The 576,716-nt window shown below is 35.3% G+C and overlaps 1 long non-coding RNA gene across 1 annotated transcript; it reads right to left on the reverse strand.

Moving 5' to 3' along the window:
• Positions 1 to 7,293: 7,293 nt before the first annotated feature.
• On the reverse strand, positions 7,294 to 446,727 carry LOC131420066 (uncharacterized). The gene is made up of 6 exons (XR_009223454.1): positions 446,715 to 446,727; positions 407,018 to 407,125; positions 255,871 to 255,912; positions 221,349 to 221,387; positions 88,995 to 89,044; positions 7,294 to 7,514 (listed from the first exon to the last, which is right to left on the reverse strand). It is a non-coding gene; the product is annotated as an uncharacterized LOC131420066 (long non-coding RNA).
• Between the last annotated feature and the right edge of the window lie 129,989 nt (positions 446,728 to 576,716).

A 576,716-nucleotide genomic window follows, 5' to 3' on the forward strand; every position in this document is an offset into this window, starting at 1 on the left:
GTCCAGGACCAGACGGCTTCCCTGGTGAATTCTACCAAACATTCAAAGAAGACTTAATACCTATCCTTCTCAAACTCTTCCAAAAAATTGAGGAAGGGGGGAAGCTCCCTAACTCATTCTACGAAGCTGACATTACCCTGATACCAAAACCAGACAAGGACAACACAAAAAAAAAAGAAAATTACAGGCCAATATCACTGATGAACATCGATGCAAAAATCCTCAATAAAATACTAGCAAATTGCATACAACAATACGTTAAAAAGATTATACACCACGATCAAGTGGGATTTATTCCAGGGATGCAGGGATGGGTTAACATTCGCAAATCAATCAACGTAATACACCACATTAATAAAATGAAGAATAAAAATCACATCATCATCTCAATAGATGCAGAGAAAGCATTTGACAAGATACAGCATCCATTTATGATAAAAACTCTAAATAAAATGGGTATAGAAGGAAAGTACCTCAACATAATAAAGACCATATATGAGAAACCCACAGCTAATATCATCCTCAATGGTGAAAAACTGAAAGCCATCCCTCTAAGAACAGGAACCAGACAAGGATGCCCACTGTCACCACTCCTATTTAACATAGTACTGGAAGTCCTAGCCAGAGCAATCAGGCAAGAGAAAGAAATAAAAGGGATCCAAATTGGAAAGGAAGAAGTGAAACTGTCACTATTTGCAGATGACATGATTTTATATATAGAAAACCCTAAAGAATCCACCAGAAGACTTTTAGAAGTAATAAACGAATATGGTAAAGTTGCAGGATACAAAATCAACATACAAAAATCAGTTGCATTTCTGTACACTAACAACGAAGTAGCAGAAAGAGAAATTAAGAATACCATCCCATTTACAATTGCAACAAAAAGAATAAAATATCTAGGAATAAACTTAACCAAAGAGGTGAAAGATCTGTACACCGAAAACTATAAAACATTTCTGAAAGAAATTGAAGAAGACACAAAGAAATGGAAAGATATTCAGTGATCTTGGATTGGAAGAATTAACATAGTTAAGATGTCCATACTTCCTAAAGCCATCTATAGATTCAATGCAATCCCTATCAAAGTTCCAACAACATTTTTCACAGAAATAGAACAAAGAATCCTAAAATTTATATGGAACAACAAAAGACCCCGAATAGCTAAAGGAATCCTGAGAAAAAAGAACAAAGCTGGAGGTATCACACTCCCTGATTTCAAAATATACTACAAAGCTGTAGTAACCAAAACAGCATGGTACTGGCACAAAAACAGACACACAGATCAATGGAATAGAATCGAAAGCCCAGAAATAAACCCACACATCTATGGACAGCTAATCTTTGACAAAGGAGCCAAGAACATACAATGGGGAAAAGAAAGTCTCTTCAACAAATGGTGTTGGGAAAACTGGATAGCCATATGCAAAAAAATGAAAGTAGACCCTTACCTTACACCACACACAAAAATTAACTCCAAACGGATTAAAGACTTGAATGTAAGACCTGAAACTGTGAAACTTCTAGAAGAAAACATAGGCAGTACGCTCTTCGACATCAGTCTTAGCAACATCTTCTCAAACACCACGTCTGACCGGGCAAGAGAAACAATAGAAAAAATAAACAAATGGGACTACATCAAACTAAAAAGCTTCTGCACAGCAAAGGAAACCATCAACAAAACGAAAAGACAACCTAACACTTGGGAGAAGATATTTTCAAACCATACTTCTGATAAGGGCTTAATCTCCAAAATATATAAAGAACTCATGCATCTCAACAACAAAAAAACTACCAACCCAATTAAAAAATGGGCAAAAGACCTGAACAGACATTTCTCCAAAGAAGATATACAGATGGCCAACAGACACATGAAAAGATGTTCAAAATCATTAACTATCAGGGAAATGCAAATCAAAACTACAATGAGATATCACCTGACGCCCATCAGAATGGCTGTAATTAACAAGACAGGAAACAACATGTGTTGGAGAGGATGTGGAGAGAAGGGAACTCTCATACACTGCTGGTGGGAGTGCAAACTAGTGCAGCCACTATGGAAAACAGTATGGAGATTCCTCAAAAAATCAAGGATAGAACCACCATATGATCCAGCTATCCCACTGCTGGGTATTTATCCAAAGAACTTGAAAACACCAATTTGTAAAGGTACATGCACCCATGTGTTCATTGCAGTGTTATTCACAATAGCCAAGACTTGGAAGCAACCTAAGTGCCCATCAAGGGACGAATGGATAAAGAAGCTGTGGTATATATACACAATGGAATACTACTCAGCCATAAGAAACGATGAAATCCAGCCATTTGTGACATCATGGATGGACATTGAGGGTATAATGCAAAGTGAAATAAGTCAGAGGGAGAAGGTCAAATACCGTATGATTTCCTTCATTAAGTAGTAGATAATAACAACAATAAACAAACACATAGGGACAGAGATTGGATTGGTGGTTACCAGAGAGGAAGGGGGGAGGGAGGAGGGTGAAAGGGATAATTCGGCACATGTGTGTGGTGATGGGTTGTAATTAGTATTTTGGTGGTGAACATGATGTAATCTATGCAGAAATAGAAGTACAATGATGTACACCTGAAATTTTTACAATGTTATAAACCAATGTTACTGCAATAAACAAAAAATTAAAAAAATAAATAAATAAATATTAGATTTAAATATTAATATTAATAAGAATTATTAATAAATATTAATATTTATTAAATATTAAAAGAATATCTACTTACTTGCATCTATATGCACATGTACATGCATACATATACACAAGCATATTTATAAATAGAGATATATATAGCCTGATTTATAAAATGAGGAATAACTTTCCTAAAATTCACAGTAATGCGATGTAGAACAAAGTAGGATCTGAATAGGTTCTGCTTTCAATATACTATAAAAGTGTATAAAAGAAGGAATCTTAGACTCAATTTATATTTTTATTCAAGATTAAGCAAATACATAACTGTAGTATATTTGACCCATAATCTAAAAAAATATTTTGTATTATTGAAACATAAATAAGAATAGTATCTTTTAAATCTCTTTATTTCCCAAAGTAATAACCATTCATTGTATAAACATAGATCATTAAAACAATATTGAAAACACCCAATCCCAGCAGGCATATTTCCCTCCGCTGTTATTGATATGTCTCTGTCTTTACAACTATGTGGTTTCACTTCCAGCTACACTTGTGTATAGACATGGTCCATTCCTTTATAAATGGGCTTCCTGCTTCAGTTTTATTTTAGCGTCAAAACCAGTTGATACAAGAAGCTGTTTTTAATAATGCCATTATTTGATATTCCAAGTTGAAAGTCTGACTGAGCTGATGCCTAAAATGTATATGTGCTCCATAAAGTGGAAGAGAAGATGGGTCCTTACCCAAATAATTTGCTGTTGTTAGTGCCATGGAGTTGATTCCGACTCCTAGCAACCCTGTGGACAGCACAGCGAACTCTGTGCAGTCATTTTGCACCATCCTCTCACCTTCCAGTGCTGGATCAGACAATGCTCCACTGCTATTCACAGGGTTTTCAGGGCCAGTTTTTTCAGAAGCGGGTGGCCAGGTCCTTCTTCCTAGTCTGTCTTAGTCTGGAAGCTCCACTGAAACTTGTCCACCATGGGTGACCCTGCTTGTATTTGAAATACCCGTGGCAGAGCTTTCAGCATCACAGTAACACACATCCACCACAGTATGACAACTGACGGGGTATCTGATTCCCTGACCGGGAAACGAACCTGGGCCGCAGTGGTGAGAGTGCTGAATCTTAACCACTAGACAACCAGGGCTGGCTTACCAAAATAATATCTTGCAATTTAATAACATCTAACATTTTTAGAAGTATTTTTTCATGAAGTATTTTATTTTTATATTATTTGACCACCATAACCCTATGAGGTAGATTTTCTTGCATTAAATGTAGGTTGATCACTTATTATTGTTATCTTTATTTTGCAGAACAAATGAAGGCACAGAAAGATCATAGCCAGGCCAGAACCTGGGTCTTCCAGCATCAAGCCCAATGTGCATACTACTACACTATAAGATATTTCTCACCACTACACTATGAGGCATTGCCCATTCCATCACTCTTTGGAATATAGGTACTGGTACAGTAATTCTTTGGAAGCAACTCCACAGTTTAATGGATGGTGAAATAAAATTACCTCTGCTGCTTTTCATTAAAAGGCATAATTAGACTCTTTATTTTGATGCCGTGTTTTTTAGTATATACTAAGATCTACTGCCTTTAGCTTGGTTTTCCCACTCAGCAGTATCTGGGAAGCAAGTGAAGAACTTGGTTTCTTCTCTCACACTCTTGGGCTCAGCTAGCTTCCTGAGTTCAGAGGACAAAGAAATCCCCAAAATTAGATGAACTGCCAAACTGCTATTAGGTCTTTGATTATGCACAATGAACCAAGTATTTCTAGTGTCAAAAGTAAACCAGATACCAGTGAGAGTTGATTTAACTATCTGGTCAGTAGGATTTGATTTACCAATTGCTTTTCTATTCTATATTTTGGTGACATCGAAGAGTCCATTTTGAAAATAGAATTGGCGTTAAAAGCTCTTCTAGTTATTTTTGTTGTTATGTTTAATAGAGCCCCTCATTATCATCCTCCTTCAACATGCACAATATTGACATACATTCACCCAAACAACTGAACTAAGTTCATTATCCTAGCTATTCTATAATTAAAGTAAGGATACTCTCAAACAATTCTATTTTGACTGATTTTGTGGGAACATTTGTCCATGTGTCAACTCAGCAGATGATAGTTGTTTCAAAAAAAAGATAGGAATGCTATCTAATTTATTAACATGTAATTACCATTGCTATGTCTCATCACCCAGATCCCCAATCCCCCTGCAAAGCACACACTCACATTGTAATGGGAATTATCCGGAATAATGGAAGCTTGAGGCACCTGCTTGCTTGAGGTTTCATATCCTTTTCACCACGGCAGTGGACAATTTATTTCTCTGTGACACACTTTCATTATTTGCCAAATGGATATAACAATCCCTCCTATGTCTCAGTGTTGTTATGATAAAAGACATGAAAGTTTTGGCATAGTACAAAGCACACAGGCAACTCTCAATATGTGTTACCTATTATATCACAGTAGCAATAAGTTCATCCAAGGAGTGGCAGCATGATGGAGTGAGAACCCTGGAATGAGCACTATCTTGGCTCTGTCAGGTATTAGCTTCAACTTTCAGCCAGAACTTTCACATATCAGGGTCTCAGTTTTCTCATCTGTAAACTGAGCAGGTTAATTCTGATAATTTCATAGGTCCCTTTCAGTACTAACATTCTGGATTTCTATGTAATGAATAACCTTTTCTGTTTGCCTGAGATAGTAGTTCTCAGTTTTGCACATTTGAAAGGATCCTTAAGTGTTTTCACTGAAGTCCATGAAGGCGCCAAGAAACAGTTTACTTACTGAGAGAAGTTTAGTCTTCTAGCTCCTTCCTTACAGTAATACCTACCTTTGTTCAGTTGTTTTAGTGGCACAGCTTTAGGATTTCAAATTAAAAATAGAAGTAGGCTATTGGAGGAGCATTCCACAAGAAGAGAAGTAATTTTATTGCTTAAGATCCTTCCTGTATTATGCAACCTTGTAAGCCCAGTATGAATGTTGACATAAATGATGTGTTGCATCAGTACAGGTGTCACAGATAGAGCTGTGACTTCTAAAGATCCAGAAAGATAAAAAGTAAATCTGTGCTGTAATCTAAATCCAGGTTATAAACTTGGACTCTACCTGGAGTTTAGTTTAGATTTGATAAATTATCATATCTCAACTCAGGGAACTTTCCCCAGAGCCTTTCATTCTCGCTTCATTGACGTTTCAGTAAACAGTATTTAGGAAATGGATATGAAATTCTCTTCGTCTGGCCTTTAGCGGCAGACAGATTTACTCGGGGAAAAAAAGAAAAACTTTAAACAACAAATACAGTATAAGGGGAAATTATTTTGAGGTTGCAGAATTTTATATAAATATTTATTTGGACAAATTTAAATATCCCATTACAGTTGTCATTCAGGAACATTATGCCACTGATTTGAGCAATAAGATGTTACACAAATAGAATAATGAGTATGAGCACACTAAAATGTAGTGAGTAATTATATGATAGGAAATTGTCCTTGTGGTAAATACAAAATGATTAGACAATTAGAACATGTCTGTGTGCTTAATTTGAAATTGTCCCTTATTGAAAAAAATCCATACTTAATCGCAATTAAAACAATACCTTCAGATATATAAATACTTTTCTTTAAACTGTTTATGTTTATATTGTCTATATCTCATTTTTTCTATCAGTTGTTTTCTTGTGAGCTCAAAAGAACAGCTATTGTAGCCATCATTTAAGACTTTGGGAAACAGAGCTAAATCCTTTCTCAAGGCAGCTTAGTAAATCAATAATGAGCACAGATTAGATGAAAAATCCTGTTATTTCTCTCCTATGATAAGCAGGGCACTCAGGTACTAGAGTACTTCATATATTTTGCATCATGCTGACAAAAACAATGTAATCAAGACATAAGATATTATCCTTTTCTTAGTGAATGAAGAAACAGTTCTAAAACTTGAATAACTTGCTCAAATTTGTGTACATTATAAGCAGCAATGGGAGATCATGAATTCTGACTTCTAGTTCTTGTGCACTTTTCACTATCCCACTCAATATTTTCTTACATATTCTGTTATTAGACAAAATTTTTAAAGATGCATTGGTTAAATTCTATTTCATCAAATGGAAATCTATTATTGTTATTAGAATCTTGAAAATACTGCCTTGTTGAGTTGTGTTGGTATGTATTAAAAAACTCATTCATCTTCAAACATCTAAATTAAGACATTATTTTTAGAGTGAGATTGGCTTATTTTAAATGGTACTCTTTTAAGTACCTCTTATCAGTGAACAGACTGGTGTGTGGGCAAACACTATACACAGCAGGCACTCTGAAAAACAGCTTAGTCTTTTTCAGAGTATGTAGGACCTTCCTCATTCAAGAGACTTGAAAGAATATATTTAAATAAAACACTAACACTGATAGTGTTAATACTCTCTAGTGTACAAAACTCTCCCAATGAAAAACAATGCATGATTTGTTTCTTTCATTTGACACTATCTCATAAATAAAAGATAAGGGGGTAATGAATTATAGCTTGTAAACACTAGAGCCAAATAATAACTGCTGATTGCTAATAAACTGCAATGAAGACTGATCCATACCAAACAGAAGTGATACTGCAGCAATAAACATGTAAGAGAGAACTGTACATTAATAACAATTCTTGGCCTATCCCTTGAATATTAATTCTTATGTGCATAGCCTTTGTTTAAAAGAAACTTACAAAATTATTCTTTGAGTGGGGCTTCAAAAACCTGTCAAAAACTCACTTTTCCTCCATTTCTCAGTTGCTTTCCCATTCCTAATATTTTTCAAATTGCTTGCATCGGGAGCTGTTTTATAAAAACAAATAAAACATTAAATACAACCATCCAAAATTAAAGTGTAACTTCCTCTTCCAGGCATGAAGGAGAAAGTGACAATGAGCTTGCCCTCCTGGTGTAAACACTAAAACTGCACAAATATGAAGCATATATTTCAGGCATATAATATGCAGTTCAGGACCATGACTTTTGAGGAAGAACAAAATGAGTATTTTATATTTTCTTGGATTTCTTCCAGGGAGCATTTTCCTGACAGCAATAGAGGGAGGTAGAGCCCGAAAACACAGCAGTGCCACTAAGGTGAGAAGCCAGATACTAGAGTTTGGTACTGTTGAGGTGGCCAGATTTGGTTGGCCAGGGTATTGGATCAGAGAGAGCTCTGCATATGGCACCACTGAAGTTCGTAGGAGAGTTCACTATGGGCCGTTGGACTATTTGTAAATAGATAGATCTTCACTACAAGAAATGCTAAAGGAAGTTCATCAGGTAGAAGGAAAAGTATTCCAGATGGAGATGTGGATCTATCAAACGATCTATATTTATGAGGGTAAATATAGAAGACTATTTTTTTCTCTTCTGTTAGTTTATTTAAAAGACAAGTGATTGTTTAAAGTAAAAATATTAAGTTATTTTTTGAGGATTCTATCAGACATAGAAATAAAACATTTGACCACAGCACAAGGGATGATGGCAAATGGATTGAGACTGCTTTACTGTACTTATATTTTATACTAAGTTGTTCAATACCAATTCTAATTATGCACTGATAAACTAGGGATATATATTAATATCTCTAGAGCAGCCATTAAGAAACTACAAACAACTGAAGGACTGCCTGAAAAGCTAGTTAGGAAATAAAATGCATCACTAAAAGATGTTCAGTTAACCAACCAAATGCAGGAGAAGAAAAGCAGAGCAACAGACAATTGAAGGGACAAAACACAATAAATAGTGAGGTAAAAAGTTTAAATCAAACTATATGAATAATTTCATAAAATGTGAATGGATTAAGCATTCCTATTAAAAGCCAAAGATTGTTAAATTGGACAAAAAAGTATCACTCAATGCATTTTGTCTTAACAAGATTACATCTTAAATGTAAAAACACAGATAGATTGAAAGTAAAAGAGCGCAAAAAGGTATACCACACAAACAGTAAGTAGAATCAGAAAAAGTAGCCTTCAAAACAAGGAGTACTACCAAATATAAAAGGGAAATCTTTACTAATGATGAACAGCTCAATGAAACAGGAAAAGATAGCAATCATAGATGTGTATGCACCTAATAACAGAGTCTCTATATTATAAAAAACAAAAACAGTCAGATTAAATGAGAAATATATAAGGCCTCAACAATAATTAGATTTTAACTTTTTCTCAGCATTTACAAAACGAGCCCCTCAAAAAATTAGTAAATATATAAATGATTTTGATAATTGATGTATATAGAATACTCTGTTCAACAAGTAAACATGACATTCACCAAAATAGACTGCATACTGGGCAATAAAATATACAAAACATTGACTACTGTGGGGTGTATTTTCTGACCACAACATAACTAAATTGTAAATGAATAAAAACAGGAAATCACACAAGATTCAAATATTTAGAAATGAAACAACATAATTCTAAATAACCTATGGGTCAAAGAAGAAATCACAAAGAAAATTAGAAATATTAAACTGAAGAATAGTAAAAAAACAAAAACATACACACAGAAATAACTTGGCAGGATGCCTCTGAAACAGTGATTTAGAGGGAGCAACAGGAAATCCTATGTATTGCTGTTGGGAGCATAAAATGATCCAGCTATTTTGAGTAACTGTTTGGCACCTTCATATGAAGTTCTACATTCACTGAGTATATGACTCAACCATTCCACAACTAGATCTTTAACCAAGAGAAATAAAAACATATGTTCTCAAAAAGAGTTACACAAGAACGCTTATAGCAGCTTTATTCATAATAACCCAAAACTGCAAACCACCCAAATATCCGTCTGCAGGAGGATGGATAAACAATTTGTGGTACATTCATGCAATATTTTTTTTAAAAAAGGAGCAAACTGATGATATATAACGACATGTATGCATTCTAAAAACATTATGTCGAAGGAAAGAATCTACACGCAAAAGAGTACACAATATATGATTCCATTCATATAACATTCTAGAATAGGCAAAACTATTCTATTCTATGGTGATTGGAGTTAGAATACAGTTGCCTATGATGGTGGAGATTGACTGAAAAGGGGCTCAAGGGAACTTTCTGGGTGGTGGAAATATCCTATGTCTTGATTGGGAGTTTGGTTACGCAGGTATATATATTTGTTAAAATTAACTAAATTATGTCCTAAGACCTTTGCATTTCACTGAGTGTAAATTTTTACCTCAATTTAAATAAACAAATAAATAGATACATAAAGTCAAGGGAAGGACTTGTGTGGTAGCTATTTTAACTGTATCTTGTCAAATTTGTCATTTCCCCTAGATACTATTTTATGAAGGTTATTCTTATTTTAGCTAATATATTTCAGGAATATTAGCATTGGGTTTTCTATAGACTGGTTTCACTTCTGGTACCTATATAAAGAAGGTCCTCTTTTATTTCTCTCCTTATTGGACGTGTTGAAGCAAACCACTCATTTCAGATGAAATATGTAGATTATGCTGTGGTAAAAACTAACCCCCAATTTTTATTGGTTTAATGAAACAAGATTTGTTTTTCATACTACACATTCCACACATGTCAAATGAGGGTGGGGGTTGGGAATTGTGCTCACACAGACATTCAAGGGCCTAGGCTGATGAAAGCTGCACCAATTGTGATGCTGTCCTATCAGTAGCTGGCTTCCAGGGGCACAGAAGGGAAGAGGGCGTATGGAGATCTTGTAACTTGGTCCAGAGATAACACATGTCATTTCTACTCACAGCTCATGCATTATAATTAGCTATACAACCCTAGCATAACCACAAGGGAGACTGAGAAATGTAGATGAGGATGTGGAAATTTGTTGAGTGCTGCTATCTCTGCCACAATTATCATGGTTAATTCAACTTCTTTGGTAATTACTGCATAAGAATCAATGAGGCTATAACAATATCAAACCTACAAATCCTGTGGCAGGACTATGGTAGAGTTGAAAACTAAGGCAAAGTGTAGTCTAAGGCTTTTTCTAAAATTTACAAAGACACTCCTAAATGGATAAGCTTTTGTTTTTTTTGCCAACTTATTTTATTTTAAAATTTGCCATCTATATGTTTATGTATTCAAAATACGTTTTCAAATACCTTTACTACGCAAGATATCTTGCTCAAATCCGAACACAAGAAATTTAGATATGAAGATTGCATAAGGCTTCCCAGCGTACCTCGTAGATAATGAATATGCTTTATGATGGCCTACAAGGCCCTGTATTGTATGACCCTTGTCTCCTCCATTCCAAATGGATCCTAAGCTATCTCCCAACACACATTTGTTGTGCTTCAGCAGCACGTTTTCATATCAAGAAAAATTCCTCTGAGAACTCCAATGTATCTTTTTTTCTTAACCTGAAAGTTCCTCCCCCAATGCCTGGCCCTACAGCGTCACACTTGTGGCCTCATCTTTCACCTGTTAATGTAAAGAAAAACATTGTTCCCCTGTCCCTTCACTAATATGTTCCCTTAAAAGCACCACCCATGTCCACGAGGACAGAAACCAGGTTGGATTTCCTCAAGCGCTGGCACATATACAGCACATGTAGGCTCTTGAATGAATAGGTCTAGGCACACAGAAGAAATGGCTATGAAGTAACGAGGTACAATCAAATAGTCAACTGAAGAATTTATTTCAATAATAATATCGTTCTGCAATTGTATAATGATGTAGAAAGCTTTAAAAATCTCACTAGATCCATTATTATACTTGATTTTATAGTACCTTTTTGGAGTAGGTAGATTGGCATAATTTTCTCCATTTTACAAGTCAATGAACTGAAGTCCTTAGAATTTCTGTGACTTAACCTAGATCATAGGAGTAGACATCTATAAAATGTGATGAAAACTGTTAGCTGTAAACCCAACCTGTTTCTTCTTTTCCCTGGGCCCACACTTGACTTAAATTCTCAGATTCTTTTGTATTGCGTGTGGTCTTGTGTCAGATCTCTAGAAAATGGAATGTGTGAAGAAGTGAAATACTTCACTTCTAGGCATAGCCCATTATACTCTCTCATGTGCTATCTTTCATCCTTTTCTCCTTCTGCCAGCTTGGTACAAAGTGCAGGGACCTTGAAAGCCATGGATAGCTTTGATAAAGCCACTATAGAAGAAGATGGGATCCCTAAATCACCCCTTGCTGGAGAGATACCCACCAATTAAGAACATGCATTTAATAATTCACATGATAAGAAATACGTTTATATTATATTTAAGCTATTCTATATTTTAGGGTTCATTGGTTAGAGTTTCTAGTGTTACCCTAACACATACAGTTAAGATTGCAGCCCGTCTTCTGAATTTCCTTTCAATAGGTGGTTGTTGCCTTACTCTGGCATCTGAATACGTACCTACACCTGCACATAGGCATGGACACGCACATCCTATAGAGGTCCATGTATGGCAGCTGGGGCAGCCGAAGAATGCACCTTACAGGCTCCTAGTACAGGGGTTGCATTTGGCCAAGGGCTCCAGCTCTTCCTTGAAATCTATTGCTCAATTTGCTATAACACACCCACTCATGGGCTGCTCCCAGCCAATGACTGAGTGCAGCAGAGATTCTTAAAAAGAACCATTTCTACAAGACTCAGGACTCCTTTATTGACAGCATTTAGCTCAATGACTCTTTAGACTAGATGGCAGTCCAGGACACTTGCACACAACCTTCTAAGCTTCTCTCCTTCCAAAGATCAGACTTTCATCATAGTTTGATGGCTCTTCTTGAATTTTTTGACTTCCTCCCTATTCCTTTTCACATAGGTATTTCCCCTAACGAAATCTTTGCATATTTAACTTCATCGTGGCCTCTTCTCAGAGGACCTTGACGCGCAAAATGGCTTCATTGAAGGCTAGAAAAGCTGACCCTTTTTTTACACAAGTAGTCAGTAGTGGATCCATTCGTTAATTCTACTCTTTCTCAGCACATTTTACATCTTCATGTGATTTTTCAGTTATCTTAGTCTAAGTTGGCATCAGAATATTTTTTTCTCTTGCAAAAGTGGCTCAGAATCATTGTTCAATACACAGTCTAAGCAGTTTGAATCAAGGTGTCAAAAAGATGCTCAGCCTGACTTAAAAGTATTCTCAATTCTGAAATAAATTTGATACCAGATTCAGTATCAGAGAACTTTGCAGGTATTCTTACTATATGAAGTGATCAAATATTTCAATAAACTTCTTTTTAGAAGTCGTTCAAGGAAGAATGGATATATCCCTTGTCAAGTCAACGGCCACATTCTGCATTCTATGATGGGTGAAAAGTTTTATCTAGGCATGCTCCCACAAGAACTCAAACAAAAATAGAACAATCATTCCAGGGAAATGACTTTTGTGTGTGTGTGTTCATCAAGTTAAAAATGTTTCTGAAATGTAATTATAACTATGATTGGCCTTCTAAATTTCCTTAGGATGCCAAGAAATAACCTATTTTCAGGATAAACGAAATTACTTTATTTTTCTTTCTAACATAGAGTTTTAGAACACAATGAATTACACTAAAGGCATAATTACCAACAAACATCAAACTCTTAAATCTGCCATATTTTCTCATCTCTAAGTAGGGATAATATGTGAGATAAAACAATATTATAATTTAAGGATATAGGTCTGATTTTCCAGATTCACGACATAGAAGCTTAAATGGTAAAAAGGTAAGGGCTTAAACTCATATGGGAAGACTGTCTATAAATGAAGGCAAACTGGGCTAAAATTAATCCAGTCTGGCTACACATTCAAAACTGGCTGGAATAGATTTCAAATAGTCTATAGTATTTAACTTACACAGATTTTTTTAAAAATCACATTACAACCTATATAACTGTCTCTACGTTTATAATAAATTATTTTTATTCAACATTTCTAAATTTTCCCCTTCATACTGAAGAAAAAAGAGAAGATTGTACTTTTAATCTGTAGAAGAAATACTGGAGTTTTTATCCTAAAGGGAGAACTTCAAGGAAGAAGAGCTTATGACATTGTTAAAAAGGACTTTCATAAGAATCAGGATATCTTATTCCCTGGAGATTAGTTCCAGAGACATGGGTTCTATTAATCTTTAGAGTCCTGCCTTCATGCCCTTCCAGTTGTATGATTCTAAGATTATGCCTCTTATACGAGCCTCTTGATGTGGAAGAAATGGGAAGGTTTTTATTCAGATAATGTCTAGAAGATAAAAGAAATGACCTGGAGAAGAATGTATCAGATTGTCTCCAGATATCCTTTCTCAGCATATTCCTTTTTTCTTTAATTGCCCTTAGAATGCACAATTTGAGGTGGCTTAGACTAACCTAGATAGAAGGTGAGGAAATCCATATATTTTAGCAGTAAGAGACATTAAGAAGTTATCTGAAGCAATGAAAGTTACACGGCTCTGGGTGTGACCTCATCTCATGGTGGTTTGGAAGCATTTCTTATCCCAAGAAAGAATCAGCCACAAAAGTCATAGAATCTAGGTGAGTTGAAACCAAGGGTTAACAAAGAGTGAGAGTTGGAAAATAAATAATGATTATGTTTTAAAATCATAGTAACCTGAGTAACCCAGTAATTCTACTTCTAGAAGTTATTTTAAAGGATGTACTCGAAGATTATACAGAATATATTTGTCTTAGTGCTATATGTAATAACTCCCAAACATTTAAATAGGATATATGCCCAAGAAGAGAGAGATGGCTGAACAAACTATGGTTCATCCTGATGAATGAGCTTTAGGAACTCATTAAAAATGAAGTTTTAAAAGAATTAGAATGACATTAGGAAAATGATCATAATATAATATTAACTGATAAAAAGTAGGATGATAAACATAATCCAAATTTTGTAAAAGAAAAAAAGCAAAGATGTACAATGTATATCCATTTTCTATCTAAATGCACAAAAACACATTTATACAAATGCAGAAACTTGCATTAAATTCGCTATAAATTTAAGAGTGCTACATGAGTAATAAGATTAAAGATGCATTATCTTCTATATACTTGGACTTTCTGAATTGTATACAATAAAAATGAACAAAACATAACAGTATTTTAAAAGAAAAAATGATAGTTCAAAATGACTCAGAAAAGAAATCAAGATAAAATGAATTGTAAAAAGATTAGTTGTTTTCCCCCCTATGGAAAGAAAGACATAGACAGTACTAAGAAGATGATTAAGGAAGAAAAATAATCCTCTATATTTCACAGGAATTCATTGCAACCAGTCTTGTAATTCTACAGAGTTGTGAATTTAATAAAAAACATTTTCCATCATCAATACAGGCAATTGGGCCATTTCTGCTGTACTAGTGAATGAGGTAATGTCATAAAGTAAATATCTATCATCTTAGTGTATACACATTCTGAATGATCCAGATGTGGTTCAAAAACTGTTTATAAAAGTGTATTTTAGTTAGAGGCTCATTGTTTAGGTTGCTATGGTAATTATAATCCCAATTGTACCTTCATAAACCAAAGTCTATTTGATTTTTGTCATTCTTGTCTAGGAGAGCTCTATATTCTGAGAAAATTTAAAATTCATTTAGAGAAGGGGAATAAACTGTTAAAATCTAGATCCTTTATTATTGTATCCATAGCCTAATATCTCTGCACTCTCACACATGAAAAGCCTCAGTATTTACCTAATTAAACACTAACATATTTTAACTAATGTGGTGTTTTAATAATTTATAAGGAAACTCAGCAAGCTCACACTTCAGTGTTTGTAGTGGTTTGTGTAATTGGTCTCTAGCTTTTTTTTTTTTTTTTAATTATTCAAGCTCTTGAATGCACTCTATCTCACACACACACACACATACACCATATACACAAATATATGTTCAAACTTACGAACAGGTCGTGTTTGTGAAGATAATTTTAAGTTTGTGGTTTGGAACTCCGTACATACTTTCCGATGCAAGCATTTGCTCCAGTGGCTCTACCATTGGTGAGCAATAGGTAGGCAGGAAAGAAAAAGCCAGGAAGTAACACAATTCTTCCCCATGGACCATTTCTTCTATTTCCCACTCCCACCAAATGATCTCTTTTTTTTTTTTTCCTTTTTGTGAGGAAGATCAGCCCTGAGCTAACATCCATGCCAATCCTCCTCTTTTTGCTGAGGAAGACTGGCCCTGGGCTAACATCCGTGCCTATCTTCCTCCACTTTATGTGGGACACCGCCACAGCATGGCCTGACAAAGTGGTGCGTAAGCGCGTGCTCGGGATCCGAACCCAGGCCGCCAGCAGTGGTGCGTGCCCACTTAATCACTACACCATGGGGCCAGCCCCAATGATCACTTATTAACAGAAATTACAGGATATTTTCCATAATGAAAATAAATGCTGTTAAATTCCTGTATGTTTCAGAGGAAGAAAAAAATAAGACCCAACAAGTCAGAATGGATGTTCCTCCATATATATCCGTCATATTCTACTCACCAAACTTGCCAATATTTAAACCTAATCATGTTATTCTTCTTAGATTTTTGATTACTCACCACTGCTTTCTAGATAAAGCCCACCTTTTTATAACCTATCTCTATCTCTTGATCTTTCTTCTCCTCCCACTATTTTTTCAGTCTTCTCTGAACTCCAGAAAGTACTTTTATATATTTTTTCAAGTCATTTTACTTATGGATCCTTCTACCTGGAACAACTTTCATCCATCACCATTTCCTTGCTCTCCCCTCCCTCCTTTTGCCTGGCTGTCTCCTACTCTTCAGACAAGATGTAACCACCCCTGTGAAACCTACCATGAATTACCCATCATTGACAAAGCATCATTGGGTGGCCCTCCTATGTACTCTCAGAGAGTCTGAGTACATCATATAGTTTACTGAAATGACCTCTTTGACATATTTTCCTGTTCTACTCAACTATTTCCCAAATTATTTGCCTGTTTGTTCTTAGATCTATTCTCTGACTTTACTCTCTGCCCTGTATCATAGGATCTACATTTCCCAGGTCCCCTTACCAACTGGCATCCTGAGAGGCAGTGATAAGAAATTAGAAAGAAAGAAGAGATTGAAGCCAGAAAACATCTTCCTGTCTTTTGTTCCTCTAGTGACCAGGTGTCTCTGGCAATTGCTGCATCTCCTCTGTGTCTCTGTCTCCAATGAGATCACCTCTACCTCCATGGTCCTACCTCCTGCTGGGAACATCTTCACGTTGGTCCGCTGGGGGTGGAGTAGCTTCCTGTTTTCACTAATCCAGGTTGCCTCATCAACTCTTGTTTGGCTTCTAAGCTCCTTTTCATTTTATACCATGTTCTTATATTAAAATCTTTCTGTTGGAAATTGCTAGGATAGTACATGTTTTCCTGGCTAGATCCTGAAAGATATAACTGTAAACTTTGTGAAAGTTTAAATAAGACAGTATCTTAGCCTTCTTAGCAATGAGCACAATTACTGGTATACATTAGGTGATCATTAAATACGTGTTGAATTAAATTCTGCTTTATGAAGCATAAATTTCTGAATAAGAATATAAATATTTAAATTAAAAGGGATACTTTGATATTTGAAATAATATCTGTCAAGGTACTTCATTGTTATTTAAAAATATTCAGTCCCCAAAAGACTGCGCCACTTTAATAGATGTTTGGTCCTGTATTTTTTAATATTTTACTACTAGCCATTAAGAAAATACAAAATTATTTTTCTTCTTTTTCTATAAAAAACAATTGTCATCCATTCGTCCCCATTGGCTTTGCCCACCCATTTGAGTAGCCTCATTCGTGGCGTGGTCACTTTAGACACAACTATGCGTCTTTGAATTATCATTTCATTAAGCAGTAAAATAAAATAGTGGCAAACAAATATTTTTAAAATCTAAATAACAACCTAAATGCCCTAAATTTTTTACTCATTTTACTTAATTGGCAAAAATGCCCCAGAGCAAGAAAGGAAAGTTTAATCACTGCTTGGTTTTAATTTTCTCCATTTTATTTTTCTAATTAAGGATGGTGGTTGAAAGCAGCAGGACCTCTGGGAGACACTACAGATAGCAACATTTCTGCCAAAATTAATAAAGCAGAGCAAAATATCCAACCCAAACAAGGCTCTTGTATAATAGAATCTATGAACAAAGGACATGGCAAATGCTTTTCAAGAGAAATGCCTGTGTGTGCTTTAGAGATAGCTTTATGTTTGGCTTTTTCTAAGGTTAGACTTGATTTCATTTAATTAAAAAATATCACACTGTACCTCCTAAAAAGTATTTATGGCTGTGTAATAGTTGGGAACATTTTCCAAATATCCTCATCCTCTATGCTAAGGAGTGGATACGCTGATCACTCAATAGGCATTGACAAATTGGTAACATGCAATGCAAAGCTTTCAGTATGAAAAAGAATTTGGTAGCAGAACTCTAGTACAGCTGTTGCCTGGAAGTACATAGCTGATGCTAGGTCGATGAATCTAGGCCAGATTTTCAGCTGCCAAGTGGCAAGATCATTTGTTATCCATATAATGAATATCTAAGCTGGTGGAAATTTTTAATACGTACTGTTAGCCTAACAACAACAACAAAATCAAACTTGTATAACTTTTTGATGATCAAGTGAAAGGAAAGCTTTTTCTGAAAATTCACGTGTCATAAGTTAAATAAATGAATAAAATAAACACAGCAACAGCAACAACAAATCCCTTGTTTTGCTTTCTTTAATACAGTATGAGTTGAATTCTCATAAAGAAAAAAACAATGAATTACATTCTAATATATTAAATTTTTCACAAATGCTTATTAAATCTTTAAACATATCTTAATACTTTTAAATTTTCCATACTCTGTAACTTAATTACATTCAATACCAAGATCTATTCCATTATTTCAGACATTTCTTTAATGTAGATTAAATGTTCAAACACATTTGACATAAAGCCAAAGTTAGACCATTTCTAAACAAGCTTAAGCTTTCCCCCAATGGTCAGCAATCAAATTTGTCCCGGAGGACACAAAATTGTCATTTCCAATCCTTTTACTTCTTCTCTATCAGACATATGACACATAATCCAGAATGGGGATCATAAGTGTGACCTCCAGGAAACTCCCACCCAGGAGAACAGATCATGACAAATTTTTGAAACAACTCTCCAGTCTAGTCTCGATGAAGCCAGATATGTATGTTTCTTCTCATCACATCTTACTAGAAGTTTAACAAGAGAAACTGCTAAGGACTTATTGAACTCATGATCTCTCTTATTCAAATAGACCCAACAGTGTCTAGGGAAAACATAATGACATGATTAGCTATTGAAAACACAAAAGCCCTTGCTTCAATTAGTATGCAAGCTTTCTTCTGACAGAATAAACGTAGAAACCAAAGATGATTGAGCAGGTGATTAGTTCTATTTTTCTGGGTACATGGATGAAGGGGTAAAAGGTTATTTTTAAAAGACTTCTTAGCAAGAAAAAAAATAATAATCTTTTTAAAGAGATAAACTATTCCCCTGAAAAGGAAGGAGGGTTATCCTCACATAAAGTAATAGTCTTTTAATCAAGACAGTTACATTTTAGTAAGCTGCCACTATTTCTTTCACCTTATATAGAACATCTAAGACATTTCAGTGATAAAAATGCAATTTCCCTTTCCAATCAAAAAAGTTAATAGCTATCTTTTCTCATCTCATTAATCTCTTTTTGGCAAATGTATACAACGACAATAAAAAAAATCACTGCATCTTGTATTCATAGGAGATTCCTCCTTAATATTTTAAATACTAGGAGATATATTAGCTTCCGTTGTTCCTCAACTCTTGGAGATGAGCCACGACTATATTTGAGGCCACAGAGATAGTTTAATTGACTTGCTCAGTAAAACTCAAATGTCCATTCTAAGCGTAAAACTGGAGTTTCTGTACTGTTCTCTTTAGAGAGCAAGGCCAGATCTCTTGCCTTCTATGGTGAAGATATAAAACAGTAATAATCACTGGTAATCATTACTAATGAGAAATATAAGAGGTTTTCATGCATTCCTTCAAGGATGGTAACAAGTCAGGAAATGAATTTCTTTCTTTTTGGCAAATAAATTTTCCTTTTGGGATAAGGATGTGTTACCGGCCAATATATCTACTCCTGACCTTTAATTAGTGATCTCATAAATCCTAGCAGAAGGACTGACCTTCTAACCCACTAAAATAACAAGATACTGTATGTCTGATTTATTTCCTATTAAACAGAATCAGTAAATGGCCACAGTCTTTTCAAGATATATAACTCTACATAAAAATCCAACCAGGGCTTCAAATAGCTATAAAACAAAGTGATGACATTTACAGATAAAAATATGTAAGTGCTAAATTATCTTACACAGTATGATAGATTAAATGTTCACAGTTCATATTAGTACCTTAACCTTTTTCTTCCATGTGTTGCTAAATTGGTTATTTTCTTATACATTATGATTTACTTGACTATCTTAAAACCACTTGGAAGAAATAGGGGATATTACTCAAAGTGTTTACTGAGAAACAGACAATTGTATTTTAAAGCATGTTTCCTATAAGTAATCTGGTCTCATATATTAATATTTTGCTCTTTATTAAAAAGGTAACAATTATTCACATATATTGCATTTAATTTCCAAGCACTCAGTAATAATCTGATAAATATATGTAACAACAACAAAAAACTCATAGTCTCATTTCTGGAAAGTTAGGGTTTTTCCTGAATATTGTTACTACATCTCCTTTCCCCAATTTTTCATGAAACAGACACCGACATGCAGAATTAAAGTAAATAAACATATTTATCTAATAGATAAAACAAAAAGTCCATAAGAGAGTATCATCTACAATTAAATTAAAGAACAATGGGACCTTACTGATACAGAAAGGGCAAAACAGACTCTTGCTCTTTTTAGAAATTAAACTTCACCTGCCAGTTTTCATTAGGGTTTTCTCCTCAGATTAAAAGAGTGTGGAAAAATTTTGAAGGTAGAAGACAGTAGAAACAAAGTGTTGTGGAAAAAGGCTGATGTGATGGGAGCCAAACTTGTACCAATGCGAGGCCCTGAAAGAAGCTGTGGCCATCTACGTTGCATAAACAAATAAACTTACCGGGGAGCCCTTTTCCTCTCTGCCAAGTCCACGTCTATAATAAGCAGTCAAAGCAAGAAGTCCCATGTACGTGTGCTTTTGAACATTGTGAAAAGGCTGTTGCTCTCCCCACCCCCCAAATTCCTCTTGGCCTGCTTTTGGTATATGACAGAAGTAGAGATACAACTTTTGGATTAGGAAGGAATTGTTCTCTTCTAGAATAAAAATTACCTTTAGGTGAGAGGGCCACATAAGCCTCTTTGATACATCAGTATAACTGAATTTAACAGGCTTGATTAAGTTAAGGAATAATGAAACCCATAACTGAAACTTTTTGATGGAATACAAAAGATTTGGATGCACAAGGGTTCTGGATAGTTAGAAGACCTGGGAAGCTGTCCATTTTGAGCTAATGTTCAAAATACTAAACGGGAAGATGGAAATGAAGACAAAATACAAGTACTTGTAATTCTACACACTGTGATTAAGGTGTACTTGAACAAGTAGACAGAGAGGACTAAAATTTACCAGAGAAAAAAATTTGGCCATCTGAGGGGTTCTCAAGCGGTAAATGTCTAAGTCAAAATTGTTAAGTCCCATTAACTTCCTTTTATTCTATTTTTAGAAGAACTTGCCACATCATATTCTTAAGAAGAAATGAGATATAATTAGCTACTTCAATTTTCATTTTTCAACTGACATGCAAAATTTAAAATTTAAAGTCCTCCTCAGTCCCTCACTGGTAAATTTCTCTGAGGACTTTCTTAATCTGGTTCTGCTCCTCATGATTCAAAGAAGTCCTACACTTGGAGGTTCCAATGGCCTTTGTGTCACCATAAGAAATGCGCCAACCTCAGAACTAACTCCACCATGCCCAGTTCTCTCTCATTGGTGGCTTCCCAGTAAATTGCTTTGCTTCATACTTAACCAAATAGTTAATTGTACACTGTCTAATCAAGGTCTAGTTTGCGGGCTTCTTTTATGCTCCAAAACCTTCATCAAATACAAGTAATCACAAACCATTTTGCCATTTATTGACTTCTGCTTCAACATTGCATCCATGTATTGGGTAACTCTTACAAAGCCGTAGTCTGACATGCCTTCTCTTTCTGTCACTCAGAGAGCTACTGACTGCCTCCCACTTCCACAGTCTCACTTACCCAGTTGAGTGCATTGTTTTTGTTTGTAGTGGAGGGGGTGGCATAGAAGCCTTTTCTAAAAACTTCATCTTAACTATACCTGCAGCTCTCATGAATGAATGAGTACCTCCACATTCCACCATGTTAACATTGCTTGCCTCCCCATGTCATGTCTAACTTTTCATTTCTTTAGAGCCTATATGGTTGAATGTCTATTGGATTTAAAAAATGCCTGGCTAATAAAATTAACAAAACTCTGAAAAGCTAATTAAAGAAAAGAAAAAGAATATAGGTACAAATTCAATTCAATTTTCATCTTAAGAGGGTACAGTGCCCAAGGTAGAGCATGAGAATAACTAATTTCTAGTTTCTAAATTGTCTCCACTTCAAAGACAAGCCTTTAAAGTGCATTATGAGGAAGAGAAAAATCTATATGCACAAAGTTGTTCTATGTACCCCTATATAGAAGAGAGAGTAGTGGAGATGGAAAAGTGTCCTTCTCCTGGGGATGTTGTAAAATGAATCAAATTATATGTATTCTACAATTATAATTAGAAGATAAAGAACAACATGAAGAACTGCATGAGTTAATAATAAATCTTAAAAACCATAATATAAAATAAAATTATATTTATACTGGGTTAATAATTATACACATGGGCAAACATATTTATTAAAGACTGACAGAAAACATGGAAAAGAAAAAGTTTGATGTTCTAGAGTAGTGAGGTAAGGATGATTTTGCTCCCTTTTGTATGTCTTCTTTGTTTTTGTTACAAATTTATTTGTATGGTAATTAACAATTGAGGGGGGAAAAAGCATTAGTAAAAATAAAATCACATTATGAGGAAATCAAATATTGTCCCCAGCCAATTGTCATGAGAATATTTACTATATTAGACTTCACTTTTGGAAGACCAAATTCCAAATAATTAGGTGAATATTGCAACTGGGGAATTAATTTATATGTACCCAAATGCAAGCCCTCCACTGTTGTACAACATTTACAGTTTATGCTTAGCCTTTATAGTTCCTGGGATAATTTGATGATACTCCACCTCTAATCTTTTAAAATTAAAATTGATTTTCCCTCTCGGTCTTCTTGCACCACTGCATCTTATCACTTAGTTTATTTCAAAGGAAAAAAGAGTATCTAAATATAAACAGAGGAAAGGTTAATTCTACAGTCCATCTAAATATATTCATACTCAATTTTTTTTTAACTCCCACATAAACTTTCTTAAGCCAAAAGGACATAGCAATTTGAGTGGTAATACCATTCAGCTCTTGTCCTCTTGTGAGAAAATGATACTTAACTCTCAAAAGACAGACAGACAATTATGAAGGTTATTCTCTTGTATAAACTTAATCAAGAACAAATGGAGACAAACAGCATCCTAATAAGCACTGCTTACATAAAAGATTTAAAAATTTGCCAATGGAAGCCAACCACATAGGGAATATCATTTATAAGATTATAAACTTGTTTCAAGAAATATAGTCTTTTAGACCCAGGGAAATTAAATTATTTTAGTTTTAAAGTTATTTTATCTACACTAACAAATGAGAATAGTCATGTACTCAAACAAAATCAAAGAATAATAAGCTATCCAATCGCTCAATCAACCAAAATGATGGCCAAAAAATGAATAACAAAGGATATAAATATAATAAATAAATGCTCTAACTTGACATAAGTTTCAGTAAAATTAAACAACACAGAATGAATAGCTGGTCAGAAGCTAAAAGCAATTAAGTATATCAAAAATATTAGCTCAATTATTAGAAATATTAATATGTTACACATTTCAAGAATACGAATTTATGCTAAATTGTGATTGCTAACTTATGAAACACCTACATGTTCATTCATTCATTTTCATAATTTATGAGGCATTGTGCTAGGTGAGGGGAAAAAGATTCCTGAGAAGAATCTCTATCTAGCCCCTACCCGACTTACCATATAGTTGGGAAAACAGAAACAATAAAATATGATTAGCACATAATTCTGTTTGTACAGGATAGGAGAGTTCTCTGGAAATAGTGGTGTCTAATTTTAAAATTTAATAAAGGAATAAACTTTGTTATGTGCAGACAGGTGGGAGAAAGTGAGGTAGCATTCTAGGCAGAGCAAACAGCCTAGGCAAAACCACCGAGAGAAAGAAAAGCTAGAGTTGATTAAAAATGACCCCTGTAATATAATAGCTCAGTTTTCACAGCTCCAGTTTTTTTAACCCGCACACTAGTGAAAAAACTTCATAAAATTTCGTCCTACACCCAGAGTAACTCTGAAAATACCTGGAGTATTAGAAACATTGACTTGTGGCTTGAGATTTCCTTTGAAATGTTAGAATCCCACTTACAAAGCATAGCAAACACTTTATTGACATTAAGGAGGGATTATCAAGGTGTCATTGAAAAATTTTATCATATAATTTTTTCCCCTGGGATTTACTATGCAAAGATTTCCAGAAGCACTACTTCGTATTAATTGGTAATGACATATTTCAAGACACGTGACCTTAATTTTGAAAGTAATTCAAAGCACACAGGATCAATAGATAATGCTTATGCCTGTTATAGAAAGATTTACTCAGAAAAGAAGACTTCAATCCAAATTCCTTTCAACAGTTGTAAGAATCTTAACCTGTGCTGTGTATGCAGAAAAACACTTTAAAAGTTAATTAATTTTATTAAATTTTTAATATTTTATAAAGTATTACTTTTTAGACACAATATATTAATAACTATATACTTGCTTTTGAATTCTTTGATAAAATTTGATAGTTTTATAATTAAGAATTAGATATTCTAGAATTAATGACTGCTCACAGAGCATTAACATTTTCCTTACAAGGGCTTGCTTTGGGATTTTTACCTTATAGCAGCAAATTAGGTGGTAAGTTGGCACCAACTGTCTGTAATGCTGAATTATAAATATAAGTTAGGGACAAAGCAGATTATGAAAGTTTTTTTATGTAATATTAAGAGGCTTGAACTTTATCCTTAAAATGATGAGGAAATATACTTTGTAACATAGATAACACTTTTTTAGGTTGCAAGAAGATTTTATTCATACTGGTGAAAATATAGTAGCATTGCTAATAATTTTTAGGTGGATACTGTTTATGGATGTACATGGATAGGAGATAGATGCTTCATAATTTCGGTTGTATGAAGAAATGCAAAATGAGTTCACAAAGTAACTTTATAATAAGGCATAGCAGGATTGGTCAATGCAGACATCGATATTCTGGCAATATAATTAAGAGTGGAACACATTGTAGCATTGATTTCCTTGCCTCCAACATGACGGAATGGCAAAAACTGGGGAACTAAAGGGGCATTAAATATTCTGCTCAGGAAAGACATAGTTCTCCACTACAGGAAAATTAAATATGGCAGATTTGTATGATAGGGTTTAATGTGTGCCAGATTAATAGCATAGACACAGCAGCATAGTAGAGTTCTAGGGAGGAAGGAAAGCATCAGAAAAATACTACTCATTTGAGTATCATCAGGTAAGACAGATTCACCTGGGAGTTGGGTACATCTCCCTGCTTTTACCTTACTGCTAAGAATAACTTTATAAAATACGTCCCTCCCTTGCTTAATTTGCTATGTTTTCTCTATCCTTGAAATAAATATGTATTCCATCACGAACAGTGCACTGCTTTCTCTACAGACCATTAATTATTTCTCAACAAATTTCAAAAGATTGAAATCATATAAACTATAATTATAGTGCAGTTATTCAAGACATAAAAAGCTCCAAAATAGTCTCCACTTGTTTGCAAATTAAGACCCTGTAAACAACCATGACTTAAAAAAGAAATCACAATGAAAATTTAAAAATATTTTGAACTGTATGATAATGAAACATTACCTATCTAAATATGTGAAATGTAACTAAATTGTGCTTATTTGGTATTTTGAACCTTAAAAGCATACATAAGAAAAGGCTGAAAATGAATTATCTTAGCACCTATCTCAAGAAAACAGAAAAAAACCTAGCATAATTAACTCAAAGAAAGTAGAAGAAAAGCGGTGAAGATAAAGGCAGAAGTAAATGAAACAGACAAACAGAGATAGAAAGAATTGACAAAGCTACAGGTTGATTCATTGGAATGACTAAAAAAGTTGAGAAAACCTTTCAAAGCTGACTAAAGAAAAGAAAAAAGAGTAAAGGCAGAAACAATCAATATGCAGAGTAAAAAGGAGAAATAGCTGTTAAACTGCAGACATCAAGAACGGCAGAAAAGTATATTATGAACAAGTGTATTCAAAGAAACTTGAAAATTTAGGTGACATAAATAAATTCCTAGAAAAATTACAACATATCAAAACTAAGAATATCAAATAAGTCTAACTTGTCATACTTGAAATTATTTTACTGTTTTGTGTAATTTTTATAAACACAACTTTTAAAAGTTTAGTATAATTCTATATTTGAATGTTCTTCCCCTTATCTTGAACAATAAAAGGATTTGAATTTAAAAAAAAAAAAGAGTATCTAGGAACAAGTATAACAAAAAGAATACAAAATCACTAAAAATAAAACTATAAAACATTGAAAGGAATTAAAAAATACATAATAGGTGGAGTTATATAAGATGGTTCATGGATTGAAAGACTCCATATTACCAAAACGTTTATTCACCTCAAATTTATCTATACATTGGAATAAAACGTTAACCAAAGTCCTAAGAAATAATTTTATGAAACTGGACAAGTGGATTCTATAACTTACATGGAAATGGAAAGGGCTAGAGGACGACTTGCTCTACTGATAATCATATCTTTTTAAAAAGTTACTGTAATTAAAAGAATATGGTATTGGTACAGAAATAGACAAAATAATGAAAAAGCACAGAGCCTGAAAATAAGCTGAGGTATATTTAGACGCTTTATTTGAAAGTTCATGCACTACAGAGCAGCAGGGAGAAAACACAGTGCTGGACCAAATGTATCTGTATTAAAAAAAAAAAAAGACACTTGATGCCTATGTCATCACACATAAAATTAATCACATACCGTTGTAGGTCTAAATACGAAAGGCAAAACGATAAGGCTTCTAAGCAATCACATAAAATAACATCTTCGTAACTTTGGTGTTCTAGCAATAATTTCTTAAGCAAGACACAAAATAATGATAAAAGGGAAAAATGATACACTGGACTAATAAAATTCAGATATTCTGTGCTTCAAAAGACACAATAAGAGTGAAAAGGGGAAAGATATTTACATTTATAACCATAAAAATGTTTGTATCTAGAATATAAATCCATAAGAAAAGACAGACAATTCCAAAAAAAAAGGGGGGGGGGTGGAATGTAATCCTGGCTTCTGGTTCCATAAGGCATTAACCACAGTCCTGCTCAAAACAAGTCTAACATGTTCTCTTTAGCCTACAGGAAACCACAACAAGAGGAAGGAGGAGATGGCTGAGACATACAGTTGAAACGAGTTAAAACTGGTTTAAGGCAACATGGCAGTCTGCCTTGACCTGACATAGACCCTGCAGCTCATTATACGCTCATTGTAATACATTACCATGTTACATAACACACCCACCAGCGCCATGACAGTTTACAATTGCCATGGCAATGGCAGGATATGACTAAATAAGGGAAGAAAAGAGAAGCACCCTTGCTCCCTGGAAAAGCCTGTCCTATTCCCCAAATACTATGAATATTCCTCCCTTCCTTACCTAAACCCCTTATAACAGCTGTCTAATCACCCCAGGAGCTGAGAAGTTGATTTGTGAACATAGTTCCCACTTCTCAATTCTTTGGCCGTTGAATAAAAGCTTGTGCGGTTGAAGGCTCAGCTTTGGTTTCATGTCAAATCCACGACACCGAACAGAAAAGAATCCTCCGGGGAAGGGACGGATTGTGGGTACGACGCCCACTCGTGGGCCCCTCCTCAGAGCTCCTCTGAATGTGGGCTGGAGTCCCACTGGAGCCAGGTGAAATTGGTAACAAAAATACTTGCAAATACTTCACAAAAGTGGATATTCAAATGGCCAATAAATAGATTAAAAAGTGGCTTAATCTTATTGAGAATCAGGAAACTGCAAATTAAAATATAACTACATGCCCACCAGCATGGCTAGAACATTTAAAACAAAACGATGTCCAGGTTACTCAATGTGTGGGGCAATAAGAATACTCCTACACAACTGGTTCAATCCTTTGGAAAAACCATTTGACGTTATCCACTGAAACAAATATATGAATGCCTTGACTCGGTCACCCTCACGGAACAGAAATGCAGGCACGTGTTCACTAGGAGACAAATACAAGTGGGTTCAAGGCAGAACTGAAACCAATGACAATTAGATTTATTAGCAGCAGATTGTAGTAGTAAGAGTCAGAAATACTTGAATTTGAATTCACTATTGCTACTTCTCAGCCACATGACCTTGGGTCACTTATTCAAACTTTCTTATTATTGTTTCACTCTCTGCAAAAGGGAAATCATTCCACCCATTTCACAGTCTTCGTGAGAGGATTAAATGAGATCACGATTATAAAGTACCTATCATGATACTAGGTACATATGTAAGTTCTCAAATATTACCTTAGTTACTTCTAATTATCGGCAAAAGCTATGGGCTTTGTGTGCCTTTAATTTTCTAAATGCAACTGATTTCTGCTCATGCAAGATAGCATTCAACGAAAAATTTTGTCATTCAAAAAAATTTTTCAAGTATTTTTTACCTAGACATACAAGAGAAAAAATTGAAGCAAAGGTGTTTATTCTCACCTCAATCTACTTTATAAGACAGTTATGGTTTCTGTTGAAATTTAATGTTTTACATTTATTTTTAATATAATATTCTCTGCCCCAGAGCACATACCGTTTTGTATTTAAATGTATAAATAAATTTCTAGGAATGATATATAGTGTATAACAAAATTTATCATAATCTGGGGATGAATTATGGACATATACAAATACTATTACAGGACTCTATATATACTTAAGCTTAAAATACAGTACATAAACAGTTAATAACATACGGAAAATATATTTCCATTAAGCTGAGGAAGATGGATTTCAAGTTAATTTACATATTCCCATGCATCATGCCTCTTTTGTATTGTCCTAACTGGAAGAAATACAGTGTCTTTTTTCAACTCAGCTGTTTAACATTTCAAGCTTGTTTGCTTGGTCCACAATAACTTTCAAAGGCACAGACTAATTTCAAAGAAATCTGGTCAACAAACAGTTATCAAGATATAAATTACTTTCCATTTTTAGTGTAGTCTACTATCTTGAAAGTAATTGGCAGTCAGAAAAACCTTTTATAAGCAAACAATTTCTCTCATTTTAATTGAACATCAATAAAATGTTCAATGTCAGCATAGGTTACAGAAATAGGGGATTTCATTAAAGTGGTCTACAGATCATAGAATCAGGGGTTTAGTACTATTTAAACAAATCTCAGCAGGCAGCAAGCAGTGTCTCTGGACTGAAGGAAGGAATCTCTAAATCCCTCCAACAATGTTTCTCAAAGTGTAGTCCCAGACCAACTGCATCAGATTCATCTGGGAGGCTTGTAAAATGACAGATTCATGGCTCACATCTGAATTAGATGGTGAACAGGAATGTACATTTTTAACAAGCTTCCAAGCTTATTTTTTATTCACACTAAATTTTAAGAATCCAGTCCCTAATCTTTTGTTTGGGAGTGTTTAATTAATTAAACAAGGATGCCATTAGACTGATGTGACTCTAATGTCATGGTGGCCTACTTAAGCAAAGCAACGTCTAAGCCTGTAAATGCTTCCAAGTTACGAAGCCAACCAACCACAAACAGCCAACTAGGCGTTAAGCTATAGCCAGTCAATAATTTCCCTGCCTTGCTTCTGTATTTTGTCTATGTTTCTTTCCCCTGGTTCCTGTTGGCAGAACGTGCCTAGCCACTTCCGGTTTGATGCTGCCCCATTAGAATCAGTTGTTGCTCAAATAAACTCTTAAAGTTTTTTAATGGCCTCAGTTTGTCTTTTAAGAGGAGATTCAGAATTTCTTCATATCTACTCAAGAATCCAAGAACCAAATCTGTACTCTGGCTGCCTGAGGGATGTTTCCAACTCGGGTAGTGTTTGCTCCCCTACCTCCCCACCCCATGGGTATGCTGAACAAGGAAGCCTGGTACAGCAGAAGTGGGTGGCCAAGCCTGAGTGGTACTATTTCTCTTAGCATTCAATTCACAGTCTAAATTCCAGCATATTTCAGTCTCTTGTTATTTGACATTCCACTTCTTCTCTTTAGGTGCTACCTATTAAACATAGTCCACTCATCATCCATTTAGCCACTTGCTTGTCAACCTCCAATGATAAGGATCCTGAAAAGGCAAAGGCAAGCGAACCTGTCACATTGTTCCTTCAAAATTTCCTAGTTATGCCATCTGCATCGTGAAGCTGGAAGAAATCTTAGCGTTCTTCCCAGGAATGCACTTTCTCCAAAAGCAAGGAACTGTGTATGAAATCACCATTTGCCTGAAAAGAAGAGGGACTGTAACTGGCAAAGGAAAAGCACATTTCCTTTTGAAAATGAGAGAACTGTGCCTGATAAGTGACATACACGTGTATGGTCAGAGCAGTCAACAATTCTACTCAAATAGGAAGTTTAGCAAAGTGAAGAGTGTGATCATTTCTACAGATAGAGGGACATTGCTATTCTATGGTACTAATTGCATTACAGGTATAACTAACTGGTTTCCTGTTATTTTGAGGCTTATAATCACTACAAGTAAGATAACCAAAATCTATCTATTCCAAATAATGTTGCATACTAAGAAAAAAGTCAACAACATCTGAGTTAGTTTGCTATTTGACTAGTATGCAAATTAGCTAAAGGTAAATTTTGAGCTTTAGCCCAAACTCATAATAGGTAGGAGGGTGTATGTCCATTGGAGGGGAACTCTTAAGAAACATTGCTAAAGGGAAGTATCTAGACATGATAAAAACATAACCCATTTAACCAGATAAGAAAAGAGAACAGGTAAGTTCAGCCACTGTAAGTGCTTGAAAGGACACTGCTGATTGTGTTGCCAGGCAACCCCCCCAAAAGCTTCAAATTTCACTATCAAATAATAGATTCTGCAGAGTAAGTATCTTAGAAAACAAAAGAATCTGAATTCTACCCTAGTGCCTGAGTAACAAGAAAGAAAAAAGCCAAGGGAAACCCATCTTGCCTGTTGGTGTAATTTCCTGCCCTCCTTTCTCATAAAAAAATAGCTTTCACTGCATAGTAAATGCCGTAAAATAAAGAGGAAACCAGTTGAGTTTTGAATTCCGAAACTAGAGGTTCTTCAGGTTTTTGAAGCAACTAGAGTGATCAGCAGAGAATATTTGTGAAGCAGGGGATTCCTCCAGCTATGCCACTTCCCTCTGGCTAATAAGCAAGCTCCCTGACACTTATAACCTGAAAATTGAGCTACTTTGCAAAAGAATATTCGATACAGAAGGAGGAGGAGGTTAAGTGTACAACTTTCTATCTATGGACCATACAGTGAATATGGTAGAAAACAACACGACTACTATTTTTTAAAAGTGAACTAAATTAGCCACAATTTCTTCACGTTGTTAAAAACAGACCTCTCATAAATCTTTCCACAACCAAAAGAATAGGCAACAATCCAGACAAACAATAAACTTTGGAGTTTGAGTTTAATTATTTTAAAGAAACTGTTGTGTTTTTTTTTTGGAGGAAAATATATTATCATAAAATAACACATATGTGGATAATTGTTACTTTAGGCAAAGATTCTATTTAATTACTGATAATTTTTCTTTGCTATCTCCTGGCTGATATCCTCCTATATGTTATTGAAAAAAGCAGTTTCTGCACACATATGAAGAATCACAGCTGTTAAATATTTATATCTCCTGCAAATTGGAGAGGAGATACTTGATTGAATTCAATAATAAACATTAGTTTCCTGAATTGAATGCGATTTGCTAAGGACATTTTAGTAGCAAATAAATATACTTTAGATTATAGTGTGTTTAATCTTTCCTTGACACAAAATATTTAACTACTGTTCTATCTATCTCTTTTGCGTATCTGCAATTCTCAAGATTTTTCCGGGTCTTCACAATAGTCTGGCTTCTGCCTTCACTGAAACTGACCTTGTTAAAGCACTTGACTTTCCAAAGCAAACTCTGAAGGACTGTTTTCAGTTATTCTCTCTGACTTGAGACACTTGACCCCCTTGACTGCTGTCTTCAAGTTTTCTTCATCAGCTTCTGAGACAACATCTCTCCTGGTTTTCCTCACGTCTCTGACTCCTGCTCTCTTCTCTGTATTTTTCCTCTCTGCTTATCCCTCAGATCTGTCTCAGAAGGGATTGGTATTTGCCCTTTCTTTTTCTCTCAGACCATGTGCTTCAGATAGGCTGACTTCAGGCATGGGCTGGTGACGCAAGATGGGCCAGCCAGAGCATTGAATCTCCTTAGCCACAATGATCAGTCATTTATGAATGGACAAATGATCCAGGCAATGAATATGAAACAGGATCAGGACATTTGTCTGAACTGTGGGTTCCTCTGGATCTAAGCCTGGAAAGATCTGCTGTATGAAAATAGAGCCAGCGAAGGGAAAATTCTGGCTGGGAGATGGGGAGAGTCCGTTTCTTGAGGTTAACATAGGAGCACTTGAATCTAGCAGAGCCTGAAAGCTGCACCACGGCTTTCACTTAACAATAGTTTCCTTCCTTCTCTTCCTTCTTTCCTCTCTCTCTCTCTCTCCTTTTTCTTTTGTCTCCATCTCAAAAATCACAGTAGTCTAACAAATATGCCTTTGTTTGACTCAAAGCCAAACAAAGAGAATTTGAGAATTTGCTTCTCAAATTCTATTTTGTCTATTTAAATATTCTCCATAATTCCCAGAGTAAATTAGTATCTAATACTAATAACTCCACTTTTCTCCTAATTCATCTCTCCCCTTTAAGTGTATTCCTGACTATCAAAAATCTCTAACTGGGTCTCCCACAGGTTTCTCAAACGTAACATATCCCAAACTACCATGAGTTTCCCCTCTTCTTCACAATATGCTTATCTTCTAGTCTTTATTTTCTTGGTGGTCCTATCTACTCTGTTTCCTGACCAGAAATACTACTTTAAGCATTGGAATTCCTAACCAACGCATTACTTTCTACTACTGATTTAGATAGAAGGAATCAAATTAGCATTCAAAAATTTCTTGATAACCATAGAGAAAAATCAGAAAGTCAATTTCAAGAAACTTCAATAAAAATTATGGCGGTAATAATATTAATCAAATTAATACTTATTCTGTTTTACTATTTGGAAGTCACTGTTTTAAGCGCTTTTCATGTGCTACATCATTTAAATTGCACAAAAATCCTATAGGTTTTGCATCATTTATTAGAAAATATCCAAGCTCAACTAGTAAGCATACTTTTCCTTTGCCAGAAACTGTTGGATTATTAGATAGTGTCCCTGGAGATTCCTACAAACTAAATACCAAATTGATCTCGGATATATAAGGACTACTCTGTTCTTAAAGTCATTTGGTCTTCATTCTTTTTCATTGCAATATCTTTGATATTTTGCTGCAATTTTAATGGTTTAGATTTTATACTGTCTATATTTTAAGCAGGTTGCCCACAGAAGAACTTCAAACTTGTTGATTATTTATTACTTTCGGATTGATACTTAGTGGATAGAAATTCTTATAGAAATTGAGTATCATGCAGAGACATTATATCATTGTTCTTTGGAAGATCTGAGTGTTTAGTCCTCTCTCAGGCATTTATCTTCAATTATCTTGTAGACCTGGATATCCCATCTTTTTCCTCTCTGCAGCCTGTATTCCTGACTTTTTCCACCCAGCATATAAGTACCCCAGCCCTGTTTCTTATATTTTAATCAAAGGATAATTAGTGCTTCTCATATATTATCAGCAGCATTATAATGTGGTCTACTCACCCTTTTCAACAGGTAAAACAATAAATTACAAATAAATAACAAAAATACAACTGCCATAAGTTAGAGTAACGTTTCACAAATTAAATCGAAGGTGTATCATTAATAAAATTCATGTTTTTCCCAATTAATTTGAGAGGGATAAATTCTTCACAGTAAGATATGAAAGCAACATATGGGGAAATTGAGAGATCTGCATTCATTAAACAAATTTCGTTCAGATAGAGGAGATTAAATCACAGATTAAACTGCTTAGAAATATAAAGAGAAATGCTTAATATTTGCAAAGCAAATTATAAAAATGAGGTATAGAAAGTCAATTATACAAATACTTGTAAAGAGCTTGAGACTTATACATGATATTGCTAGGTCATATATTTCTGATTTTATATTGTGAAAATTTTTTATTAATGTAAAAAACATATACAGAGACAAGAGCATCAAACACAACTTTCCTGTTTAACAAATAATTAAAAAGTACACAACCATGTACACACCATCTAGGTCAAGAAAAAAATCTTCGCCTTACTCCAAAAATCCTCATGTGTCTCTTTCCAACCATCATCCCCTCCCTTCCCACTGTGAGAACCCTATCTTAACTTATATAGTAATAATTATATTGTGTTCTTTTTGTTTTACCACTTTGGTATGCATTCCAAAGAATGAGGTTTAGATTTGTCTGTTTTTGAAACTTAAAAAAATAAATCACATGTTATGTATTTGTATGTCCTTAGTTTAATTTACATTTTGTAAAATACAGTTATATTCTTAAGTGTGTTGTATTTGAATTATTTTCACAGTTCTATAATATTTTAACAATACCATAATCAATTTATGCATTCTACTGGTGATGAACATTTAGACTTTTTCTCCCTAATTTAAAATTATTATTAACATGCTTTTATGAATATTTTTACATACACATTTGGGTACACATGGACATGAGTTTCTCTAGGGTATTTACCTAATCTAGATCATAGTTCATGTCTGTCCCAATCTTACGTCAATTAAGACTCAAGAGCTTTTCAAAGTAGTTGTAACATGGCATTATATAATTTAAAGATAGATGTTTTATTTTTGCTTCATAAATAGAATTACTATAAGTTTAGGGAAAATATTTTAAAATCCAGACTAGTGTTTGCAGACATTTTACTATAAGTTAATCTAACCTTGGTAAATGATGGATAGTTCTCAGGAATGTAACCAAAGTTGGCCTATAATAGGACATGACTTTAATGCCACAATAAATTAGTCATGATCTGATGGTGTCATTCTTATATCTTTGAGTTGTATTTTTCCCTGAAATCTCCCTCTAAAAAACATGTAATGAATTACGTAGAGCATTTTAAAATTTCTCTCTGTGGCATTTCCAAATGGGTTTAAATGGATAATTATTCAACTTTCTCAGAATAATTAACATGATCAGTTCTTTATGATTCTCAATCACTTAAAGTTTAACAACTTAAACATAATTTATAATGCTCCAGAAATCTGTAGTTTTTATTTTAACTCAGATGTTCACTTACATTTTTATCATAAAATTCCTTCATCTTCCAGTGAACTATCAATCAAAGATTGAGTCAAGGATGTATTTTAATATATGTATAGGACTAAAGGTTCTCAGTTTTACATCTGTTAACAATATTTTTACCTAACTAAAAATTAGTCTATTAAAATTTTTTGGCTTGACAGCTGATTTAATCTGTATCATATTTCAATCATTTTATATATGCATATGTGTGCGCGTGTGTGTATTGAAAGAATTAAATCACAGTTCAAAGTTCTGATATTACCTTTGTGAAAGAATTCTAGATTATTCTCTTGAACAACATCCAATCTACTTAAATAAATTGATTCTTCTAATTATTTACAGGATGTTACGGTATTATGCCTTATAAATCCCTCTTGTGTGAAGCCTATGCCTAATCACTGTGCATAAAACAAGGTGTGATTCATGATACAGACAGTGAAAAATAAGAAGTTGAAAATGTTCCCTCTTGTCTAGACACCATTTGAATCGTGGGCACTTGCTGTGGCACCATGTCACTATCTTGTCATTAGGCACAAATGTTTGATACCAAATGTCACTCCATTGGAAAAAATATCCCTTTTCAAAAATTTAAATCAAGAACTTGCTGAATTTTTAGGGGAAAACAAAGCAGGACAAACTTCTTCATTTACACACCAATCAATTATCAGAATGACTTCAAATTCTTAAAATTGTTTCCATTTTCATCTAACATATAATTCTCTACTTTTTATCAAGCTTTCTCCTCTTATGTATGAAAACTCCCCAAGTATTACATCTTTGATCTTCTTCTTTTTTTATATAGACTATTTCTCAATGAAGCATTTATTTCTCTACTTTCATTTATTGTACTTACAGAGATAATTTAGAAATTTCTTGTAAAAAATAAGCTGCTTTCCAAGCACCATGTGTCTTTTTTGACTTCTTGTTATATGTTTCACAACCCTCTCTACTCGGCATGTCAGATCAGACTAGAACTTCAACCTCTGGCTAGGATGGAACAACAAAAAATCTCTGCCTTAAACAACATACAAAAATGTACATAATGACATTTTTCAAACATTGGACAACAGGCAGCACAAGACTATGACCCCTGATATAAGTGAAACAAATCAGATGACTCCTTCAATCGTACCAACTGCCTAGAGGCAGTTTCTAGGCCAGTAAAGGGAGGGTTACCCTAGACAGAATCCAGTCATCTTGCTAAGGCGAGGGGAGAGAGACTAAATTTGGGAGAGGTCAAGAAAGCTAGATTTTGCAGTCCAGAATAAGAGAGAAGAGACAGCCATAGAGAGAGACCACTCTGTAGAACTTCAGGGATTTCTCCAAATCTTTCACTGATATTGCTCTGCGCATTCACGAGAGGAAACTACCGGAGGTCATGGAAAGAGCCACAAGAAAGGAGGGAGTAGAAAAATTCCTGGAGCTTTCACAAGGCTGAGAATGATTCCTATTTCCACCCACCAGAGTAGAAAGACCTAATAATACATAGTGCTTCAGATAGAATCCTCAGGAGGATATTGTCTTAGTTTTGAAGCTAAATTAGCCCTAGTGTAAAGGTTTCTCAGCACCTTCCCTATCAGAGCTTAAAAATAAAAGACTTAAAAATAAACAAAGCATGAATTTCTATAATTTCTAAAAAAATTGGATTTGTAAAATAGGGTAAGAACAAAATATTTGAACAAATAATTGCCTGAATTATTTCAAGTAGTTGAAAAGAATATACCCACAGATTCAAGAAAAATACAAAGAACCCCAAGCAGTATAAAAATAAAGAAACCATTCAAAGGAATATCATAATTAAGCTACTGAAGTCAATGATAAAGAGAAAATATTGAAGTTTAACAAGAAAAGGGAAACACTGCGTACAGGTGAACAAAAACAAAGAAAGAGAGGAGACGTCTCAACAGAAACTATTCAAACCAGAAGAGCATGGAAAGACATCTTTAAAGTTATAGAAAGAAAAAAAATGTCATCCTAGAATTTTGACAATCTTTGTGACCTTGGATTAGGCAATTTCTTAGACCAGATATGAAAAGCTCAAACCATTAAAACATGATAAACTGGACTCATCAAGATTAAAAATATTTGGTCTTCAAAAGGCACTAGTAACAAAATAAAAGGCAAACCTAAGACTGAGTGAAACTATTTGTAGCACATATATGTAATATAGGACGTATAACATGAATATCTAAAGAATCTTACAACTCATTAATATGAAGCCAAGTAATTCAAGTAAAATTAAAATAGAGTTTTGATTTTTCAGACATTTCACCAAGGAAGATATATGAATGGAAAATAAACACATGAAAAGACGGTCAACATCGTTAGTCATTAGGAAAATGCAAACCCAAAGCACCATAAGATAGTACTATGTAGTAGAATGGCTAAAATTAATAAGACTAATAATATCAAGTTTTGTTGAAGACGAGGAGCAACTAAAACTCATTGCTGGTGGAAATGAGAAATGCCATTGGCACTTTGGAAAATAGTTTGACAATTTCTCATAAAGTTAAACACACAGTATTCTAATGATCCAGCATTTCCTCTCTTAGACATTTACCCAACCAAAATGAAAATATACATTGACATGAGATTCATATTGGAATATTTAATGCAGCTTTATAAATAATAGCCAAATTTGGACATAAAAATAAAGTGTTAACTAAGTAAGAAATTGTGATATTTCCACACCATAGGATACTACTCAGCAGTAAAAGGGAATGTACTATTGATTCGTGCAATAACACAGATGAGGTATAAAGGTAGTGGGAGTATATTTCAGTCAGCAGAAATGGCACAGACAAGGAAATGGAGGGATGAGAAAATACGTGGCATATACTAAGCAGGTGTTATATAATTGGATAAGTTATTGTTCTTCTTGTATATAAGTGATTTGGTTTGAATGTGAGTCAGAATATACAGGCCGCTCATGGTATGATTCAGAGTTTGATTTTCTTAAAATGTTTGTAAGAATTTTGCCAGGGGAGGCAAAAATCTTACATGATTATTGTGATGATTAAATCAGTGCTTAATTGTGAAGTCTTTAGAAAAGTGCCTGGAACAGAGTAACCACCATATAAATGCATCATTATTTGGTTGAACAGATTTGCCTTTTAGAAAGATCTTTCAGCTCAGAGTGTGTAGGATGCGTCAGAATGGGTGCAATTACAGGTTGGAAAACATTTAGCAAGCTGTTTTCAATCATTCACAAAGGAAATATTAAAATCCTGAACCATTTTCTATCTTGTCCAGACACCTGGAACGCTCACCATTCCATCTCACCAGAGTAAATTATCAGAATCCTTTCAATTCTAGACCCATGTCAAAGTTCATGTTTTTCAATGAAGCTCGTCTAGACCCATCATAATGTCAACTTTGTCTCTCCTTTGTAATATTAATGCCATTTAGTTGATACCTGTCTTTTGGTGTTTATGACTCCATCTTTTTTTTTTTTTTAATATATATATATATATTTTTTTTTTCTTGTTTGTTTGTTTTTTGTTTTGTTAATGAGGAAGATTGTCCCTGAGGTAACATCTGTCCCAATCCTCCTCTTTCTGCTGAGGAAGATTGGCCCTGTGCTAACACCTGTGCCCATCTTCCTCTACTTTGTATGGGAAAGTATGGCTTGACAAGCGGTGCGTTGGTGCGCGTCTGGGACCCGAACCTGCAAACCCTGGGCCGCTGAAGCAGAGCGTGCGCACTTAACCACTATGCCACCAGGCTGGCCCCAGGACTCCATCTTTTATAATACTAATTTACATACTGATCTTCTCTCTCCAATGACATGAGACTGTAAAGTAATGATTATGTTAATACATGAACGTATAATGTAATGGCAGGTAATTTTCACTTTTTAAATAATTTTCTTTGAAAAAACTAGCTTTATCAAAGAAAGTATTTAGATTTTTAGTATTTAATAAAAATCTACCTCTTTTTTCAAAGAGGAAGACACCCATCAGATTAGTTATTACAATAAAAAAAGGGAATAGGTGAACTATGGATGACAATGAATCATTTTTGACAAACAGAACTAATGATTTTCATTGATACAGAACAGAAGTTTCAACAGACTGAATTTCCCTTAAAGTTCGTTTTAGTCAAGTAAGTCATCTAAACCATAACTGGTAGATAATGCTAGAAAAAGTAGTACAGTTCAAGATTTTGAGTTTTTTAAAATCTATTTTTACTAAATAGCAATTCTGGCACAAATATTTTTGTTGTGGTAAAATACATACAACATAAAATTTACTAGCTTAATCATGTTAAAGTATAAAATTCAGTGGTATTGAGTTTATTCACAATGTTGTGAAACCATCACCTCTATCTAGCTCCAAAACATTTTCAGCACCCCGAAAGAAACCACCTATCCGTAAATTCCCCATTCCTCCTCCCTCCAGTCCCTGGCAACCACTAATCTGCTTTCTGTCTCTACGCATTTGCCTATGCTGGGCGTATCATATAAATGGAATCATATAATATGTAGTCTTGTGGGTCTGGCTTCTTTCACTTACTATAAAGTTTTCAAGGTTCAGCCATGTTGTTGCATGTGTCAGTACTTCATTCTTTTTATGGCTGAATAATATTCTTGCACAGATTATGTCACATTTTGCTTCTCTGTTCATTAGTTAATGGACATTTGGGTTGTTTCTGCCTTTTGGCTGTGAATTGTGAATTGTGCTGCTATGAACATTCATGTGCAAGTTTTTGTTTGAACACCTGCTTTCAATTCTTTTGGGTAGATATCTAGGAGTGAAATCACTGGGTCATATGGTAATTCCATGTTTAATTTACTGATCACACAAATCTTTTTTAATAAGATGTATTCTTTTTTGTGGTGATGTTATGGCTAGTGAAGTTGATAGAGATTGTTTGTATATGTATACATGCAGAGGATACCTTGCATACAAATATATGTAGATACACATCATACAGACATGTATATACACATGTATATATAAATATATATTATATATGATATGTCTGGAAAAAAATCTATGTTAATAGCAAAATGTTTTCCCAATAATATGAATTAGTTAACCATTAGTGCTAATTATCAATCACTATATGCCAGATTCTGTATTAAGCACTCAGGATATGGACAAAAATAAGGCAAAGTCTTGTACCTGCTTCCTGCCTTAAAGAATTTAAGATCTAAATGAATATAGAAAAAATACAGGAGAGCCAGGGAGAAACACAAGATGAACGTGCTTTATAGTGGGGATGGGTAAAGAACTCTGATGTGGTTGGACTTATAAGACAGTCTGTGTGGTGTATAAGATCTGAAGAGACTTATATGAGGGGAGGATCTATACATTTAGACCATTCTATCGCCAAGTTTCCAAAAAATCAAGACCTGGGGTGAGTGAAAACTAGATTACTGCAGAACCTAGAAGTAAACTGTAGCAACTTGGCCTTACTGAACCTAGATCCAACTGACATCCTGCCCAGTTCCCTCTGAAACTGCAAACCAGCCTTTCTGCTTGCTGGTTTCCAACGTGGAGTCATGCCTTGGTTAGGTCCCCACTCAGATGGAAGCACAGATGTAGTAGTGGCTGAAAGATTCTTCTGAGACTAACAAGCTGGATTTACTTGAGATTCAGGAGAGCTACATGAAAAAATTTTCCAACTCATTGCAACTTTGGGTCTGTGCTGCTGTTCCCTATGAACCTGAGAGAGAATATTAGAGTAGATTATGTGGTTCAGATCATTTTACAGGCTGGTGGAGTTGAAATCCATAGCAGATGGATTTCAAATAAGCCTTGCATATCAATCTTGCATCCCAGTCTTCCACCCCAGAAGTACTTATTAGCACTCTTAGTGCAATCACTGAAGAAAGGACTTACAACTGTATAATCAGCTGCAAAATAATGATATAGTTGATATGATTGGCTGCTTATGAGCTGGCAAAATCTCTATTGAAATGGCCATCGCGTGACTATTTAAACATTTTGTTTTTACTACATTCTTCCTCTCAGTTGTTTAATAACTATCAAGTAACAAAGAAGAGCTGAGTGAAAATGGTGCTGAAAAACTTCAAGTGGTGGTCAGCAACCTTGGCTTGGTTTACACACGCAAACTCTGACCTGGCTATACAATAAATAGGTAGTGTCTATAAGCATTTTGTATCTACATAGATAGCATTGCTATTATTTGTTTATATTTTTCTTTCTCTTGATAGAATGAAGACCCTTCAAAGAGGGACTATGTTTTATTTATTCACTCCAAACACTCCACAAAAATCCAACCTACTGGCAATAAATAAATGATAAATTGCAAATGAATGAATTAAGATATAGTTTCTAGGTTTCTTAATGGTTCCCAGTGTTGACTTTCAAGTCATCTATCTAAACTCTTCTTTCCATTTTCAGACAACGCAGTGTCTATAATGGGTTCATTCATACTACATTTATATTAGTTTTTGATCGGAATGATCAAAGGATGATTTAATTACCTCTTGTTGTGCCATGGAAATTCCTGTTTTGATATTCATGCTCTGGGTGTTTTGTTTTGTTTAAATTTTTTTCCTCTAATTAATGTTACCTATTTTAAAAATGTGTTATTCAGGGTTGCTTTTCCTTTGAACAAAAGGGATAACACGTGGAATGACCTTCAGATTTTACAAAAAAGTTATACTTCAAACAATACTTAATTCCATACAATTTGCCATACCTAATTCAATTTTGTTTTGTTTCTTTGCCCTTATAAAACCGCCTTAATATTAATGATGATATCTTTCAATCACTAATCATATAAATTCATGAACACTATACCTGAACTCCGAACAAATGATATTTAGTTTGTCTTAATAATTATTTATATGTGCATGCTTTTTTGCAGTGAAGTAGGGTAGAATAGAAGAATGAACACAGGTCTAGAATAATTTTTCTTAATTAATGTATCTCGAAAAAATTAAAATGCACTTGTCTGTACTCATCTCTTCTTCTTTTGATTGCTTTCATTGAAGATGAAACTTGATTTGCAATAAGTAATTCTGCTACAAAATGTTTCAAACTAATAACTTTTGTCAAAATGGTGATAAAATTACTGAATAAACTCACAATGTAATAGAGAGAAAATAGACACAAGCACACACACACACATTAAATAGCCATAAAATCATAGCTTAAGCCAGCAGAGAATTTAAAAATAGAAACAGAAGGCAGTTCTCTTATAAATTGCTGATCTCGTACATCTTGTTGCTGTTAGTTGTTCTGTCTAGTAAGGTGGATCATTCTGACAGCTACAACTTGTTAATGTTTCTCTATAAAATATGACCAGAGATATTATAGGGTATTCTTATGATCTGTTTGACATTTTAAAAGTATTACTTATACAATACTGAAAGAATCAGGACACAGTAAAATAGTCACATGATCTTTATTTACCAAAATTGTGCATCCTCCATTACCTCCACGGTGGCGTCAAAGCCATTTCTCATTTGGCTTTGTTTAGAGACAGAAAATCAACTCATTCCCAAACCATCAACTGCCTAAACACACAACTGAGAAATAGAGGGTAAGAGGGATCAAGTAATAATATTATTGACAAAGGAGATAACAGTTTAATAAGATGATTATGACTTACATAATATATAAACTTGTATTATATATGTATTACTTATGTAATATATAAATATTATAAACATGTATAATATATGTATTACTTAATGTATATATAATGTTTAACATATATTACTTACATACCTAGGAATAAATTAGGAGTAAGTACTCTATTTTAAATGCGGGTCCTAAATAATATTGTAAGGCATTACACTGTATTTACTATCTGAGTTTTGTCTGGAGTAATACTTTTGAAAGTTTGCTGCTTAAAGGAAAAATTGTGTATGCATTCCCACCCTAATGCCAGTTAATAAATACGGTAAAGGGAAGTGTTTGTCAAGCGCCCTGGAACCTTTCTGCTGCACTCATCCAGAACCATTTTAGTTATCTCTGCCCTCCTTATCATTTTTATTTTTGCCTTCAGAGCTAGGATTCAGTATATATGAAGTTGTATTTAAAGTCTGTCTACAATTCCAATCCCTTTCTTTATTTACAGCCTCTAAACACAGGTATTTATTTATTCAGCAAATATTTCTTGACTGCTTACTGTTGGTCCAGGTACTGGGATGCAGCTGTAGATATGATGAACAAATTCCTGCCCTTATGAACTTAAAAGACTAAAGGTAGACAAGGAGGGGCCGGCTCAGTGGTGTAGCAACTAAGTTTGCAAGCTTTGCTTTGGTGGCCCGGGGTTCACCGGTTTGGATCCTGGGCACGGACATATGCACCGCTCATCAGGCCATGCTGAGGCAGTGTCCCATATAGAGCAACTAAAAGAATGTACAACTATGACATACAACTATCGACTGGGGTTTTGGGGACAAAAAGGAAAAAGAAAGAGGAAGATTGGCAACAGATGTTAGTTCAGAGCCAATCTTCCTCAAAAAAAAAAAAAAAACAACAACCAAAAACCAAAACAGACAAACAAACAAAAAAGGTAGACAAGGAAATGGTAAAATAAAATGCGAAATATAAGGGATAGCATTTATAAATGTGGAAAAAGTAGGTATTTCCTTAACTTTGGATGGCCAATTCGCATATATCAGTCCTCTGGACTGAAGTATACACAGCTCTGTGGACTTCCCCCCGAGCCAGGAATGATTTACTCTGGGGATTGCTCACAGAGATGGGACTCAAACATGTGGCTGACTCATTTTTGAAAACTTTTATTGAAGATGTAAGAGATTCTTTACCTTTACATATTTGCTTTTAGATAGAAGTCAAATATTTCGGAGGCTGCAGATTAGAGAAAATGAAGTTTTAAATTATCCAAAGGCGTTAAACTTGATCAAATGCTCTGAAAAGATAGTATGACACTTAAAAGTAAATTGAAAGGCTGTGAACTTATAACCATTTCAATTTGTATGTTAGTGGTTTGAAATTAGTGTGAAAAAACAAATGCCCAGTGATTAAAGCTCAGAGCCGCACTGCTGTGTTGCTAACACACTACCCCAGAGGGGAGGGCTTTGAAGATCTTATGCAAATACAGTCAAAAATAGATTTATTTTTAAAAAGCAGCAAATGTGGTAAAATACATATATATTTTTTCACAATGTATTCTCCCTTAAATGCTCTTTAGCTACATGATTATATCTATTAGAGTTTAATGTGTAGAAACATGCTGAGTATGAAAGTGAGCCTATATTAAGGAGCCTGGAAGTGCTACAAACAAGCATTTGGATTTCCTTTCTGTGTAGTCAACAACAGAAAGACATGGGAAATTTCAGTGAATAGAGAGTTAAATTGTGTATCCATTTGGGGGGATGGGCGGTAGAGGTGAGAAGGAATAATCATTCTAAGTCCTCAAAGTCCTCAAAAACTTTTCCACTTTTCCCATAAGATTGTCTATTTGAATATGTCTGTTCAACGGTTCCTAAGAGAAATCTTGTTCCTAGGCTAGAAAAGCAAGGTCATATCAATATAAATATTCAGCCATACATAGAATTTGCTGATCTAGTAATTAGGAACAAGGATACTGGTTAGACATGCACTATTTCTGTTACTTGCTTCCTAAGAGATATCAAGATAATTGCTTTTTGTGCTTCAGTAATATTCTAGGCATAATATTTCACTTGCTGCATTATTTTATAATTAGCTATTTCTGTATATGTCTCCCTGCTTGAGGACAGGGACTTTTATTTGTCTGTTTCCAGCACCTACCTCAGTGCTTGGCAGAAGGTTGACACAAATAATGTTTATTCAATAAATGACTATGTTTATTGGCAAGTCAGCACCCTCTATAAATGGTCAAGTTACAGTATTCTTTCCTCAAAGAGTTCCTAAATAGAATTTGCAAGTAAAAGGGCAAGAATTAAATATTAATAATTTGCCTAAGAAATAAAGTCTTTGAATGGCATAAATCTAATGGAACCAGTAATATTCATGCTTCTGTTGAAAACCTATCTACCCTTTTAAAATTTCAAATTATGATCTGAAATATGAAAATGATCAGTTGGAGATTATCGAACCCACTGGGCTGGACAGAGCAATATGCCGGCACCTTTGCCCACATCCACAGCCTGGAGGGTTTTGAAGGTAAGCAGCACCTTCATCATTCTGGCATTCTATTTTAGTCTAAGTCTACATCAGAAGCCTGCCAGGGCTCAGTGCTGATAACAAAGCACTATCGCTTTTCAAAGTGACAGAGCACAGTGACATATCAACACTAGGACTTAAACGAAAAGCCCCTTCTAATTTAACTGGGAATCTGCTGAAGCTGTATTCACCCCAGCACTCTTGTTTTCAATTTAAACTTTCTTGTAGCAGGAGAAAAGTTTGGCATATCCTTCCCTTTTTGAGGCAGTTATGGAATTGAGTGGAAAGGACAGTGTAGTATCGAGTAGAGATGGCCCAGTAACAGCTAAGTACGTATCACCCCTTTTCATCTACTAATTGTGGTTCCTGCTGTTCAATGAAAGTTTTACCTACAACTCGTGTTACTGACAGGATCCTTTCTCTCAATATTACTGTTCTTTGAGGAATGTTTTTCTGATACAGTGCATAAGGCAGCAAAGGGGACATGACATATCAATTATTGAGTATCTGCTATGTGCCAGGTATTGTCAGGATGGGGTGAGGGGCTCTTACCTATGCTATTTCATGTAACTCCCACTAGGGTATACGGTACAGATATGACTATTTTCATTTTTTGTTTACACAGAAAAAGAAACTCATGAGCAAAGAAATTAAGTAACTTCTGTATATTCACACACCTAGTAAGTAGTGGAGTTGGAATATGGTACATCCATGTCCCATCAGTCTTGTATGTTAGCTACAACATTGCTAAAATTTTAAAGTGGAGAATTATGGGTAACATTAACACATTGACACTATTAAACATTTTTTTTCTTTATTCAATGGCACTTTCAACTTGCATCTTTCTTAAATGGAGTTCTTGAAACACACTTAGCCGATATTCTTTCTTTTATCCCTAAACCAATTAAGAACACCTTAGCAAACTGCAAATTTTGAATACAAACCCACGGAACATCTTAGAATCTGTTTTTGAGAACTGCATTGGTGTCCGCTCTTTGTTTAAGGGATAGTTCAATGTAACTCCCACTATTGACTGTAGAGATGTGGTTAAGGGCATGTTTAGATAAGACCTACATCCTCTTAATGAAGTCCTATGACAAATATTTCTTTCAAACCTCAGTGCTAAAAAAAACCTTTGTTTTTCGTGTATAACTGGTATTTGAAAACTAGGTATTTCATGGATATTGCAAAAACTTTTTACCACTTCAGCCAATAAAAATCTCAAAGCCAAGTTTATTAACCATTTTTTACAACCTTCTGGAAAATATGTTTTCATTCTTAATTTTACCCCTGGCTTGATTTTAATAATTTAAAAAAATTTCTCTGTGCTGTCACTTCTTTATCCCCATTTATTCTAGGCTATTAGGTATGTTTTTATAATTGCATCTACTACTTTTGAGACTGAGATGAGTTATCAGTAAATAATTAAGCAGAATTTGGACTGGATTCAGAGGAAGGGTGGGAGCCAGACTTGATGCACTTTTTTACACCATTAGATTATAATCAGAGCATTTTTCAAAGTATTTCCTCATATTTGTAGGTGGTGTTTCAAATCACTAACCTGCAACATTGGGTTTTCAGATTTCATTCAGTGAAAGAACAGACCACCCTACTTGAGGGGATAAAAGCCCTCACTACTGTTGATAAAAAATAATTTTAGTCACATACATGAGCACAGCACCAGTTAAAATTTTGGAAGGAGCATTTCCCTTTAGGGATAAAACAAGTTTCTGGCAATTTGTCTCTGAGACAACCATTAGTACAAAGTGTATTTTATATATATATATATATATATATATATATATATATATTTAGTGTAGCTTATGCTCCCCTTTTGGTGCTTAGAACACATTTTTCTTCAAGAAAATAGTTTAGTGGATTAGCTCCACATCAAATCCCCATCTTTTTTAAAATGGCATGAGTCAGTCTGCCCTCACTTGATTGATCAAAACTTGGACCAAAGAAGGGCAGCCATATGGGACCAAACCCAATGATGCTATGCTGCAAACTGGAGAATCTGGAATCAGCAGAGCCAAGTAGCAGAATGCCTAGTGATGTATGAATTAATGCAGGCAGACGGGAATAAAAAATATTGATGCTCTTTTAAATTGATATTGATGCATGTATGTCAATGTATAGTTACAGAATCGTTTTCATTTCCAAACAAATGCTCTAAAGAAAGATTATCAAAAAGGCTTTGGTTTAAAAAAAAGAGTCAGTTAGACTTGAATTACTTTGAAATGTATACTCTAGTTTTTTCCCCTCTTGAAACGTTGTAACCAGACTGGCATCACAGATACCATGTGGGTAAATAATTCAATCACTCAGCAAATACTTACTGAGTGCTTCCCAGTGCCAGTGCAACAAGTAAACAGTTATGTCACTGTTACGGAGCTTAGGTTCAAGAGGGGGGAGACAGAATACAAAATAAACTAATGCACAATATATTTTCAGGTAAGTACTATATTTTCAGGTAAGTTTTCAGGTAAGAAAACAATACAAAGTGATGTAATAAAATAATGGTGGTGGGGGAAGGAGTTACTTGAGACAGGTACTCAAAGTGACATATCTGATAAGACCTGAATGGAGGCATCAGTGATGAGAAGATATGAGGCCAGCACGCCCCCTGCAGGATCATCAGCAGGTAAAAAGGTCCGTAAGTGGGAATAAGCTTAGACTGTTTGAATGCAGAAGGGAAGCTTCTGTGGCTTGAACACAGTGAGTGAAAGGGGGAAGTGGTAGTGGAAAAGAAGACATCTTGACAAAATGGAAGGCTTCTGCTGCAAACTACTTTTGTCTCTTGTGCAAGCAAACTTATCCGGGTCTTACGTTTCTCATAAGTCATGAGCTGATCTTTGAAGTCCCTCCAGATCTAAAATATTCTCCTAAAATACCTTTTTTTTTTTTTTTTAGTTCTAGTTATTCTTTGGTAGTTCATTCACATTAACCATTTCTGGGATTTAGAGATACACAGTCTGTAACAAAAGAGTTAAAGCATCTCTCTGTGTTAGTAATGCACTGAATTTTTAAAGCACTGGATAAAAATGTATTTGTAAAATCAGTTCTCCCAGAGTGCTCACTGCCATTAACTGGGAGTGTTGTCCATTTTTGGAAACTGCATTAAACTGTTTTAGGATGTTAGGATGCTACTTAGTGAATTGCTGCTTTGCTTCAGTGAATAGGAAAAGAATTTCCACTTAGCTAAACTCTAAGCACATATAGAATATATAAAACCAGTCCACATTTAAGAATCTATTTTTTTTAAATCAGTGGTTTCCAGCCTTTTTCCAAATGTCATGCTATTCTCATATGCATCCTCTTTAGTAGTATTCCTCAAGGCGGAATGGGAATTACCCCCATGAAGACATTTGCATAATTTGCTCTCCTTTTTTTGGATGAGGTTCCTCCTAGGGGAATGTGCCCCCTTTTCATTCTTCTTCTCCAAGAATCATTCTTCTAGAGTTATTAGTTATACTACATGAAATTCACTAAGTTAAAAAAAATTCTTTACTTTCTACTAAGGCATGTATAGCTCTGTTTTTATAACTTTGGCCACTAACTATTTTATCACTAGGCTAGTATCTCTCAGCCAGGGTTTTGCAATATGCTGGTGTAACATAATCAGATGAGAGATGTGTTATTCACACATCCATTTATTTAACACACTTTTATTGTGTACACACTGAGTCTTGGGCACTGTGCTTGGTACTGGGGATACAACTGAGAGGTGGAGAGATAGAATTTCTACCTCATGGAGCTCATCATGGCCTAGGATGTGTGTGTATGTGGAGCTATGGAGGGGGTTACAGACAGGTTAATAGTCAAGTACAATATGCAGTGATAACGTCTATGATGGAGAAAGCACCAAGTGAAATAGAAGCACCAAGGGATGGTACCTAATACATGTTTAAATAACCAGAGACTATCCAGAAGAAGGAGCATCTAGATGGAAATTGAGGACAAAGTAGCAGTAAGGCAGATAAAGTAAGACTTGAGAGATTTCCAAGTAAGGTGTAAAAAAAACAAAGAAATGCTTAGTGGTAACAAAATATGTTATATTAGCTTATTTATATTATGTTAGGTTATATTAACTGCATTTATAGGTCTGGTGAAAAGAAGTTGAGTTAAAATCACCTCTATTGGCTTCTGTTTCCTTTGTGCCGTCAGTAGATAAGAGTAATCACTTAGCTTAGAGAGATGCGAGTTAAACTGTAAGGAGACACCATTTCAACTTACTAGAATGCCTAAAATCAACAATACAGACAATTGCAAAGATTAGCGAGAATGTGAAGCAACTGGAACTCTTATGACGTGCTAAGGGTTACACTGGTAGGAGTATAAAATTGTACAGTTATTTTGGAGAAATGCTAGGTATTTTTTATAAAGCTAAACCTAAACCTACTCTAAAATTCAGGAATTCCACTAATAGATATTTATCCCAAATACATGAAAATATGTCTACAAAAATCCTTGTATGAGAATATTTATAGCTACTGAAAACAATTCACGTGTCCATCTACAGGAAAATGAGCAAATAACTTGTGATATATTAATACAACGACATATCATCCAGCAATAAAAAGGAATGAGATTACTGATAAGCATAACATGAATGAGATTCGAAAACATTAATTTGAGCAAAAGAAGTCATACAGAAAAGAATGCATATTTTAAGATTCCATTTACATGAATTTTAGGAACAGATGAAACTAATTATGGGAATAGAAATCAGAAAAATTTTGCCATTGGTGGTCCTGGAGTTGTAGAATTTCTCCATTTCTGAGAAATTTGTTCAAGGTAACTTCTAGAGGGATGCAAATGTTCTAGATCTTGCTTCAGGTGGTAATTCCAACAGTATATACAATTACCAAATTCATTGGACTTAATATCACTATATCATATTGATAACATAACACTTAATATAATTGAATTGTGTTTTATACAAATTATGTCATAATAAAGATTAGCTAAGTCCCCAAAAATTTAATTGGCAAGAATTTGTTTTTCCCAACTAGAGTATATTTAAGGATATAGTTCCTTGGCAATGGATAAAGGAGACATAAACAACTTGCTGAGAATTTGGCAAGTCCCAGAGCTCATCTTATGTCATAGGCCCAAGATAAAGGTCATTAATCTTGAGTATTACAGGAAACAAACAAACAAAAAATGAGTAAGAAAATAAATGAACTTTGGTCTTGCGCTTCTTTATAATCCAGTCCCTTCTACAATGTTAAACACTTGATTTTTTTCTAAAGGGTTGTTGTCTTAAAACTTGAAAGTAATTGCTATAGTAGAATTAGAAGAATATGTGCTTAACTCTTTTAAAAATAATTTGTTTATTAAATACATATTATTAGAAGCTACCATTTTTCCAGAGCTCTTAACAAAATTTGCCTTGAGTCCAAATTTTATCAGTTAACTGTCTGATTAGAACCTCTATCTTCAATTTTGTGAGCTATTCCAAATTTCATAAAACTGGACTTAATCTGTTCTTTCCTAGGAAATGCATCTGAGCTACCGCCCATATCTCTGTGATATACTTCAAAATAACCTTGGTTTGAATTAAGCTTGCAGATAAATAGTGAGCATTTATAAAGCTTATTTAATACCAAGCTATTCCTTCTAAAACCATATTTCATTTTATTTAAACTTGTGGTTTTTACCACTTCCCCTAACATTTTTATCATAAGAATCAAATATACGAGAAGCAAGTATTATTAATCATTTATGATATTAATTTTGTCACATTTTAATTAGCTGGGTTAAATGTTTATTTTTAAGTTCTTTTATATGAAAATACTTTTTATTTCTTAAAGGTTTCCAAAATGATTACTCCGTTAAAATATTTTCATTAGATCTCATTTGTATTTGTTAACTACATATGATACAAATGTCTTAATTTTATTAAGGCTTATATACTCAATTAAGAAGTATTTCTTTCAAAATACTCTATCTTGCCAGGTTATATACTTAAAGCAATGATGCCTAAAATATTTTGAGAACTTCTCTTGAAATTGCTTTCAGATCAATTTTGAAGCACAAAGAACATCAGCCACCTGACTTTATAATAACAATTTAGCTAACCAAAAATACGATTTTAATATCTGGATATACTCTTTGCATTCATGCAAACTAGATCCCTATGGCCTTTTTTCATGCATACAAATAAAATTTTCCTCAGATCAAGCACTTAAAAAAAATTAGACTTTTTAGAGGCAAGTCCAGTAGGACTAAACTGCATGCATTTTATTATAACAAATTTTACACTTTTATTTTAGATACTTTATCATTTTATTATAGTTTAATTATAATAGCCAATTAGAAAGTAGGAACCCTGAAGCAAATTCTAGTGCATAGTTCACGTTTCTAGTGAGGGTAAGTTTCTGACTAACTTTGAATAAGTTTGGAAGTTTAAGTTAGCCTAAATCAGATATTATTTAAACCAAAATTAAATCCCAACTCTTTCATTTGTTGCAGATTCTTACATATTTCTCCTATTTTATTTTCTGTTCTGCATTCATGTTTTAAAGTTTTCTGATTAATGTCCTTTTATAATTGCTCCTTAGATAATTTTGAAATGATCTTTTTTTCTCATTTAATTTCGATGTTGTTCCTCTTTATTTATCTTATATTAATTATATACTTAGCTCTTTGGTATTTCCCATTACTGATGATTTTATACCGATTACCTCCTTTATATATAAAGCGCTGGCAGCAATGTCCAAAATTAAAAATGCTCCTCTTTTTACCACTACATTCTGTGTTTATAGCAATAATAATAATTGCTAACTTCTACTGACTACTTATAATGTGTCAAGTACCGTGCTAAGTGCTTTCCGTGTATTACCTTATTTAATCCATAGTGAAAGATTAAAATCATTGAGATTCATAGAATATTTATAATCAAAATAAATATCATGGAGATATTTGAAAACACTGCTCCTCAATGAAAGAGCATTTAAAGCAGCAGATCAATGTGCGAAGCTTCTTACAAGATTAGTGAGGTAGGAGCTGTTAAGAGCTCACAGTCTGGATTCATCGAATTTTTCATTTGGACCCCAAGGTAAGGGCTTAATTAGTCCTGAGACCAGTTACGTAACCTCTTAAAACCTCAGACCTAATCTTTAAAACGTGAATAATAATAGGGTCTACTTTAGACTGTTTTAAGGATTGAATGAAAGTAAAATGCTTGGTTCAGTGACTGGCACCCACATAGCAGGGGCTCACCAGATAATAGTTGTTACAATCTTGGGATGGCATGACCGGGGATATCCATATAACTGGGATATTTACCTTGTACTTCAGCATATTTACTCCTTCTGATGATCTAGAAGATCTCAACTTATGCTAAATTTTTCTCCTTTATTTAATGAATGGAATTAAACAGCTACATTATTTTTAATTTCTAGTGAGTCATCCCAAAACAACCCCCCAGAAGATAACCATCTTTGTTCTCCCAATTGTTTTTAATTTACTTTTTGTCTTTGTGTTTTTGAAGATTTCTTTAAAACACGACATCAAGAGTTAAATCTGGCAAAGGTATTTATATTCCGGCTCAGATTGAGTATTTAAACATCCAGGGGCCAGTTGAAAATTCCAATTTAGCGCTTAAAAAGTACTATAGTTGATAAATAAATCTTGTTTCCAGTAAACGCACATAGAATTCCATTTATTTACCTGACTTATTTGAAAAACGAATAATTCTTGAAGTGAAAGAAAAATGGGTATAGAAATGTATTATGCACAAAGCTAGAGAACAGAAAGCAGAGAACAGTTATGGGGGAGCTGTGAGCTGAATGCAGATTCTTTAGATAACGCAATGCTGAGGGGAAGCGGAATTCTAATCACCCAGAAGGTAGACACCTTTATGAACATTACAGCCGCTTAACAGAGATTCCAGGAAGCAAAGACTTAGGAGTACAACTACTTTGTTATAGAATAAGGGCTACTCCACACCCATTCTAATAAATTCTACAGTCCAGGCTCACAAAATCATGGTGAGCCACCAAGAAATTAACTGACGGTCAGAATAAAATAGTCTTTATAAGAAGATAACATAATCCATTTTCTCCAAATCAAAGCGTCTGCAACAACAAGCACACAAGCAAAAATCACTAGACATATGTAGAAGCAGAAAAATACACCCTGTATGCAGCAGAAAAAAAAGTACTCAATGGAAATTCACGTGTTGGAATTGGCAGACAAGGACTTTAAAGCAGACATTGTAAATGTGATCAATAATTTAAAGGAAAAGATAAATTAACAAATGGATAGATAGAGATTCTTAACAAATAAATGACTCCATAAAAAAAAACAAATGAAAAATTGAGAGTAACAGTAAAAAAAAATCTAATACGAAAAATTAACTGGATATGCTTAATAGCATACCATCTGCTACAGAAGAATCAGTAAACATGTAAGCAAGACAGTAGAAAATATCCAGACTGAGGACACAGAGAAACAATGGCTGACATGTAGGATAATATCATGTGGTATAACATACATTTAACTGAAGTGTGAGAAAAAAGAAAGGAAAACGAAAAGTTTGGGGCAGAAAAAATATTTACAGAATATTTTCCAAAACTTTCCCAATTTGATGAAAACTATAAAGCCACCAAAGCAAGAAAGCTAAGTGAACCTCAAGCATGATAAATACACACACACACACACACACACACACACACACGCACACACACATATCAAGAAAAAGCCCAAGGCATATTATAGAAAAAATGCTAAAAATGAAAGATAACAAGAAAAATTTCAAAGCAGCCCCAGAAAAAGGTTTATTACAGTAAAGAGAACAATGATGCAACTCTTTTCTGACTTTTCTTCCAAAACAATGCAAGACAGAGAACAAGCATATAACATCTTTAAAATGCCAAAGGAGAAAAGAAAAACACTGTCATCTAAGATTCCTTTATGTAGCCAAAATGAGAGTGAAATAAAGACATTTGCTGAGCCATAAAATATAAGATAATTTGTCAGTTGATATATAATTCAAGGAATGATGACAAGAATTCTTTATGCTGATAGAAATGATTCCAGATAGAAATTGGCATATACCTGAAGGAAGATGAGGGCTGCAAATAGGAAATAATATTTAAGACAAACAGAAAAAAAACCAAGAATATAAACTTAAACCCAAATTTATCAATAATTACAAAAAAGGAAAATATACCAAAATGTAGGCTAAGCACTCAATTAAAAGGCAAAGATTGTCAGACTGTATGACAAAGCAATATGCAACTATTTGTTGCTTATATAAGACACACTGCTATATAAAGACTCAAATAGGTTAAAAGCAAAATGATAGCAAAAATTATACCTTATAAGCACTACTCATAAGAAATTTGGACTGCTGTATCAGACAAAGTTGACTTCACCACGAGGATCATGATCAGGAGGATGTAAAGGAGGATATTTTATAATAATAAAATGGTCAATTCATCAAACAGACAGAAACAATACTAAATACATACACATTTAATAAGAGAGCTGCAAAAATAAATGAAACAAAAATTGACAACACTAAAGGGAGAAATAGAAAATTCCACAATCATATTTGGTTATTGTTTATGCTTATTTCCAGTAATTAACAAAAAAATTATGAAATTTAGTTGGAATATAGACTATTTGGTCAACACTATCAAACAATTTGATATAATTGATATTTTTATAACACTACGTCAAACAACTTCAGAATGTATTTTCTTTTCAAGAAAAGCATAGGCAAATATCTTTGCAATCTTGGAGTATGCAAAAAAGTATTACATAAGACAAAAAGCATGAATTTACAAAAGAAGAAAATGGAAAAAATCAACAAAATTTTTAAAATTCTGCTTATTACATCTTTTATGACTGCAATAGTATGAAACTAGAAATCAACTACAGGAAGAAAATTGGAAAAGGCACAAATACATGGAGATTAAATAAAATGCTACTGAGGGGCCAGGCCAGTGGCATAGTGATTAAGTTCATGCACTCAGCTTCAGCGGCCCAGTGCTCACAAGGTTCAGATCCCAGGCGTGGACCTACGCACCGCTCATCAAACCATGCTGTGGCAGCGTCCCACATAAAGTAGAGGAAGATGGGCACAGATGTTAGCCCAAGGCCAATCTTCTTCAGCAAAAAGGAGGAGGCTAGGCAACGATGTTAGTTCAGGGCTAATCTTCCTCACAAAAAAAAAATGCTACTGAACAATGATTGGGTCAATGAAGAAATCAAAGGAGAAATCACAAAATATCTGGAGACAAATGAAAATATGACATGCCAAAATTTATGGGATACAGCAAAAGTGGTTCTAACAGAGAAGTTTATAGTAATACAGGTCTACCTCAGAAAACAAGAAAAATGTCAAATAAACAATCTAACAGTGCACCTAAAGGAACTGGAAAAAGAAGAACAAACAAAGCCCCAAATCAGTAGAAGGAAGGAAATAATAAAAATCAGAACAGAAATAAAATAGAGACTAAAAAATCAATAGAAAAATCAGTGAAGTTAAGGGCCAGTTCTTTGAAAAGATAAACAAAATTGACAAAACTTTAGCTAGACTCACCAAGAAAAAAAGAGAGAAGGCTCAAATGAATAAAATCAGAAATGAAGGAGAAGAAATTACAACAGACAGCTTAGAAATACAAAAGGTTATAAGAAAATACCATGAAAGCTATACACCAACAAATTGGATAATCGAGAAGGAATGGATAAATTCTTAGAATCATACAACCTTCCAAAATTGAATCAACAAGAAACAGAGAATTTGAATAGACCAATCACCAGTAAGGAGATTGAAACAGTAATTGAAAACCTCCTAAAAAATAAAAGTCCAGGACCAGACGGCTTCCCTGGTGAATTCTCCCAAACATTCAAAGAAGATTTAATACCTATCCTTCTCAAACTCTTCCCAAAAATTAAAGAAGGAGGGAAGGTAGGGCCGGCCCTGTGGCTTAGCGGTTAAGTGTGTGCTCCGCTACTGGCGGCCTGTGTTCGGATCCCGGGCGCATTGCTTCTCCGGCCATGTTGAGGCCTCATCCCACATACAGCAACTAGAAGGATGCGCAACTATGACATACAACTACCTACCGGGGCTTTGGGGAAAAAAAAAAAAGGGAGGAGGATTGGCAATAGATGTTAGGTCAGAGCCAGTCTTCCTCAGCAAAAAGAGGAAGATTAGCATGGATGTTAGCTCAGGGCTGATCTTACTCACCAAAAAAAAAAAAAAGAGAGAGAGAAAGAGAGAAGCTTCCTAACTCATTCTACAAAGCCAACATCACTCTGATACCAAAACCAGACAAGGACAACACACAAAAAAAGAAAATTACAGGCCAATATCACTGATGAACATCGATGCGAAAATCCTCAACAAAATTCTAGCAAGTCAAATACAACAATATATTAAAAAGATCATATACCATGATCAAGTGAGATTTATTCCAGGGATGCAGGGATGGTTCAACATCTACAAATCAATCAACGTGATACACCACATTAACAAATGAAGAAAAAAAATCATATGATCATCTCAATAGATGCAGAGAAAGCATTTGACAAGATACAGTATCCATTTATGATAAAAACTCTGAATAAAATGGGTATAGAAGGAAAATACCTCAACATAATAAAGGCTATATATGACAAACTCAAAGCTAATATCATTCTCGATGGAGAAAAACTAAAAGCTATCCCTCTAAGAACAAAACCAGACAAGGATGCCCACTTTCACTACTCTTATTTAACGTAGTATTGGAAGTCCTAGCCAGAGCAATCAAGCAAGAATAAAGTAATAAAAGGGATCCAACTTGGAAAGGAAGAAGTGAAACTTTCACTACTTGCAGATGACATGATTTTATATATAGAAAACCCTAAAGAATCCACCAAACAACTTTTAGAAATAATAAACGAATACAGCAAATTTGCAGGATACAAAATCAGCATACAAAAATCTGTTACATTTCTATACACTAACAATGAAGTAGCAGAAAGAGAAATTAAGAATGCAATCCTATTTACAACTGCAACAAAAAGAAAAAAATACCTAGGAATAATTTTAACCAAAGAGGTGAAAGACCTGTGCACTGAAAACTATAAAACATTGTTAAAAGAAATTGAAGAAGACACAAAGAAATAGAAACATATTCCATGCTCTTGGATTGGAAGAATTAACATAGTTAAAATGTCCATACTTCCTAAAGCAATCCACAGATTCAATGTAATCCCTATCAAAGTCACCATGACATTTTTCACAGAAATAGAACAAAGAATCCTAAAATTTATATGGAACAACAAAACACCCCAAATAGCCAAAGGAATCCTGAGAAAAAAGAACAAAGCTGGAGGTATCACATTCCCTGATTTCAAAATATACTGCAAAGCTATAGTAACCAAAACAGCATGGTACTGGCCCCAAAACAGACACATAGATCAATAGAACAGAATTGAGGGCCCAGAAATAAACCCACACATCTATGGACAGCTAATTTTCGACAAGGGAGCCAAGCAGCATATTTTCAAGTACCATGTCTGACCAGGCAAGAGAAACAATAGGAAAAATAAACAAATGGGACTACATCAAACTAAAATCTTCTGCACATCATGGAAACCATCAACAAAATGAAAAGACAACCTAACAATTGGGAGAAGATATTTGCAAACCATATATCTGATAATGGATTAATATCCAAAATAAAGAACTCATACATGTCAGCAACAAAAACAACTAACAACCCAATTAAAAAACAGGGAAAAGATCTGAACAGTCATTTCTCCAAAGAAGATATACAGATGACCAACAAGCACATGAAAAGATGTTCAACATCACTAATTGTCAGGGAAATGCAAATCAAAACTACAATGAGATAACACCTCGCACTTGTCAGAATGTCTATAACAAACAAGACAGGAAATAACAGGTGTTGGAGAGGACGTGGAGAAAAGCGAACTCTCATACACTGCTGGTGGGAGTGCAAACTGGTGCAGCCACTATGGAAAACAGTGTGGAGATTCCTCAAAAAATCAAGGATAGAACTACCATATGATCCAGCTATTCCACTGTTGGGTATTTATCCAAAGAACTTGAAAACACCAATTTGTAAAGGTACATGCACGCCTGTGTTCATTGCAGCCTTATTCACAATAGCCAAGACTTGGAAGCAACCTAAGTGCCCATCAAGGGACGAATAGATAAAGAAGCTGTGGTATATATACACAATGGAATACTACTCAGCCATAAGAAACGATGAAATCCAGCCATTTGTGACAACATGGATGGACATTGAGGGTATAATGCAAAGTGAAATAAGTCAGAGGGAGAAGGTCAAATACCGTATGATTTCCTTCATTAAGTAGTAGATAATAACAACAATAAACAAACACATAGGGACAGAGATTGGATTGGTGGTTACCAGAGGGGAAGTGGGGAGGGAGGAGGGTGAAAGGGATAATTCGGTACATGTGTGTGGTGATGGGTTGTAATTAGTATTTTGGTGGTGAACATGATGTAATCTATGCAGAAATAGAAGTATAATGATGTACACCTGAAATTTTTACAATGCTATAAACCAATGTTACTGCAATAAACAAAAAATTAAAAAGCAAATAAATAAATAAATAAATAAAACAATAAAGGTGCATAAACCTAACTGCTCATCACCATCACCTGAAGGGCTTTCTAAGTGTATGTCCCACTTCAGAATCTCCTCTAAGTTTGAGAATCATCAATATTCAGAATCTCATGTACTGTCCATAAAAGACAAGTGTAAGTATCTCACTTTTTCAAATAAAGAAACTGAAGCTCAAAGAGGTTACTTAATTTACCCAGGCTGACTGACCCCAAAACCCATGCATTTCCATTGTTCCATGAAGTCTCTAAAACAAAACAAAATCAAAGAGGAACAGTATGCAGGGAGTATGCAAAAAGAGGGAAATGATTTTAATTTGAAGTCAAAGAGTCATCGCTTTTGCACTGGTGGAAGAATTTCACGTCAATCACCATTTTCTGCGTTTAGCTATACCTCAAAACGTAAATAAAACCTCCAAATCTCTAAAATTTTGTTACTCCAGTGAGAGTTTTTAATCAAATCCTCAGAAATATTGACTATCAAACAAGTTTACTTAGTTCTACTTTATATTTTAATTCTGCTTATAAAGATAATTGTGCCAACTTGTAGAAGGGCCTCCTTAATTAATGTGCAAATACTTGCTTCTCTGGAGTGAGTCTACCAGAAGCTTGTTCTATCTAATGACCTAAGAACACTCTGAGATTTATCTACTAATTTTCAGACATTGCTCCTGAGCTTAAGGTTAGTGCTTGGGAAGACTCCAGAAATCCCTGAATTTTTATGGAGCAAAATCATATTGTGACATGGATTCTTTTTAAAGGCAAATGCTTCATTCGGCAGTTTGCTTCACTTTCTAATACAATTGAAAAGTCATTTGCTGACAGTAAACCAGTGGCAGGTGTGCTTTCGTGTTGACAGCTGCAGTTCTGACATGGATCACAGACAAGCTCCGCTGGCAGTACGAGAACATCTGGAGCATTTGGTCCAATTTCAAAAGCCAATTTGAGTGGACTGTCTTCTTCCATTTCAGAAAATAGTAGAAGTTCTGGACACTGGGGCCAAATTTGCATTGTGGTAGTACAACAATTTATTAGATTTCTTATTTATTAAATATGGAGGCAAAGGCCATAAAGCATACCAACACTTGTAAGTCTGGGAAGATGTTTGTAAAATAGATTATTGCAAGCTTTTGCTTTTCTTAGAATTTCCTTTGATAATTTGAAAGCACTTGATAGAAAAAGAGCTAATATTTAATTCCTGGAAGTTTGTTTCTGAGAAATTATTATACTGATTTGCACATAGAAAACGTTTAGTACTTATTGAATGAGTGAATGAATTAGACATTATTTTCTAATTTCTCCTTAAGAACAATATTCATTGCTAACCTTTATTAAATAGCATTTTGCCAATATTGCACAAAACAATTAATGTCACAATTTCCAGAAACATTTTGCCATGTAGTAGCAAATGACATCATTCCCAGTTAACAGATGAGGGTACTCAGACTCAAAGAATTCAGACATTTGTCCGAGTCCAATAAGTAAGAAGTGAAAAACAGATTCTTTCCCAGGTTGGGATTCCAAAGATCATGTGTTCTACTGTGTTTTAGTGCTTCCAAATGACATTATGGATACTTTTAGCTTGCTGAATTTATGAGGTTAGTGAGGAGTGGATACAATTTTTCCTTACTATCAAGTAAGTTCAAATATGCCAGACTGTATTGTTGGCAGTAACGGACTTCCTACCAAAATACTCATGGTGCGAGTCATTAGTACCTCCAAATTTTTAGAAAAATGAGGTGAAGGAGCTTAATATGTTTCAAAATTCAATAGTTACAACCATACTTTAAAAATTAAATAATGCTCACAACTTCTCAACATCTATCAATGACTTAACTGATGACTACTGGGCCCTGTGGGAACAATGGTGGACAGTTGACAGCTGCAGGCACACATTCTCTCTCCAACAACAGAGCTTATATATGGGAATTTTGCCTGCTGTGATTCTGTGGCTTTTTAAGGGAATGAACCAGACCCCTGATGGGAACATGGCATCTGCAGATTAATGCCATTTTTGAACATTCTGTTACAGACTGGGTAGAAAAGCAAAATTCTAACTTCATCTTCCACTTTTTTCATATGACAGTATTTCAAGGGGTAAGTGGGCAAGAATCCAAAAATATTAATTGCAAACTCCATCACTGTGCTCATGTGGGTGTATGAAATACAGGAAATGGTACCAAGTAATTTATCTTCAGTGTCATGCCAATAAGGACATGGCTTCTTATAGTCCACATGCCACAGAATGTCCATTCAAATGATATTTGAGCATTTTATGGATGAATGTGTGACTAATGGATAGATACTAATATATTCTCCTGCCCCAACATTACTGAGACCAGAGAATTTATTTACTAGTGCACACCCTGACAAATAGTTTTTTTTATTTTTTTCTTTGATCTGACTCACCCATTTTTTAGATTACACTGGCAGCTATTTAAAAAAAAAAATCTTGATATGATTTTTAGGAGGAGCATGTCAAGCAAATAGTGTAAGGTTGAATATCTTGAGAGAAATGAGTTCTGACACCACCCGAGAGAAAATGAACAATCATACCCACTCTGGCACCTGAAAATGTTGGTCGATGTTTGGCACCTGAAGAAATTACCCATGAAATGAACACTTGGGGCTTGACTCATTAGAATTCAGCTCCAGCGTCTTCAAATGAATAAGAATCTCTGCACAGATACTGAGAAATAGAGATAAAAAGAATTGCAGAGGAAATGACAACACTTCTTAACTATGCAGAAAACTTACATTTAATGGAATTTGTTCCATAAAACACACAGTACGAAGGTATGATTATAGGTCAGCAAGGACATAAATTCCAAGCCAAGAAAAACTATGTATATTCAATTATTCAATGAAATAAAGCCAATCAGAAACATATGAATTTTAATATAATTTCTTTGCTTATAGCTCTATATATTCTGTTTTATGTAAGTTTTATTTCATATCTATAACCTAGTCAAACACAGGTTGCCGGTTGTAGTATTTATGAAACCAGGAAAATAATTCTATATACTTAGAAAATTTAGATTCAATTGTAAAATTAGGTTCTGTTTAAAGACACAAGTGTGTAACATGACATATTTCACAGTTTTGAGTGTGAGTTTTCAGGAGAAAATATATGTAATATTGCCATCATGCATGTTTCATAAATATATTGTGTTCATTTTCTAGAGAATATTCAATATGTGACATTACTAACTGTTTATGCTTTTAGAAGAATTTCTAACAAAATATTTTATTAGGGCAGATATATGGCCATATCCTCTGCATTGTTTACCTATATAAATCTACATTTTCCCCATACTCATGGAGCCAGCTCACCTTCTGAGCAACATCACACATTGCCAACTGGGTTCACTAGGATGAGGGTGAAAGTTGGTGGTTAAAGACTTGAACAAATCTAAACAACCCCATAGAGCAATTCCTTGAATTTAACTTCATTGTATTTTAGTCCCATCAACTTTGCTAATATACGCATAAACACATACACACACACACAATTACACAATATTTCATATAGTATCTGCAACTATAGCCCAGCATCACTGTGGGGTGTAAAGCATCTTTTACAAACTGATTTCTTCTCTGCTTTCTATTTTAGAAACAGGCTAAATTCAATATCTTGTGGACCTAGTATATATAAGGAACTGTGTTTTGCATTTATGTAGGTTATAAAATGTGTATATCCCAAATCTATGTGTTCTCAAGTATACAGATGAAAGGAGAGAAAACATTAGCTATGAAATGACATTTTCCATTATATTGTATGAGAAAAGAATAAACCTGAATCTAATTGCCTTACAATATGTAACATTAATATTATTTAATGAAAATGTTAACATTAAAAATAAATGCAAAAACTAACAAATGCCTGAAAAAGTTTAAAAGGTTGTCCTCCTCTGGAAGTCTACATATAGAAAAATAAATTAATAGAACTTCTGTCTCCTATTACATTTCTTCTTTGTAACCTAAATTATTTCTTTATAAGGCCTTATATTATGCTTGTTATTGTTCATACTAATTTTGAGTAGATTATAAACTCCTGGAGGCCAAAAATTGTGTTTCATCCTTTGAATCTAACTTGCCCCCAATTTTCTTGCCCAGTGCCTGGTCACCTTGCACATAAGAAATACTTTTTAATTAGTTATTGTTGCTAGGGCCCCACATCAGATGCATGGACAGTTTAAAGTATATAGCTTTGTCTGTTTCTCTAAGAGCTAACACAACCTGAAATCCTCCTATTTAAGATGGTCAGCATATCAGATTAAATCCAAGCCTCAGAATATAATTCTGGGCAAGAAATTGAGAATTCTCTAATTTATCATTTTGATGATGAAGGAGTAAAGTCTCAGAGATGCCCAATTCCCTGGAAGGCCTCTCAGTTACCAGAAAAAGCCAAAGGACTAGAACCCTGTATCCTAACCTCAGATGAGATATTCACTTCTACTGCAGGAAAGAGCAAAGGCTTGAACTGAGATGGACCTGGTGGTTCTATTGGTTACTTATTCTATCATCTTAATTTACCCACCCTCTCTGGGACTTAGTGCTCACCCACAAAACACTGATTGAATGATTGTTGTGAGTTTAAAATATAATGTCCACAAATGAAAGAAAGAGTATCCTTCTAGCACACTGTCTGGCCCTCATCATCTCTCAATAAATGGTCACTAATTTTTCATCATACTATGTGGAGGAAAATGGCATTTTCACAAAGAACAATCAAATGACACAGTACTCAAGCAACAAAGGAGAATACCCTCCCTTTGTTTTCAGAACTACAGTGGGAATGTGCAGGGGGAAAGGTACTTCGTTCAAAATTTAACTGAAATTGAATGTGTTGTTACTTTCAAAAGAAGGAAGCTATTAATTTATAGAATATCTCTGTTGATAAGACTTTCACTTCACAAGTGATTCATGGCTTCACACATACCATACACTTTTGGTTCTCTCCTATCTACAGGTTGTATCCACTCAGTCTCATTTGTTGGTTTGCTCTTTTCTCTCTGAACTCTTAATGTTGGAATGCTCTGGGGCTCAGCCTTAGACATTTTCTCTCTCTATATATATACACACTGTTTTAAGAATTTTATCTTGTCCTATGGCTTTAAATACCGTCTTTACACTACCAACATTCACATTTTTATCTTCTGCACTGACATATCTTCCAAACCCAAGCCTCACACATCCAAATGCCTACTTGATAACCCTAATCAAACAAAAATTGAAGGAGTTTATCACCACTAGACCTTTTTTACAAGAAATGCTAAAGGGTATTCTATAAGCTAAAATGAAAGGATGCTAATTAATATGGTAAAACATATGAATTTGTAAAACTCACAGGTAAAAGTAAATCTAAAGTAAAATTCAGATTCTCTAATATTGTAATGGTGTTGCATAAATCACTTACAACTCTAGTTTAAAATGTAGAAAAAATGTATTGAAAACAACAATAATTACAATAAGCTATTACATACACAATATAAAAAAGATGTAAATTGTAACATCAATAATCTAAAATGTGAGAGAGTAAGAAGTAAAAGTATGACATTTCTGTATGCTTTCAAAGTTAAGTTGTTATCAGCTTAAAATAGGATATTATAAGATATTTTATGTAAGATGCATAGTAACCACAAAAGAAAAACCTGTAGTAGATACACAAATGATTTTGACAGAGGAGTTAAGCATACCACCATAATGTCATTAAATCACAAAGGAAGAAAGTAAGAGAGTAAACAAGGAGCAAAGGATCTACAAAACCGTCAAAAAACAATTGACAAGTGGCTATAGTAAGTCTTTACCTATCAATAATTACTGTAAATGTAAATGGATTAAATTCTCCAATCAGAAGACACGAAATGATTGAATAGATTAAAAAAACAAGATCCAACAAAATGCTGCCTATAAGAGACTGACTTTAGCATTAAGGACACACATCGTCTGAGAATAAAGGCATGGAAAGTTATTCCAAGAAAATGGTAAAAAAAAGAAAACTGGGGTACATATATTTATATCAGACAAAATAATGTTAAGCTAAAAATGGACACAAGAAACAAAGAAGGTCATTATATATTGATAAAGGGGTTGATTCATTAAGAACCTATAACAATTGTAAATATTTATGCACCCAACATAGCAGCACACAAACATAAAAAGCAAATACTAATGGAACTAAAAGGAGAAATAAACAGCAATACAATAATAGTTGGGGACTTTAGTACTCCATTTTTGAAAATGGATAAATCATCTGGACAGAGAATCAAAAAGGAAAGAGCAGATTTAAACACCACTATCGACCAAATGAACCTAACAGACATATACAGAGTATTTTCATCCAACAATAGCACCGGAATACATCTTCTTCTCAAGTGCACAAGAAACATTCTCCAGGATAGATCATATGCTAGGCCACAAAACAAGTCTAAACTAATTTAAAAGGATAGAGATTAAATCAAGTATCTTTTCTGACCCCAATAGTATGAAATTAGAAATCACTAACAGTAGGAAAGCTGGAAAATTTACAAATATATGGAAATTAAACAACACATCCCTGGACAACCAGGGATCAAAAAGAAATCAAAAGGGAAATAAAAAAATATCTTGAGACAAATGAAAATGGAAACACAACATACTAAAACTTATGGGATGAGGAAAAAGGAGTTCTAGAGAAAAATGTATAGTAATAAATGCACACATCAATATAAAAAGAGAGATCTCAAATAAACAACTTAACTTTACATCTCATGGAATGAGGAAAAGAATAAACTGAGCCCAAAGTTAGAAGGAAGGAAATAACAAACATCAGAGCAGAAGCAAATGAAATAGAGACAGGAAAACAATAGAAAAGATTAACAAAACCAAGAGTTGATTCTTTGAAAAGATAAACAAAAGTGACAAATTTTTAGCTAGGCTCACCAAGAAAAAAGGAGAGAGGACTCAAATAAAACTATAAATGAAAGAGGAGACATTACAACTGATACTGTGGAAATACAAAGGATCATTAGAGACAGCTATGGACAATTATATGCCAGAAACTTGAAAAATCTAGAAGATATGAATGAATTCCTAGAAACATATGCTTCCCAAGACTGAATCTTGAAGAAACAGAAAATCTCAACAGACCAATAATGACAAAGAAGATATAAATAGCAACCAAAACCCTCTCAAAAAAAAACAAAAAAAAGCCCAGAATCAGATTGTCTCACTGGTGAATTCTACTAAACATTTAGAGAAGAATTAATGCCAATTCTTCTCAAAGTCTTTCAAAAAAGTGACAAGGAGGGAACACTCCCAAATCATTTAAAAGGCCAGCATTACCCTGACACCAAAGCCAGATAAGGACATTACAAGAAAAGAAAACTACATGCCAACATCCCTGATGAATATAGATGTAAACATTCTCAACAAAATTCTAGCAAACTGAATTCAACAGCACATTAGAAGGATCATGCACCATGATCAAGTGGGATTCATCCCTGGGATGCAAAGATGGTTCAACATATGCAAATCAATAAAGGAGATGCATTGTAGTATAAAATGAAAAATAAAAATCATATAAGCATCTCAATAGATGCTGAAAAAGTTTTTGACAAAATACAACACCTTTCATGATAAAAACTACCAACAAATTGGGTCTAGAGGGAATGTGCCTCAACATAATAAAGGCCGTATGTCCACAGCTAACATCCTAGTCAAGAGGGAAAGGTTAAAAGTTTTTTTCTAAGGTCAGGAACAAAACAAGGGTATCCACTCTTACCACTCTTATTCACCATAGTACAGGAAGTCCTAGCCAGAGCAATAAGACAAGAAGAAATAAAAGGGGACTAGATAGGAAAGGAAGAAGTAAAATTGTGTCTGTTTGCAGATAACATGACTTATAGAAAACCTTAAAGAATCCAACCAAAAAAACTTAAAACTAATAAATGAATTAAGTAAAGTTGCAGGATACAAAATCAATATACAGAAATCAGTTGCATTTCTATATGCTAACAAGAAACTATCCGAAAAAGAAATAAAGAAAAAATTCCCATTCATAACACCATTAAAAATAATAAAATTACTTGGGAATAAATTTAACCAAGGAGGTGAAAGATCTGTACACTGAAAATTATAAGACACTGATGAAAGAAATGGAAGAAGACACAAAAAATAGATATCCTGTGTTTGTAAATTGGAAAAATTAGTGTTGCTAAAAGATAATAGACAACGTAATTTTAAGAATGAACAACAACGTTAGAGACCTCACCCTTCCTGATTTCAAACTATACTGCAAAATAGTGTGGTGTTGGCACAAAAGCAAACACATAGATCAGTGGAATAGAACAGAGAGTCCAGAATAAAGCCACACATGTATGGTCAACTAATGTTTGACAAGGGAGTCAAGAATACTCAATGGAGAAAAGACAGTCTCTTCAGTAAATAGTGCTGGGAAATGCACATGCAGAAGAATGTAACTGAACCCATATTTTACACCCGTCACACAATTAACTCAAAAAGGATTAAAGACAAAGACCTGAAACCATAAAACTCTTAGAAGAAAACATAGGGGAAAAAAGATCCCTGCTATTGGTCATGGCAATGATTTAGTGGATATGACACCAGAAGCAGAAGCGACAAAAACAAAAATAATCAAGTGGGAGTACATCAAATTAAAAAGCTTCTGCACAGCAAAGGAAACCATCAACAGAATGAAAAGGCAACCTATGGAATGGGGAAAAATATTTGCAAACCACATATCTGATATGGAGTTAATATCCAAAATACAGTATAAAAACTTATTAGACTCAATAGCAAATTAAAAATGGGAAAAGGACCTAAAAAGATATTTTTCCAAAAAAGATATACAAATTGCCAACAGGTACACGAAAAGGTCCTTAACATTACTAATCATAGGGGAAATGCAAATGAAAACCACGAGATATCAGCTCATACCTGTTAGAATGGCTATCGTCAAAAAGACAAGAGATAACAAATGCTGGTGAGGATGTGGAGAAAATGGAAATCTTGTGCACTGCTGGTGGGAATGTAAATTGGTATGGCCACTATGGGAAATAGTATGGAGGTTCCTCAAAAGATTAAATATAGAACTACCTTATGATCCAGCAATCTCACTTCTGGGATACAACCAAAAGAAGTGAAATCACTATCTCAAAACGATTTCTGCCCTTTCATGTTTATTGGAGCATTATTATATATACCTTAGCCACAAATAAAGAAGGAAATCTGCTGTTTGCTACAACATGGATGAACCCTAGGGCATTATGCTAAGTGAAATAAGTCAGAGAAAGACAGACTCCATATGATCTCACTTATGTGTGGAATCTAAAAAGAAAAACTAAAAAATCTCATAGGTACGGGGAACAGATTGGTTGTTGTCAGAGGTCGGGGTGGGCAAAATGAGTAAAGATGGTCAAAAGGTACAAATGTCCAGTTATAAAATAAATAAGTCATGGGGATGTAATGTACAGCATGATGACTATAGCTAATAATACTGTATTGCATGTTTGAAAGTTGCTAAGAGAGTAGATCTTAAAAGTTATCACAAAAAAATCATGTTTTTTGTAACTATGTATGGTGATGAACGTTAACTAGACTTATTGTGGTGATCATTTCACAATATATACAAATTTCAAATAATTATGTTGTACACTTGAAACTAGTATAATGTTATATGTCAATTATATCTCAATAAAAAAATAAACAGGTACTTGTTTACTAAAAATTTAAATGAGGGACAACTGGTTTTAAAATTGCCTATATCTCAAGTTTGTCCTGTTTCCTCTTACTTATCTCAATCTTATGTAATTTCATAAAAAATAATTTTAATAAAGAGAAAGATAATACTCAAATATTTATTAAAAATATTAGTAATATCAGTAAATGGTTTCTAAAATGAAAAGGATTGTCTAAGCTGGTAACTAAAATAACAAGACATTTTGTTAATTTCCCTCTCTCTTTGTTACTCTAAACATACATTTTTAAGCCCACTAAACTCTGCCTTGGTCTGTTTCGACTGGGAATCCTTTTGAACTGAAATAATAGACAGTCTTTTAAATTTACAATTTTTAAGACTATGTAAAAATGGAGATACCTTTCTTATGATTGAAAATACTCGTTTAGTTTAAGTTGGAAAGAGATGCATGTTTTGAATGATGGTATCTGCATGTGAGTCTGTACAAGCACTGGAAAGGAAAGCATGGAAATCCTGTTTATCTTGATACTTCAGAATCTGTACCCTAGGACGACAGATTAAATATGGATACTTTTAATTTATTGTTTCTCTTTTTTCTTTTATTTCTTAAACTTGTTCTTAATATTGCCAAACTATTTTTACAAGAATATGAAAATAGTTTTAGATCTAAGAAATGAAAAGAAAATGCTTCAAATATCCACAGATGTGAAGAACAAATTACAGAACTCTTTATTTTTTAAAGTCATTTTTTACAGTTTTTTTACCATAACGTATTCGCAGAATTGTATATATTATTCATCTTTTTGTGCAGTTATAAAAACAACGAAATGTCCTTGGTGAAAACAAAACAGGAGATTAAACTTTGGCCCTGCTCCCTGCGATTGAAGACCTTATGTGTTAGAGCTGTCAAGGATGGAATGGAGAGAAATGAGATAAATGAAAATGACCAATAACCCTCCCTCGCCCCCTTCGTTGATGGTGTCATCTATAGTAGGAAACCTTTAATTTCATTTTTCAGCCCTCTGATAGGCCAACGATGTCAGATGGATTTATAAATATGCTATGGTGGAAACAGAATGAATCATTTATTGGCTGCCTTCTCATTTGTGACAACTCAAATGCTATGCTGTTAGGGCTTGCTTTCTTTTCCTGTATCTTTTTTCTTCCCCAGTGATTTCATCTTGGGATATTTTTTTCTTTTCCAGTACTTGTTTAAAACAATCACAATGTACTAATAGTTACAATTATAAATGGGCAACATAAATCAAACTTATTCTTATATTTTAAAGACTGTTACTTATATGAATCCTTGAATTCAAGGAGATGAAAATAATTCGCACAGGTTAACCTTTTCAAAAATGGAGATATATATGAAAGTAAATTATAATAACAGAACCATAAGGATTTTGTTTATTTAATGCACAGTGAGGTTACATTAGTTACTAAAGAAAGCAGCAATTAGCAATGGTGTTGTGGACAAAATGTTATATCTCATGGATTATTTTCCATTCTCTTAAATCCATCTTTCTTGATCAGAGAATTCAGTTCCTTAGAGAGTATATAATGGTTTGCCTAGGGTATCAGGATAAACCAGATGATTCTTCCTGGAAACTGATTTTACATAATGATACATAAACATTATTTTATACTAAGCAAAATCTAGATATTTTATGACATGGAATATAGATTTACAAGGCATTTAAAAGACTAAACACTCTAAAATATAAAATTAGCAAGATTTTAAAAGATTAAATACCGTATTTAAAGACAGTTTGCACTTGCTAATTACTAATTATATTCTGTAGATTGTCCCTAGTAGGTCAAGTTTTTGGGTAGGGAAACATTTTGACATTTGTGGAAAATTTTGAGAAGCACTTCTGCAGGCGATCTTATTTTCTTATCATGGAAAAGGAAAAGAAATATCCAACTATTTGCTTGGTTTACGTACACTGACTCCAACACCATCTGTTGCCCAGACACATACTCCAGCAAACACACAATAAACCTTGCCTTATGTCAGTTATTACAGGGTCAAGTACAAAAGCTGCAAGGACACCAGCTTTACACTTAAAAAGTGGAAAGTCCAGTGCAGAGAGAGATCATCAAGTAGACGTAAAACCATGAAATAATCAACCTAATAGGAATATGGCTGAAGCTTAACGGGAAAATGAAAGACCAATAGGTCACCTGAGGATTCAAGGGGAAGTGAAGTACATCATTGACACTTGAAGGAACAGGAGGAAGAGAAGCTCCCCTTCTCTGCCAGGCAAATACGCAAGAGCCAGTCAGGTAAGAGGAAGCGTTACAGGGAGGATTGAGGGGGTAGGAGACGCTGTTGAGGGTGTGATTGTTGTGATGCTGAGAGAACAGCATAGGCAAAGGCAGCAGTTGAAAAGCAAATGCAATAGTGCATGCAAGTGGCTGTGGATAGGAACAGAGCTGTGTAATCCAGGGACAGACCAACTATTCTGTACATTTCTAAATTATTCTATTGAAAATGAGGAGTCACTAAAGAATTTTGAGAGAGGATGTGAATGTAAACAGTAAGAATTGCCTATTTTGGAGGCAATCACCTATTTAATTTGATTTGCATATACTTGGAGACTTTCATTCTAAAGTAGACCCACAGTTTATTTATTGTGTGCTCAGGGAAAATAAAAATATTCATCCAGGAAGAATGTAGTATACCAACAAAGCATAATAAGTATAACAGATACCACTGGATGCCTGGCCAAGAACAATTCTTCCAGCTTAAGGAAACTTGAATTTTTAAAACTCTTACTTTCTCTGGGCAGCCTTGAGCTTCTATGGAAGTGGGACTCATTTTCAGATGCAGAGGGTAAACATGATTGGCTATGCTAACAGTAATTGGTTCTTTTAGGCTGGGGCATCCGACACATTTGATCAACGAGAGGTGAAGGGATATTCGCTATCAGTAGACAGTCAGGTGGCACTTCTCGAAATAGCTTCCTTAATTTTAAAAGACAAACAAAGAAGGCCAAGTTCCTTTTCCTCCACAGGACATCTTGTGTCTGGATGCGAAACCTGCAACTATGGCAGACATCTTTCAATATTGAGGGAAGCTGACCAAGGACAAGCCTGTGACAGGTGACAGAGTACAAAGATGGAAAGAACCTAGGTCCTTGATGATATCGGTGAGTCACTGAATTAATCATTCATACAACTGCTCAACTTCTTGTAATGTATGATAATAAACCTTTTTTTAGAGTTTGCTAAGTAACTTTCCTGTTACCTGTGGCCAAAAGCATCCCAACTGATGCAGTAAGAATAATTAAATTTAAAGCATGAAAGGATTCAATTCACAGTGCACATCCTTCTTATTTTATACTTCAATGAATGGAGGACCTGAGAAAACAAATGACGTGTGTGAGGTCACACAATTAATTATAAGCAGAATCAGGCTTCCTAAGTTCCACAAATACTCTGCTAACTCATTTTTTACATATTTCAGTTTTATTCCAAAAAGAGTGCTCTCTTATTTGTATAAAATCATCCAGCAGAGTGATGTGTAATAAAGTGCTCAGTAAGTACTGATGAATACCTACGAGTATGAACCCTTATTTACAGCTTTGCCCAAGTAGTAATCAGTTTTGACAAGAACCATCCAGTTACAACAATGAGGATAATATATGCTACTTACATACAAATCAGTGAGTCATACCTCCACGGATCTATAAATTTTTCTACTTGCTTTGCCCTCTTTATGGCATTATGCACACTTTCTTTACTATCATCAGATGCTATGTTCTTTAACTCACTAATTACAACTTATTGCAAAGTAGCTCTTAACTTTCCTCTGATGGGTAGCTAAAGTTTTGATGGAAGGACAAGGAGATACATAGCATACAGAACTTCCTAGGTGATGATCCCTTTTTTACGTAGAGGATGACCTTAGACTCTGTAAGCTCTCTTGAACTGTAAGTTCCTTGCAGGATCTGCCCACTGCCTGTTTTCCAACACTAGCCTAATGTCTATTTCATACAGAGGCTCAATGTGTTTTGTTGAATTAATGAAGTTATGGGCAGTAGAAAATGGGTATCTACAACAAGGATAGATGAACAACAGAGAAAAAGGGGAACACACTGGGGAAAGTTAGTTGAGAGAATGGATTTTACTAACGTTCTCATTGTGTTAGGTACCAAGTTTAAAGTAAATCCTCTTCCTTAATTCTCTGCCTTGTCTTCATCTTCATCAAATGAAAAAAATCTTTATCTATTTGTTTATCTATCTATATATGGTCATATATATGCCCTAGTGATTTTTGGAATATGTTAGTATAATGAAATTGAAACCATGAGTTAAATGGCACAATAATTTCTACAGAGCAGAGAAAAATGTATTTAAAAGAAGAAACTGGTTTGGAAAGGAAATATTACTTAAAAAACACATTTGAGTTTCGAGTTCAAAAATAAGCAGTCACCAAAGATTGGTATCAAGTGATAACAGTGGCAGTTTATTAATAATCTGTCATGTAAAGCTGACATATTAGAAGCTGAATTCTGCTCAGCTTTACAATGAAATCCCATCCATTTTATTACTACCAGAATAAAATATGTTCTGTTGAAAGGCTTTAGTAAGCTTAAACATGATTTAAAGCTCTTTTTTTCAATACCTTTACTGCTTTTCCTACCACCTCATTATCAAAAAGTCAAATTGACTAAAATCTAACCTTGATTCTCCCAGATATCCATGGTATATCAAACAGGGAGAAAGATAATATACACATTTTCATAGAGGTGGATAAGTTTGCCTTTAGACAAATGGAAAAGTCTTAGCAACTAAATTACTTGTTTCTGGCGTGTTGGGAGCAGGGAGAAGGCTAGATATAGTGTGGAAATAATACAGAGTAAGTATTAAAAGTTAAGCATAGGGGATTCACAGATGGATAATTTATTTAATCAGAATTAGATGTGAGCTAGCCAGATAGGAACAATCTATTCAAAGGTGTGAACAGGTGATAGTCCATATGTATTCAGACTAAAGGATTTCCGTGAGACATTCTGTAAGCAAATATCCCTGAGCCAGTTTTTCATAAACATGAGTTGAAAATGCCCATCAGAAGTTGAACTGCATTTTCTCTATGTATTGTCCAACTTGGTTAGCCAGCATTATGTCATAACCAGTCACTCAACATATTTTATATGACCTGTGTTAGCCTCAGGCTTCCAAAAGTTTGTTGACAACGAGAATTTGGGAGAAGATGGCATGTGAGCTACTCCAGCAGTTGGAAGAAAGATTAAGGGTTGGGTATAGAATTAAAGAACTGAGCAGAGGTGCTAGCCCAGTGGCATAGCAGTTAAGTTTGCGTGCTCCACTTTGTCAGCCCGGGGTCCATGGGTTCAGATCCTGGGCATGGAACTACTCACCACTCATCAAGCCATGCTGAGGCAGTGCCCCACATAGAGCAACTAGAAGGATGTACAACTATGACATACAACAATCTACTGGGGCTTTGGGGAGAAAAAAGGAATAAAAGGAGGGAGATTGGCAATAGATGCTAGCTCAGGGCCAATCTTCCTCAAAAAATAAAATCAAAAAAGGAAAAAAAAGAATTCCTTTCAAAAGAAAAAGAACTGAGTAGAATTCAGAGATTTTGATTTAGCATTTGGCATGGCAATTAGTAAAAAAAAAAAAAAAGTGACACTTTGTGCTATAAATAGGTTGAGTTAGAGTGCTAGTTTTCATCCATCAGATGGTTACAAGTATTCTTAATACTTAATCTCATGGCCATAATATCAAATTCACTTTTCTTTATTCCATGATTAAAACTTTTTCCAAATGAGAACTGGAGAATTTTTTGTCTTTAAAATTTCACAACTAAAATGTAAATGCTGTTGAGAAATAATACAATTGACTCCTTTCAAAATATTAATCATCAGGTAGCAATACTTTAGCACCTAGTAGTACGTAAGAGCACATGAGAAAACAGAGGGAAAAAAGGGATTCCAGAATGTAAGCATACAACTCACAATAAAATTTTGCCATAGATACTAAAAATGAAAGTGTGTGTGTGTGTCACTCCTTGGAGAAAGCATTATGTAATAGTACTTGTTAATAACTTTCTCAGGAGAAAACTTTTATAAGTTCAAAAGACCAGAAAGAAGTCAGTCACTCTAAGCCTCAGTTTCCCCACTTGTAAATTCAGGTAATGGGAAATGACAAAATTCACAGTTTCATAGTTCAAAGATAGATGGTTTTTAACTGAATTTCCATAAAAAAAATCAACTCATGATAATTGGCTAAGTGGTTTAAAGTTTACACTCCATGTGAATATAAATGAAAATTTTAGCCAGAATAAAGTGGCTTTTCTATACAATGTTCTGAAGAGCAAGGTGAGCACAAGCTTAAGAAGTTGGATTTATTGGCAGTATGTGTACAAAAAGCATTAAAGAGAAAGTACATAATGTTGGATTTAGGAAAACCCTCTGGGAGCATTAATGACATAATGAAGACTGTAAACAAACCTGTAGCCATTAGTTTCCAGGTGGTAGCAAGATTTGTTTGTGTGTGTGTGTACAAATACACACATTGGGTTACTAGGGTGTGTGGGGGTGTATTTTTTATCTTTCTTCTTTACTTCTCAACATGTAACTGGTACGTGGCTTTCAAGAAGGTAATTAAAACAAAAACTAAAACCTGTTCACCTCTCTCAGTTGGTGCTTAAATAATTTCTTTCTTCCTTGTGTCAGTCATCCACACTTGGTTTAATGGAAATGACCTCAGCTTTGAGGTCTAACATGTTGGTGATATATGGAGAAGTAAATGATATTGTTGAGTCTCAGATTTTTATTCTGAGATAGAGGTAATAATACCTCAGGGAGATTTTGTGAAGAGTAAATAAAATAGCGATTCATTTTTACTAAGTACTTCAATACTAGAGTCCCTTTTTTTTTCTTATTACTGCCCCTTCTTCACATTTTTTATATGTCTCATTTTCTCCCCAACCACTTTGCTTTTCATATAAAAATATACTGTGTTCTTCATTCCTCTCAAAAACAGTTTCCCCAAAAGTGATCTAAACACAACCTGCATCAGAATCACCTTGGAACACTTGATTAAAGTCTCACTTCCCAGGCTTTACTCCAGATCTCCTGAGTCAGACACCCTCGAAGGCAGAGGTACCTAAAAACGTGTGTTTTGGCAAGCTTGCCCTGAGAATGTTGTGCACTGAAATTTGCATACAACTGCTCTAAACCATTATGCTTACACAATGGTTCCAACAGTCCTGTATTCTTGTGTTCTAGCATCTATTTTCTAAGAAAATCTTAATCATAACTGGCAGGCTGCTTTCTAAATTTGACAGAAGACAAGCTAAAAACGGGAAATGGAATTAATTTCACTTATCAAGGCAGCCTGGACAGACGTGATGGTAGGACTACTTTGCCAACTAAAGCACTCACCAGGAGCCTACGGTTGTCTCTGCTTTTTCCGATTTTTGATCTGTATTCTGAATTCTTTGTACTCTTTCCACTAAACATTAATAAATACATTGGTTTTTCATCCTTTCTTTTTCATTTAAATCCTAATTTTAGGAGAAAAAGCATCTTAATATGGAGCAGAAATCTAAAAGGAAGAAATCTATGGTTAAGAAGGCAATTTGTCACTATTCTCTGAAAACTTGAGCATTTAAATCACAAAGCAACAATATAGTGAAATAAATATTTTTTTGTATTTATTTGAATTTGTAAGAGAACTGCCTATTTCTCATTGTTTGTGTTTTTATAGATGAAAGATAAAACTACTCACCATAGTAGAATTGATATAGCATACATTTGATGTAAAAGTGACTCATTTCAAACCGAAAGTTAAATTAAGTGGGTGAAAAGACATGTATATGATGTATCTAGTTCCATAAAGATAACTTTTTAAGATTATATTAGAATACTTCCTGGGTCTTCAGTTATGTAATTATTTTCTTGAGGAAATTACACAGAATTTTGATTGAATGGGTGGAAAGCACTTTGCTTAGCAGTATTTTAAAATCATTCCTGTTTCAGATAAATTTACTGAGGTTGACTGGAAGAAACATTATTACCTTTAATTTTCCAGTTTCCAATTCTCAGAAAATGTACGTTAATCTTGATTTTTTTTTTTTGATAAGCAGGGAGTAATACAGCCTTTAAGAACAGAATAATTAAATTATTATTTTTCCTTACAAAGTAGTTTTAGCAAGTAGCAATGATTAACTAGACCATTCCAGAATTAAAGAGAAAGGTCACGAGCAGGCCATTAAAGAAGTCTCTAAACTCCTCTTACTATTCTGGTGGTGCATCTACCAAAATCCACTGGTCATGATTAGAGGTGTGCTTTTTGATTGAAAACATTGTCTGTCAGCATCAAATAGCTAAACTTATTCTACAAGTGGACAGGTAATTACTGCCTTCCCCTTACACTATGTCCCTGCTTTATCCTCAGATGAATATATTGTTCCATATATAATTTCTCCATTGAATTCTTTCATATCTCTTTCCTTTTAAAATGAGATATTTTATATACAGCTAAAAGTGTTTCCAGGTTTCTTTTCTGGTATAATTATACTGTTTCAAGATCAAATTAAAGATTATGTTATCTGTCAGATAACATAAAAATAGGAACTCCACTCAAGAGTCTTAAAGTGATTTCAAGTATTTTTTTCATTGTTTATTAATTCATCTACTTGATGCAAAAACATGTAGATGATATTTTCTTTAATAATGCTTTTGGCTTTGTAAATACTATTCAAGGAAATATACATCTGTATTATTATTATCATTATTATTATTAGCAGCTAAGAGATAGAATACTCCTATAAACAATCTTTATTACACAATTACCAAGCTAAGTACATACTCACATATTCACGTAGTCAATATACCAGTTTGTCAAAACATTCATTTAAGAAAAAGTCTCAATATGGTAAATGAACTGCTAAGATTTCGATGACTTTCTCCTGACCAAATTCGGTGGTCTTTTCCTAATGTTGTTGTTATTTTTATTATCGCTATTACATGTGATGCACTAAACAATCTTTTAGGTAGTATCATAACCCTCCCTTTGAGAAATGAATAACCTAAGGCAGAGAGCAGGACTACCTTGCCCAAGTTACCCAAGGACTAAATGGCTGAGCTGGGATATGAACACAGGCCTCTTACTAGAGAAATTACTTCTTTCCTCTTCACTTCTCTGAGATTGTGCTCTTCTATTTCTCCTCCAATTTCTCAGCTTTATTGACTTTCTTCTCTCTATTATGCAAGTTGTTAATTGACATGATTTCAAAGACCACACTCTAAGCCATGAATTCCCAATGCACATCTTCAGTTCTGTATACCAAGTCATCACTTTCACGTGGGTCTGAGAACATCCCTTTGACTCTAGCAGTAACTCTCAATTCAGAAACATTCTCATCCACTCATGTGCACTTTTGATTGCTGTGATGTATGTGATTCAAATTATTTCAGATACTTAAAGTACGTATAAAAGCAGATATATTTATATGGATAAGATCACCCCACAGGTACTAGTCTTTCCAGTTACTTATGTCCTGAAAGCTCTGATTAACCATGCTAACTTTTGTAAGTTTGTTCCATTCTCTCAAAATACTCCCTAAAATAAGAAGGGAGGTTTTGCAATTTTTTTGGACAGTAAATTATGCTAATGTCTTATAAACACAGATGATATTGCAAAACTTTTGGGAAACCTTCCTGATAAATTCATTCTAACTCTGTTCACTCAATATTTCATAAGGAAAATGTCGAAGTTGAAGAGAATGTACAATCATAGTCATCTTTCTGTTTGTTTCCTTTGCTATCATTCCCAACTCCATTGGCTTTTTCTGGGAGTCTAAGTGGCTATCCTACCAGCTATGCAACACCTCTCTGTGGGCCATAAATACCTTGGATCTTCCCACATGAGTGTGAGAAAGCCTTCTAAGTCTAAAATGTGAAATTTTCCCAAAGGAACTAGAAAACATTCGGGAGGGAGGGGGTGGAATGGGGGACAAAGAAAGAGAGCCCAAACAGTAGTAACTGGCTCTATAGAATACAAAATCCTAAGCTATCAACTACCACAGATTGGCTAAGCTCTGCCCCGATACGTCACTATCATAGTTTTCTCCTTGACAGGGGGAAAATTTCTACTCATAGCTATCTATCCTTGGAGAAAATAGATGATGTTATCCATGCACAGGATAAAAGGAATCTTTCTTCTTTCTGCAAGAAAGTGGTATATTGGCAAAAGTCTCAGATGCTTCAGCATTTACTCAGAAGACTCTTCTCTTATTTTTATGTAGAGTAAATAGATATAGCATCATAAAATTCCAGAACTCAAAAAACCTTGGAAATCATGTTGTCCCACTGTCATATTATAAATGAGAAAATGAAAGCCAGAACACTATGCTTCCAGAAAATCTTATTAGATGGAAACATTCCCTTTATCTGCCTTCACTACCTAGAAAACATCATATTCTTTCTATAAGACCTACCTCAAATTTTACACCCATGAGGAAGGATGCTTTCACAGACTCCCATAGGCATTTATTATTATCCTAGCCTCTCCTATGACATTTGCTTCATATCCTTCTAATAGCATCTATCATCTCTGTTACACTTTTCCTTGGTTGTGAAGCCATAAGCATGGTTTATACCTTCTCTTAATCTCAGTTTTACTGGAAGCAACAGTCCTTCTCTCACAGGTATATTGTGAAGATTAAAAGAGATAATCAAGGTAAAGGATTTAGCACACTGCCTGGCACATTTTGCATGCTCAGTAAATCTTAACTGTTGTTGGGCTGACTTATAATTTACGTGACCACATGCCCTTCCCCATCACTAATTGGAGAGATCCAAAATGAGCTCTTATTTAGAGTTTAGCCCAGAGATTAGCACTGTGTTACACACACAGTTTACTTTCAGTCTAAATCTGTGTTGAACACATCAAGGAGCGAATATTCTTGCGTGCTTGTTCCCTGGTGGAACCCTCTTTCCCTGTGTCCTTCAGAGTAGGCACAATGTCTTTTAATCTTTTACATATATACTTTTAACCAAAATTATTTCCAAAAGTTTAAAACAAAATGCTGAACAAGCCAGTGCTTTTGTTATGTGTGTCCTTAGCGAAGTCAGTTTTTTACTTTTACTTGAGAAATTTCAGACCAAGTTTAATAAGTGTGTCCTTCTTTGATTTCTCAAGAAGAAAATGAAGTCCTTCCCAAATATATTGGATTTCCTCCTTAATTTATATTCAACCTTTTCCTGATGCTGTGGTTTGACCTGAAAATTTTGTAGTTATATCTCTATTTCATGCGTGGGCAAATGCTCCAGCAATAGTATTCAAAACAAGTTTGCATAGTAAGCCTTTTATATAATGTTTTACCTGTCATGCTTGAAATTTACATTAGAAGAACAATTGACTTCCTCACTTAATGATACTTTTAAGGAACTATGAAGATTCATGAATAAAATTAAATTGTATGAATAATTTGAAGTAAAGACTCTTACCCTAATGATTGGGTTAACAGATAAAAATGTATTTAAATATAGCAAATAAATATATGTATGTGTTATAATTACTTCCAATTTTGAAAAATACATCTATGAATTGAAAAATTAATGTTCAAAATGGTAAACATGTTTACTCTGCTATTGCAAACAGAATCACTATAAAATAATGATGTCGCAGTAATCCCATCTCTATTACAGATTTAAATCCTAGTAGACACACAGATCTTTTGAACATGGAAAACCAATCTTATTAATAAGAGACTTGTTAGAACCTCTTGAGGCTAGAGACAAACCTCACAAAGATTTCTGTTTGAATTTAGGTATCAGTTGATTATAAACATTATCACATATAATAAGAAAGAAGTACACTTTAATATCTTAACTCTTGGTTTCAGCGACTTATCAAAATAAAAAGTCCCTCTTAGCTAATATTTTTCATATAACACTTTGAGGGAGAGAGTCTACCTTAGAGTCTACCTTAAAATCAGTTTATAGATTTTATAGCTTGGACAAAAAGCTCATTTTAAAAATCTACACTTGGAAAAGAAAACTAGCATTGCTCACAATTTATAGTTGTTCAGTTTATGATTTGTTCACTGTTTCGCAGATATTATTAAATAGTGTTTTTAAGGTAGAGAAGAATAGTGGGAAGGTGGATCCCAATTATGCTTCTTTGAAATATTTAGAGTATCTGTAACCTCGCTCTGTCACACACACATACACATACACATACACACACACTCCATATTCCCTTCTATAAATATAAATATCCAGCACAAGTATCAACAGAATAATAATTATTGAATCTGTTAAAAGTTACTATACATTTTGGAGCAATAATAAATTTTCCTCAACCTCCTCAGCCTTTCCCCATCCTCCATATTGTTCCATTTCCTTTTACAATGGTACAAATCATTGTCCATCCCAGAGCACTTGGCAATCGTGCTAGGGAAAAAGCAGAATTTCTATGCCAAGTTCTTATTGATACCATTATAATTTCTTGTGATAATATACTTACGGGCTAAAATACTCATGACCTTACTTTAAGCAGATAATAGAGACATCAGTTTAATTTAAAAATATATTTACCTCTTTGAATACAGCAAAATAAATGAAACAGCTTTTACTTAAATTTATTTCAAGATTACAGCGTATTCACGTGATATTATCTCTTCTTCTAATCCACCAGATTGGAATAAGATGCAAATGTTGAAATGAGTGCATATTCTGGAGTGTTTTACATTAAATAGAATATATTTGAATTTTGCAATAACTATACATTGAAATAAACTCACTGAATATGTGATTATAACATATAACAATAGATTTCAAATAGGCATACTTAGCTGATTTATTTGAATCTGAGATTGAAAATTCAATATACAGAATTGATAGATAAAAGTTCTGAGATAATTAAAGTTTTAATTTCCTTGCTTTTATCATAACATAATTCTTCTGTTGCCGACATAAATTATGGCTATCCTGGGTAAAGAGGAATTCTTTGAATGAGAAGCCATATGATAAAATGCCAAGTTTTTCTGTATCTATTAATCATGGCTAAACATCATATGCTGATCTCAAAATTATAGTTAGGAATATGCTGGACTAAAATTCGGATCTGCCAGAGGTAAGGGTCCCATTATTGCTTCCTTCTTTAACAGGTAATATTCAGATCTCTCTTCTGTGTAATGAGAAAATATTTTATTTTACTTGGGAGTGAGATGGTCTGAACTAAATGCAAAAAATTCCTAAGGTCATATTTTCAGGTAAAATGTATCAGAATACAGAACAGATAGTGATATCGAGGATAAATGTAAGTTATGATATATTTATGCTATTAAATAAGTGAAACAAGGCAGCAGGAAATGCACGTTGCAAACACAATTGCATGACCATCAGTTGCCCACCTTCACAGACAAATAGATATAAGGAATGGCAAGAAAGTTTTGGTTTCCAATGTATTCAATTTTGTCAAAGGCAGATATGCATGTATAGAAACCTCTTTGACAGTTAATAAAATGAGGAAAAGTGCTCTGTTTTCATTTTTCCTCTATCAGATTCTCTCAATGTGAAAGATGTGATTTTTCTAGAGAAGATAATGATGACAGAAGTTTATAGAGATCTTTCAAATTGCACTTATTCCAGTAAATTCCTCCTCCCATATTGTTTCTACTTTTACTTATGTTTGACTGTGAGAGGTCACGTTAAAATTAGAGATTCTTTGCTCATTGAAATAACTTTTCCCAACTATTCCCAGCTGTTTCTTTAAAGAATACCCAGCCATTGTGACCCCTTTCCTTCCATACACTGTCCAGATCTCACTATAGACTCATTTTAAAATCCCAAAGATCATTGAAATCTATAGTATTAAATATATATTTAATTTCAAATTCCTTCTATAGAATGCTTAGGTCCCAAGAGTTACCGTATGTCTTTACGGTGTCAATTCATACATACTTCTACAAATATCAACCCAGGACATTTAGCTATAATCGACTGGTTTGCCAGATCATTGGCTGTAATGAATCCTTCGAATGTCCAGTATTGAATCCTCGTTCGCTACTTTTAATTTGGTTTTCATCTGAAGTGGCAACTGCAGAACCCCTAAGTACAAAGAAGTAAGACAGTACATTCTTGATCCCAAATGGAGTTATTGATTCTTTCCCTAGAGCCTGCCTTCCAACTCCATCTTCATCAAGTCAGTTGTGAATGGTCATGCTATACAATAAATTGCTCAAATCTAGGACTGATGATTGTTGTCTCTCTTTTTTCTTTTTTTTATGAGGCAGATAAGCCCTGAGCTAACATCCGTGCTAATCCTCCTCTTTTTGCTGAGGAAGACCGGCTCTGAGCTAACATCTATTGCCAATCCTCCTCCTTTTTTTCTTCCCCAAAGCCCCAGTAGATAGTTGTATGTCATAGCTACACATCCCTCCAATTGCTGTATGTGGAACGCAGCCTCAGCATGGCCGGAGAAGCGGTGTGTCGGTGCGCGTCCGGGATCCAAACCCGAGCCGCCAGCAGCGGAGCACGCGCACCCAACCACCAAGCCACTGGGCCGGCCCATTGTTGTCTCTTTTTCTCTCACCCTCTACATCCAATTAATCATTAAGTCCTTTTGGTTCTGCCTCTAAAAGAGGTTGCAAATCCATCTCAGTGATCCCATCCTGAGATCGCTCTCTCTCTCTTTCAAAATTCCACAAATGTCTCCTACTAAATGATCTTTCCACTTCTAGTCTCACTTCCCACTAATTCATTCTCCACAAAGCGCTTATCTTAAAACATAAATGAGATTACTACACACTTTTGCTTAAAAGCATCCAATGGCATTTACAATCAAATCCAATATACTTATCACCGCCTACAAGGCTTACCTCATCTCAAACCCCTCTCCTTTTTACTTACTATGCTCCACCTACACTAACATTCTTTTAGCTCCTCAAACACTCCAAGTTCTCCTTTCCTCAGAGCCTAGAAATCTCTTTATACATCCCTCCCCTCTCCATTCCCTCATGTGGTGAACTCCATCATTCCTTTAAAGTATCAACTTAAATATCAACTCCTGTCTTAACTATTCTATATTTGAGAATGTTTTCCTTTACAACATTTATCAGAATTGAGATTTATTTTGCATGTTGATTTAATCCCTTTTTTTCTCATTAGATTGTGACATCAATAAAGATATAAGCCTTGTCTGCTCCATCACTGTAACATGTCAGCTATCTTCCTACTACATAGTAAGTTCTCTATACATGTTTGTTAATGGAAAGAAAGAAAGACAGAAAGGGAGGGAGGAGGATGGAGGGAAGGAAGGAAGGAAGGATGGAAGAAAAAAAGGAAGAAAAGAAGAAAGGAGGGAAGAGGGGAGAAAGGTTGGAAAGGGATATTTTCGAGAAAACAAATGTTTCGTATAGCAAAAGAAACCCCATAACTTCTCTCTAGTTCATATACAATTGACTTTCTAGATAGCAAAAATTTAGAGAGCATCTGCTATTATCAGATATTGTGTCAAGAACTAGAAAATATTTCTATTTTTTAGGGAGAAAAAAACCATAACACTGTACTTTAACAGTTCAATAAAATAAATATATCATTGAATAGAAACTAAAAAAATACACAGAGTACTTTGTGATTCCAATAATTTTATTCTCAAGTTCAATCTTCATTTATGTTAACAAAACTTTTTGGTTATATTTTTTTCTGACTGTATTTTACTTTTTTTTTTGTTGGCCTTTTTAAATGGTGTTCACGCCCTCAGATTAGAATTTTACCACATAATTCAATCTTTTAATTTTGGGTTCAAGTTATACACAATAAAATATTCTACATGTTTATAATTCTTCAGTATCTTCCACTTTCCTTCATGAAGTACGTTAACTATATGTCTTTCAACTTGATTTGTCCCCAAGCTCTGTCATCTCTGAAAATGAAGTATACTTAACTGGCATCAATTACGTGTATCTGTGGTCTGCGTCTTTTGATTTTTTTCCCCTTTACCTATCATTTACTTTCAGGGACACTTTCATGAATTAAATCCTGAAATATTTCCTTCTGTAACCTATGCTGTGTTTCACAGATAAACTCATTATTTAGCTATTTGGAAACGCTAGTGGAGGATCACAGCTAGCCATTAATGTTTTGTAAAGCCTTTGGACCAATCTTCAAGACACCTTTCTGTGTCTCACCTTTGCTTCTCCTGCTTTAATTATGCCACAGAGATGAGTGATTTAGTAAAAGTGTAAATCGCCTAATTAGTTTTTTTAAATTAGTATACACTCTATATATTTCTTCACCTTTGGCTACCTAAAACAGGTAAGGAAGTCTAAAAGAAAAAACAGCCCTGATACAAATCCCATGCTCTCCAAATATATGAAAATAAATGAAATACCATCTTTCTTTAGTTTCAAGGGTTTTAATCTATAATCCCCCAATTTTCCTCGTCAGATGTTTTACTATTATAAAGACTTAAAAAAGAATAACTAATTATTAAAAACAACATATTATTCAGTTTGCTTTTGCATTTCCATTGTTTGAACGAGTTACTCTGAAGTCAATGAAATGGCTTGGATTAAGGACCCAGATATTAAAAAAATAAACAATTTAAATTTGATATGTGTATATTGAAACTCTTAAACTTTCTATTTGAAAATAATTATTTAATTCCATTATGTGTCATTACATCTTTCAAATATTTCAACCATTATGGAGAAAATTGAATGTATTTAAATCAAGACGATTACTTCAAGAGGAAAAACACATGCAATTCAAAAAGCATGCATAATAGGAGAATACAATCTGTGGCAAACATACACATATTTGCATAATTGACTCAGAATTTTAAGGAAGAAGTAATAGTTATTTTTATACTATCATTCCTATCAGGCACAAAACAGGTATATGATAGACTGCTGTGTTTTTCATGGAAAATTTTATACATATATATGTATATATATAAATCACTAGATAAATAAAATCTAAATGAAGTAAACACAATAGTATTCTATAATTAATCCTTTATCCTGTATTTATCACAGCTGTTATATGTTTATGAAATTTATTAAACATAACATTTTGGAAGCAACTAAATACCTTTTAATTATATCTTTATTTAAATGCCTAAAAGTTAGCCTAATATTCTGAATTTTTTAAATGATTCTGTAGAATATTTATTTTGCAGACTTTTGGTTCCCTTAATAATGTATGATGGAAATAAATTACCAACATACATTTAGGGTTAAAGTCAAATATTAATTTACTATAGTGCTGAATATTTATTTCAAAATTATATGCCACATAACTGATTGTGGTGTGTGAAACTTATAGTGGACAATGCATACATACATATATTAACTTTATGAAATACTACAATTTGCTTATAAATAGCTACATTAAATTACTAAATAAACATAAATATTACCATCTGCATATTTATACATTAATTTTAAAATAAAAAAGATAAAATATATACAGGGCAACTACTCTTCTAATGGAAAGCTATCCAGCTATCTTAAACACATAAGATAACATAAAACAATATCTTTAAAACCTGGAGATAATTATGTATGAAAGTTTAAACAATAAAGCTTTTAGAGAAACCATAAGAAAATATCTTAGCAACCAAGGCAAAGGCAAATATTTCTTAAATAGGACTCAAAAAGCCCTAATCATACAAGAAACACGCCTAATACACTAGAATTAAAATTAAGATCTCTATTCATCAAAAGACACCATTAGGAGAGTAATGAAAACATCCACCGAATGGTTTAATACACAAAATAAGTATCCAGTAGTGTGCTGGTAAATTTTTAACAACTAGCTCTCCAGAAGAAAAAATAAGGCCCTGTTTTTCAGTGTTTGTCAATGTATGTGATGTAAATACTTCTATCCTTTCAACCTACCAAGCAGCCCTCAAAATTCTTGACACTTTAACGGTTTAATCTTGTGAATCAGGATCGTATATATCCAACAGAGGATTCAATACCCATTATATATATATAGTAGAAAAAGATAGATAATATAATAAAAATGGATAGATAATATAGAAAAAGGGCAGAAGACTTAGTTCAAAAAAGAATATTGGAGCCAGCCTGGTGGTGTAGTAGTCAAGTTCGATGCTCTGCTTCGGTGGCCTGGGGTTCACAGGTTCGGATCCCGGGTGTGGAGCTACGCATTGCCCATCAAGCTACTCTGGGGCAGCGACCCCTACACAAAATGGAGGAAGATTGGCACAGATGTCGGCTCAGGGCCAGGCTTCCTCAGCAAAAATAGGAGGCATGGCAATGGATGTTAGCTCAGGGCTAATGTTCCTCACCAAAAAAAAAAAAAAAAAATGAATATCCGCATAATAGATAATCATCACAAATATCGCAGACAATCATAAACACAAGTGATTAATATCACTGGTCTTCAAAATATTCAAATTAACATACCCCGGCATACACACCAGAATGGCTAAAATAGGAGGATGAAAAATCCCAAGTGTTGGTGACTATATGGAGCAACTGAACTCTCACATCTTCCTGTCAAAAACTGATATAACAACTTTGATAAACTATCAGTATCTACTAAAGCAGAACATATGCATATCCTACATATCCAACAAAACACCTACACGTGTTTCCTAAAAGACATGATCCCGACGTCTATATGACCACTACTCATAAGAGCCAAAGTCTGGAAGCTACCCACATGCTTACAAATGGGAGAAAGGATCATAATTTGGTATATGCACACAGATGAGTACCACACAGCAATGAGAATGAATGATTTACCACTGCACATAATCTTACAAATTTAATATTGAGCAAAAGAAGCAAAGCAGTACCTACTGTAGGAGGCAAAGTAATCAATCCTGGAGGCCAACATATTGCTTATGCTCTGTGGGTACAGTTACTAGAAAAGAACATAAGAGGGGGCTTCAAGGTACCCTCATGTCCTATCTTTTTGTTTTTTAATTCATGTGAGTGCTAGTTTTATGAGTGTGTTCATTTTGTGACAATTCACTGAGACCGTGCACTTAAGATAGTAATTTTTCTATGTATTTTATGTTTATATAAGAAGATTAAAAAGTCCAGAGATGATAGTAAGTTTTTAAAGTATTTTTTAACAGTGTATAAGTTGAAATAATTTGTGAGGAAAGTTAGGTATATTTGTGAAATAAAAGTTACAACTTTAACAAATACTTCTTGAGGATAAAATTATTGCTGAATGCATATCCAAATAATATATTTCATAATAATTTCTTCTATTTTCAGCAGATTCCTCTTGGTAGGGCAGAGGAATTTCCCCTTGCTTCTATATGTCACTTGTTTTTAGTAATCATTTGTTGAGTGTTTCTGAAAAATGTAACCCAAAAGTGCACCTTAGAGTTCTTAGAAGTGGTTGTTGCCTACAGTCACTTAAAACAACTTCTTCAAGATACATTTCAATAATGCTGTACGATGAAATCAATAGGAGTTTTTGTCAATTGTCTTTGTGTTTCCAAGGATATCATTTTCCCCAAGAATAAAATATATGATACAAATGCCCATATTATCTGTATTTTATATATCAGTTACAAGCTAAATCTTTATCATGTTTACTCTTAAGGAACAACTGAACTCTGAAAATTACTAAAAAATAACTTTATCAGTTTCACATCATAAACTTATGGTTACTTATAATCTGTAGCAATCAGTTATAAGGGTAATCCAGATTCACAGAAGTTAACAAGTAAATAATACTGAAAAAATCACCTTAGAAGTCACTGGATATTTCTTATCATTTCTATTTCTGTAGTCACATATTTTACTTTCAATTCTTTAAAGATCTAACATCAAGCTTTTACAGAGGAACACAATTTTGATAAATCTTGACAGGTGATAAAATAAGTTTTACTTTCAATAACTCATTGCCTCTATTCATTGGCATCAAATAGACTTCACTATAAAAATTTTAATATATAAAATTGTCATTCGTGTCCAAAGAGTTATTTTCCAGTGGTATAAATCCTTATCTTTTCAACGATGCCTTCAAATTCACCTAGAAACCTATTGAAGACTTTATCAATCTATATTACTATTATCTATCAAAGAACATAAACATTTTGAGAGAAAATATCACATAGTCTTCAACACTTATGAAAAAGAATGGTAAAGTATCAGATGAAATATGCAAACTTCCTTTACTATTGTATTTACTGGACACTGTCAAGCAGAAGTAATGAAGAAAAAAACCTCTAAAATTTAGTATATTAATTATAATCTTACCATAAGCTCACAGATCAGGAATTCAAAGAAAAAGTTCACCACCCTGAGACCTAGAAAAGTACAACCAAAAACATTCTCTATTAGTACTAGTGTTGCATTTCAATTCAAGCACTATAAATGTTAAACAATGATTTAATATCATGAGAAATTTTATTGTATGAATAATTAGTGTACATATCATTTAACAAAAAATTTTGACTATAATATTTGTCTGAAACAGCGTTACAGTTACTCAGCTCACATCAAACTATTGTGATTTAAGATTAATTACTCTAATATGGGCTCTTTAATGTGGGGATGACAAGCAAGGAGAGAATTTTTCCTGTCTCCTTTGCTTCTTGTGGCACCATGGGTAAATGACACATTTGCAAGCAAATTGTGTTTTGCATGTATTATTTTAAAGAACCTTCTTGGTTTACATTCATTTAATAAGTGTCAAATATACACACAGCCATATACACATAACTTGTAATTTGTTTGTCATGCACACACACACAAACACAAATGTGGTTATCATATTATAATTCTATTTTTATCTTTGTCTAATCTGTTTTAATCATCGGATAATACATAACTCTCCATGAATATCAATATTTTCTATCATAATTTTAAAGGCTGCATTATACTCCATAGTTCACTATACTCTTAAATCCTTTAAGATATTTAACAATAACACTACATGACACTGGTTAATATTATTGTGTTTAAATCAAGCCATTTGGTTACCATCACAGGTGATCATATTTAGTAGTTAAGGCACGCTCCAAGAGGGGTGACTGACTAATCAAAACACATTTATTAAGACCTTAAATTTGCTTACTTCTAGGTAGATATTGTTTTATATGAACAAAAGAAGCAAACGGAAGATTTAATCTTTACTCTCAATGAAGAAATTAGTAGTATTTATGAAAACTCATGACTGACGATATAGGCAGATGTTCTACTGTGTGATGTATTGCAATATAAGTTAATAAAAGAGAGAAACTGTAATAGACTGAATCTATTATGTCAGTGCCTTAGTGTTGTTTTAGAGGATGTGTTTTGCTCAGACATCTATGCATTAAATTGTTTCAACTGTTTTCTACTATAATTGAAGGAAACACTGTATAACAGTTTATCTGACAAAGGAATGATATTTAACTCTTAGGAGGGCTTATCATATGTGAAAATGATTCTAACACTAAAAAGATCTACTGGAGGAGTGAAAGGAAATGTTTCTAACATTCTTCTGATGAAATGTTAGTGGAAAACAAAATATCACTATCACTGAGGTGTAAATGTTCACATTAAAATTTATTTTTCTCATTCTGCAAATTGAAATGCATGTGTGGAGTGAAATCTTCAAATCTTCATGAACGCTCAGACTTTCTTGGTCAAAGTTGCTGAGCTCTTTGGTGATAGACACTTGACTGCACTGAGTCTCTGGTTCTCAATCCATTGTGTTTCAATCCTTTTATTGGCCATGGCTCCAGGTCTCCTTGTTCCCAAGTTGGTAGACACTGTTTACGTGCCTTCCGTAGATGTCTCTACTGCCCACTCCTTTTATAAATCCCAGTGCACATGGATTAACCTGTGGATCTCACAGGCACATTCTTCTATTGCTTTCTGTCTTCACTTTCCCTCAGGGACAAAGGAGAGAGAAGATGACTTCCAAAGATCTGCTTCCTACTGGTTTTGTTAAAGAGGAAGACTTTCCCAAGAATCTAGTGTGAGCTGAATGCCTATACTTCAAAAAGTCAACCAAGGATTTCTAGTGACCTACCCCTCTGTTCTCCTTTTTTATCAAGAGGTGCATCGAGTTAAATTGGGGCCAAATGTTAAAAGGTTGAGTGTTAGAATCAACATTCAGCTGAAGGTAAGTATTACCATTGTGGAATGAACTCCTTGGATACACAAATTAAAAAACATAATTGACATTACCATTTTATTATTAAAGATTTGAAGTCAAGCTTTAAGGTTTGATATCATAATGCAGGAACAATATTTTCTTTTAGGATCGTCAGATACCAGTTTTCTCCTCCAGGTACTGTGTTGCTTATTTGCAATACTAAATTGATAATTTTAATTCAATAATAGACTTTCAACGTAAAAAACACATAAGGAGATTTATGTCCTCCAGTTACATCTAGAATGCTTATCAATATCTGAATGTGAATATTCAGATACTAACAGCAAATCCACAGAATATCCTGGTTTATATTACTGACATTGCTAACCTAATTAGATATGGTGGACACACAGACTGTGAGTCACTGCTCATGTTTAAATTCAGGGATTCCAGAAATGATATTGAATGCATTTGGCTAGTTGGTCTTCAAAGCCAACGCCAAGCCAAAGAAGTGACTTTAGGCACACAAGAAGGCCAAAGCAGAAATACAGCCCATCCCAAATTTAATCTACCTTTTTCCATGATTTACATGGCCTGACTCAGGCAAGGATACTGAGTACTGGGATATATTTAAAGATGAAAGAGTCAATTTTAACATGATATGGATAACTATTTTTAGGGGAGAGATTTGTGGTGAAGGATCAGTTATTAAACTATCAATGACACTGGCGCTGGATTAGTTTTATCCCTGATGCATTTCAGGAAATTTATTTCTCATGATAAGATTCCAGCTAAATGAATTTGATCAGATATACTTCTTTCATTTGTCCTTCTTATCTTTGGAGGAATAACCATTCAGAAAGAACTTATGCTGAGCCAAGTAAGCAAACCTCAGAAAAACATGATTGATAATTCTGGAATTCTAATATTCTAAACCTATTATATGAACAAAGGAATGCTTCAGAGTAATGTTTAGATAACTATCAAATTACTGCAGAAACCTCGAAAAGTTGTAATTTAATTAATATTTCTATAGATTAATTAATGCCATTTATGAATGATTTATTGAATATGCGACAGCATTTGGAGAAATTCGTGGAACTGGCATGTCAGATGCTGATTTCTCTCATGTTAAAAAGAATTAGAGTGCTTTATTTCTTTTTGGCAGGGGAGTTCGATTTTTTGGAGGGAGTGGGAAGAAGTTGAATTTTAAAATGATTTGAAAACCTAAAAACTGTGAAATTGTTTTAAATAATTATGAATAATTTTAATGGCAATTTAGTGGGTTTAGGAAAATAATATTTAATCAGCAATGGATAAATAGCACGGTGTTAGGATTTCTACACTTTATCTCATTATTCTCAATTGATACTCACGAAAGTCTCTTGTGGTAGAGATTATTTTCCACATTTTCAGATAAGAAATTGGAAGCTAACAGTTGCCTGAATAAACTCCAAAATGTCTTATTGCTAACGCATCATGATGGCAAAATTCAACCCAAGCTTAATTAAGTTTAGAATCCCAATGAAGTCATATACCAGGGTAGGATAATATTAATAGATAACATTTACTTAATATACACCATACGTCAGGCACTGGTCTAAGTATTTTATACGTATCAACTCATTTAATTCTGACAACTGTATTTCCACTTTATAGATGAAAAAAATTGATCTGTGAGGATCCTTGTCCTTTATTACACAAGTTTTTCTTTTTAACCCAGAAATCCTGGCTTCAGAGACTGTGCTGTGAACTATTACATGATACAGTCTCTACATGATATTTGATCATTGTGCACTATTTTTGCAAGTAATACTTCAATGAAAACATATACATTATTTTTTTCAGGTTTAGGGGTGATATAATTACACATTTATTATGTGTCTACTATCATCTTAGTTGGTTGATCCTAGGTAATAATAATAGTTGACATTTATTGAACATCTACTATGTGTCAGGAAGTATGTTAAGTGCTTTCAGTTCATTTCATTTAATCCCATAGCAGTCCAACCAGGTATTATGATCACCCTTATTGTATAGATAAGAAAATTGATTAGAGAGGTTAATAAATGTGCCCAAGGGCACAGTTAGTAGATGGTATAGCTGAGTTTCAAACACAAACTCTCTTAACTCTATTAATCAGATGCAGCATAGAGATTCTGATTGTTTTAAGGGGGAGGAAGTGGGAAAGAAATTAAGGGCTTACATTTTAGCCCACTTAGAAAGAAACTTAAAACTTCTACTTCATAAAGCAGAGATATGACTACATCCTCAATTTTTTAAAACAAATCTACAAGAATAGTAAATAAATTACAACCCTTCTCGTCTTAGATAGTGACAACCCCACAATGCTAGCTCATTAAATGCTAAATTGAAACTATGCATTATTTATCAGGCATGCCAATTTCTAGAATTTCCTGCCAATAAATTTTAGAATATTTAAGATTTTATAAAATATGTAAATTTTATATAATATATGCACAATTCTGGTATAGGTTATCAGAAATGGTTTCTTGGAAAACCAGATAGCCTTCTATCTATTTAGAAAAATGCAAATAATGAGCTTTAAAAAAAAACTTTGAACTCTCACTTCTTTCAAGACTGTCAAGCTTGTCATCTCAGAAACACGATTCTTATTATAATTGTAGGCAACATGTTTGGAAAAAAAAATAGACTGTTTCAGTGAAAACTGGCGTATTGTAAACTCTCAATAAAAAACTAATGAACACCTAAACGTTCTAACAAAGAAAAAATCACTGGATAAGCCCTTAGGAAGAAAACTACCCTTTGTTTAGGTGCTAGATTTTACCTTAGCTCAGTAATATCCAAACTCGTTCAATGTCTTATTCAATACATAGATCATTTCTTTCAAAGCAGATCTTAAACCATAGGAAAGTTGTAGTGACAGGCAGTGATGGGTTTTGGGACTATCAACTCATCTCATGTTTAGGTAATCTTTTGAGTAACTGTAATTATATATAACATATAACTATATAATGTTAGTTCAGTAATTAATTCATTTATTCAATATTTATTGAGTATGTGTCAGCCACTACTGTACTAAAAGGGGAGGTTAAAGTGATGAACCAGACAGGTATGGTCTGCTCTCATAGATTTTATATTTTGGTTACTGATATTATACTTAATGATTTTATATTTTATTGCCACTATCAAAAGCCACTAGACATTCCGCCATAACAGTCCATAATCTTTTGTAGGGATTGCTCTTCACGTGTTCCAAACTCTAGCTGAACAAGCTTTAATACGTTCAAGTGGGTTTAACACTATGGCGGAAACTTCTAATTATCCCCCAATATCCATCTTACCTTGTTTTTAGTAACAGAACACTGATTTTTAGCTAGGTTCATGGCCACTTGGAATAAGACTATGACCCTTAGTCTTGGCACCATGAGACTAAATTCCAACAAAAGCACATATGTGGAAGTGGAGGAAGCAACTTCTAGAGAGTGTCACTGAATGTAAGAGTATGCCCATCTTTGTCCCTTTCTCCCATTAATTTTTAGCTAGAATGCAGAATTATTGCCTGGAGCGCCAGTAGTTATCTTTTGTCATCAGAGGCTACCCTCCTCTCTCTGCTCCCTTAAAGCCTCCAGTAAAGTAATCAGATAAAAGGAGACTGGATCCTGGACAACAAGGAGCGTCATCTCATGCTTAGATGGATTTTCTCTTGAACATGAGAAAGAAATAAATTCTATAGAGACAGTGGTTTTCAGGGACTGAGGGGTGGGAGGAATGGAAATTACTGCTAATGGATACAAGGTTTCTTTTCGGATGATGAAAATGTTCTAAAAGTAGATAGCGGTGCTGGTTGTAAAATGCTGAATATACTAAATTCAGTGAATTGTACACTTTAAAAGGTTGTACAAAAAAGATGAATTCTATGGTATGTGAATTATATCTCAATAAAACTGTTATAAAAAAACTTGCGCCTTATATCACCCTTTTAGTTTAATTTGATTTCTTAAATAATTTGGATAAATTTTATTGCGGTAGAAAATTAATTGTGTAGCATATTCTTTGGGGACTCAAACTTGTATGAATTTATTAATTTTCTAATATGCACTAACACGTTTGCATATATTAGGGGAAATAAAAATAACAACAAAAAATGACCATCTCTGTCTTCCATCATCTAGAATCTACTGAGGAAAGAGGCTATTTGTGAATTAACTAACAATAAGACAAACCATTCACCTCCCAGGGCTTTTGTGAGGGTTTCGTTATATTTGCAAATTATTCAAAAACGACTACACAACAAAATGCATGATTAGAAAAAACCAGTAGCCAATACACATTATAGACTGGAATTTATATTTTAGCCTGTATTGTTAGTGGTGCTATTGCTATTTTTGTAACTGAATGAATCGTCTTTTTGAAATTGTGCTTACAAGAAAGCAAAATGTTAAAACCTCTAAATGAAGTTTTATCCTCATTAAAAAAGGTATGAAATGAAAGAAATGATTACAAATATTTGTCATGTCAAATAGATATAGAGAAAACATTAAACAATCCATTCTGTGGGGGGAGTGTATGCCTTAATCTAAAATGCATAGATCCTTGTATTTGACATTTTGACTCTTAGATATCACTATTCTGTAAAACGCCTCTCCAAATTATTCAAAACATTAAAATTTTATAGAAATGTTTCCTGTTGTGTTGATAGGATGGGCAACAATAACCTCAAACTATAAATGGGTGCGTTACAAAGAGATCCTCCAAATTCTTTTCCTTGAGTGACATTGTCATAATTTTCCTAAGTTGACTTTCAGTCACACTAATTGGTAGAGCTTAAAAAAGTAATAATGCTCAACATAAAAGTTGCCATGTTATAGATACCTATACATTTAAGAAGAAATTAAAATTGTAACTTGCAACTCCCAGCATAATATAATGATCTTTTAGATACTGGAGATAGTTATACTGGAAAATCTGTAAGAATGTGTCGAAGTTCACAGAATGGGTTTAACCTTTATGTAAATTAATTGGTTACTATAGCAACATTCATTTTCATCTCACTTCAACTGTTGCAGGAGCTCAGATAAGCTTTGGGAGCTTCAGTTCTGTGGCTGCCATCATAACTGTTAGATCCTTATCCCTCCCTATTCTGAAAGTACATAGTGGTATTTGGGCCTCGGTCCCTTTCTAGCTTACTCTGCATGGTTGGCTACTGTAATAAAGCCTTGGAAAGTGCCCTGTGTTCCTTATTCTTTTCCTTTTACCATTTTCTTGCCAATTATCAACTCAGAGACAAAAGTAAGGTATACAGCGGTACCTCTCAAACTTAAATGCACATATAAATCACTTGGGATTCTCGTTAAACTATAGAGTCTCATTGATACTTCCAGACTTGTTAGAAATGCAGAATATCAGGCCCTGTCTCAGAAATATGGATCAGAATCTTCATTTAAGCAATATTGACAAGGTTTTTAAAGCTTCCTATGCCACAGTTTCTTTATCTGTAAGATGGGGTAGCCATAGATCATCTACATGAAGTATCCCACAACTTCTCTATCTCCCCTCCACTGTAATCCTCCCCACTTCAATTAGACCATGTTCCTTAAAATCCTCTCAAGCTTCTAAGCTTTGGAAAAGAAAGCTGCTATCCTGAAATATTTGCTTCCATTACTTTTTTTTTCCTATGCTACCACACAACTAGTCACACAAACTAGTTGCTCATGTTTCATTGTCATTAATATTTCTCCACAGTTACTTACCCATTATATTGCTAACAGCCACTAAAGTGAAATATTTCCCATCCCCTTCCATTCTGTCCCTACCCCTTTCTCCTGCTACGACACAACTTGCTCATACATTTTAAGTGGATTAGTTATTCAGGTTAACAACTTAAACTTTCCCATTCTCCGTTTAAAAAATGCTTGTACATCTTCCTCTATTCCTTGCCTATTATTTCATTTCCAAAGAACTCTCTCTTCTCCTTGTAGTCTTGTTTTCATCTTCTCTTGCCTGTCCTGAACACATCCTTCATGCTTTTTCTAATGACAATTTCTCATTCTCCTTTTGATCATTCCTTTCAGCCTATATTTTCAAGCCTTCTCTTGCTTGGAGAACTTTGCCCTTGAGCCTCCTACTTCTTCAAGCTTCTGTCTTTAATTTTTCTCTTGGGTGGGCAGTCTACACTTACTTGTTATACTTTACAATATGCTTTTTATCATAAAACCTCTAATGACACGTTTCATTGAATATCTCCAATGACATCTAGACATCAAATCCCACGTTCTTTTTTAAGTCATCATCACCCTGGAACACTTCACAGCATGCAGTACTTGTTAATCCCTTCTTTCTTCTTGAAATTCTCTTCTTCCATGGATTCCATCATTGCCTTCTTAATTTTAGTTTTAGTTTTGTTTTTATATTCTGATAATGACACTTTATGGCTTTTCTTTACTGTTATCTCCTTCCCAGTGCATTTACATGTAGACAGTCTTACAGCATGTCTATCCTCAACGCCGAGAATAATGCCCAGGGGCATAGTCATGCACAGGAATTTTTGAATGAATACATGTATCAATGCTTGAATATATTTTATAATCCTCTCCTCTTTCTACATGTTCCATACCTGAAATTACCTTCATAAACATGGCTTCAATCATCATCTCTATGGGGAATATTTCCAAATCTAAAAATTGTAGACCTGACTGCATTTCTTGGTTTGAGTGCTACTTGCCTAACTTCTTGCTAGATATTCTACTTACCTACTGCACAATTACTTTGAAATCAAAATGTCCAGAAAAAAATTTATCCCCTTATTGCCAAAACCTACTCGACTCTCTAGATTCTCATTTTCTGTTACTGACACTTCTAGCTTTTCTTTTTTTTCCCCAGCTTTATTGAGATATACTTGACATATAACGTTGTGTAAGTTTAAGGTATACAATGCGTTGATTTGATACACTTATATACTGCAATATAATCACCACTATAGTGTTAGCAAACACCTCCATCATGTCGTATAATTGCCATTTCTTTTTTGTGATGTGAACATCTAAGATCTACCCTCTTAGAAACTTTCAAGTGTATAATATGACATTGTTTGCTCTAATTACAATGCTGTGCATTAGATCCCCAGAACTTATTCATCTGAAAGTTTGTGCTCTTTGACAGTTATCTCACCATTTCCCCCACCTCTCTTAAGCTCCTGGTAACCATCATTCTATATTCTTGGTTTTTATGAGTTTGGCTTTTTCAGATTTCATATATACATGCTATTGTACAGTATTTGTCTTTATTTTTCTGACGTTTTTTACTTAGCATAATGCTCTCAAGATCCATTCATGTTGTCCCAAAAGGCAGGATTTCCTTCTTTCTCATGGCTGAATAATATTCCATTGTATATATATATACCAAATCTTCTTTATCCATTCATCCATTGACAGACACTTAGATTGTTTCCATACCTTGGATATTGCAAACAATGCTGCAATGAACATGAGAGAACATCTATCTCTTGGAGATCCTGTTTTCAGTTCCTTTGGATATATACCCAGAAGTGGAATTGCTAGATCATATGGTCATTCTATTTTTAATTTTTTGAGGAAACTCCACACTGTTTTCCTTCGGCTGCACCAATTTATATTCCCACCAACAGTGCACAAAGGGTCCCTTTTCTCCACATTTTTGTCAACACTTGTTATCTCTTGTCATTTTGAGTATAGCCATTCTAACAGGTGTGAGGTGATATCTCATAGTAGTTTTGATTTGCATTTCCCTCATAATTAATGATGTTGAGTATCTTTTCATGTACTTCTTGGCCATTTGTATGTCTTCTTTGGAAAAAATTCTATTCAGTCCCTCAGCCATTTTTTAAATCAGATTTTTGCTGTCATTGCTATTATTGAGTTGTATGAATTCTTTATGTATATTGGATATTAACCCCTTATCAAATATATGCTTTGCAAATATTTTTTCCCATTATGTAGGTGGCCTTTTCATTTTGTTGATGGCTTCCTTTCCTGTACAGAAGCCTTTTACTTTGATGTAGTCCCATTTATTTATTTTTGCCTTTGTTGCTTTGCTTTTGGTGTCATATTCAAAAAATAGTTGCCAAGACCAATGTCAAGGAGCTTTGTAATGAATAAAGTGGAAAGCTTTGAGTATGCTCTGATTGGAGGTTGTTAGTATGAGAAAGTTGGAGGTGGGCTAACTAGAAGAAGAGTATCCTCTGTAATTGGTTGGGGAGCATATTTGGCTTTCTCTGGTTGGTTCTGAGTTGGAAGCAGGGGGCAAAAATTAAGGAAGTTGGCAGTCAGTCACCTGAAAATATGCTGAAAGTCCTGGCCTTTCCTGGCCATTCTGAGCCAATTTCCACAGAGGTTGTGGTTTGGCTTCCTAGACTTGTTGGTCAACGTTCTATTGTAATATATGGTCTGGCTGTTGTCCCTTTGTTAGTCTCTCATATCTCATTTTTCATTTTTCTCCTCCAATCACAGGGGCATCCCTCAATTCAGCCACTGATTATATTTATACTACATTACATAATTCTTGAGAGCAGACAGTCTAATCCTCCAATCACCAACAAAGAGTATAACATTTGAAAAGTACACAGGTTCAACGAATGTTTGTTACTACAACAACAATCTAATATAATTGGCAGAATGGGAATTATTATGTGGTTATAAGTACATAATAAAGTTAAAATTTTTATGAGTTGAGTTTTATGTGCCAAAACTTTTGTTATTTTTAATATTGAAAGTATTTTTATTGAACATTCTTATTTCTTCTAGTTGTCAATTGCTCAATATGAAACCTACCCAAAATATAATAAAGATAATTTAATGAGTATCAAGACAAAACATTATTTCCCATGATTCTATAAGGTAAAATATCTTTCTTTCAACTACTTAAATACTGTTTCTTTAAAAATAAATAGGAAAACTCATGAAAATGTGCTTTTTTCTTTGCCATTTCTACTATATAGGCTGCACATTGATAAGTGAAAGAGATTAGACAGATACCATGCACATTTTTAGCCCCGTGCCAATATATAGGTATTCTGACATGTCTGTCAAAAACAGAGGAAAAAAGATTTTTCTTTAATATGATTCCTATAATCTCTGATATCACTAGCATAGCAAATTTATTCTATCTTACCAGTGTTTGAAAAAAGATTTAGCCACGGCTTTATTATTCCTTATCAATTAGCAAGTATTTATTGAACATCTATTATGTGTCTAAATGCCATATCAGGTATTGGGAAACACAAAGTATTACCCCTCTTCTATGATGTTTAGTTAGAGAAGCGTCTATCACATCAATGTTGAACAATAAAGGAGGAAAAAACGTATGCGTATATAGGAGACAAAATATATGGTACAAACATAATTGTCATACATAGTTGGAGAGGGGAGAAAAACAGATCTCCCTTTAGAGGAAGACAAACCTAGGAACAAATTCAAGCTGTATCGAACCTGGGATCAAATTTTAGCTGTATCGCATCAGGCAAGTTAACTTACTGAGTCCTCAATAATGATTATCATCAACAATAATAATGATGATAGCAAACACATGTAAGGATCACATGTATTCTAGGATTTTCATACACTAGTCAATTTAATTAATCCTCTAACAACGCTAAGCAGTAGGCACTTCTATTATATCTATTTTATAGACAAATTAACTGAGGAAAGGAGCAGTTAAATAACTTGCCCAAGGGCGTCCATCCAGTCAGGAGAGGAGTCTGCTAATGATACAGTCTTACATGCTATTAGAATTTAAATGAGGGGCTCGCCAGGTGGCTTAGTGGTTAAGACCATGCACTCCGCTTTGGTGGCCCAGGGTTCGTGGGTTCAGATCCCGGGTGCAGACCTACACACCACTCATCAAGCCGTGCTGTGGTGGCATCCCACATACAAAATAGAGGAAGATGTGCACAGATGTTAGCTCAGGGACAATCTTCCTCAAGCAAAAAGAGGAAGATTGGCAACAGATGTTAGCTCAAAGTCAATCTTCCTCACTAGAAAAAAAAAATGATAATTTATATGAGGTAGTTTAGTTGAAGCACCCACTATGGCACCTGATTTCTGCTAGCTAGTAGCTGCCCAACAAGTATCAGTTAGCTTCCTTCTGAGTATGAGTTACTACAGTGCTTCTCAAACTTCAAAGTATACCAGAATGGCTGAAGGGCTTGGTTATACACAGATATGTGGACCCTGCCCCCAGAGTTTCTGATTCAGTAGTTGGGCAGCAGAGTCCCAAAATATGCATTGCTAACAAGGTCCCAGGGTATGTTGTTACTGCTGATCTGGGCACCACACTTTGAGAACCACTGAGTCAGTGCTTACTAAACAGAATCACAGTTATCCAGTCTTGGCCTCTCAAAGCTCACAGTCTAATAAAGACTCAGTTTTGAGAATACGTAAAGATTTACACAAGCAGAATAAAAACAGGGCACATACAGTTTGTTAGTAAAATAGAAACATACCCATGTAAGTTATGTGCATTTTTAATAATCAAATCTGGTTAAAATTTATAAAATAAAACCCAAATGGAAATAAAACTCAGCTGACTAAAGACATTATGCCAATCACTTACTGTGAGATTTTACAAAGTTTCCATTTGTTAAAACACACTTACAAATTAGAATCATACAGCAAATACTGTTCTATAATTATTTCTTTCACGGTATGATATATCATGATCGTTTTCTATATTCTGTTAGAACGTGAGTTTCACAAGGTCAGGGCTCTTTGTTCCCTTTGTTAATATATCCTAAGTGCTTAGAACAGAGCCTAACACTGAGTGTTGGCACGTCGTTCACTATTTCTTTTGGTTAAAAGAAATTATGGAGTCAAAAGAGATGAATGGCTTTACAACTTTGGATTGGTATTACCAAAAAGACCTCCAGAAAGAGTGTACCAGCTTCCGCTCCCATCACACTGCATGCTTGAGCTTAATTCCCTTGCTCATAAACAAGACTTCATCTATCTGCCAATAGCGACAATTACTGCTACATGTGTTTACCATATGTTGTTTTTCAAATTTTAACATCTCTAAAATCAAGATGCATACCCAATGGAATAATTTAGCATTTTTTTCCCTTTTGTAGAAGTCTATAAAATGATTTGTCTTACAATTCATGGCCTTTTAGATTCAAAAAAGAAAAATCCAGTAACATAAATCTTAGTGCTGTATTTGTGTGTACTAGTCATAATTACTTCAAAAGCCATATAATGCTTTTAAACATTTTGAAATATCACTGGAATACTCTATGCTGAACGTTGTTGTAGATCGCTGATTAACTTCCTAAGAAATATCCTATTTTCCAGGGCCTTACTGAGGAATCAGAAACACAGACGACCTCTCTTAATTGCTACAAATCCGTATTACTTGTCTTATGTTTAAAAGATATAGGAGAGGGCCAGCCCCGCGGCTTAGCGGTTAAGTGTTCGCGCTCCGCTACTGGCCGCCTGGGTTTGGATCCTGGGCGCGCACCAACGCACCACTTGTCCGGCCATGCTGAGGCCGCGTCCCACATACAGCAACTAGAAGCATGTGCAACTATGACATACAACTATCTACTGGAGCTTTGGGGAAAAAACGGAGGGGGATTGGCAATAGATGTTAGCTCGGAGCCAGTCTTCCTCAGCAAAAAGAGGAGAATTAGCATGGATGTTAGCTCAGGGCTGATCTTCCTCACAAAAAAATAAAATAAAATAAAATAAAAGATATAGGAGAAAAAGAGAACATGTCACCAAATTTAAATGAACGAAAACCTTTTGAAAGGAAATATATATTAGGAAATAAATGAAAAATTGTGAATATAGATGCAACCAAAAACCTTTAGTTTTTCTATAGAAGAAATGTATAAAATCTTCAAGAGGATTTTACTGAATTTACCTGGCATATGCTATCATGTGCTGTTTTTACTCTCAAATATTAAAAATTAATTACATACCAGATAAAACTATTGTTGTATTTGTTTTCGCTATTACATAAATTTCAACATTTTTAGGAGCAAATATTTGTCCAGTCAATTACCTAGAATTAAGAAAGATGAAATGGTCTGGATTGCTTCAAATGACCAGTAAGCATCATAAAACAGTCAACTTTATTGGTAATAAATACACAAAAGTTAAAATTTAATAAAAATTTTGCCACAAAACTGAATTTATCTTATTTAAATATAAAATTAAAAATTGTAATATTAAAATTCTTCTCAGCCTCAGTTTCTCCAAATGGAGATACAAGGAGTTCATACCTAATTGCAAGGAGTAACTGATGTATTCAATGCAAAGTGTGTAGAAAATTTGTCTCATAGTAAGTACTCAACAAATATTGACCACAATGATGATGTTAATTAAAATATTTAGAAAATAAATCTATACAGCTACTCTAACTACAGTTTTATTTCTTTCTTCACTTTTACTTCTATAATTAACAGAGCATTCACAGTAGTGGTGGTATAATTGCCCATCTACATAAACATGAATATAGAAAAAATATCAGCTTCCTTTCCTCTGCTGCAGAAGGGGCAAGGAATGCAAACACGCATATGTACACGTACCTGTATATCGAATATTGTATCTATATTCACCTCCGCAGAGGTTTGAATATTGAGCAATTTTTCTCCTTGAAGAAAGGGAAACAAACAGTTTTGTTGTTGTTGCTTAGATTTTAACAGTCCATTAAGGCCTCTCGTGAAGGAATGTTAAGAATGCAGGAGGGAGTCATTGCAGACTACAAGAGGGTTGGAGGACAAATGCCAAGTGATTGAGCATGGGAGGCATTCCTAGAGAGCAGCCCCAAGAGCTAAGAGAATTTTCTTAAGGGAGAGGACCCTCTGTCCTGAAAGTCTGACCCAGGGGAGAAACAAGGTGAAGATCATTGAGGAAGTTGCATCATTTTCCATCTGATCATTAGCCTTTGTTGAAATGAGAATCTCTCATCATCCAACTGTCACCTGGAGAAATCATCCCTTCCTCAGCACAGCACCCCACCCACTGACTGTACAGGAGGAGTGACACCCTTCACGACTTAGTTCAGTACCCTTTTCATTACCCAAGGAAGAGATTTGCTTCCCAAATACCTGAGACACCTGCAGCCTGAGTAAAGCTGGATGGAGCCCTGCTATCTATTGGCATGGTAGTACAGGATAGCACCATTTCATCCATACGTGAACAATGGACAGTAGTTAATGATGCAGTTATTTCAACTCTATAGTGTCCCTGATGCATGAAAACTGTCAGTTCAGTATGAATCATTTTAGAACACAAAGGAAGAACACTTGATAAAATACAATAAGAAAATAAAAAGCAAGCATTCAAAGATAAATGAGTTAGAGAAATTTCCTTACACACAAGAATTAGAATGTTTTGTCAGTTCTCAAGATGGGCTATAAAATAGAGTTAATGCAAAACACCATTCCTATTCGCATCCATTGCAAAGGATTTTCTCTTTGCTTATGTATGATCCTATGAGCACTCATGTCTTTTGCAAAAGTTTGTGTTTAACCAGGGAAAAATATATTTACTTAAGAATAACCATAATACATATATTTACGCATGTGCAAAGGAACACACAAGTGTACATTATTTATCATTATACTTAAATAGGCATTAATTTATATATTGTGTTTATTCTAATATTTGAGTCATAATGCCAACTTAAAAAAATAGGTAATATTAAGGTATCTGTAGTGAATATTTTTTGAGCAGAGAGGCCAGATAAAATAAACAGCATGCCAACAGAATAACTCCTGAAGAATAATTCTTGTATGAATGCATAAACACCTTTGTATATTAAATAAAATATTCAGAGGTACTCTTTGTATTTCCTTAATGGTTCTTAGAGGGATGATAGCATACTATATTTTTTCCATTGTTCACTTTATAGAAAATTTTATCTTTTTTATTTAGAGAGGTCAATTGTTACTGTTAATACACAGAAATATTTTTAAACCATCACCTCATATATCATTTGTGATGTTAGCCCCATTTTTCCAAGACTAGCAAAAGGCACCAGAAATGATTGATTGCTAGTTTTCTTTCAGATGACACAGTGACAAGTAAAAAGCTGAAATAAAGTCGTCTAGGATGTGGTTAAATATTAAAAACTTTACTGTGTGCACCAGTCCATATTCTTCAAACTGGTATGTAAATTGTCTAATAGGACTATGCATATGAATTGGACAATGAATGGAACTGTTAGCTTAAATTTATTCTAAATATTTGGGTATAAAGAAATATAAAACACATTCTGCCCTCAACCTAAAATGTCTTTCATAATTATAAATTAGTATATATGACATTCACAAATCACACAAAAGTCAGCATACAAACTTAATCATTAATGAAATTGGGATCCATTGCTTTGGCAAGACTATTCTCTATGAACTGGATTTAGGCAATGTTATAAGCCAATATGACCTCAATAAAATAATTAAAAAAAAAAAAAAGAAACTGGATAGGTCAGAGAAAGAAGAAAGAAATTAGCAGGAATGGATACGCATTGACGTATGTCATGGAAGCTGTAGGTGAGAAGCTCCCAGTGGTCTCTGAAAAACTAATGAAAGTGATGAGAGAGAGAATAGGCTTTAAACATCTGCCGAGCTCTAACACAGAAGGGGGGTGCAGTCAAGGAGGAGGATCAGAATCATACTTAAAAGCAAAAAGTGGGCAAAGAGAAAAGACAAACACATATAACCTCCCCCATTGCAGGGGAACAGCCCATCCAAGTGGGAGAAGGAGAAAGACATAACCTTGAACAAAGGTAAAAATGCTATTGCTATAGTTAATAATGGGATATTGATTATACTGATTGAAGAACATCTTATACTGGTATGTAACTAAAAAGTCATAGGACTTGGCTTAATTCCATTCAGGAATAAAGAGCTAGTCCCGTAGATGAATCATAAGGAGAAAGGAAAGAGAAAACCTAAAGTTGCTTTAGGATAATATCCCTTAAGTAATGACTGTTCAACATGATGATTACAGAAATGCTTAGAGAACTACTCGAGAGCAAAAGTATTACTGTAGAGTTGCAAAAACTAAAGTAGGAGAGAATTTTACAATTTTAGAGGAAGTCAACAATGCCAAATATATCAGAAAAGTCAAGAAATAAGGACACTTAAAAGGTGAATGGTTTGTGGGAAAAAAGATATGTCATTGATGATGGTGGATAAAGTAGTTTCAGTTCAGTAGTGCAAATGGGGAGGAAACGACAGGTGGACAGGAAACAGAGGCAATAGATATGAAATTTGGCAGTAATGTTAGGAAATAAATAGAATGAAGTATGCCAAATACTGAATGAGCGCTGCTGACAAAAGAATGCAATCCTGCCCTAATTTTCCTTCGTCCAAACTACTATTTTTTGTTAGTATCTTGTATTTTTCATCATCTCTACTATTCATATAAACATTAAATGAAAAAACCACGTATCTAGATTAAAGACTTTTATCCTACAAATTATTATATACTTAGAACTTCCGGATTTCAGCAACTCTAAGGAAATCTCAATGGTCTTTCTTAGAAACCAGATTTTATGGAGACTTATTTTGTTCATCTATAATATAATTCATTTTTGCCTTCATAAGTTATATCCACCCCAAATTTTCTACCTTTGCTTATCAGAATAGAAATAATTTAAATATTCAGAATAAATTTAATATTCTGAGTACAGGAACATTAAAAGTTAAATATTCAATGTATCGCAGCAATATTTAATTCAAATTGTAAATGGGAGGACCTTGGTTACAAGATATTCTAAATTTGAGAATTTGTTTTAAATTTGTGTATGCATATTTTTCTGTGTTAACTAATACAAATTAATAGTGTTGCTCTTCTGTATTCAAACACTAAAGGGTTGGATTATTCTTTAAATTCTCTCTCTATACATAACACATTAATTCCTCTCTGCATAATGTAAACAATATGAAGACATTGGTGGCTTTAAAATATATGCACAAATTCTTCTGTCACTCCTCCCTCCTTAATATTCCCCTCCTTGAGCGTGGGCTGGACTTAGTGACTCACTTCTAACTAATAGAATATGGTTAAAGTGATGGTGTGTCACTTCCAAATCTAGGTCACAGAGGACACTGTGGCATCTTCTTTGTTCTTTCTTGGATCCCTTCTTCTGAGGAAAGGTAGCTGCCACATCATGGGGTCCACGTCACAAGGAACTGAGCCACCCACCAACAACCACCACTAAATTGCCCAGCACATAAGTGAGTCACTTCAGAAGTGGATTCTCCAGCCTCGGTCAAGCTTTCAGATGACTGCAGCATGGCTAACATCTTGACTAAAACCTTACAAGAGACTCTGAGCCAGAGCCACTCAGCTAAGCTGCTCCTGGATCTTTGAGCATCAGAAAACGTGGGAGATTATAGGAGTTTATGTTTTCTGCCACTAACTTTGGGTAATTTGTTGTGCAGAAATAGAGAACTAATATAAAGTATAGAGAAGTAAGCAAACAAAAATTATAATATGATGTAAAAAGTACCATAACGGTGCAGTGGGAAAAGAGAAATGAGAAATCAATTCTGTCAGGAAGGATCGGGGAGATGGCATTTGGATTGGATAGGATTTGAAGAAAAATAGGAATTACTCCAGCTGTAGAAATGGGAGGTTGTCTAGGTAGAAGAACCATATGTAACAAGGTAAGGCAATCTGAGGAAGTAACCTGTTTAGAAAACGGCAGTTAAGTTTGGCATATTGGTTGTTTAGATGCATGTGGAGCCAGGCAGGAAAGTTTGAAAAAGTGTCACACCGTTCATGCATTTCAGTAAATGACGGAACATTTGCAACAGATGAAATTCTCAAATTGAATACTTGATTCCAGGAAATACATTTCCTCTCAACCATACACATTTTCTACAGCACACATCTCTCTAAGAACATATTTCCAAAGTCTCTATGATTTCTATGGTAAAATCTCATCACAGAAAGGTCTTTTGCATTCAAGGATAGCTGCATTCCTTTTTTACAGTTTGGGAATTTTCACTCCCTACAATTCCCAGAATATATATATTTTTAATCAAACAGTTATGCAGCATATACTATGTACTAGTATATTTCTAAGTGCTTGGAACATATTAACTCCTCCAGTATTCATAACAGCATGTGGGCTAGCATGGGGTTCTATAAGTATCCTGATTTTGCAAATGGGAGACTGAGGCATGGATAGGTTATTTGATTTTGCCAGGACTCTCCAGCTAGTGAGGGTGGAACTTGGATTCCTGTCCAGGCAATACAGCTTCAGAGATTTGCTCTTTACCACTGTATGTTGCTGTCTCTATGTTACACTGAGGTTTCAGCAAAGAACTCCTGATCATCTGTGTCATTCTCACAGGTTAATGTCTCCATGAGCACTCAACTTTTCCATCTTGAAATAACACTTTTATACAGTTTCCCAAAATGTGTTTCATAAGATAGTCCTATGAGATATTTGGTGGGAAATAGTCAAATAAGTTTGGGAAACCCAGGACACTGTCACATTCTCTTGGAGGTGCCCAACAGATGTCAATTAAAGCTCTGAAAATTCCCACAAAAATAAAGTCTGTTAAGTTATTTAAAAAAAAACATTATCACATATTTCACTGTCTTGAGTTAATTTCAACTGTTTTCAAACTTATTTGGGGGTAGTATGTTTCTAACTGTTCTGATTGCACTGACCACTCTTTGGGAACTGTTAATCAAGAATCAAATAACTGAATCTTTTACTTATTAAACATAGGCTTAACAACTACAAACACCACTGTAAAAGCAGAAGCGTCCCCACTAAGGATATATACTGACTGAAAAACCTCATGTTTATTATGGAGGTTGTTACAAATGCCAAAACTCTTTTACCAGCAAATCAAACTTTCTTACTCTCCTTTTTGCTACTGGAGATGCCCTCATTTTATTTCTCCTCTTGTTTCTTATTCTTGGCCCTATAATCAATCTTAGCCCATGATTATCCCTGAACCTCGGCCCTGCCTTAGGCCCTGGTCAAGCACCTCTCCTCATTCAATCACCACATCTAACCCTCCTTCTCATATTCGGAGGATTGGAAACAGAGGTGGATAGTATAGTTATAGAATCTTGAGATGAAATTAAAATTAAAATGAACCCTAGGCTTCTTTTAGTCTAAGCTTTATCCAGGTAAATATGAAATCACTGAGACTTCGAGAGGTTAAATGAGGTGCCCGGGGTCATGGATTTAATAAGGATTTGAGCTTGTTTTGAAGCAGTCATTTTCTGACGGCTGATTCGGTACCTGAGTGGTCTATGGTATGAGAAGCAACAGAGAAAAAGGAGGGAGATAAAATGGTATTCTGCCACGTGTGCAGGACTTGAACTGCCACTTGGCTTGAGGGAGAGCACACTATTCAGACTCGTACTCCTCTTTCCTCCTGGGCGACACAGCCCCAGCTTAGTCCTGGATTCAAGCCCTCCTTCATCCTCTTGGACAAGATCCCTTGTACAGTACACAACCTGCACTACTGGGTATGGTAGGAGAAAAAAAGGGAAATGAGGTGAGAGGAGTAAGAGAGGTAAGAGAGGAAAGAGGGAGGGGAAAGCCTAACCTTTACAATTTTTTCTATCCTGTATTCATTATAATTATAAACCAATGCCATCCTTCAAAATCCCAACTCCAAATGTGGTTTCTTGCCCTTCTGAATCTTGACTACTACATTTTGTTAAAAAGCAGGAAAAGTCATTTTTTACAAAATAATTAAAAAATAATAAAGTTTTTATGGTAGAAAAATATGGAAAGATATAAAAAAGAATTTTTTAGAGGCAACAAATATAGACCTTTTAAAACTTCTATTTTAAAAACTGTCTTAAAATTTTTTGGTACAAGCTATGTACAAATTTATATCCTATTTTAAAATTTTTTTCATAGTATACATTTTTTACATTATTGGTAAACATACTTTTTAATGCATCGCCATTACTTCTTCTCCATTCCAATGACTCAGTCCTTCTCATAGTGGCTAATGAGAAAGAGCTTTGTACTGAAGTGGACTTGGGTTTGAATCTTGGCTTTGTCACTGCTCAGCTGTGTCATCTTGGCAAACGATCTTTAAGCTTCAGAATTTTTAGATCCAAATTGCCCCCCTGCCTAAAATTTAGCTCCTCCAATTTTTGGTCCCTAAACCCTCCCCAAATTGGAGCCTTTTGAACTGATAAATGAAAACTATATTCTACTACCAGGGTACAGAAGTGCTATATATGCATTATAAATGCCCACCCTCCTCCCGAGAGAACACTGCACCTAACCACACAATGGTTAGGTTTTAGAGTATTATTTAGTACCTACACCACCATATAACAAATAATATTAGTATAATTAGTACTTCTCTTCTAGAATCTTATAAAAGGTGATGTTACCTGAGTGCTTGTGTGCCAGGCAAATGCTAAACAGAGCCCTTGTACTATCTCACTGAGTCCCATGGCAGTCATAGATTAGGAACTGTTATGACGCCCATTTGGAAGATTGGGAGACTGAGCCTTAGAGAAGACATGTATTTTATACAAGGTCACTTACTCTTTCAGTAAACATCTCAGTTGGGACTTTGATACCAATTCAAACCTGAAGTGTGTACCCTTAACTGTGATACCTCGTATCCTTTTGGCTTCCTCAAGGCCCACCATGTGCTTTCGTGGGCCAGGTTTGGATACAGCCCTTCCTCCAATATCTATAATCCCCTCTTCTGAAACTTTTTACCATAGGCTGGTTCTCCCGTTCTATCCCTCCATGTATTTCAATTTCTTTTTCTTTTTTGGTGAGGAAGATCAGCCATGAGCTAACATCCATACCAATCTTCCTCTTTTTTTTGCTGAGGAAGACTGGCCCTGAGCTAACATCCATGCCCATCTTCCTCCACTTTATGAGAGATGCTGCCACAGCATGGCCTGACAAGGCAGTGCATTGGTGCGCACCCAGGATCCAAACTCAGGCCGCCAGCAGCAGAGCGTGCACACTTAATCGCTATGCCACGGGGCTGGCCCCTCAAATTCTTTTTCTTATATTCTTATTTTTATCTCTCCATTTCGTTCTGAGTGATTTCCTAAAATTCATATTCTAATTTACTATTTTTCTTTACGGTTTTCTCTGGCTATGCCTTAACTCATATTTCTAAAATTCCATTTGTTATAATCAGCATTTTTAGAATTTCTATAAACTTAAAAACACCAGCATATTTCTCTACAATAGCAATAACAAGCTGGAAAATACAATAGACTGTATACTACCATTCACTGTAGGAAAAAATGCTATAAAATATCTAGTTATTAATTGAATACAGAAAATTTATAGACCTCATGAAGCAAATTGTAAAACTCTATTGAAGGATATTAAAGAAGACCTAAATAAAGAGAGCAATATATTAGATCAATGAAACAGAATTATTTAACATTGTTAACGTCTCAATTGGCCCCAAATTATTACCTTTGCTCTCTGTGCTTGTTTCTTTGATAATATGTAAAACGCATTCTGAGCCCAAACAGATGAGTTACAGATGAGTTTTTGGAACATTGCAATTTGTCAGCTGAGGACTGCTCTCACACTGGGTTCGTGTGTGTGTGATACACAGACTAATCAAGTGGAAAAAATGTATCACAGAGGTAGGAGAACACACAGAAACAAGGAGGCTTTCTAGCTACATCTTTATAACAAATTATTTGAGATGATGATAATAAACTTTTAAGTTTAGACCAAATAACAGCAATAGAGAGTACAGTTGACAAGTTTAGGTAGAAAACCTACACCCCAGTATGTTCCTTTTCTGAACAATGAAAAGACACAAATGTAATAAGCTCTCTTCCTCCGAGGATACCACTTATAGAACACCATTCATTCCTTCGTTCCTTCATTGTCTGTCAGCCCCTGTTGTAAGGATTAGGCATATCATGGAAAATAAACGGTCTAGTCTGGCGCACTGGCATGTGAGGAGAGTCACTTATTTCAGCGTGAGAAGGGTCTAACAGAGTCTGTGGAGTTGCAGAGGACGGAGGGACGAGCACAGTTTTGACATCTGCCTGCTTCCTCCTATCTGACAACCAAGAGGCCCTCCCTCCTCTACAAAGAACATCACCTGTTTGATGAGCTCCCTTTACATGTTAGTTCTTCCCTGCTTATCCTCAGACTGAATCTCACAAGACATGGCTAGTATTCTATAACAACTATAGCAGAACTGTTCATCCTTCTGTTTTCATTCCCTGCCTGATAACTTCGCTATATAAAAATATTCACTTTATACTAAAATTTAATGAATAGTCCCTAAGTGTAAGAACATTTTTTCCCTTGCTCACAAAATCTGAACTATCTTCCCACATTTTTGCGATCTGTCTTCTAAACAGTAGCTGTGATAAAGATATACCAGCTAGTGAAGTTACAGATGTTTTTTTTTTTCCACTTACATGTTTCATGATGCATTTGGTTGTTACAGTGACTTTTTTTAGCTCATGGTGTAGCTAAAGCCATGTAACCATAAGCAATGAAACTTGGATATTTTAACTGACGAATGGCCAAAAATACAAGAGAAAGGGCTCAACGCTAGAAAACAAAATAAAACAATGAGAAATGATGGGTATCATCGATGGGTATCAAACGATGAAAACCAATCAACAAAATAAACAAAGAAAAAACATGGGTATCATCCAGGGTAAATACACTGGGGAAAAAGATTCAATTTTGTGTGCATATATAATTCAGAATTTAATAATTTACTTGCTATAATAATATTTGTTACAATTACTTTTGATAAAAGTTTTCTTTTCATTATGAGGTTGGAAAGATTCAATTTTTCCTTCAAGAAACTTTCAGTTAAAGCTGACACTTAACTTGGGCAGTTGATAACCCTCTGGGGAATGGTGGCCTTGACTGCCACACTGTACAGCTAGATCAGGGAACTGTCTGTGGAGTCATATAAGTAATATATGGTTGTTGTAAGATCATAGATTCACTATTTCATCCTAAAAAATTGTAAAAGCATGCATGATCTATTATTTTTGAAAGGATGGAGTTAGGGATATTCAGATCAACAATCCAATGTCAGGCTCTTAGTTCAAAATTCAGACCCTTATAATCAGTACAAGATATTTGGTCATCATAAATCTATTTATTGGTTCAGGAAATAATGAGACACTGCTTTGTGTCATGATCTAGATGCACTGTTGAAGAGAAGACAAAGATCACTGCCTTGGTGGAAGCTGCCTTACAGCAGGTGGAACAGAGAATAAAACACTACATATAATACATGAGTAAATTACACAGTATGTTGGATGGTGAAAAGTGCTAGAAAAAACAAATAGTGGAAGATAAAGTGGATTTGGATTCCTTGGGATAATCATGAAGGTTGCAGTGAATAAATAATTATAGGATTTCTGGTCATCATACATCTGTGGGTTCTGTATTTCATACCACTACATATATAAAAGTGGTTCTAATTGATAGAGGATTGGAGGATTAGTGTGTATGCACATGTCAATCTTCTTTTGGGAAGTTGACCATTACTTTTATCATACTATTAAAGGGATCACGTTCCAAAATAAGAAGACTGAAATTTTCAATATTTTTTCACAAAGCTAGATAAATATTGTGCACTTCTTTCCTATCTATCTCCCCCCATCTATCTCTATGTGAATCATTTGGCAAGCTCATAATATAAAGTTCAAAATAACTTGGAAAACTTTTGCTATCCCAGAAAAAATTATTTTTCTAAAGGTCCCCAAATTGGCTTCTATGTTTTAGAAGATTAGATTGTGTTACAAAATCCATGAGAATAAGGGTAGCAAAAAAAAAAAAAATTACATCCTCTAAAGAAATAATTCATGATTGAACTTAATCTGTGAGCACACTAATTAGGTTAAAATGCTGCAAATATTTGGTTAAAGGGAAATTAGATGAGGCACTGCATAAATGAGATAAATTGCATAGATAGGATGCTTCTGGAAAGGTAAACGTCAAGACTGAACATATGCTGCAGGTTGTCATCAGGATATCTGTGTTATACAGGTGAGGCAGGGACAGAACAAGGAGATGAGTTCCTCCGTCTATTGTGTGGACATGAGCATTTGACACTTGGTCAGATAAAACCAAGCACACTGGGGCCTAAACAAATTGAAGAGCTCTGAGATGTGGAAGTTTCAGCTTTTATACCCAGCACTGGTGTCCCCAGTTTCAAAACTATAAGAAACAGGAAATAAAGATTATATAAGTCATATTGGGAGACCCCAGAACCTTCAAGAAGAGTAAAAGTTTGTCTACTATTTTCTTTAATGTAAATTGCAACTAATACCAGGAAATAAATACAAGTGATTAGAAAGTTATTTAATTCTTGCTGTAAACTATACTTTTACCAGAAAATTTTATAGCGTTAGTTTAGTTTACATAGTTTTGCTTTCATTTCTAAAATTTTCCTTTTTACTGGGAAAAATAAAAGTGTATTATTTGAAAGTTGGTTCACAGGTTTTCAGTCATTAGTACCAAGAGTGAAAGAACTGTAGTACTTGCACCACCATCTCAGTGACAAATCCTCAGTTGTAGGTATTAAACAATCTAAATGCATCCAGTAAATCCAATACTATTCCAATGACAACACATACCATGGAAATACAGAATTGATCCATTTAACAAATTTAAATGCATCTCTTTTAATTCATTAAGACATGATAGGAACAACCTTCAAAATCAAATTCCTTTTAACAAAGTCAATTGAAACTCAATTTAAGGACCAGCCTCCTCCATGGCCTAGTGGTTAAGTTCGGTGTGCTCTGCTTCGATGGCCCAGGTTCAGTTCACAGACGCAGACCTACACCACTCGTCTGTCCGTGGCCATGCTGTGATGGTTGCTCACATACAAAAACGAATAAAAAAGAGGAAGATTGGCAACAGATGTTAGCTCAGGGAAATTCTTCCTCAGCAAAAGAAAAAGAGAAGATTCAATTTAAGCAAGGGTATGTTCAGATTTCGTGAAGGGAATGTTTGTCCTTTGTACTCTAAATGATTTTTATATAAAATAAGAGAGATTGGTACAATTTTAGCTCTAACTATAACAAATTAATGTATTTGTTTGCTTTGGAATGAATGTTTTCTGTTAAAGATGTTCCAATATTTAGTATAAGAAATAATTTCAACTCTAAAAAAACTATGGAAATGCATTATGTTCCACAAAGTGTTGTTTAAACTGGAAATTTTGCACTGATCCTGCTCATAACCATCATTACTGCTACACTTCATCTCATCAAAACATATCTCCTTTTTCACAGTTTATTATATTTACAAATTCAAACCATGTCTATATGTATGAGTGACCAATTTTCAAGAGCATATGTTTGACAAGGTCAAAAATGAGCCATTTCCATGGCCAAAACATTTACGTTTCTGCTCTTTAATCGCATGTTTGCAGTTCAGAAGATGATTCCAAAAGAAACTAAAAGAAGAATGAGAGTCTATAAGGAGAGGTAAACTATGACTACTTTCTTACAAACTTCAAAATCTTGTTTCAAAAGAGGTTGTCCCTGATATTATTTAGGTAAAAGCTAATGGGTCAGCGCTTATTTTCAACACTGAAATGCATGCTCATAAACTCAGATTGTTGTTTTTTTCTTTTAAATCTATTTGAATGGAATTTGTACAGCATTCTATTTTTATCTAGCAAAACATTTCCTTTCCCTTTGCCCAGTATTTTCACATAATTTATACACTGGAACCTTAAAATAACATCATCCCCTGAGACTATGTGGCAATTCTGCACTAGACAATTTGTTATAATGCGATACTTTCCATATTGAAATAAAGTTAAATTTAAAAAAATGATTGAGTGCCTTTTATGTATAAAGCACTACACTATGATTGAAGTAGAACGCTTAATATATACGGGCCACTTAAAAATTTTTCTTTGAGCTGTCTGATCCCTGACCTGTATTGTATATGTCATTGGAAGCTGTGAACTCTTAATGTGAAAAAATAAGCTACGAGAAAAGCCTAGCAAAGATTTGGAGCATCTGCTCCTTCCTATATTATCGCTACATTTTTAATACATTTTTGGTTTATTTGTATGTGTGTGCATTATGAAAAACCTGATTCCCCACAACCAATGTTGTCTATCCTGTATAGTTTGCTAATGATTTAGACTTCACAGTATAGGCAATAAGGAACCACTGTGGATGTACAATCATGCAAATTACATAATGAAATTTGGGTTTTTGATTATCAATATGGAGAATGGACTGGAAAGAGTTGAGATTGAAGTCAGGGAGAACAATTAGGAAGTTAGTACAATAACACAAGGGCAAGAAGTATTTGTGAAAATTCTTTGCAAGTTTCAAAGTCATTACAAATGTTAGTTATTATTATTAGTAAGATTAATGCTTCTGGTAATGAAACCTCTTTGGATTAGGAGCAAGAATGAGCTCCCTTAGACAGATTTCCTACCATAATGGGACTGGTCATAATGAGACTCTTTCATGTTAGAAGTAAAGGCCAAAGTGCAACACTAAGCTGCTACCTGACTGTTTTGCACTCCCGTGGTCCAGCTGTCTATTTAAATCACTCTTATGCTAAAAAGGAATCTGTTATTATATTAACATCTCTTGGTACTACAGAAAACCATCTAAAACTATTCCACAACAAGTCTCTTTTAAGAGTGGGCTTTCCATGTGACTGGAATGAATTTTCCTAGATGTAACCTAATTTAAATGGCCTATATATCTCTGATTTGCCATTTGCTATGTAGATAACCATAAGTATTCTAATAAGAAAATGTAGGTGTCGTTACACTTGATCCAATTTACTATTAAACGAGTAGCTAATAGACTTGGAAATTTTTGTATCCTTTATCAATGGAGATGTCATTAAAAACAGACCCTGGAGCTATTTCCTGAATTTCACTCTAAAATCAAAGCACATTACCACCATCCGGTTCTGTTTCATTATAATTAGTTTGATCTCAATACAACAGCAATTTCTTTAAAGCTTATTGTATATTAGAATGAAACCTGGGGATTTTTGTTTTTTAACTACAAATAGCTTTCAGGTATTTCCTGTCTTTATCCCTGCCTGTCCCTGTATCCTCCGTTACTGAATTATTGTATCACATGGCTAGTACGGATAGCTTTCAATATCTGGGAAGTTATGCTTCTGATAATGTCTGGCAATCTTAGAAAAGTAGCTACGAACCTATATGTTAAGCAAAAGAGTCTTTGATCATAAAAATTTTGGGAAAAAAGCCCTAATACTTCTGAATTTTAGCCTGCAGAAAGGGCCATCTATTATATGTTTACAACACCTACCAGCTGAGGGTAACACAAGCCTTTAAAAAGAAGGTTGTCTGACATCAGAAAAGCAATTGAGGTCCTTACTAAAACAGTAGACTGAGGCAGACACAGAAATTTCTTAAGACCCAAAACAATAATCGATACTCAAGCAGACACAGATTATGTCTGAGTATCCTCCAAGCATAGGTCTGCGGGCTATACTTTTGAGAAGAGTGTTCTTCAATGGTTAAGGCAGAGAGAGCTATCTGGAAAGCTCACTTTAGTAGAGAAATTTGACTCCTCAGCACTGCTATAAAAACGATATGTTTCTGCCATATCATAAAGCAGCATAATTCAAAGGAATTTATCCTCAAATGAAACTCCTCAATGCAAAGCACATGACTGATAACATTCTTTATACAGACTGAATGTAATGGGTTATTTATTTATGCACCTTAAAGCCCCTTGAAGGTGAAGATTGGAAGAGTAGCAATATAATTTTAGTGATTTAGAGCATAAATTGAACAAATCATAATTTAATCCCATTGGAATCTATGGTGATTGTTGGGCATTTCTGATTTTACTTATGGGTCCTTAATCTGAATATTAAACTCTTTGTAGAGAAACTCATATTATTTAATTTTTTTAGTTATACTATGCACTGGACACAGCGCTACATGAATTTAGCTAAATTTATTGTCAAAATGAGCTGTAGAAACAGAAATTAGTAATACCTCTATTCTACAAATGATGAAACTAACTCAAGGCTACACAGATATGGTGATCTGGGATTTAATTGTCTCAAGTTTGACCACAGTGTGAGGCTTCCTTTAAGAAACCAAAGGATCAAAGGTTTATATGTCTTTTTTCACAGCTCCAATCCATCTAATGAGACTGAAAGAGACATAAACTTGAAATCCTTGAGAAGAGAAGGTTTAACCCCATGGGTTCCTGCAAACTCTTGTACCTAAACACATAGAGTTCACTGCTAGTTAGAGAAATTTCATTGGTGAGTGTTTCGAGGGATCTTTCCTGATAGATTCCAAAGGTTTGCCCCAGAAGAGCTGCAAAGGTAACCAAGAAAAGGTGGTGAAGAGGAGCGAGATTTGTCACCCCAAAACGTGCCTCTTTGGCATAAGATTATTTTAGGCTGATTATTTTTAAGCAACAGTAGACACAGGAGAAGCTCTGAAAACCAAATAGAAATCTCCATTTGTAAGCATGTCTCCTCTGCTCTGTAGCAGAAGAGAGGGATGACAATCTCTAGAAACTGTCATCAATGAAGAAGGCAAAGATTTAAATCTGCATAAACACCATACCCTTGTTTACTGTGCTTTGCCCCATAATCTCCCATAACTAGCTCCCCCCACCCCCAACATCTTCCTTTGTCTTTAGCTGGAGATGATATTTAAGGTGGCAGCTTGGGCCATTTCATGCAGTTACTCAGTTTTCTTGGGTATCTTCCCATGTATACGGGAGGTATATATGTTATTAATCTTCTATTTGTTTTTCTCCGGTTAATCTCTCTCTTATTACAGGGGGCCTGTCAGCCAAGAACCTAGAAGTGTAGAAGGAAAATTATTTTTCCTCTCCTACAGTGGCAGGTGGGTAGCTATGGACAAAATAAGGAAACAAAAAATACCTGAGAAGTGCCCCATCAATGTCACTCTAAGAAACATACATCAAAAGACAGTGCCAAGAGCCTTTTCCTGCAATGGGAATATTTCCTTCAATATGCTCTATAGATTGTGATTAAACCAGTGTAAATATACGCTACCAGTCTTGAAGAGAGTAAGGGAGTTCTCAGGGTTTTTAGTCATCAGATGCATCCCGCAGATCCCTCATTTGTATAAAAGGCAGTTTGGCAGAGTGGAAAGAGTTTGTTTTGAAAAGCGATAGACCCGGACTAAGTGTGGGTTAGAATCAGACTCCACTGCCTACCAGGGAAAACATCTAACCATAAGGAGACTCAGAGAGATTAAGATCCCTGTCTCTAGATCAGACTGATCAGGTTCAAATCCCAGCTCTGCCACTTACTCTGCATTTCTGTATCTAAAAATAAATGTAATAATAGTAGCTAGTTCATAGATTGACATAAGGATTAAACTAATCGACTCATGTGAGGTACACAATATATTTCCTGGCATGGTGCTTACCAAGGGTTAGTTACTATTGTTGTTATTGTTATTATTACATTAAAATAATCATTTGTATATAAATTTTGATAAATTAGGTAATGTATGCAATTTTAAAGCATCTGGAGCATGGTATTTAACTTAGCAATACTTCCTCTTCATTAAACCTTCATCAAAAATATTGGACTAACGTCTTTGAATCAAGCCTATCCAGTAGGAGGCACTTTTCCCCCAGCTTTAAGCTAGGTGGGTCCTCCAGTCAAGCATTCTCTCTGTCTCCTTCCCCCATAAAGTAACCAGTGTTTCTTTGCCAGTGGCATCCCTGCCAGAAGACTAATATGGACACCACTTTAACCCACGTGATATTCCGTGAATAGAATGTAGACATGTAGAAAAACAAAACGTCATCCTTGAGGCTGCTGAGATGAGCAAACACTGCTTCACACTGTTAATGACATGGAATTCTTCCAATTTCTGTGTTTTTGCCTTTGCACCTACTTAAAATTTTACCCCTGTCTTCTGGTGACAGCTGTGGCACAGAGGCTGACAATACTTAACTTGCTCTATAATTTTTTTTGCCTGGTGCTTTATTAAGAGTTTTAGATATATTAGATTCAGCAGAGTTTGCTTGTTGCCTTGGTAGATTATTCTACACATTACTCTCCAAGAATTACCCTCTTCCGTGACTCACTGCCTTGCGTTTACAGTCACTAGGACCTGGTTTATTGTTTATTCCTGTTTTGGAAAAAAATAGCTTCCCTTTGTTCTAGTTCTTTATTTTCCCTGTCTACTTTTGAGATGCTAGGACATTGTGATTATACCTAGTATTACAAATTCAAGATTTATTATGCATGGCATTTTCTTTAAAAATTAGATTATAGATCTAAGACTATACATTGCTTAAGTAGTAAGGGAATTGGATGTGTGATTTGTGCACTTATATTTAGTTCCTGTATATCGTCATAGTGATTATCCATAACATTTACGAACCTACATTGATTTATTATCAAATGAAAGTTTAAAAAGCCCAATAATTTTAAAAGCAGGCATATATTTAAAATAATAAACTTAAAATGGAATCATCTAATTGAACATTAATAAACCAGATGATAATTCAGGCTGAGGGTGTTTCTATACACACACATAGAAATTCTAAATATTTAAAATTTCCCCCTATGCTACCTTAAAAAAAAAAAAATCTATGTCACGAATAGTATAACAATGTGCAAGTTTCATAACTTTGAACTCTCCCTATGGGAAATCAAATCCGGTTGGCTGGTGCGTTGTGTTTGGTCAATTTAGGATTTTTTTTTTAGTTGGGAAGTTTTACATTTAAAAAGTAGATTCATAATTTATTAAAAAGTCAGAAAATTTAGGCTAAGACATCTGATCGGTTAAATTAGCTGAAGCTGAGTACAGGCTGTCCCTTGTACTGATGCCATATATTCTCCGAATGCCTCTTGGCCCCCTTCTTGCTAGCCTTCTCCACTCATTCATGTTTGGAGTCTAGTCTCTGTAGGCATTTGTGCTTGGGACCACCGACATTGAAATGCCAAGGGAAGATGTGCCCAAATCTGACAATCAGCAGTGTATAACCCAGTAGAGATAGACTGGGAATCCTTCAAGAGGTTTTACAATCTAGGTTATTTCAATATGATAAGAGCCATGATGCAAAGGAGAATAATTACCCACTTAGCACTTGAACAACTACAACATTATGCAGCCATTAAACACATATTCAAAAACTGTCGCATGTAAATATAAAAATGATTTGGTTAAATGACGAAATCACAGATAGACCATACAGTTGCAGGTAAATGAGTTCTGAGTTATACTACAAAGAGACTTCAAACTATATCTGTACTATCAAGGCACTACTCTAAGTGGATGGATAATCAGAGTTGTAGGGCTAAATTGGGCCAGGGAAGCCAATTCCAGAACCAAATATTCATATTTGCATATTAATTGCAACTAATTATATTTTCATGGAAAGACTTTTTTTAGAACAAATTAGTGAAACCAATGTGCTCCTTTGGAATAGAGGGAGAAAAGTAAAAGATTACTGTATGAGTATCATCGGAAGTTTAAAGTCCAAAGGGAATGGTTGAATACCTGAAAAGCACTAAAGATCATCTCTAAGATTTATGAGTACTAGTTAAGCACTATTTTAAGTAGCATAATTACTTTTCTGATCATTTTTTTGTTGCATTTTTAAGTATTTGCCTTGTAACCAGAAAAGTAATTCATTCTCAATGTGGGTGGTTAGAAGATAGAGAAAGGTACAAATAAGAAAAACAAACACCTATAATCTTATTATCAAGATTTTACTATTAAAAGTTTTGAACACAGTGGCATAGTGGTTGAGTTCATGCACTCTGCTTCAGCAGTCCAGGGTTCTCAAGTTCGGATCCTGGGCAGGGACCTACACATTGCTTATCAAGCCATGCTGTGGCAGGCATCCCACATATAAAAATGGAGGAAGATGGGCACAGATGATAGCTCAGGCTCGATATTCCTCTGGAAAAAGAGGAGGATTGGCAGCAGATGTTGGCTCAGGGCTAATCTTCCTCATCAAAAAAAAAAAAAAGTTTTGAACCTTTTGTTTCTAGTCCTGCTCCTGCTAAACTATAAGCTATATGAAGACCAGACCCTTCTATTTTGCTCACTAATATATCCAAATACTTAGACAGTGTTTGCCAAAGACAAAGAAAAAAGTAAGCACTCAAAAGACAATGAGTGAACATGTGATTTCAAAATTGGTGTTCTATTATACTTTCAATTTTGTGTCTTTTTTTTTCATTTAACATCATATTGTGAGCATTTTCCTCTAAATGTTCTAACGAAGTACCTTTGAAAATGGCTACATGATGTGCCGTAATTTCTTTTGTTGAAGATTTTGGTTATTTCCAAATTATCAATAACATCAAAATGCTTCAGTAAACATCTTTGCACATAAAGTTGGTCAGTATTTGATTATCTAATTATGACATATGAATGAACAACAAGAGAAAATGTAGATCAAAAACAAACTATTTAAAGCTTTTGCTCTAAATGCTAGATATATGTCTCTACCAGCAGTGAAGTATTTATGTTGACCATGATAATTTTTGCAAATTTCACAGGAAAAATAAATGGTATCTAATAGTTTCAATTTGTAGTTACTTGATTACTGATAGTGCTCAGTATTTTTGCATATGTCAATAACACTATCCTTAATTGGAAATATTGTTGCTCTAAAAATTTAATAGAAAATCCACTGTATAAAATATTTGGTCTTATCTAATCTGTATATATCTAAAGAAACATAGGCACATATAGTCTTTTGCTACATAATTATATTATTCATAGTATATTTGGTCATCACGGTTTCAGAATATGCACACACACATGCACATATACGTGTGTGTATTGTACATTCATTGACACATATATATTCATTGTCTAATAACATGCATATTCATTGACTGATGTAGAAGTATTTAAGAATAAAAATATTAATGTTAGTATAGTTGTCTGATGCACAGAATATTAATTCCTGGTCTATCTTACATATCAAAATATATTCATTCCTCATTCAGACATTAAAGTTATGCGCATTCACACACACAATTTGTTTTTTAATAATTTTATTTATTTATTTTTCCTCCCACAGCCCCAGTAGATAGTTGTGTGTCATAGCTGCACATCCTTCTAGTTGCTGTATGTGGGACGCGGCCTCAGATGGCCAGAGAAGTGGTGCTTCAGTGCGCGCCTGGGATCCAAACTCAGGCCGCCAGCATTGGAGCGCGCGCACTTAACCGCCAAGCCACGGGGCCCGCCCTCACACACCCAATTTGAACCAGCAGAAGAATATCTGCCTTAGTAATTCCGTATAGTTGAGACTTGACAAACACTAAATACGCTCACAAAAACTTAAATATATCGTGTATTTTTGAGAGCAAAATTGAAAAACAATGACCATGTCTATTGTAATATACTTTCAACTTTCAGTTTGGGGTGGCATAATTTACACTGCTTTGGTAAATTTTATATATATAATGTAAATGAATATGTAGACAAATATATAACAGTATGTAATAAAATTGAATATATATTTAAGTTTCTTTTTTCCTTTAATTCACTTAGAGAAAGTTGTTTAATTATACCTAGCTGCAGGAGGAATCACTATTTAAGCTTCTGAAATAAAGTTGGAAGGGCGGTCTTGACTGAGTGCTCAGGTGGAAACAGCCTGGAACTATCCTCACCATTCAGAGAAGCCCTCTGCCCTGCCGCCCCGGTGCATAAATCTGGGTGCTGCAGGCCATCTTTCACATTGAGACTCCTGGACCCAGCGGCAGATGTGTCGGTCTGCGGCTGCGATAGGATCCATCTGCAGTTTGCACCTGTTGTTTTGCTGAGGCCAAAGTCGAAGTGTGAATATAAAAACTCAAAGAGCAAGTCAACAGCAAAATTAAGGAAGTGGGTTTTCCTCTCTCATGATCTGTGTTTCTGTTTCTCTTCCCTCCCTCCACCTCAAGGGTCAAGATGCTGATGGGATAATAACCCACGGTCAGCTTCAGCCAATTAGCCTAAGACAGTAATTATCATAATTTTTCACTGTAACATCTAAAAAAAATGCGAAGATGAGAAAAACAAATTTGAAAGCCAAAAAAGAAGAGAGAGAAATTCTTCAAGTGCAGCCTCTGCCTGAACTATTTTGATTCGTGTTGATATAAGAAACACTTTGCTGTCAACAGAAACACTGCTACTGTGTGATTACACATTCAGCATTTCATTTTTTCACAAAATATATCTGGTTTAAATATACTTTTAAAAGACAATACTGAGAGATACTTTCCTTGGGTCTTTCAGTGGCTGATTATAGTTAAAAAACCAGACCTTCTGTAAACCATTGTTTCTCAAACTTTACTGTGCGTATGAAACAGCTTGTCGGTATTGTTAAAATGAGGATTCTGATGCAGCTGGTTTGTGTTGGGGCCTGAGATTTGCCTTTCTAAGAGGCTCTCAGACGGTGCTGAGGCTGCTGGTCCACGGACTACACTTCGAAGAGCAAGACCTGTAGATTACATGTATGTGATTTCATAACATGTGAAATAAAAATCATTCAACAAATATAAACAATTTAAGTATTAAAATGTTTATAAGTAGGTTTACATAGACAATGAATGTAACTAATTATATGCATGACAACTCAAAGCTAACATAAACTACTTTTTAGTTATTAAATTGTCATGTTAGTATTTTAAGCATTTGCCTACCTTGTAAAAACAAATGGCTTGAGGTTCTAAAGATAATTGTCTTCATGATCAATGTTCCTGGGTATGGTAGATGAATAAGCATCCTTTCTTTTGTCATCATTTTTCTATTTGGTTTTTAAGGACTTTATTGCTTTAGGGAAGACTTAAGTTTAGAGCAAAATTGAAAGGAAAATACAGAGATTTCCCATATACCTGCTGCTCTACAAATGCATAGCCCTCCCCCTCATCAACATCACTCGCCAGAATGGTACATTTTTTTTTGCCAAGGATGAACCTACATTGATATATCATAATCACCCAAAGTCCAGAGATTACATTATGGTTTATTTTTGGTATTTACATTCTATGGGTTTGGAAAAATATATAATGACAGATATCCATCATTATAATATCATACAGAGTATTTTCACTCCCCTAAAAAAAGCCCCTGTTTATCTCCCACACACACTCTTGGCAACTATTCATCTTTTATCATCTCTATAGTTTTGTCTTTTCTAGAATGTCATATAGCTGAAATTACATAGCCTTCTCACACTGGCTTCTTAAACTACGAAATATACATTTAAGTATCCTCCTTGTCTTTTAATGGCTTGATAGCTCATTTCTTCTTAGGACTGAATAATATTCCTTTGTCTGAATGTACCACAATTTATCCATTCACCTACTGAAGGACATCTTTCTTCCTTCCAAATTTTGGCAATTATGAATACAGCTGCCATAAACATCCATGTGCAGGTTTTTGTACGGACTTAAGTCTTAAACTCCTTTAGGTAAATACCAGCAATGTGATTACTGTATCATATGGTAAGAGTGTGTTTAGTTTTGTAAGAAACCACCAAACTGACTTCCAAAGTGGCTGTACCATTTTGCTTTCCCACTAGCAATGTATAAGAGTTCCTGTTGCTCTATATCCTCACAAGCATTTCGTGTTATCAGTGTTCCAGATTTTGGTCATTGTAACAAGTGTGTAATGGTATCTCACTATTTTAATTTGCATTTTCTGATGACATATGATATAGAGCATCTTTTCATATGTTTATTTGCCATCTGTATATCTTCTTTGGTGAGATATCTTTTAAGATCTTTGGGCCATTTTTTAATCAGGTTGTTTTCTTATTGTTGTGTTTTAAGAGTCCATTGTATATTTTGGATAACAATCCTTTATCAGATATATATTTTGCAAATATTTTCTCCCAGTCTGTGGCTTGTTTTGTCATTCTCTTGACATTGTCCTTTGCAGAGTAAAAGATATTTTAATTTTAATGAAATCTAGGTTGTCAATTTTTTCTGTCATGGATTGTGTTTTTGATGTTGTATCTAAAAAGGCATCACTATATCCAAGGTCATCTAGGTTTTCTCCTATGATATCTTGTAAGAGTTTCATAGTTTTGCATTTTACATTTAGGTCTATGATCTATTTTAAGTTAATTTTGATGAAGAGTGTAAGGTCTGTGTCTAGATTCCTTTTTTTGCATGTGGATATCCAGTTGTTCCAGCATCATTTTTGAAAAGACTATCTTGGCTCCATTGTATTGCCTGGGCTCTTTCATCAAAGATCAGTTGACTATATTTATGTAGGTTTATTTCTGGGCTCTCTATTCTTGTTCCATTGATCTATGTGCCTATTCTTTCACGAATACCACACTGTCTTGATTACTCTACTTTATATAGTAAGTCTTGAAGTCAGGTAATGTCAGTCTTCTAACTTTGTTTTTCTTTTTCAATATTGTGTTGGCTGTTCTGTCTTTTGTCTCCCCATATAAACTTTACAATCTGATTTTGTGTATCCATAAAATAATCTGCTGGGATTTTGGTTAAGATTGCATTGACTCTATAAATCAAGTTGGGAAGAACTGACATCTTGAATCTTCCTACTCATAAACATAGAATCTCTCCCTAATTATTTAGTTCTTTGATTTCATTCATCAGAGTTTTGTAGTCTCCCTCATATACATCTTGTACATATTTTGTTAGATTTATACCTAAGTATTTGTGGGCGTGCTAATAGAAATAGTATTGTGTTTTTAATTTTAAATTTCAATTGTTGATTGCTGGTATATAGGAAAGAGATTGACCTTTGCTTATTAACCTTGCATCCTGCAACCTTGCTATAATTACTTATTAATTCCAGGAGTTTTTTTTTTGTTGACTCTTTTTATCTGTATAGATGATCATGTCATCTGTGAAGGAAGTTTTATGTCTTCTTTCACAATCTGTATATCTTTTACTTCCTTTTCTTATCTTATTGCACTAGCAAGGACTTGTAGTATGAGGTTGAAAAAGAGGGGTGAGAGGAGTCATCCTTGCCTTTTACCTGATTGTAGTGGGAAAGCTTCAAGATTCTCATCATTAAGTATGATGTTAGCTATAGGTTTTTTGTAGAAAGTCTTTATCAATTTGAGAAAGTTCCCCTCTGTTCCTAGTTTACTGAAAGTTTTTATCATGAATGGGTATTGAATTTTGTCAAATGTTTTTCCTGCACCTACTGATATAATCATGTGATTTTTCTTTCTTAACTGGTTGATGTGATGGGCCACATTCATTGATTTTCAAATGTTCCACCAGTCTTGCATGCTTGGGGTAAATTCTACTTGATTATGCTGTATAATTCTTTTGGTACTTTTTCGGATTTATTAATATTTTGTTTAGAATTTTTGCATCTATGTTCACAAGAGATATTAGTCTGTATTTTTATTTCTTGTATTTTCTTGGTCTAGTTTTGGTATTAGGGTAATGCTGGACTCATAGAATGAATTAGGAATGTCATGTATTTTTGATCAATCCTTGCCTTTACGGTGAGTTACTTCATGATGTTTACAGCAGGATCTTCCAAATCCTCCTCTTTCTTCTTTTTAAGCCTAGGAATTATAAATCCTCTCTTTCACTGATCTCTACTTTTTGTAGTAAGTAAGTTAGCTGCAAAGCTGAAATATTAAACTTATTTGGATTCCACTAATATCTCAATATGTTCCAACCACATTGTTCCCTTACCTTTCTCTATGCTAAATATGGTTCACGGACTAGTAACATGGGCACCAAATGAGAGCTTGTTAGAATCGCAGGTCTCACTCCAGACCTAATAAATTAGAGTCTGTATTTTCTGAAGATCATCTGGTGATTTGTGTGCACATGAAAGTTTAAGAAGCAGTGCTGTCATCTCTAATACGTCTGATTATGAAGTATAAATCTCTGCTTTAATCTAGAGTTAGAAACATGTCTAAAATCAGTAGGAGCTTTGGAGACAGACAACTATTCACATTCCAGCCCTTCTGCTTCTGAGATAATTCTCTTGAACAGATAAAGATAACTCAACAATTCTCCTCACTTTCCTCATCTGTGAAATGGTGATAATACCTTGTGATTGCAATAAAAATAACGTGATGAAAATATAAAGTAATAAGCACAGTTGGACATATTATAAATGATCAATTGTTGATAAAAATTATTATTTGTGTGTGTATGTGTGTGAGGAAGATCAGCCCTGTGCTAACATCTGTCAATCCTCCTATTTTTTTTTTTTTTTTTTTTTGCTGAGGAAGACTGGCCCTGGGCTGACATCCATGGCCATCTTCCTTCACTTTATATGGGATGCTGCCACAGCATGGTTTGCCAAGCGGTGCATCGATGTGTGCTCGGGATCCAAACCGGTGAACCCTGGGCCACGGCAGCGGAGCATGTGCACTTAACTGCTTGCGCCACTGGGCCAGCCCCCAATAAAAATTATTTTTATTAGAGAAAAAGAAATTAGAGGAATGAGAGGTTGTGGTTGGCTGAGGTTCAAAGTAGTCAGTCATAGATCTTTGTGAATCAAAGCTGACCTGATTACCAGTGTGGTTCATTCTCATACCATGTCACTCTGCCATAATATAACAATTCTCAGTGGTTCAACTAATTTTATATTTTCAAGGATTTTTAGTTTTCCCCTGGCATCATGCTCAGCATAGTAATATTTCTTTTATTATTTTCTCTGAGAAACATTTTTGGGTAATGGAGAAAAAAAATGAGCCCTCTCTTGCAATATATCAAAAGAATATAAAAGACTGTTTAAAATATATTTCTTTGCAAAACATATTAAATGGGTCATTATTTACATGAGATTTTTAAAAGTCATTATGGCCTATTGTGCACATTTTAAACTGACATTGGATAGGTAAATTATGTTTAGGCAGTTTTCAAAAACTGGATTTTTGATTCAATAGACCATAGCATCTCTTTGATGTGCTGCTTTGTAATTCATTAAATTATTTTCCAGCATATGCATAGCTATCATGATGCTAATGGATATTCATATTAAAATTATGAACTAAAGTATCTTATACCTATATAAGCCAATTTTTCATTTCAAAAAACTTGGAACTGAAAGAGCTATAGAGCAGAACACAGTATTTGAACATATTTTTACAGTGTTGTAATTTCTAGATTATCTCTGTATTTGTTAAGCATATCTGCTGTGTCAGTTATCAATTTATTGTCTCTCAGATCCAAATGTACCGTTCAATATGATAAACAACAGAATTTGTTTAAGCATTTCGCCTTTAAAGTGAATATAATGTTAAGCTTTCTCAGTAGAGGCTGGTGGGGGGATACTGCACGAGGTAGAGGCTTCCTACGATTTGCAGCACGATCCAGGAGGGTCAGCAGTGTTGGCATGAGAACATCTGGTAAGGAACCACCCAGCAGCTACCAGCCCAGGATGTAGACCCTTGGCCCTGCAGCCTCAGCCTGGTGATAACATCTTTGCAGACAGCCTGAATCCCTCTGACAAGTCCTGTGTAGCCTGCATGCAGCCACCTGTGTCCCAGAGGGTCACACACCAAGTAGTCAGTCCTCCTTCAAAGAGCAGGCTCTGAAAGCCTTTTTCTCACACTGGCATCTGGACTCCCACTGCATGCCCGCCACCGACTGCTGATCATCTGCTCCTCACCTGCACCATGGCCGATGGCCTGTTTCTGCACAGCAGCTCCAGAACCAGTTCTGGCCTGGCCAAACTAGTGATGATCTCTATTATCCAATGACCAACCCACATCTTCTCCAGGGAAGTCTGAACCTCTTCCAAGCTTGTCCTTCTTAAGTACTCTCCCTCATCCTTGGGGTACCATACAGAATTTCTTTATATCTTATAGTTATGTTTATCATAGCTAATAATTCTTTGGATTAAACTACCCCTCTTTAACCTACTGTATGGTTTCTGTCTCCTGATTGGACCCAGACTGCTACCTTGGGTGTCGATAATTAGAAGTGAAAATTGTTTTAGATATCATTTTGTTAACAATAAGGCTACTACTTATTACAAACTATCTATGTGGCAGGCTCGTCACAAACATTATTTCATTGAATCCTCACAAAAATCTTATGAAGTAGATACTTCATTTTACAAAAGAAGGAACTAAGGCTTGCACTTAAAGCAGTTTACTCAGGGTCAAGTGATTGACCTGAGCTTGAAAAAAAACAGTCCTCTCTCAATATTATGACTGTGTTTATAACTACTATATCTTGTAAACATCCCAAAATTTAGGTTAAATGTCCAAGAATATTTTACTTTTCTTTTGAATGATTGATAAACATATTTTACATAGGTTTATTATCCAAATAGACATTAAAATATTTCCAGAATGCATTACACTGTAGTGTATACAGAACACGATCTTTACCTTCTGAACTTTCGTGGTTTCTTCAAATTTATAACGGGATGTCCTATGCCCCTTAATAAAAGATTAATATATCTTCTATTGGCATAAGGTATAAATTATATCATAATACAGATAATTTGAATAAAGTGTGCAAAGAATCATGATTGAGGTAAACACAGGGTGTTATGGAAATAAGTAGGAGAGCCCTGGGCATAGATTGAATAACTGAAGTGTAGGGAAACGTGTGTGAATCGAATCTGAGGACTAAGTAGATATTTAGTTGAATGGAGGAAAGAGAGTTCTGGTAATCTAAGAAGACTGTGTGAAGGTAAAGGGAAAGAAGAAAACCTGGCACTTTGGAGCTACAGTAAGTATTTCAGTCAGACCAGAAGACAGCATCTGAGGGATGGGGTGGGGGTAGGGTGAGGTAGTGGTAAGAGAAGCGGATGGAGAGAGCACCATCTAAGCCTTGGGAGGATGCTTAGATATTTTCATAAATGTTAGGAAGGAGTTTCACAATCTTGACTGTTTTAGAAACATGAATCTGTCTTCAAGTTGGAGAATAGACTAGAAAGAGGCAAGATTGGAAGCAGAGTGAAACTTTCTTAATAAAAAGAAGAGCTGTTATCACATACTTCCTCTGTAATAGGCACTGTCCTAAGCTTTTAATAATATCCGCTCTCTTCAACATCACATCAGCCCCAAGCTGAGATTTAGCAAAATTAGGGAACAATTCAAGTAATTAGAGACTGGACTCTATTCCAGAGTATTTTTTTTTTTTTTTTGGCTCCATAGCTATAGACTCAGAAAACTCAAGCAATGACATCATGTTTTATTATTAGCTACATGGAATTAGCTTTGCCAATAATCTTGGTGAGAACATGACTCAAGTAGTGGTGATGACTGCAGAAGAGAGAACAGGTGGAAGAGATATTAATTAGAAAGGTAGAATCAAGTGATCTTGATGTGGAGAGGGTGGGAAGAAAGAGAAAAATATCCCAATCTTTGGCAGCTGTGCTACTAAAGAGAGGAAACAGTAGGAAGTGAAAGGAGGGGAGAGAAGTTCTCTCTGGGATATGTCTAAGGTGGAGGACCACTGGATATTCAAGTGTAAGTATCAACTAAGCATTGACCATACACTTCTGAAACTCAGGAGAGAATTTTAGGTGGGAGATATAGATTTGGAAGTTATAAACTTTCCAGGTTATACGTGAAGCCATGAATATAAATGGAATCACCCAAGGAGAATGTGTAGAATGAAAAATGAAGAGGGTGAGGGAAGTCCCTGGAAAACACCAACATTTACAGAACAAAAAAAAAAACAAAAGAAACCTCTAAAGGAAGCTGAGGATACATAAACACCTCTTTCTAACAAAGAAGTAGAAAAAACCAAGAGAGAGTAGTATCCTGGAAGCAAAGAGAAAAGATGTTGAATGCCGCAGGGAAACAAGAAAGAGAATGAAAAATGTGTTCTTTGGCTTTAGCACCATAGAGGTCAATGTTTAGAAAAAAGAAATGGTGGGGGTAAATTTCAGATTATAATAAGGTGACTGCACAAAAAGTGAGGAGGTATATAAACTTTGAGCAAAACAACTCTTTCAAGATGCTTGACTATGAAAAGAAAGGTGACAGCTATAAAGATATGTAGGGCCAAGGGGGTATTTCGGGTTGTTTGCTATAAGATGAGAAAGACTTGAAAATTTTGAGTTTGAGACATTTTGAGAACTAATATTTAAGATACAAGAGAAAGGAAATACATGATACAATCCTCAAGGAGACAGGAAGTACAGAGAGGAGGTTTCAAACAGCATATAAGGTGGTGAACTAAAATAATTCTTAGTCTTGAAGATTTTTCTATCAACTTTGACATTCACTGATTTGGACACAGCCTACCTGAATCTTATATAAATGGAAAAAAGGGGTGGAGAGGTGGAGAGAGGGTTTGTTTTCAACATGTAGAGTTAGCACCATTAACCCCGTATGGTTTTCCTTGGCTTTAAAGTTCTTCCAAAAAAAATTTCAGTTATCTGGGAGCCATAAATTCATCTTTTGGAATTTCTGATTTCCTACTTAGTGTAGTGTTCTCTGGGTCCTCTAGGTAGCAGAAGCTGCTGAATGCATAGACATGTTTAGACTAGCACAGCCTTAACGTCAAAATTGCACAGAAAAGGGCCAGCCCCAGCGGCCTAGTGGTTAAGTTCGATGAACTCCGCTTTGGTGGTGCAGAGTTCAATTCCTGGGCCCAGCCCTACATCACTTGTCTCTCAATGGCCATGCTGTGGTGGGGGGTCATGTGCAAAAAGAGGAAGATTGGCAGCAGATGTTAGCTCAGGGCGAATCTTCCTCAGGGAAAAAAAGATGCACAGAAAGAAGGGTGCACATAGTTCAGAACATAAAAGGATATGGATACTTGTATTCAATCAGACTGTTAAGTAGCTTGGTGGCAAGAACTATATCAAGTCACTCTTATCTATTAACTAATGCACTCTTTCACACTGGAATACATTTAAGACAGTTTGTTAACTATATTCAGCCTTAGCTAGTATATCATAAGGTTTGGTTTCCGTAACATCCTTTATATGAGAGCTGTATTTATCTGAACTTATTTCTTCCAATTTTAACTAAACACAATATTAAGCCCTCTCCCACTGTAGAGTATTCCAAACATCACTATATTTCTCATTGTCTTTTTAGAGTCTTTATTCTCATTCAATCAACTCCTTCCCACGGCCTGTACTAGTTTTCAAATTTGACTTTTCAACATAAATTTGAATGCTATCACATAGCCAACATTGGGATAACTCTTTTTCACAGTTTTGACAAAATTAAACTAGGTTTTGGCTTTAAAATAAAAAGCATGATAGATGTTAGCTCTTCATTTCCTTCTAATTTTTGAGATTCAAGTGGTGACATAGTGCTTTATTGTTAGCTACATCAGCAGTTAGCTTTGCCAAGTAAGGTTGCTAGCTCTTCTAAATGCAAATTAAAAAAGAAAAAAGGAGCAAAGCATTAGCAGACAGCAAAATGATATGATACATGGCCAACAAGGTAATAGCCTTTATTGCAAGCCAGTGCTCCAGAAATGGACTGTTATCTTGTCAACAGTATTAAATTTAAGACCCAGTTCCCCTTGTGTTGGTGTCTGTGGAGGGCAAGGGTTGGGTTGGAGGAGGAGACAAAGAACTCAGTAAACCAGTAATCAATACCTTTCATTAACAACCACACAGGGGGTCTTAACACCTGTGAGACTAGTCACTGTCCAGGCTGTGAGGATATGAAGGAGGAGGTGCATAATGCTCATTTCTTCTAAGCGTGAACACTTTTGGCAACAAGAAAGAATTCACAGTGCCCTCTTCATTCACAAAGGACAATATGACTACATATTATCGAACAGTGGATATTAGAAGAACATTTCATCTATTTTTAGAGTTTTATTTCATGTTCATAAAAACATTCCCATTTTTCTCTTCTTGAAGAGTGCATCTTGAACTGAAACTGCCAGTGACTTTCCACATCCCTCATCCTATTTCATTACAGAAACACTCATAAAGACACAATTTTCGCCTATCAATAAATATGTTTGATGTTCCATAGAAGTTCTATGTCATACATGCAGAACGATGGAGTCAGACTCTGGGATAAATTATTATCAAAACAACTTGAAGTGGTGAGCCTGCCTCTGGATGCTCTCCGGCGGATGTGATGTGGATGCTCTGTGTAAAAGTAGAATGAGCAATAAAGCCTATGAGTAATAATCATAAATCCCAGACAGGCATCACCCTTCCTTGAGACATTTTTAAACTCCTTGAAAAATAAGACTGTAAGGTGCAATCTGCTTTTAGAGGCATTATATTTTTTTAAATACATTTATTTAAAGTTTAAAGTGGAGCATGTCTGGACTGGGGTGGCTTCTTCATGCAGTAGACTCAGCGGGCAGCTCCGGGTAGATTGAGATGCTGTGATGTAAATGTTGCTTGTGCTGCCAATGGTGCTTTGGACAGGCCCTTATCATATTCTTTACTTGGGTTTGTTTTATTTGCACAACATATTCCCATTAAAGCCTTCTAAAATCTTCTAGCCAGAAAGTGTCTCAAAATATGGAATCTACATGGAAAGTATTCAGGAACAAAGAATGATTTAATGTGACTTATTTATAGGATAGAGGAAAAAAGAACTGATGGTTTTCAAAATAGACCATTAGGTCTGCTAGCTTCAACTCTGATTCTATCAGTTTAGCATGCATTAAATACAAAATTCAGGGAACCGACTGTAAGATAAATAGGCTTATTTTCTCCTTTTCATATTTTCTCACACAAGACACATATCCCATGAAATCAAGTAGTAATTTCAGAACTAGACATGTTGTGTGGAAAATGTCATGCTGGATATATCTTCCCTTGTGCAGTCTAGATGAGCTCTTGGTTAATGCACAGAAGATTAAAGTTTCTTCCTTTTACTTCTCACTGTTTTGTATCATTTACATACTGCACAAATAGAACACTACTACATATCAAAGGAAAAAAAATGTACTGAAGTATTTTTTAACCAAAACTCTATTTATCACTGAATTTCTGACGTGCTATACTTTCCATGAACCTTATACAAGTTCAATGAGTATTACTGAAGTCCACTGTTATGGAAAGTTTGGTTATTGCTGGAATCCCAGAAAAGAATTTGTACTGTCCACTGCTGATTATTGGTAAAATATATTTATAGTGCTCAAATAACAAGAATATAGCAAGGAAATTTTTAAGGATTGCCCTACCACAGTATGCATTTTAAATGCTTGGTAAAGAGATAAACTCTACTCAGGTATCTCAGGACAGGGGTCTTTATTACTTCCAGCAATTCCACCGATTATGTAATAGCTACTACAGCTCAAAGAGAAATGATTTTAAATGTTCAGGTAGAATGTCATTAGCATAGAGCCCCAGGTCCTGCAGATTTCATGCCACAGAGATAGACAACATATGCCTCCTTCTGTGAAAAATCAGATAGAGGGATCCAATTTGCTACCAGGTGGGGTAAGGTAGGTGAGCTGAGGCATCCAGTTAACATACTGAATGAGGCTGGGGATACTTGGCTATCTCTATAAAGGGGAAAGAGATGTATAAATATTTTTTATTTGCATATATGTTGCCTTTCACAATTTATCAACTTGCTTTAACATAACTCATCTGACACAGTAATTATATAAGAAGCAAGGCTTTTTTTTGATTTTTATTTTGACAATTATCTGTGCACTTATCACTTTGATAACACCTAAATACTATCTTGAAATGACGTTTTCACTTTCCCAACCCCTTGATTAGACTTCATGCTCATTGGAAGCATGGAGTATATACAAAGTGCCTTTATGTCCATATATATACACGTAATGCTATAATGTCCAGTACATGACAGCCACTCATTGAGTGCTGAAGGAATGAATCACTGGGTGAATGAACGAATACTTCACACTGCCATTTCTATCAGCACTTGCGCTTAGCCATTCAATTCATTTCTTACAAACTACCCAGGACTGTGCCACACTGTAGGATATAAATGATACAGCAATCAATTAAATGTCACTCCAGTGTGGCCCAATGACCCACCTGCTGCCATCTGGATGCCTGTGAAAAATTCAAATTCCTGGGCCCTATCCCAGATTTACTGAATGAGAATCTCACATATACTGAAGTTTGAAAAGCATTGCACAACAAGGTGACAATCTCCTTGTGAAAACAAGTCAATGGATTTTTAGAAAATCATATTCGAGAAGCAGTGCTTCTTACAACCATTCTACAATATTTTCCTCTGTGATCTCTCTCAATTATAGATTGGCTAAAACTAAATTCTGGGGAAATGGCAAACTAATAACAACATGTAAGGGAAAGTTCAAACCTGAGATAAATGGTGAGCTAGTTTAGTGGGTCTGGAACTTCAAAAAGAACAGCATCTCTGGGAATGCATCCTTACGAAAAGCATTGATCATTAGAACAAATGAGACAAGAATTAACCAGTGATATGGGGTCATAAATAGCGTGGATTTTTGCGTCCTTATCTAATCATGGTTAGGTAGAAAATGAAAATACTTATTCACAATAGTGGAAAAAAGTCTAAATTAAATTATAGATTGCCATTGGCTTACAATACATTTTATTTTTTAAAAAGTATATTATTTACTACTCTCTTTTTCTCTGCTGGTTGACCATTTCTATTACTCTGTTTTCCAGTAACTGGTGTTTTTAACTACTGTAAGTGTTTTGAAACTATCAGAGTTCAGCTCACTGAGACCTAATCCAGAGTTAAAAAGCCCAGTTTACTTCCTATCTCAAACATGTTTCAGTGGGATTGAGTGAATTTTAGCAAAAAGAATCAGATTTGGGGATCTTTCAGCAGTCTCAATCCTTGGAACTCTGGTCCTGTTGCTTTAGGGTCAGTTGTTACAGATAAACTGGATAGATTAGTGGGAGAAGGGTTGGGATTACAGAACCAAGAGCAGCTGGGATTTATCCTAGTTCTGTTGGCAACCGGTAATGTGCCTGAGTTACTTGTTAAGTTTCCTTTTCTTTAAAATTTTGTCAACATGATAATAAAGAATTATTGCGAGGAGAAAGATAAATACTTGCCTATTGCCTACTGATTCATAGGGCCAAAAAATAACCACTGTTATTAAATGACTTTTAAATCTGTGATGATGACTTTTAGGCCTAGAAAGATAAATCAAATTATTTGAAATCACCCAGCTGGTGAAGTGCAGTAGGGTCTTTACCCAATCCTTGGCTGGAATTCTTGTCACTGTACAACACCTCCTTCTAAGTTCCTGGCTGGATCTCAGTGGGGTTACAGACAGGACACACAAGGCTGTGGAGAATATGGAAGTGGACAGGGAATATGGAAGTGGATAGGGAAGAAGAAGCACATGCTGTAGTTAATAGACCTCAGGCAGAGCAAGAGAAGCCTACTGGCCAGGGCCCAAGGTTCTGCTAAAATGTGCACACCCCGAGCTGTCTGTAGCCTGGAGCGAGCTGACAGAGTGGCCAGGAGTAGACCATGACACTGCAGCACCAGCAGCTGTCAGAGAGCTTCTGCCAGTTTTTAACCTCAGGTAGCTCTGGCTTCCTGGTTAGCCTCCACTACAACACCAACTCCTCTGAATTAGGGAGGTGATTTTCTGACCAAATACTGCTCCTTTGCAAAAAGAAAAAAAAAATTGAACTGAGAGTAATTTAAAAATGTAAGAGTTCAGAGTCTGAGCTAGTCACCATTTTGTGTGACCACAGGAAATCTCTTAGTTGTGTACAAATGATGTGGCCCACAGTAATTAAGAGAGACAAAGAACTCACAAGGTCATTTTGGGAAGTTTCTTCACATGCAATGGCAGGGTAGGTTCTATCTGAAGGAACAGCAGAGCAAAGAAGAACAGTTAATTGTAGTTAATCATAGAGAGAACACAGCCAATTATAACGTGTTGCTGGCTTGTTTAGAAACCAAGAATCTGATGAACATTAATGGGGCGATTTTTCTCCAGAACAGGGATCAACAGATTTTTTTCTGTAAAGGGCTAGACAGTAAATATTTTCAGCTTTGAGGACCATAAGGTTTTGTCACAATTACTCAGTTCTGCTTTTGTAGCACAAAAGCAGCCACAAACGATAGGTAAATGAATGAGTACGGCTGTGTTCCAATAGGACTTTATTGGCCAGACAGGAAGGAGGCTGCATTAGGCCTACCAGCCATAGTTTATCCACTCCTGTTTTAGAATAGAAAAGTTCAAAATGAGAAAATATTCATGACGTTTCTAGGACCCCTTCCCCTACCCAGTGAGAATACCTTCATTTTTCGTGAAACAAAACCCCTTCCATATAACTCAGAAAATACCTCTATATGTTAGTGTAGGGCTTCAGTATGGTTAGGGTGCTAATTGTAATGACTATTTTTATAACGAAACTTACAAAGCAGACTAAAAGGCTAAGGCTCTGTCTGATTTTATACCTTGCTGTTCCTTAGCACCTAGCATAGTACCTAATATCATAGGGTTTTATAACTTTCTAATAAAGGAAGCCATTCACATACAAGCAAATTCATACTTCAGAACTGCTGGAGAAGAATTTGTCTCAAATGGCTTCAAATATAAAACCTGTGTTTGCATTTATAGCTGAACTATTCAATTAAAACGTAAACAAAAACTGAAAAAAGAGAGAGAGAAGGAGGAGAAGCCAGGAGGGGAGGGGAGAGGGAGGAAGGAAAGAAGAAAATAAAAGTGAATTTTCTTAAAATTTTCACATGGAATTATGTGTGTTTAAAAGTCAGTGATGAACAAGTTTTTATAATTCTTAAGTACTTTGCATATGATTTTAATTTGAAATTGAATAAGCTCTCTGACATAGGGAACATGATTTCTATTGTAGAAATGAGAACAGATTTTGATAGGTAAGATGAAATGAGTTGCTTAAAATTAATTATCTAGTAAGTGCTCATACGGACACAGTTCAGACATTCTTACTACAAATCCATTTGTCTCTCCATGAAATTATAACTTTATTGATGTTGAATGGAAGGAGATGGAGGAATCAATGGGCAAAACAAGTTAAATGACATAAACTTGCCAACATTAAGTAATAATTTAATATAAATTTCAGGATAATTTGGAAATACTAAAAGACAGACTCAGAACTTTCCAGGACTCAAGAAAAATTAAATTCTGTTTTACAAAAGCAATGCCAAATCTTGTGGTGGACTTTTAGCCAATTCCCTTGCCTAATCTGTTTGTATTCAATTTATTTGATCTTTATGTTAATAATTTATTATTTGCCGCTGTGATGAGAGAGCTAGAGATAAAGGAAATCAATTTGAATCAATTTGATAGAGTTTTTCTCTAAAAAGTAAACACTATTTTGCAACAGTAGAATTTTACAGCTTATTCAGCATTTCTCAGTAAGATGGGGCTAGAGGGTGAGGTAACTGCTAATGAAGAGAAAGACAAAATCTATTCTAACAAATAACATTTGGATTGCTCTGTAGAGTTGGTAAGTAACTGAACCCCTCCTATTTCTTCCAATAAAGACTACAGGAGACAGCGGGAGAGGGAGAGGCTTCCAAAAGAGGTTTGAGGTGGAAAGGATATGTTGGAGAGAGGGCAACAACCACAAATTACATTTTAAAATATGTGATTAAAAAGAACGCATTAATTTGTTCAAAAAATATAAGAAAACAAACTTACTAAGATATACTAAAATAGGAACAATAAACACTGGAGGAATACACCATCCAAAAAGGCAAGAACACAGACTGTCATGTTAGCATTTAACGTGTGATTTCCCTGGCTGGTTTCCCCAGTTACATTGTTTCTTCCTGGTTTGCCTAGTATTTAATTGTTAGTCAGTCCTCATTGCATTGTTATGTAAATGCAGGCTTTAACTGACCATTTCTTCATTTCTCTTCTTCATGTAGCCTCTCCTTGTCTCCGCAGTCGCCTCCAGGGCTTTACCAACATGCGTTGACTCCTAAGTCTAGGGTCAACCCTGACAACTCATGTTCTAGTCTTGCTTTTGCAATGGCCTACTCCATATTCCACAGGCAATATCAGCACGTCTCAAACCACCATCATCTCCCAGCTTCCTCCTTTAAGTTCCCAATTTCTGTTGACGGTCTCTAATTTCTCCCCACAATCCTTGGAACCAATTCTGATAATTTCTCAAGTCTCACATCTCTTGCACCATTCTGTGAGCGAGTGGTCTTCAGGGTCTGCACACAGCTACCACGTGAAGTTCCTAAAACATAGTCTGAATCCTGTCATTCTCCATGGCAAAAATGTTATTATTTCAAAGATCTTTTAGTTTCAAAAATTCTTAAGGACAGAAAATAAAGTAAAAACTACTTTATTTCCTTCAGAAACACTGAAAGAAACAAATTTCCCAGTTCCTACCTCCTTCTTAGCAATCTTCCCTAAAGAGGTAAGCACTAATAATGATTCAGTAACTATCTTTCCAGATTTTTCCAGGATTACGTAATTGCAATAGCTCTATGAAATGTATATACATTTAAATTTTAAAATCATTGTATGTATGTGTACATCAATACCTATACTATATGTAGATATATTTCTATGGATATACGAATAGATATCTTATTTACTTTTACATATGTGTGTGCATATTTACTACATTTACTTACATACTTAACTCTCTTTAACTTTATATCACTGATGAACTGCCTTAAATGCCACTTCCTTTATTTCAGGATGGCTTTCTTAGTTCCTCTAATAGAAAGTAGGCTTCCTCTTGGAAAATTCCAAAGAACTTCCTTTGCATCTTTATTATTGCACTTATAAGATGATGTTGATTAGAATTTGAGCTTTTTTTGACTTTCAGCTAAGGTCTATAGCTGAGAAAGTAAAAGCACAAAATACCTTACCTTTTAAGTTCCAAGACCCACTAACCCTGAGGGACAGCCTACTTCCACGAAGGTCTTGCAGTGAGGTGACAGATAGGAGAACTGGCTCTAGCACATACCACGGCCAGACTCCCAGTCCTTGTCCCCCTTCCTATGCCAGTTGATAGGAGGGGGTAAAGGAGACAGGAAAATGTCTTTTGGGGAAAGGAATGGGTTGCTTCCCTTCCCAAATACAAAGTATTGAAAGGAGGGTGCTTTGAGAGAATCACTCAAAACAACTTGGGAGGCTTACAAGGAGAAAAGAGCATTCTGTTTCTCAGTGGATGTCTGATTAGGCAGTGGTATTGTCTCCTCATATAGCAAAAGAGCAGAGGAAATGAGAATGAGTGAGGCCTGACAAAGTGAGGAAGTTGCAGCAAGAAGGCAGTTAAGGCTGCCGCCTGACTTGAGACTCTGGTTCCTGGTAAGTAGGTAAGATTGTTCCCCTGTGTGTCCCTGGATCTGAGAGTTACTCAGGGAGGCTGGGATCGGGGGCTACAGTCTTTCCAGGAGACACCAGCATAAACGGAGATGTGCCAGCAGGTCAGCAAGAAGTGGTGGCCTGGTCTCTCACAGGACTCACGAGTACTGGAAGGAGCTGAGTGTAGGTGAGCTCCTCTTCATGGTGTCAGGTTGGGGGTTGCCACTCATCTTCATTGAGGTCATAGACAACTTGCAGGACATCAGTTTTGGATAGCAAAGGAGAAGAATTCATCCTTATCAGTTACCCAAGAAGATGCTTACCCTTTTCCTGTTTCCTCCTCCTAATTTAACATAGAAGAGAAGCAAGGGACAAATGGTCTCTAAGATCCAGCCCACGCCCCACTTTGCTCACACCATCCACCTCAAGTCACTGAAGCTATAGCACTAGCCTGTGGTGAGAAAAGGGGAGGAGAGGAGACGTGAATGGACTTCGAAATTTTAAAATGCACCAGGATTAGGTTCAAACACTAGAATAAGAAACTTTTATTAACCGCAAATGGCTGATAATTTATGAAACCTGAGCAAAATGCCATTAAAAGAGCTGTTGAAAAAGGAGTCAGTAAATAGAACCTGAGAGGAAGATAGTCACTGGAAAACAAGGGTCTTCCAAATAGTAGGGACTTTTCAATAAACTTATTTTACAATATTCACACGTTGCATTTTATTATGCATATTTGTCTAATGTCTCAATTAAGGGTGTAAACTTTTAAGGTCAAAAATTAGACTTTGTACAATTTTGTCCCCATATAGCCTAACATATATATAAAAAGTGGCTAATAAATATTTGTTGATTAAAAAATAAGGAATTCAATCTAAGTAACTTAGAAAATAAATTATTAAAGAAAGTAAAATACAAGAGTAGAAATAAACGCAGAGTATATGAATCCCTTTCATTTTCCATGTCTTTAGTGAAAGGGGAAGCCGACTATAAAGAAGCAGATATGGCTCTGCCATCATTTCGAAACAATAAAATCCTGTCACAAAAGATTAAGAATAGAGCATTTGTAATCACGCGGGCAAGGATTTAATTCCCAGTTCTGCTACTTCTTAGCTGTGTGGTCTTAGACAAGTTGCCTCATTCATAAAGAAAGAGTAAAGTCTGGTTAGACTATGATCTCTAATCATTCTCCCAGGTATAAAATCCTGCAAATCAATGAAAATTAATATGCAGCAAGATGTAGCTGAAAATCATAGCTGTATATTCTGTATCAATGGTTCCACTTGGCATGTACCTACTGCAGGTAGAGAAGGGACAGAAGGTATTTTTTCCAATGTTAAGTTTGACTCATTTGGGTTAAAAGCAAGATGCAACAGTTTTCCTTGGCTCACTGGGTTCTCTATGCAGCATTTCTTATTCAAATAATAGCATTTCTTCTTATTTTTTTCTAAACACAGTCTGCAAGGTTCAGCAGGTTTTAGGCTTGTATTACGGAATTAAATGCAGACCAAGTAGGTTCAGCCTCATCCCTAACCCAGCGCAGACACAGCCATACCAGGTAACAGGCAAAGGAGCAAGTGTCATCTGTGTATTCTAAGTGCATCTTGTCCTGTCTGTGTTGAGGACACTAGACACAGCAAATCATAAAAACAATCATCTAAAATTAGCAGGGAGCATCATCCTACAATAGAAAAACAATTAGACACCACAAAAACAAACAGCCAGATTCAGCCATTTGCTGGGCAGTTAAAGCAAACTTTTAATTATCGGAAAATATAAATAATTGGAAAAGATAAATCATTACACCTCAATAACAGTACAATGCTGACACTAATATACTCTGCAAGATGTTCATCCAAATGATATAAAAACTAAAGTTTATAATGGATATTGAGTTTGTTTTAAGAGCAAAGTCAGTTCCTCAGAACATGACAAATCAACCATTCCAATACAAAAGCTATTAGGAACAAAATAACGTTATGACAACAAGGAGTTAATAAAATGTTGGTTTGCCTCATTTTTTGCTTCGGCATACCTCTTCTTATTATTGGAGGCCTCGAACCACTATGTAGGGCATAAACCCTGACCTCAAGGATTTCTCCAGCTGGCTCTAAAGGATGCCTGATAAACTATACCATAAATGAGACAGTTATGTAGGCATAAACATAGATAAAGATATAAATGTGGCACTATGGAAGACCAGAAGTTTGTGGAAGACTTCTCAGAAGTTGTGATTTTGAGCAAGGCAGTGATGAATGAGAAGGAACTGTTAAGTTTAAATGAAGGAAACATTTCATGGAAAGGGAAGAAAAGCCAAGGAACAGAGGGAGCCCTTAGGAAACATGACCAGCTAGAAAAGTATGGGATACAAGATGAAATTAGAGTGAAAAGTTATGGTCAGTGGGTAAGGAAATTCAACATCACATGTGAGAAGGAGTTTGAACTTTATTCTGTAGATAGTAAGGAGTTACCAAAGATCTCATTGAAAAACTTCTCTTTACCCTCCTATGTTCTGTGGCAAGGTGTAAGAATTAAACTGACAGAAAACAGATTAAAAGGAGAAAGGCATACACATTTTATTTAATATTTTTATGTGCATATGCGAGTCTTCAAAAGGAAAATGAAGACCCCAAAAAGAGGTTATGCCCAAAAGGTTATATACTTTTTTAAACAAAGAACGATAAATTATGGGATGTGATAAGAGAAAGGGGCTTAGGCTAGGGGCAGTAAATTGTGGGACAGTGACTAGGAAATATATGGGGCAAACTAATAGAAGATAAGGGTTACTTTAGTAGGTTTATTTGTGTAGGTCAATTACAGTGTCAACTCCCAGTCTTTGGTGATAAGAAAGTTCTTCTCTTCCTGGTACAGAGACGGCATCTTTCTCATGGGAAATTTTATGACCTGCTTTTAATTAGAAAGGGGGAGTTCATAGAGACCTTCCTGTATCTGCAATTTCTCAATTGCCTTTGGCTCAAAATAATCAATATGTCAAAGCAGCATATTTTGAGGTAGTATGTTCTGAACCCCTTCATAATCCAAACTACTCCCAAAGAGGCATTGTTTCAAAATAACACATATATTAATTCCTTGCATTGACATTGCATATAGAATGTAGAAGTAAGGTTCAAAGAGATTAAGGTACACATTACTCATTTATAGCTATCGAAAGTGAAGAGTACCTGACCCTCTCAGGGTGAAAGATTTCTGCCCCCTCTCCCTGATCCCATCTGGTTTATGTGATCTTGTTATCCACGTTCTAAAAAAAATTAATTAAAAATGCTTCCTGAAGGTTGTAGGTTATCTTATGTAAGGCTCAATGACCTTAAAACAGGAGGAAATTTCTTACATGAATTACAAACACATTTTTAGGTAAGATCATCCACTTGAAATTTAGGAATTTCATTTCCCCTGAGAATATTCTCACAATAATTTGTGTTGTCTTCTCCAGTGCAAATCATTAGTATAAATACACTTTATGTACACACAACATTCCCCACCTAAACAACCATGCACAAACACATCACTAAGTCAAAACTGGGAGTCTATATGGTTGTTAACTTTTCCTCTACCTAACTGTCACTGAAGAAGAAAAGATGTTTTCTTCTTTATGCGATAGAGTGTCAGCAGATCTTAATTTTTTAATTTATCTTATTTTTACTTATTTAAAGAATGCTAGATGTCACCAGTCAGTAATATGTTCACTTTGATAAGAGCAGCTTCAATTGTGTTGTAAAAATGTCTAGATCATAATAGCAGGATAATGTTCCTTATCAAATTAACGTGTGTCAAAACTCTGTTCTCGTATAGATGTATCAGTAACCTAGGCTGATTATACCGAAATTCCGGTGAGTATTAAAGTATTTGAAAACACCAAATATGATGTCTGGTAAATAATAGCTAGCTAATAAATGTTAGTGTTCTTTTCTTCTTTTTCTTGATATTAATATAATTATTTAACTAAAACAAATTTCCTCTACTTTTACGTATCTTAGGTCCATATTCTTGACATCGCCCATTTCCTTCTTTTGTTTGTTTGTTTGGCTATAATGTGAAACCAGTTTCCTATAAACTCCACTAATGTAGAGATTTTTTTTCTGTTTTGTTCATTGCTGTATCCACAGCACCTAGAACCACGATTGGGATGTAGTTGCTCAACAAATACTTGTTGAGCAAATGAAAGAATAGCCCCAGGTACAAAAGTTGCCTGCTACCTTTGGAGTCCTAAATTGCTTACAAATGGGATCTCCTGGAATATTAGAGTTTGAAGGGATAAGAAAGAAAAGAAAAAGGGGATACACATGTCTAGAATTCAATATGGCTCCAGCATAGAGAAAAGACACCACTGTTTGATTTTGAAAAATTCCCAAGCTCATTAAGTAGTAATCTTTGTTTTGAGGTCTTAATATGCCTTTTATTTTCCTGTAAGAAATGAGGTGGGGAAGAGAGGATCATTGTTAATATTAATTTCAATGCTAGAAATACCTGAGCAACTCCAGGGCTATAGCAATAGATGAGAACAATGGTAATAAAAAATACTAATTGTAATCATTTATTACATCAAATGAGGGTGTATGTGAGTGCTTGTTTCTGCTATGACTATTTGAACAATCAAATTGCTAATTATTTAAATTCACAATTGCCTGAACCATAAGTAGGTAGAAACTAAATGCTTAATTTTATCTTTACCAAGTAAAATTCATATGTCATAATACAACCACAAAAATCTGAACACATTATAAAATGGTTTCTTTCACAACAGTAGTTTCTATCTAGTCAAAAGATGTAATATAAAAAGCAGTCAATTCTAAAAGCTCAAAAATCATGATATCTGATTTAAAAGTGGATTTCTGTGCATATTGCATACATACTCTCATTTGAATGGGAGTAGAGTTAAGTGTATAACTTCTCACTGTGTTAATAGGAACGCTAAGTACTAGTTCCCACAGAGTGGGGATTACAAGTTACTTTTATGTTGAGTACACGTGCTATTTTGAATGTTAGCTACATTGTGGGATAACCAGTTGGAGAGGTAAGATTGTATAAAGCTGTAGGATGAAAAAAGGAGATTTAAAATAAAATACGGAAATGTGAAACACAGATGAATGGATGGATAAGATGGCATTTGATGTTTAACAATATATTGAATGAATGATACTTAGTGTCTGAACAAGAGAACACATTCTTACCATTTTTTTTAAGGATGGTTTAGACCAACTAAACACTGTCCACCTATATTTGGCTAAGAATGACATCTGCGGTCATGCAAGTTGGAATAACGGGTTTTTTTTTTTCTTCAGGATATAAGATCATCAATAGAAAATGAGAGACAAAAGCCCTTATGATATATTTGGGGGCTTTATGCTTTCCAATTATATTAAAGGCCTACTATGTGTTACTTAATGTGCTTCCTAGCAATCTGCTAACGGAAGATTTTGCCCAGTGATGAAATTCCATGAATCCTACTAGGAAGCTTTTTTTTGGCTAAAGGTACATCAGGGTAGCCTGTTCTTCCCCCACTGAGTGCTCTCAGACTTAATTATAAGGCCCTGTGCTTTGCATGGAAACAGCGCCTACTGGGCACTTAAGGATTTCATTTGGGCCAAGGGTGATTATTCACTCAAATTCATTGAATTCCAAGGATTGCGTTGAACTGCTTGGTTATGCTTTCACGGTGAAGGGAAGACATTCTCCGGGCTTTGGAGCCATTAGCAGATTTAAAGAGCATTAATGCAGTACCTCTGTAACCTGTTAGCCTTGTTGCTACTCCTTTTCTGATACTCTGTTACCTCTTACTGCACAATCTTAACATAGACCACTTTCACTGACTACCAGTTACTTCAGCGAGACTGAAACCCAGAAGTCCTTGCTGATAGCATATATTTTCTTGTTCCTTGAAACACTTCCTGCAAAGCATATCCATGCCATCTCAAGTCTTATCAAGTTTTCCCTCTAAACAGGTATTAGTCTACTCTATATTTTCACCACCAATACCCAAGTCAAAGTATTATCATCTTTCATCTGGAAAAATTCTCATTTTTCTCCCTTTATTCATTTTGGGTCTCATTTACAGCAGAAGTGATATTTCTGTGACTCTCATTTGTTTTATAATTCTTCATTGTCCAGCCACAGGACATTGTTCAAATGTTCTTCTCTCCGCCCTCTCTATCTGTTCCTTACTAATTCAAATGCTACTCATTTTCTTGGTCCCTGCTTAAGCATTCTCAGGAAAATCTTTCTAGATTATCGCGCTTTCATAGTAGAGACTTTTAAACATGGTATAGAAGTGCTTCACATTTGTAATTTTTTTATTTGCTTCTGCAATTTATTGATATCTGTAGCATACATTTTGGTTGACGCTAAACATACAGATAATCTAGATATAGTTTATGCCAATCATAGTAATTTCTTCCCTCTTCCCCAATGATGGATGCAAGGATATATATGTACCTTCAATCTGGCCAACGAGATGTAAGAAGAAATCTGATAGGGGACTTCTAGGAATCATGTCTTCACTTCTGTGATAGAGACAAAAGAAGAGACAGTCTTCTTTTTTCTCCAGACATTTTGAGTTTGCATATAGTCTCTGAAAGTGCAGTAGATGGATTGTGATCACAATTGCAGTAAAGATGAAGCCAACACCAAAGGTAGCGGGGAAGAGAGATACAAAGATTCTGGATATTTAGTGATGCCACCAAGCTGTTTAATGATTTAATCTCAAATCCTTTCCTACATGTACACTAACAGTTTTATGAGTTAATTTTCTAATTATTAAACCATTTTGTTTGGGGTCTGCAGCAAAAGCAGCCTAAGTATGTAATATCTGTCTCAGTCTTAGACTGTAAGTCCATGACAGCAGACTCCATGATTGTTTTTACTCATCATTTCTTTTTTTTTTTTTTTTTTTTTTTTTTTTTTTTTTTTTTGTGAGGAGATCAGCCCTGAGCTAACATCCGCCAATCCTCCTCCTTTTTTGCTGAGGAAGACGGCCCTGGGCTAACATCGGTGCCTATCTTCCTCCACTTTATATGGGACGCCGCCACAGCATGGCTTACCAAGCAGTGGGTCGGTGCGCGCCCGGGATCCGAACCAGCGAACCCCGGGCCGCCGCAGCGGAGCGCGCGCACTTAACCGCTTGCGCCACCGGGCCGGCCCCTTTTACTCATCATTTCTATACTAGCATTTAGCTCAGTGTCTGATAGGTAGTTTGTGCTTATTAAATATTTCTTGAATGAATGAGTAGATAGATGAATACCAAAAATTTTCTGGAAAAACTCCTGGGTTATTGATTTTTGTTTTTTTCCTTCTAGCCTCTGTCTATTCTTATTATCTATGTGGTCAATTGCTTCTGCTTCTCAAAAGGCACAGTTTCATCCTAGTCATTTCCCTATGAGTAGGCTGTGTTTATCTCTGTCCCTCTGAAATATGACATTTAGTACCAGGCAAAATCCTTTTGCTATTCTCTCAGACCCAGAATAATAAAGATATCATTTTTCTCATTCTATAAAGATCAGTGTTTTATAAATAAAATTGTGTGAGAATTATTGTGAAGCTTTTGAAAAATACATATACCTCTGCAGCATCCTCCAAAATTCTGGGTGGTAGATCTTGTGTGGTTTATACACAGGCACATTTATCTTTTCAGTGCTCAATCAAGTAATTCTGATAGGCTTCCAGGGATTAGATCCATTGTTCTATATACTAAACTTCTGTTAATTCAACTTAAATTTGCATTAAAAGTTAAATGATCCTACTGTATTAAGTACTCATCCTGAATTTATTACATCTTGGATAGAGAACATCATTGTTTCTTCAGGAATCAACAGGTTGCAGAGAAAAGAGAAAGAGGTTTTGTTCTGTAGAGTGTGAGGAATCAATTATAGATCAATGGGAGAAACCCCTAAGAAGGTAAATTTTGTCTGACTGTAAGGACAAAGACATTTCTGTCATTTGTTTCCTCCTCTCTTGGTAACTGAACCTTGATTTCTTCTTAGAGACCTGTCCCAACAGTCTCAGCCCATGTGGTATGAGTAGGGATAATCAAACCTTGATCTAAAGGCAGATGTGTGGTGTTTATCAAATCAGAGGACTCCATTCCTTTCTCCAAACTTATGGGCTTAGTAACTTGCATGTGATCTAAATACAGCCAACGACGTGCAATATGAGCTTTGCTAGGAATGCTTAAATGAGGGGGCACTCTTCCCTGCAGTTTCTGTAGCCGAGCTGATGTGAGATTGAAGGGCATGTGCAGCTCATTTATGAATTTAGGCAAGAAAGCCTGTTTGTAAGCAATGAAGCAGAACTGAGAGACCATGAGTGAGGAACAAAGGCCCAATGACATTGTTTTTGATCTCTATATTCTGCCATGCCTGAAGCCTTCACACTTCTCATTTAGTTGGGGCAATAAATCACCAATTCGGTTAAGACAGTTTAGTTCAGGTTTTCTGTTACTTGGAGCAGAGTCATAACCCGTCATAAACAATACAATGAGGAAGAACTTTTTATTATTAAACATATTCACACAGAATGTAAATTCTTAGGACATATCAAGTTTCCAACCATTAAAAAATTCATATTCAGGCATTAGGCAATTACTTGAAAGGGATGATTTAAAATGGACCAAGCATCAGAACGGTGATTGGTCTTGATGACATTTATGGGGCTGGGAAGTTGAGGAGTGATCCCTGACAGCAATAAGTCAAAAGGGAAAAGGAGAGAGTCTTAAGGGGATGTCCTTTGGCCCCGGGCCATCTGTCCGCTTCTGCTATTGCTAAGAGGCTGTTGTAAATAATGTATACTTAAGGCAAGCACATTATATGCCAAGCCACTGCTGGCACTAAGTGATTTGAATTGACTGATCTGGTCTGAGTCAACTTAAGACCACATCCAATTGGCTTCCTGCCGAAATAGCTCTACGTGCCTACCAGGTTGTGATGCTCCACACAACAATGCTGGATCAGCAGAAATGACTAATGATTTTGGCAGCCAACAAGTTCTGTGAGGTAATAACAAAGACTGTAGCTTTAAATAGCTTGGTGGAAAAATGCAATGGGGCAGAAGGGAATTGCAATGGGCTCCCTGAACTGTTCTGTTGATGTTACTGAGCAAATATAGCTCCTTGAGTTGTTTTCATTTCATCAAAATCATGATACTCTTGAGTGTTGGCAAGGAAATATCAGGTAATGAGAATGCAGTGAACATGCCTTTCATCAGCTGAAAATCTTTAATTGTAATTGCAGCATGTAATGGTGTAATTAGTTGTCTAAGTGACAGGATAGGCTCAAATCTTTCCTAGTGTTTTGCAAAAGAACCCATTAAGTTTCCATAAACCTTTCTTCAAAGGAGATGATGGGCAGGCAAAGATGGGAAAGGGATTCATTTTTAACCCCATGAACTAAGCAGCCTCGCAACTAGAAATGATAAGGGGCTATATGAAAATAGAATAGATTATATTACCACACAGATTAAGTGTGGGTTCTAAAGAAACCACACACAAAGGTAAATAATAAGCGCCTTGTTTTAAACAACTCAAGGCACTATACATATATGGCATTTGCTTCCTGAATCCTAAACACAATCTTGCAAGGTAGATATTATTATCCCCATTTTACATATGAGGTAACGGGCTCAGAGAGATCAAGCAATGTACTTAAGGTCACATAGCTAGTATGCTACAGGAGCGTGCTGTAATTTGCTGATAGTACCAAATCTAAGTCTTCGAAACTTCAAAGTCCATTATCTTCTTCCTAGAATAAGCTGGCTTCAACTCTCTTCAAACTTTCAGAATGCTGGTTCTCAAATTTCTGTATGTATAAGAATTACAGAGAAGCTTGCTAAAATGTGGGTTACCATGTGAAAGAGATTTGAGTTGGTAGGTTATGGAGGCAACTAAGAAATTTGCAATTTAAACTAATTCCTCAGGGAATTTTTAGGCAGGCATTCCTCAGACCACATAGTCTAGAATATCTTTTGCAGAACCTGTGTGACAGAAGTCTGGAGATTTTTATACAGGGAAATCATACAATGAGGATTCTAATGATATCTTGATGACAAAGCACAACATGTAAAATCACAGACTTATGCTTAATCAGAACCAGTCACATAGAAAGCTCTAGGCTTTGCAGTTACATTAAAAAAAGAACATAGGGTCTCAGTCACTAAACTCAAATTGGATTTGTAACTCTAGGACTGCTAGAAAACAGCTTTTTCATCTGTACCTGGTATAGGGGAGATAATTCTAGAATGAGCAGTTTGAAGACAAGAAAGTATTTTTCTTCATGAAGGAAGCAAATAGTGCTCTAGGCAACTCTGGTTGATGGATGTGATAGTGGATCTTTCCTTTGCATCTTTGTCTTATAAAATTAATCTTACCCTCTCTTTTAAACATATTACAGAAAATAGAGAGGAGAATAAAACTAACAAAATCTATTTTTCTAAATTAAAAAGCTTGAAAAGCCCCGCTTCCTTTGTCTATCATAACGATATCATTGGATCACTGCCAAATCAGAAGCTATATGAATGATTGTTCTTAGATAATAGTCTCTTTTAGGAAAGCAGAAAGCAGATTTTCTCAAAACTGGTATTTGAGTTTCCAAACACAATGAATCCTAGTTTTCTTAAATAGATGTTTTATTTTGGAACCAATTTTGCCTTAATTTTAATCATTGTCTGCTAAAGAATTATATCAAAGAAACTCATATGCATTTCAATACTCCACAACTATTACCATTGTGTAAATTCTACTGTCTATTGGAGTAATTCTGTCAAAGTCATTAATTTTAACAGGAAGATTTATGTATTGCAAGGGTATGTTTTTCAAAATGCTGGTGCCTCAAAGATTTTTTTTCCCAAATAAATGTAAGTACTCCACTTTATTCAAGAAATATAAAAGTGTTATTGATAATTGCTTTTAATTATAAAAATGTTTATATAGATCTCTTTGGCATAGCAGAAAGTGTGTATTATTGAAGGCTTATTCAACCCTCTCGACATTATGGATTTACCTTTTGCAGGAACAGAGGAGGTTTCAAACGGGGAAGGCAAGAGGGGAGAATCTGGGAATGGCAAAGCTTTTGGCTTGTCTGAGCTTCTCTGTTAGCTGATTTAATACAGCAGAAATCAAATATCTAGTATGCTCACATGACACTATACAGTCTCTCTGTGTTTGGTTGTTCTACTCAGAATTATCATTTTCAAATTATTTGGTCTGAATAAAGATTTATAAGCCAGTTAAAACAACCTTCTCTATCTTGCATTTCAGCTGTGGAGTAATGAAAATAGTGAATGTAGCTTTCTGTAAAGCGGAGTTTGAATCTTGATTCTTCCACCGTGGGATCTTGGGCTAGTTGTTTAACCTCATTGAGCTTCAGTTTCCTTATCTGTAAAATGGGGATAACAATACCTATTTCTAAGAGTTGTTCTAGAGATAAAATGATATAAAATTTTGAGAACACTTGGTTCACAGTAAATAATTATTTTTTAAGTTGGGAAGACTAATTTAGGCATTGACTTGATTTTTTTCCATTATAGAAATTATCAGTTTTCTCCACATATATTATTTTTCTATTTGCTTGAATGAATCAGTCAACAATCAAGTAATCAAAACATTTTTTATTAACTTTTCAGTATCCTAGCTTGAGAACCTAAGCTGTATTTTATTTGAGGATTTTGGGTATCTTCAAGACCTGCTAAAAAGAGCATAAACTTTAGAATCAGATTCACCTGGATTTCCCCTTCCTTCCTGCCTTCTTTTAATTGATATTTTCTTTCCTCTTTCTTATTCCATTTCCTCCTCTATTTGGAAATTATACTATGTCTAAACTTTTAATGTTAATCCATGCTATTTTAACATTCATATCTTTAGCTTTCTCCTGAAAAATATAGAGAAAATAGAGTATAGTGTATTTTAATGCCAACTACTTTCCCTCAAAATTGCGTGCAAATTTTGCACAGCATTTTCATCTAGACTGTTTCCTGCCACATAAATAAAACATGGTTGCTGCTGCTGTTGTTTTGTGTTAGTTTAGATTACAATTCATGTTTATTTATATTTAGACACATATTTACAATTATCTTTGTTTACCTAGATGCATTCCATCTTATAGCTTCCATCGGGGAAAATATTCATTCTGCCTAAATTAGGTTTTTAGAATTTGATTAACTGAGGGTCTGTTGGTGGTAAGTTTAATTTTTGTCTCTCAATGTTTTTATTTAGCCTCTGCTCTTGAAAGAAATTTTTACTGGATAGTATCAGCGCACAGAATTCTAGGTTGACAGTTTTTCGTGTGTGTGTGTGGGTGTGCGCACGAGCATGTGTGTTGCTCAGCACATTTAAGATACTATTCCACTGTCTTCCAGCTTCCATTGTGGGAAAGTGTTGAAAAATCATTTAATAGATTAACTATCAGTCAGTTGAAGGAAATCAGCCTGTTCCTTCTGGCTGCTATTAGATCTTCTCTTTTTCTTTTTCTGATTTGCTTATATGGCAGGATGTGGGTGTTATTTATCTGTTTATTAAGATCCACTGTGTTTGATTCTGCTTCCTTTTTTTGAAGACTGGATTAAATATGCAATTTTCCCAAGAACACGTATGCTTACTTTTGCCAGTCTTATACGTATATCAACTAAATGAGACCACTTTAAATTATTTTTCCGTGTAGGTCTAATGTGAATGTGAGCCAAAAATCAAATTTGGCTTGTAGTCATAAATTCTCAGTAGAGACCTGTCTTCCCTTCACCCAATATCAGTGTCAAGACATATCAGTTTCCTTGCAGAAATTCTGAAAAATGGGTTCATTCGTTTTTCACCCTCATTGGGAGAGCAGACCTTGAGTCTTGTCTTTATACAGGACATTTCCTGTTAGTTTCTACAACTTGGACATGCCCTAGATTTTAAATCCTATCTCCCATTCCCCAAGGAAAATTTACACTGGAAGCTCAACATATGGGTTCCTCAAGCTCTAAGGTCGAAAGGTTTCTCTGACACTCGCTTCAGTTCTCCGGGCTCCTACACTCATTTCATGTCCTCTTCATATCTCTTCCTTTATTTCAGCACAAAATCTATTTCCAAGAATTTTTTAAAATACTTTTTAAACATGGTGATCTTTTAACATCTTCAAATTTATTTTTTCTGCCTCCCTTGCCCTCCTAGTTATATGAGTTGAATTTTTTTTTCTGATGGTCATTATGTTGATTCCGAAAGAAAAATTTTGAGCTATATATTTCTTTTTAGCAAATATTAAACTATGTAATTAGTATATATATATATATTTATGCTCAGAAATAATTTCCTTTTGACTTATTTGAGTCTAATGTTCAAGTCTCTTATAGAGGGAGTTGTTAGAAGAAACATGGTAGCGTCGATATTTAGAGGCAGAAAAAATTTTAGAGAGACCCAGACCTAACAACCTTTGGGCGCAGAGTTGCCTAATAGTACATGTGCCAGGTGTGACTTGAATCCAATATTGCTTTAATTTATTAATGAGGTCAATTTTATGTTTCTTTCTGTATAACCAAACCCAAAATATAAAGTTACGTTTGTTATACTGTATTTTGCACTTTTCTCTATCTCTAAACTTTTTACAAAAATTCAAACTAACTAAACAAATAGCCCAAACCCTCAAGTAAGCTGTAGGTGGGAAACAGAAAAATGAAATCCCTCAGGGAGGTATTAGCTAACATAGCTACCAAGTAAGCAAAGTTTAGGTAACAACAGTGAAGACTAGCAGTGGAAAAACCGGTTCACAAAGGAAGCAAATATCACACAGGGTGTCTGTTTTCCAACAAGCCAAGCAGAGGGGCCTGGTTGATAAGACCTGAATTTCCTGAGTCCCAAGCATGAGCCAGAGGAATTGGGCAAGAATTTGAAAGGTAGTAAACAAGCCAAGACTGAAGCATTATTCAGAGCCTGTAAACAATGAAATTGCAACTATATACCATACAGCTATATGTCAAGAATTTTCTAGAAAACTCTTCATTTCATACATTCTGATACATTTTGTATATTAGCACTATACACTGGAAATTTCAATACTGCATATTTTCACTATATAGCCACAACTACTTTTAGAACACAGAAATTCCTTCTCACACTACATATTTCACTTTAAGGTAAAAAAAAAAATGTGCACTATATCTGTAAAATAGCAGAATTTCAAGAAGAATCCTAATAGCAGTAGTGATTATAACCTGCTTAAGTTCAACAGCACTCATTTACCCATAAACATAAGGAAAGGAAAGTTAGGTAATTAATTACATAATCTTCAAGTGGGGAAGTTTTTTCTAGCAGAAATCATAAAGAAATAAATTGATAGATTAGTCCATATTTTTTTTAAAAAAGCAAAATGTATATTCACCCTCATTTTAGTGAGATTAAATCATATCACTACCTTAGAGAACTAAAATAATTCTCACATTAGCTATGGTATCTGAATTTCTCATAATTAGAGTCACTCATTTTGTACTCATTAATGTGGTACCACTTTGGAGTAGGGTAATATATTACTTTCACATGTTAACATACAATTACAAATGTATTGACCTGATTATCCTACCAGCATTACTGTAAAAGTATAACATTCGATTTAAGATGAAGGCTTTAGCTTAAAAAGTTAATGAAAAATTAGAAAAAATAAAGACATAAGATATAGAGTAAAATGTAAAATATTTTAAGTAAAATTAATGTGTTTAAAGTGCATGTATTCCACTTTTAGAAATGTGGTAGCATATCGTACTACCTACAGGAAAAGACCAAATAAGAAGTGGGGAGGACTGCAAATCAAAGCAAGCCTATTTTACCTTTTTGGCTCAGTGCTGTGTGAATTAGTATATTCACATGGCTCAAAAGAACAAACTCTTATACCTGCTACTTTATTAGCTAAGCCATCCATATGTCACCATGTTGTCCTGAGGAAATTCTGGAAGTTAATGTTAAAACACTTGATAGCTTGATTCTGCTCCATTTAAGATAACACAATATCGCACTACTTTCCTTTCCAGAAAAATGATATTTTTTAATCATAAATATTCAATTTCAGTCAAAAGGATTTTAAATAACATACACGGAATGCAATATATCCAACCAAAAAATCAAAGAAATGCAAATGAAAATAAGAGGCAATTTTTCAGCCATAATATTAGCAGGATAACAGCAGGGATGCTCACAAGCAGTCCTCTAGGTGTTAATCTTCCTGAGGGATATGTTCAGGGCTACGTCCTCTTCATAACCTCTCTGTGGAAATCTGATCTCATACAGTCCTACAGAATTTAGGTATTAGTTTTCTATCTTTTATCTAAAACCTGCTTCTAAAATCTAAATTCACATTTCCAGTTGTAAGAGGTAACTAGACAGGACAGCACTTCTGGTATATCTCAACATTCATTTGCCTTCAATAGAACTTTCTCTTTACCCACAAACCCTTGGTTTCTCCCTTTCCATCAATGTCCTATCATTTGTATTTTCCTTCTTACTACCATCTTTGTCCAGGTCAGCCTCTTGATTTTAGTCTCCAGTTCTCTTGCTTCCTTCTCATCTGTTTTCACATAACAGTAAGAGTTGATCAACATAAATTACATCTCAACCAAGTTGTTTCCCTGCTCAAAAATCATTCATTCCTCATCCACTACATGAACAATGACATCCAAACTCCTTACCATGGCCTAGAGGCCCTTTCTTCTAATTTCTATAATTGCCTTCTCCCTCCATTCTGGCTATATTGTCTTCTTTTTGTGTCCTGATTTAAGAGTTTTTTTAATACTTTCTCTGACTGGAAACCCTTCCCTTCTCTTTCCACGACTAGATCCTTCTCATACTTATGTTTCAGCTTAAATGTTACCTCATCAGAGAGGGTCTCCCTTTCTACCACTTATTTGTTTCTTTGTGATATGATAACACATCACAATTTGTAATTGTCATACATGTCTGTTAGTTCTCATGCTTGAGTCCCTCTTCCTGCTAGGAGATGGAAGGAGCCATGTCTATGTTGTTCAGTAGCGAATCCTCAGCCTTGAACACGTTAGGTTCTCAATAAATATTTGTTGGAAGAATAAATGAATGAATTATAACAGTAAATGTAACTTGATATAACTCTCCTGAAAAGGCTGTTAACATATTATTAAAAACATTTCAAACAGAACCACTAATCAAGGCCTGGGGCCTGGGGGACTAATTTTACCTGTACGGGGTTTTGTTGTTGTAGCTATTTGCTTGTTTGTTTATATTATAATGTTAACAGTAAGATTTTCTTCTACCAAAACTTTTATTAACTCTTCTGGGGATCCCATTGAAACACAAGCCACACCCCCTACTATGTTCTTACTCTCTGCTGCTGTTACTTTATACTTTTATGTTACTTGTTTAGAAGACTTGTCCACTGTTGAAAAGAGTTAACACATTTGATCTAGCTATTCTAAGAATTGAATCTGAATAGAATCCCATGTGCGGAAAAAGATCCACACATACAGAGGTTTATCAAAGTACTATTTATGGCAGTGAAGATTTTTAAAAATCTATATTTACAAAAAGTGTATTTGAAAAAATTATAATTATATTGAAAATGCTTTATTAAATGAATGGGAAGCAGCAGGATAAAAATCAATATAATCACAAGCAGTTTTCCAAAATACTCCCGAAAGAAAACCATTTTGTGAAGAAAAGTTTGGAATAAAAAGTGTCAAAATGATAATAGTGGTTTAACTTTGTGTGTTGGTTCTATGAGTTATATTTCCCATCTCTCTTGATTATATGTATATTTTAATAATGGAAAAGATGCTTTAAAATATATTTTAATGAACGATATTTATGTGTTGACTGTGGTGATTTTTATTATTTAATTATATTAGTTTATCTTCTGGATAAAGAGAAATAATTTCTTTTTTTTTTACTTGAGCTTGGTCTTGAAGGATAAATAATCATTGTCCAGGCAGAGAATGAGGAAAGACTTTTTCAAAATTGGGTATTGCACACGCAGAAGCACTCTGTACTCCAATACTAAAGGTATAGTTCATATATTGTTAGAAGGGGTAAAATATGTTGAAGCAGTAATTTCTTAACATGAGGGTGTTCTTTCCAAACTGTTACCTCTACCGGTGACTAGAATTAGAACTGGACATGAGTCTTGGCTGTGATGTATACCAGTTGAATGGGTATATAAATGCTATTTAGAACCTCTAAAACATTTTCAGCCTCATTTGTAAATTATGGACAATAATGGGCACTCTGAGATATAAGAATCCAATAAATATACTAATCTAACAATATTTTAAATTTCTTTAGTGTGCCATATTTTTCAAAATGCAGTCATACATATTATATATTTTCACAATGATTTATAAGAATGAATAAATAGAAATTATGTATCTTATAAATAAAACATAAATGTACAGTTATAATCTATTATATACAATAATATATATAATTTAAAATTATAGCTATAATATATATAAATTATATAATTATATATTCTCTATATAGCAAGGAAAATATGTGTATGTGTATATATTGCATATACATATGTAATATATGTATATAATTATAAATATAAATATGTTTGGTTCTAAATGATTAAATATTCACAAATATGAATAGATTTTCTGTGTGAATAAATGATATATATATGAGAATTGGGTGAAATTATACAAATAACTCATCTTCAAAAAAACTATGTTAGAGATTATTCCCATTCTATAGATAAGGAAACCGAGTCTAAGAAAAGCTGAATAACATACTCATAATCATTCTGCTAATAACTGGGATAGCTCAGGCTTATGCTTTTTCCATCACCAAACCATTGGCTCCTACGTAAAAGACACATTGAGAATGAGCTTTGAAAATTATTATAGCCATATGGATTTAATATTATTAGTAACAACAATCATGTATTGTTTTTCTAATCTTAAATTATATCCCCTTAATAACTATCTACCCTAATACCAGTGTTTCCTTGCCATACTATCTACTGGCTTGGCTGAAGCCCTAGTTCTCTCGCACACTTCCCACAGCTGAGCTGTTTGAACTTACCCACTCTCACACCAACCCCTCAGCCAATAACCTGAGACAAAGTATCTGACACTGATCATTTGCATGAAGATACGTAATGATGGTTTCCTTTTAAATTTTGGAACCTTATCTCTGACTATGAAATGAACCCCTACGTTTCCTGTGTAAAAAAAGTTAGAAGGTTGTAGTTGGGGAGGGTATTTAGAGTTCTTGACGTTACAATCTGGGGAAGTTGATCACTGCAATACCAATGGGTTCCTTGTAACTCCTTTATTGCCTCCCTGGAATGAGGCAGATTCTGAACTCCTTGAGCATAAATTCAATCTCTTTTACTTTCCATCTTACTCAGCTTGGGCCAGCTGTAACAAAATATCATAGATTAGGTGGTTTATAAACAGTAGAAATTTATTTCTCACTGTTCTGGAGACTTGCAGTTTGAGATCTGGCTGCCATAATAATCAGGTTCTGGTGAGAACCCTTTTTCTGGTTGCGGACTGCCAACATCTCATTGTATTCTCACACAGTGGAGAGCAGAGGAAGTAAGCTCTCTCCTGACTCTGACAAGGACACTAATCCCATTCATGAGGGCTCCACCCTCACGACCTCATCTAATCCTAATTACCACCAGACGGCCCCACTTCCTAATACTGTAACATTGATGAGTCAGGTTTCAACATAAGAATTTGGGGGAAACATAATCATTTAGTTCATAACAGTCTCTATCCTTCTGACCAGAAAAGAATTTGCCACTTTTAAGGAGCTCAGTGTTTTTTTGCTTAGTTGCATTCCTGGCCACAGTTTCTCCTTTATGGGGAAATGTTCAGTATTTACTGGATCAAATCTCCTGTCTTAGGTTAAAAAGTTGCCATGCTCATTTTGTGCCTAAAGAGAAACTAATGGTTTGTAGCTAGTAAATATACAGTGTCCTTTAGAAAACTAAAAAACGTTTTTTGCAAAATGCAGAAGCAAACACTGTACCTTTACTTTAGAGAAACATAAAAACTGTCAACAGCCTGAAGCTTCCATCATAAGTGGATGCTCTAGTAGCCTGCTTACCTGTTTTTATAGCTAGAAACTGCACTGAACAGCATGAGAAAATTATCACTCAGGTACCATGTTATAAATTAGTGGCAGGAAGAAGCAATCCAAATAAAAGCTTTGGAACGGCTTGCTGATAGGATCCAAGACCAGTGCTGAAAATTAGTGTTTTGGACATTATCAACATTTTACTCTTTGATCCATTACAGGGCTCTTTCCCCTAAAGGGATTTGGTTCTGATAGACTATTAACTAAGGACACGTGGTATCTGAAGTGATAAAGACAGATTAGACTGCTCTCCTTGCTCCTTTATGAAAGTCTTGAAATTTATTATTATTTTCAATAGAAGACTTATTTAAATGGTGTTTTTGGTAATTTTTATTATATATGTACTTTTAATTTTTGCTTTGATATAGCTAGGGTATTACAGGCCTCACTTAGAACATGATGAAAGGAAGGTTGGGGTTACAAAATTGAAATCTTACAAGGCCACTATCTCAGATCAAAGACCTCAGCTGAAAATAATGGACTGGGTTCTGATAATTCATTCTTAAAAAGGAATATACTTTTTATCCAACCCCAGGCTACATTATAATACTTCTTAGCAATATCATGTAACTAGGCAGGTAATAGCACTGAAAGATTTTTAATAATTCTATTGTCCCCAATCTTAATATCTTCAGTAAGAATGAGAATTTATAAAAATACCAAAATGTGGCATATATAATTTCATGAAGTAGCAACATGTTTAATACTCTTCCAAAAATTTTAATGCTTGAGATAAGAAATGATTTCAATATGATCAATATGTAAATTATATGTATATACATACATCTAAGCATATACTTGCAAATAAATTATATACACATATATAGACACATTAAGCATAAGCAATTCATAATAACACTGTATTTAACTGGTAATTACTTATCTATTATAAACACTATTAGGAACACAGAAATATACAAAAACAGCACCTGAGTATTCCAAATAAATTGTGCAAAACCCTTTCACTTAAGATAATGAATATTATTCATAGCAAGATTCTCCATCCCCAAGTTTGGTTATTTAATTTTCTTTTTTTGTCCTCAGCAGGTTAAAATAATCTGAATATTAGGGTGGTTAGAAGCAGGTACAATGTCAAAAGGAAGACATTGTCAATTAAGATCTGCATACACACAAATATGTAGCATGCTCATATACAGATCAGGCTTGTTTGTCATATGTTACACATGACTTACTCTCTTTAACAAATACTAGAGGCATCATTATAATAAAGCCTAAGATAAAAATTGATCACAGCAATGACTTTAAGAAATCCTTAAATGATTTCATATCATTTGCTTTAAAAGGAGGCTATGTGTGTGTTATATTTAACAATGATCCTTTTCCACAAATAGTTAACTATTTTTTAAACTGAAGCTTGCATATATATTCTAGTTATCTGAAAGGTTTGCTTAGGCCTCTCCGAGATAGGGATCATATTTATTCTAAGCATTGCTAACTAATTTACCTTATCTTTAAGTGGGGATCATAACACCCACTTTATAGCATTATAATAAAAACTACATGATCAAGAGAATGGGAAAACAAGCCACGGTCTGGGAGAAATATTTGCAAAAGACACATTTGATAAAAAGATTGTTATCCAGAATATACAAAGATCTCTTCAAACTCAACAATAAGAAAATGAACAACCTGATTACAAAATCGGCAAAAGATCTGAACAGACACATCACCAAAAAAGATATACAGATAGAAAATAGGCATATGAAAAGATGCTCAACATCATATGTTGTTGGGGAATTGCAAATTAAAACAATGAGATACCATTACAAACCTATTAGAATGATGAAAATGCAAAACACTGACAACAGCAAATGCTGGCTAGAATATGGAGTAACAGGAATTCTCATTTATTGCTGCTGGGAATGTAAAATGGTACAGACACTTTGGAAGACAGTTTCTTATAAAATTAAACATGTTCATAGCATATGATCGCAAAACTGAACTCCTTGGTATTTACCCAAAGGAGGTGAAAACTTATGGCCACATAAAAACCTGCACATAGAAGTTTAAAGCAGCTCTATTCTTAATCGCCAAAACTTAGAAGCAACTAAGCTGCCCTTCAGCAGGTGAAAGAATAAATAAAGTGTGGCACATTCATACAGTGGAATATTATCCAGCACTAAAAAGAAATGAGCTATCAAGGCATGAAAAGACCTGGAGGAATCTTAGATACAAATTACTAAGTGAAAGAAGCCAATGTGAAAGGCTATGCAATATATTATTCCAACTATATGACATTCTTCAAAAGGTGAAACTATGGAGATAGTTAAAAGATCAGTGGTTGCCAGGGGTCAGTGAGGAGAGAGGAATGACTAGGTGGAACACAAAGGATTTTTAGACACCGAAACTATTTTGTATTGTAATTGAATGGTGAATATATGTCATTATACGTTTGTCAAAACCTATAGAATGTACAACTCTTAATGTAAACTGCAGACTTTGGTTGGTAATGATGTGTCAATGTAGATTTACTGGTTGTAACAAATGTACCACTCTGGGGAGGGATGTTGATAGTGCGGGAGGCTATGGGTCTGCAGGGGCAGAGGGCACGTGGGAGCACTCTGTATTTTCCCCTCAGTTTTGCAGTGAACTTAAATATTCTTTAAAAAAATAAAGTCTATTATAAAAAAAAAAACTAAACGAGAAAAGTATGCCAAGAATTTAGCGCCATGTGCTAAATAAATAAATAAATAAATAAATAAATAAATATTGCACTCAATAAATGCAACTATGTTGAACAGTCAATAATATTGAATCCCGAACACCTAGCAGAGAGCCTGAAGTATAATAGGTGCTTGGAAAACACTCTGACTAAATGAATGAATGAAATGTCTAATCTTCCAGCTATGTTATGTCAAAAGAAAAAAATACTAAAGTTTATCACCATTATAATAAAAATGGAGACAAATTATCAATGATTTCAAATTTTAGCTCTCTAGAAAATAATTAACCAAGGTCATGTGTTGCTCATAACTTAATCTTTGTTTTTTATCGGCTGAATTTTTTCTTCTAACAAAACAACATGGAAGACAGGTAGAGCATGCATTGCCCTAGGACCATAGGCTTGCCACACTGCAACAAACCAATGAGCTGTCATCCTCCCTTTGATAGTGGCTGATGCACTAGGCTTTAGAGTGAGGCAAATCCACAAACCCTCCACAAAGCACTTAATTGGGCAGCACAACATAATACGGTGGGACATTTTTTCCTGACCCAAAGAGAGGATGAGACCTGACTGTCCTTACATATTTAATCCAGGCAAGTGGAACCCATTTGAGTTTTATGCTTAATATCCTTTTGAACCTTGCCAAATTATTTGTTTCCGGAAGTCTTCCAGCAATACTTTTTGCAAAATCACAATTGCTCTAGATGTTACAGGTGCTGCTATCTCTTCCTTTAATAATGGTAACTTCATCAGTATTTGAAGGGAACAAGCTATCCAACCAAATTAGAATATTCAAGGCAATGAAAGAATCTGACCCCAAATGTTTATTTTTTTAAATATTTAATTTTAAATTAACATACATGGGTATTTGCTTTTTATTTGTTTGTCCTAATTGTTATTGTGCTAACAACCTTTTTGCACTTCAAAAATTTCACGGGGGCCTGCCTGGTGGCGTAGTGGTTAAGTTCACGTGCTCTGCTTCCGCGACCTGGGGTTCACAGGTTCGGATCCCAGGTGAGGACCTATGCACGGCTTATCAAGCCATGCCATGGCAAGCGTCCCACATATAAAGTAGAGGAAGATGGGCACGGATGTTAACCCAGTGCCAATCTTCCTCAGCAAAAAAAAAAAAATTCATGTAATTCATATCCAGTCAAAGGGAGCATGGTAGCAGACAGATTATAGATGTATGTATCTGGGCATAGGATCACAAAGATTCTGGAGTTTATTTTAAGTGAGATTGGTAGTCACAGGAGTCTTTAGAGTGGAGGAGTGACATGGTTAGATTTATACATTAACAGGATTATCTTGTCCCTGTGAAGAATAGACTATACGAGGCGAGGACATAAGCAAAGGTGCAAGCAAGGAGACAGGTTAAAAGGTTATTTCAGTATCCGAGCATGGGATGACGGTGGCCCGGTCAATGAGTAATAGAGATGGTGTGAATGGTGGGATTTTGAATATAGTTTAATTGACAGTATTTCTTAAGCACTAGATGTGCGTTGTGCTTGAGATGGGGGACGTAAGAAAAAGAGAAGCAAAGGTGAATATGTAACTCTATTACGTTATTACATGTTTTCAGAAACTGATAGTTCCACTAATCTGATCATTTAGGTAAGCATTCTATGAAATTGTAACTTAGTTTATCTGGGAGATGGAAAATAACACTATCAGGATTTCGAAAAAATTCACAAGTTCTTGGCCTTCAGATGTTCAAGGATATAATAAACAAAGTGATTATAGTGCTTACCTTGCTCTTGTTCCAACATTCAGATTGCCCACAGAAAACGAGCAGTCTTGGAACAACTCTATCTCATAGGCTTTTCCTTCCTTTCCATTATAGTAAACTCAGAGCCTGAATTGCAAAGTTTTAATAATGCCAAGATTCATTACCTTGTCATCATTGTAAGTGTCATTTTAAACAGTGACTTTAAATAACTCAAAATTTTAAAGACTTCATGGGCAGCTTCAAAGGGAAGCTTTCAAAGGGAAACAGTTTTATTCAAGTAATTATCTAGCGTCTGGTTTTATTACTAAAGAATCACCACATAATTTTCCCAAAAGAAATATAGATTCCTGCTTTAATAAGAAAAAGGCAAACACTAATTTATTAAACAATTTCTCTGTATGTGGGGGCCTAAATTAAATATAAAATGTATGCTAGATATTTTCACTGGGAGGCTATTCAGATGTTTTATAAAGAATCAAGATGGACCTGTCCCTTTCTTACTTCTACACACAACTTTTTCTAATTAAGACTCCATTTTACATAAATAATTAACACTAATTATATAAAAATACTGTCCAATAACAAAAAAGTAATATTTTAAAAAGCAATACTTTGAATAAATTAAACTAACTGTATATTTTAAAAAGTGACACATTGTATTCAGTTTCATCTCACAGTTTTTCAAATGTTTTTCAAATCATGTGTTTTTAATGCTTCAGTCTAGAAGCAATTTTATTTTCTGTGGATCAATTATGGCTACCAATTGGACAATTACGGTAAGCTATGTTATCATTAGATGATGTAGAATACTTATGACTCTTTCTACCTATGTAGAATACCTATATGTGGGTTTCTTTGTTTACATTTGTCTCTCCAGCACTGCAAGCTCCATGAATACAAGGAAAACATGTCTAACTTGTTTCTCACCATTCATCTAGGTTTTCGCAGATAAGAAGAAAGGAAGAAAGGGAAGAGAGAAAGACAGAGGGAGGAAGGTAGGGAGGTAAAGAGAGGAGGAGTAAGGGAGAGGAGGAAGACCCTGTGGGAATCAGGAGATCTGAGTGTCTGTTTCAGCCCAGGTATTAGACAGGTGAGTTATTTTGAGGGAAGCACTGCTCTGGTGCAATGGTGAATCTAATATCTGGACTCTCAAGTTGTTATAGACTTTAGGGTTGTTAATACTAATTAACAGTATACCCCCCCACACACACACACAACATGTATAAGATATATAATAGCTATAATTCTTGATCTAGTTTTAAATATATCAATGCTCAGTTTTCCAAAGGTAGTCAAATATTGCCATTCTACATAAGAAATTACAAGATAGCATTCTTCTCTTCAAGATTAAAGAACTTTAGCATTCTTAATACCTCGTATAGTCATAAAATATCTTGAGAGGCTGGGAAGGCAAGGCCTCAGTTCCAGTATTTACATATATTATTACTGAACCTTCTATAAAGAGTATCATAGCAAACCTATTATCTAATGATTTTGAAAGTGATATTCAACTCTGTGTGTAGCAGAAAAAGAAAACTGTTCAAATATATAACTTAGGTAGTTAAATTGGAAAAGTGCAGTTGCATTTCCCAAAGGAACATAATCATGACGATTTTATTTGCACCACATTACTGCTACAACAGCAATAGGCTTTTCTTTAAGAGAAAACATTCTGTGCTATAAATAAGCAATAACGTGTGGAGAAAACTATCAACAAGGATATGAGGGCTGAGTTTTGCTATGGTATTCCTTATTATTTTACACCATATGAAGCAATAGGGTTTTCTTCCTCTGTTAAAATATCTGAAGAGTGTCAGCATGAAAAGGCTGGAAAAACATTTCAACCACCACTTCAACAGATTCATGTAAGGAAAATATGCTCCATACAAAGTAACATTCCTAAAAGACAATGTAAAATGTTCAAAAGTGGCTGAACTACACATATTTACTGAAGAATTGACCGTTTTTAGAGTTATGTAAATTAATCCACAGATGGGATAGGTCCAAGGCATTAAAACCACTTGGATCTTGGTGTCTTGCACATGATGCTCATCTTAATCTACCATGTTTCATAGTCTGTTGTGTACATATTTTATCCCTTGCTAGACTGCAGAGTGCTTGAGAGTAAAGAGTTAGTTGTGTTTATTTCCACTGAAGTATTTATTATAAGGATCAATAAATCTCATCCACTTTGAGGCAAAACTCAGATTTACTTTTTCCCTTTATTTATGGGTTTATTTAAACATTATTTTGTATATAAACTCACATGCTGTGATTCCTATTTAATTTGGCAATATATGAATAGCAAAATTTAATTTGATATTAAAAAACAGAAGCTAGCACATGTGTTTATCTGCATGTAGATACTATAACTAGCAATTTTATGACAATCAAAAGTTCAGAATTGAAATTAGATGTGGGATTGGGTTGATATCATTACTCCACTTCTCTCTTTCCACCTTCTCTGCATTACTCAGCAATGTCATGGAAAGGAAATACTTATTTCTAAATAGGATTAGATAATCATGCTGAATAATATACAGAAATAAAATACAACCATTACAAACATCTATATATGAAGTTATTAGGTATATTAATAAACTTGATTTCATAGTAATACTTAGTAAAGATATATATATAATTCAATGTAAGCAAAAAAAAAAGTGCCTACATCATCTCAATAAGACAATTTAAGAAGGAAATTCAGCCAGACTGGAAGAAACAACTGTCCACTTAACTTCTTTATCTGTCTTTTCATATGCAGCTCAAACGTAAGCAAAACTGAATTATACTTCCAACCCTAACAAATTCCTACTCCAATCTTGCCTATGTTAATAATGTCACCATCCAAGCAGTGTGCTTAAGAAAAAAACATGGGCATTATAATGACATCTCTCTCTTCTTCCTCTTTCATACCCAAATGATCACTAAGATCTGAATTTGACTTTTAATTTATTCATTGGTAAAAGTGACATAATGAGTGTTTGACAGAACTATAAATATTAAGTGAATATATATATATATGATACTTAGCATTCTCCTCTCTATTGGTTTTGATTAACAGTGGTAACAGCTGACTGAATTCATACTTTAGATGTCAAAAGCAAAGTTCAAATGCAAAATTAATTTTGTTTCTAGTGTGGTAGTTGGTTTGGGTAATTTTAAAGTTTCAGAAGCTCACAGAAATTCATCCTATATCATGATACTTTGCTATACTGTATCATGCATTTCAGTGAAATTAATTTTATTTACATTACTTTAGATTATGTTAACTAATAATTTAAGTGGACTATATCTATGTATATGCATACAAAAATTTACACATACACATTTAAGAAAAGGCAAGCTATGAGTCTAAGGATAAAAAAATGCTATGAATTGTAAAGAGTCCTCTACACAGCTTGTGTTTAAAATTAAAATTTAAAAAAAAATTAAAAAGTGAGCTCTAATTGTTGGTGTATTTAGTAATTGTTATTGATAGTGATAACCATCTATGAGCTTAATAATTGCTACTGAAGCATAATTACCGATACAAAAACATAAAAAAGAATTTTTTTCCCACAGATAGAGTGAGGAGAATCTACTTCTAATATTTCTTCAGCCTTTAAGAATCACTTTTCTTCTCATATATTAACTACATTTATGAACTATGCTAGAATTCAATGCTCATAAGAAACCAGATTTGACATATCTGCTCGGACACGCAATTAGATCAGCTCTTTTTCCATTTTAATCCTAATACAAGGGTTTCTAATTTAAGCATTCAAACTAAACTGAACCCTGTAAGGTCTGTCAATTTCATCCACAAAGCTCTTTTGTTAGACAGTTCCATCAAAAGTTAGACAATTCGTTTTACTAGGAAAAGACCTGATCAGTAGAAAAATAAATTGTATCCTTAATGCATGGACAGATCACTGGATTACTGCTGATGTATTATTAGTCAAGCAGAATCTCCTCCTGAAGGAGCCTTACAGTCCCTGTCATAAACTGATTAAAAATCAGTGAACAAGTACTTTCTACCTTTTCTGTATATTAATGAGAAATCTTACATCCCAGAAAGCTTTTCTGAACTAGTAATCTTTAGCTTCTTAAAACTAGAGTATATTTGAGCTGTGCAAGCACAAAAAAGTTTTCCCTGTCAGTCTTTAGGATAGAAAATTCTATTAAAATTGAATAAATCAATTAATTAAAGCTTTTTATATTTGATTGTCAGTTGTCATACTCAAATTCTTATACATGAGCAAGCAATGAAACTGTCACTCTTCTCTTGGTGTATGCATATTTGTTTATATTAAGCAGAACTCTACAAAGGAAAGGGCATCAAGTGTGTGAAAGGAGAGAGGGAGGAAGGAAGGATGGAAAGAAGGGTGGAAGGAAGGGTGGGAGAGAGAGGAAGAATTATTTAGAAAGTAACAGCTACAGAAAATAGTGTTCTGACTCAAAAAAGTGAACAGCCAAATTTCTAGTAATAGATAAAAGCCTTAAAATGGGTTATTTAAAAACTATAAATAATTGATGGACTTACAAACAAGCCATAATACAGTATTCATTAATATTTCTATTCAATCTGTTATTTGAGCTAAATACACTTATAAAACAGTTGCTAAACAAAATAACATCAGAGTAGAACATTGTTAGTGAATAAATAGATTTTTTCATTTAATATCAAAAAAATATATAAATTGTCACTGTGATAGAACGTAGAAGGAAAACTAACATGATTGGATTCTTACCATGTTCTCGTATTCTGGTTTTCTGAGATATATGAGATCCTAAATATTCAACTGAAGATACTGAGAGTCCATCAAGTAAAATATCTTACCCAGAGTCTCTCAGATTCTGGATGGCACAGGGATTCAAACCCAGGTCTGAGGATGTCAAAGTTTACTTTCTTTCAGCCACATCCCTAAATTTCACATGTAGACCCTCAAAATGGTACAATTTGAATTTACTTCTTTCTTCTCCTAGATCATATTAAAGATATTAATAAAAAAAGTAAAGTCTTCAAATGATTGATTTTTTTAATGAAATATTTCTTTCACAGTACTGCGGTAAACTAGGAACCTGCCTGCCAAAATGTTAGGGAGCTTATTACTGAGAATTTGATTGGTAATTTGATTAAAGTGATGTACAGTGTTTCAAATATTTATTTTTTTTTTACTTTTTTTAAATAACCAGTGAATGGATATGAGCTCCAAAAGGAAGAACGGTATAAAGTATGAAGGGATCAAAGCCATTTATCTTCTCAAGTTTTAAAGAGGCAGGTACTGTGCATACAAAAAAATTAAATGTTGTTGTCAATTAGTTGGTATAAATTTTCGGGAGTAGAGTTCTTCAATAGCTATCCAAAATATCAAATATGTATAACCTTGGACCCAAAAATTCTACATCTAGACATTTATACCAAAGTATTATGTATGTATGGGAATGATAACTGAAGCCCTATTCATAATATCAGTCAAAAGAAAGCAATAAAGTGCTCATTGGTAATGGAGTGGCTACTTAAAATATTGTACCTTCATAACATGTATATTGTGCAACCATTCGAAAGGGTAATATAAAAACATATTTACTGACATGGAATATGTCTATGACATATTGTAGAATTATAAAAGCTATTTAAAAACAAACAGCACGTAAATTATGATCCCATTTCTATACTTTGTACAATTTGTCTATCTTTCATAGACAGAATGTTCAACTTGTAGGATGTTGTCTCTCTCTGGTGGGAGTTTGTGTAGCTTTTGTTTTCTCCTTTTAAAAGTTAAAATTTTAAAGTGACACACAGCTCAGTTTTATAAAAATCATAACAATGGTTGAAAAAAATCAAAATATTACTCCTTCTCCTATTATCATTACAACTAATAATAATGGGATGTCTAACTTAAGTCATTGACCTTGTATTTAACCGGTTGGCAAATTGTGTTAATTCAGTCTCCATAAGTCTTATTTTTTGGCTTTTACTGTTCTAGTTAAGGCCTTTGTTTTATTTCAACCATACTGCTGCAGTAGTCCCTCATCCCTGCATCTAGTTTCTTTCCTCTTCAATGAATTCCATACACAGCCATTCTAAAACCAAGAGATGGCTAGCTAACATAACCATCTATCAGCATGATCTAAGCAGAGCTTTAAGACCAACACCAGAATCCCCTTCCATTCCCTTTTTTCCTTAATTCTTCCCCTACCTTTTCATGGATACATTGTTGCATATGAATCAACAGCAAAAGGCCTGGGTAAGGGTCATTTGAACTACTGATAAATATTTTTATTAATATTAATAAGAAACGAACAAAATCTATCATTTCTCTTTAAACGTGTTTCACGTTTACCCACAAGTGCAAAGACAATGGGACACAAATTCCTTAGCCTGGCCTTTAAGGTTACTTTACAATCTGATTCCTTTATAGCTTTATTTGCTTTTCTCTCCCGTTTCTCCATGTGCTTCATTGACAACTGAATAATCATGATGGTAAACTCCAACTCACCTTCTTCAACTTCCAGAATTTTTTCTTATGCTGATTCATCTTGCAGCAGTGCCTTCTTCAACCATTTCCACCTCTATCAAAGTTCTTAGTATTTTATATCCTGCTCAAATTCTATTATTTCCCTAAACCTTCTGAGATTATCACATTCATAATTAACCTCTCTCATCCTCACTTTCCAATTAGATGTTTTACTTTTCTTATTGTGTTTAACAGTGTCTTAATAAATATTGAATAGGTTTATCAATATTGTGACCAGAGCCAGCAAAACGGCCTCTTCATTCACTGGTTTCCATGAATGCCATGAGATAGTATATGTTAATGCATTTTATAAATTATTCAGCCATAAAAAATGTAAGGAACTATTATTTTAATTATACATGGTTAAGGTATTTTCTACTCCTGAAGAACTGGTTCTTTCGTTAAAAGTGAATTCATTTAATAGTCCAGAGATTTTGAGAAGTGATACAAGTGCTGACAGTGAAGGCCAAATCATCTAGAAGCAACAGCTGGACAATCAGCCAGTTTGGAGTAGCTGGTAAATCCTGGCAAATGCCTAGAGGGCTGGTTGTCAATATTAGCATGCTTCTGCATCTTCTGCAGTGCTTATCAAAACAGAGATTTCCAGCATGTCAGTCAGAAATATTTATTTAGAACTCTGTGGGGTGGGAGGGGGAAGTGGTAATCTGCATTTGTCAAGCATCCCACATGACTTTGCTAGAAGTAGTCTGGGGGGTCCCACTTTGTAAATCATTCTCTTAAAAACAGTGCACTTGCAAATATTTCTAAATGAGGATTGATGGCCTGTATAGATTATTAGAACAACCCGCAGTGAAACAAAATCCTTGTGAAAATGGGTAGACTATTTGTCCCTTTTTCCAGTTCAAAATCAGAGCTAGCATCATAGCTCCTCAAACTCAAATAATGGTTTGCTTTGTCAAAGCTAAAACAAAATGATCTTCACATATCTTTTGAATAATAAGCCCTCAGGTCTCACTCATGGAAAGTGGAAGACAATCTTAAAAGAAGAACTGATTATAAGCACAACTGATAAAAGGAAGTGAATTCCAGTGTCATTTTTTTCCTTATGCAACACTATTGAATAACCATCTGGACCCAACAATTTATTTCCTGATTGGTCTTCAGCAAGACTGCACATTTCCTCTCCAGAAATAAAAAAAAATTTCAAAGGATTTTGCTTATTAGTGGAAATTTTTGCTAATTGCAGTCTTCAAAGTCTAAATTAGGTCTGATTTGGTTACCCTAAGACATACAATATTAAGAGTATATTGTATTAATCCTTAAATGCCTTCTTAATTACTACTGCCTTCTTAGTACATTGTTTATCTTTTTTCTTCTAAATGGATCCAATTAAGTTTTGATTGGCCTTTTTATCCCCCTAAAATTATAAACTAACTCTTATTTTCTTTGCTCTTAATAGATTTGTTCATTCAGCATAAAGAGAAATTCAGTTGTACTAATCATTTAAAACGTAAACTTGCTCCTGGCATTTGTTAACACTCTAAAGGTATTTGCACCTATTTACTTTTATTTTTATTATTTTTTAAGCTCTTAATTAGTTCAGCTAACTAATTTTCTTTTCCTCTGAGATTGATATGATTTTATAAATTCAGAACACCAATGTCAGTAATGCTGCCTGTAAACTGCCTTCATTTTTGGCAGTATCTCCCACCTCAGAAGAATCCACTCTAGGAGGTAATATCTCTTTGGGGACCAATGCTAAACTTGAGTCTTGAATGTCATTTTGAATCACATATTTCTTTTAAATTAACTCCTGATTAGCTGCTATCGTGCAAAATAATAGTGAAGTGCTAAATTAATAGCAGATGTGTTCTCTTTCCCCGTTTTCTACATTGGCAACAAGGGGTAATTTTAATTTCTACAGCTTCTGAGATGGACAAGTAACACAATAAATAGAGAATCTATTGGTATAATTGATAGTACCCACTGCTCCTGATTGGTATGGAATTAGTTCTGGACCAAACACAGGTAATCTACTTTCTATCTCTAAGGAATTGATATAAAGAGAAAAGCCAAAAGATCAAAGTAGTGCATCAAATAATAGAGTTCTTAAAACCATATGTCAGTGGGTTAGAACAAATGGATAAACACCATTGTGAAGGTGCCATTTTAAACAAATTTTGCAAACAGATGTAATTCCAATGTGTGTTAGGAGTATTGAAAACCGAAGAGTTTTTAAACTTGTTAAAATATCATGTTTATTGAACTATCTGAAAATAAACTATACTTTAGCTGAACATTTAAAAATCTGTAAATTAAGGTTTTTATTGCATGTTTGTAAGAGTTAAAGCCTAAATTTTCATAGCAATCTGGCCAATTTCAATTCACTGCAGTATTCTTGCATATCATTTTTATAACTCCAAATTGTCCGTCTAAAATGTTGAAACAGAAATAACCCTTATAAGAATTTTGAAAATCATGTATATGAGTACAGTCATCATCAACAATTTAAATATAGAATGTATATATTGATTATAGCCATATCTCCATTAAGATATGTTTGTATTCCAGTGACATTATCCACTGCAATATTATTAATTCATTCATCACCATCATTTATAAATATTCTAATGGTCCTTTCATTTTGCTTTAGCTTGTTTTTCATCATTTCATCATATAGAACTAAAAACTTTAATTATTTGACAGTAAATTAGAGTAATATGTGACAGAGAATTAGGAATAATTTGTGTTGAACTAAAAACAAATATAAGACACTGTAAAAAGTATGCTTAATGTGGAAGAACTGAAAACAACAAGACCAGAGTAGCTGAAAGGAGAGACTCAGAGTTCCACAAATATGCCTGCACGAAACATCCAAACCAAAGGAGACTATGATTAGGGAGTTTTTATGAGACTTGATGGGAAGAATAAAAATTGCCACAGTACATTAAACCATCAGGACTTGTCAGGGATACATTTAAGAGAGTGAGCCAACATTTACAGCCTGTGTAACTGCTGTGAAAAATGAATCACATTGAACTGATCACTATGGGGGAGGAGATGCTGTTATTAACAAGGTTACCAGATAACACAAGAAGAATATTACTTATTTCAAAATGTAAATAAAAGAAAACAGACATCATTCTATGTGATTCCATATTATAATGGCAATGTAATTTTCTGAGAATAATTGTAACAAATCCAAATAAGTAAAATCATTTGTAAATTCCATCATCTAGATTAAAGATTATTTCTTAATAAATTGGAAAACACTGATGGATAATTTGCAAAGAAAAATATAAAAATAAAAAATAATTACCCATATAGGTGAATTGCTACAATGATTTTATCTCCATTTAGATATTTATTTTGTGCCTGCTGCTGTTTTAAGTACTTTATTAAATATTAACTCATTTAATACTCAAAACAATCCTATGAAGAATACACCATTACTATTCTTATTTTACATATTAGGAACAGAATCACAGAGAAGTCAGGTAACTTGCCTGATATCACACAGCTAATAAATGGCAGCGATCGAATTCCTTACCAGTTTAATTCTGGAGCTTATGGTCCGAACAATTACATTTAGCTACCTCACTGAGAAAATAGGATTGGAAATATATTTTGAATTCTATTTATCTATCTATCTATCCCTCAAATTAGTCTTTATAGAAATCCTGAGAGAGAATTATTATTCACCCAATTTCGCTAATGAGAAAACAGACGCTACAAAAGATTTAGCAATGTAAGATTAAAAAACTAGTTAATGTAGTCTAGACACACAACCTGAATCTGCATAATTCTAACGCCTGGAGATGGAAAAATATTCCAAAACTGCTAATGACACATATATAGTAAAATATATGCATTTATGCAATCTGAAATATTTACTGATATTGGTTCTAGACTTAGGGTCAACAGGTAATAAGATCCCTGTTAACCAAGGGAAAGACAGGCATATTCAGTGATAATAACAATATAAAAATTGTAATGACAACCTGAACTAAATTCTCAATACTGCAGAAGTTTAAGAACAGTGACTCAAATACCACTTCACAAGTTTGAAAAATAGGTACAAATTATGGATCTAATTCTAGAGAATTGTCCATCATTATCCTTTTCAACATAAGTTTTTAGCATCTTGTTCATAATCTTTGTTTATGTTATTTGTTTTCTTTCCAATTTTCATTATTCCACCATTAGACTGTAAGCTGCAGGAAGAAAAAGATCATGTCTGTGTCAGTTGCCAAAATGTACTTATAGCCTATCAAGTTACTTAGTTCAGAGAAATTACTCAAAACTAGTTAATGAATGTTGACATGGTTAAACTTATTACCAGACAGAACTTCTACTTTGAGGAGAATGGCATACCAGAAACTCTGAAGATTCCTTCCACTGGGAACGACTAGAAACTGCATATAATATATGCTTTTTGTTGCGTTGCTGGTTTTACAAGATGTTAAGGAAACCACCAATGCTATGAGAGCAAACTTCCATATTCATGAAGAGAAATTAGAGCCGTGAACAGTGATTGTAAACAAACACAAAAAGAAGGGTTATTTTGCGGTAAAATTCAATATCAGTATTACTAGGAGTAAATGGAAGGAAATTTAATTTGTATGTGAAGGGAAATCAAAGACTCCGAGATAAAGCTCAACATATAAAACTCTTCAACAGACTAAAGGAATCTACGTCTGTAATGTCCTCTGGCTCCTAGAAAAAACAAACGCAATAATTTCTGGAGGGAAGAATTCTACAAGAAAAAGAGAAGAAACTTAGGTTGTCCACAGACAAGGATGAATCAAATCTAAACCCCTAGACGAAACAGTTAGGCTATTTGAGAGACATACATATACCATAAGTACAGAGGAAGATTGAAATTAAGGGATATCAAACTATAAGCCAGTCAAATGTACACCTAAAAGTGCTAAGTTAACTACATTAATATTAGACAAAATAAACTTTGAGATTAAATGATTTTTCAATACAGAAAGTATCATTATATTATAATAGATTCAGTTTACTAAGATGCAACAATTCTACATATGTGTGCGTCATATAAATTGACTGATACCTATAAAGGAAAAATGTGGCTTATATCACAGGTGGCTGGGTTGGGGTGGGGTGAGGGGAGTGGGTTGGCAAATTTACCGTTAACAGTGAAAAATATGAACCCATTTCTCTCAACTTTTGTTGGTCAAAGAGACAATAAAAATAGTTAAGGTATAGAAGATTTGAGAAATACAATAATAAGCTTTATTTTGGGTCACATGGACTACATAGAATCTTACATACAAAACTAGAGAAGGGATTTGTCTCATGTCAAAATCGTATTCAACATTTGTAAAAACTGACCACACTCTAGTCCATAAAACAAGTCTAAAAAATTTGAGATTTTTGACAACCACACTTTTATGGCAATTATATTAAAAGTCAATTATGAAAGATAAATAAACAGAAAATCTCTATATATTTTGAAACTAACCACTTTAAGATATCTCATGAGTCCTTAAAGAAACCATTTAAAAATATATTGAACTGAATGATTAAGAAATTTCTTGGTATCAAAATCGGTAGCACACAGGAAAAGAAGGACTCCCATAATCAAGTGTAGCCTTAAATGCTTATAATGGTAAAAAGAAGAATGGCTGGAAATTAATTAGTTAATGCCTAATCCAAAACTGTGGAGAAAGGGCATCAGGACAGCCCCAAAGAAACACTCAAATAGAAGGCACTGATAATACAGAGAAAAATCAACAAAGGTAGAAGTTAGTGCTTTAAAAATATAATAATAAAATATACCAAAAAATTACAACAAATGACTTATCAGGATTAAAAAGAAAATGTACAAATACCCAACGATAGTGACTTTTTAAAGGACACAAATACAAATCCAATATAGATTAAAATAAAAATTTTAAAAAACTGCAAAAATTTGTTACAGTAATTTGAAAATGTAAACGGAACAAAGATTTAAAGTAATATAACTTATAAAATTTTCTCAAGAAAAAATGGAAAAATCTGAATTTTACTATAAAGAAAAAAAAACAGATAGGCAGGCCAAAACAATTATATTAGTGAGTTCTATCAACCTAAACAGATTCTTCCAGATATTTAAAACACAGAGACAACTTCTCAATTCATTCTGTGAAATTAATATAACCTTAATATGAAAAAAATTAAGGAACAGTTTGAGAGAAGAAAATTATATCCAATTTCACTCATGATCATTGATGCAAGCATTCCAAACAAAATACTACTCAACTAAATCCAATAATGTATTAAATTAAAATGATAAAACATCATGGCCAAGTGTGATTTATCACATTATTGTGAGGGTTCTTTTATGTTAAAAAACCACAAATGTCAGTCACCACGTGAACAGATTAAATAACACAAAACACAAGATTTCTCAAAATATGCCATAAAAGTGTTTTATGCAATCCCATATTTCAACTTCAAAAGTTTCTAGCAAAATTAGAATATAAAGTAGAATCCTTTATGTTTCTGTTAGGTACCTTAAGGATTTCTAATAAAAATCATAGTAAACATTATTATTAATAGGGAAATGTTAGAGGTATTATTTGGCAACCACGGTGGCTACTTAGGTTCACATCTCTCCATATGTCCTCCAAAAAACAGTACAGAACAATAAGAAAAAAATTTAAAACTCAAAAAACAAAAAATGCTCTCAGCATAACTAGAAGGGTCACCAACTTGAAAACAACTGTCTATATAAAAGAAAAAAAAACACTAAATTCCAGTATGCAACTTTTCACACTCCTGCTAGAGGATTTTGTGGTGATCAAGGGCTGAGGGCAAAACACTGCGGGCAAAGAGAGAAGAGAGGGTCAAGCGGCATCTAAAATTGTTCTAAAACCAACGCCTGAAAGACAACGTCACCCTGTGTAAAAATATTACCAAAAAAAAAGAAAGAAAAAGTACTATCATTCTGGTGGCTGAGAGTTCTGATGCTAGTAAAGAGAACTGAAGCATGCACAGTTTAAAGAAGCAGTCTTCAAAGTTTATCATGGAGTCAAAGCTGCAAAAGGGAGAGATGCCCTTTGGAAATTGAATGGTGAAAGAGAGAAGAAACCAAAGGTGAAAATTGATTGATAAAAAAAATCAAAAAAGAAACACAAACATGCTTCATCCTCTCTTTCTTCCTCCCTCCTTATCCTCCCTCCCTCCACAGACACATAAACACACTTTGCTCTACACAAAAGAGGGCACCATTGATCTAGAAATCTTGTAAAATACAGATAAATGAATACATATAAGATAAAAGATAAGCAAAGAGGCTGAATATATAGTAAATAAAGAAATACTATCTATAGAAGTAGGAACTATCAAAAAACATAGTTTTAAAAATAAAGACTATGTACCACCTGATGGAAATATACACCATCTAGGAATTAACCCGGCTGAAAAATTATAATCAAATGGGTCAGTCCTCTGTGATTAAGTAACAATTTATGGAGGAGTGTTTTAAAGAACATCACACGATGGCATCAGCAAATTCCAACTATGGGAACTTTTACTAAGCAGGCACTCAATAAAGACAGGCCATGCCAAACTAGCTGAGTGTCCTAGATTCCAACCTTGTGTTAATTAACAGAGTACCATAAAAAAAAAAATTAGGAAAGGAAAATAACCAAAATCGGGAGGCCTGATCTGCCAATTCAATTGTACTTCAGTGACTCAACGATGTTTTGATTAAAAACAAAATAAAAGTGTAAGAAACATTTATTTCTGCTAATCTTTCTAAAAATCCAGAGAGTCTGTCAATCATTTGCAGAATAAATAACAGCATTGGGAGTAAAATAATGTGCTTACTCAAATAGCAAAACTGATATAAGATATGCAAAACTGTCACAAGAGTATCTGAATACACCCCTTGCTTTTGAATATAAAATACTCTATGTTTATTCCTGTAGAGAACAATATTTTTTAAATAATATTTCCCTTTCAAATTTTCTCAAGATAAATATGGTATCAGGGAAACAATGAATACTGCTAAGATTCACTTAGATTTGACAGTTATATGACTCATAATAGCTTCTCAATCTTACAAAGATATTTTATTTCAAGCAATCCTGTCAACGTAATTTTTCATCACAACTATTTTTCTACTTAAAATAATAAAAAGCCTTTATCTTCTGTAATCTACAGAAGGATAAATAAATTTTCTGATTTGCAGGATTGGAATACGTCAAAGCTGGGTCTCCAAAGTATCTATTCACATTTGAATATACTGCTTTGGAAATTAGAAAATAAACATAAAGGTTCATTTTAGTATCATTTGTGCATCAAGACCCAAAATTACAGGATACCAATTCATTTTTATAAATTGCTACAATTATTGCTAGTACTTCTAGATTAAAGAATTTATAACAAATTGTTTTATTACAATCATTTGATGAGCCTCCATTAATGAGAAATAATCTTATATTTAGTCTCAAAAGTGATAATAACTAGAAAGATATTTTACCATAAAAGCTATACTAGTTCTTTTCTCATAAGACTTTAGCTTCTAAATTTACTTACTCATTTTTATTTCATCTTTTCTTTATAATCTTTGTAACAAATGTACCATAAGTGTTTTCTTACTGTTAGTTAAATATTTTTAATCTGAGGAGTTCACAGTCTCTATCATTCACTGTAAGAACTATTTTAAAGGTGGCTTATAATCTATTAAAACTACACCCACTACAATGTGGCCAATTATTATTGAGTTATTAAAACATAGTGTTAAAGTAATTAGTAAACATCATTCAATGCTAAAATATCTGGCTAAAATGGAATTTGTCATTTATTTTTGTCATTTATAAACCTGATTATCATCGGAAGTTTATCAAAGCAAATAAATCAAAAGCAATTAGCTTATATCTACAAAAATTATGCCCCTAAACTGAATTTAAACAAGTAAAGGCAAAGGTAATGTGAATTACTGAAAAGAGTTACTGGGAAGAGCTGACCGGTCATTACTTTCTACTAAAATATTACTTGAAGGTCTGGATGCCTAAGTATCTCGATTCATTTCCACCATCCCCTCTTGGGATCAAGAGGAGGAAGAGATGCAACTTCATAACTATTTGGGGTTAACTGATATAGGAAGAAGAGAAAAGAAAGCCTGGTTTAATGACAGCATTTTGCTGCTTGAGCAGACTCCCTGCCAGACCACCGAGACCATCCACCTCCTCTTATGGGTGAATTGAAGGAGCGCACATTTTTTTTCCATCTGACTTTTGCGAGCATTAATATCATGGTACCCTCTCTTACTTCTCGTAGCTTTAATGGCCCACACGATGTGGGAGGAAAGCATAGGATTTCTCATGACTAGATAAATTCTGATTCACTTGCTTGGACTTTGAGACCCTGCGGTTCTCCAACCTTAAGCTCTGGCAGCTACTGTGGTCAGCTGTTTTGGTTGGATTGATAGAAGTGGAAGGTTATGATTGTGATGGTAACAGCGAAACTAAGGTCCCATAGTAGTTGATCCCTAAGCTATTTCCCAGACCTAAAATGCTGTAATTCTATCCCTGTTGGATGACTGGAAAAGTTATGTGAAATCTGGAAAAATTCAGATGCTTTAAGGATAATATCCACATAATCAACAAACCAGAGGTTAATAGATGTTAAACAAAACAGGACACTTGTGCCTACAGCGGGCCACAAAAGAGAATCGGGAAAGTTGCCTGAAAGCCCTGTGTTAGATTCTGGGCTCCTCAACATAATCACTTCATTACTTTTGGGAAATTACTTAACTTTTGAGCCTCAGTATTGTCATCTATGAAGTAGGAACAGTAATATATCTTTCATAAGTTTTTTTATGAAACTAATGAAAAAAATGAGGACTAGCACGAAGTTTATCACCCAGCAGCTGTGTGTGTGTGTATTCTTGTGCAATTGAAAATTTACATTATATATTACTGTATTCTGATGAAAACATACTTACTAATTTGGTGTTTCCAGTTACCTGATGATTCTAAGATACTATTCATTCAATTTTTATATTGATATAATTTCAACATACTATTCTTTCGATAGTCTAAGATACTATTCTTTCAATACTTTGTTAAGTCAAAGTGACAAAATTATCCAAAATTATTTATTTAGCCTTGTGTTTACATATGATTGGGTGTTTATCTTCTCCACAGTGCATTTCCAAGCCCTAGATTATCCATAAAAGTGTATGTAGTCACAGAGTGACACAGCCACCCCTGTATCTGTCTCTGCCTTCAGTCTCCCTCTTTTGCCACTATTTCAATAAAATGAGTCACAACATAGAGGTGGCATTGTACTGGAGTTGTGGAAGTAGATCCCAGATTTTTGATTTCAAGAAATTTCAAAAAATGAGAAACAGTATTATGCATGACATAAGGTTATCATAATTATCAAAAAATATATTTTAGAGGTCAGCCCAGTGGCATAGGGGTTAACTGTGTGCACATCGCTTTGGTGGCCCGGGGTTTGCAGGTTTGGATCCGGGTGCGGACCTACACATCGCTCATCAAGCCATGCTGTGGTGGCATCCCACATACAAAATAGAGGAGGATTGGCACAGAGGTTAACTCAGGGACAATCTTCCTCAAGAAAAACAGGAAGATATATATAGTATTTTAAACTATAAAATACATTAAGTTTAGAAAGGAGCATTTATCACTCAAAAAAATAGTTAATAAGACATACTGTCAGAGAATAAAGAATCATCTCTTAAGATTGACTAAATAAATCTTTAGGAATATCCATGTTGTTCTCATTTAGCTCTTTTATAGTGGACTGGGGAAAATTTTGCCACAGAGCAACATTTCAGAATTACTGCTTTATTGTACTTTTCAAATTCATAATAGATAAATAATAGATATTTCAAAATAAACATGTTAAAGAGTCAATAGATATTTCTAAAAATGTAAATACTGCTCAAAGCTGATTTTTCCATTTACTTGAATCTGGAATACATTTTAAAAACTAATGTAATATAAACATTTATATTTTCAGTGTCTTAAACTGAAACCTAATGTTCTTTCTGTAGTGGGATTCTGGAGTGTGGAGTCCTATTTCCTGGGTTAACAGACTGTTTGCTTCATCAGCTCTATGTTCTTATGTTGGACTGAACCATTATCTCAAAATTTACGACATTAAAATATCTGAATGGATATTGTTCTCTTTAGTTTTGTCCCTTTGATTATCTACATCCTAGGCTCCTAACAGCCTGAGTAAATACTGCCTCCATGCAATAGTTGAGAAGTATCAAAACAAATGGTGTATAAAGATGTGATCTTGATACATAACCCTACTGAAAGTAATATTGTCTGAACCCAGCATGCCACCAAATGTTGGCCCTGACTGCCTCCTTATGTGACCCTTATTCACTTTGATATCTCTTTTAATCAGACCCTCTGAAAAGCAGCAAACACCATATGAGGTTGGGAGAGATTACTTCCCGTCTCCTTGCATCTTTTATCTCCTTGAGGAAAATTAATCTGTTCCATGTTATCCCTGTACAGCAAGCAAGTCATTTTAATAATAGAAAAGTGAATGTTGAGTTCAGCAGTTGCTTTAATTAAAAGGTGATCACCAGAGGGTTGATTTCCTAGCTAGTTGTTGACTTACAAACAGAAAATAATTGGCACATAAAAATCAGCAAGAGGGACACCACTCAGGATGTAGAAGCTGTTGACAATAACAAAGTAATAATGCAGTGAAATCATTTATGTTTATATAGGGGACGCTGTATTTATGTCTATTTCTAGTTATTAGCATTCCAGAGCTTAGCAAAGACATCACCTTGAACTTTCTTCCCTGTCATTACCCATTCTTTTTCTCTGACAATTGATGAGCTTGACAATCTCGTTAAACTGCCAAATACATGATTTGCAGAGGCTTTAACTTGCCAGCCCCTGGATAACAGCAAAGTGATGGTTTAACACAAACCTGGCACTGATCTTAATGAAAAATTTGTTTTATAAGCCAGGTTGCTAGCATGTCACTCTCCTTGAAGTCTGCACTGGCTTAAGGCAAAACTGTGAGAGGGCAGGGGTAGATCAGGTGATCTTTTAAGGCTCCTCTAACATGGATTTCTCTAGTCCTATTGTCACCGACTAGGTGCCTCGAGAAACTCAAAGGTGGGTTTGGAAGCAGTTAACTGTTTTTCCAAGTTTTTTCTTTTCCTTTTGGTTGTTAAGGAGATGTAACCACCAGCCATCCTGAAACTGACCAAGTGAGGCACTCAAGGGAGATGTAACCACCAGCCATCCTGAAACTGACCAAGCCTCACCACAAGAGCTATGCCCGTGACCTTTGCCTTATCTTTAATGCAAAGATCTCTCCAGGAGGAGCTTAGGGCTCATTATGTGGAAGCATGTTCTCCAACTGAGCCTGTGCTTCCCTTTTGAATATTCATTCCCCAACCAAATAAAAGTTCCTGCTTTCCTTGGTTCAGGACGCCATGACTTTGGAAATGATTCCTCATGGTCTCGTATTTGCTGCAAATACACTTGACTTTGTGAGACAACTTCCACTGGTGTAGAGTCTTATTGAACTCACCAGGAGGCGAGCCCACTTGGTTGGGTATCACTATAGTTGTATTGCATCCTCTTCACCATACTCTTAATGATACACTTTTTCTAATGACATTTTCTGATATATCCTTTATATTTTGAGAATGCTCACATTTTCTATCAACTGCAGTCAGTGAATAATTCAGGATCTGCATTTAAGAGGTTTTCAAGGTTTATTTATAAAGAACAAGAATAGAGTTTTTTATAGTTGCTGTTGTTTCTTTTGTTTTATTTCTGGTAGGGTAGATCAATACAAGAGTGTTTGTGGGTGTGAGGTGAAAATGAACCTTATAGAGGATTGGAGCAAGAGAAGAAGGCAGGGAAGGAGGTCACCAGCTTGGGAGTTGACCCTTGCAAGTGCTTGGGAGAGAGAAGCCCACTGCCTAGGCACTATTGGAGTACTGCAAAACATGCTCAGAAGCTCAGACACTGTCTAGAAGCCACCTAGCCTTCCTTCCAGCAAGAATTTTCCTCTCCAGCACACAAAATCCTTTTAGAAATTTTGCTACAAGCACATAACCTAGGAACTGTTTTGCATCAATACTGCTTATCAGTTCCACAACATTTTGCTTAGTCCTGTGAAAGATCCAGGTCCTCATAACCCATGGGAGGGATTGATCTGGATCTCTAGACAAGTACTGGCGGGGAAGGCCACTGAAAGAAACTTAAACTGATGAGCAAGATATGGACTACCATCAGTGATGGCTTTGTTACTATCTATAGTCAAATTAACATAGATATATTAAGGGTAGAGTATAAAATCACAGATTTTTTAAGACAGGAGACTCGAAAGAAACAATATTCTGAATGGCAAGCTCTTCAGGCTAAGATCTTGGATTCCCTTTTGATAACAGTTACTCTTCTCTGCCATTTGGTGGAAAGATTTGAAGCATTGAATTAGGCAGCCACTGAAGTTAAAAAATTTATATTCAAAAGTTAAATGGGCTGTTATTAATTAAGAAGTTGAACATGAAGTATTAGTGCTTCTCAATTGAAGAAGGACAGGGAAAAATTACCAGGCATTCAGGAGTAGATTGATTTTCTTCAGAAGCCTAGATAAGCAGGCTATTGGCAACACAGAACTCTGTCAAGTAACTAGCGTGGTTTCTGGCACAAGAGTGAGATTTGGGGACAGATACCAGCCACTGTTGAAACAGGCTAGTGAGGACAGACTGCAATCCAAGAAAAACAAACAATGAAATAGCAAAAACAAAGCAACAAAATATATGTTATTTTTCCTTATCGGAGCAATTCCAGAATCAACAATGCATGTAAAGGACAACAGCTCTGCTTTACCTTTGGAAAAAATAAAGAGAACGAGTAAGAGTTTCAGTGAAAAACATTTTCACTGATAGGCAAATCTTTACAATAACATGCAGATAAAAACTGACATATTGTTCTTCTACATGTTTTTCTCCCTGTAAGTTTAGGAGCAAAATCTCAGAAAAATAAAATAAAAACACAGAATATGAACTCCAAGGTAATAAGATTTATTTGCCTGCAACATTTTAGCATTAGATTTTAATAATCATACGATAACAAGAATCTATAATGAAAGATGAAAAAGTGCATAGAACACAGGATAAGCATGCACCTAGTGTTTTAAGATGATAGTGTGAGATATAATTATGTAATGTATCATCTCATATGCATAAAAATCACAAAACAGAAACAATGGAAAATTCAAAGATGATTACTCATTTTAATACATTAATATTTATAATCACAAGGGCATCTTTCTTAAGACTCTAGATTAGCTTGAGTTCTAAGATACAGACTATTCTAATTTTAATAGCAATTATGTGACTCCAGCAACCTATGCCGGCAGAAGCAAGCATGATCAACATTAATGTTCCTGAATACAGAAAACGTGTTCTGAAAATGACAGTAAGAGCTTCTTATTTGTAGCTTAAAGGGAATTTTATAGACCTCTAGGAAGCTGTTTTCACAATCTTGCCAGCAATAAGGGTCAGATTGCCCAATTATAATTGAAGAGACTACTCACCCCTTGTTCAATAAGAAGAGGACATGAACATATAACATTAGACGTGTACGGTTAACCATAAAACACCACTTAACCTTTCATATCACTCAAAGAATCCAGTATTCTTTGAAACAGCAAGAATAATTCAAAACTAAACCTTTAAGTAATCTAACGTTACTCAAACGCCTTGCAATGCTAATCATCATGACACTATAATAGGTAAGATGTTATCACTTTCCAGGGCCCAGATCCTATGGTTGTTGGGCATATTTTCATTCATAAGATAGTTGACTGAAGGCATTTTGAACATTAGATATTAACTTCCAAGATGAGTTCAGTCCCAAAAACATCAGATGCCTTATTCTCGATGGCCTCAGCTAGATTTCCCTTTGCCATTCAATGCAACTCAAAGAAAAATAATCCTTCTACTTGAGGTAGTTGTTTATTTTTTAGTAGCAATTGAGTAAAAATACTTGGGATGAGGCAGAGTAAGTGGGCAGGAGCCTTCTCTTTAAATATTCAACAAATGCATTTTAAGGCCTTGTACTTTAACAGTAGATAAATCTCCTAGAAATTATTTTTATGTGTATTCAAATACCAGACCAATATTTGTGGATTTCTTATTTTTTCCTAGATTGAATCTTTTTTTTCTACCTCCGGCTTTTCAGAAGTACTGTAGTCTTTAGATCAGTACAAAATGAATGATTATGATCATGGAATTTAAAGTCACACTACTTTGATTCCAATCTTTTCTCTGTCATTTATTAGCTATTGATCCTGGGCTTGTTATTTAAACTCTCTGTGGATTAGTTTCTTCCTCTCTCACATAAGAATAATCTATACTTCATAGTGTTGTTAAGAATCTTATTTGAGTTGATAACTTGAAGCATATGTCCTTGGAACATAGTGAGCACTTAAGGATTGTCATCTATTATTAGTTACCAAAAACCTTTGAATTTTTACAAATGGACTTTTAAATAAATACAAAAGCATAACCTTAGGTATATAATTCCATCTGCATTTTGGTTTCAAGCATTTTGATTATAGTTCTTACCAACTGACAACAGAAAATGTGACAATGAAACCAGTTTCCAGCTCCTAAGTACACAAAATTCTTAAATGTGTGGTTATTTTTTTTTTTACTTTTTTTTTTTTATTTGTGAGGAGATCAGCCCTGAGCTAACATCCGCCAATCCTCCTCTTTTTTTGCTGAGGAAGACGGCCCTGGGCTAACATCGGTGCCTATCTTCCTCCACTTTATATGGGATGCCGCCACAGCATGGCTTACCAAGCAGTGCGTCGGTGCGCGCCCGGGATCCGAACCAGCGAACCCCGGGCCGCCGCAGCGGAGCGCGCGCACTTAACCGCTTGCGCCACCGGGCCGGCCCCAAAATGTGTGGTTATTTTTATATGATATATATATAGTTTATAGTATATTTAGTTTATAGATCTCATTTGTTAGAAGAATGCAAATGTGATCCACACATATGCACATAAACACCAACTTAAAACAAGACAAGGCTCCCTAAAAGCAAGTTCAATAAAAGTTTATTGGATTTAAAATTGAGAATAAAGATATTTTACTTTAGGGAGAACTATTATTTTCATATTCCACTATTTGTATGCTTTTAAGTGTGTAACTCTCTGTTACTTTAAGTATATATTTTAAACTTAATTTCCTTCTGGTAATGTTTTGAAACATAAAAAAAAATGAAGAGATCTTAATAATATCCAAATCAAAATATGCAGACACCTTCATGAATTAAAAGAATAAGGAAAAGTATGTTGCATGTCTACTGATAGTTACTTTAGCTGCAAATTAGAATTGGTGACTTTTAAATTAGGTAATTTGTCATCTTTGCCTAGGGAAAAAATGTTAGTAAAGTAGATCAGAATACTTTAGCAGCAAAATTTTACAGGTAGTTTCAGAAGAAAGATTAATACTATTTTCTAAGTACACTATCTTTAAATTTCGGTAGTTACAGCTCTCCAGCTCTTCATTACCATCTGTCAGCAACTCTGATCATTTTCTCCTTCTCAAAAAGAATAAGAAAGGTTTGCGTTTGTTTTATCTGATTGATCAAAAAATATTCACACATTAATTAAAAGTCAAACTCCAACTCTTTTTGGAAGCATTAGAAATTGAAAAAATTTTGCTGAAAATCTGGAATTCCTAGAAGATATTTTGGAGTTTTTTGGAGAGCATAAAGAACTTAAGGCAGAAATATGTATAAAAAATTATTAATTTTCAGGCAAAATATTTTCCAAAGTTTTGCATTTAGAGAGCTAGATTTTCCACTTATATTGGATTTTTTTTCCCCGTTTTTGTTTTGTTTTCATTGTTGAAATGACCATTTTTTTGTTTTTAAATCTTATATTTTACCATTTTCTCCTTAAATTTTTTCTCTTGGATGTTGAAATACTGTATACTACCAATTTCACTCCAACCTCAATTAATCCTCTATCATCTCATTTTTTGAGATGTGAGTGTACGTGTATGATTTATATTTTTCAAGTTCTACATTTGAACTTGTCTATCTACTACATATTCTGCATAACATTTCAATGATTCAGTCCAACAAATATTTACTAATCTGACTTACATTTTTCAAGGGTCACTCTGATTCTACAGTCAGATCTATGATAATAGAATACACAATAATCTACGTAAATTTATTAAATAATATATAGATTATTATCTATCCTAGATAGACATTATCTATTCATAGATAATAACCTATGCTGATGGAAGTCCAAACTGTGGTTACATTTGGAGTGGGACAATCAATGAAGGGCAGCAAGAGAGAGGCTGCTGAGGTGCCAGTAAATTTTATCTTGAAATAGGTGTTCACTTTGTAAAGAATTATCAATCTATACACTTAAAATTTGTGTACTTTAGTATATGTATGTTACACATCAATAAATGTTTACAGTAAGTTATATGCCCATAATATGTATTAATAAAGGTTGAATGACTAGGCATACATATGCCTATTAACAAAGAATGATACTCTTAGAAGTCATCATACTTAACTACTCTGAGAACACATATGCATCTTTGAGAGAAATGCTTTGTGTGTGTGTGTGTGTGTGTGTGTGAAGAAAATTGTTGCTGAGCTAACATCTGTGCCAATCTTCCTCTATTTTGTATGTGGGATGCTGCCACAGAATGGATTGACAAGCAGTGCCTCAGTCCACACCCAGCATTTGAACCCGCAAAACCCTGGCCACCAAAACGGAGAGTGTGAACTTAACTACTACACCACTGGGCCGGCCTCAAAAGGAATGCTTCTTAATCAACAGATACATGCCGACTTCTTCCAATATGCCTGACCTTTTTGTTTGGTGACACACGAAACAGAAAGATGAATGAGGCATGGTCCCTGCCTCCCAAGAACTTCTACTTTGATACGAGGTCATGAACTCATTGAGTTTAGGCTGTGTTATTAATTTTTATATCCTAACACCTAACAGTGCAGTGTTCAAAACAGGTATTAAATAAGTATGTAATAAATGAACCCCACAGAGGGAAATTGAGGGTGGGCCAAACACATAAACAAACACACAGATCTGCACAGCACATCATTAACAATACAGACAGACCCTTGAGTTCCCAGGAAATGGGGAGAAGCTGTGTTTAAAAATTTGAGATACTTGTCTACATAAATGTCACAGAAATACAAACCTTGCTAAAATGAGGAAATGTGGGCTACTAAAATAAACCTTATACAGGTGGGAGAAATACCCTGCTTAGATGACAGGATAAGTGCAACCCCCTTTGTGGAAGCTTGCTTAAGGAAGGCTTTATCCTCTGGAGCTGTGTTTCGCAGAGCTTCCTGAGGGTAAATAGCCTTAGGCTGTCTATAGGAAATAGTGGTTCTCAAATGCCAGATGCTGGCTCGCTGTTCTCTGGTCCACAGTGAATTGAAAAAAAAAATGTGAACAGTGTAGGGAAATTTTTGTAAAGCTAAGTGTACTTAGCTGAAAGAACATTTTTTTTTAATGATTATAATACAGCCTATAGGTAATATTAAAATAAAAACAAACTTGCTCCCACAGGTTTTGCACACATTTTAAACTTTCCAAGTTCCAGAGGTATTTTATCCAAAAGGTACCTTAAAAATAGGGCTAACGAGCTACATGTTTTTTAAGTCTCTAATGATATATCCCGAATATTGACAGAAGGATGGGTGGATGGTTAGCTAGATAAATAGCTGATAGACAGATACATACATACATACATACATACGTACTCTAGCACACAAAAATAAAACTGTAAAGTTAAATATGATAAATGTTAAATGTATATAAACATATAAACTAGTCAAGTGGAACTCACCTCAATCTTTATGTGGTTAAATAAATGTTATATTTAAAGTGTATGTGTGTTTCTGTCCTTTTCTGTTTGCGTCTCTCGTGTATCAATTGGACAGTGACAGAAAGCATGGCTGTGGATCCCAGTTTCATTACCATTGACAACTTATATAACCTTTCTCTCTGCCTTTGTTCCCTCATCTGCAAAATGAGCAAAATAATACCACATAAGGTCATTGCGAATTAAGTGAAATATATTATTTTCTTTTAAAATCCTGTTACATTAATCTTTTTTATTTTCCTGACTCATCACTCCTACTCAGTCAATCATCAAGTCCTGTCACTTTAGTCCTCTTTCTGGTGTTTAATTTAGTCCCTCCCATACACCCCTACTCCCCCTGTCATATTTCAAGCCCTCATTATCTCTTAGCTGGACCAGCAGATAGTCCCCTAAGTAGCCTCCCCATTGCCAGTTTTACCTTAAATCGACCCTCCTCACAGTTACTGGACTGGACAGCAGACCACATCACTATTCATGGTCTACAGGGTAACGAATAGGCAGGCCCAGCAGAGCAGCAACAAATGTCCAGTGGCAAAGTCACACAAATGGTTCCTCCAGAAGGAGCTTGCCTACAGTTTGCATCTCTATTATTGCCCAAATATAGCTCTATCGACTTCCTGTTCATTCTGAGAGCTGATACTCTTTCAATAAACTCCTGATAATCATTTTGATGATAAACGTCTGGTACAACATGTGGAGTTAATGTCAATTAAATATATATTTGCTCTAAAGAAGACTAAAGAACAATGGCTTGAAAAGAGAAAATTTGATAAACTATGAGGCCAAAAGAGAAGGACAGCTACATGTGGGCCAGCTTCACATTATGAATCATAATTTATAATCTAGCTTTATTCCATTTATTAACTTTTTTTCCTACAGATTTATCAAAAATTACAAACCAAACAAGTGATAGAAATTTGGTATTTCACAGCTACCTGTGTCTACTTTTTCATTCAAAAACTTATTACTTGTGCAGAGGCTTACATGATATTTTCTTCATTTAAAAAAATTCAACTTATATTTTGGAAAAGAACTCATAATTGGCTATTTTGGTTATCATGCCAGCAGTAATGCTGTTTAGTTCTTCTACTTGCATTTTAGTCAAAATGCTTCTCTGGAATATAACCAAGCGTAACATTTTTTGTTCTACATATGTGGCTTCTACTGAGTCCTGTCTTTTCAAGCACAATGGCGTATTGTTAAAGAATTTGCTAATAATCAAGATCTAAATAATTCCCTTTTCATTTTGTTTCTGAATTACTAGTCACCATTTATTTATCTTTCAATAAAATGTGTTTTAAAACTTGTTGATTCATGCGTAATGTACAATTCCTTTTTGTTCCTTTTCCTTCTTAGGAATGGAATGACTGAACTGTAAAATTGGGATCTATATTGTCACATCCTCAGAACATAGGAGATGTCTGTGTCTATGATGGTTTAACTAACAGTTCAATTATGTTAGCTCTCTAAAAGGAGTCTTCTCTGTTAGAGGGCTTTTTTCCAACATTAGCAACTTAAAATATTCCATTTTGGAACATGCTCGCTTGGAAGAATCTGAGCGTTCTTTTGACCAACTAAGTGCCATGGAAAGGTCGCAACAGCGGGGCTTCTATTTGCTAACACTCTTGTTTCTTGCACTCATTGAAACCAGAGGGACAATTAAAGTTTCAGCAGTTGAAAATTATCCACTAATTAGAACTAGAAGCAAGATGCCATGAAGTACAGGTGATAACCATAAATCAGAACAATTAGTCTGTCAGGAAAAGCAACATGATCAAACCAGAGTTACTATACCAGCTGCTCATTTAACCTAGGGTTGCAATGTTTTTCCATCTCTTGTGAGATAATCCTGCAGAAGAGCTTGGATCTGACAAGGATACAACCTTCAGAATTATTTATTACTTCAAGAAAGTGTCAGTATCCTGATGTTTGTTATTTTTACTGAAACTTTTGGATTTGAAGAGAAAAAAATGACATTCAAAATGTGAAATTCCCTCACTATAATATCACATTGTAACCTAGGATAAATATAACACTTAAATTGGAGAAGATACTGAACTATATAATATTTTTCTAGTGATTGACATTGATTGAGACTAAGTTATTATGTACATATTGTCATTTTGTTATAATACTGGCCTTGGGAAAGACATTAAACTCCTACATAAAAGTGGAATTATTTTATAAAGAAAAAAATTTAATATTCTGCTAAATCATTACTTGAAATCCCTTTTTAATTTCTTAGAGATCCCAGTGCACTTTTAAGTAGGAAAATAAGTATTCACACAATGAATAATAGCAACATACAAGAAAATATTTATACTCTAATGTTGTGTCTTTCTATAATATGGAAGTTTTATCACCCATTATTTCCAGAGTTTAGATGTGCAAGGCACTCTGCAGGACTTTGGAGCGGTATATATAAACGAAGTCTTGGTCTCAAAAACATTAAGTTTGTAGAGAAAAGGAGAGGTTTACACAAACAGCAACAATGTAAGATTAAAAGTAATAAGTATCACCAAAGAGACATAATAAAGCAAACAAAAAATCAGAAAATTTCAATAACAATTCAAATGCAATACTGAATTACAATTATATGCAATAATTCTTTATTGCATATACAATATAATATATAACAGTTCCTTACTGTATATATGACATAACTACTATCATTATTATAAAATGTTCTTATATTCTGACCTTAACTAAGCTGCGGAGGTTATCTCCTATTTCATCTCCTATTAAAACTTCCAGTAGATTTCAGGCAGTACCCTAAGCCGTTGGATGTAAAGATGAATAAAATATGGTTTCTGCCATCAAATAACTCACAACTAACAGAAAGTTAGAGATATAAACAAATAATTATAATATGAAATGTTGACAGCAAAATAGAAATGTATACAAAGAGCTGTCGAAAGTCAAAGGAAAAAGTATCTGGTTCCCCCAGGAGAAGTCAGAAAAGCTTTCTAAACACTTTGTGCTGAAATTTGAAAACTGGGTAGTATTGCCCAGTTGGAATAGGCTGAGAGGACATTGAGAAATAGAGAACAGCTCATATACAGATATTGAAATATGTGTATTACCCGTTGTCAACTATGGAGTTTGGCAAAGAGCATAGATATGCAAAGAGGAAATTAGGAGGTGAGCCCTAAAGTGTAGTAAAAAGATAAGAATGTTTTATAATATGATGGTGGTTATATCTTACATACAATAAGGAGCCATTAAAAAAATCTAAAATAATTGAGTGCAAAAACAAATTTGCATTATAGAAAAATCACCCTAACAATTCACGGAGTGGATGGGAAGCAGAGAAACTGGAGACAGAGAGACCAGTTAGGCTGGAAACGTAGGGGAATAATCTGGAGACTGTGGGTAAGTCTAAGCTATAATAAAAAGCAAGTGACCAGAGGTTTTAAATGCCACAGAAATCAAATTTATTACAAAGTGGAGTGCTTGTTGTATTTGGCATTTGAGAAGATATTGATGACCAATTTGCATGTAGCCAGTCACTGGCCTTCTTAATGGCAGAAGTGGGGATGGAGAATAGGAAACATAAAGGAGACCTTGGAGAGGAAGAGTAGACAGGAGCTGGAAATTCATTATTTATGAGAGATAGCATGTTAAGATTGAAATCAATCAAATAATTATTTTTCAAATGAGAAGAATGACTATGCTTTTAATACAATTTGGAAGAAGGAGGGAAGAAAGTTTTCAGAGAGAAGAAAATAGGTTCAGTTTTATACACATATTGATCAGAAATTAATGAAAACTTAAGTCTTGTACTGATGGGAAAGAAAAGGGCTGAGGATGTTTATGATACTCATTTGAATGAAGAGATTGTTGAACCACGATTAAGAACGAATTGGTGGTCCAAAGGTATAAACTTCAGTTATAAAATAAGTAAGTCATGGGGATGTAATGTACAACATAGTGATTATAGTTAATAATACTGTATTGTATATTTGAAAGTCGCTAAGCAAGTATATGTTAGAAGCTCTCATCACAAAAAAAATGATAACTATGTATGATGATGGATGTTAACCAGACATTGCGGTGATCATTTCACAATACATACATGTATCAAATCATTATGTTGTATACATGAAACTAATATAATGTTATATGCCAATTATATCTCAATAAAACAGGACAAAAGAATGAATTCACTTCGGAAGACAGTGCATCAAGAGAGGGTAATCTAAAGAGAGAACTTTGGTCGTGTCCATATTTAGAGAGTTGGTAACAAGAGAAAAGTGTGTAAAGAGAATTACAAGATAGAGAGAGCTGACCAAAATATGTTATCATGGGGCCCAAGGAAGCACAGAGTTTCACAGTGGGCTTCTTCTGGATCAGCTGTTCCAAAGATGCCAACCACACTAAAAAAACTCTGGCATTTGATGGCTGGAAGTTACTAGTGATCTTCCCCGAGAGTAATTTCATTATACTGGCTGGAGTGGGGCTTAGGGGAATAGATTCTAGTTGAATAGTTCATGGAGAGAAGATAAGAAAATGGAGTTAGTAAATTCAAGGCACTTTTTGAGAAAACTAGTAATGAAAAAACGGAAAAGAACAAGATACTTCAGAGAAATGTGTTTCTTAAAGTAGAATGCCCATCATATAGAGGAGGAATGGAGACAGCTTACCTGGAAGGGGTAATAACTGATTACGTGTTTATATGAGTGCAGATGGGAAAGAAGGAAGAAACAAGGTAATATTAACTAGGATACTTAGTGCCTAACTTATTGTAGGATTTACAAGAAGAAAGTGAGAGGGACAAGGAAATTGAAGAATGAAAAGGACTCAAAGTCTCCAACTCCATTTTGGTGTACACCATACAAAGCCAATCTAGTACTATCCTCTTTTTACTTTTTTTTTTTTTTTTTTTTTGTGAGGAGATCAGCCCTGAGCTAACATCCGCCAATCCTCCTCCTTTTTTGCTGAGGAAGACGGCCCTGGGCTAACATCGGTGCCTATCTTCCTCCACTATCTTCCTCCACTTTATATGGGACGCCGCCACAGCATGGCTCACCAAGCAGTGCGTCGGTGCGCGCCCGGGATCCGAACCAGCGAACCCCGGGCCGCCGCAGCGGAGCGCGCGCACCCAACCGCTTGCGCCACCGGGCCGGCCCCCTATCCTCTTTTTAAACAGAATGCATTATATCATCCATACTCAAACGTTTATGATATCCTGAGTCCCTTTGTCTTGAAATTATTTTAACATTTAAAACCTTAGTATTCAAAGTGTGGTTCCTCTAACAGAAGCATTAGCATCATCAGCCAGCTTGTTAGAAATGCAGAAACTCAGGTTCCACCCCAGATTTACTGAATTATCATCTGCATTTTAAAAAGATCTGCAGGTAATTAATATGCACAATTATGAGAAACATTAATTTATAACATATTGAGGTAAATAATACATTACGGTTTGCATATATGTGGCTGATAATTTTGCTATCTGTTGATTTATTATATAAAGTATAGTCTACCCATTTGAAAGAAAACTTGTTGGTTAATAAGTGAATTTTTTCCAAGCACCAACATAAATTTAATTTGTTCTTAGAAATTAGAGAGATTAAAAACAATAAAATAACTTTAAAGAGTTAAAGTAAGTTTGAACAAAAATATGTGATACCACATTTTAAAGCAATACTACAAACATATAGAATGCCAGAAATTTTCTTTGGCGGAACAACAATTACTTTATTAAGTTTACTTTTTATTAAATGTTTCTTCAAGATAACTGAAACCAGACAGCCTTTTAAAATGTACATGTGCATTACCTGTGCAATATATTGCAATACTACTTTCACTGGGTCCCCTTCAAACTCAGGTGTGGCATATCCATATACATTCTAACAGATTATTATCTCTGAATCAGGTTATCAAGTAGCATTCTGGTTTTTAGCAGCTCACTCAAAAAAAAATTCTTTCCCCTTTACCTCTGTTTAGTAATAGATAAAATAATCAATTTAAATCCGCCTGATGTATTATTTTAAATCATTATTTAGTGTGCTCTGAATCTACAGATAAGACAACTCAAAAGAGAAAAACAACATTGGGAGAGAATCTGGTTTTGATGCCCCATGGATGAGGGAAGAAAGATGGCCATAAATTCTTTAATGATTTTCCAATTAAAAGGTTCAGTGTAATACCTCTCACTTTGAATCTGGGCAAGAATTAGTGACTTATTTGAACAAAACAATGAAGTCAAAGTGATATCCTGGGATTTCCAAGGCTAGTTCACAAGAACACTTGCAGCTTCAGCCTGGGTCTCTTCGATCACTTTCTTTGGGAGCCCTGATCCACCATATAAGAAGTCTGACCACCTGAGACCACCATGATATAAAGTTCACAAGAAGGTGCTCTGGTCCCTGCTCAGTCCAGCCTACTAGCCATACCCACCAAAGCACCAGACACAAGTGAAACCATCTTGTACTCTCCTGATTAGTCATCTTCCAGGTGAATACCATCGGGTGACATCTGTTGATGTCACACTGAACAGAAGAATCTCCCAACCAAGCCCCATTCAAATTCTTGACCCAAAAATTCATGAGATAAAGTAAAATGGTTACCGTTTTAAGCTACTAAGGTTTGGGGTAGTTAAATTGTAATAGATAAATGAATTGTCATTCCCCTAGTTACATGTTTTATATCTTTTCTCTCTTTTTCTTTTTTTTAATGGAATAAATGTGAGCAATTTTTAATGCTACACAGAGCACTTCGTATGGAGCTAGAAATTCATCTTACATGCTCAACTGCATCTTAGGTCAAGTACTATTCAGTAAACATTCACAGAATTGCATATGACAGGTAATATTTCATAACAGTTTCTTTATTCTCATGCTGGTGGTTTTGTGCTGCTGAATTACTATAAATGAATTAGGATTTAAGGGGAATTTTGAAATGCAGAATTACACATTTTCCATTATGATTAGTTTAATTAAATGTAGAATTAAGCCAAGGAAGTATGCATAGGCTGAAATCCAATATTTTGAAATATGATTATATTGAAACAAAAAATTAAATTTTCTTTTTATATTAAACACTCTCAAGTGGCATTAATACAACATACAAAGTGTTTTTATATATTTTACATTTGCCAAGAATGAGATAACTCCTACTATCTAAAATAGAAACTGCTCCCTCAAACACTTGACGGCTTTGCTCTCCATGGTCTTAGAAGCACATAATAAAATATTAATGATTGTGTACAATGATTAAACTATTAATTTTTCTCTGCTAATTAAAGTGTTTTATATTAAAACGTATTTTAAGAAAAATATACCTACTTATAATATTAAGAGCTAATTCAACTACTTTAACCAGTTTTGTAGCATGCTAATATATAAAAAGATCAAATGAGTTTTATCTTTTCTTTTTTATCTTTGTAGAATGTTTTCAGTTAAATATTTTTATCATCTCTCACCATACCTGAGAGGGTCTAACTGTAAGATATAGAGCTAATATTTACTCAATTACCTTAAAACGTATTATGTTTCCTGTCAGACAAGACAAAGAGAGAGTCAGCCTTCCTTAGTGGAAAGAATGTGGCAGGCTTCAAAGTACAGTAACAATGTTCTACCCAGCTGCTGGGCCAATTACTTAATCTTTTTGAACAATAGTTTCTTCATCTGTAAAATGAGCATAATAATATCTCCTTGCAAAATCCACGTGAGGAGTAAGTTATATAGCCTAAGTACAACACATAGCATAGTTAGTGGTACGTGAATATTGAATAAATGACAGATATTTATTGCTATGAATACTATCATTTCTCTTGCCTACTCTGATTACCACAGTTTGTTTTGAATTACTCACTAATCTGGAGAAATATACAGTTGCAGCGTAAGAAAACTAAAAAATGTTCTGTTTGATGTCCTATTTATTAATATTCATGTTTTATATGTTTTGAATAAAAACTTTCTCTCCTAAACAATTTTGATTATTCTAAAATTTTTCACTGAGATGATCAAGCCTCTTGCATACAACTGATTTATTTCTTATGAAGTTTTTCTTCCAATGCATTATCAGACATCAAAATAGGTAAAAGTAACATTAAATTTTTACTAACAATATATCATTACACATTGCCATGCATTTGCTAATTCCTAAAAACTCAATTCTGTATCCAAATATTCTGTCAGAGAGAAATCTAAACATAAGATACAGAAGAACAAAACCTTGTCTTCAGCTGGGAGTGAGGAGGTGTAGGTATTGCTAAAAGACCTGTATTATATAGAATAAAACAATAAAACAGACAAATTTAAATATCTGAAAATCTTGCATCCGTGCAAAAGACCATTTGGTCATACTTACTGAAATAATTAGATACCAGTAAAGATAAAATTGATAGAACTAGTCAAAAGAACTAAAAGTGAGAAATGCTACTCAACACTGATAATCTGCAAATACAGATAAAATAAACATCTAATTTTTAATGAAAATTACCAGCTGCCAAAGCAACAATGACATATGTACATCTAAGTAATATTTTTGAAATATCATAAAATAATTCTTGTGTAACTCAGTAATATTTTTCCTTTTTTTTTTTTTTTTTTTTTTTTTGCTGAGGAAGATTCGCCCCGATGCCCTGAGCTAACATCTGTTGCTGACCTTCCTCTGTTTCGTATGTGGGTCACCACCATAGCATGGCCACCAACGAGTGGTGTAGGTCCACACCTGGGAACCAAACCTAGGCTGCCGAAGTGGAGTGCCCTGAACTTAACCACTAGGCCACAGGGCTGGCCCCTCCAATTTTTTAAAATATATACCATACAGTATTTTGAAGGCAATATTAAATGGCATTTATGTATGTGTAAGGTATATTGTAAAAATTATGATGATGGTTATTGTTAATTAAAACCAATGTGTGGTTAAAACAAAATGAAATAAATATTTTATTGGCGTCCCATCCATGCTGAAATCCTTAGAGATCACATACTTGTGTAAAAATCTCAGTATTCAACTTACATAAGATACAAATCATTATGTCATGGATAGGACATAATCTATTTTATTTTCAATCCATTTGTAATAGAACCTAATATAGCGAATAGTTGAGAGTGCTTGTTTTGATACAAAATTTGATATGCAATAGAATTGGTGTAAAGAAATCCTTTCTAAATAACATTGCCATACTCATGGGAATAGCACTGTGATTGTTTGCCTTATCCAGTATGCCATTTCTAAAATAATTTGACAACACTCATTTTTCTGAAATCATCCAGGGAAAGAGTTCCACATATGAATTATCAAAAAAATAAGCTTTTTCTTTTAAAATATAATTTTTTTCCAAAATATGTTAAATGCCTAATTTCTCTCTTTTACAGGCATGTCATACAAGTTCATCTTATTTTTGATGATGTGTTGGCAGGAACACTATTCCCCTGGGCTGCATTCTACTATATAAAAGACTAGTGAGATCTAGAGTTATTTGCCCACACAATCAGAGGCTTCACATTGCTATGTTTTGAAATTCCTTATGCCTATTGGAGTTCTCTCATTTTCTCTCTCTCATTGCCAGTTTTTACTTCTCAGGGATACATGCCTCGCTGTAAGAATTCTCCTGCTCACCCTCGAATGTGCCCCTTTTAATTAGTGATATGAGAGAAAACCATATGACTAGGCTTATAAAGATTTGCACAAAAGAAAGAACGGACAGACTCTAAATGACACCCAAAGAGGTTTCTCTATAAGAACTAGTACTATTAATGGAAGGGATTATAGTGTTTGCTTTAGCTATAGAGTTCTGCCTACTTTGGGGTTGATTGGGTTTGCAATAGTCAAAGTAGTATAAGGGATTTCTGGAAAAAACATGCTTACAGAAAGTTCTGCAGTTATTGGGTCCAATTTTATTAATTTTAGGGCATCTGTCACTGATACATTCAGATATGTATTTACTCTTCCTCTCTACCTGGAGGTTCTCCTCCCAGTTGCAATTCTCTTCTCTCCTACTTTTGCTGGTAGAAGTCACCCAGGGTGAAAGGGAAGGAAGAAGTCATCACTTAGACAACCATTAATTAATGCAAATTCACTTAAAAATTTGGTGGCAACTTGCGTAATACCTGGCTTTCCAAAAATTTAATTCAGGATGCCACTGAAAAATCAACATGGCACATTAGTTGAAATATCATTATAAATTAATTAAAAATACAACTTTGAAAAATTATAGTTTTATTAAATTGATTTTCTCCTCCATTTTGCCAATCTCAGGTCTTTTTTGGGACTCTCCAGGTTGCATTATACTGCATCAATTATACCACGAGCTTCTTGAGGACAGTAATTATATTGTTTCACATCTGTAGTCTTAATTTCATGAGTGAATGAATGTTAAGAGTTTAAAACCTTATAAAACATTTCCTCACTCTGAATAAATTGGCATATAAGTTTTAAGGTAAGAACACGTGGTTTTGCAGAGGTTCAAATACCAAAACAGAATAACATTAAGATGATTAGTTATGAATGTTTTCTATTCTCTTAGAACTTTCTGGATTCCTGTTGTATTTCAATTTATCTTGTAGATTGTTTTGTCTATTTTGAAGCATTCTCCCTCATTATTTATAAGATATCACCAAAATTTATTTGACTAAATGCCACTGTTAAGAGGTCATCAAATAGTATAACTTTCTCTATAATCTCTATCTCACATTTGCAGTGGCAAGATATTACATGTGCACCCTTTTACTGTAGTAAAGGCATACATGTAACCAAATTTTACAAGGAAGGATACACTCAGGTAGTAAACTACAGACCTGAACAATAAAAAAACTAAAAATAAAACTGATAAATTACTATAAAACAAGAAATGTATAATGAGCTATTTTGATTTATGGTATTCATTTCCATTTCACATAAGCAATCTATCTTCATACATACTACAAAACCTTGCATCTGCTTTATTAAGTAATACATTTCACATTCGGCTGTTCTAAAAAGGAAAGACAGTGTTTGGGTAATGTAGCAGATCGTTTCCGTTTAGCAGAAGGCAAAATTTAAACAAACTTTAAAGGGTCAAAAATAAAAGTACTGTTTGTTCTGTGTTATTGCCCTCAATATTGTAATCACCATTTATAGGCTAGTAGTCATTTAATCATACTTTGGAGATCTAGAGACATTTCCTCTACCTAGGTTGATTGCTCCATGTTTATGTATGTATGGGTATGCTTGCTCCAGAAACCTAATTATTGAATCCAATTAACAGAATATTCTTTTTCTGCATGTTACACGGATTTATGTAAATATTTATGAAACTATCTTCTAGTCTAGAGACAGTGTAGTTCATTCAGTAGAAAGCTATCATTTTGATCACATCCAACAAGCCTAAGCTTTTTCCAGGTAGATTTTGTTACATCTTGTCTAAAAAAGTTTAGAATAGGTCTCTAGTGTCACTACCATGAATGCCATTTTACTAAGTAGAAAATATATCAGAATGAGCTAAATTTATCTGTAGAGCAAATATACTTCAGTGCTTATAGTTTAATGTCTTATCTGATCTTTGTTACAAAGATATAAAGTAAGTAGGAGGGCATATTATTTCATTTTTTTCCTTACAAAAATAGAGCTCAAACGAGGTTAAGTATCTTAGCCCATTTAAATAGTTAACCAGTAGCCGAAGGAGGGCAAGAACCCAGAACTTTAAAATTTAAGTCTTCAACTCTTTCCACACACCAAGAGGTAATTATAATGGAAAGGGTGATTAAGAAACTTACTAAAGATTTAGGCCTACACTAACATAATTCAATTCTTAGTAAATGAAGACAGAAACTTGAGCAGTTTTATTCCAAGCACTTGATTCCTGATCACGAATTGAGAAGCAATTCACAGCGAATTTAAAGTATTACTTCTTTATTTCAGATCATTCTGACTTCATTCAAAGATTTCGTATTATTAACTCTAATGAGGTTTTTCGTAGTGTTTTGTTTTGATTGTTAATTTAAAGAGACTCATAAAAGAACTGGAAAGTTTCATTTTCCAAAAGCAAATTTTAACTGAATGCTACTTTATTTTGACATCCTTCATTTAGGTTAAAAAGGACTATACCAAAATGAGACCAAAATCTGAGAGCATCTAGAGAGTCGTCTGTCTAAGTTCTCACCATGAATTGATACCATTCAGGACAGATATAGATATACAGATAGATAGATTAGTTTATATAATAAAATAATTAGTTGATATATATAGATATATTGGTCAATACATATAAAGAGATATTAGTTGATATATACATATATTAGTTGATAATGCAAGTGCTTTGTTTCTATCTACTTTGTAACTTTCAGTGGATAAATATATAACTCTGTCAACAACAACAAAAAAGATAAAAATAAAATAATATGCCAAACAATAACTTAGACTACTTATTATCTTGTTTTAAGGGTTGATTCTCAGAGATGGAACACATACTGGAATAAAAGATTTCTATTAGAATTGCATCTGCTTTATTCCAGTGGTTCTCCACAAAGGGAAATTTTAGTATCTATGTGACAATGGCAACAATGTCTAGAGACACTTTTGGTTGTCAGAACTGGTGTGTTGCTACTGAATGTAATATGTAGAAGCCAGGATACTGCTAAAATAAACGTCCTACAATACACAGGACAGTCTTAAATGTCAATAGTGTGGAGGTTGAGAAACCTTGCTTTATTCAAATAGCTGTCTTATTGTGGATTACAAGTGAGATGGATTCAAAAAGTCTAAATAATTAGACAGATCTGCTTCAGAGTCATGGCACGATTTCCAAGCTAAACAGCTATATCCAACTATATGAAGAGTTGTTCACTGGGAAAATAAACCAGTAACAGTTCCCTTGGCACAAATACTGTCATTTTGATGCATGAATGTACATACTTTTTCCTTTAGGATTAAATCCATCATTAGTGTTTTGAGATCTAGCACCAGCTTAGCAAAACATAAAATGCAAACAAGTCTTTGACTTTAACCTGCAGAACTTAATTTTGAGTTTCTTTGGCATTTGAAACCAAATACAAAGTAATAATAAAAGAAAATAATATCCATTGAATATCTTCTCTCATTTACTTATGATTTCTCTTATTAGTGAACATGAAAATAGTAGCCATCTGGACTGAAAAAGGCAATAATAACATCTCCATTTCTAAAAGAAATCAGCTATAACCATAAGCTCAAAAAAAATAAAATTTGTCAAATTTTATCCCCTAGAGCTTGAGCTTAGGGACACACTGACAGGCTGACAAGTCTGAGATATGAATATAAACTTTGATTGTGATTTAATAAAAAAAAATTTATTGTACTTTTTACTTCAGTTCATTAATATTTTTAATTTGCACACTGCCAAAAGCGTGATGTTCTCTTTTAATCAAAAACAAATTAAATCCGCAGGGGAGGAGAAATGCTACCCCATGAGGAAATATTCCCTCCTTAGCTTGTCAAGAAAGGCATTCCAAACTACTGGAACGATTGACAACAAATCTCTGTTAGATAACATACCTATTCTGTGATGCATTGCCATTTTTGAACATGCATGTATCCTTAAGACATTTCCATGTATTATTATACCAATTAGTCTGACAAAAGCTTTTCTTAGTTTATTCAGTTCGCTCCAGAATAATGCAAATTTCCTTGCTCCAGCTGAGCACTTGAAACGCAATAACATACCAAGAGGACCTAAAAAATGCATTAAAAGTAGTATTAACGATGAATAAGTCTTAAACAATTAATAAACATGATAAAAGAGTGTTTTATGAATGTTTTAAAAAAGCAATGTGATATACATAGCATAACATAGATAATTATGTTACATACATATACATATATGATATGTATATAACATGTAATAACATATTTAATATATATTATATATAGTATAATAACATACAGTTTTTTAAAAACATTCATAAAACATTCTTTTATGATGTTTATTGTTTTCAGTAGAAGGTTATATGATTGCTATAGTGACAAAAAGACCTGAAAAGGTGAAGCTTATGATGGATAAGGAATACACAATACACTAATGAAAAACGCATTTGCTAAATTAGTCACAAACCTTCCTGTACAACTTGACGTGCTCAAATCCCTGAAAAACAATCCTAATATTCAGTACTCTTTAAGCCATGCACAAATTTTTAAATAAAATAGTTGTGAATGAGCAAGATTATTCTACTCGGTAAATGACCCATTGCACTGATGTCCACATTTGCTACTTTAGAAATGAAATACACTTGGCTTTGTACCTTATTTCTGCCAGATAAGCTCAGACATAAAATATTTATTAATATTCTTTGTTTATCTATGAACAAAGTTTAAAGTCACAAATTTTTCTTGTATGTTGTTGAAACAAGACAGAATCAAAGACCAAGGAAATTTAGAGTGGGGAAAGGAGATCATGGTTCAGATCATTGAAGAATGATGAGATAAGATGCATCAAGAATGTCAGCAGTCCTCTTAGATCTCTAGATCTCATGCTACATATTATAAAGGACAGCAAGAAATGTGAGTCATACTTCTGTCCTTGATTACTTACAGTGAATGGAGTAGAGGGGTATCATAAACAACCAGGAAAAAAGTTATAATAAACATAAGATCATGCCAAGTGCAAAATACAGGGTTCAAGCCATAAATTAACGGTAGTTTAAGGCCAACAGAGATTGATTTGTGATATTTTAGGGCATTACAGAAGAATTAAAATTGAGCTGGCCCATGAAAGGATGGCTCACTTTAGAAAAATAAGTATAGAGCCTCCTAAATCACCCTGTTTTGAAAGAAGTGAAGTATTATATGAACTATTCCATTATGATTTTTTTTTCCTTTTTTTTAAGTTATTTTCTTTAACGGCAGGCTTCCCCCAGGCACAGGAGAAATCTATCCTGAATTCTACAATCTGCAGGAACTCTGCTACACAGACCGTCGCTTAGATACTCATCACATAAAGTGGAACTTTGGTACTTCCTGCTGCCCTGGGAACTACTGCGAAAGTCAGTGTTGGGCCCAAATCCTTTATCGGCTGAGCCAGAGGATGCAAATGCTCTGAATGTAAGGATCCACTGCCGGACAAGAAGTAGAACTGTGAGAGGAACAGCAGCACCCAGAAGAGACAGCGGTTCTCCACAGTGGGAACTGCACCCGCCATTTTCAGCTCCTGTTCATGATCTTTTCATCACAAGGACAGTGGGAAACACAAAAACAGAAGATTGGTAAAATAATCTTCAATAAGATGTTGGCAGAGTTCACTAAAATTATGGCCACTTGTCTCCAATTTTATAATTCAGGGTTTTGGTGAGGCTTAATTTCATAGCCTTCCTCATCAACCATAAATTTCTTCTCAAAAGTTGTGTCTCCACAGTATAAGTGCTGGGACACTCTCAAAAGGCCTTCCAAGAAGGTAGATTACCCTCTCTACTCCTAGACACCAGGCAAACTGAACTTTTACTTGTCTAAGTTTCACGTTCAAAATAGAATGTCTTGCGCCTGAAGTAACTTTGTAGCTATATAACAGTATAATGGGACAAACATATCTTTTAAAACAGGTGGTCCCTTGGAGCAAAAAGTTTATTGAATACAAATTAGTACATGAAAATAAAGGACACAGATTTGCCTCACTGGAGCTTCCTATATTTAAAGCTAAGATGAATTTGCATTTTTGATTCCTAATTGATATAAATGCTACTCTTACTAAAGGGCTATAGCATATTTCATCTCATAACCATTTTTTCAGAGGAGGATCACTGAATTAATGTATTTTTGCATAGCAACAAGAGAAACTGCTCTGGTAAATCATTGCAACACTAAACACTAATGCAAAATCAAACGGAAAGTTGCAAGGATTGACTTGGGTTCTGTCCATAGCCATATAATTCTGGGTGAACGTGAGACAATTTTAAGAGCTCTTATGATTGGCGTGAAACATATTTTTGTATATAAATATAAAAAATGGAAATTATAATGACAATAAGAATACCAATTCACTAGTTCAAATCAGTGAATGAAATATTGATTGCTCAGTAATGAAATTGAGAACTTTATGTAGTTCTTTGCCAAAAAAATGAAGCTATATGTCTTTGGCATGCTTTGTAGCACAATTAATTCAGATTAATCCAAAGTAAAAATGAAATAAACACCCTAAAAACACCAAAAGAAAAAATAGTGAGCTGGTATAAAATAATGGATAAAGTCTTTTTAGACATGGCATGAAAACCAGAAACAGTAAAAGAAACAGCTAGTAAATTTAACTACATAAAAAATTCTAAGTGGCAGAATATATCATAAATGTAGTTGAAAAACAAGACAAAAATCCATGGATTTTTTTTTAAAAAAATATGTTTTAGCATATAAGAGCATGTACAATTCATTAAGAATTTTATAAAAATCCTATTTAAAAATGGATAAGTGATGTAAATATGTAAAGTAAATATTCACAGACCTAAAGGGAGAAATAGGCAGCAATACAATAATAGTAGGGGACTTTAATACCCTAGTTTCATCAATGAATAGATCACCCAGATAGAAAATCAATAAGGAAACATCAGCCTTAAACAACGTATTAAACCAGATGGACTTAACAAATATATCTAGAACATTCCACCCAATAGCAAAAGAATACACATTCTTCTCAAGCACACATGGAACATTCTCCAGAATAGATCACATGTTAGGTCACCAAAGAAGTCTTAATAAATTTAAGAAGACTGAAACCACATCAAGCATCTTTTCAGACCACAATGGTATAAAACTAGAAATCATTTATAAGAAGAAAACTAGAAAATTCACAAATATGTGGAGACTAAATAACATGCTACCAAACAACAAATGGGTCAAAGAACAAATCCAAAGAGAAATCAAAAAATACTTTGAGACAAATGAAAATGGAAATACAACATACTAAAACTTATGGGATGCAGCAAAAGCAGTTCTAAGAGGAAACTTCACAGCAATAAATGCTTATACATTAAGAAACAAGAAAAATTTTAAATAAATAATATAACTTTGCACCTGAAGAACTAGAAAAATAAGAACAATTAAAGCCCCAAATTAGTAGAAGGAAGAAAATAACAAGGATCAGAGTGGAAATAAACAAAATAGAGAGTAAAGAGACAACAGAAAAGATCATTGAAACTAAGAGCTGGTTCTTTGAAAAGGTAAACACAATTGACAAAGGTTTAGCTGGACTCACCAAGGAAAAGAGAGAGGACTCAAATAAATAAAATCAGAAATGAAAGAGGAGACATTACAACTGATAACACAGAAATATGAAGGATCACAAGAGGCTACTATGAAGAATTTAACACCAACAAATTGGATAACCTAGAAGAAATGGATAAATTCCTAGAAACATACCACCTACCAAGACTGAATCATGCAGAAATAGAAAACCTAAATAGACCAATTACTAGTAAGGAGATTGAATTGGTAATCAAAAATCTCCTAATAAACAAAAATCCAGGATCAGATGGCTTCACTGGTAAATTTTACCAAATATTTAAAGAAGAATTAATACCCATCCTTCTCAAACTCTTTCAAAAAAATAGAAGAGGAGGGAACACTTTCAAACTCATTTTATGGAGCCAGTGTTACCCTGATAACAAAACCAGACAAAGATACCACAAGAAAAGAAAATTACAGTCCAATATCTGTGATGAACGACGATGCAAAAATCTTCAAAATATTAGCAAACCAATTTCTACAATACATTAAAAGGATCATACACCATGATAATGTGAGATTTATTCCAGGAATGCAAGGATGGTTCAACACTCACAGATCAATCACTGTGATACACCACATTAGCAAAATGAAGCATAAAAATTATATGATCATCTCAGTAGATGCATAAAAAGCATTTGACAAAATTCAACATCCATTTATGATAGAAACTCTCAACAAAGTAGGTATAGAGATTAACATACTTCAACATAATTAAGATAATATATACAGAGCAGGCCTGGGTTTGATAGAAGGGAGCAGGGTAGCAAAATTAAATAAATAAATAATAAATAAATAAATAAATAATAAATAAAATAAAGACCATATATGACAAGCCCATGGCTAACATCATACTCAATGATGAAAAGCTGAAAACTTTTTGTCTAAATTCAGGAACAAGATAAAGATGCCCACTCTCACCATTCTTATTCAACATAGTATTGGAAGTTTTAGCCAGAGCAATTAGGCAAGAAAAAGAAATAAAAACTATTCAAATAGGAAAGAAGGAAGCAAAACTTTCACTATTTGCAGATGACATGGTATTATATATAGAAAACCCTGAAGACTCCACCAAAAAACTGTAACAACTAATTAGCAAATTCAGTAAAGTTGAAGGATACAAAATCAATATACAAAAATCTGTTGCATTTTTATACACTAATAATTAACTAGCAGAAGTAGAAATTAAGAAAACAATCACATTTACAATTGCATCAAAAAGAATAAAATACCTAGGAATAAATTTAAGCAAGGAGTTGAAAGAATTGTACACCAAAAACATTAAGATACTGATGAAACACATTGAAGAAGATACAAAAAAAAAAAATGAAAAGATATTCCATGCTCATGGATTAGATATTGTTAAAATGTCCATACTACCCAAAGCAATCTACAGATTCATTGCAATCCTTATCAAAATTCCAATGGTGTTTTTCACAGAACTAGAACAAATAATCCTAAAATTTGTATGGAATCATAAAAGACCCCAAATAGCCAAAGTAATTTTGAGAAAGAAGAGCAAAACTAGAGGCATTAAACTCCCTGATTTCAAACTACATTACAAAGCTACAGTAATCAAAACTGTATGGTACTGGCATAAAAACAGACATGTAGATCAATGGAACAGAACAGAGAGCCCAGAATTACATCCACACATATATGATTAATTAATTTATGACAAAGGAGCCAAGAATATACAATAGGAAAAGGACAGTCTCTTCAACAAAGGGTGCTGGGAAAACTAGACAGCCACATGCAAAAGAATGACATAGGACCACTATCACACACCATACACAAAAATTAACTCAAGATGGATTAAAGACTTGAATGTAAGAAACTCCTAGAAGAAAACAGGGGCCCAGCTCTGTGACATTAGTTTTGGTAATGATGTTTTCGATTTGACCCTAAAAGTAAAGGGAACAAAAGCAAAAACAAACAAGTTGGACTATGTCAGTCTAAAATTTCTACACAGCAAAGGAAACCACCAACAAAATGAAAAGGCAACCTATGAAATGGGAGAAAATATTTGCAAATCATATATCTCATAAGGGTTAATATCCAAAATACAAAGAACTCATAAAACTCAAAAGTAAAAAAACAAGCAATCCAATTAAAAAATGGGCAGAGAATCTGAATAGACATTTTTCCAAAACAGATGGCCAACAGGTACATGAAAAGGTGCTTAACATGACAAATTGTCAGGGAAATGCAAATCAAAACCACATTGAGATACCACCTCACACCTCTTAGAATGGCTTTATTCAAAAAGATAAGAAATAGCAAGTATTGGCAAGGATGTGGAGAAAAGGAACTCTTATGCACTGTTGGTGGGAATGTAAATTGGTGCAGCCACTATGGAAAACAGTATGGAAGCTCCTCAAAAAATTAAAAATAGAACTACAATATGATCCCACAATTCCACTTCTAGGTATTTATCCAAAGAAAATGAAACACTAATTCAAAAAGACATCTGTACCTCCATGTTCATTGCAGCATTATTTACAATAGACAATATTTAGAAACAACTTGTGTCCATCAATGGATAAAGAAAATGTGGTGTATAGGTCTGTATATACACATACACACACTCACACACACACAATGGAATATTATTCAGCCATAAAAAAGAATGAAATCCTGCCATTTGCGAAAACATGGATGCACCTTCAGGGCATTATGCTATGTGAAATAAGAGATGGACAGTTGGTTCATTTCTAGAATCAAAGGACAAACACCTGTTTCAGATAAAACTAAAAAGAGAACATACAATAATTAAATGCATGCAAATCCTCAACTACAAAAGAATTTAGATACGAATACTTGATATGTAGATGGAGAAAAGGATACATCACAGTATTAAGGGAATGTATTCATTTGTAACAATGAGCTCTTTCACCTTAGTATGAAAAGCAACATATTTTTTAAATCCTATTCCAAACAGATGTTAAGCAGAGAACTGAAAGGCTGAAGGCTGTTGTAAATAGCAATTTTAACAGAATTTATAATTCTATGTAAAATTAAAAACTTTAATAATCAAACAAGTGCTAATAAATTTTTAATGAGTTTGTCTTTCAAAGTAAGGATGTATAAAACTCGTTCATTTTGTTTATGTTCCTTTGGGGGCTATTTCAACCAGGATCTTAAAAAATTCAGTTTTGAAAATAACAGAAATGGAAGGAATGGATTTAAAACAGAAGTGCTCTATGACCCCAGGGGAAAGTTTTACCATGGATGTGGAGCAGCAGCACCTGCTCCGTAACTACAGCCCCGCAAGCCTTTGACAATTTGGTGTATGATGGGCAGAAAAAGCCAGTTTTCTGTGTGGTAGATGGAAGCAGTTAATCTTAGTATGGTAAACCCTTCCTTTTGGATTATCAGACACTCCATTTATGAAAAGAATATGGAAACATATGAACTACTTGTTACTTCCATCTATAATACTCTCCTGTATTATAAGAAGTATAAATTGTAGGACTCAAAAAAATAAAAGTAGTAATGGAAAAACTTGAAAAATTTTTTCCAAAGTAAATTTTGAGTATAAATTCTAATCATTCCTAACTTCTCAGAAAATACCCTTTTCAAAATTTCCTTACATAACCGTACTGAATTGAGTCTTGGTGTTAAATCACCACCAGTTCAAGGGATTCTGTCATTTTCTATTATGGAAGAAGGGAAGATAGTATACGTTTTACGAATATAAAATGTTTCTTTAGTATGTCAAAGAATAGATATAAATACTTGAGTTACCCACTGGCATTCTTTAAAGAAAGTACACCAAAATATTTTCTTTTATAAGAGAAAATATTGCAAACGTGAGAATGAAACAAGAAGATCAACATCAAAGATAAAATGCCATCATGCTGTCGGGATTTTCGTGTTCAACTCTATATTAACTTCAGTGAGAATTTAAGAAGACATCTTAGAACTGTTTACCCAGATACAAAGATGGGGTGGCGGTGAGCCTTTTTATCCAAAATAGAACACCGGAGTTAGAAATAATTTACATATAGACCCATTTCATAGATGAGAAAACTGAAACCTAGAGACTTTGTGTGTCAAAAGTCACACGAGCATCAATAGAATTGGCCTACAACTCAAGCTCAAGGAGCATGAAGATGTTCCTGGAGCACAATATCATTTCCATAGTCATGTTTTTTCAAACCAAGAATAAGTCACTGGGGGGTTTAAGTTCTTATTTACTTGGGGATATGAAGGTAAAAATCGTAAATTAAGACAAACGTAGAAAATCTGGGCAGTTTACTAAACATGCATAGAATGACTATGTATTGCTTTGAATTAAAAATGATTGGATAACTTTAAAGATTTAACAGAATCTCCATACATGACGTTTACTCTCACACAAATGACTCCTACTGAGAAATCTAGTTTCATTTGCTGCCTTAAAACAGTGGGGAGAAGTAAGAGGATGGGAAGTTGCAACAGATGATTATGAAATATCCTCAAAGATACCCAAGATTTTAGTTAGTAAATTCTAAAATTGTAAAGTATATGCTAAAGTGCTGCTACACGGTCGAAATAAATATTGTAAAATAATAATAGCATAAAATAAATCCCCTAAAAATGATGCTCCTAAATGTGACAAATGGATAAGAGAGAATAAGGTCTACACCATTTTTAATGAGAAAAAGATATTCTTACTCTATAACAGGAATCAATCGGAACAAAAAAATGGCACAATAAAACTTGAATTATGTGATTTTATTCTATAGGGAAGAGATGTTCAACCGTAAGAAACTTGATCTTCCACTATCAGAGCAGAATTTTTTACCTTGATATCCTAGACTTGGCAAGCAGATAGAAAAAGCTTGTGTTTTGCTAAGATGCAGTGATATTACTATGGAAGGTAAATGTACAACTTCACTAATGTCTTTGTAAGCCTGACTTTAGGATTCTGGAATGATGAGGTCATGCACTTCAATTCTCCCCAATAGAGTTTTTAAAGAGATGGACACTGGGGTAACACGAGTTCTTGCCAAAACCCCAGTTGTTTGCCAATCAGATCATTTCTGTGTTCATTGGAAGGCTGCATTAATCAAATTAGTACTCAGAATTATAGTACTGAACCATTTAAGCACTGGAATGTGGAATAAAAATGTGTCACCAGCAAAGACACAGAAAACAATAAAATCTGACCTTGTATATAAAAATTTGAGCTGTGACTACTAAGCAAGACTTTTGTACATATAATTTAGAAAATGATTTGACTTACCCTAAAGTAGGGTATGCAAGAGTGTGAGTGAGGGAGGCTTGGCAGTTAGTTATCTCCTTTCCCCAGGTTTGTCAATTTCTTTTTCAGGATAGAAAGCGTTTGTAATTATTCAGATACATATTGGAAGAACAAAACGTCCACCTTTTCTTCTTTTTCAAGAAGAAGAAACATCTGAGAAGTTTGTCTGTGGCAAATACTTTTGTGAAAATTGATAAAAAATTACAGTCCTTCAGGAAATTGCAGTGAACATTTTTAAGAGAGTTATTCTTTCAAAAGAACACTCAAAACACAACTTGTTCATATATGTGATAACCTGAAGTCTAATTCTACATATTTCCTAGCAGGAGACATCTTTTAGAGAAGCAGCTGACTTCAGGAGAATCATACAAGAGCAGAGACAGAACTCAACCAATCCAGTGTTATGAGCAATATAGCAACTACATAGCTACCTAAATATGAAACGTGATTTATTTGACTTAGAATTCTAGGTAAGAAAAAGAAATCCTACACTATGGTTGATGGACTGCTTGCACATCTATTTAGCAGGGCCTTGATGTGTCATATAATACCAAGAAAACATTATCTAAGAATCAATCTTCCATTATATCTTTCAAAGAAACCTCCTTGCTTATCTCCATTCCATCCTATACCAAAAAAATCCTCACTCTAAGAGATCCATATGATAACACTGCAATTGCCAAGCACACGTACCAAGTTTCTAGGTGTCTTCCACATCTAGGAACCAGTACACATTTCCAGGTTATAAAGGGTATTTTAGGAGCGAGGAGAGAGGCTGAAGTGGAATTCTCATTCCGGGGTGGGAAGACATTGGCAGGACAGTGTAAAATCCTCCATATTCACTTCTATTGGCACAGCCACATTCCCTTAAAGCCCATCCATCTTGCCACTGACCCTTGCCCAGGACGTTCAGTACGATTCTATGATTTTCTTTAATTTTTAAAAATCATTTTAAGTGTCTGTATGGCCTATTGTAAAATTTTACTTAATAGGAGAGATATAAAAAAGATCAAATAAAAATTCAAAGCAATTTTGGTGGTTGTAGCAAAAAGCTATCTCTACATGTGTCAAAAACACAAATGCATATATATGACATCATATACGTCTGAATATTAGAGGTCATTTTGGGGATATTGTTTTCATTGTGTTACTAGAACTAGTAATAGTTTAGTAGAAAGAAGATTTAAATAAAAAAATAAATATTTGAGGACTAATTAGTCTAATTAGAAATAGCCAGATACAGACAAAGGAACATATTCTGTACCAAGCAAAAAATAGAATAAGCTAAAAGTATTTATTTGATAGTGAATCAATAATTATGAGAAGGATGATAAACAAAAGTATCTAAGGTCACTGAGAAAATCTGTGCTTAAAATTTTCTTTGTGAAGAAAACTAAATTGCGTCATATTGCCTTTCTTTAATGTTAATCATTTTATTACCTTTCCATGTTTCCCTGTTCTTCCTTTATTTCTGAAATTATGACAGACATCTTCCACCATATATCCCTCACTAACTAAAAAAGGTAAACCAATTCAGTATCAACTACAAAATAGAAATGATACATGGAAAGACACTTTCATATGTCTCAGTATGTTTATGGGCAACTTTTTAAGACATATATCTTTTTCTGATACTAGAGTTTGCATTGCAGGCGTGGTTTTCAGGCTGTGACAAAGTGGAGATGATTGTCTTAGCATCTTTCTCAAAAACAAAGAGAGGAGGATGAGAAGTTGACAGGGATAACAGCTGCAAATCATAAAGTTTCCCTGGTATTACATGATATTTGTTGGACAATAAATCCAGTGTTCTGAGTACCCAAGATAGAGGTAGTAATGTACAAAAACAGAATAATAAACGAGGAGTTTTAAAAAATTATGAAAACTATTAGGGTAGTAATTCCATTTTGGTGAACACCTGGAGAAGTACTGCTTGACTTAGGACAGCAGGTAAGAAATCAAGTAGAGGATGCTGTGCTTAATTAACCACAAAACCTTCTTTCAAAGTATTAGTACTAAGATAGATAATGTCAGGAGATTTATTAGAATTCCTATTTAAATTGTTTTCATAAAGCATTTAACTTTCTATGTCAGATGAGAGCAGTTTAAATAAAAAAGTAAATAATTTAACTTTCTGCTAAAAGGACACTTCTCCGTGTAGTCTGATTATCAACACTAGCACAGTCCAACTAAGGACTGTTATTGGTAAATACGTGAGTCCTGTGCCACCTGAGGAGCAAACTACTAAGATGAACTAATTTTTTCTCAATGCTAAGAAAATATGTTTGAAAACTAGCAATCTTCCCAAAACAGAATGTGCTGCCTTAAGGAGGTTTTTCGAACTCCACCCTGAAGGTGAAATTAGTTGACAAAAACAAGCAAACAAAGAGGTTAAAGGAAGCTGTTGAAGGGATGTAACACTCAAGTTGGATTGAATTCCAGACGTAAAGACTGTGATTCTTAAAAGTTGAATAAACATTACAGACGTAGATTTTAACATCCCATGACTATTTTATGGGCTATTACCGACTGGCACAAAATACTTCATGAGACATAATTTGTTGTGCCCCCTTTCATAATAATGTATTTAAATCCTTTCAGCTCTAGGCAATTGTATACGATTATTTTTTATCTCCAGTCCTATGTGTGAAGAAAAAAGGTTATGTTTAATTAATTAGGTGTTGTAGAAATAATGCTTGTTGACATGGTGGCGGCATTTAAATTAGTTACAAGTCTTAAAAAGTAAAAGTGAGACAGCATACAGAGACTTCCACTGTAAAAGGCAAGAAAAAAGCAAGACATAGAGGGGGAGTTGTTTCAGGTCATTCCAAAAAGTAAAGAGCTGAACATAAATTAATCTGAGCACCACACCAAAAAAAAATCATCTAAGACAGGGAGACTCTTTTTAACTTAGGAAAAAGGAATGATTGTTATATAGTCTTTAATATGGATTGTTATCTAATGCCAGTTAAGATTAGAGAACTAAAAGTATTATTGCAAGAATGCTGTTCACTTTTCAACTAGAAAATGTACCATTTCAAGTTTAGAGCTATGTCTTGTATTATTTCCCTACTTCACGTTGTTTGCTTCATCCAAAGATATTTGATAAGTGAATAACAGCTGATTTTTATGAAATATTTTAGTACAGATTTTCCGAAGGCTTTTATTTTGGGGGCATATGTTGCCTGCTATGCCAAGCAAATAAGTGAAACCTCAGATTATTTGGTGACAGTCAGTAAAGAACTAGTTTAAAGTCAAAAATAATATTGCCAAAATATACCTTTGGAAACATGACTCCAGATTTCAGAATTACTCCAACACTACAATACCCACATTCTCAAGAACCGTTTGCTTAGTTTGGGCAGGATTTATGCTGCTGTAACAAAACAACCCTCCCCCTCCCCCCCCAAAAAAAATCAACGCAGCAGCTGAAGATAAAAGAATTTACTTCTTGTTCTTATAAGTTGGCTGTGGAACTGGGCGACTTGCCACAGCAGCTGTCTTCCCTCAGGTGACTCAGGGATCTAGGATGAAATACTCTTGTGGCTCTGTTATCCTAAATTGATGCTTCTTCTGCAGAGGCAGAGAGAGTAGGAAAGCACAGACAGGCTTTTCGCTTCCTCTGCCCAGATGTGATACACTTCACTTTCATTTTTCCTTGGCCAGAAGTAATCCCATGACCCCACCTAACCATAAAGTGGAGGGAAAATATAATCTCCCTTATGCTCAAGAGTGAAAGGATACCCAGACATTGATGTGCACTAAAAATCTCTCTCACACCATCCTTACGATTTCCAGTAAACTGCTACCCCGGCAAGGTAAAGGGAAACAACGAAAGGCCTAAAACAAAGGCTCAGTATTTTAGTCAACATCAATAATATAAATTATTAAATAAATAATAAATAAATTAATAAAAATAAATAAAAGCACCACAATTATGCAGAACACATAAAATGACAGTCCTTGAAGTCAGGGTCATGTCATGTCATTTTTGTATTACCCAAACTCTATGAGATTATTTGCACAAATAAGTTATTCAGTAAATGGTGAGAGAATGGATGAATAAATGAATCAATGAAAGTATGATTCCCTCTTTTGGTCTCTGAACATGTGATTTATGTTCCCATCCTGACAATTTACATCAGGACAGCAATAATAATTTTAATACCCATATGTTGCTTTAAACTTTACTAAGTATTTATATATATATGTTTCCCAATTCAAAACTGTGAAGTAGGCATAGGTGCGTGGTTTGTTCCCTTCAATTTTTACACACAACATAGGAAACTTAGGAAACATACAATATTTTAATACCATTTAATTTTTGAGGGGGGAATACTTTACAACATCACGATATTTGGGCAGAAGTCCAAGAAATATATTCTTAAAACCCTCTATATTGGAGACAGCACTCAATTCTTGGAAATGCAGTGCTCTAGTTGAATAATTTATATTATTTGAAAGAAATTCCATGACTAATGCTAACCACGTGAATGTAATTTGCAGGTTGCCTATAATACTGTTAAAAAAATTCAAGATGGCCAGACTTACACAAAATTTGCATTAGAAAACTGAAAACATGAATGAGAGAATGAAGTATCTATTAATCACCACTGCCTAACTACAGAAGGATTATGTGGGTTTCCATAGATTCTGCTTTGGTTATTAATGACATATATATGTCATTTATATATGTGTATATATATAATATATATATAAAATAGTTATATATAGGTATAATAGACATACTTTTAGATGTGATACAAAATATATCCATAGGATATAAAAGATATAGATATATATGATGTAAAATATAGACATACAATTTGAGCACAGACTATTAGAATCTTTTCCCCCTTGGATTTAAAATAAGCAGGTTTTTCATCTTCTCAAATAACCATAGAAGAACAAAAGATTAAAACTCGTTTTAACCACATATGTATAATCTTTCTTAAGGACCACAGATCAGGGTTACTACTTCAATATATATATAATTGGGTTTTATTAAAAGCTTACTGGGGTAAGTTTTCTTGGGGAAGGCATCTCAGTGGAATCTTTGAAATCCTAGGAATAGAGTGAAATCTCAGCATCATGATTAACTTAGTGACTGTGGATGAATTAATTAACTTTCTGACCTTTAGACTTCTCAGCTCTAAAATGGTAACCAAAATCTTTGCCCCAAAGTGTGACTGGAAGTTCGAAATGAGACTACATAGAAAAAGCATCTAGCATAGCACCTGATATACAGTGAATGCTTAAAAATATGAATTCTGTTCAACTGTATATAATTATGCATATGTTATTATTTTGACCTCTTAAAAGGTCCAAACTCCAGGTGCAGAATATAAAATTTATGAATTGGAACAGATTGCTGCAATTGCACACACAGACACAAAATTCAGTGGATTGTAAGCATTAAACACATTATCTTATATAAGGAAAAAAATGCTGCAATAGGATTTTCTCTAAATATTTTCAACTTCAATAAGGGCAATGTTAGCTCTTCATATTGAGGTGAATTTTTATTGCTGGCATTTAGCTTCAGAATAAATAGTTTTTTAGCTTGAGAGTTATATGATAATTAAATAGAGTATATTTTAATTTATTTACTTTGTAATAGTTTGCATATTATCATTCATATTTCAATATTACTCTGGTTTGAATTTTAAATTTATTTTCTTTTCACTGAATAACACTCTAAAAACACAGTTTTCTAGAGTGTATCATATAATTCAGAGTTTGTTTCAGGTAATATTAATCATCCTCCATGTTCATGTCATTGTTTCCTTTGACAATCATAATTGGAGAGAAGCAAATAATTACAGAAATGAAATTTTAGGTTTTGTCTTAATAATTGTAGGTGAGATCCTAAATAAGGTAGTCAATTGAAAATATTTCTTGGGGAACTACTAGATACAGAGCAATGTATTAGGTATGCTGCAGTAAACAGCACAATGGCACTGTGCTCATTTAACAAGCTTGCAAAATTGCAGAGTAGAAAATACGCACACAACGTAAGAACCTTAGAACATGTGACAATGCAGACAGTGCCTGATTTACAATGGTTCAACTTGATGACAGTGTGAAAGCAATATTCATTCAGTAGAAACCATACTTTGGATTTGATCTTTTCCCTGGCTAGCAATATGCAGTATGAAACTCTCTTGTGGTGCTGTGCAGCAGCAGGAACCACAGCTCCCAGTCAGCCACACAACCACAAGAGTCAACGACCAATAAACTTACAACCATTCTGTACCCATACAACCATTCTGTTTTTCATTTTCAGTACAGTATTCAATAAATTACATGAGATATTCAGCACTTTATTATAAAATAGGCTTTGTGTTAGATAATTTTGCCCAACTATAGGCTAATGTCAGTGTTCTGAACACGTTTCAGTTAGGAAACATCTGGTGCGGCACTCCCAGTCTGTAACACCAGAAGGTCAAGATTCCTAACCCTCTCCCCTATAACTCATCGTCCTACATAACTGCTGTAAGATTTTGTGCCTCCTTAAGATGGTTCTTTGAGACATTAGTCGGCCATCTTCCCTCTTGCTACCAAGCTGTAATAAACTGCCCTTTCTTTTCCACCATCTTGCCTCTTGACAATTGGCTTTTGTCTCTCTGCAAGCAGATTATGCCCTTTGTGCAGTAAGACTTTAAGTTTCCTGGTATGAACTCAAGGAAGATTGTTTTTGCGTAAGAGGCAGTACTTGATTATATATTATATAATAGATTAGGAAAGAAACTTACAGGAAACATGGTAGGTTATAATAAGTGTTGTTTTAGAATGAATCATATGTCTATTTTATGAAACATGGATTAGAAATGAGATAAATTAGAAGATGGAAGAAGACCCAGAAGATAATTGTGATGGGTGAAGACTCAAAATTGAAAGAGCACACTGTCCATTTAAATGAGGAAGGAAGGTGGAATTCAGGGGAAAAAAATAACTACTGAAAGAAGGCCTGGATCCCACTATGCAACTAAGAAAAAGTTTAGGTGAAGGGGAAAAAAAATTCAGGGCCTTTGGCTTTTGTTATGATGGAAACGGAGAGAGACAATTTCTGCTATCCATAAGACACCACAAAGTCTGCCCTCCCCAACAAATGCTTAAGCAAAGCTCCCCATTTGTAGAAAGTGCTGAGGTGATAGGAAGCTAACCCTCATCCCCATCCTGAGAATGAATAGCGGCTGAGAATCTGATAAGGACCTTTAAAATTTGTTAAGGAAAAATATAAATTTCAAGTTTCTGTTGCTCCTATTCATGGCTAAATATGGAGCACTGAATTTATCATTGTGAGCAGATGAGAGTAATTTTTTTTTTGTCTGAGAGTAATTTCTATGTAACCCTATCCAAAGGAAATGCAAAATCCTACTCACGCCCAGGAAAAGTCTGCACATTGAAGGGCTAAACTGTTCTACACTATAAAGAGAAGACTGTCTTCTTTGTAGGTTGGGTAAAATGCTGACAGAGTATTATAATGTTTACATATTCTTCACTTAACTGGCTGGACTCAAATATAGAGAATGCCAAAGTGGGTTCTGCTGGGTGGGATGAAGACCCCAACAACACAGTGGTGTGCTGGTGCTGAGGACAGAGAGTGCAAACCCCTTTGGGAATGCAGGGTCCAATGGCTTTCAGGAGCAGGAAGAGCTGATATACAAGCTTAAATTTTTCTTTTGGGTGCTGTAATTCTGTTAGTTTAACCTGAAGTCTTCAGGAATGTTTTTGTTAAACATGAGTTTACTGTCAACTTTACTACTGTTCAGCAGGTGGTATACATTGGGATGGCCTGAAGTAGCACGGAAAAGTCACGATAAGATGATCAGAGATATGAGTTGAGAAACCCTTAGAAGCATTTGGGAGAAAGAGGTAATGCACAACAACAAAGACATGCTGAGCTCTCACCACCCTCCCATTCTAACCCAGCAATAACCAGGTATTGCTAAAGAAAGGTGTGGAAGACCATACTCCTTCAGTCTATCAAGTCAGAATTTTGTATTGCTCTTGCTGGATATTATAGAAAGGGGACTCTAGAAATCAGGAAAGTTGGGGACTCCAAGATCACACAAGAATAAGAATCCAAGCTAGAGTATTCTTTTTTTTTTAAAGATTTTATTTATTTATTTATTTTTCCCCCCAAAGCCCCAGTAGATAGTTGTATGTCCTAGCTGCACATCGTTCTAGTTGCTGTATGTGGGACGCGGCCTCAGCATGGCCGGAGAAGCAGTTCGTTGGTGTGCGCCCGGGATCTGAACCCGGGCCGCCAGCAGCATAGCGCGCGCACTTAACCGCTAAGCCACGGGGCCGGCCCCCAAGCTAGAGTATTCTTTAGAAAATTAAATGAGATAAAACATGAGATAAAATATGTTTTATAATCTTGCATAGGTTCAGAACATGGTAGGATCCCAATATAGGAATTTGAATGTGAGCAATATTTTAATAATATTCCGGGGGGGGGGGACTGAATGGAGTCTAAGATGAATACAAAAGCTGTTGTTTGAAAACATACAACTTAATACAAAAACTTCTACCTCAACAAGTCATCTTTCTAATTTAACAATATATCTTTCCCATGCCTATAATGTATGTACCAGGCAAACACCATAAGAATTTTGTTTCCATATAGAAAAGGCAGTGCCTTCGGCGTGTTTCTAGTTCTATAAATGTCAACTATAATACTAGCATTGTAGCAATGAGAAAGTTTTTAAAAATTCAGTTACACTCAGCTCCTCTATGGCTTCTATCTTGCTATTGCATTTGATCTATTTTGAAAGAAAATTTTTCAAATTGATACTTTCTGCATCTTACCTGAATAATCCTCTTTCCTATCTCAGACTTTTTCAGTGGTGATTTTTATTTCAAGAAACAAATGCTGCCCCTCTTTGGAATATTCTTCTGACCCATGCAGTCGAGTCCTCAAGATGTATTTGGATTTATCAGATCATCCCACATGGGTTAAGATGTAACTGACCTTCTTCTACTGGCCTTACAAGATTCCGCTCCAGGGGATGGAAATGAGGGGAGAATTAAGAAAAAGGATTAAGCCTGAGATTAGGAAAAAAAGACATCCTTCCAAGATTTCTCATGAGGGAAATAAAAACATTGACAATACTACAGGAAAAAAGTATCTCACCAGATATTTGAAGTCACCAGACGATCCAGGAGTCCAAGCCTAATAAAAAACAAAAATAAGGGAGAGACAAAAAGATGTTTTAGTTTTCTGTTTTAAAAATATATATACAATTAAATTATAATTCTATAACATTATTATATTTACAAGTATTGCAGACTGATGAAAAAAATTTAGGAAATCATTTTCCTAGGTGAAAATATATTTTTCACTTAAATTTGTGTTTATTTAATCTCATATTGTGCCGTTAGAAACAAAGAAAGAGAGAAAATATAGTCAAGATCCAGAAAATGTCTTTCCAATTATTCAGGTGACCATATAATTACTCAGTTTAATTCTCTAAGTTCTCAAAAAAAGGGAGATTATTTTTAAATATGCTTGAAATCCTTTAATATTTATTACATACATTAAATTTTCTTATGGGCAAAGCAGAACAAAGCTTCATTTTTAAGAAGTTTTCCTATTTTTCTGCCTTTGGTGGCTATCAGACAGTAATTAGTTTTGGCTTGGATTCATTTTTGAAAAGTAAATCCATGGAAGAGACTATAATGATAAAAAATAAAAGGATTTTAATTTCCAAATTGTATTAAAATGAAGCTTCTATTTTTTAAAGGTGTTTGAAGTTCAAATGAAAGGCAATATCTGAACAGCACAAATCCCCAAGAGAAAACCTAGCACCTGCCATGGGATGCAAAGGTTTTATAAACGTTGTCTTGTGTAAAGGCAACGGCAAACACTGTCAGGCCTTTTGTAAATATGCCTGCCTGCCTCTGTGTTTGAGCAGACATATTGAACTTCTAACCGTTATTATTATAGAATAAAGGAGATTATTTTTTTAAACACATGATGATCGTCTTTTCTTTTTACTTTGGGAATCAAGTTTGAAATTACATATTGTACGAATATTGAAACACCTATTTTTCTTTGGAAGACAATAGAGAACACAAATGTGAAACGGAGTTGGCACTATGTGTGAATGGTTTTTTGTGCATATAATTATGTATCTGCATCTTATCCTCAGAACATTTAAATTAGATTCTTTTGCTAGAATTATATACATAACGCCGGTCCACTAATTGGCAACAAATCGCTTGGAATGAATCTATTAAAATTCCTTCTGTAAGGCCTAGAATCATTTGAGAAGACCAGCAGTTCATTTGAGAGGAGCAAGTAATGGATTTTGTTGTATTATGAGAGATCTCTTTGAATGCCCTAGCTGGGCTTCAAAGGTGTAAAGTGGATGATTTGTCTCCTGGCAGCCTCTGTCCCTGGATCTTAGTTCTGCTCAAGAGAGCCATAGAGACTGTGTAGTATATTATCTTTCCTTTTCATATTTTAAGTTATTTCTTTGTTGTGAGTTGTAAACCACACAAGAAACTTGCAAAACTACAAATGTATATAGTTCAATAAATTATCACAAAGTGAATGCTCATGTAATCACCACTCAGATCAAGAACTAGAACATGACTAACACGTAGAAGCCCACAGCTTGTTCTATCACAGTGTGTGTATATGTGGGTATGTATATACATACATACCCACATATACACATACACACACACATATATACAAGTATATAACACACATATATATACAGCATACACACAGCATATACACACACAGCATATATACACAGCATATGTATACACAGCATATATACACATACATACACATATATACACACGCATATACATACATACAGTTTGAACGCACTTGATTGCTTCTTGTGGATTATGCTAAAGCGCAGGTTCAAATAAAAACTCAAACCATCTGAGGCAACACAGATACGTACGCAGGAATTTATGGAAATGCAGCATTAATGCCACACATTCATCACAATTTTGCATGGCATATTAACTACACATTGCCAGAGAGGGACAACCTTTTGAACATATCATGTAATGTCATTGAACATATTGTGTATTGTTATTTCAATAAACCATTTATTATATATATATTTGTCTATGTTTCCAGATTTTTTGGTCATCCTATAGCTTTAGTTTGTCTTAGTTTTGAACTTTATACATTTAGAATCATACACTGTATTTTCTTCTATGTCTAGTTTCTTTCCCTTAACATCATGTTTGTGAGATTCATTTGAGTTGTTGCTTGTAACTATAGCTAACTTGCATCACTCTGTAGCAGTCCATTGGATGAATATTACACAATTTATATATTCAATCCTCTATTGGCAGATATATGGGTTGTTTCTACTTTTTAGTTATTATGAATAATTCTATCATGAGCATCTTTTTATAAATGTACATGTATTTCTGTTGGATATTTCCTAGGAGTAAATTACTAGGTCAGAAAATGTGCTTATGTTCTACTTCAGCAGTTATTGCCAAATAGTGTATAAGAGTTGCTATTGTTGCACAAATTCATCAAAAAGTAGTTTTATTCTGCTTAATTTTAGTCAGCAGTTTACTGTGTAGTGAAATATAATTATACTTTTAATTTACATTTCCTTGATTATTAATGTTTTAGTGTATTTTCATATATTAGTCATTTATATACATATATATTCAAGAAGATAATTTTTAATTTTCTTGTCTATTTTCTGAGTTGTCTTATCCTATTGATTCGCAGAAGTACTTTATATATTCTAGATATGAGTTCTTTGTTGGCTACATGTGGTGAAAATATATTTGCCATGCATGGCTCACCCTTTTACTCACTTATTGTACCTTTTGTTGCAAATTAATTCTCAATTTCACTGCAGTCAAATTTAACCATCTCTTTCTCTATTTCTTTTTGTGTCTTGTTTTCTAAAAAAAATGGCCATATATATTTCCTCTCTATTTTCTTCTAAAAGCTTTGCTATGTTATGATTATTTTGCCTCTCATATCTAATCTAAAAATCTACCTGAAATTAACGTTCTGCGCTGTTTGAGTTGGGGTAAAATATCATTATTTTCCAAATTGACCTACAAAATTTATTGAAAATACCTTACTTCCCTCACTGTTCTATAATGCTAGTTTTGTCATAAATTAAGTGCCCCTAGATGCTTGGTTGTGTTTCTAGAAGTCAACATATTCTATTTAACTATTTGTCTATATCACACTATCCTACACAATGTAACTTTATAATATACCTTGGTATCTGATAGAGCAGGCCCTTCTACATTTTCCTTCATTAATAGTTTATTGACTTTTTTTTGAAATATAATTCACATAACATAGAATTCACTGTTTTAAATTGTACAATTTAGTGGTTTGCAGTATGTTCATAATGTTGTGCAAACATCATCACTAGTTCCAGAATATTTCCAACACCCTAAAAGGAAACTCTGTAGCTTTAGCAGTCAATCTTAATTCTCCCTTATCCTCTTCCCCTGGTGACATTTAATCTGTCTCTACGGATTTGCCTGTTCTGGACATTTCATACAAACGGAATCATACAATTTTTGGACATTCATGTTTAACTTATTTCACTTAGCATAATGTTTTCAAGGTCCATCTATGTTGTAGCACACAACAATATTCCCTTCCTTTCTATGGCTGAATAATGGTCCATTGAATGGATATAGCACATTTTGTTTATCCATCTATTAGCAGAGGAATTTGGATTGTTTCCACTTTTTGGCTATTATGAATAATTCCATGAACGTTGATGTACAATTTTTCTCTATGAAAGTATGTTTTCAGTCCTCTTGGGTATATATTTAGGAGTAAAATTTCTGGGTCATGTGGCAATTCTATGTTTAACTGTTTGAGGAACTGCCAAACTGTTTTCCAAAGTGGGTATACCATTTTACATTCCTACCAGCAATGCATGAGGGTTGCAATTTCTCCACTTTCTTAGCAAAACTTGTTATTTTCCATTTAAAAAAAAATTACGGCCACTATAGCCAGGGAGTCTGATGATGTCTTGTTGTGGTTTTAATCTGCATTTCCTAATGATTAATGATGTTGAATGCATTTTTCATCTGGTTATTGGCCATTTGTATAACTTTTTTTTGGAGAAATGTCTATTCAAATCCTTTGTCCACTTCTTTTTTTTTTTTTTTTTTTGTATGGTAGATTGGCCCTGAGCTAACATCTGTTGCCAATCTTCCTTTTTTTGCTTGAGGAAGATTGTCCCTGAGCTAACATCTATGCCAATCTTCCTCTATTTTGTACATGGGATGCTGCCACAGCATGGCTTGAGATGTGATGTGTAGGTCCGTGCCTGGGATCTGAACCCACAAACCCTGGGCTACCAAAGTGGAGAGCATGAACTTAACCACTATGCCACTGGGCTGGCCCCCACCTTTGTCTAGTTTTTATTTGGGTTGTTTGTCTTTTTATTGTTGATTTCTCACTACTCTTTTTATATTCTGGATATTCCTTATCAGATACATGATTTGCAAACATTTTCTCCCATTGTCATGCTTTTTCATTCTCTTGTCTTATTTAATTTATCTCAATAATGTACTAGAATTTTCCATGTACAGCTTTTACACCTTTCAATAGGTTCATTTCTAGTCAATATTTTTTATGTCATTAGACATGGTATTTACATTTTTTATTTATCACTTGTATATAGAAATGCAATTGATTTTCTATTGACCTTACATTGAACAACCTTGATAAAATCATATTAAAATGAATAATTCACTTGTATATTCTTTTCAATTTACTATCTGTACTTTCACATTATATACAAAAGACTGATAGTTTTATATATTCCATTTAAATCCTTGAACTTTAAAAAAATGTATCTGTATATATGAATGCATTCATGCATGCCTGTATGTATGCACAGATGATGTGTGTATGCATGTACATATGTATTTTGCATTGTTACACTCACTAGGACTACCAGTACAACAGTGCATAGAAGTTGTGATCCTGGGCATCCTCCTCTTGATCCCAGTAAAAGGGAAACTTTTACCATTAAGTCCAGTATTTATTGTAGGTGTTTGGTAGATATTCTTTATCACAATGAGAAAGATTCTTTCTATTTCTATTTACTAAGAGTTTTAGTTATACAGGTTTTTTTATTATTCATTACCTTACTTCAATAGGTATATGATTATTTAGATTGTCTTATGCTTTCTCCTGTTAGTTTTGTTAAGTTACATTTTACTAGAAACTTGTTTTATTCAAAACTGTTATTTTTTTAAAAAAGTAATTTCCCACATCCTTTCAACTTCTTTCTAATGTCTTCAGGATTTATAGCTACTTAACTGATATTAGTTATTTTTGACCACTCTTTATTTTTACTTGCTCAGTCACTTCAATATCTACCACTTTTATCAGGTTGTTCAAGGAACCAATTTTGGTTTTGTGGATCCTCTCTATTGTATGTTTGGTACAATATAATATTTTTCATTATACTACCTCCTGATTTTTACTATTTCTCCTCTTCTTCTGTATTTGGCTTAAATGTACTGCTTTCCCCCAACTTCTTAGGATGGATGCTTATAACTGATTTTCTGCCGTATTCTTTTCTTTTATGTGCGTTTAAAATACACTTCCCTCTGACATTGGCTTAGTTTCGTTACACAGCATTTTAACTTTTATTTATTTCTAAATATTTTCAGGTTGATTTTTTTTTAAATCATGTAAAAAAATGTATATTTATATTCCATCATATTAATGTATATTCCAAATATTAATGCATATTCATATTCCAAAAATGTATATTTTAATTTTCCTAATACATGGAGATCTTCCAGTTCAAATTAATTTGTGCACAAAGCACTTACTCTACATGATGTCAATCCTCTATATTATATTGAAACTTGCTTTATGATTCAGCATCTGGTAAATTTTTATAAATGTTCCAAGTATACTTGAAAATAATATACATTCTGCAATTGTGTACATTGCTCTAGATACATAAATTATATTAAATGCATTAATCATGTTGTTCATTCAGATATTGGAAGATGCGTGTTGTAATCTCCTAACATAATTTTGAGTTTGACTTTTTTTTTCCTTTTAGCCCTATCATTTTTTTATTTGTATATGTTAGGCTACATTAAGAAATACATACAAATTTAGAATTTTTATAACCTTTTATTCAATTGAAACTGTTATCTTGTGAACTTGTTCCATTTTATCTCTAATATTACTTTTGTTTCTGTTGATTTTGTTTGAAATTAATAGAAATGTACCAGCATTTACATTGATTTTTCCCAACACACAGCAAATAACTTCAGTAGAAAGAAATGCATGTTAATGTAAATATACAGGCTGTCAACTTACTAGTAGAAGTTGCCAGCTGTTCCAGGGAGAGTCAAAGAAGGCTTTAACTGGAGTGAATACCTATTCTAAACAAGAAAAATAGCATATCCAACAACATGGTAGTGTAGCTGGTGTCTGAGAGTGTGATGGAAGAGATATGACTCATATTTGAAGGCAAAATTTAAGACCAGATCTGAAGGGCTTGATAATGGCTAGACTTTGGTAGTTAGTCAAGAATTTGAAGATAAGGCAGAGAAGATTTTAGAGTAGGGTGATGATTCCCTTAACTAAAATGAAGCCATCTGAGGAGGTGGTAGAGAAATATAAAAGTAAAATTTTAAGTGTATTGAGTTTTACAACCCTGTAGCTTCTCTAGATGAGTACTTCTAGTAATCAACGGGACAGGTAGATCTGGAATTTAGAAGAAAGTTATAAAGTGAACATACAGATTTGGGATTTGTCAGTGTTTTAATGAAGCATGGGAGAAAAAAAAGGCCACAAAAGTGATGACCAATAATGAAGGTTTAGGGGAACATCAACATTTCTGGAATAGGCAGCAAAAATGTAATAAGCAAAATTGGCTGAGAAACTTAAGAGATGTAGAAGGAGCAAGGAGCCAAGAACAAGGGGTGTCTGCAATGCAAAATGTTCTTCAGCGTGTTCCAAGATGATGAAAACAGAAATTTGGCCTTCATTATTATCTTTATTAAGAGACATTTAAGCATAATGTTGAGATTAGAAGCTTAACACTTTGAGTGATAAATGGGAACTTGAAGATATATAGTTAATTGAAAGAATGATTTTTTTTTTTTTGACTTTTGATAGAGAAGGGAAGAAAAGGGCAGAAAAAAGGTTTGAGTGTGGTAATGGAGTAAAGGACAGGTACTTTTTGTTTGTACAATTTATGTTAACAATTTCAGGTCATCAGAGAGCCTCACCCGTATTAGTCAACCTTAAAAAACCTGTCTGACTTGTAAGGACATTGTACCTGTTTCTCCTTTTCTTTTCACATAAATATGTAACATAGAGCTTCAATATTTAGAGCCTTGGGTTTCCATTTGGATGTGTCCCTTAAAAGTATCAACTCTTTTCACTCCTTCTACTATCTTCTTTTGATCAAGGTATGTCCTTCAAATAATGTTCACTGGTACATATGGGATTATATTCAACTACATTTGCTAAAATTTCAAGTTTCCTTTTTATGTTATACATACTCATTATACTGGTATATAGACACAAAATCAATTCTATTGTTACTATCTTTCTTTAGTTCTTTCCTGATAATTACTAAGCATAATTGTACTTCTGTCTGTTATTCCAATTATTCCAAATGGTGTCCATTTTTATACTTTTATTTATGTAATTTATCTTTTCCTTTCAGATAAGCCCTTTAGGACACTGTTCCCACAAATGTTTCTCTCTCCATCCTCTCTGCACAGTCTCGTGCTCATAGACCCCCAAAGGGTTTTTGTTAAATGAATAAATTAAGTATGAATGAAAAAAGTGAATGCATAAATGAACAAAACCATTTTATGTAAATGGAAAGTCACCTGCCAAATGCAAACTTCAGATCCTTCAGAGGGAAGCAGCCATGTTATAAGGCTAAAAGCACTGGAACCAAAATGTCAGAATTTGTGTTCTGATGACAGCTTTTGAGTTTTATTAATTTAGATAATTGGTCTAACCTTCAGTTTCCTTATCGATAAACAGGAGATCTTAATACGTAGTTCTTATAGGATTGTTCTAAGAATTAAATGCTATTCCTATGAAGATACCTAAAGCTGTGCTTGTGCCTGAGTGAGGGCTCATAAGTTTAGATAAACCTGGATCTGAGATGCAGTCTGACCTTCCTTAGAGCCCATTTCTTTGGTACCATAAGCAACGATCTATTCCTGGACACCATCTGTGTAGTCAACTGCTCACAGCCATATCCCCTTCCCTTTCCAAAGGCATGGCCTTTAACTGGAAGAAGAGATCAAAACATCACACATGCTACCCCACACCCCAAGTCTTACTGCTTTGTATCCAAAACTTTATTTATATAGAATAAGTACATATATTCTACTATTCTTCTGATTGGATGAATTACCTTCACAAAAATTGAGTAGGTTTGCCAAGTTCTCTTTAGGTCTCAATTATATCTTGAATTTTTATTCAAAAAGACAAAACGCAGGCTAATTGATTATAGAACTCTATATAATTCAGCCACTCTACTCCTTCACATTAATAATCAACACCCTCCTATTTCCTGTTTTGCGTAATTTATCGGACTGGGCAGTATCTTGATGAGGTCATGCTATCTAAACTTTTATGTGCCTTTCTTTTACTTAATAAATTTTTTTAAGCCTTAAAATTCTCTTACACAAATACTGAATCCTACCATTCTCAATTTGAATTTTAACTCAGTTGGGGTGACTGAATTTAACCTTCCAAATTATTGCACTCCTCAAACAAATAATAACTCACGATGAATTGTAAAGGAGATTCATGCAATTATCTGTATGTCTTCTGAGTAGAACACCACATTTTAACCTTTTTGTTTTGTTTTTTTAGGGAAACCAGAGTTGTTTTTAGAAGTGGAAAGCAGAGCAGCTGGACTGGAGGCAAGAGATTCAAATAAAAACAAGTATTTCTATAAATCTTGAATGTAGATGTTGAGAAATGGATGTATTTTTATCAACTTTATTAATTATTTAAAACAGCAAGACTGAGTTCGAAGAATTAATGATGGGTTGACATATTTTCCATAGTATTATCTCAGTTTAATTTAAATAGCTCTAATTCATTAAATATGTTACCTATTTCAATACACAAAACCTTTCCTATTACAACAATGATGTCACTAATGATGGAAATTAGCACTTTCTAAATTTTACTTTGAAGAAAAGTGCTGCTTTCACAGATAATTTGTGAAAAAAAATCATTTATTGCTGACTCCTCCTCCTAGTATCCACAATGCACATTAGCAAATGAAGAACTATTAGATGGTCCACGACAGGGAGACACTGAATTTGGCTTAAGATGCCTTAAACCAAATTTCATCAAACTTACTTAAACCATGCAAAGATTTTTTTTCCACATAAATCTTACAACTCTGTGATTCAAAGTTTCTCACGTTGAAAGTGAATGTGATTGGCTACAGTATTAAATGCAGTTTGATGTAGGAATAATTGTCTGCAATATATTTCAATACGCCTTCTAGTTTTTTCCTGTCTTATCTCATGTTACTATAATATATATATATTCACTCATCCATTCAGCAAGGAATTATGAATCAGAAACAAACATGATTAAGACTCAATTTCTGCTTCTAAAAGATTCATGTTAACTTGTGAAAACTGAAGTAAACAAATAATTGCCAAGCATGGTAAATGCTATAATAAGAGTTTGCACATAGAGCAATGAACTAATTACATGAACACTCTCTGAGACCGTAGTGCTATAGATACAAATTCTCCAAGCTGTCAAAATCAATACCTTTTTTCAGGGCTCACATGGCTCCTGTTTGTCTACACTTTTTTCTCAGAGGGATCAATGACAGCAGCATCCTAATTTTCCCCGTGATCTCGTACAATCCTAAAGACTAAGCAACTGGGAGGAAGAAGTAAAGGAGTTTTCCATGGGTAGATTTCACACGGATTCAGTGTACTTTTTGTCAAAGTCGGTTTCAGTCTCATACTGGAAAATCAGCTGCATTCATTTTGTCTGTTGTATTTACTATTGCATAACTGCACCTTGAGTCTAGAATTTAGCACTTGGAAGGTACTAAATAAATATATGTTGAACAATTCGCTTTTGGCATGCTCAGTTTTTGATACTCATGGTACCAGTGATGTCTACTCATGAACCCATCACCATTACACTTTAGGCATTTCATTTCCCATAATTCCAACTTTAACCAGAGCACCATGGAAGGAAGGTAACCTCTCAAAACAAGTCCCCTAGAATAAACAACAACGAAAATCATATCACTTTCATTCCAACCTAGAAGGACGGGTGGAACTAGTTAAAAACATTTCATGACAGGATCTTCATCTCCATTGCATTCAGAAAAAGTAAGTTCCCAAAGTTAATAATCTTACAAACAAACCAATTCTAAGCTATTTAAGCTCAACGCACTAAGCCTGAAATAACATTTTCTAGAACCTAAATCTCTGATCCTGACACAGTTAAAGTGACCATATCCCCATCTTGCCAGTTTGTTGCCTTGTTACTGACTAATCTAGTGATCTACTCTCTTCGTTCATGCTTACCCTTCATTTGGTTCCGTTTAGTGAAGATGCCATAATAAATCCTTTAAAAATTTAACTCTATGCCAAGTTTCAGTACGTGATTCCACCTTCTGCTAGTTTTTATCTCTCTGCTAATTGGCTGATTTGCTCCTGCATGTCTAATATTATACTCTGAGACCTGTTCAAGCCTCACGTCTGGATCTGCAGAGTGGATTTCCACTGCTGCCGTGTCTCCTTATTACTTGCTTGACACCATGCTATATGAAAAATAATATGGAAAACCTGTTTGTGTGTTCACTTGCTTTACGTGTTTAATTGAGAATACATTTTGGGGACAAAATGTGGAGAAGTTTCTTGGAAATGGAATGCTTTTTATTTCTACAGAATAAAGCACAAAGGCAGGTGTTTAGAGAAACTAGGTACATGGAGAAAAATCATTGAAGTTCTTTGTGTCACAGTTAGCCCTGTAGACAGTTTTATACAAAGCGATTCATAAATACCTAAATGAGATACAAACAATTTTCAGCTAGTTGGTGTTCACGGTGACTCAGATAGCAGGTGATGAAGCATGGAAATTATTTCAAAGAACACTTTACATTTGCAACATTAACCTACTGTTTTCTTGAGTGATTCTTGAGGAGATAATTTTTTAGTTCCTGTTTCCAACAAGGGGACAGCATGGTAAACAGAACCAGTTCTACTTGTGTTTTTTCCTTGTGCATAGTAGATTAAAAAAATAATGTAAGATTTCAGATTAATTTTGAGAAAGAAAAAAATGCATTTTGCTTTATTAATGTTCTTTCTTTGGCCATGTCTAAGTCTGAAAATTAGGTTGTTTTGGATAGTAATAAGCTTAAACGAAGGAAATGTGATCCTGTTTCTCAGGTGTCAAGTGGCTATCACTAGTTGTTTTGGAGAATAGCTTCAGGAACTAGATTTTATGATAATTGCATCCAAACAACAGAACTTTCATCAAAGAATGGGGTAGATTTTTGTTATTCGATACTTAGGAAAGACTCACTGTGAGCCAAGCCCTGCTCTATTATACACACTAATTCATTTAGTACTTGTAACAGCCTTAGGAGGTGCATATTATTACTACCATCTCCATTTCACAGAAAGGATGCTAAAGCACAGAGTTGTTGAACAATCCATTCCTGGTCACACAGCTAGTAAGCAACAGAGCCAGGATTTGAACCCTAGCAGTGTAGCTCCACAGTCTGTGCCCTTAACCATTATACAATGTTGTCTCCTCATGTGGCCTAATAAAAAGTAACAAATAAAATATTGCATTATATGCCATATATGAAAATAAGTCTCAGAGAAATAAAGCTTCAGCTTGCATAGGCATCTCCACGTGAGATAACCAGTGCTCCCCTCATCAAAGATTAATATGTTGAATTGCAACGTGACTTAAAACTGGTTACCCAAACAGAGAGCAGAGCTTCCCTACAAAGTCCCTGTCTCTCTGAACCAGCCAGCAAAAATTAGGTAGTGATTAAAACTTGCATTCTGATGTCAGCCAAACTGGCTTTCAGATCCTAACTCTCTCTTACTATTCTTGGGAAAGTTACCTAATCTCTTACACATTTAATACTCACAGCAACCTAATTAAGAAGGTACTATCCTTATCTCCACTTACAAATGACAAAACTGATTCACAGAGTTTTAGTAACTTGCTCAAGATCACACAGCAATGGTGGCAGAGCTGGTTTCCTATCCAGGCAGTCTGGAGCCAGAATGCAGGTCCATTGAACCATTCTGAGAACTAAGTGAGGGACAACTTCTCCGACATCCCCCACTCAATTCTCCTTTATTTTGTTTCTGAAGTCTCTGTACCTCTCCCTCTGAGCACTTGTAACACTTACATCATGCTTCATCCAGTTGTAAAGAGATTTCATGAAAGTTTGTCCTTCCACTATGATCTAAGACGCCGAAAACAGAGGCATTGTTGGTTGGACTCACTCAACAATAGCAAAAGATAGTACCTGACACATAGGTCATCCAGCATGTTGAATGAAAGAATAAAACAATAAACTGATGAATAAAAAAAATGAATATAGGGGCCGGCCCGGTGGCGCAAGCGGTTAAGTGCGCGCGCTCCGCTGTGGCGGCCCGGGGTTCGCTGGTTCGGATCCCGGGCGCGCACCGATGCACTGCTTGGTAAGCCATGCTGTGGCGGCGTCCCATATAAAGTGGAGGAAGATGGGCACCGATGTTAGCCCAGGGCCGTCTTCCTCAGCAAAAAAAAGAGGAGGATTGGCGGATGTTAGCTCAGGGCTGATCTCCTCACAAAAAAAAAAAAAAAAAAAAAAAAAAAAAAAAAAAAAAAAAAAAAAATGAATATAAATCTCCTAGCCTGATGTGCTTGACAATTAGTAAGTGCTCAGTAAATGGTAATTATTATAAACCGCAACATAACCTAATTTATCATATAGCTTTTATGTGAGACCTCCAGCAACTTTAATGATACCAGAAAGTTTGCAACTATAAATATGTTCTTGAAAATGTCATTTGTGTGCATTTCTAATGCTACACTGAAACACTATCTATACATCAGAAATCAATAAAAAGCATTTCCTTGGCACTAATTTTCATAATAAGCTAACTAAAAGCCATGTAGAATAAAGAAATGGTGTTGATTACCACATTTTTTAATGTCCAAAGAAAAGTAGATTGGTAAAGAGTGTTTAACATGGAAAATAACTTAATTCTTAAAAATTATAATATAGAAGTAATTAACCAAAACAAAGTAGATTCGAACTAAAATTTAGACATTTTTGAAAGCATCACATTTCATCATGTCTGTACTTTTTCTTAAGCAATTATTTTAAGTGGACATAGACCATTAGGCTATGACTTAAATGCAATGGGGGCATAAAACAGCTTTATGTCTTTTGCTATGCAAAATATGAACTTATTTTTGAGGATGAATTCAGTAATTCTGATTACCCTTGTCGATAAGTTGTTTCCTGGAACTAAAATGAGGGCTTCAGTCCCGCCTGGAGAGATGAGTAGAGCAAAAAAAAATTTCCTTTCTCTTTCTTCCACCAAAATACCTCACAAAATGAGATCAGAATTTGGAAAACATCACTCTATTCAATTTCCCTATCTTCAATCACCATCACCACCCAAATTATTTTGGCTGGATCTAACTTCCTGGACAATCTCCTGAAAAAAGGCTATACAGTCATGGAGAAGGCATAGCCACAGTAAGATGAAGTAACATAGCCCAGCAAAAACGAATATGCTTCATTTTCGTTCATTCCTCCAATTTCTCCAACATGCCAGAGTATATGAATGTTTCCTTCAACAGTGTTGCCATGATTTTTATTCATTTACATATCACAATTCCTCTAAGAATATTTTAGCTGTTTCATTCTCCTGCACAAACTTTCTGAAAATTTTAAACTCAAGAGCAGGGCTTCCCTTAAGGCTCATGATCCTTACCCCAGTCTATATGACCTTTCATGGTCTGGCCCTTGACTACATTCCTGGCCTCAATTTCTTCTCCATCTTTGTATCTGGCTACACTGGACATTTTTCAATCCCTAAACTTCACTATTTTCCATCCCCTCCACAATGCCTTTGCATAAAGTGTGGTGAAGTAGCTAAATGCTAGAATAGCTCTCCAGGTTTTGTTCCTTTGAATTGCATTCGGAGAAGGGAACTGGAGAAAGGCAAACTTTCTAATTCATGTGGATTACATGTAAACTCAAAACATTCCCCACCACTTAGTCATAGCCATAAAATGACTTTAGATTTGCTAACTAGAAACTGAGAAAACAACTTCAATCACAGTATAACGGGCTTTAATAACAAGCAAATAAAGCAAAATGGAGGCCCTTTATTATAAAGAAAATAGGTCATCATCCTTGGTTGAAATAGAAAAAAAAAACCTTGAAAATTAAAAAAAAAAATGCTTTCGGATGACTACTCTGTTTTAAGAAGCAAAATTTGCTCAGAAAATCTAAGAGAAACTTTGCAATGCTTTTTAAAATGTGCTTCAGTCTAACTATCAGAATGAGAGCATGAAAGAAAAATAAAAAGGAAAACAGCCAGATCTAGAAGAGATTGTTCTTAAGAGATAGGTTGTGACCTTAAAAGGTAAGCTAAATGTATATGAAATGAAAGAGAAAACGTCTTTAAAGGGTTCTAGGGAAAAAAAGAGCTTTTAATTGTTATTAGACCAGAAAGTTACTTATACTCAAATAAATCTAACAAAAGAAGGGAGGCAAGGTTGCAGAAAGAGACTAGACTATCTTTTTTTGAGAAAACACATATCCAGATCCATCAGAGGCAGATTCTCAGGTAGAGTTAATAATTAGCACTGTGGGAGAACCACCTCTTCAAGACTTACATCATTAGCTCACATCACACTGGAAAATCTGGAGAAAACAGAGAATAAAACACCAGGAAGACTAGTGTAGAATTCTTAAAAGTTTATAAGGAGAGTTTCATAAATTAGTATACACCAAATTAGCGTAATTTATAATAGATTGAGGCACAAGTTTCTTAGCCATTAGGGATTCTGCGTGAGAAGTTGGATGAGAAGTGGGATAAGAGAAGTCACAGAAAAGATGCAACATAGCCAACAAGAACCCAGCAGCCAATAATATATTGAGGCCAAGTCTGAGATACATGATCTGCAGGAGTGTACATCTTGGGCAGGATCATTCAACTTCAGGAGGTGAAGTTAGACAAGATGTGTTTGATAAGTTCTTCCCTTTGACAGATGCAGTACTCATTTATTTTTTAAATGTCACTAGACAAAATCTAGAGAAGTATACTGCCAAAACAAATGCATGGACCACAAAGCAAAGTGGAAGAAAAAAGAAACAGAACATTCTGAACCTGCAAACAGTACTAGTCCTGTATGTGTTAGAAAAGGTTTAACAGGTTGAACAGTTAAAAACTCAGCTGAGCCTCCTAGAAACCTGTAAGAGAACAACAGCAGGAAATTGAACACTAGTGACATATCCATTGCTACAGAGAAAGATGTCATAGAAATAAAGAAGTTTCTGATGTCTGTAAAGGAGTAGATGTTTTTCAAGGCCTAGAAAAGCGGGAGGAAGCATTCTTCAGAGTAGCTCCTGGTAGAGGTATTGGGCTTCACCAGACCTCCTGGGGACACAGGCTTCAGGACTGTCGAATGCTTCAGATCAAGATGATTTTCCAGATGAAACACACGTGAGGTTACAGGATAAACCCTCCCAAGAAAGCATGTTTTGGAGGTTTACACATTTCCTTATCTACTGTGAGTGGTAGCAGCTGGTGCAGCACAGAACTTAATATGCTTGCTCACAGGAGAGTATGAGCCATATACCAAGACAGAATCCACATTCATTACAGCATGGGGGCTCCAGAGATCCAAGGCTCAAATGAGAAAGGAAAATTAAAAAGTTTTGAATATACCATTTGAGAAAGGAAGGCACCTCAGTTTATACATGGTGACTGAGTCTGCCATCTTTATACCTTTCTAAACTTAGCAAGATGGCCAGAAAGTTTCAAATGACACTCTCTGAGAAAGGATTGCATGTGGAGGTAGATTTCCTCCAAGTCATGGTCAATGTAGTGCCATGGTTAAGCATATGATAGAAAAGATCTTGCAGGAGTTCACAGGTTTTAGAATCCAGACAGCTGGCGTGGACTGACTGGTATCTTAGCAAGGCTGATCAGAATAAGATTTTCACGGAATACCTTCCTTCCACCAGTCACCACTGAATCCCTGGTTCACTGCTCTGTTTTCTAAATTTGGTGCATATAAAGCTCATGCTGTAATAATCTATTCACTTGCTATACTTTTTAAAAACTGAGGCCCCACACTAAAGGAATCCTTGCATATTTGCATGAGTGTTCACACCAGCATTGTTCTCAAAAACAGGAACAATAAAAAAGGAGCCACGATCCACAGAAGTGATAAATAAATTGTGGCATGTGCTATCAATGAACTACAGCTATACGCATTAACATAGACGATTCAGAACCAAGGCTAGCAAAAGAAAGAAGACGGAAGATCATGTCCAGCACGATTCGATTTATTTAAAGTTCAAAACCAGGCAAAGCTAAACAATATACTGTAAGAGATATATACGTAAGTAACAAAAACTACAGAGAAAATCAGGTTACCTCTGTGGGAAGAGTACTTCTGAAATGCTGAAGGGACTACAACAATTTTAGTGAATGACAGCTGCTGAAGTCACCCATGTCACTCAGGAATCAGAAGAGTTACCACAGCTGGCCAGCTGAGCAAAAATCTTTGATTTTAGACTTTAACTTCATTGCACTTAAGTTTAAGAATTTTGGCTTATGATTTGCTTGGAGTTTTACACAGCAAGGTGATTTAATTGGGGAACTTTAGTCAATCTCTGGGAATTTGATAATGGAAGAATTATACTGTCCATACTTGAGGCTTTCTATATCAGAAACATTATATTGTTATCTATATACTGATATGTATTTATCATGTAATATTTTTTATTATTTGTCTGAGGAAGATCAGCCCTGAGCCAGCATCCATGCCAATGCTCCTCTTTTTTTTTTGCTGAGGAAGAATGGCCCTGGGCCAACAACCACACCCATACTCCTCCACTCTATACGGGACGCCGCCACAGCATGGCCCGACAAGTGGTGCATTGGTGTGCGCCCGGGATCCAAACTCACGCTGCCAGAAGTACAGCATGCGCACTTAACCACTATGCCACAGGGCCACCCCTATCATGTAATATTTTAATCTATAATTAAACAACATGGCTGGTAAAAATTTGAGATGGGAGAAATCACTAGAGTGGGAAAGCCCAAGAGATTAAGAGAACCACTGGATGGAGGACGTCAGGTAAAATCTTCCTTCTTTCCTTTGCTTCTTGTTTTCATGATGGTATTTATTAGAGCAATCTACCTGGCCTTTTCCCTTCTCCTCTGATCCCAAAGTTTGGCAGAAGCACTGACCACATCTAGCTCAGCTCCCTCTGAACTCTTGCCCTTCTCAGTGCCTGTTGGTCCTCACATTTCAGTCAATTTCCCTGATGCCATGCGAATAAGCTTAGAGGGGCCAACTCAGCCCTGTCGAGGAGGCCTTTGGTCGTTCAGATGTGCCAATGACTAGGTTGGAAAGTCTGCTTAACTCAGTGGTGGGGTATTAAGCCTATTTGCCTACACATTTAAAACCACATTTTCCAATGATCTTTATAATAAAAATGACTATTTGACCTCCATTTGTCTGTCTCTTTGGTCTTAATTCTGAATTGATTCCAAGCTCAGGAGAGGAAGAACAGGGTATTATTTATTGATCCCCTAAACCCTAACAGCAGTGAATATAATAAAACACTGGATGGTATTATCAGATATTCATTATTATCAGAACAATCATTGTTTAACAGTCTTAATTCCTTTCAAGACTGCATAACAAGACAATATTTTATATAGAATCCACAGAGTGCACACACCCCAGCCCCAGTGTAGGAGGTATATCTTTCTAATAATACATCCTTTTTGCGTGTTCTAAATTTTTTTTTTGAGGAAGGAAGGCCTCAGGAAGGGATTTATATTAAGAGTCTGACAGCTCATTTGCAAACTTCATTAGGTACAAGTTAGAAATATAGTTATTAGAACAGGTCTCAGTTTAGTAACTCATCCTGTCTCTATTCCTCTTCATCCATAAAAAAAAAAAAAAAAGAAAAAGGTTGGATTCAGCTGAAGACACTTCAAATAACTAACAACTCTCTTTAGCTACCTAAAGCAAGTAACAAAGGGTGCTCCTATGTTGACTAGTGTGTGTAAAACTACTTGCACAGCACTTCATAAGAAATAGCTATGGGATGCTTGAAATTAGTATTTTAATTGATAACTATGAAAACAATAAGTTTTTGTATGATTGATGTAAATCTGTTTTACTTAACATTAACCCTGGTTTACCAACCATTACTAATACAAATTGCAAAGTTTTTGCCCTTATGTCAACTGCTGTACACATGTCCCCCAATGCATATCCTAAGTGCAATCAAAGGTGATAATTATTTAAACATTTAAATTTATTCTAACAATTATATACTCCCTGTATATATTATTGAAATGCTCATAAACAAAATAATATTGATAACACTCAGAAAAAAATTATTTTTGCTTTTCTTCAATTATAAAGCAAACTAGAAATACGACTGGAAATAAATAGGTTAAACTTCTAGTCTATAGCACTAACGCAAAGGAAAATACTCTCCCAGCTTAGATGTACACAAACCAAGATGCTTTTACCATAAATTCTCTTTGCTGAAAAAACATATTCCTAAACTACTTATGCCTTCCTTTTAACCCCATCCTATATCAAGATTTCCACTTGTTTCACTGTAACCAATCTCTGGGAGCGTTCTCTAAAGCAAAGAGAGAATGTAATACAGTCACATTAAATTGTGAAAGGCCCCTTACCTTCCCACAGAGATTTGCATTAAAAAAAAAATCTATGTTTATTAACATAAGTAATTCCACATTTAGAAAAATTCAGGAATCTTGAAAAAGTGAAACATTTTCAACCACTGCCAAGATATCTTGAGGTGAGGTGTCATTTTGATAAATGATTGGAATAACAGGGATTATTTGTTGGAAGAACCTGAGAACTCTGGGGACTCAAAGGCCTAATATACCCTAATTTCTAAATTTAGGTATTCCCTCCCCTAGTTCATGAAGCCCATCCACTTCCTCCAAAGGCTCAAGGTTTGCCTTGTCCATTTCTGTGTAGATTATTAAATGGAAGTGCTCAGAGCAGAGCCAGATCAACGGGAAGCCAGTTAGCTTTACAAACACCAATTAAGGACATAAAAGCATAACTGGGAAAAAGAATCGGACACACAAAGTCTGTTAATTTTGATCTTCCAATGTAACTCCTTATATAACCATGGAATTTCATTGTCCCTTTCCTGCCACAATTCTTTTTTTTTTTTTTTTCCCAGGGGAAGATTCTCCCTGAGCTAACATCTGTTGCCAATCTTCCTCCTTTTTTCTTCCTTTTTCCCTCCCAAAGCCCCAGTACATAGTTGTGTATAGTTGTAAGTTCTTCTGATTCTTCTATGTGAGTCGCTGCCACAGCATGGCAGCTGACAGACGAGTGGTGTGGTTCAGTGCCTGGGAACCGACCCCAAGCTGCCGAAGCAGAGTGCGCCAAACTCTAACTGCTAGGCCATCAGGGCTGGCTCACTCCTGCCACAATTCTTGAACGAAGTACTTGAATGAAACATAAAAACAGGCACACTCACACACACAATAAAACAAACAGAAAAACACTCCTAGGTGCTGTTTACCAATTCCCCATTAAGTAAATACTGAATATTTAAAAATCTTTTTACAAGGACACTTCATTATTAGGCTTCTCAGAGTTATTATGTGTGTACATCTCCTTCAAGACGACTTGGGGTCCAGGCTTTTTTTTTTAAAATCCCTGCCAAGGCTTAAAGAACTTGCTTAAGAATCAGTTCGGACAAGTGTAGATTTAGCCCTGCTGCCATCAACGAAACTTGGACACTGGTCAGTGTTGCTGAATCCTCCAGACTACTGAAGTTACCAAAAAGATTACGCTCAATATTCTTAGTCCTGGGAAATTGATGTAGCGGGTTTTCTTTTTGAGTTCCAAAATTATTTGCTAAACAATAAATAAAGTTATCAAACTTGGATGTGAATCCCAGCTCCGCCACTGAGTGGCTTTGTGACCTCAGGAAAATGAATTCAAGACTGTAACCTTAGTTAACTCATCTATAAAATGAGAATACCTACCTATTATGGATTGAAATAAATCCCCCAAAGAGGGATATATTTGAAGGCTTAACCCTCACTACCTCGGAGTATGACCCTATTTGGAAATAGAGTCATTTACAGAGGTAATCAACATATAATGATGTCTTATTGAAGTAGGTTGGGCCTCTAATCCAATAGGACTGGTGTCCTTACAAAAAGAACACCATATGAAAAAACAGTGACACAGAGAGAATGCCATGTGATGATAAAGGCAGAGATTGGAGTGACGCATCTACAAGTCAAAGAGTTCCAAAAATTGTCAAAAAAAAACACCAAAGGCTAGGAAAGAGAAATGAAATGGATTCTCCATCACAGCTCTCAGAAGGTACCAGTCCTGCTGACACCTTGACTACAGACTTCCAGCCTCCAGAACTGTGAGAAAATAAATTTGTTATTTAAGCGACCCAGTTTGTGGTGTTTGGTTATAGCAGCCCTAGGAAACTAATACACTACCCAAACAAGGTGATTGTGAGATTTAAATACAATGATTTGTAAAGCACTTGGTATAGGATAAGCCCTTAATAAATTACTATTAATAATAACAATGTTGGAATATTTACCGATGGGTAGATTAGGCAACAATTATACTTGATTTACCCTTTATCTCTATTTTTGGAAATTTGGATATAAAAATACCCTGGTGGTAAGACAGTAGGGAAGGCAGGAATTACAAAGGAGATAAATCTCACGCCAGTGTGTGCTAATTGTTTGAATCCCCTGTAAATGGTTTGGCAGGAGAGGAGGTTGGAACATTTAGCTAAATTGAAGTTTGGGGATTATCTGTGAATTTAAAGTATCCATGCCATTTGGCCCCTATTAGCACAAGCAATTGAGAGGAAAATCTTGCCAGTTATGCTTTTCCATAAGGCTTAATGTGCACTTCAATATTTAAGTAATTCATTAGCAGGCTTAAATGGGGCCATGGAACAACATTAAAGGACCAAAGAGGTAGTCTGTGACCTTCATTTTAGAGATGAGCAAATTGAGGCCCATAGAGGTTATAATGAGCTCAAGGTTATACAGTTTACGTTGGAAAAGCTGACACTAGACTCCTTGTCTCATAACGTCCTGTTGAAAATTGAGTGTGCCTTTCAGGATTTGTGTTATTTTCAGAATTCTGCAGAGCTTTTGTAATTGTCAGAACCCCATCTCTGCACATGCAATCTTAAGGCCAACGTCGGGTGAACTCAGATCCAGAGAGAAGAAAGTGACATTGTAACATTTTCAACAAAGAAGGCTCAAAAATTGCATTTGGGGAAGGGAGCAGTAGTGAGGACATAGGGCACTGATTTTTACACTAAAATTATGAGCTGTATAACACATTTAGAGAAATATTTTTACATTGTTTAGAAGATCCATTAAATATGGCCTGGCAGGACCTTTCTAGGACAAGTCATTAAGCCCCTAAATGGTATTTGGAAACATGGCTACCTCAGATTGAAGTCATTTGCATTATATTATAAAACACATGGGACACTTTGGCCATCAAGATCACTGGGATGGCTGAACTTTGGACAGCCACATGATTTTGCAAATACAGAGTGTACTCGTAACCTGTGTAACAACTAACCCCACTTAAATTAAAGCAAGCTGCCCTCTGTCACCTCTGCTGTGCTCAGCTTTTTAGTAGAACTTGTGGGAAGAAATATTACACTTTTAATACAACAAACTTTGTTTCATTGTTTGCTTTTTTCACTTTGGTTTATTATTTTATATTTCCAGTCTTTATGGGACATTTCCATGTCGTCTGCCCTAAGGATATCAGTACTGTAATTGAGGGGCCCAGTTCAGAATCTATTCCAGAGAGAATCATTTACTTTCATTTTGTGGCTTCATAGCCTAGAACCAGAACTTTTCAAAAGACAATCAATAACACCAATGCAGGGACCCCTCTGGACAACATATCAATTTGTATTATGAAGTGAATTATGGCTCTACCCAACAGAGCTGGTATAGTTAAGTGTCTGTCAGTGTTTCCATTATATTTTGAGGGCTTCTCACTTGGTTGCAAAAATGCCTTCCAGGCTGAAGCATACAAAGCCAGCCTAGGAAGAGAGCATTCACTTTGTTTAGTTTTACCATTCAAAAACACTAGCTCTCTTTTGTGTTTGCTTGTATATAATTTATAATGAAGAGAGGTCTGTTTTTCTAAACCAACATGGCTGCTGCAATGATGATGGTTTTAATGCGGTGAGTTCATGGTGCTAAAGGTCTCTATCTGGGTACGATCCACATTTGTTCTCTGTGGAGGATGCCAAGGCTCCAAAAATGAGGGTTCCTGTGTGGTGCAAATGCCCTCCCCAAATTACAAAAGTATTGATTAGGTCTCTAAATTTTAAATCCAGACATCTCCATTTATATCATGGATGGGATAGGACTACATTATGTTTAGGGTTTTTCTTTGTCCTCCCATTTTCATGCCCCATCCTTACCTTGAATCCTTATAAATTCTTGCTCTTCATTCAAAACCTAGATCAAGTTTCCCAATTTCTGAGGAGACTTCCCTGACTCCCTCAAACAGATTCTTCCCCAAGCCACTTTGCACCTAAGACCTAGCTCCAATATAGCAGTTATTATATGATACCATTTGTCTGCATATCTGTTTCTTTATCAGACTGCACAAACTGAGGACAAGGATATGTCCTGTTTATTAGAAGAGGGCTAGACATATTAAATATGTTCAGTAAATATTGATTGCATGACCGAATGAATGAATGGATGAATAGAATCAGCGTTCTTAACTGTCCTATGAAACAGGAATAGTAACAAGGACACTCAAGAGATGAAAAAGCCATTTTTGAAAACTAAGGATTGTCTTTAATATAATTTCTCACTTCCAGTTTTCAACCTTCCAAACAGTACAAATTGTCATATGCCCCATAATGAAGAATCTTCCAGAAAATTCAATGACTTGTAAATTCTTACAGGAAGAGAGATATGCAACAGGATTTGTTGGGAACATTACTGCACAAGGAGCTAGGAGATGAAGTGTTTGTTCCAACTTAGACACTGACTCTGTGACCCTCTTCAAGTTACTTACTAGCTCAGTGATTCAATCTTTCTGCAAATTGTGATAAATAATAGCGGTCCTTGTCTATTTCTCAGGGATGTTTGGGGGAAAATGTATTAGCACTTCTGAAACAGTTTTAAAAACACCCTAAACTACATGTATCATATAAATTAAATATTATTATATTGGTATTGCATACTATGTACTAAATAATTTATTGTAGACAAGACTATTTTGGTGAAATCACATTAACCTAATCAAAAAATATAATTAGAATATATGATTCTTCCACGTATCATGAGCATTTGGACTACATCCATCTATAAAGTAATGGAATGAAAAGTAGATTGTTCAATACTTTCTGCATTTGGGGATGGTCCATGCGATTATGATGATGGATAAGCTGTCGTGTTTTACGTGAATCACCAAACACATTTTCAAGAAGAGGAGCTACAAAGAATTCCAGATGCATTTAGAAGGAAAAGATTGGAAGAAATTATTATTTTTTTAATCACAGGTTTGCAAACAGGTTAAACACTGAGGGCTATAAAGCTTCCAGTGTTTCTCAAAGTGTAATCCATGAATCATATGCCTCAGTATAATCTGGAACATTATAACCTGCCGATTCCCCAGACTTCATTCCAGACTTAAAGAATAAGAAACTTGGGGATGAGATCCAAGAATCTGCATGTTAAACAAGATCTCAAGATGATTCCAATGAAGACATTGAGGTTTGAGAACCACTACAGGAATTTACATCCTTCCGTTCAGGGAGCAAACGAAGAAACTACAGACTGCAGAAGATCAGGAGCAGGAAATTGAGTTTCCCTACGTAGCAAGGGGTGATAAACTCTCCTCTCCCTTCAAATCACTGAGCATGTTATCTTTTGTAGAATTTGTGAAGGAATTAGAAATTAATGGTCTAATTGTATCTTAGGGTAAAAAAAGATTTTGGGACAATTGGGGCAGATTGAACTAAAAAGAGAAGAAGAAGGAACTGACAGCTTCTGTTTTCTGTATGTTACCAGAGTTCAAGAGTAATTTGTGTTTATGGGGGAAAGGAGGACACCACAAACTCCTTTATTCTTCTTCTTTGCCTCCTGGAGGCAAGTGAACCTGCTTCAGTTTCACAATCATTTCAATGTTTTTTAAGAGTTTATCCTTCCAGCAACTATCAAGACAAACTGGGTAAAAATATCAAACAAGGTGTGATTGTAATGTGTCTCTGTTATTAAATGGATACAGCTTTACTGTTTTGTTTCTGTTAGACAGCACATAGTCATGTAGAAAATTTCACCAATTATAGAAAAGAATACAGAGGCAAATGAAAAACACCTGAAGTTCTGATACAGAACGGCAATTACTGCTCTCATTTTGGTGAAAATTCTTCTAGAGCTGTACAGCCACTGTAGAATGTGATTTCGTTTATATAAAATTATACCTATAATTAAATTTACATATATTTACATATATAAATATAAATATATGCTTATACATAATTTTATATTATATTTTTACATGTTGTTTTGTAATTTGCTTTTTCATGTCAATGACACTTTTAAAAAAATCTCATAATCATGAATAGCTATAGTATCTTGTGGAAAATACTTAGAACCAGTTTAGAGCTGCTGTCACCTGTTTTCACCCCTTTCATTCACGTCTTGAAGAAAACTATTTCCCCTGATAAAATCTCTGTATTCCTCATATATTCAGATGAGGGATTCTTGGGAACTTCCTTCATTCTCTCAACACCTCCCTTTCCTCACTTCTACCTGTAAACCACTTTAGCCATAAATATTACAGCCCGCCCTCGGTATCCGCGAATTCGGCATCCATGTATTCAACCAAATGCGGATCCTGGACTATGTTTACGATAGGCGGTTGGTTAAATCCACTGATGCGGAGGGCCAGCTAAAAGATTTGAGCATCTGCGGCTCTTGGTATCTGTGGGAAGTCTTGACCCAATCCCCCGTAGATACCGAGGATGACTGTATATGGAAAGACAGAGATAAACATAGGCGATAATTGTCAGTTTTCTGGATCGCCAGAGTGTCGTGTGAGATTCATTAGCGTCTAAGTAATCCAAGGTCTATAGAGTCTCTCTCAGTCTTTTCCTGTTCTGTTGACTTTTGTCAGCATTTCTTCGACAAAGCTTTCTTGAATAATTGTTCCCTTGGATGCAAACGAGAACCAAATAAGTTTATCATTTTATCTAACACACATTTAATATTTACAATGTTCTAAGTGAACTTTATGGATTATTTTACTGAATTCTTACAACCACCATGTAAGGTGAAACCCATTCCTATCTTTATAGGAATACTGAGTCTCAAGGTAAGCAGAATGTCCACACAATTTATCATAGTGGAGCAGGTGGGGATGGAGGATTGGGGAGCAACCACTTAATGGGTACAAGGTTCCTTTTAGAGTGATGAAATGTTTTGGAACTAGCAGTTGTGAATATATTGCTAATGTACCAAATGCCACTGAAATGTTCACTTTAAATGGATTTATACTATGTAAATTTTATATCAATTAAAAAAACGTAGTGCAGCAGGGAATCAAATACACCCAGACCCCAGAGACCACACTCTTAACCATTACAAAATACCGCCATCCAAGTGGCTATGTTGGCTCCAAATTTTTCTAGATCAAACAAAATTAATAACTTTTTACTACAGAAATTTTCAATATCTTTATCGTGCTGATAAACTGCTAAATGTCCCATAGGGTGATGTGGTATATAGAGGTGTGGTAAATAGCGTTTCTCAAATTGCATTTTCCATGGAACCCATTATACCTGGTGCATTTCTACAAGAATGTGTTTCATAAAACACCTTTATGGAATCACTGTTTTCTTCAAAGCTCTGAAAAGAATGTTTATTACAGAATTATTTTCACTTGGGTGATCTACTTAGTACCTCTGCAAAACTTCACAGGAATTCAGGCAATATAATAAAGACAGGGCAGTTTAGTGGAATTCCCTGTAGGATCATTTCCTTAGCACTTGTTCTTAATAGAAAGAGTAAAAGTGCAAAGGAAACTAAGCAATTACATCTTTTATATTCTACTTGAAAACATTTAATGTTTACTTTTTAGTTAAGTTTCGTGCAAATGGTAGCTCTGCTATGTGCACATAAAACTATTTAAATTTTATGATAAAACAAACTATGTAGTGTGTAGATTCGGCATCCTGCATTTTTTAGCACAGCAGCTTCTGGGCTTAAACAAGTCTTTCATAAGCAACTGAAAGCACTAACTTTCTGAATTTGAAAAAAAAAATGATGTTTTATATAAATTTTGTGGGGTTTTTTTGTTCGGTTATTTCTCTTGGTAGGGAAGACAAAAATTTCAGCAAAAGTTAAAGCAGTTGAAAATTCAGAGCAATGATTTATTATAAAATAATTATTTCCTCTAATCAAAACCAGCTTATAACTCAATCCTCCTATTCCTTTTTTCTTTATTAGCCATTATCATTTCATAGAAAGAATGTGAGATTTGGAATCAGTCAAAACCAACTTTGCCTGTCACATTTTTGTGTGTGTGCTTTGTGGCTCCATTTCTCCTTCTAAACATGGATATTCCTACCTTGGAGAATTTTCATAAGGAATACATAACATATAGATGGTAACCTATCCTTCCAAAAATACGTGTACACTCGATCATCCCACTCATCATAACCAAGAATGCTAACTTCCTTTTTTTCTGCAAGCCCATCATCATTATTTTGGTTTCACTTCCCGCCTTAGACAGTCTGAAGCCCATGTGAAGCCAATTCCTGGATGTTCTTAATAGCACCCTACAATGGCTAATTTCTTTAAGTTATAATTATTACCAACTTGGTAATGCTTACATTTGGATAGTTCCCACTGCCATTTCCATTGGTAAACATCCAGCATTGCTGGGGAAAATCCCCAAACAATCCTGATTGGGTGCATTGCACATACAACCTAATACCCTTAGTCTGCATTTGAACTACTCAGCTGTCATCTCAAGAGTAAAAGTGGGAGGAAAAAAAAAAAAAGTATATATATCACACTCTTCCACACCAATTTTTCCCACTGAAAGAAAACAACATTATTTCTTTCGTTGGAAGAAAACAGACATCATTCAATATATGCTCTCTGACTTCCATTCAATCGACTTCTGTGCATTTTTATTGATGTTTACTTTTAGTTTAAGGCAATTCTTATCTTGTTGAGAGCAACAGGGAACCATATATCAGGTCACATGTAAAGTCTGTGATGGGGCCACCTATGCCGGAAGCTGATGAGGGGTGGGGAGAGGTAGAAAGAGGCCAAATCTGGCACACCAGGCAACAATACAGGAGTAGCCATGAAGAGGCGTTCTGAAGAACCACTGAAAGCATGATTTTGGAATATGTGGGCTCCAGGGTTGCAAAAAGCTCTGAAGGCCAAAGGATAGCACAGTCGTGACAACCAACAGAGAGTGGAGAGCCACTTGCCAAGGAGAGTTACATGTGGAAATATTGTGTCCCTCTCCCTCCCCTGCCCCAACCCAAACGAACAGGTAAGGAGGAAGGGATGTGAGAAAGCAGGGCACTCTGGCACCCTCCCTTCATCCCTTCACTACCAATCGCCCCCACACCCACCACCCCCAATATATTCAGAACAATTAGAACATCAAGTCTAGCCTGCGCCCAGGCAAGGAGAAGACGTCTGAAGCAAATAGGGGGTTGAAACTTTAAAATAATCAAAACTAATTCTTAACAATAAATTTAAGACATTTTAATAACAAAAAGTGACCAAAAAGCTATGGTAGCCCCAAATGTGATTAAGGAAGCAAGCACACTACCCAGTAGGAAAGTGGATTTGCCAGAACATGGCAGTAGTGGTTAATGAAAAAAAAAAAAAAAACATGCTTTATACCTTCAGTATTTCAGACTCTTCTATCAAACCAATTTTGATGACCTCCATAGTAAAATAATTTTCAAAAATAATTCTTCTCCCAGTTTCTGTCTTTGAGCAAGCAGGTCTCTTGCTCCTTTTACTTAGTCATTCTACTGCTGGCCAGCTCCACTGAGACCCTCCAGAAATAGGCACATAGTCCAGGCTGGTATTTGGCCAGTCTGTAGTGAGATTGGCTGCATGGATTATTACAATATTAAAGTACTTACGTGCCGTTGGTATACAGGCACCATCTCAAACCCATTCTTCCCCATGGCGCTTGCAGTCTTGGCCACTCCTCCAGGAGTCCCCACAACCCAGCAACTAAAGGATTAATGCTAGTGAAGCAGGAGAGTCTCTTGCTCCCTGATCCATTGAGTGGACCTATCTTTGGTTTGTACCAGTACCGTGCGAATTTTAAATTTTGAGCATAAACCCAGTCTATAGTACAAAGATCAGAAAATGGGGCAGACATATTCATAGAGTCAATGTCTCTCTTGAATGATGAATTGTTCCTTTGCCACTGGACGCCCTCTATTGACAGACATGCTCTAGTCTTTCTAGACTTTCAGATATTACTTCCTTCTCTTCTTTCCCCACCTGGTGGTGTACCCCTGGCTCATGTTAAACTCCCAAATTGCCTGCTTTACTGGACTGCCATGGTTGTATCACCAGACTTCCCAGAGTTGCCCTCTGAACCGAACTTTCTTACAGTGTCTCAAGAAAGACCTCTTTACAAAATATCTACCCTCTTTCTGTGGGTAATCTGAGTTCCAGATTGTAGCCTGACCAACTCTTTCCTGTATTCCTGTGTCTGTGCCACATACCAAAACAAATTTAATTTCTCTGGTGGAAAAATTCATATATCTTATGAAAAATTCATATATCTTATGAAACTACTCAAATAATGGTAACATTTCAAGTCTATGATAAATGAGAAAACCTTAGTGTTTTATATACAATTTCAAGTCCAGGGAATGGAAGAGCATTTACTGATTAAGGTAAAATTTTTGCGGGTGAGGGATCATTCTGTGTTGCAGGGAAATACAAGGGCTTGAAGTTGTTGTCCTCCAAGATCTCCTCCAGTGTATACTTGACTATCACATCTTTATAATCTTTATTTCCATCCTTGATCTTTCCCCAGAGCTCCAGACTTATATGTACAACTGCTTCTTGATTGTTTACCTATCTGGACTTGCAGATAATACCTCTTCATCTTCTCCACCATCTCCACTCAGCCATAATATGAATATACTCAATACACTATTCATAAAAGCTCTCGAAAATAACTTTAAAAACAATAAATTATGAAATAGGCAAATTACGTGGACAGACATTTCATTGAAGAGGATATACAGATGCCACACAAGTACATGAAAAGATGTTCAAAACCAGTAGCCATTAGAGAAATGAAAATTAAAACTACAATGAGATATCACTACACACCTATCAGAATGGCTAAAATAAAAAGTGTAGGTGTCATTCTGAGGCCTCTTCTCTTGATTTGTAGGTAGCCACCATCTTGTTGTAAGCTCACCCAACTTTTTTGCATGGGGAGTGGGGAAGGAGAGAGAGAGCGTGCAAGCTCTCTTCTTCTAAGACCATAAATCCTGTCTGAACAGGAACCCACCCTTATGTTCTCATTTAAGCTTAATTGGCTCCTAAAAGCCCTATCTCTAAATACAGTCACATTGGGGGTTAAAGCTTCAACCTATGGATTTGGGGAGGACACAATTCAGTCCATAGCAATTAATTTTCTCCACTGAGTAACAAATTACCACCAATTTAACAGCTTAAACAACACACATTTATTATCTCACAGTTTCTGTGGGTAGGTCTAGGCATGACTTGGCTTGGTCCTTTGCAAGGTTGCAATCAAGATATCAGGTGAATCTGGATTCTTATCTGGAAGCTCCACTGTATATACCCACTTCCAACTTGTATGGGGAAAACATTCCTGTGTTTTCCTTTACACTCACACTCACAATACTTCTGACACTAGATGTGTGGGTTTTTCACACCAAGCATTTCTCAGATACCAACTGTGAGTCCTACAATTCAATCCAATTCTGACACTAATTGGAGTTATCACAGATCCCACAGGCTAAGGGCTCAGTCCCATAAGACTGCCCCTCCACACCCACTTCAGATGCCATTGGCAAGTCCAGGTTGTTACCTGGGCTTCTAAACAACCGGCTATCAATCAGAGGTTCCCATGACTCTCTCCTCAGGTTCGATCAATTTGCTAGAGTGGCTCACATAACTCAGGAAAACAGTTTAGTTACTAGATTACTGGTTTATTACAAAGAATATTAAAGTATATGAATCAACAGCAAGATGAAGAGATATATAGGGTGGGGTCTGGAAAAGTCCTGAGCACAGGAGCTTCTGTCCCCAAGGAGTTGAGGTGTGCTGCACTCCCAGCATATAGATGTATTCTCCAGCCCATAAGCTCTCTGAACACTGTATTTTGGGATTTTTATGCAGACTTCATCATGTAGGCATGATCGATCATTAACTCAATCTCCAGCCTCTCTCCTCTTCCTGAAGGATGGGAGGAGGGCTGAAAGCTCCAAAAATCTAATCATGGCATGGTCTTTTTGGTGACCATCTCCCTTCCTGAAGCTATCCAGGAGCCCACCAAGAGTCACTTCACTAAAACAAAAAGACAGTCCTATTGCCCAGGAAATTACAAGGGTTTTAGGAGCTCTGTGCCAGGAACTGAGGGCAGAGATCTATATATTTTTTATCATTTCACACAAGTATACTCAGGCTGTTGGCAGAATTTATTTTCTTACAACTGTACAACTGAGGTCCTTGACTTCTTTGCTGGCTGCCAGCCAGAGGCCACTCTCAGCTCTTAGAGGATGCCACAGTGTTTTGGCATGTGGCCCTCTCCAGAGACCCTCCCACACCACAGCAGCTTGCTTCTTCAAGGCCAGTGGGAAAGCAAGAACCATTCTTCTAACAAAATATAGTCTTACACAATGTAATGTACTCATGGGACTGCCATTCCATCACCTTTGTCATATAGCATCACATAATCACAGAAGTGATATCCTGTCACCTTCTCCATATTCGATTGCTTAGAAGCAAGTCAGAGGTTCTGCCCACACTCAATGGGAGGGTATGAACATGAAGAGGCAGGACTCATGGGAGCCATATTGGAGTACGTTCACTACATTCATCATATAAAATGTAAAACACATTTCAAAGTTTTAAGAAAAAATTACGTATACCTACTACATAGAGATAATCACTGTTAATGATGCTGGATGTGTTTCTTTCCAATCTTTTTCTGTGTTTTCTCCTTGAACCCTATCCCCTAATATAAGCATATCATATATATAATTGTTTGAGTCTCTCTGTTTCTGTGATTTATATAAATATATGTATGAAGGCATATGTATAAAATAGGTGTGGTACTATAGTACTATTTCAAAGTTTGGCCTGTTTTTTAAGAACACAAATTTCTTAATCTTCAAAATCATGAATTTCAGAAACTGTAAAATATCATAAATATTATCATAATGTATTTGACAGTTTCCCTATTATTTAATCATTGTTTCCTATTATCATACTATAAATAACACTATGATAAACACCACTACACATAAATTTTATTCCTGTAAAAATAATCTTGTAAACATAGTTTAAATCTATACCTTCAAGAACAAAGTGGGAGGATTTCACTCTCAATTTCAAATCTGTACCTTTATTACTGCCACCACTGTTTTAGTTATGACAATAGATTCCTAACTGATTTCTCTCCCTTTATTCTTAACATCTTACCACCCTTATGTCTCTATATTTGACTGACATCTGACCAGTTCATCACCACCTTTCAAGATGCCTGAAGTGTCAACCCCTCCAGGAAGCCAGATTGATTAAAATGACTTTTCTTTATGGTCCCCTCATTGGCACCTCTCCATTGTAGTATGTTACCACACTAATGTTACCTTTTAAAATGATGTGTTTACATATCTCCTCCCTTCTAAGACTATAATTCCCTTGAAGTCAGAGAACATATATTTCTGCTTTGCACCCTTAGCACCTAACACAGTATATAACACACAGTAATTTCTCAGTAAAGGAGTTGAACCAAACTATTGAACTAAACTAAATCTTTTGTGTATGCTATGGAGGTATACTTTTTCTAAGCCATCTACATTTTCCAATGTGATTTTCCATCCTTAAGCACACTAACAAAATCTAAAATTAAATCAAAGACATTCAAAACACTCTTGTGCAACATAAAGACCCTTTGTATCACATGCACCTCTTTAAAAAAAGAACTCAATATAAAAAAATGATCAAGAAGTTTGCAACAACCCTTCCTTCACCAAAAAGAGTGCTCACCCAAAGATAAAGACAAATATTATTGCACATGTTGACATAACCTACAACTTACAGATGTATATTAGAGTCATTCCTCTTCTATTCACAGAATGATGGAGATGATTATTAAGATTACTAAGAAGTTTAACACAAAACCCAACTTGTTACAGAAATGGGAAGAAGTAAAATAACATTTATTAAATGTCTATTCTGTAACATGTCTAAGGGGTGCTTTAGGACAATTATGTCATTTTAATCCCCACACAATCCCCATGATAATTATTAGTAAATTCATTTTATATCTGAGGTGACCTGCCCAGGATTCCACAGCTAGTAAGTGACAGAGTTGCACTTCAAACCCAGGAAGATCCAATTTCAAAGCCATGATCCTCTCACTTCCTCACACCATGAGAACACCTAAGAAATGCCCTGGTTTTCAGTTCATTACCAGAAATGTCATTACCAGGAATATCAAGGGGAAAGAGCAATAATGACTAACAGCAGGCTCGAGGTTGAGGCTGCACATCTTTGGGAAACCAAGATTATTTGCCTTGTGCCGTGTTTGATTTAGTTCCCTGCCAAATGTCATGCCAAAGCCTTGACACAACAGAGATTTGTGCCTGGAGCCATTCATTCCCTGTCTGGCAGTGCACATCGGCTGGCATATTTTCCTTGGATATTCTAAAGTCTCACCAGTCTCTGAAAAGGGACTAAAAATGACTAAGAGGAAAAATAGGGTCAAGAAAAAAATTGGGAGTGTGTTTCAATTTTAAAATCTCAGAAAATTATCTGTATATGAATATGCTTATAAAATAGTTTTTTTCATATAAAAGTAACATGGCAGAACAAATATAGTATGTTTTGAGACAAATTTAAAATATGAAGATGTGTGTAAGTATATTTCCCCAAGTATTATGTTTGCATAAAATAGAACAGACATCAATTATTACTATAGCATATATGTCCACATTTTTCTTATAACCACAAGCCAACTTCCAGCTTTCCTTTTGATATAAAATTACTTTATCACACAGAAAAATAAAAAGAACTGCCTCATCAATTTCTGTGTGGGATTGGAAGGATCCTGAACCAGGTAAAGGATCTAGAGAAGCTTTAGTGAAATTATAATCAGATGTTTGTGAATCCATTCCGTATTTAAATTCCTCCAGAGAAATGACTTCAAAACTTCTCTCAATACCTTATTCCCCAGCTGACTGAAATTCCTTATGTACCAGTTTAAGCAATTTTTCTCTTGCTACTTCCTCCATAGAGTAGGACTGGTTTTAATAGCTCCTATATGTGAGTTTCATTTTATCAGTCTGCATCTTTCTCCACTACACTCCCTAAGAATCTTAGTTCCTTTGGTCTTTACTCACAGAGTCCCCACTATATACTTTTTATTCATTGTATAAATCTTCTTTTCAGCTCCCTCTTAGGACTCAAGGTTATTATAGTTCTCGATCTTTACAATGTTCTGTGTTCACATTTATTTTTTTACAATAGCATTCCATTTTGAAATCACAGGCATCCTGAATTGACCATGCGCCCTCCCCCTCATCTCTCATGTAGTGCATTTGTATATTTCTTACTGAGCTGTGTGTGTTTATTTTCCTCTTTGCTTCCTCTTTTCAAATTGATTTGTAATTTTAAAGTAATTTCACTATTTGGTCTCCCAAAACTTAGACACTCATAGGCACTTCTTGACTGATAATTTAACTGAAATATATCCTATTTCAGTAATTTAATCATCAGAGTCATTAAAGACTATGTTAAACACTTTCCTTCCACCATAGAATAGTTCTGTTGTTTTACTTGCAAGGGCATTAGTGATAACAGTTCTCTGCATATGGGTTGTGTGGATTAAGGCTTTCTGTGTCCAGACAATGATATGTATTTGAAAATCAGATTTTCAATTCTGATATTTTCTCATTAGTGTCATATTTTGCCAGATGACAGAGTGTACATCATGTACATGAACACATACTATAATTCCATATATCTAAGCATGTGACAGTAATGTAATTGTTACCATAACATTTTTATACTCATGGAGAAAATTTGCAATATATTTTAAATGTGCATACCTTTGTCCAAGGCACATCCTGCTGTGGTCTCAGGACAGGAACCTATTGTAAAAAGAAATAGATATACTTATTAATATACTTAGTGTAATAAACAGATTGAGAAATACTGATACATAAAATTAAAACAAGAACATGGTCTAAACTTCAACTATCGTTCATTGTGGGTGTCTGCCCATTATCGTCAAAAGGATGTTTATCTTTTTTCTTTTTTGCTGAAATTCATGTAAGAAAAAAAGGACAAGATATAAATACTCTGATACACTTCTCAATCTCCAAAGGAGGTCTTTGTGTCTTAAAATTTCTTTGTGTCTTAAAATAAACTTTTTTCCCCAGAAAGAAACAGAAACAGATTTATGTTCAAAACAGGAAGATGAAGAGGCAGGTTAAATAGATTTTTTATAATAAAAGCCTTATATTTGTTTATCAAAAAGTGGCAGTGGAGCACCAATTAAAGTTAAAAGAGAATCATTTTCACAGTAATAATGTTTCAAACTTTCAGGCAGTAAAACTAGAATGTATGTGCAGATAATAGATTTAAATATGTTCAAATGAACTTGAGTACTTTAAAAATCAAAGGAGGAAACGGAATCACGTATTGCTGACTAAAGCCCAATATTTCCACCATTTCTTTCTATTTTATTGTTCTACTCGATGCAGTGCCACATTTCTAAATATATTCAGAGACCCACTCACATAAAATCACAAATCTAGATCTAAGAACTCTCATTGCAAATGTGATAATACTAATTACAAGAACTTCAATTAAATGCAGAATGTAAGAACCACTCACTTTTTAAATATTTTTTGGCATCCTATCTGCCTGAAATTTCCAGATATGGGGAAAAAAATCAGAAACAATAAACTTCCTTTGTGATCTCCACCAGAATGTTGGAATGCAAGTTTTACCATGAATCATGAATAGCATCCACAAAGTAGAAATAAATAGAATTTTTTACTCCATATTTAAAGTTTACCAATCCGAAGAATTTTAGCTGTAGAAGGCCCCTGTGTGGATAATCAAGTAAAGATTCGAACTATGAATTAAGGAGTTCTCATTCTTATATGGAAATACCTCAGGAGCTCCTGGGCTGTGGGAGGAAACCAAGCCTTTGGGTCATCTATAATGTTCCCTCAGCCATTATTCAGGCAGACACTCACACACAAGCATGCACACACACACATGCACACACACTCACCTGAAGGGTCTACATAAGATAATATTTAATGACAGGATTTTGTTGCTTAAAAAACATACACATGGGGGCCAGCCTTGTGGCCTAGTGGTTAAGTACAGCATGCTCTGCTTCAGTGGCCCGGGTTCAGTTTCCAGGCACAGACCTGTACCACTCATTAGCAGCCAAGCTGTGGCAGCAATCGACATACAAAACAGAGGAAGACTGGCACAGATGTTAGCTCAGGGCCAATCTCCCTCAGCAAAAAAAAAACCAAAAAACAAAAAACACACACCACACACATTTAGACCATCTATTTTATGGCCAAAACTAGAATTTCACACTACGTGAATTTGAACCTTGCTCCTTGGATTATTAGCCAGCCCGGACTTTAGACAATTCACACACCCCTCTCTGAGCCTTAGTTTTTCACTTACAATGAAGTTGTTGTAAAGATTAAATGAGTTAATACAAATAAATTGCTTAGGGCATAGTAAGTGGCCAATAAACATTAGCTATCAAAAACTACAAAACGTTTGATAAGCAAAAATAGCTCTTCAAAAATATTAAATGATTTGGATATTAAAAATATTTTAACTGACATTTCTAGTCTACTATTCACCTCTCAGTATGAAAATCTTAGTGTGTATTTCTTCTTATGTTTTAATATAACTATATTTGCACAATTAAATTATGCACAAAATAATTGAGAAACCAAAGTATAGATGACAAACTTTATTCACGAAAGAATCAGAGAAATCAAAGTAAAAGTGGCAGTGTTTTTTATTTATTTTTTCAAATGAGGCATTTTAAATGGTATTTAATAGCTGTAATTCTATGTTCTGTGATTTACTTGTGGTCTGGCATGACTAGAGGAACAGAAAATCTCTTTAAATGACAGGGAGGCACTTAAAGTTTTCCACAGGTCAAGCAAGAATCCAATTGTTTAATATCCATGGGAGTAAAAGTATGGGGTGAAGAGAAAGTATAAAATTCTGGAGAGTAAGCATTACTGCCAGATTATAATGAATTTATCACATAAAGCTGTGGTATCAACAAAGTCAGAGCTGGTCTCACAGAGAAGACAATCTCCAGCTTCTAAAATCTCCATTTCTTTGGCCTAGGAATAGTCAGGGCTTTAAAAATAGGATTAAGCTTGCTTGCTCTGATTTTTCTTATAGGAACATACACCCCTCTAAATGGAATAACTTGCAGGAGGGAAGAGAGGGGACATATTTATCTTTTAAAGATTGGTTTAATTGAACAAGTATAGGCTACAATTAGGAAAAAAAAAAAAGACGAGTAGATAAGAGAAGAGAAAACGAACAAAATAATAACAAAGGGAAGAAGAAAAAGATAAGACTAAAACAACTATAGGCTCAATAAGGGAAAGTTCTAAATGTCAAACCTGAAAGGTAGACAATATATTTGACAAACTATGTTTCGATCAGAAGCTATTTTATAGATCTGGTGATGGTGGTGAAGGTGGGGGGGGAGGTGGTGACAGAGTGGGGTGGTGGGGGTGGTGACCTATGCACATCATTTCATTGTTTTAACTCAAGGATTTTCTACCAGGGCTAATTTCCTCCCCCACCCCCATGACCAGGCACATTTAGCAATTTCTGGAGACATTTTTGGATGTCACAAGTGGGGGTAGAGTGCTACTGGCATCTAGTGGGTAGAGGCTAGGGATGCTGCTCAACATCGTACAATTCAAAGGACAGCCCCTACAAATGTGAAAGAATTATCCAGCCCAAAATATCAGTCACGTGCTGAGGTTGAAAAATCCCGTCTGATTTAGCGGGGGAAGTGCTAGCCTCCTTTTACCTCTTCACAAACCCTCCCAAATTATGAGATCACATCATTTATGTAGCGTGAATCTTCCAGGAAGAAGAGGACTAAACTTGCTTGGTCAAGGGTCCTGACAGAGGATACTTTAATTGCAAGTAACCTACTTAAGCATCGCCCATTTAGTATTTAATGCAGCCGTGTATTAAACTTGGGTTGAACAGATACTGGTCACCAAGGTTTTCACACTATGTCAATTTAAACCCTATAGGTAATTGTATTCTCTTTTTCTCAAACATTTTTCAATGTCAGAAAGTATTTTAGTGAATTATCTGATTTTAGTTTTATTCTTTTAAAGAATATTAAATTCAAAGCCAGACATTATCCTGTTTGAAATAATTTAGTTTGATTAAGAGATAAATTGTTTGCCTTATTATTAGAAATTTGATAATAGATCATAATTCAATAAGTAATAACCAAAATCATTTTTAAGGAAAATAAGGTGGCTTAATATTACTATTTGATTTTTAATTTGTACCAAAATAACAACTGAACTACTTTAAGCAAAACTAAGATGCATTTCTATTGAATATTTACATGAAGATACAATATGTATCTAAAATGACTAGTGTATCTAAAATATGTATGTAAAATTACAGTGACTTGAACAAAAACTAATCTTGAAAACAATATAATTGTTACTATTTAATATAAACTAAAGTAGAATTTTGCACTGTTCTCATTTTGCTCATTTGAGAATATTTCTTTATTATCATGTTGCTCAGAGTATTTCAACTATAACATAATGTTTCCTTGATGTTGATTTAGTGTGATTTACAACCTAAAAACATGCCGTGTTTCAGTGTGTTAATTGTCTTCAGGGACCTTCTTGGCACAGGCCAAAAATCTGGGGAGGGAGAATTAATTCCTTAAAACCATTCATTAATTATGGGTGAATTTCTATAGCTAAAAGCAATGTGTTCAGGAAAGGAGGAGGGAAAGGATAGGAGAGTGTTATTTATGTTGTTATTGTTGTGATTCAAAAGAGAAGTCTGTACTTAGAACAAACTTGGAAATTGTCAAATATACATAGCAATGCAACGTCATGGGACCTACACATCTTTCCTATATTTTGGGCACAACAAGAGGTGTTCTTAAGAAAATAGGTCTACGTCAACAATTACTTCATTCCAGCAGAATCACTATTTTACACCAAAATAAATTAAAGAACATCACAATGATTTATGCCCCTTATGCCCAATATGAATGCTTGAGAGTTGGTCAAGATTTTATTTCTCCCACCTTTATTAACTATTAGTATCCAATAAATTTGACTGTACAATATATCTATATAATTTTCAGATACATACAAAGTTAATATTTTATATTATTCCTTATCTCTATTTCTTCAAAGATACCAAGGAAATAATTGTTAATGCATGTATGCATGACTAAATGCATATATTTAGAAGCTGCATTAAAAATATTTTTATTTTCCATATCTTATTCACATTGTGAATTATAGAATAACTTTATGTCCTGTATGATCAAAATTGGATGTATCCATTCCCTAACTGAAATGGAACTAGCCATGTCACATATGGCTACATATCAAGTTTGTAAGCATAAGCCACAGAGCTTATCGTGGAAGCCTTTCTCCAGGCTACATTTTTCCCTGTCAAAGCTGTCAGAAGATCATAAAGATAGTGGCAGAGTTACTCCACATCACCTTATTTAAATGTTAAGTCCTCAAAATGACTTACTTTTTCAACCTATTTTGAAGGAAATTTTCACTCCATTTTCATTCCCCTGTTAATGTATGACGAATTGCAGGAGCACGTTGTAGATGTGCTGTATTGCAATGAAGGTGCAAACTGAACTTAAGAGATCAAATACAGCTATTCCTAAATCTATTGTTTTGTATCTGCTTGTTATAAAACCAGCTGTGCTGGTGAACATGAAGATTCAAAACAAATTCAGAATGATCATGGTGCGCAACACATTTTTCTCTCATAGTAGATCATACTGTTGCCATAATAATTAATGAATAAATAAGTTAGTATTACAAACAGTGTACTATGCATTATAGTTTAAGGAGAAACAAGAAATTTTAACATATTGGTGTCATCGGCTGAACTGTGCCCCCTCAAAATTCTTCTGTTGAAATCCTAACCCCTATTACCTCAGAATGTGACTGTGTTTGGAGATACTGTCTTTAAAAAGGTAATTAGGTTAAAATAAGGTTGTAAGGTTGGGCCCCAATCCATTGTGACTTGTGTCCTTATAGGAATAGATTAGGAGAAATTGAACTTTTGTGCACTGTTGGTGGGAATGTAAATTGGTACAGCTGCTGTGGAAAACAGATTCCTCAAAAAATTAAAAATAGAATTATCACATGATCCAGAAATTCTACTTTTGGGGATATACCCAGAAGAATAGAAAGCAGGGTCTCTGTACACTTATGTTCACAGCAACATTACTCACAATAGCTAAAACCTGGAAGCAATCCAAGTGCCCATCAGTGGGTGAATGGATAAACAAAATGTAGTCTATACACACAATGGAATATTATTCACCCTTAAAAAGGAAGGAAATCCTGTCACATGCTTCAACATGGATGAACCTTGAAGACATTATGCTAAGTGAAATAAGCCAGTCACAAAAAAGGTAAATACTGGATGATTCCACTTATATGAGGTAGTCAAAATCATAGAGATGGAAAGTAGAATGGTGGTTGTCAGAGGCTGGGAGGAGGAGATTATGGGGAGTAATTGTTTAATGAGTATAGAGCTTCAGTTTTGCATGATGAAAAGAGTTACGGAGTTGGATAGTGATGATGGTTGCACAACACTATGAATGTGTTTAATACCACTGAACTGTACATTTAAAATTGGCTAAGTTGGTAAATTTTATATTATGTGTATTTTATCACAATAAAAAAAAGTTTAACATAAGAAAAAATAGATTAGGACACAGAGACACACAAAAGACAGACCACGTGAAGACTCAGAGAGAAGATAGTCATCTACAAGCCAAGGAGAGAGGCCCTCAAAAGAAACTAACTCTGTGGACACCATGATTTTGGATATCTAGCCTCCAGAATCATGAGAAAAAAAATTTTTTTTCTGTTGTATAAGCCCCCAGTCTGTGGGATCGTTATGGCAGCCCTAGAAAACTAATACAATTGGTAATTCCAAAGTTAGAGTGCAGCTTTACATAAAAATATGACAGAGCTAAATTTTATCTTCAGTCTTCTCACATTTTCCATTTAATATTTATCTTTATCTTTCATGGGCTTTTTGCATAACCAATGTTCTCTCGATGTTCCCAAGTTTCAAGGGGTTGTCTATCGGTAGACACAGCTTCCCTCTCTAAATGTACTCTCAAAGCAGTCCTCTCCTGACCTAAAGAAGGAGTCTATCACAAAGATTTTAATTACTAAGGACAGCTTGGCCTATATCTGTCTTTGAGTCTATTTGTCTGCAAAAAGTAAATACCTTTTTTACAAAGCAAGACTTTTGTGTTATCTTGTTTCGTGTTGATAGTAACAAGCAGGTGTTGAAATTGCCCTCTTCACTCCTTGCTGGTGGTAGTATAAATTGGGAAGCAATTTGCCAGCATGTATCAGTCTTCAAAATATTTGCTCCCTTTCAGCCAGTTATTTCACTTCTGGGAATCTCTCAAAAGGACCGATCAACAGAGGCTGACAAACATTTATGTACTCTGATAATCCGTTTCACTACTATTCGTATTAACTCCTCTCCCCTCCAAAATGACACAAGCCAAAATGTCTTATAACAGATTAGAGAAACTGAGTTGCTCCCACAGATGAGGAAATATTGTGTTTTTACTTGTAACCATGTTTTCAAAGACAATTTAATGGCGTAGGAACATAAAGTGAATTTACAATTTAGATGAACAGATCAGGATACAATAGGATTCCATTGTGTAAAACTAAATTAATCCAAAAAACCAGGAATTCCCTTTACTCTGCCAACTTCCTTTCTTCCCTCTTCCTCTCCCCAAAATAGTTTCTTTTTATAAAGTAGTTAAACACTCAGAATTCCAAGAAGCAGACATAAGTTATAATGGTCTTCCAGCAGAATCTTCCATCATCTCAAGAGGAGTGGGGAGAAAGAGGTTTTCCATAGCTATAATTTGTGAATACAACCCAGTAACTTCTTCACTCTTAAAGTGACCTGCCTCTCCCTTTTATATCCAAAATAATTGAAAATGCTGATATCCAATTACAACTTTCCTTTCTCATTTGGAGGATCAAGAAATAGTCTTCCTTTATTCCCTAACAGAGGTATAACAAAGTATCTCATGACGTAGGACATAAAGACTAAATAATATTACATACTTCATTCTATCCCCTTGTTATAAGCTACCCACATTGTTTTATTGGAATGCAACAGTCTAAACCTTATTGTATCATGATCGCTATGTGAGAGTTTAGCAAATTCACTTTTTCAGAAATAAAGCAAGCATTGTAAATGGCACATGGTCATGAATGCCAATTAATCTCGCTCAGGCAAGACTGTCACCAGAGTGCCTGGAACATTCCACCATCCAATTCTTTCTATAAACTGAACAGACGTGTGTAGAGCCCTTGTGGTGTAGTATGTACAGAGAAAATCATGGAAGAAAATACACAAAAATGCTTTTGGTGATCATCTCTGAGTGGTGATTTTCTTCTATACATTTGTCTGTATTTTCTAATTTTTTTCTACCATGACCAAGTATCTCCTTTGCAAGCGAAATCAATGTTTTATTCCAAAGAAGCAATGTGCTAATCTCTGCCTATTCTACAAACATGAAAATGGGCTGGACCCATCCAGGTAAGCGAGCAACTACTACACCTACACACTAAGCTGCTTTGCCTGGACCACAGTGCTTTGAATGACTTGTGTTGGCAATACTATGGACATCAGGAGTCTCAAGCCACAGCGCACCCCACAGCTAGCAACCTTGAATCATCATGTGCAATTTGGTCCTCAATGATCCCTGAAACACTTGAAGATTGACTTCCATTTCACCTCCTTAAAAAACCTTTTATCTAAAATTCAATTTTCCTAAATTTAGAATCTTTGGGGCTGGGAGAATATGGATACATATATGCATTTCAGGAAAGAGACATCCTTTAAGAATTATTTCACTGCTTAAACAACAGTGTTTTGGCAAAGGCACAAATTCCTTTTGGCACAGTGAATATGGTGATGACTTGGAGTAAGGGTCTTATGATTCAAGCACCAGTTCGCCATTTACTAACTTGTGTTCTTGGGCAAATAACTTATCCTGACTGGAGATTATTATTGTCTAAATAATCTCATAGTGAATATTATCAAGTTTAACAGCCAATTAAGGCCACTCACCTGAATAAATATGTGTACCTGTAAAGTGGTCTCTTTCTATATGAGCTACTAGTTCTATTTATTGGGCATTGAAATCTTTAGTTTGAAATAGCCCCTAGCAACTCGGGTGCCAAATTACACTTTTAAATGTGACTTAGGCACTCTGATAGAAACCTTAATGGAGTTATTAAAAAAAAAAATCTATGTAAATGCTAAGCACTACACTGTGTTATACCCTTAGCATATTTCTCTTGAGTTTTGCGAACATATTGTGAATCTGGCAATCCTTAAGAAGGGGTAATCATAATATTCTCTCCCTGTAACATTCATGATAACACTTTATAAATGCCTGATCTTCAAAAATTCAGAACCTATAGCAACAGAAAACAAAATAATAGTGGAATTAACGTGGAGCAACAGCAGCACCGTCATTATGCCGGGTTTGTACATCATTATTTGGAATGTAGCTTTAGAACTTTGCAAGGAGGCAGGATGGAGGCAGCATGGCCCTAATTATTTCTGAGAGCTGGACTTGAGCACCGGTTTGGAGATTTGAATGCCCCATTGTCATCCGTCAATAACTGGCATTTATGGATCTGTCACTCCACTGGATCATCAACTAATTACATTAATAATCAGACCTCATTTTCCTTTGTCTTTTTAATTTTAGCCACAGAGAGTTTTGTCCATGAAGGTCACTTGTTTTATGATACTGCTAACACAGACACACCATCAATAATACTTTAGTTAAAATACTTCTCTGAAGCTGAAGGGCTGGTTCCTTGTGAATTTTAATCCAGGTTTTTTTTGAGAAAGAGGGGGTCAGAGTCCTAAATTCCGGTTTTGTCAGAAACTCTCTGGCTTTGGGCAAGTCATTTAACCTATTTGACCTCATTTTCTTCATCAGAGAATGAAATAATTAGAATTGCAATCTAAGGATTTATTCACTTTTGAATATCTTTTGTTCTACACCTAAATTTTCTTTGGGGAAGAAGAGTGGTAGATGGGAAGTTCATGCAGCATCCAGAAACTAGAATTTTCTAATTAATCTCCCTGTCTTCAGCTCTATCCTCATCCAATCCATCTTTCATTCTGTTATAGGGACATTATCCAAAAAGTGAATTTTGTTTATGTCATTCTCCCACTAACGTTCTAAAAGAGCTTCCCATCACCACAGACAATATACAGACTTCTTGGTTTGGGCATTTCGTGAAGTGAGTAGGCCCTGCCTTGTTCAGCAGTCTCATCTCCCACCGTTTACCCATAACACCCTTCTGCTCCAGAAAAAACAAACCACCTGCTGTTCCCTGAATATGCTATGTTCTCTTTCACTTCTGTGTTTTTCATATTCCGTTCCTTGTTCATCGAATACTCTTCTCCTTTTTCTCTCCCTGGCTAAGTCCCTACTCAGACTAAGTCCTTCATGATCCAGCTCATACCATCTCCCTTTCCAACTTCCTCCTGGGCTTAGTTATAAGCCCCTAAAATGTGTATCTCTTACGTGTCTTGCATTCCTGTATTATAACCCTGCACTGCAATTGTTGCTTTAAATGTGTATCTCTCCCAAAAATACTTGTCAGTTCCTAAACAGAAGAGACTTTGCTTTTTGATTTCTCTTATCTAGCACCCAGTACAATGCCTGGCACATAATAGGTGCTCAGAAAACATTTGTTGAATGAATGGATAAAAAATTAACCATATGTTTCATAGAATAGTTTATTATTAGTTTCTCTTTTTACATGTGCAAAAAGATGTATCCAAGATACAGTCTACTCTCTTTTACCTTACAACAGAACCCTGAACATCCTAGTTTAATAACCTAATCAGCCAAAACGTGTTACGATAGAGATGGTGAATTTACTAGACTTTTCTTCATCTTTAAAATTACTTTTTTCAAAACCTCAAATTGAAAACAAAAAGAAAGATCAATATACCCTCATAAAGCACCATTTATATCCTCTTTCCAACAACTGCTCACTTCCACTTCATAGCACACCAGACAGCAGAGCTTATCCGTTAACTAGATAATAGCTAGCTAATTTTGTGCACACATTTTCCAAATAGTCAGTACATACTTTCTCCTATCCTCTGGGTTGAAAGGCATAAATTCAGGGAATCAATTTTCTAGTCATCTTCTAAAAATACTTTTTAAATTGAGCATCCTTGTGAGGACAGTCTGGGCACCACTGAAGAGTAGTTGTGAAACACATAAATAGTAAGTGTCTACAAAGAGAATTAGAGTGCCACTGAGGGAAAAAAAAATCACACTCTTCTATACAATTAGCCAAAAGGGGTTTGCACGTGAACCACTGTCTAAAATGCCATCTGAATATTGGAAGGGAGATGCTAGAAAAGCCTAGACAAAGAGGCTATTCCAAGAGCAGGAATAAAGGCTAGCTGTGATTCATCAATAAAAGGCAATGGTGAGATTGGAAGAAGAAAATTAAATGAATTAGATCAAACTGACCAATATGAAATAGTTGCCCAATTGAAGCTTTACATGAGGCCCTATGAAGAGTGCAGCTATTTGGAGGTATATAACATATGAAGTAACATAAGAAGTCTAAAGCACCAAGCACTCTGTTTGAAACACAGTATGTGCTCAACAGTGTTAGTTTCCTTTCCCTGAACTAGGATAAAACTTTTTAAGTTGAAGTTTACCCTTAATGAACTTATAGAATTTCTCAAAAGGACTATTTCCTCTGTCCAATAGGTATTTACACACTCTTTTTTGCTAAGATACTACTTCCCTGTATTATCTATTGGCTAACTTCTATTCTTCGTCAGATCTCAACTTAGATATCTTTCTCCAGAAATATTCTCTAGTGTGTGTGTGCGTGTATGTGTGTGTGTGTGCGCGCACACGTGTGTGGATAAACATGGTATTTTCTCAGTAAACACATGCTGGATGTCATAAGATGTACTGCATATATATATATATAATTTAAAAAGCAGGTAAGATTAAGATTTTATAAAAATTCCTAACTGCTTCAGACCCATTGATTGAAGGAACACATTTGTATCTTTAAAAGATTATTGAAAAACATGGACCTTTCAAAATTAAGGTAAATTACAAATTTATTAATTGGGGAAAATGGAAAGAATCTTTTCTAAAACTCTCATTTAACAGATGAGGAAACCTAGGTTGAGAGAAGTTGAGGAACTTACCCAGGCCTATGCAGGTATTTATTGGCAGACCTACCACTGGCCCCCTAAACACCAAACTCCCCATCCAGGACATGCTGTCTTTGGGGAAGGACTTCTGCACTGAGCATAGCTCTGAGTTATTCATGTGGAAGATAAATAAGGAAACAAAAGGTTGACTGAGGAGTTTCATCTCCTTAATTATACTAGTCTATCAGATCCTCGGAGTTATCATCATAAAACTCCATTGTTTAACAAGTAATTCTCAATTTGGAATCAAAATGCTACGTTGAATACTCAGGAAATTCTCAAATGCAAGGAAATTTTATTATTTTGTGGTTGGTATATCCGCTTCCTTGGAACTTGCCTAGTTTAATGCTATTATTCTAATGAATAAATTATAAATATCTGTTAACTCACATTGTGTTTAGTTCAAGATATTGGAATAGACAAGCCCAAAATATAAAGTCATGTAATTTAAATGCATGAAGGTAATAATCAATTGTTACAGAATTCATTATTACACCTTTATATTTATATTTAACGATTTTGTTTAAATTCTTCCCAGGCTACCAGGGACGATTTTCATTCTTTTAAAATAAAAGAATGGGATAATATTGAAAGCTTTTTCCCATGCAATGGTAATTGTTAAGAGTTATTCCTAAAACTACAGTTGTTATAGATTCTGTGTATATATTGTATTTTCAAGTGATATTTTTGTATATCTTTTTTTAGTTTTTTTTAAGAAAGCACATTGTACAGTGCAATGAGAAAATAAATTTCCACCTTCTCTCTTGCATGAAATGTCTGAGCTAATAATTTGACCTAGAAGGAGTAGAATCTCTTTTTTCTTTTCATAAAACTTCTTTCTATAAAAGCTTTGATAGCCTACTGAGTCATGACAAGTAATCCTTTATATGCTAGGATACACTGTTCTTCCTCCTGATGAACTAACAAATTAAAATGTAATGTGAAACGATGACACTGGGAATATTGAGGAATAGCCACTGATGTGGGACAGAATCCATAATTAAACCAAAATGTACATTTTAATTATAATCTTATCAAACTGATAGTACAGAATAAAATATAGTTTAAAGGAATCCACGGGAACCATAAGAAAGAAAACAAAAAGCTATTTCATACCCCTTCTCGTCTCCCCTGCCTTCTGCTTTGGGGTCCCCCTCTCACCTTCCACCCCTCCAAAGCCTTACTTCGTTATATCTTGCCAAGAATTAGGAAGCCATCAAGTGATTTTTCACCACCTTCATCTCAAGGTAACTATTTGTCTGGTTTTTTTTTATTTTTTCTTAAACTTGCTTTGCTCAAGAGTGAAATGAACCACATTACTTATCAGCTCTATGCACACACAAGTGCTATCGAAGGCAACTGACTGCCAGAGGTTAGCTGCAATTCTAATAGTGGGGCAAAAAAATTCTTGGTGAGTTTGTAATAAAGCTGAATAACTGCAGAAGTCACAAAATAAGACAGTGTAATTTGCATTAATATGTCATCAGACAGATTCACAGAAAGCTTAAAAGAGTGCAAAAGGTTTCCTATAAGATGACCAAAGCCATATTTGCTCTTCATATCTCTAAAAGTAAAATTACTTATTCTTCTTTGACACATAATACATTTAGTTTTAAGGGTCATATTCTAGGAATAGCAGAACAGAGCAGGAAGCTAATATATCCTGAAAATATTCTTGCCAACACTGAAGCACTCGTATATCAGAGAAATATCTAGAATTTACAGAATATACAGTAGAAAATTATAAAGTGTATACTAAGGGAAAAATTTAATGGTATAATTTTCATATGAGTTTGCAAGCTTTTTATGATTTATTTGGTGTTAATAGACTTTCAACCACAGTATCCACAACTTATATGTAAGGAAAAATGAATTTTTTAAATCTAATCTCATATTCTAGAATTACAAATCACTGTACTGTTTGCTTTGTTCCTGTTTTACAAATTTCCTTCCAAAGCTATGGCAAATTTTCACAAGGGAGCTCTCAAATCAGACACTTTATCATCATTAAATCATCATGACAATTTTTAAGAATTTTTAATTAGCAGATCAATGACATAACAGAGACCACACTGACTCATTCACAACAATTACGAAGCCTTGGTTCTTTAATGGAGCTGTGCAACCTTAAACTTGAAGCAAATTTCAATGTCAATATGTATTGCCCATGAATATTACTAGCATTTAATATATGTATATATAACGGTATGGGCAGGGTTTGGTGTGGGCAGGGTTTGGGTGAATATAACTGTTTGCACCAGCAAAATTTAGCTAAAAACCTGTTTTTGAGAAGGAACTCTAGTCTAATCTGACTAGAGTTTTTGGAAGAAATGCAAGAAAAGTCCCAATAAATAGGAACAAAAATAAGAAATAGCATATTTTTGTTCTTTCTGCTTAACGTTAACAGCAGGTAATATTTAAGTAACAAAACCTTATATAGTAATAAATAGAAAAATAATAAGGGAAATACAAAATCCCCATTAGGCAAATGCCACAGCAATAACTGTTGCAGGCAAGATTCCCCAATGGATGCTAACATAATTGGGTGAAGCAGGATATTCCCATAATAGCAAAGTATCTCTCCCAATATATTTATTAATTACAAAGGGAAAAATAGTAAATCTACAGTGGAAAGATTCAGCACATGCTACCTTAACCAAGTACATCCTGAGAGACAAAACACATCATATACCTCCCAATACAATGCACTGAGAAGGACACAACATTACTTCTGTGGTATTGCCAAAAATTCATAACCTCAATATAATCATGCAAAAAATATTACATAAACCCAGAGTAAGAGACATTCTACAAAATAACTGACAAGCACTCATCAAATGTTTCAAGGACTTGAAAGACAAGGAAAGACGTCAACTATCATAGACTAGCAGAAAATAAGGAAACAGCAACTAAATGTAATCTGGAATCCTAGTTTGGGTCCTGGAACAGGAAAAAGATATTTGTGGAAAAACTGGTGAAATTCCAATGTACCAATGTTAATTGTATAATTTTACAAAGAAATTTTATTATGACTATGTCAGGCATTAACGTTAGGGGAAGCTGGTTGATAGGTACATATAAACTCTTTGTACCATTTTTTGCAACTTTTCTGTTGATCTAAAATTATTTCAAAATAATTTAAAGCTATTATACCAAAGCTTCAGGTAGGTAGTGATGTAAATGAAGCCAGCAGACCCTCAAACTTTCTTCGTAACTACCAAATTATTCCAATGTCACCATTTTGCTGAGTTTTGTAATTACTCACTGTCCTAGTTTTTTTCCTCCAAATAAATTGATGAGAATATATTATTCCTCCATATTTCATTATCAATAATATGAACAAACCAATCGCGTAAGCCTGTGTTTCCTGTTATCATCATTACATTTACCTATCCCCAAATCTTATCTTGTCTGTCATATCATTTCAACAAATACAAGTATTTATTGATTGCCACAACATGCCATGTACTGAAGATGTAAGATTACAATGTATCTATCTGCATAGATTAACGAGATCTAAAACAAAGTTTATGCAATTTACATCTTACATATCTACTCCAACCCATTATCATCTAAGTTAAAATCGTTTTGAAAGTTATTGACACATTTGCATGCATTTGATGGTTACACACTTGGTTGAAAAAATGATTAGCTTCATTGAGAGAAGATAAGAATCTGAAGGGTTTCGCCATCATTAGATTTGTATATAATGGTATGAAGTCATATAGGCAGAAAGGATGCAATAAATTACCATGTAATGAAAATTTTGTAACATGAACTTTACATCTCTGGAAGAGAATATAAGAAGCACAACAGAATGTCAGAGGCACAGGAGCACAGGGGAGAATCCCTGGCTGGGATTAGCAATAGGAGGGGTATTTTAAAGTCACTTGCAGTTAGGCTGCAGTTCTAGATTCCCATTTTAATCCTAATTCTATTAACTTTGTATTTTTAATCACAAATTTGTTTTATATTTTCCCCATATTTCACTAAAATAATATTATACAATATTTTTTTCAATAAAAGCATAAACACTTATGTAATGATGACACTGTCCGTAGTAAATGATTGAGTGGTAGAGAGTATCACTTCACAAAGCTTAAAATGTTTATTTGTTAGCTGACAGGTGAAAGTCCAAATTTGCTTATGAGATCTGAAATTGGGCGATGGGTATATAATGACTAACACTTTAGGCTGCACTCAAGTTGAACCCAGTATGTTGTGACTTTACCGTGTTATGAGTAACCGTCTAAAGATGATGACAGATAAGCATTTACCAGTAAATATAAAGATCTAGAAATGATTTCAACCAAAAAAGAGTCAAATCCTTTATTATTCAAAATTTAATTGATATATTTAGTTTTCTCTGTCAATTTTCTTTTGTCACAGTTTACCTTACATTCTCTCTCCTAAATATATAAATTTTGTAAAGAAATGAGAGAGTTAAACAAGATTCCAGAAAAAAAAAGATTAAGGAAGGGAGACTGAAAACATATGAGGCAAAAGGGATTTGGGACACTTAAAAAGGTGGATAAGGGAAAAGAGGATAAAAGAACTTATCACAAAAAGTCAAAGAGCTGGGGAAGATCAAGGCTCCAAGGGAGATGAAAAAAGTAGGAAAACTTAAATCTGAACAATGTATGTAAGTTTTCTCTTATAATTAGCAGGAATCCATAACATGAAGTACAAATAAACCAAGAAGTTATAATTTTACTAAAAAATGTTTTTCCCTTTTATTCTTTTAAGCATATCTCCATGTACAGAAGAAGAGTATCTGGCAATATTTTCTGTTATGTAAAGTCATGCCAGGTATAAAAAATAACTCTTTCATTAAGAGGCAGTAACATTTTATTTTAACTCCATAGATGCAAAATATAATATTAATCTTATACAATAGAGAAAACATTTAGTTAAAGGGGGAGAGATAATAAGAACAGACCAACTAGCCACTGGGTGGATTCCATGTGGTTTATAACACTTTAAAATTTGGCCAAATGTTGTCAAATTTTGAAGTATTATTTTGTCCACCTAAGGTCGATGTACAATAAGGAGTGAGGTGTTTAAACAAATATTTAACACTTTTATATTCTTCAACTGGAGTGAAAAATCTAAAGTGGAAACAACTTAGAAGAACCCTCTGCTTTAGTTGTGGCTTTACTGGAAAGACCTCAATGTCTCTCTAATGCTTTCAGAAACTGATTCAAATTCCTTTGCTGAATTTATTGCAATATTCCATTACCGAGGGCAGTATCTAGCACATAATAGGTTCTTAACAAATATTTCATGGCAGGCTGTATCCTTTAACATTTCTTGCCTTTACATACCTTTAGTATTTAATGTAGGTTACCTGTATTGTTATTTTATTTTTATGGCTCTGTTTGTTCTTTCTAAAAATGGATTGTGTATTAGATTGTGTATTCAGGAGTCAGGCCCCTATCCCAGGTGGAGAAAGCTCTGACACAGAACGAAGGTAGGACCCACAAAGTAGAATGACTAAGACTGTAGACAAGTTTCCACTTTTTAGAGGCACCCAACGAGGTTTTCAGTGGATATCTACCTAAGCACGGGGAGTGCGCTGGACGTCACACAAGGTCAAGTTCATAGGGTGAAAATAGACCCAAATAATAATAATTCGTTTGCTCCAAATATTTCATCCTGCATTGCTTTCTCTGTTCACAAGGCCAAGACTCTCTACTGAGGCAGAAAAAAATCAACATCTTACCCACGGGATTAAAGCCTTTTAATTCAAGTTGGAATTTACCAAGACAAGTGGAAATCAAATTTATGGTGAATAAACCTTTCTGGCTACTAAAATCTCTCTTAAAGAATAAATTCCCTAGATGAGCTTCAATTCTATTCTTGCCTTCAAACACAGAAGTTAGGCACTTGAGTAGATACTTTATTTATACTTGTGGAATAACTAAAAGAATACAAATAATTTCTCAACTCCAAAGGATCAAAGATTGTTTTAGCAGGCCCAAACCTCTTTCTGATCTGTTTTCAGTGTTCCTCTAATTCTAAGGTAGAGGCAGGGATATCTGGCTCAGAATCCTGCCTCTCCTGTTCGTTAGCTCTCTGTCCTTAGATTTAACTTAACTGAGTCTCAAGTTGCTCAACTGTAAAAAATGACTATTTTTATGGCTTACTCTATTGGACACTTTTTTAAGATGAGAAAAAAGAAAGGTAAAGCATTTTATAAGATACTTATCCTCATCATAATCATTATCATCACCATCATCGTCATCTAATTTGTTTTCCTGCCCCCAAAACCTCTTTCCTAAGAGCCCTGAGAAGGACACCTGTCCACTGTTTCAGTTGTTTTGCTCCGATGTTCATTGTCTCCTTTTCTCTCAGAAATCTTAAAACCTAACTAAGGCTTTGCTGCCCACTGCAGGAAGAAATGAGGAGAAATCATGTTCCTTCTGCCTGGATTCTTCAGTGGCTTTCTCTCTACTATTTTGCTGGATATTCTGTGATTACTTGAAGAATCTTGTTTATAGATATTTTCACCCTGTGAACTCAATACTAGTTTAATATGTATAAAGATAGGTTTGATCAACTATTATATCCATTATATCAAACTAAGAAAAATGACAGAGACTTAAACCAGTGCATATTAACAATTACTTGTTGTTAATTATAATAACTATATAGATATTCACACAAAATGTTTGGCCTACCTATTCAGTTCTTATATTTTCTACCCTCTTGCTAATTGTTTAATGGATCTTTTCCAAACATAATGTGCATCAGTCATTGTCTAGAATGGTGTCAACTATTATAGTAGGCAACAAATAAATTTTGAATAAATAAATGGATCTATACCAGTTTAGTAGTACATTCACTCTACTCCAAACTAGTCTCATAGCAAGCATGGTAACTAGTTCAGTTTGAACAGGTTCTAGAGTATTTTGGATGAAGAGTGAAGATTTAATACATATCATATCATAAATTTACAAAATGAAACTGAAAATGTAATAGGTGAGTGCACTGAGTTTCACTGTTGACAGTTCATAGTAGGAGGTATTGGGGAGCTTTCCTCAAAATTTCTACTATAGTAAAACCTTGTTACAACTTTTTTCAGGGACTATAGAAAAAAGTTTTCTTGAACTGTCATTTTATTATGTTCTATATTATTATAAATGTGTGGATTCTCAGCTGAAGTTTAAAAGACATTTTTTTTTCTGTTATAGAAAGTCTTCAGTTAATTGTATTAGTTATAATTGGATTGCACCTTTAAAAATAAAAAGTGTTGGAAGTTCTTTGTAAACTGTGCACGTACTAGGTCTATAAAAGATTTGAAAGATCATAGAATCATAGGTGTATTTTTTTAAAAGCAGAAATGGACTTTAAAGATGATAAATTTAAGGAGTTTGTTTTGAATCTGTGCAATTATAATAATGACCTTTAATTCCTTCCTGATGGCCTAGATGGAATTAATTGGTTATTTCAATATCAGGGCTGACCTTGTTTGGAATTTTAAAAGAGACTCTTCTTTCCCATAATGGGTTCTATCAAGCTCATTTCAAATGTTCTGAAAGCACATTTTTAAGAGCCTTGACATTCTCCCTCTGCCAAGTCTCTTTCATCTTTCTTCGACGTTATTTGCAGCGGAGAAGAACTCATTTTTCTTCCTTTGTAATTCTGCTTTGGTCAAGCTATCATTTAGATCTTAGTAATAGTCTTTTATTTTAATTATATTTCATATACTGAAAATATCTTGTGATTGGAAATCAGATACTATTTACAAAAATCTAGAAACTATTTTTCACATAATGGAAGCTACAAGCTATCAAATTTCTAAATAGCTGCCGTGCTGCCATCTTCTGGTTAACTTGTAAGATTTTTTTAAGCTTATAAACTTTATTAAAAAATGCCTCTTGATGTACTTTGAAATGTTAGAAAAATAAATCCATATTAAATGAAAGAAGAATTTGAATGATTACAGCCACTGTACCTAGGCTAGAGTTCATTTGGCCTGAAATCCTAAAGATAATGATAATATCTGATGCATTTCTTTTAAGTATAAAAATTGAATAGGTCACCAAAGATAGAAAAGTGTTTTATCCCATGATTATTTACCTTGGAGATTAATGAGAAGGTTTCATGACATTTTTCTATCATATTACTTTTTACATAATTTTTCTCATACCTTTTCAATGTGGCAGCCAAACAAATGCACTCTGAGTGCGAAACTTTCCCAAATCCACAATTCCTATTCTTACTAATCAGTGATGCTATTTAACGGTGTTACACGTAGCACTGAACCATTTCGCCAATTTAATTGTCTTGTTTTCACTTTAGAACTCTGCCAGCCACTACAGGAGCAGCACAGGCCAAAGGCCCACAAAGAACAGTTAGAGAAATGAGGGTTTCATGTCTTTAAGAGCTTTTGCATTTTGTGTGTGTGTGTGTGTGTGTGTGTGTGTGTGTGAGGAAGATTGGCCCTGTGCTAACATCTGTTGCCAATCCTCCTCTCTTCACTTGAGGAAGATTGTTGCTGAGCTAACATCTATGCCAATCTTCCTCTGCTTTATATATGGGACGCTGCCACAGCATGGCTTAGCGAGCAGTGTGTAGGTCTGTGCCCGGGATCCAAACCCTGGAACCCGGGACTGCCAAAGCAGAGCATGCGAACTTAACCACTACGCCACTGGGCAGCCTGAGCTTATGCATTTTTAGGGATCATTAAAACCTCTAGAGCTCTCTTTTTTTTTGTTAATGTAATGATTTTCAATGTTTTCTGTTTGTGCGTGTATGTGCGTGTGTGTGTGAAAATCCCCATTCACTCCACTAGCATTCTCAACTCAGTAGTCTTTGAGACACAGAATCAATCCTATATGAGACGAATTGATGTCTCACACTGAAAACCGATTTGAGAAGGTAAAATATTACATACATTGCTTCAAATTCAAATCAGGAACAATGTCTTCAAGTCCTATGCTCTTTCAGATGACTCTATGAGAGTGTAAATCATAATAGCTCATTGAAAATCAGAATGCAAATGTCCCCAGTAAATGTTGAGCAACAGAGGATTCTCTCAACTGTTTATTAAGTGCAATCCAAAATCTAAGGCCGCTGAGACAGGTGCTAATTTCATTCCTGTTATTAGTAATTAGTGATGAAATTTAATGGTGTTTGTAAGTAGCTCTCAAGCATTTGCCATATTAAACAGGGTTTAAATATAAGGGGCCATTAAAATGTAGTTTAGGCTTAATAGACTTGGGCAAACAGGTATTTTGAATAATCAACACCTCTGAGAGCATATGCCAAGTTTAAATGGCAAAATTGGCCCGTTTATTGTGGGCACAGAGATGACCTTGTAACTGCAGGATACAGTGTGCATTTATGTGGATTGTGCCATACCCAAATGGTTGATAACTATTCTGTTTACTAAACTGCAAGGACCTGAAATTCCTGTCATTACTCTGCCATCGCAAAATTATTTTTTAGTGTCCTATATTCACAAAAATTGCTGTTATCATATGTTGATAGAAAGATATCAATTGAATGGATATTCTATCATTCCATATCTTTACTACAAATAAAACAGACATCTCCATGTATAAGATGTGCTGGTTGATCCATTTGAGGTTTCAATTTTTTTTGTTTTTTCCAATAGTGAAAAGAAAATCTCTCTTAACACCCACAAATAGAAAGTAACACTCTTACCTGAGTCAAACCCACTACTTGTATATTCATTAGCAGCAAACTAGCTGAACTAAATGTATTAAAACACCCACATATATATATATATTACATTATATATGATTAAATAGATAGATATGATTGTCAATATGCCTCTACTAAATCTCTTTTATGCTGTTAAGAAAGATTATCCCTGTCAGGAAAAGCATAATAAATTATTATACTCAAAGTTCATTCCTCTGATACACATCCTAAACCTAAATGCAGAGGGGAACAAAACTAACAATTTTTTCAATGTGTAAAAAAGAGTTTCAAATTCAACTCAGGACATATCATCTTAGAATAAAACTATGTAATGGTAAATGTATCTCTTTTTTCTTTCTTTCTCCTTGTTAGTAGCCCCTAGCGGATTTCCATTAGGTTAAATCCCAAATTCCACTTAACTTTAAGAAAATGATTATAAAAGGTGAAATAAATACGAAGATAAAAATTCATCACTACAAAGTTTTTGAGGATAAAATTGACTTTTAGTTGTATGATACTAGGAAAATTTTATGAAATGCAACCTACTACTTCTTAAAACAGAAGAAAAATTAAGAGAGCTAGAGAATAATCAAAAAGGGTAAGAGATACTGCGATTGAATTAATTCACCAACATGTATCCATCTTCTGTTCTATGCCAGGCACCACGCTAGGTTAAAAGTAGAACTGTGCCCGCCACATTTCCTGTCCTCAAGGTATTCAGAGTTCATCAAGGGAGTTAGACAGGGAAACATCTAACTAGTAAATGATGGGATAAGTGTATTGAATGCAGTATTTCGTAAAGTATAGATTAGGGGCCCATTAATTATGCCTGGGATGACCAAGAAATGGCATGGACTGGGCCTTAAAAGATGCTTAGATTTTTGCCAGATAAAGGAGTGGGTATTTGGAGAAACAAAAGTGACATAGATGGAGTCTATAAAGTTGATGCATTTGTTGGACAGGTAATAGGGACAGTGAGCTTGTCAACGTAGCTGTTGCAGAGAAGGCATATGGGGACAACGTGGGAGACAAAAACACAAACGTAATTGAAGGACCTTGACTACTAAGCTAATCAGACAAGGAGAATTAAAACTCTTTAAGGAGGGGATGTGTCTTGATGATAATAAATAACATTATTCATCGGCTATTTTGTATGTGACATCTAATCTGATCTTCACAGCAGCCCTAAAAAATCAGAAGTAGTATGTTCCTCACTGTACAAAAAATAAAACCAAAGTTTACAGAAGATAAATATTTTATCTGGAATCAAGTTGGTAGTAAGTGACTCAACCTGGATTTCTCTCTAGAGGTCACACTTATCTACTCTGCTACACTGCCAACCTGACCAGACCGGTGTTTTAAAAGATAACTACTGGCAGGGCTGAGAGAGAATAAATTAGAGAAGAGAGATTCTAAAAGCCAAAGGGAACAGTTAAGATGCTGCCGGAATCTAAACCAAAAATATCACAGGTCTAAATGAATGCAGGGAGTGGCTGCGGGGTAGGCAGCTTTACCTGGAAGCCAAGAAGCTTGACCTTCAGGGTCCTCACTGGCACAGGCCACAGTCAAGGCCCTGGAAAGAGCCCCAGCAGGGCTTCACATGGTCATATACCTTTGCATTATTTGTAAATGCATTAACCACAAATCGCTAATTAAGGGTGTTGTGTCTTTCTACTCTGCCTTCCAACCTGTCACATTTTTGCTCCTATCCTATGATATTGGAGAGGTCACCTATATTTGGCAATCTAGCTGAAGAGATTTGGGGCATATATTTAGCTTGGAAATAGTGGGGTCTATTTATGCAGTTTGCAATAACACCCATGCATAAGTAAGTTATGGAACACTACACGCTTGTAAGAAAAGTTATCAGGAATATTCCTGTGTCAACTCAGTTAGTTTTGAGATATGAAGTTATAAGGTCAGAGGTCTGATCACAAACAATATGGAGGTCCCTTGGCACTCAGCACAGGAATTATGTGGATAGTGAAGGAGAAACAAGTGAAGCCAGAAACAAGTCTGATGAAAATTTTGAATCACCACACAAGTAAATTATAGGCAGAGCATTATGTTCTCATTGACACTTAGTCAAAAAGGGATGTCGAAGAGGGAATACACTGTACTAGGTAATGGATCATATACAATTATAAACAGGCCATCCCCTTTCTTTTTTTTTTTTTTTGGGTGGGAATCAAATGAAATAGGTTTGATCAGTATTTCTGTATTGTAGGGCATAAACCTAGAGCAGTACGTCAAACAGCTAATCAGTCTGTGTATGCAGTTGCGAGTTTTATGTTTCCAGTTGTATCAAATCATGTCTTAATGCACCTGACACATCTTTTCCTGACAATGTCTGGTGGTTCCAGACTAAACAGCAAGTGAAATTGCCACAGACACAGCAAAATGATCAAACCATACTAGAGAAAAGACAATTATGTTTCCATTCTCTCTAAAAAAAAATATTACAGGATTGCTGTCATGTGAAGAGGTGATTCATGAGTATAAAAGCAAAAAAATAAAGGAAGGAAAATGTTATGCGATTGTGTCAAGAAAGAGATAAGGTTATTTTTCTGAATTTTGAGGTATTTGCCAGTCTTTTTAAATACGCAATTTGCGATTACTCTTTTTCTAATTAAATATTCACTTTCAAACAGTTTTGTATTCTTAAAGAGGACCCCCAAGATTATATCAAGTTCTTGTCCTACAGATTTATCTCTGAGTAAAAGAAAACAACATCAGTAACAAAGAGGCTCGGACATTTGGGCAACTTTTTAAAGACAAACTTGCTAATACTCTGTAATCGAATAGAGCGAAGAGTCAGAGAAAATTCCAGGTTGCCTATCATGGGTTTCTGGGTGGAATACTGAAAAGGATTCTGGGTTTGCATAGAAGACAGTTGAATTTCAGATATATTATGTCTGGAGAATCAATGAAACATCTGAAAGAAAATATACAGGAGGAAATATACAAGAGTATATACGGGAAATATATGGCTCTGATGTTCAGGAGAGAATAGAAAGTAGTCATATAAAAATTTTTAAAGGTTTTATATTTTTAGAGCAGTTTTAGGTTCACAGTAAAATTAAGGGGAAGGTACAGAGATATCCTATATACCCCCTTTTTTCGCATAGGTGTGGCCTATTCAATTATCAACATCCCTCACCACAGTGGTATATTTGTTACAATTGATGAACTTACATTGACATGTCATAATCACCCAAAGTCCATAGGTTATACTATGGTTCATTCTTGGTGTTGTAATTCTGTGGGTTGAGACAAATGTACTCATCATTACAGTATTATACAGAGTATAATACTGTACAGTTGAAAATACAGAGTATTTTCAACTGCTCTAAAAATCCTGTGTTTCGGTATTCATCCCTCCACATACCCCAACTCCTGGCAACCACTAATGTTTTTACTGTCTCCATAGTTTTGCATTTTTTCAAATGTCATATAATTGCAAACATACAGTATGTAACCTTCTCATATTGGCTTCTTTCACTTAATAATTTGCATTTAAACTTTCTCCACGTTTTTTCATGGCTTGATAGCTTATTTTATTTTATTTTTTTTAGCATTGAATACTATTCCATTGTCTGGATACACCACAGTTTATTTATCCATTCACCTACTGAAGGACATTTTGTTTGCTTCCAAGTTTTGGCAATTATGAATAAAGCTGTCATACATATCCATGTGCAAGTTTTGTGTAGACTTAAGTCTTCAATTCCTTTGGGTAAATATTGTGGGAGATCAGAATTTGCAACCCCAAAGTGTGTCTCTTTGGCTTGATTATTTTTAAGAAAAAGAGACTCAAAAAGAACTTTGGCCTTCCCCCTAACTGCCTAAAAGAATTTAAGTAGAAGTCCTGTTCCAAGAAGGAGCTAATACTGTAAGATAATTATAATATAATATAAACTAAGTGTGGTAGACAGGGAGGAACCTAGCAAGGTTCATTTTATCAAAGTTCTCTCTAGGGTCCCATTGTTTACAGATGGCCCAGCAAATATTTATTTACCAAACATTTGCTTTTCCATCTCAATGTGAATTGCCTTCTTCCCCTTGGAAGTCCCAAACAACTACCCCCAATGTCCTCCTTTGTCTTTAGATGAAGACGATATTTAAGGTGGTGGCCTTAGCTATTTTGTCAAGTTACTCAGTTTTCCTGGGTTTATCCCATGTATACATGTATGAAACTTTGATTTTTCTCCTGTTATTCTGTCTCATGTCAATTTAATTCTTAGACCAGCCAGAAGAACCTAGGCAGGTAGAGAAATAGTTATTCCTCTCCTACAAAATCAAGGGGCATGATTGCTGGATTGCATGGTATGAACATGTTTAGTTTTATAAGAAACCACCAAACTGTCTTCCAAAGTGGATATACCATTTTGCATTCCTACCAGCAAGAGATGAGAGTTCCTGTTGCTCCACATCCTCCTCAGCATCTGGTATTGTCAGTGTTCTAGATTTTGGCCATCCTAATAGTGGTAGTGTACTTGTAACTCCTTGTTTTAATTTGTATGTCCCTAATGAATATATGAAATGGAGCATGTTTTCATATGCTTATTTGCCATTTGTATATCTTCTTTGGTGAGGTCGCTGTTAAGATCTTTGGCCCATCTTTTCACTGGGTTGTTTGTTTTCTTAAGTTTTAAAAGTTCTTTGTATATTTTAGATAAGTCACTTATCACATGTGTCTTTTGCAAATATTTTCCCCCAGTCTGTGGCTTGTCTTTTCCTTCTCTTTACCTTGTCTTTTGCAGAGTAGTCATATCAATTTGAGGGAAATAAGCATGTGGTGATAGTTCAAGCTAAAAAAGTGGATGAGAATGTGCAGAGAGGAAATGTACAATTGGAAGAGATGAATAGAAAGTACAAAAACTGAAGAGTGTTAAATATGAGGATTAGGATGAGCAGCCACAGGCCAAGAAGAATAAAAAAAAATTCTGAAAGGTAGGCAAAGTATCAGTAGAGAGTTGAATTTGGAAGCTAAACACAGAGAGGACTTCAGGAAAAATCTGAATATATCAAGGTCTTCAGGGATGTAAAGACAATGAGGGCCAAGAAAAGGATATTGATTTTAATATTTAGGAGCCTACTGGTAAACTCAGTGTAATCAGTTTTTGTCAAGTAATGAGAACAGAAGTCTGAATATAATTAGTTGAATAGTAAACGGGAGATATAAGAGCAAAGGCAACGGACACACTCCGCACTTTCAAAAAATATGTAGGGAAGGAAAAAGAACATTCTAGAAGAAACTGCTACAAATTATTAAGTACAGTATCACATCAATTTTGTAATTAAAAAAATATAACACATTTATGTAATATGGCTTTTTGATGAGTTTACATCAAAAAGCTAATACTCTTACCCCTAGGTAAGGAAATTTCAGGCAATTTTGTTGTTTTTAAGTTTTTTGTGTGTTTTCCAAATTTTCTACAATAAATGAATTTACCTTTATAATAATACTATGAACTACATATTTATAAAATAAATTTATAAAATATAAAAAGAGATGAACTAGCTGTTTCTTAAGAAAGAGGCTGATGTTTAAGACAGTTTAGATTGAAGAGAAGGTGCTAGAATAGAGGGTTAAGATCAAAGATGAATGAAAAAGGATAGTAGATGAAGGAGAAACCTAGACAAATTGGAGATGGTAGAGTGAATAGTGCAAAAGTGAAGGGGCTAGCCGTGATAAAAAGGATCATCTTCTCTCATAAAGTGGGGAAGGAGGTAATAATGATGTTAGAAAATGGTGGATTTAGGGTGAAATGGAAGTTAAATGGTTAAAGTTTGAACACACTAATTTTCTTAACATTATAAGAGATTCATATGTCAGCAAAATTTGAGAAGGTCAAAAGAGGATTGGATCCTCAAAGAATAGCCACTGGAGAGAACGGACAAGGGAGGGAAATATAACAAAGAAAAAATACCAAGTGCTTGGGTGAGATCCCAAGCCGTGTCTGATAATCATATGTTTTAACAGAGAAAATTAATGTTGTTATGCTATTTTCTCCATTAGCATGTAGCAGCCTAGAAGCAGAAATGGAGAAAAAAGTGGATGTTTGAAATAAGCCATATATGGAGAAAAGTCAACAAGAAGTAAGATAGTTTGTGAGAGAGCAGGTGAAATGACCTACTTGTGAGCCAGGCCCAGCAAAGATGAAAGCAAAACCAGGAAGAATCTTTGGAAATAAAGAGATAACCAGATTTTAGAGCAATATCATCCAAATTACCAAAGTGCAATGAGGGGCAAACTAATCCTGAGGATAATGGAGGAAAAATATTTCATAGTCAAATAAAGTCAGAAAATTTTACATATTAGATCCACATCATGGGAGTTCACACATTCTGAGAGTATAATAAAAACTACAGGAATTACTATAGAATTGAAACTTATGTATCTCACCTACAATTTTTCAGTCATTCACCAGGAAGTTCCTTCCACTGTATGGATTTTTAGAATAAAAACAATTAACTTTCATTTAGGAAATAAATGAGGAAAGCTTTAAGTCAGGTTGATGAATCTGTTTAGAATTTAACAGATTAAGTGGAGGGATAAGTTTTGGATAGAGAGCTTAATTTAAAAGTTAAAGATTTTATATAGAAAGCCATTATAGAATGTAGATCTTTAAATGAATTAATCAAAAGAATGAAAATGAGGACCACTGGATCTTGACAACGTTGAGTGTAGAATATCATTCAGAGGATATTGAAGTTGCCCACAATCTTCTGAAGGTGTAGGGCAGAAAGGAAGACTGAAAGGTCAGCACCTACAACCTCCAAGAATTTTGAAAGAATGATACACTGGATTCCATAGGCTGCAAATGAGGAGTCATATGAAAGTGTTGTCAGTTCAATATTCCATAAACACTAATGAGAACCAAGATAAAGCCAACTGTTACTGAGGTCAAATTCATAGAAAAATGAGCAGTTCTATTTGCAAACTTTTTTTTTTTAAGAAATGGGAGGGGCAGGGGCCGGCCCCGTGGCGTAGCGGTTAAGTGCGCGTGCTCTGCTGCTGGCGGCCCAGGTTCGGATCCCAGGTGCGCACTGAGGCACCGCTTGTCAAGCCATGCTGTGGTGGCATCCCATATAAAGTGGAGGAAGATGGGCACAGATGTTAGCCCAGGGCCAGTCTTCCTCAGCAAAAAGAGGAGGAGTGGCATGGATGTTAGCTCAGGGCTGATTTTCCTCACAAAAAAAACAAGAAAGAAAGAAAGCGGAGGGGCATTAGAGGTAGCTAAGCCTTAGATAAAACTAAAAGTTTTAGTATACGTAGGAAGTAATTGGGGAGAGAATAATGTTATAATAAATACAAACAGAGTTAAAATATGAAGAAAGTTTGTGGCCTTAACCAAAAGACAAAGCAAGGACAATAAAGCACTAATCTAAAGAGAGCTGAGCCTGTGAGAGAGATTGTTTGGATGGAGGGCTTTCATTTTGAACTTTGATATTCACAGACACATACACAAAAAAACGACTTAGAAACACAGAGACAATAGACATGGATTAAACCTGCTTTAAAGTACAAATAGAAACCTCTTATAGTCTGCAAAGTTCCTGTCTCAGCTCTTCCTAAAGGAGACTAACCACTTGAACTTCCTAAATTACACACATCGAATATATATATATGTTATTCCAGAAAAAATTTCTGTCACAATAAATAGAATAAAATTTGCAAAGTAAAATACATCTGGGAAATCCTGCATACTACACCCCTTTTAGATTATCTTAATGCCCATTTGTATTATAAAATATCTGAGATATCCTTCAGTTTAGAAAAAAAGATTTTACTAGTTAGTTTTATTTAACATTTCTTAAACTTATATGAACTTCGAGCCATTTGGAAAAAAGGAACTACAGTGACCCTGGATTCACATTCCTTGGGAGAAAATGGCAACAGCAAAGGGTCACTTCGTTATTTTCAAAACACCTTGAAATGATTTATAACTATTAAATATGGATGAGTAAAGTAAGAATGCATTATCAGAAACTAGATAGATGAAGGAAAGAAGGACCACTGTCTACAGACCATGAGTTTCTGGAAGGAAGAGACCACTTGTTGATCTTCTTTGTAGCTCAGTTTAGCATATAGTAAATACTCAATAAATGTATTTTGACAGATTCAATGGTACTTCATTAATATCAGGTGTTAAATTATACATTGCCCAGTTTATGTAATGTTTATAGGGCCATAGATACGCCATAAAGATCATGGTCGCTGTTTAAAAGTCAATAAATGTGGTCACCCACATTTCTAGCTATAATGATACATATGCCAATCAATTTAAAGCTTGCAAAATGAGAGTCACTCAAAAATTTAATGAAAATTTCTTAAGAGATGGGCAACACAAGCATTTATATCTCTAATGCAAGAAGATAAATGATTAGTAGAGCTTTTTGACAACTGCTCAAGCATAATCGCTTGGTTCTATACTAAGAGTTTAGAATGCATTTAAATAAGAAAGACTTATAAATGAAAGAGCCACTTGACCGATTTTTTTTCCATTTGAGAAGGAATAATCAGACACTTATTTAAAAGTCATTTTCTGTTAAAAGTAAATATTAGGCACTTTCATCATTTAACAACTCTAAATTTTAAAAGTCTTTTTAGTGACAAATATAAATGAGAATTTTTTTTAATGGCCGTTTCCCAGAATACATTCATAGACAGGAAAATGCTTTCATACATGTTAAGTCCTCTCTGACGGAGTAAAGCTACCAGCTTACATTCGGCCCTCTTTTCTCTAGCTGCATCAAGTTTAAGCAAGCTAAAGAAGATAAAAAAAAAGTCTGTTCATACCAAAGAGGAATAAAAATGTAAAACTCCAAAGGGATTTCCCTTTTGTTAAAGGCTGCCCTTCTATAACCTATTCTGAGTTTTAAAATCATGCTAATCTCACTTGGGCTATTACATCACTTTGGTTGTTAATTTTAAATAATCTGTACAAAGGCAAGTTTCTCAAAGTAAAAAAAAGAAAGCATCCTTGTGGCCTTTGGAGAGTAAGTAAACAAATGCTTTGTTGGATTAAGAAAAGTAGTTTCATTTGGGATTCTGAGGATCAAGTTCCATTTTATTGACTGATGGGTCAAAAATCACTTTAAGTTTACAAAGTTTAACAATTCCACTTGTTAGAGGAGACATTTCAACTTATTTGTTGTTAAAGGTTAAACTCACCAAACAGTAAGAAATTAATTAACTGCCTCTCAAGAAATTGGCCAGACCATCCCATGACTTGTAATAGGATTCCCTATAAACCAGAAGGATGCTTTTTATGGCATTCCCATCAGAATGTATTTTGGTACAAAACTCAGGTTCATAGTACCCCCAATCAAAAGAGTACAATGATAAGAGTTAGAGGTTATGGTTCAGTTTACATGAGAATAGAGTCAGCCTAGGTAATTTTCAAAATATAAGAACATAGAAGAACAAGTTGATGGATATTGAGACAAAAATAAAGTCTGTTTTCTCCTCAGGTTCTGAAGTCAACTCACTACATCGTATAAGGCAATAATTTGCTCCTCAGCCACATAACCCAAATGCAATGTCTGGGCTCCAGCCATCTCTATTTATTTGTACCTCTGCTCTACAGCCTAGAGATTTCTTACATATGTGTGTTTAGGGACTTTTTTGTGGGTAAGCCTAGCCATATAATAAATCACCTCACTAAAAGACAAAGCACAAGAGTTAAGGAATTGATTCTTTCATTCAACTCTGCATCCTCAACATGTAGAACAGGGTCTGGCTTACAGCTGGCTTTCAATAAATACTTGTTGAATGAACACACTTATCACTGTTTCCTCATTTATTTTCTCAGGACCTCCAATACATGTTGCCAACTACATTCCCCCCCACAAAAAAAGTCTCTAATAGAGCAAATTCATTTTCTTATTTTCATTCTCTCTCTCTATATATATGTCATATATAACATGTATATAATCTATACATGTAACATGACTCAAAAGAAATATGGATTTATAATATATAATATAATAAGAAACAATATATATTTCTTTTGCTTCATGTTATATAATTTGGGCTACTTAACGGTAGTACCGAATACTACACTGATCTTATTTAATCATTATAAACATGGTCAGATGATCAAATATACTATTATTAAACCAGAAAGAGTTTCTTGGGAAACCTAGCTCCATAAAGTATTTTAATACAATCAAGCAAAACCTTTCTAAAACATACTTTGCTGCATATGCATTTCTGCTCAATTATTATAAATTCCAGAATCTATCATTAGGAAAATGTGTTGCCAGACATGTAAGAATTACACAAGTAGAAAAGATATGCCAAATCACTTGAAATGTTGAGAGAATATTAAAGGAGTGATTTGGGGAAAATGCTGATGTTATTATTGCCCTTATGTAACTGAGCTCTCTGATAAACAAGGCAAGTTAGTAAAATGTTCAGTGATCATTCTCATTGGTTGTAAAAACCATTAAACTCTTATCAGAAACAAAATTTTTCATCACTCTCAATACAATAGCAGAACTGAAGAAACGGTATTTTTTCATTAGATTGGCTCTTAATTTCTGCAATTCAGAAATAGTTTTCCTTTTTTAAATTAATGGGACATTACCTCCAACAATAGTTAGCAATCGTTTTTCCATATTTTTTCATTTCAGATACAGCACTAAAATTTTCACTCATCATAGTGACCCTCCAGAATAGATAAACCTCCTGGCCAGCAAGGTTAGCACTATTTTAATTAGGCACCTGATAATCAAACATAACTGGTGCCCTCTTAATTTCTAGGATCTCTGCCCAGTGCGCCAATGGCAACAGTGGAGGGAAAATAGAATTTTTAACTTATAAACGCAGTTATTATTATTATTATTTTTGGCTGTCAAGGAAGGGACTCTTTTCTCCTCTTATTGATGTATGCTATTATTAAAGATGAAAACACAAAACAAATCAGAAAAAGAGGAACTTTTTATTTAGAGGGAGCTCACGAGTATTCTGACGGCAGGCTTGAAGCATTTTAATGGGATGAGAGAAAGAGCCTGACAGTAGTTTTACAATAAATTAGAGAAGACAGGAGATCTAGATTTTATTTAGTGTTATACCATCTCAGAAGAGGTTTTCAGGTACCTCTCTTAACTGAGTTCTTTTATATGAGCAATGGAAATAGGACCAGGACACATACAAATGCCTGCTACATTCCAATGTTAAAATTTACATCATCAGAAATATAGTGTATGAGTTACATTTTTAAACGTGCAAAGGTTACCTGATGGTTGGTTTTGATCATCTTTTAAGCTCAGGAAGAACTATTTTTCACTAGAATTAAGTACCATAATCTATATTCAGTCCCACCCCTCTTCATTCCTCTCTCACTCTCATAGACCTGTTTTCACAGAAAGAAGCTTCATCTCTGGGACAGGACAAGATAATTATGTATTTGTGTAATATTTCACAATATGGCAGTACACTGCACTGCATTCTCCATCGCTAGAGCCCCCCTATGGGAATGTGGATCAGCATCCCAAAAGCCATTGAACCATATATTAATGTATCTGAGACACAGGTAATTGATTTATAAAAATGTTTTAAAAAGGGTAATTTTGATGTCTACTAATATTGTGAATTCATGAAGATATTCTAAAATTCCTGTAGTACAAAAAATGTCATATGGCTTTTAAATAACATTACAAACTTTTAATCAGAAAGGTACAGTCACCTTCCCATGACTATTTTGAGGAAGAGTCTCTCAATTTTTATTCCAAGCAGTGCTTGGCACAATGTAGGTGCTCAATAAATATTTAAAAAAATACATATCATATATGATTGTAAATAAAATTGTATATGATTTTGGGGGAGAAATTACATTAAGCAACTCATAAATAAAAAGGCATATAATCTAAACAAGAATGAGTTAGCACGAAGCTTTCTTCTTTAGCACCCTACGTGCTTGGAAGAGATAAGTGGGGTGAATTTTTTATATATGAATTGTTTGATTATAATTTGGTGACTCAAAATAAATTTTTTAATCTTGTGTTTAATTCTACCCATATTTTACATATGCATTTGAAATATTTATCACACAGAAGAAATTCTTTGATAATTCTCATAAATTCATATTGCTGTCCTAAAGGTTAAATGATGATTGTGTATAAAGTATGTTCGAGAATTAGTAATGGTAATAGCTTATATTTGTAAAATATTGTATAGTTTATATAGTGTCATTATGCAATATCTAAATGGACCCCCACAAAGACTTTGCAGTTAAGTATGAATACTCTCATTTTAATGAGGAACAATAAATACCGTAACAGTTAGGAGCATAGACTCTGGGGCCAGGCTTACCTGGGTCTAAATCCTAATTCTGCCATTTACTCTGTGACCTCGAGCAAATATCTCAACACCTTCAAGCCCCAGGTGAATGATATAAACAACCTCACAATGTTCATTTGGGACTAGAAGAGACAACTCTGAAAGTGCTTAACCCAGGGCTCTTCGCGCAGCAAGAGCGCAATAATGATTTCATCAGTAGTAGTCATTGTTAATAGGGGATTGGACTGTTAGCTAAATGACTTACTAGGAAACAGCAGTGGTAGAACAGAGGCAGCAGAGGTAGAGCAGCAGCAAACAGAGTTTAAACTCAAAGCAGTCTGACTTGACAGATTTTGTTCTTAGACCAATACTCTACTAGCTCATTTAAGCGGAAATCAAGTCAAATGTAAAAATTTGCTATCTGAAGTAATGGCTTCAAATTAATTTTCACAAAATAAAAAAGTGTAATTTGAATATTTAAAACTCTTTTCATCTATTATAACTCAGGGTTTATACATATTGAGATTTCTTAAAGTACACTTTTATGCATTCATTATTTGTGATAGAAAAGCTATTTGTCAGTGAAAACAAGATACTAACTTTTTCAGCTTAAAAAGCAATTTGATTAAAATGGTACCTAATTACTCTATTCACAAATGAAGAATGACCTTTCCAATATGTGTTTCTCAGCCCCTTGCTCATGAACATTAATGCTTCTCTTGAACTCAAAAAGATACTCTTCTATTGAATGAAAAAGAGAGCTGAGGAGCACCATCACCAATGGGGAATTTTGCAAGGGAAAATAGAAAGAAGGGGAAGAAAAAGCCAAAACAGAAAAGAAATTGTACAAAAAAACAAACCTTAAAATGAGCTAAATTAATGTATTCACTCAAATAGTGGAGTAACTTGCCCAGAAGTAGCTCTTAGAGGGAACTGTGATCCTTACTCTAAAAATGCTCACAGTGCAATGGCCATTAGACAAAAAGGATCACTGGGGAACAGATTAAAATGAGATGGGGTCAAATTTATTGAGGCAAATGATGGTAGGATGTATGCATCTTATTTGAAAGATTATGGGAGTTACTAAATGTTTGGGGCAAGCACGTAACAGTCTCTCAGTGGTGTTGTGGCAGAAAGCAAAATACATACTTACTCTCCCAATAGACATTCCCTATTCCCTGTCCTCTTCTTGCTAACACATTCCCCTCTTTTATTCAGAGAAGGACAGAAAATCCTTTGATTTCAAAGAACAGGTGGTCAGGAGATTCAGATATAGTTAAACATGATGAGAAATCTTCTGGGAAGCTTGTGGGAAGATCTTAGAGAAAAGGCAAGAGGAGTGTGAGGAGACAGATTCTCCACTCTGACTCCCCGCCTCACCTGGCTGAACCAACACTGACAAACATCTAGCTTTATTTTTCATGAGAATATAAAAAGTCCTGTTTGTTTAATCCACTCTTAATCAGATTCTCTATTTCTGATGATTGAAATTGTTCACAACTATTGCATACTGCATAACTGTTATGGATTAGAGGTGATGGAGATTAAAGATTGATTGGAGAAGTGGATATGAAGTTAACTCTCATGTTCCAAATGTGTCTAACCAAGAAGCCTGCCATTCCATTATCAGGAACAGGAAATCAGAAGAGAATATGGTGTCTCTGATGCTAGAAACACATTTGAGGTTGTAATGGAATATTCAGAATGTTGGAAATTAAAATATATGTCAAGAGGCAGAGAAACAACGGGGGTATTTATGTAGAATTCAACTGCAGATTTGAAATGTATAACTATGGAAGTGGAAAGAATAGAGGGGCAAAAGAAGGTCAAAGACCTTGACAGTGTTCACCATTTGGAGGCTGAATGGAGAAGTCAGCTGAAGAGCTAGAAAAATAGACTTGACAATGGAATGTGGCTGTCAAATTAGCAAGTGTATTCACATTTATACAGACCAAGTCGTCAGGAGTCATTTGCAACAGATGCACAATTCAATCTTTAAGAAAGCAATGGGAACAAATAATGGTGCTAAGGATTGCTGCCAAAAGGACTTCTAGACACCTAAGACACTGGGTGGGAAAGTCATGGTGTCCCTTTTATCTAGAACATCCTCCCTTCCCTTTTCCTTTCACTTCTACTTACAACCTCAGTTACTACTGGTTCCACTTGTTCTTCAGATATTAGTTTAGAAAGCTGACTCTTAATCCTTTGCATTAGATGATTATACTTATCAGCATTTATAGTTCATTAGTATAAGTCTATTTGTCTGTTTACCCACTGGATATATGAGCTTCCTAATGGAACAGACTAGTCTTGTTCATCACCGTATTCCTGGAAGGAATGATCTGTGTGAAACAATTCCAATTGAGGGATCTCATAACTTTGTAATTACCACCACCCCTCTTTCCCAATTTGTCTATCCTCTTTGAGCTGGAGCAGTTTACAAGACTGACATGAGAGGGAGCCTGGGATTGAATGTAAAGACCAGATTTTGAAGCAAAACAAGTCACTTTATAGTCCTTGGATGTTCCATTTATTAGATTTTGGCCTTTGGCCAGCTACACAAGTATTTTAATCCCCTGATTACTCTTCTATTAAAACAGAGATAATACTAGCTCCTTCCTCTAGTCTCCAGGATTAAAAAAGAGTCTCAGAGATTATACATATATATGTAATAGCTGGCCTATTGTTGGAACACAATAAATGGTAGGTAAACTGTGGTCAGAATAGATAAGTAGAAGCTGTGGTGGTATACAATGGTGCTTAACTTACATATCCTTACGTTGCTTATAAAATCTCTACCTCTTGAGATAACACTTCTAACACTAAGACAATTTATTTCAAAGGATAGTCTTAGTTGTAGAGGCATCATTACAGCTTATAAAAAGAATTAAACTATTTGTTTCCTTGGTCAGTGTGAAAGAAGCTGACAAATTTTATGTCTAATAATCCAGTGTGTTTTATGCTAAACAAATTTTCTGTTAAAAAATCTAAATAAATACATTTAAATTTAGGAAATTGGTTTTCATAAAGACTTGTTAATGGATATTGCCACATTACAACAAACAAAATTCATCTTTTATTGGAAACATCTTCATTCAAATCAACCACTTTACAGATTTAATAAATAGCTTTGTGTTTACCGTACATGAGCTAATACATCATAATTGCTAAAGTGCTTTGGTACATGTATATAAATCTCGCTATTTGAACAATATAATATATTCCTGTGAATGTATTTAAAGGAATATTTCCTCCAAAAATGCCTTATTAGCTAAAAACAAAGGAAAGAAAAGACTTTTTGCACATTCTGAAGCAGCTTAACATGTTGCTCAAACTTTTCTAGAATGTCACATCCCAAGATATCACTAGTGGCTAAATCACCATCAATATTGAGACAGTTTGTAAGGTGCACGCCTATGGTAACACCTAGTGAACCAGAAAAGAATTTGCAACAATAAGAGGTGGATCTCTATAATCCTATGCATAGATAATAATCACTATTACTGTAAGATAAGAAAAGTCACAAGATATTAATCATAATAATGAAGGAAAAAAACTTAAAGTTTATTTTATCTTAGTGGGACAATTAATGGGAAATAAGGATTCTTTAACTGCAGATTATTAGTTCATATGAGTAACCGCTGCATTAGAAGACCTTATCAGGAAGCTGTAAATAAGCATATTACTAGCTGTCAAAAACATTATCACAATCTACTTCAATGAGCTTCCCCCAGACAAGCTAACATTGCTTTTGCCTGAAGGCCAGCTCAGAAATGAATCATGAGGGAAACAAGCCTTATATGAAATAGATTTTAAGATAATTGTCTCTGTGTAAACAAACTTGAAAAATAAACCTTAAAACTCATTTCTAAATTTTGCACCAACAAAGTAACAGCAATGATGGCTGACTACTGTAGGCCAGCTTTTCCTCAATGACCTCTGAATTCTTGCTTTTTAGAATAACATAAATATGATTATATAAGATCAAATCAGCCAGTACACATGGCTGGCCCATAGGTCAGACTAAAAAGTGATTTTCAACATGAAGAGCGTATATAAAAGCAACTTGGTGATTTGTATGTATTCACTGAATTGGAAGTCAATTGTTTCACGCTACCTTGGCTAACTACTCAAAAAAATTGATTCAAGAATATCTTTAGAAGCCAAATCTACAAGGTATATATATTTTCTCATCCTGCCAAGTTTATTTTGTCCACTATTTACCCAGATATGTCCCTAACAAAATTGAAAGTAAAATGTTAAATATAGATTAAATAAAAGCAAAATTAACTAATTATTTACAATATTTTAGTCCACCAGTTATCCATAGAAAGTAAAATGAAGGGGTTCAGGAGTGAATGGACATTCTATGAAGATTATAGTGGGGAGAAAAAGCATCCATATACAAGGGTGTCTTGAAAGCACGTTGGTTGCTGTATCAGTGTCAAAAAGTCAATGGTTCTACCTAAAGGTTAAACAAATTTAAAGTTAGCTCTCTGTGTCTCTGGGAAACCAGGAAAGCTGTGCCTGCCATTGTGGAGCTGGTTAACAAGATCAATGTGAAGAATAATCTATCATCTTCAGGAATCCTATGGGTATGTGGGGTATCGAGTTAAAATTTTGATCTCCTCAAGGACTTCCTTCAATCTAATTACAGGCACTGCCCTTGGGGTAAAGAGTTAATGTTTTACATTTGACTTTGGTTCTCTCACAACATCCTATTGGCTCATCTTGGAGTCTGCTTGACTAACCTCCTCCTCAGTTGTTAATCTCATCTAGCTGCCCTCTAAGTCTCAATGAGGTAGTGAATGACAAAGATTTAAGAAGAACATATGTTTTTAATGGAGACCCACATCAACAAAGTGTCATTTAGACCTAAAGAAATGGATCTTGAAATGGTAGGATGTCCAGGATTGTGGTAGATAGTGCACACTGTTCTATAGCCCCCAAGAAACATGACACGGCTGCCAACATGTAAAGTCAGCCTTCGCTAAAGCTTGGTAAAAAAGAACTCAAACCTCTTATCAGGTGAGCATTTAAGCCATGTGTTTCACCTGGTCATTAACCAAACTTTTATGGCAGGTCAGAGAATACAAGTCCTAGATGCTCTAACTTCCTTCTTAAATATAGATTCTAGAAACATTATTTACTTATATAAAGTCATATTGATTTTATCAGTAAATATATATATATACACATATCATGTACGTGTACATATATGTGTATATATATATACATATATATATATGTATATATGTATATATATATGTGGACCTGTAGATAGGGAGAGAGGGAGGGAGGGAGAAAGACCATTTTGGGAGACAACACTGTAATTGTAATTGCCTTCAGAACAATAACTACAGACATTATTATTCCAGAGTCGAAAACACAAATAGCAGATAGGTGTGTCTTTTGGTTATTTGCTTGTAATAACTGACAAAGATGTATTATCGTATACTCATTTAACTGCAAAGTGCTTCACCATCACTTATTATCTAATCTTCTCATCACAGTCCTGAGATAGTGCCAGAATGTTCTCTGATGGGTAACATACAGTTGAATAATGCAGCTCCTTATAGCAATCAGATGAGCTTTCAGGAGCTTTGGGAGGCTGGAGGCAGAGGTATTAGTGAGGGATGCCTGGACACTGATTCTGCCTCTCCTTGCCCCTCCTGTCTTCTCCCCAGTATGAGAAATATATTTACTGATGCTGATTTTGGATGGAGAATCAGTAGGAATCAGATCTCTGTAACTATTTCTTTTTAAAGTCTTACATAATACAAATTCCTCCAGAAGAGAGATGAAGCCCCAGGAGAATTTAGACTGAGGTTCAACAAGAATTGCAGTTTGCAGATTCTCTATGTTTCTACCCTTCACTTAAGGACTTAGGCCTAATGATCACCAATTTCTGCTACATGTATGGATTGCTGTTGTGTATATTCTGTTAAGATTTAAAAAATTTTTTTTAACCAATTAAATACCAAATGTAATTTAACTTTATTGTGTGAGAGGTGTGCATGGAGGTGGGGGGTAGGGGTCTGCTTAGACATATGTGTGTGTTTCCTTCTAGGCAATTCACAGCCTACCTGAACCAGCACATCCATTGTATTTTGGAGGCTTTTAGAACTTCTCTGAACACTCTTTAGAGGTGTAGCTATATAGAAATTATCAGGTTTGGTATCCAGAATCAGAAAAGCTGAAGAAAAAATATATATTACCCATATTTGTAATAGTTGTACGCAGACTATTGTCTCTGCTTATGTTTCCTTTTCAGGTATAAAAATTACTGATATTAGTAATCACATGCATTTTAAAGCATTTTATACCCATTATTAAATGTAACATTACCAACAATTCTCTGAAATAGATTTCTATTATTATTCTCATTTTATTGATGACTTTGAGAGGTAAATACATTGACTAACACCAAATAACTAGGAAGCAATAAAGCAAATTTTCACTCATCAATTCCAAAAATAAAGGATATGCATGTCTATGTACATGTGTGAGTACATACTTTACTTATGATTTACATACATCCTCAATTTGTAGGCTAAGATAATTCAAATCTGTGACTAAAGTCTCAAATCATTTCAGCTCTTGTGGTAGTAAATATCACCGTACATGTTTATCTGCCAAAAGGCAACCATGATGAAGCCAGTATAACTTTAAATTTATCATATAAACTGCTTGAAAATGAGCATAAACAAATGTAATTAGGGCCAGCCCTGGTGGCCTAGTGGTTAAGTTCAGCGCACTCCACTTCGGCTGCCTGGGTTTGGTTCCCGGGCAAGGACCTACACCACTCGCCTATCAGTGGCCATGCTGTGGTGGTGGCTCACATACAAAAACAGGAAGATTGGCAGCAGATGTTAGCTCAGGGTGAATCTTCCTCAGCAAAAAGAAAAAAGTGTAATTAAAATAACCAACTACATATGTCCCATTATCCATTTCTATCTTCCTTTCTTCCTTTTTCTTGTTAAATTATGTATAACTTTATTTTGAAAAGATATTTTAGCTCATTAAATATTTTTAAAACTATGACTGAAATATATGTTCATGAAGGCACTTAAGATAATCCCAACATATATAAACATATTATTTATCTTCTGTCTATTCCCAAATGTACTTTCTTCATCACTTATGGCTTAATTTTCCTTTCTAACTAAACTACATAACATCGGATTAGAATTCGACCTAGCACAGTATTTCATAAATGCCATTTACTTGAGAACTAATCATAATTTTTGTCACATCATGTACCCATCATCCATATCATAATTTACCCGATGTTTTAATTGGCTGCTTTCTTACATGAATGGAGCTTTATATTGCTGCTGTAATGGAAACCCAATGTAACTTTCCATTGTTATGAGTTAACCATAAAAACACATACAGTAAAAACGAAAACATATTATTAAATTTTAGTTAGATATCTTTGCCTGGGAGCATGAGACCAGTTCTATCATTGTGAAAAACAAAACTTTTAGAAATACCTTGGTTGTTAAAGATATACTAGTATAAAAATAAGTATTTCTCCTGAAGAATCAGAAGAATTGAAAAAATTAAAAAGGTAGTAGCTTTCTCAGTATTTGATTAAAATTTACCGAGATGACTTTGTATGTCTTAAATGAAAGTGATATTAATGATCATTTAAAATCTTGTCTGGTAAAGCATGGCTCATCACAAAATACAAACTATTTTATACTAGTATTCAACACCTGGTACAAAAGTGAAAGGCCCAGAATAAACTTTGAATTAAGACAAAGGGATGAAAGTGAGCTCTGGGACCAGATGATCTGTGTTTGAATCTTTACTCTGGTACTTACTAGCTATGAGATCTTGTATAATTGCAGTAATCTATCTGAGCCTTAGTTTCCTTATGTGTTAGTAGCCACTGATACTCAGTTCTTCAATCCATTAATTAACTTGTAGTTGCAAAATAGTAATCTATCTTTTCTATTTTTTTTATTTGCTGGGATAGTTTTATAACAAGACATGTCCCCTATTCTGCTATTTTATTACCCAGTGGTAGAGTCCATATAAGAAAGGCAGGATAAATGCTTAATTCTTTTATTTCATATCTTAGTTTTCAAGATAATTATTTAATTGCTTCACAACCTCTGAAGGAGATCAATTAATTTTTAAAATATCATTTTGAACTCACAGATTTATATGTATTTAATAGTTTTCAGTTCATTGTAATGACTATATTTATTAAGCAAATTAACCCAATAGAGACCTCTTCAAGTTATTTTCCGAATTCTATTGACATAACCCTAGAGTCTTTTATAGCTTGCTTGCTACCTGATTTGAAAAGATATTCCAGGTGCATCTTGTCCTAGACCTGCCATTTGTCCAAAAAGCCTTGGTTTCCTTCAATGGGAAATGCTGTTTCAATACCACAGTCTGGGTGCTACAGGTATTCACTGCTACTGGGTCAGTCATTGCTTCCTGGTCTTTACAGTGGCAGAGCTAGGATACACACACACAAATGCACACACCTGTGCATGTACACACATACTCAAGCATAGATAAATGTATTTTTCAAGAGAAAATTCATCATCAATTAATACTGACACTTCCATGCAAATTCAGGACTTCAGAGTTTTTACTAAATCTCTTTCATTTTGCACCATTCTGTTTTCCACATCAAAAATCCTGATTCTTGAAGGTATAGAGGATAATAGAATGAAAATATCCCATCTTAATTACTCATTTTCTTTATTCTTTTTACACAGAGGATAGTCTTAGAATAGCAACACTAACACGACCACCACAAATATGATTAATAAAAGTTTTTAAAATTTGAATATGCTCTCCCATAATCCCCTATTTTTACAGTCGTACTACACAGGCACACAGACATATACACACACATACATTTATACATAGATATATGATGTCTATACCAATATCATATCTACGCCTATATTATCTGTATCTGTACTTATAGTCAGAGCGTATAGTCACTATGTACTATACTCTCTCCCTTTTAACCGTTATTTAGCTTAAGTTCTATGAGTAACTATATTTTAAATGCTTATCAACAATCTTTATATGTATCTTTAGTCACTTGGCTGTCTGAAGCATATCCTATAGAAAATTCTCAGGAAGAACTCAAGGAAACAATGGAGTTCTTCAATAATAGTAAGTTTTTTATGCCCTTTATAATTCAAAGTTAGTTTTTCCTGAACGTAACCTCTTTGGCTCACATGGCTCTCATTTTCCTTCCCTGTGTATCATAAATATGTTACATTTTCTTCTAGAATTAGGTTTCTGTTGTCTGATGATGATTTATTTTCTCTCCCTTATTAGTCATTACTATTACTATTTTTTTAAATGTGTCCAAATGACATGTGCTTTTTTCTTTAGAAACCAGAATTTTACTAGAATATTTCTTGTTTTTTGGTAATTCCAGGTTGATACTCTTAGGTATATAAAATTATCTTTCAATGTGTAGCTTCAAATATCAGCAGGAAAGTTTCCTTGATTATAGTTTTGAGTATTTTTTCTTTCCTTTGGTTTTCTTCAGGGACTCCTATTATTTGTATGTAAGATCTTCTTCATATGTCTTTAATATTTATTAATTGCTCTTACATCTTTTTTTACCTCTTTTCCAAAAACTGTCTCCCTTTTACTTTCTTTTCCTTTATGCTTTACCTGTTAAGGATATCTGCTCTCTTTTTCTTCCTAGTTTAGTCTTCATTTCTAAAATGATTATTCTTTTATTTCTAATACTTCCCTGAACTCTGTCACTTCATTTCTGAGATTTTCTAATTCTGATTAATGTTGTTCTCTACTAGCTTTGTAATGTTCCTAATGTCTTGCAGATTATTTTGAAATAGTATATGTTATAGTTTTGAATCATTTTTTGGGCATGTTTTTCTGGCAAGATTTTATTTTCTGTTATAGGATTTTTTGAGGATTCAATTAGCTAATCCAGGGACAGCGCCAGTCACAAGGTAATTTCTCATTAATTAACAGAGATTTTTAGTTCCCCCAATAGTCAATTATTGGTTATAAAATGATAGAAAAGTATGTATATAAGAATTCTACAACTTATTACTTCTAGGATGCTGCGTGTCCTTAGCAGTGATATTCTATTGTAAAACTTTAGACAAAATACGTAGTTTACAAATACTTTTAAAAAAGATATTTTGCTAATTGACCTGCTAATGAAAGTCTTATGAAATTAAGGAAAAGTTTTTTTTTTACCATTTATTGTAGTTACCCTACCTCTCAGAAATCAATAAACTACTCAAAGCAGTGCTTATACTATGGTCTAATTACTGATGACCAAAGATGTTTAGCTCTTAACAAGGAGATAACCTGAATATGTATTTGATAATGCTCACTCCCATGTATTGTAACTCTGTTTTCAGTGCAATGATGTTGTAATTGATAGTTTTTCTATAAAAATTTCTATAATTTATTTCTATAAATTTATGTTTATAAATATAAAGTTATGAGAAAATATCCCGCATATTATTATGTCTACTATTTTTAATATATCTAAAACAAGTCAATAAAATGTATTGCAGTATTTTACCACTGATGCATTGTGATGTTTAAAGGGATGAAGTGTAGTGGGAAATAAAATTTTTAAATATTTTAATGCATATTTTAATGCATAGGTGCATTCATCTATGACATTGCTCTTTATGTTTAGAAGACACACAAAAGACTATTATGTAGAATATTGTATTGAAAAAATAGGAAAGATCAATTCAAATTGGAGTTGACATTTTCCACACTACATATGTCTATAAACTGGTAGCATTTATTTACATAAGAATATTTATGGTGATATTCATTTTCAGAATATTTACAACTAATCTAAAAATATCACAATCACAATCCTTTGATTTCTACTGCTATAAATATAACATAAATAAAACAAACCCATGTTTATCCAGTGGATATTAAGCATTTACAGTAAAGTCTATAATAAATGTACAAAACTACAAGTGCTGTGGAATTCATCTTGCTCTGCTTTTAAAATCTTTTAATATCATATTTCCTCTGGTTTAATGTGGCCAAGTGATTTTCCTAGAGAAAATCTCTAAAATATGATTTGTAAACGATGTCTCAGAAACATACGATTTTTAATATATGGAGGGCTGTGTGGTGGTATGTTAGCTATTCTTTTGACAATAAGGCAGCCGTCACATTTATGTGACATGTTTATCCATATACATGATATCATTAAACGAATCGACTATATTAAATGAGGCACTGGGATTTAGTGACTAAATATTTCAGTTTCATGTTACAATCACAATTCTTTTTTTTTTTTTTTTTGCTCAAAAAGTAAGCCTGGCACACCACAGACTTAGAAATAAATTTAAACTCTAGAAACCTACATTATTATTATAATTATTACTGTTATCATTATTATCACTTTGAAAAGACTCATTGTTTTAAAAAGCTGTTCTGTTATCAGGTACTTGTTACTATTTTTATTACATTTATAAAAATTATGAGTGTCTAAAAGAAAAGTAATAATTAATAGTACTCATATCTGTTCATTTAACAAATATTGACTGCCTATAATAAACTCTGTTCCTTTTGCATAGTTCCTACTAAAATATGGCATTTGGTTAACAGTCCCATATGGCACGAACTAGGAACCTCCAACATGTAAACTTTAATCTATAATTCTTGGCACTATAAGGTAAAAATAAAACTCAGATTTACATTTTCCTTTTAAAAACACATATATCCCTCTTTCCATAAAAGCCTTGAAAACGTGTCTGTGGTTTTTGTGAATTCACAGTAAAAAATAAAAATCAAAGTTTAAAAAATAAGTTTCATTACTACTGATAGGGACTATCTTTTACATGTAAATTTGACATATTGTTTTACATTTGTAAATTTCTTGTTCATAACCTCACGTTATTTATTTGAACATTTGACTTTATTTTTTTATTTCTTAATAGACACCGTATTTTGAAAATGATGATACAGATCACTATCAACATAGAAAATGTGCCTGATATTTGTTAAATGGGAGGGGTGGGGAAGCAGTTTATAAAAGACCACATGAAGTATGACTCTGTTTTTAATAAACATATAGTACGTTTATCTTATTTTTAAGGCTGCTAACATTCTAACATCTTCCATATTGTAACAATTTTTTAGTTTTGTTAATTTACTGAGATGCAGTGTCCACTTCCATTTATGGAAGCCAAAGGGGACAGAGCTTCCCCTTCCTGTGTACTGGCAGCTAGAACATGAGCACGTTCAGGTGCTCCCTCATAATCTTTGAATGTTGAAAGACTGTTACAAATAAATCAGTACAGTATATTGGAAGTACAATTTTTTAAAGTCTGGTATGGAAATGATGTAAAATCCAGTGGTGCAGTATCAGCAGTGCTGTCTTAAGCAGACCTTTGAGGCAGGTGCCCATTACTAACTCTTTCAGTTATAGCTTTGCTTTCAAAATCTGTCCAATACCTTCCTTTTCTTTTGAACTTGTCTTATGTTTTGTTTTATACTGTTGCTTGCAACCAAAGCTGCAGGACAGAAAATGTCTTGTAGGTATTAGTCCCTCAAGAAAATGTAAGAACTCTGGATTGGTAAATTGACTATATTAGGGCTGAAGACAGGGAAATTTTCTTTGCAGTTTAAGAAGGAATCCTAAATTGCACGCATTTTAGGACCAGAGGTGCAAGTCTTGTTCATTATAGTCTGTGGTCACCCATTGGAGGCAAAGCTTCAGGGTATGGCACTGATACAGTCATTAAGTACTACAAAGGTTAAGAGGAATTCAATGACTGCACAGTTCGGTAGCTGCTTTAAAATGCATTGGATAGCATTAAGAAAGTGAATGATATACCCACATTTATAAATTCTCAGCTAAAGGAATAGACTGAAATCCAGTGTCTCCTATCTCTTGTGGCCTCAGGCTGAGGTAGCCAAAATACAAAAGCAAAGTTCAATTCTATGACTGATGATTTCCAAAGTCAGTTTAATTCAGAGGATTACATCATCTTTGAGATGAGACTGAGAGTATTGATCTGGAAAGAGATATACCCTAAAAAGTGGAATGGGGATACCCCAATCATCTAAAGCTACTGATCCTCCTTGCCTGACAAGTAACTTTTCATAACTTGTCTGTTAGGGTTGTTCATTCCCAGGTTAAAAATATTACTCTTTTCCTAAAGGAGTTAAGTTGCAAAAAGCCAATAAACCACATGCTTCCCACCAAACCACCCTTCATTGTTCTCTCTATATACTGTCAGATTCCAGCATGACCTGAAGGGCTGATTACACATTGAAACATTTTATCCATGGACGAAATGAAGAATTTTCCTAGTTTATCTTCATAAGTAATCAGGGAATTACTAAATAGTTAACTTTTGATGTTGCTCCATCAAGGTGGTAGAGGGGCATATTTTTAGGGTAAGCTAAATTTACAAATATGCATAATCTTGCCAGAGTTTCTATATTCATTATGCTAACCTGACCCTGTGGGTGATTGCAATAGTTCTCTTGACAGGTTTAGAAAAATGTGAACCCGAACATCACCTTCATCATATGCCATTACAATGCCAGAAATTACTTAGTATATTATACAGCAAGGAATCCAAAACATTGAATAAATAGAAATGTTAGAGCTGATTTTTTTTTTAATGTGTAACCCACCTAATCATTCCTAAAAATACTCTCCAGTACATGAAGGTAATTGGTCAACTAAAATCTTGAGAAATGCACAGATAAGCAGTATCAGTGTCAGGATTGGTGCTATTTTGTAGACTATTATGCCAGTGAAAGACACTCTGGTTGAACAGCAACCCCTGATTTCAATGTGAATGGATAGATCTTGGAGTAGTAGAAAAAAGAAACAACAATGAACCACCAGAAGCAAAGCAGATATGCTATGACAGTAAGAGATGGAGTCTGCTAACATACAAATATTCCTATCTGTAGGGCTATTTGAAGGTTAGAACTAATTGTGTGTTCTTTAGAATCAAAATAAATATGCAACAAATTAAAGTCCTATATAGCAGGTATTTTTGGTGGCCAATGTAACAGTCATTCATTATATGTTCTTTGTTAACAGAGTCCTAATTTTGTTCAGGTACACAACACTCAAGAAAATCGATTCCTATGTCTTACTCAGGCATCCATTCTGATATTTAAGTAAATTAGGGTTAGCTCATTTATATTGCTAATGACTGATTTAGTTAGGCCTGGAAGACTGTAATAAAATTATGAAACAAGAAGGGAAGACTTTTAGGGGCTGCCTAGAAAGTTCTGCTTTTAAAAATAAGCACAGGTAGAGATAGCCACTCTTATCAGCAGACTATAACCTCCTTGGATAATGCTTGGAACTTTAACAGCCATCCTGTGATGATGGGACAGCTAGCCTATGGACCAAGCTGACATGCTGCAGATAGCAGAGCAAAAAAAAAAAAAAATATATATATATATATATATATATATATATATAAAGAATCCTCAATGAGTTTTTGGAGAAATTGAACTGATCAATTCTAAAGACTCCTATCTCTGGATTCCTTCTTAAAGGAGAGAGAGAGAAAAGAAAGTCTTTACTGTTTTAGACAGTTTAACTGATACCGTTTTGTACTTTCAGAAAAATAATCCCAGGTCTGGGTTACAGAGGCATGTTTCACTGGGAGCCAAGACGATATTGTGGTTCCCTTGATAAACACAGAACCTCTCCACTGAAGAGAAGGCAAGGCCATACAAGAGAAACAGGGACATGTAATGTAAATCTCTCTTTTAGGATTCCCTAAAGGATCTGCAGGGATTCGTCATAGTCGCTGTGGTACAAGAAAAGGAGAAAGCCAAGATCTACCATGGATTATTGGAAAATGGCTCTGATTGAAACATTAATTGCTGAGGACCCAGAACACCATGAGTTTACCAATCAGTGCGAAGGCTTGTAGGGGTCAGGTAATAAATGGAGTTTCGCCCCAAGTTTGCCTCATAATCAGCTGAGTGAAACCCCCAAACCATCCTGTGTTTATTCTATCAGTTGCCAAGTGTACATTTGGAAAAGATAACTAAGCAAACATGAGAATCCTTTCACTAGCCCATTGCTTTTGGAAGTAAATGCCATTTTCACAGGAAGAACCAGCTAAAAGCTTCTGGCGCCATTTCTCCCTATTCAGATAATGAATAAAAATGAGTCTTATTTCTCTAGGGAAAGCCCACAATTAGTGCAGCCATCCAAGACTTTAAAAACATAGAACGGTGATTCCTATTGCATCCTTATTTAATTTTCCAGTTTGGTCAGAGGAGAAATGGACAGGCCTTGAAGAAGGGTACTGGATTAGCATATGTTTAATTCATTAGTAATTCCAATTGCAGTTAGAATTCCAGATGTAGTTTTCTTCTTTGAACCAAGACTGTAGCCTCTGGCTCATAGTATATAGATATTAAGCTCATAAATATTTTGTTATTTTCCAGACCAGAAAAGACCAGGATGTTTTTATCTGGTAGTAAGAGTGCAATTTTACTACCTTCCTTTATTGTTACACTAACCTCTCAATGCTGTGTCACAGTATAGCAGCCAGGGTCCCTAGTTATATAATCATTCCACAGGCATGTTCCATTCCTGCAGAACATTCCACAGGCTGTTCTACAACTTGATGGCATCATATTGCTAGGACCAAGGTAGCAAGGATAAGATATCCTGGATATCTGTTTGGTATAAAATACCAGTATCTGCCATTTCAGCGAAGTTTCTAGGAATCCAATGATCTTGGCCCTGGTAGCGTAATACATTTCAAAGTGAAGGACACTTGTGGCCCCTGCCATTAGCTAAGAGGCACAGCGCTTGAGCTTTTTTATATTTTGGATGCAATAAACAGCATATTTAGTTATACTGCTCTGTCCCATTAGTCACTTACCTGAAAGGCTGCCACTTTTGATAAGACTCAGAACAAAAGAAGGCTAATTTGTGAAGCTGGCAGTGCAAGATTCTCTGCTACCGAGCAGAGACAATGGTGTACATGGAGTCTTTGGTACAATGGGAAAGAGTATGCAGAAAGGAAGACGCCGCAAAATGAGAATCACGCTGGAGACCACTAGGGTTTTGGAACAAATCCATGACTCTTCACCAAGTAACTGGTCTCTTTTTGACAAACAGGCTCTTGGCCTGCACCATAATTTGATAAAGTCTGACTATCTAACCATAGGACAGTAGGCAACCCTGTAACCTTACTGAACTAGGTATTATCTTACCTAATTTGCACCAAAGTTTGGAGTGACCAGTACCGGACTCCATCATGATGCAGAAGTGGAAAGAGCCGAAGCAATTGCATAAGCAAACTGCACATTTTCAGTGTCACCCTCCTGCCACATTGTAATCTCTTCAATACTCAACTCTGATGTCATGGAGAGTGGTCAATGACCAGTTAGTGAAGAGGAAAATTCTGGAGTCAGTTTTGCAATAGGTGCTGGATGATATTCTAGTACTAGCTAGAAATTGCTGCTCCAGAAATGGACCCCCATTCAAGTTATCCCTCAAAGACTGTGCAGGAGATTAATCCTTCTAGTATGAGGAAGCTTTAGCAGTGTATCTCATTGTCCACATCTTTCTGGAAAGGCTGATGATCTGAACTAAAAATCTATGCTAATTCACAGACAGATAGTTTGGATAGATGTTTGGGGAAATGGGAAAAACAGGACTCAAGGATTAGTAACAAGGCAGTTTGGGGAAGAAGGATGTGGAATAACCTCCTGGAGTAGCCCCAGAATGAGGATATATATGCTCTGTCTGAATACCAATTTTAAGGATCATTTGAATGCTCACAGAATAGAGAAAACTCTTAATAATCAGGTAGACAAGATGATCTTGTCAGTGTATGTCAGTCACCTTCATTCTTTAATCTGTGTTGGGACAGCTAAATGGGCTCATTAACCATGTGGCCATGGAAGCAGGAGTAGAGGCTATGGAGATCCTCAACTTGAACCTTCTCTCACCAAGGCTCACTGACTACTGTCACTGATGAATGCCAAATTTGCCAACAAAAGGTACCAGCCTTAGGAGCATATTCCAGGGGGATAAATTAGTTACCCAATAGCAGTGATCTGGGGCTCTTCTTGTCACTTAATAACAAGGAAAAAAAAGGGAAAAGGTGTAGTTTGTGGGGCAATTTAACTTATCAAAGGGACGTAACATTGGTCCTCTTCAAGGGTATAGAGAGTAACATGGATAAAACGCAGGAGATTCCATGGGATGTTCTTTCACACAGTGTCGACTACCTGGGTTAACATCCCAGTTCCACTACTTAATCGTTGTGTGAATTTTGGAAAGTCACATAAAGTTTGTGGAAACTTAATTCCCTCAACTGTAAAATAAAGAGAAAAATCTTATCTATGTCTCAGGGTTGTTATGAAGAATAAATGACTTAAAATATACAAGAGACTTAGAAAAGTAACTGATACATAGTCAGCACCATATAAGTAATGATTAAATAAAATAATAGAAAACCATCATATCTAGAGGTAGAAAATTAATGAAAGACTATGGTAAGTGATTATGAAACCTCTTTCAGGATTGAATATTTGAGCCACACCAGTTGCTAAAAAGCGTCAACACGTACGGTGTTAACTGAAGATAAGGAAAACATAAATGGTTAGTGGGGGGAAAATAAGCACCAATTATATCCTCATAACCAGTTGCAGAAAGGAGGTCTATGGTAGCTCTGCTCATATTCTTTTCTTTATGTTATGTGTGTAAGATTAAATACTAACTTGTTTTCTTTCACTTTCCTTCATGTTTATCTCATTTTTGTATATTAAGTGTGTGTGGGGGGGTTAACTTTTCAATGTAGCCCACAGTTTGCAAGATAATGAGACGGATCACAACAGATGACAAAAGAAATGGACACTACCCAGAGATACTCGATACTGGACGAGTGATGAAAATTTGGGTTATTTCTCTTTGAGGGAAATAGTTTAATAAGAGATAGTTACAATATCTTACTCAGGAGCAGTGTTAGGAACAGTAGATGTAGCCGTGGTATGGCCAAAGTACTACAACGTAGTGGACATGAGTCAATACCCAAATTTTGAGATTCCCTTTTCCTTTTGGAAGAATCTCTCACTGCGAATCTTGGTGGGAAGTAGGTCCAGCGTTCCATATGAAAGGCAAAGGCGCCATATAGCTGAGGATATAGGCATATGTCTTAGGTTTAGGCAACCAATCTCTGACTCAAGTTTTTGAATTTTGATGGAGTAAATTAAAGACTCTGTTTCATAGGGAAATTAATCAAGGCAGATGTGAAAATGTTAAAGATTCTGCAGCATCGTTGAGCAAAGATCTTGTCTGTGATACCAGTGCAGCATCCTAAGTAGACGGGTGTGGCTTTGGCTGTGTTCTCTGTTCCCTGTCATTGCTACCTTTTTTCAGAAGCCTGAATCTCCAAGTTTTTCAACATCCTTCCTCTGTTGCTGGCAATCAAGAAATCTACTATGTATTTAGATATATATTGATATGTAGCTTTAAACATACATATACAAACACAAGGAGAATATTTGTATATATCTCCAGAAATTCGTGAAAAACTATACATCTAAATACTAATAGTGGTTTAACCCAAGGTGACAGAATTTTGTGGTTGATCTTAATTCTTTTTTTTATTTTCTGTATTTTCATATTCTTTCAGTATATTACTTTTACATTTAGGGAAAAAAAATCCTACAAATTATGTCAAACTTAAAAAATAGATTTTGTTTTTTCCTGGTTGTCAGAACTTTATCCTTCAACGTGTAAGTTTAACTTAGTCAGAGAACGTAAAACAAAAAGAAATAGGTATGTAATTATGATTCACCTGTTAAGGGCGTGCCTGCATTATAAATTAGCTCACTATTGGAGTGGGGAGCCAAAAATTATAATTATGAGTTTAAAAGTAGTGGGAAAAATATGGTACATTGGAAAGATGAGGGGAAATACAGTGGCAGATAAAATATTTATTTTTATTTCTTCCAATTTGGTTTTGTGAGAAACAAAAGGAGATAAACTTAAATTCGGCAGGTCTGGGAACTGTACCCTTCCCTGCGCGAGAAGGACAGCAAGCTATGAGTGATGGTGAATGAAGGACCGTAGAGCTAGACGTAAGTGTCTTGCTCTGTCAGGAAGATTTTGCCGGGGAAGCTCAAGCTACAACGAATTTAGAGAAGGCATCTCAGGACACCGGAAAATACTTTTGTCTATTTGGGTTTTTTTGTATGTTTGTTTTTCTTATTCAATTGGAGCTAAACGTATTTCAAAAGATTTCCTAGTATTTACTAGCAAACACATTCAAATTATTTTGGATCTCAGAAACCATACTGGGAGGTAGGTAGGGGTCGTAGGAGTGGTGGTAGTGAAGTTAACAGAAATGATTACGATGCATAACGTGTGTATATGTACTTTGAAGGTTCTGAGAAGTGTTGAAGTACAACAGACTTATGAATCACTGAGTCCTAGGTTTAATTATTAGTTATTTCTCTTACTAGCTGTGTAAATAATGCTGGCGACGTTTTATCTCCGCACCTTCGGTTCTGATGTTAAAATAAGACAAATAATTGTGTAACTCTCTGAGTTGAGATAAGCAGTGAAGGAGATAATCCATGAAGAGTATGCAGCCCAGTTGCTGGCACAAAGTAGGTGCTCAATAAATTTTAGCTACCTTTGTTTTTCATAATGCTATTATTAGAATACATGCTAGATCACGGACTCAATGATGGAATGGCCCTTAAAAAGCATTTGTTCCAGCCCCCAACCCTACCTATAAATGAAGAAGCTAGGACTGGGAGACAGCAAGTATTTACTTTAGGTCAAATAGAGTTTTAGTGGAAAAAACTTACAATCTCTTTTTCATGAGACTTGAGTCTTTTCTCTATCTGGAATATCTCACAGCTTCTCAGATCTACATTTAAGTACATACTCAATACATATTTGCCAAAAGGACATGCATGTACCTTAGGTTAACTGCTAACATAAATATTTTGACTAGATTTGTAAAGTTTAAAGAGAAATATGTTGCATTTTTCTTTTAACATTTGTTAGTGTCTTAAATATATTGGCAAATACATGTAAGCACTCATGTTAAAAACGTTTCATTTTTTGTATTTGCTTGGACAAGGAATTGAGATGAATATTTAATACATTTGTGAAAGACTATAAATTTTTAATATTAGAAAAAAATTTTGCTTAGTTTTCCTCTAAAATAGCTAAGAGGAGATATTATTTTTAGATGTATATACACATATTTATATACTCATGTATATTTTACATCATGAAGGAAAATAAAGCAGAATATTGAGAGAATTTATGCTTAAAAAAATTTTAAGTTAGAAGGCTTCTATATAATCTATATTTCTTTTGAACCAACACACCTGTGATTGTCTGCTTGGAGTACTTTTAACAGGCAATAACTCAAAACACAAAAACTCAAAGTCTAAAATCAACTGAAGTAGAGCACTTTTTCTTTGTATGGAAACAAAGAAGCAAAAATCTAGTAGGGCACCCTGTAGAAACACCAAAGGATTATTCATTTCATCCTTTCTAAGTGAAAAATGTAATTAAATCCATGTTAAGATTGACAGCTATTATTCAAAGCTGATAACTCAAGTAGATTTAAGGGAAAAGAAGGGAAGGAAGGAGACGGAGGGAGAGGAAGGGAGGGAGGGAAACAGGGAGGAAAGGGGGATTTAGAAGCAAAAAATAGAGACCAGGCATCAGTATTAATTCTAAAAGTAGTATGGTTGTTATAATCCGATGCTCCCATTGTGAAGGAAACTGTCTTTTTAAGTAACATACCAACTATAGCCTAACCAACTATTCAATATATATATGTGTGTGTGTGTGTGTGTGTGTGTCTGTGTGTATGCATGTATATATGTTTTTGTTTTTTAGATCATTGCCTTATTGGCTGTATCTAGGGCAGTGTTCTTCAGTAGAGTGCTTCACACACCAGGTGGTGAGTTGACTATCCACATGATGTGAAATAAAATTGACTTTCTACTTATTTCATATTTAGTCTATATTTTTGTGCGTTTCATACTGAAGAAAATATGCTAGAACAGTAGTACTTATAAATTCCTATAAATAAGTAAAATCAAATATCAGTGGTATGCACATGGAACTTCTTAAATAATAGTGTATGTGATCAAAGTTATTCAGAAATTACTAGTCTAAACTGTCAAGCAGGGGTTAGCAAACTTCAGCCAGTGGGCCAAATGTTGTCTAACATCTGTTTTTTTAAATAAAGTTTTATTGGAACACAGCCATGCTTGCATATTGACTACGAATGAATGCTTTTCACTGTAACAGAAGAGTAACGTGGTTGCAACACAACCCTTATGTCTTACAAAGCCTAAACTTCTTTCCTCTGGCCATTTCCAAAAAACATTTAACATTCTTTTGAGAAAAAAACAAGATTTCAGGTCAAAGTTGTTTGTGGACAGGGAGAGAATCTTAAGATCTCTTAGGGACATGGTTCCATAATTTATAAATAGTTGTTACACCTCGGAATTTTCTCAGCTAACAGAAAAAGGTGCCAGTGTATCACTGTTTTTCTTTTTTTTTAACCATAAATGTTAAGTACACTTTATATCTGTTTCCTCAAATTAGGCCCTTTCTCCATTGCCAAAGGTGGCAAATGACCTTGGCAAAATTATTTACACTCTTAAGCCTTAGTTTATTTATATAAAAAAATTAAAGTAAGGAGTGTAATATCATACATGGTTCTGTAGGTGTTATTCCTGCATGTGCCTCATGTTTGGCAAAATGAAGCCTTCAGTAATTAATTGCTTCTCTTCCCACGTTTTGACAGGATATTTCTCATGTAGGTTTGAATCTATAAAGCAATGGCAATACATAAGTATTTATTGATCTTTGAATATATATGTTTAAGTGTGTGTGCTTATACAAATTATATATCTAAAAAATCAATAAAAATTAATATAAATATAAATAAAAACAAGATATAAATTATGAATAAATGACATTAAAATGAGAGTAGAAATATAAAGAAAGGTATAGAAAAACTGTGTCTGATGTTTAGTGGGTGTTAATTGATTTTGATGGAATTTAGCCAGGATTTTGGCTAGTGATCTCACTGTTAGACCATGACAACGAGGCTCAAAGTGTGGGCTTAAGATCCAAGTGGGGAAGAGCTTTACTCTATTTCACATTTTTTATGTGTGTGTGTGTGTGCGAGGAAGACAAGCCCTGAGCTAACATCCGATGCCAATCCCCCTGCTTTTGCTGAGGAAGATTGGCCCTGGGCTAACATCCGTGCCCATCTTTCCTCTACTTTATATGGGACGCTGCCACAGCATGGCTTGACAAGCGGTGACTTGGTGTGTGCCCGGGATTGGAACGTGCAAACCCTGGGCTGCCAAAGCGGAGCACACGCACTTAATGGCTGCGCCACCGGGCAGGCCCCTATTTCACAGTTATAATTAGAAACATAAACCTCCTTGGATATCTTCAGATATGAGAGTTCTAGTGTTATCTTCTTCATTTTAACCATATTCTTTTGATCCTTTAAAGATTTTGAATTTTGTCCACTGGAATCTATGTTCTTAATGGGAGGACCATGGATTTCTATCTGGTGCCTAGAAAATATTGGGTTCTTAATAAGTATTTATAGGATAAATGAAAAGTAAAAGGAACTCAGATTATGTGGTAATTGGAAGGAACAGGTGAGAATGAAAAAAAATGAATCCCTCATAACTAATACAAATTATTAGAATGGATTGTTATGTTGTATTGATAGTTTTATCTAATATTCATCTTTTAATTTTAAATATTACAGCATGTAAATAAATCTCAGTAACTAGAATTTATTCAAAATACAAGTTCCAATAAATATTTTTCCAGTAAAAATATTGGAAAAATCCAATATTTTTAGAACACTCAAGACCTGTTCTTCAGGTGAGCATCTGCAATGTTTAAGATTTAAAAAATACATTTAGAATTGGAGAGGTTTTAATTTATAAATAAAAAAATTAAAAGAAAGGGAACCAGCTTTGTTAGCATAGAAAAACTATAATGCGAGTATTACATTATAGTTGGAATAATCTATTTTTGTGTGTATGTGTGTGCGGAAGATGAGCCCTGAGCTAACATCCGTGCCCATCTTCCTCTACTTTATATGAGACCCCACCACAGCATGGCTTGACAAGCAGTGCGTCAGTGCGCACCCGGGATCCGAACCTGCGAACGAACCCTGGGCCACCCAAGCTGAGTCTGCGCACCTAAGGGCTTGCGTCACTGGGCTGGCCCCTGGAATAATCTATTTTAATATAGTTATATGTTATTAACTTTAAGTACTGTTTTTAATAAACCATTAAAATATTGTCTTTTCCCATCTATAGGTATAAATAGTGATCCTGACTATTTTATTTACCACATTCCAGTTTTTTCAAAGAGAAAAGAGATGAATTACAAAATCAAAAACTCCTATCTGCCATTACTTAACTGATCTTGTCCACAAGAAAATTCAGTGATAGACCCATGCCAAAGATGTAGACGCAAGGATCAGCGGGGAATGAGAGACTTTTTGACCTAGAGAGTCTGATCCTCAGGGCAAATTATACAATCTCAAGAGTATGTGGGGGGTGAGGGGGTAAATTTAAGTTAAATTCGAGCTCTTTTCAATACCCAAAGACTTCTAACATGGCTGAAGGGTCCAAATAGTAGGGTCCTTCCTGTCAAAGTCACGTCCTGCTTTCTGTGACGTGTTGGATTGAGTCAGGCCCACGTAATCAACTTGAGGTCAAGAGACAGAATCTATGAATGCTTGGTAGAAAGTCCACAGCAAGAGAACATGAAGTCAATTAAATAAAAGAAAAATCCAGCAGCTTAAGCAAAGGCAAAGCAAGTCATAAAGCCAAACTCATGGACCAGGCTATGCAAACCTGGCAATGGTTAGCAGAAGGCTGCAATTACATAAGTAACCAGGCTGCCAACTATAGAACTACTGTCAGCTCCACCTCTGTGGGGGTACGGTGTCTCATATTTAGGACAGGGCAAACGAGGGCGAAGCAGGAGCAACAGTTTGATGCTCTTCAGCACCAGCAACTAGGAGGAACAAAGGGTAGCAGGAAATTAATCAACTTGTGTCTTAAGGAAGATTAATTCCCCATACTATGAAAATTATGTAGCTAGGCACAGAAATTAACTTTCTATTTTTAATATTTGCTATTTGGAAATTACCTTAGTGTTAAAGAGGTAATAATACACCACCCCTCCCAGGCAAGATATTTAGTTTCTCAATTTAACAACACTTTGTTCTTTGTTCTCACTCAAATCATCCCCCCACTGCCTATCTTTACAACCTGTATACATAGCACTGCGGAGAGCGGTATTTCACAGCCTCAGTATCCAGCAGCACTTACAACCAAAACTGCTCTCAGTGTCTTCTCCAGCCCTACTAAATTTTCACAAAGTTGATCCAGGGTTTAAGGTAAGGCATCAGACTCCAGATAAGAGTTTGAGCAACTTTCATAACATGATGTTATAGAAAATGCACAGCTTCTTTTACTTGAAATTTCATCTTTACAGAAATTAAGCTCTTAAAACTACACTAAATAATTTTTACTAACATTTCAATGGAGTTTTTATAAAATAAATTTCTTCCAAGTAATATGGCTCATGAGAGCAAAATTATTTGAACATACATGGGTCTCAAAGCAGGGTATGCATAAGAGTTACCAGGGGAGTTTACAGATTTCTGGCTCTATGTCAAGGGGTTCTGATTTTGTAGTTTGAAGATACAGCTTGGAAACTTATTTTTAAACAAACCACCTAGATCATTACTCTGCCAAACACCAAGTAAACCAGAGATGAAAGAAAAAGGAAACTGAAAGGTCTTAGTGCTGACACTGTTTGGACAGTAGAAATGGAATATTGAGGATCAGAGGGAGGAGGATTTCTTTTTGATTGACTAAAAACTGCCAAAATCATCTTTGAAGGAAGACATGTTTTGTACCCACAGGAGAATTAAAGAGAGTGGGAGATTATGATAAAGCTTTTATCTTGGGCAAAACTGATAGGGTAACTGTGCTGTGATGTATGAAAGTAGAAGAGACAATCTCATGCCATAAAGTATAAAATTCCCCAAGTAGGCCAGAAAAACAATACATATTCAGACACTCAAGTAATTAATTAGGCTATTCTTCTAAAGAGTTTTGGTGTTAAAATATTATTAAATTGCCCCCCAAAATCACCTTTAACCTGCCTCTTAAGTAGAGAAAATAAAATCCAAATGCAATCCTAAATGTCCTTTCAGAGAAGTTAAAATTCACCTCAATTTTTCTCTGTCCCCATGCGTGATTAAAAATAAATAAATGAAACAACCAAACCACATTTGACTCTATACTCAAAAAGTGATTACTTTGTCATTTTCATTGCAACGGGACACATATGCCATCCACAACAAATTACTAATGTGCTCTATGATATTTTGCAAATAAATACAATGTATTTTTACTTGTGAGTACCATCTGCAGGATTTCAAGTGTGCAAAATATTTTGATGCTTCAGGGAATTTTATATAATTGATGCTATATTTTTCTGAGAATGTTTCAAATGACTGGCTATGAAATATCTGCCAGTTTCACTTACAGTAACTCTTGAAAAAAATATCCCCATTCTCTGACCTCAATTTGAGCAATCAACCCATTTCTTCACCAGTATCCCTCTGACATCTCCCAAATCTCTGCCACTTTATAGGAAAACAAAACAAAAACTCCACAGGGTATCTAGGTAATAGAATAGGACTTCCTCCCAGAAATATTTCATTATTTCTCATTAACCATAAAAACAGACAGATATCAGGCTTTCTTCATCCAGTAGCTACGAACTCTGTCATCCCCACCATTCCCTTCTTTCTGTTTTCAGGAGAGCTCTCCAGGCAAGGCCAAATCGTCTTGCCAGGCTGTTGTTCTTGAACAGGAAGCCTCATAATCATCCCAGACTTACCAGAACCATCTGGTGCTTGGGAAGCTATCTTGGAGCATTAAAAGGGAGCTTGTAGGACTGAGCTTGTAGAGCTGAGGCCTCAGGCCAGGAAATGAAACTGCTTTGCCTTTTCACTGAACCAGCTGAGATACCTGCCTGTAGGTGATGTACATCACACTTTTTAAAAGAGGCAGCTCCACGTGATGAAGCTGCATCCTGCTAAAGCAGCCCCCAGCAAGAAGTGCCAGAAAACAAAAATCACACAAGGGTAGTGGCAGCCCACGTGATTCACAATCAGCATTGAGGACTTTTCTCATACAGAAGGACTTGTGAACAAGTCAGATGAGCTGGGATGCCAAATTGAGAGCAGTGGAAGGGGGAAAAGCTTTAAAAGGGCCTCTGATAAGCTACACTCACTTCAGAATCTTCTATTTTTAGTCTGATCTCTATACTAACTTTATGAGTTAACCCATGGATTTTACATTAGTTTTCAGAAGCAATAGCTGCAGAGCCAAAGATTCTTCAGTGCCTTTTGTGTTATGCTCATTTATACCAACACATTTAACAGCGATATCCCATTAACTCCATACCTTGGCTTGGGTTGTAAATAAATACAGAGAGATATGACCTCTATGTAGACCATATCCTCCCTGAGGGCCAGAAATGCATTTCAAGAGTAGAATTCAAGTTATATAAGACGTGATGGTAAATGCTCAGATATATATAGAGTAAAACAGAGATGCCATTTGTCACATTAATAAGAATTTATTTAGTTTATCTCATTTAATCATCACAACTACTCAACAGGCCAGTGGTGAGAAGATAGAAGCTTAGAGATGTAAATTTCTTGTCCAATATGACATAGCATCTAAATGGTAGACCCAAGCTTCAAAACTTGGCAATCTGATCCTAGGGGCTATGCCCTCAACCAATATTTCTGTCTATTCAGTAATATATATTAAAGATATTAAGAAAATCTATCACACAAAACAGACAACATATCCAATAAGTATATCTTAAATCTTCATTTATTTCTAGAAGAATCTTTTTCTAAATGGTGCTCATGTGAACAGAACTGAGAAGTGCACACCCTTATTTCCCTTTCTTGTAAAAAAAAAGTTTAGCTCTTTGATCTTCAAAGTTCCCAAATACCAAAAATAAATCAATTGCCTTGATAACGTACTGAACATGTATCTGAAAATCAGTTAATCAAAAACGTACACTGGTAATTTCTAGTCAATAACCTATTTATCAGAGAATCCAAGATATTTTCTAAGTTGAGACAAAGAAGTGTCTGAGCACGTCCGTTACCTGAAAAACAGGATGTGTTTGTGTATTTGGAGAGTAGTTGCTTATAGAGGGGAGTTATTGATGAACTTTCTGGAAAAATTTGCAATGGAGGAAGTAGTTGTTTTTATTGGGGAAATTGGCCCCAGGATTCCTCACAGTGACTTCCATCTGATCCCAAAAGATCAACTTGTTCAGGTACAATCTACACAAGCTCTTTTCATAAGGGATTCAGGAAAAAAACATATACCCGGATTATAATGAAAAAATAGGTAGTAAGAGAGATGAAACAATGAACCCAAGCACCAAATAAACAAATCAAATTGTGAAGATTATGATTAGCAATGTTCCCTTTCAACGTTTTTACACAAAAGCAGTTGATTGACTTTACATGCTTTGGTTTGGCTAAATTAGAACAAAAAGTCAAGATATTAATATCTTCTTAAATTGATATATGTAAGTCTGACAATAATGCTATTGTCTATTCTGATTGATTTTTGTTTTGTTTTGTTTTTTGGTGAGGAAGATTGGCCCTAAGCTAACATCCATTGCCAATCTTCCTCTTTTTGCTGAGGAAGATTAGCCCTGAGCTAAATTCTGTGCCCATCTTCCTCTATTTTGTACATGGGACACTGCCACAGCATGGCTTGATGAGCGGGGTGTAGGTCCGTGCCTGGGATCCAAACCTGTGAATCCCGGGCCACTGAAGTGGAATGCGCAAACTTAACAATTAAGCCACTGGGCCGGCCCTATTCTGATTGTTTTTAAAAGAATGATAATGAGGCAGGAAAGGAAAAGAATCTCCAGGCTTAAGGTAGTGAACTATTGTGAATCATTCTTGATTTCAAAGAGAGGCACATTTGTCTCAGGTGTGATTGCTAAACTGTTGACTGGCATTTTGGTATTTTAGTTCACGATCTTCAGATGTCAGTCTCACAGTGAAAGAAGTGCTAGCTGTGTGCTAATTTAAGCGCTGGCTCTAGTCTCCAGCTGATGCTCCACCCCAAATCAGCAAGCCTCTAACAACCAAATCAAAATCTTCAAATACTTTTTCTGAACACAGCAATACATGGAAACTGTGGGTAGTTGTAGTTATCTTTACCTTTTGAAGCTTAATGTAGTCAAGTTAGAGAAGAGCAAGGTCTTGCCAAAATGAAATCTGACCAGCACCCAACTCTGCTCCTAATCAAGAGCAAACATCAATATAATGTAAAAATAAATGCACAGACAGATGGTATCAGTAAACAAGCCTCAGAGTGTGCTAAACTGTCAACTCTTACTAACAGATAAGTTACCCAGGTAATCCAAATCAACAAACACCAGCCTGTCACACCCCAGCCCCAACCCCCACATGCCTTAGGTTTAGCTTGGGAACAAAGTTACCACTGAGGTGTATTTAATGCTTCAAGGATATTAAAAGCTGGTTCTTAACCTCTCTTTTTAGATACTCAAACTTCGATCTTTCCAGTGATTCTTTGTAAGAATTAGATGCAATATAAGTCTTGAGACTTTGAAGATCAGGAATCATGCTGGAGGCAGGAAAGAATCCTGGTTCATAATATAAAGAAGTGGAGTTAACATGCAAATATAAATTGTCGTTTTATTGTTATTGTTAATATTATCATTAGGATTGCTATTATCATTGGGATTGCTATTATCCTGGTTTGCTACTCAGTTCACTGACTGAATGGATGACTGAAACATCAAACATACAAGGTCTTAGCAATGTTTTTTAGAGTTATAAGATGAATTTCCAACAATCCATAACTAAAATAATAATTAAATGGAAGAAGGAAGAGGAGATTTAATCTTAAGCAAAATACTTTGGAGAAGGTTTACGTATACAAAGGCACAATGTTTAAAAGATTTATCTTTGGAATCAAAGAGACCTTAGATGCCACCTGCTATGTGTTTTTAGACAAAATTAGTTACCCTATCTAACTTCAGGAACTTCATCTGTAAACTGATAATCGGGATACTCCATAAGCTTATTTTAGGATAAAATAAAATGATGTAGTTATATTACAGAACTTAGCATAGAGTAAACATTGCAGTATTGGTCTCTATTACCATTTTACTAGAAATAACCTGAGCAAAAGTAAGATCCCTATAACAGATCACAGTTAAGCATCTTTGAGCAAAACTCATCTTGCTTGGGTTATTGCAGTACCATTCTGCCAACTCTGAGATAAAAGGGTTAAAATGAATTGCTCTCAACAGGCAAGTTTTAGCACGGCTGCTTCTACTCAGACATGCAGTCATATCTGTTCCAGAGTCAATGGAGGATTAATTATATATTTTATTATTTTTTCTTTGCAGGGAAAGATTTGTCCTGAGCTAACGTTTGTTGCCAATCTTCCTCTTTTTATTTTCCCTCCCCAAAGCCCCAGTGCACGGTTGTGTATCCTAGTTGTAAGTCCTTCTAATTCTTTCCATGTGAGCCGCTGCCACAGCATGGCAACTGACAGACGGGTGGTGTGATTCCAAGACCAGGAAAAGAACCCGGGCCATGGAGGCAGAGAGCATGGAACTTTAACTGCTAGGCCATCAGGGCTGACTCAATCACATATTTTAGAATGAATCCAATAAAGAATTGAACACTGTCCCTATTTTGGTTCAATTCAAGTTATAGCAGGTACTGTAGAACCTAAAGATTCATATTCTTCAAGCAATTATCTTCGTGATGTTATTCTATAAGATTTAATCACATTCTTTATAAAAAATGTAAAGATAAAGTTAGTGTAGGCACTTTTGTAAGGTGTATCAACAATATACCTTCTTTTATAATTTTAATGGACATATACATCTCTGTTTCTTATTGCAAATCATTGTCATAACAAGAGCCATGGCCCCTTACTGTCAATGCTGGCTACACCACTGTCATAAACTAATTAAATCACAAAGTCCATGAGCTACTTATATCTAGTTAAAATGTTAGTAAGTTGGCAAATTAAGTTCCATAATATTCTCAAATTTCAGATTGAATCTGAAAATTTCTTTTACTGATAAACGGAATAGACTATATAACTCTTCTCATTCACAGAGCATCAAGCAGAGACCAGAGCTACACGATGAGAGAAAATGGATACATTATGAAATTGTCAGAGAGAGAGAGACAGACAACTCTAAGGTGAAGCAAACTGAATTAAAAAAAAAACACTCCTGCATAAGTTAAATTTACAGATGAAAGTAGAAGAATCTTCCTTAAGAATGAGTTGATAAGGACCAGTATATCTAAAATTGGAATTTTGGATCAATGTAGGCCAAACTCTGAAAGAGAATTTTGGTAGCTATTATTCTCATCAATGAGGAAGCCACACAAGCATAAAAGAGAACTAGGATAAATGGCAGTAGTAGGCAAAGATTTATTAGATACTGAGAAAAAAAAGAAAAACTGAGACCAAATGGAGTTTTTTTTGCTTTTGTAAGAAATCCTTAGTGAAAAGAACTTAAAAGTTAAAATCAGAAATCTGCTATAGAGTTTTATACAAATATACTTAACTGTATAAAAATTAGACATATTTATCACTCCTTCTTATGGATTTGATAATTTTCATGTAATCTTTTTGTTGTCTTCATAAATTTTCAAGTTAAAGGTCCTTTCCATGTGCTTATAGTTGACTATAATTTAAATAAATAGTAGTTACCAAATTTTGGAGCATTTACTATCTACCAGACTTGGTACAAAATAAAGATAAGATTTCATTTATTCTCAACACTGGAAAAGGCACGAGGGACATCCTCATGGTTTTGTCTTTCCCTTAAGGGCAGCTTTCTCAAGTCCTCAGACTTCTGACTCCTTAGTGCTAGGGTGTGAATCATCATTCTGTTTCTCCCCCTTCGACTTGGCATATATTGGGGAGATAGAGAAGGGAACAACAGTTCATTGGAATGGAGCCCCGAGTAAGTTAAATGCCTCCTGAATAAATGTGTGGTATCTCTGTCCTAGGCCTAGGTAATTGCTTTTTTATTTATCTCAAACCATTTTCATCCTCTCCCCTTGCCTAATAGAGTCACTCCTCACAGGATGCAGGCTTTGCTGATAAAAAAATAAATAAATAAAATCGTGGAGTCCATATTACAGCGAGTGGAAAGCTGAAGTTTTACATTTATATATTAAATTAAAATTGCTTTCTGCCCATATTGTACAAAATGTAAATTGTAGTTCAGTCAGGCAGCAGACAGAGGCTGGCTGCCTTTTGAGCAGAGATGTCTGAAAGTTCTATTTCAGGGCAAACGCCCCTCATGGGCCATACAGGCGTTTATTAATAAGTTAATATGGCAGTATTCATTCTAATCACATTCGGTATCTGTCTTGTGCAAGAGTAAAAGCCTGGGTGAAGGAAGAGAACATTAATAGCTTTTAAATGTACATAGTTGATGAATACTCTCCTTAAAGCAAATGAAAACATTCAAATGGAAAGAAATAATTTTAAGTGAACAAAAAGAAAGCGAAGATATGAAGAATGCATTATCACTCTACACTGAACCATTATCTTTGTCAAAAAATTCACTCAACACCAATCAGAACTTTATATTTTTCCCCTTAACCAGACACTCAAGGAACTGTGATCTATAGTCTGTGCAATTGTTTTAATGAATAGAGAACCACAGGCCCTGAATTATAAAAAGAACACATTTCAGTAATGAGAGATCTTTTTCATCACTAAAATATGGACTATTTCACGATGCTCTGAAGGCTCTATAACTAAAAGACATTTGCTGCTAGTAGACACATATGGGCAATAAATATGATAACACAAAACAGTTATGCTTTGTCTGTATATAGCCAGGATAGTGGAAATATGCCTGATTTTACAAACACTTTTCCAGAAAATAGTACATGTGACTCTTCAAACTTGCTTCAGTTTTCTCTGTTCTCGGATTCGACAGACAATGACTGTTCTAGTGAAACAAATACTTGAGACAGTAATCAATCGATAGATCAAGAATGGCAAATGTGCCAACACTCCATATTCTGCTCTCAGCACAGACATCATAATTCACTCTGGCACTCTACCACCAACCCAATATTTGGATGCAGATAACTCAAAAGAGAACACAAGGCAGTAACAAGCAATTGATCCGTGTCTCAGTTTCTTAACCATAAGCTTAGGCAGACAAAAGCTCTGGCTTACATGGTTTTAGATAAAATTAAGAATTGTATACCTGGAAGTGTATTTTTTTTAATATTCAGTATAACTTTCTCTTTATTTTTTATTATTTTTTTTAGTTTGTGAGGAAGATTAGCCAGTCCTCCTCTTTTTGCTGAAGAAGACTGGCCCTGGGCTAACATCCGTGCCCATTTTCCTCTAATTTGTATGTGGGACGCCTGCCGAGGCATGGCTTCACAAGCGGTGCGTCGGTCTGTGTCCTGGATCCAAACCTGCGAACCCCAGGCCACTGAAGCAGAGCGCCTGAACTGAACCACTACGCCACTGGGCCAGCCCCTAACCTTCTCATTTTAAAGATGCAGTAATTAAGGCCAACCAGAGTGAAGTGATTTCCTCAAAACAGCAGAGTTATTTGTTCAGCAGAAAAGGACCTAGAAGGAAAAAATTAGTCCAACCTATTAATTTCACAGATAAGGAAAACTGCACAGAGGAGAAAGATTTGCCCAAGAACAGGTGTCAAATCTTTTTCCAACCTCAATCAGTTGAGGTGGTTTCCTGGACCAGTATGCTGAGAAAGATTGTAAAGCTGAGTCTGAACCTAGGGGATCAGTTGATCAATTAGCAATGATCAATTAGCAATGTCTCTGAGGTTTGAGGGCAGGGAAGGGCAGAAAAAACATGCTAAATGATATCCCTTATTTAATCTCTTATTCTGAGCTTAATCACACCAAAATAATTCCATGATAATAATTTGGATTCCCAAATAGCACCCTCCACCTTGGAGCAGAGAAGGCTTTTGTCATGTTCATGTAACTATTCTAGGTCATGTGAAAGCAGTATTTTTCAACAGCTATAATTAAGATGGTATTCTGACTTAATACAGGAGTTCTATGAACTTATTTAATGCTCCTGAGATCTAGTCTTATAGTGCTGACAATCCAAATTTCTGAGCTTGCAATCTCCAAGGTCAGATTCTGGAATATGGTAGCAACACCAAGGTAATGTGAGGCCATTTGGGGGACGCCAGCTGGCTTTCTCCTTTTGATAAGCCTCTGCTTCTTCATGTGCCACACACCGTTTTCTTCCAAGTTCCATCCAGTATATTTGCACCTAATTTTAGATAACAGTATGGAAAAATCACAACTTAGAAAATTAGAATATTTCACTTTAAAGAAGTGTTTATCACAAGGTCCCTAATAATAACAAACTCCTCTGGTACATTTAAAATAAGATTTGATTCTCCCAAACTGTTTAAAAATAACTTTTCAGTCACACAGATTTACTGCATAAAGTAAAATTCACATGTTCATGAACAATATCTACCAGAAAAAAAAGCCAAGTAATTGATAACGTAAAACTATTTCTCATTCTAAGTATCATGGAGCATATGGCATTTCACAAGATCTGCTTTTGAAGAGTGTCATGATTTTTATTCCACTGCGGAGTCACTAAAGGCAAAATCGATGCAGGAAGAGGATTACAAAGTCAGCGAGGAAAGACGTCAGTGTTAACTTACTTCTGAAAACTCATCTGAAAACAGCTTGAGCCAAGATTGAAGAAATTTCATGTCTTTCCTGGACAAATATTTAATTGTTCGTATATAAGTGGATATATTTGCCTTATTTGGGTTAAGTACAGAAATAATATAGCTTTTAAAGGTTTCTTATTTATTGTTCATATATGTTTACAAGAATATAGAGATATTAAGCAAATTTTACTAATTTTTCTGGATAGTTGCTATTTCCCATTAGCACCCCAAGCTAATACTTTCTATTGTTTTCCTTATTCCTAGGTTACAAAGATACCAGTTTAAGACTATAACAAATACACTCATATTTCACAGCTTGAAGGAAAACAGGCAAAAGCATAGATGAAAATGTGAGGCAGAATATATCGATGTCACTAGACTATCCCGTTTTGGAAATATGTTTGTGAAGCTTCCCTCATACCACTAGCAATTGTAGTAAATAGCTTATCCATACCACAATGGCCTTGTGTCCAGTGATATTCCTTGTTCAAAGCTTTCTTTGTGGCTTTTGTCACCACAGCAGAAAATAGAGTTGTTATTTGGTTGCAATTTTCTTTAAGTAACATCACAAAATTGCTACACTTGTAGTAGGGATCTGAAAATTGACAACTCTTCAAAAGAATGCAGTGTTGGAAAAAAACTATAATTATGTATTGGATTATTGAGAAATAACAGAACTGTTGGCAACATAGATACCCCTGCTGAAAGTTCTTATTTTTATAATCAGACAATGATTTTTAAAATATTTACCATATTCCTTTCAACAGTAAAAGGAATCTCAGTTGGCTTTTTGATATCCTATGCTAACACACATTGTGAATTAATTTTACCTTATGACCGCTTTCAAATTACGTAACTGCAAATGTATACAATTAGAGAAAGGAGCAAGAGAGAGAGAAGGAAATTCTGCTCGAAAATTCTACCTACCATTCCAATCATGTGAGTATATTGAGAAATAAATTTTATATTACCCAAATAAGACTCGCTTACTCAAATGAGACTCTCATGGTATGAGGTTAATTAGGTTTGAAATAGTAATTTCTTATTCTTACAACTCATGGAAAGAATGCTTAGATGGTTTTTTAATTAGTGACACATAGTATAGTATTTTGTCCCTGGTAATGACATCATTCACATTTTTGTAGCAAAATTAAGAGATATCTTGAAGTTATATAGAGAAATCCTAATTAAAATAGAATAAATGAATTCATAAAATGACTTACAAAAGACTAAATTGATAATGACCATCTGGAAGAACCAACAAGTTGGAATCTTCATAAATAAGTGTATGTATGTATATGCATTTGGGTATATGTATACTCCCACACATCAAATTTACATGATTTGTTTTGATTACAATAGTAACATATGCTTATATACTCTGGTTAAAGAATCTGCCATGCAAAATTTGGGGCCTTTTGGTTGTTTCCAATTTTTTCATGATTATAAGTAACAATGTGATGGCCATCTCTTAGGTTTTCTAAGACCAAATTTCCAAGTGGAAAGGGGAACTATTTCCCCCACATCACGAAGCAATTCTCAAACACCAGCTAGATGTCCTACAATTCAATTTAATTCTGACACTACCTACCTGCAGATAGGGTCAGATCCCACAGGTTAAGGGATCAGTCTTACAAGTCTTCCTAAAGATTAAAGGCAAATGCTACATATATTTGTAAACTTTTCCTACCCATTACATGACTGCTTTCCTCAAAATATTTTCCAATCAATTTAATTCCGCTAGCACTGTACAAAGAATTCTTTGACAAACCTATTCCTATTGAGTACCATCATGGAGAAAAGTTAAATCTTTGCCGTTTTGAAAAGCAAAGACATACTTAGATAAAATAAATTGCTATAAATCCACTTAAATAAAAGTTTTACTGCATTCTCTGAAAGGAAGGTAAGGTAAATTAGGTTAGCACAAAATCCATCCCTGTCTATGCAAACATACGGATTACCTCTAAGTGCCACACAGTGCCTCATACCCAAACATGCCTTGTTGGTGCAGGTGGTTTCTTAAGACATGACACGAAAAAAGCATCTCCTTGGGCTCAGTAAGAAGTTTCTCAAAGACCTTCACCATGCCTTCTCAAGCCTGTTTTAATAATTCTCTGACATGGAAAGCGCTGCAGGAATTGGGGAACAATACTTTCTTCTGCTTGAAAATCAGAGATAAGAAATCCCCACTCAGAGGTGTAATCATTTGTATTTGGAAATGTTTGTCATGGTGCATTGAGCTGAGTTCCCCAAGTACTCTGAAGACATTTTGCTGCACATGGTGTGTTCAAAGAATAGTACACAGCAACCCCCCGCTGAAACTAAGGGCGAGTTTCAGCTCCCACTCAAACTAAGTTGGTTCTACAGATACCAACCCTAACACTTAACCAAAATCTGTTTTAGATTTTTAAGGAAAGTATATATATATATTTTTGGTGAGGAAGATTGGCCCTGAGCTAACATCTGTGCCCATCTTCCTCTATTTTTTGTATGTGGGATGCTGCCACAGCATGGCTTGATGAGTGGTGTGTAGGTGTATGCCTGAGGTACAAATCTGAGAACCCCGGGCTGCCAAAGCAGAGTGAACGAACTTAACCACTACTCCACTGGGCCGGCCCCAAAAGTATATTTTTCTTAAATACCACCATCTAAGTTTTCCCGGATGTACTCTATTGCAGGTGTCATGGTGCCTTTTCAATTATATTTCAGTTGAAAACAAAATAAAATATGTAAGATATTAAAATTTACCTGATTTTCTCATAGCATTACTCCACCAAATAATTTGTAAACTTTTCAACAGCAATTATTTCTTCATTGATATGGGAGACTTAAGAGCCAATGACAATATGAGAAAATTGTACTTTGTAGTTTTCTGAAATTATTTTTGGATTTTATTCATTGAAAAAAAATATTTGGAGTACCTAAACTCAAATATTTGAGTGTATGAAATGCTCCTGAATTTTGGGGATTCAAAGATAAATTAGGCAAAGTCTCTCCTCTTGAAAATCTCAGACCAGCCCACAGAAGAGATGAAATAGGAAGCCACTGCAAAAGTCTCAAACAGATTAATGGTGCATAAACCAAGACAAAGACATAATGCATGGGGGTAGAGGTAAGGGGAGGTTAGATTAGTAACACTCCCTGAGACACATTCTAAAGAATCTGGTGTTAGCTTGGGTAAAGGCAAGAGTCAGGGATGAATCCAAGTTTTCCAACTTGATACATTAACAGTCAGTCATATTATTAAATATAAAATCAAGGATATAAGACCATATTTGGGGGCAAGGAGGATGCAGTAAACATTGAGTTTCTTTGACCAATTTCTACCTCATCTCTCCCTCATTGTGTGGCAACTAAACAATTTAGGGGATTGATTCCATGTCCAGAGGTAGCCTTGATTAATCCAAACTCATCAGGGTTATCCCATCCCCCTTGTCCTCTTGTCACAGAAATGGCTTCAGAAGAGGTGAGCCTAAGCCCCTTGAGCAAGGCATTCCTTGCCCTTACCCCAGGGATTTATTTAGAATGAGCATATGACCCTCTTCAAGTCAAAGAGACATTCACGAGAGGTTTGTTGAATGTGAAGAATAAGTAAGATAGAAGCTTCCTAGGTACTATGAAAAGAACTACAGAAAGACAGCATCTTTTTCTGTCTGTGAACCACATAGCAAGAATTGTTCTTCTTGCAGCCATCCTACGTTCAAGAGGGCAACCAGATAAAGGAATGACAGAAAAAGGGACCCAAAGTTCTGATTGAACTATACCTGGTCCTCATCCTACCTCTGAATTTTGCAGTTTTGTGAGTTGATTAATCTGTTACTTGGCAAAAATATCCTAATTAATCTAAAGGTCTACTCCACGTGGAACCTAGTAAGTGTGAAATGCTTGCAGGACATCCAGATACAACTGTGAAATAAGCAGTTGGGAATAGAGGTCCTGAACTGAAGGAAATATCTGGGCTGTGTGACACAGATTGTATGGTCCACAAAGTATAAACAGAAATACAAAAAGCACTAAAATACAGTTTCCATGCATTTCATAGTACAGGAGGCATTATTCAAATTAAAATTTACTGATTATTTTATACTTTGTAGAAGATTTAGTTTTGTAAAAATTAGGTTATTTTAGGGTGGATTATAAAATAATGTTTTTATGTATTTCCGATATTACGGTACATAATAATAGATATATTACATTCTACTTGACGTAATAAGATTGATATATAAGATTATATGATCTTGATATATAAGATTATTTCTAATAGATACATGAAAATACAAACTAAAATATCTGTATAGTCTTGTTTAAGTGGGTGGTGTTTTATTAATTATATTCTAATTTTTTCCTACCAATTGCATATGCATTTTACTGTCTCTAAAAGATCATATACAATGGTATTTAAAAAAATTCAAGTGTGTACTGGGCTGAATGACCAAAAATATTTATATTTCAAGGCTGTATGTCACAGAAAATAAATCTACATTTGAAAAATCAGATTAGTTACATAATTTAAGAAAGAAGCAAGTTCTTTGTAACTATGACTGAGACCATCAGTTGGTTTTATTGGTCCATATTCTGTAATTTCCTGCTCAAAGAATATTTTCTTTACTAAAGGAACCTAAGATATTTTGTATATTTATTATAACTATGTAAAAACAAAAGTAACATTTTATATTAATGAATTTAAGATAATTTAGCTGTTTTCACAGGAGGCCTCATGATAGGGATTCCATTATGTTGTTTTCTTGTATAAGAACCCACACTGGCTTCCAGTTGCCCACAGACTGAAGACAACGTCCCTCAGTGTGTTCCTGACCTCTGAACAAGCTATGTTGCTAATAGTCCCAACAGTCTTATTTACTGGCCTTCTCATTGTTCCTGTCTCATGCCATTCTCACACACTTCCCTTCCTTTGTACATATGTGTGTGTATACATAAGGTTCCGTCCCCCTGAAACCCTCTTCTCCCCCTATTTAAGATTTGTCCACCATTTAACATCTAGTTCATGTTGTATCCATTTTCTAGAATGTGTCTAAGTTAATTTTTATTCTTCAGATTACTTATAATGTTAACAATTTGTACCATCCACTTAGAGTGAATCAGTCTGCCTGTCTGTCTGTCTATCTATCTATCTATCTTCTAGCTCTGTTCAGTTCTGGTTTTGTTCATGTTATTTTCTTTAAGTGCATCGTATACTAAGGCCAAATAATGTTTCATAGCACTTATTATAGTATTATTTGTAGGAATAATTTAATAAAATTAAAACTTTTTAAATTTTAATTAGGCAGACACAGATACTCAAGACATATAATCTGGATACCATAAATATGCATTTCAATGGTATGAATAGAAATTTTGATCTCTCAACCAAAGGATCTAGATAAAGTTATCCTTCTTACAACTTTCAGGAGCTATTTTGTTGGTATTTACACACGAGGAGAAAGAAAAAAAGAAACAGGTAGCAAGAGTGTTAATATGAATAACTATCCCCACAGAAGTTTAAAGAAAGGAATAATAGAGAAAAAAAAATTTACAGGTGGGAAGAGGGTATGTTTTAGAGAATTGTTAGCTATTATGAAATTTTCTTTGTCAAATTAACCAAGCCTTCTATGTGATTTTGGGGTTGATTTCTGAGGTTCTTAGATAATTGTGACTGTGCCCCCTTGGAAAATATCTTTTATATATCATCACAAGTGTTAAACATCTCTAGAAAATAGAATAAATCTTTAAGTATCTTCTGAGTTTAATGCCTAAACAGAACATTAGCAAAGGTGCTCAACATAACTGGAAAATAATGTTTTACATTTATATAGAACAATGCAGTTCCTATTCAATAGCAGAAGTTTTTGTTTTTGTTGTTTTTGTTTTGTTGTAATAGGGGCTAAGTACAGCTTATAATATAATACGGTTCTTTTATATTATATTTGCGTTAGTCATGTGAATTCTTTTGTCTTCAGTTCTCCAACTTAGAACTTATACTCAAAATTACCTTTATATCTTTATACAGGCTCAGAAAATTTAGAAACAACAGGGGTCTAGGTTGTCACCTATACTACTGTTCCATTTAACAGACTAGAAGCAATGTTACAGCGATTTATTTTTCCCCAAGATCACAAATTAGTTACACTATCAGGTTTAGAATCCAGGTCTGCTAATAAGTTAAATTACTTATTTTCCTGATCACACATTAGGCTTATTCTAAGACATTTTTAATTCTACTGTTTTTGAAAAGGAAATATTTTGAGACAAATATGAATGATTCCATTATTTTACACAATCTGAAATTATCTTCCTATTCAGCTAGGAAGGATTAAAAATCTCTTTACTTATTTGATTTATGACTCCTACTTTCAAAATGATTCAACATATTCTACATGATTAAATACGATACATAACAAGCATATTTTCTCAACATATTGCTTTTATAAGTAAGGCAATATTAATAAAGAAGGAATCTCAGAGTATCTAAGTTTATAAATAATTTTTTCTCCTATATTTGACCAGGTGTTATTTCACAGACAAATAAAAAAATGATAAGCTGTCAACTTACATTAAAAAGTTAATTGATACTTCAAAAAATATATTATCGTCCAAAGTCTAGGTAAAGAAAAGCATCCATATTCCCTTCAATTTTAAACTCAAACTCATTCTCTTAGGCCAAGAAATTACTGGAGCTGGAAGGTTGACAGGTTTAAGCTCAAGAGTTAATAAGATCTTACCTCTCTGGTCCATATGAAAGCATGGGGACCAGTGAAAGAGAGCAGAATATGATAGAATCTGAAGAGATCCTAGATTTCAGGGGTCCTCTGATCCCTAAAAAGAAATCTGTAACCAGACAACTTGGGTGGAATTGATTTTCTTGCTCTACAAAGAACTGAGCAAAAGCTGAGCAATTGGACTAATTCCTCCCCATCTCCAAGGAGAGGAAAGCGCAGGGAGACTTGGTAGCAAAACAGTCTTCTCTTGGATCAACCTGATTTATGGTTACCTCCAAGCCCAAAGGTACAGATAGATCATTGGCCTTTCGCCATTCTGTACTACTATGCTTCAGGATTCCAAGCAGCTGAACCCTAATGGGTAGAACAAGAACAATTTTATCACTTTTAAAAGCCCAGTAGCGAGAGAAAAGTCAAATAGAATAATCAGAACAGACCTCTAATGAAATAGAGACACTGGAGAAGAAAGAAAACAACTTGAAACAAAATAATAATAATTATACGATAATAAAACTGAACTATTATCATATACAATCCAAGATACTTTTTGGAAAGAAAATATTTTTAACCAAAACTTTATTAGATACAGTGAAGGAGAGAATCATACCTGTTGCAACTCAAGTCAAAGATCAAAGCAAAGATCAAATCGAAGATCAAAGCAAAATTTAAAGAGATTGTAGTCAGGAGAGAAAGATACAAGATTTGGAGGGTAGATACAGGAGTTGTAATTTGAGAATAATAAGCTTTCCAGAAGAAGAAAAAGTAGACATAGAAGGAGGACAAATTAAAAAATCATATTTTTAGAAAAATTCTCTGAGCTGTAGAAGACCTCAGTCTGTGGTTTAATAGTGTTTGACTAGTTCCAAGCAGGATTTATGAAAAAGATATCACATAGGAATATCTTGATGAGATATTTGAACTCCTTGGGCAAAGAAAAAAAAAGTCATAAAGGTTTCAAATAGAAAAAACAAGTTACTTACAAAAGCTAAAGAAATTCAAATGCTGTTCAATTGTTCATCTACAACACTGTATTCTAAGAGTTGGTAGAAAAACTTATACCAACTACTAAGAGAAAAAGTCTGAAATCAACGATTCCTCTACCTAAGGAAGATCTCCTTCACCTGTTGGGGAGAAAGAATAATATTGGTAGATATACAAGGATTCAGAGACCTTATTACCCACCTATACAAATACATCTAATTAAGAGGATTACTTTGAGAATATGGTGTGATAGTTAAAAACCTGCATGCAGCAGCCAATATATCAATGAAATATATAATACCAAAACCATCAAAAATGTGAGAAATTCACCATTTCAGGTAGTATGAGGACATTAAGTTATTACACTGTATATTGATAAACAAAAGAATGAATCGAGCGTTTATCTTGCCTTTTCTGAATAAATCAAATAGGCTCCAAATATTTATATAATCAAATAGTTGATGAGGAAAACATTGTCTTCATGGAAGAAGTCATGCTAACAAATGCAGAAGAAATGTTAAATTTAGAAAATCACCATTTTGCAAATCCTATGGAAATAATAGGTATAGGCAATGATTATTAATGAATTCTAAAACTATTAGGTGAAATGTTGAGGAGAAACTTTATAAAGAATGGTTCAGATTGGTACCACCTGAACACACAGATCAATGCTAGCTTCTCTGAAAGTAGAACAGGCAGATGGGGAATGTCTCATGGTGTTATGCAATAGCAAGCACGTAGTCCCACCAATGAAGTATTCTTGGAAATATAAGATGAGGCTGAAATCTAACCCAACCTCTGGATATAATTATCAATAAACAGAAAATCTGGGGGAATGAGGAATGGTTTAAACATCATCAGGATAAAGTTTACAGGCAAATCCAGAATGTGAGACATTCTACAAATAAATGACAAAATGGTTTTCAACAAAGAAATGACATGAAAAAAAATTATAGATCTAAAGAGACTTATGCAAACCTTGTTTGAAGCATGATTGGGACAAATCAACTGTAGAAATACATTTATTTAGACAATCAGGAAAATGATTAGAGACTGGATATTAGATGATATTAAATAATTTCTCTTAATTTTGTTAGTTTGGTAATAGCATTTTAGTACGTATATTTTTATGTGTATATATGTATACCACACATATCCTATCTGTTAGGTACTCATGTTGAAGTATCTACAGAAAAAATAATGTTATGTTTGAAATTTACTTTAAAATACTACTAACAAAAAAAATAATTGGAAGTGGAGATGTGTAAGACTGATAAAGTGTCGATAATTATTGAAGATGGGTGAATGGGAACATGGAGATTTATTATACTATATTCTCTATTTTAGGATATGTTTGGAAATTTCCAAATAAAAAGATTCTAAAAATTCAAGAAGCTTTCATATGAAAACAATTATAATGATAGATTTCAATAGATCATCCTTCTTTAAAATCTGTATATATCTAGTAGGCAAAGAAGGAAAAACAGTGAAATTGAGTAAGACAATCTACAATCTACATTTACTGTCTATGCAGAAAACTTTATATTACTTGAATATAGGTTATTTTCATACACCCAGGGAAAGTTTACAATAAATTATGAAGTTGTCCATAACCTTTAAAATCTTCAGTAAGTTGAGCCAGCCTTGATGGCCTAGAGGTTAAAGTTCAGTGCTCACCACTTTGGCGGCCCGGGTGCGCTTCTCGGTCATGGAACCACACCACTCGTCTGTCTGTCAGTTGCCATGCTGTGGTGATAGCTCACATAGAATAACTAGAGCAACTTACTACTAGGATATACAACGATGCACTGGGGTTTTGGAGAGGAAAAAAAAAAAGAGGAAGATTGGCAACAGATATTAGCTCAGGGTGAATCTTTCCCTGCAAAAAAAAAAAAAAAAAATGGGCAAAAGATCTGGACAGTTAAAAAAAATCTTCCAAAAGTTGAGATTTTATAGCAGTATTCTTTGATCATAACGTATTTCATTCAAAATAAAAATTAAGCACAGAATATTGTGGAGATAATTACATAAGTCTAAATAGGAATTGCATATTAGACAACATTATTTCCATTTCACTGATATTAAGTTTCTTGGATATAACGATCCTATTACGGTTGTGTATGAGACAAAGTCTTTGTTCTTAAGTGATACCTGCTGAAACATTTGGGTATGAAGTGTACTTATCTCTGTAATTACATTGTGAATAATTCAGCCAAAAAATTTTATACACACATTTTCTTGGGAGGGTGGGGGAGAGAAAGAAAGAGAGATGAGAGAGAGGTGGAAGAGGCACTCAAATGTTGACAAAGGTTAACAATTGGTGAGTCTGAATGAAGGGTGTATGCGTGTTATTCTACTCTCAACTTTTCCATAAGTATGAAGCTTATCACGGTAGAGGGTTGGAGAGAGAAATAAAATTAAGAAACAATAAACAGTTGAATAAACACATAAGATGCATTCATTTGATTCCTTGAATCAAAGAGGAAATAAAAATATGAAATTACATTCTCTCTAGAGAACATTTCAAACAAATATCTACAGTTACACCAAAAGCTGATGTTAGATGAAAACTTGGAGCCTAAAATTTAGAGAGAAAATAATTTAGTGCTTACCTTCAGAAATTACAATAAAGAGCAACAGGATAAATCAATTGGAAGTCAAAAGAGATTCAATGCAGATAAAACTTCAAAGAAATAGAAAAAATAATAAGAAGGCTAAAAGTATATGTGATGACATTTCCACAAGAAACATTCAGTAACGCTAAATCTTTCTGAGAAGTTCAGTTTCATGTCCCCTTATTGCCTTAATATGGCATTCTCTTCTCCATTTTGACTATTTTCTGATATTTTATTGTAGAATTCCAAATCTTCTCTGGTTTAGTATGTAAAAGGGTGGGTGAAATAGCCAAAGGAGATAGCAGTTAGGGGAGCTGCCAAGTTTCTAACTCTCTCTCTTCAAACAAGCTGAGGAACATAGAATAAGCAACTTAAGCTCCTCCTTGACCTCACTATCTTTGTCTCTAAATGGTCATGGGGGCGGGAGTTGACTAAATCTTTAAGGTCCTTTAACAACAGGAATGCATGAGTCTATCCCCAAACAATAAAAGTGATAATAAAAGCTAGTGTTTACAGGTGATTTATGATTGCCGGGCAATGAACTACACACTCTATGTGTATGACCTCATTTAATACTCACTACAAACTCATGAGTAAGAGCTGTTATCCTTCCACTATACAGCGGTCCCATGGGCTAGTAAGCAGTGGAGTCAAGATTGCTTCCCTTTATTGTTATGCACAGCATAATTACTCATCAGTTTCATCTTGCGGTTACCCATCAGAGCTGGCAGTCACCGTGCTCCCATAAATGAAATACCTACCTTAGCGTAATGATTAAGAGTATAGGCTCTGAAGGCAGCTAGGCTGCAAATTAAATTTCTGTTTCAATTCTTACTAGCTACCTGACCTTGGTAAAGTGATTTGCTCAATTTTCTCAACAATAAGAGAATACAGCAGGGATGGCAGATAGTACAGCTTCACAAGTTGATTACTTGAGAGAGGTACATTTAAAGAGTGTAGCACAGTGCCTGGTACATATAAAGTATCCAGTGAATGTTAGACACCATTATTATAAGGGGGGACACTCCTTACTGCAGTAGCTTCAAGTGATTTTGAAAAAAACGACTATGTTCCAAAGTAAAAAACCTTCAAATAGAGATAGGGGACAGGAAGGAACTGAAAGTTACAATGTTTATCAATTAAGTAGAAGACATCCTATGTTCAACTATATCCCCAAGCAAAGTGCCTGCTTAATATTAAGTATAAGCTTAATAAACATTTGTCAAATAACTGAATTTAACAGTTAATGTCTAAGGGCTTTACGATAGAGATTTAGAAGGTCAATATTATTTTACTCATTTACATAATAGCATGAAAATATCAAACACTGAATGTTAAAATTTAAACCTGAATTCACTAATTAAAAAAAAAAAAAAAATCCAGGGATGGCCCGGTGCCACAGTGGTTAAGTTTGTGCACTCTACTTTGGCAGCCCGGGGTTTGTAGTTTTGGATCTTGGGCAGACCTACACACCATTCATCAAGCCATGCTGTGGCAGTGTCCCATATACAGAATAGAAGAGGATTGGCACAGATGCTAGCTCAGGGCCAATCTTCCTCACCAAAAAAAAAAAAAAATCATGATCATTCTATGAAGCAAGTGCATCTTACCAAATCTCCTACCATAGCAAAGGAAGATCAGACGGAAGAAGTATTATCAAATAGAGGTTCATCACGGATGTGTTGGGAGCCTTCACCACTGTCTATTTAACGTGGAAAGAGAAACTGCTCAAACCTTTCGTGTAAAGAAAAGCTCCAGTTTTCTTTAGAGCTTTCTTCTTTTCATGGTGGAAACATTAGCTTTACATAGCTTATCTGAACCTCTCTTTTCTCTTTTATAAAAAGAGTAAGTAAGGAATGAAATAATCCTTAAAGCACAAAGCATGGTCAATATATTTCCCATCCACTTACAATAAAAGTAATTATCCAGAAAGTCATAAGCTCTAGCTAAAACATGGATCTCACTATTTTTTTTTTTTCCATAAGGGAAGTTAATAAGAAGTAAAGTAACAAATTTACCACAGATTCTAAGGAGGGCACAGAATTTAGGTTAACAGAAATACCGCTCCTCTCTTGAATTCTACATCTCGATTAATGCCTAGCCTAAGGTTATCCAAGAATCTAAAAATATAGAAGCAAATTAGAATATAGTTTTGCTGTTTTAAAAAACAGATTATGTAAATACCAACAAGCAGATGAAAACAAAATCGTTCTTAATTCTTTTTAACTATAATATTCTCTCCCCAACTGGAGGCTCATATTTCGAGTATCCCCACGGTAAAATAACTTGCAGAGGCAGAACTTATGAGCCTATGGGGAAATAGAGTTATGGAAACAAAACCATGTTTGAACATAGTAAATTCTTTAAATAGGTTTAATATTCACTGAAATAAAACAATAGCTAACACATATTGAAAAAGTAATGTTGTATATTATTTTACATAAAACGAGGAAAATGCATAAAATATAGACCTTTTAAAGTAGATTACTTTTTTTATAGGAAAAAAATTCTTGAAGGACCTTGTCCTTGTGAAATATTTAAGGGGCGGTCTGGAGAAGCAAGTGTAAATGAGTAAGAAGGGTAGATTAGTGTGCATAATAAATGATCAGGCATCTGTCGAGTGGAACCTGAGTGAGGTGTGAGATAAGAAAGGAGACTGAAGATGAGGGAGGGGGCTGGAGACAATATAGAAGAGACATCAGTTTAGCATTTTATTGAAGCTCCATTAGGAATGCTGTTCATTATTCATTTTTACAGTATTCACTCTTCAATTTTCTAAACCCCAGCCATAACCTCTAAATCTTCACTAAAAGTCTTCTAAAAACAACCAACCACATTATGTGAGTGGTGTATTTTTGGTTTTGTTTTGTTTTTTATGAGGAAGATAAGCCCTGAGCTAATATCTGTTGCCAATCCTCCTCTTTTTGCTGAGGAAGATTGGCCCTGGGCTAACATCCGTGCCCATCTTCCTCTGCTTTATATGCCTGTCACAGCATGGCTTAATAAGTGGTGTGTATGTCTGCACCCAGGATCTGAACCTGCGAACCCCGGGTCACCGAGGTGGAGTGTGTGAACTCAACCACTACGCCACCGGACCGGCCCCTGGTTCTTTAAGAGATACTAATATTGGATAAATTTGGATCAGAAAAAAGGAAAAATCACAACAGATAAAAGGTAAAATCTGTGGAAACAGGAATCGCTACCAGGAGTGAAATGAGCATCTCCTTCAGAGAGATATTGAAAAGAGTGCCGGACTTAAGCCAAATTAATTTGAATTCCAAAGGAAGGATAAAGAGCCCAGTTGACATCGTCAGATCTTCTCAAATTGTCCTTTCCCTGTAGTTTAAAGAATAAACTTCCGAATATGTTTTGCTTTCTATCAGACAGTATTCAAAAGTTTCTTACATCATACACAAAAAAATCAACTCAAAATGAATTAAAGACTTGAACATAAGACCTGAAATTATAAAATTCCTAGGAGAAAACACAGGGGGTAAGCTCCTTGACAACAGTCTTGGTGATGATTTCTTGGATTTGATGCCAAAAGCAAAGGCAACAAAAGGAAAAATAAGTGGGACTACATCAAACCAAAAAGCTTCTGCACAAAGGAAACTATCAATAAAATGAAAAGGCAACCCACAGAATGGGAGAAAATATTTGCAAACCACATATCTGAGAAGGGGTTAATATTCAAAATATATAAAGCAATACAGCTCAATATCAAAAAAACAACCTGATTTAAAAAATGAGCAGAGGAACTGAATAGACATTTTTGCAAAGACTTTCAAATGGCCAACAATTACATGAAGAGATGCTCAGCATCACTAATCATCAGGAAAATGCAAATCAAAGCCTCAGTGAGATATCACCTCACATCTGTTAGAATGACTGTCATCAAAAAGACAAGCAAATAAATCTTGCTGAGGATGTGGAGAAAAGGGAACCCTTGGGCACTGTTGTGGAAATGCAAATCCGTGCAGTCCCTATAGAAAACAGTATGGAAGTTCCTCAAAAAAGTAAAAATAGAACTGCCATATGATCCAGCAATTCCACTTCTGGGTATAGACCCAAAGAAAATGAAAACAGGACATCAAAGAGATACCTGCACTCTATGTTCATTGCAGCATTACTCACAATAGCCAAGACATGGAAGCAACCAACCTAAGTGTCCATGAATAGATGAATGGATAAAGAAATTATGGTATATATACATACAGTAGAATATTATTTAGCCATGAGAAAAAAGAAAATCCTGCCATTTGTGACAATATGGATGAAACTCGAGGGCATTGTGCTAAGTGAAATAAGCCAGACTGAGGAAGTATCACTTATCACTTAATGGTATCACATGTGGTAAGTTACTTACATGGTATCACTTACACCACTTACATATTTATTAAAAATAAATAAATAAGTCAAACTCATAGAAACAGAAAGTAGAAAAGTGGTTGCCAGGGGCTGGTGTTGCAGGGGGCGGATAGGGAGAGGTTTGTAAAAGCATACAAACTTTCAGCAATAAGGTGAATATGATCTGAGGATCTAATGTAAAACATGCTGACTATAGTCAGTAACACTGTATTGTATAACTGAAATGTGCTAAGAAAGTAGAACTTAAGCATTCTCACCAAAAAAAACAAAAAACTAACAAAAACGAGAAATATGTGAGGTGATGGATGTGTTAATTAACTAGGTGGGGGGAATCCTTTCACAATGTATATATATATCAAATCTCCATGATGTACACTTAAACCATTCCACGATTTTATTTGTCAAGATACCTCAATAAAGCAGGAAAAAAAAGCAGTATGTCCACAGTCCTCTAGCCAAACATTAAATGATTGTTTTCTTAAATACTCGGAGCAAAAAAGACAGTTTCCCTAAGTTACGGAATTGATGCTTAATTTCCATATTCTTATGAAATTCTTATGAATTTGGAAAAGTAAGCAAGATAAATCTGAACATTAGTAATTTGTGTCCAGGGAATTTGTGATTAGTGAGAAGTTATCCTGTAGTGCACTTTGTAGACTAGAAATCTAAAATATTTCAGTTACAAAATTTTATGATTCCAAGTTTTATAATATACAGGTTACCTTAAACATGCCAAGCTTTGTGAAATCACTAGAAAAAAGAGCATAATCACTCATGTTCTGCTACAAAGGGCTCTGAGGATCATTAGCTAACTCTAATGAACAAAACTGGTAAATTATCAACTTATACACCAATAATGTTAACTATTATAATTCTTCAGTATTTTGTTACTGCTCACATCTTGCATTCTCTGGCCCTTTCTTTTACATACTCTCGAATCTTTTGCCTAGAACACTGTTAACTTGGGGCCCTAAATAATTTCTCAAAACTCTATAGCTTTTGAGATCTCACGACTTTGTCTTACATAGAAGAGAAATCAAGAGTTACTAATAACGTGGAGTTAAGTGTTGATGTCTTAAATTGCTGGAGAAAAAAATGAGTTTTTAAAAAGGCTGGATAATTTCACCAAAATTGAACATCTGTTAATAACCTAAGTAGGATTCAAACCAAAGACTATCTAACTCATCTTTATTGTCTTCTTATTGTACTTTACACATGCTGTACTCCCAGGACCCTGAAATCAGGCAACTGTCATTTGCATTGGTAAAGATTAACAACGTCTTATGAGTTTGGAAACAGACTGAAATCTAGTGATCAGTAATAACATAGGTTCTGTGGATCCATGCTCTAGACAGCTGACTTAATGACAGAATTTTGGAATATTAATCTTTTGTAAATTGAAAACTTTCAGGTTTAAGATGGAATGATAACAGTCCACAATATTAGCTCATCTTAAATCTTTTAGTCAAATGTGATAAATATTAATTTAATTGATAAAAAGTGGAATATCAATACAAGTACATAAAAAGGAAATCCGGGAAAGATTAATACAGGATCCAAGAAAATAGTTTTCTCTAGTGGATGGAGGCAGAGAGACAGGGTTAAGTGTAGGATAATCTGGAGATCCTGGCTTTGCTTCTCACGGTGGCTTTGCAAGTGCTCATTTCATTATTATAAGGGGAGGATGGAAGAGAGGAAGGAAGATTGGCCATGCACAGACCAATAACAATTGTGTTTTTAATCAAGGATTATGGTTAATACAATTCTGGGCACCTGAGACCTAATGGTAGATGGGGGAGAGTTTAGAATTCAGCTTTGCTATAAAAATTTAGGAAATAAAGTCTTACACAATTAGACTCTTCCTGCTTTATTAAAATAAATGAATGTTTTTCTTTCTAATGAAGAAACCTATTAACTGAAACAAAATCCCTGAAGAGGTCTTGGGAAATACTTTGAAAATCTCTTTTCAAAGTAGGACTTCAGAAGCAAACGTACATTTAGAAATTTTGGCTAACATCTGTGAAATTTCACTTATATTTAAACAGAGCTGTGAAAGTCTCCCCAGGGCACCCACCATTCTATTTTAATTATGCCGCTTTAAATAAAACTGTTTTAACATCTGACAAAGCACACATGATGTGAAAACACTTGTTAAACCACCTCCACAGTTTTAACAATAAGACAAATATGAGATCATTGCATTTCTTAAGGCTCATTAGATAAAAATTAGTGCAGTGGCACTATTTTAAAGACATTTGCCCTTGATAATATTTTTTTTTCATATATATTTGCCATTTTGGGGCCTCTTTTTCATATTTGCTTTATATAAATTCTATATTAGAATCATGAGATATCATAAAATTAAGCTATGTTTTGTTATAGTGGTGGCACAAATCTACTCAAGTCAAGAAATTCAAAATAAATGACATGCCATCCATTAAGGATGGCTTTAAGTCATGTTTTTGTGTCAAACTTTTTGCTCATTTGTATCATATCAAAGACATCATTTAAATATGCTAATTTGAAGATACGAGAAAACAGACTGCATGCATGAATAAGTTAAATTATTTACCCCTTGGGACTAATTCCCTTGGGCGAAGCTTGAATTTAAAGTCACATTGCTCAAGCCACTTGTTTAAGCTTATCCTACTGTACATATAGAAATTCCACAGAATTCAAGCATGGTGCCAGGCACCAAAAAAATCTATTTACAATACAGAGAGACATTCTGACTATCATTTGAAATTTATCATAGTGATTCTTAGGATGCAGTGGTACACTTCAATCAGAACTTGGTTAACTAGTGAGTCATGCATCTCCCAAGTGACAGGTAATTCCAGTAATTTTACATTTCTCTTGCAAAACAGACAGACCCAAGGGCAACTCTCTTGAGAAAAAATTAATTTTAGCTTCATCAATACACTCTGCTTTTCCACAGTCTAGTATCACGATGAGGATGTGGGAGGGAGGTTTGAGGCAAAGTGCAAAAGCTTCTCTTCACTCTTCAGTCTGGAGGAGAAACTTTGAGATATGGATTAATGATGAAATCAGGAACTCTTAAATAATATGTTGAGACCACTGTACCGGAGTGAAGATTCTTTTCTTCTTTATGACTTACTCACGTAGTCAAAGTTAGAGTGAAGCCCAAGGAAAAGGAGGAATGAGAATATTTTCTGCTCTAGGTTTTAGAGTGGAAGGTAAAGAGTATTTTGGTGTTCTATTGGGTGCATTCTAGGTCACCAAGGTAAGAAAACAGATCTGGATTAAAAGCAAGAGCTTTTGAAGGAATGCATGGTTGCCTTTCCCACCATACCCATCTGATACTCTCCAGAATTCAAGCATAACCTCATTGGTGGTTGGATAAAACACAGAACTTTGCCAATTATGGTGGAGATGAAAGACCCCAATCCCATCTTAGGATACCTAGCTAGAGAAAAGTAATGACTTTATGAGCAGGAATTCCTTTTTTTTCTTTTTTCTGTATGTGTATTTTTCTGAAATATATTTACATACTTTTAAAAATACCTGGGAAGATCTCATGCACAAAGTCATTCATTTAGTCACATAGGAGTATGTATTATATGCCATATACTATGCTAGTTATTGAGAGTGTAAGTCAGTAAGAAAGACTTACTCTTTACATTCTAGGAGGGGAGTGAATGGACAAAGGCCATTGCAATACACTGAGATGTGGGCCGTGGTTGTAGAAATTAGGGAGCAAACTGGAGAGGCACTTCAGACTTGCAGAGAAGGCTTACAGGAAATAGAGTTATCTAAGTGGAGACCTCAAGAATGAACAGGCATTATCCAGATAAAGTAGGGTGAGGTGGGAGGAAGTGTAATTGCAGACAAAAAGCCTGAATAGAAGAGAGACTTGGTAAGTTTGACATAAGAGGAAAAGCCTAATGAGAAATTTTGCCAAGCATTCTCATACTTGAACAAGAAATATCTTCGAATTCAGGGTCTCCAGATGTGACTGTAGAAAATAGTTTTAGACTGCACTTTGAGACCGTTGAGACCAAGGTCTATCAAACTAAGTCCTGGCTACACCGCTGCATGAAATACAGAGCTTCTCTTGGCTTGTTTCCTCATTTTCCAACAGCATTGTTAGGAGAATGAGGTGACATTACATGGAATCTATTAAATACAGCACAGTAGGTTTCTCATAATTTTTAGATTCTTCCTGCCTTTGCTTTTTTCCATCTACATTCTTCTGTCTTCAGGGCTTTTACTAAATTTTTTTGATTATTAGCATTTCCACTAGAAAAACAAGAGAGGAAGAGGCATTTCATTTCTCCTTTCTCTTGATCCTTCCCTCCACAATCCACCACATGCTACGAATGGTAGGTATTGTGCCTAGCTGATTCGCTGTTGTGTCCACTCAATCCTCATCACTCTGGACCCTATACGTGCTCCAGACATATGGTAGGTTTTGAATGAATGAATGAATGAATGAATGAATGAATAGGAGATTTGTTATTCTATCTTCCCTCAAAATGGATTCTTTTACCCACCCCCAAAGCTTTCCATTCAGTATTTTCTATGTTGGTTTGTAGTTCCATGGTGACTATTAAATCCTTTTTCTAAATGTAAAGCTATGATTTAGCTGAGGCTTCATTCTCCCTAGGGACAGAGAGTAAAGGATTGGAGAAACTGAGGTCAGCAGTATTTGCCTTTTTTCTTTTGTTTATACCAGAGTTTCTCTACCTGGGCACTAGGAACAATTAGAACAGATAATTCTGTCTTGTGAGAGCTGTCCTGTGCACTATAGGTTGATTAGCAGCATCCCTGGCTTCTATCCAGTAGTCTGTACTACCTCATTACTAGTTGTGACAATAAAAAATATCTCCAGATATAGCCAAGTGTGCCCTAGAGGGCAACCCCGCTCTCCTATTGAGAAACAAACCTGTATTACAAACAACATTCAATTCGAAAGAACTTTTATCATAGAGGAAGCTGTCAATTTTATTTTTCAAATTAACAAAGAGTAGGTAAATTCTGAGGTTTGAAGAGAGAACAAAAATTAAGCTTAAGGTATTTGATGCTGCATCAATTACAACATTTTGCCAATGTAGTCAAACCATGAACGTATCGACTAAATTGATGGGTCATCTAAATGAAAATGTTGGGTTTTCTGATTTAGAGAATAAAGTCTCAAGATCAAGAGGTAAGACATGTCTGAGATAAGATAATCTTAGGAGATAAGCTTGAAGGGATAGAAAATTCCTTGCCTCTTGCTTTAGTATGATCATGTTAATGTTAAAGAACAGCTTGAGTTTCCAGTTCATCCTGCTTCAGACAGCCTGGAGATCAAGAATAATCACTGACAGTTGGGTCGATATGGACAAGAAAATTATATTCGAAGCTTGAAGCCATCTATATATTTTATGCTTGAAGAAAATATTTGAATTTCTTTCCTAGGGTGCCTAAAAGATGACTATAGTGCTAATTGCTAGCATTTAAGTGAAAATGTCATGTGCTCCTCAGATGTTAATTGGCTTACTTTTCAGATTTTCAAAAGTCAGATTTATTTCACCATTTCCACTGAGTATAATTCTAAACAGTATTATAATATATATTCAAATTAAAATTAGCATATATATGATCTCTCTGAAATTTACGTGTTTCTTCTATCAGATGTGAGTCCCAAGTACACTTTACTTTGGTTTCAATGCCCTAGAGAAGGATTTATTCATCTCTTTGGAATTCTGTGTGTGTGTCTGTGTGTGTGCACATGTGCATGCTTGTGTGTGATAAGCAGTGTTTTATATACTGTGGCGCAGTGATTATTATTACAAATTTTTTTGGTAAATATGGTAGATTTTTTTACACAGCTGCTATTTAGTGCCAAGACTATTAAAGTCAGCCAAGCATATGTTTCGGTTCATCTATTAACTCTACAGTGTTCCTTAGACTCATACTGTTTTGACCTTCACTGCTCACTTATTTTTTTGCTGCCCACAATGGCTCTTCTGGTAGTTTTATTTTAAAAAATAAACTATTTAGAACACATAGAAATCTCTGATTAAGTGAACAACAATCCTTCCTTTCCACTAGTACCTTTGTGCAGTCTAAAACTATTTCTACGGTCACATTTGAAGACCCTGAATTCAAAGGTATTTCTAGTTCAAGTATGAGAACACTCAGCAAAATTTCTCATTAGCCGTTTTGGAAGGGTACATGGAAATCCTTGAGCAGTGAGGTGAAACTTTATTCAACAATGTTTTCTTTTTTTGAAATTCATTCTATATTGGAAAATGTAAGTATTAGTTATTTTAAAATTGGCTAATACTGCAGAATTTAGACACAAAGAGAAATCAAATAGGAGCAGTTTCTTCGGGACACTCAATCATATTTTTGGACTCACCAACACAACCAGGACCTGATGGTCGGCTATTTTAACACTGGACTCTCTACTATCAACTTGTCTCCATAACTATTGATGTTTTTATAATTACTATTATGCCTGTCTCCAACTACAAGTAATTCACACTTCCCACTTCTCTGCTCTTATAACATTAGAGCTTTGTCTGACTTGGGTTTGAGTCCAAGCTCACTGAGGCCGGTTATATTCTCTATCTGCCTCAGCATCTTCATCCTTTCTAAACAGAAAATGTCTACCCAAGGGGTTGCTGCGAAAATAAAATGGGATGGTTATATAACGAACCCCTGATGATACCTGGAACTTTTGAATCCATCAATAAGCTTTGGGGCTGTAGAAAATGGCTGGCAGGATTTATACAACCGTGTGGGGTAGATGGATCGTATTGAAGGTCCCACTTTTTTATCCCTCCCTGTATCTCACTCTGATAATACAAAGCCCTGCAACTGGACTCTCAGAGAGGCCGTGTAATTTACTTTAGCCAATGGGACATCAGCAAAAGTAAGAAAACAGAAACTTGAAATATGCCTGAATGATTGGGTTTGCGTGCTCTTACACCCTCATGTTCATCACAAGAACATGCCTGGACTAGATTTCGGGAGAAATGAAAAATCACTGGAGCAGAGTCAAGTCACCCAGGCAACCCCCCTAGACTCGTAAGCCCCATCCAACAACCATTGCCCCACCACCAACTCCACTGTGTCTTTTAACACAGGTCCTTTGTAAGCCCTTTAATGTGTCTGGAGTTGAAAGAAGAATATAGAAAAACTAATATAAAGAATGCCTCATAGCGCTATGTTTAATATTATATACACAGAGATTTAATATCTACTTGTATTACACATATATTGAAAACTTACTTAGATCCCAGTTCTCCAACCTACCCTTCCACCACCTGCATTTCTCCCCATCTCTCTTCCCATTTTGATCCAATATCTTATTTCTCTCAACTTGACAGGCATCAAAAGGACCTAAACTGGAACATTTTCCAGAAGCTCGATAAGCCCTAACTGAGCTGGCCCTGAAAGAATTGCTTAAGAGATATGTCCCCACCATTTTTGCTTGTGTCTATTTGCTTATTCACCATTTATATTTGGCCAATGCTTGACCAAAGCAGTGTTCCAAAGGGTAAAGCTGGTTTCTTCTGTTGAGAAATGTTTATACCCACCTTTTCTACAGTCGAGAGAGAAAGGTTTCAACACATATTTTTCCTTTTGACAGAGGGCTTTAATTCAGAAGTTCTGGGTATAGAATTGATATTTGATCTAAACTAAGTGACTTGTATGAAGAAGAGAATGAGGTTTTTATTGGTGGCATTTCAGATGCTAAATATCACCTTTGATCCCATTGTAGTGTATGCCAACTGCCAAATTCTGTGTTTAGATTGTGCATTAAATGTCTTTATGCTCCTGTCAGGGAGGGAGCCTTGTGTGTATACACACACACACACACACACAGCAAGAGTCAAAGTTCTGTCCTTCAAGGTATTTACACTTTATCAGATAACACACAAGCAAGATAGGCCATTGTGTTTATTTTTCAAGCTCCCCTTGTTGCTTCAAAAAAATCTAAATACAAATTCAATTATTATCATTTTTTGACAGGCACTGACATTTCTTTATTCTAAGAGAAAAGTTAGAGAGGTTTAGAGAAAAACAACATCTCCAGAAACTGACAATGAATAGACAAAAAGTTCCGAAGAGGAGGTCAACCAGAAAAAGAGGAAGGTATAGATGATGTCTGGCAATCACAAGATACCAAATGTGCAGCTATGTTTCAGGTACTTCCTAGTTTTCACTCAACGCTACCTGGTCTCTCCATCAGTTATGAATTTTAAGGGTAGATGAGCCTATACCAAAATCAGAGAATCGTATCTGCTTCCCTATAAATGAGGCAATCACCAACAATTCTAAAAATATTTTGGTGACACACAACCACTGCCTCACATGTACTCTGACCTCTCAACCAGCTGTTATTCCCAGAATTAAAATAAATATATTTATTATTCAGCCATACGCTGTGAAATTTTCTCATCACTTGGTTTTCTCATTTTCCAGGGCAAACCTTTCAATACTCGAGGGAAAGCAACTGAAGTAGATCAGTACCAAAGTGCATTTCCAATGTGAAGCAGCAGAAATAATGTTCAATGAAATTATTCTATTAGTAGCGCCTGGGAAGCCAAGCTGAATACTTTATGCTTTCAGTGAGTATTTGATATTCGTTCTTTTTTTTTTTCTTCAGTCTTGGCACCTTCATTCTTTGTTTTATTCCTTGCTATATATTTTCCAAATAAATATGCACTATCTATAATAATTTCCAAATATTAACCTAGACACAGTAAGCCAAAGGATATACAATAGTCAGAGCTGAGAATATGACAGCTTCTCTGCCAAACTATGTAGTAGGTGAGGTGTATTTGGGGCCCTCTCAGCCTCCTCATCACCCAGCAACTATTGTGGACTCTGTTCAGGTTACCACATCTGACATTGTGGTGAATGGAGTAAGGGCTGAGACACAGAGTTCAGTCTTTCTACTTTCACATTTTTATGTTCTTTCAGAATTATGGTGTCTGTTTTTTTGTTTGTTTGTTTGTTTTGCTGAGGAAGATTAGTCCTGAGCTAACATCTGTGCCAATCTTCCTCTATTTTGTATGTGGGTCACTGCCACAGCATGACGGATGAGTGGTGTAGGTCCATGCCTGGGATCTGAACCCACGAACCTGGGCTGCTGAAGTGGAGCATGCTGAACTTAACCACTACGCCATGGGGCCGGTCCTTGTTTGTTTGTTTTTTAATAGTTTTCCTCCTATCCCTCAAAACAAGAATAGAGTAACGTCACTTCCTTCAACTTTAGTGTGTATTTCAGGCAAAGAGTTGCGTTTTCTCAAATTTTACTTCTGCAAGGAAGCCTTTCCCAAACGTTATAGCAGAGCTCATTGCATACTTCCCTTGCTTACAAACATTTACCACCATCAAACCATGTAACATTTCCTTGTCTCCTAAAACATATGGCATAAGCTCTGGAACTAGATGGCAGATGGAAGCTGGAGGGCCTTGAGGAGACTATGCAAGTCTGGTAAGCCGCTAGGAAGCTGTCAGGAAAGTAAAGAAAATGCTGTTGACACCTTGAGTAAAGGAGATCCTAACAATGTAGTGGCAGAAAATTTAGCAAAACTGTTGTCTGTAGTAATATAGAAAAAAGCAAAATATCCCTAAAAATTCAACGCTGTGGCTAAGTTGATTTCTAGGCAGAGGGCTGAAGGTGGTGTCTGGCTTCTTCTAGCTGCCTATAACAAAATAAGAGAAAACAAATAAACTAAAGAATTAAGTTTTCATTTATTGATGAAAATTAGAAATTACTGCATTGAAAAGGAAGGACCCAGACCAATCTTTTCAGCCAGCAAAAGGTTCTCCAAGGATGAAAGGGCCAAGGTGAGATTGTAAATTCCTTTAACTCCTAGCAAAGATCTAAGGTGGTGCCTTATAGAACTTTTCATATAGACAAAAAACTCTGAGGTCTTTTTTTTTTTGGTTTCCAAATTTGTTACATTTATAAAAAAAAGTTGCTGTTAGTTTTTTTTTTATTTTTAAGACTTTACATTTTTCGAGAAGTTGCAGGTTCACAGCAAAATTGAGGGGAAGGTACAGAGATTTCCAAAATACCCACTGCCCCCACAAATGCACAAATTCCCCTACTAGCAACATCCTCCACCAGAGCGTTACGTTTGTTACCACTGATGAACCACCATTGACACACCATAATCACCCAAAGTCCGGTCTCTGAGGATTTTAAGGTCACGTGTCACAGATCCCCTTCGTTAGTTAATAAGGCTTCTAGGGGTGATTTCCCTCAGCAGCCTCACAGGGGGCTTGTGGGTATGTTACCTACATGACAAAAAGGACTTTGCAGATTTGATTAAGTTAAGAATTTCGAGATGGGGATGTTGTCCTGCATTATTTCGGTGAGTGCAATGCAATCGTAAGAGTCCTTATAAGGGGAAGAGAAGACAGGAAAGTCAGAATTAGAGAGATGTGGCAATGGAGGCAGAGGATACAGTGATCTGGGGCCACAAGCAAAGGAAAGTGAGCAGCCTCTAGAAAGGTCAAGGAAATGGATTATCCACTATAGCCTCCAGAAGGAATAGCGCTGCCAACTCATTTTAGACTTCTGACCCCCAGAACTGTAAGACATGAACTTTGTGTTGTTTTAAGCCACTAAGTTTGTGGCTAATTTGATTTAGCTGCAATAGGAAACTAATGCAGTGCTCAAGAGAGAGAAGGATCTATCCCAAAGAGATTTCTGGGTGTGAATTTTGTCTAATGTAGTAGATTACAATTGAAAGAATACAAAAACTCACATTTGAAAAAGAATGATTCCAAGATGAAATGAAAAGGACAGACATAGACAAAATGAAAAGAGGCTTTTGGGCTTCTGAACTACTATGGGCAGCAAATAAGTTGAGAAAGTTCCTCATTTATACACACCAGCCACTTCTTATGAAAAAAAAATGGTGCCCAAGGGATGTAGCCAAGAGATGCCAGAGGACAACTTCAGAGAGCAGGATTGCACACGAATCAAGGAATTGACAACATGTGCTTACCTGGATGTCAGAAATACTATATACCAGTGACAGCTGTGGGTCTCCAGATTTCTCTATGTGAATTGGAATGCCTATATTGATTATGTTGAATTCTCAGGTATTCCAATGAACAGAAATGATACTCAAGGAACTGTATCTCAGGAACTGCACGCAAATAACGTTATCCACACATGGACATGGTTTAAATAAAAGATCTTAGACTTCGAGCCTGAGACTGTTGCCTTAAAAAAGTGGGGTGGGGGAGGGGAGTTCTGGAGAAGGGAGTGTATTTTGCCCGTGGGAGGGATACAAATTGTGACCAGAGGGCTGACTGTAGCAGAGTGTATTTTCCAAAATGGCTGCAACAATGTCTCCTATGCATGAAGCAATTCTACAATGTGACCTTGACACTTCTCCCATTGAAAAAAAGGGTCTATGTTCCCTGCTCTTTGAATCTGGGCAGCCTTATGACTCTCTTGTATGAGTAGAACGTAGAAGAAGTGACACTGCATGACTTTTGTGGCTAGGTTGGAAAAGGCGATGCAGTCTCCACTTTCTTTACTAAAACACACGTTAGAGTCCGAGTCCCCCATGCAAGTTGCCAGCCCTGAGGCTGCCGTGTTCTGTGGAAGCCTAAATTAGCCCATGTGGAGAGACCACTTGGGAGAGCCTGTAGGCTACACGAACAGAGACAGACCTGGTCAGCCCCCAGCTCCTCCAGCTCCAGCTCCAGCTCCTCTGACTTGCATCCACACCACTCTTCCCAAGCACATTCCAAATTCCTGACCCACAAAAACAATAAGACATCACAAAATTGTTTTTTTAAAGACACTAAATTATGGAGAAATATATTAAAACAACAACAGATTACTGAAGAAGTCCCTTCTTCCGTACCATCAAAACAAGAAAACTCTAGCATCAATTATTTATACATTGGTAGTGACTTCTTTCTTCTCATACTTTTACCTGCACTAGAAAGCCTTCGCTCAACAGCACAGAAGAGCTGGTTGTTCATTTCACCTTATTTACCACCAAACTGTGAAAGGTTTCCTCGAGATTGCATTTACTGTATTGGGTATTTATTATTTACACACCTCTTGGTTTTTCCCACTGAGATACAGAATCCTCAGGGAAAAGGCCCTGAGTCGTTCAAGTTTATGTCTCTGGCAATGAAAGAACAAGGGATACACATAATTGGTGTTCACTCTAAACCTGTTGAATGACTGAATGAATGACATGTGTTTTAAACACTTTTTGATGTGGACAAAAAACCAAGAAGGGGCTTTGTTCCCCTTTAAGGGATCCACACCCTTACAACACAGTTGAAGGAGGATTTGTTTGTTTTAACACTACTGGATATTTACTATGACTCTTAGTTCCAGAATGGAGAAGGGATGTTCTCGTCAACTTATCAAGCCATTCCTGAGAGGGTGAAATTCTTATGAGAAAGCAAAGTATGATGTGTAATGCTTGTATATGACCACACATTTGGAAGGAGCAATAAGCTGATCTTACGGTAAACCGCACGGTCAAGGGCCAGAACAAGGTTATATGTTCAGCTTCCTGTGGGACAAAGTTAGGATCCTTGAGTAAGACATCACTGATTACTGAGACCACACGTGTACTCTGCCAAACCTGGAAACCCGGCTGGTGGGATGTGGGGTAGTACTAAAGTAGTTTCTGGAGAGACTCTTAGCTTCCCCCTCCTTAAAAATATTTCTGTTTTTTGGAGATGGAAAAATTAGAACAGGGAAAACACTCTTTGCAAAAGTAGAAAGTTTTACTAGCAGGGGTATAGAAAGGGTATAATACTTTTGAAATGCCCCTAAGTACAATCATTCAGTCAATGTTTTATGGAATGTCTTCTCTATTGTCTGAGGAAATGTGGGTACAGGAGCAAATAAAATAGGTATGTCCTAGGGTTCATGGATACTTAATTCTAATGGAGGGAGACAATAAACTCACAAGAAACTAACAAAATAGTATAAATTCGGAAAACTAAGTGTTGAAAAAGAAAATGACGTCTGGCACATGGAGAGACAATGGCTGGTGGAAATTGGTACATGAGCCAGGATGGCTAGGGAAGGCGGAGCAAGCATTGTTGTTTGCCTGCCCAACAGCCACTCCCCTCCCTTCAGTCCTAATGGAACAGCCCATCTCTTGCCAGTTACTTTCCTATCCCCCTACATGGCAAGAAGTAGAGAAGATGGAACACAGTTTTGAGACATTATAGAGAAATTTGTTGGGGCAGTAGGGGTGGCGAATTGATGCTTCCAAGAAAGATCCTCCTCTCTGATGAAGAGGGTCTTATGAAGACAGTCTCTTCTTCATTTCCTGCTTTGAACACTGCCCTGTGAGGACAAGATATGCAGAGCAACTGCAGTCATTCTGTGATGTCATGGGGAAGGCAATGGATATTGCAGAGAAGCTGACGCAAGGTCTTGATTTCACTGAGCCAGAACCAAATCTTGGATCAACTACCTCAGCACTTTTTTTTTTTTTTGTGAGGAAGATCAGCCTTGAGCTAACATCTATGCTAATACTCCTCTTTTTTTCCCCAAAGCCCCAGTAGATAGTTGTATGTCATAGTTGCACACCCTTCTAGTTGCTCCTCAGCACTTTTATTGTATGAGAAAAACAAACACTAATTGTTTAAGCTACATTTATGATACTTGTAATCTAAAGCATGCTAATGTATTTGCTTGCTAGGGCTGCCATACAAAAGTATCACAAAACAGGTCACTTGAACAACAGAAATTTATCTCACTGTTCTAGAGGCTAAAAATGTGAAATTAAGGGTTCCTAAATGTTGGTTCTTTCTGAGAGCTGTGAGGGAAGGATGTATTTCAGACTTACTTTCTTGGGTTGTAGATGGCCATTTTCTCTGTCTCACATCTTCCTTCTATGTGTGTCTGTGTCTAAATCTTCCCTTTTCATAAGAACATCAGTCATTTTGGACGAGGGGTCACTCCTAGTGACCTCATTTTAATTTGATATCCTCTGTAAAGACCCTATCTCCAAAGGTCACATTCAGAGGTACTGGGGGTTAGGACTTCAACATAAGAATTTTGAAGAGACAAAATTCAACTCATAAAACTAATAAATACAGAAGTTCTCTGAGGAGGTATGTCCTGAGCTGAGAGGTGAGTACAGAAGCAGCAGATTTGTAACACAGACTTGGGAGAAGACTATTATGAGCCCAGAGAACTGCATGTGCCAAGGCTCTGAGTTGGTGATTTAGTCAGAATTCAGGTGCAGATGTGTGCTACTGATTTATTACCTCCAAGCCCCAAATGCACAGTTCATTGCCTGTTCTGTGATAACCGAGCTGGACTCTAAACATTCCTCTTTGCTATAACTGGCACGATGCTAATTCCACTTTGTCAGTAGAGGGCGCTGGAAGCACATAGCAGGATGCAGGGCTTCTCTTCCTGGTTTCAGTATGCTCTCCTCAGCAGGTTCCTGCATTGTATGTTCCTGCATTCCTTCTCTGCAGGGCCAGGTTCCCGAAGTGTGTGCAGCTTCTGCAGTGACAGTAGCCAGCAGCACATGGCACGCTCTGTGGGCAGTTTTCTAAGAAACCCAAGAGGGTGAATTTACCAGTAAGTCTGGCTAGTGTGGTAGCTTAATAAACTTCTCCATCTGGTGAACCGTGACCACACGCTCTCAATGAGGCCTGGATCTCAGTCCTAGGAGAGGAGTTCTTCTTTAGATTGGTTCCTTTCTTGGGTGTTTTATCTAAGCTCTAAGGGTAGGGACTACTCCTTATATATGCTATTCTTGAATTCTTTAGAGATCTGCTTACTCCTTACTAGGCAATCACCATTACTACAATCTCCTGTTATAACTAATTCTTTATATTAAATTTTTGCTGTTTAAATTACTATGTGGTTTCTGCCCCCTGATGGAGCCCTGACTTACCCAATATGCCAGAAATTATTCACAACATCATCAAAAGGAGTGAAGAGCAGGCTCTGTGGTGGGACTCTAGGAGTGACTCCTGGAACAGCGCTGTGAACTAGCCCACAGAGGAATTGCTTCTCTGCCAAACAACGGTAGAAATCAGGACGCCACTGATGCATTTTCCGGGAGTGTTTCTGCCTAGCTTCAACCCAAGGAAGAAGCAGGTGCTGACTTCCAAAACATGCTGTGTCTTTCAGGCCGCTGTACAAAATGCCATGCCCCTCAAACACTGCTGATTCTCCTCTGTCCTGTCCCACTTAATTCCAAATTTGAGTTTTGCATGAGAGCATCAGAGTAGCTGAATCTAAACTACATCAGATTTGGAGGCATCATATCTATATTCCAAGCAGTAAGAGGAAGAAAGGTAAAATGGAAATGCCAGTTGATTTTGTCCCTTCCCAAAAACTTTCATGAAAGTCAGTGACTTTGATTATATCTCATTGACTACAGCTGGGACATATGGCCATGTCTTGTACAACTATTGGAAAATGACTAGGTAAAAAGGAAGTGTGGAAGGGAGTACAGTCAGTCAAGCAAGAGTATATGCCCACCTGTGTATATATGTCCTGCTCTCTTCTCCAGACCAAGCCTCACTGAACTTTCCCAGTTGTGTGGGGATAGAGAGGAGATGAGGTTTGTATGAAATGGGGCATAAACTCCCCATAATGTTAGACTTTTGGATCTTAAAAATTAAAGGATAGCAAAGAGAAAATACTTAGATTTAAAGTAATAAATGGCATCAGGGAAACATTTAACTTTTTCGGCACAAGCGCATTATCCTGTGAGGACTGTGAGCAATTTGACATTTAGCACATAGAGAGAGAAAGCCATTACTGAACATGGGCTATCATATAAATGCTATGTATTTGTTCTGCATGTTTTTACTCTTAACGATGTATATGAACTTATTTCCTTAAAACACATTCAGATTTACCTAATTATTTTTGAAGGCTCATCCAGATCTATTCCATTTAACCAGTTAGATTTTGATGGTCATTTAGAGAAAGAGAATTTTCTTTTGAGACTTCTAAATACAGGTCACTGGTCAAATATACAGTATTTCATATTTATAAGTCAAGAAAAAATTAGATGTTTCAAGAATCAGATTTCTGGGCTTTGTGCACATAGGCACACAAAACTTACACAAAAGACTAAAATACTAACTACATATGACTAGAAGAGTTCAGAGCCTTTATGTCAAAATATTTACGTTTTCCTCAATGTATATTGTACATAATTCCAGCTCTTTTTCACTAAATAGAACTTAATAAGCCTGTAAATTTAGTTTAAAAGTTAAAAGATTTACCTCATAATTTTATTATTACCGTCTTCTAAAGCTGAGAATAGAAAACAGAAATGACCGTTTTATCTCTATTTTATCCGATGAAATAGGTTGAGAGAACACTAAACTGAAATTTACTTTTAAATGCTTCTATTTACACATTTATTCATGTAATGAGCATTTACTGAGTGACTACCATGTGCCAGGCCCTGCAAATAAACAAGTAAATAAAATGTATTTTAGGTCACATGATAAGTCCTATGAAGAAAAATGAATCAGCAAAAGGGACATGGAGTAAAGGGGGAAGGGGAGAGAGATGGATATTTAAATAGTCATGGAAGGCCTCACTGAGATGGCCTTTGACCTAAAGGAGGTGAAGAAGCAGACTGTGCTGACATTTGGAAGAAGCACAATCCATTCCTGGTGGGGAGAGGGCGTTGGTGGCCAGCAATTACAAAAGCTCTGAGGGTGTGTGTGCACTTGCTCTGCTCAAGGAACTCCAAGCAGGTCTGGAGCACAGTGAGCTAGAGGGAAAGCAAAAGTAGAGGAAGTCTACTTCAGGATCCAACATGAAAGTCAAGTCATCCAGAACATTGTGGGCACTTGTAATGACGCTGGCTTTCACTCTGAGTGAGATGGAAAGGCATTGAAACATTTCGAGCAGATCAGATTTGTGACATGATTCCACCATCTACTGGAATTCCATCCACTCCCCACCATGTCAAACACAGACTTTGTGGGGAGTAGGGGTGGGCAAGAGCTGGAGGGGAGGTACATTAGTTAGGAAGCTGTTATCACAACTGGGTTAAAGATAATGGTGGCCTGTCCATGGAAATTGCAGCAGAGGGGTTGAGAAGTGGTACAATATTGATATAATTTGAAGGTAATGTTAATAATATTTAATGAGGTTATTAGTTTTGGGATATGAGAGAGCAAAGTCCAGGATGAATCACTCCAAATTTTTCAGTCAGAGCAAATAGAAGGATGGATTCACCATTGCTTACATTGGGGAAAATTGGATAAGGATATTAGATTACAAATTTGGTATTGGACATGATAAACATGAAGTACTCATCAGACATCCAAGTAGACGTGTTGAGTAGGCAGTTGGAGGTAAGAGTGTGAAGTTCAGGAGAGAGCTTGAGGTTAGAATTATACATTTGGGAAATATCTGCATATAGACTATATTTAAAGCTATGAGACTAGATGAGTAACTGTACCTAGTGTTAATAATGCCTATTTTGTGTCAGTCTTTCTGTTAGGTCCTTCCACATTTTATGCTCACACCAATTTTGCAATGAAAGTGAGGCTGAGAGAGATTAAATAAATTTCAACAGTCACACAGCTCATAAATGGAAAAGGCACTATTCAATCCAAGGAGTACCTGAAATTAAAATCTATTCTTTTTTTTTTTCTCCCCAAAGTCCCAGTGCATGGTTGTGTATCCTAGTTGTAAGTCTTTCTAGTTCTTCTGTGTGAGCCGCCACAGCATGGCTACTGACAGATGAGTGGTGTGGTTCCACCACCAGGAAGCGAACCTGGGTCGCCAAAGCGGTGAGGGCGCTGAACTTTAACCACTAGACCATCAGGGCTGGCTCTAAAATCTATTCTTCCATGTAGTGTAGACACACTGCATTCCTTGCTCTGAAGGCATTGAATGTTATCTCCCTCCTGGCTGTAGAAAGGTCACTGGTCTCTAGGTCTAAAAATCACTAACCAGCCATTGCTGATTTCCACACCTTCTGCTATTCCTACTCACCGAACTTTCTCCAATTTTAGGAAATGTTAGCACCCTATCTCTGATTTCCTCCAAACCTTAGTATCCTTCTTCAGAGATAATTTGAAATAATTACCTATTGCTTCACTAGGGGAAGCTATCAGTAATCTAGATATAGATCCCAATGTATAAGCAGCATTTTTGGAAATTAATTGTAGTGAATAGCAATTTAAAACAGACCTAAACTCATTGCATTGCACATTATCAGTTCTTTCCTAGAGCTTGTACGTATTATTAAGGATGAGTGGCAAAAAAGAGATTTGTTTCTATTTAAAATTACTTGTGTTTGTTGTACGTAATACCATAAATGCAGATGTATGCTCTCGTAATAAATGCACTTATGAAATCAATTGCTACTTTGAAATTTTATCACTGCTATAAGTCTATAAGCTTTCAAGACTCTCACAATTCCTGGTATATGCAAGAGAAATATCTTGATAATAGAAAGTCATAAAAAATTGATCATAAGCTTTTAGAAATTTAATTTTATAGAAATAAATGGAAATATTATGAAAATATTGATTGGTAATGAATCTTAGGTTATAAGTGTGATTTTAAATATAAACTTGTTTTAAAAGATCACATCTAATCATTTTTATTCTTCTGCATTTCAATGAAGAGAAAGAAAATCATTTACCATCGTAAGCAAGTCTCCCAAACTAGAGTAGGTTAGTGCATGTTAATCTTGTCTCACTATCTTAATGTGTTCTCAGTCAAAGTTTTCAAGTGCCAAACCTTCTAAAGGAAAGCCAAATAAAAGAGAAAATGTTATAAAATAGCTAAGACTCGTAAGTGACAATTAAAGAAAATTTAAAATAATAAGTTTCTTGTCTTCATAAAAAGAATCATAATCTAAGCTCTAATTTTCTATATATTTTAAGTTATTATAGTAATAGAATGTTTGGTCTAGACATAAAATAAGAAATTAAGTTTATTCCTTTAACACAAAAATAATTTCTTTTCTTGTTTGTTTGTTTTTTTTCAGTGAGGAAGATTGGTCCTGTGCTAACCCCTGTTGCCAATCCTCCTCTTTTTTTATGTGGATCACTGCCACAGCATGCCTTAATGAGTGGTGTCGGTCCACACTCACTATCTGAACCTGCGAACCTCAGGCCGCTGAAGCAGAGGGCACTGAACAACCACTACGCCACTGGGCCGGCCCCCAAAAGAATTTCTTAAATACTGTTCATTTAGAAAGTGACCTAGTGAAATAACGTAATACGGAACATGATTATCAATTGGAGTTGCCTATCCAATATCTTTACCAATCCCCAATTTTGTTAAGGATATTAATGCACCAATGTCAATATGTTCAGATTCTCACACTCCTTTGCAGCAGATGTAGCCATGTGACACAGTTGTAGTCAATGAGATATAAACAAAAGCTGTTGAGTGGGAATTCCTCCAAGACTTATTAAAGGTAGAAAACATAGCTAACACATGCCTTTGAACATTTTACTTTTTGTTCATTCCCTTCTTCCTCTGAAGGAAGGAACTTTTTGTTCTTCCCCTTCCTTCCTTACATCTGAAGATGTAAGCTGGAGGAGAGGCATCCATCTTGCAACCATGAGGCAAGGAGCATGATGACAAAAGCCACAGGCTAAGGAGAGCTGAATAACAGGGCAGAAAGAGCCTGGTTCCTAATAGTGTTGTGGAACTGCCATATCAGCCCAGGACTACCTATCTCCAGGCTTCTTTTCAGATGGGAAAAACAAAACCTTTTGGGTATTTTTGATCACTGTTAGTTTGGCTTATTACTAACAGCTGCATACTCCTGACACAGTACACATAAGGAACAAATTTTCCCCAATTCTGCAATAGAGTTAAGCAAAGAAGCTTTTATAATGATTTATAATGTAAGCTGTTATGTAATTATTGAAGACAGGTGACAAATGTATAACCATCTTATATTGTAGAGAACTTTTAACGATTACCTATAAACAATGCAAAAACTAATCGAAAGTAACTAACTACCGTGAGTTGTTTTAGCAGATGATTTGGCAATAAGTTAATAATAATAAAAATGGCAGTGGGAGGGAAATAACAGGGTTCTGAGGCTTTTCTTCCAGCTTCAGGAATGCCTGAGATTTGGTGAATCCTCTGCAACACTATCTCAAGGAATGGATAGGGGATTACCTTTACCAGATCCCGGATAAGGAAGAATCTGGCCAAGGAAGATAAACTAGACCAAGCAGCTATAATCAAGTCATGAGTTAAGGGTGTTGATGAAATGCTGCTGCCCCAAAGGAGTGCAGTCATGATGCCTGAGGGGGCCGCCTGACTAACTGGTCACATACACTTGAGAGCTTCTCTGAATTGAAGTTATCTGCATACATTCAACTTAGATTTTTGGACAACACACATCATTATTGCAAAATGGCTGACACGTTGGAAGCTGTTGCTGAGACGTGTAAGACCTGTTCTAGGCTGTTATTTTGTGTGTTGTTTTTGCCCTATAGCTTGTATGAAAGCTAAGTATACTGAGCTGTTGGGTAATAGGTTATTGGGTAAAACCTATTTTTCTTTGTGACTGTGATTGTCTCTCTGAATTCAAGACTACAGCTTCCAGTAGAGAAAAGTGGGTGATGCAGTTGATTAGTTTCCAATGTGAGCCCAACACAGAGTACTTAACACAGACTATTCATGAAGTATGATAGCATACCACAAGTGTAATTTGCTATACAAAACAAAGTTTTCCATCGGACAATGTATTTGGTACTTTTCCCTCTAAAATACACAGCCTTGGCTCTGGGACTCAAGTCCCCCTTTACCTTGTCACCACAACTACTGTTTCAATAACTTCTCCCCTCTCTGAGACACTTGTGGCTCCTAAATCCTGGGATGGGGACCCAGCAATATGGAGACAGAAGTGAGGGAGTGGACAGAGCATCATTGAACACCATCCTCCCCCAGAATTGACCTCTACTCTTCCTGCTTTCTCAGGAATCTCACTCTATTGTTTTCTGATATTTTAAACTCCCCTTTATCTCTTAATCAAATCCTTCTCAACGGCTTTTAAGCATGTTCAATTCCCTCACATTAAAAACAACCAGAGAAGTTCAGCTAGGCAATACACCTTCCTCCTCCGGCCACCGCCCTGTCCTCCTGTAGCCTGTTTTTTTTACTTGTTAATATTTAACATAACTCTGCACATCTCTCCATCTCCAAACTAACATCTATCATCTCTCCCCTGACCTCCTGCAACAGTCTCCTGGCTGGTTTCTCTGCCTCTGTGATGATTCCCCTCAAATCTGATCTCCACTCTGCCCCAAAACACATCTTTGGGGAGAGCAATTCAGATCATGTTAATTCCTCACACGTAATACCTTTCCATGCTTCCTTTTCCATACGCCCATTTAGACCCACATTCTGGAAAGGCTCCTCAAGGCCCTGTGTGATCTCTCTGCTCTCTCTCTTTGGCCTTGTCTCCCAGAATGCCCTTAGCAATTTGAGTTTCAATCAGACTAACTTCTTATTTTCGCTTGCCTTTACTTATACTCAACATGTTTCCTCTTGCCACAGAGTTTTCCTTTTCCTGTTATACTTTCCCTTTTCCCATATTAGTTTAACCAACTTCCACTCCTTTAGATTGAAGCTCAGTACCATTTTTTTCCGTGAGATCCTTCACTGAGTCCATTAAATCCCCTGTACCACACTGCCTGCTTTTCTTCCTAAGAACAGTCTCAACAGTTACCATTCCATACATACTTTTACGATGAATTAAAGATTATCTATCTTTTCTATTAGGCTATCTATTCTTGAGTTCTGAGACAATTTTTGCTCAGTCTACACTTAACCCAGTGCCAGGTATATATATGGTAATAAATATTTGTTCAATCAAGTTGTCTCTATATTTTCCTCTTACTTTGCCATTTATTTTTGAGATGTTTCTGTGGTTTTAACTCAAAGGGGGAAAACAAAGCAAAAAGATGCTTCCATTTTTCATCTCTAATCCCCTTTTTGCTTTATTTTTTTCTATAAAACCCTGCTAAGGAAAGGCAAAGTCTTCAGATACACAATGGGTTGAAAAAAACATGTATATATTTCTAAACTTCATCCAGATGAAGGATATGGCCTAGGAAGCAATTTGAGTATTTGTTCCTGTTCCAAAAGATGTAAATTTGGCCCAAAACTCAAGAAGAAAAAAAACATGGATACCAGGAAACACCTGGTATTCTGGATATTACTGTGTGTGGAAGAGGAACAAGCAATAGAAAAGAAAAAAACCTCCAGTAGCAGCCAGTGAGAAGAGGAAAGAATTCTACCAGGCCTCCTAAAATGGGAAGAATGAGATGGAGGCGAAGCAGACATACCCCAGCCCAAGACCTTATATATATTTTTGAATATTTCAGCTGAATGAATGGTATTTTTCATTTTTTGAAATTTAAGTCAAGGACCTGTGGCAGCTAAATTTCAATTTAGTACTTACGACATGTAAGTTCCTTAAAATCTCATTGATTTATATACTTGCTATTCTTTTCTTATAGTTATGATAAATAACTTAAAAATGGAGTCTATCACAATGGTGATGAATAAGGTCCTCTTTCATTTATAATGGAAAGTTCGTCTTTCTTGAAGTTATATGGCACATAGGTAGAATCTGAAACCTACTCATAACATGAATGATGGGTAGCTAACGGGTCCGTTTGTCACAGTTCATCTGCTGCAAACGAGATGGCTACAAAGCTTAGGGCTCATCCATTTATTTACAGAGACAGATTAATTTTTTCATAATGAAGGGGGCTGAAGTCTTCCGTAAAACACACACATCCATACACACAGAACACATGGAATGTCAAAATGTGAGTCTTTCTTAAATACACACAAAGAATTTGAAAATGTTCCTGGCCTCTTGGTCTCAAATATTTCATTGCAGAAAAAGTAAGACTTTGGGAAGTTTTCAAGATAAAGAAAAAACAGAGTTATGGAAAAAATTAAGATTCAGATAGAATGTAAAACCTTTTTAAATTATTTTTTTATCATAAAATACTATTTTCAGGAGAAGTTTTCACCATTGCAATGTTTTAAACAGCTGAAACTGGAACAGGCCTCTCCTGTCTACTCTTAGATAGTTCTTTGAATTATATTACCTTTACTACGGAAAAATAAGTCTACTGTGTTTGGCTTGCTAAACTCTTTTTCAAAAAAAAATGGGAATATCTACAATGACTGGCAACAGAACAACATAAAAATCATCAGAACATTTATACTTCTTTCATAAAATAACATGAATTAAAGAATTAGATCTAAGGAATTCATTTCAAAGAGGATCAGCCTAAGGACTTAGCTGACTTACAGATTACAAAAGAATATTTTAAATGTCATCAGAAAATGAAATTGCTTTGGGCGTCAACTGAAATATTAGCAATTATCATAATTGAGTACATTTTCAAATATAAATATAATGCAAATCTGACATCAGTTGCTATTTATTTGGATTATAATGGGAAACACTTTTAATAACATTAGAAAAATCATTAACTGGAGACCCATTTACTAAGTGACAATAACAAAAACTGATGAGTGAACGTGAGTGGATTTACAATGCAATCTCAAAGCTTTCTGTAATTTCTCATAAATAATCTCTAGACTGGGTCGGCCCCGTGGCTTAGCGGTTAAGTGCGTGTGCTCCGCTACTGGCGGCCCGGGTTTGGATCCCGGGCACGCACCAACGCACCGCTTCTCCGGCCATGCTGAGGCCGCGTCCCACATACAGCAACTAGAAGGATGTGCAGCTATGACATACAACTATCTACTGAGGCTTTGGGAGAGAAAATAAATAAATAAAATTTAAAAAAATAATAATAATAATGTCTAGACTTACAGTGTTTCTCAACGGGGACATTAATGGTATTTCGGGGAAAACAATTCTTCCCTCTTTGGGACTGGCTATATATTTCAAGACTTTTGACATTCTTTCTTCTAGGGCACTGAACTCTTCCCAGTTATTAAAACAGCAAAAGTATCTCTTACCCACATAAGCACACACACACGCACACACACATATACTCTCTCTCAAATGTCCCTGAGGGTTGGTGATGGTAATGCCCAATTCCTTTAGCGTTGTTGTTAAAATCTAGAGGTATAAGAATGAGCTTCCAAGCAAACAGTCCACAGTCATCTCTAAAATACTGAGTTGCTATATCAAACGTACACAATTTAAACCAAAGAGAATATGTGAATTAAAGACTCAGTATGATGAACCTAGACATTTCCACCAAGAATTTTGAAAAGAGAAATAAGACATTAGTGTATTTTAAAAAGTAAAAAAGTTATTAGAGGGAAAGTTGAACTCTACAGTGAATCTTTAAGAAAACCAAGAAAATCTATTTGCAATGAAGTAATTTTATATTTGTATATTTTTTTCAAAGGGAGTCTATCTGTACCTTATGTCAAAATATCAAAATGGTGCTTTCTGATTATGTTGAGAATATATATAGTATTTCTAATAGAAATAAGCACAATTTAAATTACAGGTATTGATTTACCTATGTATCAGAATTTTGTTAACCTGAAATTCAGATTATTATAATGTTACATTACATATATATTCTGTTATAAATCAGCTTATTAAAACAATCAGATACTTAATGTTTTATTTTAAATCTGATGTTTTGTAATATAGACAACATATACTTAACTATGGTACTAACTCTTAGCTGTCTAAATTAAGCCTCAGCAAACTTTTCTCTACAGAGCCTAATAGTATACATTTTAGGCTTCGCAGGTCATGTGGTCTCTGTTGCAACTACTCAGCTCTGCCACGGTAGTGTAAAAGCAGCCATAGAAAACAAACAAATGAGCATGGCTGTCTCAATAAAACTTTATTTACAATAACATCTTTACAAAAAGATGATGCTACAATGAGTAGGATAATGATTTATGATAAATGAAATATATTAAATATTTGAGAATTAACTGTTGTGGTTTTTTGGTATTGATAACCACAGTTTAAAATTCCTCAGACTACTCAAATGAATTTTTAATAAAAGAGACAAGAGAAATCTGACTTCTTTCTCTCTCAGAAACTCTAGAGGTAAGTTCATAAAGGATTTACATGTGGAATGCTATAAGTATTCCAGGCCAGCAACTATCTTAATCAGATTTAGACTCATTGAGCCTAGAATATTTTCCTGCATATAGTTGTTAACTAACTCAAGATGGTTGAACTGAAAACAGGATATGAGAACTTGTTTTAAAGAATATAAGGTCTAACAATGGTTTAATGTTAAAGCATATTAATTGGATTTAATAATCATATATTTTTACTCTTACTATTTTCAAACATTATTCAATACCAGCCAGCTTCATGCCAATTTGGGACAGTTTAGAGCTTAGAAATGTACACTAACAGTGTCTACTAAACAAATTTGACAGCAATTTTTGTCAGAGTAGTAATGTCTTACCATGACATCTTAAGTAAGAACTTAAAAATAGTCAAGTTCATCATCACACAAAATATTAGAAAGTAAAAAAAACTGTTAGATAGGGATAAACTATTAGAAAAACATGCAGATTTAAATTGTAAGGGAGGATAAAGTGAGTCATATGCATTCATTCATATGCATGCAATCTTTGTGCTATGTAAGATATGTAATCATTGGAAGAAAATGATTTGATTCAACAAATTAGTTGCTTCTTCCTCATTTGATGACTTATTTTATGTCACAAAATGCTAAATAAGGACATACATCTTTAGCTCAAATACATATGTACATATGCAAAAACTTTGATCTTTACTGAGAACTTATATGCCCTTTATTCCGGCAAAACTCTCTTAAACCATAATGTTTATTTGGCAAATTGAGGTCATGATAGATTTTCCTAAGGACGAAAAGCAGCATAAGACACTACTCTGTTTCTGGGGGGAAAAAAAATAGGACATTTTGACAGAATTAGAGTGAGCTATGGTTTTATTTTCAGTAGCAGCCAAAGTCAAACTTTAGATTTCTAGATTTCTACACGTTAAAGGATTTAGAAAATGTTGTCCTGTGTGTTGAGAAATCCCTAAGATGTCCAAATGTATTTTATACACACTGCAGTGTGCTTAGGAAGAAGTCAGTAAAAGAAAATAGCTCTGACTCTTCTTTACATTTCCAAGTACACCTGAGTTCTCTATTGTCCTACCTATCTATAGATCTATATCCAAATTCATGAAGTTATTTCACTATTTTGAATATATTATTGAGAACAATTTCACAAGCCAGCACACAAACAAGCAGACAGATGAGGCTAGTCAAGTGACCAAAGTTGAATAGTATCTTTCCTAATATGCTAATTTTATATTTAAATATAAATGAATGATTTAAATACTGTGGTTTCCTTAAGATCAAATTTGTATGCTGTGTTGTCTAAGCAACATGACTTTATATGCATGACCCCTGCATTTTAGTAAGTGATTGATCCATAATTATCGAGTCAAAACTAAAGTACTGAAAGAAAACGTAGGTAACAGGAAATAAAAACAACTCCATTTATTGTAAAGGAAATCAAAATTTTTCATTTTCTTTGTTTATACCCCATTTTGTTCCAAAAATGATTTAAGAAGCTTACCAAGAAAAATTAGAATACAGTAAGATAACCATAAATCAAAATTAGATGAGAAATGGTTAACACACCCACATACACACACACACACAAGCTTAGGGTTATAAAATAGAAAAAGAATGAGGCTGGTGCAAAATACATACCATAGGATAAAAATGAACCTTAGGAGAAAGGAACTAGTTGATAACAGTAAAAGAACAAGCCAATAGATGTTTGCCAGACTTATAAGCTAAATTTTAGGAAAGCCGATTTCAAAGAAATCACATGTTATAATCTTGGGGATAGAAAACTTAATATGAAAATTACTAACCACACAATCCTAATGGCTCCATTTAAGTAAAAATAGGAAGCACATTAATAAGAGACTGAGCAAAATGGAGTGAAGAGCACACCTGATCCAGGGTTTGAGTCCAGGCTCCTTCCAATTTAACAAAAGTTTATCATGAACTTAATGTAGTAAAAATAATAGCCACTGTTTATTGAGGATTTAGTTTATACCACAATATTGTCCATATCATCCTTTATCATTTCTCACAACAACACTGCAAGGCACGTATTATACTTTCATTATTAACAGAAGAAAATTGAGTTTCAGGGAGTTTCTGTAACTTGTTCGAGTCCCATATCTAGAAGTAGAATCAAGACACTTTGACTCCAAAGTCTGTCTATGCACCATGCTAGTAGGAACTTCAGAAACAGAAGCCCTCAATCTAACACCTTAATTTGCCAAATTAAACATTTTAAATTGAGTATTTATTATAATTTGTTGTTATTTAATACCTATAAAATGCCAGGCAATTTGCTCGACGCTTCCACCACAAGCATCATTAATGTCTGGATTTAAATTCCATGTCAGATCTCTGCGTCTCTGTTATCACATCAGTAAAATTCAGATAATCATGGAAGCAGCTCCGTGAGTTTGTGAGAAAATATTTATAAGCACTTGGACCTCCGCTGGGCACAGACCAGGCCCCCAGTAAATAACTATCTCTCTTCCGACACACAGATAAAGTTTATCTCATTTATTTTATATGTCAAGCATAGAAACAATGCCTGAGACAGAAAAAAAGCTCAATTGTTTTTAAAAGAATGAATTAAAATTTAATACATTTAAAGAATAAAAGAAATATAAGGAATAGTTAACAAATCAACAGGGTTCATCTCTGTGGAAGTCCAGATTTTATAAAATATTCTTTCCTCCTCCTCCCCATCTCACCCTATGCTCAGGGATGCTGGTAAATTTCCAAGTACTTGAAGCTTTTCATTGGATCTTTCCACCTCTCTAACCCTTTCTATTTAATTACCATGCGGCACCATCATGACTACGCATCTCATTAAATGTGTCAGAACAATTGTGTTCTAATTTTTATTTGATCACAACAATAAATTCAGTTTTCAAAATTCGTTAATCAACTAATAGTGTCACTGACTCACAATCTGCAGACATTAAAAGAAACATTAGCCTTTATCTTGGGTCAAAGTGCCAGCTTTCACTTTTGGGACCATCATCAAACCAACCGTGGGGTCACTCCTGGTCAAGTTCAGTCCTCTAAGTGCATTGATGATAGTGAACAACACTTTCCTGAAGCACAAGCTGTTCTTTTTCATCATCTCACGTCTCTCTCTGCTCACTAAGAGCTGCTCTGTGTCAGACAAAGACAGGCGAGACAGCAAGTCTGGCTCTAAAGCTTGAAATTTGCTTTTTTTCTAAATCTTCACTATGTTTTAGGTGTAAACCTTCAATGAGCTACAGGAGATGAGATCACCTCTTGGAAGTAAGATGCTCACTGAGATGAGACAGGTCACTTCTAAGGTTATCATTCGCTAACTACTTAAATATGACAGTGATTAAGAAGGAAGGCAAAAACCACTTAGAATTGGAAGATTCGGGCAAAAAAAATGATTTCCATATTTGTTTTAGAATTGAAATACTCGTAGTATTGTTTTACTAAATTAAAGTTAATTCACTGTTTATTTACTATTCTGAATCCTCAATTAGATTGTAACAACCTCAAAGGCAAAAATCACCATCCAAGGATTGTGCTCTTATCTGCACCAATATTTATGTCCATAATTAATTGAATTTTTCTGAGCCTCAGCTTCTACACCTACAAAATGAATATAATAATCTCTTTCCTTAAGTATCTCAAAGGGATTAAATGCAATAAAGCGTGTAAAAATGCTCTGAAAAAGGCAAACCACTAGACAAACACAACGTATGATACAGGTATAAAAAGACAAAGAGAATAAAGCCCAATTATTTTTTTTAATTGAGCAAATTTAATGAGACATCTAAATTTATTTGGAAAATAGACAACGTAAAAGAAGTTTACTAAAGTTTCATTCACCCCAGATCAAACTCAGAGGGATGATAGGTGGTAAATGATATACTTTGGTAAAATAAAGTGGGGCTTTAAGTTCTCATACTGAAAGTGCCTTTAATCTGTCACATATTTTATTCAGTTCATTAAAGAACGACATGCATAAACATGGATTTTTAGTGTGTTTAAATCACCATCCTAAAGACTCAAATCAGTGAGGCATACATTATCAATGTTCTCTTTAATATTCATCATCTTCTACTCAGTGGTTTTCCTTCCTAATGAGAGTATATCATCTGAACGACTCACCTTTTTGTGCCTGAACTTAGCAAATTTAGTCCATACTTGAACAGCACATATTTTTTTAAAAAGCTCTTGCTAAACTATTGTGTGTTTGTGTTTATAGCTATATATTCCATTCAATAGCTTCTCATCTACTTTGAACATATCTAGTCACCCTAAATTGAGTTTGTTCACTGAAAGTCATGTCTTTTTTTTTTTTAACTGGAATTACATTTCAGGTAAAGTCTTAAATAATTAGCTCAATTGTTATTAATGACTAGCAAATGAACGCTGCATTATCAAGAATACATTCTAAGATTTCAAATAACTATATTTTCATATATGTGATTATATATGATAAAGTTTATAGTTACATGTAAAAATTTGGCATCATGTATTCATATGCTGGTTATTATCAAATCAGTCAGATATTTATTGAAAAATATTTGTTCAATATGGCAAAAGATGCCATAGAGTAACTATAGGTATATATAGGTATACATAAGTTCATAAAACAGATGTTCATATGTTCATAAAAACAAGAGATTGGTCCCGCTTCTGAGAGATCTTACAGATGACATGCATAATAACGGGGACAAGATACAAGGTAAGTTGTGATTAAATTTTCAACTGCATAATTCTTACTATATATGCAATAAGAGCCCAATATAGACTAGAAGGATCCAAGATGCTAAATGGTAGAAGTGAACCACAACTAGAAGAGTGGACAGTGGGCTGGCCCTGTGGCTTAGCGGTTAAGTGCACGCGCTCGGCTACTGGCGGCCCGGGTTCGGATCCCATGCGCGCACCGACGCACAGCTTCTCTGGCCATGTTGGGGCCGCGTCCCACATACAGCAACTAGAAGGATGTGCAACTATGACATACAACTATCTACTGAGGCTTTGGGGGGGCAAAAAGAAGAGGAGGATTGGCGATAGATGTTAGCTCAGAGCTGGTCTACCTCAGCAAAAAGAGGAGGATTAGCATGGATGTTAGCTCAGGGTTGATCTTCCTCACAAAAAAAAAAAAAAAAAAAAAAGGAGAGTGGATAGAGAAGCAGATAAAGAAGAGCATGGACATTACTATAGCCAAGGAAAAGGATATAAACAAGGAAAGTGTGACAACTAAACAGAGCACACAGGTCTGGGGCATGAGTGCAAATTCATGAGGAACCTGTCTTGACTGAAGAAGAGACTGTGTTGAGAATTAATGAACTATAAAGATAAGGTAAAACAAGATTAGGATAGGATTCATTGTCAGAGAGAAAATTTTAAACCAGATGCTGTAGGCAATATAAGTCCACATAACTTTAAGTACACATGAGGAACATGATGTAAATCTTGAGCAGGATACAGAATAGAAAAATGCAGAATGGGCAAGCTGCAAACTCCTGGAGTTTAGTGGAGGCAAAGAAATTATTAAAGTAATCTAGCCATGGGGGAGAAGGAGAGTGTTGGACTCAAGTAGGAAAGGAAAGGAAAAGATAGATATGAAAAGTTTTCAAAGTACAACTAATCTCATGACAGACTTATAAAATACGGTATAAAATATGAAGGCAGAACAAGAAAGAAGGATTCATCCAAGGTGTTTAGCCACAGAGATGATGAGAAGCGTGCTTTTATGTGATTGTGAAATATAGCTCTAGATTCTTCCAAAGGTTCTAAGTTCTAACTCTATACTCATTTATCATTTTTTTAATATAGATTATGCTACACATTCATTGCTTTTATCTTTTATAGATTAACATGAATTTGTTGCCTATGTAAGCAGTATAATAATGTTTGAAGTTTTCATTTCTCTTATTTTCTGTTATATAATAATGGTGGTTACATTGTTCCCGTTAAGTAAAAGCTTAATAAAGGAATAAAGTCACAGATAGACATTTCTGTGACACATCTAGGTCAAATCTTACACTAAAATAATTCCACAGAGAATCCTTTTATGATGTTTCAACTCACATATCGTGTAGTCAGCACTTCTCAAGGGCCAGGATGGCTCTTATCTAGATAATTCACAGGCAGGGGAAAACCAGTATTTTTAATTAAACTGGAACCCATTTTTCAAAAGAGTATGTGGAAAATTTTCTTTGTTACATAACACTTCCAGTTTTCAGTTCAAAATGGATTCATCAGGGACTGGCCCGGTGGCACAGCAGTTAAGTGTATGCGTTCCACTGTGGCGGCCCGGGGTTCGCCGGTTCAGATCCCCGGCGCGCACCAACACACTGCTTGGCAAGCCATGCTGTGGCGGCGTCCCACATAGAGCGGAGGAAGATGGGCATGGATGTTAGCCCAGGGCCAGTCTTCCTCAGCAACAAAAGAGGAGGATTGGCAGGTGTTAGCACAGGGCTGATCTCCTCACAAAACAAAAAGAAATAAAAAAAAGTGAAAATAAAAAAACAAGGACTCATCAAAATTCTTTTCTTTCAAGTATGTAGAAGGTAATCTTGTATTTTATAAGAGAAATTCTTTTTGGATTGACAATTTTCTTGACAGGTTAAGTGAGATGTGGCTTAAGGAACTTATTCTGAGTTCCCTGCATCTGTGGCCCATGCTGATTTCAGCTGACTCAAGTGAAAAAGCACCTTGTTAAGAGTAAGATGGACATAGAAGACATTTAGGAAAAATTACCTAAATCTGAATTCAGTATGATGAATTTTCATGCAACATTTGATATTTTCTTATTTTATATCTCCCATCCCTCCATCCCCACCACACACGCACGCATTCACACACCAAGTCCTTCTGAGGCCAGGTTGTAATGAAGGAAGGAGTTCAAGTAGTACTTGCCAGGCGAGTCTTCTGTGTTCTAGCTTGCCTACCCCCCAAGCTTTGGGGTTGTCCTTTTCTGGCAGTGGCAAGTGCAGTCTAATTAGGTCATGTTTAATCATCCCACTGGTGATGATTCCTAGGAGGTTTTGGAGTCTGGTATTGCTCCTTATGGATTCTCATACAATCATCATTGCAGAAATATCCTGTAATGATTATATCAGTCTTCTAGGGCTGCCATAACAAAATGCCAGGGTGGCTTAAACAACGGAAATTTATTTTTTCACAGTGTTGGAAGGTGGTGTCTTTTCCTCTTCTTATAAGAACACCAGTCATATTAAATTAGGGCCTCATCTTTAAGACCTCATTTAACCTTAATGACCTCCGTAAAGGCCTTATCTCCAAATAGAGTCACATTGAGGAGTAAGGCTTCAACGTATAAATTTTAAAGGGACAAAATTCAGTCCATAGTAGTAATTCAATTTCAGAATTCAATTTCAAAAAATATTTTCATCCCTGCTAATATAGCTATCGTTTGTACAAATAACCAAGAAATCCTGTTAACCATAAGTACTCTTTGTAATCAAAACCTTCCTGATTTTGTAACGAAAACCAGAAATCACTCAATCAATAGTACTCATTTTCTTCTCTCATGCCAGTAACATAACATGTATCACAGATTATAAACTAGTATTATAAAGCTTAACGGACGATAGTTATGACAACCCCTGTAACTTTTCCAATGGTAATTATTAGAGTTTAATTTATTAATGTATCATGTATCTAATCTATTACATCTCATACTTTTGTGAGGCATACAGTATGTTGTAGGATTATAACATAGGAATATATATACAGAGGTTAGGGTGAAAAGAATGTGGTGGGGGAGAATCTCAGAGAATAGACTGCATAGAAATGAAAAAAAATAAATAAAAATGAAAAATCAGTGGTATCCAGTTGGGCAAAGGAAAAATCAATGGAGAGTGAAAGAAACAAGATGGACTATGCCAGGGGAAGAAATTAAGTTCAATACCTCTCTGGCATTTACCACATAGAGTATACCTGTGATACATGCTTTACAGCTCCAGAGCAAGCCAGCCTGGCGGTGATTACCATATGACCTGAGAATTCTAACATGAAGACAATGTATTAATAGCTGACTTAAGAGGAAGTGCCAGGCAAGGAAATACAGGCTATTTCAACTGATGAGGTGGAGAGGGGTCTCTCTGGGCCTGAGGACTAGTCCCGGGAAAGTAGTGGACCCACACCTTGTTGACTACATTTCCACTGTGGACTGGAAGGGACTAGAATTATAGTTGCAGGGAATCCTTTGTGCTGGGAGTCTGTGCCATCCACAGGGGTGTTCGTCCCTATTATTTCTCGGATGGCAATCCAGAGAGGAAATGAAGTGTCACAGTTGTGGGTGAGGGAAATGGTTTTTTTTTTTTTTTTTAATTTTAATTTAATTTTATTTTATTTTGTGAGGAAGATCAGCCCTGAGCTAACATCCGTGCTAATCCTCCTCTTTTTGCTGAGGAAGACCGGCTCTGAGCTAACATCTATTGCCAATTCTCCTCCTTTTTTTTGTCCTCAAAGCCCCAGTAGATAGTTGTATGGCATAGTTGCACATCCTTCTAGTTGCTGTATGTGGGACGCAGCCTCAGCATGGCCGGAGAAGTGGTGCATCGGTGCATGCCCGGGATCGGAACCAGGGCCGCCAGTAGCGGAGTGTGTGCACTTAACTGCTAAGCCACAGGGCCGGGCCTGGGAATGGGTTTTAAAGGTTTAGTTGCCCAGGCAGCTTCTAAAACTGTATACTTTGCATCCATTTGCTATGTAATATGTGTTTTCTGTTAATGCTACTACTTATATTTCTGTGTGTTGACTTCTTAACTGATACATCAGGTATATCTAGAAGTAATGGACAAAGATTCCAATTTACGTTAATCTATGAAACTTATCTTTGGGAAATTTATGTAAATATGAACTGATATAAATGCTAGGTCTAAGAGATTAGAATTCTCTTGATATAATCACTGGTGTCAAGGAAAACATAACATGTCTTTGGAGAGTTTTGTTTTGTTTTGTTTTTTTTGTGAGGAAGATCAGCCCTGAGCTAACATCCATGCCAATCCTCCTCTTTTTTGCTGAGGAAGACTGGTCCTGAGCTAACATCCATTCCCATCTTCCTCCACTTTATGTGGGATGCTGCCACAGCATGGTCTGACAAGCGGTGCCTTGGTGAGCACCTGGGATCCGAACCTGGGCCGCCAGCAGCAAAGCATGCACACCTAACGGCTACACCATGGGGGCCAGCACCTCTTTGGAGTTTTATAGTCAGCTAACCAAATATCATATAGAGAGAAGATATGATATGCGCCCCTCAATTTAACTAAAAATATCATATAAAAAGTTGTTTTAAAATTGACATGACCGTATCTTAACATTATGTTCTATCAATATCACTAAGGTGAATAAGGGAATTTTTTTTCACATATTTCTTAGGATTTAAAAGCAAATCCAAACTATAGAGTTCAAGTTTTCCTTTTTATTCTGGAAGAGGGGGTGAGTGTGAGGATTTTTTTGATTGCTGATATATGTATTTTGTTCATCAAAAAATAAATGAAGCAGAGTGATGTCAGCATCATGGTGGAGTGAATTTTCCCGTAAACTCTTCCCCCGATAAGATACAATAAAAGGAACAGCCACAGACCAACAACGGAATGCTAGACAGTGAAAAGCAAGATCGGAAAGATCGACACTGCCGCACATCTGAGAGTGGAACGTGCTGGGCCCCCAGAGGAAGTGAGGAGAGGTAAGGAGAACTCTTCTCCCTCCCCATCAGATCAGCGATCCCGGTCCCTGCAGCTCCCAGAGAGGGGGTAGGGGCAGCCCTCTGGGAGGGAACTGTAGCTCTTCGGGCTCTCTCAGCCAGTGGGAAACTCGAACACAGAGGACTCAGAACTGCTACGGGGTACCATCAACATCTGAGCACCCCAGAGAGCAGATAACGAGGGGCAAATTAGAAGCTCCCCACGCCAGGGACCCAGCAGGCAAAAGAGAGAGCCCCCCTCTCCCTGCAAACCGGACCCTGCAGCTCTGCTGACCAGACCAGACCAAGCCACCTGAGAATCGCACTGAAAAACCGTGGCAGAGCACAGGGGGCTCAGATCACACAGCCCTTTACCCCCACCCAGTGGCGGCAGGTGGAAATTGCAACCAGAGATTTTCAGGATGAGGAAAAACAAAGCCAATACAGGAACCACAATGCAGATACATGAAATCACCAGACCAGAAGGAAAATGACAAGCACCCAGAAACCAACCCTGAAGACACAGAAGTCCATAACCTAAATGACAGAGACTTCAAAATAGCTATCATAAAAACACTCAACGAAATACGAGACAACACAGACAAACAATTCAATGAGATTAGGAGTTTCTTCACAAAAGAGATTGAAATCATAAAGAAAAACCAATCAGTGCTGATGGAGATGAATAACACAATGGAGGAGATAAAGGAGGATCTGGAATCTTTAAGGAACAGAGCTGACCATATGGAGGAAAAAACTAGCATTTTAGAGGATAGGAATACAGATATGCTCCAGATGGAAGAGGAGAGAGAACTAAGACTAAAAAGAAATGAAGAAAGTCTCCAAGAAATATCTGACTCTATTAGGAAATGTACCATAAGAATTATAGGTATTCCTGAGGGAGAAGAGAGGGAAAGAGGAACAGAGAGCCTATTCAAGGAAATAATAGCTGAGAATTTCCCAAATCTGGGGAAGGAGCAGGAAATACCAGTAAGTGAAGCCAACAGGTCACCTAAATATGTCAACAGGCAAAGGCCCACTCCACGACACCTAGTGGTAAGGCTAGCCAGAGTCAATGACAAAGAAACAATATTAAGGGCATCTAGACAAAAACAAAAAATAATGTACAAAGGAACTTCCATAAGGCTCTCAGCGGATTTCTCAACAGAAACTTTACAGGCTAGGAGAGACTGGAATGATATATTCAAAATACTGAAAGACAAAAACTTTCAGCCAAGAATACTCTATCCAGCAAAAATATCCTTCAAATATGATGGAGAAATAGTAACTCTCCCAGATAAACAACAGCTAAGGGAGCTCATGGCCACGAGACCCCCACTACAAGAAACATTCAAGATTCAAATATTCAGGCCCTCAGTCCTGAAAAAAAGAAGAAAAAGGGAATACAAAGCTTGGAGCAAGGAGAAAAATAGGTAGATAAACTCAGAAAAATAGTAGATCTTTACCAGAATAGGTTAGCAACCACTTAAATACCAAAATCAAAGATCAAAGGAAGGAATTCACCAAAAATAAATTTAACGTCATCACTGTAAACACACAGCCACAACACAAGATACAATAAGGTATAACAAGAACGACTTAGAAGGGGAAAAGGAAAGTGATTGAATTGACTTAGTATAAGGAAATAGGAGGCCATAAGATAATGGACTATCTCATACACAAGATTTTTCACACAAATCTCAAGGTAACCACTAAACAAATAATCAAAACAAACTCACATATGATAAACAAAGAGAAAACTAGAAGAGTCATAAGACAGAACAACCAAACTGAATTGGCAGTCCAAAACAAATGAGACAAGAAACAAAGGAAATACAAGAGAACTGGAAAATAAGTGACAAAACAGCAACATTAAGCCCTCATATATCAATAATTACCCTAAATGTAAATGGATTGAACTCTCCAATCAAAAGATACAGAGTGGCAGGATGGATTAAAAAGCAAGACCCAACAATATGCTGCCTCCAGGAAACACATCTCAGCTCTGAAGACAAGCACAGGCTCAGAGTGAAAGGATGGAAGACAATACTGCAAGCTAATGGCAAACAAAAGAAAATGGGTGTTTCCATATTCATATCAGACAAAGCAGACTTCAAGATAAAACAGGTTAAGAAAGACAAAGAAGGGCAATATATAATGATAAAAAGGACACTCCACCAAGAAGACATATCACTTTTAAATATATATGCACCCAACATAGGAGCACCAATGTACATAAAGCAACTATTAACAAACCTAAAGGGAGACATAAACAACAACACAATAATAGTAGGGGATCTTAATACCCCACTTACATCAATGGATAGATCATCCAGACAAAAAGTCAATAAAGAAATAGCAGACTTAAATGAAAAACTGGACGAGATGGACCTAGTAGACATATACAGAGCACTCCATCCAAAAACAGCTGACTGCACATTCTTCTCAAGCATGCATGGAACATTCTCAACGATAGACCATATGTTGGGAAACAAAGCAAGCCTCAATAAATTTAAGGAGATTGAAATCATAACAAGCATCTTTTCAGACCATAATGCTATGAAACTGGAAATGAACCATGAAAAAAAAACTGGGAAAGTGACAAAAATGTGGAGATTAAACAACATGCTACTGAACAACCAATGGATCGTTGATTAAATTAAAGGAGAAATCAAAAACAATCTGGAAACAAAAGAAAATGGAAATATGCCATACCAAATCATATGGGATGCAGCAAAAGCAGTCCTGAGAGGGAAACTCATAGCAATACAAGCCCACCTTAACAAACAAGAAAAAGTCCAAATAAATAACCTTAAATTACACCTAACAGAACTAGAAAAAGAAGAACAAACAAAGCCCAAAGTCAGCAGAAGGAGAGAAATAATAAAAATCAGAGGAGAAATAAATGAAATTGAGACCAAACAAACAGTAGAAAGGATTAATGAAACAAAGAGTTGGTTCTTTAAGAAGATAAACATAATCGACAAACCCTTAGCCAGGCTTACTAAGAAAAAAAGAGAAAAGGCTCAAGTAAATAAAATTAGAAATGAAAGAGGAGAAATTACAATGGATACCACGGAAATACAGAGGATTATAAGAGAATACTATGAAAATTTATGTGCCAACAAATTGGACAATCTAAAATAAATGGATAAATTCTTAGACTCATACAACCTCCCAAAACTGAACCAAGAAGAAATGGAGAATCTGAATAGACCAATCAAAAGTAAAGAGATTGAAATAGTAATCAAAAATCTCCCCAAAAATAAAAGTCCGGGACCAGATGGCTTCTCGGGTGAATTTTGCCAAACATTCAAAGAAGATTTAATACCTATCCTCTCAAACAATTCCAAAAACTAGAGGAAGATGGAACACTTCCTAAATCATTCTATGAGGCCAACATCACCCTGATACCAAAGCCAGACAAAGACAATACAAAGAAAGAAAATTACAGGCCAATATCACTGATGAATATAGATGCAAAAATCCTCAACAAAACATTGGCAAACAGAATACAACAATACATTAAAAAGATCATACACCATGATCAAGTGCGATTTATACCAGGGATGCAGGGATGGTTCAACATCCGCTCGTCAATCAACGTGATACATCACATCAACAAAACAAAGAATAAAAACCACATAGTCATCTCAATAGATGCAGAGAAGGCATTTGACAAGATACAACATCCATTTATGATAAAAACTCGCAACAAAATGGGAATAGAAGGAAAGTACCTCAACATAATAAAGGCTATTTATGACAAACCCACAGCCAACATCATACTCAATGGGGAAAGACTGAAAGCTATTCCTCTGAGAACAGGAATGAGGCAGGGCTGCCCACTCTCACTACTCCTGTTCAACATAGTACTGGAGGTTTTGGCCAGAGCAATTAGGCAAGAAAAAGGAATAAAAGGAATCCAAATAGGTAATGAAGTGAAACTCTCACTATTTGCAGATGACGTGATTGTATATATAGAAAACCCTAAAGAATCTGTTGGAAAACTATTAAAAATAATCAACAACTACAGCAAAGTTGCAGGGTACAAAATCAATCTACAAAAATCAGTTGCATTTCTGTACACTAATAATGAACTAACAGAAAGAGAGCTCAAAAAGATAATACCAATTACTATTGCATCAAAAAGAATAAAATACCTAGGAATAAATCTTACCAAGGAGGTGAATGACCTATACAATGAGAACTACAAGACATTATTGAAAGAAATCGATGATGACGTAAAGAAATGGAAAGATATCCCATGCATGTGGATTGGAAGAATAAACATAGTTAAAATGTCTATATTACCTAAAGCAATCTACGGATTCAATGCAATCCCAATCAGAATCCCAATGACATTCTTCATGGAAATAGAAAAAAGAATACTAAAATTTATATGGGGCAACAAAAGACCCCAAATAGCTAAAGCAATCCTAAGAAAAAAGAACAAAGCAGGAGGCATCACAATCTCTGACTTCAAAACATACTACAAAGCAATAGTAATCAAAACAGCATGGTACTGGTACAAAAACAGACACAAGGATCAATGGAACAGAATTGAAAGCCAAGAAATAAAACCACACATACAGGGACAGCTAATTTTCGACAAAGGAGCTAAGAACATACAATGGAGAAAGGAAAGTCTCTTCAATAAATGGTGTTGGGAAAACTGGACAGCCACATGCAAAAGAATGAAAGTGGACCATCTGCTATTGCCATTCACAAAAATTAACTCAAAATGGATCAAAGACCTGAAGGTGAGACCTGAAACTATAAAACTCGTAGAAGAAAATATAGGCAACACACTATTTGACATTGGTCATAAAGGAATCTTTTCAGATGACATGCCTACCCAGACTAGGGAAACTAAAGAAAAAATAAACAAGTGGGACTTTATCAGATTAAAGAGCTTCTACAAGACAAACGAAACCAGAATCAAGATGAACAGACAACCCACCAGCTGGGAGAGAACATTTGCAAAACATACATCTGACAAGGGGTTGATCTCCATAATATATAAAGAACTCACACAACTGAACAACAAAAAAACAAACAACCCGATCAAAAAATGGGCAGAGGAAATGAACAGACACTTCTCCAAAGAAGATATACAGATGGCCAATAGGCACATGAAAAGATGTTCAACATCACTAATCATCAGGGAAATGCAAATCAAAACAACACTAAGATATCACCTCACGCCCGTTAGAATGGCTATAATCACCAAGACAAAAAACAACAAATGTTGGAGAGGATGTGGAGAAACAGGAACCCTCATACACAGCTGGTGGGGATGCAAACTGGTGCAGCCTCTATGGAAAACAGTATGGAGATTCCTCAAAGAATTAAAAATAGAGATACCCTATGATCCAGCCATCCCACTACTGGGAATCTATCCAACGAACCTGAAATCAACAATCCAAAGAGGCTTATGCACCCCTATGTTCATTGAAGCATTATTCACCATAGCCAAGAAGTGGAAGCAACCTAAGTGTCCCTCGACTGACGATTGGATCAAGAAAATGTGGTATATATATACAATGGAATAGTACTCAGCCATAAAAAAAGACAAAATCGTCCCATTTGCAACAACATGGATGGGCCTGGAGGGTATTAAGTTAAATGAAGTAAGCCAGAAAGAGAAAGACAAACACTGTATGATCTCACTCATATGTGGAATATAAGCCAACACACGGACAGAGAAAACTGTATTGTGGTTACCAGGGGCAACGGGGGTGGGGAGTGGGCACAAGGGGTAAAGGGAGTCATATATATGGTGATGGACAAACAAAAATGTACAACCCAAAATTTCACAATGTTAAAAACTATTAAAACATCAATAAAAAATATAAAAAATAAATGAAGCAGCACTTTTCTACCTGAAATGGCGTGTTTGTCAATTGCACGCTTCCTGTGTATTTTTCCCCCCTCATATAATGTTTCTATGGATGAATAACATGCTGATGATTGGGATTTTAGGTTGAGTTTTTAGTTTTTAAGATTTTTAATGCTTTTCCTACTAATTTAACTACTAAAATTGCTGGGGGCTGGAAAGAAGTATTGGACGGGTTTTCAAAATGCTTACATATCTGAATCAACACCAGTTTATTAAAAATGACAACAACTCGAAAAGGCAGTGTAGTTTTGAGTTAAACATAGGTCATAACCTCTCTATCCCAATTGCATTATCGTTTACTACATTAAGTATATGGACTTAACATTAGGTACTACCTTAGACGCCACTGTAAAATGTATAAAATGCAAAGCAGTTTAATTGGTATAAACATGTCCAAATGTAAAATTACTTTTATGATTTCTTAATTTGATATTGTCAGCCTTCCTTGTCTTTATAGTCCATTTATACCTTAATGAACTAATTAAGAAATTGACTAAGTTGACCTGAACATGCAGAAAGGTAAGCCTTTGGGACATAATTGTCTCTCAATTCTACGTTGTTTTTCAGGGGCATTCACTATTCACTAGACCTGATTTAACATCTGTCTTTCCCTATAAGTGCAATTATTTTTTTCCCCTAACATGTAGTTAGCTTCATAATGTTCTTCTTAATAGAAAAGTAATACATACATATAATACATTTAAATAGTATAGAAGATATGAATAAAAATGACAAAATAATCCTAAATAGCCAGAGAAAAATTCGACCTTGGCATCTCTATTTTAAGGTAAAGACTAGGGTCCATAGAGCCATAGTGCCCAGGTTCAAATTCTGGCTCTGCTGCTTACTGCTATCTTAACATCTTGACAGGTGACTTGGTCTATTTTCACCTCTGTAAATGCAGGTGATAGTATCTTTCTTATAAGGTGATCAGGATTAAACAAGTTATCATGTATAGTGTAAAGTACTTAGAGTTCCTGGTACAGAATAAGTACAGTGCTGATGAGAAGTATATTATAGTTTTCTATGAACCTGCACATTTTCACAGAAGTCAACATAGGATATGAACATTTCTTTCACTTAATGTAATGTGTTGGCATTTATTCTCTCATCTCTCTCTCATTATATAGGTATATTTGTGTATGTAGTCTTTTTTAAAACCTGCATAGTAATTTGCAATGAACAGATGTACACATGTACGTTTTCACATCTGTTCAAATGATTCCTTTTGAATAAACTCTTAAAAGTAAACATACTAAGTTGAAAGATATGTTTTTGTGGTTTTTTTTTTTTTTTTTTTTGCTAAGGAAGATTCGCCCTGCGCTAACATCAGCTGCCAGTCTTCCTCTTTTTGTATGTGAACCACCACCACAGCATGGCTACTGACAGACTAATGGTGTAAGTCCATGCCCAGCAACCAAACCTGAGCTGCACCAAACTTAACCACTAGGCCACCAGGGCTGGCCCATGATATGTATTTTTGAAGGCTTCTCAACAGTGCAGGACTCTAATCATTTCCCTTCACCTTTACCAGCGCAAAATATTTCCACTCTCTTTTGCTATTCTAATAAATTAATGTGTTGTTTCATTTCTTTAGTTACCTGTACAATTAGGCATCATTTTATGTTTATTATTTATTTTAATTGTCTTTTGCCTATCTTATTTAGATGTGTTTCTCTTTTTCTTACTGATTTCCATGAGATCATTTTATAGGAAACATTTTCTTAAAATATTGGTTAAAATGATCAAATAGAGAACTATTTACCAAGTTCTACTGTACAGCCATGAGATTCTTAGCAGTCTGAATAAAACTTGGAAAGCTCAAGAGGTCTGATAAGTTTAATGGCTCCAGTAGTGACTTCAATGCATTTTAATGCAACAAAGACCACACAATGGATTTAAGTTGAGTAATCCTCATTCCTATGGGAATCACTTCCTTTGGAACCTGCTTGCTTTGGTTTGGTGTTTTTCATTTTATTTCCATTTCTGGTTCATTTCATTGGTTTCCGTTTCATTGCTTCATATCTAGATTTGCCTGTTGGCTAACTCCTTTCTGTTGACATTTTGTTCTTCTATTTCCTGTTTGCTTCACGCTTAATCCTGTCTTTGCTCCATTGTGTGGATCATATAGATCATCCCCATACTCTCCTCTAACAAGTCTCCCACATTCTTGGCTTTGTTTATTTGGGAAGATAGTTAGATAGCTATGACAACTATAGTTCTCTTAATCAAGAAAAGAATTCCAAGACTGGGTAAACCACTGGTCTGATCAAATACTGCATTAAGATATTTCTTATAGTTGAATGCAAGATCTCTTACTCGTTAAAACATAGCCTCTACATTTAATCATACCAAACTAAAAAGAGCACTTTCAAACTTGCTTGGATGCAAATGTACGTGAAAATGAACATTAGCCACACAGTAAAAGAAGACATTTAAAAACACACACAGGCACATACACACACAAACCTCAAGTCAGAGTTCACTCCGACACCATAACAAACCCCAAGCAAATTATTACACAAGTAGTTACTGCAAAAATAAAATGCAGTGTAAAAATTTATTGTAATTTTATTTATTCATTTATTTTTTGAGGATGATTGGCCCTGTGCTAACATCAGTTGCCAATCTTCCTCTTTTTCTTTTTTTCTCCCCAAAGCCCCAGTACATAGTTTTGTATTATAGATATGGAGTTGTAGCTCTTCTATATGGGTCACCACTTCAGCATGCCTTGATGAGCTGTGAGTAGGTCTGAGCCCAGGATCAGAACCGGAATGCGAACCCGGGCCACCAAAGCAGAATGTGCAAACTTAACTGCTGCATCACCAGGCCGGCCCTGAAAACTTATGGTAATTTTAATGAAGCTAATACTTTGGCAAAAAAAAACCTATTTTGTTTTCATAACAATTTATATTTTACCAGACTTCAAGAAGTATTGCTTTTATATTTCCATTTAGTTATGAACTTTTCTATTATTCAAAATGCCAGGTAACTGGGCTAAATAACAGTGAGATATAGGAAACAAAAATAATTCAATTTCCTATTTCTACTGTTAAGTAAAATTTCTAGGATAATAAGACAATAACATTAATAAACTAATCCATTTTTTAAATTTTCCTATAGCATTCTTGTTTAATAAAAGCACATGTAGAAAGCTTAATCTTCAAAAATGACTATGTCATTTTACTTGACATACAACAGATTATCTATTTCTTTTTATCAACTTTTTGGAGCCAACATATACTGCCATAATTTACTAGACTTAAAAGTAAAAGTTCTTAATGTTCTTTTATGAGTTTGAGAATGTAAGGCAAGAGGAATAAGAAAAATGATGTCTATAATTTACAGTCTTGCTGATAGGTGGGGGAAAAAGCTAAGAAACACCAGCCTCAAATTCAGTAAATTTCTATCTAGTGTATTTACAAGTAAAAATGAAAGTTGATAAAAGATAAAATAAAAAATTCTTATCTTTTAATTTAAATTTGAGCAGGTCAGCCCCTGTGGAAAACCTGCCACTTAAACCGAAAACACAAGGCATTTGTGGTTGTTCACCAAGTTAAAATATGCAAACAACAGTGTTCAAGTAAGACATTTGTCCAAAATTGAGAGAGTCAACTCATTTATTATGAGGGGGTCTCCTTTGTCAGATATCAGCTTTGATTATGCTGTAAATTCTACTGTTTCTCTGGGGTGCTCATGGACTTTACCGCATAAAACAATGTTCTTCTTGTCATATGAATTTAAGCTTGAGATCACAATATTCCCCAGAAGCAACATGCTTTATCAGTGTCTAGAAATAATTTCATGATGAAGCTCCTCAAGAGACAGCTGAATAATACTAAATGTTATCATTGGCAATCAGTGCTGGGGCCCCACATGTGAATTTTCATCTCCCTCTGGAGGCAAAGAGAAACAAGGAGGCAGGTGGTATTATAATTCAGATGAATGGACTAATAAGATGAGGCGAGAAGCCAATAACACCGGGTTAAGAATAAAATCACGTTCCCATAGACTTTCCTGACTTAAAGATTTTTTTCTTTTTGTAAACTAATATGATTCAACAACACTAAAACATGGTAAGAATTTTTAAATCTAGCTAATATTCTAGCTTCCTCATAGCAGAGAGTAGAAAAACAGGGTAAAGCTAATGTACTTTATGATTTCTTAAATTTTGACACTTTCTTTTCATCTTCTTTCCTTCTTTCTGTCTTTCATTCCTTCCTCTTTTCCTTTCTTCCTTTATAAATGTAAATCAAGATGAATACATTGGATGATATTCAGGCTTGCTGGGAAAATTAAAAATATGAAATTAAGTTTTTTTTTAGTATGCTTCTTGCCTCATTTTGCAAGATCAGACAAATATGTGATCAATTACAAATTTTCTGGGTCATCAACAGAAGAGATGACAATATAGTTCCAATGAAATATAACTCCAAATTAAGCTCTAATTGTGACACAAACCCATCTTTTTTTTCGCTGAGGAAGATTTGCCCTGAGCTAACATCTGCTGCCAATCTTCCTCTTTTTATATGTGAGCTGCCACCACAGCATGACGACTGACAGACAAGCGGTGTAGGTCTGCGCCCAGGAACTGAACCCGGGCCACCAAAGCAGAGTGCACTAAACTTAACCACTAGGCCACTGGGGCTGGCCCACAAACTCATCTTTGTATTAAAAAAGTTTGTTATGCATAGTAGTTGATTGTTGATGTGGTTAGCTAAGAGCAAAATTGAATACAAGTTTCCTTGAAGAATCTTTCATAAAAAGTCTTGATTTTAGTCGAGTGATCATGAATCTCATTCAGCATTGTAGTTCCCAAAGTAAAAGAATACTGATAAATGTCATATGAAGGTTGTACCAAGGTAATGTGCACTGTGAATATCTAAAAGGGGCAAAGAGTGTCCAGAAAACTCCCCAAATCAAGAACCATCAAGTTCAGCCATTTTACCACAGAGCACTTATTAACATTCCCCAGAACTTGTGCTCTGTGGCACAAATTTTGAGAATACTGTTACTATTTTTCTTTCGTAGAATAAATTGTTTTCAAAACTTGAGGTTTAGAATTCAATACCAGAATATCTTATTTACCTTATCATAGACACACATATTGAAGGACAAGTTATATAGGAAAAGCAGCAACTTTGTTCCTACATTCAAGACATATATTCAAATATTGCTCAACTTATTCACTGCATATTCTCTCGTTTCTAATGTCAACCTGCCCCTTTAAGGTGAAAGCAGCTGTATTTTTCTGCTTTAAAATTCCTTCATCAGTATCATTTGAGCACCTAAGATGTGCTGGTATTACTAGGTACACTTAGCGTTTACTTTACCTCTAGTTTCACCATGAACTTTGGTAGAAATATCAGGTTCTTGGGAACAGTGCTTTTTCATTTAATACTTCTGTAACCTTAGACAAGTTTGTCTACTTCTCTGAGCCTAAGTGTTTCCATCTATAACACAGGGATATCACCACACATATCAGCAGATTTCTATAAAGATTAAATGAGAAGATATTTGAAAGTGTCTAGAACAATGCTGGTGATTAAATACAATTGTTTTCTTTTTGTCTCTCTCATAAACTTCTCACAATGTGGCCATACCTTGGACTTCATTGCTAACAAGTTCTCTAAGATACCGAATTTCGTAAACTCTCCTTGGAAAGGATCTGTTAACCCTGCTGCCTGTCTCATGCCTGTGAGTCCTCATCTACAGTGTCACAGCAGTCTGTCCATGTTCAAGTCCATCAGTCCATTTTGGTTTCACTTGTTTCTCTGCTCAGTCCGAACTTCATGTCCAATCCCACCAAAGATGTGTTTTCTAGTATTCTAGATTCCCTCACTTCTTTTTCTGCTTGTCTTGCTTTGGAACATCCCTAAACTTGAATAGAACACTCCTTCACTTTTGGCCAGTTCTCCTGTTTATAGGGTGCAGAGCAGGGTCTAGGTATTTCTACGTATACATAAGTTCCTAGATATTTCCATTACTTTTATCTCACTCTCAAATGTGTGTTACATATTCACATTTGGAAATTAGAAATTAAACCAAAGATGATATTATTTATGCTCCCAGGGCACTGGCAATTTAATACACAACCTGGCTTTGCTAGCTCTGAGTCTTGTTTTGTCTTTTACTCTTTATGCTCATGAAAATATTTCGCCTTTTAAGAAAAGTACCCAGAGCAACTCATTCCTCTCAAAAGCTAGAATTAATTCAAATAGGTCAATTTTACCATCTGCCAAAACTGAAATGTTGGAAAACTCTGCCATCGCTGATGCTAACCTCCACTGCCCAATCTATTCCAGCCTCTCTGCCATTTTTCATCACTTTGTAGGTTTGGTTTGAAAATCATATCCTTTTAGAGACTTTGTTTTTGGAGGCTTTGCACTTGGAATTACAATAGATTCCACCAGATGGCACCATGGGACTGGCTACTTAGGTCAAAAGGTTAGAATTCTTGAGTTGTGGCTCCAGACAGGGCATAGATAAACCTACTTTGTGTTCTTTCTATAAAAATGTCCTTTTAATATAACATAGTTTACTTTTTTCTAATTCTTACTTCCAAGGTATGTGATAAACAATTTGAGACAGACAATTTAAAACTGAACACTCGATTTTCCCTACTTTGACAACTTACAATCACTAGCTAACGTTAGTCTTTTGAGGTCTGCTCTATTTTTTCTTCCTGTATTGATTCTCTGCTTTATAAAACCCAGGACCTCGCAATTGAATATCACATGGGTCTGCTCCCTCCATGGAAGCCCACTCTACAAAAACTGTTCACTATTAAGAACAAGTTAATTAGCTTCCTCTGGCCACCTAATGAACTTTCCAGTCCTCTTCACGTCTTTCCACTCTATATCCACCCTCTTTGGTGAGTGAGAATGTTCTCTCCTGTCACTGTCTCAGCTTCCTGCTGTTCCAGCTCATTTCAGTTATGATACCAAGAACAAAAAAGCTAAAATATAAAACAAAATAATGAAAAAAATGGAGATTGTGCTCCAGATCTGCATGGAAGTCTCTAAAAGTCTTTTTTAAGTCAAAAAAAAAGAAAATCCAATTATTCATTTATACATTTTCCTTATTTTAAGGTTCCCCATTTTTTATGTCAATTTACAGAGTTATTACTAAAGGTTATGTTTAGCTAATTCCACAACTCTCCTGGTTACTTCTTTTTCTAACCGGCTTCAGTCCAGGGTTCCTGTCAAGTTTGGGAATGATGGACAAGAGAGCAGATTCTGGACTCCAACTGGTGGGTTCAAGCCTGGCTTGTCCCTGATTAGCTAGGTGAGCTTCAACAGCTCGATTGGTTTCTTCAGGCTCTGTCTCCTCATTTACAGAAAGGAGATAATAGTACTATTTTAGGAAAGTTATGAGAATTAAATTAATATATAGGGCTTACACAGTGCCTGAGACAAAGTCACAAGCAATTATCAAATGTTACCTGTGGTCTTTCTATTATTTTTAATCACATAAAGGGCCAACCTCCACTTTTTTCTCTGAGACATGCAAAATACAGATGCAGAACAATGTGCACAGAATGCAACAATTATAACTTTAAAAACGTGCCTTTATACACGTGTGTTTTATATGCATAGATACTCTCTCAAAGGGTGTGTAAGAATCTAAAAATCATGCTTACCTCAATTGAGACAATGAAGGACAATGTGGGAGGAAAACTTACTTTTCCTTTGATTTCCTTCTTTCCTCTTGGGATTTTTTTCAAGCTATGTACTGAGTTACTATAAAATTTTTTAAAGAAAAAAATGAATAGGATAGTATTTTTTAAAATTATAAAATGATTTTTGCTTAAAGACTTCCTTGTAATTTTTATCAATTTATAGAGCTAAACACATTCTTCCCTAGTAATGTGCTCAGCTGTCAGGTCTAGCAGCCAAACCATGCTGGTCTGGATTTGTATTAAGCAACTCTGGGCGACAGTCTTTTCCTACTTATTGGTTTCCTACTGCTGCCCCAGTCAACAGTTTCAGGCTCTTGCTTTCCTGTGGCACAATGAGAAGCTCCTTGAGGTGATGACAACATGAGAGTTCAGTTTTTCACTGCTAAACCTGAACAGATGGTGAGACATGAAGGAAATATTGTGAAACAGGGAGTCAGAGATGAATATGGGGTTTTAGGAGTAAAGTTGGAAAAGAAGAAATACATATACCTTGAGACCACAGTTGAGGATGGGAAGGTGGATAAAAATGCTGAGTGACAGGACAGGGCAGAAACTTGATAAAGATGAAGAAGGAGGTTAAGTGAGGGAGACAAAGGAGGAGAGGTTAAAAGGAAGAAGGAAAACCAGTTACAGAAGCAGGCCTTGGTCAATTTCCAACTTTCGCAGAGTAGCCCAAAAAGATAGTGTGTGTGTGTGGGTATGTTTGTGGGTGTGTGAGAGAGACAGTGTGTGAGTTCAAGCTATACTGTGAAAGTGCAAGAAAGATGGCACGTGTGTGTGCATTCTATTAAATTATACTGTTTACTCCTAGTAAGTGGCTCACTGAATCAGTGGTTCCCAAAGCCATTCTGAGACAACACCCAGGGAACCTAACTCTATAAAGTACTCTACCTAGCTGGGTAGCCTTCAGAACCTGCACTAAAAAATAAATAAATAAATAAATAAATAATAAGAATGACTACATTCCCCCAAATTTCTAAACAATTGTATTAAGCATGTAATACCATTTGAGGAGTACTAGAATTATGGTATTTTAGGCTTCTCTCTCTAAATGCAGTGCTTTATTAAATAAAAGCCAATTAGGAATTCTGATAAGCTGGAAAATTATGGGCTGGAGTTAGAAGGAGTGAAAGATCTGTTTTTTCTTTTTTTCTTTTGGACATATTCTCTGCTAGATAGTGTGCTTGATGCTTTCCATGTGTTTCATTTATCCCTCTCTATAGATGCGGAAAGTGAGCTCAAATGAGGTTAAGTGACTAAGGACTTCCAAAAAGGAGTGACAGACTCACCATGAAAACTCTTATCAGACTGAAAAATTGGGGCTTTTTCCACTAGACCACAGTGCTTCCACTGCTAAGCATAGACTACAACCTCGGAAAATTCCCGTTCCTTCCTCTACTCTATTTTCAGGCTTCCGCGGTGAAGGAGTACTGCAGTCGGTTGCAACTTTTGCACCTCATTTTCCAGGGACGGAGCCCAGAGTCTACATCTCTCTCACCTCTACAAAGGGCCCCCCTTCCAAGATGGGACACGAGTAGCTCCAGGAGGGGGAAGGGAAGGGTAAGAGATAGTCATTCTCATCACCTTGGAGGGGTTTGGTAGAGCTACGTTTTGCTCCACCATCCTGTCATGTCTGTCCTGGAAGAGACATTTTAAGTGTTTAATAAAATTTACTATCAGTCCACTAATTACAACTTTACATCTGTTGCCCACTTTGCTTTGTGTATCATCTGTCCCTGTTCCCATCTCTATGGTCCAAATAGAAACATAACGCCCGGTGTCTTTTAGGTGAAGTCAGCAACCATGAGCACAGCTTTAGGAAATAAGATCTGGAATAATTTAGTCAAGTGACATACTCTCCTGGCTGGATCTTCTCAGAGGCTGGGCACTAGAATTTCCTAGTCTCTTCCTTTCAGTTGTGACTCTTCCTTCTTACTTTTAAATAACAACCAAGTTTTCCTCTTCTTCCTTGCCCCTCTCATTAATGGGGATCACGTATACATGCCTCAAACTGCAAGTCAGACTTTAGAATTACATTTGTTTTTAATTTCCGTGCCATCTTCTGTTTACATGGTTACTGTTTTTAAATTATTGTCTAAATTTATATCCCCACCTTTCTTCGAGCTAGGAAACCATTCAAAGTTATGAAAATTTTACCTTCATATGGTCAACATTCAAATAAGACAATTACTTTGTTTATTGTAAAACTACTCGTATCCCACTAATTTTCAATGGGACTTGAGGCTGCCTAGAAAGAAACATAAGTACAGGAGAAAAATTAAGCAAAGTAATATATCAAAAAGAGTAGGAAAGAAAAGACGCTATTTGAGGTTAATACTTCCCACCTGTATCATAAGGTCTTGAATGCTTTTCTGAACCATTGTTAAATTTGGTTTTGGGCATCCTGGTGCCCACCCCCCCCCAAAAAAAACATCAATTATGTGATATATGGTGTCCATAACATAAAAACATCTGTTTCTCACAGGTGACAGAGAGCCATCTGGCATGGAGGCTTGAGAGAAATTAATCCCCTTGGCCTTCACAAAATGTACATTTGTGTTATATGGAAAATACTCAAGTATACATTTTTTGTGTGTGTGTGTGAGGAAGATCAGCCCTGAGCTAACATCCACGCTAATCCTCCTCTTTTTGCTGAGGAAGACCAGCTCTGAGCTAACATCTATTGCCAATCCTCCTCGTTTTTTTTTCCCCCAAAGCCCCAGGAGATAGTTGTATGTCACAGTTGCACATCCTTCTAGTTGCTGTATGTGGGACGCGGCCTCAGCATGGCGGGAGAAGCGGTGCGTCAGTGTGTGCCCGGGATCTGAACCTGGGCCGGCAGTAGCAGAGCGCGCGCACTTAACCGCTAAGCCACGGGGCCGGCCCCTCAAGTACACTTTTATAGTAAAATGTGGTAAGAATTTCAATGAAGCGGGTTACTGCAATGTTATATATGTCATGATTCCAAATACAGTTCAAGTTTCATTTAAACATAAAATGTAGAGGATCTAGGGGAACTGAGACAATTTCTTACAGCATTTCTTCCCTCATTTTTTCCTTCACAATAGAACTTTTGAGAAGGAGTTGGTAAGGTATTCAATTACTACTTATTTCTGAGACAGACTGCTTCTTGGCTCAAACTGTTGTCAGTCTATAGCTTGTATATCTCTGCCTGAAAGGGAAAGGAGTTAAAGATAATTGTGAGTTATGCATGATCAGCATGTCAATAGTCTAGTCTAAGTAATAAAAGCAACATTTGACTAACCTTACAAATTAGATGGAAGAGAATGGACTATAGCAATCATGGTGGGTAGCAACATTAAGATTGCCAGGACTGTGCAAACATGCAAACTTGTTTATTTTAGATTCCCTCTTCTGGAAATACATGTTCATTGGCAGCCAAGGTTGATTCATTCCTGTTTGATTCAGTAATCCTAACGAGTTCATGAATTCCTTTCTTTGCTCTCACCGTTTTGCAGATTCAGAATGTTACTAGAACAGTTCAATTTATTTTAGAATCTAAGTGATTTCTAAATGTTTTGAATATTCCTATCTATATTCTCGCATTGAAAAGACATCACTTAAGTGAAAACGAAAAGAAAAATCTTATGGAATGATAAATCATAGGCAATGATTAATATCTGAATTGAATCAGTCAATCTAACTTTGTTAACTTTAAATTAAGAGATTGGACATTTATTTAATAAGCCAGAGAGGGAAGCAGTTTTGCTAGTGTGAATTACTAACTGGTGGAAATAAAAATGATTTATTAAGAATGTTTGAATTTATTGCAGTGCTGGTGAAAATCACTCTAAAAAATAGCAGATGTCATTCTGAAATGTTATTTCCAGGAATTCTTCCCTCAGCCTGTATAATTTCTCTGAAAGCCCTTGAAATTTTAGAGTAAACACAGATTAAAATGATTTTTTTTAATTTTTAAAAATAGAACTGTATATAATTGATGGAGCTTGAAAAGAAACCTGTGCCCTGAGCTGGCAAGGATGTGGGGAGAGGGACAGGTACACGGACTTTTAGTGGGAGTATAAGCCAGCATGGTTGCCTGGAGGGCAATTTGACAGAGTAAGTGGTACATAGGCTTCGATTTAATGATTCACTGCTACTTCCTGGAATTTATCCTGAGCAAATAAGGGGACAAATTAGCAAAGGTGTTTATGCAAGTTTCTTTATTAGAACACTGTTTCTAATAAAGAAAAATTAGAAACAACCAAAACACTTAACAACGGGGACTAGTTAAAAAGTGTCAATGAATCCATGCAGTGGATTTTTATAAAACCATTGAGAACAATGGATTTTATATACTATAGCAGACAAAGAAACATGTTTACAATATACTGTTATTGAAAAAGAGCAGTTTACTGAACAGTATGGCAGCTAGTGTTGTGTTAAGATCAGGGGTTTCAGGTAGCCTGAGGTTTATATCTTGGTTTTGCTACCCAGTGACTGTCACAGGACCTTGACCAAATTATCTAGCCTTTATAAGCCTCACTTTACCATCTATAAAATGGGGATAACTGAACAATTAATTGAAATAATGCTCAATAAGCTCCCCCAAAATATTAAATGCTAGTAATAATGATGATATAAACACACATACACACTTACACATATACACATATATAGAAAACATGCAGGTGTAAACTATCAATATTATCCATACTTATCTAAGTACTGATATTACAAGTATTTTTATATTTCTGATCATCATTATTTGTACTGTCTATTTTTTCCAAAATGATATACCTATATTTAAGAACAGTGTTAATAAAAGCAGGTAATAACATATGCATCCTTTTAAAATTTTGAAATAATGCCAGTAAGTTTGATTTGTAGTACATATTTTAAGTTAAAATACATTACGGTGAGTTGCAAAGAACAGACTCTACAAGAGAGAAAAACAACCTTTGCAGCTAACATGCTTCCTTTAGTGATTTTCATAAAGCTCAATGCTCCTTTTTTCCCAGCTCATTACATCCCCAAAGTTCATCAGCTTTTTGTAATTACAGGTACAATCACAAATGATACGAAAGATGCACAAGCATTTCCCTACTCTCGAGTTTTAAGATATCATATAATAAGCCATCACGCAGGAGTTAGTTTTCTGAACATACATTTTCATTTACATACATTTTAAGGAGAACTGTTTTCACTCATGAGCTTCTGAACTATGATAATGAAAATGCAATGAGTCCTTTTGTTTTCAGGGAAGCACTTGTAGCCTTTTACTTATATTTTCTTGTGGCATATGGTCTATAATGCCTGGTGCCATACCATGGTTTGTATGACATCTTTTATCTTGCATGAAATTATAAACCCATGAGGGTACGCATTGTGTTTAATTCATCTTTGTTGTGTTTTAATTTCACATTAGGGTGTTCAATAAATACCACATCTGCAGATGACTTTGCCCACCTTTCAGTTTGAAAATTAAAATCATCAAATCTAACCCCCTATAAGTTTTCTCCTCAAGGTTTTCTTTGTTTGTTTTCTGTATCATTTCCTGTCCCTTCCTTCATTTTCATCTATCCCTTTGTCTTTTCTATCTCAGAAAAATGCCTTCTTCCTCTTTTTTGGGGGCTAACTTCTATATATACACCTTGGATTTCAATTATTATCATTTCTTCTGGGTCTTTATCTAACAATTACTTTCTTCTCCACCTGGCTCTCCTTCCTTTTCAACTTTAAAATCATGGTCATACATCAAGAAGTTCATTTTGTGAGAAATGGCCCTCGTTTGGTACATATTCACAATTCTTTTTGCACAGATATTGGGGTTATTGTGTATTTTAAGTGGAAATATGTTGAAGACAACATCATCATTTTAAATGATAGATAATAAAAATTCTTCCAGAAAAGAAAGTTATAAGATATCTCAGAGAGTAAATAAAGTTAGAATCTGATGTGATGATAGAGATGATTTGGGAGAACCGTGGAAAGGTGCAAGAATTGGAATGGCCGGGAAGAGACGTTCTGTTTTGGCAAGATAGGGATAAGATATATAGTCATTATTCGCAGTAGTTAGGTTCTATAAAGTCACCAGGAATACTAAATACTGTATTTCCTAGGGGAAATACAAAGCTAGGTTCCTACCAGCTTCGGTCACAATATTTTCATCAACCAATCAGTACATAACCTTGTTTTAACTGTGTTTCTGTTTAAAGATACCTTATTTAATATATACTGTTAATTCATGAACAGTGAGTATATAGCCAACAGCACTATAATTCATTCTGAATGAAGCCTATCTATCACACACATTTTCTCCACAAACAAATCTGTTATCTTGCATTTAGAATACTGACAGCACTTCAGCACTACACTTGGGGGCTATTTTAAAGAGCAAAAATAGCATAAAAACCCACAAAAGTGTGAAAAATTTTAGCACAAAGTAGTGTTAAAATTACCACTAAGTAGACAGTGAAAAGGACAGTTGTTTATACACATGCAAGTCAAACAAGAAGGCAGGGCATCACCTGTTCCATCTTAGCTGGGAAAACGTGTGCAGGGTGACTCAAATTTTCACTGCTTTGTGCATGTCTATGAGTGACCGGAAAGTTCCATAAGCATTGAATTTGGGGCTACCCATAAACTTTAGCCAGTAGGCAAATTCACTAATTTGGAATGAAGATAAACTGTGTGTGTGTACGCAACACACACACACAGTTGATCTATCTCTTTATATAAAATTTTCAGTAACAGGATAGTTTATAATAGATTCTATTATGCTAAAAACCATGTTCTAGTAGGTGGTTATAACTCAAGTCCATATCTGAAGATGTAGTCCGACAGTAGACTTTATTGTACATCTCCATGTATCACGGCAATCATTCTTATACCATGTCACAGAGTGCTTTTAGATAGATTTTTGTATTTCATAATGAATTAAAATAATCACACTATAAAAAAATAAAAATTGTTTTCTTCTCATTATCTGATAAAGCACAATAGGTTTTGTCCCAACCCAAAATACTCTGGGGATATTCAAGCAATATCACTCTAATTTGAAATTCACATAAGTTCTTATGCTTGCCAAAATGGTTATTTTTTAAAATGCAAATAAATCACAGAACTGTCCTAATGAGCAAGCAGATGTATTATTTTATTTTAGGGAATGGTCTGAGGAGTCGTAAGGGTCAAGGCTGTAGAGTTAAATGTCCCTGATTTAGCCACTTAGTAGTTTCATAGTTTATCTTGGTCAAGATACTTAACTTTGCTGTACATTATTATCTTGATATTTAAAATAGGAGTAATAATAGTTAATATATTTGTATCATATATAATGCAATAGTTAACACATTTAGAGTTCTTAGAAAAGTGTCTGGCACATAGGTATAACCCAATAAATGCCATTGTTATTATAATTATTGATACCAGTCGATGTTGAGAAGGTAGAACGTTATCTGGCAGTCCTTTATTGACTCACGTGAAAGAATTGAAAACAGTTTTTAAGAAAAGCTAAAATAACCAAATCAATGACAATGTTTGAATTACATGAATATGAGCAAGCTTCTTATCATTTGAATTTTAGCTATCTTTTGCTCCTCACATTAGTACTTTAGCACCTTTTTCTCACTCCACCACTCTCCTTAATTCCACTTATTCCATTCTGTTATAATCCCAATCTTGAAAGTTCATTTCTCTTCCTTTTAAGTAGTTTCAGGACTCTATAACCTTGAGCTTCAGCAATCTCTCTCTTTAAGTCAATCTCATTGACCAGGGTGATTGGTGTTCTTGCTCAAGCCCTACCCCAATCTCCGTTCAGGCAGGAAAGTCCCTGCCCAGGAAAGAATGTGGCTTTCAACTCATGTGCCCTTTTCTGAAGAGGTGTCTCAGACAGCCCCCTCACCAGCTCTCTCAGTTTCCTACCGTTTAGGGCGTTGTGAAGTCCTGCATGTGCTGCAGGACCATCATTCAAATAAAGTACACTTATGAGCTTCCATTCTCTAAAGGCCCATTGATCCATGTGACTCCCATATCAGCACAAATGAGAATTTCCTTCCTGAATGAGGCAGATGGAAACGGAAATTATATACTCTGGTAATACTGACTTTATTACAGCTAAATGATTTGCATTTTGAAAGTTGGGAGTTCTTGCCAAAACTAAAGGGAAAGAAAGAGTGCTGGCCCAGGTGCCAGCTGCAAGTAAGGCAGTTGCATGACCTGTTGCGCATCATTTAACCTGTCTGAGTCTCCGTCTTCCTTACTGTAGCAATTGTAAGACATCAATGCTTGTTTGAGCTCATGTCTTATCAAGACATGGATGCCAGGATACAACGACACAATGACATGATGAGTCTGAAAGTGCCTCACAAATTAGAGTATTTCATAAATGCAATAATAATCTGTTACATTTATAACATTTATATTTCTTTTCTGTCTTCATCTGAAGATGAGTTACCGTCATAATCAAAGATCCTTTCTTCAGGTTAAAATGAATAAGATTTAACCCATAAGCAGTGACGTGAGCAATTTTCAGGAGAATTCTTAAATATATTTTAAAATTTTGCATTTAAATTGGTGACAAATTCCATTTTTGGTTTTTGTTTGCTTCTTCTACAAGATACTTGAGCTCTTTAAAGGGACACTGTGTAATCATGTTGAAAGATATAAGAAAACAAAACAGTTTGCTCACCTCAGCTCTTTGTGGTCTGTGTAACCTGTACACAGCTTTTCAATAAGCTGGTTTGTCTTCTTGTCTACATAGGCTGTACTATAGCCATTTCAAGTTCAAAATTACTGCAGAAAAGTAATTGATCCTCCATTTCAATATCCCTGCTGTTTCATGAGCTCTCTTACAATTCAGAGGAATCTATTTCTCACTGATGTTGAAAAACATAATAAGGTCACAGCAGGGAGGGTTTAGCTTCATTAAAGAACATTATTATAAAAATAAGATGATCGAAGGCAAATTGTTTTTGTCCTTGTGATACTGTTTCTGCAGATTCACATTAATCTGAGGGTTTAAAGCAACAATAAATTTGTAATCTTCTCTTTATCATTCATTTCACCATGGTAGCCTCTAGTGGTAGAAGGAGATGTCAATTCCTCGCCTTCCAGGGGATTTCTTCCTCTGTTGAATAAAAAGGAATTAAGCCTCATTGGAAATGAGGACTGCAGCCTGTCAATAACTATATTTATTTCTGCTTTTAAAATATCACGGAGAATGTTGGTGTCCAGCAAAAGTAGATGCCAGCATTGTTTAAAAAGTGATTGAGCAGAGAAATGAATGGAAATTTTGACCCACTCAGGCTGCCATCCATCATGGGAGCCTGTAATAGGAGGACGACGGAGAAGGATTCAAGATAGAAAAATCAGTGATTGCTCTATTAATCTAGTTTAACTGATACTAAAATCTGACAGAGCGCATTACAAGCTGCAGGCAGTAAGGCTTATCAATTCATTACTACTTTCAAGGCTCTCTCTTGCTTTCTTTTTGCCTTCAGCTCCTGGCAAAGGACAGCCTTTTACGGTTCAATTTCTCAGTTTATTTTTGACTGCTTTTAATTAAATTTGATGGCCAGCTTCTGCACCACTGAAGTTATTGGAGTTGCAAAGCACTTTGCTGTTATAATGATAGCTCCCTTGATGTCTGCTCGTTATTAACTGCTTTTCAAAAGTGCTGCTCTCAATTCTCGTTTTATAAATATTTAAATAACTGAATTTCTATAACATAAATATCTGTGCACAGAAGGTAGAACCTGTTTAATAGGTTACATCTAGTAAAATAAAATTCCCTTTTTTGTAAAGTTTTATATTACAATATCAATTGGGAATGTATCCTCTAATTATCCTCTACATAAGTTCTTGCATGAATAGTAATGTCTTGAAAGAATCGATGACTTAGGAGGTTGACACTTCACACATATAATTCTAAAACAAAATATCTTAGAAAATAGAAAGAGTATTTTTCATATAGATAAATAAAATCCTGAAATTAACCTCGGTGTTTTAAAAGTTACCGTTCGTTCCTGTTCTTAAGATGAAATGAAGGAGTATGCTAAGAGAACTTACTAATTACACAAAAATTTTATTGGTCAGGAAAAAAATTGGCAGGAGAATAAAAACAACATTCAAAGCCTTAATATTTAAAAAAAACTGATGATTTGATGACAGGTATTAATCTCTTTTCCTTCTGCAAACCTCAGGCAAATGACAGCAAAATAATTTCAAAAACCAACTTACAGGGGCTTAGAATTAAAATGGAGATACTAGCGGAAGAGAGATGACAATAATAGCAAGGTTGATAGCAGCGGACACTAGGTGTCAGGCACTGTTCTATCTCATTTAGTATCCATAACATCATTGTCATTATGTCCATTTTACAGATGAGGAAATGGAGGCACAGAAACATTAAGCAACTTGCTGATCATCACATATTCAGTAAGCAGCAAAGCTAGGCTTCAAACCCAGGCGGTTTGGTTTCAGAGTCATACTTTTAATCACTGTGCTGTGTTTCAATAAGTTGTGGAGGGAAGGAAGCAGATGGAGAAATGATGAGCTGAGAAAGTATTGCCTGTGTGCCCACAGTGTGGGGTACACACAAGAAGTCAGCTCATCACTCACAGAAGCCCCCAGCAGCCCAGTACTGGGAAGAACTGGATGCCTTGAAAGGCAGGGGTGAGGTGCACTGATGAAAAGGGAAAATTTCAGAAAATTCTGAAGTGGTTGCTCTTTCACCCCACACTCCTCTTCATTCCTCATCACCTCCAACACCAAAACCTATATTCTAAGTTTTTTCTCAGAAGAAATAAACCTGGTACACTTTAGACTTTGGACAGAGCTATTATCTGAAGTTGACATACTTAATACCTGTAACCCAGTCCCGCTGCTTAGTTTCCATAACTCCACAGCCAAATTATATCATCCCAGCTCCCACTCTAAAACCCCACTCTAATACACTACAAATGAGGAACAAAAGATCAGTTATTTGAGCAAAACTGCAACACGACCGAGACCTATAGCTGAGACCTACGATGGCAACCGAAAATGACTGAGATCCAACAGAGCAATGTAGGAAGTCAAAGGAGAGAAGGAAACAACTACTGTAATCGATGTTGGAGTGAGAAAAGAATCTGTGCTATGACAATAAAACAAAAACAGAATGCTGTGATACATGAAGACGTTATCACAAATTAAAAGTAGATAAGTAAAATTTAAAAACCAACAATACATCAGATGAACCAAAAATGAGGACAATCTACTTTTAAAAAGGGAGACTATTCTTAAAACATAACTGTCCTGAAAGACAAGACAGGCTGAAGAAGTGTTCCAGATAGAAGGGGGCTGCAGAGGCATGGCAACTGGTAAATGAGGCAAGGAGGCCGCTAGACTGAGGTGGCTCTAATGCCATGGTGGCCTAAGTAAGCTCACTAAAATCTAAGCCTGTGAATGCCTCCAGCTTAAGAAATCGAAACTTAAGGACAATCAATCACAAAAAGCCGACAAGGCTTTAAGCTATAGCCAATCGATAATTTCTTTACTTGGCTTCTGCCTTTTCTCTCTAAAAAATCTCTCCCCCAGCTCCAGTCCGTGGAGCGGCTCATAATCGCTTCTGGTTTGATGCTGCCCAATTCAAACAGATTTTTGCTCAAATAAACACCTAAAATTTTAATATGCGTCGATTTATCTTTTAACACAACTAAATGCAATACGTGATTCTAGGTTTGGATCTCACACTGGAGGGAAAAGATACTATAAAGAATTGGCTTAACTGATAACATTGGAACACCAGCAGATTACATCAAAGGATTTTATCATGTTACGTTTACTGAAGCTGATTACCCTATTGTAATTATGTAAGAGAATTTTCTTGTTCTTTGGAAACATACGCTGAAGTATTTAGATGTGAAAGGCAATGATATATGCAATCTAATCCGAAATGACTAAGGGAAAAAACATGAATAGATAAACAGAAATAGCATATGTGTGTGTGATTGAGTGTGGAGTAAAAGAAAGCAAATGAGGCAAATGTTAACTACAAGTAATCTGGTTAAAAGATACTGAGATTTTTCCTTGTACTTTTTAACAACTTTCTGTATGTTTCATGTTTTTTCCAAATAAAACGATTTTCAAAAATTAATAGAAAGACAGAAGATAAAGTCAAGGAAATCTCTCAAAGAGTAAAAGAAAGAGATAAAAAATTTTTAGAAGACAGGAAAAGAGCAATCCAGAAGGTCCAATAGTTGACTGATAATAAAAAGAGAAACCTGTGACAGCTGATAAGATGAAACTAGCAAAGAAATTACGTGAGAAAAAATTTTAGCACAAAAAATATCAGTCTTCAAAAAGAAATTAGTCTCACACCAAGGTACATTGTCGTGAATTTCAAAAATCATAAGAGGTTCCTGCAATAAAAAAAAACAAAACAGAAAAGTCAAATAGAAATCACCCACAAATGAGAAGAGTTCAGGCTGGCGTTAGAGAGATGCTTTCATAACTCATGAGGAAGAATCATTTTCATCCTATATACTAAAGTATATATTCAAACATCAACCACATAGAAGGGAAGCTCTTTGAAGACAACTGTGGATCCAAAATGTATACTTCTCATGTACCGTATTTCTTAGGAAGCTACTAGAAGTGTTTCTGCAGAAAAGAGGGATTAAATCAAGGAGGAAGGAGAGCAATCCAGGAACAAGAAACCCAACAGAGAGACAGGGAGGCTTAAAAAGCAACCAGCTAGATGGGAGCAGAAGGATCGAAGGCTGAATGAATGTGATCTCAACATAGTAATGGAATTCACAAATATTTTAATCATCTTGTGCATCTGAAATTTGAAATCAATCAAAGAGCTTACTTGAAATCATCATTAATAATCTTATAAACTTCAGGAAAAATAAAGATCTTATGCCAAAAAATCATAAACTTGGAAAGTAATATTTACGTAGTCACAATAAAGTAAACATTGAATATTGATTTCACCAAAACGATTTGATTCAACACACTGAGGGGATGGTGGAAAAGAAGCCCTGTGATTGGTGTGCCTGTCCTAAATCCTGTATAGGTATCATAATAGAAAGTTAATGTTTAAAATTGATAAGTCAAGGGGCCGGCCTGGTGGTGCAAGCAGTTAAGTGCGGGCGCTCCTCTATGGCGGCCCGGGGTTCGCCGGTTCGGATCCTGGGCGCTCACCGACCCACCACTTGTCAAGCCATGCTGTGTCAGCATCCTATTTAAAGTAGAGGAAGATGGGCATGGATGTTAGCCCCGGGCCAGTCCTCCTCAGCAAAAAAAGAGGAGGATTGGCAGATGTTAGCTCAGGGCCGACCTTCCTCAAAAAAAAATAATAATAATAATAATAAAATTGATGTCAAAATAACTATAAGCATATTAAATTAAAAATAAGATAATTACCAAATGAAAGCTAAAGCTAAGCTTTGAATCTTGTTCTGTTAAATGTGACTATAGCATAGACAGGTGCAGAGCAAGCTGCTTTGATTCTGTTGCTGTTATTATAAGCCTCTTAATACAATTTGATTACTAGATCATGAGTTTCTATTTTACTTATAAGAATAAAAGCAATTTTAAGAACAATTCTTAGTGCCCCAAAACCACTTAAACCAATTCAACGATAGAATGCATTGACCATTACAGGGAGAGGCCCCCTACCTCAGTTTTGTGTGTGGAATATTTTAAAAAGAAACATTGTCCAGTGTTGCATATGACATATTTTTGAAAGGAAAACCATCTTCTATCAAAAGGAATTTCAGAGAGAGCCTGAAAGATGTTCTTATTGCCTTTGTATCTCTAAAAGCAATTGCTTAAAAAAATTAGGATTCACTTCAAGAAATTTGAAAGCTACAGTTTTGTAGCTTTCAGTACTAGGATAGGAAAATCACAAACCCCTCTAAGTTTTGTAAAATAAATTGTTTCTAATGTTAAAAATATGTTTGAAAATAAGCACTTTCTGTCCCTGCTTTCAATTCCTACCCAGAGTAGATGCTAATTATCTTCTACCATTGATGATAGATTTTCTGAATTTCCACAGGTCTAACATGTTTACTGTAATTTCCAAGTTACCAATATTGAGTAGCAATACCTTTGACTTTAGTAATTGGTATACACTGGTGTGTATTACAGATGGCATTATTCACCTATTACAGCAGATCACAACAAAAAGAATTTAATTTTATCACACATCTAAGATATGATCACAAATTTTAGTGGCAATGATCTCTTATTCTATTAGACAAAGGGAGTGATTGCTTAAGTGATACCTAAAAATGTGAGGAAATTCTCATTTAGTGAGGTGAAAAAACAACATTGCCCTAACAGGAATTTCTATCTTTCCCTCTACAAGAAAAAAAAATGTGTACATTTAACTTCTACTATTGTCAAAGTCTGAGTTTTCCATGTAATCTGTCATCTCCAGCATCTGTCATGGATCTAGGGGAAAGGAAGGCAACTGATGTTTTTATATTTGAGGTCTTATATTCTATCTAAAACATTGAAGGAGGTTCTACATTACATAATCGATCCTTGAAGGAAATTCACTTACCTTTCTGGATAACCAAAAAATTATGTTTCACCTCACATTAATATTTTTTTAAAAAAGCATTGTTTTCATTTTTATTATTAAACAGAATTACTGAGTTTACTGGTCTTTTATCAATTCTTCTTTTTTTCAACGTCCAGCAGATGATAACACTGACCACATTTTTTTTTAAGTCTCTTCAACCTAAGCTTTCCTGCTTCTCTTTATAACCTGAGATTATTCCTTCTCTCACTCATCTTTATTCTCCTGTCTTTTAATGTCCACGTCTCAAAACAATTTTGTTCTGACATCTTTTTTCTTATTGTCTTTCTGTTGCATTCTGATGTTAAATAATTACTTATGGGGAGGAATCTCAAGTCTATACGCCAAGCTCCAACTTCTCTAAGTTTCATGTTTGTAACTCCCATGTTGTACTTCTACATAATATTCTGCCACCACGTCAAGCCCTCAAAAACTCCATATGAAAAAAGATACCATTTTTCTGGTGAATGATAACGATATGATAACGCTAATATCTTAGAAGAATTACTATGGCAACAGTATGATAAAATAAAGAGGAGAAATAGTGGATATGAAGACAGTAACGGGATAATCAGTAAGAAAACTTTTTAATTGGCTAAGCCAAAAATAATTGAGTTTAAAAAGGGAATAGGCAGGGGAAACTGGAAAGAAAAAAGGAAGACATAAAAGAGCCTGTATAAGAGGGCTCTCAGGAGTTGGAAGAATGTTTCCTTTCAACAAATACGTGTTGAATGAATGGAACAGAGGAACTGAGGGGAAAAGAAAAAACTCTCCATGATTTAAAATTTTGGTAAACGTGAAGATAATTGTATCACTAAGAATTAAGAAATGGTAGAAGTAAAATTTATAAGCCTCAAATATATTTGACTCTTTCTTGACTAAAATGATAGTTTAAACCTGAGGCCATAATTTCTAACGAGTGTTAATCTAAAAATTTCAAGAAAAACTTTGACACAAGTGCTTTAAGAAAACAAAGCTATGGTTTACCCACTAGCCTTTGTTTAGAAAGATAAGGAAGATTACTGAATATATGTTACCATAAAATTTGCATTTTAACCTATACCTTTTCAGCATTATGTCATCATAAATTCGAGTTTCTATTTGTTTACTATGCATGTAAAACAGGTTTACAGAAAAAGGTAATACACAAAGAATAGTTTTAATAGTTTCAAGTACTGTTGATTTGTAACCTTGAGACTAATAATGTTTATTGTAGAAAATTGAATGTGTTTGAAAGTTGTAGAAAAAGGTGTTCATTTAAGTTTTATATTTTATATGCCTTAGGAGGTTAATTTTGCTTATTAACTCTGATATTTAAGCACCGTTATGTACTTCACAGTTGGTAGTAACTATTATATATTCCATCAGTATAAGATATTGAATATCTCCATATTAAGTTAAAAAAGATGTTTAAAAGCGTTTGTACTTGTGATGTTATTGGGGTCCGACACAATGTAAAGTCCACAGATCACTGAAGGAGGATCATAAAATAAAGAATAAACTCCTTGGGCTAACATTTGTCTAACATTCACCAATATTCATCTCCATCCTTTTCAGTCCTACTTCCCTTTATTACAAAAAAAGATGGCTAGCTCTCCTTTTCTGTGTCCTCTACCTTTGAAATCATTATTCGTATGCATATTGTTCCCTCCAGCTACAATGCCATTCCCAGCCTTCACATCATCCCTATTTGATTTTTATCAAATTCAACTTCAACACATCATCTCAGTTGCTCTAACACAAGTCAAAAGTTGTCACTCTTCTTGGGAAGCAATCGGCACTTGATCTCTCCTTATCTTTTGGCATCTAACACTAATAAATATTTATCTGAATATATGATATAAGCATTTGCAAAGTAACATACCATTTAGTAGTATCTATATATATAGCTTGTCTCCTCTAGTGGATGATAATTAATTAAAGGCAGAAAAGCTTAATATCTATATTCCCCACAGGTCTAGCGAGATACATCAGACATAGGAGATGCTTAATATTTTTTGAATGATTGCAACTTTTATTATTAAGAACCATCATTTTGAGACTCAGTCTCTGTTTTTAGCTCTGGTCTACTTTCATATCACTTGCATTTTCTTGAGATATGTGAATAAAGGACAGAAATATATCCAGTTGAGAGTTTTGGTTTGTGGTGATCAAACTCACCTAGATTTTACCACACATTATTTGAAACTCTAAGTGGTTTCAGTATGACCAACGTGAAATATATTTTGATTTATTCTAGGCATATATTCTTGAATGACTACTGAATATTGATGCGTATGAACAAATTCTCATTGTCTGATAATTTCTAATATTTTATTGTAGTTTGCAAAATATCTTCATTATAGTACTTCAGCAAATGTAATTTCAACTGTTAAAATTCAACATTACTATAGTTGTTGGCAATATTAAATAATTTTTGTTGTTGCGTGATGTTAGCTGAAGTTTAAATTTCAGGTCATGGAGTGCTATTAAGATTATATGGTTGGAAGTAATTTCCGGATCAATGAATCAATGCTATCTTAATATTCTGTGTCTTTAATTTTCATACCACATTTATTTTTTGAGTGTATTTCATAAAAGGAAGTTGCTTTCTGTTGCCAAACCCATTATCTTGGGATTTGGTCCAGAGCTGAATTTCTTTGTGATCAAAGAGCAGAGTGAACACGTCCTGAATTATTGAACCATGCTGATTTGATGGGCAGATCACATACATTAAAGCAAAAAAGAGAGAACTTTCTCTGCCAATACCTACTTGAAGATACTTTACTCAAAAGCAAGAAAATATTTTACTACAAACAAAAACAAAACAACAAAAACACGATTCTGTAAAGTGAAAAAAAGAATAACTTGGACAAATTTGTCTACTAGCGTCATCAGAGCTGATATTAACTGATCTTAATTTTTTTTATTTGCAAACTTTAACTAGTGAGACTTGACCTTGTGTCAGGTGAAGAAAATAAAGAGCAGAGTTCGTTTAATATCTAATTCAGTGGAAGTAACCTCTCTATCTATACGCACACATATACATACACACGTGTGTGTGTTTTGGTAAGTTGTATCTATTCTTTCCGGTTGGTAATAGCAAGCAATGCTCACACCTGCAAAGTGCTTAAACATTTATAAAAGGTTTCCACAAACATTTTGTTTGTTGACTTACGGAATGGCGTCCACTTAGAACAAACAAGTAATTTAAGCCTCAGCGGTTTGAAGAGAATGGTACGTTGTGGATTGCATAACTCATTCAAGGCAGAGCAGATACTGGAGCCCAGGTCAACCAATGCCAGATCTGTCCCCGGCACTTATGCTGGCAACTCTAAACTACCACTGTACATATTTTTTATGACATTCTTCTAGTTTCCACTTAATGTTAGTTCATTTAAAAAGTGTATGTTGGGGGGAAGAAGCATAGAAAAGAGAATGATGAGGAATTACCAAGAGTAAATTCACTGATGATATAAAAAGGGAGAAAAATTTTAATACATTATTATATTAATAAAATTAACAAACTTCCACCCATTAATGATAATTCAGACCTACTCAGTCAATCTGGGGGCAGCCGCTCACATACACCCCTCCCTATCCAGTAGGATTTTGCTTTTTCAGATTTGATATTGGGGAAGGTGGAAAGAGGAGACTCCATTAAAGAGGAATTGGAAGGAAAAGGGCAGTAAATATGGCCTAGGTAAGAATGATAGCTGTGGTTCATTAGGCACATTGATCTACTGGGCAATTAGAGTGTGGGTTTAAAGTTATAAATTTGGGCATATTGAAGCCATGGGTGTCATTGTGATCATCTTAGCAGAAGATGCAGTAAGAATTAAAAGGGTAAAGAATACATTTGGAAACTACAGGCTAAGGGAAGACAGGAACAGAGAAGTCTGTGAAAGAACATTACCAATATTCTTTTTTGTGTGTGTGAGGAAGATCAACCCTAAGCTAACATCCATGCTAATCTTCCTCTTTTTGCTGAGAAAGACCGGCTCTGAGCTAACATCTATTGCCAATCCTCCTCCTATTTTTTGTCCCCAAAGCCCCAGTAGATAGTTGTATGTCATAGTTGCACATCCTTCTAGTTTCTGTACGTGGGATGTGGCCTCAGCATGGCCGGACAAGCGGTGCATCAGTGCGCGCCCGGGATCCGAACCTGGGCCGCCAATAGCAGAGCGCACGCACTTAATGGCTAAGCCACGGGGCTGGCCCACCAATATTCTTTACAAAGTTTATTTTTAAAATGAGATATTCGTATAAGAAATTAGAGTTATTTCTTCTAGGTTTATTTTTATATAAATAAATGTGCAACTTATTCATGCATCACTAAAGTCTGATAAAGAATTGCACAAAAATATGGTAATGAAACACAGATAACTTTCAAAGATTTGATGAATATACTCTTATTGTGATTACTTACATAATGGTGTAATTTTTGTTAAAAATTCAGCAGTATTTACAAAGTTTAAGTGTATGATAAAAGACAGCATTTAGTATAAATTGATTATTCTGTCTAACCTTGAAATATTAATACTCAAATTTATGCAATGTATATCGTTTACGCTATAATTTTCTACAAAATGAAGAGTGGAATATATGTGAGCATAATATGTACATTTATCCATTTGAACAGGTCAAATTTAACTATCACTGCTAATGAAAGCACATTTTTGTATGTTTAACCTTCAAGGCCCTACTCAAATTCAATCCCTTCTTTGGAGACTTTACACATTTACTAAATAGGAATTATTGTCTTCACTCTCCCAAATTCTCATTTACTTAAACAAATTAGTTTTATGTTTTTTTATGATAAGCTAATAACCTTTATAGATATGACTTTTTAAAGTTTAATTTTATACAAATACAGGATTTTATTGCAATTGTGCTTTTTAACCTGATTTTTAACGCCACTGGAAAATATGGTGACTATTTTTTCATGAACTTTTTATTCTTATACAATACTATTTTTTTCCTATGCAAAAATTTCCATGACCTAATTTTCAAAATTAAGGTGTTTTTTTCCTGATTCTAGAAAAAATATCCATTGTGAAAAATATAAAAAAAAAAGTTAAATAAAATAAAAATCATTTTATCATATAGAAGGTCTCTTTCCTTCTATATATTTTTTCTCCATAAACACACAAATGTTATCCCATAAAGACACTTTCAACCTGCTTTTTAAAATTTAAGAATATATCTGCTCCTTTTCCATGTTATAAGGATTGCTCTAAAACATTTAATAGTTCTATAGGATTTCACTATTTGAAAAAATGTTTATTGTATAAGTTCTACATAATTAAATATTTGGGCTGTTGATCATTTTCACTGCTATTAAAACAGACTATGAGAAACATCCTTTAGTTTAAATCCTTTCAGACATTCCTAATACTTTTCTTATATTAAATCACTAGATAATAGAATTGCTTTGTCAAACAGAGGAATTGTTAAGGCAGTTGATAAATAGACTAAACGCTTATTGCACGTTCCTTGTATCTTCTTTATAGCACTTGCCCCAGTAATCTTGATCAGTATATCTTCTTTATTAATCTTTGAATCTGTGACAGGCGGAGATTCTATGTGAATTACAATAAGATATGTGTAGGCTTAGTATGTAGGTCTGACAAATTATAAAAAATTATTTTTAAAAAATTATATATCTTCCATTCCTTAAACCTATACTCTGTTACTCTATTTTGCCCACACAAGTTTCATACTAATTTCTCTAAGTGATGCATACATTCTGGCTTATGGATTCATGAAAGTACAGACCCAAGGAGTGTCACAATTGGAATCAGTGCAGCAAAAGGGTATATTTGACCCTTAGTTTTGATCTCCTGTAATTGGAAAACCAGAAATCAAGGAGGCTTTGGAGTTATTGGACTATCTGCATGCTCTAGTTGCCTGACTCTGAAGTAATAAAATTTTCAGTCCTCAAAGGTAATTTGGCCATTACGTGTCTACAGTTAAGAAGACTATAGAACAATGTGTCAGTGTGAAATGCTCAATTACTCTGGGTTCCCGGTCTTGGTCACTTCTAGAAATAGCCTTTCCTTCTTACCCCTAAATACTGTACGAAATTCATCTTTCACTCTACTTGTTGTTCAGGCATTTTGACACTCGATTCAGAAGGAAACCCATTTATAGTTACGTGTTCTATCTCTTAAAGTTAAGAAAACCAATATGCATTATAGAATTTTAAAACTATCATCTTTTAAAGAAATGCAGTTGCCCAGTATTTTCAAAGGGTAGGAGGCTTGATGGAATTACTTCAGGAGCTCTGGGGGTAAGAGTTGGAAAAATGCACATACTGTGTCTCGGAGAACTGAACTCACCAGGAGCCGAAGCCCATCAATTCCTTCAATGCTGGTGCCAACATGCTGCCAGTCAGACACCCTTAACTGGAGTATCACAGCCAGGAACTGCCTGCTTTTTATTCCCACCTGGAACAAAATACAGTCTCAGTCATTTTTTTTTCATATTCTGTCAAGCATAACAAGATATTCATTATGTTATCTTTTCCTGTCACATTAGACACTCGCTGATCAGAACGCTCAACACAAAGAAGCGTCAACTCTTCACCTCTATAATTTACACCTCAGTGATTAATATAGCACCTGTATAAGTCAAAAGAACCATCTATATTTTATCTCCTATAAAATGTTCATTCTAAAAGTTTATTATTTCAATGTAATTATTCCCATCCATTTGGTTTAAGTAATTGATGTGTTAATTTAAGAAGCCATTTTCTATATACTGTTCTTGGATACTAAATCAAAATACTAAATCATTTTTAAACCCCAGAAAGAGGGTAATGTTGAAAATATTTTCTGAATTCTCTTTTTTTTTCACCATGGAAAGGAATCTCGGTAGGAAACAGAATTTAATAATGCAATTCCATTAGTTTTACGCCTGCCCTATTTTATATTCTTCAACTTGGGAGACACGGATGAGGAACACTGACATTTTCCCTAAAGCACCAGAGTGTTGATGTTTTGGGACATCAGATGAAAATAGACATTTTGACCACATGATGAAATTGTAGGCTTAGTGACAACCTCAGAGCGGGGCTGTCTGTGTACCAACGGGATGTGTTAGGCCTTTCACTCCCCGCAATTAGAGCCACTTGACCTTCAGCGCTCTCAGCCTTGCCCCAGTCTGGGGCACAGTTGGGTTAAGTAAATTAAGGAAACATGCAGGAGATGTAGTAGTATGCCAATCTTGTTGCAGTTGGTCCAGCCAGCAGTTATGTTGCCTTTGCCTTTGTCCTCTCCCCAGGACTTGGAGTTTGAACTGAATCTCATAGTGGAGACCGTGCTATTTGCTGACCTTCCTGCTGATGCTCACCGCATACCTGAATCTTCAGAACCAGGGTATACAGTCTACTGTTTGATCCACCTGAGGGTACCCTCTTACCTCTTGTTGTACCTACTCTGCCCTCATCGCTTCTTTGAATCACCACCTGATGCCTGGCACCACCCTCTGTGGATGAATAATGTGGCTCCATGTACTTCAATACTTGCAGTGAAATCTATCTCCTTAAACCCTAATCTTCTTCTGGTATCAATTTAGGAATCTCTTATTTCATCCCATCTTGCTGTTACGTAGGTTAAGAGTTTTTTCTACGTAGTGTAACATGAAAGGTTTAAGAAAGGCCCACTTGAATTCCTTTATAGAAGTCAAATCTTAGGAGTAACTATTGTTCTTGCTTGTAGCCCTCTCTCAAATATTCAGATTTCTCTCATATCATTCTGGAATCTACTTTATCCCTTTCATTTCTATGGCTACTACCACATCAGCTCTCACTTAGATAACAACTTAAATGTTGATCTGGTACCAACTGAAAACAGATGGCACTTTCAAATTAGAGGAGAGTTTAATAAACAACCTATTTACAATACTGTGAGCTGCATGTAGGAAAACCTCAAGGGAAGGTGTGGTGGAGTTTTTCTCACCCCTAGGCTTGCAGGGACGAGGACAGGGAGCAGTTCCTGCAATCAGGAGGCAGATGTACAGGGAGGGCCTCCCGCAGTGATCTTTGCCTGGGAGTCTCAGGTAGCACAAGATGACAGCAGGGAAGGGAGCCCAAAGATAAAACACTCATCTTCTCCCTCCCCTCTGGTTTCCTGCCTACACTACCTGTGGGACAAACCACATTGGAATTCCAAGTGCATGGGAGCCTGTTGATGAATTCCATCCAGGCTAGTCTCCAGGGTTAGAGAGTAGGAAGTAGAAATAAACAGAGTGAATCTGGAAGAATAGGAGACACCCAAACACTCTTATCCATACTTTGGAGCACTGTATTTGGAATCACATATAGGTTTGAGTCCTTGGTCTACTTACATGTGTGACCCTAGATAAATTACCTAACTTTTAGAATTCTCAGTATCACTATCCGTACAAGGCAGATAATACGTACTTCAGAGTTCTGTTGTTAGGATTAAATGGCCTAATGTACCCACAGCACACACTACTACTGAGTGCTGAATATTAGAATAGTGGCATAACGCCTCTCAAAATGCAAAAATACAAACATACTATAGTCACGCCTAACTCTTTAGCACTTTTTCTAATAGACCATGCATTTTCACATCTGACTTTCATAAGTGTTGCTCCTTCTGCTGAAGAATAATTCTTTTTTACCCCCATTTGCCTAGAGAATTTCTACTCATATTTTATAATCTATGAAACGTGAAGGTTCTCTCAGGAAAAGGGGATCACTGCCTGTTTGTTTTTCCATGGCACACATCACTCTGCAAAGCAATTAAACCATGATGTCTTCCTATTTGACTGTGAGCTCCTTGAGGGAAGGGAAAGGCTATGTCATACAGATTTGTATCCTCAGAAGGTGGTTCAGTGCAACGGTATTAACATTTAGCGGATAAACGTGTTTTAAGAGAATATGTCTGTGACAATGTAAGGAAAAGATTGAGTAATTTCTTTCCTCTTGGCCCAAAGGGAAAATCAACCTGTGACAGATGGCACATAGTGGGGAGTAAGACTATCATAGAAAGTCAAGAAATCTCTTAAAAGATCCCAAAGGAAAATCCAAGCAACTTTGCAACTTCTCGCTGACAGCCTTGCTGGAACATTCACTTCATTCATTTCAAGGCTGCCAGAAGCACTAGTACAAATTGATTTCAAGTAGAAAGTTAGAAATTTACAAACTAGGTAACTATGACAACAAATACCTCTATGTAGCTGATGCATTTGAGTGAAAAACCACCAGTTGAATTGCCAGCATTTTCTCAATGACTTACCAAAAGTTTTTCCCCTGTAATCATTTAAAAGTATCATTTTGTGGATAGGTAATGACTTTGCATGAATCTAAGCCTCACAAAATGTTACATAGAACAAAATCTTAATCCCACCCTCACTTTCATCCTCTCCATTTGCCACCCTCAGGAAAACCATCTTTATTGGCATCTGTGCATCCTTGCAAACTTTCCTTCTGTGAATACAAACAAACATGTACTATATTCTTATTCTTTACCCCTTTCCTAAAAAAAAAGAAAAAAAATTAAGATTGCATGCTTTACCTACTATTATGGGCCTTACTTCCCCCCCCCATCTAAAGTAACTTACAGGGCTTTTTATATCAGTAAATAAACAGCATCTTCATTATATCCAGCTTCAGGTTTTTCTATTGTTTTGATATACCATAAGTTATTTAACCACACTCCTCTCTGATTTTTTCTAATATTTTCCTTTTATTTAAAAGGCTATAGTAAAAAAAAAAAGTATGTAAATTAGTATCTAAGAGGGTCATCTACAGATAGGTCAAAGGTAAAAGCATGAGTAACTTTCAAATATATTGCCAAATTTCCCTCCTTGAGAATTAAACCAATTTATGCTCCCACCAGCAATCTAAGGAACAGCTTGGGTGGGCAGACTTTTGGATTCTTGCAAATCTGATAGGTGAAAATTGTACATCAGTGTCATTTTGATTAGCATTTTTATGGGATAAGTTGAATATCTTTTCACAACATTTAAGGGATATTGTGTATCTTTTTGTGTGAAATTCCTATTAGTATCCTTTGCCTTTTTTATTCCAACTGCAATTTACAACATTCCTTCTTATCCTATGTATTTTCAAAGTGAAGCAAAGTCATTAATGACATCAGCAAAATAGTCCTCTATGTTTAGGTTTTTCAAAGCTTTTGTCCCCAACTTTTTGAAATCCTATACAGGAAAGCTAATCATAAAGAGGTCCCACATTGCCCTCTGGTGGCAACCTGCTCCATTGCATCTTCCTCACATTTCTCCGGGCAAAAGGTATGCAGGTGGATAGAGCTTGATATCAGACTCATTCATAGCCTCTAAGCCTAGCCCAAGTCTCCTCATCTTTGAAACAATATGGAACTACACCCTCCCTGAAAACAAAGAGACATTGGAGCTACTTCAGCCCTCAAGGAGTGAGGTGTGTGCCTGCAAGTTGGTGAGTATCCTAATCAGGCAGGATTCCTTTCTTTTCTATTTTTTTTTTTTTTCTTCCTCCCTTTCTTCTCTACTAGCTTTAAAAGATAGCCCTGGAGTACTTTGCCAGTGGGCTACAGTGCAGGCTTGTTCCGGGCAGTCAGTCTCTGCTTCACCCTTCCCTATACATCAGTGAAACCAAAAGCACTATCATCACTCTCCAGAATTCCAAGTCCTAAACATATCTCCAAGTCAGCACAGTGGGAAGCCTGAAACTCATTCATTCATGCTGTAGGGGAGGAAGAAATACTCTTCTCTTCTAAGTTCTTCTGGCTCGTCTAAGAATTAAATTGACAGGAGACAGAGTAACAGGAGAAAAATCAAGGTTTAATAACATGTATACATGGGAGAAACCCAGGAAAACTGAGTAACTCCCTAAGATGGCCAAAGCCCCCATCTTAGATACCATCTTCAGCTAAAGACAAAGAATGATTTGGGCGTAGTTATTTGGGATTTCAAAGGGGAGGAAGGCAATTCACATGGAGATGGAAAAGCAAATGTTTGGTAAACAGATGTTTGCTATGCCATGCAGAGACAATGGGACATGGAGAGGACTTTGATCAAATGGCCCTTGCTAGCTTCCTCCCTGCCTGCCACACCTAGTTCATATTATACTCTAGTTAACTATGATGATAGCTCCTTCCTGGAACACGCCTTCTATCTTAAATCCTTTTAGGTAGTTAGAGGGAAGATCAAAGTTTCTTCCAAAGTCTTTTGTTCTTAAAAATAATCAAGCCAAAGAGACATCTTAGGGTAGCAAATTCTGCTCCCCTACAATGTGTTCATTCCACAAGTATTTGGAATACTATGTGCAGTGTTCTAGGTGCTCATGAATTTTTCAGTGAACAAAACAGACAAAAAAGTCTCTCCTTTTGGAGCATTTCTTCTAGTTGGAGGAGACAAACAGTAAATGTGTAATTAAGCAAATCATGTGCTATACTATAAGACATGGGCCCGTGAGTGTGGTGGGAGCGCATGTTTCAATTTAAAATAGGAAGAAAAAGGATAGACCTCTAAGAAGGCAACAACTGAGCAAGAGTTTGAGGGAGGGGCTGGAACTATGTGCTCGCCAGGAGGAAGAGACTTCTAGGACATGAAAACAGTCTAAGGCCACAACATACTTGGTAAGTGCAGTGGACACATGAAAGATCCCCTTTCAGGATTAAGGGGCCTTGTCATCCAGCTTCTAGGAGTGCTGCCAGCTGCCAGCCCCAGTTCTCATGACACTTTGAAGTTGCCCTAAAATTGCCCTTTGAGATTGCCTCACCAATGCCTCACTCAAGGGCAGCCTGCATACAGCGACTGGTGGCTGTAGAGTACAAAGGCCTGGCCTATAGCCACAGTGCAGAACGGCTTCCTGTGGTGTTGGCTGAGCCCTTCGTCGAGGTTTCATTGCTTCCCGTCTTCTGTCTGCCCATTTCTGCTTTCTTCATTTCTTTTTCACAGATGTTGATCCCCAGAACACTCCCTATAAACTTCCTGCACGCCTGTCTGCTTGTTACAGAAGCAGCAAGGCATCCAATGTGCAGCTAACAACTGGATAGAGCCCTCGTTCATTCATTTATTCACTCTGTTCACAAGTATTTGAGCACTAATTTTGGTGCTTATAATATAGCAGTAAAAAAAAAAACCCCACAAAATTGGGTCATATGAAGATTATAGTGGAGAAGACAAAAATTACAGAAGCAGCAAGGTATCCAATTATTAATCCAATATTAATAAAATACGTCATATATAAACATAGCAATAAGTGCTAAGGAGAAATATAAAGCAGCAAAGGGATGGAAGAAATGTCCAGGAGGGGGTTGCAATTTTAAATATGGGAGTTAGGTACATCCTTACTAAAGTGACATTTTAGTAAAGACCTGAGAGAAATTGGGAGTCAGCTTTGTGGATAACTGGGGGAAAGCATTCCAGGCATAGGCAACATGAACAGCAGTCTTTAAGGAGACTAAATTGTTTAAAAAACAGCCAGGGTTCCAGTTTGTTTGGAGTGGATTGAATGAGAGAGAGAGAGGAGTAGAGGAGGGGGTCAAAGAGTAATGAAGAGACACATCATATAAAGCTGAGTATGTTATTGTAGGAATCATAGACATCAGCTTTTACTCAATGAGATGGAAAGCCAATGGAGGATTTTGAGTAGAAAACTGACAGGACCACTCTGGCTGAATGTTAACAGACTGACGGGGGTTAAAGTCAGAAACAGAAACAATTAAGACTTTCAACAATCTAGAAAAGAGATGAATATGACTTGGACTAGAGAAGAAGCAGTGGAGGTGGCAAGAAATGATTCGAATATGGATATGTTTGAAGGTAGGAAAGACAGAACTTGCAAAGAGATTCAATGAGGGGTGTTAGAAACATAAAGTGCAACTCCATGGTTTTAGATCTGAGCATCAGGAAAAATAGTTTGCATTTACTCATAAAAAGAGGACTACCAAGGTTTAGGAGGAATTATCACGAGATGCATCTTAGAAATGTTAGTTTTAACATTGGATGCCCATCAGGCATCCAAATGATGATATCAAATAGGAGTTGGGTAAAGGTATCTGAGATTCATGGGGAAAAAAATGTGCCTGGAAGTATAAATATGAATGTCATTAGAACCTAGGTAGTATTAAAAAGCCGTGACATCACCAAACTAGTGAGTGTGATTAGAAAAGATAAGAAGTGCAAGGACTGATGTCCTGGGTACTTCAACCCTTAGAGATTGGGAGATAAAGAGAAACCAGGAAAGGAGAATGAAAAGGAGCTGCTAGGGTGGTATGTAAGGAAGTTGGAGAGTGGGGTTCCAGAAGCCAAGTGAAAAGAGACAATGTTCAACTGAGTCAACTATTGCTGGTAAGTCATGCAAGACGAAGACTGAGAATTGTGCATTGTATTTGCAATGTAGCGATCGTGACAAGATGTGTTTTAGTGAAATGGTAGAAGAGGATACTAGAATGGAGAGGAATCAAGACAAATTTGGAAAGGAGACATTGGAGAACATACACATACTATTTTCATGTACAAGTTTATTAAAGTTGACCAGACTATGTCAAAAAGTAAGCCTTAATAAATTTCAAAAGACTGAAATCCTATAAACCATGTTCTCTCACCACAGTGGAAATAAGTTGAAAGTCAGTAACGGAGAGATAACCTAAACACACAAAAACAACAACCTATCCATCTGGAAATGAAAAAACATTTGTGAAAATCAAAGAAGAAATATTAGTTTAAATTAAAATATAAGCGGATTGATAACAGAACTACTACATGTGAAAACTTGAGAAACCTGTAGGATCCTCACCCTCTCTGCCATGCTGCACTTTCATAGGCTCAGTACTGCTTCTATGAGAGTACTTGCAAAATTGGCCGTGCAGACAAAATCACTGTCTTATACCCTATTTCTAAGATAATTTGACTATTTGCTCTCACTAGACTGTGGGCAGTTTAAATGCAAGTACTTACATATCTTGGTAATTTTTAGCACTTGGTGAAATATCTAGTAACTGGGTGGTGCTCAATGCATGCTTATTTCATGAATGGATGAGATAAATTTGCGGAAAATTAACTGTATTATAAATTGATAAGTATAATTGAGGGATGTACAAAGCAGTTTGCGTGGCTGAAAACACCTAGATTAGTGAGTGACATGTAGGACATCAGTTAAATTATGTGAAATTAATTTTTTTTTAAATTCACTCTTCAAACTAGAACGAAAAATAAATATACAGAGAGAGTGCAGAGTTCAATAGCTGCTTATCAGTCACCAAAAGGGATCCACTCCTGAGGTTTGCTGTGACCTTTTGCCTGTCCCTGGCTGAGGCACACTCTAGTAAAAGGGAAACACACTTTTCCTTATTGCTAGTCTCCAAGTTACTGTACCCCCAAACCTCCCACACAAAGACCGGCTTCCTGGGGTGCAGTTTGTTCAGTGGAAAGGCTGGGAAGTTTCACAAAATACATAAAACCACTAATGCAATGACATCTAAGCTCTAAAGACACAAATCTTTTTTTCTCAGCCCATGCCTACAACATCATAAAGAGATTTTCACAATAAAATTAGAAGTAAAAACTCATAGGAGGGCCGGCCCCGTGGCTTAGTGGTTAACTGCGCATGCTCCGCTACTGGCGTTCTGGGTTTGGATCCTGGTCGCGCACCGCTTGTCCGGCCATGCTGAAGCCGCGTCCCACATACAGCAACTAGAAGGATGTGCAACTATGACGTACAACTATCTACTGGGGCTTTGGGGAAAAAAAAAAAAGGAGGAGGATTGGCAACAGATGTTAGCTCAGAGCTGGTCTTCCTCAGCAAAAAGAGAAGGAATAGCACGGATGTTAGCTCAGGGCTGATCTTCCTCACAAAAAAAAGAAAAAAAAACCTCATAGGAGTTTCACTGCAATATAAAACATTTTAATTTAAGCAAAATGTTCTGTGAGACAGAACTATGAATATGTGTGACTCATTATCATTTTTATAATGCAAATGACAGAATGAATAATGATTATATATATTAAAATTCTGATTTTGGAAGCCACGCATAGAGTTCTATTTGCTTGTGAAAACCAGAAAACGTCTGAAAAAATAAAATGAGATTTTTAGCCCAAGAGCCAAAAAATATCACAAAAGAAATTATCTTTTTATAAAGATAATTTGGATGAGCTAAAAAGCTGAAACTTCCCTTTATCATGTATTTCTACATATAGAAGAGGCTTGTTCAGTATGATTAGCAGTTCTCGATTACAAATACCTCATTTAGATTTCAACAAGGTACCTTGGAATATAATGGTAAGAATTTATGTGTCCACATCCTCTGCTGGTTATATTTAACACGTGCTCTCAAGATAACAAAATCAAAAATACTATCACATGTAGATAGTGAGAGGCGAAGTTAGATTTTCATTCTGATTTCTGGTGCTACAGACTAAAATCATTCATGTTAGCATGGTTGTGAATATCTTCCAAGAGACCTTTTCTTCCCATAATACATTTGTGAAACTAGATAAATTATTTTTTGCACATAAAGTTATCTGAGTAATGTGACTATCAAGATTATTTTATTAAATTGGCTGTCCCTGAGAGTATCTCTCTACAGAGGACAAATCAAACAAGGTGGCATTAGAGGGAGAAGACCATTTGGGGATTTCCTTATTCTGGAAGGAATCTATGTGTTTCCTTGTTGGAGGATATCCTGCTTGCAAAATATTTTTTTCTTCTTGACTTTATCAAGAAAGGGGACAGGGCCGGCCTGGTGGCTTAGCGGTTAAGTGCGCATGCTTCACTACTGGTGGCCCGGGTTCGGCTCCCGGGCGTGCACTGATGCACCGCTTCCTCAGCCGTGCTGAGGCTGCATCCCACATACAGCAACTAGAAGGATGTGCAACTACGACATACAACTATCTGTTGGGGCTTTGGGGAAAAAAAAAGGAGGAGGGTTGGCAATAGATGTTAGCTCAGAGCCGGTCTTCCTCAGCAAAAAGAGGAGGATTAGCACAGATGTTAGCTCAGGGCTGATCTTCCTCACAAAACAAAGAAAAAAAAAAAGAAAAGGGACAGAAAGATAAAAAAGGCAAAAATGAAGAGAGAGAAAAAAACGATAAAGTTTAGAGCATGAAGAGTGGCCATGATAGTTACTGAACCTGAAATGAGTTTCTTGACTTCGTGTCTGCCTTTTGTTGTCCTGGTCATTCAAGACCTTATTCAAGGTCACCTTCTTTATGGAGATGCGGCTATACCCTCAAAGCACAGTCAGTTGTTTATTTACTATCCTTATGAACTGCGCTGTCGTTCTCTAGCAGCACTACTCGCACTGTATTTTAATTAAAAAAAAATATGAAACTATCTCCCCTCGTTAGATCAGGATATTCCAAGAAGGGATCTACATCCCTTATTGCTGTCACTCTTTTCTCCTCCACTTTGCCCTCATCCCACTCCATGCTCAGTGTCTAACATCACACCTGGAAAACAGTAAGTTCTTTTGAGTGTTTAGTGAAAAAATGGCTGACTGAAGAAAATGTGAAAAATGTAACAGATAAAGGCAAATGAAAGTGAAATTTAGAGGTAAGTTAAAAGTCAAATAGCCATGCACTTTTAGCTTCTCCTTTTTGGTGATTGTTTTATTTATCTGATGGTACAATACTCTCCTAATTGCATTTATCTTACAAAGATAAAATTTTAAGGGTAAGAGTGCAAAGTTTAGCCAAACATCGTAAGAAGTGTATCCAGGTAATTCCTGTGATCCAATGGCAGTAACTTCAGGAGCACTGTTACAAACGTAAGAGAAAGGAGAGTATTCTCAGCCTAACCAAAAACATTGGCAGTATAAGGCATGATGCTAACAGCAGATATAAAGGAAAAAAGGGATTGAAAATGGACAATGAGAGGACAATTACAAAATACAAGACATGACAGTCACAAATTTTAAAGGCTATTTGAAATGAAAACCAAACATTTAGTAATAGAGTTATATAAATAGATGAATATTAAAGTACCCCAAACAACGCTAAATTTCTATGATGGGGTGAAGAGAAATGACTACGAGAAAACAAGATAATGAATAAGGAAAATTTTAAATCAGGTAAAGTTCAAACATAAGGGAAAAAGATAGACTCAATGATTTTCTGATATATCTTAATTTCCTCCTCCAGGATCTATGCAAAATCTTCAATTAAAAAATACTTCATTGATTTATGTTTATGCATTTCCCATTCTTTAAATGTTGATCTAAATCTGTGGGGTAAAGAACATTATGCTAGGAAGGAAGAAGTGGAGGCCCTGGAGACTACGCCTCACCGTCTTAGCCTGGATAGTAAATCATATGCAATAATGAATCTTAGGATGAGTTACAGAAATCAGTGCCACCATCAAAGACTTGAAGAATGCAAAGGTGGTTATCCACATCATATCCCCATTCAATTTACCTGTTTTGTTCAGGCAAAAACAAAATGGAACAAGGGTCACGATTGTGATGGTTAATTTTATGCATCACCTTGGCTGGGCCATGGTGCCCAGATATGTGGGCAAACGTTAATCTGAATGTTTCAGTGAGGGTGTTTTTAGAGGGGATTAACATTTATCTCGGTGAACTTTGAGTAAAGCAGATTGCTCTCCATAATGTGGGTAGGCCTCACCCAACCCTTTGAAGGTCTAAACAGAACAGAAGGTTGACTTTCCCCCAGCAAGAAGGAATTCTGCCAGTAGACGGCCTTTGGTCTTGAACTGCAACATTGGTTCTTCCCTAGGTCTCGAGCCTGATGGGCTTCACATTTGAGTAACAGACTTGGGACTCCATGATTACGTAAGCCAATTCCTTAAACTAAATCTCTCTCTCTCATTCTCTCTCTATATACATACATACATACACACAACATATTGGTTCTGTTTCTCTGGAGCACTCTAATACAACGATAAGTATCCATAGACTTAAACCAGTTACCCTGCAGGATGTGGTATTTTAACTGGAGCAAATTAATACAGTCTGGTATTAGTTTACCTGACTTATCTTATGTTCAGTAAATCACCTCATTCCTGCTTACTGCAGTCACTGCTGAAACAACTTGTTTTGCACATACTTTAATCAGTTTTTGTAATTGCCAACTGGCAATGATTTTTCAAGCCCATGCTACATACCTCTCACTTCCTGTCATAGGGCTTTATTGACATGTGACATATGATGCCCATAAGAAATCTAGTACACACACACACTCAACATTGCAGTTAGCCTTTGAGCTGCCATGTGTGTAAGTGCAGGATTTCTCAGTTGTGTTTTTTAATCACAATTCCTCATCCATTTACTACCTTGAAGGCCTCTAGCTATTTAGGATCATAGATTGAAAGTCATTGCTCTATAAACAGTCCTACTAATAAGCTCTTCTATTTAGAGGGTCATATATAGTTATATCATCTTTTTTCCTATTAAATTAGGAGTAATATTTATTTTAAAAATATTCTACCATTTTGAACATGTCTCTTACATCAATACTGTTCCTAAGAACACTATATTTCTAAAATGCATAACCTGGCAATAAACGATTTTGTTCCTGGTTTAAGACAAGAATGTCAAATAGGCAGAAATAGAAAATTTCCTGTCATTTATGAGGCCACTGAATTAATAAGGCATCCATGAATATTAACTATTTTTCTTTTTAGTAGATTATAATATGCACATAACATTCAAATGATATACTCATATGAAATACTAACACTTCCTCCCACCTGAGATAACAGTTCTTATTTCCTCCATAGTTTCTGTTTATCTTTCAGAAATATTTGTGTGTGGAAACATAGATTAACATAGTAATAGATACAAGTAACTATATACATAATGATATAAATAGCCGTCCTTCAAAGGGCTATCTTGATTAGCTGGAAAAAATTGCAAATGAGTGAGATCAGCTTACATCTTATTTAGAATGAGATTCTAGGATGAAAGAAACTCAATTTTAATATTAAATCTGTATTAAGAGATAACTACCCACTTTAGTTCATTTTACAAGTAATTGTGGGAAAAAAAATGAGTTAAAGGCCTCTCATTTTTAAAAAATACCTAGTCAAACTAAAGGCTGAAAATCTTGCATTTTATCAAAGCAGTAGAATAGAGAGGACAGACAAAACAACATCCTCCGATCATAAGTTAGGCATAGAAAGCCGAGCAGGAAAGTAGTCAGGTCCTCTTAAGTAAGCTCTCAGCAAAGAAAAGACACTGTCTACAGTGTAGGACTGAAAGGGAAGCATTCAGTTGAAGAACAAATGAATAAACAGGTGAATAAGTGAGTGAGTACTAAGTAGCAGAATTAGGAGTTGACTATCATCCTAGAAGTACCTAAGAGAACATACAACTGTAAAGGATATGTATATATTTAAGCCAGATTCTATAATGATTAAAATTTTTTATTTTTGTGTTTCTTTTTCATTTTCCTAATCACAAAAGAAAATTCTGTCCTCTTACTTTGTTTTATATATCATTTTGGTACCCTAATTTTGCTTCTCATCACCAAGTTTAGCCACAACACAACTCTGAATATTTGGGCGATTAAGAAAATAATAATGTTACTCTTAAAAGACAAAGATTTTCCAGGACTGAGTATAACTACGTGTTTCTTAAACAGCATCCAAAGTACTCTTCAACAAAGGAGAGCCAAGACTTTTGAATTATAATCATTGTTGGGGTGGAAAAAAAAACCCTTAAGATAAATATTTGGTGGAGGCTATATTTAGCTGGAAACGTACAATATGTTATATTTCTCTGCTTTTACTCAATTATTGCAAGCATTTAAAAACTATTTCCAGCTTTCTGTTATGTTCTAGAAATGCTCAGTCTAATCTATGGTCTTCAGTTCATCATAAATTTAACTATGAAGAGGTTCTTTTGGAGAGGTTTTTCTCATCCCATCACCTTATTAGTAATATTACTCTTTGTGCTTTCTGGGGGAAGGAGAGAATGTAAAGGTGACTGAGGGGAATCTTACTTCAACCCTGACTAAAGTCAAACTCAAAAAATAGACAAAAATCTCTGAAAATATGAGATAAAAGTATTGTACGGATTAAGTATTGAGAATGTGGGTCAGATGATCGTAGTTTCTACATGAATGTGAAATCTTAAAACATTCACAAATAAATGTTATTTGGATTCAGAAATATGATTGTTTTTAAAAGGTGCTTGAGATTTTCCAAGATCAGTTGATTATGTCTCATATAGGAAGAAACTAATAATATTAAAAAGGATCAAAATTAAGAGAAGATAAATTTTAGAACATGATTCAGAATTTTGCCATGAATTTAATCTTGTATTCTTTAAGTATGTATTTTTCACAAATAATCACTTCAAGTAAATAAGGTAGGAAATAGAGAGGTAAATCAGACATGGGCATGGCCCATAGGGAGCTAGTTACATAGTAACAGACATATATTAGCAAATCAAAAGTCAGAAAGCAATGGGATTTTACTTTCTAACAATGAAAAAACTTAACCAAACTTCTTCCACAGAACCACAAAATACCTGAAATTTAACAACAATACCAACTTTAAATGCATGTTAGTTGAAAGTGTAAAAAAAATGTGGATATTGATGTTATAACTGCTCACAGATGGTGAAAAGTTAAATTGTCAGTGTCTACAACCAGTCAGGAGTCAAAACAGCACAAGAGATAAAGGCTTGGGCTCAAGTAAAGTGGAAAGTCGCATTTGATAACTTCGTATAAAGCTGAAGTCCACGAACAGTTATACATTTAGTTAGAAATAATTTGAGAACAATTATTCTCACTAGGGGAGATAAGTACAAAACTTGTTTGCATTAGCCTTGGCTACAGTAGGACTTCATAAATTTTTCAAAAAATAACATAAAAAGTGATACAGAGCTGTTACTATCCATGGGAATTTTGGCAGAAGCAATGAATACTCCTCTCTTTAGACCTCATAAATCCAAATCTTACAGAATTTCCACAAATAAAGCTCTGCCAAATATTAATGCACAATCCAAAATTACAAAACAAGTTGATAGAGGCTTTAAGGGGAGTTTGTATAGATAGAGACTATAAATAATAATACTTAAAATTATTGAAGTTGTAAGATAAGGAAAACAAATGAGAAAAAAAGATAATCAAAAAGCAGGGAGACTTACAAAAAATGATCATCTTGAACATCTAAAATATATATATGTGTGTGTGTATGTGTGTGTGTGTATATATATATACACACATATATATATGTATATATATAATCATTGAAATTAAAACTCAGTGGAGAAACAAAGGGCATGCTTCCTACTTTATTCTATGAAACCATAGCATACTACTACCAGATAAAGACATTACAAGAAAGGAAAACTACTGGTCAACATCTCTCAAACAAGATGCAAAAATTCTCAACAAAATATTGGCAAATAAAATTCAACAATGTATAAAAAGAATTATATACCATGACAAAGTAGGATGTATTCCAAGTATGCAGGTTGGCCCAATATTCTAAAATCAATGAATATAATCCATGACATCAATAGGCTAAAGAAGAAAACTCATGAGGTCTTATCAATTGATGCAGAAAGAGCATATGACAAAATCCAGCACCCATTCATGACAAAAACTCAGCAAGTTAGGAATAGTGTGGAATATTTTTAACCTGATAAAGAATATCTACAAAAATGCTACAGGTAACATCATACTTAATAGTGACAAACTGGATACTTTTCCCCAATGATCTGGGAAAAGTCAAGAATGTCCTCTCTCACCATTACTATTCAATATCATAATGGAAGTCTTAGCTAGTGAAATAAAAGGAAATAAGTACACAGATTGGGAAGGAACACATACAACTGTTTTGTTCACAGATGACATTTTTTTTTTCAATTCTTTGAGATTTTCTAAATAGAAAAAGACTCCCAGAACTAATAAGCAGTTATAGCAAGATCACAGGATAAGGTTAACATACAAAAGTTCATTGCTTTTCTCCACACCAGCAATGAACAACTAGAATTTGAAATTAAAAACTGAATACCACTTAGAACAAAAAATGAAGTATCTATATGTCTAACAAAATATATATAATATCTCTATGTGGAAAGCTATAAAACTGTTGAAAGAAATCAATGAAGACCTAAATAAATGGAGAAATAGTCCATGTTCATGGATTGGAAGATTCACTATTGTTAATATATCAATTCTCCCCAACTTCATCTTTAGATATAACGGAATCCCAATCAAAATCCAAGAAAGCTATTTTGTGGATATTGACAAATCTATTCTAAAATTTATAGAGAGAGGCAAATGACCCAGAATAACCAACACAATACTGAAGAACAAAATTGGAGGACTGACGCAATCCAACTTCAAGACTTAATAAAAAGCTATAGTAATCAAGAGAGCATGGTATTGGTGAAAAAAAGAAACAGATCAATGGAAGAGAATAGATTGTACAGAAATGGATCCACATGAATATAGTTGAATGATCTTTGACAAAGGTGCAGGGCAATTCAATGGATAAAATATAGCTTTTCAAAAAATTATGCTGGAACAATTGGATGCCCATATTAAAAAAAAAAAAAAAATCTATACACAGAACTTAAATTTTTCATAACACTTAACTCAAACTGGATCATAGACCCAAATAGTAAATTTAATTCTATGAAAATTCTAGCAGATAACAGAAAAATATAGATGACCTTGATATTGGCAATGAGTTTTTAGATACAGTACTAAAAGTATGATCTACAAAAGAAAAAGAAGATAGGGCCAGCCTCGTGGCTTAGCGGTTAAGTGCGCGTGCTCCGCTGCTGGCGGCCCAGGTTCGGAACCCCAGGCGCGTACCGATGCACCGCTTCTCCGGCCATGCTGAGGCCGTGTCCCACATACAGCAACTAGAAGGATGTGCAGCTATGACATACGACTATCTACTGGGGCTCTGGGGGAGAAAATAAATAAATAATTTTAAAAAAAGAAAAAGAAAAAGAAGATACATTAGACTTTAGAATTAAAAATCTCTGCTTTTTAAAAGACACTGTCGAGAGAATCAAAGACAAGCCACACTTGCAGGAAATTATTAACAAAACAGGTATCTGACAAAGCACTTTTATCAAAAATATACAAATAACTCTTAAAACTCAGCAATATGAAAACAAATAACCAATTAAAAAATAAGTAAGATATGTGGACACTTCAAACAAGATATACAGATGGCAGATATTAAAAGATGCTCAGTATCATTTGCATTAGAGAAATAAAAATACCACATGTATTAGCCTCTATACAGCTAATAGAATGGCTAAAACTAGAAGAAAACTAACAATATGAAATGCTGGTGAGAATGCAGAGCAACAACTGGGAATGCAAAATGGTACAGCCACTTTAGAAGAGAGTTTGGCAAGCTCTTATAAAACTACACACAGTCTTACCATATAACTCAGCAGTTATGCTCCTAGGTAATTACCCAATTGATGTGTAAACGTATTTACATAAGAACCTTCCTACAAATGTTTATAGCAGCTTTATTCATAATTGCCAAAAACTGGAAGCAACCAAGGTGTCCTTCAATAGGTGAACGAATAAACAAACTGTGGTATATCCATACAGTGGAATATTACTCATCAATTAGAAGAAGTGATCTATCAAGCCACAGAAAGACGTGAAAGAACATTAAATCCACCTTAAATGGCTAAGTGAAAGAAGCCAGTATGAAAAGGTGACGACGTATGATTCCAATTATATGTTATTCTGGAAAAGGCAGAACTATAGAAGAATAAAATGATCGATGGTTTCCAGAGGCTTGGGGTAAGGCAGAGAAATAAATAGGTAAAACACAGGGGATTTTTAGAACAGTAAATTTATTCTGTATGATACTATAATGGTAGATACAAGGTAGCACACATTTGTCTAAACTCATAGAACTTAAAGCATAATAAGGGAAACAATGTATGCAAATTAAAAAAAAATCATTTAGGAGATCTGGGGACCTCAGAAGCAATGCAGACTACCACAAGAGAATCTAACTGTACAACAAATGTATGAAACAACCCACTGAAGGGGATGAGGAAGAAAGATGCTGACCTAAGTCACTTTGTAAGTGAGTGAAATCTGTAATAAAAACAAAAGGAACTGCATAAAAGCACTGTATTTCAGTTGATAAATTTGTAACCCCACAGGGTATGGGTTAAGAATTCGGATATTATACATGTATACTGGAACGGACAACTCAGTAAATGGATGATGGATGGTGGGAGCCAGGTTTCCAACTGTTGGAACGGCATTTTACAGATAAGCAAGGAGAGTAAGCTAGAATGATCTGTGTGGCAATGGATTCGAGTTGGCGACATCAGTATGAGCTCATGTTTAACTATATATAGATATAGATGTTTACATATAGAGATATTTACAGATAGGTGCATATACATGAGTTAATATAAGCATATATGTTTTTGGTCTGTCAGCTGAGAGGGCCTGAAAGAAATGGCAGGCAGTAAAAGAAATTAGGGATCCTTGGAGAAACATCTGATTCTGGGTCGGGGGCAGGAAATATGCAAGATGAGCCTGGAGCATCTCATAGTAGCAGAGTATAAAGAAAATAGTACCCCCCCCAAAAAAAAACCTCATTGGTGGTGGTATATCAAAGGAGCCCAGGAGCAACTGAAAGCCTTCCCAGTGGCCAAAGCTGTAACAATTTGAGCAGTAAAATAAAGTAGTATTGGATTATAACCCAAGTATAAAATAAATATCTATACTGACATAAATGAATAAATTAATAAATGAGGAAGAAGAGACAAGCATCTCCTGCAGAAGACTTCCAAAAATGTTATGTAGCTACTCTGCCTTCCAAGAGGTGGAGCATAATTCCTCCCCTCCTTAGGTGTGGGATGTGCATGTAATAATGTATGTGCTTATTGCTTCTGAAGAACACAGAATGGATAGGAGACTGGTGTGGGGGAGACTAACTTGACAGTGGAGAAACCCAACAAACAATACAGCAGGTGATGAAGGTCAACATCAACAATCAAATCATTTTGATGGTATGTGCCCTTAATAGGATGTGATGAAAATGACTCTTTACCTCTGGGATCTTCCACTCAGTAACCAATTATTCATGTCTTTTCTTGAGTAAAAGAGACAAATGCCAATAGAAAGGCATCCTACAAAATATCTGACCAGTACTCAGAAATGTCAAGGTCATGAAAAAGAAAAGTCTCAGAAACTACCAAGAGAACCCTAAAGAGACACGGCAACTAAAAGTAATGTGGAATCTTGGATGAGATCCTGGCACAGAAAAAAAATACATTAGGTAAAAACTAAGAAAATTGAAATAAAATATGGAGTTTAGTTAATAACGTTTCAATATTGGTTTGCCATAAAAATCTGTCATAATAGTGTAAGATGTTAATATGGGAAACTGGGTATAGGATATATGGGAGTTCTCTGTATAACCTTCACAATTTTTCTGTAAATCTAGAACAATTTCAAAAATTTATTTTATAAAAAACAATGGAAATCAACGTAGATAATTCTGAAGTAATAGTTAAATAGAAGATAAATCTAAATAAATTTTAAGTAATTCAGACAGATAAAGATAAAGAAGGTATGAAGGGAGGTGAAGAGTTATAAAGAGCTGAATAAAAAGGTATAGCAATGTTAGATAGGAGTTTTAGTAGGAGAGAGTTGAAATATTAAAAAGGAAATATTTAAAAATATAATGGCCTCGGCCCCGTGGTGCAGCAGTTAAGTGCATGCGCTCCGCTTTGGCGGCCCGGGGTTCGCAGGTTCGGATCCTGGGTGTGCACCCACGCACCGCTTGTCGAGTCATGCTGTGGCGGCATCCCATATAAAGTAGAGGAAGATGGGCACAGATGTTAGCTCAGGGCTAGTCTTTCTCACACACACATACAAAAATATATATATAAAATGGCCTCAACATTTTCCAGAATTGTCAAAAGACATAGCACCTCAAATTTAGTAAGGATAAAGAGTATAGAGAAGAATGAATAAAAATCTATATGAAGGCACATTGTAATATCTTTGTAGACTACTGAAACAAAGAAACTAGCTAGAAATATTTGAAGATTCAAATAACATATAAAGGTCTAAGACTGAAGATAGATTTTTCAACTAAAAGAAGAATAACATAGGGTGAAACAGCATCTTTCATGTGCTTGATAAAAAATAATAGTGTTACCTCAAGTTTGTACTTAGCAATCTTTCATAGAAAGGTATAGAGGAATACTTGGCAAAAACAAGCAAACAAAAATACTGAGAATTTACTACTAATGAAGTCTCACTAAAGGAGCTTAGAAAGCATGTAGTTTAGGAAGAAGGACATTAAACATGCAATAAAAGAATGTGATGCAAGGAGGAATGGGTAGCAAATACTGGCAGATATATGGGTACACTAAAATAAGTATTAACTGTATAATAATGGTAGAACAGACCTACTTGGAGAATATTAAACATACTTGAAATAATTAATAGTAATACGAGCAAAAATGAGAGCAAAAAAATCTGCAACTTCTCTGATTTTAACTCATTTCTCTAAAAACTTTCTTTTACGTTTACACAGCATGGTGTTAGTACTTGGCATGTCTACACCTTTTTCATATGAGATCTCAGCTAAATTAAATATTTTCAATTCAATTTATGTAAAGACATTTTTTAAAGTGTGGCTATGAGTTATGTCTTAGGAACACACCAAAAACTTAAGAGCACTGAAATAAAGGAAAGTAAGGAGAAGGATAGAAAATATGTATTTATTGAGTAAATACTAACCTCAAATAAACGGGTATGGCAAAGTTAGTATCATAAAAAGCCAGGCCTTAGGGCAAAAATTATTACTAGATTTTGTTTGCCAAAATACAAAGGTATAAACTTCGGGTGCACCAATTTTTTAAGAAAGTTATGTTTGAGGAATAAAAAAGTTATTGATAGATTAATATCATTTGGAAATTCAAATATGCAAAAAAAAAAAAACATTTTAAGTCAGGAACAAGCATGACACTGGTATAAAATGTACAAAGATATAAAAAGGAAGAATTTGCACTGAGACCAGCAAACAGCATAACTTGACCCAGCAAAAAGGATAGGGAATATTGGGGAATGACATTAGATAGATCAAGGAATGGGAATAGATGGACTTGAATACAAAGTTTATAAAGCAGAGGAGTAACAACATTGAAGTGCAATTTTCTGGGATTATTATGTTAAAGGAAGAAGTGCATTGAGTTAAAGAGGCAAGGGAGGGGTCAAATGGAAGAAAGCAAGAAGAGATCTGAGCTAGAGGACTGACCACAGGCTGAGGGAGGAGATTGTCTATGGCAACAGAATAGATATGGAGAGCAAGGAGTTAGAAGAAGAGAAGATGGAATCAAAGACATTCGAGCCTGTTCATTAGATGGTGGTGGTATTACTAGGACCTTAGGGAGGAGGAAGAACAGACTTGGAAGCTAGAGTGTAGTTTGATTATTGGAATTAGAAATATAAATTATCTGGACAGAAATGATCATCAGGCAGCTGGGTTAAAGAACCGGAGCTGAGCAGACAGGTTTAAAAAAAAAAAGCAAACTGAAGGCATGTGAAAGCACATCTTTAGTAATAAATGCATTCTGTTACCTCAGAATGACGTCTTAAGCTTCTCTCCCAAAGGAACAAACAACACAGGTTGCATGGAATGCATTTTGGGCTATGGTATTTCTGCAAACGTTGTTCTTTTTTCAGCTCAGCATGCGTGTCTGCCCAGGGAAGAATCTGGGCAGTGTTAGCACAAGTTATTATCCTCTAGTTGATTCTACAATATTTGTGGTCCATAATGGATAATAGAATCCCTTTAGAATAATTTCTTTCTGAATCTACCTTAAGGAAAAATACCAAAGGTTTAGAATATTAAAGAAGTGTATTGGCAATTTGTTTTGTCTTGATAATTCAGTTAGGGAGCTACAGAAATATGAAAAAGATGGCAGGTTGTTTACATAAATATGCAGATGTTGCGAAAAATATTGAAAGTGAAATGCAAAACTCAAAGAGATTTGCAGCTTAAAAGGCTTATCGGAAGCCCCATGTGAACTTGGGTCAAGTTCTGTTTTGAGATAAAAACAATCACAATGGAAGGAACTCAGGGAAGCACAATTGATACGATACGTGTTATCAGTAATTTGGATGAATGGATATTTTATTCACATTTTAAACTGTAATTTACATTTAGTTGCACAGAGAAACACAGGAATCTTAAAGATAAATTTAGACAAATATGCTTGAAACTAATTTAATTTCCTAAATAAGTTCAGCCTATAATTTCTATGCTATTTCTATATGGAATGATACATTTTACAGATTAACAGAACCTCTGGGTTGGGGTAATGTATATTGACTCATCTAGCCCTATACTTATTTCCTCCATTACAAAATATCATTGCTGTCACACTTTCTTAATTTGTGTTAAAATTGTCACCCTGTCTTTTCCCACTCGTTTCAAACTTCTAAGATCTGAACTGTATTAAAAAAGCAATTTTTCTACAGAAGTAAATTTTTATTGCTATGTGGGAAAAGAAGCAGATTGGTCAGATATGGCCATGTGCTCGTCTCAGTTTGTTATACTATTAACATTACTCTTTTTCTCATGCCAAATGAAGACTTTACATCCCTGTGTCTTTCTAGTCTATCTAAAATACTGGAATTACAAAGAAAAACAAATCTAAAAAAATCCTGAATAAAAGTCAAGAGGTGATTTTGAAAATTCCTTGTGATGTAGATCTATACCTGAAGCCAAAGTATTTCCATACTGTGAATTTTTCTGCAAACACATTAAAACAGAAAAATATAAGAAAATTTAGAGGTTCTACAATCCACCGCTTCAGCTGTATGTCCATTTACTTACTCTTATCCTACCATGTTATTATATGCAGCCATACGTTAAGAATCCAGAATGTACTGTTTATAATAAAAAAATCTTGATGTGTTCTTGGATCCATCACTGAGCCTCAGTTGTCTCACACGTGTAGTCAAGATATAACTCCCATTATTGCCTCTGAAGTGAGAATTCCGTAAGATAAAAGATGGAGACATTTTAAAATCCATCCTTTCATTTGTTTTCTTTGTTTTTTTTTATTCAACATTTACTGAAGCATATATAGGTACAGAATTTCTTAAGATAAGTAAGATACGATCATTTCCCTTACAACTCATAAATAAAAAGTTATACAATATAATGTGATAAAACCAATGTAGAGATATGTAGGCAGGGTATAATGTAATAAGAGTAATGTAGAGATACTATTCGAGAGAGATATACACCAGATAATACAGGAGCACAGTGTACCCTAAGCAGCCTGGAGGCTTTTGACATACTCAATATTGGGATGGTGAATGCAGAGGAGAGGGCATTCCCAGTAGGAGAGGCAACATGATCAATGGTAGGAAAGTGTCTTGTGAATGATTTTGACATTAACTCAAGTGATTGCTATCCACGAAAATATGTGTACATTTACATGATACTACCTAATAATATTACTAATATTCTTGAGGGCTTAGCATGTGTTTTGTCTTAAATAATCCTCAAAAAACCCACTAGCAGTGTAGCATCAATATTCTCTTGTACAGATGAAGTAATTTAAAACTTAACTTGAAATAAAATTGGCTTATAAGAGTACACAACATCACTCATATGTACATATATGTGCATATATTTATGACTTGTATATTTATATATATCTCAGAGGCAGATTCCTACTCTCTTTTCTCAAGCATAATTTTTACCGTGTACATCTTCTACTCCATATCAACACCCAGAATTAGAAATTTCAAAACCAAAGAAGTTGAGACAAGTGTGCCTTCATCCAGTCCTTGTTTGAGAAGCAACGGACAATATACTTGCTAAAACAGTGATCTTAACTGAACTTGAGAAAAAATAAGAATGATTTCCTATGTACCTTTTGTTTTTGAATTTTTGTCACTCAGGGAAAATGATAAAGTTAGCCCATCTCCACAAAAGGTTTAAACTTCCCAGAAGCATTAGTAAAGGCTAATTCTGCAAACATTAAACAAAGCCTACCATATAACAGTCACTGGGCTCCATAGATTTCGTAGGTTAAAGCCTGAATAAAGTATTGTTTCTGCCACAATGATAATTACTCCACTGACTGGTAACACGGTGTGATAATTATTATGTTAGAGTGTGCAGGAAGCAGGAGGCAGGCAAACCTGAGTGCAAATCCATGTTCTCTTAAATATGAAAATCAAGTGAGGTGACAAAATAAGCTATGTAACATAGTTCTTGGCAAATCTGATGACCAACTATAAAAACACATAAAATTTAGAAGTCAGAGTTCATTAAAAAATGCAAAGCAGTTATTACTATATTTATCTTCCACAAGTAATAACTCATAGTGCTTCTACAAGTGCTTTCAAAGATAATTCCATAGAAAAGATCTTAGAATTAGGTAGAAGAAAAGCATGTCTTAGAAGAAGGTATGAGCAAACTTTAGCCCACATAACTTGCAGAACATCCTGGGTTTTGCTTCTGATAGCAAAAGCAACTTTTTGAGAAGTTGACGATTAAAAGGAGACCATTGAGCTTTCTAAAACCACCACCAAACCAATGAAGGACTGGGCATAAAAAATATGTCAGGAATTTGTGACTGATCAATTAACTCTATGGAAGAAAAGCACTCTATCACTGAGGTTCATTTTAAGACAGCCAAAAGATGTTGGTAAAGTGATTAAAAAACAGAAGAAACAATACTTAGAGAGAATAAGAGAGAGGCAAGCTAAAGAAAGTAATTTTTTTAAGTATTACCAATAAAAAATTTCCTATCCATCCAGCTAAACTTATGAAGTGATATAGTAAATAAGTCCTCTATTTAAAATAATTGAATTAATATAGGTTGAGCATATTGGACCTTATACACATTCTCTCTTTTGGTCCTCCAACACATTTTTTTAAATTTTTTTTAATTAATTTGTTTTTCCCCCAAAGCGCCAGTAGATAGTTGTATGTCATAGCTGCACATCCTTCCAGTTGCTGTATGTGGGACGCGGCCTCAGCATGGCCGGAGAAGCGGTGCGTCAGTGCGCGCCCGGGATGCAAACCCGGGCAGCTAGCAGCGGAGCGCGGCACTTTACCGCTAAGCCACGGAGCCAGCCCGCTCTAACGTATTTTGAAGCGCAATCTATTCAAACACTAAGCCACAGTTACTTTTAGAAAATTTCCTTTATAAACCTTGTTTCCATTTTTCCCAATTGCCAATATTGCCAATATTGCCAATTTTATTTCAGTAATCCAAAAGTTATGATTAAAATGCATATATATATATATATACACACAGACACACATTTTACAGATTGTTGCAAAATCTCTGCCCTTTTTACTTAGACCTACTTTTGAGGCAATTATGGTAGTCCTTAAGGTTCTTCATTGAAGATTTCTGAGCTCTGACCTCTTAGGCACATAGTAAGATTGCACCTTCTTGCCCTAGTGTTGGGTGCAACAAGTATCTGGTACTTGTCAATGATAAATGGAAATGATATACCCCCTGAAATTCTGATATGCCCATCCCCCCGAATGCCAGTCTTCTTGATATAATTAACGTATATAATGATATTACTCTATTCACATTTGTATAATTAATGAACTTAATATTTTATTCTTTTCACATGTGTATGATATGGAGCCAGCAAAAAAAAGTGTGAAAGAACCACACATCTAAGTCCTTCAATTTCTCTCAGTCTCAAGTGTCCAACAAGAAACCCTGGGCTAAATATGGCTCGCCTCATCCCAAATACACCTAGTCTGACGTTTTTAACCTAAACACTTTTCTCTAATTAGCTAGCTTTTAAGAGCTTGTGGACATGCCTGCTGCTCCTGCTGCCACCAGGGGTCATGCTAACAGATCTGTGTCAATTAGTCACTGTAATTAAAAATGAAGGTAATTAGTTGTATAATTTTGAGTCATTCAAGTTTAACTTCATATATTATGTCAGAGATATTACGTATGATAACTAAAAAGTGAATAGATGCAAAGCAGGCAGTTGATACATCTGATCTTCGTCAACGTGATTGACAAATATTATCAGAAAAGGAAAATAATAATATATGTGTTTCTGATTAAATGCTGACTCTTGAAAAAGCCATCTTAGCTGCTCTGACTTGCTATTCTAGAACAGATTCTCTCTCTCTCTCATCCATCCACCCACCCGTTAGTTTTCCCTTTACTCTGCGTGAATAGGTTATTCTATGCTCTAGTTGTTTTACATATCCATGTCTAATCACCACAAATTAAGTTGAACCTCTCATTTGCTGAAACTATACATTCAATAGGTTTCCTATTTCTATTTAGTCTTACTAAGAATCTTAGTGGAAACATAAGACCTCAATAAAGGTTGTTCACCATATAAAAGAAAAGATGTCAGCACAAATTTTCAAAATGCAAAGCACCATGACTTGAGTAAACCAACTGAATGAGGATGCATAAACCTATGTCAAACACTAGAAAGAACAGTAATCCACCCTGACTATAAAATAATAATGTGCAGCCTTTAAATGGTACTTGATAATCCTAGGGAAGTAATAAAAACTCTTATTCTTTATTGCAACCAGAAAAATCAAATTTAGAAACAAGGTTAGCAGAGAAATAAGTCAGGCATATTGAATGCCTTTTTTTTTAAATGTTTTCTGTAAATCTTTAATACAATACTGAGATTTAAACAATCCTCAAATTTAGACATTTAAAAAATGAAAGAACTTACTAGACGCCATTAAACTGAATTGTACGCACCTAAATTTCATTTTCCATTACTGCCGATTACCAAGATTTAATACTCTGTTTGCCACTCAATAGGTCTCTGTAAGTCCCATTAACAGTAATGGGAATTCTATGGGCACTGAGAAAAGAGAAATACCTCTGTGTGTAAATAGTTTTCTCCTTTATAATTAACCTCTGCCTTCTACCCAATTTCTTATGTCTGACAGTTTAATTCCTTTAGTGAGAATGATTGGATTGTGATGGAAACCGGATGGTAGTATCATTAAGTAAATCAGAGCAGTAGACAAAGTAGCGACATTACAGATCCTGGCATATTAACCAGTATAGAGTCCATTGCAATGCAAAAATGCAGCACATAATGCGTAGTCAAGAAATGGAATTTTGGGTAAGTAGAGCTGGTTGATGTTTAAACATTTAATGGAGGAGAAAGTGAGGGAAAAGCCTCTCCTTTTTGGAAATGAAAACCCGAAGTCCGAATCAAGAAAGACAAAGCTGTTATCACCTGAAAGCTTTAGAGCCCATAAAGAAATTTGAGGCTTCAGTTTAGTTCCTGGAGAGTACTCTCAAATAACCTCCTCAATGTTAATTAGAAGGCTGCCAAAGCGTTCATCAACATTAAAGGCTAAACACTTGGATTCATAAACATTTTAGGTCAGAGTGAAATTCTTAATCTAGAAATGATTCTGTTTATCCCAGGGACAAACAAGTAGTGGTCCCATGTTTCCGTTTTTATGGACATTTCTTTCATGCATTTATATAAATAGCATGAGAGCTTATTTAAATGCATTTGTTCAGACGTGCATGAATAATTTCCCTGTATGGTCTTTGAAATAAAACCGGTAAGATATCTATGTTCTTAAATTGGGGACTCAAATTGCGTGTCTCAGATTTGAGACTAAAAATAAATAGTCACCAAGCTAATATTGAATTTGGTGAGAGTGCAAGGGAATCCAGCTCTCAAGTATTTAGCCACTACCAAGGCAGGAAGGAAAGTGACAGGGGAGCTGATTGGAAACATTGCTCTCTAAAACACGCGATGTATTTTAAAGACAAGTGTGGGTCATGGGGTTAATACATTGCTCATGATTTAGAAAAAGAAGCCTAAGTGGGAAGGAATGAGAACATCTTTCTGGACAATTCCACAAACTGTTTAGGATGTAGAGTAAAACTTAAAAGAGCTCAGCAGAGATGAGGATACTTTTCTTAGCAGGAAAAAGGAGAATATTACACCTTAATCATGATTCATAAAGGACATTTGAGCAAATCCTCCTGATGGAGGATGGGAGTGGGGCAAACCTGGTTTTCCAACAGAACCTTAAAAAGGACTTAATGTTTTTAGTTTAACAGTTTTTTTTTAGTTTCAGTTCTCATGTCTATTCAAACTGCATAGTAAGCTAAAATTATGATAAACAGTTCTTTAGGAAGAAAATCTGTTTTAAACTTTTGCTTGTAAATTGATGTGTTCAAAAGTGAAACATTAAGAATATATTGAATAACAATGATGGCTTAGTTTGCGTAGCATAAACGTGGAAATTGTATTCATCGTGTTTAAACCAGAAAATGTAATGTGTACTCCAAGATCTTATTTAACTGAACCTACTTTTCATCTGAAATGTGAGCACATAAACTTGATTTTTCTTTTTTCTTCCCCTTTTACTTGATGATTGAAGTAAAAATATGTTAATAAAAAAGTGGCACATAAACAAATTCATAATTCTATTTTGGTCTTGGAATCTCTAAATCGATAATGATCTTAATGACTTATTTCAACAGTGTAAATTTAGAAAAATTTTGTGATTTACAACAGATCTTCAAACAGGTGCATGCATGTGTGCAGACACACACATAACACACAGATGGAGCACAAATCGGCAAATTCTTCCAGATCTGGGTAAACTCTGGTAAACTGCTCTTAAAAATAGGAAGAATATTTGTTTTGGAAATGATAGAGCTGAGCCAGAAAAACAATCATGAAGAATAAAGCGCTATGGAATGGTAAGTAGATGGGAGACAATTTTATTTTGGCGTGATTGGAGCAGGTAGATTTAAGAGGGGGAATAGAGAAGACTTGTAAGAAGAAATGGTATATGAGTTTGGTACTATATACGAAGAGTGGGCTTTCAAGTAGGAAAGAACTGTTGAGGCAGGTATATAGTCACGGATTAGCAGAAAAGGGAGTAGCTCAGTATGAGCCTAGAGCACCTGTCAAGGACAGGAGATAATGTTAGGCGCCGAGATTGAAAATTAGACTACAAGCCAGTTCAGAAGGACCTTACATGCTATGCTAAGGAGATTCGGAGCCACTATATGATTCTAACGGCATAAAGACAGGCAACATTATACTGTTCCATTGCCTGCTCCACTTTTCCTTCTCTGACCCAACGCTGGTTTCCCATGAGTCCATAAAGCCTAACAACTTAGTCACTGGAGCCACACAAGCATGAATTAGAAACCTGGTTTCAACTTTTGGCTGTGTGACTTGGAAAAGCATTGTAAGCTATTCCAAATTTTAGACTTCTCATCTTTTAAATGGAATAGTACCTACCACAAAGGGTTGTTGTGAGATTAAGTTTAAAGCACTTGGAAAGTTATTTCACATAGACTGACATATAATGGGTACACAATTAATTTGTTTATAAGTATTACCACGTCTTAAAGTTTCCTTAACGTACAGCTTGTATGATAACATATTGCTAGATAATTGTATGTGTGATCTTTTTGTGTGTTTTGAGTAAAATGCTATAAGAATGCATTTAAAATCAGTTTTATATTATTTATTTGAGATAAGCCTAGGGACTGCATATACCCATGCTGGATTCTTCTTAGCACTTACACATAGAGAATGTATGTCAAGACTCTAATGGCTTTTGGGTTGTTGACCAGATGGATAAAATGAGACCGTCTTAAGTCAATAATTCTGCTTGCACACCTGGATAAAAACTGAGAACCTAAGACTATCTTTAGCAAAACAAGAAGAGATTTATTCTCAACACCTAAATTATCAAGAAAATATATGTTCTGTAGACTTGCCCAAGTTCACATGGCCAGACACATTTGCTAAATTCACAATTCACCAGTTATTCTTCTTCAGACTTTCTATGTCTACAAACCTAGTGACTTTTTTCTCCTTTTGACATATCTCATCTGTTCACAAGAAGTGTGCTTATCAGCTTTTGCTAGATGTATCAGGAAGGTCTCAGCTTTCCATTGTTTCAAATGTAAATTTTACTAAAACTGTTTCTAAGATAGGTCTGTGGTATGTCAGCAAGGAAGGGCATTAGGAGTAAAAGATCTTGCTTCCATTGTAGAGCTTAGAGGGGTTAAATGTGAATAATAATTCTCCATAAAAGCCTGAGCTATTAAAATAATGATCTCCATAAAAAGAACATCATCTTTAAGAGAAAAGATATCCCCTGCTAATTTTCTGGATTCACTTCAGTATATTGTAGTTACATTGGGCAATGCACTGTTTTAGGAAAAAAGTCATGAATGGGGGTGAGGAGGTTTAAGAGTTAGTCCAGTATCTAAATGAGGGTCATTTTTTGTTGCAGACTCCTTTGGTTAGTGTTAACCACTCTGAGCATCACAGAGGAAGGAAAAATACTCACTTTTCCCAAAAATCCATGAATGCTTTAGAGAGGGCTTAGAGGCAGAGGTGAAAAGGATAATGGGTGCTTCTAACTTTTAACAGAAATAGTTAACTTTTATTCCTCATTTACATTGTGCAAAGCATTGAGCAAAGCAGTTTAATACACTGCCTCAATAAAGTCTTATAAATGCTCCTCTCATTTTACAGATGTACTATAAACTGAGTCATAGAGAATCACAGAGACTCAAGACCAGATGGGAAATGGCAAAATCAGGCTTTGAGCCCAGGCAGGGTGACTCCAAAGACAGAGATCTCCTCTGTGCTGCATTGTGTAGAGTGAGCAGTCAGTGAGCCAAGTAGTGTCATGTTTCAGAGTCAGATTCTATAGTCAAACTGCCCAGGGCCCAGGGCTTATCATCTGGACGCTCTAGACAAATGTCTTAGCCAACCTTTGCCTCAGTTTCATCATCTGTAAATTGTAGATATGAATAGTACCTCTCTGAGTTGTGAGAATTACATGGACTGCACTGAGTGTTAGCAACTCTCATTATTGTTAGTAGTACTATTATAGCATTAAGTTGACAAATTGATGGAAATAAAGGCCCTTAACAATTAGGATATATGCCAAGTTCAAGTCATCCACAGAGGAAACTAAAGGAGAAAATTAGTCTCCAGATCCTTAAGCCTCTTCCCAGCCTGTTTTCAATCACCTCTATGCCCACTGAATATAAACCTTGCTGTACTAAGATGTTAAAGAAAATGCAGGGCAGAGGTTGAGAGAGGGAAGGGATAAAACATTTATTGAGAGACAATTATGTATTAGAAGGTACGCCAGGTAATTTTACATTTTGCATCATTTAATCCTCACAGAGATCCTAAAAGATGAGTATTATCTCATTATTTATATGAGGAACTTGAGGTTCAGACAGTTTAAGAGACTTTCTTCAAGTCACACAGAATTAAAAGTTTTATCAGGATTGGAACAGATATTGAGAGATCTAGCCATCTTAATGGCGTTGGTAGCTTTGGTTTACAGTGGGCTTTGACTTCTGTTATGTTAGTGATTTGAGAAAGATAATTGGCATATATACATTGAAGGAGTGCAAAAAGTTGAAATGTAACTCAGTATTATTTGCCAAAATTTTTTTTAAGTATACCATGCCTGAGAAATGGCAACAGATGAAAACTGTGTTCTAAATAAACTGATATTATGATATACATATATAAAGAAAAAATATTTTCACAAAATTAGAATTTTATATCCATATTAGAGAAGCTTTTGTGTAACATTCTGACCGGAATAGTGAGAAACATGTTCTCTAATGCTTATGGTAATGAGTATAAATTTACACAAGTCTAGTGTTTAAGCTTTTGCATTAGGTAAAAGAATTCTATTTTAGAACATAAAAGGATTTTATAACATTTTAAAAGGGAACCTACTATTCTTCCCTGAAACCATGAAGCCACAAATTTGAGTATTTACTACACACACATGTGCTATACTAGGACATTTGAAGGGTATACATTTGGCAACTTTATTGAAGCTGGATAGGGTTGCAGCCGATTTGATTCAAAGTGGTAATGACATTTCTAGTAGCCTCATTTGAGAGCACAATCCCTAAAACTTTATTTTGCGTTGTCTTTTTAAGCAACAAATATTTAAGTTATGCTTTAAGTATTAGCAGTAAGAAACTAAAAAAGATTACAATGGATGGAGAATAATTAAGAAAACCTGTTGCATACGAAATTATAAGCCATTTCAATTGCTAACAAAGAGTTTTCTGACCATGTTATCAGACCTTTTCTTCTTAAGTGATTAGGATTCCCAAGGGGACAAATGTAGGGGACTCTTCCTCTCCTGCAGGGAAGCTAGATTATAGAAACAACAGAAAATGTAATCACAGGAACCTCAGCCTTAATGCACAGTTTAGCATTACAGGGAGAGAAAGAAGGAAAGAAAACTTCTCCCCACCCCAGCTCAGTTTTATTGCTTGCAGAATGCTCTAGCAGGCAAGAGAGAATGTATTTTTCTTCAGTCTCTGCCTAGCATTTCTACTCCTCTTCCTCCAGTCTGCTAGCTGTGCTTTCTCATCTCTGCCCACTCCTTTAATTCAAAAATGCATCTGGAAGACTGTCATTTAGTAGAAGACAGAGGCAGAGGGGTGCATGAAGACAATGGCATAGGCGTGGGCCTCTAGGTGGAAAGAGAGACCATTTGTATTTCCGAAGCCGGAAGCAGTCCAATGGGCTGGTGCTAAAGATCTGGGGGAGGTCAAGAGATAGGCACACCCTGGTCATATAAGATTTATAAGGCCATGTTAAGGATTTTAGATTTTACTTTAATAATGAGAAGCCATTAAATGATTTTAGGCAGAGAGTGTCTAAACGTCAGAGGACTACTCTGGTGGTTGAATTCTTTTTCTGTTTGAGTGGAGGGTACTTCAGAAATGGCTCTAGGTGCAGCAGGTATGCACCCAGTGGGAAAAAAATTCTGCTCCCCTCCCGCTACACAGGCAGGCAGGCTAAAAGTCTTAGAAAGGATTTGCATAGATCTGTAAGATGGTCTTCTGTTTGGGGAGCTACAGAGAACCTGAGGTAGGAGCGTTCACCAAGTTGCCTCACAGAGTCCTGCTGGTTGACTGAACAGAACTCCCTATCAGATCCTACACCTAGGCTCAACAAACTGGAAGAGAGTTTCTGAAGCATCCACACCACTGTCTCCACGTTGCCCAGGGCCACAGGAAACCTGACTTGAGAAATTGCTCTGGAATGTCACAAAGGAAATGGCTCTAGTTTAGACAATCTACTGCTTTTTTAGGAAACTAGAGTTACATATGGACAGTTTAACAAACAATATGGAGAACAGTCATGTGGTTAACAACAAAATAATTGAAAAAAACTAAAAATAGAATAGGTATAAAGAGAAGACTTCAAAGTTTCTTTAAGAAAGTAATTCTTAAGCTGATAATCAGAATCAGCTAAAGAGCTTTGAAGTATTTAGACTGATTAAAATTCAGTAGGTCTGGAGTGGAAATCAGGTATCTAGTGGTCTGGGTGTATTTGGAAGCGGGTAGGAGGAGAATAAATGAAACAGCATAGGCCATGATTTGATGGTTGTTCTAGCTAGAACAATGAAGTATTACAGTAGTCTGTCTACTTTTGTTTGCGCGTTGGATTTTCTATAAAAAGAAGCTTTTGAAATAAGCGACATACCAAAATTTCTCAATTCTGAGGATTTCAGGTTTAGAAACTAGTGAGTTACACTGTAACATAGCGTTTAATTAATTAGCATTGGATCCTGTAAAAAGATAAACTCCTTTTTAGTATTATAATATATATTGTATATTCATATATATAGCAATATATATGGAAAGCACTCAACATGCTTGGACAAGAATCCTTGTACTGGTTTGGTGGTGGCTGTGCAAATAGCACCACCAAGCTGCTCCCATGATTTATTTAGAGAGAAGAGGTAATCTATGATTCACACAGAATAAACTAATTTTTTAAATGTAACTTTTACCCTATATTCCCTGTGTACTTAAACTTTCAACAGTATAAATACTTATCACTTTTAGAGCAAATTTGGGGTGGTCACAAATTCACAATTACTAGATTGTATTTAAAAAAGGTAGTGTTTCTTAAATGAAAACATGTTTAGAAATGTTGCTAGTAGTTTATACTAGATCTTCAACTTTAGAAACAATTAACAAAAGAATGGAATTTTTTGAAAAAAATCTATTAAATTGAATTTTTGTTTCATCTGAGTGAGCTGCATTTCTTCCAGTAATACAAGCCATACTCACAGCCTTTGACACTATGTGGAATCACACTGTATGCTCTTTCTGTGATTGTGTAGAATTTGTCAGTTAAAAACACGACTCAAGTTCTGAACTGCCACACAGAGAAAATGATCCAGTGTATGTTGACATTTCCACCAGTTTCCTCAATTTCTCTGTGCCACATTAAACATTAAGTAGTAAACATTCAGTGTTTTACGTGCGCGTTTCTTCCTTACCTCTCTGGCAGAATGAAAGCTTGCCTCTACTTTTACTCCCCTCAAGAGGAATCAACTTAAAAGTTAATGAGAATTTGGAAAGTCCCCTTGGACATTTGTTCCTGTTTCAGTAACTGTTCTGACAGTTACAGTTAGGCTCTGGTGAAACACTGCTGCTCCCAGGCTGCTCTTCTAGATTAGTGATTTGATTTTGAATTCATTCTTTCACTTCATTAAAAATACATTACTTGAGTAACTAATTGTGCAATGTCCAGGTGTATTAGTTTCCTGTTACTGCTATACCAAGTTACTACAAACTTAGTGACTTAAAAGAACACAATCTTATTACCTTACAATTAGAAGAAAGAAATCCAAAATCAGTCCTGCTGTGTTCAAGTCAAGGTGTCAGCATGGCTAGTTTCTTCTGGAGGCTCTGAGGGGACGGAACCTTTCTTTGCCTTTTTCAGCTTCTAGAGGCTGCGGGCATTCTTTGTCTCATGGCAAAGATTTTTATAATCATATTCTTGGCAATTTTCTAGTTAACCAGTTGGTGCAAATGTGCTCTAATATAATTAACACTTAAGGGAACTCAGCAAAAATGGAGAGGTGATCAGACTTTCCATACCCAAAATTGCTTTGATATTTGTAAAGAGGGAGAGCACATATTCTGTTTGCTCTATAACTAGATTTGTCCACATCATAGGAATTTAGAAATTGTGACCCCTTGGATGATTTGCTTCTAATTGTATTATGAAGCAGCTTTCACAATAGGCAGCTAGAAAAAATGGGCTTGCCAACATCTTTAACTTGAAGAGAAAATGGAGAAGTCATCCTATTATTTCTCTTCTATTACAGAGATTTCTTTGGTCTTGTTTTATTTTGTATGGTCTACAACTGATAGATACCTATGACTATATAACCTCAATGTATTATTTTTAAACCATTTAGGACCTAGAGGTGTTTAAATATAAAACCACCAATTAAAAACATTTTATTTTCTCACAGAAGTATGCACAGGTGGCCGTTATTGAATGATGCCAAAATGTTTACAAAAATATTTCTTCTTTGCTATCAAAGAAGCTGCCTTACAGGCTCATGTGGACAGTGAATAAAATTCACTTAACAAGTAGCGTGCAATTTTGTACCCCTTTCCATAGAAGTGTTTTGACTCCCAGCTCAACATCTCTTGGGCCAAGGAGGTCACTAGGCTTAGGGAAATTTGATTTTTTTTTTCCAGTAGTTGTTTCAAGGTAACCCATTTAAATGAACCTATACTTGGTCTCTGAACTCAAACCTACTTCCTCCAATAATTTCAGGATAAATTTCTTAGGCTGGGTGCCTCTCTCTGGAGTCTCTGCCCTCCTTTCAAAATCTCTTCAGAACACTTCCGTACATACTTCTCTCTCTACCCTGACTAGACTATGAACTCTTTGAGGATAGGAACCATGTCTTACACCTATAATTTTCTATCATATTGTTTGACATAGAAAATTTTTGTTGTCACAATAAATATTTCTTGAATGAATAAATTAATAAATACAACACACAATGTATGAGACCTTGGTGAATTCTTTCATTTGGTAGGAAGATTCAAGAAGATTTCACAAGTTTTACTGTAATTTTTTTTTTATTTTTATTTTTTTTGGTGAGGAAGATCAGCCCTGAGCTAACATCCATTGTCAATCTTCGTCTTTTTGCTGAGGAAGATTAGCCCTGAGCTAACATCTGTGCTCATCTTCCTCTATTTTATATATGAGACGCTGCCACGGCATAGCTCGATGAGCAGTGTATTGGTCTGCACCCGGGATCTGAACCTGTGAACCCCAGGCAGCCGCCGAAGAGGAGCGTGTGAACTTAACCACTACACCACCAGGCTGGTCCCCTCACAAGTCTTATTTTGAGATATTTATAGTTTATTTAGGGATAGAGAGAAGCAATACTGGAGAAAATTCTCAAAAAACCACATACAATTGAAAAGCAATCATAATACATGCTCTAAACTTGTGATTCTCCAGGCATAGCAGAAGGCTGTATCAGAATCACCTGGGCAGATTTTCAACCTGAACTTGCTGCCTTCCTAGCCCACTCTCCCATTAACACTATCTTTTTGCATCAGCTCTCCACAGGCACACTACCATTGACAGAGTGCACCATTATTATGTTTACAGCTGTGGGAGTCGCACCCATGGGCAGAGTCATAATGTGATGTGGCATAGTGGAGTTTAGTCTTACCATCTCCATCAACTCCCCTCCATTTTTTCCAACTCCCCAGGTAAGCTTTCAGACAAATCCTCTAGCTTTCTCCTTCTGACCAACCCACATATTCAAAATTCTGGAGCTTCCATAGCCTTTAGTGAGTTGCATTAGAAAAAAAAAAAGTGCAGACATAAAAATTTAACTGTGGTTCCTCCGTCTTACTGTTATCCTGAATAACCTCAGAGAGCCTTACAATATTCAGTTGCCTATGCTCCATCTTGAAATTTTGGAAGTGGGCAAAACATTAGGTGATTTTGCTGTGCATTTAGGATTGAGAACCATCGAGTCACTCAGAGTGGGGACCTAGGACCAGCAGCACTGCATCAGCTGACACTTGTCAGACATGCAGAATGTCAGACCTTGCCAAAAACCTCCTGAAACAGAAGCTGCATTTTAACACAATTCCTTAATGTGATTCACACATGCATTAAATTTTGAGATGCACTGCTCTACATTATATCAACCTACTAAATTACAAAGCAAGGGGGAGAACTCTGTTGAGGTAAGCAGGAAAGGCCCTTGGGGTAGGCACTATAATCTGCGGGCATCTGAGTTCTGGAGTCAAACTACCCGGATTGCAACACTTGTTAGATGTGTTCCCTTGATCAGGTTACTTATTATGCCTAAGCTTTAGTTTACTACAATAAAATGGAGGTAATTATAATACCAAATCCATAAGTTTGCTTTGGGTCATATAAATTGTTTGACACAGAGTAAGCCCTCAGTCAAGTTTGGTATTGCCACTAGTATTGAGTATGCCTGGATCTGAAAACAGGTGGAAGGCATTCTCTTCAGGTCTTTATCAGCCTTGGAGTAAACCAAAACAGGAGTCTTCAACTGGGGCATGCAAAGTCCCAAAGGGAATAGAAGACATGCCAGATGGAACAGAGGAACCCTTAGGTTTCAGCAGAACATTTTGCAGATCTTCACCATCCACATGCATCCATTTATAATTTATCTAAAATTAAAATTAGTGATGCCTGCAATAGTGTCTGAGCTTTGCCTTTCTTTTCCTCTCCCAACTTGCCTTTCACAAAAGTCCTCCTAATTTACAAAATCAAAACCTAACTCCCAGCCATTTTAAAATTTACTCTGGCACATTGCCCTGAGTGTAAAAACAAACATACAAACAAGAATTTTTTTGGCACCAAAGACACTTTTCATGCATCATCTAGGTGATCAACTAGGAATAGCAAGACTCTGTGGCCTATTCTCCAGCTAGCCACCCAACTACCTATTTTAGAAGAGTTCAGACTTGAACACACAGATGTCTGCACGTGTGATGAGTATTAACAAGTTTAAATTAAAAAATGAAACCAGTCTTTTCTGACAGTAAATTTGACTTGATGATTGGTTTGGCAATGAGGATTAACTTCGCCGTTTAATTAGAACAGACATCTTCCCATAAATTGAATGAGTTATAGCTAAAGGTAAAAGGTTTGGACAAATATATTTTAAGCCCATAAAAAATATAAAGTACTCTTAAATTGAGTCGTTTATGATTATTTAAAAAATGGCAAATAAAATTCAGATGGCAACTTAAAAATGTATGGATATTGCATAGTTTTTCAAAGTCTCTGAAGTTTACAGATTACTCTTTTAAGTTATGGCAGTTGATAGACATCTCTGAGACTTGTACCATTTATAAGTTTCTGCAAGGCACTGGGAGCTCGAGAGCAGAAAGCATCAAATAGAAGCCCCGAATGCTTATCTGGGCTTAATAAAAGAAGAAAGTAAAACAGTGTGCGGTGCATGCTCCTACCTCAAGGCCCTTATTGGTTCCCCAATACATTTATAATATCAGATTCCAACAATAAAATTACCTTTCAAGGAAAAGAGCTTAGATGCATGGAGAAAATACAGAGTTCTATCCAAGTAGATGTATGTTTAAGTTTTCAATGTTGAAAAAAATTCATAAATATAATGATATAAATAGCATGTAATCACAGACTTGAACACTATAAAACAGAGGGACTAATGATTTTCATTTTTGGTATTTTTAAAACTTTGTGCAGAAATATTAAAGTATAACAGCATGGTTCAAGAATGATAAGAAAAAGAGTGAAAACAATGAAAATTGCCATGAATACAGCTGAAGAGGAAATATCAACTAGCTTTTGATGATTCCCTTTGAGTTTAATAATTCTCTCAGAATGAATGTCATTTCCCTTTGAGTTATTTAAAGATAAAAGTAAGAAAGAAGGGAATTTAGGGTTATTTGATGTGGTTATGATTCAATGAAAGCTAGTTGGAAATGGTAATATGAAAATAAGACATTTGAAGGCCTATTTAAATGTGAAACTACTGTTTCTTCTTATACAATGTGGCATTTTAAAAATATCTTTCTAGAAAAAAAATAGTGTGAGCTTTCTGCTTCTATCTAGGATGTAGAAACTGGGAAATAGTATGGCTCCTAACCAAGCAATAAGAAAAAAAAGCAAAAATTTATAAAAGTATAACTTTTCTCAAGTCCATCAGATCACTGATGTTATAAAGAACCAATTAACCAGAATTTCATAAAGGACAGGAATAGAAGGAGGGGATTGCCACCACATATGGAGGTTTAAAAAATAATTAAAAATAGTTATTAAAGATCAAGTATGGGATGAGAGGTTAGCTTCACTGCTGATTAGTTTATATCAACCCTTCATACTAACAGCCTGACAGAATAATAGGTATGCCCATTTCCAGGAATAAATATTATTTGCCTTGGTCTCTGCTCTTCTACATATTCACGTCTGGAATTCAATAAAATTTAGAAAACACACACAAAAAAAGAAAAATTCATCTTGAAGAGACAAGATAATCAATAGAATCAGACTCATAGGTAACCCAAATATTGGATTTATTAGGTGGGGACTCTAAAATGATTTTGAAATCTGTTAAAGATCTAGGAGAAAAGATAAAGAACATATTTCAATAAATGGGGAATTTTAGCAGAGAGATGGAAATTATAAGGAAGAGTCAAATGCTAAAAATGAAAACATGATATAAGAATTGGAGGAGGCGGAGTCAAGATGGCGGCATAAGCAGACTCGGAACTCACCTCCTCCCGTGGACACAGCCAATTTACAACTACTCGTGGAAAAATTACCCCTGAGACAGAACTGAAAACTGGATAAGAGGAACTCCTGCAACAACGGACAATCCTAACTGAGGTGGAAGAGGCAGACACTCCCTTCTGGAGAGAAAAAACGCCGCCTTCACAAGCCGCCAGCTTCACCGCCACCGGGAGCAGCTCACAGGTGCGCAGCCTCCCTGGAGACGCGGGGCCCTGAGCCGGGAGCGCCCTCGCTGTGGGCATTTTGTGGACCCAGCACAATCGAGACCAGCGGCATAATATCTGACTGTGCCTGCTACTAAAACATTGGGGAGCACCCCCAGAAAACCCGGTTCACAAAGAAACTAAAACTGGCTCTTAAAGAGCCTGCGCGCAAACTCACCTGTTTCAGAAAGCATCCTAAAATCACCAGAAAGAAAGGTGCACAGTGCTTTGGTGACAAGAGACTCACCTAATAGGCCCTGAGTGCATCTCGGTGAGGGGTGAGACCTCTCCAGGGACTGGGACATTGGCGGCGGCCATTGTTGTGCCCTGGTCTGGGCGTGCTGACACAGACACCATTGGAGTTCTCCCTGAGGCCTGCTAGCTCGGGTCTGCCCCACCCACTAGAGCACCAATTTAATCCAGCTCAGCCAGGGCAGGCAGCCCACCCTAGAGACTGGCCCCAACCAACAACAAGCCTTCAGGCAACTTGTAGGCCTGCATAGATTGGTGACTGGATTCTCTGCAGCCTGGCAACTGAGCAGGGCAGAGTGTGCGCAAGGAGTGGGTGGAGAGTGTGGAGCGGTGGCAGAGAGGCCCAGTCTCTCTCCCGTGGAGAGACTGGGTCCGCTTGGGGAGGTCGGGGCGCTCACACTGGGCAGGATTGTGTTGACTGTGTGTGTGGACCTGTGGGCAGCAGGGCTTGTCAGCTGCAGAAGACTTGTGTTTCTCAAAGACCCACATGGGAGGTTTGCCCCACCTTCCAAAGCCTGAAACGATTGGGTGCTCCTGTGCCTGAGGCCAGCCACACCCAGCTGCAATCCTCAGAGAGCTGACAAGAGACCTAATAGGTTAGAGGCTTACAGCAATTGTAAGGCCCTGAGCCTAACAACCTGCCATGCTAGGGGCCTACTCACTTAAAAGAAATACTGCAACACAAATGTGGTATTAGAACTTGCAGCCAACTGTGCTGGGTTCCCCACACCTGATAAAGAGACTGAAGGGCCCACAACAACTACAAGCAGCTGAGCATTACAACAGCTTGCCAGGAGCATAACTCAGCCTCCCTGGGCACCTACAGGGAGAGCAAACAGGCCACAACTGAAGGACACACATAGCTCACATAGGGGTCACCCCTGGAACATTGAGAACTGAGGGAAGCACACTGGAAGCCTCCTAAGGCATCACTTACATAAGGTCACCTATCCAAGAGCAGGAGACATAGCTGACCTACCTAATACAGAGACACAACCACAGGGAAAGAGGCAAAATGAGGAGGCAAAAGAATACATTCCAAGTAAGGGAACAGAACAAAACCCCAGAAAAGGAACTAAGTGAAACAGAAATGAGCAACCTACCTGACAGAGAGTTCAAACTAAGAGTGTTAAGGATGCTCACTGATGTGGGGAGAAGAATAGATGAACTCAGTGAGAATGTCAACAAAGAAATGGAAGATATAAAAAAGAACCAATCAGAAATGAAGAATACAATACTGGAAATGAAAAATTCATTAGAGGGACTCAAAAGCAGAGTAGAGGATACAGAAGAACGGATCTGTGAGCTGGACGAAAGACTAGAAGAAATTACCCAAGGTGAACAGGTAAAAGAGAAAATAATTAAAAAAAGCGAGGACAGTCTAAGGGACCTCTGGGACAACATCAAGCGCACTAACATCCGTGTTATAGGTGTCCTCGAAGGAGAAGAGCGAGACAAGGGGGCAGAGAATCTATTTCAAGAAATAATAGATGAAAGCTTCCCTAACCTAAGGAAGGAAACAGACTTCCAGGTACAGGAATCACAGAGAGCCCCAAACAAGATAAACCCAAAGAAGCCCACACCAAGACACATCATAATCAAAATGTCCAGAATTAAAGATAAAGAGAGAATCCTAAAAGCCGCAAGAGAATGTCAAGTTACATACAAAGGAAACCCCATAAGGCTATCAGCTGACTTCTCAGCAGAAACCTTACAGGCTAGAAGAGAATGGCATGATATATTTAAAGTGCTAAAAGGAAAAAACTTACAGCCAAGAATACTCTACCCAGCAAGGTTATCATTCAAAATGGAAGGAGAGATCAAAATGTTCCCAGATAAGCAAAAATTAAAGGAGTTTGTCACCAAGAAACCAGTGCTACAAGAAATGTTAAAGGGACTGATTTAAGGGGAAAAGAGAAGACCACAAATAGGAAAAATTATCTATTTCCATGATTAGAATGTAATGGATACAAATACACAAAAAAGAGGTTAGATATGATATCAAAAACATAAAAGGAGGGAGGAGGGGAGTTAAGAGTACAGCTTTCAGACAGAGGTCAAACTAAAGTGACCATCAATTCTGTATAGAAGAAGAAAGGAACAGAGAAGGACTATTAAAACACTGAGAAAAAAAAAAAAGTTAAAAATTGGCAGTAAGTACCTACTTATCAATAGTTACTTTAAACGTCAATGGACTAAATGCTCCAATTAAAAGGCATAGGGTGGCTGAATGGATAAAAAAACAAGACCCATATATATGCTGCATACAAGAGACACACTTCAGACCTAAAGACACTCACAAACTGAAAGGGAAGGGATGGAAAAAGATACTCCACGCAAATGGCAATGAAAAGAAAGCTGGGGTAGCAGTACTCATATCAGACAAAATAGACTTTAAAACAAAAAATGTAAAAAGAGACAAAGAAGGGCATTACATAATGATAAAGGGAACAATCCAACAAGAGGATATAACACTTGTAAATATCTACACACCCAATGTAGGTGCACCTAATTATATAAAGCAATTATTAACAGACATAAAAACAGAAATAGACAGTAACACAATAATAGTAGGGGACTTTAACACTCCACTTGCACCAACAGATAGATCATCCAAACAGAAGATCAATAAGGAAACATTGGCCTTAAATGACACACTAGAACAGATGGACCTAGTAGATATATACAGAGCATTCCATCCAAAAACCGAAGAATACATGTTCTTTTCCAATGCACATGGAACAGTCTCCAGGATTGATCACATATTAGGCCACCAAACAAGTCCATAAATTTAAGAAGATTGAAATAATACCAAGCATATTTTCTGACCACAACGGTATGAAACTAGAAATCAACTATAGAAAGAAAATCAGAAAAGCCACAAATACGTGGAGATTAAACAAAATGCTACTGAACAACGACTGGGTTAACGAAGAAATCAAAAAATACCTGGAGACAAATGAAAATGAAAATACGACATGCCAGAATTTATGGGATACAGCAAAAGCAGTTCTAAGAGGGAAGTTTATAGCGATACAGGCCTATCTCAACAAACAAGAAAAATTTTAAATAAACACTCTAACAATGCACCTAAAGGAACTGGAAAAAGAAGAACAAACCAAACCCCAAATCAGTAGAAGAAGGGAAATAATAAAAATCAGAGCAGAAATAAATGAAATAGAGACCAAAAAGCAATAGAAAAAGTTAATAAAACCAAGAGCTGGTTCTTTGAAAAGATCAACAAAATTGACAAATCTTTAGCTAGACTCACCAAGAAAAAAAGAGAGAAGGCACAAATAAGTAAAATCAGAAATGAAAGAGGAGAGGTTACAACAGACACCTCAGAAATACAAAAGATTATAAGAGAATACTATGAAAAGCTATATGCCAACCAATTCGACAATCTGGAAGAAATGGATAAATTCTTAGAATCATACAACCTTCCAACACTGGATCAAGAAGAAGTAGAGAATTTGAATAGACCAATCACCAGTAAGGAGATCGAAACAGTAATCACAAACCTCCCCAAAAATAAAAGTCCAGGACCAGATGGCTTCCCTGGTGAATTCTACCAAACATTCAAAGAAGACTTAATACCTATCCTTCTCAAACTCTTCCAAAAAATTGAGGAGTGGGGGAAGCTCCCTAACTCATTCTACGAAGCTGACATTACCCTGATACCAAAATCAGACAAGGACAACACAAAAAAAGAAAATTACAGGCCAATATCACTGATGAACATTGATGCAAAAATCCTCAACAAAATACCAGCAAATCGCATACAACAATACGTTAAAAAGATTATACACCATGATCAAGTGGGATTTATTCCAGGGATGCAGGGATGGTTTAACATTCGCAAATCAATCAACGTAATACACCACATTAATAAAATGAAGAATAAAAATCACATCATCTCAATAGATGCAGAGAAAGCATTTGACAAGATACAGCATCCATTTATGATAAAAACTCTGAATAAAATGTGTATAGAAGGAAAGTATGTCAACATAATAAAGACCATATATGAGAAACCCACAGCTAATATCATCTTCAATGGTGAAAAACTGAAAGCCATCCCTCTAAGAACAGGAACCAGACAAGGATGCCTACTGTCACCACTCCTATTTAACATAGTACTGGAAGTCCTAGCCAGAGCAATCAGGCAAGAGAAAGAAATAAAAGGGATCCAAATTGGAAAGGAAGAAGTGAAACTGTCACTATTTGCAGATGACATGATTTTATATATAGAAAACCCTAAAGAATCCACCAGAAAACTTTTAGAAGTAATAAATGAATATGGTAAAGTTGCAGGATACAAAATCAACATACAAAAATCAGTTGCATTTCTGTACACTAACAACAAAGTAGCAGAAAGAGAAATTAAGAATACCATCCCATTTACAATTGCAACAAAAAGAATAAAATACCTAGGAATAAACTTAACCAAAGAGGTGAAAGATCTGTACACCGAAAACTATAAAACATTGCTGAAAGAAATTGAAGAAGACACAAAAAAATGGAAAGATATTCTGTGCTCTTGGATTGGAAGAGTTAACATAGTTAAGATGTCCATACTTCCTAAAGCCATCTATAGATTCAATGCAATCCCTATCAAAGTTCCAACAACATTTTTCACAGAAATAGAACAAAGAATCCTAAAATTTATATGGAACAACAAAAGACCCCGAATAGCTAAAGGAATCCTGAGAAAAACGCACAAAGCTGGACGTATCACACTCCCTGATTTCAAAATATACTACAAAGCTATAGTAACCAAAACAGCATGGTACTGGCACAAAAACAGACACACAGATCAATGGAAGAGAATCAAAAGCCCACAAATAAACCCACACATCTATGGACAGCTAATCTTTGACAAAGGAGCCAAGAACATACAATGGGGAAAAGAAAGTCTCTTCAACAAATAGTGTTGGGAAAACTGGATAGCCATATGCAAAAAAATGAAAGTAGACCCTTACCTTACACCATACACAAAAACTAACTCCAAATGGATTAAAGACTTGAATGTAAGACCTGAAACTGTGAAACTTCTAGAAGAAAACATAGGCAGTACGCTTTTCAACATCGGTCTTAGCAACATCTTTTCAAACACCATGTCTGACCAGGCAAGAGAAACAATAGAAAAAATAAACAAATGGGACTACATCAAACTAAAAAGCTTCTGCACAGCAAAGGAAACGATCAACAAAACGAAAAGACAACCTAACATTTGGGAGAAGATATTTGCAAACCATACTTCTGATAAGGGCTTAATCTCCAAAATATATAAAGAACTCATGCATCTCAACAACAAAAAAACTACCAACCCAATTAAAAAATGGGCAAAAGACCTGAACAGACATTTCTCCAAAGAAGATATAGAGATGGCCAACAGACACATGAAAAGATGTTCAAAATCACTAACTATCAGGGAAATGCAAATCAAAACTACAATGAGATATCACCTCACGCCCGTCAGAATGGCTATAATTAACAAGACAGGAAACAACATGTGTTGGAGAGGATGTGGAGAGAAGGGAACTCTCATACACTGCTGGTGGGAGTGCAAACTGGTGCAGCCACTATGGAAAACAGTATGGAGATTCCTCAAAAAATCAAGGATAGAACTACCATATGATCCAGCTATTCCACTGTTGGGTATTTACCCAAAGAACTTGAAAACACCAATTTGTAAAGGTACATGCACCCCTGTGTTCATTGCAGCGTTATTCACAATAGCCAAGACTTGGAAGCAACCTAAGTGCCCATCAAGGGACGAATGGATAAAGAAGATGTGGTGTATATACACAATGGAATACTACTCAGCCATAAGAAACGATGAAATCCAGCCATTTGTGATAACATGGTTGGACATTGAGGGTATAATGCAAAGTGAAATAAGTCAGAAGGAGAAGGTCAAATACCGTATGATTTCGTTCAAGTAGTAGATAATAACAACAATAAACAAACACATAGGGACCGAGATTGGATTGGTGGTTACCAGAGGGGAAGGGGGGAGGGAGGAGGGTGAAAGGGATAATTCAGTACATGTGTGTGGTGATGGGTTGTAATTAGTATTTTGGTGGTGAACATTATGTAATCTATGCAGAAATATAAGTACAATGATGTACACCTGAAATTTTTACAATGTCATAAACCAATGCTGCTGCAATAAACAAAAAATAAAAAATAACAAGAATTGGAGAGTTCCTTCAAAGGACACATAAGGGTACTTGACCCAGCTGAGGAAAGAATCAAAGATATGTCAGTAGAAATTACACAGAGAGAAATAAAACTGAAGGTAAAATTAAAAAAAAAAAAAAAAAAGAACAGAGCATCAACAGTTGTAGGACAATATTAAATGATTTATGATGAGTTTCTTTCAGTCCCACAAAGAGAACCAATAGAGAACAGAGAATAATAATAATATATCAATATAGATATAGATAGATATAGGTAACAGATGAGAATTTTCCATAATTAATGAGAGCACACCACAGAACCAAGAAGCTGAGAGAATCCTAAGCTTAGAGAACCCAAGAAACTCAGAGAACCCTAACAAAACAAAACAAACAGAAAAACACATGCACACACTAAGATACATCTCAATCATACTAATGAAAACCAAAAAAAATTTTAAGGCATTTAGAGAAAAAAGATATATTACATACACGGAAACAACATAAAAAATTGCGGCTAAATTCTTGTCAGAAACAATGCAAGCTAGAAATACATGAAGAACACGCAGTGTGACATCTTTAAATTCTGAAGGAAAACAAAATTGTCAACCCATAATTCTACTCAGTGAAAATACATTTTAAAAATAAAGATAAAATACTTCTCAGAAAAGCTAAAGCTTATTCATTGTTGGTACATTTGTGCTACAAGAAATGTCAAAGAACATCCTTCAGGCAGAAGGAGTATGATTTGAGACATAAAACTTGGACTTACACAAAGGAATGAAGTGTGTCAGAAGTAGTAAAAATGAAAATAAATATAAAAGCCTTTTAAAAATTTTTAATTGTTTTAATGATTATGGCAATCTTTGTAAAAGAAATTTGATATATTTTGCTTTTCTAAATGAATATTTTTCAAAATATATTCTATAGAGCCCTTACGAAGTAACTCAGTAGCCTCCTCCCTAGGACAACAGGACTCTGAACTTCATGTACCATCTCTTCAAAACAACTAAATTAGCTCTGCCAAATTTAAATGTTAAATAAACATCTACTGGGTAACTATTCTGTCAAGCGGTAAAAATGCAATAATAATTTAGACATGGTACCTATTCTCATGAAGCTTACATTTTACTAAAGGAGACAGCAGACAAGTATAATAATTATATAAATAAAATAGAGTTGGTGAGCAATGCTAGAAGGAAAGTCAGTAAGGTGACCCTAAAGAATCCACCAATAAAGTATTGGAAATAAGAAATGAATACCGTAAAGTTGTAGAATACAAAATCAACATTCAAAAATCAGTTGCATTTATATACACTAACAAAATGGCAGAAGGAGAAATCAAGAATACAATCTCACGTGCAATTTAACCAAGGAGGTGAAAGACTTGTACATTGAAAACTATAGGACATTGTTGAAAGAAATTGAAGAAGACACAAAGAAATGGAAAAATATTCCATGATCATGGATTGGAAGAATTAACATAGTTAAAATGTCCACATTACCTAAAGTAATCTACAAATTCAAGGCAATTCCTATCAAAGTCCCAATGACATTTTTCACGGAAATAGAACAAAGAATCCTAAAATTTATATGAAACAACAATTTTAGGTATTCAAATTTATATGAATAGCTAAAGCAATCCTGAGGAAAAAAAGAACAAAGCTGGAGGTATCGTACTCTGATTTCAAAGTATACTACAAAGCTATAGTAATCAAAAGAGAATGGTAGCAGCAGGAAAATAGACACAGATCAATGGAACAGAACTGAGAGCCCAGAAATAAACCCACACATTTATGGACAGCTAATTTTCAACAAAGGACCCAAAAACATACAATAGAGAAGAGAAAGTCTTTTCAGTAAATGGTGTTGGGAAAACTGGACAGCCACATGCAGAAGAATGAAAATAGACCATATCTTACATCTTACACAAAAATTAACTCAAAATGGATTAGAAACTTGAATGTAAGACATGAAACCATGTAACTCCTAGAATAAAACACATGCAGTACACTCTTTGACATCAGTCTTAGCAATGTCTTTTTGGAACTGTCTCCTCAGGCAAGTGAAACAAAAGAAAAATAAACAAAGGGGACTACATCAAACTGAAAAGCTTCTGCACAGTGAAGGAAATCATCAACAAAATGAAAAGAAAACCTACCAATTGGGAGAAGACATTTGCAAATCATATAACTGATAAGGGGATCATATCCAAAATATATAAAGAACTCATACAACTCAACAACGAAAAACAAAAACCCAGTTAAAAGATGGGCAGAGGATCCAGACATTTTTCCAAAGAAGACATACAGATGGCCAACAGACACACAAAAAGATGTTCAATATCACTAATTATTAGAGAAATGCAAATCAAAACCACAATGAGATATCACCTCACGCCCATCAGAAAACCTATTATTAAAAAGACAAAAAATAACAAGAGTTGGAGAGGATGTGGAGAAAAAGGAACCCTTGTACACTGCTAGTGGGATTGTAAATTGGTGCAACCACTGTGGAAAACAGTATGGAGATACCTCAAAAAATTAAAAATAGAACTACTATGATTCCGCTACTCCACTTTTGGCTTCTGGGTATTCATCCAAAGAACACAAAAACACTAATTCGAAAAGATATATGCACCCCTATGTTCTTGCAGCATTATTTACAATAGCCAAGACTGGGAAACAACCTAAAAGCCTATTGATGGATGAATGAATAAAGAAGATGTGATACACACACACACACACACACACAATGGAATACTACCTTGCCATAAAATGATGAAATCTTGCCATTTGCGACAACATGGATGGACCATGAGGGTAGTATACTGAACAAAATAAGTCAGACAGAGAAAGACAATTATTGTATGATTTCACTCATATGTGGAAGATAAACAAACACATAGATACAGAGAACAGATTAATGGTTACCAGTGGGGAAGTGGGGTGAGCGGAGGGCAACAGGTGTAAAGGGGGACATTTGAACAGTAACAGATGGAAACTAGCCTTTTGGTAGTGAACATGATATAGTCTGTACAGAAGTTGAAATAGTGATGTACACTTGAAATTGATGTAATGTTATAAAACAATGTTACCTCGAGAAAAATGAATAAATAAATAAATAAAAGTCTACAGCTATTGTTGTTGAAAAAAAGTAAGTAATGTGACAGAGCACAAAGGAGTGAGGTGACCTACATAGAGAGTGGTCAGAGAATATACAGAGTGAAATGACTATAAGCCACCATGAGTCATACACTTGGCTATATGGATGGGTCTGGAGATCAGAGAAATGGTCTTTATTAACACATAACATGTGGAAGTCAAAGCCAGAGATAAAATTTAAAGCCGTGGGAATGGATTATATTATCAAAAGACAAAGTGCAGATAGAAGTAAGTTTTACAAATTGCATGCGTGTCATGGGGATGGGGAGATAAAAGGGTTATGCTTTAAATATTTGAAGATAATTATCAATACTTTTATATTAAATTATGTGTATCTCTCTTTAAGTGGATAAAATTTACTGAGTAAAAGAGTTACAGGCATACCTTGGTGATACTCAGTTCCAGACCACCACAATAAAGCAAATATTGCAATAAAGCGAGTCATATGAACTTTTTGGTTTCCCAGTGCACATAACAGTTATGTTTACACTATACTGTAGTCTATTAAGTTTACAATAGTATTATGTCTAAAACAATGTACATACCTTAATTAAAAATACTTTATTGTAAAAAATGCTAACCATCATCTGAGCCTTCAGCGAGTTGTAACCTTTTTGCTAGTGGAGGGTCTTGTAAAAAATGTAGTATCTGTGAAGCACAATAAAATGAGGTCTGCCTATATATTGATATGAACATTTAACAGAAATTCAAACATATTTTACTATACAGGTGATATGTCAAATGTTCATGATTTATATTGTTTAATCTACATTCCACATAAACATATATATCTATGGTTAGATAATCCAAATAAATATGCATAATCAAAAATAAAATTTTACTTGTTTTTGGAATTGTATAATTTTTCTTCTTTATAAAAATACTTCAAAATTACTTTTGTTTTCTTTAGGCTAACACTAAAATTGTTATTTTAGAACACATACCTACTTAATAGTCATATTTTAGGAATGATCAAGAGGGTATGGTGTTTGAAAAACCCCAAAAGACTAAAAATTTTCCATGGATATTTTCAAGACCTTAGCTCCCAACTATTCTTCTCTACCCCTCTTGCTAAAACAAAATTGTTCAAACAACAGCTGCAGGCTGACAACCCTGAGCTTGCTGCCCCTACCTCCTGCGCCTATGAAATTTTTAAGTTCCTTACTCCCCACAGGACGCTCATATTAAAGCTGTTCTTACATGCACTATTTTAATAAAGACATGAGCTACTAGCTTTGATTGGTTTTTCTCTTCCACGTGAGGCAGTCAAGAAAGAAAAACGATGGCAGCACAAGTTATCTGTTACATGATAATTGTTTGTCTTCATAGTTGATGGTGTAGAATAGTGTTACTTTATAACTTCTTTTCTATTCTACCATATTTCAAATTGTACTGAGTATTTTTATAAAAGTGTTTATAGATGAACACTTTGCTTTTATATTATTATATATGTCTTCCAGATCTTTCTCCTATTACTGGGAAATGTATCTGTGGGAGATCAAGATTTGGCCATCCTAATATATATCTCTCTACCTTGATTGTTTTTTCTGAGGGACATTTGACCTCCCCCACTAACTGCCTAAAGAATTTGACATGGTGGCTCCTTCCTGGAACAGATCTATCATGATGGCTGTAAAGATAATGTAGGATAAATGTTACAATAGGAAAGGCACCAACAAGCCCATCTTATCGGAAGTTCTGTCTCTCTGGCCACATTCTCTGGATGGCCCTGCAAGGAGTTGCCAGACGAACATTTACATTTATAAGGGAAATCTCCATTTGTAAAGGTATCTTCCTCTCTGTTTTGGGAAGAGGGGGGGATGGCCTCATTTCTAGAGGCTTATCAATGTGGCAGGTGAGGCCTTAAATCTGCATAATAACCTTACTCTTGTTTACTGTGCTTTAGTGATAATCTCCTGTAACTGACTCCCCCCACCCCCAACATCCTCCTTTGTCATTGGCTGATCATGGTATTTAAGACCAGAATTTCTGCTATTGTGTGAAGAAACGCAGTGTCCCTGCTTTCTCCCATGTATACATGTTATTAAACTTGGTATTATTTTCTCCTGCTAACCTGTCTTGTTAATTATTTGGCCAGCCATAAGAACCTTAAGGAAAAGGGCAGAGGGAGATTCTCCCTCTTCCCCCGACATATCCTTCCGAGACTGTTGGAGACATCACTGTCAGTATAACTCGGGCTTTTAGAAATAACTTGATCTTTGAGGGGCTCCAGAAAACTTTCTGAAACATTAAAATAAACAAGCATACAAACAATAATACCTTCAACACTATCCTCACTACCACCTTTACTATTTAGTATAAAATTCCATGTTCTGGCTAACTTTAGAGAGTAATAAAAAGGAATGTGAGGTAAGAATTGACTATAAAAAAGTGAAACGGCCATTACTTGCGGTTGATATGATTAACTACATAAAGAACTGAAAGATTCCTCAAATTGTTAAAATTGTTAATATAAGACTGAATACAAGATAAATTTATACAATTTGATAGCTTTGCTTTATATCAGCACTAACTGAGCAAACTATAGAACAGAGAATATACTATTGGTTTAAAATATGCCTGCAAATTCTATGACATTTCTCCCTTGGGAAGGTGAAGTCTGATTTCCTTCCCCTTGAATGTGAGCCAGAATTAATAACTCACTTATAATAAATAGATAACAATGGAGGAGATGTTATTTGACTTCTGAGGCCAAGTTATAAAAATAATGACTTTCACTGAATTCTCTCTTGTATCACCCACTCTGGAGGAAGCCAGTTGCCATGTTCTCCGGACACCAAACATCCCGTGGAGAGGTCCTTGTTGCGGAGGAATCATCCTCTTGCCCACAGTCATCACCACCTTGTCAGCCACAAGAGTAAGCTGCCTTAGAAGTGCATCCTCCTGCCCCAGTGGAGACTTCAGATATTGCAGCCCTGGTTGACATCTTGACTACCCCTTCATGAGACTCCAAGCCAAAACCACCCTTCTAAGCCACTCCTAAATTCCTGACATGCAGAAACAATGAAGAAAATAAATGTTTATTGTTATTTTAAGGTACTAAGTTTTGGAGTAATTTGCTTTGCAGCAATAGATAATGAATATATATATTATTTACAATGCAACAATAAATATATAAACTATATGGAAATCAACATAATGAAGAATGTTCAAGACTGTTACAAAGAAAAATTAAAAAAAATGCAAAAAGTGTGCAAATATTACCATGCTACAATGCTTTGAGAGAATAATTATATTAAATCTTTAAGGAACAGATCATCTGAATGCTATTTAAAACATTCTCTAGATACAATGAGGAAAAGCTTCCAAGTTTTGGGTTTTTTTTTTTTAATAACTTGAGTATATAATTTCATGCCAAAACCCTAGATAAATTATAAATCATTTACAACTAGCCACTATTAAAAGAAAATAACCTATGCCAAAAGGGATTTATTCCAAGAAAGTGAAGATGATTCAACACAGTCATGTGTTGCTTAACGACAGGGAATTGGTGCTGAGAAATGTGTTAGGTGATTCTGTCATTGTGTGAACATCATAGAGTGTACTGAAGGGGAACAAAATTTGTCACCCCAAAATGTGCCTCTTTAACATGAGGATTATTTTAGGCTGATTATTTTTAAGAAACAAAAGACTCAGAAAGTTTTTCTTATTACCCCCTCTAAAGAGCCTAAAAGAATTCAGATTAAAAAACCCATCTCAGGAAGTGAGCTATCAACTTAGCATAACATGAACTAAGTGGTAGACAGGGAGGAATCTAGAAAGACTTGTTTGTTGGGCTCCCCTCTGTGTTCTCTTTGTGTCCGGCCAAACACTTGTTTTCCAAATGTTTGCTCCTTTTCACTACCTGTGAATTACGTTCCTTCCCTTTGAAGGCCCTGACTCTCCCCACCGGCAGCATCTCCTTTTGTCTTTAGCTGAGGATGGTATTTAAGGTGAGGGCTTCAGCCCTTTTGGCAAGTTACTCGGTTTTCCTGGGTTTCTCCCATGTATACATGTCATTAAACTGTTGTTTGTTTTTCTCCTGTTAATCTGTCTCATGTCGATTTAATTCTCAGACTAGCCAGAAGAACCTAGAATAGTGGAGGAAAATTTCTTTCTCCCCTACAATACTTACACAAACCTAGATGGTATAGCCTACTACCCACCTAGGTTATACAGTACTAATCTTATGGACCACTGTTGTATATGAGGTCCATCATTGACTGAAACATCATTATGCACAGCATGACTGTAGTAGGGGATTTATTATTATAATTCATCATATTACAGGTTTAAGGATGAATATTTTCTCTTTATGGATACTGAAGGGGCATTTAACAAGTTTTACATCATTTCTGCTTCATTAACACTACTAAGAAAATAAGGACAGGAGTAAATTTCCAAATATAAACATGTATCTCACTCCCAAAGCCACCATCACGCTTACTGGGAAACACCAGAAGTATTCCCACTATGAAAAGATATAAGACAAGATCGCCAAAATAGACATTATTATTTCACATATTTTGCAGGAATTAACCAGTGCAAATAGATAAGAGAAATAAAATAAAAGTATAAAACTCTAGTGGAGGTGATAAAATTATCACTATTTGCATATCATAATTGTATAGTTGGAAAACACGGGGAATGAAGGAAAAAATACTATCAACAATGAAAGAATTTAGTGAGATGACTGAGTATAAAATTGATATCCAAAAATTAATAGCTTTCTTATGTTCAAACAACAACCCGTTATAATATAAATGGGCAAACTGTGGCCTATGGGCCAAATCTGGCATACTGCCCTTTCTTGTAGTTGTATTGGAACACAACCACGCCCATTCATTTAAGATTTGTCTATGGCTGCATTTGCACTACAAGGGCAACAGAAGCTGTCTGATCCTCAAAGCCTAAAATATTTACTAAGTGGCCCTTTACAGAAAAGAATTTTGCTAACTCTTGTTTTAGAAGACATAGGAAAGATCCCATTTACAATAGGATGAGAAGTGGTAATACCTAGAAATAAACTTAAGAAGATGTGCAAAATCCATTGAAGACACAAAAGTTTGAAGACAAACAAATGGAAAAGCACACCATGTTATTGGATCAAAAAACTCAACATGCCAAAGACAATCCTCCCGAAATTAATCTATAGATGGAACATAACCCCAATAATAATACTAATAAGACTTTAAAAATTTGTGGCATTCAACGACTAAAGTGCATATCCTCTGGAAGAATACACAAAAATCTAATAGTGGTAGCTGCCTGTAGAGAGGAGAATAAATAATGAGAAAGAGAATTTTTAAGCGATATACTTTTTTTCTTTTTGAATTTTGCTTAAATATTACCTATTTAGAAAGAATAAAAGTAAAAATTTAATTAAAAATCTAAGTGAAGTGACAGACATAATTCTAGGATGAAATTAGAATATATAAATAGAACAATTATCCCAAATCAATCTGCAAATCAAAGCAATCACCATCAGACTTTAATTTTAATCTTTGGAAGAACTTGGCAAACTCAATAAAACATAAACATGGAATAATTTATAAATAACGAAATAAACTCTGACTAAGAGTGGGAATTTACCCAAACAGATTTTAAGGTATCCTGCAAAAACATAGTATTTAAAACAGTGTAGATTAATGGGGGAAAAACCTCAGATAACTTAGAAATAAATCCTCAAACATAGAGAAATTAGATACATATAGAAGGGTGGTCAAAGGAATGGGCAAAATATGGGCTTCTTGATGAGTAGTGCTGGGAAAATTCGTTATGATATTGAGAAAAGTAAAAGTGGATCCATAATGTATGTCAGTTGTATTAATGATCTAAATGTGAAAGGAGAACTTATACATTAATAGAAGGAAAAATAGGAAAATAAATTGTAAGCCACAATTGGGAAAAGGCTTATTAAGAACTAAAAAGAATAAGTCATAAGGCAAAAAATATCAGTATTTCAAAACTAAGCATTCTGTTCAACAAAAATTAACAGATAGATGAAAAAATAAGCTATTCTGATCAATAAAAATTACCTGACAGATTACAGAACCAAATTCTTTTAAAAGATGAAAACACACAAGTGGTGGATTATAGCATGCATTCCCAATGGAAGAGATATTGTCTACAAGGTAGCTAAAATTTTTATTTTAGGAGCGACAAAATCTTACCTTTTAATATAAAAATCACAGATATATTGTAGTACGTGTTAGCCAGATATAGAGAAAGGGAATTCAGTGTACTACTGCTGAGAGTATCATCTGTACAGACATTCTGGAGAGCAATCTTATACTATTTACTAAAATTGAATATATTTATGCTCAGCAATCCCATTCCTAGATATATGCCCTGAAGAAGTTCTCAAAAATTTGGCAAGTGGACCTACATCATGCTGTAATTTATAGAAGTGAGAATTGGTAGCAAACTGGATGCCTATCGCCAGAAACGCCTAAGTCAAAGTCGGTGAATGCATGCTATGGAAATCTGTGCAGCAGTTAGAAACAAGTAAATGAATACACATACAAGATGGATAAAATTCAAACACAGATTTAATTTTAAAACAGTAAGATGCTGAACAAAATTCAGGGACAACAACGTTTAGGTAAATTAAAAATACATAGCCACATAAAACAATGCTACATTATTTATATGCATACATGCATATTAAAATTGGTGCCAGTGGGGAAAGGGAAATAGAAGTTAGGATCTGGGATAATGGGGAAAAAATAAGAGGAGTATTTGTGATCCCTACCAGTACTCTATTCTCTTTATTTCCATAATGACTATCACTTTCTAATATAATATTTAATTTACTTATTTTGTTTATTATTTAATATGTCTCTTTCCAGCTGGAATATATGGTCCCAAAAGACCTTTGTTTTGTCCAAGGGTCTCGAACATTAATATATTTTAAAATACAACAATACCAGACACATAGTAGATGCTAAAAATTATTTGTTGAATCATCAATAAATTGATGATAATTTGCCCATAATTTGCTTTATCAGATCACTTCTTCTGAGCATGCTCAGTTGAAACAGCATGCCTCCCCTTGGTGGACAGATCCCTTGGCTAAACATATGGTGAGGCATGGCTCCTATATTTCCTGTGATCCAGAAAATGTTGCCAACACCAAGTTCTGCCAAGAAACCTCTGGTTTCCTAAAGATTGACAAGTCTTTTTGAGGTACTCATTCAGGAGCCTTTATATTCATCTTTGTCTATAAGCACTCAGTAGAATGACATCGTCCAAGAACCTCCACATTATCACCTTGCAACACATTGTCCTTAAGTTAAAATAGCACTTTTGTGATATATTATTCACGGTGCTAGGTATGGATGCCATTCACATCATTGGCCAGGAAATGGGAAAAAATCAATTCTATAACCATAATATAGATAAATAGGAATAAAGGCGTGAACTAATTGCCATTTCCTTCATTATAATCACAGAAAAGTAACTTTTTAGGTAAGTCTTCATTTTCCCTAAGGTGAGAATTACTTGTATCAATCAAGTAATACAATCACTTATATTACTTATTTTTCGAGGTTGTATATGAATACAGAAGCTAGAGCTTGGGTTTTCTACAATTAATTTTTCGTTTTTTGACTGATGCTACCTGTTAGTGTCTCAGAGGAAAGATCCTGGAAATTAAAAAGAATAAGTGTTCATATGCTAAGGAGGACAAATTTTCACTTCTTGATTGTAACTTTCTCTTTACAAAGCTTTTCTGTTATAGATTCAGCTTTCCCATAAATCAAGCTTGGTGATGATTCATATGCTAAATAAACCTTGTTTTGACAAAGATGACATCTGTATGGTTGTTGGGATAAGTAAACTTCTCCAAGCAAGGTCATATAATGGACATAGGTCATTCTCGGCTGCCTAAGGTCTGTTGAATGTTCAACATTTTGATCGACCTGTGTAAATCAAATCCTTTTACTGAGTTATGCAAAAATCTTTATTTCCGATCCTCACTTGTGGATAGGATACAGATAGTTGATACAAGCGCCAGTCAAATGCACCTATGCTAGACTTTGATTCAGAATGGGTTACAGGGAAAGAAGGCACCCATTTTGAAGGTGCAGCAGCAGAGCTGACCTGGTTTTGGGTAAAGTAGCAGCAGCAGCAACAGCCTCCCTGCTAAGAGGACTCAGCATGGTTCCACAGCTTTTCTGCCAGAGTCCCTGGAATCTCATTGTAGAGTCAAATCTGTTACCGCTTCAAAGAATCTCTAAGCTATAGAATAGTACTCTGTAATAAAAGCATCTCCAAAGAGAAGGGAAAAATGAAACAAAAACACTGGGTAGTAAAACTATGCAAAGCGAAGCCCCACAAAGATGACAAGTACTTTTTAAACATTTAATTGCGACCAACAATAAAATATAAGGAAAGCACTTAGTACCTGCTACATAATAAGCTCTGTATTAGTGGTAGCTATTACTTTAAACATGTTTCACATTAGGACCGAAAGCATACACACCCATATATATACAAAGTGGAAACAAAAATATTATGAAATAATAGTTATCCTTACTATTCTTTTATTCAATTCTAACTAAAAAAAAAAAAAAAATGACTGCAACACACTAAACAATCCACAATTTAAAAAATACTGTCATAGAATGACCACACAGGATTTAGACATATTAATAGCACTAGTGAATACTAGGATAGTTGAGTCACAATTCTAACCTTTAGAGGCTAATGACACAGTTAGCAGTTAAGTCATGCATTCATTCATTCATTTACTCAAGCATGCTTTTCCCACCAATTTTTCTCTAGTGCCCTGGTAGAGACAGAATTCTGATTTAATGTGACTATTCCTTTGTTTCCATGGAGTCAACCTCTAATAGAAGGATAGATATCCAAATAAAATAAAGAATTGAGAAGCATGGAGCAATGATCAAAAAGCAGATATTTCTATTGTTTTATTCATATTACTTCTTCTTATTACAAAAAATAATTCATGATCATTACAGAAAGTTTTCAAAATGGAGAATAAGAAAAGGAAGATAAGGGGCTGGCCTGGTGGTGTAGGAGTTAAGTGCACGCACTCTGCTGTGGGGGCCCAGGCGGTTCACAGGTTCAGATCCCAGGCACGCACCAATGCACTGCTTGTCAAGCCATGCTGTGGCAGGCGTCCCACATATAAAGTAGAGGAAGATGGGGACAGACGTTAGCCCGGGGCCAATCTTCCTCAGCAAAAAGAGGAGGTCTGGCAACAGATGCTAGCTCAGGGCTAATCTTCCTCAACAAAAAAACCAGCCAAACCAAAACAAAACAAAAAGATGATAATAGAAATCACTCATTAAACCACAAACTGGAGATAACTACATGCTACACGTAGTAGTCTATGTCTAATCAGGAGAAAGACACCACACAGTGATTTAATCAGGCGAAGTTTAATATAAAAATTATTAAATTCTGATAAAAGAGTAATTATAGGGTACAAGAAAACTTTCAAATCTCGGATACCCTTGGGCTGGGGAAAATTACCCGAGGAAGGACAAACTTGGAAGGGGACTCGCCTCCCCAAGGCTGGAGTATAGACCTCGTTGGAGAAGAGGTACTTGCAACCCACTGAAAGACAGAGAATTTCACTGGTGTGCTGGGTCAGGGATGGTCTGGATTCACGGAACAAGCAAGAAGAGATCCTCCAAAGTGCAAATGAGCCACAGCTGGTAGCTAGCTGTGTAGATGTGCAGAGGGACTAGGGGCACCAGTGTCAACCCTCTGGGGCACGGGTGGAGTCAGGCAAGCTGTAGCTTATGCCTGGGCACATGGCATTCAAAGGGAATGGGGGAACAGATCCTTCTGTTAAGGAGGACTAGAACACACAGTAACTCTGTTGGGAGGGCCACCAAATGGGAGAAATCTTGGGAGACAAACCTGCGGTGGGAGTGAATGAGTGAGCAGAGAGAATCAGGGCCCTGGTGAGGGAAGAAGACCTGGAGTGTCCAGTGTCCATGTCAAGAGGGACAGTTCTGGGTGCATGGCTAGGCAGAGCATCACTGGATGTCCTCACACCCATACTGTTGACCCACCATGCAGCATCCAGAAAACACAGGAGAACCTTTTCTCCTGCAATGTCTTTAGTGCCCTCTACTGGGAAAGCTTAACATTGTCCTCCCTCTAAAGAAGGGATGCTTAGAGAAACTTCATTATTGCAGAGCATGTATTGTGGAGTTAAAATGGAGCTGAGAGGCAATAATTAATAACTAGCAATACATACTGCAGTTAAGATTTTTGTATATACCTTTCCATTCTTTGATCTATAGCCATTAGTACTCTATTCTATATGCTATTTGAAACTCTTCTACTAACAACACACTGTGGTCACTTCCCATAATCTTTCTTGGGAAAGCTGCTTTTACAAAAACTATCCAAATATCTAAATAAATACTGTGCCACTGATAGAGATACTAGTGGAAATGATGAGCCTACATTTAAAGGCTTATTAATAATCCAAATAACTGATACATAATGAGGAAAACTTTAAATATTTATTGTGAGTAATCTTGGGAGAAAAGAGAGATTCCATAGGGCACACCATTTTCAGTTATGTTTTTTTTTTATTGAAGTATAGTTGACATACAATATCCTATTAGTTTCAGGCATATATCACAGTGATTCAATATTTATATACCTTACAAAACAATTACCACAATAAGTCTAGTTACCATCTGTCACCATTTGTATAGTGCCATCTTCAGTTATTTTACTGAATAATTTTTTTTAAAAATTGCAATGCATCTTCTATTAATAATAAATGAATAATGTTCAAAAGCCAAAAAAAGAAAATTATAAAATTTAATTGACAGACATGAATAAATAGAGTTATGTCATGTTCATAACAGAAAGATCCAATGTTGTAAAAAAGTCAATTCTCTCCATATTATTTTATGGATTCATTGCCATCCAAATAAAAATCCTTACATTTTTTTTATCAAATTTGACAAGCTTATTCTTTAATGTATAAAATAGTGAAAGGGGTCTAAATAGCCAAGGCATTCATAAAGAAGAACAACAAAGTAGGGAGAAATGCACTAATATATATTCAGGCTTATTATAAAAATATAATAATTGGAATAGTGTGGTGATATTCCTGGGCCAGACAAATAGATAAAAGAAACATAAAAGAAAGCCAAGAAACTGACCCACACATATATGGATACAATATACACAGAAATGGCATTGCAAGTCAGTGGAAAAAAGACAGAGTTTTCCATAAATGTTCCAGAAAATTGTGTATACATATAGAAGAAGAATGAAAGTAAGTATTTCCTTCACACTGTACATAAAAAACAATTCTATGGATTAAAGACCTAAATGCGAATGGCCCATCACAATTGAAACAGTCATAAAGAGTGGTGCACATACAAAAAAGTATCTTCAGAAGTTTGCCAGCAGACTGTCTATCACCAATCAAGAGCCTGACAAATTTCTCAAATCCAGGTAGATAAAACTAAACACATCAGTTACAAAGACAACTGAGAAAGGTCTTTAAGGTTTTGAAAATGTGACCTGAGGCAAAATATACCCAAGGGATTCCTGAAGAGACTTTCAGAACTTGTTTTGAGGACAGACTTACTGAGTTTATGCCCATCTTCTTCATATAGAATCTTTCTTATATGTAGATATACAATATAAATTAAGGACTAACAAAACAAACAGTAGTGCTTGTAGTCACAAGATAAATTTCAACTAAGAATGAGAGATTTCAAATATAACCAGAAAACTAAAAGATTCCTACTTTCTGGGTTGCAAAATGAATTTAACACTTGAAGCTCAAAGAAAAGAAATCTGTGCTGAGATCCACCATGCAACTAATCCCACCATCTTGTTTGGAAAAGCCCCTGAGTGAGAGACTCAAAGTCTGTCCACTGGAGCACATTATTTCTGAGTCAAGGCTTTAGAACTATGGCAGTGAAGAAGTCTTGAATGGATCTCTGTGAGATTCCCCCCAAATTCCCCAAGTTTGGTGAACTCCCCAAAGTATCACCAGACAGCCTGCTAATAAAGAAAAGCTGAATTTACTAGAAATCACTGCAGTAAGAGAAAACACCATTTTAGCAAGTTCTTAGCAATGATTTAGAAGGTGGGAGTCAGAAGTGGGATATTTATATCATCTTGGAGTCTTGGCACAAGTGGTTTAAGGTAAGGCTTTTGAGTCAGGGGACCGATTAGAACTGTGCAAAGTCTGTGACATATTACTTCCAGATTGGTAGACATAACAAAGTGAAGATCTTGAATTAAATCTTGATCAGTTGTCTCATAAATTTTTCTGCATAAGTTTTCTGAAGCAAGCATGATGTTATTTGTTAGTTTATAGCTTTATCTTTCCTGAGCAAAGATTTCCTGTGAACAAACAACTAAGTCATGTTGACAATATGTAGTCTCAGTTCTTAGTGCTAACAGCTATGTTTGATGCATTTGGTTGCAGTTCTCATCCCAAAATACTGAAAAGAGTTGAATAATTATTTTTTAAAAATAGTATGTCCACATGGTATAAATATAATAAATAGTCTGAGAAAAATTAGCAACATATTATTTACTATAACACTTTTCGATTATGAGAAACACATGTATAAATAATGTTTTGTATATTAGGTAATGATATATCATATTTGGAAAAATACAGTAATATCGTACAATCATATTCTTTATTTTTTCCCCTTTCCTAAGTCCTGGAGGGGGGCAGAGAAAGCTATATAACTGTTTGTCATAGTGAAAAATAGTATGTAGATGGAATTTAAGAGCAAACATTGAAAACTCTGACAATAACTATATAAAATTCATTTACTCCCTTTAAGACTAGTTAATTTGGTTTGGGGGATGGGGAGGATGGCTATAGGAACCTGGGAATTTTGTAATTCAAAAATATCATTTCCAAGCTTTTTACTAATTAAAAACTTTCCATTAGGCAGAGATTATAAAGAATGCAGATATCCAGTGTTAGCCTTGTTTGAGGAAAACAACCTCTCTCTTACATTGCTGAGAAATACAAATTGGTATGAAATTTTGTAGAGAAATTCTGCAGAATGTCAAAAGCTTTAAAATTGGATATGTCTTCTGAACCCAAAATTCCACATCTAGAAAGTAAATGGACAATTGTGAAAAGCTATAAACATCAGCTTTTGCTTTGTAGTATAAGTACAATAGTGATAAATGGATATAGACTAAATGTCCATCAAGAATAAATTGAATAAATTACAGGTCATTGATGTAATGGAATAAAATATGTCCATTAAACTGGTATTGTAGAACAATATTTTGGTGTGAATAGTTGCCAATGATATGGTATGAGGATAAAAACTAGAATTATAATGTAATCTTGTTGCTATAAACAAAAAAATTCTGCGAGTATGAACACAAAAGCCTCAAAGTAAAATCTCTAAACAATTAAAAATAGTAATCTCCTACTGGTGGGGGCTATGGCAGTCTTTTATTTTGTCTTTTTAATATGTGTTTATACTATTTAAATTTTTGGATTGAGCATGTGTTACCTCTAAAATAAACAAAAAGACAAATTTTATGTTAAGGAAGAAAACATTTACATGGGTTAACACATTTACTTTTAAAATTTATCACTTAGAAAAGCACCATCTCTGTTTTGTGATTAAAATACTCTCTAGACTTGCTGTGTAATGGGTATAGAGTTTCAGTCACGCAAGATGGAAAAGTTTTAGATCTGCCATATAGCAATACACATATAGCTAACGTTACCATACGGTACACTTAAAATTTTGTTAATAGGCTAGATTTCATGTTATGTGTTTTTTATCGCAATTAAAAAAATTCTCCCTAGAGTATTCTAGGATGGTTAAACTTGCCTCTATTGCTTTAACAGGAATGACATCTAACTGAATTGGTTTTAGGGAAATTAGACTTTAATCCAGGAGAGTAGCTAGGGAAGAAGAGAGAGAAAAAGAAAAGAAAGAAAAAACGTATAGGGTATACATGGTGTGACTGGGGAGAAAGCCATGTAGCGATAATCAATCAGAGATTAGACTGTAACTCAAGACTGTACTCTTGACTCCAATTAGACTGTAGTTACTCTTATCTTCAATGAACAACCTTTTCTCTGGGTAGGTTAAATATTAATAGAAATCATAAGCATATGTCATGAATCTCTAACTCAACCTTTAAATATATGATAAGTACTTGGATATTAACATCAAATGAATAACTTCACAGATTAGGCTTTGTAATGTTAAACTAAATACACTTATCAGTTCTTCACAACGATTCATTCCCAAAAGTAATTCCTACAGTTTCTTTGGGGTTTGGTATTCCACATATTTCATGAAATAGTATTTAATTTTTCATACTCAGACTGGCTAGCAGTATAGTAATGTATGGAATAAATTTTACCTCTCATATAGGTTTTTTTTTCTGGTATACTGATTGCACACTGGAAAAAGATAACTGGTCCACTGAAACTCATTTTTCACATTTTCACAGGAGAAATGTTATTTACTGTAATTGGTAATGAAATTCTACAAGGCAGCTCTAGAGTACCATTAAACTGACAGATTTGCAGTAACAGCAGTTTCATTATAATCATGTCAACACCTATTTCTTCTAAGAGATGTCAATAACTAGGCATCTAGACAATTATCTGCATTTACAACAGGTGTCTGAATATAAAATAATATTTATTTTGGGGTGTTTTATAGCTAAATGTATCACCTACTTTATTTCAAAAGTAACATGCCTTTATTGATTACACAAACATAACTAAATTCTGCTAGCCAATAGACAGTCACCTATTGAGCATCAATGTGAAAAAGCAAAACTGCTTTAGAATACATTGTACATATCGATCAATTATTTCTGAAAAATTGTATTTTATGAAATTATGCTGTCTTTAAGTGTCTTCTTGTCTATTTTTTAATCTTTTATTTTCTCTCTCAGAAGCTGCGACCTGACAACTGTGTGTATTATGAATATCAACTTTCCAGTCTTTATTAAATTGATTAGTTCAAGAGATTCCTGACCTTCAAACATGTAGATCTAACTGATTTCCTTAAGGCAGCTGATGACGATTTTTTTGAATTAGATTAAATATAGTATCTGTATTTTTTGGATTAGATTTTAAGGACACGCAGAACGTAAGTCTTAAAGTGTCTGATCTGAATCTATCACAAATGCACCATTACATTTGTGCTTATTTCTTAGAACATTTAATTTTTTTCTCTGTCTAGTAATGTATTACAGCGCTAGTGATGTCAATTTTTCCTTTTTTTTTTTGTTAAAAAATGCCAAGGTGATTCTTAATAACAAAACCTGTTATTTCTCACATCTAGAAGTAGAAGAGCTCAGTTTATCAAAACTCTAAAAAACGAGTTTAAAATACTTTCAAGATACGCAAATTTATTTGCCCAGATCTAAAAGGAAAGCTTTTATTTTCTTCCTTATAGTCAGGAATTAGATAAAAGGCATCTTTCATACATAAAAAGGAGAGAAAATCTTAATCTATTTTCAATAAGGAGAAAAGGAACGATAGATCTTTGAATCAATTTGTTTTAGGGAAACAAAGAGAAAACCAAAATAAGACCAATTATTTTCTGCACTAACATTTATACCATAAAGGTGCTATCTGTGTTCTTCTTCCCATACATTAGGACGGTCTGTTTTCAGGAAATGTCACTCTACCCACTTACAGGGACCAAGCTGTTGCCTCTTTGGTTTCACCAGCAATAAATGATTCCACACAACTACACCGGCACAGTTGTTCTAGCTGGTAGCTATATCCTCTGCCAAAAATAAGAAGTTCAACTTGCAAATCTGACATATTTTCAGTCACATTTCTTTCACATTTTAACATGTGGAAAATGTAACTAATATAGAGAAAATTAAAGGAAAGATCATTCTGAATGGAATTACAGACCGAGGTCATATTTGTTTCTATAATTGAAGCTATTGTGTTTCAGTGACAGACATTATTTGAGACTTTATTACCAGAGATAAAAATGACATACATAAAAAACATACAGCAGAGCACAAAGTTAGGGTGCACTGGAAAGAGCATGACCTCTGGTGTCAGTTACATCCGAGATTGAGTCCAGTTCTACAAACTGGGTTACTTTAGATTAGCTCCTTAACCTCACAGAGCTTCAGTTTCTCCATCTATAAAAATGGGAAAATAGTCACACAGGTTGCAGTATGTTGGGTCCCAGGGCAGATCGCCCCAAAATATGCCTCAATGGCATAGTGATTATTTTGAATTAAAGTTACTTGAAAAGCAGCCGGTGCGAGAAGACACTTTGACCCTCCTTTTCCCCTTAAACGCAGGAAAAGAATCTCCCATGTGAAGGGTGCCTTTTCTACTACTGGAGGCTGACAGAGACATCCTTATCACCAGAATTAGGGCATTCAGGGCTGAGAAGTCTGTATAAAAAACTTTGTTATCTTTTTACTAATTTACTAACTCGAACCCAAACTCGGCTTAAATCCCTTACCAATTAAGCATCCTAATCTAAGTTTCTTTGTCCTGTCAAATCCTCACAAATTTATTGTTTCTTTATATATAAAGATATAAAAGCTGCCTGCTTTTTGGTCACTCCCTGAGCATCATTTTTATGATCTCTTGTGCATATTTATTAAGTTGGTTGTTCTACCATTAATCTATTTTGTGTTAATTTATCATTAGTCCAGCAACAGGAACTCAAGAGGGGTAAAGGGAAAATTTCCCCCTCCCCAGTAAGCCATATGGGGGGTAATGACCATGAGGATTAAGTGGGATAATATATGAAAGCTGGTCACAAAGCTTAGTGCATAGTAAGCTCTTAATATGCTATATTTCATTTCTAGGATGACAAAAAAAGGAAAGAAGCTACACATGATTCAGATAATGGAAAATATTAGTTAAAAAAATTTATATATATATATATATATATATGGCATTGAAAAACAGCAAACTAGCAAACAGATTAACAGAGTGAGCTCCCGTTTTATAAGCACACCATCCTTAAATTCTCAGTCATTAATTTTGTTTTGGTTCCTCATTTATTAAAAAAAAATAGTCCAATTAAGTTCATCTTCTTTGAACTTAGATTTTTGCAAATGCACACATCTCAGTTTGTGGACTATAAAGTTTAATGAGGATTAGATTCATAGCTGAAATTTTTCTTGGGATATTTATTTTCTCTTTTCTCTTTTGCAACAAAGATACCTAGCAGAACAAGTTTATCTGAATTAGTATCTGTGTCTATTCAGGTCATTGTTTTGGGTTTATTTCTTATAATAGCATCATGAAGCATTTCCCATCATTAAATATTATAGAATTTCTCCTACAATACAAGCTGAGCAAGCCAAACTCAACTAGATCAAACTCAACTAGGATCAAACTCAAACTAGATAAAATGAAGATGAAAAATAAAAGGAATTGACATTTTTTGTTTACTTTAAACGCTAATATTTGAATTATGCATGTAAATAAGTAAAAATTACCTTTGAACATAAGTTTTAGAATTCTTTTGAATAATGTTTGTCACAAAGCCATGTTATTTATATGTCAATTATATTAAATAATTTTCAACATGAAACTGTTTATCTGTAAAATGATTACTGTGGTTATATATCATCTTCATTTTGATACGGTGATAACTCAGAGTCAGTAGAACCGTAGCTTTGTGCTTGGAATGTTGTTTAGCCCAATGCTGGGATGGGACGGGTGTCTGGTGTAAGCTGCCCACAAACCCATCCCTGAAAAGTTGCTTTTCTTAAAGTTTGCCTTGGCAAGATGGCATCTGCCTAGAGTGTTATTACGAATACCTCCATTAAACTTATTACCATATTATTTTAGAGGACATGCCACCACATTAGATATTGCACACTTCATAAGGGATCTCAGGAGAAATGCACTGTCTCTGTATCAAAATAGCTTTGCAAATACAAGAGATAAAATCTTCTAGGGAAGATGAATAATGAAATATCTGCATGAATTTGGACTTGAGAAAGATTTCTTAAACAAAACATAAAAAGCACTAACCAAAAGAGAGAGTCTTGATAAACCACAGATTAAAGTTGAGAAATCCTCTTCATCAAAATACAACACTAAAAGAATGACAGGGCAATCCATGGAGAGATAAAAGATACGTGTGATGTGTATAACAAACAAAGGTCACATATTCAGAATATACAAAGTATTTCCATGACTCGTTGCCAAAAGTCAGACAATCCAAAAGACAAATGTGCAAGGGAATTCAACAGCACTTCACAAAAAAAAAGGAATTCCAAATGGCCATTGACGTAAACAAAATGCGGTATATCCATACAATGAAATAATAACTGGCAATAAAAAGGAATGAAGTACTGGTACATGCTACAACACGGTAACCTCAAAAACATTATGCTAAATGGAAAAAGCCAGTCACAAAAGACCACATGTTGTATGATCTCATTAACGTGAAACGTCCAGTGTAGGCAAATCTGTAGAGTCAGAAAGGAAATTGATTAGTGATTTCCTAGGGCTGGGAGTGTGGGGAGAATGATGGGTATGACCATTAATGGATAAAGGTTTTATTTTGGGAGTGATGAAATATTTGGTATTATAAGGTGATAATGGTCACATGACTTATGAATGTACTGAAAACCATTGAATAGTGCTTTAAATGGGTGAACTTATGTGATGTAAATTATATCTCAACAAAGCTACCAAAAATTAGATGGAATGAAAATTAAAAGTTATAATAAAAATGAGATAGAATGGAAAAATAATGTGGTCCAGTACAGCAGTCATCATAAACTAAAACACAATTAGATATCAGCGTGAACTTTTATACACAGATGGCGGTTAAGAAAATTTGGTAGTATCAACTAAAGTTGAACAGACATATGCCTTCTGACCTAACCTTCCACTCCAGGTATAAAATCACTAATAAGAGTTGGCAACAATATGAAGCAACTGGAATTAAAAAGTAGGTCAGTGCTTGTTTGTCTGTTAGGGATATACCGTAATTATTAACTAATTCAAAATGTAGGTCAACTGTAATGTTAGGTTGCCACACTTCACACTAGTGGAATATCTTTACTTTTCTCAGCGTGATCATATTCCCTTGCAAAGAAAACTAAATATAAGTAGGTGTAAAATACAGAAAACATTTCTCATAGAATTTTTTTCTGCCTTTTATTTTGAGCCCATACAAAGTTCATTGTATAATCCTTGAGTGACTGTATCTGTTACTGTCCTGGGGCAGCACATGAGGCAAATGGTTAGTGCTGGCATTTGAAAAGCACCCAACCACTAGCTTTTAAAGGTAAATATGAGACACTAGATCTTTCTATTATTTGATCATTAAGACACTAGGCTTTATTGCTGTATCATTATGGCAGTTCAGTTTGGAAACCAACAGATAACACCAAGATCCTCTTCAGCAAGCAGTTATAGGTCCTAATTGTGCTCACTTCTTATAGTCCCAGCCCCCTCCCTCCTTCTTGGCAGGAAGTATGGCCAAGCATCAAAGGTTATCACAACTTTTTTTTCTTTTTCATTCTTTTTCAGATAACTCCAAAATGATTATCAGGATGTTGAGAATTTAAAATTGTGTCCCATCTCCTCCTTTTCTATTCCTTACTAAAGAAACAGTGGAAGCATCTGGGGCAGAAACCCTTGGGTTTTTATGGGTATGTGCCCTTCATTACTCAAAAGCAGGTTCTCCCTCTCACATTAATCTCTCTGGCATGACACTATAAAACTTTCTGGAAAGCTATCTGGTAATATATATCAACAAAATTAAAATAACCACAGTCTTCAACCCAGTTATTGTCCTTAGATTCTATCCTCCTCTAAGAATCTGAAACGTACACAAATGAACAAAAAATATATTTATTGTAAGTATTATTTCTAAAAGGACAAAATTGTATTAAAATCTAAAAAATTATGGTAAATGCATAATTAAATAACAATCAAAGGATAAACTATTATAGGGCCAATAAAATTAAGTTTCTAAGAATTTTTAATAATATTAATAATTCTTATAACATAAAGAAAATATACAGGGCATGAAATTATAAATATATATATACACACACACATATATACATAAGGTAAATATATAATAATGTCTTATTAAAAAGGAGGTAAGAAAACGATAAATACTGTACTTAACGATTGGCTAGTGCTTTTGATTCTTAGATTTCAAAATTTCTAACAGAAAACCCTGGGAAAAGTAATAACAGAAATATGACCATTTTACACCCTTACTTAATGATTTGCATTGGTTCCTCGATAGCTATAAGATAAAAATTCAACTACTTAGCATTAGGTCTTGGATCTGAGGAATGTGACTATTCCTCATTGCTGTAGTCTCACTATTACTATTTTTTTCATGAATTTAACTCAGGTTATAGGTAATCTGAACATTAAGCTGTATGCTGATCCTTCTGCCTTAAAATTTATTTTTCCTTTATAGCTCCCCAAACTCTTACTCATCTTTTATGGTCCAGTCCATACAACTATCCACTGTTAGAATGAGCTATATTTGGATCATGTTTTATAGAATCCAGTCATAGTACTTCTCCAGGTTTGTACCATCCATGAACATGATTAGAATATAATTAACATTTTCATTCAAAAAATTGAAAAGGTTGGGTCCCTATGTCAGGCATTGTTTACTTCCTCATTCATCAAGCCAATGTTTTTACTCAGTTAAGTAGGAATTCCTCTATCTTTCCTACCATTCATCCAGTATAGCTCCATCCTGTCCACAAAATACCAGACCAGACGTCTTCAAGACTTGCTACAATCCAGATATAGTCTTTTGACAATATACTCCTATTCTACCTACGGAACTAATTACCTTATAAAAGAAATGGAACAAAGTTATTTATTCTGACATTTTTCATTGTCAAAGTTTGCATTTTGGTTTTCAGTGGTCATTATTTCTTTCTAAATGGTTTTCCAAAATGATGATATTATTGCTGATATATTAGTTACAATAGCAACAATTATAATATAACAAATGTCCAAAACACTTTTGACAGTCACATTTACTAGTCTTTAATCTCCTCAATACCATTCTAAGGTAAAGGTAATTATTTCCGTTTTTAAAAAGAAAACATTGAAGCTTAAAGAGCTCAATTTATTTAAGGACATACAGTCAGAAATTATCTGGTCCAGGATTCAAACACAGGTTTGTTTGGCTCCAAAATCCATATCTCTGTACCAAACGACATAAACTTTTAATGCAATGATGGCAAACACATCGGTTCACTGTATTTGTACTAATATTATTTTTTAGCTTACCTTGGATAAATAGATTAGAGTGAAAACAGAAGATAGAAGTGGATTAAGCTTTTAAATCTATAAAAAATGGCTGATGAATTTTTTCTCCATTCCTATAGAAGATAATCTTCTTAATAAACAAAAGAGTACTTAAATTAGAAGAAAAGCAGCATTGAAGAAGAATCAACAATTTCCTGATTATAACAGTGAGAACAGGCTACCAAGAGATGTTCTGAATTGCCTGTCCTTGGGGATCAGTTAAATAGGACAGAAGGCCATCTGTTTGTACAGTGTGGGCGCTAACTTGCGTCACATTAGAAGAGCTGAACCACATGATGTCGTGAATTTACTTCTGGTAATATGGTTCCATTCCAATGATGTTCATCTCTTCCATATCTAAATTGTTTCTTCAAGAGAAATATGACACAGCCAAAGATTTTCTTAGTAAGCCATCTATACTATCATGCATATGAGGAAGGTTTTTGGCTGAAATAAATAAATTTATGTATATTTTTAGTGTATTTTTTGATATGTGAGATCTTAGCTCTCTGTCTAGAGTCGAAACTGGTTGGATATAAATTTTGTGCACAATCTGTGCATAATAATCAAAAGTTATTTGTCTGCCAATATTTACCAAAATCTGGGTGATATTTTAAGGTTAATGCCATATTAAAGAAAAATATATTTATTTTTTCATAATAATGGTTCCATACTTTTGGTTCTACCTAAGATTCATAAATCCTAGTAAGTATATAGAGAAAGCAGTATACTAGCTACATTATGAAAAACACTCATTGCAATACTGCAAATCTAGGGGAGGTTGGCATTTCCAATATGATACAAGATTAATTTCTAGTTAACCAGTAATTCTGTATGACAGATTCGAGAAAGACCAAAATGAAGAAACGGCTCATGCCCCTAGTGAAACATTGTGGTTGGAAACAAATTTGTGAATACACTCACTACCAGTAATATAAACAGCAATATTTAACAATAAATATTAATTAATGGAAAATAATGAATGGTTGGATTTAATTTTTCTGTTTTTTTCTCCAATTACTGATGGACAAATCAAACCTATTCTCTAAGAATAAAGCATTAAAAAGGGCTTTAAACTTATTTAGTAAAAAATTGCATTGAAAAGATCAACTATCTAATACCATGGAAAATTAAATTAATGCAGTTCCATTAACATCAAGGGCCTTTGGAGTCTTAAACCTTTTGCTTTGTGCTTGAAATATGCTATATATCTAATTTTTGGAGCAATCTAATAGTTTGGTAGTATTATCTTCATTTTAAGTTGAGAAATCAAACTTAGCAAATAAACTTGCTCACATTTTCCCACCTAGAAATTGCAAAAGACAGCATTTGAACTGTGATCCATGTCTCCAAACACCATGACCTTGGGAAAAAGAGGCTGAATGTAAATTTTGAATTATTTTAAAATGCAACAAATTTACATAGTAATTTTCTCAAATATATACATAAATGAGATGTCTGCCATTACCCTATAGTGTTCATATAATGCTCCCTTTGCCTCTTAAATATTCTGTAATGGCTGCCTGTGGCTTGTGTGAATGCTTTTGAGGTTGTTTGCTTGTTTGTTTGCGGGGTGGGGTTGGTGGAAAATGAGGGAAGGGATGCGTTCTGCACCTGGCTCAGCACAGTGTACCATCAAGTGGGCATGCACAGGACCCTGAGGCAATTCATAGGCAGGATTCAGCCAGTGGTAACTGGATTTCCACAGTAGAGGTGACCATTAAGTTCCGACTGCTGCCCTACCACAGAAACACACATAAATACATACATCTTGGGAAAGCAATGGAACAAAAAATTGAAGTTTTAAATAATCTCATCCAGATCCTCTTGGTTATGGGGAGACCGCAGAGAAGTCTATGAAACTTCTGCAAAAACTAATAGAACACTAAAAACATTTTTCACGTTTGAGAACTATTACATATGCCATTGCATTCAAACCAATGTAATAATTGTTCTAATCAAAAGAAAATTCTATCCAATCTAGGTAGCATTTTAAATACCAGAGATTTATCAGGAAAATTGTATCTTAAAGTAATTATAGATAAGAAACGAATAACAAAGTATTTCATCTGGTTAGTACATGGAATACATTGCAAATTCTACAAAGTCGTTTGTTTAAAAAATAATAAATGAATGAATAAACAAACTTACTATGAGAAAAAATTCTCCACAATCCCTCCACCAAACCCTTATCACTATAGAAGGCGCTTATTTTTGGAAGAAAGAAACCACACAGATTAGGTTATTTTTCTTGGATTGGAAGAAGATTTAGAAGACCCTCGTCAATGTTCCAAGCTGTTAACTCTGATTTCATAGACTAAAAGCTGAAACTCCTATCATTAGAAAAGCATTTAATTGTAAAACGCTTGTTGGTTAGATTGAATTTAGTTAACATCTTTCCAATTTTATTTTCTTTGATAGTGAAGTCAGTAACCTGTTGTCTAAAGACATACCAAGAAGCTGGCACTTCCTGGCATTTCAGAACTTGGAATTTAACAAAATAAATAAAAAAAAGAGCTTATTCTAATTCATTTTCCTTTATAAGTTTCTAATGCATAGATTTCTTAAATTAGTTTTCATTCATTCTTCCACTTTATTTAGCAAGTCAAAGCACAGTAATAAATAGGCTGTCATCAAAGCATAATGCCCTACTGCTGGCAAGTACCCAGTGCAAGGCTGATTTCAATAACATTTTGTATTTTTCTTTTCTTTTCCCTTTTTTTTTAGGGAGCAGTGTGCTTTTTTCTCAAAAACAATACACCTTTGTAGCATGTCCAACTCTGGGGATTCAGGTTATTTGCAATAATCACTGATGATTATAAGTTTGAAAAGAGTTTCAGAGACTTTCCATGCTCTTGACTTATGAGTTTTCTGTTCAAACATTACTTCGGATGTGCAGAAGCATTCCTTATATCTTATAAATCACCTCCTAAAATCTTTTTAATTTTCTTTAATCAGTGATCAGTATTACAAGTTGGAGGTAAGGACTGAGACACAGTGGGGACAAGCATTCACCCTCTATCGTGCCTGGTTGATGGCAGGGTTTTGGCCCAGGTAGATGCCCAAAGCTCACTTGTTTTCAGCCAATTAGCTTTTTATTCCATTAAATCCTTCCTTGTAAATGGTAAATACTGATATTGACAGGTCATCTGTAGATAATGACTATTTTATAAGAAGCATATACATATCTAATCATTCCCTTAATCGAGTTATTTTTGAATATTTATTTACTGAAAATTTTTGAACATTGTAAGAGGTATAAAAATGAAATGTTATGTAAGAATTTTGAGGAACTATAAAAAATATCTAAAGAATGGTGAAGCTAAAGTGAAACTAATCACAAGAAGAACAGAGAGATGGAAAAAAAGAGGGGGAAAGATTTGGAGAAAAAGAAAAAAATATTGTAGGAAGAACAGATGTGAAAAATCATTATGTTTTCCACTGTCCCTTGCAGCACTATCACCGTTGTCACTCTATACATACGTATGAGATGATTTTTATTAATGTACGTCTTCTTCCACCAGACTATAAGTTTCATTAATGCAGGGCCAATGTGAGCTCTTACTCACTAGTTCGTATCCCAAGGCTAGCACTGTCATCCCCATATGATAATTCTTCAAGATAAGGTTTTTGTGTGTGTGTGTGTGTGTGTGTGTGTGAGGAAGATTGGCCCTGAGCTAATATCTGCCAATCCTCCTCTTTTTTGCTGAGGAAGACTGGTCCTGAGCTAACATCCATGCCCATCTTCCTCCACTTTATACGAGACACCGCCACAGCACGGCCTGACAAGCGGTGTGTTGGTGCACGCCAGGGATCCAAACCTGCGAAGCCCGGGCCGCTGCAGCGGAGCACGCGCACTTAACCACTTGCACCACCAGGCCAGCCCCAAGATAAGGTTTTTAGACCCATGATAGGAGCACCACAATGCTCAATATTTGAGACAACTGTTAAATACAGATAAAAGGAAAACACTAAGATTTCCAAAGACTGAATTACCTGGATGAGTATTGCATTGTACACATTAGGATAGCTGCTTACAGGCTAAACTCCAAAGCAAGAAACAACAGAGAACATACAACCCATCAAAAGCATCCAAATCAGTGAGAAGCAAGATCACATTACTACCTGGAAATGGTCCATATAATTTTCAAGATCATGACTAGATAAATAAAATATATTACTATTTTATTAATAAATTCCATGATCTGTTAGAGAAGTATATCCACTCCAGAGTAGATTTCTTTAATTCTCAATAATCTCAGTAATAATGTGCCATGATTATTATCATTATGTTATAAGTGATATTAAAGTTCAGACCTAAAGTTCTCTATCCAAACACTGGAAGCAATAAATGGCAAAAACATGATTTGAACTTCAGTTTTATCAATTCAAGGCCTGTATTATTTCTACCACATCTGTTGTCACTATACCTAAAATAAGTTTTTATTGTTACCATTTGATTAAAGAATAAAGACATACAGAGGTTGTTCAGTGATTTCTGCAAGATTGCAATTGGAGCCTGAAAGTGATGTCACGCCCCTGACCTCTAGTTGAGAGCACTTTACTGTGCTGATTCTGGAAAAGACCATTTTCACAGAAACAAAAGAACAAAATTAAATTCATATTAAGAATGTGAAAACAATTGGGAATATTCCATTAATAAACATAATAATCAGTCTTGATTCGTGTTACTCAAATTTTTTTTTCAATTCCCAGAACCATATAGGTAGACCCTTTTTCCTCTATGACATACAATAACCAAGGGGCAGAAAATAGAATTCACCTTAGACAATTCTAGCCAATTATCCTCAGAAGTAAAACCTGGATAGACAGCAGAAAATCTTTCATTTTTTTTTTCTATTGAAACAGAATAGTTGGAAAAAATTTTACCACGGACAAAAGTATTTGATGGCAAATACTATCACAAGTGTAGTAAATTCTACAAAGACTCCATTGCACATGGATGAAATACTTCATTGGATTCTTAAAAATAGATGCAGGAATGTTGATGGCTTAATTTCAGAATTATTTTTCAAGGTGCTATTGCAATGGAAAATACATGCAACTTTTTATATTTTAAATTTCTGCTAACCATTTTATATTGTGGTTCGTGTTGTGATGCTTTATAGTTTGACATTTTTGGCCAATCTGCATAGTGATCTCATAGGTAAGAAAGTTTGTTTGTTTTTTCCTTTGGGTACAGTTCTCAAAAGTTAGATTTTTGTACCTTTCTGTTTAATAGCATGGAGAGAAAGAAAGGATAAATGTATAATTTTAACCAGGTGTTATTTATTTTATTGTCTAGTCTAAAATTATCTCCAAGGTATTCAGAGTTTCTGAATGATTAAATCTTTGCATAAATCATCTCTTCTATCATTCAAATTGCCAAATGGAAAAATATTATTATAAATAATGATTGGAGTCATTTGCTCAAAGTTACGTAGCAATTCAGTCATGAATACAAGAATGCAAGCCAATTCACTGACATCAATCAAAGAACACATAATTTTTGAACGTGCACCATCCAATGAGATACTTTGCTATGCATCATTGGAGGTACAAAGTCAAAGATACATAAAATAAGACTTATGCTCATCTATCCAATCTCATTATTTAACACTCTCTGTCGCACACTCTAAGGTTCTATAATACTTTGATATTGAAGCAGGATATCTCTTGTGAAGAAGAAAAAAGATTTTCCTTTTTTTTGAGGAAACCATGCTTTTCTTTATTGCCTTGTATGTCTCTTACAGTACTCAAGTAGTTGCATTTTAAATATTTTCTGTCAGTTGACCACCAGATTTTGAGCTCTCAAAAAGGAAATCCTGGGTTCCTGCACCTTAGTATCACCAACATTAAGAAAATAGCAGATACCCAACTTTTATTAACCTGGTATAAAAATACGGTTCATTAACGATTTAGAGAACATTCAAGAGATGTCTAATAAATTGTACAAACAATAGATCCTGAAGTTTCAGACATAAACAGAGAGGATCAGAAAACTGCAGACTAGTGTTCCCAAGTACCTGTTGTGCAAGATGCATTTAGTTTTATCTACAAACTCTACCAGAGGGAAGATAGTAAGACTGCACAATTATATAGGCTTACATCTTAAATTTCATTTCTCCGTCTTTTAGATTCCTGTTTAATAAAAGATCACATATTAGGGCTTTGCTAACTTTTCAGGGAATTCTTCACATGGTTTTATACAAATTAGTTACCTACAAGATAATAGTAAAGGTAGATTATCAGAGGACTTCTTATTCTGACATTTCAAAAATTCAGCTACATTTCTCATTGCAATTAAACAGTCAAATGAAACACCACATAACTACTACTTTGTTCTTACCATGTTAAATTACAGTATTACCTTAAAGACAGTGTGAGGTCCAGATTACAGTCCTAGTGAGGATTCTTTTTACTTTCATATACATCTCTGATTTGTTGGTTAAACACTGTCTACGGTTTCTATTGCTTCAACAGTAATACAAGAGGTAGTAAAATTGCAAGAAAACTAAATTTTGATCAGTAGAGTCGTTGGGAATTTGAAAGAATTACATTTGAACTCTAGTAATGTAGCTTCTTGAATATACAAACAAGTTACAAATACATAGTAGATGAGTCAAAAGTAAAGATGCTCATGTAGAATTTATGGTATAATTTGTGGTGAAGTAAAATACATAATTCATTTTTAAAATCTGTGTTTGATTCAGAGGAGAGAAAAGTGAGGAGTACAAGAGAAGGGGAATGATATCTCATTTTATCCTTTCTCAATAATTCTACTATATAGAATAACAAATTGTTATTATTCCTATTTTACAGTTTATGAGAAGAAAGCATAGATCAAGAAATTTGCTAACGCACAACTGCATCAATTCAGAGAGCCATTCCCGAAAACTATGATTTTAAAAAATAAACTACCAAAAAACGTGAAATACATATAAAACTCTTTACATGAAAGTTTCTCATCCTGCAACATTTGAAAAGAAAGAAGAAAAATTAGTTCAGACAGGTTTGGTGATTACTTTCTCCAATTGTAATTTCCAATGTAAAAAAAAGACAATCTCTGATGTGAAAAAAGAAAAAGAAAAACTAATTCTACCGTGAAAGTTATGCATCATTTTCAAGCTGAATAGAACCTCGGTGGCCAAGAATTCCAATCCCATGCTCTTTCAAGTGGTGAAATCAGCTCTTGAAGAAGAGAGAGATAGGGACTTCTTCAAGGTCACGGAGGAGGCTAGCACCATCAGAGCCCAGGTCATGAACCATGTTGTTCGTTTGTCAACTCTACGTTCTTTCCATTTGTACTTCCAGAGTCTACCTCATTGCCATTCAAATATAGTCATGCATTGCTTAACAACGGGAATATTTTTGAGAAATATATGGTTAGGCAATTTCGTTGTTGTACGAACATCGTAGAGTGTACGGACACAAACCTAGATGGTATAGCCTATCACACACCTAGGCTATATGGTACTAATCTTACAGGACCACAGTCATATATGCAGCACATGACTATACTGTTCTGTTTTTGAGGATTGTTTTTCACCATTACCTACTTCTTTCTCTGAATGGTAAATAAATCTCTCTGTTAAATGTACTTTTTAAAAATTGAGTAACACTGGTTTATAGATTTCAGATGGACATAATTATAATCCGACTTCTGTATACTCTACATCGTGCTCACCACCAAACATCTAGTGTCCATTCAGCACCGAAAAAATGAGCCCCTTTAATCATTCCCCCTCCCTGTCCCTCTGGTAACCACCAGTCATTTCTCTGTATTTGTGTTTGTTTATTTGTTGTTTTTGTTGCTATTGTTTATCTTCCTCATATGAGTGAAATAATACAGCATTTGTCTTTCTCCATCTGAATTATTTCACTTAGCATAATACCCTCAAGTTTCATCCATGTTGTTGCAAATGACAAGATTTCATCTTTTTCATGGCTGAGAAGTATCCCATTGTATATATATACTACATCTTCTTTATTGAAGACACTTAGGTTGTTTCTATGTCTTAGCTTTTGTAAATAATGCTGCAATGAAAATAGGGGTACATATATCTTTTTGAAGTAGTGTTTTCATGTTCTTCAAATAAATACCTAGAAGTGGAACAGCTGAATTATATGGTAGTTCTATTCTTAATTTTTGGAGGAATCTCTATACTGTTTTCCATAGTGGCTGCACCCATTTACATTCCCACCAGCAGTGTACGAGGGTTCCCTTTTCTCGATATCTTCTCCAACTCTTATTTCTTGTCTTTTTAATAATAGCCATTCTGATGGCCTGAGGTGATATATTATTGTGGTTTTGATTTGAATTTCCCTAAAAACCAGTGAGGTTGAACATCTTTTCATGGATCTGTAGGCTATCTGAATATCTTTTTTGGAAAAATGTCTGTTCAGATCTTCTGCCCATTTTTTACTTGTTTTTGTTGTTGTTGTTGTTGAATTGTATGAGTTCTTTACATATTTTGAATATTAACCCCTTATCGAATATATGTGCAAATATCTTCTCCCAATCATAGGTCACTTTTTCATTTTATTGATGGTTTCCCTTACTGTGGAGAAGCTTTTTCGTTTGATGTAGTCCTATCTGTGTATATTTCTTTTGTTTCTCTTGCCTGAGGAGACATATTCCAACAGATATTGCTAAGACCGATGTCAAAGATTGTACTGCTTATGTTTTCTTCTAGGAGTTTTATGGTTTCACGTCTTACATTCAAGTCTTTAATCCATGTTGAGTTAATTTTTTATTTTTTGGTGAAGAAGATCGGCCCTGAGCTAACATCTGCCAATCCTCCTCTTTTTTTTTTCTGAGGAAGACTGGCCCTGGGCTCACATCCTTGCCCGTCTTCCTCCACTCTATATGGGACACCAACACAGCATGGCTTGACAAGCAGTGCATCGGTGTGCACCCAGGATCCAAACTGGTGAACCCCTGGCTGCCATGGCGGAGCGTGTGTACTTAACTGCTCGCGCCACTGGGCTGACGCCCATGTTGAGTTAATTTTTGTGTAAGGTATAAGATAGTGGTCTAGTTGTATTTGTTTTTTTTTCATGTGGCTGTCCAGTTTTCCCAAAACCATTTATTGAAGAGACTTTCCTTTCTCCACTGTATGTTCTGGGCTCCTTTGTTGAAAATTAGCAGTCCAATGATATGTGGGTTTATTTCTGGGCTCTCACTTCTATTCCATTGATCCGTGTGTCTGTTTTCTACCAGTACCACGCTGTTTTGATTATTATAGCTTTGTAATATACTTTGAAATCAGGGAGTGTGATACCTCCAGCTTTGTTCTTTTTTCTCAGGATTGCTTTGGATATTTGGGGTCTTTTATTGTTCCATATAAATGTTAGGATTCTTTGTTCTATTTCCATGAAAAATATATTTGGAATTTTGATAGGGATTGCATTGAATCTGTAGATTGCTTTAGATAATATGAACATTTTAGTTCTTCCAATCCATGAGCACAGGATATCTTTCCATTTCTTTGTGTTTTCTTCCAACAATGTCTTACAGATTTCCATGTACAGATCTTTCACCTCCTTGGTTAAATTTATTCTTAGACATTTTATCCTTTTTATTATGATTATAAAGGGGATTGTTTTCTTGATTTCTCTTTCTGCTAGTTCATTGTTAGTGTATAGAAACACAACGGATTTTCACATGTTGGTTTTGTATCCTGCAACTTTACTGTGTTCATTTATTATTTCTAATAGTTTTTTGGTGAATTCTTTAGGGTTTTCTGTATATAGAATCATGTCATTTGCAAATAGTGACAGATTTAATTCTTCCTTTCCAGTTTGGATGCCTTTTATTTCTTTTCCTTGCCTAATTGCTCTACCTGGACTTCCAATGCTATGTTGAATAAGAGTGGTAAGAGTGGGCATCCTTGTCTTGATCCTGTTTCAGAGGAATAGCTTTTAGTTTTTCACCATTGAGTATGATGTTAGAAGTGGGTTTGTCACATATGGCCTTTATTATGTTGAGGTACTTTCCTTCTATACCCATTTTATTGAGAGTTTTCATCATAAATGGATGTTCAATCTTGTCAAATGTTTTCTCTGCAACTATTGAGATGATCATATTATTTTTATTCTTCATTTTGTTAATGTGGTATATCACACTGATTGATTTGCGGATGTTGAACCATCCCTACATCCCTGGAATAAATCCCACTTGATCATGGTGTATGATCTTTTTAATGTATTATTGTATTCAGTTTGCTAATACTTTGTTGAGGATTTTTGCATCTATGTTCATCGGTGATATTGGCCCACAATTTTCTTTTTTTGTTTTTTCCTGTCTGGTTTTGGTATCAGCATAATCTTGGCCTCATAAAATGAGTTAGGAAGTATCCCTTTCTCTTCAAGTTTTTGGAAGAGTTTGAGAAAGATAGGTATTAAATCTTTGAATGTTTGGTGGCATTCACCAGAGAAGCCATCTGGTCCTGGACTTTTGTTTTCTTGGAGATTTTTGATTACTCTTTCAATCTCCTTACTAGTGATCAGTCTATTGAGATTCTCTATTGCTTCTTGATTCAGTTTTGGAAGGTTATATGATTCTAAGATTTTATCCATTTCTTCTAGGTTATCCAATTTGCTAGCATACAGCTTTTCATAGCAGTCTCTTATAACCCTTTGTATTTCTGTGGTATCCACTGTAATTTCTCCTTTTTCCTTTCTGATTTTATTTGTTTAAGACTTTTCTCTTTTTTTCTTACTGAGTCTAGCTAAGGGTTTCTCAATTTTTATGTATCTTTTCAAAGAACAGGCTCTTAGTTTCATTGATTTTTTTCTATTGTCTTTTTAGTCTCTGTTTCATTTATTTTCTCTCTCATTTTTATTTTCTTCCTTCTACTGACCTTAGGCTTCATTTGTTCCTTTTTCTAGTTCTTTTAGGTGTAATCTTAGATTGTTTATTTGAGATTTTTCTCGTTCCCTCAGGTAGGCTTGTATTGCTGTAAATTTCCCTCTTAGTATCGCTGTTGTTGCATCCCATACTAGATTTTAGTATGCTGTATTTTCATTTTCATTTGTCACCAGGTATTTTTTTATTTTTCCTTTGACTTCTTCATTGATTCAATAGTTGTTCACTAGCATGTTGTTTAGTCTCTACACATCTGTGAGCTTTCCAGCTTTCATCTTGTAGTTAATTTCTAGTTTCATACTGCTGTGGGTGGAAAAGGTGCTTGATATGATCTCAATCTTCTTAAATTTATAGAGACTTGTTTTGTTTCCCAACATATGGTCTATCCTTGAGAATGTTCCATGTTCACTTGAGAAGAATGTGTATTCTGCTACTTTTGGATGGAATGTTCCATATATATCGATTAAGTCCATCTGGTCTAAAGTTTTATTTAAGACTGATGTTTCCTTGCTGACTTTCTGTCTGGATGATCTATCCATTGACATAAGGGGTGTATTAAAGTCCCCTACTATTATTGTGCTGCCATCAATGTTTCCCTCACCGTCTGCTAATAATTGATTTATATATGTTGGTGCTCCTATGTTAGGTATATATATATTAATAAATGTTATGTCTTTATGGATTGTCACCTTTATCATTATAGAATGCCCATCTTTGTGTCACCTTTTTTGGCTTGAAACCTATTTTGTCTGAAATAATTATGGCTATACCTGCTTTCTTTTGGTTGCCATTTCCTTGGAGTATCATCTTCCATCCTTTCTCTTTGAACCTAAGTTTGTATTTATAGCTGAGATTGGTCTCCTGGAGGCAGCATTTTGTTGGGTCTTATTTTTTAATCCACCCAGACACTCTGTGTCTTTTGATTGGTGAATTCAATCCATTTACATTTAGGGTGATTATTGATATATGAGGACTTAGTACTGCCATTTTATCTTTTGTTTTCTGGTTGCTCTACATTTCCACTGTTTCTTTTTCCTTGTGTTTCTATCTGTCACTTCAGTTTAGTGGTTTTCTGCGATGTTTTTCTCAGTTCCCTCTTTTTTTTGTTTCATGTCTCTGCTCTGAATTTTTGCTTTGTGGCTACCACGACATTTGTATTAAAGGTTTCATAGATAAGATGGTTCTCTTTCTGCGTAAGCATCTTGTTTTCATTTGCCTATTGAGGTTTCATCTTTTTCCTCTTCCCTTTCTATGTTTTTGTTGTCTTAAATTATCCCTTTTTATGTTGTGAGTTCATTACCAAATTGAAGTGGTTGTAGTTATTTTTAATGCTTCCTTTCCTGTTAACCTTTACGTAATAATTAAGTGTTTCCCAGGCTATTCTGATATAGAGCTGCAATTTTCTGATTCTGTCTGTCTATTTATCATCTTGCTTAAAGGTTTGTGTACTTTTGCATTTTCATTTCAGGTAGGAGAGCTCATTTCAGTGTTTCTTGTAAGGCAGGTCTAGTGGCAATGAACTCCCTCAGCTTTTGTTTGTCTGAAAAAGCCTTTATTTCTCCTTTGTATCTGAAGGATAACTTTGCTGGATAGAGTTTTCTTGGCTGAAAGTTTTTATCTTTCAAGATTTTGAATATTTCATTCCGCTCTGTCCTGGCCTGTAGAGTTTTTGCCGAGAAATCTGCTGATAGCCTAATGGTGGTTCTGATGTAGGTTATTATTTTTTATCCCCCTGGTGCCTTTAATATTATTTCTTTGTCATTGAGTTTTGACAGTTTTATTATCATGTGTCTTGGAGAAAGTCTTCTTACATTGAGGTAATTGAGTGTTTTATTAGCTTCATGGATTTTTATATCTAGTTCCTTCCCCAAGTTTGGGACATTACCAGCTATTATTTTTTTACATAAGCTCTCTGCTTCCTCTCTCTCTCTTCTACTTCTGAGATATCCATTATCTTTATGTTGCCCTTTCTAATGGAATCAGATAATTCTTATAGGATTTAAACATTTTTTTAAAAATCTTAGTTCTCTCTCCTCTTCTACCTGTATTATTTCTAGATTTCTGTCTTTGAGCTGACTAATTCTCTCTTCCATATTGTCTGCTCTATTTCCCATGTTTTCTAATGCGTTCTTCATCTCATTTAATGAGTTCTTCAGCTCCAGAATTTCTGTTTGTTTCTTTTGTAGAGTTTCAATCTCTTTGGTAAAGTATTCCTTCTGTTCATTAATTTTATTCCTCTGCTCATTGAAGTGTCTCTCTGAGTTTTCTAGTAGCTCACTGAGTTTCTTTATGACAGCTATTTGGAATTCTTTATCAGTTAGATCACAATCTTCCATGATGTTATGTTTACATTTTGGAGAATTGCTATTTTTTGGGTGTGATGACACGTTTCTGTGTCTTTTCATGGTGCTTGATGAGTTATTCCTCTGCTGGAGAGTTTGTTGTAGTCAAGACTTTTCTTATTTTGGTATAGCTTTCTTTGTTTTGATTCTAACTGTTGAACTGGTTGGTGATTCTTTTGTTTTTCAGTTGGTGGTGTTTTTCAGTTTTTGGCTTCTCTTACCTGAGCTACCTCTGGCTATATGTGATGATTGGCACTGTCCACCCTCTACCACCTCTGTTAGGGGGGTCGCCAGTATCCTAGTCATTGCTGCCTGCACTTTAGGAAGTCACTGACTCCTTGCTGTTGCTGGTGTGACTGCAGTCACTGGCCTTGCCACCAGGGGCGCAGAGATGGCAGACACTCCAGCCATATCTGGGATCGGCTGGGTTGCAAGCATTGCAGCCCTGGTGGGGGAATGGGGAGGACGAGGGTAGAGATGGATTTAGGTTCATGGGGCACCGGCTTCACTGCTGTCTGATTCCTTGTGGCCACAGGCCTGCTACTATTGGGAAGCTGGAGTCATGTGTGCACCCCCAATGCTGCTACTTGATTCTGAGCCACAGCTGTGGGGTCAGGATCATGGGGCTCTGCCTTCACTGTTGTCTGATTCCCTGTGGCCAGAGGTGCTGCTGCAGTCAGGAGGCTGGAGTCATGTGCACACCTCTGTTGCTGCTGCCGGGTTGTCTGGGGCTGTGGGCAGCTGGCTTAGCTGCTGCAGCGGGGAACTAGGATCATGAGCAATGCCTCCGCTGTTCCCTCAGTTCACTTCCTCTGTGTGCTCCAATCCACTCACCTTGATTTGTACTAATATGTGGATCTCTCTGGCATCCAGGTGTGTTAGGCAATATAGCCTTTATTGAGTTATGGATGTTTTGCTCATTGTAGATTGAAGGTAAGAGACCAAGGGAGCATCTCACAATGCTATGATGATGCCATTCTCCAAAGGTACTTTTTATCTATTCTCTTTTCTTCCTTGAGGACAGGCGCATCTTCATTTTAGTACCCTCATGACATCTACCCAATTGTCTCATACGTAATAGGTCTCAATTAATATTTTTGAAATTAATGACTTGTTAAATGGAAACTTTATGGGTGTGTGAAAGGTACCACATCCATGTTGTCATTTTCTCAATCCATCAGAATATGTATTATTCTCTTAACTTTTCTCTTTTATTTAAAGTCTTGGTCTATCATTTGTGAATCACGAATTTGAATTTTAAACACTATTATGATGCCTTGGAAAATTATATGGACTCTTTTTAATCAATTAAAATGATAAATAAGACAATCTGCTGTGAAAATGTGAAAACAAATTACATATCAAATAATATTTAAACAATGGATGGATTATTGATGGGATATATAAAGTCATGAAAAATTTGCTGTAAAAATATATTTAATGATATGGAAATTGTCTACCATATGTTTTAAGGATGAACTGATTTTCCAATAGTATGTATGATATAATCCAAATATTTTAAAGAAAAATATATGATTAAAATATCTAGAAAAGCATGCATCAAAAAACACATAGATTCTAAACATTAGATTATGTGTGATGTCTATTTTCTTATTCTGTGTCTTTAAAATTTTCTACAGTGATCAAATACTACTATTGGTAATTAAAAACTACTAATTCTTATTTAAAATTTTTTTTTTCATTTTATTTTGAAAAGTCCTTCTCACACCTGGGACACAGCTCAATACCTGAAGCCTGTCCTTTGCTATTTAAGTGATTCATTCTAATCATAGGAAATATTACCTGTCTTTCTTCTGCCATTATTGGATGTAGTTTCTCTATAGAAATTTGTTAGTTTAGTTGGTTTATATTGTTATTTAAGTCTTCTCTATCCTAGTTGTTTCATTAGTTATTGAAATTGTGGTATTGACATCTTTAACTATTTATATTGAATGGGTTATTTTTCCCTTCAATTTTGTCAGGTTTTACTTTATGTATTTTGGGTCTCTGTTGTTAGGTGCATATATTTTATAGTTGCCATATTTTATTAATGGATTGATCCCTTCATCATTATGAAAAGAATGTTACCACTTCACACATGAGGAAACTAAGACTCAGACAGGCTAAGTAATTTGCCAAAGCTGCAATTCCAGTTTAGGTGTTTAGGTTGCAAAGTCCATATTCTTCCCACTTCTCCATTGTCTTCCAAAAAGGAATTCTACATTTACTTTTCACATTTCATTATGCAAACTATTAATTGCATATACCAAATCCAATGGCAATAAATCGTTCTATGTGGGTCTTTACTCTGAGAGTTACTGCTATATTTAGACCTTTGATTTCTAAAAACTTGGTTGTATGATAAGAAAATATTATTCACTCCAGAAATAATACGTTGCATCACAACATTAAATTTTATTCTTTTGTCATCCACATGGTTTCAGTATATTTCACTTAAAGAAAAAGGTGGCAGCCTCTACAAGTCATAAATGACAAAACTAATCTGGCTTTACAGATGAGAAATGAGACATGAAATAAGTTGAAATATGGAACAAAAAAGGAGAGAAAAACTTTGACTTAGAGTGAATATATATTTTTAATCCTCAATTAGAATTATATGATGTAGATTTATTTCCCAACCTTTTTTTTTTGCATCAATCTCTATTGTAAAAAAAGATATCTGATGTGATTTGAGTACGTAGTTATTTCTATTTTTAACTGTGCTTTTTTTGTAAAGAGACTTGTTACCCCATTTTACGGGTATATTTAAAAACAACTTCAGTTAGCACTTCACCTCACTGGATTGTTTGAGATTGATTAATTAAAATGTCCTTGAGATGTGGGGTCTATAAATGGTAATGGTCACATAACACTCACTACAGCAGTCTTGTTGTGGATAATCCAGTCGAAGTAATTTCTGTAGACAAGTGTCTCGCTCACATGTGTGGAACTCTCACTACCTTCTTAGGCAGCTTTTCTATAATTTACTTTCATGGCTTTCAGTTTCAATTGGATTTTATAGGCTTAATGGCTTGGGAAATGATTATGGGTAACAATAACTCAGAAATGACCTTTCAGAGTTACCTCCTTTTTGATTGGTTTAGCTAGCAATGCCTCTTATTGAATTTTTCAGCAACAAAAATATGTGCACTAACAGCTGCTGACTTACATTTTATAATTATTATTATTACGTTAGATAAATATTTAAGTAGTTAAGAAAACCATGGTAGTAGAACAAAGTCATCCACAGTAACACAAAGTCAATGTGTCTATATGAAAATATTCCACACTCAAATTAATCATGCTTCTTTGTGTTAGAAACCCTTTGGGAACTATTAAAAATGAAATTGCAATCAACTGACAACTGGAGTACTGAGATTACATAGGACATAGTAGAAATATGGATACTAGAGAAGTAGAAGTCAATCCCAGCTGCAACTAGAAGGAAGATCACTGTAAGATGTAATTTCTGTACATGCAAAGCAGTTAATACAATGTCAGGTACATTAAACATACTATGTCTTTTCATACTCACAAAATTCTATGAGGTACAAATTAGTATTATATCTGAGTCCATTTTATAGATAAGAAACTGAGGCAGAGAAAGGTTAAGTTATTGCTCAAGTAACTTCACACTGCCAGTAAGTAGTAGAGGAAAGCTTTTTTGTTACCTCAGATACCTGATTCTGGAGCCAGATATCTTTATCATACATAACACTAGAATACAACAGATACTCCACTAACTGTAAGCTTTTTGACTCTCTTATCTTTTCTACCAATATTAAGTAATATAAGTTTTCACGAGAGGGAACTTTCTGGAAGGAAAGGGAAGGCTCCACAGAGGAAGTGGTAAAGAGCTTGAGCTAAAGGGAAGATATGATTTGGATAGGCAGATGAGGAAATGAAGACCATTCTAGATAAGGAAGAGTAGATGGTGATGGAAAGTTTGAGGTAGGACTAAGCTTATCATGTTTATGAGAGATTGAGGAGACTGAAACTAGGAAAGTTTGTAGGGAGATGTAGGAGATAAAGCTGGAGAAATAAGGCAAGCCCAGTGGATAAAATGCCTTGAAAAATTAGGCAGAATATATTAGTTTTGACTTGGGAGAAGACAGATTTCTGAGATCAGAGGGATGTGTAGTTAGTATTAACAGGGTAAATTAATGGAAGATAAAGACTGCATTCAGATTTCAATAAAATTATTTAACCTTTTTTAAATTCCAATTTTTGTCATTTGCAAAATGGTGAAAATAATATGTATCTCAAAGGACTACTGTGAGCATTAAATGAAATAATATATAAAGCACGTAGTAGAGTGTCTGAAGCACTAAGTGATTTATATGAGGTGTCTGCTAAAATTATTATTTTAATGGTAGGAGTAATAGAAGAAAAAAGAGGAAGAGTGGAGTAGTGGGAGGGGGAGGCTCAACAGTGGCCATTATCATAGAATCTTATAAACTTTATCTTCTCTGGTGGGATTTAGGAACTGAGCAGGTTTATAATGTAAGATATTACAAGGTTCTTTTGAAACATTTCATCTCCGGGTTACTCCCAGGCAAAATTTAGAAGTCCTGCTATCAAGCTTTCAAGATTTCATACTAAGTGTGCCTCACATCCCTCTCTAATTGCCTGTTGACCGGTATTGCCCCCTCTACACGGCAGTCACTTAGATCTGCCTCTGCTGAGTGAGGCACCAGGCTACAGTCACCTCCATCCACCTGTGTCTGTCTTGTCCCTCAGAACCTTGTTACATAGTTGCTATCAATATGAATTAAGGCATATCTAGTTGATAAAGGCTTAACGTAATCTGCCAAAACGTGGATGCAATTTTGGATTGTTTGTAGATGAACATTTTATATTATAATTATTTTTTTCATTTTAACAAATATTAGAAAAATGCTTGTTTTTTAAACCTGTTAGTGATATTAAAATTTCTTTTAACATATTTAGTTATACTAATCCATTTAGAATAATGGGTTCTAACCATTTGAATAAAATAGAAATCTATGTGTCTAAGTAGATATAGATAGATAGATAGATAGATAGATAGATAGATAGATAGATAAAAAGGTTTTTCCTTACAGTAGAATTTCAAGTAATAAGTACAGAAGAAATAATGGAGTTTTAAAATCATCAGTAGAGGCTACAAGCAATGGATGAAAGTTTGAGAAAGAACAGGATATTTACAGAGTCTCAAAAAATCTCTCTATAAAGTACTCATTAATTATGAAAGGAAAACTGTAATTTTAAAGTGGAGAAACCTGTAGACTGTTTCTAGGTTTGTTGGTTGGTTTGTTTCTAGTGCAAATAATGCTAGGAACATTATTGGAAATGACTGCTCTTGCACATTTATAAGCATTTCTTTAGGATATATTTCTAGGAGTGGAAATTTTGTGTCACAGGTTACACACATCTTTAACCCAATGAGAAAACACCAAATTGTTTCCCAACTGATTGTCCCAATATACATTCCCACCAGCGATGTGTATAAAAGTTCCCATTCTTACACATCTTCACTAACAATTAGTAATGATGCCATATTTTTTAGTTTTGTCAGTCTAGTGGGCATAGAAATATTTTTCATTATGTTTTGATTTGCATTCATCTTATTGCTACCATCTTTTCACTCAGTTACAAGGCATTCATTTGTGAAATTCCTGCTCGTGACTTTGTCTATTCTTTTGATGGCTTGTCTTTTTGGTTATCAATTTTCAGGAGTCTTTTTTATATGTTATGTTGTTTGTAAGTTACACGTGTTGAATAAAGTTTCTTGTTTCACTTTTTATTTTCTGTATGGAGTACGGAGGCTTTTAACAAGCTGCTGTTTCTATTTCTATTGCTATAAAATTTATCAATCTTTTCCTTCATGGACTGTACTTTACTTTTCAAAATCTTATTATAGAATCCTACATGTCCTAATTATAAAGAGACTATCTTTTATTTTCTTCAAAAAATTTGAAGCCTTGTTTTAGGTTTAAGTCTTTAATCTATCTAGACTGGATGGTATGAGGTAGGAAGCCAATTTTAATTTTTCCATTTGGAAAACCAATTATCCTAGGTCATTTATTAAATAAACCATCCTTTCTCCATCAACCTGCACCTCCCCTCAATTTTTAAAGGTCAAGTGTCCATATATGAGGGTCTATCCATATACGTGGGACTCTATTCTGTTCCTTGGCCTATTTGTGCAATCCTAAGCCAATAACACATTTTCTTAATTATTATAACATTTTATTAAGTTTTGATATTTAGAAGACTTAATCTTTCAAGAATGTCTTGCTTATATATAAATCTACCTATTATAAGTATATAGTTGATGAAATTTCTCCAATTGAATATCCTCATGTTGTAACCAACACTCAGATGAAGACCCAGAACATTGGCAGCTCCCTAGAAGCCTCCCCCATGGTACATTCTAGCTTCTACCCTCCACCCAAGTGGAACTACCATCTTGAATCTTAACACCGTAGGTTAGTTTTGCTTCTCGTCTTTTTCTGACTTTTTCATTTTAAACAAATTTCACTATCAGGTTGTCAATGTCCCCATATCCCACTCCACATCTCCATATAAACAGGAAGAAAAAGAAGAAAGAGGAGGAGGAGGAAGAGGAGAAGAAAAAGAAAAGACAGAGGGAGGAGGGCGGTGTGAGGGGAAGACGAAGAGGAAGAGGAAGAGGAAGGAGGAATAGGAGGAGAGGAAGAAAAAACAAGAGAGGAAAACTTCTTGGGATGTAAAGATGTAGATTGGGATTTTTTCCTTCTTTCACGTGGTTCAAAAAATCTGACGCTGTAGGTCGCCAGGTAGAGGCATATTTTCTCAGCATATCTGCCAGCTTCAGATCTTCCCTACCTTTCTAGATCTATGCCTCCTTATAAACTTCACATTTATCATGTAACTTAAACATCAGATAAAATGTTCACATTTCTAGGCTTTGGAAATGTTTATTATCACAAACACCACTAGTCTGCTAAAATAACTTATTTATGAGTTGTACTTCCAATATACATATGGTTAATAAGCACAATCCTTTAGGGGAGTATTTCTACAAAAATATTTGGTTTTCCACCAATTTTTGAAGTATCTAATAAGTTCCCTAAAGGAAATACTATTTGAATACATTTATCTTGTGAGCTTGATTTTATTCCAAATCACAGATCTCTCTCAGTAAGATTTTCTAAGGGATAAGATTTAAATTAAAAACTAAAAGATTGGTGATTTAAAAAAACAGAAGTGTGAAATTTCTGATAGATTCTGTTTTGAATTTCAAATTTCTAATCTGTAGGATGGGAAAAACAATAGTACCTTCCTCACGGTATCATCTTGAGTTAACGCATATAAAGGTTGATGTATTTAAAAGGTTTATAACAATGCTTGACACAATAATTTTAACTTTATTATATTGAATGCAGCTTCAGATATTGAATATAAAGACTGAAGTTATAATCATCTTAATTTTGTCATTTGAAGAAATTAAAGACTTATTGCTAACAAGAATGAATACATCCTACTTTGAAAGAGGAACCATTTTATAATCAAATATTTAAAAGAATGCTTCTACTTTAATTGGACATTTTTTTCTCTGCTGAAAATGAACCAACAATTTTGGCTAACTACAACACAATCTCCTAATTTAGAAGCATATCCATATTGTTTGTTTTCACATTTATTATGCCACAAGAATATTCTGAGAAATAGATGCTAGTCAATTAATATCAATATGACTGGGGAATCCTATGTTTTTTGTCACCCCTACCCACTTATGAATCCCTTGCTTTATCTGAAAACTCTTAATCATCCTCTCTATCGCCAGTATTATCTCCTCTGTGAAGATTTACTAGACTTATACATACCAATATGGTTTTTCTAAACTCTAAACCGCAGCGATTTGTTTATGGCTCTTGTTTCAAACATTGCTGAGTGCTCATCTAACAGCACTGGCCTTCCAGACACACATGTGTTCCTTCCTAATAGATCCACCTCCCATTATAGAATATGAAAATGTGAGCTATTTAATCTTGTAACTCTGCTTTCCAAATGTGGTCAGTGGCACTTGAGTGAGTCTACAGGGAGGTTTCTAAAGAAAGTGTCAGGCATTAAAAAATCAGATGTTCACAGATTAAGTCATCTTGAGATCTTGGAAGAATAAACTTGAGAATGAAAGCTTATGGACTCAAGCAGGCAGAGCTACAAGAAAGAATTTTCCTGGATCTTCCATGACACGGCCTTCCATAAGGCCAAAGGCACTTGTTTTGCACAGATTAAAACCACCCTACAAAAGTTTTACACACTGGGTATTTCATCTTAAACTATAGGTAAAATCATTAAACTAATTTACTGCAGTTTATGTAGATTGGGCAGCAGTTTGGATTTAAATTGACTAAGCTTTATTTTAGCCACTAGAATGAATAAAATGCAATAAACTAGACCCAAATGCCGAATTCCCATTTTAGAAATGATTTCTTCCATTAATTGTCTTCCTGTTCTCAATAATTCACTATTATAGGGCAGAAAGCCCATTGAATTATATTGTTGTAATTAGGTTGTTCCTTTAACTTGTTTTATGCCTCAGTATTTTTTTATGTCTCCAAAAAAATCTGATACTGGCTTTAGATAAAGCTGTTCTTGGATAGAATTTTTTTTGCCACAGAAAATAATATTGTACTAAAAGTATATACTCTTTGACCAAATTGTAAAAGTTAAAATAAAATGAATACAATATTTTTATATATTTATTTATGCAGGAAATTCCTCCATTAAAGATTGTTTGTAGATTAAAGATTTTGTAAAGATTAATCAACAGCAAAAAAAACCCTAATCATATTTTCGTAAATCCTTAAATATATATAAATACATCACCGTTATGACTAATCTAATTAAGACTAATCATTTTGAATTTACAGCAGATAATATACATAGTTCCAAAGTTTTCTTTGGAGTTCACAAACCACAGTATTTCAAAAGTTCTTCATCACCTTAAGAATTTTGAAGATAAGTCAATAATCTACACACTGGTCCCATTAAAAGGAGGATTCTCAAAAAGTCCATCTCTTGGTTTCCATGTAGAACCAAAGCTATATCTCAACTACACACTCCAGACTTCCTAGAAACTTGTCCAGTAAAAGGAGATTTCAGAGCCTCCTTTGAGAAAGATCCTGGCCTCTCTAGCTGTGCCATAGACATGTGTGCCTGTGTAATGGGGTATTATACATTTAAAAGCAGACTCTTGTTCATCCTTAGTGGAAATAATACCAATTCTGTACATAATTTCTACCACGCACTTGAAGAAAGGAAAGCTCTACCTCTTTTCTTTAAATAAATCAAACTTCTGTTTTTACCTTCAAATATTTCACAAACTTTCATATTTATTGCTCTTCTTTCTTGCATTCCCTCCACATGATTCTTCATGTATTTTATTGTCAGAAGTCAGATTGAACACATATTTTTTTTCTGATAAAGCAGGAGAGTTAGTACAGAATTATCTAAGAGCTATATTCTTATTCTTATTAAGTCCTAAGATTGCTTTCTCATTAGCCACCAGCACTCAAGTACCATATTTCATTGCAAGTTAGGGCCTAAATAAAAATGCTTAAGAAGTATTTGAGTCCTAAAAAAAAGGCTTCAGAAGAAAGAAAGTCCACTTAAGAAAGGTAAGACATTTTTTACATTCATGATGGATATACCAATGTTCATTCTTCAGCAAAATACTGCTGTAGTATTTTATGCTTCAAAATAATATTGCAAAATAATGGTCAGGAATTGTTTCAAATACACATTTGTTCATAACAAGACCTTTAACTTGTATGCTCTAAATATTATTATTATTATTGTGAGGAAGATCGGCCCTGAGCTAACATCTGATGCCAATCCTCCTCTTTTTGCTGAGGAAGATTGGCCCTGAGCTAATATCCGTGCCCATCTTCCTCTACTTTATATGGGACACCGCCACAGCATGGCCTGACAAGCGGTGTGTCAGTCCGCGCCCCGGATCCAAACCTGCGAACCCCGGGCCGCTGCAGCAGAGCACGTGCACTTAACCGCTTGCGCCACCGGGCTAGCCCATATGCTCTAAATATTTTTGTTTGAACTAAAAAGTATATTATTTATTTTCAGTTATGTGTACTTCCTATATTTTTATATTGATAAGATAATGTTCAATTATTTTAAAATGCATTTTCAAATGTTTTATGAAAGTAACATTTGCATTGTCATTGTCAGGAGATGTATTTGATGAAAGATAACAAATATTTTAGTAATATGTAATCAAAAGTGATAAGCAGGGGCCGGCCCGGTGGCACAAGCGGTTAAGTGCGTGCGCTCCGCTGCGGCGGCCCGGGGTTCGCTGGTTCGGATCCCGGGCGCGCACCGACGCACTGCTTGGCAAGCCATGCTGTGGCGGCGTCCCATATAAAATGGAGGAAGATGGGCACAGATGTTAGCCCAGGGCCGTCTTCCTCAGCAAAAAAAAAAAGAGGAGGATTGGCGGATGTTAGCACAGGGCTGATCTCCTCACAAAAAAAAAAAAAAAAAAAAAAAAGTGATAAGCATTTGTCGTCATTGTTTAAAGTATTAATATTTGCATTGAAATAATGCTTCTAAAATTCATTCCAGAGTAAGTTTGCACAAGATCTTATATAGAGAGGTTTGTATATTCTAATTGCTTCCGAATGGGGAAAGTAGTTTTCCCCCGTAAAGGGAGTTCTGTTTGTCATTTACTAAGTTTTATTGCTCAGTGTGAATGCCTGGTAGCTTGAGAAAATAGTGTCTCTTAGAATATAAACCTTTATGACTACAAATTCACAACCTTGTTATAGTAATTGCATAATTAACTCTCATAATGTCATACTGTAAAGAAATGATAAAATGCTGCAGTATATTCAGCACTGCAATCAGATGGCCCAGTTCACAAGTTCCAACTGTTTCACCTCTGATATACTCACTCATTCCCACTTTTCCCCAACTCCTTATAGAAATTTTGACGTTTTACGATTATTAAGCCATTTCACATGAGAATGATAAATGTTAAACATGTGTTTCAACATAACCACACACAAACTATTTGGCCGCCAGATTTGAACTGGCTTACTAGATTTTCTTGAGTCAACATTGATCATGAGAGAATACATATTTCTTTCAAACTTTCTTTGTGCATCTAAGAGAGAATTAGAATGGGTGGTTGGCCAAGCATATTCCAAACAGATGCAAAATTTAGATGAGTTTTAGATAACTTAAAATTTATGTAATTTTTAAATCCCCCACCCACATTAAGAAAATAAGGAATTGGATAACATTTGAAGAGGATTTCCTTGGAGAGAGCTGTGCTATGTGCTTCCCTCACTGACTTTTCAGGAATTTGGGGTATAATCTACTAACCTCAAATCAAGAGAAACTGACTCTAAGGAGACCATTTTGGGGGTTAAATACTCTGCTATAGTATGGGGGACATTTCAACATTTCCACTTGGGAAATACAAAGGGTGAGATAAGGATCCTAACACAGATGCACCGATCAGAAAAAATTAGCTTTAAATATCTACCAGTCCAGGCCAGTATCATTTAAGTAAGAGCTTGAGTGATCCCTATATCTCTTCTCCCTTACCATGCCCCAAAGCAAAGCATTTTGGAAAGCTGGAGGGGAAGGAATTGCACAAGGTTTGAACAGAGAAAGGGAAAGAAGCTGATCACTTCATCCTTCCTGAACTACTGGCTGCAAATGGGCCAAACTGGCAAGAAGGAGAGGTGTCAATATTAATCCATGGGAACGGACGTGAATTGACACTGTGTTTTAAAGTTCTGAAGTGATGCTGGACATTTTTTACCATCATAAAGTTACCAGAAAACTCAAGGAGCCTGCCTGCGTTTCTCAAAGGGCAGGTAAATAACTATCCTGACAGTGACTAACATAGACAATCATAGACAAAAATAAAGCTGTTTTTGTTTATTTTATCCCACAATCTGTGCATGAGTGTTGGAACAATATTCACAAAGATAAGGCTGCCTTCACAAGGGGACAGTGTTTTCTCAACAGAGCAGCACTGTTATTAATTGCAAACACGCAGTCTTAGCCTCTGCCATATGCAGTATTATCTATCATGGCTTTGACACAACCACTGTGGTGGATCTGCCTGGATTCCAGGTATATTACACATTTAACAAGAAGTGTTTCCTCAGAAAAAGGAAGTTGTGGTCTTATAAAAAAGGAAGACACTTGATTTAGTGATGTAGATTTTTTAAGAAAACATGAGAAGGATATGAAACTGCAACACACCACAAACCTACTACAATGCTTCTCAAATGACAGAGAAATTGCTCCAATCGATTTTAACATCCCATTAAGGCCAGCCAGCAAACCAGGGAATGTATTGTCTGCAACAATGAAACATTCCTCGGGAGACTCAGCCTTGGTAGAATAAATAAAAAGAGGTAATTCCTTCTATTAATTCAGTTCACTCTGGCCATTGATAGGAATATAAAGCCAGATTCTAGACAATCTCACATATGGGGTTGAAAGTCCACTGTAACTAAATACAGTTGGAACACAATAAGAATTATCAATTCTATTATATCATACAACCTAAGGGTAATACAAAATTTCCACTTCCAGTAATAAAAAGAAAATATTGAGCATTTGGATGAAAACTTTCATCATGATGTTCAAAACAGTTGAGAGCAAAGCATAAGCATTAAACTTGGGGGTAGAAAGAGATGGATGGGATATGACCTTCTTCAACTTATCAGGACAACAGTCATTCCCTAGTTTACAAACATGGTCCAGTGACGTGGAGAGATGTACATATGCATCTGCTAAGTCTGTGTACAAAAGTGCTAAAACTAGATTAACATTCAAATGTATATCATATGTTCTATTCAATTTAAAAGAATTAAAGAAGAATATATATGTTTGATCACTACAAATGGAAGCATTTGGTGTGTGTATATACGGTACAGAACTTCTTTTCTCACTGATGTTATCACATAATGGAAAATTTTGAACATTAAACTTGCCAGGGTTATTGGGAAATGATACAATGGCTCTATAAAGATACATGAATATATATTTATGGGTAGAAAATGCTAAAGTATTAATGAAATAAAATTAAAGAGATTGGAGTTTATAATAAAAATACAGTCAACTAAAGGATAAAATACTTTGGCATTAGCTCTTACTTGGGAATGAATTATCTCTTTGTCCTTGTTTTAGACTACAGCGATCATTTTGTTTCTCTTAATGAATTTAGCTTCCACTGAAGCATTTCAAGCTGTTTAAAAAAGGCATATTACATTTTTTCCTTACACTTCCTGTAACATTTCCCACTGGTCCAGAGGTAGGAATGATAAGACTTCATGAGTGACATAAATAAGAGACGTGAGAAAGGAATCCGAGGTATTTCCCAGGTGTCTTGTTAGGAAACTGGGTAGATGGTACTTCTATTCATAGGAATGGGAAAGACAAAATTAGGCTTTTGGGAAAATATGGCAAGTCAATTTTAATATATTGGAAGTTGAAGCTAATGTGATATCAAATAGAGATGCTGATTTGATTCTCAGAAATAAGATCCTAAGAAGACATATTGATTTGAGTTTCACTAGGTATAAATAATCTTTGAAGCTACAAAAGTAGGTGAGTTCAACCATGAAAGCCATAGACTGAAAAGAGAAGAAACATAAGCAGTTATTTGGCTAATATTAACTGTTGAGAGGAATATCTGGGAAAAGGGAAGACTTACAGCAAAGAAAAGGGTTAAATGTATTAAGGCTTGGTGATGGGTAAGGAAAGGAAGGGAATCCCCATGGGGAATATATCCAACTACAGAAATTCCAATTGAGAAGATCTTGAAAGTTTGAGCAGTGGGTCCCCGTGTCACAAGCACTGCACATGGATTATTCAATGAAGAGACAAAGCAACCAACTTATTACACCTACACCCCACCTCACCTTCACCCTTGGATTCTATGGTTTGTGATTTTTCACCAGCAACTTTGAGTACAAAGCTGCTTAAATCTTCATCTGTGTTCTGGGAAGGTAGTAAACTAATTTTCTTTTTAACAGCAGACAACTCAGACACCTTCATGAAGTGCTTGACTGCTCAGAACACAGAACAGGAAAAATTCAATCCAAAATGAAACAGCAAAACTGATTTCTCTGCTTTCTTTCTCTTTCTTTAGAGGAAAGTCATAGACAAATTCTAGGACTCAAGTATAGTGAACCTAATGCCAGTTAATAGAAGGTTTTTTAAAAAAGACAAGCTAAATTACATGTGCTATGACTTGGTGAGGTAGAACTTGATCCCTCAAATATCCTTGAATTTAAATGAATTATCTATCAATCGGCTGGGCTGTGAAGAAAGCCATAATCAATAAAAGTCATTAAGGATTCACTGAGTTGTGTCAGACAAGCCTCGCTTTATTTTTTATTTTTGATGGAGTTTACTGGTAGATTAAAGGAATTATGTAGACGCAATATATCTTTATTTCAGCAAGGTATTTGACATGAGATTTTGAAAGATAAGAGATGGAAAATTGCTTCCTGGATAACAGAGCATTTAAATGGATTCCTAACTGGTTCAGCAGTGTTCGGTTCTTGAGTTAGAAGAGGGCTCAAATAAGTGGAATCAGCAATTACAAAGGCTTTTTATATTAAAGATTTAATGGAGGCTGGCTTGTCTGGAAAGTCCTGAATTTGTCATGTAATGTCTCACCACCTTCCTGTCTGGCTTCAGATTTGAACTGAGGCTTGACTCCAGTTAAATGTGAGCTCCTATTGTAAGGCGTAGGGCTGGGGAGTTCCTGATCTACATTCAGCAGTCAAAGGAAGTTATCTGGTGCAATGTGAATAACTCTTAGAGGTCAATTGTTGGTTCACACATGCAGAAACAATTTGTGTTAAATGATTTTTTACTATAACCATTTAGTCTTCCTCTCTTCTCCTTATAGTATAACATGTAGTGACCCAACACTGAGGACTCTATTAAGAAAAAATCGGGAAGCTCATGCATGACTAAGAAATTCTATCATATAGTGACCATTAATGGTGTGAGTCTACTTTTGCCAAGATATTAACTTGGCAAGATATCTTTGGAGGTATTCCATACGACACCAGGTGTCTTTCCTAACTATTTGTCTCTTTGATTCTCCAAAACAATCTCTCTGAATTCTTCTACTCTCTAAGCTTTCCAAAAGGGGAATATTCATATAAGATCACTGGATGCCACTCTAAGCCACCTCAAACTTTTGATCCAGCCAATACCATCTACATCAACCACATGCACACACGTTTGTGTGTATAAATGTATAAACACACTTGCTAACTTGCAGCATGTAGTAAATCTATTCAATCTAATGCTTAAAATGAGCTTTTGTTTTTTTAAAGAGTCTTTTAGTGCCCGATACAACTTCTGAGTTAATAGAAATAGGAGAAAGCAGAGGATTTCTAGAACTGGGGTTTCCAAAGTTCCACTAGAACACACATATATATATATAGTCTTTGTAGCTTTTAAAATTTCTATTGTGTGCATTTTACATTTTTTACTATTATTTGTCTATCTATAAAGGTAATAGTAAATTTATGTAATTTATAAATCATGTACATATATTTGTGTGCATATTTAACATTTTTAACTGATGGAAGGTTTTATCAAAAACACCTGGAGATCGTAGCTCTAAAGCACAGGAGGGCATGGGAAGTGCCTCAAAAATTGTATTTTAGAGGAATTGGGAAAGTTCAAATTAACTATTGGTGACCTGAATGTAACACATGATATTTTAAGGAATGAGTGAATGTATGTGTATGTGTGTCTGTGTGTGTGTATATGTGCATCTGAGAGAAAGAGAGAGTTGGATAGTTGCATAGTCGAAGAGAGGGTCCTTCAGAAACATGATACCAGGATACATTAATGCTATTTACATATAGAAAAAAGAATAAATTGAAGCAAAAAAGCATGTATTTGGTTTTATGGCATAAAAATAAATAAGAATTGTTTAACTTCAAAATTGAATTTCAATATGCAAAATAACTAAAATTGATAAAATTTAGTAGCTTTTGTTTGACTGCAGCCTCAGACCTCTTCATGGATGTTCATTCAACTGTTGCTTGTGGACCATGGTGTCAATGAATAAAATATCTTAAAAAGTGCCTATAAGCAATACCACCACAATGTTAGACTTTTTAAAAAACTTTACTACTTTCCGTTCTCCACATAATTTTAGTTTTATATCTATAGATTTTAATAGCACTACTATTGCTAGAGTAATTAAAAACAAAAACAAAATCCTGATGTTACAAATTTTGATTGAAAAAAAGGCATTCTTTAATTAGCTAAGCAATGATGTTGACCTGTCTTTACTCCTGCTTGTTCTGTATTACCATCAAGTCACAGACTTTTTAAACTGGACTACAAAAAGAGCAATTAGAATGAGTGAGACTTACCACTGTATATTCTTCTCCCACAAAATGATTAATGGCTGGAGGACGAAAAGTATCAAACTCCTCAAGATTTCCCTGAAAAGAAAAAAAATGGGAAACGCATTTTGAATTTACATTTTGGGGCAGTTATATGATGCCAAATCTAAGTCAGTTGAGATGAAGAAGGAAAGCAAAAATAATTGACAGGTTGTAGATTAATGAAATTGATGAATTAATGCTAGGAAATGATAGTATCAAAAGGATGTTTATACTATTCCTTGACGTAAGGTATTATGATCCATAGCATTTAAAGAATAAATACAATCCTTAAATTTTTCTCTGATATAAAAATTCACATTATAGGACATTAATTTGTTGATTAACCACAAACTCATTTTCTTTTCTTAAATGACAATTTACTTTATTAAAACATAATTTGTAGTTTATGTACAAGATCTTTAAATCTGCTTTTTTTCTTCTGTGCTACATAAGAAAATGAAGCACTCAATTTTTCTTCTAATATTATACTACTCATTATTCAGATATGTGTTCTCATAGATTCAGACAGCATTGTCTATCAAATTACGCTTATTATCAGTAGAACTCCTGTCCCACATCCAAGGGACTGCTGTACTCTAGGACAGTCAACAACTTTCAAATTAACAGCACAGCACTAAACAGAAAATATCTGAGGCTATAATTATAATAAACAAAGTACATCAAAAACTTTTAATGTATCAGAATGGAGAATTTGCAAGCCAATAGCTGAATATTTACCAGATAAGCACAACTCAAAGAAAAGTCATATATAATTAAATATTTCACTTAAAATCACACATTTAACAGCAGAAAATTGAATTGGGTGACAATGATCAGTTGGTCCCATTAAGTGCTTAATGATCAGCCAGTCATTTGCTCCTAAGGCAAAAAGAAATCTGCAAAATTTTGGCTATTTACTGACCATAAAGAAGTGAGAAGTTAGGGTTCATCTTGAGTCCCCACATCTGATCCAAATGCCCCCTCCCAAATATATCCAAGCTTTTTTTTTTTTTTGGAGGAACATGGGCCCTGTGCTAACATCTGTTGCCAATCTTCCTCTTTTCCTTTTTTCTCCTCAAAGCCCCAGTATATAGTTGTGTATCATAGTTGTAGAGTTATAGCTCTTCTATGTGGGATGCTGCCTCAGCATGGCTTGATGAACAGTGAGTAGGTCTGTGCACGGGATCTGAACCAGCGAACCCTGGACCACAGAAGCGGAACACGTGAACTTAACCACTATGACACGGGGTGGCCCCACATCCAAACTTTTTATGTTTCTCTCTTCCTAGAATGTTCCCTTGCTACCTATTCAAACATTATTCATCTTTCTAAACTAAACTCTAAGTGCACCTAATCTATGAAGCCATAATTTCTTTTGCATTCATAGGCTTGTTCTAATACTAACATACACTTCATCATATATTTATCACGTATGTGCCTTCTTTCCTCAACTAAATTTTTAGTTTATTGGAATAGCAATCACGTCCTATAGTTCTGTGTGCATTCAGAAATTCAGAATCCAGTAGAATTCTGACTACTTAGCAGGGACAACATTATATATATGTTTTGATTACTTAGTTAATTGGAGAGTTTTGGTACTACACACTGTCTGAAATGATCAATGTCAAAATCTCCATTGGCTGACCAAGAAATGAATTTGGTTTTGAAAGGAAGAAACTGCTATTCTGTCTAATTTGACAATTAGTTCTTTCTCAGGACTAATAGAAAACGACTTTGGAACTAATTTCTTCTACATGCCTTTAATGAATACTGGTAAAATATTACAAGGTATTGCTATAACCTTCTGCTTAACTTACAAAGAACGTAGGTTCTTTAGAACCCAAGCAAAGAAACATTTATAGAGTAGTTACTAGGTACCAGATGCCTTATACACATTATTGATTGCATGATTAAATGCAAACTAATGAGGTAGAAACTACTGTTGATTTCCCTTCTTTTCAGATGAGGAAGCTGAGACAAAGAGAATTTGTCAGTAAAGGGTAGAGCAGGCAGCCTGACTCAGAGCCTTTCATTCTACTACAATAATACGCTCCCTGTGTCTACAAATCCCGTATGCTAGATAAAGGGGAAGAAAATGCTGAAAGGAAGGTGAGAAAGACATTTTATATATTGTCAAAATGTGGAACTGACTTTTTTTTAAAAGCCAGTAGCAATTCCTAAAGGATTCTGCCCTTCACACTCCTTCCTCAGTATAAACCAGGCCGTCTTAGTATCAATGTTTTCATGTAAACCAGCCAAAGAGTTATAAAATCACTATCTAGATATAGGATTATACTTGGGATTTCAAAGAGAAAAATGAAATTTCTTTCTAGATATTTACATGGGCACTCATTATCAAACATCTTTCATAATACAGGAGAATTTAACTGTGGAATTTAATTTTAAGTAAGATTTAAAATAGCTTTTAAATTTGATCTTTACTTCTCTGTTCTTGAACATCTTAACCATTTTTATATTACCATTAAAAAATACAGTATCTGTAAGAACTGAGTATAATTTTGCACTTTTAGTGCTACAAACTTCACATTTCCCTAAGCCAACCCTTTTCCCTAAACTATGCACATTTTGGAGACTAAAGCAATAATTAATACCAGTGGTGTTAAAACTTATGCACGGGAATACTCTTAAGCTTTCTTTCTGGAAGCTGATTCACAAGGTTATTATAAGTCTTATAAAAAAGCATTTTTTTTTTTAGATTTATAGTATGCACTTAACTTTGAGCTAGATATCACTGACAGCATCATCCAGTTTAAAGGTTAAGAAAAATGAGTCTCAGGCACATTGAATCACTGCCCAATGTTACTCAAGCTGTTCTTAGAAGAGCTTGAGTTTTTCCCCTGTTCTTTGAAGCTGGGTTTCCTGTTGTTTCTTTTTGTTTTATTTCTTTTGTGTTGTATTGTTATCATTTTCTGGCACTTCATATTTTGCTTTTAGCTTTCACAGAAACAGTGAGTACCAGACTTTCATACACACATATACACACAAACAGGAGCAATTATGTTGTTAAAAAAAAATGCTGTTTATGTTTAAACCCATTACTTACCTAAAATCGGCTATTATAAATCCAGAAACTCATCACCATTTCTCGTACATGCTAATCATTTTTAAAAATTCCATGAGAATCCATGTTACAAATTAAATCCTATCCCATGGTCACTGATTTTAATTCTTACAACACTATTGCTGACTATGAAATACATTATAAACACAAGCAGTTAGGAAGACACGTAATATTGGAGAAAATGAAAAATTTATAAAGTATGCCTTCTGCTCTATCACAAAATAAATTATACAAAAGAGGGAATTTCTGAGGGTTATAAAAGTACACAATTTCAGGAAAGAAGTGAAAATATAAAAAATTATGTGCATTTCTTTTGAAAGTTTTTTAGCCTCTTGTAATAAAAGAATTCTGTGAATAGATATTAAACATATATTATCTGATAAAAGATACTTATAATGAAAAGATACACATAATGCTTTCATAAAAGATCATAAAATATAATCATGCAGCAATTGGCCTCAATCCACAAGTAAAACTAAAACTATATCTCACTGAAATTCTATCTTTCTTACAATAACCTCCTATTATTCAGCCTCTACTCTCCTTCCTCTAAATCATGTCTTCAGCATAACTATAAGTATCTGCCTTTGACTCTTCTCTCAGTCTATCTCACCCTCTTCACTCTTCTTATTTGGCTATCCAGGTTGACCCTGGGTCAACATCTTCATACACCTTCTAACCACAACCCTATCCCCTTGGCCTTCCTGCAGTCTCACTATCCTGCTAACTGAAAACTCTAGACCAACCAACAGTCCATTTCCTCCATTACAAATCTTATGTTGCCCAACTCTGACAACTTGAGTTCCTTATTGATGAAACTCCTGATTAATGGCTTCTTTATTAATAATAATAGTTTGCCCGAAAAATTGTGTTGGAAAAAGATTAATGAATAAATAGCGGTGAGACAGCATGGCTCTGATTATTAACTGTAGAGTGTTGTCCAGGAACCAGAAAGCCTATATCCGCATTTGTTTGTCTTTAAAAGGTTAGGAGGATATATGCGTCCATCTAAATCTTGGGATGGAACATGCTTTCCCAATGATCATTTCAGATCTTTGTCAGCTTGTAGGTCTAAAATAAGCTTCACTGTTAGATATTCATAATTGGCGGCTGGCAGTATACACACTGCTACTCATATTGTGTATCTTCCAAATAATTCCAGTATTACATATTTCAAAAACACATACCAATTTACTAATATTTTGATAAGAACCAAGGCAGATTAGGGCCAACAGTGTGCATACATTAGCAGCATCTCTGCTTTCTAAGGCCTATTGTCACCCCTTTCTCCTTGACATCTGAGACACACAAATGGTAGCCTGTTGACAGCTTGATGGTGACCAAAGTGTTACCCACCATGCTTAATTCACTGATGTTTCTGACTGATAGGAGTGGCTAAACATTCTAAGGCCCATTTGCTTATTGAATACCAATTTTATCAGCATTTAAACATCACGTCAGATAACAGCCCAGTATAAAATATGAGTCAACCATTTAGATATCAAATAGCAGCAGAAGATATTTACATAAGTTTAAGAAATTTGACAAGGATTTTACAAACTGCAAAAAATATTTTTTGAAATAGGAAACTGATATATCCACTTCACACTTAGTGGATGGTTTAATCAAGACAAGTTCCCCATTTTTTTTTTTTTTTTTGGTGAGGAAGATTGGCCATGAACTAACATCTGTTACCAATCTTCCTCTTTTTGCTTGAGGAAGATTGTTGCTGAGCTAACATCTGTACCATTCTTCCTCTATTTTGTATGTGGGATGCCGCCACAGCATGGGTTGATGAGCGGTGCCTAGGTCCACACCCAGGATCCGAACCTGAGAACCTTTTGAGAGAGCAACAGTCTTCATTTTGTTGGAAAGTGTGTCACTTATCTTACATACAAAAAGATATTTTGTTTTATTAAACTTCAATTGCAGTATCTAGAAAATAATTCCACTGAAAGGATCTTGAAAGACAGATCAAATATCTCATCTTAAAAGAGAAAGAAAAACAAAGCAAATAAACAAAATCCTTCCAAGCTTTGCATTCTGTATAGCTATTACTTTTCTCCATTCTCCTCTTCTCAGTCATGCTCTCTCCAACAATTGGTTTACTTTCACTAACTCTACTTCCAAATCTTCTCTTCACAGCTGATACACCTTCTTATTGATTCCTGGCACTGACATTGCGATATCTGGAGTTGCCAATGACCTCCATATTGACCATTCCACTACAGATTTAAATTTCAATGATTTTACCTCTCTTATTTAACATTTGCTTCTGTTGACTACTCTTACCATCTTAAAATTTCTCTCCTGATTTCCATGACACTGCTTTCTTCTAGTTTTCTTGCTATCACTCTGGTTATTCCTTCTTAATTAATTGATCACGTATATGTCATGATATTTTTTCTCAGAACTTCATCTTTGACGCTTTGTCCTTCTCATTCTATACCATCTCCCACCATGGCTTCACACAAAGCCATGGTTTCAAAAATAACTTATTACTGATAAATTCCAAATGTATAGCCCCCAAACCTTTATATCAAACTTGCTATTGGACGTTTATATGTGGATGTCCAGAAGACATTCCCAATTCAATTTGTGAAAATGTTCAATCACCCTTCTTCCATTCATCTGCTCCTGCATTCTCTCAGTGAACAGTAATAATAGACAACACTTATGCAGCATTTCTTCCGTACCTGACACTTGTGATAACTTAAGTACTCTACAACCTCATCAGACAGAGATTAATATTATCACCATTTTGAAGATGAAGAAACTGATGTACAAAAAGGTAAAGTTACTCACCTTAATTCACACAACCAATAAATATTGGAGCTGGGATTTGAATAGACTTCCTACACACTTAACTATCACACTTTGAAAGATACTTGCTCAGTTGCAAGTCTCAGTCTTTGGAATCAGTTGAGATTTCACTTTTATTCACGTCAGAGAACTATAGTCACTCAGTTTCTAGATTATGGGTACAAAATATTTACTGAATTCATTTCCTCCTCTCCATTCCTATGGCTCTGACCTTAGTTTAGTTCTTCACTTCTCACCTGGATTATTTTAATAATTATGGCTCTTTAGTCCAACCTTTTTACTGACAATAAACTTTAAGCTCTGGTCTTGGTTTCAATCAAGTGTTTAAGATCAGTCTATGTAACTGAAAAAAAAGTATGACTATAAAAAAACTTGTCATAAATACCACCATGGTTTTCAAATGGCTATATGAAAAAGGCATATGCATAGGTTTGATGGGTACAAAACTCTTCCCGTCTCCATAGCTCAATTTCCTAAGATACAGGATAGAATTTCTAATCATCAGCAATATGATTGAATTATCAAAAAATCGAAAATCTATAAAAATTATGAAGTAAAACCACCATTCTGTTTGTACTTGGACAATTTAAAGCTCTCTTTTGAATCAACATAAAATAAATACCAAGACCATGATTTCTGTCTCATGTAAACTCTAAGACATTCAAATTGTCTATGTCCCCATAGCCAATTGTTTTCATGATATGCAAAAACAAAGTTATGAGAAAGAAGGGTCTATATGAGTTTTGGCTGCCAAAATTTAAAGTTTATAAATCTCTAGCATTTGTATATGTTTATACAGAAATGAAACGGAAGTTGCATTAAAAATTGGGAAGAGTCGCACAAGTAAGCTAGATTACTATCATGAATTCAAAACATTTTATTTCAGTTTCCACCTGAAAGAAATTTTCCTCCCATAAAGAACACGAAAACTAAAACTCCTGTGCTAAAATATTATTTCTGTGTCCTAAGGAAAGTCACTAAGCTTCTATGGCTCTCAGTTTTCTTATCTGGGGATAAAACAAAGGGGGAATTTACTCCATGAATTCTAAGATCTTTTTCTCCTTTACCCTTCCAATTTTGGTAGATTTCTCAAATTGGATAAAATTGCTTTGGTATCATCATGTAAATTAATAGAGAGGACAAAATATGAACAATCAACAAAACAATATTATGCCTGTTTGCAGAACAAAGAATATAAGACATTTGGGATTTAAAATTTGAGCTTCACAGGGGGCCAGCCCGTAGTGGATAAGTGTGCACGCTCTGCTTCAGCGGCCTGGGGTTTGCAGGTTCAGTTCCCGGGCACAGACTGACACACGGCTTGTCAAGCCATGCTGTGGCGGCGTCCCATATAAAGTAGAGGAAGATGGGCATGGATGTTAGCCCAGGAGCAATCTTCCTCGGCAAAAAAGAGGAGGATTGGCATTGGATATTAGCTCAGGGCTAATCTTCCTCACACACACACACACACAAACAAAAATTTGAGGTTCACAATTTGAATTATTTTAATTTCTAAGGAAAAAAAATCCAGAAGCTTTAATGCCATTCCCCAAAATTGCCTTTTGTTAAAGTGTACTCAGTCCAAATCATGAAGGCATACACATTGTTTTCAGTAATGAATGGCTATGTTTCAAAGTGAGGATATAATTGGAATAGAAAAAGTGAATGACAGCAGCAACCTCAGTGTTTGGTAAAACTCTATCCAAAAACCAAGTTCAAACTAAAGGAAGAAGTGAGATGAGCAAGAATTTTTGGTTCAAAGGATCGATAAAAATGAATGCACGGATGGAATGTTCCTGACCAGAAAACTCAAAAGAATTCCCATTTTGTTGCAAGTCTGGTGTCATTGAATTTAAAACACTTACACTGTTTTCATGCATGCTAGATGTAGCTTGGAATAAATAGCCATCCAGCACTTTCAACAATTGGTCAAAGCACTTTAGATACATCTAATAGGGAGTCCTAGGAGCAGATGTGCTTCTGCCCAAACCACGTACTGAGAATCCCAATTTTACAGCCAGCCAAATCACTACAACCTAATTGCCACTACCCCGAATGTGGGATGCAGTCACTGCTTACCCACCCTTGTTTTTCCCAAATAAGCATTACTGATGCACTCAATTCAGCAGACTGCCCAGGGCTGTTGGGAGAACCAGCAGCAAATTCCTTAGCAACCAGAGGCTACAAATTGGTTTCTGCAGGCTTGTTTATGGGGCTCACATATAGCTTCTTTCTGAATCAGTGGCCATAAACAAAGATATCTTAAACATTTTCTTCCCTAGTGGCGAAATGTTCTTTTAAAAATGAGATTAAAAAAAAAAAATGAGATAAAGAAAAAAAAATGACAGAAAGAATTTAGCAAAAAGGTATTAAATACAAAATGAAATTGAGCACTGATAAACCCACAGTTAAAGGCATTTAAACAAATTGAAATGTATCCTTCCATATCCGTTTCACACAAAGTGCAATATGCACTATTTTAAAATTAGATAATCTGCCTAAAAGCTATTACTGTAAAACTCCACCTTCTTGCTAACCAAATTTACTGTAATGTTGGTGAGATTGTTTTTCTTTCACAATTTCTATTCGTTGTTTTGAAGAGTGATACACGTAAAAATGTTTTTCATTTTCTTAAAGTAAATGCATTTCAATGTTTTTGAAAAATAAGAATGTAAAAATATGTAATATTTCCATAAAAGCACACGCTTTCTCCAGAAGAAAAATATATTTAAACAACTCACAAAAACACATTATGCCACTAGTGAAAGAGAATCGCTTTTGAAAGTAACAATTGTAAATCATATTTTATTTTTTCATGCCCACACACAAAATATTGTGGTTTGAGAAATACGTAGTTGTATCTTGAGACAGTTTGAGATTATGTGAAAGACTGGGACTGTATCATCGAAGAGTTTCCAGTTTTAACTTTGCATGTGCTAGAAATAAAATAAATAGAAATGTGAAATTTATGGAATTGAATTCTAGGAAAGTCAGACTTAAAAGAACCAGATTTCTAGATGTTATTTATAGAAAATAGTTTTCCCAGTAGGTCAATAACCCACTTTTTAGAGACCTAAAATAAGATAGGCCTATGAAAATAAATATATTATATTTTGGAGCAACTATTTCAAGCCCATTTTTTTAATGCTGCTTAAAATTGAGGGGTGATTGAAGGAGCAAAACCATTCCCAGTTGCCTTGTTATATTTGAGGCTCTGCAGGACTCACTAAAGACTTAATATGAGCAAGAAATGTAGCTTTAAAAATCTCAGTAATCTGGGTATCATTGATATAAAAATGTTACTAATTGGTTTAATTTTATCGAACGTTATACTATTTTTGCCTGATTAAATGCATGAAATGATTAAGCACTTGAAAGAAATTTTATTACCCAGGAAAACGAAAAGTTGTTGTTTCTTAAAGCTGATGGAACTTAAATAAAATATAAAGTTTAGATCCAGGCTGGAAGCCATTAGCAGTTGCCTTCCCTATGAATCCTAAATACAATGTATGATCTCATCCACTCATGGCAAAATAGCCTCCTTCTTAGAAGCACATCTTCAGTGACAGCATTTCTGGAATGTCATCCTAGCTGAAGCAAAGCAGCATCGCAGGACTGCACAATCATCCTCAGAAGTATTGCTGTTTAGAAGCAGAACAAAAATGAATAATGGTAAGAAATAGGGCACTGCCCCAGTGGGAATGCAGCAGCAGAGGTAGCAAAATACTTAAACTTCGGACTGCTTTTTCCCAGAAATTTAAACACCAGCAAAAAAGGCCCTGTAGGCATATAAAAGATAGGAGCGAATTTAACCCCATTTTCACCTGTTCAGCTGCCGCAGGGGTCATTCCTCTATGTGTAATTTAAAGTTTATTCCATTTCTGTCCTATTATTGTGCATTCTGAGGAATCAGAAGGAAGAGTAGATGGAAGACTCAGAGATTAATCCTGAAAGTAGATTAAATGTAATCTATGAAAACACCATAGATTGCCAAATTAGTTAAAAGCAGCCCAATAGAGCTGTAGAGGAGGAAGCCATTTATCTAGATCATTTTCTGAGAACCCAGAATGCTACTATTCCTGCTCTGGTGTAGAATTCCACCCTCAGAAATTTTACCTGCTTCCTTATGCTGGCATCCTTATTAAGATGCAGTTACCATTAGGAGAAGTAACAGGAGGCACTATTAGCAGGACTACTAATTAGTATTGATGAAGAAACTGACAGAGATGGTGTTGTTTGTGGAAGGCAAAATACAGAGAACAGAGAACCAGTAGCGAACAATCCAGATGAGGGAGAATTTGAGAACAGGAACGCTGAGGGCTGCCTAGGTGTGCTTAGTTTGGCACCAACCCTGAAGAACACTGTTCCTTTCCCCGACCTTGTTCAAGTAAATTTTAAATGACAGTTACCACCTAGCACTTTTAAAATCTTGACAATATTTTATTGCAAACAGAAAGTATAAAATTTCCAAGAGTTCATTCCTTTACCTAATAGGAAAGCACAGACGGTCCCCTACTTACGTGGTTTGACTTAATGATTTTTCAACTTTACATGGTGCAATAGCGATATGCATTCAGAGGAAACCTTACTTCAAATTTTGATTTTTTCCAGGGCTAGTGATATTTGGTACGATACTCTCGAGATGCTGGGCAGAAGCAGGAACCACAGCTCCCAGTCAGCCACATGATCACAACAGTAAACAACCAATACACTTACAACCATTCTGTACCCATACAACCATTCTGTTTTTCATTTTCAGTAAAGTATTCAATAAATTACTTGAGTTATTCAACACTTTATTATAGAATAAGCTTTGTGTTTGATGATTTTGCCCAACTGTAGGCTAATGTCAGTGTTCTGAGCACGTTTCAGCTAGGGTAGGCTAAGCTAAGATGCTCGGTAGGTTAGATGCAGTAAATGCATTTTTGACTCATAACATTTTCAACTTATGATAGGTTTATAGGGACATAACCCCACTGTAAATGGAGAAGACCTGTATTCCTGAAAAAGTTTTTCAATCCTTATAACATGCCATCAGTTGAAAAGTCCAGAAATAAAGAACACTGAGTTTGAACTGAGAATACTTGAATTCTAATCTCAGTTTTAGCACAGACCAAATGTGAGCATTTATTGGATATTTCTGGGTTTCAGTTAGTTTTTCATCTATACAGAAGAGGGCAGGAGAAACAGATCATTGCTAAGATATCTTAGGCCTCTAAAAACACAGGGCTGTACAAAATAAAATATTTTCTGGTAGTGGAGCAAAGAAAATATGAATTTTGCTACAGCCTCTCTGCTAGGGTTGGACATCAGATTATTTCTGCATAATAACCTATAATTTATATGTAAAACTAATGTATACTATTCACACAACCAAAGTGATTCAAACCACTTGCTAGCACATCCATTGCATTACTTAGAGATAGGGATTGTGTTTGGGGAAAAAACAATTTTGATATTCCAACCATAAATTCCTCTCTTTCAAAGTTCTCATTTATCCATGGAATGTATTGCAGAAAACATAGATTGGCAATCACCAACTGGGATTGGGAGTTTAACTCCTCTCAATGAACTTCTATGGCATACGAGAGTTAACTTTGGAGTTCCTATGAGCCTTCTAAAAAAGTCTGTAAAATTTTATGTGAAGTGCATGTGTACATTTTTCTGAGATGTTTCATAGCTTAGATCTGCAATTCAAAGTGTCTTCTGATGTACAAAAATGTAAAGAGATGGTTCTCACCTGAAGATCAACATCACATGGAGAGACAAGACAAATGTGATGTTTCTGAGGAGACAGTGTGGGAGATAAAAATTGGCCACCCTGAAATATGTCTCTTTACCTTGATTATTTCCTCTGACGGACATTTGACCTCCCCAAACTGCCTAAAGAATTTAACATAGAAGACCTGTTTCAGGAAGGAGCCACTATCATATGATGGCTGTAATATAATGTAAAATAGATGTAACAATAGGAAAGGTACCAAGCCCATCTTATCAAAAATTCTGTCTCTCCCTGGCCACATTCTCTAGGTGGCCCTGCAAAGAGTTGCCAGACAAACATTTACATTTATAAGAGAAATCTCCATTTGTAAAAGTATCACCCTCTCCATACTGGGAAGAGGGAGATGACCTCATCTCTAGAAACTTATCAATGTGGAAGGTGAGGCCTTAAATCTGCATACTCTTGTTTACTGTGCTTTTCTGGTAATCTCCCATAGCTGACTTCCCCCACCGCCAACATGCTCCTTTGTCTTCAGCTGAAGATAGTATTTAAGAGGAGAATCTCTGCCATTTTGTTGAGAAAGTCAGTTTCCCTGGTTTCTCCCAGGTATACATGTTATTAAACTTGGTATTATTTTCTCCTGCTAATTGGTCTTGTTAATTATTTGGCCAGCTATAAGAACCTTAAGGGAAAAGACGGAGGGGGATTCTCCCCCTTCCCCAACAACAGTCTAGGTAAAGAATGTAGGATTTGCCCACCCACATCTGCATAATTCCAAAGGCTGATTTGTCTTTGGTAGGGTAAATATCCAAATGAGTGAGTGTGTATAACGAATTACAGTTCCAAAACAAATATTTTGATCATGAGCTGTGACAACTGTGATTTAAATTCACTATCCCATTTTGATTGCTGGTTATTTCTTATGCTTTGTAACACAGGGACATGAGTTCAGAATTTGCAACATATATTTAAGCCCCCATCTTCCCTTCAGAGAGTCCTTAACGTGAAAGCAAGGAGGTCAGTCTCAGAAAAGTCAGGGAAGGTACAAGGGAACCTTCTTTCTTGTTCATCATCCTGCCCTTTACCATTGAAGATACCTATAATGCATCAGAACTGTGCCACTATAGAAGAGGTATTCTCGCTACAATTGTGTTTGAGAGTATATTTTAACAGGAATAAGAGAATAGTGTCTAAGGTTTTTTCCTTAAAATAATTCTTTGTGATTGAATAATAAAAAAGAGATAACAGTTTATCATCAAACTTTAGAGGATATAAATTATGCTATTCAACTTTTCCTTCATACTTAAAAACAAAAATGTAAAACAATGAAGTCTTTGATCTAGTTTATTGTGTTGGCTCTACATCTCAGGGGAATATGTTTTCAGATGTAAAAATGGAATCAGATTTAATTGATACTTATGATCTTTCCACATAAAAAGAGATTAAAAAGCAATGTTAAAATCATTGTTGTATGAACAAGTAAACAAACAAAATAGCCGCAAATATAGACTGAGAATCTAGCGACTGGAATAATCAAATAATTTGTTCTCATTTTGCATTTCTCAGTGTTCACAAAGTTTATCTCATTTGGCCATCACCCTGTTAGATCATTAATATTATACTCAATTTATAGATTAGGAAAGCTCAGGGAGACTGGCAAATTTTCTCAAGTTTGCAGAACTAGTAAGTAATAGAGCTGGGATTGGAGTCCAAGTTAAAATTATTGTCATAAAGCACGCACCAAAGCAAACCTTTCAGAAGTTAGAGGAGAGGTTTTGTGCTTTCCTGGGAATAGACACAATTTTAAATTATCCCAGGCTTCTTATCTACTATGCTGATTATTTGCATCTGTTCAATATTCTACGTCCCTTTTACTGCCAGTCTGTGAGTCATTTCATTAACAGTCAACTAATAATTATGTTTCCAAAATTGCCTGCCTGTCACAGTGTGAGGCTCCTTTCTCTCTCTACCATTCCAGATGGTGGATCCTGTTAATGCAGGAAGATCTGATTACATATTTTGGGAAAGAAACTTTATTTAAGATTTAGAGATCAAAAAGAAGTTTTTAACTAATTTGCTCATCTTTTTCTTCTATTGGCATTATCAGGACACAGTTCAGAAAATATCTATAACTTTTCTTTAGCGGTAGCATCCCTTTATTTCCCCACAGACAAATTTGTTAAGAATTTTTTAAAATAAAAAAGTATAATTTGGGAAAACATTTTAATAATTGGAAAAACACTTAAAATGGGGTAAAATAAAGTTTAAATATTAGAAGGACATAATATAAAGTTAGTTCATATAAATTGAGAGTCTTGAGACAAGTGAGTTGGCATCTATAACAAGTGACTACAATATCATCAGTCTGTCCCTACTCTAAGTAAAAAATAGCCTCGCTTACAGAGGACTAATTATATTGTAAGCTTAAGACAAAAAAAATACAGATCACAGAAATATCCATTTTAATAACTAGATAGTCTTTAAATTCACTATCTGTGATGATATTTACGTGTATATTTTTTCACCTATCATTTTCAGAACAATTTCTAGGCAATTTGGAGTGAAAGCAAAATAGAATGAATAAAATAGATTTGGTTAATGTACTCTTAAGCTCCATAAAACTATCTTGTATTATAATAATCACTATTTAAATAAATAATTTGTTTAATACGATTTCATAATATATACAGATGACTACCTCAGATAACATGTCCCAGAATAAGGCAAAGATTTGCTATAAAGGCATGGCCACTAGTCTGTGCTGTTGTATAAGCAATATTTATTTTCCTCAAATTATTTCTACAAGGAGCTAGCTCCATTGATTCTGTGTTAAGAATCACAACCGTATCGTATCTCAGGTTTATATTTGCAACTTTCTGTAATATATTATATGGCAAGTCAATATTGGGAAAAATAAATTAAAACTATAAATCTATCAATGATTCTCTTTTTCTTCTAAGTTCAAGAAAAGGGCATTTTAGTATTAATATGATATTGATAATTTGTGAAATATGAAGTATATTAAGCTACAAAATAATACCTTCCTTTAATTTGATGTATTATACAAAAATGTTCTAGCAGCTGGATTTAGCTAATGATCAAGTAATTTGCCTGCACATATTACTAACAAACTATAATAAACAGCTTTTCTAGATAGCCTCATTAGTGATTTTAGGTAAATATGCTAAAGCACATACATTAGTGATAATTTTTATATTATATTCTGTTTTATATAATTGTTTCCTCAGTTATCCATAAACGTTTTTAGGTTTTCTGATTAAAACACAATTATATCTTTGGATATTTAACCTTTTGTGTTCAACAAGTCTCTTATACTTCACTGACAAACTTGAGGAACTGTTAAATTACAGCCTCAACAACCAAAATTGTTTCAGGATTTGGAAAATTGGCCATTCTAAACCAAAAGCAATATTGTAAACTCTTTTCACCTTTACAAAATGCTGTTTCAAAATGCACTAAATTGATTTTTCTAAGTACATGACAGGCCGAAAACCGGAATGAACAATGTAAAAGTGTATCAGAAGTTGTCTCAGGATGCCTCGATGTTTTTCAGAAAACTAAGTATATCTACATATAGATATTATTTACTTGCAACAATGCAATGGTTTATTTCAGAGAAAAATGTATTCAATCAAACATGCATCACTTATCTGAAAAGATAAGATGGATGATTATATTCAGAGATCAATTAATATTCCCCACTCCATTAACGACGATGAACAAGTATATGCTGTTATTCCGGATAACATTTCTATAGAGAAAGCAAGATAGTTTAACCACATGCCCACCTTGTTTAAAAATGGAAATATCACAAAAAAACTGTGCTAGTCTTAAAACACCACTATACCTGTCATAAAAATCTATTTTGCACACTCACTGAAAAACAACTACAGACATCCAAACTGGAATATTTTACAGGTAATAAGTAGATCAAAGATACATGAAAATCGGTTATTCAATTTTATATGCCATGGATATTTTGTTGTCATGGTTGTTTTACTACTCAAACACCTTTTGCTATGTTAAATATTCTTTTAGCAAAGAATACTTAAGCTTTAGGAAGAATAATACCATGGCAGCTCACCCGTAGTTTGAATATTGCCAAACCTATAACACCTGTAAGTTAAATATCTTATTTTGTGAACATAAAATTATAATGTCTAAAGATTATGAAGGAGTGATACTCGTGTGTGAATCCTTGCTTCAAACCTTTAATAAGTATGTGGCCCTGGGCTTGTGTCCTCAACTCTCTGTATCTCAGTTTCCTCATCTATAAAATGAGGATAATAATAGTAACTGCCACACAAAGTTCTTATGAGACTTGTATATAGATGATTATGCTTGTAAAGACTTCAGCATACGTGGCATTTACTATACATGCCATGATTGCTGTATATATATTACTATTATTAGTTTTATTTCATTAATTTGAGGAAATAAATTCTTCAGAGCAAATCAACTTTCATAAAATGCAGCCAAGGAAAATTCCCTCCTTATGTACGCAATTTAGCATCTCTGAACTTTTGTTTCAATGCTGCCCATGTGTTTTTTTGACACTATTGTGGCTCCACATTTATACCCCTGCCAAAATCTTGTTTTGACTCCATAAGTATGAAAACATTGAAATTTCATTTTTCATATGGCACACCACTGTAAGTAAAGTACGATAACATTGGAAAATTGGTCTTTTTTCTACACTGTTAGCTAGTATATTTGGATTTGAGTACTTGATCAATCAGTTGGTTGACTAGAGGCGATTCATTTAACTTTCCACAGACATAGTTATTTCATCTGTCAAAGATTACTATCAATTTCTCAAAATTGTTGCAAGCATGGTTAAATGGGCTAATACAGGTAGAAAACCTAGCACTGAAACATTAGTTCCTTCTCACTAACTACCTTATCCTATTTATTTTCATGTCTTCCCAGTAGGCTTGTCAAGTAGTCCTCATTTCTGATAGTTCTCCTTACAGCCAAGTGAACATCCTGGTTTTCTAACACAAGCATTAGCTGCCTCCAGGTTGTATGTTAGCTCTGTTCCTGAATCTAGCTGTCTATTTCTTGCTGCAAGTAGGAAACATATAAAAAGTTTCCCATGTGAGACAAATGTTTGCCACATGTTCATTGTCATGTTTTCTTTCTTTCTTTTTTTTTTGTGGGGAAGATCAGCCCTGAGCTAACATCCATGCCAATCCTCTTCTTTTTGCTGAAGAAGACTGGCCCTGGGCTAACATCTGTGCCCATCTTCCTCCACTTTATATGGGACACTGCCACAGCATGGCCTGATTAGCAGTGCATTGGTGCGCGCTCAGGATCCGAACCCAAGCTGCCAGCAGCAGAGCGCGCGCACTTAACTACTGTGCCACAGGGCTGGCCCCTCATTGTCATGTTTTCTAGCAGTTGGTGTCTATTACTTTCTTGATCTTCTGCTTTGTTGTATTGTTTTCCTTAACCTCAGTTCTCATCTCCTTTGTGCTCCTTGTGCTGACTTGCTGCTCTTGGCTTCTTAAATTATTACAATCTGTTTCATCTTCTGGTCAATAAGTGCTCAAAATTCTCTAGTCTTCAGCACCTCAGGTCTCCTTACTGATTCCTTTTCTAGTGTGTATCCATGGCCTGATGGTGGCCTTTGACTTTTGTGTGTGCTCTGGTTTCTGGCTTCTTATATAAGCTTTGGCCTGTGCTTCTGGCCTGACCGCTGCCATTTGGATTTATTCCAGCTATCTTCTTGTCTTTATCTCCACTGCTTTATTTTAGCTTTCAGTTTCATTGCATATCTTGAATCCTTACTCCACCATTGATTGATTCTCATCTTTTATACTCCTAATTTCATTAAGACTCTTATTACTTATAATCACTCTGGAAACTGGTAGGGAAAAAAAATCTATAGAGAGGTAGGATCTAGAACCACTAGCATTTACAAAGGCAAGTAAAGGATTTTCTCATAACCTTCAATTGTTATATTTAAACCTCTTAGCTCAATAGCTCCTTGGCACCCAAGGGACAAATAGTGACCATCAATCCCTACCCCTTACCCTCAAAACTCCTATTTTCAGGTGTTTCTTTCACTAAAATGCTAATGATTTATATTAATTTAAATGGTAAGCCTCCAAAATATATCTAATTTTTACAAGAGTCAAGTTCAGTAAACAGAAAGAGCAAAAGGTTGGTCGTAAGATGGTTACTTAGGATTAGGAAGCCTTGAATTACACTAGGACTGGAAGCCATTGGAGGCATTAGAGAGGAGGTCTGACATTAGGTTAGTTCAAGAGCAGGAGAGAGCTGCAGCCCTTGAACAGGAATTCGATGAGGTTTGAGAAGAATGTTCCAATGCATAAAATGTGAGTCACAAAAGAGAAATGAGAAAAGCAAAGCGTTAGAGGGAAAAGCGGTGATGTCAATTGGGAGCTGCCACGGGTTCTGGTACCACTTCCCTGTGGCCTTTGCGGAAGACAGAGGCACAGGGTGCCGGGGCTTGAAGGGATCTGCAACCATCTCCTGCAGCCTCCTTATTTTTCCAGGACATTTAACATACATCATTTCCTTCCTGCCTCTTGTGGGTCCATACTTAGAAACTTTGGCCCTGCATGTTCAATGCTTTCATAAATAGTAGCTGCCTTAGAACATACTGAACTGGATTAAAAGGAGAAGCATCTTCCCTGGCAAAAACCTATATGTGTGTGTAGAACACACTTGGCCATCTGTTCCTTTTTCCACTTAAAGTCAGGCTCCCTTTTTTATATCAAGTGACGCAATGCTGCCAAAGCTTTTGGGTCAATGTTAATAGAGTTATGAGGGAAATCATCTGAAGGGAAAGTCAAGTTCCTATATACTATGTCAAGGATACTCAGTTTTCCAATAGTAATTTTCTGCAGTTATATGTGAACCCCCAAATACTTTTAATAGAGAACAGCGTATACCAAATAGGGTAGGTTTTATTTAGAATATTTTTTACAAAGTGTTTATAGCAATAGCACTTGTAAATACTCTAGTGCCAACTTCATTATAGAAGAGTAGAAAGGCTCATAGGCCAAGTCTATGTATTTATCTAAAGTAGCAAAATGCTTACATCTGATAGACTTTTGAGTGAACCAAGTGGTCAAGATTCATCTTACGGCAGCATGACCCATTTCAAAATCCAGTAAATTCTTTTTGCTGGATCTACAATCTGATTATAGCACTTATCATAAACTCTTTTTTTAATGTGTTTATTTACTTTTCCATCAGAATGTAGGTTCTATGAAGACAGATCTTATCTGTCAAGTTTATTCCTTATTCCAAGTATCTGGAATAGTAGGCCCCAAATAAATATCTGTTGAATTAGAGGACAAACGTGAATTTGAGAAGATTGTACCATAAGGCCTGAGCTGGGATCCCAAGAATGAAGGTGGACCGTAAGAAGAGAAGCAAACAAGACAGGCTGTGTTGTAGGGGTGGGAGGTGGGGATGATCTTGGCCATACTTATGGAATATTGCAATGACAAAGAAACTACGACTCTATGTAAACACAAAAATTAACTTAGCTTGGTACAATAAACCTGGCAAACCTTGCAGAAATGTCTGAATAAGTAAAATTATGTTTTCAATGAATAGTTATCTAGTAAACCAATAATTAAAAAAATCTCCATGGAACGCTCTCTAATGTATATCCTTGCCTTATTTTGTTTTACTGTGTTTTTCAGTCTTAACCCTAAATTTCCTATCCAATATTTTGGGAGTTGTAGTTCTTTATACATATTGGATATTGGATGCCGAAAAATGTTCTATCTAACCATTTATTAGAAAATTATATAAAGTCAAATGTTGATTCACTTTCCTGTTTCAATTTTATGAAAAGGATAAGCATATATAATGCTTATTTGTCATAAATATCAAAACTTCCTAAATTAATGTAAATCATATATTATTCCATACTATGCTAAATGTACCTCAAGCATGATAAAAGTTGCTACATTCTCACAGATTTGACACCCACACAAAAAAGAAAAAAAATGTAGAAGCCACTGAATACTGTGTACCTAGTATATTATTCTCTACAAGCATAGAATGAAGTCATTTTTATTTTTAAGCGAAGAGTTCATTTTGTATGTTGGGGAAGAAAAAGAGAAGAATATTCATAATTTTGAAGGAAAGAATTCTGTTTTAGGAAAACATGGCTTAGTTATAATTTGGTAATTATTGTGCTGTACTATTCCCTTTAAAGTGTTAGAAATATTAACCAGTATTCATTCATCTCCCACTGTGAGCTCTTTCCCAGCTAGTACATTTTAATCCATCTTCTCCTGTTTTTAGTCATAATGTGTTTTTTTCCTCCATAAAGTCAGTGACATTATAATCTTTCTTTTCCTGTGTCAAGGGACACCGTTTTGCCTCTTCTGTGCCAGGCATTCTGTACTCCTTTTCTCTAGTCAACAAAGAATAATCTTTTCTCCCTTAACAGACACGTTTAATTTTTCTTCCCTTTCAAATATGATTACGTTTTAATTCTCTTTTTATTTAGTTAAGGAATGCTAAAAATATTTTAATTTTCAAATTCACATTTACCTTAAAGATACACCACTATAACCACGCATTTTGCCTTGTTAATTATTTAGGCTCCTCTGTGATTATTTACATTGCAATGCAATCTTCAGAGAGCATCCTGGTCACATGCCTCAGGGGCAGCCCCACCTGGCCTTACAAATCAATAGCTCCTATTGATGGAATAAAGTAGAGTACAAGAAGGAAAGTTTCTTTAAAGATGAGCTCACTCACAGTGAGGTTAAAAAAGGCGCCTGCCTAGTGGCAAACTCCCAAAAGAAACAGCACAGGAGGAAGATGTGCTAAGAGTTGGAACGGTGTCATTCCCCACCTTCAAATCATCTGTTCAACTGTTACTTGAAAATACGAAAACCTGCCTTTAAGGTAAAATCAGGCCAAGTTCTGTAAAAGAGGAGAAAATGACATTTATGGAGCCCTTATTATACTTCAGATATTGTGAAAGGGAGCATTTTGCACACATTATCTGACTTAATTCTCAAAACAAAGTGAGGTGGTTATTATCATCCTAATTTTTTTTAACAGGTGTGAAAATGAAAACTAAGGTCACGCAGCTAAAAAGATCCAGGCTCAAATGCAAATATTTCTCACTCAAAGTCTATGTTTTTCTCACTCAAATATCACAAACTTCCTTCTTTCCTTCCCAATACTTCTTTTCTCCCAAATCCATCCATCCAACCAACCATCCACTCATCCTTCCTTTCTCTGTCTCCTTCTCTCTCTTCCTTTAATAAACATATTCAGCATTTACTATGTACCAATTACTGTGTGGGACGTCAAAAATAATAAGCCATGATACTCACCATGAAGAGTATACTTTGCTCTTTAGATTATATTTGAACAATACAGAAAACTTCTACATAACTATCTAAATTTTACACCAATGTAAAATGTGCACAATGTGCTTAATGAGTGAAAGTATATATTATATTAACACATTTTTTCATGAGGATAGTAGATAAAGCAAACATTGTTTGACTCAAGATGATTATGTAAGCAAAATACAAAGAAACAAACCACACGAAATTTGAAGATAATTGACTTATGACATATGTGTGCTTAAAATAGATGATTTGTTGGGGGCTGGCCCAGTGGCGTAGTGGTTAAGTTGGTACGCTCTGCTTCAGCGGCCCAGGGTTCAGGGGGTGCGGATCCTGGGCACAGACCTGCTCACTACTTATCAAGCCATGCTGTGGCGGCATCCTATGTATAAAGTAGAGGAGGATGGGCATGGGTGTTAGCCTGGGGCCAATCTTCCTCAGCAAAAAGAGGAGAATTGGCAACGGATTGTTAGCTCAGGGCTAATCTTCCTCACACACACACAAAAAAGAATGATTTGTTGTTAATAAACAGAGCTGAACTGACTTTCAAATATACAATAAGCCTTAAAAGGTGTTCGACATTTAATGTTTCAGCTACACGAGTAAGGAAACAAGGCAGTCCAAGATCTTACATCTGCCGTCATCTTCCCACTAGCCCTTTGTAGTCTATTCTTTGTTTCTCATGGTATATCAGTGCTTTTCAGAAATGAGGGGAAAGAACTGAGGAATTTGTCAGATGTTTGAATATTTCATGGAGAATGTGGTGTATTTTAATTAAAGGAGGATATGACCATAGATGTTCTCAGTGGGTGAATAAAGCAAAAATATGTTTGCGTACCCCTCATAGATCATTGATTCTGTCCAAAAACAACGACCCTTTAAATGAATAGTGATTGAGCATTGGCAGCTTTTGTTTCATTGCTCATTGAGGTTTTTAGGTAGTATCTCATATATTTTAGTCGTCATAGAATGCTTTGCATGTTTTACCATTCTAATTTGTGAACTTAGTAGAGGGTCTAGAACACATGAGGAAACATTGTGCTATTATTTCTACCTTTATATTGGACATAGGACAAATTTCATACAGCTTAAAATAATTTAGATGTGAATTTTTCCTTAGTTTATTAAACTCTTCTAAAGTAAACGCCTGTCCCCAGCCTACCTCATTTAAAACCAGTCAGGAGAACTATAACAGAAAATCCCCAATAGCTGTCAAGGAGAGGAAAATATTTCATAGACATGTAGTAAGCATACAAATGATGTTTTGCTTAATAATCTATAGGTAATATTTGTAATCTCTATAATCTGAAGAGATAGTCAACAGGTGCCAGCAGAGAGATTTTGTGTCTCTCTGCTCATGTGGACTTCATGATCTATAAGACATGCAAGATTTGCCTTCAAAGATGGAGTTGTTATGATATAATATTTGCGAACTACACCAATGAGCTTCTACACACATATTTTATTTTATTTCTTTATTTTTTTTATAATTTTATTTATTCATTTATTTTTCCCCCAAAGCCCCAGCAGACAGTTGTATGTCATAGCTGCACATCCTTCTAGTTGCTGTATATGGGACGCGGCCTCAGCATGGCCGGAGAAGTGGTGCGTCGGTGAGTGCACGGGATCCGAACCCCGGCCGCCAGCAGCGGAGTGCGCGCACTTAACCGCTAAGCCACGGGGCCAGCCCTACACACATATTTTAAAATAATGCAGATGTTTACAAATATCCATGTAAAGATTATAGCTAATATTAATTGAGTACTTACTAACATCAGACCATTCACATATACCCTGTCATTTAATTTAGTCCTCTCATCTATGCTCTAATGAGGAAGATACTATTTTTACCCCAGTATATAGAAGAGGAAACTGAGACAGACTTGAAATAACATGCCTGAGGCCACAGATCTATTAAGTGGAGAAGCCAGCATTTAAATGCAGGGAACTGATTCCAGGGTCCTCACTCTTCATCACTTCACTATGTTATACAGGGGAACTATCATGATTTCTGAGATTGCATCCAATTGTCCAACATCATGTAGACAGAGTTTTACTGCATCATCATATTCATTGGATGTTGCAGTATATATATGACCTGGGGAAAATCATCTTACAAAGCACAATTATGCTGCAGTTTCTGATCTTTGAGAAGTACTTCTTTTGACTTTTTTTTTTTGAGGAAGATCAGCCTTGAGCTAACATCTGATGCCAATCCTCTTCTTTTTGCTGAGGAAGATTGGCCCTGGGCTAACATCCGTGCCCATCTTCCTCTACTTTATATGGGATGCCACCACAGCATGGCTTGCGTAGGTGTGCACCCAGGATCTGAACCTGCGAACCCTCGGGCCAAGGCAGCGGAACGCGCGCACTTAGCTGCTGCGCCACCGGGCCGGCTGGAGAAGTACTTCTTATGGCTATGTTGTGAAGTACAATGTTTCCATTAGAGAATCTGATGGGCTGAAGGTTCCAGGTGCAAATAAAGTCAACAAAACAAAACATCTACAAAAGGGTAAGCTCTTTTATTAGCTGCTGGAAAGAAAAAGACTAGCAAATGAAGAATTACCTAATTCTTAGTCTTTTTTAAAAAATAGTGAGTCAATTCACTTTTTTAACAGAATTATGAATAACTGTTGGTATAACATCCATCTCTGAAAAGAGTTCCACACCCAGAAGGAAAAGCTAGCCCCCTCCCAAGAGTAATTGTGATTCTGTTAAGTCCACAGGAACATCATATTGATCCAAAAACACACTTCTCTATCGGGAGTCTTTGAAAGCGATTTAATGAGCCATATTCTCCCTGTGTATGGGCTATGCCCTGGGAATAAATTAAGCTCTTTTGCAAGCTGAGTTAACTCTTTCAAGCCACTTGAGTATTATTTATTGCACTGAAGCTGTGCCTTACAGACAATCTGTCTTAAAGTTTATAAATTATTGAACCTTGAAAATTTTGCCTAGGTATTCACTTTGGGATTATTATTTCTAGTTATAAAAGTAGGTGAATTTTTATCAGATGGAGAAATCTAAGCATAAGCAGAAATATAATATTTATAAAATATAAGGTAATATAGGGATAAAAAGACACTAAATTGGAAGACAGGAGAGCTAGTTCCTAGCTCCTTCTCTAGCCCCAGATATATTACTTTGGTGAACCTCTTAAATTTTCTTGAATTTAGTTTCCTTATTTCTGAGGTGCTATGGTTGTGAGTCAGATCTGGAATATCTGGAAGGCTGTACAATGATTATAAAGAATCTTCATATTTATACTGGCATCAAACATTATCTACAGATGTGATAAATAACTAGGCCACTGCTTATCAGTCTGGGTCCAGTTAGGGACACAGGTAACTGCAGCAAGTAGTTACCAAGAGGTCGAAGAGGTGAAAAGCCAACCAAAGAATGGAAGGCAAGCAAGACTTTAGCAGCAGCATTAACTGTTTTATAGCAGCATCAGCTGAAGCGAACTTCCAGATAATCACACTCCCTCTTGCGTGGTCCTAGGGACATTAAAGAAGAAAAAAATCCTTCCAAAGGACAGCATTTAAAGCCATGCGTCTTATGTTCCACTTTGCTTGGAAAGAGATATGGTCTGAGGTTAGGAACTACATTGACTCCTGAGTAATGACAAAGATTTGGTACATGGTCAAGGACTTCTAAAGGATAAGACTGGAGGGTTGGTAGAAAAAGAAATTTATTAACAATATGTTGACAGAACTTTTTAAAAGAGATCCTAGAACCCTCAAATATTTATATCTAGTTGAATGGTCACCAGAAGGCCTCCACTGTAGAAGAGGCCATTAATCAAAGTTTGCAGCCATTCCAATGTTGGCCACAGTGGAAAGGATGGAGGATACAATGGGTACCATGGAATCATCCTCTATGCTTCTTCCTAAAAGAACCCTGGACTTTTCATGTAGACCCCAATCCCCATAAAACCCATGTAATTCAGGGTGCTAATTCCAGCTCCAGAGGTAGATTCTGATTAGACTAAGATACATATAGCAATCCCTCCATGTCCTCCCCATTTGGCAGTTATTGGTTTAGGAACTGAGGCTCAATCCAATCAATACCTGGTATCCCAAGATCACTGTTATTGGTCCAAAAGTAACACATGATCAGTCAAATCAAACAACTTTTTTCCACAATTGAGGAGACATTTTCTCTCTTCTTGCCGTTCTGAGGATAAAAAAGCCCAAATCCTGCTGGAATCATCTTGTGAACATGATGTAGCTAGCCTAAAATCCAAGCTGATACACCAAAGAGGGCAGAATCAAGAGAATTCTAGGGAAATGGTACCAGAGCAATGATGGTAATATGCATGTAGATTCTACCCATATTAGTCTCCTAGGGCTGCCATAACAAAGTACCATAAGTGGGTGGCTTAAAACAACAGCAATTTATTGTCTCACGTTTCTGGAGGCCAATGAAGGCATAGGCAAGGCCATGCTCCCTAGGAAGGCACCAAGGAGTGACCTCTTTCAGGCCTCTCTCTCAGCTTCTGTAGCCTCAGGAGCTTCTTGGCTTGTAGTTGGTTGTCTTCTCTCCATGTTTATTCACATCTGTGCATGTCTATCTGTTTATGTCAAAATTTCCCCTTTTTATAAGGACACCAATCATACTGGATTTGAGTCCAATGCTAATAATTTCATTTTAACTTGATTACCTCTGTAAAGACCTTATTTCCAAATAACATCACATTCTGAGGTACTAGGGGTTAGAACTTCAACATGTCTTTTTTGGGGGACACAATTCAACTCAAAACAATACCTTACCTTTGGATTTCCTGTTATTCAAAGAGCACATATCCTTAGATTTTATGCAAGTCTGGGTTTTCAGTTACTCAAACCCCATAGTCTCATAATTAATTCAAAGGCTATGCAAGGGGCTAATAAACTGGACTATTGCTAACCATAGTTGAATGCTAAATTTTCCATCTACAGTGAATCAAAACTAAAGGTATACAATCTTATTAGGAGGCTAGGCATTATTGCAGGTGAAGGGGAGCAAAATTTGCCACCCCAAAATATGACTCTTTGGCATAAGGATTATCTTGATCTGCTTTTTTTAAGTCACAGGACAAACTCTGAAAACTGAGTAGATGTTACCCTTTCGTAAGAGACATTTACATTTATAAGGGAAATCCCCATTTGGAAGGGTGTCTCCTTCTGTGTACCAGCAAGAGGTGGATGGCTAAAACTCTGGAAACTCTTATCAATGGAGAAGGCATGGACTTAAATCTGCCCAAGAACCTACCCTTGGTTACCATTCCTTTCCTGATAACCTCCAATAACTCGTTCCCCCCTCCCAGCATCTTCTTTTATGTTTAACTGGAGATAGGATTTAAAGTGGTGGTTTGAACAGACACATGAAAAGATGTTCAAAATCACTAACTATCAGGGAAATGCAAATCAAAACTACAATGAGATATCACCTCACGCCCGTCAGAATGACTATAATTAACAAGACAGAAAACAATATGTGTTGGAGAGGATGTGGAGAAAAGGGAACTCTCATACACTGCTGGTGGGAGTGCAAACTGGTGCAGCCATTATGGAAAACAGTATGGAGATTCCTCAAAAAATCAAGGATAGAACTACCATATGATCCAGCTATTCCACTGTTGGGTATTTATCCAAAGAACTTGAAAACACCAATTTGCAAAGGTACATGCACCCCTGTGTTCATTGCAGCGTTATTGACAATAGCCAAGACTTGGAAGCAACCTAAGTGCCCATCAAGGGACGAATGGATAAAGAAGACGTGGTATATATACACAATGGAATACTACTCAGCCATAAGAAACGATGAAATCCAGCCATTTGTGACAACATGGATGGACATTGAGGGTATAATGCAAAGTGAAATAAGTCAGAGGGAGAAGGTCAAATACCGTATGATTTCCTTCATTAAGTAGATAGATAATAACAACAATAAACAAACACATGGAGACAGAGATTGGATTGGTGGTTCCCAGAGGGGAAGTGGGGAGGGAGGAGGGTGAAAGGGATAATTCGGTACATGTGTGTGGTGATGGGTTGTAATTAGTATTTTGGTGGTGAACATGATGTAGTCCATGCAGAAATAGAAGTACAATGATGTACACCTGAAATTTTTACAATGTTATAAACCAATGTTACTGCAATAAACAAAAAATTAAAAAAAAAAAAAAAAGTGGTGGTTTGGGTCACTTCCTAGAGATACTCAGTTTTCCTGGGTATCTCTCATGTATCCAAGAGGTATACATGTGATTAAATTTCAGTTTGTTTTTCTCCTGTTAATATGTCTTCTATTACTGGGGGTCTAGGTCAGCCAAGAACCTAGAAGGGTAGAAGAAAAATGATTTTTCCTCCCCAACACAGGCAACTTCATTTGTCACTATTTGGGTCTTCTCTTCATCCAGGGTCAAAGAATTCTGCCAAGATTATGTAGTCTATTGTTTATCTGGTTCTCATGTTCAACTCTGAGTTGGGGATGGAACACCACATGGAGTAATGAAAAAGTAAATGTCAACCAAAAGAGATTTTAGGAAAATACTATATGCATGGTACACACTCCATAGTACAGATGCAACTAGCATTATAGGACTAAAGGCTGGACAATGCTATTTAAGAATTAATCCTCATACCAATTGCTCCCTCAATTTTGGGGTGCTATGTACAAATCACAAAATATCAATAAGAAATCACGTTATAATAAGTGGAAGGATAATTCAGGACCTAAAGAAGCATACCTCTTCTCCATGCCAGTGATATGAATGTAAAGTAAACATGACTTGAGTCTGTTTTCTATTGGGAAAGGGTAAGTTTATTTTGAGTAATATATAAGATAATTGCATTTTGTTAAAAGAGAATACTTTTGAATTGTCAGTATATGGGTATGTGTGTAGTGCTGAGACAGGAGTTGGAATGTAATGAGTATTTGATTGTTTTGGCTACTCAGCATCCCTTCTCTCCTTCTACTGACCGTATCCTCTTTTCATTCATTCTGCTAAGTGATTCCCATGAAGCTGAATATCATAGTTGCTACTATCAACTGAATCAAGGGGACTTGACTAAAGAGTTATTGTTTGACCAAATATGTGTAACCTAGGGCCCTCTAGGTCCAGTTCAACTGACTCCATCTTATCAACAGAGTAATTAAGAATGGTTTTTCAGGAACTGAGACCCCTTGTCCAGTTCAGGCCAGTTGAGACCACCAACCCATCAAACTGGGCCTGCGCAAATGATCGATAAGTGACCTTATTGATGTCAAGGAGCTACAAACTCCACCATCTGTGGCCGGGCCAGTGGCATAGTAGTTAAGTTTGTGTACTCTGCTTTGGTGGCCCAGGGTTCACAGGCCTGGATCCTGGGGGCGGACTGATGCACCACTCATCAAGCCATGCTCTGGTGGCGTCCCACATACAAAATAGAGGAAGATGGGCACAGATGTTAGCTCAGGGCTAATCTTCCTCAGAAAAAGAGGAGGATTGACAATGGATGTTAGCTCAGAGCCAGTCTTCCTCACACACACACAAAAAAAACCCAAAAACAAAAAACTCCACCCTCAGATCACAGTAATTCCCCCATTCTGTGAGCATGCGTCCTATGCAGAGCCATGAAGCTTGACCATGCTTGTGGAGATCATCCATTACCTCGCTTCTCCGTATCTCCAATCATCTATCTCCACACTTCAGACCACCCTGCTCTTCATTTCATAAATTTTGCCCCAAGCTCTGGTTTGGGGAGACAGATCTGAGGGCATATGCCACCTGTCTCCTTGTAGATTGATCTAGCAATAAAGCTGTTTTCTTTTCCCAAAAGCTGATGCCGTAAATAATCGGCTTTTTTTATGCACGTCAGGTAGAACCCCATCTTTCTGTGTTAGCATATGGGCCAATCAGACTCTTTCTTTTGAGAATTTGAAACTTTTCTAAAGACCAAATCTTCTTATGCTCTGTTCTTTGATAGAGCATTCCAAAGAAGGTCCACAAATTTATAATTCTGATATCTCCTGGACATTCATAGTACCTGTATTTCCCAGGCATTGGTTGTGAACCTCTTTCTTCAGTTCTGTGAGCTACTCCTGTACCCACCTCATTTTGGTTCTAGAAATACCTAGTTTCTGTTGTGTTTTCTGTTGTTTCAAACAAAGAAATTGAATTGAGACAGTATGTAGCAGTGTCTAGTTCTGTTTCCCATTAGGTTGGAGTTTCTTTTTCTGTTTCAGTAGGACTATCTTAAAGCCAAAAAATAAAATAAGTTCATTTACTTCGAACAGGTATGCTCAGTTGAATTTAACAAAATTCTTATAAGTGGATCAGAGAGAATGAGTAGAGGCAACTCCTTTAGCCTCATTTATCATGCTAATAGCATTATGTACTGTCTTGAAGCAGTAAGTTCAAATTTAAGATTATTTTAGGGCCAGTTGAGTCTCATGAGTGAGCCAGAACTGGAATAGGGGATTAGATTAGAAACGTTCTTCACAAACTCATGTTCAGCAGCCTGCTGATATTTACAACTTCCTTGTCGAAGAATGCTCATGGGGCTTCCTCTCAAAGATTTGCACACCAGCTATGGGATAGGATTGAGAGAAACATATGCCTACCTGTATTCCTGAGAGGCACAGTTACAATTGCAGGTGGCTATTGGGCCATTCCATCACGACAAGGCATGGCTTGTACTAAACATTCTCTACAATAATATGCAAAGTCACTAGGGGTATAGCTTGTTTCTTAGATAGCTCTTTTTAATTGATAACAAAGGTTAAAGAAAAAAAGGTTTTATTCGTAGAAGTATGACCTTACTTTGAAATAGAGAGTTTAGGTGCTTAGTATTTAAATAGATTACACCCTTGTCTTTTCTTTTCCACTTTTTCTTTTCCTAATATTTTAGTTATGGAAACATTAGTTATGAGGATAAACAAGTTACTGTTTCTCAAATTATATGTAATTTGTAAGTATCATAAACATTAAAACACCTTATCTGTTAAAGACTCTAAGATAACACTTGAGAAATTTAAAAAAACTAAACTTCACCTGTGGATATTTTTAAAGAGTATATAGGTAATACGAAAATTACTTGAGAAGATTTACATTGAAGTATGCATCATTACTAGATAATTTAGAATAACAGAGGCAAAAATCTCAGTCTCAAAATATCACTGCATTCAGAAAAATAACTTAAGTGAAGTTTAGGTATTGCACAGATATTTTTACTCCTTCTAATATTAGTGTTGAGTACCAACCAGTTAAAAAGTCTTTATGAATTTTTATTTTAGATGCTTCTGATATTCTATTTGCCTGACAACCCACATTCAAGAAATATGAAGAGGTACCATTGCAGAATGCGTTTGCTAAAATAGCTTTATCCACCAAAGCGAAAACCTAAAATGGCCCTCAAATTGATGATAATAAGGCATTTCATTTATGTCCTCAGCTTTCAATTCCCACCTTTATATTTGCTTTATAATGTTGAATTGAGGATTTTTTGGTTAAAAGAAAATGAAAAGGAGAAGGAAGGGGAAGGAAAAAAAAGGATAGGGGGAAAAGAAACCTACTTTCTAAATCCAAATTAACTCAGAGACATCGTCCCATCCACAAATTCTCCCCCCCTGAAATAATGCACCGTCTTCCACCTACACAAAATGTCATTACTGAGTTTCTATTTGAACTAAATATAGGTCAGTTCACATATATAAAATTATGAAAACCTTACAGAAATTTAATGTATAATTTCAAGCGTTCACTTTGTCCACTAGAGTGCACCATTGTAATCTCATGAATTTGACAGAAATGTGTTGATGCATTTTTTAATGCACATAAAAGAGAAATACAGTGTTAAAAAACAAATTGCACTTCTTAATTGTTACCAACCTCTAAATACATGACAAATTGCATGCAAATTAGATTTAATTTACCTTACGTTTTATAGGTTCACAAAAGGCTTTTAAAAAGCCACCTCTTAAGTATTTGAAAGTTCTGCCTGTATTTTTCCCATTATCAGCATACCAATGATAAGGCTTGCTTTTTCTTTTTTTATGGAATGTGAGAATACAAAAGGAAAACAATGGTCACATCTTTAGGTCAGTGTATGGTGTTCACCTATGAGTATCAGGTTTTCCTTTTGATTTAAATAGGAAAAAGATGTTTGCTCGTTTAAATTACTCCCCATTGCTACCGTTCTGTCTGACAATGAAAATGCATATTGAATTCTATAGCCACAACAGGGAAGGATAATGCATATCCTGCAAATAGGAAAGGGGAAAGAAGAAAAATATATAACTTGTCCCAATAAGCAAATGAATCATAGAAATTAGAATGGAAAGGACCTGTTAAGCAATGAAGACTACAGCTCAGGGAAAACACAGTTTCACTTATGTTTATTTCAGATTACACTTCTCAGCATTTACACTGTTCTCTCAACAACAGCTCTGTCTTCCCCTTTCTAACATCACACACATCCCATAATTGTCTGTAGTAGCTTTTTCCTCAGCCCAAATGAGATTGCTTTGAAGGCTAAGTTCACACACTAGAGTAATTAACTACATAATTGGTCTAGAGTGAAGCTTATATTGTCTTCTATGATACTTTCCTATTCCCCATCACATCACCTAATAGAAGCTGCCACTATTTCTAATGCCCAAATCAGGAGATTTAAGAGGCTGATTTATCCAGCCATAGAGGAAAAAAATGAAAGGACTAGAAACATTCTTTTCACATAGGGACCTGAAAAATAGTTTTAGGCTGCAGATTAGGTTTTAGAACGAACATCTTTTTGCTTAGGTAAAATGAAGTTTTCTTGGGATTGTCATCATCAGTCTAGGGGACTACAATTTATACCAGTGGTTCTGACAGTACAGTCTCTGGACCAGCATCAATATTACCTGGCACTTGCTAACAATGCACATTCTTGGGCCCCACCCAGGAACACTGAATTAGAAACTCTGGAAATGGGGCCCAGGGTTCTGTGTCTTAACAAGCCCTCCAGAGGATTGTAATGCGCACCAGAATTTGGAACCACTGATTTACACTGTTAAAAGAATTTTTGAAAGAAAGGTAAAATCATGACTCATATCATTTTAAATAATCTTGTGTCAATTTACTTAACTGAGTAAGAGGAGTGGTGAAATGTTATAACTAGTTCAACTGAGAATCCAGATAAGTACACATATCTGGGCAATAACAAATGCTGAAATGAATTACAAAAGATGTAAGACTACTCTATCCATTGGGCAATAATCAATTGCATTCCACTAAGAACAATCCATTTGCTTTTCAAAGCATCATTTGTATTATTATTGGTTTTCCACACCAGCGTTAAAAATAGCCATAGTCACTTAGGGAAAGATATTCAAGACTCTTACAATTTTTTTTATTTTGCTCATTTCAAAGTTTTTTTTGTGTGTGTGTGTGTGAGGAAGATTGGCCCTGAGCTAACATCTGCCAATCCTCCTCTTTTTTTTGCTGAGAAAAACTGGCCCTGGGCTAACATCCATGCTCATCTTCCTCTACTTTATGTGGGACACCGCCACAGCATGGCTTGCCAAGTGGTGTGTCAGTGTGCGCCTGGGATCTGAACCGGCGAACCCTGGGCCGCCGCAGCGGAGCTCATGCACTTAACTGCTTGCACCACAGAGCCGGCCCCCGTATATTTTTTTCCTGACAGTTTAGTCCACTTTTGCTCCCCTAAAGCTAAGTATGGTTAAACATCTTTCACCTTGGGATTTCTGGATCATCCCAACTCAAAATGCCCATTTTTATGCCTATCCTTACCCCAGATCTACTCTCAATTGACCTCAGTTAATCAGTTAGTTCTGAGAGAACATGGGAATGAGAGAGAAGAAATAATATGTCTTTTTTTGTAGGCATCATGTGAGCATTTTACTGTCCTAAGAATGAATATGTCAAGAAACAATTGTGGAAATAAAATCTCATGCCATATCTTGAAATGTTAGTGTAGCAACTAAATTAATATCAAAATTGCAGATTGTCCGCAGGGCAGAGAAATTCTGGTAAATGGGCAATAAGAATCTATCACACAAAGGCAATCAGTTGTAGCAAATAAAGCAAGCATGTTATTGTATGTGATAAGGTCAGGCATGAAAAGAAGAATCGTGTAAATTCAGCAAAATTCAACTGCTCCACTTCTGTCAAATTTTTAACCAATGCATACTGACATTGGTACTCAAGTTATAAAACTGAACCTGCCAACTGCAAAGAAAAAAGTATTTCTCATTTTTTCTCCTGAGTAATGTGTTCCATTTAATAATAGTTGTTAATACCAAATGGGGTTTAATTATATCTTTAAAATATCTATTGCAGATGAAAGAGTAATTGAGTACAGTAGCAAAAGGGAGCAGAATTTGCCACTCCAAAATATGCCTCTGAAAACCAAGTAGAAATTATGCTTTTTGTAAGAGATTTTTACACTTATAAAGGAAATCTCCATTTTTACAGGTGTCTCCATCTCTGTACCAGGAGGAGGAGGAGGACTAAAACCCTAGAAACTCTTATCAATGGAGAGGGCATGGACATAAATCTGCACAACAACCATATCCCTGTTTATTGTGCTTTGCCTGAAAACCTCCTATAACTGGCTCTCTACCCACAACATCTTCTTTTGTCTTTAGCTGGAGATGGTATTTAAGGTGGTGGCTTGGGCCTTTTCTAAGAGTTACTCAGTTTTCCTGGGTATTTCCTATGTATACGGGATGTATACACATTATTAAACTTTTGTTTGTTTTTCTCCTGCTAATCTGTCTTTTTATTACAGAGGGAGTCTCAGCCAATAACCTAGAAGGGTGGAGGGAAAATTATTTTTCTTCCCCTATAGTAGAAAAAAAGAGTTATGAAAAACAAAACAGGAATTTTGGGGGTTTGGATCCAAATCTATTACAAACTAGTTTGGTGAACTTTGACAAATCATTTAACTTCTTTTAGTCTTAGTTTTCATATCTTTGAATTGAGAAGACTTCTATTATATGGCAAAATATTGTGTAATTAATAAAACAATGGTTAGTTCCAACACCATACGAGTGAATATCATATGCACGTGTAGGGGTGAAAAAATTATTTTTCCTACTACCCTTCTATGTTCTTCAGCTGAGGCCCTGTAAATTGGCCGAACAAAAGCCAGATTAACAGGAGAAAAGCATACATATTTATTTAATACAAGTTTTTATGACACTGGAGCCTTTATAAGGAAATGACGACTCAAAGAAACAGTTAAACCTGAACTTTTTAATATTAGGCTTAATGAAGAATGGAAAGTCATAGAAAACATGTTAGGACAAAACAGCAGGAGCTAAGGGTAGTAAACCGGCAGAAATTTAGGAAGCCCTGTTCATTTGGATTCCCGTTGGTGTCCCTCTGACTTCAGAGATAAGGATGCTCTTTTCCTCCAGGTACAGGGAGGGCATCTCTCACAAGAGGATCTTATGACCTGCTTCAGGGGAGAAAAGTGGGAGGTCAGAGTAGTTCCCACACCTGCCATTTCTCAAATTTCTTCAGTTTAAAATATTTAATATGCCAAAGTGCCATAATTTGCCATAGCATGTTCCAAACCCCATCAGACTTCATTATAAATATATGAAATTTGGAAAATTATGGTCTGAAAGCGCTATGTCTTTCAGGTATTGAACCTGAAGTATAAAGGCCATTGGAAAATATTCCATATTTCTTACAATCTAGCAATATTATCTAGTTGAGAGAAAATCGGACTGCCAATAAAATCTATCACAGGTAGCAGTACTATGAAAATAACTCAGAATCTCTAGCTTCCAGTGGATAGTCCTCAACTTATGAATTCAAAGAGATCTACCGTTAGCCTATCTTATGGCTAAAACATCCCTATGTGGCTGTTAATAGAGATAATAATAAAAACACACCAAATTTGTTCCCTAAATCTTCATAAGTTTTCTCGATGTTCCTCAGGGGATTTTTCTCAGCTTGTAGTGAATAGCTTTCTCTTATTTTTTACTTAGTAAGATCTTTTTCAGCCTTCAATGTATAACTAAAAAAAAATATTTTTTTGAAGTTTTCTCTGTCTACTGCTCATCTACATCAGAATTATTCTCTTTTCTTTGTTTCTGTTAAAAATTCTTTACACTTGAAGTGGTCTTCATTTAATTCTCTCTTGTAGAACAGTGAGCTATTTAAATACTTATTACTGACTCTCTATTGTGAGCCTTTTGAGGGGAGGAACCATCTGGATTAATTTATCACCTCTGTGCCCAACAGAGTACTTGAACTTTAATTAGTTGCACAATAAATGTTTGCTGAATTTGAATAATATATATTCCAAAACCCAGCTGACCTCAAAAATGACAAAAACTATAAGAATGTAAGTAAATAAACAAATAAATAAATAATATAATTATATATATACAGTCTTCTTGTTCTCTCATGTCTCCAAAGAAAGGAAAATGTATTTATCTTTGATATCTGTATTTTTTTAAAGTGAATTCAAACTCATTTCAGTCAGAGGGTTGTGGTTAATGATACTTTTTTTTTTATATAACATCATCATCAGGAATTCTACAGGCTTGATTCTCTCCAAGAAGCTCACTCAGAGTAGGTTTGGTCGCATTACTCCCCAGAACAATGTCCCTCTTATAAAAGAAGAAATGAGCTTCAAAGACATTAAGCAGTTAGTCCACAAAAACCATGAGACAAAAAGCTAGATCTGCTATTTCACGGTCTAGGCCAGTGTCCTACATATTAATGCAGAATGCTAAACTGAATTTATAGCTCCACTTCCCTCAAACTTAGAGTTTATAAAGCCAATTGCTGACTTGAATTGTAACATTTAATTAAGAACCAGAGAAATCCAATTAGGTATAAAAAGATGTTTCCAAATACACACAATAATGTGCCTTCCCTAGCATACCGCACTGTCTCTATAAATTTTCAAATGAATTCTTCTGCCTAATAATTCTGCTATAATTTGGATTTTAGAAAAGGATGCTTTGTAGAGATCCAGAAACTCATCATTTCCAGTTTGCATGTATTTATTGCCTGAGAACACAACTCTAATCCAAGGTAAGTGGTGCAGAGTTGCACCATGTTAGTCAACGGGTCCACAGTTGCTTTCCATCATTGGCCTCCAGCCCTACAAATTCAGACAATAAACAAAATACCATGCAGCTTTGTCGTGGTAAGATGGCTTTACTTTTCACGCTTAAAGCAAGAACTCCAATAGGCTTTTTTCCTGGGAGAAGGTCTATTTTCTTTGCTTGCACCACTAGACCATTTGATTTTTGTTATAGTGCTCTACCATTTTTACTACAAATAAAATCAAACTTTTTGGTCTGATACATTTGAGCTCCCCAGGGCTTGAGGGGAAATATCCTTTTAGGCAATTTTCAGATTGCTGTAGTTGTGAAAGCAAACCTCAAATATCTACCAATATATGAAGAGCTGAAAAGTACAGGTAGAAGGATTGCAAAATCCCACCAAGATACAAGGCATTGAAGTAGGCCTGTGATTTTTCCTTAAATTTTTTTCCTTGACAAACTGGGAAAGAAAGCATTTGTCAGTGATTAAGAGAGTAAGGGAAATCCATCATGAGCAATTCCATTTGGGGGGCTGGGAAGACTACTGCCCATATCAGCAGTCCTTTAATGTTATTGGTGTCGCAAAACAAACTTGCAGTTTTGCAAACACAAAATTTCCATAAGGCTTTATTTTGGAGATTGTACATGAGTAACTACAGTTTATCATCTAAAGGTATTCAAGTTTCCTGATGCTAGTATCTCCTAGCAAAGTGTCATTTCTCTTGGAACAGAAAGTGAAATATTTTTTCTCAGTAATATGAAAGGTCTATTGAGTGGACTGTTGGTCTTTTTGCCAATTCTGGAGGATACTTTTCCTTCTGAACATCTGCCAATGATTTGGATACAGCTCTTTAAATAGGAAACCACAAAGCATACCTTGTTACTAATATAACCTCACATTTCAGAACCTAAACCTCTGTCCTGTAGACATGTTTATCTATTTGCATGCAAAGAAGCAGGTGTAAATTTAACACCCATTTCAATGGCTTCCTGATCCACAACCATGGTTCTATGTTTCATTTTCTTTTGAGGAGAGACCATTTAATGACTTCATTAATCAAAGCCATCAATTATACTTTTATGACCAGGTTTCAAAAAAATACATATAATCACATATACGACGTGCTTGATGTTTAACAGCTCTTTTTGTGGAATAAGCTGAAAATGGGGTAGCTCAAAAGCTGTTATTTGCAACATGAAATCGTGCCTCAGTGAGAGGACTTCCTACTAGGTTGCTTGTTCTATACGGTATTAGCAGGCACCACAGTTTCCTTTAAACCCCTGCAATGTGATGTTCCTGAAAGATCAAAAAAGCACCAGATTTCCCTGAGTCTGAGACGCTGGGAGCAGTTAAGCTCCTTGGCATTTCCACTAAACAAAAACAAGTTTTCGTTGTTTTGTTGTTGTGTGCTTGTTTTGGCTTCTGGATTGTTGCTAGTTTCATCACTACTATGTTTATTACCTTGTATATTCTTGAAGATTTCACAACATTTGTACTCTCTGTCTCATGTTCCTCGAGTCCCAGAATGTTAAAATAAAATGCTTCTTACGAAAATCTCACTCCTAATCTAAACTCTCACTTTGATACAAGCATTGAGTTGTCATCCTGAGAAGAAAAAAAAAAAAAAATTAGCTTAGGCTTCATTGATGCTCTTTAGAGTGTATTCCTCTCCAAACAGGAAAAAGAAACTTGGATATTTGGCAGTGCTTATGAGGACGCGGTTGGTGGCACTATTCTATCCAAGCAAGTATTGAATAGACGCCCCAGGATAAAATTAGGACTGCAGTGCTTGGTGCTGTGAATCATATGAAACAAAATAACCAAAACCCTATGCTTCCAACCAATTTATAAATCCACAGATCCTTTGGAGGAGAGCAGCACCATTTACCTCCTGTTACTTCAATTTGGCAAAAGTAGCTCTCTCGTAGCTGGATTTTATATTCTGTTGCATTGTGTAGCAACAGTAAATAGCTAGAATTATAAGGGTACCTGTTTCTAAAGATCCCAACAGATTTTATCATTTTTATCCATTTTTAAAAATCTTTTCTCCAATATCATACATCTTCCACAGAGCACTAATGTGATTTTGACTTTACTCATGTGGAAACTTGTCACAAAAGAAAAAAGAGGTGAGGTTTCTAATAATCCTAATAATAACATCTAAAATTGACTGCCTTTTGTATGTCAGCACTTACATACATGATCATTAATCCTACAACTCTGCAAGGAGGTTATTAGCTGCTTATACTTAGGTTGGAATAGAGACTCAGCGAGGATAAGTAATTTGGCCAAAGTCACTCTACTGTCTCATGGTAGAGTCAGAATTAAAACCAAAGTCCTTTTTATTCCAAAGACCATACTTTTCTATTACTCTTTACTCATAACCCACCTCCCACCCCAATGTGTTAATAAATATTATTTAACTATCTCTCCAGGAAAAAAAGCCCTGATTGTACATAGCATTTGCTTTTTTCTCTGATGTACATACTCCCAGGATGGCCAATTTCAAGCTACTGAACAGGGAGTTGTGAAGAGATGCTAACAATTGGCTCTTGGGATTTGGTGCTAGCTGACTCAAACTGGATCACAATTCAAACTTTTTCCTTCCAAATTTCTCATATATTCTCAGGTCCCTTTGTTCTAGGTCTTCCATCTCTGGTAACCAGGAATGGATTCAACTGGCCCATTGAAATTAGCAACACTTTCTAGGAACACTGTCAGTTTATAGAGTGCTTCTGCTTTATGAGACAGGCAATCAGATAAAGGAGAAAGCATATCAGACAAGGAATAAGAAAAACTGATACTCAATTTGAATTCCAAATCTGCCACTTGCTGGTTGACTGAATGTGGGGAAGGTAGTGGAAAACATTTACCTTTCTGAACCTCAGCTTTATCATCATGTAAAGGGAAGTAGTAACCCCCATCTTAATGGCCTTCAAGGTGAGTAACATAAAAGATAATCCATCCTGAAGTATTTTATAAATAATAACATGTTAAAAGTATAGAGTATAACTGATATCAAGGATATTCTCTAGTCCTTTGAGTTGGTCTGTCACACACTCCATGCCCTTACACATACTATTCAATTTCATCTAAATAATAATGGGAGTATATTGGAAATTATACACACTCAAAGAATACAACAGAAGTGACTGTTTTCAACCCCGAAGCCATGTTCCTTCACTTTTTTCAGCTTCTCTTGGCCAATACTTGGAAAGTAATGTAACTACAAGAGCTGTTAATGCACCTTCTAATATTGTGCCTATTAATTCCACTAGGATAGAACAAACATTTCCATTACCAACTTGGAGCAGGAGGGAAGGGCACTAACTGTGGAAACAGCACGAAATGCCAAGAAGAATGAGCACAAACACAAGCTCTCTCCTTTTTGTACTTTTGTTTAACATGCATGTTGTTTTGGTAATTTTGGCCCCTTAAAATACGCCCAACATGTCCATAAAGAAGCAGCGGTGGCTGAAATCAGGTGCATTCTGTGCGTGTTTAGTCTGCCTTCAGACTTCTTTCAGGTTCAGCTTATTTCCATTCTATTAACCAGTTTGTTTATCAGTATAATCTTTGCTCAGCAGCAACATTATTTATTTTTGCCCTGTTTTGGCTGCCAGCTCCCATATAGCCGTTTGGATTTGGCAGCTATTTTTGTTCTTCCATCCCAAGTTTAGACCCTTCATCTCTTCACAAAATGGCTTTCATCATTCTGCCTAACCCTGTGGATATTGTGTGACTTCTATCCCCCTGGCAGAGAAGACAGATATCTGCCCCGACCTTCTGAATATAGACAGATTGGAGATGATAACCCAGTGGGAAGAGCCCCGGACTACGAGAAGGCAGCAAGGATGGTAAGGCTTGTCACCAACAGAGTGCAAACAAGAAGACACTCTCTTTGTGATACTCGGTTACAATTCTAGGAGTGTGAGCACCTGCAGCAATCATGTGGTGAACATTAGCCCCTTCCTGGTTTGTGATGCTGTACTACGCCAGACTCCCCACTGGAGTTGGATTTTCTCCTCCACATACCAATTCCAAACTCCCTGACCATTTGTCAGTTGTGAAGAGCTCTAGTGGAGTTGCTCCCAGGATTTCTCTTGAGACAATGATGTTTTCCTTTCTGTCACAAAACCAGATGCAGTTATTCAGATTCATAGTGTGCATGTCTGACAAGTGTTTGACTTGGTGGCTTAATTAGCACTCAAACTAATTGTCCCTTGGGACTTTACTTTTGACTCCAGTAAAAGAAGATCCCAATTTCCTAATTAAAAATTAAAAAGTAGTGGAATTTCCAAGAGATATTGACTCCTGTTTTCTGTTTCAGGGAAAAAAAAAAAAAACAAAACAGTGATAATCAAGAATCAGAAACCATACTCCTTGACAATTATGACATCTCTTGAGAAATGAACAAGCTGAGATGTTTCTGTACCTTGCTGGCTTCAATATTTCTCCCAATTTTTTGATAATTAATGTCAACAAAATTATGTTCCCTAAAGGAAGGAATCCTGTGTACTTAGTGCTCAGCACACTTATATCAAAAATACCTAGCATGTAATAGACACATTGTATGAATGATGCTCTAGGATGCTGTATTAGTTTGGTAGGGCTGCCATATTGAAATACCACAGACACGGTGACTTAAACAGAAGAAATTTATTTTCTCATGGTTCGGGAGGTTGGAAGTCCAAGATCAGGTGTTGGCAGGTTTGGTTTCTCCTGAGGCCTCCCTCTTTGGCTTGCAGATGGTCCGCTTCTTGCTGTGTCCTCACGTGGCCTTTTCTCTGGGCACATGCACCCCTGGTGTCTGTTCCTCTTCTAATAAGGACACCAGTACTATCAAATTAGATCTCCACCTTTATGACCTCATGTAACCTTAATTACCTCTTTAAAGAGCCAGCCCTGGTGGTCTAGTGGTTAAGATTCAGTGTTCTCACCACCATGGCCCGGGTTCATTTCCCGGTCAGGGAACCACACAGTCTGCCTACTGGTTGTCATATTGCGGTAGCTGCAGGTTGCTATGATGCTGAAAGCTAGGCTGTATTTCAACTACCAGCAGGGTCACCCATGGTGGACTGGTTTCAGCAGAGCTTCCACATGAAGACAGACTGGGAAGAAGGACCTGGCTATACACTTCCAAAAAAACTGGCCATGAAAATCGTATGAGTAACACATTGTCTGATATAGTGTTGAATGGTGCAAAAGAGACTGAACCGGGTTAGGCTGTGCTGTATACAGGGTCGCTGCGAGTCAGAACTGTCTTGAGGGCACTTACAACAATAAACCTCTTTAAAGGCCCTACTTTTAATTATAGCCATATTGGGTGTTAGGGTTAACATATGAATTTTGAGAGAACAGAATTCAGTCCCTAACAGGAACTTTCTCAAAATGTGTCCCACAGACACCCTGATCATTATTCAAATTCAGATTCCTGGACTGAAATCAAGACATATTGAATTAAAATTTTTGATGTGAAGCTTGGGAATGTTAAACATTAATAACAACAACAAAAAGGTGATTCTTTTGTTTATTAAAAATGGAAATTGCTGCGGCCTGCCCAGTCGTGTAGTGGTTAGGTTTGTGTGCTCTGCTTTGGCTACCCGAGGTTCGCAGGTTTGAATCCTGGGCACGGACAGATGCACCACTCATCAAGCTGTGCTGTGGCGACGTTCCATATACAAAACAGAGGAAGATGAACACAGATGTTAGCTCAGGGCCAATCTTCCTCATCAAAAAAAAAAAAAAAGGAAATTGCTATTATAGAAGTACTATATGGGCCAGTTGTAATATGGGCCAGAAAGCAGTTTGTACGTTGGCTCTTTTGGCTCAGGCACCACACCACCTCTTTGTTCTACTCCATCCCTTCTTTCAACACTTTTCTCCATTGTACCATTTCTGCCTCTATCTAGTTTTTCAAGCTCTTCTATTCTCTCACTGCTGACTAATTTCATTGTTTAACTTGTGATTGAAAGAAAGGAAAAAGTCAAAGAAAAGATTATAAAATTTTTTTCTAACCTTATGTGTACTTCCCACTCAATGAAAATTAAAGATTATAATTCCTTGGAGTTGGTTTCAGCATCTGTGTAGTACTATAGATAAAATCTAGTACAATGACATGCATTAATATGACAGATTCTCAGTTTTTTACACAAGATATTCTGTGACAGACAGTAACACCAAGAACAATTAAAAACACAGATGCATTAACGAGATTATCTTTGTGTCGAACTACAGATAGGAAAAGACAACCAATTATATAAAACATAGAATCACATTGCTACATACTTTTTTAGTTATTTTTAAATTAATAACAGAAGTAGTTAGGAAAAGAAAAGATTTTCCTTAGAATTTTTCAAACAAATTCTGAGGATAGTCTCTACATCAAAGTTTCTTGTTGAATTAAAATTTTAGCTACTATTTAGTAAGTTTTTACTGCATGTGAGATCCTGTGTTGGCCACTGCCATATGTGATACCGTGGCCAATTTTTAACCTAAACTATCAGGCAAGAATTATTATTACTCTTATTTTGCAGGTTAAAAAGGAAAAAAAACCCAACAGTCATGAATCTACAAAACATCTGGAACTAACAAGTGAGTATAGAATTCACAGGATACATGGTCCATACGCAAAAATCAGCTGCTTTCCTACACATCAGCAATGAACAATTAGAACTTCAAATTTAAAAAAATACCATTCACAATAGCACAAAAAATGAAACACATAGTCACAAATCAAACAAAAGATATACAGAATTTGTATGTGGAAAATTATAAAATTCTGATGAAATAAATCAAAGAAAATAAAGAGATGTTCCACATTTATGGATTGGAAGACTCCATTTTGCCAAGATGTCAATTATTCTTAATGCGATCCATACATTTAAGGCAATTCCAATAAAAATCTAAGCAAGCAGTTTTGTATATGTTGAAAATCTGGTTCTGAAATTTATATGGAAAGGCAAAAGACACAGACTAGCCAACACGATACTGAAGAAGAAGAACAAAGTTGGATGACTCATACTACGTATATACTGTAAAACTACGGTAAGCAAGACAGCAGAGTATTGGTGAAAGAACAGATACATATCACTGGGACAGAATAGAGAGTCCAACCCTTTACAAAGAAGTAAAGGAACTTCAATGGAGAAAAGATGGTGTTTTCAACAAATGATTCTGGAACAATTGGATGTCCATATGCAAAAAAAAAAATGAACCTAGACACAGACCTTACATCTTTCACAAAAAAGAACTCAAAAAGGATTGTAGGCCTAAATATAAGTGCAAAACTTCTAGAAGGAAACATTGGAAAAAATGATGTGACTTTCAGTTTGGTGATGAATTTTTAGATATAACACCAAAAGCACAACCTGTGAATAAAATAGCAAGTTTGATTTTATTAAAACTAAATTAATTAGGCTCTAGGAAAGATACTGTTAAGAGAATGAAAAGAATAGCCACAGACTGGGAGAAAATATTTGCAAAACACATATCTAATAAAGGACTTGTATTCAAAATATACAAAGAAATCTTAAAACTCAACTATAAGAAAACAAATCATTCAAAACATAGGCAAAAGATCTGAACAGATAACTCACCAAAGAAGATATATAGATGGCAACTAAGCATATGAAAATATGCTCAGTATTTCCCATTAGGGAAATGCAAATCAAAACAACAATGATCTATTCCTACATACCTATAAAAATAGCTAAAATCTAAAAACTGACAATATCAACTGCTGGTGAAGATGCAGAACAAGAACTCTCATTCATTGCTGGTAAAAATATAAAATAATACATCCACTTTGGAAGAAAGTTTGGCAATTTTTTTACAAAGCTAAACTAAATCTTACCGTGTAATCTAGCTATCACATTCCTAGATATTTAAAAAACTGATTTGAAAACATATTTCCATATAAAACCTGCATAAAAATGTTCATAGTAGCTTTATTCATAACTGCCCCAAACTAAAGCAACCAAGATGTCCTTCAATAGGTAAATGGGTAAACAAACTGGTACATCCATACAATGGAATACTTCAGCCATAAAATGGAATGAGCTATCAAGCCATATAAAGACACGGATGAATCCATATTGCTAAGTGAAAGAAGCTGGTCTGAAAGGTGATAGGCAAAGGAAGTGGATGGTAAACAGATCAGTGGTTACCAGAGATTCCATTGAGTGGGAGGGGGTTTGGATAGGTGAAGCATATAAGATTTTAGGACAGAGAAATTTATCCTTATGATACTGTAATGGTAGACACATGACAATATGCATTTGTCAATATCCATGGAAATTTACAGCACAAAGAGTGAACCTTAATTTGTGAAAATTAAAAATATATATATATATTTAGGAGGTCATGGGTTACCAGGATGGAGTACAGACTGTGACGAAAGAATCTAACTGCATTACAAATGTATGAAACAGCCTGTTGGAGGGGAAAAAGATGCTGACCTAAGTAACTTTGGAAGTGAGTGTAGTCTCTATGACTGAAGGCAAAAGGAACTGCACATAAACACTGTGCTATAGTTGATAAAGTTGTTTCCTACAAGAGTATGGGTTAGCAATTCAGACACCACAGTACTTATACACTGGAATTGAGCAATTAATTAACTGAATGGAGAAAAGTGGCAGCCAGATCTCTCACTGTTTGGGCGTGAAACTTTACACATAAGTAAGAGCAAGAGGCTAGAATGATCCATGTGGTAACGTATCAGAAGTAGAGACATCAGTATGAACTCATGTTTAGCTTAATACAGATACAAATGAATACATATAAAAATATTTAGCAACAAGCACATTTAGCCCCAAATCTTGGTTTCAAATACCATTCTCCAGTAAAAGGATCCAGGGCATCTTGGAGAAATTGTTGATTGTAAGACCGAGCCAGGAAATATAAAAGATGAGCTCTTAGCTCATCTTTAGCTAAAAAGGAAGGAAGTATTTAAAAAAAATCCACAATGATGGGGATATGTCAAAGGGATATGGAAGCCAACTGAAAGAATTCCCAATGGCCAAAACTCAAACAATTTGAGCCACAAAATAAATATCCATGAGCCCATATTGATATAAATAAATTATTAAGTAAGTACTTCAACTAAATAAATAAATAAGGGAAATGAAAAAATTTCTCATTTGGAAGAAATCCAAATAATTTATTCAGATATTTCACTCTTAAGGTGATAGAGTGTAACTTCCCACTCCTTAAGTGTGGGTGACATCTTTATGCAGAGGACAGTATGGAAAGAGGGAAAAAGGAATAACTTCACAATGCAGAAGCCTAACCACCACTCCCTCAGTCAGGTAATGAACATTAACATCAACAGTTAAAATTCACGTTGATGGGTTTGCATCCTTGATATGATGTGGTGAAAACGGCACTTTAGTTCTGTGATCTTCCTCGCCAAACCCATGTCTCTGGTCTAACCATGAGAAAAACATTAGACAAATACCAGTTAAGGCACATTTTACAAAATACTTGACTACTATTCCTCAAAACTGTAAAGGTCGTCAAAAACAAGGAAAGTCTGAAGACTTGGCCACAGCCAAGAGGAGCCCACGAGACTTGACAATCAATTGTGGTATCCTGGATGGGACTGTGGGACAGAAAAAGGGCATTAAGGAAAAATTAAAGAAATCCAAATAAGTATACACTTTAGTTCATTAAAAAAAAAAAAACTCGTCACAAAATATTTATGTAACTTGATAAAAATCTCAAAGCTAGGAAAGTTGCAGCGCACTGGTTGGAGTCAAATTCCTCTGACTGAGTCCAGAGCTCTCCACCAGGAGAGAATAAAACTCATCAACTTGTATTCCACAGCTTCAGATTTCCAGGTCATTGACAGCTGCCAAAAGTCGAGCTGCCAAAAGGCTTTCTATCGGCAAGAGCCAGATTTTTCAACTAGATTCTGTTAAGTCTATACTCCAATCCTTTTTGTGACGGGTTTTTGAGGTAAGGTAGGAAGGAAACACTATATTGGGTTCAGTTGTTTTTTTGAAAGATTTTTCAAGTGATTGATTTTATTAAAATATACGTTAATACTTTTGTAATTTTAATGGACTGACTGATTACTTTTAAAAGCAGCATAGCTAGAAAACAGAATAAAAAGAACTTTCGATTATTCTTAAAAATGGGTAAAGCATTTATAAAATATTGCGATGCTTATAATCCTCTTTATAATCATCAAATAAGTATCCTACAGAGTGATATTTTACCTTGTGTGAGTTGTCGCAGAATGTCCCAGATCTTGTGTGTGTGAGCCCAGTGTAGGTATTTCAGATATCCACCACAATTGCAAGTATTCAAATGGCCTATTCAGTTCTACCCTATGTTTACTGGACTGAATTGTGGCATCAGAAAGTATTTGGCTCCTCTCACTAGCCTGCTTATACACCATTTGATACCATGGGCCAGTTGGCTTCTTGTTCATCTCTGTAGGTTCCCTTGGTGGCCAGAGAATGTTTAGATAACGATAATACCCACAGCAATGCAAAATAGCTTGCAGTTTTTCAGTCCAAGCCCAAAGCCAGTGCCACATCCAGAAAAAAGTAATAAAACAAAAATCAAAGAATGTAGCTCAATTCCAGACCCTCTTTGTGCACCTATCTACTCAGGGTGCTGTTGGCTCAGTTTGGATCTCTGTAACTTCTAAAACTGACAGAGGAATGGTATTTTTAACCTTTTTAATGTTGTGGGAGCTTTCGGGAATCTGATGAATGCTTTGGATGCTCTTACGGGGAAAAAAGGAATGCACAGACACACTGCATTTTCATTTAATTTCATGATGTTTTCTCTGATCCTACTACAGCCATGGATGCCAAATAAACTCTTCAGTCTTTGAGGTTATTCAGAAATCCTTCTGTACCAGATCTGGTTTAGAGGAAAGAGTGGGCTCCTGTGACTTCCCTGCGTACCGTGTGCATTCAACTTATGTTTCTGAACCAGAGTAGTGGGAGGGATTTGATAAGCTGTACTAAAGCACACGTGGTATATATAGCATCAATCTGAAGCCAATGAAATGCTGTGATACATCCACCATTTAAGACCTCCCATAATGATGGGAACATCACTTCCCTAAACCACTTTATGGAATATTTTTATTTTCCTCAAAAGTTTTTGAGAAATTTTACATAGTCAAATAATTTAAGTTTCACTTCTATTCCTTTCCATAAATGAGATGTGTGGAAGAAGAGAGAGAAAAAAATATGAATAAATTCCAAATCTGTAAATTCATTCTCTGGATATATACTAAGCGGATTAATGAAGTAATAAGCCATTGATGCAAATACTGATATGGAAATAACATTAAGATTTCCAGTGGATTCTAGTACATACTGATTTCTACCAAGGGGAATGGCTACAGCAAAACAAGGTTTGCTTCTTTTTTGAATACTTGAAATAAGTTACACTTATTTTTATTACTGAAAATATATCTGTTAAAAAAGAGGTCCCTTGAAGTTACATAATGATTATAACTATAACTATGATTCGGTTTATAACTATAAGCCAAAAATTCAGAAATCTATTTGAAATATGCTTTTTTCTCCTTTTCTAAATCTCTAGAATAAGAGTATTTATTTAAAAAAAAGTTTAAATGGGCCGGCCCCGTGGCTTAGCGGTTAAGAGCACGCACTCCACTACTGGTGGCCCGGGTTCGGATCCCGGGCGCACACCAATGCACTGCTTGTCCGGCCATGCTGAGGCCGCGTCCCACATACAGCAACTAGAAGGATGTGCAACTATGACATACAACTATCTACTGGGGCTTTGGGGAGAAAAAAAAGGAGGAGGATTGGCAATAGATTTTAGCTCAGAGCCAGTCTTCCTCAGCAAAAAGAGGAGGATTAGCATGGATGTTAGCTCAGGGCTGATCTTCCTCACACAAAAAAAATAAAAATAAAAAGATTAAAAAGAAATCTAAGCCCAAGATACAAATAACTTACTTACTAAAGATTCTGGATTTTATTAAATGCTCATTCTTTATTTTCCACAGCATTTACAATCTTATAACATATTATATGAATTTCTTATCTATTGTTATATCATGGGAGATTTCACAAGTGCCTTGACAGTGCTTAGTTCATAGAAGATCTCAATAAATATTTCCTGAATGAATAAATTTTTTCTTCATCTCTGTTTCACTTATTTGGGGTGGAGGTTGGTTGTGTTTAGGGTAACGGTGAGATATTATATTAGACATACTGATTCCAGGGTCTGTGTAAAATTAAGATTTTGCAGTCTATATTAAACTTCATACTTATTTAACAAGTGGGAGATGACCAAGGGCTGAAGGTCTTTTCATTGCAGAATCATCTATCCAAGATGTCTACTTCATCCTTCCTAAATTACATGTTAATTTACTTCCTTCTGTATAAGTGCTTTAAAATCCTCACGTTCATATTTTTCTTTTTGTGGAATAGGAAAAATATTCTCCTTCACTGTCTGTTCACATTATCACTCAGAGTCAGATTAACTGATGATCTATTATAGGTTCCTGACAAAGGTTTTAAATTCTGGCCTCAGTACCTCCATATTAGTTACCTGATCTGTTCTCTCTTCCCATTCTCATTGCCGACATTCATATCCTCATTATTTTTCACTGTAATTACTGTAAGTGGCTCTCTTGTTTCTTGAGCGTGTATGTGAGTGTCTATTATATGTCATGCACTGCTCTCCACCTCTGTCTCCCCACCTCCAGTTTCACTACCAACACTTCCTCTTACATTTACTACAAGCTAATCTTCTGGAACCACAGTAATCGTAACCTTCTTCAGCTCACAGACCCTCCGGGGAGAAAGGATTAGCAGCAGAGTACACCTTTTCTCTGTGGGAAGATGTTTTCAGGTTTACCTTCCTCAGCTCTGTTTCTTTGAAAACGCATAAACAGGAACCAGTGCTGGCAGATATCATTGTTTATTACCTCTGACTGGTGAACTACATCTGTATCGGGAGGACCCTGAACGAACATATAGACCCTGAAGGTCTACATGACAAAAACTGGACAAAAACCTACTGGAAAATACAAGTCTTGGTCTCCTTGTGTGATATTTCTTATAAAAAGCAAGGCCCTTGAACAGGCCTGTCAACCACTCTCACAGGCTGTCAACGCACGACGCTTGCCTACGCTGCCGTGGTCTGTACCCACCCATGTGGTCTCAACTCTGAAAACCGAGCTGCCACTTGTGGGGTTTAGGAAGCAGAGCCTGAACTGCTGTAAGAACTCTTGAGGAAAACTTGTCATGCTGACATGCTCTCTTTCCCATTCCTTCCTCAAACTTAAATAAACCTGGTACAGGTTATAGCCAGCAGTGCCCTAACAATGTGAATGTCAATCTGATACCAAGACTGGTTTTGTAGGCGAGATGTTGCAGCGTTAATGGTTCTCTCATTGCCTAGCCACACAGTCTGGTTCATGCTGTTACATCCAGCCTGACTTCACCTTTATTTCCCTTTCCCATACAAAACGAACTCTGACGTCCATAGCGGAAAGTAAAACGCATTACAATCTGAGAGTTGCTACAGCCTCCAAGCAACTCGTGGACAGAAATAAATTCTCATTCATCTTGTATCTCCTCTATACCTTACACAGGTTCTCAGCTTTTATAGGAACGAATTATCCACAGACAAATACCTGGGGACAAATTAATTCAAAGAATCTTGAGAAATACTAAAAAATCCAGTAGTGAATGATTCCAGAGTAATAAAGAAAAGAATCCCTAAACATAAAGAATAAATCTAAACATTACCAAATATCCCATACTAATAATTATATAAAGTCATAGAATCTTAGAGTTGGAAGGAATCTTTCCATATAATCCTGTTTAGCCTTCTATTTATTGTTGGCATCATTAAGAATCCCGACCAGGTGATTGGTTATCTAGTCTCTACTTTTCAGATGATGAGTTAATCATTATTTAACTACTTCATGAAATAGCCTGTATAACAGTTAGCTCTAATTTCTATAATTCTCTTCATATCCATTGTTTCTTATTGTTTCTTCTGTAAAATATCTGCTTCGTCTTCCACTTGATAATTCTTGAAATAGTTGAGAGATGGTTTTAGTATTTTCTCTTATACTTCTCCTGCTAACAACATGACATGTAAGACATGGTTTCCAGATGACTTACCATCTGACTGCTTTTTTCTGAACTTCTTCTGGTTGAACATTATCCAGCTTAAAACTACTTCCAGTCATCAAGATGAATGGAGGGTTTTGTTTGCTGGAATTCAAATAATTATATGCAGACAATTTTCAGATCTTTGTCCTTTGCACCCAGGCTTACCTGGGTTTTAAATCTTAAAATGTACTATTAAGAGACCAACCTATGTTACTGTTATACTTCCCTCCAAGTCAATTCCAAATGCTGTTTCTGGAAAGGAAAAATGGCACTGGCAAGCTTTCAAACTCTAGTTTCCAGCTTAAGGTTGTGTCTGACTCTCTGATATGGATTGATCTGAGCTAGGTAGACATGTCACTGCAGCTATTCTGATGGCTTTACTATTCCAGATGGCCAATTCGCTCTTGGCCACCTACTCAAAGACTGCACTAAAAGGAATGGTAATACATGGTAATACTCCTCTCAAATCCAAATGCTCATTGGCAAGAATGAAATCTGAGGCCACCCCGGGGCTATTTTTTTTTTTTTTTCAGAGCATCCAAGCAGGAGGCACTCCAGAATCAAGACCCTTTGTTTTTCACATCACTCTTTTCCACCATGCTACACGTTTGAGTGCATACATCAAGACTGGAGATTTGAATTTTAATTCTGGTCTTGCTGCTAATTATGTGATCTTGGATTAAATATAGTACCCTGCCACCAACCTCTCTCTCCCTTGCCCTCAATTACTTTATCTAGGAAACTCAAAGATCCCTTCCAGCTGTAAATCTCTGTGCCCGTCTTAATCGTTTTGTGAATTGGTCTTGATTAAGTTAAGGTTGGTTTCCCTCACTTTCGGGGATGTGTACTCAGCAAATGCAAAGTCATTCTGAAACCAACTGCTAAATGGGTGTATTTGCACTGACCCCCAAAGGACACTGAGTACACGGAGTTAGGCATTTACTACGAATAATTCCCAGGAAATATATGAATAAACTTCACAGAATGCAAGGTAATTCAATGCTCAATTTCTTCTTCTCCAGCTTGGTGTGCACAATCCCGTTCTGACAGATGACACTGCCAAATGTGTGGGAAGAACAAACAAAGAATTGTGTGTGACAGAAGTGTGCAGTACTTGTGTGACAGAAGAGAGCAGTACTTAGGAGACAGCAAACACAAATAAGAAGACGAAAGAGAAAATGCCTCTAATAGTCTAAGTAAAACCTAAATGCAAAGGGAACAGCATACATTTAAATCATAAGTTAAGGAAGCTTTCTGTAGCTGCCTGACAGCATATCCTCTCAAGGAAACTAGTTACAGATCATCACCATTATAGCTGGTAGAACAGAGCAGCATAACAGTTCACAGTAAAGGAAAATCAGGCACGAGCAGGAAAACCCAAAATAGAAATAATGACAATTTCACCAGAGGACCAAATGCTGTATCTCCTTTATTAGACTAAACCTGAATGTTAACAGTGTGTATGCAGAGTAGATGCAATAGCGAGGCATTGATATTCAAACCACTTGTCACAGCCACACTTTAATCCAATCATGACACAAGGGAGCGAAGTGGAGAAATTAGGAATGTATTAGAAGAAACAGGAAGAATTGGGAATGTAAAGGATGACAAACAAACCGCTTAAACTCCTAGCCCTTTCCTCGAAGACTCACATTTATCTGTCTGAAACTACTGAGGAAACATGCTTTACATACAAATAACAGACCAGCTAAAGTAAAGGGCTTTGCCCTATCTCAGTATATAATAATAGATAAAATCTATTGTTATACACATTATAGATATTTCTTAAAATTGATAATAACACCATTTCTTTTCTTTATTATAGGGGTTCTTATTCTTTAACTAGGGAGGCTAAGAAAAAAGGCAAAATTACCATTTTATGCTCCAGAGAATTATAAAACTATCATCTTGAAAATTAATTTCCTGATGAGTAACACATACGATTATTGGTGTGAATATTCTAAAAACATTACAAAAATATTGAAACAAACAGATATACTAATAATTGAAAGAAATCTTGACAATATACCAGGTTTTCTTTTTTTTTTTTTTGACTAGGAACCATCATCTCTTATTTTAAGAGAGTAAAGTTATATCTTTCAAATAAATTACAATATTTCTTAAATTAGAACATCCAAATAACATATAAAATATCCACTAAAAATCTTATCTCTCTCTTTATCTTTTTTTTAAATCTGTTATTTCCATCTTCCATTGAGGTAAGAGCATAAAGATAAATAAGCATACTTCTGGGTAGTCCTTTGAAAGAAACATTAATTCTTAAATTTCTAGAAAATGTGTTAAATATTACAACGCCAATAACTTTTTAAATAATACTACTATAATATACTTGTTCAGAATTCTAATGTACATCAATAAATAAATTATTCCCTAGATATTGGTGATTTTCCTTTAAAGATTTAAATCTATTACAAAGAAAAAGAAAATGTGCATCATAATAATTTTGCTAGAAGGAAATGACATTGGCTGTGACTTTTATTTTTAATTGTAAAACACTTTCGTGTAATCCCATGTGATTACTGGCTTTCTTTTTAACAAGTTTTGTACGGAGTTTCCAAATCAGCCATGTTTATGCAGTTTTTTTCCTTAGTCATGAAAATAACTGAGTATTTATTAATTCATCAAACCTCTCATCTGACCATTTAGGGTATAATGCAATCATAACTAGTGTTTTGTAATAACTAGAAAAATTTGGACTTAAGTCACACAGGGATTTAGACAAAAACAAAGTTTAACATTTAACCTTAAGTGAGCTGAATATAAGGACGATATCTGCTTGAAATACAGTCACGATGGCGATACCTTCTGAGAAATGTATCATTAGGTGACTTTCTTGCGCAAACATCATAGAGTGTACTGAAGGGGAACAAAATTTAGCACTCCAAAATGTGTCTCTTTAACATGAGGATTATTTTAGGCTGATTATTTTTGAGAAAAAAATACTCAAAATTTTTCCTGTTATCTCCCTCTTAACTGCTTAAAAGAATTCAGATTAAAAAAACCTGTCTCAGGAAGAGAGCTATCACCTCAGCATAACATGAACTAGGTGGTAGACAGGGAGGAACCTAGAAAAGCCTGTTTAGTGGAATCCCCGCTGTGTTCTTCTGTTTCTGTGCGGCCAAACACTTGTTTTCCAAATGTTTGCTCCTTTTCACCTCCCTGTGAATTGTCTTCCTTCCCTTTGAAGTCTCTGATTCTACCACCCCCAACATCTTCTTTTATCTTTAGCTGTGGATGATATTTAAGGTGAGGGCTTCAACCATTTTGGCAAGTTACTTGGATTTCCTGGGTTTCTCCCATGTATACTTGTCATTAAACTTTCATTTGTTTTTCTCCTTTTAATCTGTCTCATGTCAATTTAATTCTTAGACTAGCCAAAAGAATCTAGAAGGATAGAGGAAAATTCTTCCTCCCCTACAGTACTTACACAAACCTAGATGTTATAACCTACTACATACCTAGGCTAAATGGTACTAATCTTATGGGACCTTCATTATATATGTGATCTGTTGTTGATTGAAACATTGTTGTTTGGCGCATGACTGTACCGAAAATAAATCCATGTGGCTGACTTGGTTTGGCAGCTGCAACTATGTTGGCTCCATACAAAATAAACTTATGCACTATTATCCAATATTTCGTGATAGCATCAATCTTCTACAAAATTTTCACCAATCTACTTTCCTGAAATTAATTACTTATGTCAGAATAAAATCTGTTAAAGGATGCAAACATTGTATTTGGTTGATCAATTGATACAGATTTAGAAGTGCTTCTCATCATCTTCTTTAAACTTATCAAATGGATTGACATGTTTGACCTGTGGCTTGAGAACAGCACAGAGGTAGTCTGGATACAAAGTTTATAATATGAACAATGATCCTATGTGAGAGTTGCTGCTTTCAACATAACAAGGTGCATGCACCAATTATGTTGCAAAGTGTGGGGTCTGCTGATTTTTGACAGAACTTGACAGTAAATAATTCTATCAATTGGAAATTTAGTGTCAGGTTTTTCCAGCAAGTACCATGGATTCCAAATTACAGAGACAGAGAGAGACACGAAGTTATAAAGAAACTTGAAATGCATTTTGAGATTCACCATTTGAGAGTTCATACAGCCAAAATCCACTTTAAAGATGATGCCTGAGCTGTGCAGTGCACTTCAATAAAGGTGCTTAAGTACAGCTGATAAAACTGATATGTTGAGGGATAGAATACGATTATTTAACCACAACAGCATTTGTTAAATTAAAGAAGCAAGTTTGTACTGGGAAGCAAAGCCCACTTCTTCCTACTCCCAACACACACACATACACACAAACACATACACACACCACATTCTTCAGATTGTCAGTAGTAAAATTTCAATACTTGGCCATGTTAGTGATTATTCAAAATAAAACTAAATAATAACAGCCCCTCTTTAAGAGAAAAGAAAACACAACAATAACATACAAAGACTCTTGGTTTTAGACTTTAGCAGTTATTTTTCCCTCGTAAATTCTTTGTTCTCATTTAAAGTTCTGAACCTATATAAATAAATCCCACATCTGAAATATATTTTTCTCTCTTCTTTCTGCCTCTTTACCTATGACAATATTCTGCACCATGTAAATGCTATATTATCATTAAAGTCTTCCCTGACCCTCTTAGTCCTCAGAAAGTATTCTTTTCTGATTCCTTATAAAAACTTTCTCTCTAACACACTAATACATATCACCTTAAATTAATAGTTTGATTTTTTACACCAGATTAAATTTGGTCTTTAATTGGATTAGAAGTCCCTTACAGGCAGGTGCCTAGTCTTACATTTCTTTCTTTTCTTTTGTTTTTGCTGGGAAAGATTCGCCCTGAGCTAACATCTGTTGCCAATCTTCCTCTCTTTTTTTTTTTGCTCCCCAAAGCCTCAGTACATAGTTGTATATTCTAGTTAAAAGTCCTTCTAGTTCTTCTATGTGAGCTACTGCCACAGCATGGCCACTGACAGACGAGTGGCGTACTTCTGTACCTGGGAACCAGGCCCGGGGCCACTGAAGCAGAGCACACCCAACTTTAACCATTAGGCCATCAGGGCTGGCCCTTATATTTATTATATAAGCTGCCCTCAATGCCTGTGTAGATTGTTATATACATCTATTAGATTTTCAACTTGTGGCTCTTTGAAAAGGACATAATATGGTATATAACACTTGTGTAAGGAGGAATAGATAATGCTTCTGAACCATTTGCTTCTCAAAGCCTGGGAAAACTGTGTTTAAGAAGCTCATTCTTGTCAAGAAATTGATGTTTATACACCACACTATAATGAAAGCATAGAGTTTTAATGGGAACTTAAAATATAAATACAAATACAAATTACTTAGTGCGAGATAACGCTATTAAGAAGGCCTTAAGAATTGGTCAACACTAAAGCTATACTAATCTATAGTCATCTAGAGAACTGGGTTCAAGGTCATACATGACGTCTTAATGGCCATGTGACTTTGAATGAGTCACTTAAATTTCCTATTCTCTATTCTGCAAAACACAGATAATAATAGGCCCCTTACCTATCTCTTAGGGTGTAAGTACCAGGTGACACAACATAAGTAAAAATACTTGTAAATCACAATGTTCTATAGTTTTTTTAGGTGTTATTTTGTGATTTTTAAGAAAAAAAGTTCAGTGATAATATCTGCAATGTTTTTTCCACGTCTAGCTACCCTTTCTGAAAGATAAAAAATACATTTTTTCACATTTGTTTCTCCAGTGCCTAGTATAATGCCAGATACTCTGCTGGGAACCCTTTATCTACACTTTCAACAAAATCACAAGCTAAACCAAATTGTATCTGTTACATTGTGAGAGGAACTGAATATAGGAATACATAATATAAATAGAATGGTGTCAGGGAAAAATTTAAATCCATGAGTAAACCTATTTTTGTTTTTCATATACTCGTCTATTACTAAACCAGAGTTATAACCCATTCACATATCATTTTACATTAATAGGCATGGTGATAATTACTGGAATGCTTAGATATTGATATTAATCTCTTTCCAAGTATCACTAACTGGACATAATACTTGATCATTTAGCTCAGGGGTCAGCACCATCTTCCTTTAAAGGACTAGATGATAAGTATTTTATGTTTTGCAAGCCATACAATCTCTGTCACACCGACTCAGTTCTGCCCAGTAGTGTGAAAATAGCCAAAGACACTATGTAACAAATGAATGTGGCTGCATTACAATAAAACATTATTTACAAAATTTTGTGGTAAACCACATTTGATCCATGTAGTTTGCTGGCGCTTGTTTAATTCAACACAACATACTTAGAACATAATAGATAAAACTCACTGAAACTTTGGCATATACAGACAATTGCAATAAAAGCCTCAGCTTTCCTGAACAAAAAAACACACAGGTCAATGGCATGAAGATGCACAGATCCAAACTATAGTCATGATACGGAATAGTGTGGAGAAATTAACAGCACTGCCTTTCAAAATAGTGTCCTCTGGGTGTTCGGTGGGGTGAGCTGGTACATGACCATACATTAAGATTAGTTATAAAATATTAGAATTTCTCTTTCATTCTCTTTTAACTTTTCCACTTATGTATATAATATCATGTACAGAATATATAAGTATAGTCTTATATGCATTACATTCATGTAATTTACAAATAAATATATACGCATTTTAAGGACACGCTCTCAACGTTTTTCAACTGATGTGGCAAGAGATTAAAAAAATTTGGAGTCAGTGGAAGCCACATAACCAATTAACTTCAAGTTTCTGATTAATATGAGTGAATGATAGGAAAATTAGAAAGAATATTGACCTCGTAGTGAACCTGGCCAACATGATTTTGAATGGTAAAATACCCTTTATGTGAGAGGTAATGGGATTTATTTATAACTGGTGGGAATATTTTTAAGCACCCTAAAATAAGAGTAACATTCAGGAGCCTAAGCCTATGACTAAAAGATCAAATTCTGTGTTGAAAGCCAGTGCTTCTGCTGTTCATTCAGTTTTTCTTTTTGAGAAATGAAAGATTCCATGCAGCACAATATGTTATGAGAGACCGAAGCAGGAATGAGAAAGAGATGTGGACCATGAGCTAAAGCCCAGGAAGTAAGATACAGAGTAGAAAAATGGGGAAGACTGATAATGAATAATAGTGTTCACAGGCACACACAGCTCCATCATCATCAACATACAGCAGGACACACACAGTCCTGCTGTTTGCTTAGCAACAACTCCTCAGGTGGGAAACGATTAGGTATAGCCGTTATTTTGCTCTCTAATTTATAGGTAAATAAATTCTGTTTTATCAGTTTCGTTGGAGGTCATCAGTAATGTTTTTGAATGTTCTCCAAGTATATTTCAGAACAACCTAACGAACTGCCAACTTCTACTCTATGAAAATCTCTGCTCCATGAAATCTAATATGAGATGTGGCTAAATAGTCTCCAGCTCTCTTTGTATCATTCACCCATCTGGTTACAATGAACACAATGATTCTAGGATACAGGATTAAAAATATAAAATCCTAGCAGCATATTAAACAACCACTTGTGGTCTAATTTGATGTCTATATGATGGATTCAACTCAGTGTACAGAAATCAGTTGCTAGGATCATTGAAAAACAATTTAAAAAATGATTTGACTCCGAATGTATAACAACTGGTAAGGGTTTGACACATTGGTGGCACTTAAGAGCCAGAAAATAGGTGAATTTCATAGTGACAAATGAGAAGTCTAATACTAAAAAGCCTAAATATATCATTGGCATAAAAAGATACTGTAGCCTCATTCGCAATTTTAGATACATGTGGTAACTCCACATAAAAATAGTACATGACCGATCCACTATCAGTACTACACCATCCGGGAGTTTGTTTCTCACAATATCTTAGAAATTGTCAGCAGTGGAATAATCCAACCATTCTCTCATTTTCAGTCACTTTGATGGCCACTGAAAGCAACTCCGTACTCTGGAGCTCAGTCCTGTAAGTGGTAGTTCAGACTATGAAGTGGTATGAAGCGGAAAGTGAGTCCATTTTAGATCAGACAGATCTGTGCTTGGCTCCAAATCTCTGTCCCTTTTCAAGGAGGGAGCTTGGATGAAGACTTCTTATGCCATGACGCTCATTTTAGGCAAATGAAGAGCTTCTTGCTGGTTGCGAGGATTGAGATTAAGTTTATTAAGCATGCAGGTCTCATGTCTGACTACGTACAGTATATTGAAGGAATCAACGCAGCCCTTCAAAGAACTCCCTAGTCTATTCTTTATTGTATTTTGTTTAAGATAAATAAAACAAAAATACAAACGCAACTTTGTTGCAACTGATCTTCTGAAAATGTGGTTTCAATCTAGGAGGTTGTCTGGGTTCAAATCTCCAATCTACTTTTTACAATTTAAATGGACTTTTATGCATAAGTTTACCCGTCTGTAAAATAGGTCTTACTGAAAGGTTAAATGAGTTAACACACATAAAAAATTTATAGCAGTTCTCATTTTTAGAAGAGAATAAGATGGTGGTCTTTGACCTTCAAAAAAAGACTCACACTTAACTTAGGCCTCAGCAGTACCATTTGCTGACCATGAAACTAATCTGCAGTAAACCTTTTTAAAGTTACTGGGAGAAATATTTTTAAGTAAAAAACAAACCAACCACCAAAAAAAAATTTTTGTTTGTTCTCAAAAATATTTTGGAGATATTTTGTTTTAGAAACTAAAAAATAATGAAATATGCACAATAAAGAGTTAGCAAAAAGTTACAAGTTTCTTTTTTTTTTTTAACTAAGCTTGATACACAGAGGGTACATATTACACTCATTTTATGTTTAAATTCGTCTACCAAATGGAAATGTTCATCTTCACTGTGACTCAAAGATAGCATTAGGACTTAATTTTAAACCTCTAAAATTTTGAATTTACATAAAAGTAATACCTACAAGAATTATTACTAGATGCTCCAATTATGGTAAGCAATTTTTTTTTACAGAAAATATTGAAGATATGGGCAAACTTTGTTCTCAATACTGATCCTTTAGGGTGTAGTTTATTCATTACATCACTATAACTACAGCCTCTTATCAAACCTGGGCAGAGGGTTGTTAGGCAGGGAAGGAACTGGGAAGAAATCTAGTAACACTAAGAGACTAATATTATAATAACTGATCATCCAGAGTGCCATGAGAACTCTCCAAAATATCCCTTCACAGAACACCCAGAGGAAATTAAGTACTCATCTTGTTTTCTAGGTAGAAATGAGTGATTCCATGTTTTATAACTGAATGTACTAGTAGCAAATGACTGCTTAGCATTGCAACAATTATTATGAGATAGGTACTTGGCACCACTGGAAAAACAAACTAGCATTTACCATGAAGGAAAATAGGAAGTACCATGGTAGCCTTATCTAAAGTGTATAACTTCATGAAAAATTTTAAAATTTGGGATTTCAGTATAATAACTTCTCATGTAAGTGCAATCTTTTGCAGACTACAAATATAGTCTACTTCTTTTGGAAAGTATAACTTCTTCCCAAGGTACAATCAAATATACTTCAATATGTCATAATATGTTTACAACACTTCAGGATGAATTTCTTTACAGCAGTACAGGCAATTCCCAAATTATGACTTATATGTTAATTTACTTATTCAACCAATGTTTATGAAGTATCTGGCAAGTAGTAAGGAAATAGACTACTTACGAACTTGCTGTTTGGAACAGTTATCTTTTTCTATAGAAATAGTGCTATGCAAGATTTCATCCTCATGACAATCCGCAAAATGAACTTTATATCTACCAAAGTCTATTGTACCAGTAGGACAATTTCATCTCTACCTAAACACTACAGGTGTCCCCAGGAAAATGTAATTGAAATTTGCAGCTGTGATGAAAGAAATGAATACACTTCTAACAGAAGTAATTCTAAAATATATAAAGCTTTCATGTATATGGACTTCAAGTACACATCTTCTGACTTATGATCAATCAACAGAACAAAAGATTTGAAGTCAAGATCCTCTCAGAAAATTCAAATATACAGTATAAAGTATGAAGATGGAGAAAAGAAGATATAGTTCACATATCTTATTTGTCTCTTTTATTTCTGTATGAAAGAAGGTGACTCTTTAGGTGAACTTCATCTTTAGGAAGAGAAAAGAACTGGAGTGTTACTGAACACCAGAAGTCTGCAAGGTGGGGACAGTAGTCAAGCATTTCTGACATTGGTAATCAACCACTCTTAATTTCAGTTTTCTCGTTGATAAAATAGATACGAAAATTTTACCTGCCTACCTCTTTGGACTGTTGTCAGTATTAAACTATACATTATACATAAAGTGCTCAGCATAGTGGTTAATCACAGAATATACTCACTGAAGTTTATCTATGAATGGGTGCAGTATTTCTTTTTTGGATGATGGAAATGTTCTGGAATTGGATAATGGTGATGGTTGTACAACTTTGTGAATAGACTAAAACCACTGAAGTGTACACTTTAAAATGGTGAATTTTATCTTATGTGAAATTTTATTATGTGAATTTTATCTCAAAAAAAACCAAAATAAGGTTAGCTATGGTTGTATTTATCATAATACATGTTAGTAAATACAAAATATTTTGTACCTAGAATAGAGATATTTTGCTTTTTTTCTGTCTTGAAATAGTATGACACCCAAATCTATAAAAAAATTTTGATAGAATAACAGCTAGCATAAGCTTGAATTCTTATACATATATTAAATGAATGACCTTGGGTAAAGTAGATTGGTTCAGTATGCCTCCTTTTTCTGATTAGTCAAATGGAGATTGTAACTTGCATGCTTCTTGAGATGTATTCAGTAAACTCTAATTCTCTTCCTCACTCTCTTCTGCAATGTCTTCAGTGATGACTTCATCCATACTTCTAATTCAGATCCAGTCACTTGATACTGTAGTGGTCTACCTCCTCAACCTCTCTATGAGCAACATGAGGACAGACCTTGGTGTACGTATCGTAGGTATGCACGTATACCGAACGGTGTACGGTATACCATGGTGTACATATTGCTATATTAGTTATTAATTAATCCATGCTATAGATGAATATTTTATTGAGTACTTTTTGTGTTCCAGACATCAGTAATAAGTAGAACATCCATGACTAGAACCAAGTTTTCTGATTTCTGGCCAGCGTTTGTTCTGCCTCCCACAGTGCCCTTTGAGAGATACAGAGGTTATTCTTTTCTCCTTTTTTTTTTTTTTTTGTGAGGAAGATCAGCCCTGAGCTAACATCCATGCTAATCCTCCTCTTTTTGCTGAGGAAGACCGGCTCTGAGCTAACATCTATTGCCAATCTTCCTCCATTTTTTTTCCCCAAAGCCCCAGTAGATAGTTGTATGTCATAGTTGCACATCCTTCTAGTTGCTGTATGTGGGACGCGGCCTCAGCATGGCCAGAGAAGCAATGTGTCAGTGCGACCCTGGGATCTGCGCCCGGCCGCCAGTAGCGCAGCACACACACTTAACCGCTAAGCCACGGGGCCAGCCCCCTAGAGGTTATTCTTTAGTAAAAGCACTTTAATTGGGGCCAAAGTATTATAAGAAAAGAAAATTCGTGGAAGTATTTTAATCTGTGTCTCCCAGACATATTATTATATCTGGATGTTAGATGAAGGAGGCTGAATGTCTTTATTATCATTCAAATTTTGAAGGAAAATAAAAGGATCTTTTTTGCGGTCTACCACATAAAGTGTGAACTAGGTGGCGGGAAAAATAACACAGTAAAGTCTAATGCTTCAAAGGCATAACTATCATACTTTTGACTGTGTGAGCTACTGACCTTCCGCTTCAAAAATAAAATGTAATTTAAAAGATATTGGAAAAATATTTCCATGAATGAAAATATGAAATAGTCCATTATTTAGCTCTCTTTTTCACATGACAGGGTATGCCACCACATGCAGAGAGTGAAGGACAGCAGCTACAGGACTGTGAAAGAAATTGCTTAGTTGTCTTATTTGGGAATTCAACGACAGTTCAAAATCTCGCTTCTGACTACAACTGAGTGCATGCACCTAGTATAGGAGAGAGTTTCAGCTCCATATGTGTTAACTCCTTAAAAATCTGCTATTCACTTTCCAAATTTCAAAATTTTAGGAGTGTTCTATAAAACTGTGTCAAAATCAAACTCCTGTGACATATACTTTAGTCCTTCATCATTCTAGTAGCAAGAACTTAAGACGATTTGGAATTAACTAGAATAGCATGTTCACCAAGTACCTTAGTCATTCAGAGCGAAATCTGCAACAGTGAATATTTTACATCTCTGGGGAAACAAAGCCATGCAACAAGATACTAAAAACCTTATTTTGATTGTTTTTAGTCAGCTCTTCACATTTGCTATCAAAAAAAAATGTTTTAGTGTTATATTCAAAAGCAGCCCAAAGATTAAAGTATACGTGTAAATCAAAACTCATTCACTAAGAACTAGGCTAGATGAAATAATGACAAGAACTTTAGAAAGCAGACTTTCTAATATTGCATTTAATTGATTCTAAGATACAAAGTTTTTTCATATGCTAGCAACTCGGAAATAGGGTAGCATTTTACAATCAATGGCATCTTTTGATTGATAGAATTTTTCTTTCTTAGTAGAATATAAAATAATGCTGCATCATACAATCACCATGTTCTATCCTAAACAGTAATTTGTGTCTTTAAATAATCTACACAAAAGTAAAATCATCAGAAATAAATACATACATTTTTTTTTTCTGAAATGGGGCAAGGTAACTAACTGTCCAGAGAAAAATGTGTCTAGAGAAAAACGTTACCCATTTTCATTTCTGCTATTAGTCAACACTGTCATATACTGTTTTTATAATGATGTTTGATTTATATAAAACAAGAGACTGCAGAGTTTGATTTCTCAATGGGCAAAAGTCAATGAACTATGGTAATAATGCATAGACCACAAAAATGATGTAAGAACCAACCTAGAACTTAGGATTTAATAAGAGGTATTTAGGTACTATTATTAATTACTATACAGTTTGAGAGAATCTTTTACCTTCTCTCTTTCATAAAAATGGAAGTGATTATTTTTGTCTCCCTGGCAAGATTGGGAGGTCCCAATAGTAAAGGGAAAATTATTTGAAAGTGTTTCAAAGAGAAGAGTTAATTATTTTAGTTACTATATTTAAAATGTATCCCTCTGTTGACCAATTCAGTACTGAAGCATTCAGTACTGGAAATTGATTTTGAAATTGTTTTGAAAATAGTGGCAAATAGTTAGAGTTACAAGTGGAAGATAGAAAGGAGATCTTCCAAATTAGATTGTGAACACTTCTTCCTAAAATAGAAACTTGAATTATTTGTTCATTTTGATTGATATCATAAAGTCTTATAGCCCAAATGTTTTCAAGTTCATTCAAAATAACTGCGGTTTGGAATTGTCAACCGTATGTCAATTAGAAGATAGATGTTTACCAAAATAATTACTTTATTTTTGGAATAATTGATTTGTAGACTTTCTAGGGATGATTAGAAAGCAGAGCCATTTATTATTAAGACTGCTACAGATCATGATCATAAATCCATAGCCTCTTCATAAAAGAGAACACTTCTCTCTCATTTTCCTAGAGAAGCAGAGAAGGCATCCAGCTTATACAAAAGTAGCATCATCATTAAGGAACAAGTTCAAAAGAAATTGGGTAGCAAAGCTTATCCTTTTTATCCCCATTGGAAATTATTAACTGATCCTTTTAAAGACCACACCTAATGACCTTGGCTTCAGAGTAATATTATAGTATAAGGTTTGTATGAGTCTACATAACCTAGGGTCTATAATGAGATCATACATTTTGGCCTACACTTGATTCCTGTCTACAGAGTCAAACACCAAGGAAATGCTAATTAGAAAAACAAATCATTTAATGCATATTCTACCAGAGTTCCTTACTAAGCGGTGAAGATGATGATGGTGGATCTTGAAGGAATAGCCATATTCACCTTATCTATGCCTTATGTAAAACATTAACATAAGAAACACTGGTTTGTTGTGTGTCAAGCGAAAAACCAGCGTATGTGTCCGCATAAAATATATATATAATTTTTATTATATATATATAATTGCTGGTCTGCTTTCATTATTGTTCGGTGAATTTTAGGCATTACATATGTAGTTTTTGAATTGAGAAAAGGTAAGTGAGAACTTCTATTTGAGTGAGAATGTAGATCAATCTATTAATTACATAACCATCTTGAGACACTTCTCTGAGAGCATCATTGGAGTAATTTTATGCTAAGAAAATATTGCAATATGCTAATATTGTGAAATATTGTCACAATATTATTGTCAAATAGACCTGTAATCAGTGACTTAGAAAGCATTGTTATTTGTCAAAAGGTATCCTATAAAAACTGCAAATTTTAAAGTTTATTTAAAATGTATTTCTCTACAGCCTTCAGAATTGTAGGATTGGCTGGCTAGTTTTGAATATTTTACTCCTTCCCATTTATCTTATCTTTAAAAATTTTTTCCTTCTTTCCTTATATATCAATATTCTCAGTAAATTTCAACCCCTATGAGACCTATTATGATGGTTTTAACGTAAAATTACTCACAAAACAGACTTATTGGGTGTTGAGCAAGAACCGAACAAGTTCCTTAACATAAATTTGACATCTTCTCAATTTTCAGAACCACTTCAAGATGAGGCATTGAAAATCAATCTCATGCTTTTTCTTTCCTAAACAACCATTTGTGTCTTACACTAATCCATGTAAAAGACTGTAGCAAAAATAAAATCATTAGAAAAAAACAAAATGATATCGCTTATATTTTCTGAAACAGGGAAGGCTAATTGTCTAGAGAAACATGTTATCTCATATTCCGTTTCTGACGTTAGTCACTGATGTCATACCACGTCTATAGTCTTGCCTGGTTCATGTAAAACAAGAGGCTGCAGAGCTTGACTTCTCAGCAGGAATTGCGGGAGGAAATTAAAATAATGGCTCTCATGGCAAAAGACTGCTGTGATGACGGGAAGCTAATTTTCCAGGCCTGAGAATTTCAAAAAATGTTTTGACAACCAGCAGTGAAAGGCTTTCATCCTTATTTCACGCCTACACTAAGTGCCAGGTTTTTCTGCATTTGTAATCATGGACTTCTTCAAATGCAAGAATATTAGCATTGCTGATTTGTTTCCCATTATCACATAAAGGTTCCTCACACTTTAGAGTGTCCTGTACGCTGGCTTAAGAGTCATTACAATAAGAAGAAACTTCAGAGCAGAGTATTGTAAGCCTTAAGGTGTCAGCATGGAAATCCGAAGAAAATAGTGAACTATGCACAATCTGCAAAGAGGAAACGGGCGTAGGTGAGATATTCTGTCATTTTGCTGGTTCTAAACAAAATCACGTGTGAAGTCTCACACTGACACTTCAAATAGTAGAGGAATGTTTTCACTTTAATGGATTTAACTTGATATATTCTTTCTTTTTGCAGTGCTGAATCTGCAACACACGTTGAAATATAAGGTAAAAGTGTCCAGTATCCCACAGATGGAGGATAATAGACGATTTCAGTACTTTATCCTAGAGTCAGGAAATGTCTGTCAGGAATCTCTAATTGTTTCATATTTTATAGGAATGCATTATCCACATCATACCCGGATGCCACCTCTGATACTTGCAACGCAACATTAGAAAAAATAGATCAGACATACTGACAGAAACACCGTCTTATCCCTTCTCGTTACTCATGATCACCCACTGCATTTCAATACAGGAAACTAGCCAGTGATGCCTCCTCTGTATATGAGACTTCATGAACAGCAAACAATATTTGAGCAAGAGTGAAAACCGAGCTTACATGCATCGACTTTATTAATCTAATGCATAAAACATAAAAGTGTTAATCTGGCATATTTTAAAACTAAGCTTACAGTGATTATGTGTTGCATGGTAATTAGCTGTAATTAGTCAGCAGTTCACATGCGTTACTATAAAAGCATTAGTTTTACACAATCAAAATGTGTTCTCCCACATTAATGTATACATGTATACATGATAGCAGCTATGATTTTTTAATAGCCATTGTCCTCATATACACATACCTCTGACATTTGAATATATTAAAGCACAAATATCATGCATGCTTCTTCTTATCCAAGAGTCAGTGATTCTTTTCCCAATGTGACCAGTCTCTCATGCTTAGTGTTGACACACCTGGGGTCATCTCATCTATCACATCCTGTATGCCTCTGGACATCCCTTTCCCCTACATTCACAAACAAGGGGACCTCAAACCCCAATGGATGTTCAGGAGGCTTATGGTAGTGGAGTTGAAGATTGACCATTCTGATCACATAACATCATAAACACCATCGTGAACAATGGAGGAAATGTCACACAGGCAATAATGTTATCTCTTCTAGGCTACAATACTGGAATTTGGTACTGGTCAAACATATATGGTGATGGAAAAGTTACTAAGACGTAGGTTGATATTTGGGTTATCTGACTATTCCCTTTCATCTCTCTCTTTTTTTTCCCTGATTTCAAAAAGAAACCAAAGTCACGAAAAGCATTCCCCATACATCACCCCTTTTCTCTAATTGACTGAAAAAAGCAGTTCACGAAAGGTACTTCTTGTTCTGTCTGGGCAGGCACTGTTGCATCTCATCAGTAACAGGTGGCAGTGTCTTTCTGTGTCACACCTTTCTCAGACTGGGAGGGTGAAAGAGTAGAACGCAGTTGTGTTCTAGGAGGAAGACACTTGTCACTTTAAGAAGCTTTCCTCCTTCAGCCTGTTTATAGGTTCTAAATTTAAACCCTTAGTATGTCCAAGAACTGAGCTATTATCCCAACTTTATTTATGAAAAAAACTACACATTTAAAAAGTAAGTAACTTACGCAAAGGCACGCGGGCAGTAAGCTGCAGGCCTGGGATTTGAAATCTGAACTCTGATCATATGGGTAAAGATCAGTGATCTTCCGCTTCACTATTTCAGCACTCGCTATACAGTATCTTACGCATCTGTTCAGTTTAAAAGGCGGAATCAAGAAGTCAAATTTCATAGACAGTAAAAGCCACTAAGCTAGAATGACGTGTGCACTTTCTTTCCATGTGGTCATCCGTTGGAACATTTCAAACTGTGTTCAGTTACATAAATATATAGTATCAGTGTCATAATTTCTTTAATAAATGCTTTTGCTCTTGATGTCTACAAATAGTTCATTGAGGCTCTCAGTTTTTATAATAATTTTAATGTCATGATTATATTTTGAAAGGCTGTATAAGTGCACTTGTGAAGAGTATGAGATCCAAAATCAGACTGGTTTCCCGGGTTCAAATTCCAGAGCAACTGCTTAAAAGTAGGGTGAACTTTAGCAAATTTCTCTGTGCCTCAGTTTTCTCATCTGTTCAATAGGGATAAAAGTAGTATCCTCCAATAGGGTTGGTAGACATTAAATAATTTAATATATGTTAATCCCTCAGCATATAATAAATACTATGTTTTATTATATGCTTGTTATCACTGCCTTCAATTTTGTGAAATTTAAAATTAAGTGAAATTATTTGAGGTTTCTGGCCATGTTCTCTAGAAACAAATAAAAGTTTAGAGGATTTACTTCGTATTATTTGTAATGCCTACTTGAATATGCTGTCTTAAGCAGTTGAAGCAGCAACAATGGCAGCCAAGTTACAATGTAGTCACAGTCCTTAGAGTTCTCTGGTTAACTTAGTATACTGAATCTTTTCTTTTTAGTGTTACAGGATTGTGGAGTTGGGACAATTTGTATGTAATATCTTAAAGATGCCAACCTTATCAATTTCTGACTGTTAAAAGAAGGATGGGTGGATTTAGGTTTTAGAAAATAGAGAGATTTGGAAGACTTTTTATCAGAAGTAATTTGTAAGAAAAGATGGTACTGTGGGTAAATTAGTATAGGACATACGACATGCTCTATAATCTACTAATGCACCCTGGCATATTAAAGGATATAAGAATTCATCCAGAATATAAACATGTGTAACTTTTTTTGAGCCAGCTTTCCCCAAATGTATGGTGTGTTGCGTGTGGGTATGTGTGTGTGTAAACTTTAACCAGCAATATTTATTAACTACTCCTCCAAAGGATACATTTTGGGAAATGTTCTTTAGTTTAGATTTAGTTCTACCATTGGACAGATGGGTTTTTCCTAGGAGTGAGGTGGACAGTGATAAAAAGCAACAAATTGAGAATTTGCTTAGTGCATGGCATTTCACTAAGCGCCTTTCATGTATCATCTCACTTGATATTCATAACAACTCAAAGCATCATTATTCTTAATCCATAGATAAAGAAACTAAGATACAGAAAGTTTAAATATCCATCCTAAAGTCAGATGGCCAGTAACAAGTAGAATTTGAACCTAGGCAGTCCAGGTGCGAAGCCTACGCTCTTGGACTCCGAGCTCTATTATTTCCTTAGGTAGGGAAGACGAGTGGTAAGAGAAGAAATGGTTTGATGGACTGGACATTCAGGAATGCAATCCAAGAGGAAGAGGATCTCAGAGCCACCACTGGCTATTTGCAAGGAAGTCAGGAAGCATGAGGCAGGAAATCATAATGAGAACTTCACAGGATTTTTAGAACTCTGAGACTCCTTTTGTTATCATTTATAGTTTCAATACGAGAAATAGAAATAAAAAAATTAAAAATATGTACAAGTTTGGGTGGGAGCACATAGAGAGAGAAAAAGAATGAATATATCTCGAGCACCTCCTAAGTGCTATGCATCTGCCCTCAGTGGCATGAATTATCTCACTTTACCCCACAAGCCTATAAGATAGGGATGATCCTGCTTATTTTGTAGAAGAGGAAATTGAGGTTTAAAATTACTAGGCAATTTGCCCATGAGTCAAATAATAAAGATGAAACAGAGGTGGCTTTTAAAGTCATATGGGACTGATTAAAAAACTTCCCTTATATACAGCCTGAGAAAGTGGAGCATGTAGGAGACCACGCTTGATTCATGAGTGAGAGGACCTCCAAGAAGCAGAGCAAGTGTTAGCAGCCAATAAAGGAAGTGAAAGCAGATTACCTAATGGACTGGCTGAAAGTAAGGAACAGGGATGTGAAAACCGTTTACGTGAAAAAGATAAAACAAAAAAACCTCTTCCTTATGCAGATAAAATGCAAAAAGACTTCCAATCTGGAGGGATAAATTGCAATATGACAGTCCTTTCTTACAACTGATGCAGTGTAATCCCAGGATGCACAGCCTGACACATTGAGCGTTGGTGGTATCTCAGCTTTCCTCCTCTGCTAGACGCCTTTGAACAGGGCACAACCTGAACAACCATAAGAAGTGTCCCCGGACATGGGGAGTCAACTTAATATCGACGGGTGAACCCAAGACTTTAACCATAGAAGGATCAGCCTCCACAATAAACCTCTCTCTTGCCTTCTTTTCAGATCACATAGCCAGCTTCTTACTACAGATGCTTTGCACAGCTCCCCTTCCTCTCTCCTGTATGGTCCATTTTAAGGTTGAAAGCAACC

The sequence above is a fragment of the Diceros bicornis genome, chromosome 22 (genome assembly GCF_020826845.1).
Source record: "Diceros bicornis minor isolate mBicDic1 chromosome 22, mDicBic1.mat.cur, whole genome shotgun sequence".
Taxonomy (NCBI): domain Eukaryota; kingdom Metazoa; phylum Chordata; class Mammalia; order Perissodactyla; family Rhinocerotidae; genus Diceros; species Diceros bicornis.